General features: G+C 40.4%; 4 protein-coding genes and 2 non-coding genes across 13 annotated transcripts; 4 read left to right on the top strand and 2 right to left on the bottom strand.

Annotated features, from left to right (window-relative positions):
* Positions 1–249799: 249799 nt before the first annotated feature.
* OBI1 (ORC ubiquitin ligase 1) lies at positions 249800–294685 on the top strand. Of its 3 annotated transcripts, none has more exons than XM_084982029.1 (7): positions 249800–249906; positions 263154–263289; positions 264649–264967; positions 265764–265855; positions 269607–269855; positions 273870–273958; positions 291684–294685. In XM_084982029.1, exons 4-7 carry the CDS (start codon positions 265787–265789, stop codon positions 293203–293205), a joined length of 1929 nt encoding a protein of 642 aa, XP_084838155.1. In that variant the 5' UTR covers positions 249800–249906; positions 263154–263289; positions 264649–264967; positions 265764–265786; the 3' UTR covers positions 293206–294685. The 3 variants fall into 3 exon arrangements, with proteins under 3 accessions (XP_084838155.1, XP_003131086.3, XP_020921427.1); XM_021065768.1 differs by lacking the exon at positions 249800–249906 and adding an exon at positions 265603–265657; XM_003131038.6 differs by lacking the exon at positions 264649–264967.
* Positions 294686–298291: 3606 nt separating this feature from the next.
* Positions 298292–303842, bottom strand: LOC146398643 (uncharacterized). Of its 3 annotated transcripts, none has more exons than XM_084982036.1 (3): positions 303663–303842; positions 302127–302286; positions 298292–300566 (listed from the first exon to the last, which is right to left on the bottom strand). In XM_084982036.1, the coding sequence occupies exons 1-3, from the start codon at positions 303730–303732 to the stop codon at positions 300431–300433; spliced, it is 366 nt and encodes a 121-aa protein (XP_084838162.1). In that variant the 5' UTR covers positions 303733–303842; the 3' UTR covers positions 298292–300430. The 3 variants fall into 3 exon arrangements, with proteins under 3 accessions (XP_084838162.1, XP_084838161.1, XP_084838163.1); XM_084982035.1 differs by having other exon boundaries at positions 298292–298788; XM_084982037.1 differs by having other exon boundaries at positions 300301–300566; positions 302155–302286.
* A 254-nt stretch (positions 303843–304096) lies between these two features.
* Positions 304097–306274, top strand: POU4F1 (POU class 4 homeobox 1). The gene is made up of 2 exons (XM_021065767.2): positions 304097–304355; positions 305003–306274. Exons 1-2 carry the CDS (start codon positions 304233–304235, stop codon positions 306143–306145), a joined length of 1266 nt encoding a protein of 421 aa, XP_020921426.1. The 5' UTR covers positions 304097–304232; the 3' UTR covers positions 306146–306274.
* Positions 306275–307772: 1498 nt separating this feature from the next.
* Positions 307773–554278, top strand: LOC146398640 (uncharacterized). 4 transcript variants are annotated; one of them, XM_084982032.1, is made up of 4 exons: positions 307773–312267; positions 312759–312886; positions 399414–399458; positions 552616–554278. In XM_084982032.1, exon 1 carries the CDS (start codon positions 311205–311207, stop codon positions 311817–311819), a length of 615 nt encoding a protein of 204 aa, XP_084838158.1. In that variant the 5' UTR covers positions 307773–311204; the 3' UTR covers positions 311820–312267; positions 312759–312886; positions 399414–399458; positions 552616–554278. The 4 variants fall into 4 exon arrangements, with proteins under 4 accessions (XP_084838158.1, XP_084838156.1, XP_084838159.1 ...); XM_084982030.1 differs by lacking the exon at positions 552616–554278 and adding an exon at positions 504021–509107; XM_084982033.1 differs by lacking the exons at positions 399414–399458; positions 552616–554278 and adding an exon at positions 504021–509107.
* Positions 434828–434929, bottom strand: LOC146398642 (U6 spliceosomal RNA). Its single transcript, XR_014820139.1, has one exon. It is a non-coding gene; the product is annotated as a U6 spliceosomal RNA (small nuclear RNA).
* Positions 435294–435400, top strand: LOC146398641 (U6 spliceosomal RNA). The gene has a single exon (XR_014820131.1). It is a non-coding gene; the product is annotated as a U6 spliceosomal RNA (small nuclear RNA).
* Positions 554279–576716: the final 22438 nt, after the last annotated feature.

Here is a 576716-nt window from a genome sequence, read left to right as displayed (position 1 = left end):
TGCTCTTATCACTGCAAACCCTAAAATGGGCCCCCTCACTGTAGTCAGTTCAGCCACCTCACAGCCACCCGGCCACTTGCTAAAGCTCTACCTCAAGGTTCAGTGAGTAAACACGGTCCCTCTGCCCCCTCTCTCACACCCGCCTGGCCCCGGCGATGTAAGGTAATATCAGACATGAAGGCGGATCGATCTCCGGAGCAGAGGCATGGCCGTGCTCCGCTATCTTTGTGCAGAAACATGGAAGAATGTGCACAGAAAAGGCCACTGGTGATCTTAACGCAAGCTGACATTTCGCTAATGCCATGTTTCTGCGGCTAGAAAGAGCTGGTGATCCAGCGAAGCCCTCGGTTTAAATTTAAATAAGCGCGATGTCCTATTGCAATGCAGGGCATGGATTTCCCCTTCTACCCGGGAATCTTTCAGCCACCGACATTTCCATTTCTTCTCCGTGATCAATGAAGGCAGGTGGACTCCTCTGCAGTGCCACATACATGGCCAGAAAGGTTACAGCATCTTTTACGTTCTAAGAACGAAAACCACAAGGGAAAGCACACTCTCTGTTAATATTTCAGGAAGGCTATTCTGCTGCCCCATCAAACAGGTAATTAATGAGATATGGACCTCAGATGTCCCAGGTCAGAGAGCTATACATTTCGCTGTATCTTCTTTGTTCTTTAAGATGAAGAGCTATTACCCACGTTGCACTGCTTAATACGGAAGGAAGAACTATTTTGTGGGCTTACAACAGGAAGCGGGTTAAGCCATCTGTTCACCACCTTGGAAGCAGAATAAAAGAGATGCCAGCACAACTGTTGGAGTAAAACTTGGAAACATAATAGGCACTGCAAAGGGAGAAAAGTAGAAAATAAGATGGGGGGGTTCTAGAAGCAGCTTTCTTTAGGATTGGATGGCAAGAGTTTAGTGCTCTCTCTCTGTCTCTCTCTCTTTTTTTTTAATACAGAGTGTAGGAAAGCAATAGATACTAACATCTGGAGGAGCATGGTACCAGGAGTCAGCCATATAAAAGCCCGTGTGACTTATGACCATTCATGTAACTCTACGAATGCCAGCTTTTTCTTCTACAAAGTGGGGAAAATGAAATTCTCCTTGGGCATCATTTTCTTGTAAGGGTGAAATCACCTGCTAGAAGGAAAAAAGGTTATTGTAGTAGGTTGAATGGTGGCCCCCGAAAGATAGGTCCATTTCCTAAGGCCTGGAACCTGCGAATATAAACTTAGTTTGAAATAAAAAGGATGTATCTTAATGACATCATTAGGTTAAGGAACTTGCAAGGAAGGGATCATTCTGCATTATCTGAGTGGTCCCCAAATCCAGTGGTAAGTGTTCTGAGAGACAGGAGACACAGATACATTCGACAAGGTGGTGCAAAGAGGGAGGCAGACGTTGGCGTTACACAGCCACAGGGCAATCAAGCCAACAGCCCTAGGAAGCCGGAGGAAGCTATGAAGGCCCTGAAGTGTCTGGGGAAAGCGGCCCTGCCAATCCTTTGATTTTGGACTTTGCAAAAGAATACGTTTTTATAGTTTTATTCAAGCCCACAACTAATTTGATGGTAATTTGTTAACAGCAGTCATAAGAAAAAATATAATTATGTTTAGAATGAGATCTAGGCCTGTGAGATGAGAGAGACTTTCACCTCTGACACAAAAGTTACTGTGGCCCACCCAATACTCAAGAATCATGATAATTTTTTTTTTTTTAGCACCCATGGCATATGGAAGTTCCTGGGCCAGGGGCTGAATCTGAACTCCAGCTGTGCTGCAGAGACAAAGCTGGATCCTTAACCTGCTGCACCGCAGTGGAATCTCCAAGATAAATACTATTTTAAGGCAACACTTAAAAAAAAAAATAAAGGCAGTACCAGAAAAACCCATGATGAGGCAAATATTTAAATTTCTAAATAGTAAAGGATTTTTCTTTGATACTGAAGAAATATCCTCTTATCATTATAATCAAAAAATAGGTGAGATGAGACCTCATTTTTCTGTTAAAGCATCTCTCTAGGAAGTGCCAGGTGTTAAGACAGTTTTCAGCTGAATTATGCTTTAGAGACTGGTAGCTTCAAAGCCTAAGAAATGAAAATACAGTGTGCTCAGAGCCAAATACAATGCTGAGTCAAAGAAAACCTGCCAGTGGTGAGTCTAGTCTCTGACTGCACAGTAGAATCACCGGGGAAGTTTACAAAGTCCAAGTGCCCAGCTGCACCTCAAACAGATGATATCAGAATCTCCGGCAATGGGACCCGGGTGTCAGTTCTGAAGTCCCCTGAGAGATTCCAATGACACCCAAGGCTGGGAACCACCACCGTGAAGGTGAGGGTGGTGGAGGAGGAGATGCTCTATGGGAGGCTAAGCTCTGTGAACCACACCCTGGCATGTTGTTTCAATGGCAAATGGTCAGGAGCGGTTCTGAACCATGTCTAAAATTATACACCAGGAGTTCCCGTCGTGGCTCAGTGGTTAACCATCCCCACTAGTATCCATGACCACATGAGTTCGAACCCTGGCCTCGCTCAGTGGTTAAGGATCCGGCGTTGCCATGAGCTGTGGTGTAGGTCAAAGATGCAGCTCAGATCCTGCATTGCTGTGGCTGTGGTGTAGGCTGGCAGCTACAGCTCTGATCTGACCCCTAGCCTGAGGATGTCCGTATGCCGCAGGTGCAGCCCTAAAAAGACAAAACAATAAAAAAATTAAAAATAGGAGTTCCCATCATGGCACAACAGAAATGAATCCAACTAGGAACCATGAGGTTGAGGGTTCAACCCTGGCCTTGCTCAGTGGGTTAAGGATCCGGCGTTGCCTTGAGCTGTGGTGCAGGTCCCAGATGCGGTTGGGATCTGGCGTTGCTGTGGCTCTGGTGTAGGACGGCAGCTTCAGCTCCGATTAGAACACTAGCCTGGGAACCTCCATATGCTGTGAGTTCAGCCCTCAAAAGACAAAAACAAACAAACAAATAAATAAATTTTTAAAAATTATACAGGTGGAACTAGAGACTCTCATACTAAGTGACGTAAGTCAGAAAAAGACAAATACCATATGATATAACATATCTGGAATCTAATATAGGGCACAAATGAACCTTTCCACAGACAAGAAATCATGGACATGGAACAGACTTGTGGTTGCCAAGGGGGAGGGGGAGGGAGTGGGATGAACCAGGAACTTGGGCTTTATAGATGCAAACTACTGCCTTTGGAATGGATAAGCAATGGGGTCCTGCTGTATAGCACTGGGAACGATTTCTAGTCACTTCTGATGGAGCCTGATCATATAGAAAAAATAATATACATATGTATGTGTGACTGGGTCACCTTGCTGTACAGTAGAAAATTGACGGAACCCTGTAAACCAGCTATGATGGAAAAAAACATCATTTAAAAATTATACACCCATCAGGCCTTTGTTTTCTTTTCAACAGTTTAGGTTGTGCAGAGAGTTGTTGATGGTAATTCACTGGGGATAACAACAGCGACCAGGTTGAGGCATACAGTGTTTTTCAGAGTTTGCAAAACACAAAACTGTCTCCCGGTCAGTCCCCAGTGTGATCTGTAAAATATAGTTCTGTGTTTCTAAAATGCATTTCTCCAGTGCTTCCTCACTGAAGTGGGTGGATGATGGCAACCCCCACTGCCAGCCCCCCAAAGAGGAGACACACAAAAAGACACATCCACCTAGAGCCTATTTGGAAAAACAGTCTTTGCAGAAGTAATTAGGTGAAGGATCTTGAGATGAGGAAATCATTCTGGATTATCCAAGGGGTCCTTAAATCCAATGACACGTGTCCTTATGAGTGACACACAGAGCAGAGGACACGAGAAGGCCATGTGAAAGGGAAGCCAAGGCTGGCGTTGTGCAGCCACAAGACAAGGAAGCCAGGAACCCCCCTGGAGCTACCAGAAGCAAGAAAGTATCTCCCCTAGAGCCGGTGGAGGGAGCATGGTTCAGCCAACACTTTGTGGACTTTTGGCCTCAAGTGTCAGGGAATATATTTCTTTTTTAGAACTTTTATTGAAATACACTTGATTTACAAAATATTGAGATAGCTCCCTGTGGTGTACAGTAGGTCCTTATTGCTTATCCATTTTATATATAGTAGTGTGTGTATTTTAATTCAAAACTCCTAATTTATCCCTCTCTTCCCCTTTCTGCTTTGGTAACCATAAGTTTCTTTTCTTTTCTTTGTCTGTGAGTCTATTTATGGGTTTTGGGGTTTTTTTTTTTGTCTTCTTTTTAGGGCTGCACCTGCAGCACAGGGAGGTTCCCAGGCTAAGGGTCTAATTGGAGCTGTAGCCACCGGTCTACGCCAGAGCCACAGCAACACCAGATCCAAGCCACGTCTGCAACTTACACCACAGCGCACAGCAACGTTGGATCCTTAACCCACTGAGCCAGGCCAGGGATCGAACCTGAAACCTCATGGTTCCTAGTCGGATTCGTTTCTGCTGCACCACAACGGGAACTTCTATTTATGTTTTTAAATAAGTTCATTTGTTTATCTTTTTCTAGATTCCACATATAGGCGACTGACCATTTGATGTTTGTCTTAGTCTGGCTTACTTCACTTAGTATGAGAATCTCTAGGTCCATCCATGTTGCTCCAAATGGTATCACTTCATTCTTTTTTATGGCTGAGAAATATCCCATTGTGTATCGATACCACATCGTCTGGTTTAAGCCACCAAGTGTAAGTCACTCACTATCTTTAGGACAGAATTCAAACTTTCTATTACCAGGAAGCACTTCATGATCTGGCCCCCAGCTGTCTTTCCACTCTTGGCATCAGCCAGGGCCTTGCATAGCGCTCCGGAGCTGCCTGGTGTCCTGCCACCCCCGAAAGCCGTGCACACGGTGCACGGCTGCACCTCCCCAGGCTGCACTTCTCCGTGTGGATCGTTTCCCCTGCCATGTGCCTTGTGGACCCCTTGTCAGCAGCCAGCCCCACACAAGATTTCGAAGCCTTCTTAAAATTCCAGGTGGCCTGATCCTCCCATCCATTCTCCAGCTGCCTTCTACTCATTTATTTACTCTTTAATTTATTCTTGAAGTACAGTGGATCTACAATTTCTGCCATATAGCAAAGGGACCCAGTCATACATAGACATACATTCTTTTTCTCATATTATCCTGCATCATGCTCTATCCCAAGAGACTGGATGGAGTTCCCTATGCTAGACAGCAGGATCTCATTGCTTAGCCATTCTAAATGTAATAGTTTGCATCTGCGAACCCCAAACTCCCTGTCCATCCCACTCCCTCCCCCTGCCTCGACACCCTTTTATTATAGCACATGACTGACTTGACTGGGATGGTTTGTTGTCCAAATGTTTCTTGCACATAACTCCAAATTCCTTGAGAGAAGGGAGAGTCATATGCAGCTTGATTTTCCCAGTGCCCAACACAGCATCTGGCTTCTCACTGATGCTTGATAATCACTGGCTAAACACACGCCTTTTAAACACGCATTATTTCGTCTAATACTTTAAACATTCAGTGTAATGCAGACTACTATGGTCATATTTTAACAAAAGAGAAAATTGAGGTACGATGAGGTACAATGTTAGAACTCAAATATGGGAACCAGTTTTCAAGCCTCTCTCTCTATTTAAACACATGTATTTAATCAAATATATATTTGCCCATATAGAGAGAGTAGATAGATAAAGATAGATTTAACTAGACAGATTTAACCATATATGTATATATATAAGTCTCTTTATAACACAGGTTGCCTCATTGCTTTCTGCCTACTGTTAAAACTATTTCTGTGTGAGTCTTAGCTCTGTTAAGTTCATTAAGGATAGAATCCAGGTTTTATTTAATATCTTTGTCATAGAGTAAATAGTAATCACTCAAATATTTGTTGAATGGGTTAATGATCATTGCAATAACTATTTTTTTAAAAATTTCTCCCATATTTCTAAAAATTATCCCGTGAGACTTGTATAACATCATCTTACTCAAAGCTATAAACATGGAGCTGCCGGCCTGTTATGTGTCTCCACTCTGCCCTGTTTCAGGAGTTGGAGGGCTTGTTAACTGGACTGCCCTTTCACTCCGAATGCTTCCCTGCTGCTCTGGTGATTTAGCTGGGCTTATCCTCTCCATTGATTTTTCAGAAAATGAATAACAAAGAGAATTTCACGTTGGGGGCAAGCTTAGAGAAAGCCGGGAGAGCTGCTGCCATGGACGTTCTCATGGAGAGGGTGCACTTTGACCCCTTGTTTCTGATGTCACTCTGGGTAAGGATCATGCCAATGGGGGGTTGAAACTTCCAGTTACTGTCAGTACAAAAGAAACCATTACCCCAATTCTAATTGCAGTCACTAACAGAAGGATGGGGGGAGAGTCCAGAGTCCAGGAAGTGAAAATTGGATGGAAATTGTGGGGGCGGAGAAGCCAAGTCAGGAGAAGGCAGGCAGTGGTTCTGAACTGAGAGAGACGAGAGAGCATATAAGAAAGAATGAAGAGGGAGGTACTGGCAAAAGCCGGGAAAGAGAGTGAGGCTTTCCCTGGGAGCCTTGCGCCTACCCTGTCTCCCACCAGCTTAGGAAGTAACAGTAAATATTTATCAATGGGGCGATAATTTGCTAACCGTTGGTCCATAGTTCCTAGGCAAGTTGTAAGGATTTATTTCCCTGTAAAATTTTTAAAACTAAACAGCTCTAAAGAGTAGCAAATAGACACATTTTAAGGACTTAGCAACAGATGGTAGGTAAATAACAGCAGTTCAGTGACATGGGTGTTCTCAGCGAGAGAGGGGTTTCCTTTAATGGCCAGTTGAACTTGGTGGTCCAGGTCTATCAGTGTCCTGCGCAAAACATGCTGGTGATGTGTTCGACGTCAACATGTGGACACCAATCGCACTGTGGCTTATGAACTACAAGTTTTCATTTTCAACCAAATAGCTAGGCTTATTTTTCATGCACCCGTTATGTCCTTAAATAAGTTTACCAGACCATAAAAAATGGGTTGTATCCTAAAGAATACTGTTAACATTTGTTGTAAATTTATGAAGCATTTTCCCATGGCTACAATACTCTTATGGGTCCATAAGTTTCCAAGTTATTCCCCGCAAATCCCTTTTAAACAGGACACTTTAGAATATAGTATTATAGTACTAGACTTAGAGCAATGTCATCCCACCATTGACTGAGTGCGTTCTGTGAACCCAGCATTGGTTAGTTCCCAGAGAAACAAAAATATCAATAAGACAGGCTCATGTTCTTAAAGCATTCACAGTCCAGTTGGAGGTACAGCTACATTAATAAATATATGATATGATATTCCATAAATGAAGAATTCACAGAGTTATGAGAATGTAGATTCCATGAAAGGGGCATAAAATGGTGAAAAAAAAAATGCATCATATTGTGAACAAAGGGGATATGTATTAGTGTCACCCCAGAAATTTGTTAACTATATTTTTGTTCAGTGGCAGATCTGCATTTGGAGAAGACATTTTTTTTTTTTTGCTTTTTGGCTTTTTGCCTTTTCTAGGGCCATTCCTGCGGCATATGGAGGTTCCCAGGCTAGGGGTCTAACAGGAGCTGTAGCCACCGGCCTATGCCAGAGGCACAGCAACGAGGCGTCTGAGCCGCGTCTACCTACATCACAGCTCACGGCAATGCCAGATCATCAACCCACTGAGCGAGGCCAGGGATCAAACCCACAACCTCATGGTTCCTAGTCGGATTCATTAACCACTGCGCCACGACAGAAACTCAGAGAAGACATTTCTTAATGTTCAGTTATGATTTCCTACTAACCCAGTATGATAACAGATAAAGTAGGTTGAGGGCCACTCAGCTCAGATTCATGCATTTTTTCTCCTTGAAAACAGAGCCTTACGGATACATTTTAGAAAAATTAAAATGCTTGGTTGAAAACATGCAGTGATCATTTCCCTGGTGGCCTAGCAGTTAAGGATTCAATGTTGTCACAACTGTAGCTTGAGTTCAGTCCTTGGCCCAGGAACTTCCACATGTCATGGGTGTGGGAAAAAAAAGAAGAGGAAAGAAAGAAAATGTGCAGTGGAACAGCAGAACTTTGAAAAGTAGATAAGGAATTTAGTCAAAAATCAAAGAGGGGACAGCAAGGGTCAGGGGAGAAATTATAGGTGAGAGAAAAGCATGAGCAAAGAACAAAATTATGAAAGAGTGTGGCATAGATCTGCATGGGCCCAGAGCTCAAACCTGAATGACTAGGAATACACCTCCTTGTTGTCAGCATGTGTCTACTGACTCGGCAATTAAAATGATAGTGTGTTGGATACTATATGATATCATTTACAAGTGGAAGCTAAAAAATACAACAAACGAGTGAATATAACAGGAAAGAAGCGGATTCACAGATATAGAGAAGAAACTACTGATCACCAGTGGGGACAGGGGAGAGAGACACACTACAGGGATGGAGGAGTGGGAAGTACAAGCTATTGGGTGTGAGATAAGTCAAGCATGTGCTGTACAGCATGGGGAATAGAGCCATAATTATGCAATAACTGCAAATGGAAAGTAACCTTTGAAAGTTGTATCCAAAATTAAACCCAGACACCCCAGGTCAACTAATCGTTGACAAAAGAGGCAAAAATATCAAATACAAAAAAGGCAGTCTCTTCAGCTGGCACTACTGGAGAGTTACATATAAATCAATGAAACTAGAACACAATCTCACACCATGCACAAAAATAAACTTAAAATGGCTTAAAGACTTAAACATAAGACAAGACACCATAAAACTCCTAGAAGAGAACGTAGGCAAAATATTTTCTGACATCAACCTTACAAATGTTTTCTTAGGTCAGTCTCCCAAAGCAGTAGGAATAAAAACAAAAATAAAGCAATGGGATCTAATCAAACTAACAAGATTTTGCACAGCAAAGGAAACCATTAAAAAAAAAATGAAAAGACAACTTACAGAATGGGAGAAAATCACTGCAAAGTATACACCTAACAAGGGCCTAATCTCCAAAATATAGAAACAATTCATACAACTCAACAATAAAAAAAAAACAAACAACCCAATCAAAAAACGAGCAGAAGAACTAAATAGACATTTCTCCAAAGAAGATATATGGATGTCCAGCAGGCACATGAAAAAACGTTCAACATCACAAATTATTAGAAAAATGCAAATCAAAACTACAATGAGGTACCACCTCACACTGGTCAGAATGGCCATCATTAATAAGTCTACAAAAAGCAAATGCTGGAGAGGGTATGGAGAAAAGGGAATGGTGTTGGTGGGCATGTAAATTGGTACAACCACTATGGAAAACAGTATGGTGGTTCCTTAGAAAACTAAAAATAGAACTACCAGATGATCCAGCAATCCCGCTCCCAGGCATATATCCAAACAAAACTACAGTTCAAAAAGACACATGCACCCGGATGTTCAAAGCAGCGCTATTCACAATAGCCAAGACATGGAAACAACCTAAATGTCCGTGGACAGATGAATGGATTAAGAAGATGTGGTACATATACACAATGCAATGCTACTCAGTCATACAAAACAACAAAATAATAAACATCATTGGCAGCATCATGGATAAAATTAGAAATTCTCATATCAAGTGCATTAAGTCAAAAAGGGAAAGACAAATATCATATGATATCACTTATATGTGGAATCTAAAATACCACACAAATGAACCTATCTTCAGAACAGGAACAGACTCACAGACAAGGAGAGCAGATTTGTGGTTGCCAAGGTAGAGGGGGGAGGAGGTAGGATGGACCAGGAGTTTGGGGTTAGTAGGTGCAAACTATTAACATTTAGAATGGGTGGGCAATGAGGTCCTACTGTTTGGCACAGGGAACTGTGTCCAGTCTCTTAGGATAGAACATTATTGGGGATGATATGAGAAAAAGAACGTACATGTGTGTATATATATGACTGGGTCACTGTTGTACATCAGAAATGGACACATTGTAAATCAACCGTACTTTAATAAAAAAGTATAAATAGTTAAATATAAATAAATATACAAATTAAATGATAATAGATTGGGGGGGGGAGGTGTATTCTGGAGCCAGATGGCCTGACTTTGTTTTCTATTAGCCATAGGACCGTAGCTAAATTACTCAAGCCTCACTGTGCCTCAGTTTCCTCATGTGTGAAGTGAGGATCACAAAAACATGTGGCTCATAAAGTTGTTCTGAAGTGTATGAGTTGTTAAAGTCCTCACAACAGGGCTTGGTGTTGGGAGAAGTCAGCTACCACAGTCCCTGCACAAACCTGCACATTCTTGCCGGAGAGGCCAAGAAGGCAAGGCCCTGATTGCTCTTCTGGGGGATGCTATTCAGGATTGTGTTTACAGCAAGCAACTTTGCACTGAGGACCTGTCTTCCTCTGGGACAAAGAGCACACACGTTGCTGCTGTCTATAAAAGGGCGAGTTCCCCGAGCCCAGCGTTCCTCTCCCGCAATGCCAGTGGCAGGTGGGGCATCGTTCTGGGCTTGGATCACATCTCCCCCGTGGGACTTGGGGGACACGTGAAAATGATGCAGACTGGGGCTTGTGCGGACTGCTCTGCTGTAAGAAATCCAGTCCATTGTCTCTGACCCAAAAGTCGCGTCTTCAGCCAGCATCCGTGAAAAAGTAAGAGGCTAAATTACTAGCTTTGATGTGGGATAAAATCAAACCCTATACGCAACAGTTAGCACACAGACAATGTTAAGTAAACACTAGTTGGAAGGGGGAGACCCTGTGAGTGGGAGCTGCCAAGGACTGTAGTGACAAGGTGGGCACCAGAGGGGTGGATTGATAAGTGCATCAGGGGGTTATTCTCGAAATGGTGGTTGATTCTTCCCTCTGTTTTCCGCCACTTGCCTTCCTCCTTCCCTACCATTAAAACAAGCAGTTTTTGTCCACCGATGATAGGATCTGCACGCAACTTAATAGCTTTCCCTCAACTCACTTACCTCTGAAAGAAAAACACAACCATCTAGAGAGTGGGAATAATGAAAGGACTTTTGTCACGTCTCACAAAAGGACAGGATAGTAACATTTTACACATGATCTAGTATTTTTTCATGCTGGTTTTAAAAAATTTACCAAGAAAGGAGTTCCCACTGTAGCTTAGCAGGTTAAGGACTTGATGTTGTCTCTGTGAGGATGGGGGTTCCATCCCTGGCCTCTCTCAGTGGGTTAAGGATCCAGAGTTGCCACAAGCTGCAGCATAGGATGCAGCTTCCAGCTCCAGTTAGACCCCCTAGTCCAGGAACTTCCATATGCAGCAGGTGCAGCCATAAAAAAAAATACCAAGAAAGACAAAACTCTACCCAAAGGCTAATTAAGGATCTTTGGGGATATAGAGAAATGAAATAATATTAATCTACTTAAAAAAAAAAACCACCAAGCCTCATGCTATCTTGTCCTTTTCCCAAGTGAGTGTTTTGTAATAATAATAATAATAAAAAAAACTATACAAAAAGGAACAGAGATCCTGAGAAAGTGAAATGAGGGCTGAAGACAGAGCTGGATTACACCTCCGCATCCCTCAGGCAACAGGAGGAAGAAAGCACACACAGCCTCTTGCATCTTCCCCCTTTCTTCATTCCCTGCTACTGCGTTATCATAAGGCCCATGAGGATAGAATTGGTACCAAAGTGCAGAAGACTGGGGAGAAGGGGAAGGGGTTGCGTGGTAGACAAAGCACAGGCAGCTGGGAGGTCACCATGGCACCAGCAGTCTCTGGCCTGTGCAGGAGCCCAGGTAATCTGCATCCCAAATAAAATCTCCGATGAGATCACGTTTCAGAACATTAATCGAACATTCTTGTCATCAGATGCTTGGGAGGGGGTGCCCATATCTTTTTTGAATACATTCTCAGAATAACCAAGGCTTAAATTTTGGACTCATTCCTGAGGCCGAACAGAAAGAGCAGTGCACTGGGGTCAGAAGACCCCAGGGGTTTTGCCTCTGTCACCTTCCTGTTCAATGACCCTCGGCAAGATACTCAGCCCGAGCTTGAGTTTCCTCTTCTCTAAAAGGAAGGTAAACACTCTCTAAGTCACACGATCCTGGGAGCACGAGCCAAAGTAATGGATGCAAAATTCTTGGATGCTTACTTTACAGTGTCCAAGTATTTTATCATGAGGGAAAAAAAAATTCATTTTCAGAATTAAATCCTATAGTTTTCATAGCTGTGTAAAAATGTGATCCTATGCTAATTATCCTAAGATCAAGCAGTTTGAAACTTAAATATGTTGGTAGTCTGAACAACAGAAGCTGGATCACAGGACTGTATGTACTTATACATATCGGTTTAATTACCGTCAACCTGAATATTTTCAGATTATACCCGCGTTTAGAAGCAGAAACAGACACTACAATTTCTCTCACAAAAAGACCTTGACACAAAAAGCACCGATGTTTCTCAAAATTAGAGTTCTTTGAAATACTATCCCTTTGGACCATGTATCAGGGATTATCAATCCTTCGGATACATGAATAGCCACAGATGGGAGTCAAAGGAATGCCGTTTTTCTACCAAACCACTCGACTGGTGGCAAGGTGAGGGTGGTACCTGTCTGTACACCCACGTGTATGCTCATGTTTTAACGAGGTACGGGGACTGCAGCAACCTGAAATATCCTGCATAGTAACTTGCAGACTGAAAGAAGCCTGCTATGCTTAACCTGGTGGAAACTACTTTCACTTCTTAAAATAGGCTTGCCCCCTAAAACACAGGCTGCCTAGTTAAATTAGAATTTTAGATGAGCAATAAATAATTGCAATAAAATGCAATCTTTAGGAGTTCCCATTGTGCCTCAGCAGTAACGAACCTGACTGTATCCATGAGGACGTGGGTTCAGTCTCTGGCCTCATTCAGTGGGTTAAGGATCTGGCATTGTTATGAGCTGTGGTGTAGGTCAAAGATTCGACTCAGATCTAGTGTTGCTGTGGCTGTGGCATAGGCCAGCAGCTGCAGCATTGATTTGATCCACAGCCTGGTAAATTCCATATGCCACAGGTGCGGCCCTAAAAAGAAAAAAAAAAAAAATTGGAATATTTAGGACATACTTATACTAAAATACTAGTTGTTGGTGTTCTGAAGTTTGAATTTCACCAGCATCATGTTTTTTTTTTTTTTTTTTTTTTGCTAAGTCTGGCCCTTCTTGAAGTGGCAAAATATTTCCTAGCTTCATATCCCAGGATCTCGTCCTACTCAGTGAACATCAGGAGGTAAACAGCTCTGTCCCCTTGGTCTCTGTGGGTCTTGCTTTTCACCCTTGTCCTCCCTGACACTGTGAAGGGGAGATGACATAGCCTGTCAACAGACCCATTGTGCCTGCAATTGCACAGACATTAAAAACCACCCGCCTGCCTGCAATTGCTTAGAATTCATCAGCTACCTTCCTCTCCTCTGTTGGAAAGGCCTGGAAACAGACATACAGGTGCTTTGGAACAAACAAAACACAACTTTCCTTTCTGCAAAAGAATAAACGGAAACTCCTAGAAGCTCCAGATTCTAATTCTACCCCGGATGAATGAAGTGCAATAATGATAACTATTTACACTGTCTCCTTTTGACATTTCTTTGATTATTTTTTTTTAAAAGAGTGCCACTGCTCCAGAGCTAATTGGAATCAAATTATTTCCACATAGATTAGTGATCTCAAGCCTCTGTCTCCGACAGGTCATGAGATGGTGGTCTCAGATCAGCTTCTTGTCATTTACATTATTTTAAAAAAATAGGGAAAGGGTGCTAGTTTCCATAATTAGCAGTCTTAATTAAAAACTGGGCCAAGATATCAGCTGTAGTGGTGGCTCGACAAACCCCTAAGGGCGAGCTCAGATTCTACTGCCTTCTGATTAGAATACGAATCGGGAAATACCCACTTCCATTATCTCCATTAAGACTCGATGCTTTCAGGCCTGCTAATCATTTTCAGGAAGGTCTGGTGGAGAGGAGGAGGATTTGAGAGTCTGGTAAACATGCCCTGTGACTTATGCATCTGTATAACAAGCTCAAAATCGCTGTTACAACTCTGAACGGGGTTCCCAGGCTTCTTACCACATACGTAAGGCCCAGCCATCCTTCAGCATCACAAGGAATTGCCACCTCTCAGCGCCATCACATCTGAGAATATTCATGAGAGAGGCATGATACTTTTTTTTAATAAAAAGCAAATAAAAGTAATTGATTCAGCTTTAATTTAGCTGCCTCCCCCAATGGGTGGAACAAAAGAGGCATTCTACTATAGCACTGGAATTCAATGAAAACTGTTCCTTTTGGATGGTTCTTTCGGATAAAACTGTCTAAGTTTTTTTTTTTTATTGTTATTTAGAGTATAGTTGATATGCAGTGTTGTGTCAATTTCTGTTGTACAATGTAATGACCCCGTCGTACATATACACATACGTTCTTTTTCTCATACTATTTTTCATCATGTTCTGCCCCAAGAGATTGGACCGAGTTCCCTGTGCCGTGCAGTACAACCCCGTGGCTTCCCCATTCTAAATGGAAAATGGTCCAAGTTTTTGACCGTGGCAAAGTAATTACACCAACTGAAAGGTGAGTAGATTAAGGAAGTAAGGATTCTTCCCAGACCATAATGTGGCACTCTCTATTTTTACCACAAATCATCCTTAGCGATAAGAGAAGATACTCTAATTGTTTCGGTGCACAGTTCTCTTCATGGTTTATGGAGTAGCTGATAAATCGAAGGCAGAGAGGACAGCTCCATTTCATGAGTCTCGTATAAATACGCACCTCCAGAAAGGTTATTTGGAGATGCTTATAATACAATTACAGGCCTAAAAACTAAGTGAAGACACACAATCCAGGGATCACGTGAGGCAATGTGTTCGGAAGGGGGGACATGGCGACGGCCATCAGGGGAATGATGAGGTGGCCAGTGGCTGCAGGAAAGTGGACAGTGTGCTGAGCTTAACTCTCACTGGGTAGCAACTAGAAGAGAGAAGAAAGCAAACAGATTACAGGTTCTCACTGCCACGTGGTAAAATGTATTCCAGTTCCTCGGGAGAATCAGTTTCCCTTGCTCCTGTACCCTCAGATGTACTGTGCTGTGATGCTGTGAATGCTGGACCCCAGATGAAACTGGGGAGAGGCTGCGATGTCAGGAAAGGTGTCTTTGTACGTGGACTTGACAGAGGTCTGATATTTCCAAGCAGCTTCCAACGCCGCTGGGGAACTAGAAGACCCCAGAGGCCAGGTCTCTAAATCTTGTCTCTCCCCTGGATCTCTTCAACCGAGTGGACCATGACCCACAAGTATCAAGAAAGTACATCCTTTACAAAGTGTCACTTGGACATTTTCTACTCTATTCTATATTCATGTATCTTTTAATATTTTGTTCAAAACCCACTAAGTTGACTCTTTAAACCACTAATGAGTGGATAGAGGTCGATCCATTTGAGAAACACTGTGCTAGTACGCATAGCATTTTCCTAAAATAAAAAGTAAAATGTAATGTGCTTTGTATTCATATAAATATATGTCGAGTGTGAATAAAGTATACAGCCACAAACATATGTATCATATCAAAATGTATTTGTGAAATTTTACTGATAAATAACTTCCTGAAGCTCAAGAGAAATCTCTTTTTTTTTTTTTTTTTAGGGCCACACCTGCAGCATATGGAGGTTCCCAGGCTAGGGGTTGAATCGGAGCTGCAGCCACTAGCCTACACCACTGCACCAGCAACTCCAGAACCAAGCTGCATCTTCGACCTACACCACAGCTCACGGCAACGCCGGATCCTCAACCCACTGAGCAAGGCCAGGAATCGAACCTGCATCCTCATGGTTGTTAGTTAGGCTCATTAACCACTGAGCCACGATGGGAACTCCCATGAGAAATCTCAAAATAGGTTTCAATGTATTTTTTAAATCATACAGTTGGGTGTAACCCATATTCAATGTTAAAATGATAGTATGTATTTTCACTGACTTCATAGATTATCAGTTCATCTTTCAACACGAAGCAAGTATAATCTAAACAATCAAGCTAATCAATTCTTTTGAATTCTTTCTACCTAAATTTCTCCTACAGCTTTGATAGTTTTCTCAATTCCCAGGCAAAGTCTATGCTCTGATGCACCCAAGCGGATCATTTATGAGGTCTGCATCTCAATTTAATGGATCATTTTATATACAGACATGATTTGGACATAGCATAAACACTAGCTCAAAAACTTTATTATTGATGTGTTTTTTCCAATTGACTTTTAAAAACAAAATCACTTAGTTTCACCTCCCTTCTTCTTACCTGCATACTATTCACTGACTTCATTTTTCTGATTCTCTGTCACCATAAGAGAATAGAAAATCTCTTAAGTCAGGTTGTTAGCCTCCTCATTTTCTCTTCTAATAATATTAACTGTCCCCTGTTTTCAAATATGTCCTAACTGAAACAGCTCTGTTCACGAGGCATGCTTGAGGGGAGTTCAGGCTGGTGCATTGGGCGTCCAAAAGCACTACTGCTTGAACTGAGATAGGTAAGAGGTTAATCTGCTAGAGCAGCAGGGAAAGGCATCCTTTAAGAAATGGAACTTTCCACAAGGAGGTCACAGTCACTGGGAAGCACTAAAGCAAAGAGTTTAGGCTGGGAGTTCCCGTCGTGGCTCAGTGGTTAATGAATCCAACTAGAAACCATGAGGTTGCAGGTTCAATCCCGGCCTCGCTCAGTGGGTTGAGGATGCGGCCTTGCCGTGATCTGTGGTGCAGGTCGCAGATGCAGCTTGGATCCCGCATTGCTGTGGCTGTGGTGTAGACTGGCAGCAACATCTCTGATTTGACCCCTAGCCTGGGAACCTCCATATGCCACGAGTGCGCCCCTAAGAAAGGCAAAAAGACAAAAAAAAAAAAAAAAAAAAAAAGAGTTCAGGCTGAAGAACAATGGGCAGTCCCATTATTTATTACATAGGCAGGGGAGATCTGAATGTTTCCAAGCAGATAGGAGTGACATGATCCAACTTTCATTTTAGAAAGATCACTTCGACAAAAATGTAGAGAATAGATTGAAAGAGGTCAAGATATGAAGCTGAGAATTCAGTTAAGAGGCCATAGCAATGATCCAAAAAAGAAATGATAAAGGTTGGATAAGACATCGGTGGAATTGAAGGAAAGGACCCAGGCTCAATAAGACATAAGAGAGGCCAAATGCCTGGGCCTCCTGGAGGTGGGAGAGTGTATTGGTGGATAGTGTCTGGGGCAGAGGCAGAGAAGAAAGAGTCTCATTCCTGGCTTCCAGTCTGGACACCTGTATAAAAGGTGGTGCTTGTAACACAAGGATGAAGCTGTGCAAGAACGATGAAGAGTTCAGCCTAGCAGGGTTGAAGTTGGGATGTCTAAGCCCTTCTCCGTAGAGATGTTCAACCAAAGAGCTGAATTTCATGGAACGTTTACTCTGTGCTAGATACCCTACTGAGCATTTTCCTCACAGCATTTTCCTCTAAAGACTCTTTATTTATTTATTTATTTATTTATTTATTTTTGTCTTTTTGCTATTTCTTTGGGCCGCTCCCGCAGCATATGGAGGTTCCCAGGCCAGGGGTCGAATCAGAGCTGTAGCCACTGGCCTACGCCAGAGCCACAGCAATGCAGGATCCGAGCCGTGCCTGCAACCTACACCACAGCTCACGGCAACGCCAGATCGTTAACCCACTGAGCAAGAGCAGGGACCGAACCTGCAACCTCATGGTTCCTAGTCAGATTCGTTAACCACTGCACCACGACAGGAACTCCTAAAGACTCTTTAAAAATGACTATTATTATCCTCATTTTACATGTAAGGAAACCCAGGCTCAGAGAGTGAACTTATTTGCCCAAGGTCACAGAACTGGTAAATGGCCAAGCAAATTCCAGCCAGACTCTGTACATGTGTCTTAATCCCTGGGCTGTACAGGACCAGGGAAAACAGAGACCCAGAATCAGTGAAACATCAGAGATAGTTATAAGTATAGTGGTAAGTGATGCTACCTGGTTGGTGTATATGCAAGGAGAAAGCAGAGGCCCAAGGAAAAGCCTCAAGGAACACTAGTACTTAATGCACAGACTATAGATTAGTGGTGATCACCTGTCCACAGATGGAGTTTGTTAGGCTAGAGCAGTATTGAAAAAATCTTGGATTTGAATGCCTTCTGCAAGGGATAGGAGGTCTGCACCCCCTCTCCATCTCCCCCACACCCTGTTAATGACCTGTCATTCCTTCACACCTGTGCATTTCCCACCAGGCTCCTACACACACTAGAGTTGCAACCCCTAAAGAGGGACGAGAAACCCTCAAGGAAGAGGAACAATCAACAAGGAGAATGTAAAAAAGGAAATACCGGGAGAATCTGGCTTCATAAAACTTGAAGGAGGGGGTTTCAGGAAAAAGAAGAGAGCTAACCACATTCTGTGTCACAGATGGTCAAGTAAGATGAGAGATCAATGTCTACTGGATGTGACAATCTGGTGGCTCCTTATCATCTCAGTAAAAAGCACGGAGTGGGTGGACAGGTCACCAAGTTAGATTACCGTGGGGTGAAGTGGGAAAGGGTATGGGGGATTTAGGTTTAGGGGCCTCTTTGAGAAAGCACACATGGTTCTAAAGGGAAGGAAATGGACAGGTAAGTAGCCAATGGGAGATGTGTGGTCAGATGAGACGTGTCGCTCTAAGAATGGAAAAATATCCAAGCGTGGTTCAAGGCTGAGGAAAAAGAGCCATAGGGGTGATATCCTGGGAGTAGGCAAAAGCAGAGAGGGTGGATTAACAGTGGTGCTTAGAAGTCGTGCTGCACATTGGGCATTGTCTTAAGACATTTGGGACCCAGAAATGAAATATGAGGCCAAGTCCCTTTTTTTTCCATGACTTTTACATTGTGAAAGGAGAAGACAACCAATAGACAAGGAGAAGAGATACAATAAATGAAGTCGTTTTCTTTTTCTTTTTCTTTTCTTTTTTGTGCTCACTCATGGCAACATGGAAGTTCCTAGGCCAGGGGTGGAATCTGAGCTGCAGCTGCCACAAGGCAAGATCCTTAACCCACTGTGCCACAGTGGGAACTCCTAAACAGAGTAATTTTAGATAATGATATGATAGGTATTGGAAGGTCTCCTTTTTGCATTTTTTTCTTGTTGGATGCCTTTGTATTGGGTATACAGAGAAGTTCTTTCTGCAGACTGACATTAGAGCTGACATGTGAATGAAAACAGGAGCTAGCCCTGGGGTTTTGAGGATGAACATTCTAGATGAACAAACAGAATATGGGTATGCATCTAGGGTGGGAGCGAGCTTGGTGCAACTGGGCAACAGAAAGAAGCCACAGTGATTCAGGAACTGCATTGTGGTGGGAGACGAACTCAGGCAAAAGGCACCTCATAGTCTGCAGAAAGCAGTTTGGGTTTTATTTAAGGTGTGGGTTTTATTTAAGGGCATTCAGCAGGGGAGGTGCTATCAAATCTGAGGAGATGAGAGGGGGTGGATCCCAGCCCAAAGCAGAGAAACAAGCCTTGGACAGGCCTGCTGTCAGCTTGTCCACTGAGATGCGGGAAGCAGGAAGAAAAAAAAAAAAGTTAGAAGAGATATTTGGCGATCACATAGGAGGAAGCTGAAGGACCTGCTTATTTCAGGATCTGGATCTTCTCAGTGATGCTAGAGTCAAAAAGAGCTGCTAAGAGTAAATGGAGAGATTGAGTAAAAGGTTATACTAATCTGATATGGTTGCCATAATAAAATGCCACTGACCGGGTGGTTTAAACAACTGAAGTTTATTTTCTCACAGTTCTAGAGTCTATGATCAAGGTGCCAGACAGTTTATTTTCTGATGCAACCCTCTTCTCAACTTGCAGATGGCCAGCCCCCTTCTCGCTGTATCTTCCTGAGGTGGAAGGGTGGGGGAGAGGGAGTTCTGGTGTCTCTTCTCCTTAAAATGACACCAGTTCTGTTGGGTTACGGCCCCACCCTTATGACCTCATCGAACCTTTATCATCTCTCACAGGCCCCATCTCCAAAGAGCATCACATTGGGGGTTAGGGCTTCAACATAGGCATTTTGAAGAGAACACAAATATTCAGTCCATAAAGGGATCTGTGGAGAACAGGAGAACTTGAGGTATTAAAGAAATGGGAAAGGGTATTGACTGAAAATATCTAAAATACTTTCCATCCTTTAAATTTTTTTTTCCCCCGTGTTAAGGCTTAGCTGCAGCACTTCCACCAAGATTCCCAACTTTACGTAACAGGAAAATATTTGGGCGATGAAATCATTATCTTTGATGTAGCATCTCCCATGGACTCAGAAAGTAGGCGGATCTTGGCCACTGGAAAGCTCTTTACTAGGCGGCAGGTAAGGCAAGTTGGCATGACCGCCTGGAGCCGAATGATGGTGGGGTGGTCTGTGTCAAAAGAGGATGGAGAGAGTAGAGAGAAGCTGGAGAAGCCCCACCAGCAGAGAAGCAGACAGAAGGAAGCCTGGACCGTTGCACAAGCGAGAGGAAGCAGGAGAGGAGACCCCAGTGAGTGGCAACTAAGGAAGGTCCTGGGGAAGCATTAAAATGCCTCAGGGTGTGCGTACTTCTCCAAGAGAAATTTTCACCCAGACTTATGATGCTTATTAATGCTACATGAACAATTTCGATTTGTTGAGCTCTGTTTCAAAATCAGTGCCTGAGGGAAGACAGAGCCATATGTTGACATTCAAAGGCGAATGGCCGAAAACATGAACTAACACAAAAACTAACAAAGGTGCAAAAAAAATTTTTTTGGCTCCATGTGGAAGTTCCTGGGCCAGAGATTGAACCCATGCCACAGCAGAGACCTGAGCCCCAGCAGTGACAACATGGGATCCTTAACTTGCTGCACCACAAGGGAACTCCCAAATTTTCAACATTATTTTCACATACTTAATTTTGACCTGTGCTCCTTTAGAAGATTCCCTCTAACTTACAGGTAGCAGATATAGATAAATTTAAAGCACTGACACCTCCCATGCACCCCCCCCCACCCCTGGTCTTCCCCACCCCACCTTTCCATGTACTGTGGGTTATAGCACTACTGGATCCAACTCTGCTTAGTAACACTTACTGCCCATGTGCCAACCACTCCCTACTGCCAACAGACATGACACCTGCTAGTGATTTCCAACACTAACGTCAGAACAACTCCACACTCTTCCAGTTTGTTTCTTGACTCCTTCAGTGTAATATTAGTTCACACAGATTTTTCACTTCATTTCAATGCCACGGCACCTGTTCTGATTGCTTACTCTTCACTATGAGATTTTTATACCTTAATGGATCTTTTTTTTTTTTTTGCTTTTTAGGGCTGCACCTGCGGCACATGGAAGTTCCCAGGCTAAGGGTCGAATGGGAGCTGTAGCCACCAGCCTACATCACAGCCACCGCAACGTCAGATCTGAGCCGCATCTGCGACCTACACCACTGGTCACGGATGGCAACTCGGGATCGTTAACCCCACTGAGCGAGGCCAGAGGTCGAATCCACACTCTCACGGTTCCTAGTTGGATTCCTTTCCACTGTGACCCGAAGGGAACTCCCATGACCTTAGCAGATCCTTAAATGTAGGATTTTTCTACCACATGACTGGGAAAGAGCCAGCCTGCACTTCCTCTCCATTTTGGTGTCATGGTATCAGAATGGCCCATGCATCAAAGTTGGTGGAGTTGATGCGCATATGAATGAATAATAATTAGTGACCATCCGGACTCGCCCAGGCGTTTATCTGCTCAGCCGCGTTATTGAGATGCTAAGGGTCCCTATGTTTTAGAGGACTATTTGCTGATTGAGGAACTGACTGGTAGAATGAATAATGTGGCTGCTTTGATTTCAAGGTTCTCCTGAAGTGTTGGTGTAGCTCGGGGCTCTGTGCGGGTTTCCACTGCAAGTGATTACAGACATGGCATGTGGAGAGTGGACTGGGAGGCAAAATATATGCAGGAAAAGTGGAAATCACCAAGGAAAACGACTGAAGGGGAAATCAATATGAGGTGAAAGGTCAACAAGCCTCCTGCTGTTAGTCTGTCAAAATGTATTTAATGGGTTCATTGGATATTTTTCACATTTAAGAAATTGACATGAAAAAGGGTTAGCCTGTAATAACTTTTTATCTCTCACTTACAAAATCGCTATTTTTTTTTTTTCTTTTGAGAATTTTACCTCTGATCTCAGCATTACGTTCACGCCCCGGGGTTTAAGGCTTCAACAGAACTATAATGACAGGCCTTCAAAACAGATAATTATTTTCTAAGCAGTTAATTCTGTAACATAGCCGTTTTAATTTATCAAAGTGTAATTTAAGATGTAGTCATTAAAATTAAGTAAGGATCAAATATGGAACTTGCTATATCCAAGGGTCTAGTTTCTGGGTTTGATCTCAATACATTCCTTTAAAGGCTGCCTTATTTATCTTTTCTATCATCCGTACAATTAGAGTCCTTTTCAGTTCCGTCCTCCTCAAGCAAGAAAGTAAGAGAAACAGACAAAAAATTGCCAGGAATAATTTTGGCAAAGGACTTGAAAATAAAAAGACTCTCCATGTAAAATCACATTTGTAATAGCTTTTGAAAATTTCTGTACTCTCATTTGATGAACAGTCTTATTTATTTAATACTTGCCATTTTTTAGAAAATTCAGTCCTCGTTTTATTAGAGCCTCAGATTTCTGCATTTTTTCCTGACATCTTTAATCAAAGTACCTTTAGGTACATTAGAAAGATTAATTTATTCCATGGTTCCTGAGCTATACAGAGAAATTAAGCATTAAACATTAACATCTGAAAAATCTAGCATGGCAGATTTATATATATTAACTTTTCTACCTTTTTGTTATTATTGCTGTTTTCTTTGGCTACATGCAGGCATGCGGAAGTTCCTGGGCCTTGCAAGCATTGAACCTGAACTACAGCAGTGAAAATGCTGAATCCTTAACCCATGAAGCTACCAGGGAACTCCTTTTCTACTTTTTTTAGGACTAGGAAATTTATGATCAAGATTTTTTTTAACTTGGCCTCATGAATTATTTTATTTCATTCTTGGAACAATCCTGTAGGGGAGTATTTCTTTTTTTTAATATTCAAGATGTAAATTTCCTTTAGTTTTCCATCTTGGACACCTGATACCAAATTGGCAAGCTCAGGCCAGAATCTTGGCTTTCAGTGAAGATCTGTACCATTATTTTTGGTGACGAATGCTACGCAAACAACATATGGCCTGGGGATTTCAAGATTAAAGAAATTAAAATTGTCAAGATTCCCAAGGATCTGGAAACTTCATTTGCCATGGAAAACATGAGCAAAGCTCAAAGATATGCACCTAAGAGAATTTTAAAAATTAAAAGAATTCCATGACACATTGAGATTTGAAATTTCCAAGGGTTCACATACCCTTGGTACATAGGTACAACAGGGTAAAAAAATACATATGTATGTATAAATAGATCTTTTTTATTTTACTTTCAATTAGATTTTTTTCAGGTATAGTTAATTTACTGTGTTGTATCAATTTCTGCTGATACATATACACATTATTTTCTCATATTGCCTTCCATCATAGTCTATCCCAAGAGACTGGATATAGTTCCCTGTGCTATAGAATAAGACCTCATTGCTTATCCATTCTAAATGGAATAGTTAGCATCTCACAACCCAAAACTCCCCATCCATCCCACTTCTTCACCCCTCCCCCTTGGCAACCACCAGTCCGTTCTCTATATCCATGAGTCTGTTTCTGTTTTGTAGACAGGTTCATTTGTGCCATATTTTAGACTCCACATATTGGTGATATATTTTTATACTTTCCATTTTCAGAATATTAAGTGGTCATTTACTATAAAAAATTCTATTACATATTTACTCCACACAAGGCATTTTGCTGGATATTGGTGAAACCAAGATGGAATAAACATAGTCAGGGCCCTTTAGGAATGCTCTGTGCAGCAGAGAAACATTGACATGCACAAAACATATATAAGTGCCATGGATTTGTTTCCCATTGCTGTGTAAGGGGTTGCCTCAAACTTAACAACTCAAAACAAAATACATTTATTTTCTCATTGTTTCAATGGGTACAGAGTCTGGACACAGGCCCACTGGGTCCTTTACTCAGAGATTCACAGGGCAGCATGAAAGTGTCTGCTGGGGCTACAGGTTCATCTGAGACTCAAGGTCCTCTTGCAAACTCATGTGGTTCTTGGCAGAATTCATTTCCTTGCATCTGCAGGACTCAAGGCAATGTGCATCTTCAAGAGTAGTAGATGGAAGTCTCTGAGGTCATAAAAGCCCTCAACCTGCTTTTAGAGTTCACCTGATTAGGTCAGGCTCACCCAGACTTGTCCCATTGATTAACTCAAAATCGACTGATCAGGCATCTTTCATTGCATCTGCAAAGTCTTTTCATCTTCACTACTTAATCAGAGCAGAGCTACCCCATCATCTTCCCAGGGCCTGCCTACACTCAAAGGGAGGGGTTTACACAAGGGTGAGTCACTGGGTTACATCTTACAATCTTGCCCACCACATGTTGGAACAGACATACTTAAGAAAGCAGTGTCAAATGACAAAGGTCTAGGAAAGGAGACACAGGACAAAGGAAGGGTCATGAGCACTGGTGAACTGTGTATAAGCCAGGGTCCTTGATGCATAATGACTAGAATATTTTCATGCCACCTGAGGAGAAAATTCATCTTAGATTTCTTTTCTTTCTTTCTTTCTTTCTTTTTTTTTTTTTTTTTAATCTTCCTAGAGCCGAACCTGCTGCATATGGAAGTTCCTGGGCTAGGGGTCGAATCAGAGCTGTAGTTGCCCCTACACCACAGCCACCGCAACTCGGGATCTAAGCTGCATCTGCGACCTACACCATAGCTCACGGCAACGCTGGATCCTTAATCTACTGAGTGAGGGCAGGGATTGAACCTGCATCCTCATGGATACTAATTGGATTCATTTCCGCTGTGCCACTACAGGAACTCCCTTTATCTTAAATTTTACATAAACAAAGAGCTCCAAAGCTACATGAGAGAGAGGATACAACTAGAAGATCACAAGGGCACAATATGCATTTAAATTCATATGCAACAGTATCAGCCCCCAAATAAAGGAAAGAGTGGGACAATAGGGCACTCGGATGGGAAGCTGCATAGGTTCTCGGATAGTAGGTCTTAGTCCTTTTTAAGTCACTGGCAGTCCTCGCTTGGGTTCCCATTGAAAGTATGTGGGTCAACAGCTTGTTTTGTAATGTGATTCCTGGAAGCAGGAGCGAGTGAAGCAGGGAAGGAGGGAAAGCTGACTCCAAAATGGGTTTCATGTTGGTTACTGCATGAGGCCTAAGAGATCAGGTCAGAAACCCTGTGAAGTAGAAATTGGAATTTTTTTCTTTGGGGATGAAACATGGAAGCACCATTCTCTTGGTTCTTGGCACCAGTGAACATCTACTAATCTCTTTCTCAGTGATGGCCTGGGGGTCTGAATGCCAAATGGAGGCCGATGGTATCAGACAAAGCCCAGGGTGGAATGAGAGGGGTGAAGGCTATGAGCCGAGATGAAGGGCTTTCGAGCTGTACAAGTACAAAGCTGGTCAAAATTTGTGCAGGACCGAGGACTGGAGAGGTATCGGGGTACGAGGTGGAGTTAAGGCGATGCCGGAGAGTACACAGCAGGTATTTGCAACGAGTCATTGAAAAGGTAAGGGAAACTCTGGAGCTGCTGTCCAGAAATATGCAAGCATGGACACCCCCCCCCAAATTATACATACTTCAGGTAGTTCCTCTCCCTCTAAAGCTGTCCATGTATTTCCAGAATATGAAGCTCTAAGATGCTAATTATAAAGAAAAAGGTTTTTTTGTTTGTTTTGTTTCTTTGCTTTTGCTTTTTAGGGTCACACCCACAGCATATGGAAGTTCCCAGGCTAGGGGTCGAATCAGAGCTACAGCTGCTGGCCTACACCACAGCCACTGCAACGTCATATTCAAGCCGAGTCTGCGACCTACACCATAGCTCATCGAAACACCGGATCCTTAACCCACAGAGCAAGGCCAGGAATCAAACCTGCATCCTCATGGATTCTAATAGGATTCGTTTTCGCCGTGCCACAATGAGAACTTCCCGACAAGGTTTTGACAATATTGTATTCATGCAGGAAACAAAAGATATGTCTTCTTTAAATAATTGTCCCTTTTCTCGTGATGCACTCTCTTTTAAAACATTCTTATAGGAATTCCCATTGTAGCTCAGCAGGTTAAGAACCTGACTGGGATCCATGAGGATGTGGGCTCGATCCCTGGCCTTGCTCAGTGGGTTAAGGATCCAGGGTTGCCACCAGATGCAGCATAGGTGGCAGATGTGGCTTGGATCCGGCATGGCTGTGGCTGTGGTATAGGCCTGAAGCTGCAGCTCCAATTTGACCTCTAGCCTGGGAACTTCCACATGCAACATGTGTTTCCATAAAAAGAAGGGAAAAAACCCATTTGCCTATTCTTAAAAAGTTCAGTTTAGTATCTACTAATCGCCTTAACAATTAGTATGGGTGTGTTCTGAGTTCATCTGGGGTCACTAGTTGTCACAATAATAGAAATAGGTGAGAGGGATGGTTGGAGTTGGAAAAAAAGAGCAGAATCTCAATATTTGAGATTGAAAATTCTGGTTTGAGGATGCTTTCTATAATATAATATAAACCTTTTATCTCTTCATGCTAAGACATACCAAGAACAATGCTAACTTCATTCTAACTCTAACTTTGCTAAAAATAATTACTGCAAACACAGGGGCTGGCGAGATGAGGATTACATGTTTAATCATCCTCTATCGGTTTTGTTCTACATACGAGCGGTTATCTGAGCTCTTATACAGACAACCACCTCAGTCAGACTAGGAGGGAAGATGTATAAATGGACAGGTGCAATCTCACAAAATTAAAAAGGCAAACTGAAAGCCTTTTCCTTCCTGAGAAATGGATATAGATGACTGCAAGCTCACTTATGTCTAGACAAAATAACCCATCAGTTTGCAAGACAAAAAGAAATCCCACTAAAATCTCAGATAAAACAAAGGGAGGGTCATGTAAAAGGGAAAATAAGAGGAAAGTGTAGCAACGCAGCAGTCAATAAGTATAAATATCCAGTCATGCCCAAAGTAAAGAAAATTGTTAAGAAACTATTAGATTTCCTCTCGAGATTCCCCATCAGATGTCCAATAAAAACTAGCAAAGAGAGGAAAAGAGAGCTTTCTGACATGACATATGGATTTGAGTATAGATTTCCTGTGCTTATTTGTTCTTTTGCATTTGTTCTTTTCCATTTGTAATGGGTGGAATTATTGAAAATTTGAAGATGCAGAAGTAGTTCAACCGTTAGCTGTATAATTATTTTAGAGTCCATCAGAGAGAGTATGAGACTGGCTATCTGGACTCTTGTGTTGGTTTCTGGATGTATACAATGAATGCTACAATTTGTAGTTCATAACACTACTCAAATCTTTTTGAAAATTCACTCACCATTTATGTTTATAATCCCTTTTAAAAAGTCATATATCTAATCACGACCACTGAGAATGCAGTTTGAATCTTGCTTTTCCTTCTCCTTTCTTCATACACTTTGAGAACCGAGACAGAATGGACTAAAGAATTTGGGTGGAAGTGAAGGATTATATAAGAAATACCTGCCTTTGGCTTGTAAAATGCTTTCTGGGCAAATGCATCAGCTTAAAACCAAATTGTAGCCAACTGTTCTGATCACCTATGTCATCTCCTTGAGACTGAGCCTCAGATCAACCTGACAGTACCTTAGAAAAGTTTTTCCATTCACACCTCTCAGCTACTGATAGCGAGGTAGAACTCACATCCAAATAACAGTCCCCTGTAGTTAATAAACCAAAACACTGTACTCTCAAAGCATTTGAGAAGGTGAATTGATGCCCTTGGGTGAAACAGAGATACTGAAGAAGATGGGCATCATAGGAGAGACCCTCAACTATCCCATAAGACAAAGGAAGCTTGACCAACTGCTATGGACTAAATGTTTGTATCTCCCCATCAAATTCATATGTTGAAGCCTAATCCCCTCGTGATCATTTTGGGAGGTATTTAGGTTTAGATGAAGACTTGATCGTGGAGCCCCTTCTTAGAAGAGAAAACCAGCAGACTGTGCTCTCCCTCCACTGTATTTGGATATAACCAAGTGACTGTCTACAAGCCAGGAAGAGAGCCCTGGCCTGGACACCAAATCCGCTGGCGCTGTAATTTAGACTTCGGCTCCAGAACTGTGAGAAATAAATACTTGCTGTTTAAGCCACTCGGTCTACAGGATTCTGTTACATCAGCCCAAACTGACTAAGGCACCAACTTTAGTTTTAGCAGGAAACATATTAAGAACCGTTTGTACCAAGTATTCGCTGATATTGAACACAATGCTAAGTGCTATGCATGGATTAATTCTAAACCTCTTGACTTGACAATCATTAATATTTTTACTTTAAACCTATTTGTATCTATTTTTATGTATGTATGTATGTATGTATGTATTTATCTTTTGTCCTTTTTAGGGCCTTACCGACAGCATATGGAGGTTCCCAGGTTAGGGGTCTAATTGGAGCTGTAGCTGCTGGCCTACACCACAGCCACAACAATGTCAGATCCGATCCGAACCGCGTCTGTGACCTACACCACAGGTCATGGCAACACCAGATCCTTAACCCACTGATCAAGGCCAGGGATCAAACCTGCAACCTCATGGTTCCTAGTCGGATTCGTTTCCTCTGTGCCGCGATGGGACCTCCTATTTGTGTCTCTTTTTAAAGTGTGTTTCTCATAGACAACATACATCTGAGTCTGATATTTAATCTAATCTTACAACTGGCATTTTAATTGGTGAGTTGAGACTGTTTATTTTTAATGTAATTATTACTATGGTTAGCATTAAAATGATCATTTTGCTGTTTGTTGTCTTACTTGCCCATCTGTTTTGTACTTTTTTCTTTTTTTCAACCTCCTTCAGATTAAGTGATTTTGTTCTCATGATTCCATTTTATTTACTTTGTTGGTTTATTAGCTATAACCATTTCATTTATTTAAACACAGTAGAGATTGATAATACTCCACAATTGCTCACTTTTTAGTCTACCAAGAAAGCTCAGTCTTCCCAATTCTACAACTATTTTTCTTTCAACAAATTTGACTTTTCAGTCACTAGGTGAGCCCCTCCAGCAAGAACAGGGACTTCATCTGGTGTAAGTAGCACAGTGAGGTTACACCTTCCCCACATCTGGAAGATCCACACCTGTCAGAAACTTATATTCCTCTTTTTGCTTTTATCAGTGGTGTTGTACAACTAAAATCCCTGGTGCGACTGGATTTGGGGCTCACTGATAGAATTTCCCTATTGTTTAACTAAAGAAGACCTGGATTTTATTTTATTTTATTTATTTATTTAGTCTTTTTAGGACTGCACCCATGGCATGTGGAAGTTCCCAGGCTAGGGGTCTAATCAGCACTGTAGCTGCCAGCCTACACCACAGCTACGGCAATGCCAGATCCAAGCTGTGTGGCAACCTACACCACAGCTCATGGCCAAGCCCATCCTTAACCCACTGAGCAAGACCAGGAATCGAACATGTGTCCTTAGGCACACTAGTTGGGTTCATTAACTGGAATTCCAAGAAGACCTGGATTTTAGAATAATGACTCCCCGTATGATCTGTCTTGCTATTAGTGGGAAGAAGAGAAGCAGGGCTAGTTTTGCAACCTGCACATCTGCCAAAGTTAGGGCATTCATTCTTGAGAGGAATTCGGCCCTGCCTTGGAGGAGTAAATTTTCTCCCCTCCCCTCTCTGCAGAGGGGAACAGGTTATTTATCTTCAGGTGAAAGTCCTCACCTGGCTTCTCCTCTTTCACGAAGCATATCAACACAACTCCTTGCTCAAGTGTGTTATTGAAATATGAAGCTTTGATCTTAACTCACAACGTGGTGTCACTGAGTTTAAATTCCCCTTAGGAAGTAAAATTCCGAATTCTTTGCTACCCTATCCCTCAAAAATCCTTGGTTGAGGGAGTTCTGGTTATGGCCCAGCGGAAACGAATTGACTAGCATCCATGAGGACGTAGGTTTGATCCCTGGCCCCACTCAGTGTGTTACAGATCTGGTGTTATCCTGAGCTGTGCTATAGGTCACAGACACGACTCAAAGCTGGTGTTGGTGTGGCCGTGGCGTAGGCCAGCAGCTACAGCTCCGATTCGACCCTAGCCTGGGAACCTCCATGGGCCATGGGTGGGGTCCTAAAAAGACAAAACAAAAACAGAACCAAAAACAAAACAAAACAAAAACTTTGGTTGAAAGGAACAATATGTATGGGACAGTGGTGTAAATAGTAAAACATTTCTCTAAGAATTAACCAAATCAAGGTCAAACCTCCTTTGTTGACCTCCGCATAGAATTGTATTTACTAACTGCTGATGGTCTGCACTGCAGGGCACAGTAATAACAAACAAATCTGAACCTCTTTACTCAGGTAATGTGAGCATTCTGGTAAGGATGCTATTTGTTACATTAGTACAAGCCCATTTTTATGAACACACATAGGATAAAATCCCCTCTAGTCCAAAGCCCAAGAATAAGTGTGTTTTTACTAGGAAACTGAATTGTATGGTTTTATTCAACATACTTTATGAATATGTTTCCATTGCTCGATTGTTGGCAAGCTCAGGGTCACGGCTAACAATGTAAAAGGCACATGTGATATAGATTTTGTGTAACAATCTCATTTGCCCCATTTCTTTCTACTCTCATTTTCCTTATCCTCTTAGGCTTGATTTTGCTGTTTCTTACAATATATATTAATGAGAAGACTTTTTTTTTAAAAGCCAGAGTATATTTAGTCATTCCCAATAATCTCCTGGGTTAAAATTTTCCATCAACTTTCAAAATGTATGTATCAAGAGAGTGTAATGTTGGCATAAAGGTAAACATATAAATCAATGAAATGGAATCGAGAGTCCAGAAATAAATTCATATGTTTATGGTCAGTTGATATTCCACAGCGATGCCAAGATAATTCAATGGGAAAATAACAGTCTTTTCAATAAATAGTACTGAGAAGATGGAATATCAGAATTTAAAAAGATGAACTTAGGAGTTCCCGTCATGGCGCAGTGGTTAACAAATCCGACTAGCAACCATGAAGTTGCGGGTTCAATCCCTGGCCCTGCTCAGTTGGTTAAGGATCTGGCATTGCCATGAGCTGTGGTGTAGGTCACAGATGTGGCTTAGATCTGGCGTTGCTGCGGCTGTGGTGTAGACCGACAGCAATAGCTCCAATTAGACCCCTAGCCTGGGAACCTCCATATGCCATGGGAGCGGCCCTAGAAAAGGCAAAAATACAAAAACAAAACAAAACAACAAAACAAAATAAATAAATAAATAAAAAGATGAACTTAGTCATCCTCTCTGCATGGAACAATTTCCATATATACCATAGAGAAAAGTTTACTCAAAATGATGAGAAGCCTAAATGTAAGAGCCAACTTTATGCAGATTTTAGAATAAAACAAGAAAAAAATATTCGAGATTTCTGAGTGAGGCAAAAAATTCTTAGATATGACACAAAAAGCAGGAGCAATAAAAAAAATGTGATAAGCTAGACATCACCAAAATTAAAAGCTTATACTTCAAAAGACATCCAGAACGTTAAAAAACCCACAGATAAAATTTTTGCAGATTATATATCTGACAAGGGGCTTGTATAAAGAATATATAAATAATGCTTGAAATTCAATAAGAAGAAGACAGACAACCAAGGTAAAAAATGGACAAAAAATTGGAGGAGACATTTCATCAAAGAAGATACAATATGACTAATAAGCTCATAAAGAGACATTCAACATCATTAGCCATTAGAGAAATGCAAGGCAAAAACACAACGATATATCATTTTAAGCCACTATAAAGACAATAATCAAAAAGAAAGATAATAATTATTGGCAAGGATGTGAAAAAATGGAAACCCTTCCAAATTACTGATCAAAATATGAGAGTGCAGCCATTTTGAAAACAATTGTGCAGTTTCTCAAAGTGTTAAAACCTAGAGTTACCATATGACCCAGTAATTGCATTCCTAGGCATCCACCCAAAGAGAAATCAAAATAGATGACTACACAAGGACTAGTACACAAATGTTCACAGCAGCATTACTTACAATAGTCAAAAGTGGAAACAGCCCAAAAATCCATGAAATGAATGGAGAAACAAGATGTGGCCTGTCTATACAACAAATACTATTCAGCAATAAAATGCAATGAACTTTGGATGTAGGCTACATCCATGAAAGAACCTCAAAACTTAAGCTAATTGAAAGAAACCAGATACAGAAGGCCACATATCTGATGTCATTTTTATGAAAGGTACAGAAACAGCAAACCCGTGGAGACAGAAAGTTAGCGGTTGTTCAGAGCAGAGGGTAGGAATATGGATGAACCATCAACGGGTATTGGGGATCTTCCCGGGGTGATGAAAAGTCCCCAAAATGGCTTATAGTGAGGACTACATAATTCAGTAAACTGATTAAAAGTTGTTGAATTGTAAACCTAAAATGATTTGCTGTATAAATTACATGAGTCTATAATATTAATTAAGGATTTCAACAAGTATCCTTAAGGAGAGGTTCCTCAGTTGAAAACACTTGGCACCTGCCAGCTACCTCCTATAGCCCACAACAGACCAAGAGGGTGGCACCCTTCCAGAGAAGACCTTGAGTGCCACGTCTATGCCCCATGAAGGAGCAACTTTCACAGTCGTTAGTGTTTATTTTTGAACCACCATATTTCTTAAGCATCATATGACAAACTCTCCCAAACCAAGGAGTTAGATCAATCTATGAGCAAAAGTCCCTCCATGACCAAGAATGGATAATCAATGTCAGACCACATTTATCTCAAGTGAGAAAAATCAGAGTGATAAGAAAGAAATGAATGATTATACTTGAGTATTAGAGCTTGTCTGCCTCAGGTTATTTTTATGATACTTCAAATATTTATGGAAACAAGGGAATCCCTTTTTCAAACAGTTTAAATTTGAGCAAGGATGTTTCTGGTGGCATCCTAAGGAACTCTGTGCCATCTGGAAGCTCTTGATTCTTTGTAAGGACACTGAGCACAAACTTTTGATAAGGTCAAAAATAAAATGGGTGAGACAGTCCAGGAACATATCAAAATGAAACATTCTGTAAGTGTCCTTCAAACAAAAAAAAGCAAAAACCTGAAATTCACACTGTGGCTCACTGGGTTAAGAACCCAACTAGAGGAGTTCCCGTCATGGCTCAGTGGTAATGAACCCAACCCATGAGGATGCGGTTTTGATTCCCGGCCTAGCTCAGTGGGTTAAGGATCCAGCATTGCCACTAGCTGTGGTGTAGGTCACAGACATGGCTTGGATGCCACGTTGCTGTGGCTGTGGCATAGGCCAGCAGCTGCAGCTCCAATTCAACTCCTAGCCCAGGAACTTCCATATGCCACAGATGCGGCCCGAAAAGAAAAAAACAAAAACAAAAACACCTATTCAAGATATTTCTAGTAGGTCCCTACCTTGGTACCCAACTCAATGCTGTTCACACCGACATGCTCAATGACTATCAGTAAGTAACTGCTTCCTTTATAAAGAAATGAAACCCTGGTATTTGGAAGATGAAACTAGTTCACAATAAATCATGTAATATTAAACTTATAATACATGTATTCTTCCTAAGGTCGAAGTCACCTGAAGGCTTTAAGTAGGAACAAGGAGGAGGAGATAAATGTTTCTAGATTTCCATGAGGCTGCTGCACTATGTCCTCAATGTGGCTGCAGTCATAGCAGCTTTGAAGGGTAAATGCTTCTTTTCATAGATTTTTTTGGGTTTTTTATTTTTTAATTGAAGTATTGTTGATTTACAAAGTTGCGCTAATTTCTTCTGTACAGCAAAGGGACTCAGTCATGCATACATACATACATGCATATGTACACCTTCATTTTTTTATATTATTTTCCATCATGGTCTATCCCAGGAAATTAGACACAGTTCCCTGTGCTATACAGGAGGACCTCATTGCTTATCCAATCTAAATGTAATAGTCTGCATCTACTAACCCCAAACTCCCCGTCCATCCCACTCTCTCCCCACTCCCCCTTGGCAACCACAAGTCTGTTCTCCATGTCTGTGAGTCTATTTCTGTTTTGTAGATAGGTTCATTTGTGCCACATTTGAGATTCCACATAGAGAGGATATCATATGGTGTTTGTCTTTCTCTTTCTGACTTACTTCACTTAGTATGAGAATCTCTAGTTGCATCCATGTTGCTGCAAATGGCATTATTTTGTTCTTTTTATGGCTGAATTATTTCATTGTATATATGTACCGTATCTTAATCCAGTCATCTGTTGATGAACATTTAGCTTGTTTCATAGGTTTTATTACCTATGACAAGGAAGTAAATTTTAAAAAGTAAGGAAATCCATGCTTTAATATAAACTATAATTAAGATTTTAAACTTTTTTTTTAAATTTTAGGGCCACACCTGAGGCATATGGAATTTCCCAGGCTAGGGGTCGAATTAGAGCTGCAGCTGCCGACCTATGCCACAGTCACAGCAATGCCAGATCCGAGCCGTGTCTGGGACCTACACCACAGCTCATGACAATGCTGGATCCTCAACCCACTGAGAGAGGCCAGGGATCAATCCTGCATCCCCATGGATACTAGTCAGGTTTATTACTGCTGAGCCACAGCGGGAATTCCCAGATTTTAAACTTTTAACAGCTAACATTTATTGAGCCCCAGTATCATGTCATTAGAAAATAATATTAGCAATAATAATAACATGGCTGTTATCAACCAAGCATTTACTATGTGAATAGCACTGTGACAAAAGGTTTATATTTACCTGAAACCCAACATGACCAAAGAAGTAGGAATTATTGTCTGTATTTTTACAAGAAACAAAATTTAAGTTCAGCAAGTCGAAGTAACTGCCCCATGAGTATAAAGTTACAGAGCCAGGATTCTCCCAGGTCTTACTCCAAACCTGTGCCCCTACTGCATCTACTGGGACTTTATCATCTGCTATGCCATTTGAAATTATAGCACTTAGAAAATACTATTATTTCTACCTAACTGGACTTTTCTAAACACATTTATTCCCCAGTTGAAATTATTTTTGACACGGGGACTGGCGATGAACTTGCTCTTTTTTTTTTTTTTTTTTATGTGTTTGTGGGGAAAGGTGGGTGCTGTGTCTTACTCCTCTGCCATCTTGATCCTTCCCCCAGTGTACTTAAACTGTTCAGACATTTCCCATGAAAACCCATTCTTTGGGTCATTTTCCTCATAGAGGCATCTGCCCATGGCCATCCTGTTGCCAAGCTCTGTCCTGCCCTCTGCTCTTCATTCACCCTTAGACTGACCTGCCCTGTGTCCTTCACCCAGCCTGTCCCCTTGGTCTGGCCTGCCCTCTGCCTTTTGCCCATTGGTTCCCTTTGTCTAGCTTGCCCTCCATGCTTCACCTGTCTGTTCCCTCCTTTGGCCTACAAGCCTCATGCACCTCTCCAAACACCACTTCTCTGTCAAGGTCCTATTCGAATGCCTCTGTTCCTTTTCCCAATATTTCTCTAGAATTATTGACTTCCCAATCAGTACCTTCAAAGAACAGTAAGCCAGCCCATGCCTACCCACAGACACACACTGGTTTGTGCAAGTACCTCTTTTTCTCTTTAGATTATAATCTCCTTACAAGCAAGACCTATAACTTATTTATCTTACTTCCACTATGACTGATCTTTGTAACTGCAATGCCTAACACAATGCTTTAAACTGAATGTTCAAAGGTCATCGTACTCTTTAGTGACCGTGTTTTGTTTTAGACTTGTTCTGCTTGTTCTTCAATGTCTCTCTCGTGCAGTTTGCTTGGACACTATCCTAGTTCATTTCAATTTTTTGAACAAGGTCCTCAACAGGGGAACTGTCACTCTAAAATAGTAGGGGTTGGGGAGGAGTTCACGCCTTAGCAGCCCCGATCACATAGGCAAAATCTCCAAATCCACACTGCAAAATTGTATCTACTTTTTGGGTTTAATCACGATCATATTTAAATCTCTTTAAGTACTACTCTCTTCCAAATGCTTCTTCCCAGATGTGCTGCATTATTAATGAAATGGAATTAAATATAGGGGTTTTAAAATGAACCTGCTTCCAAATATATTAGACTTCATCTTCCCATTTGGACCGTCTTTCTTTCTTGATATTGCTATTTTTCGTAAGTCCTTTTGCCCCACTTCTTTATCTTCTCTTGTGTTCATATCATCTATCCAATTAATACCTCTTACAATTTAATTGGTGCTCTGTTCATGATGCTTCTAATATTGCTAGTTAAGACTCTAAGATGTCTCTGAATCCTGATCTTTCTAGTGTCCCTGGATGACTCCTTCTAAATAGATAAACTGCTATTTATCATGATCACGGATCCTCCTCTGTCTTTTTCTTTTTTTTCTGAACAAGGCTCCAATCATACTCCAAACCACTGTCATCATTCATTTCCCAGCTATTCTGAATTAATTATCTAGCCAATACACTGTATCGGATTATTTACTCCAATTAGAAGCTTTCCCTTTGTATGTTGATGAAGCTAAGAGGGGAGGAATTACTGGCAGCCTCGGAAGCCAGGTATTTGTGTGTAGGAGTGGCACATAGGAAAGGAGAAAGGAGAAATACAACCTGCTAGTGGATGTGAAGCTCAAAAACACAAGCCTGCATGAGCTTACTCTAACTAAAAATGATTCGCTTTGGGAACAAACTTACCAGGCTGGCCAAGTCATTTCTTCAACGAAAGTTTCAGGAGTGAACTTTAAAGAAAGCAAAAGCATAGAGTGTTTTCTTTGAATGGCAATGTTCTAGTCTTCATCAGCATCAAAAAACTAGTCAAAGCAGACACAGAATTCCTCAGAGATTCTTATCTTTGTCCTCTAGGATTTATAATCTAAGGATCCTTTTTTTTTACTAATGATTTTTATTTTTTCCATTATAGTTTATTTACAGTGTTCTGTCAATTTCTACTGTACAGCAGAGTGACCCAGTCATTCATATATTTTCTTTTTCTCACATTATCCTGCATCTAAGGATCCTTTTAGAACAACAGTCATTTTTTTCTCTTCTTTTACTCAGATATCTATCCCTTTTTCTTTCAATCTTGAGTAACATATTGCACACTGAAATAGAATAAACCTCATTGTTGATAGCAGTCTGTCTTCCCTGGGTTATCTTTTTCTGACTTAGCTTCTCTTGAGTCAAAATTCTTGAGTAGAAAAATCACCTGGCTCCCCTAGGATTCATGTTTCAATTTCAACAGCATCTGAAAGGGGTCTCTGACTTGAGAAATTAACCAAGCAAAATGTTGAGAAGACACTGAACCCCCATTCTGTAACATGAACTACATAGAAACCAGTGAAAAATAGCTTAGACACATGTTGGGTTTGCTATATGTAGGCACCCCGATGACTGATCTTCAAAGAGCATCTTTAATCCTCACAACAGCCCTATAAAGTGAGTACTATTATCACCCCCATCTTACAGATGAGAAAACTGAGCCTTAGAAAACTTAAGGTACTAACCCAAGGTGATCAGGTTGATGCTACTGGACATAGTAGGTGAAGACCAGGAATGCAGCTAACTATCCTACAGTGCATAAGCCAGGCCCCACAGGAAAGAATGATTCATTCCAAAGTGTCAATAAGCCGACATTGAGAAACCCGTTCTTAGACACCCAATATCAATTAACCTTAGGAAGGAAGGGGAATGGTGATAACAGCAGTTTTACTAACAAATTTTTGGTTATTACACAGAAAGGAGGTAATTCAGATTCAAGATGCCCTGTGTTGTCTTGCGACTGCCCCAGTTCTATTTCTTGCCTGTGGAAGGGAGCCTGTTACCAGATCTTGGTTTCTCTCAAGCAGTTGCTCAAAGTGCAGGCTTTGAAAATAAAGCCTTTTATCCCTGATTCAAGGACAGGCTTGGCTTTCATCTACTGTGTTCTGCAAAATGCTGTAGCGTTCTCTCTAACCCGAGTGGATCAAGCCTGGGATATTTCTGGCATCCACCTTCTATTTGCACGATGGGCCACGTGGTAGTGTGATGGGTGCTGGGTGACTGTAACATCACTTGAAAAGACTCTTTTCCCCAGCATTGTTTCTAAACCTTAAACCCATCTTGCATTTGGCAATGCCATCTTCCCCGATAAATAAGATCAACAAACACCCTCCAGCCAGTCGCAGCCCGGACAACCCTGTTACATCTTGCTGTGCCAGTTTCACGTGGGCCAGCCTTACCTGCCATCTTAACCTGCTCCTTCCCCCGTTACTCACCTTCTCAGAGAGCTGTGTGTAGACAGCAAGTCAGTGCCGTGGACTTGGAAGATGATTTCCATATGGCTGAGAAAAGGCATGACGATGTGAGCAAAGGCACTATACATCTACTTTGACTACTGGAAGGGAAACTTCTTGAGAGTAGGAACTGAAGTTTTTGAAGGTCATGAGCGGAGTTAAATGTAGTGGAGTTCAGGGAGTATTTGATATTAACAGTATTTCTATCAGACATTATCAGATATTCCTTTCAGATTATTTTTATAACAGTTTAGGGCATTTGGATAAAAGAAATATGATGACAGCTTGAAGGGAATTCAGAATGAAACAATAAAAATGAGTGAATGGTTAGAGGGAAGAGGGAATCAGTTATGTGCTGGCTAAACAAGAATGGAAGAAGGAAAGGCCGATGAAAGATGAAAGGTGTATGTGTCAAGCAGCAAATTGCTTAGCTGTTGATAGGCTGTTTGAGTAGACGGCTACCACCTCTGGAGCCATATATTTGGGGATTAACTGAGCTTTCTTTTGCCCTCTCTATAATTGAATTCCCTTGCCCTGATTCTAATTTAATTGCTCCACAAGGAGTCATTTACTGCAGTTGGTAGGAGTTAAGGCATTACCCAAGATTTTGTGAGAATACGCGTCTTCTATCTTTTGAAGACTTGACGTCATTCTAAAGCCAACGAAGATAAAATAGTCCTAATAAGAATTCCAATTCTCTCAACTCATTCCCATGAAATCTTGAAGGGACTGTGGACCATATGATATTAATGCTTAGAACATGGTCAAGAAGAGATATGGTGTCAGTAACTAACTTGGAGAACAGATGGGTAAGACTTCAAGATATGAATTCTGCCCTATTGGCCAAGGCTCTGAATGCCTTTCCCCAACTCTGTCCACTTTGCCCAACTTGATTTTGTAATCCTCAAATACACAGTCTTTATAAATGAGTTCATTATGTAATCCATCTGCTTTATCTCCTCAACCATTTATTCTCGAAACATGGTTACTTAGTTGAATTGTGTTCTACACAACCTATTTCTCAATAAGTTCTCTTTGATTTCCTTAGTTCTTGGGTGTAAAGTCTAGTACCTATTTTTAATTTTTTAAATTTATTTTATTTATGTATTTATGCATGTATATATGTATATATTATTTATTTGTTTGTTTATCATCTTTTTAAGGCCATATCTACAGCATTGGAAGTTCCCAGGCTAGGGGGTGAATGGGAGCTGTAGCTGCCTGCCTAGCCACAGCCACAGCCACAGCAAGGATCCAAGCTGCATCTGCGACCTACACCACAGCTCATGGCAACACTGGGCCCTTAACCACTGACTGAGGCCAGAAATCAAACCCGAATCCTCATGGATACTAGTTGGGTTCATTTCCACTGAGCCATGATGGGAACTCCTAGTATCTACTTTTATCATTGTGTTTTGAACATTTTATTTTAAAATGTACTGTTCTCCATGGTAATGATCATATTTTTTTCACATATAAGGAATGTGGTAATACACTATTCTTTCTTATGAAAAACAATTACCAATTCATAAATATTAATCTTATATTCCTTTTGGATGTATTACACTTCCAAGAGTCCTGATCAAATGCAGAGTATGCTTTCTGATGTCAGCCTCGTGAAAATGCCTCTGCCTCTAAAATACTAAAAGCAGATTATTTTTCATATCCAAAACGGACAGCACACAATTTTATTTACAATGTGTCCAGTCACACAGCATTCATCATCCTTGATATGTAATTTGTATAATTCAAGTACAATTTAAATATAAATCTTTGCCCAATGCCCATTTGAAAATGGATTCGGCGTCCTTTACGCAAGACTACATACAAGGTGGGGTACCGTAGGTGAACCCCAATAAAATAAATTCCATAAAGATGAATTTAGTCTGATAACCAGAGCCCCCCAATGGTACATCATAATAATCAAAGCTTTAAACGCAATACTGTTTAGGAATTGAGCTGGCACCAGGGAGACTAAGTCCTCAAGTCAATATTTGAAAATTAGAGCTGTTGTGTGAAATGAAGTGCTAACCTGGAGAGCTGCCAGCTGCTGAAAGCCTGCACACAGGAGCTGGAGCTGAGAAAATAGAGTTTCCGAGTGAAGCTGAGGAGGGGATATAGAGGAGGGTTTGTCTCATTATCGCCTCATGGACAGGCTTCATGGGTCCGGGCTCAATGCTTTTCCTGCTCTCTTTCCCTTCCTGGCCATAGATCCTTTACCCCAGAGTCACTGCTTCCCTGAGCGAATTTCTGATTTACTATGAGCAGCTCTTTGGATTGAGGAAGAACAGAAAGCTCTGATTTGGAGTTCCCATTTTGGCTCAGTGGTTAACGAACCCGACCAGAATCCATGAGGACATGGGTTCGATCCCTGGCCTCGATCAGTGGGTTAAGGATCTGGTGTTGCCATGAGCTGTGGTGTAGATGGCAGATGCAGCTTGGATCCTGCATGGCTGTGGCTGTGGTGTAGGCCAGCAGCTACAGCTCCAATTCGTCCCCTGGCCTGGAACCTCTATATGCCGCGGGGGTGCGGCCTTTAAAAAGAAAAGAAAAAAAAAAAAAAGAAAGAAAGAAAGAAAGCTCTGATTCATTTTTAGCGGGTAGTGGTGAGGGTTTGTACTTTGTGTTAACTCTGTTAAGCTAAGTGTCACATCACTGTATATGATGCAGAAGCACATTAAAAATGAAAGTGTGAGAACCAGATCTGTTTCAGAATTGGGAGAGCCTGAGACGAATGATATGCCAAAAATAAAAATTCAAAGGGACATAGTGGACACATTCTCAATTAAGCTTATGGATATTATGCATGTGTAAATCTTCTCTCCAGTACAAAATCTTAATCTCCTTCTCAAGTACCTCTGTGTATCTCTCGCAGAAACATGAAGTACTGCAGATCACATGTCTTCCCGAGGAAGAAGAGAGAGATGAGACGCTGATATTGTTTCAGTCACAGTTCAGTCAGGAAAACGGAGCCCGTGCTGGGTAATTCAATAGAAGAGATTTAATTTGTGGGATTAGCGAGAGGGGTGTTGGAGGAACCAAAAAGCCAAACAGGGAACTGGATGGCAACTCAGAGACCAACAACAGCAAAAAGCAGCTTACGAGGCCAAAGGCTGAAAGATATGAGAAAGTCTGGCCAGACCTTAGAAGGTGGCCATTGCAGTGGGACATTAAAATAAGATGGCGCCTTGCCCTGAAGCAGGAACCATGGAAGCAGATGGGTTTTGACAAGAAATGAATTCATGGAGGAAGCATGGTCTACATCAGAGGCTACCCAAACAATAGTTGGGAGCTGGGAGGGGTGGGGGCAGGGAGGAAAATTTCTCTTGCTTTCACACCCACCCCCCAGTCTCCCCCAGTGCCTCCTACTGGCTAAACCTGGCAGGAAGCCAAGGGCAAGGAATTCTGGGAAATGTAGTTTTCAGGGTTCAGTCCCCTGAAAACCAGAACCATAAAGATGGGGAAAGGTGTCTGAGAACAAACTGGCAAATCGCTGACAAAATTGCATGTCCAATGGGATTGCGTTTTTATAAATGGTTAGGATGGCAATGATTTGATTTATAGTTTGCTTTCCCTAAAACTGTCTTCTGGTATAGAAAAATCTAATCTCACAGTGAAAGACCGTGATACAAAACTAAGTAACAGAGTTGATCTGCCGCCCAATGGTAGTCTCCTGGCCGTCATGAGCTCCTGAACTTCTGTAAATCAGTCTATCAAGCAAAAGTTTTGACTAAAGTCTCACAGTGTCATGGAAACAACCTAAATGTCCATTGAAGATGACTGGATTAAGAAGATGTGGTGTATATACACAATGGAATACTACTCAACTATAAAAAAGAACAAAATAATGCCATTTGCAGCAACGTGGATGGAACTAGAGACTCTCATACTAAGTGAAGTAAGTCAGAAAGAGAAAGACAAATACCATATGATTTCACTTATATCTGGAATCTAATATATGGCACAAATGAACCTTTCCATAGAAAATAAAATCACGGACATGGAGAACAGACTTGTGGTTGCCAAGGGAGAGGGGGAGAGAGTAGGAGGGAGTGGGAATTTGGGGTTAATAGATGCAAACTATAGCCTTTGGAGTGGATAAGCAATGGGATCCTGCTGTGTAGCACTGGGAACTATGTCTAGTCACTTATGATGGAGCATGATAATGTGAGAAAAAAGAATGTATACATGTATATGTGACTGGGTTACCTTGCTGTGCAGCAGAAAATTGACAGAGTAGTGTCAATCAGCTATAATGGAAAAAATAAAAATCATTACCAAAAAAAAGGCAGTGTGCTATGGGGGCTGGGAGTGAGGAGGGAGTGCAGGAGGCAGGTGCTTAAGTCAAGCTCACAAATGAGATGTCAAATTATGTAAGACTTTACAAAATGAAGTTCTCCATTTGACTGTCTAGACTTCAAGAACAAAAACAGTAGTTCCCATCGTGGCTCAGCAGAAACGAACCTGGCTAGTATCCATGAGGACATAGGTTCCATCCCTGGCTTTGCTCAGTGGGTTAAGGATCCGGTGTTCCCATGAGCTGTGGTGTATGTCACAGACACGGTTTGGATCCCATGTTGCTATGGCTTTGGCATAGGCTCCGATTCGACCCCTAGCCTGGGAACCTCCATATGCCTTGGATGTGGCCCTAAAAAGACAAACAAACAAACGAAAAAGGAAATTCCCAGAAAACAAGGGAGCCGCAAGAACGCACAGGAAACCCACAGGAAATCCACATAGGAGGGGGTTTCTGAGCTAAAATTGCTCAGAAGTATATTAAATTAATTTAGGAGAAGAAAATATTAAATACTCCAGGTAAAAATTTTAAAGTGAAAACAGGAGTGAAGCTGGCCTTTTCTTGAATAAAAGAAGTAGTTCTGTTTAGAAAAGAGGATATGAATTAGGGAGACTGGCGGGTAAAGGTCATTGAATATTTGTCTGGAATTAGGGGATTCATGGAAAGACTGAAACATCATGTAAGCCAGCAGCTCTTCAGGTTTGGTTTCCCCCAACCACCAGCTTCAGCAGCGGCAGCTATGATTCAGAGTTGGGGAGGCACGTGGGAGCGACTCAGAGCCTCCCACCTGCCCCCTCTTGTCCCACACGGAATCGTGGATCTAAGGCATCTTCCTGCACAGCTGATTTAACCAGCTGCAAAATATGTCATACCGTCCTTGAGAAGCTTTGAAGAATTGATGGATGGGCAAATGGATATACAAAGCAATGTAGTAAAATAACAATAACAAATTTTTTTTTTTTTTGTCTTTTTGCTATTTCTTTGGGCCACTCCCGCGGCATATGGAGGTTCCCCGGCTAGGGGTCTAATCGGAGCTGTAGCCATTGGCCTACGCCAGAGCCACAGCAACGCGGGATCCGAGCCACGTCTGCAACCTACACCACAGCTCACGGCAACGCCGGATTGTTAACCCACTGAGCAAGGGCGGGGACCGAACCCGCAACCTCATGGTTCCTAGTCGAATTCGTTAACCACTGCGCCACGACGGGAACTCCACAATAACAATTTTTAAACTTTAAAAGTTTTCATAACAACATTTCGGGAAAAACAATATACACGGGAAAGAAATATTTTACTCCTTTTTGGAAGAATAGCAGTTAAGAAATCTTTCCTATGATGTCCTTCTTAATGCATTTTATTTTTTTAATTTTTTTTTTTTTTTTTTTTTTGCTTTTTAGGGAAGCACCTGTGGCATATGAAATTTCCCAGGATAGAGGTCGAATCAGAGGTGCAGCTGCTAGCCTAAGCCACAGCCACAACAACATAGGATTTGAGCCACGTCTGCGACCTACATCACAGCTAATGGCAATGTCAGATACTTAACCCACTGAGCAAGGCCTGGGATGCAACCCAAATCCTCATGGATACTAGTCAGGTTCTTAACCCGCTGAGCCACAAGGGGAACTCCCTTAATGCATTTTAAATGTGTTCTCTCATTCCCTTAGCCATTCTTCAACCCGACAGTGAATTCCTGTATAATTATCGAATGTATCTGCACATATTTGTCTGGGTGTCTCTTGCCTCCATAAAGTACAAATTCCTTATTAATAACAGAGAGGATACCTACTAATATTTACTCCATGAATGGTCAGCAATGCTCTCTGCTTTTTCTTTAATGTCTTATGAGACTCCAAATTATTCAATCGCTATTATAGGCAGAGATTGTAACTCATCAGATACTTAGATTAAAAATTTTTTTCCTACTAATCAATGCACTTGATTATAGTTCAGATGACATTTTTGCTCTTGTGGAGTGCATTTTTTTCACTGTTTCTAAATTCATGTATATTATTTACTCTATGGTAACGGCAGTACCGTGTGTTTCCATGTTTCTATTAAATATTTCAATCTATCCCATGAACATGAGTTTCATTTTTAGGGTAGAATGTATTCATTTTACTACAGTACAAGACTAGGCCCAGTAAGCCTGAAATGAAAATGGCATATTTTATATATAGGTAATAATATCCAAAGACAGTTTTATTCCCTAACAACCTCCAGATTTAAAGTTATATAAATAAAACATCCATTTTTCTATCAATGCCCTGCTAGCTATAGTCATGTGAACTGGATTTGGCAATTCTATACATTGATATAAAATACATACACTCCAGTCACCTAAGCAAAATGTTCAAAGTCAGTTATTCGGCTAGACAAAAAGGAGAACAAATATTCATTTGAGAAGTCTGATCTCACAATGAACTACCAAATGGAAGCACGCATTTTTACATTTATAATTTAGAATATGTGAAAAGGATGAGGAGACTGAGACTTTGATATCATTTACTTCCGTTCAACATTTATAGGATTCTTACAAGCCCTGTGAATTGATCAGCAGGAAAGACGGCCCTGTTCACCTGTGTATACAAAGTGTCCATTACATGATAAAATGAACAAATTTACCAGGCTTGCAAGAGAGTTTCCCTGGACTCCAAGCTCCCCAACTCCAGCCAACTGTGATAGGATAATAGCTCCCAAGATGTCTACATCCCAATCTCCAGAAATGAGAAATACGTTACCTTACCTGGCAAAAGGGACTTTGCCATGTGATTAAGTTGAGGAGTTGCAATGGAGCAATAACTCTGGATTATCCAGGTGAACTCAGTCCTTCATGATGGTTTTGTAAGAGCAGGGAGGTAGGAGTCAGAGAAGAAGATGTGGTGATGGAAGCAGAGGTCAAAGAGAAAGACATTGAAGGTGAAACACTGCTGGCCTTGAAGTCGGAGGAAGGGGCTATGAGCCGAGGGAGGTGGGCAGCCTCTAGGCGATGAAACAGGCAAGGAAACAGATCATGCCTTAGAGGCTCCCGAAGGAATACACGCTGTCAACAACTGTTTCTTAGGATTTCTGACTTCTACAGCTGAAGATGATAAATTTGCCTTGTTTGAAGTCACTAAGTTTGTGGTTGGTTACAGCATGGATGGGAAGCTTAAACACCAAACCTCCTGAACATAGATAACACTTTCTCTGAGTACTTTCCTCCTCATCTGGCTTCCCTACTCCTCTCTTCTCTGAACCATCATTACTAGTGACCAATAATGGTGATGCTGCCAGATCCAGTGAGCCCTCTGTGGTCCTTGTCTTACTTGACTTTTTGGGGAAGCATTTAGCAGAAAATCCCTCTTTACCTGGGTTTTCTATGAGTCAGGCTCCTTGGTTTGCAATGAGATTACCTCCCTCATTTTCCTTCTAGTGTTGGAAGATGCATTAGGCAGCTTCTGACATGGCCCCCATGGCACCCCCTGGTATCAAAACCAGGTGTCATGCCTTTTCCTTCCGCGTGTGCTGGACTGTAATGAATGGGATATGTCAAAAGGGACAGGATGAAACAAGGACCTACTTGACTTGAACCTGAACTTTCTGGTTCATGTCCCACAAAAATCCTTCTCGTTCAGCTCACTCTGTCTTGCTATCCTTTGACCCTCAAATAATAACACTGGCAGGGCCTTCCCCTTACCAATCACCCTGATACATTCAGTTACCAAGGTCTCTTGCTGCCCCCTAAATATTTCTCATATCTTTTCCCTCATTGCCTTTCACACTGTGGACACCTAAATTCTAGATCTTGGCACGTCTTTCCTAGATGATACCAACTCTCAGTGCAGCAATCAGTACACTGTTCCTCGGGAGTTCCCATTGTGTCTCGGTGGAAATGAACCCAACCAGTATCCATGAGGATGCAGGTTCAATCCCTGGTCTTGTTAAAGATCTGGCCTTGCTGTGAGCTGGGGTGTAGGTCACAGACACGGCTTGGATCCCGAGTTGCTGTGGCTGTGGTATAGGCCAGCAGCTGCAGCTCTGATTCAACCCCTAGCCTGGGAACTTCCATATGCTACAGGTGCAGCCAAAAAAAGAAAAAAAAAAAAAGAATACTATTTCTCAAAGTATAAGAGTTATCTCATTACTTCCCTGTACAAAGTCATTTTATAATATTTGACAGATTAGGGTTAAATGTGGAACATTAAAAAAATACCTAATTTCTAGGACTTTGCCTACTCATCTAGACCTTCATTTCCTGCCTGCATACTGAGGAAAATTCCCTGTGAGACATTAAGAAATAGACCATATGAAAAGGAATCTGTAATCAAACATGATCTAGTCTCACTTGTCCTCAACACACTCACCATGAATTTGATTGAGATTTATATTTACACTTATATTAGCCTTCTTCTGCATCCCCACCAAATCCTGTAGGTCATATTATCAGAGTCCTTTTACTACCTGGTGCTATAACAATCAGTTTACTTAATTGTTTACTTATTAGAAAATAAATACCATGAGGGTTGGATCTATTTTGCTTTATGACCTCAGACCCTAGTGATGTGCTCAATAATTTATTGTTGAATGTATAAACACGTAAGATGCTGCAGTGAACAAGTTGCTATTCTTACCATTAAAGAATCATATAGAAGGAAACCCATGTTTTATAAATAATTATAGCACTGAGTTAGATATCTGTTACCTCACAAATCGCAAGAGGCTAAGATAGGGAGAGATGTAGCTTGACGGAGCTAAGGAGTTGAAGATGAATTTGAGACACTAGTCAATACTCGAGTCTGGTAAGAAGTGATGGTTCACAAGTCTATTCCTTTGAAAGAATCATTCTTCCGTGTGTCTAACCATATGAGCCTTGGTTCTCGATCTGAAGAAGTAGCTTTTATAATTTCACACAGTAATCATTTCAAGTCTAATAACTGGGTGAGAAAAACCTGTAGCCTAAGAAAGGATTGGTGGCAGAGCTTGTTAACAATGTAAAGGGCTGCTTTGTAAGCTGACAAATTGCCCCTCTCACTGGAGAGCCCGGCCAGGACCTGGATAAGCTTCTTTGGGAGAACGTTGTAGAAGGTGTCTCCCTACTGGATGGAAAGATAACTAATCTGACATAAAGTCAATTCCAAACATGAGTTCTATTAGCCTATCATTTTTGACTAGTAGTTAACAACAAAACTCACCTTTTTAGGATCTCAATGACCAAAAAACAGCTTTGATAGAGCCCTTTTGCTCATCAAAGCCAAAATTTCTCAGGCTTCATATCATATGGTACAGGATATACAACTTCCTTTTATATGTTTACTAAATTTTTCCAATGTTGTTGACTTTTTTTCTTCCATCTTTGGCCCTATTAACTGATGAAAATTAGTTTTATGTATATGTATGTGAGTGCACAAGAGAGAGGAAGAGAGAGAGAGAACACTTCTCGTCTCATTTGGGTTGAATGTCAAGAGAGATTTATTTTTATTCCTTCCAAATACTTGGTCAAAAGGGTTATATTTGCAGCAGACCATGAGGGTTAACAAGGGACTGGAATCGTAAAGCACCATTCATCTTCAAGTAGCAAGTGCCCAGTCTCCTACAAATGGAATGTCGCGTTATTTTTAGATGAGGCTTTTGCCAAGAGGATCCAGGACACAGTGAACAATGTTCTGTCTGATTAGCGACCTTATTTAAACACGTGAATGGCTGCAGTTCCTTAACCTTACTTGCAATAAGTCTGTGGCAGGCCTATTCCCTTAGTGAGAGTGCATTATTTAGCTCATAAATTTAAGAGAGAGGAGAAAAAAGCCTTTCAAATAAGGCAGTCTTGTTTACTATTAACAGAACATGTAAGTTTGAGATGAGAGTTCTACTAGAGTATAGTTAAGTAGGGCATGAGGCTATTTCCAACTCAAGATTTCTTTCTTTCTCTTTTTTTCTCTCTTTCTCTCTTTCTCTCTTTTTTGTCTCTTTGCTATTTCTTTGGGCTGCTCCCGCAGCATATGGAGGTTCCCAGGCTCGGGGTCAAATCGGAGCTGTAGCCACCGGCCTATGCCAGAACCACAGCAACGCAGGATCCGAGCCGCGTCTGCAACCTACACCACAGCTCACGGTAACGCCGGATCCTTAACCCACTGAGCAAGGGCAGGGACCGAACCCACAACCTCATGGTTCCTAGTCGGATTCGTTAACCACTGCGCCACAACGGGAACTCCCCAACTCAAGATTTCTTAAAGGATGCTAACTGACATCTATGTTGCAACATTTCCTAAGTGCCGATCTGCTCATCCTGAAGTCAGAGTCCAAGGGCCAGCCATTTAAACAGATTATCCCCAACACCAACACACCCAGGAGAAAAAAAGAAACACAGAATATTAGATAAGAACAAAATAAGTGTTTGCTATTTTATTAGACCACAGCAGTCGAGAAACCATGTTATGAAAAATAATCCCCCAGGTAGGTGGTTGGGCTGCTTCTGCGTATGTATGAGGAGGAATCTATAAGCAGAGAGTTTTGTGTGGCTGTAATTCTCTGTCACTATGGAAGAAGGTTCTGGAAGGTTTGTCTGCTAAACTATAAAAGATGCAGTTGAGCCTAAAAAAAAGTTCCACTGGGTTTCTGTATCTAGAGTCTCCATTTTAAACAAGCTTCTTGTTGAGGAATTGTACAATAAACTATATTATTTTAGCAATATGCTTTAAAAAGTAGAACTTTTTCAAGTCAAATTCTATTTCTTCCTTGGCCTTTTAGGCTCATCACTTTTATAAATTAAAGTATAGTTGATTTACAATGTTGTGTTACTTTCTGATGTACAGCAAAGTTATTCATATATATATTCTTTTTAAGAATCTTTTTCATTATAGGTTAGTACAAGAAATTCAATATAGTTCCCTGTACTCTACAGTAGGTCCTTGTTGATTATTTATTTTATATATAGTAGTGTGTATTGGTTTATCCCAAACTCTTAACTTATCCCTCTCCCACCTTTCCCTTTTGGTAACCATAAGCTTACTTTCTAAATCTGTCCTCACTTTTTATTCTTAAGTGACCAGACTCTCTAATGCTAGGACTTTGAATACAGCTCCTAAATTTAGACAGAGGACGAAATCATGCAAATCACTGCCCTAAGGTGTGTATTGGAGGATTTTTCTTTGAACGGACAATGGTCTCCTCCAAAGAGTGACGTTCCATGGTATCCTTCAGAGAGAGAGAAAAGAACCTATTCTTTATCATACACCACGTAAGCTGGGGCTTATTAATTCCAAATGATAAGCAAACTGACCCCCAGGAGGGCCACCATCTATCTAGGTCCAAAAGTTTCATAAGAGGATCCAAAAGGAGTTAGAGAATCCTGAGATTACCCAGTGCCTGCCGCTCTCCTAACAATCTACGGCAGGACTGCTGAAAGGATACCCAGTGACTGTCTACATCAATGCTATCTGAGTACTGTTAAAAACATAGATTCCTTGGAGTTCCCATCGTGGCGCAGTGGTTAACGAATCCGACTAGGAACCACGAGGTTGCGGGTTCGATCCCTGCCCTTGCTCAGTGGGTTAACGATCCGGCCTTGCTGTGAGCTGTGGTGTAGGTCACAGACATGGCTCAGATCCTGCATTGCTGTGGCTGTGGTGTAGGCTGGCGCTACAGCTCCGATTAGACCCCTAGCCTGGGAACCTCCATATGCCACAGGTGCAGCCCTAGAAAAGGCAAAAGGACCAAAAAAAAAAAAAAAAAAAAAACCAAAAACCAAACAAAAAACCCCATAGATTTCTTGGCCTTCCCTACTCATGCTGAGTCAGTTTCTCAGTGTGGGGACCAGGAATCTGCATATTTAACTAATTCCTTGGATAGCCCTTATGCTAGAAAATTTGGGGAAGCCCTACCATGGTGGCCAATCTCCCACTAATTCCTCTTCCAAAGCAGTGACTGAAACACAAATGAATGAGTGGTTGAGTAGGAGACCAAGTTCCCTAACCCTATTTTTCTAGAACGTCGATAGTACTCCGCTGTAGATAGACTACGCTAACTGGCCTCTGTGCAGATCACCTGATGACCTCTAGTCCCAGGTGCCATCTTCTCAGATACGGAAACCTGGGGCTGCTTTGGATGGTTATAACTCCTCAGACCCAAACAGCTACTTCGAAGCGGAACTTTCCTTTCCACGCAGCACTGGACTTTGCTACCTGTGTCGTGAGCATGGCGGAGAGTCAGGGTTTAGGCCTTTGTTCAATGAATGCACCATCTGCAATTTAGGACCCCAGCTCTGCTGAAACCAGGAAACAGCAAATCCTCTGCAAGACAGGTTACTCCCAAGAGGTATTTTCATATCACTTTTCAAATATTAGGCATTAACATAAGCTTCTTCCCTGGGGAATCATTTCAAAGAGAAAGTACATTTGAAATCCTTTGAGGTTCCCTTATATCTAATCAACATATCATGCAAAGACAAATTGCACTTCCTAGGCTGGCAACCACAAGGAAAGGGTGGCTAGAACTCATTTAATTAACTCATTAGACATCTCTCTCTAAAAGATGAAGCCAGTTCCTATCAGAGAAATCCCAGAAATAATCACGATAGATAGTTTTCCAAGCCCTTTCCTGTGCTGTTTTGCTTTGGGATTTTAGTGCTCGTCCCTTGCTTTCATTCAAGTGACTCAAATACAAAGAGGCAAGATTGCAGCCTATTAACCCCCGGAGAACACTGGCCTGGAATGTGAAGTCCCCTTGCTGTCACGATCTTTGAGTGAGAAAAGTAGCCGGATGGGGCAGTGTGACGCCATGTGTAACCCATCAGAATAGGTGGTTGTCCCCACGCGCCTTCTCTTGGCTATGCTGGAAGCTTTTGTGACAGGAGCAGCAACGACTTCGGGGTAATTATGTGTCGTTACATAAAACAGACTAATGCCAGCCAAGCAACATTGCCTAAAAGGACTGGTCGTGTTCCTTGTTAAATGTTTTGTCAAGCTGACCATGCCCTTTATTTATTTCTAACACAACATGCTTATTCTGCCCCATCCACTGCATTCACCCTGCAAATTTATGAGGCTCTATTAATCTTCTGCCCTGCTGACTATCTCTGTTGCAAAGTGTCAGCAGACTTTTGTACCTTGCTAATGTACAAAGGGCTTCCTATGAGTAATATCAGCATTTTGCCTTTTAATTGCACATATAATTTTTAGGTCTTACAGCTAATAAGGGAATTGAGACCACAGTTCATCACTGTCTCGAATGGTACTCCAGGGGTGTGGGGACTGTGGAAGCTGAGAGAAGAATATAGCTGTTCTGGTTCCAAGCAATAGTTTCTCTCATTATAATGGTACCATCCTCGCTCCAGTGTTGAGTCTGTCAGTTTCCCCATTATGCACCCTACTTTTCTGGGGCTTTATAACTCCTCAGTAAAAATGTACTCTTCTTTGGAAATTTTTCATGTTGGATCTTAGCTCATGAGCATTTGGATGACCTTTCATGTCAATTCCCCAAGAAATTCGCTGTGTGATTTTTAAAATCAAAGACACCAACATGATCGCTTGGCCATCCTAAACTTGTAAGGTTTTCGAGTGGGTGTCCGTTTGCTAGTCCTTGAAATGACCTTTTTTTCTATTGGATTTTTTTTTTTTTAATGCAGACTGAGTTTTAAGTACTTTCAAGGAAAAATGTTAAAATAAATGGGGGATTAGTGTTTGCAATGTGGGCATTTTGCTTTTGCATTAATAGCCTCTCACAAACATTTTTACTATGCCTGAAAAATGTGCATTATTGATGAGCATACTTCTTACTGTGCAAAAGCCATTAGGAAAGGTCTGTGGCAGGAAGCGAAGGCTCAGAGAGAGCCTAGGTAGACGGCGTTTTCGTTTAGCAGTTAGGGAGTCCCCATGGCTGTCCTGCCTAGGCTGGGCCATTTCACCTGCATCTTCTTACAGGGATTTCCCTAGTTACTGCACACCTTTTTGGGCACCTGGAAAGGACATGCTTGTGAAAGTTAAATTATATGGCATTGAAAGCAAATTGCGGGATGTATCCATCAGACACAGGAAAAATCAGACCCTACAATTTGAATAAGAGGCAGTTTGGGGAAGATCAGACGCCCAGATTCTCGTAATGACTATTTATGATTCTGAACATTTTTCTGAGTTGGTGTGACTCAGAGAGTTGGACTGTGGGTTGACGGTGGGTCCTTTCTGTGTCTTTGATTCCAGAGAGATAGGGCAAAAAGACAGAGACTCAGAATGGCTGAACATCAGCCTGATTCCATTAGGCAGGGAAGGATCCAGCAAAGGTGAAGGCCCTATTTGGAAGCTGTTTCCTTCTTGCTCTTGCAGCATCTGTATTTCCTGCATATTTGAGCATTAACCCATGGGGTTAGGCCACCTCATTGAGAAGTTGAGGTCCCCTCTCTTGAGTGCTATGACTTTGAGGTCCTCATATGGCTTCATTTGCTCACTCCTGGGAGTTTAGGAATTTTAGGACATTCTTGCCTGAATCCCTGAGCAACGTCAAAAGCAGAAGAAAGTCCTCTGATGGTCTCAGACATATCATGTAAAGCATCAAGCTGAGATAACAGAGGCTCTCCTTGACTTATGGGAAGAAATCTAAAGCTCATTACTAGAATGGAATCCAGAGGAAAAAAACTAACTTAATTGAGTGACTACTGAGTGCCATCCACTCTCATTTAATTCTCTGATAACTTACGTTCTAGATATTATCTTAAGGTTGTAGATGAGAAAGTTTGGGTTGAAAAAGCCTGAGGAACTTGTCCTAGATATGATGTCAAATCTAGGCTTTCTAAGTCTACCTATAATCACCTTTTCTTGTATCATAGAGCCAAAAAATCCCAAAGAAGAGATTGATATACAAGTTTAGGATTTATCCTTAAAGTCATGGTTTAAAACACGCTATTCCTATGGTCACTCTCCATCTTCACTTTGCCTTCTTATTTATTCATTAACTTATTCATTAAAAAAATTAATGAAATATCAACTCTATGCCAGATGTCAATATGTGATGTCTCTGCATCATTTATAAACAAGATGCTGCTGCTCTAGTTGCTTCCCATATGCACAATGGGGCCCAGGAGGCTGATGGGCCAGCAGCATGAAAGGGCAGAGGATGGCAGAACCACACATGAGCAACAGGACCGGCAAACTGTTTTATAATCTTGATGTGTCAAGTGTTACTTGCCATTTTTTTTTTTGACACCCTGTGGCATATGGAGTTCCCTGGGCCAGGGATCATATTTCCAGGGGCAGTTGCAACCTATGCTACAGCTGCAGCAACACTGGATCCTTTAACCCACTGTGCTGGGTCTGGGATCAAACCCGCGTCCTGGCACTGTGGAGATGCTGCAGATCCCGTTGCACCACAGCAAGAACTCCTTAAGTATTTTTTTTCCCTTTGACCATGATCTGTGATTATTTTACCTTTCAGTTAAAAATGAACAATAAAAAACCCTATCACAGCAACTTTATAACTAAAAGAGCCTTGTCATTCAGGAAAGCAGAGGTTTACATGGATTATTTTCTTAAACAAAAGGCAGTTTGATCCAAAGAATAAAAACTTTATAGCCAAAAAGTCTTTAAGAGATTACAGTAAAGTCCCTAAGAGTATATCTGCAGAGTCTTTTCTAGTAGGTGAAAATTTGTGCATATTCTAGAATAACTCTTTTTCTTTCTTTCTTTCTTTCTTTCTTTCTTTCTTTCTTTCTTTCTTTCAGAGCCACACACGCAGCATATGGGAGTTCCCAGGCTAGGGGTTAAATCAGAGCTGCAGCTGCCAGCCTACGCCACAGCCACAGCAATGCCAGATGCAAGCCGTGTCTGCAACCTACACCATAGCTCACGGCAATACCAGATCCTTAACCCATTGAGCGAGGCCAGGGATCAAACCCATGCCCCCATGGTTACTCGTCAGATTCATTACCACTGAGCCACAATGGGAACTCCGAGAATAACTCTTTCCTGCTGTCAGTTTCGTCATCAGTAACACTGTCCCGTAACACTGACTAAGAACACATATAACAACATGGTTCTACAATCTGTTTATCAGCACTAGAAATAAGACTGCATTTCAGAGCACATCAGCTACTGGAATCCTTGCTTTATACAGGAAGAATTCTCTTGAGACTATGACAATCAATGAGTCGGATCTATAGAAAGGCTACAGATTCAAAATCATAGACAAAGTGAGCTTCCAGGGAAAGCAGCATTGAGGAAAGAGGCATAAATTTGCATTGACTTTTTTCTCTTCCATAATATTTAGCACAAAACCAGTAAGAGGAATTCCCATCGTGGCGCAGTGGTTAACGGATCCGACTGGGAACGATGGGGTTGCAGGTTCAATCCCTGGCCTTGTTCAGTGGCTCGGATCCCGAGTTGCTGTGACTCTGGCGTAGGCTGGGGCTACAGTTCCAATTAGACCCCTGGCCTGGGAACCCCCATATGCTGCAGGAGCAGCCCAAGAAACGGCCAAAAAAAAAGACAAAAAAACAATAAGAGTAGAGTTGTAAATTTTTGTATTTTTTTTTTCCTGTCACTGCAATCAGTGTCCACCTTAACATACTTTCAGAAAAAGCCCTGTTACAGTCATCTAACTGGTGGAGCATTGACTTATGATAAAGGCTAGTCCCAATCTTCAAGTCATACTGCAATGGTGTGACTATGGTCATGTACCAAACAAAGCAAGGGCTCTGGGGGCAGAACATTCAGGTTTGTATTCAGGTACCATTACCTATTGGCTGTGTAATTTAGGCAAAGTTACTTAACCCTGCCTGCCTCAATTTCCCCATCAAAAAACAGGGAGCAAATTGAACAACTTCAGACAGTTGTTGTGAGGATTAAATTATATAAGGAAAATACATAAAGCCATTCCAGGCACCTAGTGCTAAATGATGATTTAAAAACTATTCCAGGAGTTCCCATTGTGGCTCAGTGGAAACAAGCCCAACTAGAATCCATGAGGATTCAGGTTCGATCCCTGGCCTTGCTCAGTGGCTTAAGGATCCGGTGTTGCCATGAGCTGTGGTGTAGGTGGCAGACGCGGTTTGGATCCCATGTTGCTATGGCATAGTGGTGTAGGCCAGCAGCTGCAGCTCTGATTCAAACCCTAGCCTGGGAACTAACATATGCCACAGATGCAGCCCTAAAAGGCAAACAACAACAGCAACAAACTATTCCAAAGTCTCATTTCTCAATCAGTGGTGTTGCCACTTCCATGAACAACTCTTGAGCATATGGAACAGAGAAATGATTTCCCATTTTTTTTACAAAATAATTGACAATTCACAAAAAAAGCCCCCTAACTTTCAAATTTGTCTTTACATAATGTCATATGTTTATTTCAATAACTGTGGAAGAAACTAGAGAAACAATTTTTTTAATTATAACTAAGAGATGTGTATCCTATTGGAAATGATGGAAGAAACTAGAGAAACAATTTTTTTTTAATTATAACTAAGAGATGTGTATCCTATTGGAAATGATGAAGAGTCTTGGCCACTGGGGTAGGCAGAGGACCCAATAATCACTGCCTTCTTCTATCCAAGCTTCCGTGCAATCCTTTCCCTTTGAGGATGGGCTGGACCAACTGATGAGCTTCTACAATAGAAGTGATGGGACCTTCTGGTTTTAGGGGATAGACTGTGGCTTCTGTCTTGCTCCACTGCTGTCACTGTCTCAGCTCACTCACTTGGGGAGGCGAGCTGCCACGTTGTGGGGCAGCTTCAGGGAAGGTCTACATGGTAAGAGACCGAGGCTTGCCAAAGACTACATGAGCAAGTTTGGAAGTGTAACTCCCTGACTAGTTAAACCTTCGGATGGCACATTAGCCCCTGCTATGAACTTGACTAAACCTCATGAGAAGCTGGAACCAGAGGCACCCAACTGGTGGCACCTGGATTCTGGCTCATGGAGCAGTGAGACAATAAATGTTTTAAGCTACTGTGTTTGGGGATAATTTGTTACATAGCAATTGAGAACTTATGCCAATATTGTTGACTCAAAAGAGCCAGAAACTTCCAGTTTCAGAAGGAGGCAAACCAAGGTTTGGAAAGCTATCGCTTGTAAGCTAAATTCACTGCACATCTCTTTTTTCTTTTATTGAGATATAGTTAACATCCTTTTTGCACAGCCCCAAGCTAAGAATTGTTTTCATGGTTTTCAAAGGTTATAAAAAAGAAAACAAACAAAGGATAATATGTTACAGATACTTATATTTGGAAAGTAAGTTCTAGAATATTAACTATCTGTCCCTTTATAGAAAAGTTTACAGACCTCTGAGCTACACTACTGCCCTTCCCAAAGTCACCTGAAAAAACTGCAGGCTGTGGAACAGAGTTGTTCAGCACTCCAGATGGTTGACTCTTAAATGAGCTGTCTTATCTAGTCTGTGCCAAATGTTCTGGGTATTCCTCTACCCGGGAGTAAAATAATAATTATCGACCATCTCTAATTGTATAAAATTGTCCACATAGAGAAAACCTAGGGCAAAAGCAAAAGTACCCTGTATGACTATGCATATATTGAATTTTATTTTCAAATGTATATGTTAATGTTTGTCAAAGTCTAGGATTTGACTAGACTGTATGTGTCACAGAACCCCAGGAACTAATGCATATTCATTCTGTGTTCTAGATGCCAGGAATCTCCCAGGGCTTAGGGCATGAGGACAGTCAGAGAGTCACCCTGTTCATGGCCTGAGCAAAAGCGAAACAAGCGCCAGACAAATGCTACTCAAAGTGTGGTCCACGGACCAGTACTGGTCTATGTGTTGTTTCTAACCGGTCTATGGCAGGATAAGAACGAAAATGGGAGAGAAAGCATTTAGAAACTAGTATAGAAATGGACAAACTAATTCTTGAATATAATTATTAAAAATATTAAATCCAAACTATTACATTTAGAATGGATAAGCAATGAGGTCCTGCTATGTGGTGCCGGGAACTATACCCAATCACTTGTGGTAGAAGATAATATGAGAGAAAGAAGATATGTATACGTATAACTGGCTCACGTTGCTGTACAGCAGAAATTGACAGAACATCGTAAATCAACTGTAACAAAAAATTTGCAAACAAAAGATTAAATCTTGCCTTTTGTATATCTTTGGGTTTTATCTAATCTTGCCCACAGTAATTTATCATGTTTTACTAATCTACAAGAGATTGGAATTTTTTAAAAAAACAGTCCTTCAAACACACAAAGATTAAGAATAGTTTAGAAGGTCACTAAAATGCCTCCAATATCCTGAAATTAAGTCAAGGCTTCTATGACAAGATCTATTTCTATCAATACTATAAATATTTTGGTCAGCCCTAGCAATGCGCCAAAGACCACAAACTGAAAAAAACACACATATGGTGACCAAATATTTGTCATGGGTTCTCAAGATGTCATTTATCAGTTCTGAAAAAAGTTAGGATGTCTTTTTCCCTCTAGCTGTCCTCTTCTCCCCACTTTTGGTTTGATATTTAAGCAAGATATACTCCAAACAGGTACTACTATCTGCTATGTCATTCAACAGAGTAGCTCTAAGAAGGAAAGGGCTTACAGTAAGGGGATGGAGATGCTGAAAACTGTCAGCCCATTGTACAGGCATGACAAACTCTTCACACCAGCACGGGGTCCCGCCTCCATGACAGACATTGCTACCAATCAACACATTCTTTCCCACCAAGCCAGAGGCAACTGCAGGAATCTTCTCATCAGAGCATCCCAAGAAGCCACTACTAATCAGTCAGAGTGAGCCCATGAGTTGAACAGTCTTTGTCATCTCCAGTAAAATGGGAAGAACAAGGCTATCACACAAATTAGATCTAAGCCCGCTTCAGACCGCCAGCCATCTGCATCTTATCCACTTATTCTCTCGCTAGATCGGTGGTGTTACCTGTAACACATATGGTTGGGCTCGACCAGGGATTCTCAGTTAGAATTCAATGTAGCCTTTAAAAAATGCTAATGCCTGTTCCCCAAATGCTCCGTTGACTCCTCTTTGAAGCTTTTCCAGTGGCACCTGAGGCACTGGTAATTTTAAGAGCTGCTTCAGTGATCCTAATGCACAGCCAGACTTGAAAACCATGGGGTAAGAGGATCACTTGGGTCCTTCCAATTTTAATATTCAAGACTCTGATTATTTGAAACGATAATATAGTCTGTCACGCAGACTTAGAGTCAACCAATTAAATTGGAAGGGTTAGGACCTGAAGAGCCAATGTAATCCCTTGGGTGGTTTATAACTAAAGAGAATAAAAGGCATAGGGATTTTGAATTATGAAGTAATAAATCTATCTTAGGCACATATGATCACAACCACTCAAGCATCACTCTTGTGGCTTTTATGACTCCTCAGCATACCTTGTAAGAATTATTATCGCCCCATAAATCACTGTTGCCTCTTATTACAGGTAGTCATAATTTATAGTAATAATAAGTATTAATAATAATATGTGTTGTAGTGATCCAAGTTCTTTTATTTGAGGATCTCAATGCATTTTATAGATCTTAACTCATTAATTTTAATATTTCAGTGAAAAGGGCATAAGTCCATAATCACTATCCCATTTCATTGGTGACAAAACTAAGTCAGCTGGTGAACTGAACATGTGTATCACGCATCCTTAAATTCAATGCAGAATCTATAGGTATTATTCTTCGGATGCTAAGCACCTAGAGGTTTAAACAACTTCTCTCAAAATTTCCATATTGTGTAACCCTATTTTATTTACTCATCTATACCTAATATTTCCCAGACACTAAAGATACGAAGATGACTTAATGCCCTAGTATGAGGATAAAAGCTACTGGGAGAGCATGTATCATCATTATATCCACTTTACATTTAGGGAAATTACAGCTCAAAATTGTAACAAACTCAAGGTCATGCTGCTGAGCTTGAACTAGAATGAGTTGAATACATTTACCAACATATTTACTGAGAACCCCAGGTGAAGCAGATCCATTTCTAGGCTTCAGGATATATAGATAAGAAAGATAGGATCTGACACCTCCACGGTCCCCAGACTTCTCACAAAGGCTGGCTGCTCTGTGCTGGTCCTAGAGCACTCAAGTGGCTGCTGGTGGCCAGAGGTCCCAGATTGTTCTGGCCTAGGTCTGAGCCTGTAGGTGGTACTTTCCACCATATCTAACCCCTTCCCTGGTTGCCATAAGCTTGGGAAACAAATTCTAAACAACTCTCATAAGATCTAAGATGTCTCCTTAAGACTAGGCAGTGCTTTTCAAACATGAGCATGCATCTGAACTACCTGGAGGGTTTATTACATCAGTTTTCTGGGCCACTCTCCCCAGACTTTCTGATTCAGTAGGTCTGAAGTGATGGCAGAGAATTGGCCTTTCTCACCAGTTGCCAGGTGACAGACAGTGATGTTGATCTGGGGACCACACTTTGAGACCCACTGCCCTAGAGCCTCTCTTTCCTCCCCAGCAAGCTCTTTTCCCTCCATTTATTGGCCCAGAGAAGAGTTGAAATGTTACTTTAGAAATTAGATCTTTTTTTTTTTTTTTTTGGTCTTTTTAGGGCTGCACTAGCAGCATATGGAGGTTCCCAGACTAGGGGTTGAATTAGAGCTGTAGCTGCTGGCCTACACCAGAGCCACTGCAACACAGGATCTGAGCTGAGTCTGCAACCTACACCACAGCTCACAGCAATGCCGGATCTTTAACCCACTGAGCAAGGCCAGGGATTGAACCTGCGTCCTCATGGATGCTAGTCAGATTCATTTCCGCTGAGCCACGAGCGTAACTCCTAGAAATTAGATCTTGAGTACTTCCAGAAGTTAGGTATTTCTTCTGGTCATACATCTCAAGTTGCTCAGCTACAAAGTGAGAGAAAAATACCTTGACTAGAAAGGTTCCACAGCCAATCATTAATGCCACTTTTGTCATTATATAGCTTTTAAATTTTGAGCAAATAGGTGCCTGGATTTTGTTGTCTGTATGTGTCAATCCCAATAGCTTACACAGATAAAATTGTATTCACATTTAAATAGCCTAATACATTTTTACCTTAAAAATTAATGATTGGAATTTCCTGCTGTGGCACAGCAGGTTAAAGATCCAGCATTGTCTCTGTGTTGGCGCAGGTTTAATCCCTAGCCCGGTGCAGTGGGTTAAGGATCCGGTATTGCCACGGCTGTGGCATAGACCTACGCCACAGCTGTGGCTCAGATGCAATCCCTAGCCCAGGAAATTCTATATGTCATGGGAGAGGCCATAAAAAAAATAATGATATAGATATAAAAATCAAAGTGAGATCTTTCCCTATTGTGGAACTACTTGTTGATATAAAATTACTTGTCTAAAAATATATAGCAAGAAAAGGTAGAATCAGATCTACAATTCAGGCTTATTCATACCCCTTACAGAGGTCCCCCAGGTACATACACCACAACAATAACAATAGTAGATAAATACTCAGATGGGCTTCAGATAGCCTAACACAAAACCTGACAAGAAATGAAGGGATTCATCCATCCCTCCAGGTATCTGTTTCAATGATTCCATTAGTAGTAAAATGTATCTTCTGGATGCATAATTGATAACAAAATAAAAATAAAAATAGACCTTTAAGCATCTAAGTACAACACATATTACAGTATAGCAATCACTTCTGCAAAACTCAGGGGTGTGATTTCATTATGCCAAGTTTTTCAATTCCCTTAAAGCTCATCAATGAGGCTTTCCGTTATGTTCAGTTGGAGAGATATTTATGTTTGCATTTGAGGGATTAACTCTCTCTTCTTTAAGTAAGGGTCTCCATTTCTAAACATAATTCTATCAGGGTGAATTTATTCTCCTTTAAAATAAATGACTTAAAACTCCAAATCTAAGATGGTAGCAAGATAAGAAAAGACATGGGCTGATGAAAAAGTCAAAGAACAAGGGTTACCAAGCATGCAAAAAGACAGGAAAAAATGACCAAAAAAAAAAAAAAAAAAAAAAAGAATTGCAGAAGGAAAAATATGGACAAGGTGGGTGACAAACATTCTGTCAAGGAAAGAATCATGTCTAATTCCTAGGAAATATATTTCATTAATAAGAAGCATCCAGGCCTTTCTAGCATCAGAGTTTGAGAACTGAATTCACCAAAATTCCATGGGCTTGAGAGTGGGGGAGCTGGAGGTTATGTCCTATAATCATTTTACCTACAGAAACAGGCCCAGCATTTTTTTTTTTTTTACTTTTGGAATATGTTTTATTTGAGGATAACTGCCACCTAATAATTCAAACTACTTTCTTCATGGACTTTGTCTCCCAAATATCAGGAAGAGAACAGTAATACTGCAAGGAAACAGGTGAGATTGCTTAGCTCAACTGAGACCAAAAGATGACGTGAAATCAAAATATCTGACCCTTTCTCCCTCCATGTCCCTGCTCTGCCATATTCTGACTTTCAGCCAAAGTGCCCACTAGAGCATTTGATTTCTGAGAGTTCTTCGAGATTCCCAAATGCGGGGCATTGTTTTATCAGTCAAGATCTAGAAATCGGCAACAAATCTGGCACATGTACTATGCTCAGCAGATGTCTGTCCACCACAAGCTGGAGAACATCAACAGGTTTGAGGAGGTGGGAGAGCACGTTGTATGGTCTCTTTATGCCATGTTCCTGACATCCATGTCACTTGTTATTCTAGGCAATAAGATACCAATAAATACTGAAGGAAGAAAAGACAAGAAGAAGGAAGATAAAAGTCAGGATGTAATTTTTTTCAATGCATCGGAGTTCTCTTGAGGTGCAGCAGGTTAAGGATCCAGCACTGTCACTGCAGCAACTTGGGTCCCTGCCGTGGCATGGGCTTGATCCCTGGCCCTGGAACTTCCAAAAACAAAAGCAAACAAACAAAAAACTGGAAGGAATTGTGTCAACATTTTGAATTGTTGAATACAGCGGGATTATGTTGAATACAGCGGGATTATGGGTGATGGTTTGCATATGTTTAAACATTTTTCTGCAATTTCCAGTATTCTAAGTTCAGCATGTCTTAGCTTTGCAATAACTTCATGAGTTGCAAAATTAACTATATATGTCCCTTTTTCTTTTGGCCGCTAAAGAGATTAAGGGCAAATTTATAGAAACTATGGTAATTGCATTTATTTGGTAGAGTTGTTTCGAGACGTCATGTCAGTAAGAAGAAAGAAATGGAAATGTGTTGAATATACACCAACTCTCTCTGCAAAAAATGGTGCCAATTTACTGTTTGTATTTACAATTATTATGATATCAGTGAAACTAGTAACAAACAATAATTTGATATTTCTCTCCTAGAGTATAGATTAACCTCTTCCCCTTCTGCAAAGGATTATATAAAAGGAAACTAATTTAAATATAAAATGAACAACATTTGCAAGTAAAACCATAAAAACTCCTGGGGCTTATATTTCTTTAATGTTGGAAATATTTGTTAAGTTATATTTCCTGTTGTTTTATATTTAATGACTATAACTTTGCCTCCAGAATCTGATTTTTATATACTTTCCAGAAGCACTTCAGAGTATCATAAGCAAATCTATTTTTAAATGCTTTGAACATATGAATAATAATTAGTGTTTCATGTACACTTTTCATATGTAATGTTCAACCTCTGAAATTACTTCTGAAATGTATATTCCTAAACTTCTAATCAGTCTTCTCCCGGACTAAATTAGTAAGCTAAACCCTGATGAAAAATCACAAGAGTTTTCAATGGTATTCAAAGAGCGTGATTTTATTTAAAGGCTTCGCTGTCTGAGTTTGTGGTTGCATAAATTTAGGAATTACTTTTGTCAGCACATTCCTGAGCACCAGAGCAAAGGCTGTGTTAGGCACTGTGGCGAAAACAAAGGTTAGTGGGGCATGGATATTGCTTGCAAGAAGCTTAAAGTCTAATCGAGAAAAACAAGACATGAAAACACACACAAAGCATGCAAGAAAGTGATAAAGACGACAAGAAAGGCACAGATAAAGTGCCACAGAAATAAGAGAAGGGGATAAGAGATTAAGTGTCATGTGAGTTCGAAGTGAAGGAGTCAGAGGCAGATGTAGAGAGATGCGTACGACAAGCATTACACCTTTGAGCGCTTATCTGGCATATTAAGTTCTAACTATTGGTTTACATGACTCTCCTGAGTCTACTAGACCATGAGCTCTGAAAGCCAGAATCACCACGCCTATGCCTCTTCCCATACCCTCCGCTCCTAAGACAGGGACCAGAACAGAGCACTCACACACTTTTGCTGAATGACCAGAATGACAAAAAGTACAACGGTAAATCATGGACGCTTTGGGAACAAGCAAAGGCAGGGTGTCAAGGGAGAGGAGTTCAATCTGCTGCTCGATAGTGGTGTGAGGAGGAGTGGAGAGGAATCTGAGTTGGGGACGACGGCTACTAGAAGGTCTGGCAGGTCATGTTTGTGCTTTGAACGAAGCGATTCATTGATGTGGACGGAACTGTGTCCCCCTAAAATTTGTATAATGAAGCCCTTGTCCCCAGTGTGACTGTATTTGGAGACAGGCTCTCAGGGGCTGACAGGGTTCAAGGAGGTCATACGAATGGAATCCTAATCCTATAGGAACGGTGGTCTTACAAGAAGAGATTCTCCCTCTCTTTTCTCTCTCTCTCTCTCTCTCTCTCTCTCTCTCTCTCTCTCTCTCTCCCTCTCCTTCTCCCTCTCTTTCTCATTCTCGATCCACAGACATGCGCTGCGGAAACGCCATGTGAAGACACAATGAGAAGGCAGCCACTTGCAAGCCTGTTTCACCTGAACCTGACCACGCCAGCACCTTGATCTCAGACTTGCAGCATCCAGAACTGTGGGAAAATAAAGTTCTGGTATTTATGCCACCCAGGCGATGGTATTTTTGTACAGCAGCCTTAAAGGACTACAACTCACCTATCTCTTGGTTGGGCAATTAAGAGGTTAACAATCTTCAGAAGGAATGATCACACCAACCCAAACTCGACTCTTTCTCTTAAATAGCAGGTGTGTTTTCCTTTTGAGTTTTGGTTTTTAACCTGAATAAATGAAATGCTCTCAACACGCCCCTAGCAAGAGCCTCCACGATCCTTGAGGTAGAGCCTGCATTTGGTCCATCCTGGTAATGGCAACCAGAAGGCACCAAAACATTTTTTTTTCTGAGTGAACAAGTCTTATTAATTTTCCTGCCTGCTGGTTAGAACATCACTAAATCTTAACCTGAGCAGAGGTTCACCTTCCTCAGAAATCTAAATGACATCAGCCTAGGAAATAAGGAGTGTGTGATGTTTTCAAACATATTATATTCTTCCTTAGGTTCTTTTCTCATTAAAAACACTTTCTGTAGTCAACCAACAACAGTAAATAAGTCATGGTTTTATGCCACCTACTAACACATATGGCATAGTAGCTTCATTTCACAGAAATTCTTTGGCCCATTCAGAGAAAAAAAAGAACACTAAGTATGTATGAACTGCCCAGATGAAGACAATATTAAGCTATTCAGCAGAGCAGATGAAAATATTTTACTTTTTTGTTTTCTTTTTAGGGCCATACCTCTGGCATATGGAAGCTCCCCAGGCCAAGGGTCAAACTGGAGCTACAGCTACCTGTACACCACAGCCACAGCAACGTGGGATCCAAGCCACGTCTGTGTCCTACACCACAGCTCATAGCAATGCCAAGTCCTTAACCCACTGAGGGAGGCCAGGGATCCAACCTGCAACCTCATGAATCCTCGTTGGGTTTGTTACTGCGGAGCCACAATGAAAACTCCGAAATATTTTACTTTAATTTCTATGTACCAAAGGAGAAGTGAGGTAAGGTATACACAATTTTATATGACATTGGGAAACAAAACTAGTCCTTCTTTAGAGTTTAATTGCACACTTTTACTCTATTTGGTTTTAGTTTATAAGAGGATAAAACTGACCCTATGGTAATGCCATGTCACAATCCACCTCCACTGGACATCACGTAACTACTTCACCGTCCCTGCCGTGCCTCAGGGTTTAATCTCCATCCCAGCGGCCTGACTTCTGCTCATCATCAGACCTGCCCTGATGATCAAAACCTGGCAATTTCAGTTTTCTTCACGTTAGTTGGAGACAGTCAGCACTGCCGGGAACCTTCAGGAAAAGACCTTAAACTGAAAGAGAGGAAGTAAAGTGTGTGCCTGTGGAAACTCCCTGAGAGCTCTAAAATGGCCCAGCGTTTGCAGCTAAATTTTGCCAGGAACAATCAAGAAGCAGGCATCACTCCCTGACTTCTCCGAACAGCAAACCTGACCTTTGCCATCAAGCCTGTCTGCTCTGCTGCGTGTGAGTGTTTATCCGTGATTGGTCCCTGTGAGGGGTGTTCCTGAGGTGGGTCAGTGGCACAACTCTGCATGGGGAACTCACTGGCCCTTCCTGACTTGTTGCCTATTCATTTTCGATTGTTTCTATGGAGGATTTATAGAAACAATACCAGATAGCACCGAGGTGGCTATCAATGCTGTTTACAGACAATTTAGAGGAATAAACCTGCCGTTATGCCCGAGCTGGCTTCCCTTGCAGTCCCGGGGCGGCGTGTTCTAATCCTATTGTGACGTGATTGTTTCACCATAAACTGCTCCACAGAGGCCTGTAATTGGCGTCTGGGTTCAAATTAGATTGCTGTGTGTTTAGGAAAGCAGGGGTCATCTCACATCAGCACCTCTCATTAAGAAGCAGGAGACGAAGTTCTCCATTAGAGGAAATCTAATGTATACATTATCTTTGATTATGAAGAAAATACCCAGAGTCCATACTCACGGACGCACGCACGCGCACAGATAGCCCCTGTCTTGTCTTTCATCACCCTGAGGAGGATGGTAATGCGAAAATGCAAAACACTTTTCTGAGAATGGCGATTAAATATTTACCGGCAATGGATCATGGATCACCCGCTTCAGGAGCTACGACGCACAGACAGGAGGGAAATGAGTGGAATGGATAAAAAAGTCCAACAGTTAGTTCTGCTGTCTTCTAATATCATGACGTGAGAGTGACCTTTCTCTGGAAGCCACGAAGGTCTATTGTCCCTGTGTTTGTGTGTGTGTGTGTTTGTCTTTTTGTCTTTTTAGGGCTCCACCCATGGCATATGGAGGTTTCCAGGCTAGGGGTCCAATCAGAGCTGCAGCTGCCAGCCTACACCACAGCCACAGTGACAGAAGATCCCAGCCACATCTGTGACGTACACCACAGCTCACGGCAATGCCGCATCCTTAATCCACTGATCAAGGCCAGGGGTGGAACCCTCGTCCTCATAGATCCTAGTAGGGCTCATTAACCACTGAGCCACGACAGAAATTCCCTGTCCCTGTGCTTTCAACTCTAGTGATGGGTGAACTCAAGGGAGGTCTCAGGAGAAAACACTCTGTTCCAAAACCCTGTTTCAAAATCACCGAAGAAGCCTTCAAACCACGGAAGCAAAATATATGTACTAAAGGATAATTTACACGTGGGGCAAAGTTAGTCTCTGGACAGCTGAAACCTGGGATACACAACAGCCCAGTAGAAAGAAGAACAAACATTTCTCAATCCGATGCCATAGGTGAATAAACACTTTTCAGCTCTTTGCTTCAGCCTTTCTGTGACCCATGGAAGAAAAAATATATATTTAAAGGAGGCCAATCTGAGAAGACAATTATGTAAGTCAAAAGATATGTAGGGTGGGTGTGGCCCTAAAAAGCAAAGCAAAAAAAAAAAAAAAAGATATGTAAAATGAAGAAACCAAATAATAAAACATAAATTATAATTATGAATGAAGAGGGAATATGAGAGACAGCCAAAGAATTAATAAGCAAAAAAAAACCCCACAATTTGGATATGTTAAAAAGTAAGAGAGGGAGATAAAGGGGAAGACTAATAAGAAGGGAAGTGGGGGGGGCATGGAAAAAGAAGAGAGACTTTCCACTTCAAAGAAGGAAATTGATTGGCTTTCAGATGTGTAAAATTGTTGCACACAAACTCAAGAATTTCTCTGGCATCCAAAACATAGCTCCTGATTCTCATCAGCCATGGAAACAAATCTCCAAGAGACCAGCACAAGGGTCCCTGTATGGGTTGCATTGTGTCCTGAGAAAAAAACATTGTATTCCTACCGCTAGGACCTTAGAATGTGGCTTTATTTGGAGATAGGTCCTCATAAAAAGAGTGAATTTCGACACAAAGAAAGACAGACTCAGAGAGAAGATGATGCAAAGTGATGCAGGGAGGAGAGGACCATCCACACTCCGAGAAGGGAGGCCGAGAACAGGTCCTTCCCTCAGACGCCTCAAAAGGAACCCACCCTGCCAATATCTTGATTTCGGACTTCCAGCCTCTAGAGCCGATTCCGCTGTTTAAACCCCCACGTTTGTTAAGGCAGCCCTAGCAAATGAACATAGTCCCACAGCTGGGAAGTCTGACTCTCAGTTGACAGATGCTCCAGCATCCCTCTCCCAACCTGCCAAATGCCCCAGGTATGTCTTTAGGAGAGTCCTTCAAATGAGCCTTAGGGCTGCCCGGCATGCCTTCTGTTCTGCACAGCAGCCTGGGAATTTTCTGCTCCTTCCATGCTGGTGTCTATCAAGCAGACCACATTCCCCCCTGGCAAATGCTTCTGCCTTGCTGTCTCCAGGGCCCATGAGGTTCAAAGTCTACTGGGAGACACACACCTCTTAAAGGTTCAGAAGCATCACCCAACTCGAGTACGCGTGAACACAGTGCAGGGCTTTGACTGCAATGGCCACCAACCAAAAAGTGATCTTCCTGTCAGTACAGAACCAAGAGTTTCAGTAAGTTTTCTAGTGACAGTGCATCCTTTCCAAACACATCAGCACAACAGACGAACCACCTATACCATTGTCCCACACAAGGCAGGACACACTGGCTGCTGGATTCTTGGCGGGACCAATCCAGGATTGTCATACATTGTTGCTATAGGCTCTGAATTCCTAGGAACCCTTCCTTCTTCCTCGCTCCACCCCAGCACCAGCCACTTCCCTATAATTTCTGAGATGAACCTAAAAGACATGCTTCTTTGTTTGACAGTGATCTTACTAACATTTCCCAGTGAGGTGACTGCACCCAAGATGTCCTGGAGTCGATGATCATGAGGCACATCCTTCCTGTCCTTTGTCCCTGAGAGGTGGGAAAAAGCATAAACAAAATGTGTGACCTTGGGAGTTCCTATCGTGGCTCAGTGGTAATGGACCAGACAAGAATCCATGAGGATGTGGGTTCGATCCCTGGCCTCACTCAGGGTGTTGAGGATCTGGCATTGCTGTGAGCTGTGGGGTAGGTCGCAGACAAGGCTCGGATCCCACATTGCTGTGGCTGTGGCGTAGGCCAGCAGCTTCAGCTCTGATTAGACCCCTAGCCTGGGAACCTCCATATGCCATGGGTACAGCCCTAAAAGGACCAAAAAAAAGTGTGACCTTGAGATTATTAATTTCACCCTCCAGAAACTTGGGGGGGGGGTATTCTAGAAAAATCTCTAGATCCCTTCCCTGATAATTATGTCGCTGGTACTCCGAAGCCTTCTTCTTTCCTAACTCCTCCATGTGTCCCTGGCGTGGAGCCATTCCCAAAGTGGGTCTTGATCGGTCCTGTCTGGCTTCCTCCCGTTTTCTCCAAGGTGAAGGCTTTACAGTAAGTGCTCACATAGCCCCCTCTGAGTCTCTTTTACAAGTAAGGAGAATGAACACTCTATCCCCATATGAAACCCTAGCACACCGGCGATTTAAGCGGATTCCTTTCACCACCAGAAAGCTCTGTTACGTAATGTAACTATTAGGCCAGGCAGAACATCATCTGATGATAAATGATAGGTCACAGCAAGTTCATGGCCAATAACAGAAGTCGCCTATCAGGATTAGGAGGAGCACACACATATGAAAGGACGCGGCGGCCGTCGATAGCCAGGTTTGGGCCTGATAATTATTATTAGCTTAGTAATAGTTATTGCTGTCCTCTCTCTTTCTGCTGATTTAGTAAAGAGCAACTAATAACAATGAGGGGTCAAGTGCACCAACCAAATGACACTCCTTTTCCAGACACAATGCAGTTTCTAATGAGCTAATAAATGCTGTGTGTGTGTGTGTGTGTGTGTGTGTGTGTGTGTTTGTGTGTACGCACGCGAGCTTGCGGGTGTGTGCTTAACCCAAGGAAATGAAACTTGCTCGGTGGCAGAGGCGTCTCCAATGCCAGCATTTTCCTTTCTTTCTACTAAATCACAGACCTACCATAAGCTTTCTTTGAAACCCTGCGACATAGCAGAAAGGAGCTAAAGAATTCCCCTTCTGGCTGCACTTTGAATCTTCTTAAAACCTAATTCAAAGTATCGTCATTCTTTTGTAGACACAAGTCTATAAACTCATCCTCCAGATAGAAGTTTTGAGTCAAAACATGGGGACTTCTGAGACGTGAAGGGCTCCTTCGTAATTAAGATAAAATAAGCATTCCCACACCGGCTCTCAGTTCCAGATCTGTAAAACAGCTCGATACCTCACTTCACTGGGCCGAAGCCCATTCGGGCCATCGAGTTGAAAACTGCGGTATTATTATTCTTTGATGTCTACAGCTTAGTAGCACAAAGCGGGTCTCTGAGCACTTACTCTCTATAAAGAAACTCCAAATGTTTGGCCTTTGGGCTGTAAATATTGTGTCACCATTGATTTTTAACATATAAAGTGTATTTTCCTGAATGTCAAGTATTTTCAAAGTGCAGGGCCTCCCAAGAGCACAAAGTAGAAGGAATTATAGATGGTTTAAAAGCTAAAGCTACAAGCAAGTGGGGAAGAGAGGCACGGGAAGGAAGAAATAGAAGGGAGAAATGAACCAGAATCATATTCCAAGCACTGTGTTCTCTTTCATGGTTTACTTTCAAATGTTGCAGGGAAATCTATCTCATTGTCCCTGAAGCTATGTTACCATCAACAGTATCCGTTTTATTCCTTATAAGACCAAGCAGGTTCTCAAATGCTGCAAACAACTCTAGAGTGAAATTTTTGTAAGAACTTTCTCTCCTTCATTTCAATCTCTTAATTACACTTCATGGTAAAGACAAGCAAAAAATACCTGTTCAAAGAAGAAATTCTACCAAATCTTCTCTTTCCCCCATAGTAAAATTAAATTTCAAATGTCCTATTACAACTTAGACAAATTAGAAAAGAAAACTTATTAGGCAATAACTCCAAGCAGTTGTTTACACATGTAAAACGTCTGTCAAATTTTCACCTTCTTTTCTTGGTGTGGTGTTGGAAACAGATTGAAAGCAAATAAAGGGACATTTTCCTGGGTTTTGTAAGTTAAGAGAAATGTCCTGAGCTGTGTCCCAGACCCACGGGGGATCACCTTGCTCCTTCCTCCTCAGCCTCCTGTGCCAGGTCATAATCAGACCATCACGTTCAGCTTCTGACCTCCTAGGTGCAAGCTGAGAAGACTCTTGGGATTCAGATGAGCTGGGGGAGCTATTCTCTTTCCCTCGGTCAATCAGACAGATGCAACCAAAGTTAGGAGAAGTCTCTTCCTACAAAGTCTTCCTGATTTGCATTCTCCCTGCACGTAAAGCTAAAGGACATGAAGGTTTTGTCACTTACGGTATAAGGAAGTGGTGAGAAATTACATCACCAGACAAACCTTCGGATCCCTCCTTTCTTTATAAAACCTGTTATAATGCTCAATTTCAAAAGACGTTAAAATGTAGGCTTACAGCTTAAAAGTCCAATGAAATAAAATGGCAAAACTCTAGCACTGCTGGAACAGACCAGAAGGAAGTCTAAGGGGATAGATTTTTAACAAGCAAGTATCGCATCTCACTGATATAAAAGGAGTGAATGCTAAAACTTCTCGCCAACTTCATTCAGACCATTCTCTCTTCCGTTAGAAACGTGCTGGCTGGCTTGGGAGTTTTAGGGAGACTGTATGATTCAGATAATCCATTTCCTCCAGAGCCCCTCGGATCCCTGTCTTCTCTCTTCTGTCACTGCTCCTGATCATCACTAATTCCCTGAAAAAATGCCTTGATTTGAAATCTATCCTTCAGCAATTATCTAGCAAGAAACATCTGTGTTACTGAGGCATGCTCTCTCTATACTGAATGCCTCATTCATGCGCATCCTCTGAGGATGTTTTTAAGACTCTTGATAAAAAGCAAGTTGACTACTTTAAATTCTGTATACAATGTAAAGGAATTCATTCTGACTCTGTTCAGTGAAAATCGGCCAGTTTTAATTGAGCTCCCCTCATACCCTCAGCTAAACACCAAGGCGGGTCACCAAAGGAAAAGCGAAAGGAAATTAGCCTTTGCCAAGGAGCAGGGAAATTTCAGTCCCATCTCTGCCGTGAAGTCACTGCAGAACCTCTGGTCCATCATCTCTCTGCCCTCAGTTTTAAAAACTAAAATAACTAGCCTGAGTAGACGTTAAAGCCTCTCTAGAATTTAAAATAATTTCTGTGTCTTCTGAACCTTTAGGATTGAGTGTGTTTTTTTATTATACTCTTAATTATGTAGGTGTATAAGGTAGGGGATGAAGGAAATACAAGCTAAAACAGAGGGATTAAAATTATGCATATTTGTTGTTTGACGACAAAAGAGAAATCTGAAGTCAAACAATGGACAAGAATAGATTGTCCATGATTATGTGACTATAAGCATAATATTTATAAAAAGGGGGAGATAATTTGCTTTTATGTCCACTTTATTCAGAAAACTATTTGCATACACAAGTAGTCTAAAATTCTGATGACAATAAATTTCATCCAAGATTATGTTAAAATATTGATAATACAAGGGCCATTTAAAAAAATTTAGGACATTTTAAGTACTTATTCTTACTTATTCTTAGGTCTGTCTCCATCCTCCTGGGAACCTGTCACTTAGTTGTAATAAAATGTTTTCTCTTTAACTGGGGATAAAACAAAGTCATAAATCAAAATTCTGTTTGACATGTGTTTGTAAAGTATGAAAGGCCAGCTCAACAATTCCCAAATAGTTTTGTTTGTTTTAAGGACCGCACCTGTGGCATGTGGAGGTTCCTAGGCTAGGGGTTGAATGAGAGCTACAACTGCCAGCCTACACCACAGCCACAGCAACATCAGATCCCAGCTGCTTCTTCGACCTACACCATAGCTCATGGCAACGCTGGATCCTTAACCCACTGAGCGAGGTCAGGGATCAAACCCACAATTTCATGGTTCCTAGTCAGATTCATTTCCACTGCGCCAGGATGGAAACTCCCCCAAAGAGTTTTAATTAGAGTTATTGTGAGGGCTTGCTTCCAAATATTACTGAAAACCATTCAATGTTATAGATATGACATGGCAAGGTTAACTATGAAAATAATCACAGGCTTAGGTTAGCAATGAAATCATTATGAAGCAACATCATGTTAATATCATTTCATAATTAATTATTCCTCCAATACAATAATCACTATAATCTACACATACTCCAGGCTGGGCATCTTAAATTCTATTACCATTTAAGAATGTGTAGTCACTTAGATCAACAGTGTTGATAGACAGGATATGGCCCTTCTCACTCCATTTTTTATAACACATTGGATTATCTGATAGTAATATATTCAGTATGTAATTTAGGAATAATGCCTCTTACTTATTCCACTAGATAATGTAAACACATCTTGTTTACCTATACTATCCTAATTTCATGGTTAAATTAAAACCTAATACTCATGAAGAAGAATGTATGTATATTTATAACTGAATCACTTTGCTGTACAGCAGAAATTAACACAACATTGTAAATCAGCTATACTTCAATAAAATAACATTTTTTTAAAGAGCCAATATTCCTTCATTTGTCCATTTGATCCCCAACTTTGTACCAGACATTGTTTGAGGAAGCATGGCTACATCGCTAACCAAAACAGAAAAAAACATTTTGCCTTCTGGCAACTTATATTCCAGTATTGGCAAGACTGATAATAAACATAATAAACACCAAGTTCCTGTCATGGCTCAGCGGTTAACAAACCTGACTAGGAACCATGAGGATGCAGGTTCGATCCCTGGCCTCGCTCAGTGGCTTAAGGACCTGGCATTGCCATGAGCTGTGGTGTAAGTTGCAGGCAGGGGTGGCTCAGATCCCACGTTGCTGTGGCTGTGGTGTAGGCCAGCAGCTACAGCTCTGATTCAACCCCTAGCCTGGAAACCTCCCTATGTCGAGGGTGGTGTGGCCCTTAAAAATAAACAAATGATAATAATAAACACGAAAATTGACAAGGGCTATTTAAAAAGTGGGAGTACCCATTTTGGACTATTTTCCTGCATATAATGGTTCAGTCTAGGTGATAAATTATACATCTTGATTTCACAGCATACTCAAATACTGATATAATTAAACTCATTTCTGAGGTCTTCCTGTAGTTCATGCAGCAAACTTAGGCCTTTCAGGCAGCTGTGCTTGGGTCTGTAAGTTTGGGAAGATGAAGACGTGACACAGTCCTGCTAACACTGCCCTCACTCCCTTACAGGGGGAGGAAGACAGGGGTTGCCCAGTGCATTCTAATGACAAAGTATTCAGTAGTGAGGATGCAGCACACACCTGCCAGACACTTGAGAGGAGAGAGGCTGCACCAGGATCTCTATCCTACACGGGAACCCAGCTGGAAGCCAAGATCTAAAGATGCTGGTGGCCACATAAAAACCACCTGCCTTCAGAATTCAGTTAGAAGTCCAGGAATTCTCCCCTTACCAGGGCAGGTACAAACACATCAGTCACAACCCCCATTCCATAGGAACCAGCTGCAGGTCTTGAAGCTGAGAATGTGCTTCTGCCACAACTTGGCAGTAGAAACATGATTTTACAAAGCCCAGTGGCTACACGCCTTGCCTGGACATGTACCTGCAGAGTTTCCAAGGGAGGCATGTGACTTGTTCCCAGAAAAGATAACATTTGATTGAGACTTATACACCCCTCTCAAATTACTGCAAATAGGTGGTTGGGAAAGTGAAGTAACAGGCCTGTGTTTAAATGGCTCCACAAATTTAGAACTGAACACATTAAATCATAAGTCTTAGAGTAAAAAGGCAAATTTTATCATGACATAGAGAAATTTATATTATTGAAATGAAAAATTAATAAACATTTTTTCCAAGATAAAAATTAAAAAATAAAATAAATAAAAGGAGTTCCCATCATGACTCAATGGAAACGAATCTAACATCCATGAGGATTCAGGTTCAGTCCCTGGCTTTGATCAGTGGGTTAAGGATCCGGTGTTGCCATGAGCTGTGGTGTAGGCCAGCAGCTACAGCTCCGATTCGAGCCCTAGCCTGAGAATCTCCATATGCCGCAGGTGCAGCCCTAAGAAAACAAACAATTATAATAACAATAATGTCTTCCCCTGTTACATTTTTCTGCAGATCAATTTCTTCTCACTATGTATTTTTTTTTCAATAATGTCTCATATAAAAGTCTTAGAAAACAAAAAGAAATCCATAAAATGAATCTGCTTCCAGACTGTCAGAAGCAAACTTAGGTGGGGGGGTCAAATCCATTTGCTTATTGCATATGGCTGCTGTGATAACCTGATAATAACAGGAGATATAAATAATTAACTGCTACCTCATATGCCACTTTGTAGATGGAAACCAGGATCTCATTTTCCCCATGTTCAAGCTAATGAGCAGAACCATACAAAACCTAAAATTCATTTTGTTTCCCTACAATCTAGGAAATGCAAATTTCCAAATGGCTCCTGTTGAAATCTCACTTTATTCATTGCATTTTTACCCATTCCTCTTTATAGACCTTGTTTGTCATAGTACTTGTAAAATATTACTTTGGAAATATTTCCAATTAAAAAGTTAGGGACCAAGGACAACCTGCAAGATAGTCAAGCCTGTAGCAACCAACCTCTCCTCAATACTCTAGACAAGTTTATATTTATCCCATTTTAAAGACATTTCCTAGGAGTTCCCATCATGACTAGTGGTAACGAACCCAACTAGTATCCATCAGGAGGTGGGTTCCATCCCTGGTCTCACTCAGTGGGTTAAGGATCCAACATTGCCGTGAGCTGTGGTGTAGGCTGGAGATGAGGCTTGGATCCTGCATTGCAGTGGCTGTGGTGTAGACCAGCAGCAACAGCTTTGATTCGACCCCTAGCCTGGGAATGTCCATCTGCCACACCTGGGGCCCTAAAAAGACAAATAATAATAATAATAATGACATTTACTAAAGGAGATTCTAAACTTCCCTCTCTGGCAAACTCAGTTCAGCATTAAACAATTTCAAGATGTGGAAAATACACATTGCACTGAACTAAAACCCATGTTGGTGTACTTTTCATTTATCTTTTTTTTTTTTTCAATCTTTTTGTCTTTTTAGGGCCTCACCCATGCCATATGGAGGTTCCCAGGCAAGGGACTGAATCAGAGCTGTAGCCACTGGCCTACACCACAGCCATAGCAACTCAGGATCTGAGCCGCGTCTGTGACCTACACCACAGCTCATGGTAACGCCAGATCCATAACCCACTGAGAAAGGCCAGGGATCGAACCCACAACCTCATGGTTCCTAGTCGGATTTGTTTCCCATGTGCCATGACGGGAACTCCCCTGTTGGTGTTCTTTTCAGTTTCCTCAGTTTTTTTCCATGGACAGAGAATGGCAGCAGCTACCATCACAATTTTATCACCTCCTATGTAAATCCTGCTATCAGGCCATGCAAATGTTCCAGTTCTACTGATCCTCCTTCCCACTGCAAATGTTCCGGTTCTGTCAATCTCACAGCCCTATTTTCTAGTACTAAAATCCTTGCTAACCATAAACCACTCTAGGTTCAGAGCAGTAATATCTCTGTCCCATCATGCCTGCTGCACCCAGAAATTCTGCTTCCAATTTTCCAGATAATAAGAACTATAATGTGTACAATTTAGTTCAGAAGCAGAAAGCTCCCAGTGGAGGTGGGTCACTTGTGGTAATTTCTGGATTTTTCTGCATGCGACCTATAGAACCGTCTCTGGCACCGTGGGTAGTACCATGAACAGTACTGGGTGAACTCATTAAAGAGAAGGTCAAATCTCACTTTTTAGTCGGAGAACATACTGGTTTTCAAATTTTACTGAGAGAAAGCTGATTACGAGTGCAGATTCACTTCACTACGGCATCTCCCGCCCTGAAATGGGAGATTTGGGCCATAACATAGAATCGGCTTTTTTTTTTTTTTTTTTTTTTTTTTTTTTTTTTTTTTTTTGTCATTTTATGGCCACACTTGCCTCCTGTGGAAGTTCCCAGGCTAGGAGTCGAATTGGAGCTGCCCACCTATGCCACAGCCACAGCCACACTAAATCAGAGCCACGTCTGCCACCTACACCACAGCTCACGACTACGTCAGATCCTTAACCCGCTGAGCAAGGCCAGGGATCAAACTCGCATCCTCATGGATACTAGTCAGGTTCATAACCCGCTGAGCCACAACGGGAACTCTCGAATCTGCATTTTTAACACGCCCCTTTTCATAGCATCTATGCCCTCTTCCAATGATTCTGAGGCACCTGCTCTGGGAATTACACTTGAGAAAGGGTTTCCTCTATCTGCCATTATACCTTGGGTCTGGACTGAGCAGAAGCAGGATTTGACCTGAATTTGAAAAGTGCAGACAAGGAAAGCTCTGTGGATTACACGGAGGGGAAAGCTTGGTAGAACCTTCTCAGCACGGCCACCTCACTTCCTTCGCTTCTATGTGTGCATTCACTCATTCATTCATCCATGTACTCACTGTATCAGCTAACAGGCTTCAGGGTCAAGAAGCCAAAGTCTCCCAGTGGAGATGGGTCCTGACCTGCATGATGTAAGGGCCTTTGCTAACCACTGAGCAGCCCAAAGGCAAATACTGCTGTATGGGAATGCAAGTACGTTACAAGCCGCTGTGGGCTGGGCAGGCTAAAAAATGTTCCAGAGAAGTTCCTGCTGTGGTGCAATGGGTTAAGAATCTGACCGCAGTGGCTCAGGTCATTGTGGAGGTGCAGGTTCAATCCCCAGCCCAGCACAGTGGGTGAAAGGATCTGGAATTGCTGCAGCTGTGGCATACATAGGTTGCAACTGTGGCTTGGATTCAATCCCTGGCCTGAGAACATCCATGTGCTGCAGGTGCAGCCATAAAAAGATTACTAAACAATAAAAATTTTATTATTAATAATAATAGTACAAATAATTTTTATTTTAAACATTTTAAATAACAAAGCTTCAAAAAACTGTTCATTCAACAAATACTTATTGAACACCTACCATGTAGCAGGTTCATGAAAAATCACTGAGCACTTGGCTTTAGAGAGCAATGGTCTGGCAATAAAATGTATACTGTGTCATTCTAGTCTTGCACTTAACGAAACATTTATTGAGCATCTAAGATGTATCCAAGAGCCAACAAAGTGCTAAAAATTTAAAGATGAATGCATTCAACTAAAATATTTGTCTGATGCCTACTACGTGCCAAGTATATTTCTGAGGATTGAAGCTACAGCAGGACAAATTTAACAAAAGATTCTTGTCCTTACAGGGCTCACATACTGGAGTGTATAATAGGGGTGCAGAACAAGAAGAAGAAAGGCTTTAACAAAGTAAGTGAAATGTGCAGAATTGAGTTGAAGATTAGAAAAATGGAGACAAATAAAGCAGGGAAGGAAGATGAGAGTATCAGGGATGAGGAACAGTTGCCATTATAGGTAACCAGGGAAATTTTCACGGAGAGGAATGACTTTGAGAGAATGAGTCATGTGGGCACCATGGGGATAAGCATTCTAGGCTGAGGCAACAGCAAGTACGGGGACTCAGAGTACAAGCATGTCTTGGTTGTTTGAGGAATAGCCAGAAGGCAAAGGTGACTGGAGAGGAAGCAGCAAGAGGAGAAGTGATAGAAGGTTCAACAACTGGTAAATAGCAGAGGCCTTGCAGGACACAGCAAGGACGATGGGTTTGACTCCAAGTGACATTGGGAGCCATTAACAGGGAAGGTGTGATGAGATTTACATTTCAGAATTCTGGCTGCTGTGTGGTGAAGAGCCTGACGTGGAGGTCTTGGGAAGGAGACATTAAAAACAGTGAGAGGAGGCAGAACAATTTAAGTGAGAGATACTGGTAGATTAGACCAGGATAGTGGCAGGGAAGTGACATGTGGTCTGATTCTGATAGGATTTTGTGGATAGAGCTAAACGTTTGCTAATGGATTGGACACGAGGTTTGACTACATTATTAACAAACCATAAAAGAAGCAAGTTTAGGGAAAATCAGGACACCTGTTTCTGGACCTGTCATGTGTGAGATGTCTCTTCGACATCAAGAGACGACGCCAAGGAGACCACCAGGTGTTTGGGGAGACTCAAGATACAGATCATTGTCATCAGGATATAAATGGCATCTGAGGTCATGAAACTGATGAGAGCACTGAGGAAGGGACTTTAGAAACACTTTGGGGCATTTTCATGTTTGGAGACACGAGGGAACGCCTGCAAAGGAGATTGCTTCAATAACCAAAGCTTTAAATTGTCTAGAATGTCACTCTTGTTCCCCTCCACTTAATTCTGCATTCTGAATTTGGAGTGATCCTTGAAAAAGAAAATCAAATTTCATATATTCTCCACTCCCACCTGAAAACATCTCAATAACTGGTGCTTTTAGGAAGGGATGTTCTTACTCTGGCCTATCCACCCCTGAGTGGTCTGGAGGCAGCCCGCCTCTGAAGGTTCACCTTGAACCTTTCACCCACTGTTCTCCAGAAGCACTACTTTCTATTTTTCCAAGAGGATTTCTCCTTCCTGCCACTGGGCATTTGCACAAGATGTTTCATTCCTGGTACAGTCTTCCCCTTCCTTTTTTCTTGTTAACTCCCTCAGAAGACATTACTAATTCAGCCAAATTTTCTTTTTTCTTTTTTGGCTGCCCAGTGGCATATAGAGTTCCCAGGTCAGAGATCAGATCCAAACCACAGCTGCAATAATGACAGATCCTTAACTCACTGTGCCAGGCCAGGGATCAAATATGCACCCCAGTGCTTCAGAGACACCGCTGATCTCTTTGTGCCACAGTAGGAACTCCCAGCCAAATTTCCTCTAATCTTCTCTCTGCTCTTCCGGCTCCCTGTGCCTTTCTGTCATAGCATTTGCCCAGAGCTAAACTGTCCTTTCGCCTATATGATCATCTGATTTTTGTTCGTTTCCCCCATGGGACCATAGGCACTATGAGAACACGGACCTTGATTATTGTTTTACATATTTCCAGCCTCTGGCAAAACACATGACATGAAGCAAATGCTCAATAAATCCTTAAAGGTAGAATTAATGAATGAAATTAATCTCATTTTATTTTCAAGAAGGGGAGCAATAACATTTGTGTATGCCTGACTTGTTCAAAGAAATTTATATATCCCGCCAGAAGTATCCTCACCACTGCTGTAGAGTCATTGTCCACTTCCCTTCTGAATGGCATGTTCTAAGTTTAACTTCTCCTACATTTTGTCTATGTTAGAGAAAACATCCCTTTTATAAGCAAGTCACCAAAACACAGCTCCATGCATGGACAGTGTGTGTCTGATGAGTCTCAACGCAAGGACGGAGTGCTGGGAAGTGCCTGGAGGGGCCAAAATTTATGCCATGAGCTCACTATGCTGCACAAATTTTGGAAAATGGATAGTGGACTTCCCATAAGAAAAAGGCAAAAGTAGGAAATCAGCCACATACCAAAACCAGAAATCATGAGAAGAGGGTACAAATGCAGGACACTGGAGATGCACTCGCAATTAAGAGACCAAGAAGTTAAACCAATCTTGTGTATATATAGACTCCTATATCAAAACTTCATGGTAACTGCAAACTGAAAATCTGCAATAGATGCGCACACAAATAAGGAAAAGCAATCCAAATGTACTAAAGATAGTCATCAAACCACAATAGAAGAGAACAAGAGAAGAAGAGAAGAAAAAAGACCAATGAAAACAAATCCTATTGAGTTTGAATTGCATAATCTCATAGAACAGGTAGCCTAAGTTAGGGCAACCTCAAGGCATTACACAGTCAGGGCTGCAACTCCACCTTTGGCATTTCTACTGGTCTCACACCCTCTATATCTCTTCATCCTTAGACTAGCTTCCCTCTTGGTCCCAGTGCAGTGAGGAGCAACATCTGGGATTCAGGCTACCCTGTGCCTGGTCAGCAGAAAAAGAAAATTCCGGAGTTCCCGTCGTGGCGCAGTGGTTAACGAATCCGACTAGGAACCATGAGGTCGCGGGTTCAGTCCCTGCCCTTGCTCAGTGGGTTAACGATCCGGCGTTGCCGTGAGCTGTGGTGTAGGTTGCAGACGCGGCTCGGATCCCGCGTTGCTGTGGCTCTGGCGTAGGCCAGTGGCTACAGCTCCGATTCGACCCCTAGCCTGGGAACCTCCATATGCCGCGGAAGCGGCCCAAGAGATAGCAACAACAACAAAAGACAACAACAACAACAACAACAACAAAAAGAAAATTCCCCATTGTGTTAAACAAAACTTTTCCTTTATCTGATTGGTCCAACTTGGTCATGTGCCCAACACAGCCCACCAATAGCAGTTACTCTTGGAAACCCAAGTGCCCATTGGCTTATCAGGGTACCTCTCAGGTGGAAGATGGATCCAGCTTCCCCTGAGTGTTGTGGGAGATGGGGAGGCATAGATGTTTGCATAGAAAATCCTGTTTGGAAGGAGGAAGAGCAGCTTCTGGTCAGGCAATCAGCATATCCATTAAAGATGGCCAAAAACCATCTAGCTCTTAGTCCTACAGCAAAAGTCTATGCAGAGACGAATTTTTAATAACACGAATTTTGTTGTGTTTATAACACTCATCATTTATCTAGTTTGGAATGTTTAATTACTAAAAATAATCGTTGCTTCATTCTTTCTGTTGTCTCATCATTTTCTTCCATTTTCAATGGTCTTTTCCCCTCATTAAATTTTGAATCCCTTGTTGTGTCCTCTGCTTCATCAGAGATCCCCCATGGTACCCGGTCCATTACTTTGCATCCAGCAGGAACCAAACCATTTGACTGGTTGCTAAATTCCAGCCAACTGGCTGCTTTACTTCTTGGCCTTTCGTGGAAGAGCAAGCACAGCATCAGTTTAGTCGTCGTGACATCTTCCATCCAGGGAGTCTTCCCTCTCCTGGCAGGAGGACAAACCCTACAGGCTAATTACTAAGCATGTGGTTTTTAATTAATAATGCCTATGATTAACATGGAAAAAAATTTATCTAATATAGGATATTATGTAGACTGAAAAAATATTTCAAAAAAATCTCAACATACTTGCTTTTATCATATGGAAGAAGCAAGTATAGCCTCAATGGTTAAAATGCACACACACAAAGTCACGAAATTAAGGTTTCCTCTAGGGCAGTGAGGAAATTTTAAAGAATTCCAGCATGATCTACGACAGTCTTACTCTGAAGTTTTGAGAAATGCAATGAAGCCTGTTGGTAAATAAGGTAAATAAACAAATAACCCAGCCTACCTCTGACAATGCTCTTTTGTAACAACTAGTTTTAGAACACTAAGTAAGTGCAATGGAAGTTTATACTTACACTTTTTTATTTCCTGATATATATAGCTACGGGAGAGTGACAGTTGTTCAATTGTCTGCTATTGACCTACTGTGCTTCGCCTGGTTTGGAGAACAAAGGCCCCTCTATGTTTTTGCTGACTCCAATGAAATTTCCATTAAAATTAAGAATTTGCAAATGCTCCAGTGAATAAAGTTGTTTATATTCTCCACCTGGTTTGTCTATTTTGTTATTAATATTTAAGAATCTGATGGAGTAGCCTGGCTCAATCTTACAAATCTATTCCTAAAAATAAAAATAAATAAGGTAGAATTTGTAATGCCATCTGCCTTATAATACATCTTTTGCAAAATGGTAACTCAAAGAATTCACAAGAATCAATAATCCCCTAAGTATCCCTGGATGATGTTTTCAAATTTCAGGTCACTTCCTGAGTATCATTCCACAGTTTTCAGGAAACAGTATTTAGCTTGTCTTCTTAGTTGAGTCCTTACAAGTATATTTTAAAAGTTTGATGTTTTTCCTCCTGCCATACTTCTGTAGCTATTGTAAAGGCACCCACATTTCATTGGGTTAAATAATGGCCAATATAGTCTATATTAATGCTCCAGCAGGAGCAGAGTTAGTGCAAATCACCGAAATCCAAAAGCAAATCCCAACTTAGTGGATATTGAAAACTCCACAAAAGCAAATTTTTGATCAGACTTGAAGAAACAGAAATAATACTGATAATACAAACAGTAATTCTAAGAGCACTTACTTGCTTTACATGAATTATTTCATTTATTTTCTCATATCAACCCTATTAGTGAGTGTTACCGTCGCTCCTCTTTGTAGAGGATCAAACAGGCTCAGAGCGGCCATGCTTCTCACTTGTGATGCCCCCTAACCTTTGCGTTCCACGTGGTCTGGTGTTCTCAACTAATGGATGCCACAATCTAAGAGTAGTTATTACATGATGGGCAAGAACTTCCGAAGAATTAGAGGCGAGCCCAATACTTCACAGCTCAATAACGGAGAAACTGAGCAGGGATGAGGAGAGCAATTTGACGGCATATGGGTTTTAGCTCGTATGACTTGACCTGGGCTGCAGAGCCTGAGATTCAGTAAGACTCCACAGTTGCTCCCCTGGTCAGGAGCATCCTTCCTGGTCTTAGTATCACAGCTGCTGCTTCACATACGGAGAACAATGTGTCTTCCTGGTATTTGGTGAGAATGAAAACTTAACACTTGGGCCCCAAACCATCACATGGATTCAAGACTAAAATGTAAAACAATAATTATAAGAATGAGGATCAAAACCCTGAAAATCCTAGGAAACTATTTTAATAATCTTACGGTATGAAATAACTTTTTAAACTTGACCTTCAAAGGAGAACCACGGGAGTTCCTGTGGGGCTCAGCAGGTTAAGGATCCGGTGTTGTCACTGCTGTGGCTTGGGTTCATCCCTGGCCCAGGGAATTTCCACATGCGGTGGGCAGGGCCAAAAAAAAGATAATAAATTTTACAAAAAGAGAACCATAAAGAAACAAAGCAATAACTTTGCTTACATAAGAATTAAAAGGTGGCGAGGGAGTTAAAAGAAAAGCACAGAGTTTTTAACAGTGTTAAAAAGAAATCGGAGTTCCCGTTGTGGCTCAGTGGTTAACGAATCCCACTTGGAACCATGACATTGCGGGTTCGATCCCTGGCCTTGCTCAGTGGGTTAAGGATTCGGCATTGCCATGAGCTGTGGTGTAGGTCGCAGACGCAGCTCGGATCCTGAGTTGCTGTGGCTCTGGCATAGGCTAGCAGCTACAGCTCCGATTGGAGCCCTAGCCTGGGAATCTGCATATGCTGTGGGAGCAGCCCTAGAAAAGGCAAAAAGCCAAAAAAAAAAAAGAAGGAAAGAAAGAAGGAGAGAAAGAAGGAAAGAAAGAAGGAAAGAAAGAAAGAAAGAAAGAAAGAAAGAAAGAAAGAAAGAAAGAAAGAAAGAAAGAAAGAAAGAAAGAGAGAAAGAAAGAGAGAGAAAGAAAGAAGTAAGTAGGGAAAAATACTAAGCAATAGGTATGGCAGATGAATGGTTAATATCCTTACTACAGAAAGAGTTCTTGTAAACCATATGGACAACAACAACAACAAAAACCCTATCCCCAAACACACACACACATCATGAGCTAAAGACACAAATCAGCCAAAATAATCATTATTCACAGCCAAGAAATACAATTTTAAATGCTCACCTTCACTAATAATAATGAAATAAATGCAAAATCTAATTAGAATAATATTTTACTGTCTCTATCAATTTTGTAATAAAGAAATAATAAAACAATTTTCAAAACTCATTCTCCCTTTCTCACTTGGAGATGGAATTAAGCTCTGTTTTTATAAAGTATTTAAGCTTCAGCAAGCATAATGTTGAATCAAAAACTTTACACTAAAGGCATGTGAAAGTAAAATACATGTATTATTATAAAGTACCCACATCTAAAATTATCCCATGAGGCCTCTCCGAAGTGATGTCTTTAGATAATCAGCTATTTCAGTTATTTCGGCCTCTTAGAAAATTCATTGATCTTCTTTATGAATGTCTTGCAAGACATCTTATAACACACGGTGCCTTTGGAACAACAAAAGAGGATACTGGGTGGAACCTTGGTGCTTCATCCAAAGTGTGTTGTCTCCCAGGGTGTCCCAAGTCTGGGTGTCCTCAGAGGTGTGGTGTTCACTTGTGGCTTTGACTTCACCTTCATTTCTTCTCTTAAATCTGAATACGTAAACTTATCTGCAACACATCTATACATAAAGACTGAATCTACTACAAAACCAAGTATAAGCACATTACATTCTATTTCATTCATGAGGACCCCATGGTGCAAAGTGTGGACTTTGGCACAGGAAAGACTTCGATTTAAATACTGGCTCTGTTATTCACAAGCTTTGTGATCTAGAGGAAGGTCTCAAAAGCTTGGCTTTTTAATATGCAAATCGGAATTATGGTTTCTTCTTGCACGGATTGAAAAAAAAGGTTGCAGAGTGTCTGACACGTGCTAGGCACTCAACAAAGAGTAGCCGTTACTAATGAAACAGAACATGAAGATTATTACTTATACGACTGTAATGGATTGAACCGTATAACTAAGAAGATAGGATCAAGTCCTAACTCCTGAAAACTGAGAATGTGAACTTGTTCAGAAATAGTCTTTGTCGATGAAATCAAGTTGAGATGAGGTGATGCTGGAATTAGGTGGGCCCTGAACCCAGTGGCTTGTGCCCTCATGAAAAGGGGAAAAGATGCAGAGAAAGTCACCGAGCCACACAGAGAAGGCACAGGCAGAGACTGGAGCGGTGCAGCTACAAGCCAAGAAATGCCAGGGATCCACAGAAGCCTCTAGAAGCTAGGGAGAGGCGAGGAAGAATTCGTCGTTAGAATCTTCAGAAGAAGCACAGCCCTGCTGACCACTTCATTTGGGACTTCTAGCCTCCAGACTATGAAAGAATATATTTCTATTGTTTTAAGTCACTTCGTTATGGCAGCACCAAGAAATCAATATAATAATTTAGCCCCACTTCTCACTCCGGCTTTTGTAACATCTTTTGAGACTACATAGTGGTGATATCAATGAATGGATTAGGCCCATCAGAAATTCCCTTTGAAGAGAATCCAGCACAGCGCCATGGAAGGCCGGTGCACTAGAGGGACTAGTGGCAATAAACAGGCTTTTTTAAAAAATCAAAAACAGCCTTTGCCCATGACATCAAAATAATTCAAGCACATTTTAAGGACTTTGATATTAAACGATGCCTCTAATGAGCTCTATTCTACACTTTTGCGTATGTAAACGTGCGCATTATTATCTCTTCTTGAAACTCACAGAAGGAACAATCAGCTCTGAGAAAGGGCCATATTCCAAGAAGTGATCCTATCTTTTGATAAAGACAATTGAAAGAAGGAATGACAACTAAGGAAAGTCAGCCCCATTAATGATGAGTGATGCTGACCAATGGGCGGATATTAGCAAAAGGAAAGGACATAGAAAATCTGCAACACGGAGTCCACTTTAATTGACCTCAAAGCGTTTGTTGTTTTTTTTTTTTAATTTACTAGAGCAAAAATGGAATACTCCACTCCTTTACTCATGCACTTAAGTTTCCTCAGCTCCATCGTATTCTGGCATGGTTTTGTTCTCCCCTGCTAAAAGCCAAAATGGAAGAACTTCAAATATTCCAGAACGGATTTTGGCAATGGGTCTCTTGTGTTTTGCTTTGTTTTTTTTAATTCTTTAAAGGATAAATCTTCCCAAAGAAGGTAATCTTTGAGTCCCAGACCAATTAAGTGTTCTGCTGAGTTTAAACAGCAACAGTTTTGGACTTTAGGAAAATGTTAATACCAGCACTAAAATTTATTCTGTTAATTGCTCTAATAATCAATAAGTAATTTTCATTCTAAACTAGGTTTCTTATGTGACTTAAATAAACCAACTGAAGATCATTTACATCTGAATAACAATTCCTAATAATGTCACATCATTAAATTCCACCCTGGTTCTCAATAATGTTGGTTAGTGACCAATAAAGGGACTTATTACCTTGGTCAGGTCCTCAGGGCATAGAGGGAACCAGTGGGTGAAGGATTTGCTTGTTGCATCAGGATTCTGAGAGAGCCTTTCTTCTCCTGGGACATTTACCACAATTTAGTTGCAGGCTGACGTTTTTTTTTTTTTTTCTCCTCTCTCTCTCTCATGCACTTTCTTTCTCTCCCCCTCTTTCTTCCTTCCATATTTGCTTTTAAACAGAATAGTTCTGATCCTAACACAGGCAAAAGATTCATAAAGGGGAGAATCTTCTGCATCCTACTTCTCTTTGCATGTGATTAACAGAAAGAACAAAGTATTTTAAGAAAACCTCTGCACATGGAATTTAAGGTTCTTCACACTGAAAAAATAAACAATAAGGAGATGAGATATTTGGAAACTTTCTATGCACACAGATTGATATTGATATCCTATTTGCACATTACTTCTAAGAGAAATATTTTGGGCCTATGTTTTTAGGTTAGTTATGTATATTGACCAAAATTAAATAGTCCCTAGCTGCTTTATGCTGTGCACTCTATTTGCAATGATGTAGAATCCCACAGTGTATCAGCAAAAAGTGTTGTTTTTATGACTAAAATGTGTGTCACTGAAATAGCGAAAATCATTACTATTTTCAAATACATTTTTAACAATGCTTTTGTGATACCAACACACTTGCTGTTGATATTGAGATTTTTATGTTAATTAAACAACCCCTAACCACTGGGTACATTTCAGATATGTACACTTTGTAATTACCTCCATTATTGAAATAGCTGGCTTGATTTATCCTTGCCACACTAACATAGTAGCTTCTGTTATTTTTGTCTTTAGAAAAACATAGGTCCCAGTGAGGGAATATAAAACTATTACTGTAAATTAAATATTAAAGCTAACTTATTTTTGCATAAGAGTGCTGTCAAATAATGGTGATAACTATTGCTAAGATAGAAACTATTTTTTGGCCTTTTTTTTTTGGAAGCACAAATTAAAATCCAATTTTCAGTTCTTTTAGCAAATGGTATATATTTAGTGTGTATAGTTTTACTGATGGTAGTAGCTTAAGGGGGAGCTATTATAGTCTTAGTTTAGCGATTAAGAAATACAACATTTGTTGAAGGGCTAGGCCTTTTAGTCTAGAATGGATTAGCACTTGATCCTTCCTTAAGCATTTTTATACAGGAGTGCATTATCCTTGGAGCCACCCTGGGCTCCATGCCTCATTAGCTTGGGTGTTAGATAAATCAAAGGCAGCCTCGGAGACAAAGATAAGCAAACTGCAGGCCAGCAAGATGATGATGTATGGATCCAGGAGGCTAATAGGAAAGTATTGACAGGAAAATGGTGTGCTTATCCTGCAATCACTGCATATTGCAATGAGAGCTCCCCACAGCAGATGGGATACACTTCAGGGAATGTGCAGCTACAAGACTGTGAGGCAGAAATGGATCCTTGTGTTTTACATTCTAAGGAGAACTTAAGTTTCTTTTTACCAGCAATTCAAAGGCATTAGAATATGTCAAGGCACTGTCCCCAGCAAATTCTAAAAAGAGAAATCCCATTACAGAAAAGCGAATGTTGGAATTATTTTCATTGCAAAAGACTTTTTTTTTTTTCTCACCAATATAACCTTTATGTAGCAGGGAATAAACATTTGCTCATGTTTTCCATAATTACATCTGCAGGTTCGGTCTTTAATACATTATGAGGTTTGCTTCTTGATATTTCTGCAGGATTCAAAATGCACATTACCTGAGCAAATTTTAACATGGGGAGAAAATATGACTATAGGATGTGTTCTGTAGCTACATAACATTTTCAGAGTCTCATCTACAGCTGACATCTTAAACCAAATTAGACTTTTTAAGATTATGTACTGAACCTTATGCTCAGAATTTTCTACTTGTGGGTTTTCCCCCTCCCCCCTTTTGAAAATCATGCACTTTGTATATTTTTAAGATAATTCAGCCATTTTGAAACTTTAAGAATTTAGTGTAAAAAATAATAATAGGATGATGACTGTATCCAATAGAATCACACATCCAGAAAAAAATTCATTACTATTCATTTGACCTGAGCCTGTAGGGGTACATGGTGGGTTGAAGGTTAACTAACAGGATGGGCTTTCTAGCTAGGTCATGATGTTTGTATTCAGTCTCCCTCTTCCCTAGGTCAAAATAGGACTTCCTGATTTACTCTAAATGATGCGACACTCAATTGTTTTGCAATAAGAGCTTGCTGAGTTCTCTGCTGAAACTTTTTCATTTTCAGGACCTTGGATACCAAATATATTTATCCAGACGATGAGCAACCATTAAAAGAGTACTGTGACCCCACAAAAACCTGGGTAGTTTTTGCATGGACTACACACTAACTTCATCACACCAGTTCTGACAGAAATGGGTCTGCTTGGTGCTCAGGTCACTGTATTACAATAATGAGTGAGGATCTCATTGTTGACATGGTCAAAACCACCCAGTCAGCTAAGAAAAGAAGTCACAGGACAGCCCTGCACATTAGGGACCATAAATTTATGATAATTGATGAGTTAATTTTGCAGTTATTTAAATGCTCTCTATCATTATCTAAAAACCTCAGATTTTCCCATATTTAGGGTAATATGTATCATACACCATATATCATACATGTGAGTTTAGAAGAACTGTTATTATTGGCACAGGTAGCATATCTTAATTCATGATAGAAGCGTTCATTGAAATTTCTGAATTTCTTGTTCAAGGCAAGTTGAGACAGGTGAAGTTTCTGTAGTTTAACTGCATTGAAAGGGAATAAGCAAAGAATCAAAGAAACTCCATTGCCAAGTCCAAATTTTATAGATGAGAAAAGGGAGCCTCCCTCTACTCCCCCAAAAGAAAACCAATTGCCAAAGGCCAAACAATTAGTAATTGGCCAGGCAGAACTAGGTTTTAGGTTGGCTGACAACTAGTTTGATGTTCCTAATATGCTGCATCTTTAATCAGCATAGAATTTGGGGGTGCAGGTTTAGAGATCACTACAGTTACTAAAAACGAAACAAAAAAAGAAGCTAGTTAAAAAAGGGAACTGAGGAGTTCCTGTTGTGGCTCAGCAGGTTATGAACCCAACTAGCATCCGTGAGGATGCAGGTTTGATCCCTGGCCTCGCTCAGCAGGTTAAGGATCCCACATTGCTGAAAAGCTGCAATGTAGGTTGCAGATGCAGCTTGGATCTGCTGTGGCTGTGGCTGTGGTGTAGGCCAGCAGCTGTAGCTCAGATTTGACTCCTGGCCCAGGAACTTCCATATGCCTCAGGTTCAGCCCTTAAAAAAAAGGGAGAAAAAAAAAAAAAAAAAAAGGAGGAGAACTGAATTACAAAATGGAAACAGTTCTCCCAGGTCACTAGATATTTCTAATAAAATCACATCATTGCAAAGAAAAGGAAATGTAGGGAACTGTCCCTATTCTGGTCGAAGTGATTGGCTGCTCAGAAAGTTCACTGCCCTGTGTCACCCAAGCCAGACACCCTCCAGAGCTCTTAGTGTGAAAGGGAGAAACTGAACTAATGTTCTACTTAGCTACTTACAGCTTACTACTTAATTTCATCTTCTCCCTCCTTTTCCTCCAAGAATTTGACTTAACACTTTTTGAAAAAAATCAACATCGGAACGAATATTTTGCCAAATGTGAAATTTATAAAACTCTTTCCAAACTGAGAGGGATTATAAATAAATCACTTTATCTTAAGATAAAGTCAGTGCCATACGACTGGCATAAAGCTATAACAGAAAATGTCAATTGGTAGACCTTCCTCTAAACCACAATTCCTAAAAACTCTGACTTATCTTAAGCTCAGAGAAATAGGTCATATATTTTCAATCTGTATTCAAAGTTTTGCTGCTCTTGGCTAGAGGCATATTCTCATTCATTCTCATTCTCTCTCTGTCTCTCTTTCTCTCTCTCTCTTTCTCTCCCTTCCTCTCTCCCTTCCTCCAGCTTCAAGAGAGAAAATGGTCAAGTGGAGCAGCATCCGAATCCAGGACAGACGGCTCGTTGGCTTCTTTTGTATTTTTTTTTTAATGGCGATCTCTTTGATAAATCAATTCAATAGTAATTTGAAGAATAATACAGAAATGCCCTGTGCACCAGGATTTTAAAATCATAGTTAACGACGCCATCTGTTAGACCTCCTAAGTTACCCAAATGTCATTTTAAAAATTATAACCAGAAACGACTTCAAAATTCATATCAAGCCTGCAGCGCCCCTTCTCAGAGAGGACGCCGCCTTTCCCCACTGAAAGCAGCACCTTCGGAGGCTGCAAGGAAATCAGACACCCAAATAAACAAATTCAAGCTTCAGCCAGGAACACGGGAAGGAATGCAAACGGCCTACCCTAGACGCGCTACCTAATCAGGCCTTTGCCTCCAGGCTGCGGGGACGGTCACTGCCACGTTTTGCACTTTCTAAAGCCCAGCCCTGCAAGCTCCCAGCTGGCGGAGGCGCCCTCCTCACCGCGTTCTGCCTTTGTTCTAGGGTTCTGGCTGTTGTCTCCGCGCCGCCCCCCGCCCCCCAGCCCAAGGAACATTGTGATTAATGCACAGGCTCCCGGCGAGGCCGACTGGCTGCTCCCCGGGCAGGTCCGGCGCAGTCACCGCTGTCGCTGTGCCTTTAACGGCCGTGCCTGCATCCGCCCGCTCCGCTGCCTGCAGCTGGACCTCTGCCTGCCTGCCTCCCGCACCCTGGGACCAAGAGGGGTGCGTTCATTACTCATCGGTGACAATTGCCCATCGAGTAAGATGTAGAACTCAATTCCAGCAGAAAGGCCTATAATGTCGGAGTCAGGAGGTTATCGCTGGGGGACCTGCACCTTGCTCCTCTCCTCTCTTATCGAGAGCTTTACAGCCTCTGCTGGGGCCAGCATCTTGTAAAGCTGAGGGCGGCAGATTTGGCCTCAGATTAGCATACATCTTCCTAAGTGGTACTACATTTAATTAAAAAGTAAACCTTGGATATAACTTTTTTTCATTAGTGTAGGAAAAGAGAAGATGTATCTTGTAAAATGTGAGTTGACCATAGGGAGGGAAAAAAGCCTGCTGTTCCTAGCCCTCTCCCCTCCTGGAGAGGCGAAGGACTCATTAGTGCCTGGAAAGCCTCTTCTCACAGCCCACCATGGCTGTCCCAAACCAAAAGGTCGCCAGACAGCACTTGGTGTATAAGCCTGCCATACATTTTTGTCAGACCCCAGCTTAGCTCTGCCCTGGCCTTTTCGATTTTCCTTTGAGGGATTGTACAAAGTTTTGATGTGTACAAACTGAATGGAGTGTGTGCCACCTCAGGAAATTCTGACTTGATGACAATTAGAAAAACAAAAAGCCCTAGTGCAAAAGAGGTGGGATCTGGATAGAAAGGGACATCCCCAGAATATGCATTTTTTTTTTTTTTTATCATTTAATCGTCTTCTAGAATGACTGGCGTCACATTACTGGAGTAAAACACAAGGGTTAGACTTACCTCAGTTTCATTACATTAAGCAGATATTCATCAAATTGTAATAATTAACCAGACACGAGAAAAGATTCATTATACTTGATAAGAAATTCAGGTCATGACCACAATATCACTGAAAACCAATCATGCAATTAAATACTGTAAACAGTAGTTTTCAGTGATTTCAGAAGGTTTATTCAAGGGACGGTAATGTTGCAAAACCAAATCTGAAATGTTGGGAGAATATGGGAAAAAAAATGTCTCAGGGACATTTTTATTTGGGATGGTTCAAGATAAAGTAAAACTAAGCAAAATAATATAAACTGAGGATATTATTTCATGTAAGGATAATGATGTTTCATGAAATATTTTTCATGACATCATTGGCCTGAAATTTTACAGCGGCTTTGAAGCTCAGTTTTTAGCAAGTTACACTCTTTAAAACAACAGTCTTCCACAGCTTGGCCATTTCCTGGTTCTGGGCTCTATGCTACTTCACAATTTCCCAGCTTCCACCACCATTTCCACCCATGTCAAGCCTGGCTCATTTTCATTAGAACTACCTTGAAATAAAAAAAAAAAAAATTTAAAAAGAAAAAAGAAATAGCTTGAAATATACAATGGGATTCACCATCCCTTGCATGACTCCTTCTATGTCAAAGAGTATGTCAGGAGGCATTTAGACATTTACTTAGAAGGTAAGTAATAGCTTAAATAAGAATTTCCAGGGAGTTCCCACTATGGCACAGCAGAAAAGAATGTGACCATTGGAACCATGGTGACCATAGGAACCATGAGGTTGCAGGTTCGATCCCAGGCCTCCCTCAGTGGGTTAAGGATCCGGCATCGCTGTGAGCTGTGGTGTAGGTCGCCAGCGTGGCTCAGATCTGGTGTTGCTATGGCTGTGGTGAAGGCCAGCAGCAACAGCTCCGATTAGATCCCTAGCCTGGGAACCTCCATATGCCAAGGGTGCAGCCCTAAGAGGACAAAAGACAAAAAAAAAAAAAAAGAATTTTCACAGAGTTGTACAAAACTTAGTTCCTTTAGGTGTTTTTTCATTGCTATTTTTTTAAAAAAATAGAGTTGCTTTTTTGGATAAAATATTTTAGTATCTGTTTTTTTAAAAAAAAACCTCAAGTCTTTTCAGAACCTGTAAAATATCACCATATATTGTAATACTCCAAGAAGCAAAGGCATCACTTATTTCTCAAATATGGGACAGTGAAGTCCTTTTCAGGTGGCATCTGTGAGGGATAGTTTTCCATAGAAAAACCCAGAGAACCTTGTACTTTCACTTTTTCTGGATGGCACATTAGGGAATTTGCTTCTATCATAACTTCTCATTGAGGGTCATGAGGCAGTACATGGGGTAACGCAATGAAGTGCAAATGAATAAAAAAGGCAAAATTTTACCTGGGCATCTATCCAAAGAAAACTATGACTCGAAAAGACACATGTACTCCAATGTTCATGGCAGCACTATATACAATAGCCAAAACAGGGAAACACCCTAAATGTCCATCAACAGAGGAGTGGATAAAGAAGAGGTGGTACATATATGCAATGGAATATTATTCAGCCATTAAAAGGAAAGAAATAATGGCATTTCCGGCAACAAGGATGGACCTAGATTATCACACTAAGTGAAATCAGTCCAACAATGAGACACCAACATCAAATGCCATCACTGACATGTGGAATCTAAACAAAGGACACAATGAACTTCTTTGCAGAACAGATACTGACTCACAGACTTTGAAAATTTTATGGTTTCCAAATGAGACAGGTGGGGGGTAGGGGGATGTGCTGGGGGTTTGTGATAGAAATGCTGTAAAACTGGGTTGTGATGATCGTTGTACAATTATAAATGTAAGAAAACTCAATGAGTAATTAAAAATAAATACAAATTTTTAGTACAATTCTTGGACCCTAGAAGATGGTATTTGTTTTTATTACCATTAAAAAGTCACCTTCTTTCTTTGCAGCAGCCCCAGGGAGAGTGTTACCTCCCCCAGGTTTTCCTGGGGCTCAGCTCATATCTCTATCAGTGCAGTTATGAATTGCTTTATTATTAATTTTTTATTTTTACCTTTGACCGCACCCGCAGTTCCTGGGCCAGGGATCAAACCTGGGCACAGCTGTAACCAGAGCCACAGCAGCGACAACGCCAGACCCTTTGCTGTGTGTGTCTCTTCACCTGCTTTTGAGAGGAAGGCCCACATCTCACCCACTCTTTCGTCTCCACTTTCTAGCACCATACTGGGCACCTGGTTGGCATTAATAGACGTTGGTTCAGGGAATGAGTGAGCCGGTGATGAAAATGTCATTCATCTTTGCATACTAAAATACAGAATGTTTCTAAATATATCACAGATTAAGACCTGCCCTCTACCACCTCAAAGAAGTCAAGGACAACTCAGTCATAGTATAACGAAAATAGTGTCACTGGCTACGTGAACCAGGCATGAAGGCTATTTTGTGCAGGACATTGTGTTACATGCTTTTACCTGCAGTAGCCTCCTAATCTTCATAACAGCTCTCTGAGGTAGATGTTGTCATCTCCACTAGATAAATGAGAACACCGAGGCTAGAGGGGCTAAATGGTGTGGCCAGAGCCGTGCAAGGATTTGAATCAAGCTGGCTTGAGCCCAAACTCATGTTATCAGCCACTCTGCTCTACTGAGAGGGATGCTAAATACGGAGGCAAGCATAGGGCTCTGTGACTCTTCCCCCCTGCTTCAGATGGGTCTTCACTAGCTGGAAAAAAATCAAATCAAATCAAGACACCATTCTCCAGACCTTACTTACCATCCTGCTAGAGAGGGTGGAGCATGGTGGAACATCTCCAGGCTTTAGCATCAGTTGCTTTCTTTTTGTAAAACAAATTAATCTCTCCAAGTCTCAGTTTCCATATTAAACACGGACATCACCAGGTTTAACTGTTCTTATCAGCTTAATGTAAGGAAGCAAATACAATACCTGGTAGACTCACAAAAGATGATCTGACCGTGATGCATTTTCCTCCTTCTTTTCAGAGCTATAACCTTCTGATGGGGAGGTGGAACCTGATGCTTTCAGATATCTGCTCCCCACTCACACTGATCCCCGTAACCTCTTCTGACACCATCTACCTTTATCTGCTCTATCAAGTCCAATTCCATCACTGACCTTTGAGTTGTAATATCCAATGCTCTTTTCTCAATTCTTGTTTTCTATGCCTTCTGTAACATCTACACCTGTTCTAAAATAATAATTACTGTAGATGTTCCTATTGAAGAAGCCATCTCTATACATTTTATAAAATTTAAAACTTATAAGGAAAATATAAATAAGAAACTAAAATCACCTGTTGGCTCACTATTAGAAAAGAAAGCTATTAATCGTTGGGTGTATTTCTACAAATGTTCTCATTTCGTACTAGTATATACTTTTAAAATTTGGAATAATACTATATACAAAGGTGGAGTTCCCGTCGTGGCGCAGTGGTTAACGAATCCGACTAGGAACCATGAGGTTGCGGGTTCGGTCCCTGCCCTTGCTCAGTGGGTTAACGATCCGGCGTCGCCGTGAGCTGTGGTGTAGGTTGCAGACGCGGCTCGGATCCCGCGTTGCTGTGGCTCTGGTGTAGGCCGGTGGCTACAGCTCCGATTCAACCCCTAGCCTGGGAACCTCCATATGCCACGGGAGCGGCCCAAGAAATAGCAACAACAACAACAACAAAAAAAAAGACAAAAAATAAATAAATAAAATTAAAAAAAAAAAAAAGAATGTAAGTACTGTGATAAAGACACTTAACGTATGAATCTTACTATTTCGCCGTGGAACTTCATTCTTAAAAAATATTAAGTAGGGGATGAGGTTATATGGGACATCTCTGCACTTTCCTTTCAATTTTACTGTGAACCTTAAGTTGAAATACATTTTTAAAATATTTCAAAGTACATATATTAACATTTTTTAATTCTTGTCTTATAGAAAATCTAAACCTGTATTGTCCAATGTGACAGCCACTAGCCATATGTAGCCATTTATATTAAAACTTTTTAGACTTTAATAAAACTACAAATTCAACTCTCAATGACAATATCCATATCCCAAGTGCTCAATAATAGGAGCTATGGAACTCCCCATCATTGAACAGGGTTCTGTTAGACAGTGGTGAGGCAAGAATGATCTAGAAAGATGATAGAACCATAGCACCATTTGCATTTCTGCTTGATACTGAAAAGGGAGCAGATAGGGTAAGGGTGACCTTCTCAAGCTACACAGATTGTCTAGATACATAACACAAGAGAGGCAAGATGTAGAAATTCCAACTTGTATGTTTAATGTAAAAATTCAATTGTTTATACTGTGATTTTGAAGCCATTTGGTTCACTCTTATGAGGAGAAAAACTCTCTAGGGTGGAAAGAAAACTTCTCTTCTCCGAAGAGTTGGTAAAGGCTTTTTTTTTTTCACAGTGTCATTACATTTCATGTTGCTAAGATCTTGCTTGGGATTCTGGACTAGTGGCCATCAAGCCCCACTGTGGAAGAAAAGGAATGTTAGAGGACTTTTACGGGAGAGAAATCAGGAGTGGGTTGAGACCCAGAAGAGTTTGGGAGAAGGGAAAAGGGCCAAGAAAGAGAGTGCTCCATAGCTTTGAAGCTTGAAATGCCCAAGTAAGGCGCCATCTCAGCCCAAGTCTCAGGCTGTGTATATTTCAGAAAGTGCCAACCAGGAAGTGGGCCAGGAAAAGGATCACTATAAAAAGTGCTATTCCGGTGTACAGGGGCTGTTCTGGACCAGAAGTCCACCTCCAGTCCTACTGAATATAGACAACTAGCAAAGGCCAGCTGCATTGCCCAATCCCTGCTACCAATCAGCTATATGAGCGAGAAAATTACTACAGAGAGAGAAAAGATCATGAGACGTTATGCCTGCATCTTTGCACAAATTATTTACCTCCCCCCTTGAGGATACTTGCTGCTCTTTCGTAGAACACTCCTAAGTTCTAGGGCATATCTAGGACCTAGATGGGCAGGAGAGAGCCAAACTCCTTGGTATACTCATAGACACCAAATGGGGCACCTTATCGCTTCAGAAAGTGGTAATATCCTATTACCTGGAGAGCCAGCTATGGCCTTCATGATACCCGCAGCAAGGAATTGGGAGTATCACTGAAGGCCAGGGCTGGAAGGCAGAGAAACTCATCTGAGGATAGTTAAGTCAGCCAGCCCTTCTTGAGTCCTTACCCAGATAAATGACTTTGCTCATACCTAGGTTACCTCTCCAACAATTTAGGGAGTGGTTTTCCTTTCTCTCCCACCTTAGAGTCTGAATCAGAACACATGGGGGCATGAGTAAGGGAGCTAAATCAAGATAACCTTCTCTATATGGGTGTTTTAAATTAATTTTACATCAGAAATGAATTAGTGTAATGTAGACAATGTTAATATGATAATTTACTCTGAGCTAACAGTAAACACCAAAGAGGCCAAAGCTCTAAAAGTCTCTACAATTTATAGCAGCATCAAAACTCATTCAGAAGGTTCATAAATCAAATAGGTCTGAGCAAAAAATCATGAGGTTGATTCTTGAGCTTTGATAAAAATATTACACTATTAATAGAAATATAATTTACTATTCCATTGCCATTGCTAGAATGCTAAGCTGCTAGGATATAATCGCTGAAGGCCCTCTGGCCCACCCCATGAAGAAAATGTATCTGAGAGATGTAGAAAGAGATCAATCTAAGAATAGGATGTGCGCCCTGGATCCAGCGTGCCTTAAGTCAGAGGCATTCCCAGATTTCCCTGTTAGGACAGTTTTTAAATCCCCTTTGGGGAGTTAAATCATGAAATGAAATGAAATTTGGTTAAATTAAGTTAAATTAATAAAGAAATAAAAAGATTACTTAAAAGAAATATACAGAAATTTATTTTCTTTCTGCATTTTGTCTAAATTACCTATAAGATTCCAAGAGATGAAAAACAGAACTTATTTAAAGAGAGATGAAAGATTTGTTTTTGTTTCTTCTCTAACTGAAAGTCAATATAGCAGAGCAGATGGGAGAAAGTTCTAAATTCACATCACCTGGGTTTAAGTCTTGGTGGCACCAGCTGCTAGCTGGGTGAACTTATACACATTATGTAACCGCTCTGCCTCTTAAGTACCTCATGTATAAAGTAAAGGAAATATTAGTACCTGTCACATGAGGTTATTATAATAATTTAATGAATCAATGCCTGTAAAACATTAGCACCTGGTACAATGTAGTGCACTATTAATCTTACTATTATTATTAAGGACCTACAGGGTAGAGTGTAAGCAGATTGTGGAATTTTTATTCTGTGTATGGGCATTTCAGGGCTGACAACAGAATAAGCCTGGGAGTGGTGATCACTATACCAGGTTCTTAATCATGTAACTGGTAAATGATATTAATATTGGCCTCCCAAAACACTGGGCAGACTATGCATATAAACAACAGAACAAGTCATACGCATAAAAATAATTCATTTGTTTGAATTACATTCAGTTTCCAACTGCCTTGTTACGTCATTTGCAAATATGACAACATACACATCTTTCAAGATGAATTAAATATAAATATAATAAGGTGTAATCATGTCCTATCAGGTATTCATGATCCTTCTTAATAGAGCTATACATTTAAACTCTCTGGTCACTTATCTTCACTGTGTGAATCATTTTTCAAAATACCAGCTAACAAGTAAGTGAAAATATCATTCACTCCAGTTCTCTAGTCTTGATATTGAGCTACAAATTTTAAATTTGTCTTTGTAGCTTTTTTTCCCCCTTACTTTAGCTTTTGATGAATATCAAAGAAAATCTGTATCAGAAACTTAAACTTCACAAATTACTTCCATATAATTGGTTGACTATATCTAAAATAAAAGCAAACCCCTGATCTTAATAAATTCAGGGGGAAAAGATTTAAGGTTTTGAGAACTAGTTTTCCTTCTCTAATTTGGCTTGAATAACTTATGAAATGTGAGATAGAAATAATTCTATCAATAATTATATTTGTAATTGGTGATCTACTGGATGCCATCTTAAGAAGAACTAAAATAGAAAACTGTTTGAGGCATTACAATATGTGTCATAAATATAGACACAAGAATCTTCAAGAAAATACTGGCAAATCAAATCTAAAAATGTATGAAAAAGTTATTTACCATAGTCAATTTAAATTTATTCCACCCCTACAAGGCTGGTTCAACCCTCAAAAGTCAATTAATACAATCCATCACATCAACAGGTTAAATAAGAAAAAAACTTATATCAATGAATGCAAAGTATTTAACAAAATCTAACACATATTCATGGTTTTTAAAAGTCTCAGCAAACTATAAATAGAGAGAAACTTGCTCAACTTGACAGAAAATATTTACCCAAAAAATTAACAGTTAATATTACAGTTAATGATAAGACACTGGATGATTTCCTCCTGAGGTCATGAACAAATAAGGATGTCACTTCTTACTACCGCTTTTCAACATAACACTAGGAGTCATAGCAAATACTATTAATAGAAGGAATTTTTTCCTTTAGAAAAATGAGAAAAGGAAATAAGTTGGACAGATTGAGAAGGAAGAAATAAAACAAGCTTTCATTCACAGATGATTATCTGGGTGGAAAATCCCAATAATTGTTTAAAAAAAAAAACCCAAACACCTGGAACTAATAAGCCATTACAGCAAGACTGCAAGATACAAGGTTGATGTATAAGTTCAATTGCTTTCCTATATGCTAGGAGTGAATGATTGAATTTTGAAATTAAAAATACAATATATTAGCACCAAGCAAATGAAATACCTGGGTACAAATCTAATAAAATATGTAAAAGATCTACAGACGAGGAAAACTACAAAATCCTGATGAACAGAATCAGAGAACATCTAAATAAATGGAAAGATAGTCCATGTTCATAGATGGGAAGACTCAATATTGTTAAGATTTCAGTTCTCCCCAACTTGTCTTATGGGTTCAATGCGATCAAAATCAAAATCCCAGCAAGTTACTTTTTGGATATCCACAAACTGATTCTAAATTTCATATAGAAAGGCAAAAGATCCAGAGAGACAACACAATATTGAACAGAAGAACAAAGTCAGAAGACTGACCTGCCCTACTTCAAGATTTACCATAAGGCTATAATATTCAATGAAGTGTGATATTGGTAAGAGGATAGACAGGTCAATGGAACAGAAGAGAGAACCAGGAAATAGATTCACATAAATATAGTTAACTGATCTTTGAGAAAGGAGCAAAGCAAATCAAAGGAAAAAGGACAGTATTTTCAACAAATGCTGTTAAAACAATTGAATATCCAAATGCAAAAAAAAGAAATCTGGCCTTATACCTTTCACAAAAGTTAACTCAAAATGACCACAGAGCTAAATGTAAAAGGCAAAACTATAAAGCATCAAGAAGATAGTATAGGAGAACATCTAGCTGATCTTGGTAATGATTTTTTTAGATACAACAAAAGAATCCATGAAAGAAAAATATTACTAGGCTATATTTCATTAAAATTAAAAACTCTTGCTCTGCAAAGGACACTGTTAAGAGAATGAAAAGCAGGCACAGACTGAGAAGAAATATTTGCAATAAACCTATCTAATAAAAGGCTTGCATTCACAATATGCAAGGAATTCTTAAGAAGAATACAAACAACTCAGCATAAAAATGGGTAAAATATCTAAACAGGCACTTCACCAAAGAAAACATGCAGATAACAGATAAGCATATGAAACTATACTTAACAGCATTATATTATAACAGAATTGCAAATTAAAACCACAATTAGGTATCTCTACATACCTATTACAGTGACTAAAATCCAAAATACTAACAAAACCAAATGCTGGAGAGACTATGGAGCATGAGGAATTCTTACTCACCACTGGTCGGGATATGAAATGGTATGGCCACTTTGAAAGGGAGTCTGGAAAATTTTCATAAAGCTAAACATATTCTTACTTATGATTTAGTAACTGCACATCTAGGTATTTATCTAAGAGAAGTGAAATCTTTCATCCACACAAAAATCTGCACAAGAATTGTTTATAGCATCTTCATTTACAACATAAAAATTGGAAGAAAACACTGTGTCCCTCAAGAGATAAATGGATACATTGATAAATACATTGTGGTACATCTATACAATGGAATATTATTCTGAAAAAAAAAAGAAAGAAAAAAAGAAATGAACTACCAAGCCAGAAAAAAGATAATAGGGAAACAATGCCTATTTCTAAGTGAAAGAAAAGGCTACATGCTGTGTGATTTCAACTATATGACAATTTGGAAAAGGCAAAACTATGAAGACAGTAAAAAGATCAGTGGTCACCAAGAGGTGGGACAGAGAAGAGAGAGGGATGAGGAAGTGGAGCACAGGGGATTTTAGGGCACTGAAATTATTCTGTCTGATGCTGTAATGGTGGATACATAATACTGTGCATTTGGCAAAACCCATAGAATTATAAAACACTAAGAGTAGCTCTCATGTATAGTTAGTTAATATTAGAGAATCAATATTGGCTCATCAATTGTAACACATGCACAAAACCAATGCAAGACATTAAGAGAGGAACCAGAGTGGGGTTGGGAAGAGGAGGACACAGGGCATGTGTAGCAACTGTACTTTCTGCTCAATTTTTCTAAAATCTAAAACTTCTAGAAAAATAAAGTTTTTTTAATAAAAACATCTGATTCCTAAAAAATCTTTTTATCACATTTCAATTAAATAAATGAATAAAGTAGAAAGTCTACTGGTTGAGTTTATTTAGTAAAATTATAAAATTGAGTCGTAGATATTCCACAGAGAGCATATCATGCAAAATCCATTGCTAAATGAACAGATTAATCCTTCTGCATGCACACACACACACACACACACACACACACACACACACACACACACAGAGTCCATATGGTCAAAGTAAGGTTCAATGGAGTCAATTTAGAACAGCAGATTTCACAAATGAGATTAGAGATTCTCTTAGTAACTGGCTAAGGTAAAATAAATACTGAAAGATCATTGTGTTTTTATGTTTGCTAGTCAACTGATGTCTATCATGTAAGTGAATCTATACAAAGTCTTTACAAATCATTTTCAGTTGTCTTTAAATTTTAGCTATATTATCTGAGCCCAACACTAATGAGAATAAACGGGGTCAGCACTAAAAAGAAGAGATTCTGGGAATGTGGGGGTGGAAGAACACTATTGATTGATGTGCTATTGGTCAGAGGGCCCTGCTCAGAAGTCATCAATGGTTAAATGTCAGCCTGGGGGGCATAGTGAGTGGAGGTTCTCAAGGGGTCGGTCCCACATCTGGTGCTGTTAAATGTTTCTACGAGTGACTCCACTGATGTGCTCTAGATTGTTTTGCTTCAGCTGGTCCATGTTTTAGCAAAGATAAAGCATGATCTATCTGATATGGTGGAGAAATAGGAAAATGTTCAAGCAGGGTGACATACAGAGGGGAAACGCAAAGAATTTATTTTAGAAAACAAATTCCCTTTAGAGACCGTGGAGTGGTCCAGCTTTGAAATCTCCATTTAGGCCCTGCTTTCCTTACTCTGGCTGACAGACTGTCCCTAAGTGAGCCTGAGCAAGGTCCCTATTCCCTTCAGTGAACCATGTGAGAGATTCCTGGCTGGACTGGGCCCCAGTGAAGAGCCTGGAAGGGACTGGGCCTGAGAAAAATCCTCAGATGAACTTGATGTGTAAATTGGCAAAATCTTTAGCCTCTACATTACTGTTGGCTGTGAGTCCTGGAGGCTGCAAGTACCTCAAGCAGATCAGCTGTGATAAAAGTGTTCCTAACATTCAGAATTACTTTAATGACAAAAAGGAAACATCTTCATAAAATGTGATCCATTAATTAGTTGGAGTCATGAATATATATTTCTTATTACTTAAAATGATAAATTTGGAGTTCCTGGTATGGCACAATGGGTTAAGAATCTGACTGCAGCAACTTGGGTCATTGCAGAGGCACAGGTTCAAACCCCAGGCCCAGCACAATGGGTTAAATTAATTGCCGCAGTTGCAGCAAAGTCACAGCTGCAGGTGGGATTCAATCCCTGGCCTGAGAACCTCATATGCCGCTGGTATAGCCATTAAAAAAAAAAAAAAGATAAATTACATACAGTTGTAATTTTCTTTTTTCTTTCTTTTTTTTTTTTTTTTGTCTTTTTGCTATTTCTTGGGCCGCTCCCACGGCATATGGAGTTTCCCAGGCTAGGGGTCAAATCGGAGCTGCAGCCACCGGCCTACGCCAGAGCCACAGCAACGCAGGATCCGAGCCGCGTCTGCGAACTACACCGCAGCTCACGGCAATGCTGGATCGCTAACCCACTGAGCAAGGGCAGGGACCGAACCCGCAACCTCATGGTTCCTAGTCGGATTCGTTAACCACTGCGCCACGACGTGAACTCCTGTAATTTTCTTTTTTGTTACACTATACTTATTAGTAGCATAATAATAAGCAGCATAGGAATTCTGAAAATAAAAAAGCAATCATTTTGAACTGGGATGGACAAAGAAGGCTCCACTTGGGACCTGAACTTTTGAAGAAAGGAAGTACATGTATAAAACAAGAGAGGGAAATTTTCTGTAAAAATACTAATAAAAATATACCCTAAACAGGACTTCTCAAGTTCGGCCCTACTGCTATTTGAGGCTGATGATTCTTTGCTGTAGGCACTGACCTGTGCATTGCAGGTACAGACAGTAGCACCCCATTCCCATCCTGCAACCAAAAATGTCTTGCAAATGTATCCGGGAAATTGTTCCCCTACTGAAAACCACCACCTTAAAAGGAAAAGCATCAGGTATTATCCAAAAAGCTCAGTTTCTAAATGAAGACATACAAATTCAGTAAGTTTAAGTAATTTTATCAAAATCAAAAGCAAAGAAGAGGTAGAATCAAGACTAGAACAACTCTGGCTCCTGGTTCCAGCTCTTTCATAATTCTGCTGCTCTGAGTTCTGGAGATCTGGACAAAGTCCATGCCAGCCGGCTCGGATAGTCCATTTCCAACAACCCAGGCACATGGTTATATCTCTGAATGTCCTGTGGGTGACTGCTGCATCCCTAACTCTTCTAGAGCTGGGCAAATGATGTTCCCTAAAGCTCTCAGGACAGAGATTCGTTCCCTTCTACTTCAAAGGTAAGGACGGCATGGTGGGAGGGAAAAGGAAAAAGGAAAAGTTTGTGTAGGCAGTGAAGCCCCAAAGTGGAAGTTAATTTTAATTCACTGTTGTAATCCCAGGAAATCCACAGTAGGTCAATGAATGCTCGAGAGAGTGGCGGGTGGGAGTTGGGGGGCTGGGAGCAGGCAGGACCACCTTGCAAATAAGGTAATAAAGGCCTCCCCTTGTTATGTAATCATAAACACAACAAATAGAGTTTCTATAAATTAATCTCAGCCAAGCCTCAAAGAAGGTGAGTGAACACTGAAAGCCCAGAGATAAAAGTAAAAATTGATGAATTGGATTCTGTCAAAATTATAAAAATTTTGTGCTTCAGAAGACACCATCAAGAAAGTAAAAAGACAAAGAAAAAAAAAAAAGAAAAAGTAACCCACAGAATAAGAGAAGATGCTGCAAATCATATATCTAATAAAGGACTTGTATCCAGGTTTTATATAAAACAGAACTTAGTAATAAAAAGATAAATAATTTTAAGGATGGGCAAAGGATTTAAATCGCCATTTATCCATAGAAAATGTATTCATGGATGATAAGCACATAAAAGATGCTCAATACCATTATTTATTAGGGAATTGGAAAGCAAAACTGTAATGAGATGTCATCTCACCCACTACAATGGGTATAATCAAAAAGAGACAATAACAAGTATTGAGGATGCAGAGAAGCTTGGGCCTCATCTTCCTGGTGGCCGTGTAAGCAGAAGCAGCCGCTTTGGAAAACATGTTGGCACAAAAGACTCAGCACAAATTTATCACACCACTCGGCAATTCCAATCCTATGTCTCTACCAAAAAGAAATGAAACATGTCCACACAAACACTTGTACACTAATGTTAACAAGCTCAGAAGTGGAAATAAATGTCCATCAACTGGTGAAATGACAAACAGAACATGGTACATCCATACAATGGAAAACTACCACCAATAAAGAGAAGTACTGGTAGCTGCCACAACGTGGATGGACCTCCAAAACATACTAAGCAAAAAAGCCAGATGTTAAAAAACAAAACAAAACATATTGCATAATCCCATCTATAGAAAATGTCCAAAAAAGGAAATATAAAGAGCAGATTAGTCATTGCCTAGGGTTGAGACTGAGAATGGGGAATGGCTAGAACTAGGCACAAGATTTCTTTGGGAGGTCATAAAAATGTTCTAAAATCATATTGTGGTGAGAGTTATACAACTCTGTACACATGCTAAAATTCATTGAATTAGATACTTTAAATAGGTGAATTTATGATATATAAATTACATCTGCGTAAAACTGTTCAACAATTTTTAAGATAAATGAAACAGCAAGCCACGACTTGGAAAAAGAGTTGCAATGTATGTCTGACAAAGAGCATTCCTCATTCCCTCCAAAGTGGGTGAAATCTGAATTTTTGAAATACAAAAGGGTAACAAAGAAAGGATACCGATGAACTTGTTTGCAGACCAGAAACAGACTCACAGACTTTGAAAACAAACTTATGGAGCTCCCACCATGGCACAGCAGAAATGAATCTGACCAGGAACCATGAGGTTTCAGGTTCGATCCCTGGCCTTGTCCAGTAGGTTAAGGATCCAACATTGCTGAGCTGTGGTGTAGGTCACAACACGGCTCGGATCTGGCGTTGCTGTGGCTGTGGTGTAGGGGAGCAGTTACGGCTCCAATTAGACCCCTAGCCTGGGAACCTCCATATGCCACAGGTGCGGCCCTAAAAAGCAAGAAAGAAAGAAAGAAAGAAAGAAAGAAAGAAAGAAAGAAAGAAAGAAAGAAAGAAAGAAAGAAAGAAAGAAAGAAAGAAAAGAAAACAAACTCATGGTTACCAAAGGGGACAGATGTGGGGAGGGATGAACTGGGGGTTTGGAACTGGCATATACCCACTGTGGTATATGGAATGACTGGCCAACAGGGACCTTCTGTATAGCACAGAGTATTCAGTGATAATCTATATGGGAAAAGCATCTGATAAAGAATAAATGTGTGTGTATTTATAACTGAATCACTTTGTAGTACAGCAGAAATTATCACAACATTGTAAAGCAACTATACTTCAATAAAACCCTAAAAAATGGAAAAAAAAAATAAAATGAAAAGAGTAACAAGTAAAAGTAACATGGCATTCCCAAGAGAACATTCCTCTTGAGTATCAGTAATATGACGAACAGATATTATATGAGGACTATAGTATTTAATTCAAATGACAGGTAGAGAGCTAGAAGCTTTTGCTAACAGTGTGTTCCTACAGTGACTACAATTATAGAACAATTTATACTCCATAACAGTTAGTTTCTAATAGCAGTGCCCCCAGAAGAATCAAAAAAAAAGTGTGGCTGAAGTTCAAATAGCAAAACATCATGCCAAAAGACTGAGTAAGGAAAAAAATAAGAAAGAAAGCATGATTTCAAAGTAGTTAGAGAAGGTCTGCAAACAGAAGTGATATCATGGCCATTTCTCAGCAAATGCAGAGCAAAAAAGATAAGAGGCATATAAGATGCAGCTGTGGGTAGATAATAGCAGAAGGAAAGAAGGTCATCGATTTGTTCAAAGTCTCGTGTGAGGCTTGCCTGTCGGTGAGGCAGCCAAGGGCTTCCTTACTGCGCCTGTAACTCATTTTCCCAGCTTTCAGTATCCTCTAGAAGTAGCACCCCACCCTTGGTGTGTACCAGATCCCATCTGCTCCACCTTTTTTTTCTCCATACACCCTGTATTTTCGCCCCCTCAGCTCACCCCCCAGGTTCCTCAGTGGCCATGTCCTTCCTCCACCTTCCATCATGGAAATCCTACTGCATTTTCAAAGCCACACTTCAAAGTTCCCTTCTAATGAAGCTTTCTTTAGATTCCCTTGCTGGAAATAAGGCTCTATTCCATGCTCCCAGGGCACTGCACGTATTTCCCCTGATACATATTCTTTGTGTTACAGCTCTCTGCAAAATCATCCCATGTTCCTTCAGCATTAGAAATTCCTTCAGGTAAGCCTCTATGTTTGCTCTCTGTATATGCCCACCTAGTATACGCCTAAAAAAGGCTAAAGTCTCAATACATTCTGAATGAAATTTCCAACGTAATGAGTCAAGAAGCCTCCACTTTGAAACCGCTAATGAAATCGACCAAATCTACATCCCATATCAGTTGGTTTCTAACACAATATCCAGAGAAACCAAATCAAATGACCACATTAGAAGTGATAAGAGGTTAACTCTCTCTACCTATTTGTTGTAATTTGCAAGAGGCAATGGTGCCTAAGTAAAGTGAAAGATGAGGTTTTAAACATAATAATAGCAGAAACCATCAGCATCCCTTTAAACATTATTGTAGGAGGTCCCCCTGTGGTGAAACGGAATTGGTGGTGTGTCTGTAGCGGCAGACACAGGTTCAATCCCCGGTCTGGGACCAGTGGGTTAAAGGATCCAGTGTTGCCAGCAAATATAATACTCAATGGGGAAAAACTGAAAGCCTTATCACTCAAATCTGGAACAAGACAGGGATGCCCACTCTCACCACTGCTCTTCAACATAGTTTTGGAAGTCCTAGCCACAGCAATTAGACAAACAAAAGAAATAAAAGGCATCCATATAGGAAGAGAAGAGATCAAACTGTCACTGTATGCAGATGACATGATACTATACATAGAAAACCCAAAGGACTCAACCCCAAAACTCCTTGAACTGATTAATAAATTCAGCAAAGTAGCAGGATATAAGATTAACATTCAGAAGTCAGTTGCATTTCTGTACACCAGCAATGAAATATTAGAAAAGGAATACAAAAATATAATACCTTTTAAAATTGCACCTCACAAAATCAAATACCTTGGAATACACCTGACCAAGGAGGTAAAGGACCTCTATGCCGAGAACTATAAAACTTTAATCAAAGAAATCAAAGAAGATGTAAAGAAATGGAAAGATATTCCATGTTCCTGGATTGGGAAAATCAATATTGTAAAAATGGCCATACTACCCAATGCAATCCACAGATTCAATCCCTATCAAATTACCCATGACATTTTTCACAGAACTAGAACAAACAATCTAAACATTTATATGGAACAACAAAAGACCCAGAATTGCCAAAGCAATCCTGAGAAACAAAAACCAAGCAGGAGGCATAACTCTCCAAGACTTCAAGAAATACTACAAAGCCACAGTCATCAAAACAGTGTGGTACTGGTATCAAAACAGACAGACAGACCAATGGAACAGAATAGAGAATCCGGAAATAAACCCTGACACCTATGGTCAATTAATCTTTGACAAGGGAGGCAAGAACATAAAATGGGAAAAAGAAAGTCTATTCAGCAAGCATTGCTGGGAAACCTGGACAGCTGCATGCAAAGCAATGAAACTAAAACACACCCTCACACCATGCACAAAAATAAACTCCAAATGGCTGAAAGACTTAAATATACGACAGGACACCATCAAACTCCGAGAAGAAAACATAGGCAAAACACTCTCTGACACCAACATCATGAATATTTTCTCAGGTCAGTCTCCCAAAGCAGTAGAAATTAGAGCAAAAATAAACCCATGGGATCTAATCAACAAACTGAAAAGCTTTTGCACACCAAAGGAAACCCAAAAGAAAACAAAAAGACACCTTACAGAATGGGAGAAAATAGTTTCAAATGATGCAACCGACAAGGGCTTAATCTCTAGAATATATAAGCAACTTATACAACCCAACAGCAAAAAAACCAATCAATCAATGGAAAAATGGGCAAAAGACCTGAATAGACATTTCTCCAAGGAAGATATACAGATGGCCAACAAACACATGAAAAAATGCTCAACATCGCTGATTATAAGAGAAATGCAAATCAAAACTACCATGAGATACCACCTCACACCAGTCAGAATGGCCATCATTAATAAATCCACAAATACCAAGTGCTGGAGGGGCTGTGGAGAAAAGGGAACCCTCCTGCACTGTTGGTGGGAATGTAAGCTGGTACAGCCACTATGGAGAACAGTTTGGAGATACCTTAGAAATCTATACATAGAACTTCCATATGACCCTGCAATCCCACTCTTGGGCATCTATCCAGACAAAACTCTACTTAAAAGAGACACGTGCACCCGCATGTTCATTGCAGCACTATTCACAATAGCCAAGACATGGAAACAATCCAAATGTCCATCGACAGATGATTGGATTCGGAAGAGGTGGTATATATACACAATGGAATACTACTCAGCCATAAAAAAGAATGACATAATGCCATTTGCAGCAACATGGATGGAGCTAGAGAATCTCATCCTGAGTGAAATGAGCCAGAAAGACAAAGACAAATACCATATGATATCACTTATAACTGGAATCTAATATCCAGCACAAATGAACATCTCCTTAGAAAAGAAAATCATGGACTTGGAGAAGAGACTTGTGGCTGCCTGATGGGAGGGGGAGGAAGTGGGAGGGATCGGGAGCTTGGGCTTATCAGACACAACTTAGAATAGATTTACAAGGAGATCCTGCTGAATAGCATTGAGAACTTTGTCTAGATACTCATGTTGCAACAGAAGAAAGGCTGGGGGGAAAATGTTATTGTAATGTATACATGTAAGGATAACCTGACCCCCTTGCTGTACAGTGGGAAAATTAAAAAAAAAAAAAAAAAAAAGGATCCAGTGCTGCTACAGCTGTAGACCACCATTGCAGCTCCAATCTGCCCCCTGCCCCAGGAACCCCATATGCCATGGGGTGGCCGAAAAAGAAAAATTATAAAAATCACATTATGGAGGGGTTAACCATGTAACAAAATAAATAAATGAGAGGTGCTTAGGAGTATTGAGGATATAAAACAACGTAAAAACAAGATAATCATTCCATGTAAAACATTAATTCCATCAACAGCATTTAGCTGTACAAAGAAAAGTTTTATAATAACAAAATGAAACAAAATATAAGAACCTATTGGTGGTGATAAGAAAGACTTTCCAGAAGTACATGTTTACTCAATCAATCAGTCAGGCAAACAACCAAAATATATTTGGTATATTATATACCAGAAACTGACACAAAGAGTTGAGGGAAAAAACAAAAACAAAAAAAATAGATACAGTAAAAGAACACAGATATATTAAGAATAAAGAACATAGATATATTAAAATGTGAATGGACTAAAAGGTTAGGTATATTTTAGAGTCTAATGGGTACAGTAGAAACCCAAATGAGCCTTTATGGTCAATTCTTCCCTTGCAGTTAGAGAGTGGTTCAGAGAAGGCTTTCTAGAGGAAGGAACCCTTGAGTAGCGTCTGAAAAGTCTTGAAGGTGAAGTAGGATGTCATGGTGGGTGTATGGGGAAAAAAGAAAGGGTAAAGGCATCCCTCCAGAAAACACATAGGCGCAAAAGCACAAAACCGGGGAATGACCCATGTACCCTGGGAACTACAAACAGATCGTTACATCTGCTTCCGGGTGAAAGGGGAAATGCAGAAAGAAGGTAGTTGGTGGGGTTTGCTAAGCAATATGGACTCTTTGAAGAGTTTTCAGTTGGTCATTTCCCTGTTACATTTGCATTACAAGGGAAGTACTTCGGTGGGAAGGAGGAAGATGGATTAGAGGAAAACCAGACTAGAAGAAGGGATGTAATTAGGAGACTTGGAGTACTCTAGTCTAGAAATGAAGGAGGCATGGCGTGCACAGTGAGGGCGAGGAGAGGTGACAAATTAGAGATATATTTAGGAAGATGATTCAACAGGACATGATGATTTATGGCCAGTGGAGAAAAGACAATGAGCAGTAAGGGTCTGGGGTTCGGCAACTGGGGTACGTCATTTGTGTTGCAGGAAAATGGAAGAAGGAGTGGCTAATGGAAAGATGATGAATTTTACTTCAGACATCTTAGGTTCGAAGAAAATGTGAGGCATCTAAGTGTCAATTTCCAGTAGGCAGCTGGATTAATGTGTCTGGAGGTGAGAGAAAGGCAGGGCTAGAATTAGACATGTAAGACTCAGCTCCTTATATCTGTTTATTTAGTCCATGGCAGAGGGTGATACTTCCAAGGCCAATGGGTGGAGAATAGAGAGAACTGAGACTTGGAAGGAACTTCAGGAAACATTGTGCCTCAGACCATGTCCAGCCACAAAGGGGAAGAAACCACTGCTTCAAAGGAAATGCTTTGGCAAGTCCATGCCTGCTATGATATTTTACCCACCTTAGCCCCAGAATTTTGTCCCTCACTAATCTAAGTCTAGTAGGATCCTTCCTAACCCTTCTTTATCAATTTTAGCAAGTTCTGCCATGAAAAAGTCCCTTGCCGGGAGTCTTAATTCTTTAGTCTTAGCAGGTTATGGGCAACTTTATCTCTCCTTAGGATAAGGAAAATTCTTTGGAAAAATCCCCTGGCACAAGAAAAAAAAAAAGAGAAAATTATTCTATTCCCATCCAAAAAATTAAAAGCATGACCATGACTTTTCCTATGTCATCATTTTAAAAATACAGCACTCTGCTTAATTTAACTAATTAATTAAAAAGCATTTATTAAAATTCTACCTTTTGCAATTAACATCTGTCTATATGGAGAAATACATAGTTAAACAGATAGGAGACTCTAGAGGAGTTCTCTTGTGGCACAACATGTTAAAGATCTGGATCCAGAATGGTCACTACAGTGGCTTGGGTTGCTGCTTGGGCATAGGTTCGATCCCTGGCCCAGGAACTTCAACATGCCAGTGGTGCAGTCAAAAAAAAAAAAAGAAAGAAAGAAAAAGAAAAAAGAAATAAAGAAAAGAAACCCTAAAAACCGTTAATCTGTCCAATTTAAGCCCTAGAATCACATGATCGATAATTAAGGGTTTAGAGGTGGTTAAAATACCAGAAAATTCCTGGCTCATCACTTGAATTAAACATAGTGCTGGAAGTCCTAACCAGATTAATTAGGCAAAAAAAAAAAAAAAAAAAAAAAAAAAAAGATAAAAGGCACCCACAAGACGAAGAAGAAATAAAGTAATTCCATTTACTTTAACATCAAAAATAATAATATACTTAGGAATAAATTTAATCAAGGAGGTGAGAGATCTGAACACCAAAAATTATAAGACATTGATGAAAGAAACTGAAAAAGACAAAAAAGTGGAAAGAAGTCCACGTGCCTAGATGGGAAGAATTGATATTATTAAAATGTACATACTGCTGAAAGCCATCTATAAATTTTATATAATCCCTATCAAAATTTCTATGGCATTTTTCACAAAAAAGGTAAAAATAACTCTAAAATTCATATGAAACCACAAAAGATCCTAAACAGCCAAAGTAATACTGATAAAAAAGAACAAAGCTGAAGGCATCACATGTTCTGACTTCAAACCATACTACAAAGCTATAGTAATCAAAACAGTATGATACTGTCATTAAAAAACAGTCATAGACCATTGGAAAAGTCGTGCATATACCCATTCATGTACAGTCAACTAATATTCAACAAAGGGTTTGAGAATATCCAATGGGAGAAAGAATAGTCTTTTCAATAAGTGATATTGGGAAAATGATACTCACATGCAAGAGAGTGAAATTGGACTTCTATCTTAAACCACTGAAAAAAATGAATGAACCCAAAATGGATTAAACACTTAAATGCAAGACCTGAAACTGTCTCAATAAAGCTGGGAGGAGGTAGAAAATTCCTTGGATCATTCCTTCTGAACTACCATGGTCATGGAAGTACAGTAAATAAAAGAATGCCACAACCAAACCATTCAGTCAGTGGGGGAAATGGAAATTTAAGGTTTATCTGCAAGATTGAATATGACAGATCAAGACCTGGGGTCAAAGCAAAAAGAGTCTAAGATCGATGCATACAGAGGGTTTGTGATACTTTTTTTTAGGGGGGGGTTACTTTTGTTTGCTTAGAATTTCCTTAATAAAAAGTTAAAAGACAGAGTAATCCAAACCAAGAATGCAAGAGATGAAAATCAATTCACCAAATAAATATGGCCAATGAAAGAGAGGCAGAATGACTGAAGGAGGCAGAATATGGCAATGAAAATGTCAGCTCTGGAGACAAACTCCAGGATTTGAACTCTAACTGCATCATCTTCTCTACCATTATCTGATCTTTACTTCACCTCTCTGGGCCTCAGTTTTCCTACCTGAAAAATGGAAATAATAATATCCATATCTCTGACATGAGAATTAAATGAGATAAATTTAGCACAGTATCTGGCACAAAATAAGCCATTATTAAAATTAGCTATTATTTATCAAATAATAGTATTTTATTAAAAATAGTTAATAGCTTATTTTATAATACTCATGATAAGTAGCTAAATAATAACTTATTTATTAATAGCAGTGAATTAATTCTATTCTAGTCCAACAGATTGGAATAAGGTGAAACCACAAAGGATGATTACAATCAGAAGAGAGAGTGATCAAGAATCTATGTATGTTTCATGTTTCATTTGTCCATCAATCTATCCACTAATTTATTTCATTTTATTATTTACTGTTTGGGCACTTAGTTTTGATATCTTCTTCCCCTTTCTGACCTTAGATCTCAGATTAACCCCACTGGGCCCAATCTAGCTACTTCCGCTCAGGATTTAGCTCAATTCAGCTAATGTCCTAATGAAAAGCCTTGGGTGACTCTGATGTGTCTCAGCCTTGTTAAAAGGCAGCTGGGTGCATAGCAATCAATAGGGAAGCCCTAGGTCCCCAAAGCCACTGTGAAGGGATGCTGATAGGGTTGAGGGAGACCATCTGGAATAACCATGTCTCTTAGAAGCCAGAGACCAGGTCTGTATAATCGTTTCATTCCCAGAGCTTAGCACCATGTCTACACTCAGTAGACGCGCAACCAAAGCTAGCTGAACCAATGAATAAACGAATGAAAGAATGAATTTGCACTGTGACCCTACAGTAAAGGAGTAGGTATCTGGAGTTCTCAACATTTTGATCCTGCATGCAGATGAAATTCCAACAAGTGTGACTTTATTGCCAAAGAGTTCAACCGAAGTCCCTAGGTGGGCAAAGTCAACTAAGCACGGTGGCTGACCCAGACTTGATGTGTATCCACAAATGTAGCTGCTCCAGCACCAAGAAGGCCTGACTGAACAGGTGGGAGGAAGGTGCAGAGGGGGGTGAACCTACCCCAAGGCACCCCCTTCCCCTGACCCTGCAGGGGCCAGGATGGTGGCGCCACTGCCACTGCCTCTGAGTGACCAGGGCCTGATCAGCTCTTCAGCTTCTGCTCACCATGATTTTCATGGTTCAAAATTCCTTATCCCTTTTTTCTTTCTTTTTTCTTTTTTTTCTTTTTTTTTTGCCTTTTCTAGGGCCACTCCCGCAGCATATGGAGGTTCCCAGGCTAGGCATCTAATCAGAGCTCTAACCACCGGCCTACGCCAGAGCCACAGCAATGCGGGATCCAAGCCACATCTGTGACCTACACCACAGCTCACGGCAACACCGGGTCCTTAACCCACTGAGCAAGGGCAGGGATCGAACCTGCAACCTCATGGTTCCTAGCCGGATTCGTTAACCACTGCGCCACAACGGGAACTCCCTTATCCCTCTGTTCAATATCTGTTCTCCTTAATGAACTATTCCATTCAATACCTGTTCCTTTTCACTATCTGTTCTCTGTGATGAAGTATTTTTAGAGCCCCCAATTCACAAACTTTATCTAAACCAGTGATGTCATCATATGAAGTTTTTATTTCAATGCCTGACTTTTTAGAGTTCTGACTTAATTCTTATAATTTTATATTTTAGAGGTTCACAATGAATTGTCTTCCTATTTGCTAGGGCTTTTTTTTTTCTTTCCTTTTTGAGGGGTGTGGAGACGTGTCATTTATTGTTTTGCTTTCAAATTGTTCCTTGGTCTACAATGCTTTTGATGCAGTTATGTGTCAGCTACTGTAAGAAACTATGTTCTAAATCTTATTTTAGTTCATACTTCAGCCCCTATGTAGTAGATCTTATTACTCCCATTCTATAGATGAGAAAAATTGACCAGAAAAAATAGGTAATTTGTCCAAGGACATATAACTAGCAAAGTTGGGAATTTTATTCCACTTTCTGCTAAAAACACAGGTTGGTTCCTTTTTATCACCTAGCATCACTGCAAATTAGAAATACACTTGGAAAAAAGAAAATCAGTCCTTCATAAGAGATAATTCCTCACATATAGAGACACATTTCGAAAAAGAAACCAAAGCGCTCTTTTTGGTTTTACGATTCTTCTTCAAAGCAGGGACTGAGGGTCCTAAGAGACAAAGAAAGGAGTATTCTCGAAAACCCTGAGCCAGAGCTGCTTAAATCAAGAATCCCGTGCCAGAGTTTGAATCTTCAGTTCGCTCAGCACTGACAGCTTTTATTTGAACAAGGTTGCTCTGTGGGTTCCAGGATCCTTTTTTTCCTGAGACTTCTATGGGTCTCCTCATTTGCACTGATTCATTTTTTTCTTATTCGCGGCAGAGACAGAGAAGTGGCTCTCAGAGAAATGGGAGAACTTCAACACAGAGCCTGCAGGTCAGCCAGGAGAGCAGCCTGGGGCATCGAGGAGGGTGCTGCAGATGGAAAATGTGTCCCGGATTTTCTGGAGCTCCTGGGAGCCAGGGACTTGCAGTCAGGCATTTGTCAGGATGTGCCTTAAATCATGATTTCCAAAGACTGTCACCGATTGTATGCCACTCTGGAGAAAAGCCAATATTCACACACTTTCCCCCTTTTCCCCAGTTTTTCTGTATTTTTTATTTTATTATAAAGGCATGGAATCCACAGTCTAACTTTGGACCATGAAAACCAATACATATTCATTGTACTACATCTTCAGCTCTTCATCGTTCACAGCATAAATGATCTCCATCTAATGATCATTTAGAGCTAAAACCAGACTGAAAGTTTCTCAACCATAACCATCATTGAAAAAACAAACAGACAAAAACCCCTAAGTGTTGGTCAATCTTCCTAGCTGCTTGCTAATTGGAATTTGTATCACTGAGCCCCTTTCTTTTTTTTTTTTTTTTTTTTTACACAAAGGACACAAATTTGGCCCCTCAAAACAGGCCGATAAAAAACAGATGGATTTTTATCTATTCATTCAAAGTGGGAGGGAGGGGCCAAGTGATTTGTGTGTTTTGTGTATCTCTATTGGAGGACAATAAACCGATTGAGAGGGGGGTTTTGTTGTTTTTTAGGAAAAGAAAGGCAGACTCCAAACTAATTCAGCAGCCATCCCTTTTGGATGCCAGCTGACCTCGATGGAGATTTAGTGCTAGATTTAAAAGGCTTTGTTTACAGACAATTAAAAACCACATAAATTTCAATTGTCAAAGAAGAAATGGTTTCCAAAGCCTCACACAGCCCAGCAGCCCCTCCCCAGCCCTGTGCAGAAAAGACCCAGAGGCAAATACAAAGCCACTAACCCAAATGCCTGTGGAGCTTGCCAAGGAGCCAGATCCTGCTGCCTCTGCTGCTTGCCACTGCTCGTGCAAAACGGAATCTTGTACCGCTTCAAATGCAGGTTCTCCAAATCCTTATCAAACAGCAAGAAGGTACCAGACCACCAGGGAGTGGGTGCCTGCATGAAAGGACCCCACCACGTATGGGAATTACTGCCCTTTGGCCTTGACGCAATCAATACGTTTGAACCTTTTGTGTGCACCCCCTCTTTTCCCACCAAAGAAATTAAAGATTCAAAAGTGACCCCAACACAAGTGATTGGAGGATTTAAAGCCAGAAATATTCCAGTTTTTTCTTAGCTGTGCATTGTACTTCTTCCCATCTGCTGTTGGGCAAATGGACATCAGCTTCAAAAAACAGCCGCTCCATAGGAAAAAAAAACACCACCACCACTCTTGCATGTTTGCATCAATATTTGGTGCTGATGTTGATGAATAAGTAATGATGCGTAGGTGTTGATAACATTTATACACATCTCTGATTGGTTCTGACACAGGTGCTCCACGGAGGATGAGGTTTACAAGCTGAAAATGGTCAGGAGAAAGCCATGGTTTCGGGCTGTCCCTCCCAGATGCGGGGGTTTGCACCTGTGTTTCAAGTTACTCTTTCATTTTGTTTCCCGCAGAAAAGCCGGGCATGATGTTCAAACTGGGAGCACCTGTGTTTGAGGCCAACTTGGACTCTTTTCGTGGTCTCTCAGATTGGTTAAACTTAACAAGAAAACTTTTTCCCTTGGAGTTATGAAATTTGGGATTAAAATTGCGAATACACATATTAATCTCACCATAGGACCAAGCATATGCAAATCGCTGTACAGCTTGCTTACGTTACTCAGAGACCTGGATGATAAAAGACAAATGCTATTAAAAATTGGATGAGGGCTGAAACCCTGCTCATTGATGGAAATCAAGGCAATTTTTTAAGTTGGTGATGCAACGTTTAGGTACCCGGATCAGCTACTAATTTAATACCTCTTATTCTGTTCTAAGGGAAAGGCAGAAAATGAACAGCATCTCCAGCTAAAGTAAAATTTGGAAAATTTTTTCGTTAATAAACTGACAACAATATTGATAGAGTCTTCACTCTCTGCTTAATTGGGTTAAGAACATTAAAAATTCTCCAGTTTAAAATAATAAGCCTTTTGCAACCGTAACTAATCTTTCATTCCCTAAGGTTTGGCCAGTGACAACTGGAGGCAAATCAAGAAGAATTTATCACTTAGAATCTGGCCACAAGTCTCATTAAAAACGTTGCAGGGAGAACAATTAAATGGCATGTTCAAATTCTTTGCACTTGGCACTGATAAATCTAAAGGCTAAGATTTTGTAGATCCACGGGTTGTTTAATTTTTGTAGTCAAATTTCTAATCTATAAATTATATTGTTAAACAGACTGCTTTAATTTTTATTCAAGAGCAAATGCAGGGGCCAATGGTACATTTAGCCATCTTCAAAGAAATAAAATACCATGGTCTGACCAAAACTCTGTTGATAAATTAGCTGGTAACAGTATTCTGAAGAAACAGATTCATTATTTAGAGTTTAGATTTAAGAGCAGGTGTCAATCAAGTAATAATGTGTTAAATAAACACTGCGGAGTCAGTATAATAAAGAGGTTACACATCTATAAAAATGTGGTATCAGTAACACTTTCTGACAAATAATAACTCCCTGCGAAAACTGTCCAAATTAACCCTTGTTTTATTTTTTTATCAATTAGCTCAGCCTTTGATTTGAATTCTTCCCCCCTCTGGCGTCAAGGAGATGCCTTTTCTTTTCTTTAAACAAAGGATTATTCTTCCTCAAAAGGGGTTTGTCTAGTTCTTTTATTGTTTTATGTCACACAAGGGAAAAATGCTTTTGAGGCATCACTACTGAATTTAGCAGGGACGAGAGTTTACTGCTATATAATCATTAGTCAATGCAGTAGCTGAAATCTTAAACAAAAGAAAACAAACTACAAACAGGCAAGCATCCCCTAAAGGCACATCAGAACACCAGAGAGGGGCGGCATGGATTTCAAACAAGGTTGCCCAAGCATGTGCTAAATATTGCTGCTCTTGACTTTAAACTGCACACCAAGGAATATAGTTTCACCTTCTATTCAGAAACAATACAGAGAAGCAGAGGGAAAAGGAAATAAAAGGTTTAGCGAACGCACTTTGCTCTGACTCTGCGGCGACTTTGTGAAAATTATATTTCCAACCTAATAAAAATCCCTCGGTATAAAAGGTCTGATCATAAAGCCATTAGAAAGTGATGCTTATATTGCCAGTGTCTTTCTGTCTCAGCCAAGCTTTGTTACTTCATGCCACCTACCCCCATATACAGTTACAGGTCTACCACATAGCTATAAGCTGCTAGAAATCTTGGGAAAGCATTTAAGCAAGACTTCTTGCTTTCAAACAGATGATCGTTTCCATATCAGGTTCTTAATGACGAGGGCAAGTGCTAAAACTCATCTATTGTAAGTTCCTGAAGCTGGCTAATGAGGAAACACTGCTTTGTGAAAAAGCATATGCACGCAAAAGTATGAGCATGAAAAAATACAAAGGGAGTAGCAATGTCATTTTTTAAAGAAGCAACTACCTCAAAAAAAAAAAAAAAAGAAAGAAAGAAAAATGCAGGTGGAATACATTTCACAGATACAGATCCATGCATTGGGAACAAAATTGCAAACACTACAACAAACGTACCTTTTACAATAAAGGTTTTCATCTAAAAAATTTCTTTAAATTATTGATTCCACTCTCTGGGGTTTTTTTTTGTGTGTGTTTGTGTTTTCTTTTAAGTTGTTATAGTCATTTCATAGTTTTATTGCTGTGCAAACTTACTGATTAATATAGAGCTAAAGTTAATTTAATAATTAAAACAAGCCAAACTACATGGGTTTCTAGTCAGCTTTAACAGACTCTGTCCCGGCAGAGTGTATCAATCAACAATAAGAAGTGTTTTTGCTACATCTTCCCAATATACACCCTTTCTAACTCTGTCCCCTGCCCAAAGTCTTATTTTTCAAAAGTAGCTACAAGTAACAACAGGTTAATCAGGTGTCTTACAGCTAATACAACTATATATAATTATATATATAATTATAGATTATATAGATTAAAATTCTAGATTGGCTTATACATATATGCTAATACAACTATATATATATGTCATATACATATATATATAATTCTAAATTACAATGATTTTTGTTGAGTTTGGTGTTATATGAAATAACCCAACTGGCCAAAAAAACAGAAGGAGTTTAATATCATTTAATTACACTCTCAAAATACCCAATCTAAAATTCTTGACAAGATAAAATATCACTAAATATAGCACTGATTATTGTGAAAACTCATAGATTTGGTTTCCACTGTGACATTTCTAGTCTTGGCTTGAGATTCCCTTCCTATTTTCACTTATATAAAAGTTATACTGGAGTTCCTGCCATGGCACACTGGGTTCAGAATCCAACTGCAGCAACTCAGATCACTGCAGAGGCATGGGTTCAATCCCTGGCCTGGCACAGTGGGTTAAAGAATCTGGCATAGCCACACCTGTGACTAGGGTTCAATCCCTGATCTGGGAACACATACATATTGTGTGTCCTAGAACACTGGGACTTATTTCCTTCTAGTCATGTCATGTTTCCTTACATTTGGCTGGAAACCTTGTGTGAAGGTGTCTGACTGGGAGCTGAATTAAGCAAATTGAGTGTGGAAAGCTAACTTTACCTAATTTATACTTTTGGCCCCCCCCCCAGACTAATTAGTTAACTAGTTCGTAAATTGATGAAAGTATTGCCCACTTCAGGTTTTATCAAGATTTGCATAGCCTCCATCAGATATATTCCTCAAAAGGAAGGGCTCAGATTCTAATTTTCTCCCCAATCCAAGCCCCCTCTTTCCCTGTCCCTGACCTCTTGATGGGCTCAATAAAAGCTTATTAAGTGAGTGACTGAATCAATCAGTGGGTTAACAAATGTACTGCCCAAGAAGGAATAGAAAGCAAGAGACAGAGACAAAATAATGGGAACTTCTGAAGACTCAGATTGGGGGAAAAATGCTAAAATGTCTAGAGTCCTATGTTCTGAAATATATGATACATAGAGATTTTCATACCTTAGGAAGCATTCTGATATAAAATGATCTCATAAAATTCATTTTGAATAGATCATAATATTCCCTAAGACAGATATCAACTGAAATGGTAATGTGTTACAGAAAAAGAGAAAATGAAAATAATGATCAGAATTGGGGCTTGCCCAATCTCTTTTGTTTTCCTTAGAGATCTGGATGTGACATTGTGTCTAGACATGCAAAAATGTTTGGTTGAAAAGTGATCCAAGGTCATCTAGTACTTATCTACACCAGATATGTACTTTAATTCCCTTCTTGTTCCAAATTATCCTTTCAACTCACGGCAAGAATTTTTACCTAAGTGCTTTGGATGGCCAAAACTCTGTTTTACCTGTGTCTACCACGGTGATAAAATGCTTTAGGTTCTCATAGAAGAGTTTCCATCTATTCAGTTCTATCCAGGCAAAAGCTACACTTCATCACCAAATTCAAACAGAACATTTACAGATAATGATAGAAATCAGCTTTTTGGTCAAAAGTCCTTTTCTTGTATATGCCAAATGTCTTAGTTTTCAAAGTGTCCTTAAAAGACCATAAAAGTATTATTACAATGCTCGAAAATCTGGCTCTTTTTTTATAAGTTAATGATGTGGGATGAGAGATATTTCATCTTTTATACAGTTATTTGACAGTGATGAATTTAATTCATTCTATCACATTGAATGATACATTTATATTCAGTATGTAGTTTAAAATTTCATAAATGATTAAAGTCCCTGTCGTTTTAATTATAATATGCAGAGAGCAGCCAGAACTTATTTGCAAAGAATAATGTACAAGTCAATAAATTTGGTGAGTACTCCTGACAACATATAAATAATGACTTTAGAAGTATAACTACCTGTGTTTGAAAACTAAATAACAAAGACCCGTCTTTGGGTTTATATAAACTAGCTGATCTAGCTTTCTACAGAGGCTCTTTGGAGTTATAATGTGCTGTATTAAATTGAAAACACAACAATGCAATGATATTACGTTAGTGGTGAACCAATTTCAACCTAGAATCCAGCCTGAAATAAATCAACCCTGGTCATGTTCCTGCCCCTGGATCTTGGTCACTAAGGTCTTTGGGCATCCAGGATCCTTTAAACCAGGAACTGGCACCAAAAGACTCCAGTCTCCTCACCCAACTAGATGGCAACATTCACAATTACATTGCCTTCCTCACTACAACCCACCCAATTAAACACCGACACTTACAGTTGGAGTCATTTTCCTAAAGAAAAGAGCCTACATCGATCCATTTATTCATCCATTCAGGAAATACTGACTTGCCAGGCACCACTCTATCCTGGGAAGTTACTGTAAAGAAGAAGATAGGCAAGTCTCGCCACAACCACATTAGCCTGAATGGAGCAAAGAGATCTGATGATCAGAATATGATGGGTGATTTGGGGTTACATAGAATTACAAGGCACGATCCAGTCTCTCTTAGACTTTGTACTGCACTCATTTTCACGCATTCCTCTCTACTCACAAGAACTTTAAACTCTACTGACAAATCAGACATCCCTTGCTTCAACCTTCATTGGGTTCAGGAATAACTGAGATAATCTAATTATTTTATGCCACTTAGTGATCCAAATGGGCAGAATTCCATCCCTTCTTCGAGAGGTATCTGAAACCATCCTACACCAAAGTTCTCTTGGAGAAAAGCCATTCCGTTACTCCCCCAATCTTAACACAGTGAACGTTGATCTTGGCCAAAAGGTCTAGTAGCTCCACCTTCCTGCTAAGATTATGAGCCTGGTTAACATCTTATGAAGAGACCAGAAGTGAGGTTTATACTTGTTCCTGACATAAGAGCATGTGACGACAAGAAGAGTCATGGCTCGCAGTCTGTGCTAAGAAGAGAAAACAGAAAAAAAGCTGAAATGCTATCATCTTGCCTTTATTTAATTTCAGACATTTGTGGCTGAATTCTATCATTCCACACTAGGCAACACTTTTCAGGATCATAGTTGCTCAGTTTATGGCAGATTGTGTCTACACTGTTACTGCTGGTTTGCATCAGTTTTAGTGCAGCTGGTCCTTTGGATATTTGCGTTTCTCAGAAGAAAAGAAAGAAGAAAGAAAAGATAGAAAAGAGAGGAAGGAAGGAAGGGAGCGAGAGAGAAAGAAAGGAGGGAGAGAGAGAAGGAGAAAGAGAGAGAGAAGAAAAGGGGGGGAAAGGAATAGGCAGGAAGGGAGGGAGGGGGGAAACCAGCCATGAATAGGGACCCCAAGCTTCCACCATGTGAATTTTACACAGAGGAACTGTTAACATACCAGAGGGCGAAGGAACATAAAAACAGAGGAAAGTCTTTCCTGTGATGTTCTAAGTAATAAAGCCCATGCCCATTTTGTCCCAGCTCATTTTTCTTTTTCTCTTCTATCCTACCATGCCTTACTCCAGCCCGTCCATCCCCAACACCGCCACTAAAAGACAGAAGACATCCTCGTGGCCGTCTTAGAACTGAAATACAAAAATTAAACTCTTAGCCCAAGAACAAAATAGCTGAGTTCCCCACCACCATCCCTAAGCCGGGTATCTGGTAGAAACGACAGACCTTTAACTAGAGTGTTGTGGTGGTGACAGCCTAACGAACTGCCACCTAGAATCTCTTAGGGTTAATAAGCCACCTGTCTTGAAAGGAGCAGTCATATTGGTCTTTGAAGCTTATCCCAATACTTAAACTCTTGATGAAGTTCTTACTGTGCCAAAGGAACTTGCTAACAAAGCCACCGAGTCAATTTAACCTAGGGAAACTGGACCCAATAGACCAGGCTATCAGAGTTTTGTGTTGAGATAATTACTGCACTAAAGAGAGCATATGGGCTGTCAGAGCTGGCACATGGCCTGCACCAGCTGTTACCTGGGCGCTTTGGAAAACCTACTGAACAGCATTTTGGACACAGCACAGCTCTGTGTAAGTTTTCCAAGGCTTCTACTGGGAGTTCTTCATAATAAATTTATTTCCTGTATAAGGGAGGATGGCACCCAGTAACATCACTGGAACAAGCATGTTAAATTTCTCTGGCAGAGAGAATATCACTGGCTAAAAGGGGAAAACAAACTAGGGCATAAATAGGCACAAAGCCTGAAAAGCCAGGAATAAGCAAAACATTGAGACTAGGTTCCCCTGACTTAAAATTTTAAAGGTAACTAACACATGGAGATTTTCCCCCAAAAAACAGCTGATACATGAGAGAATGCGTTTAAAACATCTATCACAGTGACTAGCACACAATAAATGATAGCTGCTATTTGTATTATGTTATTAATCCTTACTTGGTAGCTGTGTTCAGCATTCCCAAACTGCCATAAAGTAGACCATTCTTCTAGCATTGCTGCTAGAACTAGTTTACCTTAGGAAAACATTTTTCCAAGAACAGCCATCAAGGTGTAAGCCAATGACTGCCTCGCAAAGACAGCAACTTTCATTTGTGTAGCACGTTTTCCTCTAAACTACCCCCAAACCTGACCATAGCATCTGTGACTGATGCTATTGAAAAATCCCGCCACCTCTCAAAGTGTCCCACAGCGTCACATCACACATGATGAAAACTCTGAAGATAAACCCAAGAAAAAACAAAAAAGGGGGGCAAAATAAGGTTTTTCACACGAGTCGTCGTGCAAAAAGATGAATTTCACGAAACAGAACCCCCAAATATGACCTCCATCACTGAGCTTGAAGCCCAGTAATAATGTGATCACACTTGTCACTTACATTCAACTTTCTTATTTACACAAAAATCCTTTTTTTTCCCCCTTCAGGATGTTAGGAAGATTAATGCTGGGCAAGAGCAGACTCACATTACTGAAAAGTCACAAAAGTATCGATTTAACTTTAGTTGCCCAGCAGACAGTAAGCCTGGATTTTTATTTTTAAATTCAAACTTTGTCACCTCTTTGAAAACAGAAACAGAATGAATGTGACCATCACCCCTTTCCTCCGCCTGTTTGGGAAGGAAAGTCAGCTTCACTTCAAGGAACTGTTTCAAGCCAACTTTACTTATAAAACGAGTCTTTTCTTTTGAATCAGACACTACCCTTCGTCCCAGTGAAGTGAATTTACTTTGAGAAAATACAGGACATTAAAGGCGAGCTCCAGAGGAATCACATCCTGCCTCTTGTGTCACATTTCCAGAGGGACAGCAAATTTGGGTTCTCAGACAAAGAAAGGCATGTTGCAAGTGGAACGGGTGAATATCCAACTTGGAAAAACCCACTCATCAGATTTAAATTTTTAAAATGTGTGCCTTCAAAACACTCAGGACATTTAGAAAATCTACCGCATTACATCACAGTAAGTGCATCACCGCATTCTATTTTGCAAGCTTTAGCAAATAAAAAAATCCCCCAGAAGAATCTTAATTCTTATCTATGGAAAACATTAAACTGCTAAGCGCTAACAACTGGAATTAGTCCTTAAATCTCTAATGAGAATAATAAAACATGAGTGCCGTTTGTGCTGTAACTTGATAAGGCCTGAATTTACTTGCTGTTAGGAAAAGTCACTGATCCAGCAGTATGGCTTTTTACTCCCTGAGGTCCAGGAAACAGTATCTGTTCTCTCGGAACCTCCTCTGTGGTAAGCACTTCTTATCTGTGCTATCAGAGGATGGAGATAGCCGGGTAATATCTAGTAACAGCAGCTTTATGAGATGATCCATTACTGATTGAAATCAATCTCCAGCAGGCAGTTCTCCTTAACCCGTTCAGAGCAGATCTGACCCCCGCCACAGAGACCTCTCAAACTCTCTCTAGAATCTCCCCGGAGGGTGTTAATGGCCAAACACCACATCGTCCTCAGTTCCCCTAAACCAAGCATCTTTTTAAAATCTCGCCACTCGGAACGGTGGCAGAATTGAGGCTCCTGACCCCACTTTGAAACCCAGCTTTAGTTATCAGGATCAATCTGTGTTCGCTGCATAGACATCCATAGCAGGAACTTCACGAGCCTATTAGCAACTTGCTAAGACCCAACAACGACTTGCTGTGAGGACCATGAACAAGAAACAGCTTCCTCTTTCTAAACTCGGGCAACTTTATTAAAGACATATCTGCTGGGAAACAAGTCCCAGTGTTTGTAGGCATCGATCAGCATAAACGCGAGGAATGTGGAAGAGTAAATGAAGCCCTGCATTTCAGAAATGAAGCTGGCGGGGGAATCAGCTGGTCATCTGATGTTAGAGTTTCATGTGTTCTCAGTGAAAAGCATTCTCGAATATCGTCACACTTGGGTAAAGAGATGCTAAAGACAGATTTCAGTCTTACTTGTAAGGTCAAATGAATATTTATATATTTTCCACACACCCACAGTTATAGAATATTAGGTTTTTGTATGAGAAGGGGCCTTAAATATTATCAGTTTACCCCACTCATTTCAGAGAAAACGGAGGCTCTGAGACATTCAATAACTTATCCAAAGTCACCACTAGGTATTGACAGAATTGAAATCTCCTAACACCTACTAATGCTTTTTCTAGTACACCTGCTGTTTTTAAACAGAAGTCTTTGTGAATATATATAACTCCACATACATATGAGGTTGTAGTACTTCCTGGGTTTCGGAACTAATTCAAGCTATGAACAAAAACAGGAGCCATGTATTAAATATTTAAGATTAGTTATGTTGACTTTGGATTGATGTTTTATTTCCATATCAATTAGATTTGAATACATGAACCTTTTCACTCAATATCAGGAGTATAAAGTATCAATGTTAGAGACGTACAGAAAAGCAAATTCTGGTACCCAATTTTGGACAACTTCCCTATTTCCCCCTCATATAATGTCGTCTTCTGAAAAATGGGTAAATATTCAAACGTTTCCACTGTTATTCAATTGTCTGTTTTCAAACTCTGTGAACTTAGTGAAGTTAGGGATTAGGCTGTCATTTCCATGTATTGCCATAGAAATTAACGAAGACAGGTAAGCCCCAGTGCTTCTGACAGTTGCTCTATAAAATAGAAACATGCTTTTCAATTTTCTGAGCTCAGCATTTCAACACGTCTCACGGATGCCTTTTTTTTTTTTTTTTTTTTTGTTTCTTTACGTTTCCATTAATTACCTGCCTCTGTCCTGCTCCAGCACCGATAAATGATTTTTTAGTATTTTATTGTTTAGAAATGTACTGATACTTAGATGCCAGCAAATTGAAAAGAAAAATGCTCATTACCAACTTTTCTGATAGCTCCTTCTCCTCCACCTCAGCCTCTGCTATTTGTGCCTCCTTCAGCTTCTGGACTCTTTCACCTGATTGTGTCCAATTGCTGAAGGATGGGCGACCACCTAGAAAACCACAATAATGGGCTTTTCCTTGAGAGAGCCACATGGGACCTCTGTTCCTTCCTTTCATGTACAAATGGCATGCAGGATATTTTAAGATTCATTTTTCCCTTTTTGATAAAATATGAAAGAACTATCAAAAGGAATTCAGAGATATTTCCATTTTCTCAGAATGAGATAAAGTACAAGGAGCTTCTATTTAAGGCTTTTTTTTTTTTTTTTTTGCCTGGCCTTCTGGGTTCATAAAGTGAGAAAATTATTTTTCCTGCGATTTTTATGTGATGTCTGAAAACAAGATGTGGTGTCTTTTTGCATTTTTATCCTTTCAGATTAGATCAGCTGTCTTGATGAATTTAATCCATGTAAAAACTGATAATAGAACAAGAATGAGGATTGTAATTTTAGTAAGCACCAATAACTATTTACTCATCAAATGAATAAAACTGAAAAATGCAGCAGGAAACATATAAGGATTAAAATCTTTCGTGTGCCCCCAAATTAAAAGAGACTATGAATCATATAACACGCCAGCAATATACTTTTACTATCTCAGATATTTAGTTAACGTGAAACAGACATTTTTATGTAACATACATAATTATCTGAATTCTCTATTCAGAGGCTGCAGATTTGTAGGAACAGTCAAATAGCCTTCTTCCTTTGTGTTATTTAATCATATTTTCCAGCAAATCTTCAAATGTCAAGGTTGTTCCTAAGATTTAAGAGATGGGCATTTTTGTATTTTGTGTGCCATAATCAAATCACTTTGTCACTCATCACTTCCACATGTTTGAGTTTTTCAATGATTTTATGCATTCCATTTCCTGGATGTTTTAGCCATCTAATCAAACCTTCACTTTAAAGGAAACTAGGATCAATGGATTCAGTATCACATATACCATATTTATTCAATGGCCTAAAGCTATACTTCTTTTCTCCTGCCTATCTTTGCAAGACCTAATTCTCTCATACAAGAGTAGGAGCCCTGTATTAATATATTTAAACCAAAATAACATCCAACTGTATGATCTTTATCATCACTCTGCCTGTGACTATAAAATGCACGCTGCCAGTACTTTACCTGCCTCATCAATGACCTTGTTTAGAAACGACCTATTGTCACATTTCAGAAAAGTTTGCTGTCAAACCTTTGGCCAATTTTACCAGGAAAAAAAAAAAAAAATCGGTTCAATCAGGGGCCATGAGGACAATTTTAAGACCTCTTATATCAGACACCAATTCAATTTTCCTCTGCATTGGACATGACGCTCTCAGACATTCAGAAGGCCTTTCAAAAGGGAACACCTGAAAAAATTTAAATAAATCTAAATACAGTTCGCATTTCAGTTGTCCTTCTCAATTCAGTTCCAATAGCACGGGTGAGAGGGCAGGACTTCCAGGGCGCTTAGGCTGTCTGCACAGCAAATACCAATTCTAAATGGATTTACTTTTTGCTTACTGTTTCTGCTACTCTTGGAAATTTGATGTGAATCGAAAATGCATTTCTCTCTTAGATTTGAACCATTTCCCCCACCCTAAACAAGTATTATTCGAACGTTCACACAGAAAGGAAGAGAAGTAATAATACGGTGCAGGCGCCAAGTAAAATCTAGCCCAGTACAGACAGCGTAAAAATGATGTCATTACGACTCCTGGCTGAATGGGATTCAGACAGAACTGCTGTATAGCTGCAGACATAAATCTGAAAGAACTTTTTGGCTACATTCTCAGACTTACCTTGAGAGATATTTAGGAGCTCCAGCAAAATGAGTTGAGAGAAATGCACTCAAAAGAAGAAGGTAGGCAGACTGCAGACAGATGTAGGCCCTATCCGTGTGAAGCCTTCTGAGATACAGGAGGAAACAGTTTGTTAAATGGATAAAGACAGAGGAACAGTCTGAAGGAGAGGAAAACAGAAAACAAATAAACCTTAATTCTAGCACAAATAAATGAGAGAAAGGCAATTGTGGGGCTGCTCGAAGCCTTTTTGCCTAGCTGAATGAAAGCAATCCCTAAGACTGAATGGGTAATGAGATCCTGGCTCCTGAGATTTTAGCTTTCTTAATCATGTTCATAATTAATTCAAGAACATTGATAATTTCATTACATTCTTTTTGTCTTATCAATAAATGATGTGCCTGCACTTTTGGTCCTGTGTACAGGGAGAGGAGAGATGCCCTGGGTAATATCGCACTAGGAAGAGTGGATATATATGATCCAAAAAGGTGAAGTGGTAATTATTATCCTTGACCAGCCTTCTATTATCAGAACACGATGACAAGCAGCCACAAATAATTAATAAGCTTTTTATGCAGAAATGCAAAGCCTTTGAAGAAAAATACGCTGCAAGTAGAATTCCTTACCGAGGATTATGTACATAGCTCAACATGCTTCTCCAGAGAAACAGTTTGAAATGGCACTCGCTACAATGCCTGCATCCCGAATATGAGACGAAAATCAATAACTTGTTTTTAAAATATCATTTAAAAAAAACTTTTCTTTGCCTTAATGTTTTATTTAAAAACAAAACCAAAAAACCGGTGTCCTTCCAGTTGTCTTCCTGAAGTCCTTTCCAGATCGACCTACAAAGATGCTAAACTGAACTACCCCACTCAGGAAAACCCCCTTTTTTTTAAAACCAAGACAGAAAGCTCTGTCATTAACTGTCAGTCATCATCAAAGGGACCCTTTTCCTTTACGGTTTTCTATTCACCCCCATGTAAATTTTCACAGAGCCATCACTCATTAGTTTCCCCATCCGTGTTCCAGGCCTGGGAGGGAATGTTTAATGCCATTTAATCGGCACGTCACAGAAAGGCAGCCTCGTCTCTCCCCAACGGTTTGGGTAATTAACACCAAATTAAAAACCGGTCAGGAAGAGCTGAAAATATGAGAATTCTTCTAATGGATAACAAGAAAAACCTTTGCGTTTGAAACCTAAAGTGTGTTGCTGCAAAGAATCCGGGCTCGGGTGCACACCAGCGATAAACTGGCTAAGGTTATTTTTAAGTAAACCAATATGGCAGGATAAAATTTCAGCCGTGGAAACCATTCCATAAAGATGTCTCTGAACTGATGCTGCCATGGAAGATAAAACAATTCAGATGTAGCTAAAAAGTATGCATGTTGGCACTTCGATCTGATTACTAAACAAAATAGTCTTTGAGAAGACACTGCAGAATCACTTAGTAAGGTAAGCTGTTGCCCGTGACATTGATATATGGGACAGTGATGATGTATATACTGGGTGGCTTTATCAGTAAATCACTGACTCTATTTACTTCCCCAAGGAAAAAAGACCTGTCCCTGAAAGAGAACTCTTTGTTAGAACCACCAGTAGGGGATTAATATTGGCAAAACATTCAATTTGGATACAGTCCTGCAGAAGATTCATAAAACAATAATTTAATAAGTTAACAGACAAAGATTTAGCACATTGGCAGCATACAACTGCCTAGAGAACATTAACTTTATTAATTTCATCAAGTTATTTCCCTGTGAATGCAACTGTATAGGTTCTAGCCACCAGCAACCTATTTCTCAACTAAAGACAACAAATTGGAGAAATCCTAAGTCCCTAAAAATAACTTTTCAATAACGCACGAAATTTCACCACTATATAAACCAACTGTCACATAAAGGACCATTTGATGACGGTTAAATTTAAGCTTAGAGGTCAATTCTCATATGTTCCCCTTATTTAAACACATCTCAGCTCTGCTTTTAAAGTTCCAGATTGGAGTTAGACGTATCAAACCGAATATGCCGATCAGTTTTCCAAGTGAATGCAGATGCAACTGAATTTCAGGGACAGAAGCTGGAATTGTAAGTGCTTTCTGCGCAGTTTCGGAAAGGCAGTAAAATTAGGAAGACAAATATAATATACAGTGGTGTGCAGGTTGCAGTAAAATGTTTCAGATCCTATAGGTTTTGCCCATATACTGCCATCCTAAAGAGAAACGTCAATGTTGTTTTTAGCCTTTCAAATTCTCACCCCACATCCTATCAACCATCATCACCTTGTAATGCTTCAGCTTCCCAAATGTCTCTGCTAGTTGTCCACTTCGTCCACTCCCAAAGCCAGCACCTCATTCAAGCCATCAACACCTGTTGCTTGAGTTTTGTCATTTTTCAGTGTCCTCACAGCCTCTAGTTTCACCCTCTCCTTTTTGCTCTCACGCTACCACCCACCCCCTTCTCAAATCACAAATCCAATCATGTCATTCCTGTGCTTCAACCTTCAATGGCTCCCCATTTCCCACCTGCAAAATTACTTACTTTTTCAGGGCCACACCTGCGGCACATGGAAGTTCCCAGGCTAGGGGTCAAATCGGAACTACAGCTGCCGGCCTACATCACAGCCACAGCAATACCTAATCCAAGCCTCGTCTGCAACCTATACCACAGCTCACTGCAACACTGGATTCTTAACCCACTGGGCGAGGCCAGGGATCAAACCCACATCCTTATGGATACTAGTCAGGTTCATTAACCACTGAGCCATGAAGGGACCTCCACTATAGCCTTTTGATCCAGCTTTTCGTTACCTCTCTTAGCCTCATCATTCAACCATACTGTTCCCTCCAAGAATTATTTTCTCTTTCCCAGACTGCCGTTTTCACTCTGACTGGGGCACATGCAGTCCCCTTGCCATCCCCAGTGATCAGTGGCCAATTCTTTACTTTTTTTTTTTTTTTTTCTTTTCTTTTTTGTTCTTTTTACAGCCACATTTGCAGCACATGGAGGTTCCTTGGCCAGGGGTCAGACTGGAGCTACAGCTGTGGCCTAAGCCAGAGCCACAACACCACCAGATCTGAGCCGTTTCTGCAACCTATGCCGAAGCTTGTGGCAACACTGGATCCTTAACCCACTGAGTGAGGCCAGGGATTGAACCCACATCCTCATGGATACTAGTCTAGTTCTTAATCCTCTGAGCCACAATGGGAATTCCAAGGCCAATTATTTTCTAATTGGATTTTATAGGACTTATGAAGATTTTTTTCAGTTGCTTATTGCAATTTCTCAAAGTTCCTGTTATTAGAATCGGCGGATCTCCTTTGGTTGATCCTTGCTAAAAGCAGGCTTGAGTGCCACTTAACCTCCCCGGCTGTCACACTAGCCACTCATCATCCATCCATTGTCTGTAGTCTCTGCCGTTTGTGTCCTCACAGGACGGAGGGTGTCAAGTACAAGCAGAGGGTCTCATCTGTGTTTACACTGGATCGAATACAGTCTCTTCTTGAAAAACCAGGCTTAGTGCTTCTTTCATCTCATTAGAGGGAATTTCTTGGCCTCTGCCACAATTACTTTATCAGACTTAGATACATTTTCACTGCCTTCTGTCTTGGGGCTGTGTTTGAATCTGCACAGGAGGGTGAAGGTGGCTGAGATTGAGAAAAGCAGATAAAATGGCTTGAATAGATATCATATAAATATGTCCAATTTTAGTCCATTCGACTGCATTTTTAAATTTTTCTCTCTTGCTTCCTTGTTTCTTATGCATTAAATATCTTGAGTAACCTTAATATTGTGGCAATCTGGAGGAATAGAATATGAGGACACAAAAGGTGCTCTCTCTGTATTTGTTGGAATGATAAATAAAAGTAAATCAAACCTATAAAACTCAATTTCTAGGACATTACATTTCCACCTAACTGCTTTGTAAGAAAAATTCAGATTGGTCAATTGTGTTAACTAAGGCATGGAAATATGCAATGTCTTTTGCAAAGAATTTCGTCACAATTTTTTTTAAAGTTTTGACACAAAGTAGTCTTGAAATTTCTCTATCAGTAAGAACTCGCTTCCTTGTGAATCAAATAAATATAGTCTAATAGGAAAACACACAGTGTCTCACCAGAATAAAAAGAGAAAGGAGAGAGGGCAAAGGCCTAGCCATTTATTTTCCAGGAGTTAAGAAAGCTGAACTAGATTCACTGAGGGGTAACGTTACCGGCCTGAGTGAGAAAATGGCCAGGGGGCGCTAGAGGGCTGGAGCCACGTGGTCGATGCAGGAAGAACTGCTCTTTGAGAAAAACCGGTTTAGCGAATTTCACTCTAGCATCTTAGTCTATCACTTGATATTGGAAGTCATTTCAAAGTTTAAATTTTATTTTACTAGGGCATTAACACAGAGAATGATTTAGAAGACGTGATAATAAAGACGTGAGAAAGGACATCTATTTTTACCCTTTCTCTCTCTTTTTCTACTTAAGAAAGTCCCTTTCTTCTGTTCACATGAGTCTGAGTCCTCTCCTTTCTATAGCTGGAGATTCAGAGACACAAATAAGGGTTAAAAGTTTTCCAAATACAAACAAGAACAACAAAAGAATGTTTTTCTACAGTAATTTTCCTTATGTAGTACCCAAACTTAGACGTTTAGGCTTTTTTAGAATTTGAAAAGTTTAGTTAACTAAATAGAATCCACATGGTTATTAAATACTCCACAGGAATTTTTTTTTTTTTTCAGGAGCATATGAAATTTTCTACCTTAACATTTCTCTCTCCCTCTCTCTCTCTCTCTCTCTTTTTTTCTTGATGGCCATTTTTAGATGCTGTTTCTCAGAGAGTTCGAAACTCTCCCTTAATCAGAAATATATATTATGTATTTAGTTTTTCTTCATGGTGCAGTCAGATATGTGCTAGCTGAGCCCTGCTGCTCTGTAATACCACGGCCTCATAGACATATAAGTAATACCTAAGTTTGGGTATTACATAAGGAAAATTACTGTAGAAAAACATTCTTTTGTTGTTCTTGTTTGTATTTGGAGAACTTTGTCATACCAGCTTCCTTTGATACATCAACTGAGGCTGAAGGAAGTGAAGTTGCCCTGAGTCACAAAGCCTGTAGGTGGTGAAAGGAGTATTGCCCCATTCACTCTGTGACGGCTAATGTACATAGGCAACCTACATGACAAACCTCAATTGACATAACCAATTATGAATGACCTCCCTTTACCTCTGACCTACTATCTAGGTGGTCTTCCTCTTCCAACTGGTTTTCTTCATTTGGAAATGAGATTTCAGGATTCCAAGAGCAGTGGATTTATTTTCCAAAAAAGAATTTGCCCCAAATCCCAGCATTCCAAGGAAGCAGTGTGAAGAGACACAATTCACCTTGTTTGAAGTCTTGGGAAGGGAGGTACGGTTGGAGGTCACCTCAGGGACAGGAGAAGGGAGTTTGAAACCCTGGAGCCCCACGGTGGGGGTGGAGGTCCCTGAGAACAAAGGAGAGCACAGCTCCAGGGGTACAGGGGGCCCCTGCTGCAGTAAGGAAGGCAAGAGCTTGGCACCCAAAACCTATCTGGCAATTCTGGAAACTTTTCTGGTTGTCATGGCAGGAAGGTGCTACGCTCACCTGGTTGGAAGAGGTCAGGGATGTTGCTAACCATCCTGCCATGCACAGGACAGCTCCCCCAAACCAAGAATTATCCAGCCTAAGATGTTAATGGGACCAAGGCTGCGGAACCCATTTTAGGATAAAGTCTTTCTAAGCACCTTTCTTCTCCTCTCTTCCCTCCGTCTCGTTGAAGATGGAGTTGAGTAACAGAGGCAGCATCTCATTTCTTTTTCATTCCCTTCCCACCTAGGCAGCTGGGGTGAGCATACAAGTAAGCAGGTCTCCCTACATCTCCCCCTGCCTCACGCTTCCTTGTAGCCTAGTGATCAGGAGCATTGGCTTTGCAGGTGCATAGACATGGCTCAGTCCTGGATTAGTTGTGGGACTACAGGCAAATTATTTATCTGACTTGATCTTCAGTTTCCACATCTGCAAAACTGACAATATAATTCACCTCCTAGGCTAAAGGTCAGTCTAGTCTCTCAATTCCTAGTGTCATAATCTTTATCTAGATATTATTTTTCTTCTTTGCGTGGACTACTATTACATTCTCTTCATTGAGCCTTAGCTACTAGTTTGGTCAGCTCTGTGTCTCTCTCTATGTCTTTTCACTTTGGCGACAACTCCCTTTCTCAATCGAAGTTATCCAGTGAGCCTTTCCCTGGTTCAGGGGTGGGTAGACCAGGCTTGATCAATTATATTCCAACTTTCTGGCCACAGTTATAAGTTTCAGGATGAGAACCAAGTCAGTCCAGCAAAATCCGTCCCAGGGATTTAGCTGGAGCTGTTGGGAAATAGGTGTTCTCTTTTCTCTGGGCTTGTTTCCCAATGATGGAAAATTAATACAGCAAAGGAGCCAGCTGAAACCATAAAGCCAACCGAGAGACACAGAGCCAAGAGATGAAAAACACAAGAGAGAGTGAGATAGGTAGGTCCCTGACAGCACTGGCTGAACACCTGGGTTCAGCCAGCCCTGTAGCAAGTTCTGCCTTTAGATTTTCAATTACATGGGCCATTTTTTCTTTTTTGCTTAAATCTATGAGAATAGAGTTCTATCATTTGCAAAGACAATAATAACACAAGATTTCTGATCTCCTGATCTCTGTACTCCTCATTCAGGCTATTACATCACTTTTACAGTATAAGATCTCAGAAACATTCAGTTAGATGGAATCTAATTCCTTTGAGAACAGGATGGCATTAAACTAGAAGAATGCCGGGGAAAAAAAAGATGTGAAGCGTGAAGGGAAAATCCAAAGGCCAAGAGCACAGGCATCACTAGAAAGAATGGAAAGCCATGGACAACTGGAAACCCTTTAAGCCTGGGGGCTGGTGAGAAAGGAAGTGTTCAGGGCAGAGCCAGGCAGGAAAGAGAGGTGCCACAATGGTGTTTGTCTAAGTCATACATGGGTTAGGGAGGCACAGTCAGCCAATAGGATGCTTAAACAAATTCTATAGTCAGCGAGTGAATGAGAGCCAGTGCACAACCAACATGGTGCAAGGAAACGAACACAACTCAATTACGCCCCCTCTGGACAACTGTGGTATAGCAATGAGAAGATCCACAGCAAGCCTCAGCTTTCTGGGATTGTAATTTTCAAATTACTCAATTCTCTGAGTTTCTGCTTCATTATTTACAAAGTAGAGATAAAGATCCCTGTTCCTCAGCCTGCTTGGAAGAGCTAAATAAGTTGGCATCTGCAAAGGTGGCCAGCACAGTAGATGTTCAAATTCTTTTGAGAAAGAGGAAGAATCTAAGGAGTACCCGAACCCACTGAAAATGTTTATTAGGTATTTAAATGCACCAGATACTGTACTGGTTGCTGAGGGGGCAAAAATCTGTAGGACAGTCCTTTCTCTCAGGGCACAGTTTAGTGGGAAGTGCAGATAGATAAGTATCTTAGGAGAAACATATTTCGGTAACTCTACAACAAAAGAAACAAACTGGAACACAGAAGATAGAGATTCACTCTGCCTTTAGAAGCCAGGAAAGATTTGATTAACTCAGGCTTGGGAGGTGAAGAGGGCTTTGAAGAGACGTGGGCATTTAGATGGAGTATAAGAGAATCAGTAGGAATTTTCCATAATTATTCAAGTTAAAATAAGAGCAAGTTATTTGTGAGAATGAGAAAATTTCTGAAATTCGTTTCAAAGAAAAAATACTGTGGTTCTGATGTCTGGATGGCAAACAAGCACAGTTAGATAAATGCAAAATAAAAGACAACTATCAGAATAATGAAAATAATTAATAATCACCACACCAAATAAATCACCACACCACACACCATACCACACTAATTAATAACTAAGGATCCTGGCTAGGATGTGAAGTTGGATCTCTCATGCACTGTTGGTGAGAATCTAAAGTGGTACAGCCACTCCGAAAAGCGTTTCTAATAAAATTAAATGTGCAACTTCTATATGACCTAGCAAATGGCACTTTTGAGCATTTATCCCCGAGGAATGGAAATTTGTGTTCTTGTTTATAAAATAAAAAACTGTACAGGAGTGTTCGTAGCAGCTCTACTTGTGAGAGCCAAACACTGGAATTAGTCCAGATGTCCTTCATCTGGCCATTGGCTAAACAAACTGTGGTACATCCAAACCATGGACTAGTACGCTGTGATAAAAAGAAGGAACTACTGATTAGATGATGCTGCAGAAAATTAGGCTAAGTGAAAAAAAAGAAAAATCCAATAACCAAAGATTATATACTGTTTGCTTCTGATTGTGTAACATTTTTTTCAGTGACAAATTTTTAGACATGGAGGTAGAGAATAGTGGTTGCCAGAGGGCAGAGATAGAGGAGGTGGGCGGGATCCTGGTGCTGATGGATCTGTTCTGTATCTTGACTGTGGGGGTGGATACCTACACATGAACCCTCACATGTGATCAATGTTGACAGAAGAAAATACACACAGGAGTGGTTAGCGAATCCGACTAGGAACCATGAGGTTGTGGGTTCGATCCCTGGCCTTGCTCAGTGGGTTAAGGATCTGGCTTTGCTGTGAGCTGTGGTGTAGGTTGCAGATGTGGCTCAGATCCCGCATTGCTGTGGCTGTGGCATAGGCCGGCAGCTGCAGCTCCGATTCGATCCCTAGCCGGGAACCTCCATATGCCTCGGGAGTGGCCCAAGAAATGGCAAAAAGACAAAAAAATTAAAAAAAAAGAAGTAAATACACACAAACACATAAGTGCCAGTAAAATCTGAATAAATCTGGTAGATTATGTGGACTACACCAATGGCAATATCCTAGTTGTGATATTCAGCTATAGTTATTTCAAAATGTTGCCATCAGGTGAAACTGGTTCAAGTGTACAAGAGATGACTCTGTATTATTTCTTACAATAGCATATGAATCAACAATTATCTCAATAAAAATCTCCATTTAAAAAGCCCTATTGGTGGAGTTCCCGTTGTGGCATAGTGGTTAACGAATCCGACTAGGAACCATGAGGTTGAGGGTTCGGTCCCTGCCCTTGCTCAGTGGGTTCACGATCCGGCGTTGCCGGGAGCTGTGGTGTAGGTTGCAGACGTGGCTCGGATCCCATGTTGCTGTGGCCCTGGCGTAGGCCAGTGGCTACAGCTCCGATTCGACCCCTAGCCTGGGAACCTCCATATGCCACGGGAGCAGCCCAAGAAATAGCTAAAAAGACCAAAAAAAAAAAAAAAAAAAGCCACTATTGGGATTTCCCATCGTGGCTCAGCGATAACAAACCCAGCTAGTATCCATGAGGATGAGGGTTCAATCCTGGCCTCGCTCAGCAGGTTAAGGATTCAGCATTGCTGTGGCTGTGGCGTAGGCTGGCAGCTGCAGTTTTGATTTGACTCCGAGCCTGGGAACCTCCCTATGCCACAGGTGCACCCCTAAAAAAACACCTAAATAAATAAATTTTTTAAAGCCGCCTATGGTTCTGTATGATAAAGTAACTGAGGTTTCATTTAACATAAATTAGGAATATTTTTAGTTCTTTTTATTCTGTAAGGATTTATGGAGTCCATAATTTCAATCACAGCTTGATATTGCCATTAGTGGAAATCTTATCCTGTGTCAGCTCACCTCACCTCAGCAGGGGTCAACTTCTTCTTCTTTTGGCCCCCACATGCCGTATAGTCTATCTCTGTAACAGTAACTATGCACAGACCGGGGTCCCTTTTCTTTCATGCTATGGCAGACACCAAATATATTTATGAGAATGCATTTTTGGGGGGATTGTGATAATCATTATTCAACTACAGATGTGATAAATTCATTGAAAAATTAATTAATTAATTAATTAATTAAAAAGTGAGAATGCATTTTGATCACCTCCTAGGCACAAGACTGGCCCACGTGCCCCAACTTACCTGTCAGTTAAGTGTGACTTTGTGACCAGATTCTGGGCCATGGAACATGGGCAGAAGGGACGTATGTCACTCCCTGTCCTGACCCATAAACTCCTCTGGCAGGATCCTCTACACTCTCTCTCCCTCTCCCTCTCTCTCTCTCTCTTTTTAGGGCCACACCTGGGGCATATGGAGGTTCCCAGGCTAGCGGTCCAATCGGACCTACAGCTGCCAGCCTACGCCACAGCCACAGCAACATGGGATCCGAGTCGCATCTGCAACCTACACCACAGCTCACGGCAACCCTGGATACTTAACCCATTGAGCGAGGCCAGGGATTGAACCTGCGTACTCATGGATGCTAGAGTTCCCACTGAGCCACAATAGGAAGTCCTACGCATTTTCTCTTCTGATTGGATACAGGGATCCAGCAGAGGACCCCACAGTCCCAGGAGACAGCAAACCCACAGTGATAGAAACCCGAGACTCTGAATTACAACACAGGAGGCCACTTACCATTAAGAACCAGCTTTATACTGTGTTAAGTCATTGAACTTTGGGTGTTTGTATGTTGGAGAACATAATGAAACTTATCCCCTATATAAATATAAAACATATATTTATCTCCACCCAAGACTCTCAGCTCATTGAGAGCAAGAACTGTGTTTTGTTCACCTTTATATTCCTGGAGCCCAGTACAGTGCCTGACATAGAGAAGCTGCTTCCTAAATGTTTGCTGCCCATCATGTTCTATCAGTGATGGACCATTACCTCATCTGTTGCTTCATTGCTTCTGACACGCCTATTCTCATCCTCGGAGTCGGCAGGAAAGCCTAGGATTTCATTCCCAAGTCCAAAGTGTCTCTAATGGCCTTGAGAAGAAGGAGGGCTCAGATGAGCAAATGACTACTTGGTCACATCATTTCCTCCTCTTCACATCTCTAGTTTCTTCCATTTGTAAGTTAAAAACACATTTGGTTTATCAGAGCCTAACCGATTGAAGTATAATTTATTCTCAACTTCAGTCTGTTTCACGAAATAAATGTTTCTGTAAAAATTTAACAGCTAAAAGCTCTAGTAAGAGCTCTTATTCAGACACCTTCTTTGTTTTTCAGAAAAATACCGCAAGACACTTACTACGATGAAATTGTATAAATAATTAAAATCAAACCTCACATATCAAAAAATGACCTAAACACTTTTCATGATATATTATCCTTTGGCCTTGTGGGTTGGCTTGCTTACTGGATAATTTGTTAAAAAAAATTCACTCTCGAAAAATAGGTCATCAGGTCACTGGGGTGAATTTATGACCATGGACTCCTAGAGATTTGCTTCAGTAAAGAAATAACATAGTTTCTTTGTACCTTATCTAAGTAGGCACATGCCTCATATTTTCAAATCCCAAGAGAAAAATAGGACTATCTTGTTTAATTTATACTTTTGTATACATGCTCTCCCTTTAGCCAGCTTGTTTTGTGTACTATTTAATATCCCCTTCTTACGATATTTTCTTAATACTCTGATTGTGGTCGATAGTTGTACTCTTCACAGTGAAAACTACATTATCACAATATTAAGTGATTGGAGAAGACCTTAAAGATCATCTAGGCCAAAACATCTATTTACAGAAAAAGGAACCGTCTCCCAGAGGTTATTTGACCCTAGGAGTTCACTGTGCTGATAAATAGGAAAGCCACGTCAAGAACTCACACACCTAACTCTGGCCAGTGACGCTGTGAAATTCTAGGAGATGAATTCAATGTTGATTATAAGACCTCATAAGCTAAAATATGAGTTTTGCTAAGAATAAATTATTTATTTGACTTTATTCCTCCGATTTTAAACTCATATATCATGAGCATGGCAATCGAATAGATTTTGGTTTCTTAATATTTAATTCAACATGTATTAATTTGAATTTTAGGGGGCTCTCTTTGGGGATAGTGTTTTTTTAGTTCCCAACCTTTTGTAAACCCCTCAGAAACATACGGCCCTATTCAGAGTTGCAGCAATCACCCTCATTCTTAATATTTTTAAGGTTTGAGTTTTTATATGTAACTCTCTAGTCCCTGTGAATTTTGTTTCGTGGTGTAAAGTGAGAATTAAAATTTCTACTTGTCTAATTAACTAATGTGTGCTTTCTCTGCTTATTTGTGATGCCTGTCTATCACAGTAAGTATTCTTTTAGATGATGGGTCTGTTTTTCAAGTTTCTCCTATACAGTTGAATATGTTTTAATATTAGAATATCATCAGTCAAAATAGTCTAGATAGTAAAAACAACCTCAGATATCAGTGGTTTAACAAAACAGTTTATTTCTCACTCAAGTTATATGTACAATAGGGTCAGTAGGGGGCTCTGTTTATCATAGTCACCAGGAATCCAGGCTGATCAAAAACCTATCTTCACGTGTGCTTCCAGGATCAGCAGTCATGCTGGTGTCTGTCCAAATACATAATCACTTTTGCTCTGTACTTCTCTCAATAAATTTTGCAGATTTTCTTATTATGGACTGCACAATAATCTCGGTGATTTTTTTTCTTGCTTTTTATGATTTTTAAAATTATTTTGCATATTTTCAATTAAATCGGTTTTAAGTGTGTATGCTTTTTTCCTCAGAGTCATATATTTCATTTAGATTCAAATTATTAATATAGAATGGTGCATAGTATGCCCATGCAAGCCATTATTATAACTTCTTATTTCTAATTTCATGTATTTGTATTTTATCTTTTTAATTATTCATTAGCTTTGCCAAGTATTTATCTAATTTGCTGAATTTCTTAAAAAATAAACCAGATCTTAGATTCATTTTTTTAACCATGCATTTTGTTTTTTAATCCACTAATTTCTACCATTGGTTTTATTACTTTCATATTTTTACTTGCCTTGTGATGTTTGCTTTCTTCTAACTGTTGAGTTCAGTGATTCAATGATTCACATTCTCTCTCTTTTAATCACGAATACATTTCTGAGCTTATCTTTAAATTCACTGCACATCGTGATACATAATACTCTCATAGGTGTGTGTTCGAAGTAACCTACAACTGAATTGTTGCTTTCCACACTGAGTTAGGAAAGTAATTTTATAGCTTATAAGGGCCTAGACATTTCTATTCAAATGATTTAAAATAAAATTTCTTATTAAGCTAATGTGACTGGATAACCTTACAAATTACAGTTTCCAAATTCTCTAAAATTTCACCAAGGGCACCTGTTATGCATGCACACTCACAGATGTGAGTGGGAGTGGGTATGGGTACATAACCTTGACCTGTAACAACATGTGTGCCAGGATGCTTCAGTCCACTGTTCAACTCCAGACATATCGGATACAAGAAATAGTACATATGAAGCTGCTTCTGTTTTGCCAATGAGAAAGACATTTCCCAGCCAGTAGATAACAGCTGCCCACTCATCTGCCCCTACTTCTTCACTTAGGAGGCAGGCAGAAGCAAAGGGTCAGCATGGCCCGCATCCTACTGACCAGCCAGCTGGCTGTGCCATTCACATTCAAAACATCATATGATAGGAGTTCCTGTCGTGGCTTAGCGGTAGCAAACCTGACTAGTATCCATGAGGACACAGGTTCAATCCCTGGCCTCACTCAGTGGGTCAAGGACCCTGCATTGCTGGGAGCTGTGGTGTAGGTCGAAGACGCAGCTCGGAACAGGTGTTGCTGTGGATGTGGTGTAAGCCGGCAGCTGTAGCTCCAATTCGACCCCTAGTCTGGGAACTTCCATATGCTGCACGTGCAGCCCTAAAAAGAAAAAAAAAATCATATGATTCAGCCTATAAATGGAATTTTAAAAAATGATACAAATGAACTTATTTACAAAACATAAATAAGCTTACAGACATAGAAAACAAACTTATGGTTACCAAAGTAGAAAGGAAGGAGAGGAACAAATTAGAAGTTTAGGATTAAAATGTACTCACTACTGGAGTTCCCACTGTGGCTCAGCAGAAATGAATCTGACTAGCATCCATGAGGACGCAGCTTCGATCCCTGGCCTCACTCAGTGGGTTAAGGATCCAGCGTTGCCATGAGCTGTGGTGTAGGTCGCAGATGCAGCTCAGATCTGGCATTGCTGTGACTGTGGTGTAGGCCGGCAGCTGCGGCTCCAATTTGACCCCTAGCCTGGGAACCTCCATATGCCCCAGGCGTGGCCCTAAAAAGAATAAATAAATAAATAAATATATTTACTACTATATATAAAAATAGATAAGCAATAAGGACCTACCATGTGGCACAGGGAACTATACTCAATATCTTGTAATAACCTATAATATAAAAGAATCTAAAAAAAGAATATACATATGTTATGTATGTATACATGTATATATAAGTGAATCGCTTTGCTGTACACCTGAAAATAATACCACCATGTAAATCAACTATATTTCACTTTTAAAAAAAACTCACAGTGCATGTGTGGGCTGCAAATGGGTTCTTCAAACCAGTGTCTTCAAACCACAGATGGCAAACCCCCTCCTCCTCCTGGACTCTGCCATATGGTTGAGTGTAGGCTTTAATTTTCCAGAGTATTCAAGCCTTTCAAATTATCCATCTACATTCCCTTTAATATACTTTAACTTTGATTAAAATACATGCATCTTAACCCCCTTTTCCCTTGCTTTTTTGAAGAATTGGTTAATCCTTGTTTCCCTCTGTAGTCCTTCCCGTCCCTGTATATTTCACTTCCCCAGGACACATTTTTGAAGTTTGCAAGAGCCTGTGTTTTCTAAAAGATATTGAGCTCCCTGTGTGTATTTTCATGGGAAGCTGGGAAGGGTCATCTTGGGGACTGTTTTTAGCTTGTCATCGTCTTACCACAGAACATGTGTGGTTTCTTAACCCAACATATGGAACAAGTACAATAAGGTGAGCAGATTTTGTTCCTATACCTGCACTTCCAAATTCTCACAACTAAGAGGAGTAATTACACAAATAACAACATATGTCCAGGGCTTATTATCAGAAACACCGCTTAGCTTTGGAATGATGTTTGACACTTTCCCTTAGTAAGATTCAAGACCTGGTAATAAAAAGAACCAGCACAATCCTCAGGATGAGAGATGGGAACCAAGTTGTTCATGGAAATTCAAGTTCTTATGCCATAGAATTACTGAACTATCTCTCGCATTACTAGTGTTAATTATAGGCTACACAGAAACTTTAAAAGAAACTGCAAAATTCTAATTCTGCTTATTTAAAGCATTTATTTTGAATGTTAAACCAATCATAAATCTCATGTAAATTATTAAATTGTCAAGTATGGTATTAGTTCCAACTGTTAAAATCTTACTTAGGAGTTCCCGTCGTGGCGCAGTGGTTAACGAATCCGACTAGGAACCATGAGGTCGCGGGTTCGGTCCCTGCCCTTGCTCAGTGGGTTAACGATCCGGCGTTGCCGTGAGCTGTGGTGTAGGTTGCAGACGCGGCTCGGATCCCGCGTTGCTGTGGCTCTGGCGTAGGCCGGTGGCTACAGCTCCGATTCAACCCCTAGCCTGGGAACCTCCATATGCCGCGGGAGCGGCCCAAGAGATAGCAACAACAACAACAACAAAAGACAAAAAAAGACCAAAAAAAAAAAAAAAAATCTTACTTAAGTGATATAATCTGGAAAATTATAAACACATAAGCATGTCAAAATAACTACATAACTCCTTAAGAAAAGCAGAAATGTTTCACAAAAATGTATGCCTGGAAACCCACCCACACTGTTGGTGGAAATATAAATTGGTGCAGCCTCTATGGAAAACAGTATGGAGGTTCCTCAAAAAAACTGAAATAGATCATAGTTGCCGTATGACCCAGCAATCCCACTCCTGAGCATATATCCAGACAAAACTCTCAGAAAGATACGGGTGCCCTTATGTTCCTAGCAGTACTGTTTATAATAGCCAAGACATGGAAGCAACCTCAACGTCCATCAACAGATGAATGGATAAAGAAGATGTGGTATATAGATACAATGAAATATTACTCAGCCATAGAAAAGAATGAAATAATGCCTTTTGCAGAGACATGGAGAGTCCTAGAGATTATCATACTACATGAAGTAAGTCGGTCAGAGAAAGACAAGTATTATGTGCTACCACTTATATGTGGAGTCTCGATACAACACAAATGAACTATCTAGGAAACAAAAATAGACTTACAAATATACAGAACAGACTTGTGGTTGCCAAAGGGGAGGGAGGGGTGGGGGATGGATGGATTGGGAGTTTGGGATTAGAAGATGCAAACTACTATATATAAGATGGATAAACAACAAGGCCCTACTGTATAGCACAGGGAACTATATTCGATATCCTATGATAAACCATAATGAATATGAAAAAGAATGTATATAAATACATATGTATAACTGGATCACTTTGCGGTAGAGCAGAAATTCACACAACATTGTAAATCAACTATATGTCAATAAAATTTAAATACACATGAAAATATATATAATTTTCAAAACTCAGTAAAGGAATGGGGATCACACATTTTAAAACTTAACAGAAGAATCTGCTCAGAGACTTACAGGAGAGCAGTACTTGATTCCGCCACAGCGCCTCGATGGCCCCACACTTTCACAACTACAAAGGATGACAGAACATGAAAAAAAAAACGTGAATTAGACCCCATATTTTATCCTGGGACTGCACCTCACAAAATACCAACATTTCAAAAGGCCGCTGATGCAAAAACAACATGTTAGAATTTTTCTTTTCAGGGCAGTGCTTTGTGTCATGTTTTATTCCCACGTACACAAGGTCCAGGGGAGGGGACTAATACAAACACAGGTGGAACTTCATGTCAGCACTGAGGGACCAGAAGCAGACAAAAACAAACAACTCCAAACAAAGACAACTGATATAATAGGAAAACTTGAACATTTCTATGAAACTCTATGAGAGAGAGAGGGATTCCACAGAAAGAGATCTGAGAAAAAAATGATTTAAAGTAAGGCCCCAAGAACAGGAGTTCCCGTCGTGGCGCAGTAGTTAACGAATCCGACTAGGAACCATGAGGTTGCGGGTTCGATCCCTGCCCTTGCTCAGTGGGTTAACGATCCGGCGTTGCCGTGAGCTGTGGTGTAGGTTGCAGACGCGGCTCAGATCCTGCGTTGCTGTGGCTCTGGCGTAGGCCGGTGGCTACAGCTCCGATTCAACCCCTAGCCTGGGAACCTCCATATGCCGCGGGAGCAGCCCAAGAAATAGCAAAAAGACAAAAAAATAAATAAAATTTAAAAAATAAAGTAAGGCCCCAAGAACAGAGAGGATGGTAGAGGGCACATAACACCATGTCCATGTTATCAAGTATTAAATGCCTTGACCAAGACCATGAGGCGGGGCCGCCAAGGACACGGATGTGGAAAAGCAGCGGTACTGAAATTGGGACTAACCGGTCTCCACCATAGGGTTCCATCCACTGGCCCTCCCCTTTCCTGGAAAACGGGCAGTTCGTGTTGATTCTGCTTTATTCAGAGACTCCCAGAAGACCAAAGAAAGGCACAGCTGGCCTCCAACAAACAGGGTCAGCCTTATAGAAAACTACACATATAGGAGGTGCGCTGCCTGGACTGGGAGACGGATTCCAACAATAGCCAGACCTTCCTCTCCTTCAAAGACCCGTGATCACCCTGCTCATTTTCTATATCGGGTAAAATGCCATCCAGATCAAACGCTTTACACATCAAATGACATCAAGCACATGTAAGAACCCTTCAAACCATAAAACCCCACGTAAATGTCAGGTGCCGATATTACCATAAGAATCCTGGGTGAAAAGAAACACAGGAAGACAGGAAGTAAGGAGATGCTTCTCACCTCCACCCTGAGCTCCTGTTTGATTCCAGGGTCTAAGGGAGAATGAGTTGCTTAAGGACCTGGTGTCTTTCCACTGCCCGCTCCCCGCCCAAGACGCCTACATACATTGAAAGGAGTAGGTGGGCCTCTGACTCTTGGAAAATTTGCAAATTTTGAACTCAGAGAATATTTCTCAACCTTCAATAGTTCACACACTCAATTTATGATTTTTTCTATAGCCTCATATAGCCTATAACATTATTTACATAGCAATGTTCTTTGCCTTGACTCTTCTTTAAAAAAAAAAAAATACAATTTTTTGTTGTTGTTGTTGTTGTTGTTGTTATTGTTGCTATTTCTTGGGCCGCTCCCGCGGCATGTGGAGGTTCCCAGGCTAGGGGCTGAATCGGAGCTGTAGCCACCGGCCTACACCAGAGCCACAGCAACGCGGGATCCGAGCCGCGTCTGCAACCTACACCACAGCTCACAGCAACGCCGGATCGTTAACCCACTGAGTAAGGGCAGGGATCGAACCCGCAACCTCATGGTTCCTAGTCGGATTCGTTAACTACTGCGCCACGACGGGAACTCCCCAGTTTTTTAAAAAAATAAAATTTTAGGGTTCTCATTTTGGTTCAGTGTGTTACGAACCCAACATAGTCTCCAGGAGGATGTGGGATGGATGCCTGGCCTTGCTCAGTAGGTTAAGGATCCAGTGTTGCCATGAGCTGTGGTGTAGGTCGTCGACAAGGCTCAGATCCCGAGTTGCTGTGGCTCTGGTGTAGGCCAGCAGCTTCAGCCCCAGATCAACCCCTAGCCTGGAAACTTCCATACACTGCAGGTGTGGCCTTGAAAAGAAAAAAAATGAAATTGCACGTTCCCATTGTAAATCAAAATGATAGTACCACTGGCCATAAATGTCAGCTAGCCATGCAACATTTACAATGAAAAAAAAAGGTTATAAACCTCTTGGAAAATAGGGTTGCTTAGCAATAGCTGTGAAGACAGACACATGGGAGAGCCATGGCCCAGGCCATCCACAGCATCATGAGAAATAACAAATTGTTGCTGATTTAAACACTACGTGGTTTTTTCTTGGTGTGTGGGGGGGCGTTCACAGACAAACTAAACCATTCATTAGCAGTTCTCTTCACATCTTAACACGAATACACATCACTTTGGGATCTTGTTAAAGCCAAATTTTCATTCCAAAGGTCTGAGTGGGGCTTGAGAGCCTGCCGTTCTTACCAAGAGAAGGTGACACGAATGCTGGTGCCTACAGACCACACTTTGTGTAGCAAAACCTTGTAAGAGCATCATCTTTTTGTTGAATTACTTTATGGCTATTTTATTAGTCTGCTAGGGTTGCTGTACAAAGTACCACAGACTGAGGGGCTCACATCATGGAAATTTATTTTCTCACAATTCTGGAGGCTAGAAGTCCAAGATCAAGGTGTCAGCAGGGCTGGCTTCTTCTGAGGTCTCTCTCCTTCCCCCTGTGTCTTCACATGGTCATCCCTCTGGGCATGTCTGTGTCCTTATCTCCTCTTCCCATAAGGACCCCAGTCCTAGTGCATTAGAGCCCACCCTAAGGACCTCGTTTAATTTAATCACATATTTAAAGACCCCCATCTCCAGGAATTCCCATCGTGACTCAGCAGTAACGAACCCGACTAATAACCATGAGGATGTGGGTTTGATCCCTGGCCTCACTCAGTGGGTTAAGGATCCGGCATTGCCATGAGCTGTGGTGTAGTTTGCAGATACAGCTCAGATCTGGCATTGCCGTGGCTGCAGCTACAGCTCCGATTCGACCCCTAGCCTGGGAACTTCCATATGCTTTGGGTGCAGATCTAAAAAGATTAAAATAAAAAAAAAAAAAAAGAGAGAGAGAGAGAGGCTATCTCCAAATACAGTCACATCCTAAGGTGCTGGGGGTCAGAACTTCGGTATAGGAATGTTGGTGGGTGGAGAGAGGACACAACACAACCTTAACAGCTATTTAGAAAAGTGTAGGGAGAAAATCATCACATCTGGGCTGAGACTTAAAAAATGACTTGAATTTTGTAGCAGCCAAGAAGGGTGAGGCTTATTTGGGGGCACAAGGGGTCAACTTGAGCTCAGTCCTGTCAAGTTGGGATGTGCATGCATTTTACAAAGAGAACTGGGCTGGACGTGGCAGACCCTGGCTCAGACACTATTGCATGGGACACTGATTTTTTTAAGAGTGCTTCATTGGAGTTCCTGTTGTGGTGCAGAGGACACGAATCCGACTGGTAACCATGAGGTTTTAGGTTCAATCCCTGGCCTTGCTCAGTGGGTTAAGGATCTGGCATTGCTGTGAGTTGTGGTGTAGGATGCAGATGTGGCTTGGATCTGGCATTGCTGTGGCTGTGGCTGGCAGCTGTAGCTCCGATTTGACCCCTAACCTGGAAACTTCCATATGTCACGGCTATGGCCCTAAAAAGCATCTTAGACTACATGATCATGTCATGTCTGGGCATCACCTGTGCCAACCTGGGGGAGGGAGAGATGAATGGACTGCCCAGCTGTGTACTTTGAGAAACTATCTGACTGAATCCATACTTCCTATTTAGCCTTTCAGGCATTTGACAGACATCACACTGAAATACCATGTTCACCAGAGCCAGCAGCAGTGATGAAAACAGACGGGTGTCTTAGCCACAAAATCACTGCAGCTGAGCAGCCCTGGTGTCTCCTCTTGAGCCTGCCCGCCCTCCCATGCTCCAAGAAATACACATTTTTACACTCCAGTCAGAGCACACTCCTTTCTCCTCTCCTCCTGCTTTCATATCTTTGTAGAAGTGAGGTTTTAGGTTTGGGGATTTTTTTTTTTTTTTTTTTAGGGCCGAACCTGCAGCATATGGAAGTTCCCAGGCTAAGGGTCAAATCAGAGCTGCAGCTGCGGGCTTATGCCACAGTCACAGCAACGCTGGATCCCCAACCCACTAATCAAACCTGCGTCCTCATGGATACTAGTCGGGTTCGTTACCACTGAGCCACAACAGGAACTCCCTTTAAGGCTATTTGAAGGCAGAGTAATGACTCTCTCCGAGACACTCGCACTACCCGCTCCAGGTCAGTCATGGAAAAGAGCATGAGTCCCAGGGTCCCCCAAATCCTGTTCATGCTTCCGTCATCACCCCCAAGCTGTCTGACTTCATACACGTAGCTTTACTCCTCCAAGCCTCCATTTCTCATCTGTGAAATAGAACTAATGATGACGTTTATACCGGGGGCTAGTAAGAGTATTAACCCAAACCACATGTACGGAATTTAATGTCATCCCTGGCACGTCTTCAGTCTTCAATAAACGTACAGTAATCGTACGCAATAGTAATCCTGACAATGACTCTTTCCCATTTTATCCAGGAAATTTAAAAGGGTTGGAGTGGGAGTTCCCGTCATGGCACAGTGGTTGACGAATCCGACTAGGAACCATGAGGTTGCAGGTTCAGTCCCTGCCCTTGCTCAGTGGGTTAAGGATCCAGCATTGCTGTGAGCTGTGGTGTAGGCTGCAGACGAGGCTCGGATCCCGCGTTGCTGTGGCTCTGGCGTAGGCCGGCGGCTACAGCTCTGATTAGACCCCTAGTCTGGGAAGCTCCATATGCCGAAGGAGCAGCCTGAGAAATGGCAAAAAGACACACATACACACAAAAAAAAAAAGGGTTGGAGGAAGAAAGCAGAACAGGATCATGAGAAAACTGGGGAGCCCGTGCACACTGAATTCCAAATTCCCATACCTTCAGATAAGGAATGTCTCTGGGGCCCGGAAGCCCCCATGAGGTCACAGAGAATTTGGTTTGGTTTGGTTTGGTTTTGCTACACGCTGGAAAAACCTTCTCAGTACTCTCCACTGGGATGGTACACAAGGTACTGTTCTTGGACAAAGAGTCCAGAGAGTTAAAAACGGTAACTGCAACTTTAGGCAAAACTTTATTTTTAAATAAAATGGAGAACGGCTAACCTTTCGGTATTAATTTACAGTGAGCACCCCTCCTTGCTACTGATTCTGATCCACAGAGAACCTGAGCTCCCATTCACTCTGAGAGGCTGAGCTAGATATTTTTTTTTATCCCAGGGTTGGACTTGTTCTAAATAATGGAAAGTGGCCTGTGTAATGATACATACATATCCGAATTAGAAACTATTATTTTCTCCGTCTTGAAAACCCTTGATGGTATTTACATGCTAAATTAAACTGAACCCTGTATATTGATTTTAATATGTTAAGATGAAATTCAATTTCACGACGACTGCTAACATCACAGAGCATGTAGGATCAATGTGTTTGCTGATTTCCTGCTTACTGCCAATACCTCCCTAAGGGTTTGATACAAGATTTACAAGAATATTGTTTTGGAAGATGTGTGCATAAATATGCTATCAAATAAGCATAGTAAATGCATTGCACATTAGGCAAGGAATGATTCGTTTGATGCATTTTAATCAGCCTGGCATGAATGCTGACACATCCTATGGTGAGTTCACTGCAGTCAGGCCACCAAGTGGAGTCCAGTTCCTTTCCCAAGGAGCAGCGCTGGTGGGAGAGGTCTCCCCATGACTGCTCTTGGAATTCACCCTGCCTGAAAAGAGGGAAGTGTGTTTCAGCAAAGATGGAGCTATGCGTGTACGAGATTCAACTGCTGCGTCAGCAGCAGGCCCGATGGCCAATGAAGTACCCGTAAGTCTATGTGTGTGAGTGTTGACTTAGCGCCATAAACCCTTCCTTTGACAATAGGACAGACACTCACGTGCAGTGGATGTGAATATGGGCTTGGAGCTGACCAACACTGGGGGTCGTCAGGTTTCTTCATGCACAAGCTGGGTGACCTTGGGCACATTACTGAACCTATTCCTGACTCAATGCCCTCCTCTGAAAAATGGGAAGAAGAAGAAGAAGAAGCATCTCCTGGGGTCATGAAGATTTAATGAGACTATACACATTAAACCCTCCTCACAGTACTTGGCGTAGAGGAAGAGCTCAATAGATGGTAACAATTATTATTAGATGAAACTCACATCCCAGTCATTCAAACACAATTTTTATTGAATTCTCATTATGAGCAAGACACTGTATAGACACTTTGGGAAATGCAGGGATTAATACAACATAGTCCCTACAATGGAGGCACTTACATCCTGGTTGGGTAGATGAATACAGAAATAACAATAATTGATCGGAAAACATAGTGCAGTGCTGAAAGAGAGATATAATAAATTGCCACAGGAGTCTACATGGTAAATAGATTAATTCTCGCTGGGAAGATCAGGAGAGCCCTCTCAAAAAGGATGCCACTGGGTTTTGAGCCTGGAAGAATAAATGGAATTAGAATGTGTGGAAGGTGAACATGAAGAGGAATAAAGATGCACAAGCAAGAATATGAGACACAGGGGTTCCCGTCATGGCTCAGTGGTTAACGAATGTGACTAGGAACCATGAGGTTGTGGGTTTGATCCCTGGCCTTGCTCAGTGGGTTAAGGATCTGGGGTTGCCGTGAGCTGTGGTGTAGGTCATAGACATGGCTTGGATCTGGCGTTGCTGTGGCTGTGGCACAGGCTGGCAGCTACAGCTCTGACTGGACCTCTAGCCTGGGATCCTCCAGATGCCGTGGGTGTGGCCCTAAACAGACAAAAAAAAAAGAAAGAAAAGAAAAGAATATGAGACACAGAGATGTCCAGCAGCTCTTGCCAGCTCAAGGGGTATGTGGTAAGCTAATGGAAAAGAAGTTTGGAAGACAGGTTGGAAGAAAGTGAGAGAGAACATGGAAGACCAAGTTCAAGAGTCTGGTCTTGATCTGGTGTGACATGGGGAGTCTTTGGGTTTTGCTCCACTGAGAAACAGCTAATCCGAACCCCGAAGTAGGAAAGTAAGCAAACAACTAACACCTGCTCAGCACATGGCTGGCACTCTTTGGAATGCTTTACATACATCAGCTCATCCCCATGAAATTCTTGGAGGTGAGTACTCTTCCCGTTCCCATTTTACAAAGGAGGAATCCAAGACACAGAGAAACTAAATCAATTGCCCAAGAGGACATTGGCAGGAACCATCATGAACCAGGCAGGATCTGAATCCAGGGGAATCTGGCTGCACACCCATGCCCTTGACCACTAACCACTAACCACACAGTCTGCTGCTCCAGAAGAGGGTAACACAGAGTGAGGGAGGCCAGGCGGGAGGCCAGCAGCAGGGAGCTGAGGCAGAATAAGAGCCTGAAACAGTCGGTGAAGTAGGATCGTGGTACAGGGGAACCCCTGTGAGGATTATGACAAGGGTAGAACAGATAGAATTCACAAACACGCTTCCTTTCCTGTAGTGCGCAAATGAGGACGAGGACTCAAAGGTAACCAACTTTGCTTCTAGAAAGAGGACAATCCAGGCATTCCTGCGCTGAGGCAGCCCAGCACAGAGCAACACAAAGGCATGGATGTTGGAGTCTGAGGGACCCTGGGGACATCTTGTGCCATAGTCATTTATCAATCTATAAAGTAAAGATTGGGAAGGTTATTTAGGATTCAATCAGAGGCGTCATAGAAGTGGCTGGAACATAAGAGGCATTCAGTAACACTCATTTTCTCTCCTGCTGAAAAGAATAGTGATCATGCAAGGGAGGAGGACAGAGGACAGAAAGGGAAGGTGGTCCCGCTGCCTCTCGCCAGAGTCACTCTGTCTTTGGAAATCCCATCCGGTACTTGCAGGGGAAGGCAAGAGAAAGACGCAGACACCGAGACTGGAGCTGGCCCCAGGTAATCCTGGGTCTCTGTCCTCCTGGAGAGAGAGGGGAGCAAGGGAGAGAGAAAGGAAAATGCTGGAGAGAAAAGGAAGCTTCTGCGGCTCTACCACGGGGCCGACAGGCTTATATCAGGGCTCAAGGCAAAGGCACATCAAATAACAGGATGATGCCTGTGTGTCAACTTCCTTTACAACCAGCCAACACTGGGAAGATGTCTTTAACTTCATATCACAATTGTGACCTTGACACTAATTTGGAGCATAAACCTAAAATCGTTGAAAGGGCCCACAGATTATAATCCCATTTGAGAGAAGTTATGAAGCTTCATGCAGAAGGGAGTCCTTCCTTGGAGTTCCCATCATGGCTCAGCAGTAATGAACCCAACTAGTAGCCATGAAGACACGGGTTCGATCCCTGGCCCCGCTCAGTGGGTTAAGGATCCAGTGTTGCCTCGAGCTGTGGTGTAGGTTGTAGACGAGGCTCGGATCAGGTATTGCTGTGGCTGTGGTGTAGGCCAGTGGCTGTAGCTCCGATTCGACCCCTAGCCTGGGAATTTCCATATGCTGCATATGGGGCCCTTCAAAAAAAGAGTTAGAAGAAGGGAGTTCTTCCTCAACATACTTTGCAGCTGAACCATCTAGTCATTTAAGTTCCCAGATTCAGGAGGTTGAACCAGGATCCAGGGAGCAGGGTCACCGAATTGATGAGACCAGATTGATTCTGCACTCAGATTCGCAGGGCAAGGGGACAACCTGTGAAAGAATCAAACCTACAACCTCTTCCTTGGACAGCTGAATGGGCTAATTTACAGAGAAGAGAGAACCAGGGGAATCATCCCCCAAACACAAAAGAGGCTGTGAATTTTCTGAAAAAGGCAAAAGAGGGAAGAAATTCCACCAGAGAGGAAGCTCAATAAAGCTTATGGGCAATCCTCTACTTAACTGAGTAAAAGGCTCCGACCCCAGAACCCCTCAGAAAGACATCTCAGGCACAGACAGCAAGGCTTCCAGAGTCATCTGAATGCCCCGGAAAGAGTACACAGACATTTTTTTTAAGGCCTTAAGCAGTGGCCTGAGCTGGCCTCAGACTGTAAAGCAGCAGAAATGTCATGTAACAACTCCCTTGCATTCAAGGCGTCCCACCCATCTCTGCCCCAGCGACTCCTCTGCAACACCCCCCATCCTACCTCATTCTACAGCCCACATCTCTATTCTTTCTTCTTCTTCTTCTTCTTCTTTTTTTTTTTTTTTGGTATCAGTAATAGGCTTCTTTTTTTTAATTTTTAAAAAATTTTTTCCATGGTACAGCATGGGGACCAAGTTACACATACATGTATACATACTTTTTCCTCCCATTGTCGTGTTGCGATGTAAGTATCTAGACATAGTTCTCAATGCTACTCAGCAGGATCTCATTGCAAATTCATTCCAAGAGCAATAGTTTGCATCCATTAACCCCAAGCTCCCGATCCCTCCCACTCCCTCCCTCTCCCCCTGGGCAGCCACAAGTCTATTCTCCAAGTCCATGATTTTCTTTTCTGTGGAAAGGTTCATTTGTGCTGGATATTAGATTCCAGTTATAAGTGATAACATATGGTATTTGTCTTTGTCTTTCTGACTTATTTCACTCAGTATGAGAGTCTCTAGTTCCATCCACGCTGCTTCAAATGCCATTATGTCATTCTTTTTTATGGCTGAGTAGTATTCCATTGTGTATATATACCACATCTTCCTAATCCAATCATCTGTTGATGGACATTTGGGTTGTTTCCATGTCTTGGCTACTGCGAATAGAGCTGCAATGAATAGGAGGTGCATGTGTCTTTCTCAAGGAAAGTTTTGTCCAGATATATGCCCAAGAGTGGGATTGCTGGGTCATATGGTGGTTCTATGTATAGATTTCTAAGGTATCTCTATACTGTTCTCCATGGTGGCTGTACCAGCTTACATTCCCACCAGCAGTGCAGGAGGGTTCCCTTCACATCTCTATTCTTGAGTTTCCTCCTGGATAGCCCAGATTCTCTCTAGACATGCTTTGTCCTTAGATCCAAAACCCTAGTGATTTGAACCAGCCACCAGAGCCTTCTAGGTTGAGTGCCTTCAGCTGATGACGCCAGCTCACCATCACCGTGCGAGTGTTGAGATCATTCCAGAAGAGCAGTCCTCAAAGTATAGTTTGAAGAGCCCAGGTCCCCAAGACACTGTCCTGGAACCCACAGAGACCTCCCTTTTCCAATTAAGCATGCAAAGCCGCTTTTTTTTTTATATGCTTCAATCAAAAGGACATAATGCAACCTACTGAATGGAACAGCAACCGATATGAAAATTCAACTGTCATCTGTAAAGGCAGACACTTAAAAAATTACAAGAATAGAAAACAACACTCTTCATCACAGATCTTTTTTCTTTGTTTTGGAAAATATATTTTTCCAAAAAATATTATTTATGCTAACATAGGTGTACTATGTTATTTTTAAATAAATTAAAATATTATAAAGGTTGTCAGTTTTCATTGCTAATATGGTTTAATATCAATAGATAAAACCTATGTAACAAAAAACCCTTTTGGAGTTCTCAAAAATTTTTAAGAATGTAAAAAGTCTGGAGTTCCCGTCATGGCGCAGTGGTTAACGAATCCGACTAGGAACCATGAGGTTGCAGGTTCAGTACCTGCCCTCGCTCAGTGGGTTAATGATCCGGCGTTGCCGTGAGCTGTGGTATAGGTCGCAGATGCGGCTCGGATCTCGCGTTGCTGTGGCTTCAGCTCCGATTAGACCCTTAGTCTGGGAACCTCCTTATGACGCGGGAGTGGCCCAAAATGGCAAAAAGACAAAAAAAAAAAAAAAAGAATGTAAGAAGTCTGACACGCTTAAAAAACTTGGAACTGCTCTTCTAGAAGGAGGTTGTCTGTTTTGCTTTCCACATTGACTGTGATTTCACCTTGGCTAAGAAGATAAGATTCCCTGGACACATGTATTATAGAAAACCACCACCAGGGAATTGTGGGGAGAAGTTTGTTCTGGTAAAACAATTACATAATCAACTGCCTCTCTCTTTTTTTTTTTTTTTTAAAGGTCTGCAACACCCATGGCATATGGAAATTCTTAGGCCAGGGATTGAATCTGAGATGCAGCTGCAGGCCTATGCCGCAGCTGTGGCAATGCCAGATCCTTTAACCACTGGGCAGGTGATGGAACCTGCGCCTATGCAGCGACCAGAGCCACTGCAGTCAGATTCTAAACCCACTGTGCCACAGCGGGAACTCCATCAACTATTTTTCTATAAATAAACAATGCCATTCTCTATAATCTTTAGAACTTTCCTAAAGAAATAAAAGTATAACCACCATTCACCAAAACAGCAGTAACTCTTAACCACTACCGGGATTACTAGAATCACCAGGCTAACAACAGGCTACAGTCCTATGCAGTCTGGCTTATTTCAGGGGTAAGTAGCTAAAGTAAGGTGTTAATGACCAAACTTATATTTTATTGCTTCTTAAGCAATGATTCCCAAGTCATGATCCTCAAGCCCCACTCCAGATTTCCTGATGAAGAATCTCCCAGAGTAAATCCAGAGAACCTGCATTTTTAATAAGGGTCCCAAGTGATACACTGTGCAGCCACGTTCCGGAACTAACTTAGAGCACACTGCCTGGACCAAAGCTCTCAAATTACCTACCCTAATTCATTTTCTTTTCCTTAAAAGGTCATAGTCTTCACAAAGGTTTCATGACACAGAAATACTCTCACTTCCAGTTTCCCATTCTTACTTTCTCAGGTAAGCTTCTGAAATAGGTTAATATATCAGAGACACAGTGAGTTTTGCCCTCAGTTTTTACTAATTTTCCATTGGATTCCATCTCTCCCAGTGAAAGCCCATCTTGGCATTTTATTTATTAAGGGGTCAGGTCATTTCGCCACAAAAATAAGTTAAACATGGCCAAGTGAGTAACAAAATTCAATCAACAATAGGATGGTCAAGGTTAGAGTCACCAGGCCTTGGTCATTATCAAGAAAAACGGAAGGAGCTGGATAACATTGCAGCTTTACCCAGAGCTGGAAGTAGGAACAAGCACAATGAGAAGAGCTAGGTCAATGAATATTTGCTTTTAATTTTTTTCTTTCCTTCTTCTTTCTTTCTTTTTTTTTTTTTTTTTTTTTTTTTTTTTTTTTTTTTTTTAGGGACAAACCTGCAGCATATAGAAGTTCCCAAGCTAGGAGTTGAATTAGTGCTGCAGTTGCCAACCTACGCCACGGCCACAGCCACGCCACATCCGAGCCTCGACTGCAACCTAAACCACAGCTCAAGGCAACGCTGGATCCTTAACCCACAGAGTGAGGTGAGGGGTTGAACCTGCATCCTCATGGATACTAACGAGGTTCTTAACCTGCTGAGCCACAACAGGAACTCCAATATTTGCTTTTAAACGCTTCCTAAAGCATCCCTGCTGGCTTTGTCCTGGGATCTTCCACTCTGGCTTTAAAGCGATCTATCCCTTTGGTTCAGAAGAGGGAGGACTCATGTTAGATCTTGGGAGTGGACTATCTCAAGAATGATCTCTGGCTCCCCTGGGGCCTGGAACTTGCACTTGACATCAGACTGGATACCATATTGAGGTTTCTTCCTCCCTTTTTGTTTCATTTTCGTTTTTCTTATCATATACGTCATTATGGTAGAAAGAGTGGACAGCAAGGCAGAGCAAGCAGCCATAAATGTGCCGGGTAGACGAGTTATCTTCAGATTCCTGGGTACAATGGCGGTAATACCAGCCTTTGACTTGTTTTAAATTATTTATACTTTGCTCATTTTTTAAGGAGGCATCTAATTTATAATAGCAACAGAGACTCGAGAAGGAGACCATCCATTCCTCTCTCCCTGTCAGCGTGGGGCCGTTTCCTGCAGAACATTGCGGAGTGCTTCGTCTTGCAGACACTCTGTCTGAGTCAGCCCCACCAGGAGCCTAATGCACCAGCCCTGCCTGATCAACGTGCAGATCGCGGAGCAGCCAGGGTATTAATAGCACAAGTGGACCGCATCCCAGTGACAGGGCTTTACGCTCACTTTGGAAGACAACTTCCCATTCATATTGACTCGCTCTGGAAAAGTATTTCCTGAGACTCTTCTCACGTCCACCCTTGCCCCCCATTAGGCCATTACTAGGAGAGAGGGCTTTCTTTTGCTGTTGATGGAGAGGTGGGGATGCCATCCTTTCTAAGTGCTCCTGGGAAGTGCTGACTTGGCAACCCTGGAGATGGAGGGTTTTATATATCCCCAGAAGAGGCAGAACCTCAGCAGTGGCAGCAGAAGTGTTCCACATTGGCCTGCCAACAAATTTCAAACTTGCTTTGTAAAGCATAATTCGGAACTTTCAGTCTGAGGGCCTGAAGAGGTGATACTGAAGTGGAAGTTGTGATAGGATACCTAGAGAGGGCCATGCTGGTTTCTCAGGAACTGAAGAACAGCCAGCAATGACTATCTTTTTTTTAAGAGCCTGCGCCATAAAGAAGTTCCCAGGCCAGGGGTCAAATCGGAGCTGCAGCTGCTGGCCTCCGCCTCAGCCACAGCAGCACCAGATCTGAGCTCTGTCTGCAACCTACATCACAGCTTGCGGCAACGCTGGATCCTTAACCTATTGAGCCGGGCCAGGTATCGAACCCCCATCCTCATGGATACTGGTCAGGTTCGTTACCCCTGAGCCACAATGGGAATCCCAGCAATGATGTCTGTGATTGCTCAATGCCTCATTTAACTCTTCTTAGAAACTCTCTACCGATGGCTCTCAAACACTCATTTGAGTTTTGAAAATACCATCAGGTTAAGGTTTAACGTTTTAATTTAAATTAGAGCTAAAATGTATGCATATAAACTGAGGAGATGCCTTTAGCAATAAATCAAAAAAATAATTTATAGAAAAATTCTCTAAGACTGAGCTTTCCTCCCTTTTTACCTCCCACATCTGAGGGAGAATAGGAGGGAGCTATCAAAATCTATTTCAATTTTATTTACGAGAAAATCTTTGAGACAAAGAAATGGACATGAGAGAATTGTATCTAATCATGTTGTATTCCCTTGGAAGCTGCCTTTTGGAGAATTCTGATACTTCAGTTCTATTCCAACCTCTCTACAACTTTAAACAAGCTTCCTGCTAGGAATAAAAGTATTAAATTAAAAGTATAAACAATTATCAGAAATATATAGGCTTAGAAACCATTAAATTTGTTCCATAAGCAGGTTTATTACTTTTCTGCATTCTTGCATGAAAATTTGTCTTCTACCAATTTGACATATAATAGCCAGGATCAGATTTATTCACCTTATCAATACCATTATTTTGTACTGTCAGGTATTCCAAATATTATCTGGGTAGCAGGTATAGTTCCTTAAAAACAGACTCCCCTCTTCCCCTCCCCCCAACTCACCAATGTTGAGCAATTACTTTATTTGTGGAAAAATAAGCTTAGTCTTATATCAAAGGTTGTACTGCACCTATAGTGATTTAGAATTCAAATGTGGCTAATTTATAAAACAACCATATATCACTGTGCACAGCAGGAATCAGGTACTTAAACTCCACTCAGAACATACTTAGTTTCTTTTCTTGGGCCTTCTGCTTTCATAAAAATCTGCAACTAGTACTAAGGAACATTTTTTTCTTCTAGCCTTCCCATATTTTATTTTATTTTTTTCAATTTTTTAAAATTATAGTTGATTTACTACATTGTGCCAAATTGCTGCTGTACAGCATAGTGACCCAGTCACACATTCTTTTTCTCATACTATCTTCCATCATATTCTATCCCAAGAGACTGGATATAACTTTGCTATACAGCAGGACCTCATTGTCCATCCATTGTCAAGTACTAGTTTACATCTACTCCAAACTCCCAGTCCATCCCACTCCCTCCCCCTCAGCAACCACAGGTCTCTTCTCTAAGATTGTGAGTCTGTTTCTGTTTTGTAGATAGGTTTATTTGTGCCACATTTTAGATTCCACATATAAGTGATATCACAGGGCTTTTGTCTTTCTCTTTCTGACTTACTTCACTTAATATGATAATCTCTAGTTGCATCCATGTTGCTGCAAAGGGCATATTTCAATTTCCTGCCTGACTAGCCAGACCTGGCCAGAACACAGCCTCTTGTATTTTGGTTGGTTCAGACGACTCTTAGCAACTGACCAGGGTGCATATTATGAGCGCTCCAGGTTTTTCACCTAGTTAATCTGCAATAGCAAATCGGGCACTCAGGAAATACTGATTGGAAAGTAAGAGTGGGAGAGAGAAAGAGGATGTGCATATAATCTGGTTTAGAGCTTTTGTTTCTAACATGAGTCAAAGGTGAGTTTTGCAATTGGCTCTAAACAAAATGATGGAAGGCATGGTACACGCTCGAAGACAAAAAAGGAAACTGGGAGTTTTCCCAAAGAACTTTACATTAACAGAGATTCATTGCCAGATGAACTGATAAGGAAGAGGAGGATGGGGAAAGGGATTGAAAGGAAGAGATAGTGGAAGGATTAGAGGATTTAGCTCTGAAACTGTAAATAAATCACATTTTCCAGAACTTTTTGCCTAGAAACCATGGGTAAGGATACTTGTCTTAAAGAGTTCACAAGGAGCAAGAAGGAAAATCTACAAAAACATTCGGTAAATTGAAAAAACCCATTGAATTGATCATTGTCATCAGCCTCTTTTCCTTCCTTTGAAACTGAGCAGGACCCTGTGGAGCCTGCCCAGGGGCAGACATCCCTGTGTCCCGAAACTCTTCTTTGTAGAAAAGCTTTTGCTTCCTAGGCTTTCCCCAAGTCCCAAAGGACACATTTAATCAGAGAAGTGAGAAAATGCAGAAGCAAAGGAAAACAGTTAAGCAAGGAAAAATCATAACAGTTTAGCCATTAAAAAAAAAAACAGGGAAGTTCCCGTCGTGGCGCAGTGGTTAACGAATCCGACTAGGAACCATGAGGTTGCGGGTTCGGTCCCTGCCCTTGCTTGTGGGTTAACGATCCGGCGTTGCCGTGAGCTGTGGTGTAGGTTGCAGACGCAGCTCGGATCTCGCGTTGCTGTGGCTCTGGCGTAGGCCAGTGGCTACAGCCCCGATTCGACCCCTAGCCTGGGAACCTCCATATGCTGCGGGAGCAGCCCAAGAAATAGCAAAAAAAAAAAAAAAAAAAAAAAAACAGGGGCCTTTTGTTCCCCATCCAGGATTATAGATAATATCCTGAGCCACATCCTTGAGTCTTTTTGCAGATACTGAAAGCTCTACCAGGCAGAGAAAGTTAACTGAATGCTGATCACAATCATGTAGACTCCAGAGAGGGTGGAACCAGAGGTTGATGATTGAGATTCCTAAAACAGCATCCTGTTATCTCATCATCAACCAATCAGAGAACTGTGCATGAGCTAATCATACACAGCTTTCCTGAAAGTTGTTGGGGAGTTTGGGTCTTTTGAGCATGAGCTGACATTCTCCTTGCTTTGTGTCCTGCCATAAATGCTGTACTTTCTCACCACAACCTAGTGTCAGTAGATTGGCTTTGCTGAAGTTCAGACAAGTGGGTCCTAGTTCAGTTCAGTAACTCTTCTTGTAACTTCTTTTTCTTGGATCTTTCTTCTCAATTGGGTTTTTTCTATTGAAAGTCCTATGCCTTCTTTGATAACTTTTCCTCTGCTTTCTAAATTATCCCTTGAGTGACACTTTTCTCATTGAATCCACCATCCTTCTAGCATCAGACACACAACCTCCTGTATAGTTCACACATATAATTCCATCGTACTAAATATGCTAAGAAGAAATGACTTGCCGTGTGCAAATTCACTCTCACACACAGTCTGGAACCTAGAATTTCCCTGAAGAAGAAGAAAAAAGGAAGAAACAGATGAGGAAAAGGAGGAGAAGTAGAAGAGAAGAGGAGGAGAAAATAATGTTTGTAAGATTGTGCCTTGGATGTTAATGTTATTTGAATGAATGCGCTGATTGATCAAGAAGAGGGATCCATGCAAATGTGTCTCAGTTGAGATTGGACTTTCAGCCTCAAACAACACAGGAATCAGGGCAACAGGGAGAAATTTTGGTAAAGAGAAGACAGACAATCTCCTGCAGCTGTTGGTGTCAAAATTATTCTGTCCAAGCCAACTTTTCTCTTACATGACTCTGTTCAAGATAAAAATCCCCCAAAGATGGAGTAGGACCTGCTTTGGGACATAAACCTTGTCCCTTGACCAAGGGGCAGGAATGAGAGATGGAGCATAAGATTCTATGATTTACCTTTCTTCCAGCACCACAAAGAACGGGGTGAAGGCTAGTAGTTCCATGAAAGAAAATAGGTGCTATTGTCAAGAGAGAAAGAAAATGAAGGAACAGATGTCAAGCTACTAAACCCCACAAATTTCCACTTTGCCACCCAAAGGACTTCTCCTTCTGAACTTAATTTAATGGTTTCTGTTTTCTTTAAAAAAAGAAATGGATTTATATAGTTTCCAATTAGCTCCAATTATGATCTATCATATCTAAAATGCACTGGACTCATCTATATTGTTCTAACTATGCCTAAGATTGCATAAGATTTTTGGCAGCCACTTCACATTATTTGGTCATGTGAGGGCAAAGTCAGCTAAAGCCCCTACATATTTTTCATATGAATTACATTTATGCCATGTCTTGCTAGCATCCTTATACATGTGCAACTGATTTTTTTTAATTAAATGTGGAAGTTTACATTTACCTCTATTAAGTTACATCATTGGTTTCAATCCACCAGGACTTTTTCAAATCCTCATCCTATCATCCAATAATTTGCCAAGTGCAGCAGGTTAAGAATCCAACTGGAATCCATGAGGATATGGTTTGATCCTTGGCCTCGCTCAGTGGGTTAAGGATCTGGCATTGCCGTGAGCTGTGGTAAAGGTTGCAGACACGGCTTGGATTTGGTGTTGCTGTGGCTGTGGCATACGCTGGCAGCCGAAGCTCCAATTCAACCCCTACCCAGAAACCACCACATGCTGTGGGTACAGCCCTAAAAAAAAATATGAATATAAATATTTAAAATTAAATAAACTTCACCACTTACTAGCTGTGCAAACTCAGACAAGTTTTTTAATCCTTCTGTGTCTCAGTTATCTATAAATTAGGGATATTACCTTTTTATTTTAAGATTAAATGAGCTAATTCATGTAAAAAGCTAAGCCCATAAGTCATACCCAGTTATTCTTAGTTGATATAATATTGTCTGCCTACATCTAAGCCACTGATGAAGATGTGTAGAGTACAATCCTGACAGAAACTTCCCTCCAATATGGAATATTCTTTGTATATCACTGTAAATTATTGACACATCAGCCTCTGCTTTGTCAACCCAAATCTAAAAACAGCATTCATATTCAGCCAGGTTTCGGCAAGCCTTTTTTAATAGGATGCTTTTCTGGGTACCTGCTTTCATCGTATCCAGCGCAGACCCTCGAAGGCTGCTTGAAGACACAGTTAGAAATCTCTGCTTCCATCCTTGCCCTTCAATTCTTAGCTGAGTGACCAAAGGCCAGTCCTTTAACCTCTCTGCATCTCATTTGCCTCATCTGAAAAAAAAAAAAACCAAACAGGTTGGATCAGATTAGATTTTCTTTAAAGCCCAGGTTGCTTTTATTAAACTCCTTCTTGAAATGCCACTGTGTCCAAATCTAGTCCTGAATAATCTGCGGTTCTCATGGTTGGGTATCCCTGAGCAGTACCATTCTGCCTGGTTTTCCATGGGGTTTTGCCATCATCCACGTCACCTGTGTGGGCCACTGGGCCTCATCTGGTCATTGTGACTGAATAATTCTCAGCCAGGAAGCTGTCCTGGCCCCAAAGTACTTAGAAAACAGTGGTGTTAGGGAACCAGGGATGTTTGCAGAGCCCTTGGGTAGGAATCAGATTCTGAAAACTTTGTCCAGATCTGCGGAATCAGAACTTCTGGGGCTATTTCCTAGAAATGGGTAATTGAATAAGCTCCCAAGTGATTCTCATATGCACCAAGTTTTTAGAAGTAGTGACCACCAGCAGGTTATGTATCCCACAGGGAATTCCCAAATGCTAGTTGGATGAAGACACCCTCTGTGTACAAAGACGATGCCTGCAGATATGTTGCTGGGAACTGAAGCCAGTCACTTGACTTTGTGTCTGCTTGCTCAGAGCCACACAAAGTGGCTAACACGCGATTATCCACTCACTCCATCAGACACGGCGTCTGGAATATCTCAGGCAGAGGCACGCAAACCGCAGAATCTACACTTAGAAATGAGCACTGACAAACACATTCCAAAATAGTCCAGATGAACCTCCCCATCGGGGATTTCCTAAGTCACTGCTGCTTTTTAGAAAATAGATTCTCTTTTACCCTCTGGCTCCTGACAGTCCATTAGAGACCTCACAACTAAAGCAAGGCCATTCTTCCAAAACCTCAGCCAGAGCATGCTCAGGGCGCCACACAAGAGAGTCACCACACACTGTACAAAAGCAAGCCGTCCCAGGGGCAGTGAAGGGAGTGAAGGGTTCAGCTCCTCTGGAGATAGCTGGTGGTCCAGGTGGAGAAGCAGAGGTGACTCCCCAGCAGCCTCGTCTAACACTGTGAGCTCTGAAACCCCTACTGTTTATACATGCCTGTATCTCCCTAACTTTGATCATCTGCACCCTCCTTTTAAAAATCAGTACTCAAGGGAAGTCCCCTGATCATTTGGACCCTCCTTTTAAAATCAGCACTCGAGAGAAGTTCCCGTCATGGCTCAGCGGTTAATGAACCTGACTAGCATCTGTGAGGACACAGGTTCGATCCCTGGCCTCGCTCGTTGGGTTAAGGATCCAGCATTGTCACGAGCTGTGGTGTAGGTTGCAGACACGGCTTGGATCCAGCATTGCTGTGGCTGTGGTGTAGGCCAGCAGCTACAGCTCTGATTCAACCCCTAGCCTGGGAACCTCCATATGCCATGGGTGCGGCCCTAAAAAGACAAAATAAATTTAAAAAAAAATAAATAAAATTAAAATAGAAGATTTTAAAAATAAAATAAAATAAAATCAGTACTCAAGGAGTTCCCGTTGTGGCTCAGTGGGTTACGAAACTGACACAGTGTCCATAGGGATGCGGATTCAATCCCTGGCCTCGCTTAGTGGCTTAGGGATCTGACATTGCCACGAGTTCAGGTGTAAGTCACAGATGCAGCTGGGATCTGATCAGGTGTGGCTGTGGCTGTGGTGTAGGCCAGGAGCTGCAGCTCTGATTAGACCCCTGGCCCAGGAACTTCCATGTGCCACAGGTACATCTCTACAAAGAAAAATAAGTAAAAAATAAATAAATAAATAAAATCAATACTCGAACATCACAAAAGGATGCTAAGTGTGCTAATTAATTGCTTCCAAGTGCTCCAAATGCTAAGTGCTATTGCACTTTTGAGTCAGTTCTGCAGAAAGATGTCATATTTTCAGAGCTGTCAAAGGGACATTTCCATTCACACTGGATTCCATTTAAAAATTAGTAAAATTTTGTGAGCTTCTCCAAGGGGTAAGAGCAGGAAGAATATTTATTATTAATTCCTTCTTAATTCAGTTCTTCTCCCTGCCTCAGGTTAATAAATCTGACTAAGGATCAATGAAAGAAACCTGAATTCAGGAATACTGTCTTTGCATTTGAAAAAAAAAAAAAAATCCTGTTGGTTCATCTTCACCAACACCCTCAAGTTCTTAAATGCCTCTTCTCAAGGCAAATTGTGCTCTTCTCTATTCAAATTCTATTTCTTTGCTGGCAAGCAGTCATGCTACCACAGGGGGAAAAAGAGATTTTGTTAAAGCATTTGCCTAATGGAACTTTGACTCTGTACTGTTGATTGGTGTAGAAAACTGAAATAATTGGTGGAATTGCCTGGTCTTAATTATTAATTACGTTTTTAGAAAAATACTTCTCATTGTATTGCTTTCAAGCAGCTGCAACAGCTATATTTAACATTTAGATGTTCTTTAATGAATAGATGTTAGATTTTCATCATACCTCCCTCCCTTCTAAAAGCTGTGTGTATTCTTAAAAGGGTTTCAAAAGGTACACCCTGATCCTGTGGATACTATCAACTTTCTCATCAAACCCCTCATTCATTGCTAATATAAAGATAAGTCTGACCCCATGTATAAATTTTTAAGTTCCAAACAATTGGATGGAAATTTTGGAGATGTTGAAGAACTTACCTTCTATCCAGGAAAATAAATATTATCACAACAAGGTCTTAGGGAAAATGGGTGGAAAGATTGAGACCTAGAGTCGTAAAGTGCTCAGAGATGGAAAGAAACTTAGGAATCCACCAAGTTGTCTAGTTCCTTCCCAACAGGGAAAGGGAAGCTCAGGGTGTAATAGTCAGGTTCCAAGGGGCCAAGTCCCAGCTGAAATTAAGGGGGTGCACTGTTCAGTTTATAAAAGATTTCCCAGAGTGACCAGCTGCAGAGGTTCACATATGTGTCAGCCAGCTCTGCTCCCCTCTGCCGTTTCTCAGCTCTTTCTTTGGGTGGCCTTTATGGGGCAACGACAGACACCAGCAGCTATCCGCTTGGGTTATCTTTTCAATCCATAATTCTTGATAAGTCAGCAAAGCCCTAGGGAAGCCCATGATTGGCCTAGCTTGGTCATGTATTCCTGCTTGTGTCAATCACAGTGGCCAGGGAGGTAAGATACAACATCCTGTACCATAAGTTTATAACCCAACTAGTTGTGGGGTGGGGATGGAGTACAATTGCCAAAGAAAACCCATGCTGGGCAGGCAAGAAATAACAAACACCCACCACTCATGTCACACAGCTAGCTAGAGGCAAGGTCAAGAATACAGCCAGAGGTCCCAACTCCTGGTCTGGTGTTTTCTTTCTTAAAGGTTAATTTTTTGGTTTTGCTTTGTTTATGTTATTTTTCTCTAAGCCCACATCAGCAGCATATGAAGTTCCCAGGCTAGGGGCTGAATCGGAGCTACAGCTGTTGGTCTAGACCACAGCCACAGCAATGCAGGATCTGAGTGGCATCTGTGACCTACGTTGCAGCTCGCAGCAAGGCCAGATCCTTAACCCACTGAGCAAGGTGAGAGATCAAACCTTGAGATCAAACCTCATGGACACTACGTCCAGTTCCTGACTGGCTGAGCCACAAGGGGAACTCCTTACTTTATTTTTAGAGCCCCTTTGAATATTGTTTCTTCGGGCAAATTTTAGGGATTTGGAAAGGGGTAAATCTTAATACCATCTTGTGACCAGATAATGTTTCTTATTTTTATTTCAAAAGAGTTGACCTGCCTCTTTCTGAGTCCAGCAGAAATATATACTCCTTGGGGGATGGAATCTCCCTGAGGAGAGATGTTGAAGTGAAGAGTCTTAATATCTGTTTTTCTGGTTTCCAACATATGGTCCAACACGTGGCCAAAGAAAAGCTGAGGGTGTCTGGTTCCCCGACCGGGGTCTGCTGCCTAAAGTGGGGAAACACTGATACATATCTCCAGTGGCCCAGACCTTCCGAACCTTTTAACTCCTCTTCCAAGAGCCTCTGATACAAGGGTCCACATGTGCCCTAAGTGGTTTGAAAAGGGCCACCTCCTGTGATCTTGCTGGCTTTCCCTGAGGCTGGCCGTGGTCCATGCACTAAGAGTCAAGGGATGAAGTGCACTCCACCAGCCTTGCTCCCCTTCCTATCAAATGGAAGTGGTGTGATAACATTGCTATGATCAAGACTAATGAGCCATTAATTCTAATTCAAAAAAAAAAAAATGAGGTAACCGAACATGATCTTTTACGGCGCATTGATCCCATCCACCAGATGAAGGCACGGTTACATTTCCTCTTGGAAAGATGCCGGCTCTTCACAAGCAGTTTGAAGATGCTCCCCCATGGAAGTGCTCGTCTGCGTGCCAAAGATAAATCTCATAGAAGGAGACAAACATAACGTCAGAGGAGGAAACACATCCCCCTTGTAGCGTTTCTTCATCCCTCTCCTCTTTCCTCCAAGGGTCAGGGCGGGTGGCACATCATGCCACAGGGTCACCAAAATGTGCTTGGCGAAAGCATTGATTCCTTAAGGAATGCAGGGATAGGCTAAGGTCCAAAAACATGTACCTCTGATGCCATCTTCCCCATCCATACAACAGTGAACAAGAAAGCATTGAGTTGTGCCCAGCCCGGGTATTGAACCTGTGTCCCGGGGCTTAAGAGCCCTGATGCACAAAGGCAACTAAGGGGTCCTAAGTACCATTTGCAGGCTACATTCACAGGCCTGTGATTTAAGGGGAAACTGACAACAAAGAGTTTTCTTCTGCCACCTTTCAGAGATAACTGACTCTGCCAACTTGCAAATACAAAGAAAGATTTAGGGTACATTTTCAGAAGACTTAGGGTATATTTTTCATAAAACACTTTATCCCCCTTTGAAGGAACTAATATTAATTCAAAACCAATCCAATTTTCGACACAAAAAAGAAAAGCAAAGCATAGGATATAAATGTGGGCATATTGGTTCTGATGGCTAAGACAAGTAAATGCCAAAAGCTAATCCCTTAAACATTATTTTAAATAACAGTCACCATCGTGTTTCCCAGGTGCTTTGATCAAACTACCTCTGTACATACTTGAAGAGCAACTTGAACGTCTATGCTGTTGGGAATGGAACTGGGTCTGCTCAAAACCGTTAGGTTGAAGCCCTAACCTCTGTTACCTCAGAATGTGACTGTATTTGGAGATAGGTCTTTAAAGAGGTAACAATGAGTTAAAAAACAAAGTCGCTAGGGTGGCACCTGATCCCATCTGACCAGTGTCCTTATAGGAGGAGGAGATGAGGACACTGACATGCACAGAGGGACGGTCATGTAAAGACACAGGGAGAAGGCAGCCAAAGAGAGAGGCCTCAGAAGAAACCAACCCTGCCAACACCTGGTTATTGAACTTCTAGCCTCCAGAATGGTGAGAGAATAAATTTCTGTTATTTAAACCACCCAGGACTTTTTTATGGCAGAGCTAGAAAACGAATACCTACACCAACAGCACTTTAATGGAGCCCTAAATCTCTTAGTGACTAGCTGCAGTCCATGAGCATAACATCTTAAAAGAACAAAATATTAATTACACCAAGAGAATTATCCCTAAGAGTGGGGAATCACTTCTTCAAATGTCAACCCTACTGTTAAGAGCAAAAAGTCACTCCAGTTGAAGTGAATTACCCATGAGCGTTTGAAAGGAGATTTTAAAAAACCAAAGCTAGAGTTCCCATTGTGGCTCTGCAAGTTAAGACCCTGACTAGTACCCATGAGGATGTGGATTTGATCCCTGGCCTTGCTCAGCAGCTTGCAGATGCGGCTTGGATCCGGTGTTGCTGTAGCTGTGGTGTAGGCCAGCAGCTGTATCTCCTATTCGACCCCTAGCCTGGGAACCCCCATATGCCACAGGTGCAGCTCTAAAAAGAAAAAATAAAAGTAAAAAATAAAAAACCAAAGCCAATGTAAGCTATTGTACATGGACAAACGGCAAGGTCCTCCTGTAGAGCACAGAGAACTGCATTCAATGTCCCATGATCAACCTTAATGGGAGCTCTCCCATAGTGCAAAGGGCTCAGGATCCAGTGCTGTCACTACCGCGGCATGGGTTTGACCCCTGGTCCCCAAGAACTTCCTTCCACATGTGGCAGGTGTGGCCCAAAAAAAGTGTGTGTGTGTGTGTGTGTGTGTGTGTGTATACATATACATATTCATATATATATTATTGAATCACTTTGCTATACAGCAGAAGTTAACACGACATGGTAAATCAACTCTACCTCAATTTTTTAAAATGTCAGTAATTTGGTTATTTACTATAAACATATGTTGGGAGAGTAAAATTAAAATATTCTCCCAACTCAGAAATCCTCTCCATGGAGGTAGTAAAGAAAGAAAACCCTTTGATTGTTGAGTAAGTATTAAACCAGAATGTGATGTGCATCACAGGCAATCTACTAAGAGATGAAAAGACAAAGGAAATTCCACCCTTCTATGCAGCCAAGCAGATATATCCCATTACACACATGTTCTCGAGATAAGCCATAACTAGTCCTCAAGCCGGACCACTGTCACACATTGACTACCCAACCTTTGCCTGGTAATTGGGGTGGCCATGTGCGTTAGCTAAGTGGATTTATTCAGAAGAAAAACAATTCCTCATCTCTTTATGGCAGAAGGTAGTGTTTCAAGTCAGAGCAAAGCGTCCACTGGAAGTGAAGCTTGACCCTCCCACAGAAACTGGGAGAAGGGGGCACCGGCTCTCTTGATGTTTACATTTCGAAGATGTGGCCCTTCAGTCCTGGAGAAAGATATTCCCAGGTCATAAAGCTGACAAAATGCCAATCTAGTCTTCAAATGGATTTATATCCATTTCAAAGAGGGGAGAAAGTCCCTTCAATGATAATTTTTCTCAAGTAAAGGCTCAAAGAAAAAGGAAGAGAGGGAAATCTTTGCCCTTATTTTCAAAAGGGGAAAATTAAGCTTCTTTTTTTTGGGGGGTGGGCTTTGGCTTTTTAGGGCCTCACCCACAGCATATGGAAGTTCTCAAGCTAGGGGTTGAATCAGAGCTGCAGCTGGTGGCCTACACCACAGATCCTTAACCCACTGAGCAAGGCCAAGGCTCAAACCCTTATCCTCATGGTTACAAGTTGATTTCATTACCTCTGAGCCACAACAGGAATTCCCAAGCTTCTTATTTTTAACTTGTATTTGTCCTTACATTGACTTGACAGTTTAAAAACAAAAGAGCTCCCAGAAAGCACAATTTCTAATGTGTAGAAATTATTCAAACTCTCAATTTAAAAATTCCCCAGGGGGTGGGAGGATGGGCTTGGGTTGTAGTATGGAAATCCTATAAAATTGGATTGTGATGATCATTGTACAACTACAAATGTAATAAATTCATTGAGTAATTAAAATAAATAAATAAATAAAAATTCCCCAGGGGTCTGTCTGTCATCTTCCAGACTTAAACAAAGCATGGATTTAGGGACTCTGTAATTGAAAGGGCCAAGAAACCAACTTCTAACCTCAGGAAGACATGTTATGGCAGAATCATTTTTCCTCCTAGATTCTAATTCTAAAGGTTACTTGAACAAAATCGCAGAAGAGACACTCTGGCTCCATGAAACACTGTACATGTATCTTATTCGGTTAGGTGATTTCTCTGAATTCCTGGATGGGTCCCAATCACTTCAGATCATTTTTTTCTTATCCCATTGTTCATTATTCATGCAGTTTCAGGAATCAGTAAATACTGTCATCTGATGGTAGACCCAGAGATTGGTTCAAGAAAAGTGGATGAAATCCAACGAAATCAGCCTGAAAGAAAGGACACGCTCACCAAGGCAGAAACTCTAGGAGTCTTCTAGAAAGCAGGTTCCAGGAAGACAGTCTCCTCCTCCATCCTGCATCCCCTCCCCAGGACCTAACTCTCCTGGGAGATTTCAGCCAATCCCATAGCTGTATGTGCCCCAGAGATGCCATCAATTCCCATGTAGATATCTCTAGGGCAGACCTCTCTCTCGTCAAACTCCAGGCTTCTATGTCTAATGGTTATTTTCATCTCCACTGGCAACCTCATCCTTCACATACCTAAACTTGAACCCTGATCATCCCTCCAAAACTGTTCAACAAGCAGCCTTCCCTGCCTCATTTAATGGCAACCTCCAAACTTCAAATTATTCAGGCCAGAAACCTTGGAATTCTTTTTGACATCTTTCTCCCATATTGTTTGAACATATTCAGACTCTGAGCACTTCTTACCACTGTTACTGCATCATCCAAACCACCCTTCTCCCTCCTATTTATCTATTATCTCCTTCTCTCTCTCTCTCTGTTTATTTAGTAATTTCCTCAATGTTCTCCCTGTTGCTTCTCTTCACTTTCTATCGTCTACTCTCAACAAGGGAGACAGAATGATCCTCTCAAAACAGAACTACTTGGATTGTGATGATCATTGTACAACTATAAATGTAATAAATTCATTGAGTAAGAAAGAAAAAAAAATAACTACTTTCAAAACAAAACATTCCTCTACTCAAAATCCTATTGTGGAGTTCCCATCGTGGCGCAGTGGTTAACGAATCCGACTAAGAACCATGAGGTTGCGGGTTCGATCCCTGCCCTTGCTCAGTGGGTTAACGATCCGGCGTTGCCGTGAGCTGTGGTGTAGGTTGCAGACGCGGCTCGGATCCTGTGTTGCTGTGGCTCTGGCGTAGGCTGTGGCTACAGCTCCGATTGGACCCCTAGCCTGGGAACCTCCATATGCCGCGGGAGCGGCCCAAGAAATAGCAAAAAGACAAAAAAAAAAAAAAAAAACCAAAATCCTATTGTTTATCTCACTCAGATCAAGAGCCAAAATCCTCATACTCCCCTCTCCCTGAATGGGCCCTGGTTCTTTTTTATTCTATTACTTTCCCTCTCTCTGTTACTCTGCTCTGGCCACCCTGGCCTTTTGCTTCGTACACACTAAGTTCATTCCTGCCACAGGGACTTTGCACTTGCTATTCTGCAGACCTACAGGAGTCCTACATCTTCACAGGGCCAGTTCCTTTCTCCCCTCAGATTTCGGCTCCAAAGGCACCTCTAAGTGAGAACTTCCCTGACCACACGGTCTATATTAGTCCCCCACACATTTCAGTTTAGGCATTTCAGAAAACGTGAAAACAATGATGACCTTTTAGCCATTGCTCACTATAAGCCAAACGGTCTATGAAGTGCTTAGCACATATTACTTCATCAAAGCCACACACACACACACACACACACGAGCTATGAAGTCTTATTCCCACCTTGGGGATAAGGAAGTGCATCTTAGAATGATGCTTCACAATTTTGGAAGCACTTTACAATCCGAATAGTAGCTTCTTACAAAGAGTTCCCTCTCCGTCCAGGCTGTAACTCGGTCCACTGAACTCAGAATCTCTCAGGGAGAGAACCACCATGAGTAGTTTTTATTTTTATTTTTTAAATTTTTTTTATTGTAGTTTTTAAAACTCTGCAGGTGACTCCAAAATGCACCCAATGCTGAGTACCACTTTAGCATCGCCAACCCGGGGCCATTCAGTTCAAAGTGGATGAGGAAGGTCTTTCTAGTCCAACACCCATGATCGTCCCATTCAACTACATGGAGGTTCTTGAAACCCTGGCAGCACAATTAGAATTGACTGGAGAGATTTGTGAAATTACTCGCACAAATTCCCCCCCACCCCCCAAAATTCTGAGTCATGTTGGTATAGACTGGGGCTCAGCTAGGGGTATTTTTTGAAATCTTCCCATCTTGCTTTAACATGTAACCAGGTTTGAACATCATAGCTTTATGTTATTCTTACTGGTTTAATAAAAAAACAAAACAAAACAAAACAAAAAAAAAAACTCTGCAATATTTATTCTCCTGCACACCTTGAAGGCTTTCTCAAACTAATCTATATTTCTACATGATTTCTTATTGGTCTCTTCTTGCCCTAAGGGAATGTATTTAGAGTTTTTGAACTCCATCTGCTAATTGATATGATCAGTGACTTTAGTAATGAGTATATATTGAATATATCCAATATAATACATACACCCAAACATCAGAAAGTGCCTCAAAAACTAGAGGCTTATGATATAAATATGTCAGTGGTGGTGGTTTCTTTTGGGGGGGAGGAGGTTACAATATACAATTCTAAAAATAAAAAAAAGAGAGGAACATTTGTATATAAGTCTTTGCATAGACATGAGTGTTCTTTTCTCTTGGGTAAATATATGATAGGTGAATGGCTAGATTACAAGGGAAGTACAGATTTAACTTTTTAGGAAATTATCAAACTCTTCCAAAATGGTTATGCTACCTTTCATTCTCACCAGCAGTGTATAAGACTTTGCGTTTATCTGCATCGACACCAACAATTGACAGGGTCAATTAACTTGACTTTTTCAACATGAAATACAGCCATAAAAATTTATCTTAATGTCCTTGTCTGTCATTTCAACATTTCTTTGAGTTCTGGGTTGGTTTTGAATCATAGATTTTTTTTCTCCTCATTAATGGTCGTATTTTCCTGCTTCCTGTAGGCCTGGTGACCTGAAGATGTGAGACATTGTGAATTTTCCCTTGCTGGATGTTGGATATTTTGTATAGCTATAAATATTAAATATTCTTGAGCTTTATTTTGGAACAAAGTTAAATCACATGAAAACAGTCCGATCTTTTCAGGTCTTGCTCGTTAGTTGAGATCAGAGTTCTAATTTAGTGCAGCGCTCATTTTTCTCCACTATTGAGGTAAATCTCTTCTGAGTCATCTACTGATACCCCATGATTTATAATGTTTTGTGGTCTGGCCTGGGGGAACAGGCATGCTCCTAGCCCCGTGGGTGTGTAGGGCATTTTTCTCTCTAAATCTTTCAGCGGATCCTTTCCCCACTTGTAGGAGGTTTCTTCATATGCATGAACGCTCCAAGAGGACCCTCTGCAAATCCCTGAAGTTCTTTCTCCAATGCTCTGTCCTATGAATTCCAGCCTCCTGGGTCTCCCCCAAGGAGACCCACAGCTCTGTCTCCTCATTTCAGGGACTCTGCCAGTTGCAGCCTGGGTTCCTCTCTTCTGATTCGTAGCCTAGAAACTCTCCATGCAGTTCGCTGGAGCAATCACAGAACTCACCTCGTTGTGTCTCTTAGGGATCATTGTCCTTTGCTGTTTTAAATATTTTGTCTGGTTTATCTGTCTTCAGGTGAGAAGATAAATCTGATGCCTATGACTCTATTTTGGCTGGAAGCAAAAACATTTTCTAGTTATTTAAAATCCCTCATTACAATAAATGTTTAATAAAATTATGGAACTAGGATGGCACCAAGAAGATGGAAAATAGAAAATGCCCAAATAAGAGCAGAATTCCTGTTGTGGTACACACACACACACACTGAACCCGCATGGAGATTTGGTCTGCTCTGCTGGATTACGAGTCCCACAATAATAAGGATTTTGCCTTGCATTCTTCGTGTATCCTTCACTGTCCCTCTGTCTGGACCCCGCAGGAGCAGGATACATGGTGGTCATTCCAAATTTGCGTTCTCCTTTCCCAGCTAAAGTCTGTTTCTTTTGCCTGAGCTGAGACCATGTACTATCACAAATGCTCACTAATACACCCGACTACATGGATCTTGAAAGAACTTCTTTTGCATTTTGCACAGGCAAAAAGAAATTGTAATAAGAGATCTCAAGTCTGCTTCCTTTGTTACCCGCGGGAAGGGGCAGGAGCTATCGCACATGCCTTTAGTAATTATAACTGTTGATCGGAGCGATGGTGGTATATAGTGGCTGATTGGAAGGATCATGGATAAGACATGATGAGATTTTCTTTTGGAAGCCAGTGGGAAGGACACAGAAGCAGCATGAGGTTTAATGCAGCCTTGAGACCAGGCGTGCATCAGTTCCGATTGCATGGTGTTGAGCAAGCCTCTTGACCTCACTAAGCTCTGATCTGAGCATCTCTAAATTAAGACAGAAATACCATCTTGCAGAACTGGTGTGTGAATCTTATGATTTTTATTTTCTTTTCACAAAACACTTGGCCCAGGCCCTGCCACCTAGTAGCAGCATCCATTTCAGAATTTGGAATCAGGCTCTGCTGTTAATTAGCTGTGGGGTAAACTGTTAGTCATTTCAACATGAGGTTTAGTTCCTGCTTCACAGAGCTGGTGTGAGGATGATATTGGATAACGCAGGTGAAAAGCGCTTAGTAAACTGTCTGTAGTAAAATACTTGTTGATTAATCCCTGCCTAATAACAAGCATTTTGACAACCCATAAACCCTCTGTGGGATCCTCAAAGAAAATGAAAACACTTGGGGGTGAGAGGTGACAGTTGATATTTTAATCTCCTTCCAGCCAAGACTTCATTTCTTCCAAGTCAACAGCGCATTCTCCCCAGAACCAAAACACAGTTATTCAAGGACTGTCAAGACAAACACCCCAGTGTTCATCAGACCTAATTAATTTTTGCATTATTATTTTTTTAATATTTTATGTATTTTCTGTACAAATTGATACAATAAAAACCAAGCAAGCATATAGCATTTTGCATTATTATTTTATCAGGTTTCACATTTTGGCATTAAATAATGATATAAATCAACCAGAAAACAGCATGAAAACACCAATAAAGACAAATATTATCTTAACTTTCTCATATTGTTCTCTTATAATGTCTTGTGTTAGAAGTGGTTAGAAGGAAAAGAAAAATACCTCTTAAAATGATCCCTACCATAAATATTTAAATTTTGGTGCTGTTCATGCTAAACAAACAAGCAAACAAAAATCTAGGGAAGGAAAATGCAAGTCTGCCTTCAGCAGCAATGTAGAGATAAACAACAATAGTACTGATGCATCACATAATACATAGAGAAATAAAATTGATAAATAATCTGAAAATAAAAGTCCCTCAAGAAAACTTTTCATAGAGTACATATAAACAGAAATTCTGGAGCAGTTAGAAATCTTCTTTTATTTAATCCCACACTGACTATACTCAGAACTGTCATGAATACGAAAGAACAAACACTCTTTTTCCTATTACAACAGTAGTCACAGATCAAAAGAGTCCAAATATACTAAATATTGCAGATATCGATTTCAAAACATAAGGTATTGAGATACGCAACTAATTATTGCCAAAAATACCTCTGACACAGCAAAATCTAGTTACAAAAAGCTAAATTCATTCAGAATTTTTTTTTTTTTTGTCTTTTTGCCATTTCCTGGGCCGCTCCCGTGGCATATGGAGGTTCCCAGGCCAGGGGTCGAATCGGAGCTGTAGCCACCGGCCTACGCCAGAGCCACAGCAACGCGGGATCCGAGCCGCGTCTGCATCCTACACCACAGCTCACGGCAACACCAGATCCTTAATCCACTGAGTGAGGCCAGGGATAGAACCCACAATCTCATGGTTCCTAGTCAGATTCGTTAATCACTGAGCCACGACAGGAACTCCAGTTCAGAAATTTTAGAGAAAAAAAAAAAATCACTTGATCATTTTCAAATAATTCACAGTTAGAATTAAAAATAGAGAACAGGCTTATGGTTACTGAAGGGGAGAAGGGGTGGGAGAGGGAGAAATTAGGTGTTTGCGATTAGCAGATACACACTACTGTGTATAAAACAGAAAAACCACAAAGTCCTACTGTATAGCACAGGGAACTGTATTTAAAACTCTATAATAGGAGTTCCCGTCATGGCACAGTGGTTAACGAATCCGACTAGGAACCATGAGGTTGCAGGTTCGGTCCCTGCCCCTTGCTCAGTGGGTTAACGATCCGGCGTTGCCGTGAGCTGTAGTGTAGGTTGCAGACGCGGCTCGGATCCCACGTTGCTGTGGCTCTGGCGTAGGCCGGTGGCTACAGCTCCGATTCAACCCCTAGCCTGGGAACCTCCATATGCCGCGGGAGCGGCCCAAGAAATAGCAACAACAACAACAACAACAAAAACTCTATAATAAACCATAATGGAAAAGAATATGAAAAAGAATATGCATATGCATGTGTGTGTGACTGAATCACTTTGGAAACTAATGCAACATGGTCAATCAATTATGCTTCAATAAAAAAAAGAAGACAGGGAGTTCCCACTGTGACTCAACAGTAACAAAACAAACTAGTATCCATGAGGATGCATGGCCTCACTCAGTGGGTTAAGGTTCTGCTGTCGTTGTGATTGTGAGCTGTGGTGTAAGTCGCAGACTCGGTTCAGATCTAGCCTTGCTGTGGCTGTGGTGTAGGCCTGCAGCTGCAGCTCTGATTCGACCCCTAGCCTGGGAACCTTCATATGCCATGGGTTGGGCCCTAAAAAAAAAAAAAGAAGACAAAAGACATGGACCCCTAGCATCTGTCTGTCTTGAAGCAGAAAGGGTATACATATACCAAGGTGAGAGCAAGGTGAAGGGGAAAGTGATGGGGACCAGTTAGATGGGACGCTCCAGTTCATGCTCAGGTATTAGAATGATGACTACAAGAATCCACCCCCTTCTCCTTCTCTTTCCATCCCCAACCGACTCTCCCATCTCCAAAAACACCAGCATTTCCTAAGAATAGGACAGAATCCATCAAAGTTCTAAAACAGAATCTCTATTTAGGAAAATAACTAATATCAAACCCATTTTTAAATAGATGGAGAGGAAGAAGGGGGAACTATCAAAGGACACTGTGCCCCAGAAGGCAGGCAAACAAGGAGGATGATATAGCCTAGTGCTCAGCATCACTGAGGGTCCCCTATGTCTAGACACAGAGCTTAATTTGGTTTTTTTAACATGACTAACATTCACGCAATATGCTAGCACATGTCACACACTGTCCTGGAAGTTCATCATGAACTATCCCATCTAATCTTCCCAACGACCCTATAAGGATGACCCTGCCAATGTTCCCATTTCATGGGTGGAGAAACTAAGCCTTAGGAAATATAAGCAATTTGCCTGATACTATTAGGGATGGAAGGCAGGTTTATACCCAGATAATCTGCCTCCAGAGCCCTCTCTTCATTCACTATGTTGTGTGGTAAACCGAGGCTTTCCTGCAGAGCTTGATAAGGTTTGGGAAGGTTGGCTGAGCAGTGCGGGCATATCCCTCATGCGTATTCTTTACAGTGGTCCCTACACTGCCCTCTGGTTTTCCGCAGCTTCATAAACTATATAGAATTTAAATTTCAATGTCTCTGGTGTTTTCTCTACCTGGGTCTGTTGGTTCATACTCGCTGCACCTTCACATCATCTATACTAAGGAGGGCAGAGGAGGTTCAAAAGAAGGGATCCGAGTGCATTATGTAATGTTAGCATCAGTGGAGGTCTCCTCCTAATTAGGCATTCCTTGTATTACTGTTAAGAAGGACTGGATTTCCTAAGCTGATAGCAGCTAATTATCAAGGAAACTACATGAGGCTCCCACTGGGCAGCAGAGAGAAACCAGTGGAGGGAGCTGGGACATCGTGGTTTGAATCCTAATTCTGTCACTTAACTCCTGAGTGAGTTCCAGATAGGCACAAACCTCTCTGAGCTAATTCACTCATCTGCACAATGGAAAAATAAGAACCTGCCCCCATAACGGTATTGTGGGAACTAAAACAGACAATAAATATAAAAGAGCCTAGAACCACAGCTGACATCAACGAATGCTAGGAGCGAGTTAATCTGAATTTCATAGGTCCTTATCTAATATTTCTATATTTCACTGTCCATTGGCCGGTCTCATTTCCTCTTAAATTAAAAGCAAAGACATTTTGCACTGTGGAAATTCTATGCTGGTAGATCTCATATATTAATCTGTGTAAGTACCAGCTAGGGATGTTGAGAAAAGTGCAGATTCTCTAAATTCAACTCATAGAGACTCTGATTTGGAAAGTGGCGGGGCCCAGAAGTTTGCACTTTTAGCAAGTCTGCTCAGAAAACCACACTTTGAACATTTATATAAGTAAACATAAAGTCTATAAATAAGTAAATACATAAATAATAAATATTTATACAGTTGACCCTTGTACAATAGGGGCTAGGGCCGCGATCTCCACACTGTCAACAAATGAAGTGTAATTTAGACTTGGTCTTCCACGTAGACTGTTCTTCTATATCTGAGGTTCCATATCTTTGGATTCAAGCAACTCCCCAAATTGTGTAGGACTACGGAAAAAATATCTGTGTATAAGTGGATCTGCGCAGTTCAAACCCATGCCGTTCAAGGGGCAACTGTATATATCTTTAGAGTCTTCCATTCTATGGGAGAAAATAATTTCAAACGATGCAACAGACAAGGGTTTAATATCTAAAATATACAAACAACTTATACAACTCAACAGCAAAAAAGCCAACAACCCAATGGAAAAATGGGCAAAAGACTTGAACAGACATTTCTCCAAAGAAGATATACAGATGGCCAACAAGCACATGAAAAAATGCTCAACGTCACTGATTATTAGAGAAATGCAAATCAAAACTATTATGAAGTGCCACCTCACACCAGTGAGAATGGCCATCATTAATAAGTCCACAAATAACAAATGCTGGAGGGGGTGCAGAGAAAAGGAAACCCTCCTGCCCTGTTGGTGGGAATGTAAACTAGTACAACCACTATGGAAAACAGTATGGAGGTGCCTTAGAAAACTATACATAGAACTACCCTATGACCCAGCAATCCCACTCTTGGGCATATATCCGAACATAACTTTCCTTAAAAAAGACACATGTACCTGCATGTCCACTGCAGCACTATTCACAATAGCCAAAACATGGAAACAACCCAAATGTCCCTTGACAGATGAGTGGATTAGGAAGATGTGGTATACATACCCAATGGAATACTACTACTCAGCCATTACAAAAAAAAAAAAAAAACGTCATTTGCAGCAACGTGGGTGGAACTAGAGACTCTCATACTAAGTGAAGTAAGTCAGAAAGAAAAAGACAAATACCATATGATATTACCTGTATCTGGAATCTGATATATGGCACAATGAAACTTTCCACAGAAAAGAAAATCATGGACTTGGAGAACACACTTGTGGTTGCCAAGGGGGAGGGGGAGGGAGTGGGATGGATTGGGAATTTGGGGTGAATAGATGCAAACTATTGCTTTTGGAATGGATAAGCAATGAGATCCTGCTGTATACCCCTGGGAACTATATCTAGTCACTTATGATGGAGGATGATAATGTGAGAAAAAAGAATGTATATGTGTATGTGTGACTGGGTCACCTTGCTATACAGTAGAAAATCAACAGAACACTGTAAACCATCTATAATGGAAAAAGCAAAAATCATTATTTTAAAAAAAGAAATATATAAAAAAAAATAGTCTTCCACTGTATACTATTTACTCAATGCAGACAAGGCCCAAATTAACTGATGCTGCCAAAGCCTCCTGAGGTTCCTGACAGACCTGTACTTTAATATCTGGATGACAATTGAGAAGGCAGGTCGTGAGGCCCAGAAAAATGCAAACCCATCCTGACAAAGCATATCTGAAACTTAACATTGAAAGGGTATGGGACGAAATAAGGACGGTAGAGTTGGGAGTCTCTCAAGGTGTAAGAGAGTATATAAAAGCAGCTACCCAGATTATCACATCATTTTTTTTTCCTTGAGTGTGCTTTGGCAAAAAGAATGGAGGAGAAAAGTTAACTCTGAAGGAAGCTTAAAGAGAAGAAAAGATTTTACTCATGAAAGATATCAATGGGGAGTTCCCATTGCGGCGCAGCGGAAACGAATCCAACTAGGAATCATGAGGTTGCAGATTTGATCCCTGGCCTTGCTCAGTGGGTTGAGGATCTGGTGCTGCCATGAGCTGTGGTGCAGTTCGCAGATTCGGCTCAGATCTGGCATTGCTGTGGTGTAGGCCGGCAGCTGTAGCTCCGATTAGACCCCTAGCCTAGGAAGCTCCATATGCCATGGGTGTGGCCCTAAAAGGACAAATGACAAAAAAAAAAAAAAAAAGAAAAGAAAAAAAGAGATCAATGAAATTCTAAAAGGAAGATCAACAAACCAGTCACCTGAAAGAACTTCTCAGTTATTAACGACGTTGGCAAGTCTCTGAAAACATTTAAGCATGATGCTGCCCTTGTAGGAAGTATTGGCAGAATTTTATTGGCATGGCATTTCATGCTTTTTTGGACTGCTTTAGAATTCTCCAATTTTCCTTGGACTGTGAAAGGATATATCTACGTAAAAGTCACCAGTGTTCATTGAGAAAAGATTTTACTTCGGTCAAAGGATTGCATAGTCAATAAGTGATGGAGGATGTGCCAAGTTCGACTAACCAAATCTGCCAGCATTCGAGCCAGGTACATAAGCAACATTTCTGAAGAATTTAGCTGCAGATCGGAACCGTCCCAAGACTTTGAAATAATTTGAAATTTAAATGGAGTCGATACAAGTGAGATGTTAATTTCCTAGGCCTTGGGAAGTCGGCCTTCAACCCTGCTGAACCTGCTTGGATTGATGTTCTGGGAGAGTGTCCCCAGTAAAATGTACCACTAAGTTGTCCCCTAAGTTACAGAATGGATAGAGATTCTTCATTTGATGCTGAGAAACTCTCCGCTTTATAAAATTCTTCATCGCATCCTCATTTCTGTCCCTTGGCTTGTTTCCTTTCTTCCCTCCAGGAAGTTGACATTCCTATCCAGCCCTGCCATTTGAAATTGGTGTTGATGGCCCAACCCATGGAGACCACTCTCGTATCCTGTAGCCCTTAAAGCCTGTGCCACTCATTCAGAACCTGTTCATTTCAAGCCTACATCTTATCATTATTTGTCTCCCTAACAAAACAAAAGCTCCTTGAAAGCAGAAAATAGGTCTCCACTTTCTTCTGAATCACTCACAATGCCTAGCCCATACTTTTGCATGTAGTAGACATTCAATAAAGATTGATTGATGGATGGACTACTACTCAGCCATAAAAAAGGAACAAAATAATGCCATTTGCAGCAACATGTATGGAACTAGAGACTACCATACTAAATGAAGTAAGTCAGAAAGATAAAGACAAAATACCATATGATATCACTTATATCACGAATCTAATATAGGGCACAAATGAACCTTTCCACAGAAAAGAAACTCATAGACTTGGAGAATCGACTTGTGGTTGCCAAAGGGGAAGGGGAAGGGGGAGGGAGGGGATTGGACTGGGAGTTTGGGATTAATAGATGCAAACTATTGCATTTGGAGAGGATAAGCAATGAGATCCTGCTGTATAGCACAGGGAACTGTATCTGGTCACTTGTGATGGAACATGATGGAGGATAATGTGAGAAAAAGAATATACACTTTGCCATACAGTAGAAATTGACAGAACATTGTAAATCAACTATAATGGATAAAATAAAAATCTTAAAAAAAAAAGATTGATGGAAACTGGACATACTGTATCTTTGAAAGTGCCACAATATTGCTGAAAGTCACCTACTCTGTTACAAGGACTGAGAGCCAGCATTACTGCCTCCTTCCCTGTCTGAGCTCCATGTACTGGTTTGGTATTACAGGAATCCTGTCTTCTGTATGATAGAAATCCAAGCCTGGGTCTGGATCCCAGTCCTCTTCATACAAATCTCTAGTAGATGAAAGAGAAAAAAAAACTCTCTGCATGCATCGGTGGGTTTTCATTTCCTCCAGCTTGGCTCCCAGCAGGTACAGGCTAGTGGTATAGGCTAGTGGTATTGGCAAGCCGACAGACACACACTTGTATTTTCAATACATAAAACACAACACCTGAAAAAAGCATGCTTCCCTCCAACTTGAAACTTCAAAGTAAAAATAAGGAGAATATATCTAATGTGAGATGTCATTTCACCCACTGACCATGAGTAAAGCACACAGTATGAATCGATGTGACCAAATAAATAGAAAAGCAAGAGTTCCTGTCATGGCTCAGCAGAAACGAATCTGACTAGCATCCATGAGGATGTGGGTTCAATCCCTGGCCTCGATCAGTGGGTTAAGGATCTGGCCTTGCCTTGAGCTGTGGTATAAGTCACAGGCATGGCTTGAGCCTGGTGTTGCTGTGGCTGTGGGGTAGGCCAGCAGCTACAGCTCCGATTCAGCCCTGGAAACCTCCATATGCCACAGGTATGGCCCTAAAAAGACAAAAAAAAAAAAAAAAAAAAAAAAAAAAGGCGAGAGAGAGAGAGAGAGAGAGAGAGAGAGAGAGAGAGAGAGAGAGAGAGAAAGAGAGAGAGAGAGAAATAGGAAAGCAAACCTCTACTCCTTTCTCAGGTTTCATGTTACCCCCATTCTTTACCCAGTAAAATCACAAGAGAACCGCATTACCACCACTCATGACATTATGTGTAGAAATATAACGTGTATGTGTTGGGCCCCCATTCAAAAGGATTGATTGCTTAACCCTTACACAGACTTCCTGCAAACTTGTTTTGCCTACAAAAGCTCTTCTCCACCAAGAAAGCATAAGGGAAAAAAAAAAAAAATCCTTGTGAAAAGAGGCTTTTTTATAAAATCAAAAGTTGCTTTGGGTTTGGTTTCTCAGACTTTCAAAGGAATCAACTTGCTTGGGTCCATGTGACAAGAAGAATTAAAAGGAGAGTAAAACAGCACAGTGGAGGCTTGAAACAGACAAATAAGTTCCCTGGCAGCATCAATCAAGCCGAGTATCTGTGTTCTTTTTTTTTTTTTTTTTGACTAAACACTAAGACAGTGATTGGAAAGATGAGAAACAGTGGCGAAAAACAATAGAGCACCACCGGCTTTCCTCCCATCCAGTAGCACTTCCAAATGATAGCTATAATTCAGTACAGATCACAGAGGCTGGCATTTATGTTGATCATCACTTCCTACCAGGCTTTGATTTACTAAATTCCTCCTAAATGAATTTCTAGCGGAGGGGAGTAAATTATATGTGAACACTCCTATCAATAGCAGGCTAAGATATATTGGCAGGCTATCAAATAAATAGGGTGGATAAATATATTAGTCTGGCACAGGATTTGCACATGGTGAGCTGTTTCATGGGTCCGCGGCACAGAAACAGAGGAAGTATTACAAACAAAAATACTGTACTTAGTATCACTGTCTTGTGTGAGACGCGTGACTCTTACTAAACCAAATCAGAAGTCAAGCGAAAGGTGGGAGCCCTCATTGTAAGTTTTTACATCAGGAGGTAGCTCTCTTTCTAAGGGTGGAGGATTTCATGTTTGGTTGAAGAAGTTGGGTTAAGACTCACTGGAATAATGGAAGCTGAATCCAAAAGAGGGAGTTGTAGATTTTCTATCAAGAGAGACATGGAAATGTTTGCTGATGAATGCATTTAAATTCGTTATTGGAAACTGAAACAGCAGCGCATTTGTTAAAATTAGCCTACAACTAGAAAGTGAGGGGGTGACGTTGCGCTCCATAAGGGAAGAAGTGCTAATTTGTGAGTTACTGAATTTTAACTCTTTCTTACATGATACGTCTTCAAAATCAGCAATAGAAATATGACTCTTGTTTTGTCATTAATGTTTCCAGAAAGGAAGGCCAGCCAGAAGGAAAACATTTCTTCCTCAATTAAGAAGGCTTTTAAGCCTTTTTGCCTGAATTTCACTAATGCCTCTTTTCGCCAAATCAATCATGTGGCTCTACTATTGTATTAAAATGTACTTTAATAACAAATGCTTGAAATCAGAAGTGACATTTTTTTTCTAAGATGCATTACTAATAAAGTAACACGCATTTTCTTCCTGCGTGAAACAGCTGGACCATGACGAGATCACATTAGCACTAATTAAAATGATATTTTTTGTGTAGTTTTTGCTAACCCAGCTTCATTGGACTCAAAAGGATTTTTGAAATCCATAATAAAGGCTATTATGTAATCCTACCATGATTCTCTTGAATCAGGCTACTGTCTAATTTCTCTGCCATGATATTTTCTTAAAATTCTCACTCAATAAAATCAATATTAAGTTTTTACTCTTATCGCTCTTTTTTTTCAATATATGATCCTCATTTAATTAAAAAAAATTAAAGCTTTAATTTATTTGGCTTGATGAACAAGAAAAATAGAATATTAAAGGCAACATTTTGCAATGTTTCTCTTTTTCCTCACTTTACTGGGTCCCTGTTGTTCCCAACGTATAATTTGCAAAACATATTGCTTCAATACTTACAATGAGAGAGGCGGCCCAGCTGTGGGAGGGAGAGGACAGCAGCCTCCAATATTACCATAATAATCTGCCTAGGGTCCCAGGAGCCCTCTGGTATATACAATTCTCTGTACTGCAGGCCCCAGCTGGAGAACATTCTCTTGACATGTATGCCAACCTTTGCCTGCAGGCAAAATAAAAAAAGGCAGAGAAATAATCATGAAAATAAAAAATCTTGTCAACAGCCTTAGGATGCAGTTCCCATGTTTTTGCTCACGTAGGCTGGCATTGTGCTAACAAAATGATATGAGACTTTAAAAGACTGCAGCTGGTAAGTATTTAGATTTTTAAAAAAAAATGTGCTATGTTAATTCTGCAATCCTAAAATTGGGGGGTGGGCAGTGATAGTATAGTTATTACTGTCAATATGACAACTTTATTTACCAACTATTATCCAGAAGATTGCTTATCAGAGGAATGGAAGAAGGAGTAGCATCGTGATACTGAGCTTAATCATAGATGAAACTTTCAAACAAATATTATTTGTATTCCTTGGCAAGTGACTCTAAGAGGAACTAATGAATACCTTTTATAAATAATCCCACAAAAACTAATGTTATCTGGCCCTAAAAATTCAACCTCAAGCCAAAAATTGATATTAACCTTTAAAATAATAAGGCAAAACTTCAAAAGCACTTCTTGAACAAAATAAGTATGTTTTAACCAAGACCTACTTTGTAGCACAGGAACCTAGATTCAGTATCTTGTAATAAGAGGAAAAAGAATATATGTGTAATTGAATCACTTTGCGGTACATCTGAAACTAACACAACATTGCATGTTAACTATACTTCAATTAAAAAATGGTTTAAAAAATGTATGTCTTGAAACTGAAAGTTCAGATTGGGCTGCATGTTATTTTAAAAACCAATAAAACTTAATGGCCTTAGAATAGTCCGCAGTTGACACTGAAATTTTTGATATCTTCACTCTAGCACTAACAGTCCCCAAACTTCATTTGTTGAAACAAGAGAGTCTTCTGAAAACCAATTAATCCAGAACATATCTGCAGTCACACATTCTAAGCCCCTTAATCGGGGTGGTGTCCCACTTGCAAATATTCTGAGCAGGTAAGACATGCTTTTATATGTGTAAGAGACTAACTTCTTTTGTCAAATTAATTTTCCAAATACTAGACAGACTGGAAGAGGGCAGTATAGTGTTATATTAGCTCTTCAATGTGTCTGTTGGCCAGAAAATGTTCTATTTTACTGTCTTTACCAATACCGCTGTGACAAATCTCTCTAGCTTGCAGATAAAGACATTTAGACAATTGAGACTTTATAGTGTGACGTGGGTTGTTAGTAGTTGTTGATCACTTATGAGGACAGGGTATACGAATTAGGTTTGTAATTGCATATTAATGTGATGATTTAATTAATGTCAGTCTCCCTCACCAAATGTAAACTACATGAGGGCAGGATCCTGGAAGTTTTATTCATCATTTCCTCCCAAGCACCTGGCATATGCTAGGTATTTGTCGAAAGAATAAGGCAATCATTTAATTATTCATTCATTCACTCAACAGATATTTACTGAGGCACTGGGGGTCCAGCAATGAATAAACCTGATGAAAATCCCTGTCTTCATGGCACAGAAGACAGATAATAGATAAGAAAAATCAGTAAAATGTATAGTGTGTTAGATAATGATAAATACTAAAAAGAGAAGTTTAGCAGGAAAAGGGGACAGAGTGTGTTTGGGTGGGAGGCTGCTATTTTAGGAAGGGTGCCCTGGGGAGCCCCCCCCCCATTCCTGCCCAAGAAAAGTGTGAAATGAGCTAGTTCTTGCCACTAGGCAAAATTGACAAAGTCCCCCAGGTAAGACTCCAATAAAAAGACAAAAGAAGAAAAGACTTAAAATGCTGACACTTTTATCACTTATGCAAATATCTGTATTCCTCACAAAAATGCACAAAACCTAAAAGCCTCCCTAAAACAGAGACAGTAAGTCTTTTTGGATATTATCTCTGGCACTTGGCATAGTGTCTTATAGTAGATGCCCTTCCAATTATGCTGACTTGACTTGGATTCCTATTAGAATAAAAGGACAAGAATAGGAAGCTCTTGACTCCAGGGAGTGGTAAAATAGCCAGGGATGGAAGAGAGCCACCCAACACACTCTGGGTGGCCAGAGAGCAGAGGAGTGAAGCCAGGCATACACCACGCCCAGTGTATAGCTTGATGCTGCCTGAAACTCCCTATACCCAGCTGCCCAGCCCTGAGATGACCAACTGTGGTCCCAAGAGAAAACAAGGCAAGGTTACAGAAAACTGCATAGGCACCCTGACAACTAGGAAAATTAATCAAAGCCTTTGTATTAATGGGGGCTCACCTTGGGATCATTTTCATCTAAGAAAGAGAGCAGAGAGATGTCATTCTTGGGAAAGTGGTCTTGAAGGGGAAGTTCACGACCTTTTGTACCCACATATTCAATTTGTAGAGCTGGATACAAATGAATAGCAAATCACATGAGGTCCTTGGGTAGAAGCTGCCTGGAGAGGTCAAATGCAGCAGCGTCCACAGCATGAGGCAGAAGAACACCGCCCTCTTCACAGAATCAGGCAAATAGATCGCTGGTGACGACAGGATGAGGGGCTCTAGGGAAAAGAATCAAGTAACAGTAAGAGACAGAGGCAAAAGGCACTGTCATAGTGTTATGGCAGTTGCCCAACAGCCCCGTGGCCGCAGCGTACCAGCTCTGGTGACAGACCTGTGGCTGTAGGGTACCAGCTCCAGCAGCCCTGTGGCTGCCGCGTATCAGCTCTTTTACCCGGCGAGAAACCAAAGGCACACTCGGAGAATTGAGCTCAGGTTTATTAGGCTGGCGGGCTCAGAGGAGATGGCTCTCCGGAGTCTGAGCCCTGAAGAAGGGTTTCACAAGGCTTTTACAGGCTACCTCTTCCGGTCCGTGCTTGGCGGACCAAAGAGAAGTCAGGCAAGGTAGTAGATGCGGAAGCAAGTTTACAGAAGCAGATGCGTGGGGGAGGGGTGGTTAGGGGCCGTTGGCTGGACTTTGCTTAGTCACCACGGCTGGGGTCTGTCCTTTCTACCTTTTTTATCAGGACATTTTCTCCTGCAATACAAAGGGGGTGACACAGAGATAGTCCAAAGTTGTTGAAGAGTATGCAGGCGGCAGAGCAAGACAGTTACAACGAAGTGCAGGGGGAGAAAGCTGTAAAGTCATGCACTTTCTCCATCTCTTGCTGACTGCACAGGTTTCCAGCCCATTAGGCAGGAACCATTGTCTCCTCTTCCGCAGTCTAGTTCTGAAGGTCAAACTTTTCCCATCACGACCAAGGCATTTGCTGTTGAATCCCTGGATCCTGGAATGTGTCTGGAAAGTGTAGCCACTTAACAACTATTTGTTGCTGCGAACGAAGTCTTCAACTACATTGGTCATTGACCTGGTTCTTTAGTAAACCGCTAAGCTCACATTTTAACTAGAGTTAGTAAAAAAATACCCATCAGATGATGGAACAAAAAGGGGCAACAATAATCATTAACAACAAGTAAATTTAAAAGGTAGCTATGGGAGTTCCCATCGTGGCTCAGTGGTTAGCAAATCCGACTAGGAACCATGAGTTTGCAGGTTCGATCCCTGCCCTTGCTCAGTGGGTTGGGGATCCGACATTGCCGTGAGCTGTGGTGTGGGTCCCAGATGCGGCTCGGATCCTGCATTGCTGTGGCTCTGGGGTAGGCTGGCTGCTACAGCTCCGGTTCCACCCCTAGCCTGGGAACCCCCATACTCAGCCCAAGAAATGGCAAAAAGACAAAAAAATAAAATTAAAATAAAATAAAATAATAAAAAGTAGCTATGGGTTAAGAGTGAAGAAAAATCTGTAAGCTAATGCAATTAATACGTATTTCTTCTTACCAGGAAAGTACAGATCAGCTGGTCACATCATTGCAGTGGATAATGCCAGAGTAAGGATACATAAGCAGAGCGAACAGGAAGATAAATAATTTGCATATCAGTTAGAGGTTTGTTTGTTATTCTAAGGGGCTGAAATATTTGCACCAGCTACCAAGGCTCCATTCCCAATGAATTATCACATAATAGGAATGTCAGCGTCCATATCTGTGTTGTTACTAACATTGAGTTTTCTTGACAACACCCATGGCTGTAAGTAAGGTCCTTTCCCCGACTCTCTTCAGATCCTACAACTCTTCTGAGTGCTACAGAGACTGGCTCATGGACATCTCAGCTATATTCCATAGATCGTCAAATTCAACATACTCATAATTTGGCCCCCAAATCCTCCCCTTCCATATGCTACTCTTAGAACGTTCATCACTGGCTATCCAAGCCAGCAACCTGGAAGCGATGCTTGACTCCACCACTTCTCAGATTCTCTTCCTACAATATCATCAGCCATTAAGCACTAAAGAATATTCCTCCTAAAACTTACCCTTTATCTGTGACTCTTTGTTAGTGTCCAGGCCTAAAAACTCTTCCTGTCTCAGCTGGATAACTACATTATCTCCTGGCTGATCTTCTCAAAGGAAGAGATTCCTATTCCGCTGTACAGCAGAGTGATTCAGCAACACGAGATTCCAGTTGTGTCTTCGACCTACGCCACAGCTCACAGGAATGCCAGATCCTTAACCCACTAGGCAAGGCCAGGGATCAAACCCACGTCCTCGTGGAAGCTAGTCAGTTTTGTTAACCACAGAGCCATGGTGGAACTCCCACGACCCCTGTCTTTTTAAATCCCCCTCCCTCCTTCATCTGGGTTACACAGCTCTGCCTGTGTTCATAAAGCAGCCTGTGCAGCCATCTGCGTTGCATTTATATCCTGAATTAGGATTTCCAGTTTCTTGTCCAGTCCCCCATGGACTGTGAGCTCCACGAGCACAGAGGATTATTCATGACTGTACCTCTATGCCCAGCACGATGCTTATGGTAGATGTTCGGTCAGTGTTTGCTTGTTTAGCATGTGAGTAAAAAAATGTGTTTCCAGGGATGATAGGACCTTCCTAGTAAGGAGTTACACCATCTACTTCTGCACTAGAAATAATTCATTAGCAAAGTAAGAAAACTAATGCTTCATCTGTAATTGCTTATACCCGGTATTGGATCTATTGGTGAAGAGCTAAAGTGAGAAAAAAAGAGGCTGAAAAGGAGTCAGGGACAGAGAGTTGGCAAAATCTGTTTGTACTTTATCATTTCTTCACATGTTTCCGAGGTCTCCTGCACCAGACAAGAGGGTTAGGAATAGACCTGGCAGATGGGAGCCTTATAAGACTAGTGCTGCTTAGAACTTTAAAACCAGCAGATCTTAAAGTGGAACAGAAATATGTGATTAAAAAAGAAATTAAACTGGGTACCCAAACAAAATTTCTAAAAGTCAAAATTCATTTGCTAAAACTATCTGGTTTTATAAGATATAGTTTCAAGGGGCTATTTTAGAAGAATACATCAGTTTTAGCCTATGACAAAATACGGAGCTATGCCAATTTTTAATTTTATATTTTATTTTTAAAATATATTTAATTTATGTAAACTAAAAACAAAAACAATTCACCTATTTCTCTCATCCCCTACCCTCAAACTCTGGCAAACACCAACATGTTTTCTATGAGCTTAGTTTGATTTATTAAAGAAAATGACATGTTTATATATGTGTGTGTATATACAGTTTTTATGTGGATATATTAGATATGTGATATATCATACATTATATTTATGATATATATACATACTTTTTATATATGAATATATTAATATATATTTATATTCCACATTTCACATATAAGAGACATCATACAGTGTTTTTCTTTCTCTGACATTTCACTTAGCATAATGTCCTTGAGGTCCATTCATGTTGTCGCAAAAGCAACCAATATTTTTTTTTATTGAAGTATAGGTGATTTCCAATGTTTCAGGTGTACAGCAAAGGGATGTAGTTATTTACATATATGTGTATTTTTTCAGATTCTTTCCCCCTATAGGTTATTGCAAGATATTAAATATAGTTCCTCCTGCTACACAGTAGGTCCTTGTTTATCTATTTATAGTAGTGTGTATCTGTTAATCCCAGATCCCTGATTTACCCTTCCTCTAAGTTTGTTTTCTATGTCAGTGAGTCTATTTCTCTTTTGTAAATAAGTTCATTTGTATCATTTTTTTAGATTCCACATAAATCTGATATCACATGATATTTGTCTTTCTCTGGCAACCAATTTTTTTTAAGGAAAATAGGAGCCAAACTGAAATGTTTACTTGTTTAGTCAAAGGAGCCTATCATATATAAGTTGCAACCAAGATTGGTTGTAAAGCATTTGCAGAGTCTAAAATGCAGAATTAAAGTTGTTAAAATAAGGCAATTCCCCCCATGCCCCAGAATCTCTTGCAGCACCCCTGCTCTTTTAGAAGTCCAGCTGATAGGCTCTTGTGCTTCCATGCTGCCAACTGTCTTTCGCACAGAACTTCTTCATTCAGACCTGCCTTCTCCAATGGCCTCCTCTAACCCACATCTCAGTCACAACATCAAAACGTACTAGGACTGTGTTCCAATGCCTCAGGCTGCTTCACTAACCCAACTAAAAAAACTCCCAACTAACAGTTTCCGACAAAAATTCAGTGGACTTCCAGTCAGAATATATAAGTAGCAACTCCCTCTACCTTGTTTAATCTGTTAATGATTAAGCAAGCTTTGCTCTTTCAGCTTTCACTGCAGCCATTCTCTTCTAAGCAAACTGATTCTCAGTTCAGCCATGCAGGCACCATTGTATGAGCACATTTGTTCTCTGTCCGCTGTGTTCCCAGGCACTCTAACTAACCTGCCTAGCCACATAATCACAGACCACAGGCTCATAGTTCTGTTTGGTCAGACCTCAGTGTACCCCGGAATGACAAGACAAAAGTATCGGAATGAGACAGTCTTAAATCACAAGGCAACTAACTGAATCTGACTTCATATTGGGTGTGCCTAAGGTGTGTCCCCAAACTTAGTGATGGCCATATGCATCTGTGTAAGTTGCAACTTGCCAATTTTTCAGTCTTTGGACATTTTTATCCCTCAAATACATCAAATAACTAGAGATCATGAATGCCGCATGATATTAACGAGCTGGTTTACTATTGGTAGTTTTCCTTCTGCTTTCTCAGAATAGTGAATCTTTGTTATTCTTTTGTTTTGCTTTCATCTTTAAGTGAAAAAAAGGTAAAATATTTCCTATCACTTTTCTTTCTGATCACTAAACTCTCCTAAGAAATCTTTGGGAAGCTATTTTTATAATACACTGGGCAAACGTTTTGTTTTGTAAGTTGATTAAAAAAAAGAAAAACTCTGAGGATTTTTTTTTCAAATCTTCCTAGAAGCAAAATATTATCAGCAGAGTTGGCAACACAAGAGCAATCGTTTGCCTAAGGAAATGGAAGGTCTACACTATTTGAAATTTCAACATTCTAGGTATTTCCCAAGCATCTCAGGCCCATAGGGTCGGCAGCTCATTGACTCAGTCAACAGACTTTGGTAGAAAAATAGCAATTACGGGCACTGAATAAAGAAGTGCATAATGTTAAAAAAAAAAAAAAAAGAGTCTCATAAAATGCTGTTTCCTACTTAGATTTTTTTAAAAACACTGTCCACATTGTTGTTGTGTTCATTTTTTTCTACATATGGGTTGAACAGGTGCTGTCATTCTTAGTTTGATTTAAATATTTATTGTATTTATATGGAGTACGTTTCATTATGCATAAAGAAACCCAACAAATATTTGTTGAACTGGATTAAATAGGTTTATATTACAGTGTTGGTGCTAAAGAAGAAACTTAGACTAACTCATCTATATCCGTCTTTTACTATAAGTAGACAGATACTTCATTTTATTTTAGAGTAAAAATTTTAAAGTCACAAATAATGATTCTACATTTCTTGAATCCCTTCCTTTGCTACCAGAAAAAAAAAAGACTTGAAATAAAGGAAAACAGCATTGTAAATCAACTATAATAAATAAAGGAGACTGTATGTGAAAGGAAAATTAATGAAAAATTAATAAAGACAAACAGTGAAATCTAGGCATCTACACTGCCTTCAGTATGTCTTCTAATTAAAAAGAAAGTAGTAGGTTTATCCTCTATATTGGTCGTCCCCTTCTCTTAAACGAAGTCTCTTTCTGCAAATGTGAGCAGCATCTAGATTATAATGCTAAAATCTAAATAAATTCCAGCAGCACTGGCAGCCAACGTCAGCACTGCCCCTCAGTTTCCCCATGGACAGCACTCGCTCAGCAAGCTTCCTGGCTGCAACACTTTGGATGCTTACAGAGTCCCCATGGGCGAGCAGCTGCAGAGAGAAGTTTAAGCTGGAGAAGAATCAATCTCTCCGCAATCAGGAAAAAAAAAAGATGCTGATAACGCTGTTTGCATATGTGGGAGCTCCCTTCCTGCCCAATTTCTCAGCTTATCTTTGTCTTTTTGCACATTCTTCACAAAATTTATTCACATGTTCAGATCATTGTATTGCAAGAAAAAGATACCATGTCTTCATTAAGATCTGGTTGAGTACTGAGGGCAACGTATTGAGTGAGCCTGTAAAAAAAAAAAAAAATCATTGAAGCCCATCACTCAATGAACACTCACTCATTCATTCTACAAACAGCCCAGGTGTGTCAAGGGCTTGGCTAGATGCCGAGTCTACACTTTTGAAAAGGACAGAAAAAGACTGTGGTCTAAGGGGGGAGATGGGTGATCAGGCAAACAATTTAACAATCACGTGGGGCAAAACATTATAAAATAAGCTTTCAAAAGTGTGGAAACAAAAGGAGATGAACAATATCATCCTGAAAGATGATGTGAAACAAAGAACATCTCGATGTTTTCAAAATCTGTGAAAGAGAGAGGTGACAAGAATCTTATAAGAGAGTCTTCTATCTTCGATCCGGTTTTCCAGCTACTGTGAAGACCTCAGCCCCATCACGGCAACAGCAAACTTCCTGCGTACTTAAATGTATATTCTCGGCAAAGCTAACAGGTGATACAGCAACAATATGTAAATTAACCAAGAGAAATGGAGTACAAAGGCTATATTTGAAATTCTATGTGCAGAGCGAGTCTCCTGGTGACCTTACTGCAGAAAAGCAAACATTTCCGCCTCAGAGAAGGAGCAATGCACACACCAAAATAATCCATGCTACTCCATCTTTTTTTTTTTTTTTGATCTCACAGAAAGCCCTCAGAGGGAGACAGACTCTACAGTAAATGTTGCATCAGAAAGTCAAAATGGCATAGTGAACAGGAACATCAAAGTGCATGATGTTGTGTAAAGATAACCTCCTCCCTCACATATTTTATGATGCAAAATGATGGCTGTGAATTGCATGTATTCTTTAATAAAGAAATTCACTTCGTGTGCTATTGTATGTAGCAGGCCAATTCTGTCTTTTGTCATTAATTTTCATTCCAGGGTCCCAAACCCAGATATTATTGCACTTGTATGTTTCATTTCACTTCTGTATTTTGAACCAACCTGTAAATAAATTAGTTGTATGAGTTCAAGGGAAGAAAACAAGCCCCTCCTTTCTTTCTTCTACCATAACAGCCCACAGGTCTTTTACAGCCGGAGCCAAAGTACCACTCGAGCAAGACACGGAACGAAAACAGGCTTCGATTAGAAAGACATGGCTTTAAGGCCAAGATCTGCTGCTTCTGACCATGAGATTTTGAGTTTGAGGCTTCCGTTTCCTAATCCGTAACATGGAGTAGAAAGAAGCTACCAAATCAGTAGCTGCAAGAATTAAATGAGATGATGCAAGAAACATGTCAAACCCAGTGCATGGCCCGTGGCACACATTTAGTGTGTGTCTAGGGTTTATACTTCTAGGTTCTTCGGACTAGTCTAAGAATTAAATTGACATGAGACAGATTAACCCATGAATTCATATAAACCAGCAAGGTTCCCGCCATGTTTAACTCCCTGGTCATTAAGGCCAGTTCAACACCCAAATAAAAATCAGTTTTACCCCATCAGGGTCACATCTCCATCACCATCAAACATCCAAGTATCTGTTCTGTTTACCAAGTTTGACCAGTAGATTTAATTTCTAGTATATATTAGCTATTTCCAGAAATCAGAGCCACGCTAAAAGGAACAAGATGAGACTCTACTCATCTCATTTTCTATGTGAAATATAAAAATGAAGGGATGTCTGAAACAAATCTCTCAAGAAAAATTAGAAAAGTCTGTAAACTCTACTGAGATGACTATTTTCAAGAGTGCAATTGTTGGTTATTCAAGTTCCAAAGTTGTTTTTTTTTTTTAATAAAGTTTTCGGGGTATTCTCTTGTGATGCAGTGGGTCAAAGATCTTGGCCACTGTTGTGGTGTGGGTTCAGTCTCTGGCCCAGGAACTTCCATATGCCACAGGCAGGCCAATTAAGTAATTAATTAAAGTTGTCAGATGAGGAGTTCCTATTGTGCAGCAGAAACGAATCTGACTAGGAACCATGAGGTTGTGGGTTCAATCCCTGGCCTTGCTCAGTGGGTTAAGGATCCACCGTTGCCATGAGCTGTTGTGTAGGTCACAGACATGGCTCTGAGGCTCAGAGTTGGCGTTGCTGTGGCTGTAGCATAGCCGGCAGCTGTAGCTCCAATTAGACCCCTAGCTTGGAACCTCCATAAGCTGCAGGTGTGGCCGTAAAAAGCAAAAAAAAAAAAAAGTTATCAGATGAACTTTGCTCCTGATGTTTTCCTGCATCTCCTTCCTCTACCTGCAGAGGGAAGACATTTTATCCTGTAACGAGTGATTCCCTTTCAGCTCTGCTCCAGGCTGGCACTTCACCAGCATCCTGGTTATACTGTAGCTTCTGTAGCCATGGAGCCAAAGTAGCTTTCTGGGGACCAGCAGCCAGCTGAGGAGCAGAGGTAGTCATCTGCAAAAGCTTATCTGTCTAGGGGAATGGCTATTTATTGTCAGTATAGTTGGGAGTGAGTCTCAACATACATCAGTGGTGGTGACAATGTTATTCATATAATATTTAATAAGTGTATGTAATTGGACCAAGCTTCATTAGGACTTGTTACAATAAAACCGCAGACATTTCTCAAAAAGCAGGGCATCCAGCTGGAAGATGGAGACTCTTTATTTAACATTGCTGAATACACAGCCACAGGCATCGAGCAGCCAGAACAAAAAGAAGCATGAGCAGTAAAAAAGTGCAACAGCCAAAAAAAGGGGCCGAGTGGGCAACGGCAAAAACAGGAAATCTCGTGACACCTCATCTGCATTCAGTCATTCAATTCACAGAGGCCCCCTGAGCCATCACTGCTACACAACAATTGGGCTGATGTCGTTCATTGCTTTTTAATTAATTGCACGTGTCTTCCACTTGGTTGTAGTTGTTCAAAAAAAATGTCTTGAACGCAAAAAGTTCTCATAATACCAATTCTCCATTAGTGCACTTGGCACAGTGTTTTGCATTCTAGTTCTTAGTAATATTGTTTAGGTTTTTGCCAAATGTCAGAATGTGATACAATGGAAAGAGAACTGTACCTTAAATCAAAGATATGTTCTCCCACTCCATTGTGTAACTTGGGTCTATGTGTCACCACTCCAAACCAAGCTCCTCAAATGCAAGGTGAGGATAAACATGCAAAAGTGCACCAGAAATAACCAATGTGAAGCTACAAGGGGGAAAAAGATATCAAAGCTTTAAATAATCATCAATTATAAGAAATCACTAATTCAAAATACACGAAATGCATGAAATAAAAACCATAAGAATCTATTGAGAAATATCAAGATGATATAAGAAAATAAGAGAATAGGGAGTTCCCGTCGTGGCTTAGTGGTTAACGAATCCAACTGGGAACCATGAGGTTGTGGGTTTGATCCCTGGCCTTGCTCAGTGGGTTAAGGATCCAGCTTTGCTGTGAGCTGTGGTGTAGGTTGCAGATGCAGCTCAGATCCCGCGTTGCTGTGGCTCTGGCATAGGCCGGCGGCTACAGCTCCGATTGGACCCCTAGCCTGGGAACCTCCACATGCCGCAGGTGCGGCCCTAGAAAAGACAAAAAAAAGAAGAGAAGAGGCTTCTTTTGGTTGGAAATACTAATTCTTCGTAAATTATTTTATGACTCAGCAAAATTCTTAAAAAACCTCTCAATGAATTTTTAAGAGAAATGATTCTAAAGTTAAAGAAGAAATAAGTAAAAAGAGGCAAGAAATGTTTGGAAAAAGATTTAATATGAAAGTTAGCCTACAAGCTCTGATAAAATATTAAAAAGCCAAAAATCTCTAAAATCATAGTGTATTAATACAAATATGAAAAATATTAATCAATATTAATTCCGGGTAGTGAGAATCTGAATGACTGTTCTTTGGATTTTTTACAATTAAATATTTTTCAAATATAACTTTAAAAGAGCCAATAAAAATACTATTGCCACTTAAATGGATGAATTTACAGATAGTCCATATAAACCTTTATATACGTAAAATTTCATATGTGACAGAGCAAGAATCATAAAATAGAAAAGGAATGCAATATTCAGATTATGCCACTGAGAAAACTATGTACATAGAAACAATTACTTAGATTCCGCATATCATACGCCAAAATACGCTTTAAGTTGCTTTCAAAAATACACACACACACACACACACACACAGAATGTTAATAGACTTACTGCTGATATGGAGAACCTTTTAGTGGTCTAGATAGACGATCAACCAGACACAACATTCCTTTAAACCAAAGCCTGATCCAGAGCAAGGCCCTGACTCTCTTCAATTCTACAAAGACTGATGGAGATGAGGAAGCTTTAGATGAAAAGTCTGACGCTGGCAGAGTGTGGATTCCGAGGTTGAAGGTAAGAAGCTATCTTCAGAACATAAAAGTGCAAGTGCTAACATAGAAGCTGTAGCAAGTTTTCCAGAAAATCTAGATAATGAATGAAGATAGCTACACTAAACAACAAATTTTCAATGTAGATGAAACAGCATTATATTGGAAGATGACATCTACGACTGAACTAGCTAGAGAGAAGTTAATGCCTGGCTTCAAAGTTTTCAAGGACAGGCTTACTCTCTTGATAGGAGCTAGTGCAGCTGGTGACTTTTAAGTTGAAGCCAGGGCTCATTTAGTGTTTGAAAAATCCTAGGGCCTCCAAGAATTAGGCTAAATCTACTCTGCCTGTGCTCTATAAATGAAACAAAGCCTGGATGACCCCATGTTTGTTTGTAATATGATTTACTGACTATTTTGAGCCCACTGTTAAGAACTACTGCTCAGAAAAAAAGATTCCTTTCAAAATTTTATGGCTTATTGACAACGCACTTGGTCACCCAAGAGCTCCGATGAAGATATACAATGAAATTACTGTTGTTTTCAGACCTGCTAACAAAATATCCACTCTGCAGCCCACGGATTAAGGAATAATTTCAACCTTCAGGTTTTATTATATAAATACATTTTGTAAGGCTATAGCTGCCATAGATAGTGAGTCCTCTGATAGATTGTGGACGAGCAATTTGAAAACCTCTGGAAAGAATTCACCATTCTAGATGACATTAAGAACATTCATGAGTCAGAGTTCCCACTGTAGTGCAGCGGGTTAAAGATCCAGCATTGCCATAACTGTGGTGTAGGCTGCGGCTGCAGCTCAGATTTAATCCCATGCCCAGTAAATTCTATATGCTGTAAGTGAGGCAAAAAAAAAAAAAAAAAAAATTATGTTTCATGGGAAGAGGTAAAAATAACAACATTCGCTGGAAATTGGAAGAAATTGATTCCAGTCCTCATAAATGACTTTGAGGGGTTCAAGACTTTAGTAGAGGAAGTAACTGCAGATGTGGTAGAAATAGTAAGAAACCTAGAACTAGAAGTGGAGCCTGGAGGAGTTCCCATCGTGGCACAGCAGAGACGAATACGACTAGGAACCATGAAGTTGCAGCTCAGATCTGGCATTGCTGTGGCTGTGGCATAGACTGGCAGCTGTAGCTCCAATTCGACCCCTAGCCTGGGAACCTCCATATGCCACAGCTGCAGCCCTAAAAAAAAACCAAAAAACAAACAAACAAAAAAAAAGTAGAGCTGGAGATGTGACTGAACTGCTGCCATCTTGTGATAAAAGTTTTGTAGATGAGGAATTGCTTCTTGTGAATGGGCAAAGAAAATAGTGTCTTGAGATGAAAATCACCCCTGGTAAAGATGCCATGAAGATTATTAAAACGATAACAAAAACTTTAGAATATTACAGAAAGTTAGTGGAAAAAGTAGCAGTAGGGTTTGAGAGTATTGACTCCAATTTTGAATGAAGTTCTCCTGGGAGTAAAATACAAACATGCTTGCTTCAGAGAACTTGTTCATGAAAGGAACAGGCAATCAATATGACAAACTTTATTGCTGTCTTATTTTTAGAAATTGCCTCAGCCCCTGCCCTGATCAGTCAGCAGCCATCAACATCGAGGCAAGACCCTCCACCAGCAAAGAAACTAGGATTTGCGTAAGACTCAGATGATGGTTAGTATTTTTAGCAATATAATATTTTTATTTAAGGTATGTACATTGTATTTTTAGACATAATGTATTACACACTTAATAGATTATAGTATAGTGTTAATATAACTTTTATATGCACTGAGAAACCAAAAAATTTGTGTAATTCACTTCAGTGTATTTTCTTCATTGCTGTGGTCTGGAACTAAACCTACAATATCTCTGAAGTATGCCTGCAGTTTTTTCATTGGAAATTCTTTTTTTCCTTTTTTATGCCTAGGAGTAGAATCAGAGCTGCAGCTGAAGGCCAACACCACAGCCGTGGCAACACCAGATTTGAACCACAGTTTCAAGTACACTGCAGCTTATGGCAATGCTCAATCCTTAACCCACTGAGCAAGGCTAGGGATTGAACCCACATCTTCACAAACACTATGTTAGGTTCTTAACCCACTAAGCCACGACAGGAACTCCTATTTGAAATTTTAGTTTTTCAAAAATATCTAAAATTAAAAGCCATAGAACAAAATTAAAAGCACATAGGAAAATATGTGCTATAATATTATAAAGGAGAATTCTCAACATGTGAAGAATTCAGGGAAATTGAATAATGAAAACAGGGTCTAAGAATCAACAGGTTCTAATAAAATAAGAAATGAAAATTGTTGAAGAAATTAAACAAGGAAACCATTAGACTGGGGTGGCTCTAACACTGTGACAGTCTAATAAGCAAAGAGAAAGAGACCAGAGGTGATTTTTATAAATGCCTCAAGGTTAAGATATTGAAACTTAAGAACAACCAATCACAAACAGGCAAGCAAGTTTTCTCAAATAAGGTAACTGCTTAAGCTAAAACCAAACGATGCCCTTGCTTGTTTCTGCATCTGCCCTATGAAAGCCTTTTTCTGAGCCCTTGCTTGTGAAATCACTCTGAGCCACTCCTGGTTTGGTATTGCCCTATTCAAAATGAGGTTTCCCCAGATAAACTCTTTGAAAGTATAACATGCCTCAGTTAATCTTTTAACAATATGAATATCCAGTTTGTGGAAATGAGAAAAATGATTCAACATCATTAAACATTTTAAAAGTGTAAATTGAAATAACAGTAAAATTTATTTTCACATAACTGAATAGTGAAAGCTTTTTTTAATGTTAATTATCTTGGTAAGGGGACAGGAAAACATACATTCTTCTACAATGTTTGTGGATGTAATCTGTATGCTGAAAATTAAAAGGCTCATAACAGGAATTGCCCTTGTGGCTCAATGGGTTAAGAACCTGACTAGTATTCCATGAGGATGCAGGTTTGATCCCCGGCCTCAGTCAGTGGGTTAGGGATCCCATGTTGCCTCAAGCGGATGCTGCTTGGATCTGGCATTGCTATGGCTGTGGCATAGGTGAGCAGCTGCAGCTCTGATTTGACCCCTAGCCTGGAAACTTCCATATGCTGTGGGTGCAGCCCTAAAAAGACAAAGAGAAAAAAAAATGCTTATGACAGATATTGAAGGAGAAAAATAAATGGAGAGACAGACTATGTTCATGGATTGAAAGATACAACATAATAAAGATGTAAATTCACCCCAATAAGCTTAATGCTTCTATCCAAATCTCAGCAAGAGAATTTTGTCTTTTTTTGTAGACATAGAGAAACTTACTCTAAAATTTGTATGGAAAGGCACAGGTACTAGAATAGCTAATACGTTTTTTAAAAATAAGAATAAAGTGAGAGAAATCACTCTATCCAATATTATAGCTTACAATATAGCTATACAATCATGATGGTTTAGTATTGGCAGAGAGATAGACAAATAGACCAAAAGAAAAGAAAAATTACAAATAGATCCACACAAATATTCCCAACTGATTTTTAATAAAGGACAAAAGCAATTCAATGGACAAATGCGAGCCTTTCACCAAGTGGTGCTAACATAGTTGGATAAAGAAAAACAAGGAACCTAGACCTAAACCTTAGACACTATGTAAAAATTAACTCAAAAGAGATCCCAGATTAAATGTATAAAATAAAAATATAGAACTTTAGAAAAAACATAGGATAAAAATCTCTAGGACCTAGGTCTAGGCAAAGAATTCTTAAACTCGACACTAAGCCAGCATTCCTGAAAGGAAAAGTTTGTGTTAGACTTCATCTGAATTTAAAACTTTTGCTCTGTGAAAGTCCCTGTTACAAGGATGAAAAGACAAGCTGCAAATTGGGAGAAGATATTTGCTAAACACAAATCCTACAAAGAACTAGTGTCTAGAATAAATAAGAAAGTCTCAAAACGCTACAGTAAAAACAACAGACAATCCCATCAAAACATGAGCAAAAGACATCAATAAACGCTTCATGGAAGAGAAAATATTTATGGAAAATAAACACATGAAAAGAAGTTCAATATCATTACCCATCAGGAAAGTGGCAAATTATAACCAGTGAGGTATCTCTACTGCAATACTGTGATTTACAGGAAAAGTATACATTTGATCTTCTCTCAGAGTTCCTTGCTCACAACTTACAAAGCTCTTGAGCATTAAGAACAATGAGATAATATTTGGTCTCTTGTCCTCAGTTCCCCGCCCAAAGGTGCGGAGGAATCAATCATGTGATTAGAGGGTTGGCACTTGCGGTCCCACTCCTGATTTGGGGGGAGGGGAAAGGTGCTGAAAGTTGACTCAATCGAATTGACTATTGATTTGGTCAATCATGACTATGTAAGGAAGCCTCCATAAAAAGCCAAAAGGACAGCTTTCTGGTCCTTTTCAGAGAGCTTCCACGTTGGGGAACCAGAACTCTTCCCAGGGCTACACATTCCATGAGGAGTGGAATTTGCCCTGTGAGTCTTCATATGGCTGTTGATTCCTATCCTTTAATATCTTAAAAAATCAGTATCTAGGAGTTCCCGTCGTGGCGCAGTGGTTAACGAATCCGACTAGGAACCATGAGGTTGCAGGTTTGGCCCCTGCCCTTGCTCAGTGGGTTAACGATCCGGCGTTGCCGTGAGCTGTGGTGTAGGTTGCAGACGCGGCTCGGATCCCGCGTTGCTGTGGCTCTGGCGTAGGCCGGTGGCTACAGCTCCGATTAGACCCCTAGCCTGGGAACCTCCATATGCCGCGGGAGCGGCCCAAGAAATAGCAACAACAACAAAAGACAAAAAAAAAAAAAAAAAATCAGTATCTAGTGAGTACATAGGTTTTCTGAGTTCTGTGAGCCATTCTCGCAAATTAACTGAACCTGAATAGGAGGTTATGCGACCCTCTTATTTATAGCCAAAAACGGAAGTAACTAATGGGAGTTCCTGATGTGGCTCAGGGGTTACAAACTGGATAGTATCCATGGGGATGCGGGTTCAGTCCCTGGCCTCCCTCGCTCAGTGGGTTAAGCGTCCGGTGTTGCCATGAGCTGTAGTGTAGGTGGCAGACGCAGGTTGGATCTGGTGATGCTGTGGCTGTGGCGTAGGCCAGCAGCTGCAGCTCCAACTTGACACTTAGCCTGGGAACTTCCACATGCTGCATAAAAAAAAAAAAAAAAAGAAAAGAAAAGTAACAACCAGCCCTTGCAGCTAGTGTCTGAAGTGGAGGGTGGTCTTATGGGACCGAGCCCTTTTTCTGTGGAATCTGATTCTATCTCTGGTAGAAAGCTTCAGAAATAGGTTAAATTCTTGGATACCAGCAAGGGGTTGGTGTGGGGAAGCCTCCACACACTTGAAAATTGGGTTTGGGAACCCTCTTTTAGTACTCCATGCCTATCAGCATGTCTGGTATTTAATATATTTTGAATATCTTAAAATAAAATCACATTTAAAGTTGTAAATGTCATTTACAGGGTCTTACCCTTCTAAAAGGAGGCACTGACAAAATGTGAAATGAGCACATTTTCATAATAAATAAAACATATAGGATCCCAACCTGAAAAAACATCGTAAGATGCAAATTTTGAAAGAAGATGACAAATCAGGGAAAGTATAGATGAGGAGAATGGTGACCTTCTACCACGCTTAAAATGAGAAGCTAAAAAGGGTAAAATTTTGAACATCGTTGTAAACAATAAGTCATGGACTGGAACTGTAGCAAGAGTGATCCGTTCTCCTAGTATGAAATAATTCTGTTTTAAAGGCAGAAGTAATATGTAGCAACACCAAAAACTGCCAGTGAAAAATGTAAGCCTCATATTATCAGTAATTTCAAAGAGTAAATGTGAAATCAGATATAATGAAGGTGTTGGGACATGCAACATGCCAAGACTTGATCATAAGCAGCAGTTTCTTAATACTTGGCTTTTTCACATATATGGGAGTATATATTCCCACAGAACAAGGCATAGGGTCTAATAACTTACTTTGATGATTAAACAATAATTGAATCATGAATAAGAACCTAGATTTTCCAGCTCTTGGTGTCATGTCTTGGCTCCAGACCAAAGAAATAAACCTCGCACATTTAAGAGTTAACTTTGCATCTAAGAGTTCTCTAAATGATTTATTTCATGGATCACCTCTAGCCAACGGCAGCTTAAATAGCACTTCCCATTGTATGGAACTAGCAGCTTTTCTAAGCAGTATCTTCATTACTCATTTTGCATTTGACTCAAAGGAGATCATTTAATATCAAATTTTTTAAATAATTTTGTGCTGTTGGAGTCACACCATGAATTTGAAAAGGATAAATCAGCACGCCATTTTTTAAAGACAAAAATCAGAAGCTTGGGTTTTAATATGCAAAATACAATAAAGCCATTCTCAGATCATGATATCTGTATTGATTTATAGATTAGCTGTTGCAGATAATCATCCAAAGAGTTCAGACATCCCCAAATAATTCTGTAAGAGGCGAACTACCCGTTTCTTTAGGGTCCAATCTTTCATGCCCTGGAGGAAACCATGCCCTAAATAGGGACAGAAAGCTTGCCTTAATAAACTAAATTTTTCATATAAGCCAAAGATAGGATTATTTAATTTAATAGGAAACAAGCATTCCAAGAATATGGGAAAATAGCACAACCTGCAATACTGATTGTGTCACCGGTAATATTACTAAACAGGATTCTGGTCCACGTCATATGGTGCCAGCCTGAGACAACAGGGGCATAACTTTGAAATGGATATGCTGGAAGATGCCACTGCACAGGAAGTCTCACCCAGGTTATTAATTTCATCTCTCCCCAAGGTCTCTTATTTTTCTCTCTTATCTGTAAATACAGTGAGTATTAAGAATTATCATCCACAGGAACCAAACCCGCCACATCTCTGAGGTCTACCTGTACTCCCTGGCCCCACATATGCATAGCCTCCGCTGTGATCAATGTCACTCACCAGAAAGTACATTTGTTACCAAGGCTAAATGTACACTGACATGTCATAATCACCCAAAGTCCATAGTTTACCTCAGGGTTCACTCCTGGTGTACATTCATTGGGTTTGGACAAATGTATGACATGTATCCATCATTACAATACTCAGAGTATTTTTACCACCCTAAAAATTCTCTATGCTCTGCCTGTTCACCCTTCCCCCAGTCCCTAACAACCACTGATCTTCTTATTGTTTTCGTAGCTTTTTCTGAGTGTAATACAGTTGAAATCATACAGTATATAGTATTTTCTCATCTTTTGTTTTCCTACAATTTTATATAAAGTGTTTCTTTTTAAGGCCATACCCATGGCATGTAGAAGTTCCCTGGCCCGGGATTGAATCTGAGCTGCATCTGTGACCTATGCCACAGATGCAACAATGCCAGATCCTTTAACCAACCGCCAGACTGGGGATTGAACGCGCTCTTCACAGCAACCCGAGGCACTGCAGTCGATTCTTAACCCACTACAGCACTTCAGGTATTCCTATATAAAATGTTTTGATGTTAGCTATGTTTATCATTTAGTGACTCAGCTGCAATTTTTTTATGCATCTTAATAATTTTTATTGCTTTTTCAATAGGTAATGCATCTTCTCATCTCAAAAACCAAAATAAAGAATGTATATTGAAAAAAAAAAAAAAGAATTATCATCCAGGGAGTTCTCGTCATGGCGAACGAATCCAACTAGCATCCATGAGGATGTGGGTTTGATCCCTGGCCTTGCTCAGTGGGTTAAGGATGCAGCATTGCCATGAGCTGTGGTGTAGGTCTCAGACGAGGCTCAGATCAGATCCTGAGTTGCTGTGGCTGTGCTGTAGGCCAGTGGCTACAGCTCCGATTGAACCCCTAGCCTGGGAACCTCCATATGCCGCAGGTATGGCCCTAAAAAGACAAAAAAAAAAAAGAATTATCAACATTTGTAAGAAATCCACTTAATGTACAGGATATATATATAAACCTATCAAAGTAATTGATGTGGATCAATTTGCAAGAAAGGAAGGAGCTATAAAACAATATCAAGCCATCACTAGTATAGACGTCAATCAGTTCAATGCTATCCCATTCTGCTTTGAGTGAAACTATTTCTTCCTGATTATTGAGAGATAATCTACTTTAAAAGTCCATACTTTGTAAAGTTGTGATATGAAATTTAAAACTATGGTTACATAGAAATGGCCAGGCATAGAAAGTGCTATTTCACATCTATAATTTCAGGAAAAAATGGGCATATTTCAGCTTTGCTAGTAAATTAGCATGAAGATTCCACAAGGCAGAAGACAGTAGACGGGAACATTGCCAGGTGGAGGAGGGTTCTAGTCACACTTATAAGATGCTCTCCAAGAAGTGTTCTTGAATTAACTCTAAGTCAGGTGGATTTTTCTAGCATCCCATCAATGTTTACCTATCGGTCTAGAAAAACTGTGACCATGGCAAAATGTTGAAATACATGCTGTATTTCTCACTAATGGAAAAAGCAAGATGTTGGTGTAAGAGAGACCAGACTCTGAATCCTGGTTTAGCTCTAATAAGCGGTGCGATAGCTATTATTATTATTACTGAATGGCAGACTTTCCAATCTGCAAACAAAGATAATACCTCTTTCAGGGGCTCATTGCATGGCTTTTGGGGAATAACATGAAAATAAGCCAGTGGTTGGTAGAGAGTGGATATTCTGTATAATAATAACAGTAGTTCCTCTCTTTTCCCCTCCTGCTAAGAATCTAGGTTTCTATAAGTTTTATGATTCCTCCTTGCAATGTAAAGAATTCTACATACAAGGGATGCTCAATAATTGCTGAGTGATGACATCAAAATATCTCAACACAACTGTGAATATGCAAGTATTAACCACTGCTATCTCCATGTAAACCAGATTTCTACAATATGATTACAGCTACACATGCACGAAAGGGATTAATGATCAAATTTAAAAGCAATAGATATCTACAGCTAATGTTGAAATAAAGTTTAATGGTTCTAGAAAATAAGAAATCTTTGAATTGGTTCTATAAGATCAAGAGCTCTCGCTCCTCCCCTTACATCTAAGTTAAATAGTGCCCAAATAGACAAACAGACAGTAGACTAACAATTGGATTCAATATTGATTTGTTTGTTCAAAACACATAAAAGGCAAACCTTACGGAGAGCTTTATGATGTTAACAGTTTGCCTAATCACATCATTTGGAATACAACACTTTATTTTAAAACGAGTGTAAAAAAAAATCAATATTCTCTCCCTGCACTATCTGTATACTGTCACCACATGATGCACTCGTAATTTTCTAACAGTAATTTCAACTCCAAATTGCATCAAAGAGCCACCAACATGGGCTTCATTCGGACTTGCCATGAGATTATTGTTGCAATACGAACTACATTTGCATACATTAAAATACAGCAGAAAAAGTAGACACCATGCATGCTAAATAGTTGTTTTTCCTAAACTTAAATATCTCAGGTGGCTCGCTTTTATTCCCCAAGCCCCTAAGGGCATTTTTGTACATTAAAAATTGCCTACATCCCAGACAATTATTTGCAAAAACTCAAATCAACAATACCTTTGCTTGCTCGTGATATTGTCTCTATTTTTCTATGTCTGTTTTCAAGTGGCAAGGCTGTCATGAAAGCTGAATCTTTCCAAGTTCATATCCTCCTGCTGTTTCCCTCTCACCTCAAGTCAGCCGCCTCTCTTGCAAAGGGCATGTGCAAATGATGCAAGTCACAAGTGAGTATATAAAAGGAAAAAAAAAAATGAAAAAGACTCTAAAAACATTAATGAAACGAACAAGAGAGGTTTCCGGCGGAAAGTCTCCAAGGTTTTGAGACTGTTATCACTCACACTACCTCTTCTACTTACTCCTAACCTATGCCAGTCTCCCACCTACAAGCCTGCTTGATCCAGGACCACGAGCTAGGAGATGCTGCCAGCAGAGCACCGAAAACCCATCCCTGGAAATTGTTATTCATTAAATACACCGGTCTATTTTAAACCACACCTCTGACTGCAGGCGGGTGTTTGCCTGAAGGTAGGTCATTGAGAGTCGATGCAAATGAAGGCAGTTCCCCAGCAGGGAAAAAATTAACTTGGGGAACTTCGTGGGCATAGGTCTTTCTCAAAGCAGCCCCAGCCGAACTCTTTAGGATGTAGCCCCATCACCCAGGTGCTAAGCCAAGGCCTCCAGACTGATTACTGAGAGTGAAGTTTCTCCCAGTAGACGGCTCCCATGGTGCCTTCCACTGGCGCTGGGCTGCCGTCACTGTAAATGAAAATAACAAGGGCTACGGTGAGAGACACCGGATGCCCTGTTCAGTATGGTAATTACCTTGCTAGTCGTTCTTCTACCTGGAGTAGCAGTTGCTAGAAACTGTCAAACACAAATCACATTAGAGCAGACACTACCCCTGACTAACCTTCTCTTACAAGCCCTTGGAAGTTATTGAGAATATAGAGCTGAACACTTGCACCTCCGGGGAGCCTGCATCTTAGTTCCATAGAGAACACGGCCCCCTATCATTGGTGGCTTCCAGCTCAGATGAAGATATTGCTCTTGCTCCCAGACTCCAATTTGAAATTGGAGGTTTATAAAGAGCCACAGGGGAGTTCTCGCCGTGGCACAAAGTGATCAGTGGTGTCTCTGCAGCACGGGGACGCAGGCTGGATCCCCAGCACAGTGGGTTAAAGGGTCAGATGTTGCCGCAGCTGCAGCGTAGGTCTCAACTGGGGCTTGGATCTCATCCCTGGCCTGGGAAGTTCATCTGCTGTGGGGCAGCCAACAAAATAAAATACAATAAAATGAAAAATAAAAAGCCACAGGAGTGACGAGGGGTTCTCTGAAGATTTCTCAGCTGGCTCAAGACCACTGGATCTCAGAGGTGGCTGCATATGTGGAATCATGCGGGGAGTTTTCAAAAATGCTGAAGCCGGGAGTTCCCGTCATGGCGCAGTGGTTAACGAATCCGACTAGGAACCATGAGGTTGCGGGTTCGGTCCCTGCCCTTGCTCAGTGGGTTAACGATCCAGCGTTGCCGTGAGCTGTGGTGTAGGTTGCAGACGCGGCTCGGATCCTGCGTTGCTGTGGCTCTGGTGTAGGCCGGTGGCTACAGCTCCGATTGGACCCCTAGCCTGGGAACCTCCATATGCCGCGGGAGCGGCCCAAGAAATAGCAACAACAACAACAAAAAAAGACAAAAGACAAAAGACAAAAAAAAAAAAAAAAAAAAATGCTGAGGCCTTGGATGTGACTTTCAGAGATTCTGGTTTACTGGGTATGGATTCCTGGGAAGACCTCCTAGACAATCCAACTGTTCAGAAAAGTTCAAGAGCGACTGCACCAGACCAGTGGTTTTCAAAATGCAATGTGCATGGGAGTCACCTGGGGGTCTTGTTAAAATGCAGATTTGATTCAGTGGGTCTTAAATACACCGCTTTTGTTTTGTTTTGTTTTTATCTTTTTAAGAACCTCCATTTGCCTTGGGTGTGGCCCTAAAAAGACCAAAAGAGGGGAGGGGCTTTGCTTTTTTTTCAGCTTTATTTTTTAGGGCTGCACCCGCGCGAGGCATATGAAGTGTTCTAGGCTAGGGGTCGAATCAGAGCTGCAGTTTGCAGGGCTATGCCACAGCCACAGCAACACCAGATCCGAGTTTACAATCTACACCACAGCTCATGGCAGAGCTGGATCCTTGACCCACTGAGCGAGGCCAGGGACCGAACGTGCCTCCTCTTGGATACTAGTCAGCTCGTTACCGCTGATCCACAATGGGAACTCCAATATATCACTTTTCTGACAATCTCCCAAACAGCTGCCAGAGCTCCTGACCTGCAGACCAAGCTTTATGTAGCAAGTCTTTTGACCACAGTGGTAACACAGGCAATGAGAGAATAAATCCCCTTTATCAATCCCCTGATTCCTTACCTTGAATCACAGTAGTAACCCATTCTGGTGGTGTACAATGACAGATGCTAATGGTATGTATTCACACTGAAATGTATTTGAAAAAGATACTGGATTATAATTGCCACACACTAAATCTGGCACTGAAGTATCATCTGACCCTGAAAATGATTCTGCTCCATAGCCAATTTAACATACAAACATTTATTTTTATATCAGGTAGATGCTTTATGTTATAGGCCTACCACACCAAAAATGCAGACTGGATCTTTAATAAAAGTGCTTCTGAGGGTAGTTACACCAGCAAAGGTATTAATTAGATGGTGATATATCCATTAGAATACCTTTGGAATTCCTAATTTTATGTTTATATGAATGACAAGTCCAAGAGAATCACCAAACCTATTTTATTTTGTCTTTTTAGGGCCAAACCCGTGGCATATGGAGGTTTCCAGGCTAGGGGTCTAATCAGAGCTGTAGCCGCTGGCCTATGCCATAGCCACAGCAATGCCAGATCCGAGCCGAATCTTCGACCTACACCACAGCTCCAGACCCTTAACCCACTGAGTGAGGCCAGGATTGAACCCTTGGACTCATAAGATATCAGTCTGTTTGTTAACCACCGAGCCACGATGGGAACTCCCATTTTATTTTTTATCCTCATTACTTTATCCCCACATCCCAAGATTTGAAGCAGGTTTTTAAATGACGTCTGCCTATCAGATTATAATAACATCTCCTAATAGTAAACACATCTAGAGTATTTTATATCTATTAAAAAAATAAAGTACTTTAAAAACAGAAAAATTCACATCACAGATAAGATCAAAAAGTGACAGTTTATGCTAGTAACTGGGGATATTTTCCTCCTAAAAGGTCCAAAGAGTTGGATTAAGAATCATAGGAGTTCCCGGAGTTCCCGTCCTGGCACAGTGGTTAACGAATCCGACTAGGAACCATGAGGTTGCAGGTTCGGTCCCTGCCCTTGCTCAGTGGGTTAACGATCCAGCGTTGCCGTGAGCTGTGGTGTAGGTTGCAGACGTGGCTCGGATCCCGCGTTGCTGTGGCTCTGGCGTAGGCCGGTGGCTACAGCTCCGATTCGACCCCTAGCCTGGGAACCTCCATATGCCGCGGGAGCGGCCCAAGAAATAGCAACAACAACAACAAAGACAAAAGACAAAAAAAAAAAAAGAATCATAGGAGTTCCCTTGTGGCAGAGCAGGTTGAGGATCTGGCATTGTCCCTGCAGTGGCTTGGGATCGTTGCAGTGGTGTGAGTTCAATCTCTGGCCTGGGAACTTCCACATGCCACAGGTACGGCCAAAAAAACCCAAAAAACAAAAAAAACAAAAAAGTGGGAGGCTGCCATGCTTCACCTCAATAGTGATAGCTTACTATCTGAACACTATATATTAGAAGAGGACTAGTCAGTACTGCTGAGTGGTAACAAACTGACTAGCATCCATAAGGGCTCAGATTTGATCCCTGGCTCTGCTCAGTGGGTTAAGGATCCAGCTCTGCCATGAGCTGTGGTGTAGGTCACAGATACAGCTCAGATCTGGTGTTGCTGTGGCTGTGGCATAGGCCAGCACCTGCAGCTCCAATTGGACCCCTAGCCTGTGAACCTCCATATGATGTGAGTGAGGCCCTAAAAAGACCAAAAACAAAAATTTGAAAAACACTATATATTTATATATCTTCATATATACATAGAGACAGAGCCATAGAGACATGAGTGTGTGTGTGTGTGTGTGTGTGTATTTACACTCATTTAACCCTTAAAGGAACCCTACAAGTGTTTTTTTGTTGTTGATTTTTTTTTTTCTTTTCAGGGCCGCAGCCTTGGCATATGGATGTTCCCAGGCTAAGGGTCCAGTCGGAGCTGTTGCTGCCGGCCTACGCCACAGCCACAGCAATGTCAGATCCGAGCTGAGTCTGCAACCTACACCACAGCTCATGGCAATGCCGGATCCTGAACACACTGATCGAGGCCAGGGATCAAACCCGCCACCTTGTGGTTCTGGGTCGGATTCGTTTCCACTGCACCATGATGGGAACTCCATTCCTGTAAGATATTTTAAATCCTTGTTTTTTATCTGAAAAATAAAATTGAGATACAGAGAAGTTAAATAACTTACACAAGACTAGAGAGTGAAAAGTGGGGAGCCAGGATTTAAATACAAAATTTCAGGATCCAGATTCCTGCTTTGACCCACTCTTATGCCTTCGGAGAAAGGGAGCAAACCCCTTCATCTGAAAGGTTGGAAGGTACCCTGACCACTCCTTCACCCCCACCCCTTGCTCAGCAAAGCAGATTCTGTCAGTTCCAGAATCCTGAGTTGTCCCTCTAGGCACAAGTGATGCTTTTTGAGATAATTAAATGGCTTACCTGCTTCCCCACCTCCAATTTTTCTAATTCCTTTACAAAACTTGGATTCCAAGTGTAGGAATGTAAATAAGAATCAGAGAGATATTAAAGCAATTAGTATCAGCAGTTCCCAAGTGCACTGGGAGTGAGAAGAGGGGTGGCACTTGGGTCCGGAAAATCAGAGAGACTGGAATGGTTGTTCTGCAGGATTCTTAAGTCCAAGGAATGAGAAGAAAAACAGGAATACTTGGTTCTCAGGAGTTTTGCCAAATGATGGAAATGATAGAAGCCTCTGATACTAGAGGGACTTTGTTTTCTCTGGAGCCTCTAGTGACTGTAGAACTCTCAGCAGCTAAAGTCTAGATTGATTTTTGTGGTCTGGATGTAGATGCTGAGTACAAAAATATCAGAGAGAGACGCCAAGGTAATGGCTGCTGTCAGAAAGAATTCTAAAACATGCTTAGAAAATTAAGCTGAACAGATTTGAGGTCCCATCCTAGTGTCTAGGTGTTGAAAGTTATCAGAGCCAATGATCAGTGGTATTCCCACTGAAATCAGGATTCAGTCATTGGCAGTAATAACTCAGTGTAACCTGGAAGTAGACAAAAAGCATTCTTGCTTTACAAGTTTATTTTAGGAGCTAATGATAAAGGTATTTCTAAGTGGTAAAACAGTAGACCCCTGATAATTAAAGACAGAAATAGGAGATGCTTACTAGCATTGCTGTTTTTAGCAGTGTTCTGGAAATCTTAGCCAGTGCAGAAAGACAAGATTAAGAAATGAGATATCTATACGTACTGCAAAGGAAAAGAATAGGAAAAAAAACCACTGTCCTTGTTTGCAGATGACAAGATGATCTGAAGGAATCTTTATAAATCAATAGAAAAACTATTGAAACTATGAAGAGATTCAGTAAATTAATGTATTGAACAAAATAAAATGTTATTTATTCACAAGTCAATATATAAGAATCTTTTACAAATAAATAACATAAAGCATGTTAATATCATGGGCAAAGTAAATAACCATAAGCAATACAAAAATCTCCTAGATAAAAACTGAAATGTAAATTTTAAACTATGAGATAAGGGGAGTTTCTGTTGCGGCACAGCAGAAACGCATCCGATTAGTGTCCATGAGGATGTGGGTTGGACCCCTGGCCTCGCTCAGTGAGCCAGCGATGTGGCATTGCTGTGAGCTATGGTGTAGGTCGCAGACATGACTTGGATCCTGAGTTGCTGTGGCTGTGGTGTAGGCCAGCAGCTGTAGCTCAATCTGACCCCTAGCCCAGGAACTTCCATATGCCAAGGGTGCAGCCCTAAAAAGCAAAAAACTATATATACATGTGTGTATATACATATATGAATGATAGGAACTTCCGCTGTGGTACAGTGAGTTAAGAATCCGTCTGCAGTAGATCAGGTAGCTGAGGAAGCATGGGTTCAAGCTCTGACCCCGACAAGTTAAAGGATCTGGTGTTGCTGCAGGTGCAGCTCTGGGTTGCATTCAATCCCTGGCCAGGCACTTCCATATGCTGCATGTGTGGCCATAAAAAATAATAATAAATTAAATTAAAATATGAGATCATAGTACCCATTTGATGAAAATATTTTTAAAGATGTTTTAATAAACGTAATAACCATAAACTCAAATCTTAAGAGAATTTGTCAAAACGCATCGAATATACAACACCACGAGCGAACCCTCATGTGAACTATGGACTTTGGTGATAATGTTGTGTCAATATATTGTCATAAATCTTAACCTATGTACCCCTGTGGTGCAGGATGTCCATCGGGGAGGAGACTGTACGTGTGTGGGGACAAGGGGTATGTGGGAATTTTCTCTGCTTTTGCTCACTTTTTAAAATTGAAATAGAGTAGCTGTTCAATCGTGTGGTAGTTTCAGGTATACTAATTGTGATCCGATGCTGTGCACATTATGAAATGAGCCCCATGATCGGGCTAGTGGTCATCTGCACCCATACAATGTTATAACAGTATTATCGACCATATTTTTATGCTGTATATTATATCCCTGTGGCGTATTTATTCTATAACTAGAGTTTCGCACCTCTTAGGCCCTTTCGTTCTTGTGTCTTTTTTGCCTGTGCCACAGCCACATCAACTCAGGATCCAAGCCGCATCTTCGACCTACACCACAGCTCCTGGCATCACCGGATCCTTAACCCACTGAGCAAGGCCAGGGATCGAACCTTCGTCCTCGTGGAGACTAGTCAGATTCGTTTCTGTTCAGCCACGATGGGAACTCCTCCCTTTGCTTCTTTCTCCCCTGCCCCTCTTCTGGCAACCATGCTTTTGTTCTGTATATCTAGGAGTTCGTTTTCATTTCATTTTGTTAGCTTGTTACTTCTATCAAGTCGTGCAGAAAGAGTATTTGACAAAATTCAACATTTCTTCATGATAAAAACGCCTCAACAAACTATGAACAGGAGAGAACGTTATTAACTTGATGCAAGACATTTACAAAAACCTATAGCCACCATCGTACTTGATGGTAAAGGACTGAATGTTTTTGCCGAAATGCGGGAAGAACACAACTTAAAACTCCCACTGTAGGAGTTCCCGTAGTGGCGCAGTGATTAATGAATCCGACTAGGAACCATGAGGTTGCGGGTTCGATCCCTGCCCTTGCTCAGTGGGTTAACGATCCTGCATTGCCGTGAGCTGTGGTGTGGGTCGCAGACGCGGCTCGGATCCCACGTTGCTGTGGCTCTGGCGTAGGCTGGCAGCTCAGTTCCAATTAGACCCCTAACCTGGGAACCTCCATATGCTGTGGGAGCGGCCCAAGAAATGGCAGAAAAACAAAAAAAGAAAAAAAAAACTTCCACTGTATTTGTTAACAACAGGCACATAATCCCTTGCTGCTCTAAGTGTGGTCCAGGGACCAATAGCAAGGGCCAATACCTGGGGGCATGTTAGAAGTGCAGGATCTCAGGCCAGGTCTAGACCTACTGAACCAGAGTCTGCAGTTAAACCAGGTTGCACTGTAGCATATGCCCTTCTTTCTTTTTATTTATTTATTTTTTTCCTCTTTTTCTCTTCTTAGGGCTGCAACTATGGCATATGGAAGTTCCCAGGCTTGGGGTCTAATCAGAGCTACAGCTGCCAGCATACACCAGAGCCACAGCAACACCAGATCCAAGCCATGTTTGCAACCTACACCATAGCCCATGGCAACCCTGGATCCTTAACCCACGGATACCCCCGGGGATCAAACTCGTATCCTCATGAATACTAGTCGGGTTCATTACCGCTGAGCCACATCAGGAACTCCCAGAAACCCTTCTATAGTCACCCAGAACAAGCTTTGGAACTAGATGACCTTGGGTTTCAGTCTGGTCTCCATGACTGTGTGGCTTTGGGCAAGTCAACTAACTTTTCTGGGTCTCTGATTCCTCATCTATAAAATATAGAAAACAATACCTTCCTTGCTAGGTTGTTATAAAGATAAGTGACCTGGTAAAATCATGCTCCAAATTGTGCAGGAAGCCTAAGACATATCTGCTATTTCTTTTATAATAACCATAGCCTGCTAGTGAGTAACAAGATGGGTGCAAAAGTGTAAATATACAGAGAGAGAACTGACATTTCCAAAACTGATAGGGAAAAAGCAAAACCAAGAACTCAGGGCTCCCGAGTGCCAGACTCTCACACACTGTGTTTAACTTTGCTGGGCCCTAATCCAAAATTCATACTCCCCTTCCCCCAAAGCTGCATCCTGAATCTCTGAGTTATAAATCCCTGGGCAAAATATTACAGTCACAGGTAGTTATTAGTGTATGTCGCATCACTGTCCTTTCTAAAGACCAAACTGAGAGCTAGTAGGACATCTCCCCCTTCAATCTACCTTGCCTTTCCAAACTTTAAAAAAATAAAGTTCCGGGAGTTCCCATTGTGGCAGAGCAGAAATGAACCTGACTAGTATCCATGAGGACTCGGGTTTGATCCCTGGCCTCATTCAGTGGGTTAAGGATCCAGCATTGCCATGAGCTGCGTGCAGTGTAGGTCACAGACTCAGCTCAGATCCTGAATTACTGTGGCTGTGTCGTAGGCCCACAGATGCAGCTCCGATTCGACCCCTAGCCTGGGAACTTCCATATGCCATGGATGCAGCCCTAAAAAGACCAAATAATAATAATAATAATAATAAGGAAGAAGCTTCCTCATTTTGATCTTGTTACTGCTGGTTTGCACATTGGCCCCCACACACTGAAGAAGAGACTGAAGAGAGAGGCAGCCCACTCCAGATGGGTGGGTAACAATTTAAACAAGTAAGGGAACTTACCAACGAGGCTTGTCTTTGCAAGATGAGTAGCTCTCGGCATCCACCCACCAGCATCTTCACAGTTTATGCAGAGGCCTTAACAGGGTTCAGCCACATACACAGCCCAGATAGTCTCAAGAATACCTTACTCTCTCAAGGCTGTGTTCTGGAAACAACTCCCACCGTGGGGAGGGTGGGCAGAGTGTACATTCCAAGGGCAGGGGAGGGGGTGAGGAGCATCTGGTGGCCTTGGTTCCTCTTAAGGGTCAACCAGCAGCCATGTCCTCCCAATGACCTTCGATAGCTCTAAAAAAGACATGTAAAAAATATTCCATCAGAGTGAAAAATGCAACGTGGCAAGTGGAAAAGACCCATCCTAGAATCACTTCAGCTCTAAATAGAAAGGAGAGGAACAGAAAAATGAATTTCCTCGTTCATATTGGTCAACAGCAAAGAATTAATGAGGCTAAGGGTTGGAACAGGGCTTCTTCCTCTTAATTCCAATATTTTCGGAGCCTTACAGTCATCATGTGCTCCTGCCGGCTGATTTATTACCTTCCTGCTGCTGCTATTTTAGCCAATGTCCCCTTTTTGTCCTTAATGAGGACATAGGACATTTGGTCACCAGTCCTTTTTACAAAAGGTTCCTGTGCCCGTGTTTAGTCATCCCTCACCTCGGTCCTCATCAGCTTTGCTAAAATGTGTCTTACGAACAAACCACTTTTCCTGTTGTCTTTCACTCCAACAAGGTATCAAATCCATCCCCTTTTTGTATTTGCTTTAAATTTCTCTCATCCCTTGTCTGGGTTTGTGAAAATGGTGTTTCTAGAAAGAGCTGCCTCTGCCTCTCAAACCTCACTCTCTCTTCACAGCGCTGGGGGATGCCTCCTGTCGGGCCTGACAGCAGACCCTGAGCAGAGCCCAGAGACCAGGGCCCTTCACCGTCCTCAGTACTGCTGCGCTGCCCCACACCAATCCCAGACCCTGCCCACCCCACACCATCCTCGGGAACCGGAGAAAAATGGAGACATGACAGCGAGTTTTGATAAAACTGCATTTATTTCCATGGAAACAGTTGACCCATATTCTGAGACTACAAGGGTCTCTTTCTTTCTGTCTTTCTTTCTTTCTTTCTCCTTCCTTCCTTCTCCCTCTCTCTTCTTTCTTATTTTGGCCACCCCGCAGCATATGGAGTTCCCAGGCCAGAGATCAGACACGAGCCACAGTGCCGCAACTGCCTCATCTCTGGATTCTTAACCCACTGAGGTAGGGCGAGGGATCGAACCTGCAACCCAGTGCTCCAGAGACACCGCCACTGATCTCAGTGCACCACAGCGGAAACTCCAGTTTTTCTTTTTTGTTGGAATAGTATAATTACATCGCCCCCTTTTTTTAAATGGTCTTGCTTTGCAAAACTGAAATGGTGCCAACCTTCTGTCGGTCTCATTTTTGCTCTTTTTTTTTTCACTGCTCTGTGAAATCGCAGAGTCTGGGTGTACAGGGTAAGAGCACATAGCTTAAGCTCTGTGGTCTGAGCTGGATGAGAATCCCTGCTCTGCTATCTACTGATGAAGTAACCATAGACAAGTTGCTAAACCTCTCTAAGCTTTTGGTTTATTCATATGACATTGGAGAAAACAGTACTCGCGTTGTCAAGAAAGAAAGAAAATACGCCAAGTGCATAACATAGTACCTGGCAGACTAATAGATCAATAAATAGTAATTATGATTATCACTCTACTTCCTTGAGGGTTACTTGGCTAAACATTTAAAATAAGCAGCCATCTGTTGTCTAAGACCCATTTCCCCTTAAAAGAGGAAAACTAACATCCCGTCAACCTCAAGATCTCACATTTGGTTGCAGGTCAGACCTACAGGATGGGGCTTTAGAACTGAAGTAGAACTAGTGTATTAATCATGGGGTTTTTTTCCCTATATATTATGATGCATCAGCATCTTAGGAACACTGTGGACTAGAGGAGGGATTGCTCCTCCCAAGGTTGGCTAATTCCTAGCCTGTGGGGGCACCTTTGACACGTACACCAATGGATCTGAAAGCCCATAACCCCAAACACCTATTTTAACGAGCTCTCAAATGCAAAGCCCATATTTCCCTGCCCTAAATCATCCCAGGGCCAGGAACTAGACAACTAGAGATCATCCCTTGTAGCCTAGAGATCACTGCAATTATTCAAATTGCATTTCCTGCTGTGGTGCAGTGGGTCAATGATTGGCTTGTCTCTGTGGGGGTGCTGGTTCGATCCCCTGCCCAGGAATTTGCCCATACGATGAGACTGCTGCCAAAAGAGAAACATAAATAAATAGTTAGAAAACACTATTTTTAAAAAAAGGAAAGAGCAGCTTCCATTGTGGCGCAGGGGAAACAAGCCTGACTCGTATCCATGAGGAGGTAGGTTCGTTCGATCCCTGGCCTTGCTCCTTGGGTTAAGGAGCTGGCGTTGCTGTGAGCTGTGGTGTAAGTCGAAGATGTGGCTCAGATCCCATATTGCTGTGGCTGTGATGCAGACCAGCAGCTGCAGCTCCAATTAGACCCCTAGCCTGGAAACTTCCATAGGCCATGGGTGCTGCCCTAAAATTAAAAAAAAAAAAAAAAAAAAAGTAAAGAAAAACAAATTATTCAAACTAGCCAATCTTGCAGTCAATGTCTACCCTGTCCTGCCTCGCTTTTCCCACAGTGACCAGGCTTCCCCCTCAGCCCTCTGCCTCCTGACTGACCCTGGTGCTTCCCCCTGTGGCCGTATTAATATTAATAAGAGGCCACGTCTCCTATTTCCAGGGAACTGGGAGTAAAAGCTTCTTCTTTCATGACAGTTGTCTTCTGATCTCTTAGGCCTCACCAAGTCTGATTAAATCAAACCCATGGTACATTTTAATGCAGTTACCAATCTAACACACCTCAGATGATTTCTTTGGCTGCATACCTCCTTAAATTCCCATGTACCAAAATGTCACCATCAGAGTGTAAACATACCCGTTAACAATACCCACTTCCCCACCTCCACTCCCAGTCCACATGGTACCAGAAGAGAGTATCCAGAATGACCAGAGAATTGACTTCGTTGCCTAAGGATAACTTCCAGGGTTGAATATCATCTCCAAGAAGAAAAACATTCTGGCCAAATTCAGGATCACCTCTGAATTGTAATGACAAGATATTCACTTCAGAGGAGTTTCAGAAACAGGTTTCAATTATCTTACAACTGTCCCTTTATTTTCTTGGAGTTAATAGCAATACAGAACAAGCACTGTACAAAGAATTAAGAAACCTTGGCGTTCCCGTCGTGGCTCAGGGGTTAACGAATCCCGACTAGGAACCATGAGGTTGCAGGTTCGATCCCTGGCCTTGCTCTGTGGGTTAAGGATCCGGCGTTGCCATGAGCTGTGGTGTAGGCCACAGACGCGGCTTGGATCCCATGTTGCTGTGGCTGTGGTGTAGGCCGGCAGCTACAGCTCCAATTAGACTCCTAGCCTAGGAACTTCCATATGCTGCAGAAGCAGCTCTAAAAATGGCAAAAAGACAAAATAAAAAAAAATTTTTAAAGACAAAAAAAAAAAAAAAAAAAAAAAGCCTAGCCACTGTTTTAAATACAAACTGAAATGGGGCAAAAACCGTGTTTTGCTTATTTCCTGGGAAGAAACTTGTTTCTTATTAACTTACTCTCTATACTTTGATGGTGATAAAGGCCCCTTTCAGCTCTTAACTTAGGTGATTTTATTACAATTACCATCATTTTCTTTTCTCACCACTCTGGGTCTAGTTCACAGGGATACCACCAAGAGGTATGAACTATTTGTGTCAACCAATAGATAAGCGCAATATGTACATTTATTCCACACAAGAAATAACTTTGTGGAAGTCAGGTTAAGAATCTGACTGAAGCAGCTCAGGTCACTGCAGAGATGCAGGTTCAATTCCCAGCCTGGCACAGTGGGTTAAAGGCTTTGTCATTGCTGCAGCTGTGGTGTAGGTCACAGCTGCAGCTCAAATTCAATCCCTGTCCTGGGAATTTTCATAAGCCTTGGGTGAAGCCATTTAAAAAAAAAAGGAGGAAAAAACTTTGTGAAGTTCAAAAACTTGGGGCTTTGTTTCATCCTGTACCACTGACTCCCCTAGAAGAAATCTCATTGGCCAAAACAAAATTCTTTGTGATCACCTAAGTAATGAATTGCTCACCTTCTGGTGCCTCGAATCCCCTCACCCTCCACAGCCACTGAGGGTGGTAAATGGAGCATAGAATTTTAGAGACTCGGAACCCCTCACATTCTTGATTCATTCTGGACATTGACCAGAATAACCCGCTGGGAGACCCCAATAAAAAGACTGCCAGGACAAACACTCTGCCTTTCCCTTCATTTATAATTGAGGTTGAGCTTGTCAGGAAAGCTTTCCAAAGGCCCTTTACCACAATACTCTTAGACAAGTATTTACATTCTTTCCTCCTCTTCTATCAAAAGCAAGACCATTTCTGCTAACTTAAAAAAAAAAAAAAAAAAAGAATAGGAGTAGAAGGCAATTGGAAGCAGATCTTAGCTTTTCCATCCTGGTATGAGTTTAAAAGGTACCCACTTGAACAGAAACGCATCATGGACAATGAGAACATGCTGCACTTTTTCCTCCTGCTGTAGCTCTTGCAATGTGGTCTAAAGGCACTTCTAAAATGGGGTCCTGAAGTCCATCTGCTCCTTGCTTATCCTGCTGTGGCTATTCTGTTGGCCATTTGGTGCCTTTTTTCTTGTCCTTTTTTCTTTTTTGGTAACAAATGAAATAAGAAAGTATTGCACCTGGGCCCAGTTTTTTCCCCACACATCCATTGTTCTTATTGGTCTCCTATGCTTGTGTTGATATTTATGAAAATGAGCCTGTGCAGACTCCTGTTTTAAAAAGTAAAACAGCGGCACTAACGAGCATCCCAACTTCACCCCGTCAGTCATTCTCACCGTTTCCCACCGCACATGCAATCATCAAAGACTGAAGTCACTCTTTTCTCTACTTGTAATATTTACTTTATTTTATCTCAAGACGTATGCAAATAAAGATTAATTGTACCCAGACCACGTAGATCATTTTTTAATTAGCAGAGTTCACTGTACTTAGAGAACACGGTGATGAAATAGGACAGCGAAATGGCCAATCTATCATAAAATTTATAAGTTCCTCACCCCCCAAAATTTTAACTTAAGATGGTTTTATTCATTTGAACAATTCAGCCTTGCAGTAAAAGACAAGAAGGCAACTAACGTGAGCTAAAGCCCCATATTTGCATTAGCATCAGTCAATAGAAGAAAACAGCACAACCTATTTTTAATTACTTTCAAGGTGTTCATCCTATTAATCTGAAAATTAAACATGCAAAAGTGAATTCCACTGGTGAAATACTACTTTCTCGTATATTAGAAAAAGAAATAAAATTATTCTGGATGTAAAGCACTGTGCGGTGAATCCTTCTTACAACTCTTGCATGGTGGTTTCCCAGGAAACCGAAACTCTGCAGATGTGCAAACTAAAATGCAGATGTGTGCATTTCAAAGAACTAAATCCAGTTTTTATTCCTAATGAAGCCAATTCATTTCCCAAGTTTTACACAAAACACCATGTCCCTCTAAATTGGAATAAAAATCTCATCTCCCAAGCATGAACAATAATGCTGTTTGAAAATTAACATTTACTCAATCAAATTTGATTTTTAAACTCATATAATATATGATCTCCACAGACTGGCAACTAGTAAACCACTAGGTAACCTTGTTCTTTGGTATCGCACCAGGGGCCCTGCTGAATCACTGCCTTACAGGTTGTGTGCCAACTCTGGAACAAACACAAATGTATATTTCCTTTCCAAATGCCCCACTTCTGCCAGGAAACTAACAGATGCACCAACAAATGTTGCAAGTCTGCCTATTAAACATGGAGCTCATTGAATTTCTATTGCATTTCTCCAGCACAAGTGCATGTGGGGCAAAGAAAGAAATTAAAATGAAGTCAGGTGTCATTCAAGAAAATTACAGTTCCACGGAGGATAGTTTTGAGTTGCAGCTTTGAGTTGCCATGCTGTGCCTTTCACAGCTGCCGACAGTTCTTGTCATTAATAATCAGTAAATAAGATCTGCAGGTGGGCCTGGAAGGCACCCCGAGCCAAGAAGATGGTAGTTAGGGCTTCTGTCTCTAAGATGGGTGGCCAGGCTCATTTGCACAACCCAGCTTATGTTTCCACACAAAAGTGCAACCCTACTTAGCATAGCTTCAGGGAAGCTGCCACAATATAGGGAATGCTAATTACTGTAACCAACTGGCAACGATGCATCCAAAATTAAATGGCCTGTGACTGAGCAGATGAACAATTTTTATGGCCCAAAGATCAGGGAACAGAGATAGTTTGTTAAATTAACTGGCAGCCTCTTTGGTCTAAGTAGGTGAGTTGAAGTCATTTGAAAGCCGTGTTTGCACGCAGTTACATACCAGAGTCTCTCCTGCGTAAGTACAGTTCCCCCTGCAGTTTTATGTGGGAGTATGGCTACGTTTAGTACATAAAATTCAGAAAGTTCCCCAGTTCAGTTCATAAATGACCTTGAGAAGCTATTCTGAATCCCTGTGGGTTTGATTTTTCGCACACAAAGGTTGGATCCTCTCTAAATTCACCTGAAACTAATTCGCATAGTTGCAGAGAGAGGTTTTTAGGAAGCCCACAGAACCCTGCATGAACAAAAGCTTTTAACTTCTAATTCCCACCATTGATCACACTTAGAAACCAAGCGGCTTCACTCGCATATCACAAGTTGCTGTTATTACAAGTTCATTCCCAACTGGTAAGGCAAAGCTAAAAGTCTGCCTGAAAAACAAATAATACAGAGATGAGAGCCATAGCCTCTAAAATTTCCAAAGCATTGCTTTCAGCCAACACTGTTCCCTATCACAATTTAGGTCAGGATCTCTCAGCTTCAGCATCATTGGCATTTTGACCTAGATAATCATTTGTTTCTTGAGGTGGGAGAGTTGGGGGTGGCAGGGCTGGTGCCAGGGCTGTCCTGGGCATCGGAAGATATCTATCAGCATCCCCAACCCCTACCCTGTAGGTGCCAGTAGCAACACCCCCCCCCCAGGTTGTGACAATCACAAATATCTTCAGGCGCTGCCCAATAACCTCTGGTGAATAAAATCCTCTGCCCAGTTGAAAATCGCAGACCCGCAGTTCCACAAATATTTATTGAATCATTATACCCCCAGACTCTGTGGCAGGTGAGGGATGGGGTTAGGGTGCGGTTGAGAAATACCCTGTGTCAAATCCTAACACCGCTGTGACCTGGAGGAGTGTGTCGTTGAACAAGAGAGACAGACACGTGAATAGAACATTTTGACAATATATGGTGAGTGTTAAAATCGTGTGCAGGGTGCTCTGGGAATAGAGAGGAGAAGCGAGGGACTCCTGAAGCTTCGGATGCGATTTCCTAGAGGAGAGTCTGACTGTGGCTTAAAGCGTAAGTTATCGTTAACCAAGTAAAGGAAGACAGAAAGAGCCTTCTGGAGGGCCCTGCATGGGCAGAGACACAGAGATGTGGAAGAGCAGGGTAGGTGGGAGGCGCTGCAGCCCTTTCTAAGCAGTTCTATCTGCAGATACTATAGTCCTTAAAAGCACATCAGGAAAAGAAAGGCAAGAACGCTGAGAGGTAGGAGTGGAGTACTGCCTGTTCTTTGAGGTTACAAGTTTTTAGTCATCAATTAGTAAATGCTACCTTGCTCTCATCCAGGAATTGAAAGATACATAGGCGACTCCTTGCCATCTGGATGCTCACCATTTAGTGAGCAAGGAGACGTACAGGTATGACTCAGGTATGTTCTAAATTGTAGAGTCAGGAGTTGCCGACATGGCTCAGTGGAAATGAATCCGACTAGGAACCATGAGGTTGTGGGTTCAGTTCATGGCCCCACTCAGTGGGTTAGGGATCTGGCATTGCCATGAGCTGTGGTGTAGGTCGCAGACGAGGCTTGGATCTGGCATTGCTGCGGCTCTGGCGTAGGCCAGCAGCTACAGCTCCAATTGGACCGCTAGCCTGGGAACCTCCATAAGCCACAGGTGCAGCCCTAGAAGGACAAGAGACAAAAAAAAAAAAAAAAAAATTGCAGAGTCAAATTTGACTCTCTGGAGTTCCCTGGTGGCCTAGCAGTTAAGGATTTGATATTGTCACTGCTGTGGCTCCAGTTCGATCCCTGGCCCAGGAAATTCTGCATGCCAGGGGGAAGCAAAAAAAAAGAAAACCACACACACACCAAAAAAAAAAAAAAATTTAAAAAAATAATGTAAAATACAATACAACTCTCTGTGATATTCCAGCCTCTGGAATCTCCACCAGGAAACATTAGAATTGCCAGATTTCTACGATAGCCTTATGGGAGGATATGAAGAAATTGAGGACACACAGCCTGCAAGAGACTTACCATTGGGTTGGCAAGATAAAACTCATGAAAAGATGAAACATACAAACTATGAAACATGCCAAAGAGTAGGTGTGGACTCTTAGAGTAGCAGAGGAGGCAGAAGTAATTGCAGCCTTCCATGGTCAGGTGGGAACTTGAGAAAGACATGGGATTTATTCTGATCTTAAAATGTGAGTAGAATTAAAATCACAGAAAGGGAAAGACATTTTAGACAAAGGGAAAAAATGGCAAGTATGATGAAAGAGAGGTTAGCCCCTACCTGGCATTGTGAGGATAAGGAAACATACCTGGGCAAAACAATGCGTTCCTGAAGGAAGGAAGAGTTGAAAGACGACAGTAGGAAGATACGGAGAATCTTCAAGCTGGAGGATGAGGGGTAGGGCGTAAGCATGAGATTGGACAGTATTTGGTGTTCAGGCCTATCACTGAAAGATGGATAGGATGATAATACTTAGGGGGGAATACACAGACAGTGGCAAGGAGGTGGGAAAATACAATGTCTATCCAATATGGCACAGAGTTCTTTTGGTTTGGGGTGGTCTCATTCGGTGAATGAAGGGGTGTCTTCCTTGCCCACAGTTTTTTGGTATTTTGTGATAAATACCATTTCTGTTTTAGCATTGTGCTAAAGTATCAACTACCATAAACAATTACATGAAAGTTTGTATTTTGTTAGAAAAAAATGTTAAAAGCCATGCCTTTTTATATGTATCATACCTCTGCAACCAAATGCCAAACCTCTAGGAAATGACTTCTGCCATTTTCCACTTCTTCTGACTTCAATAAAATGACATCCACTTTTCTCAGCCCCACAGAATAAGCAGTAAATAATGCCTCCCAACCACAGAAGCCTCTGCTCCATACCCCTAAGGGACTCTGTTGCCTGCAGCCAATAGACTAAGGTGCATTCCTGCCTAGAGCAGCTAATAATCCAGCCCTGCTAGTTAGCATTCTGCAATTTAACTCCTTCTCTCCTGGAGGCAGGTGTGGGAATTTCTTTCCTGTTTCCCTTCACTTTCTTGAGAAACACATCATTTTGATTGTAAAAAGCATGACATTAGATATAAATTCTGCCTTCCTATGACCCTTTTGCCTCAGCACAGAGGCCAGTATTCATATTACATGACTGACAAAACATGCAAGAAAAGACATTTCTGTCCATGGTTCTCAAATATGGATGTAAATTCTAGACCTGCAGCCTAGAAACTCTGATCCAGTAAGCATGGGGTTGGAAACAAATACCTGATTTTACTTCGATGGTCCTGAAAAAAATTTTTTTAGCTTTTTAGGGTCACACCCGCAGCATATGGAGGTTCCCAGGCTAGGGGAATCAGAGGTGTAGCCGCCAGCCTACACCATAGCCATAGCCACAGCAACATGGGATCTGAGCCGTGTCTGCGACCCACACCACAGCTCACCGCAACACCGGTTCCTTAACCCACTGAGCGAGGTCAGGGATCGAACCCGAAACCTCATGGTTCCTAGTCAGATTCGTTTCCACTGCACTACGATGGGAACTCCTGATTTTTAGAAAATTTTTAGAGGAATATGAAATAGGTTTCTTAATGGATATCTTTCTGGAACTGAGGCCATTGTTCTTAGCTTTGACTTTCCATTCTCTCCAAATAAATAAATAAATAAATAAATAAATGTATTAGACAAGAGAAAAGTTCAGATGATAACGAAGATGTATCAGGAACAGTCAATACTGTAAAATCACTCGAAGTGTCCTTCAAGGAAATCTACCAGCACAAGTCACAGGCTCAGAATCAAACCTTTCCTTCTCACATAAATCATATTTTCCAAGGGATGTGAGAGAATCTGAGAAGAGACTTGTCAGAGTATCTGTTTTCACTGAATAGAAGAGAAATCCCTTCACAATCTTTGGAGTAAGTTGAATGTTATCTTAGGTGGACTTAAGATCTGTTGATAGGGAGTTCCCGTCATGGTGCAGTGGTTAACGAATCCGACTAGGAACCATGAGGTTGCGGGTTCGGTTCCTGCCCTTGCTCAGTGGGTTAACGATCCGGCGTTGCTGTGAGCTGTGGTGTAGGTTGCAGACGCGGCTCGGATCCCGCGTTGCTGTGGCTCTGGTGTAGGCCGGTGGCTACAGCTCCGATTCGACCCCTAGCCTGGGAACCTCCATATGCTGCTGCAGGAGCGGCCCAAGAAATAGCAACAACAACAAAAGACCAAAAAAAAAAAAAAAAAAAAAAAAAAAGATCTGTTGATAGTCCATAAAACCTCCACCTTACCAATCCTTTACTCTATCCCTCTATTTGCTGCCACAGAAACCATGGAATCACAATTCTATAATCACAATCCTATAGATAGAGGAATGTCTGGACTAAAGTTGGAAATAATTTGACACTGCCCTGCTCAAACAGTAGCCAAAAGAATCTGCCTTCCCTCCAGGACTTGAGAGAATCAAAGAGATGAGGGAAAGAGAAAGCAAAAACCTTCACCAAAGTTAAAAACTTTTGCTCTTAAAAGACACTGCGAAGGAAATAAAAAGAGAAGCCACAAACTGGAAAAAAATCTTTGCAAAGCATATGCTTGACCACAGCCTTGTATCTAGATTATATAAAGAACTCTTACAACTAAGAAAGACAAGCATCCAGTTTCAAAAATGGGCCAAAGATTTGAGCAAGACATCTCACAAAGAAGACATGTGACGGCAAATAAGCCTAAAAAAATACGTTAGGGAAATGCGAATCAGTACCGTAACACTCTTATTAGAATAACAAAATTTATAGACGCCTACCCATGCCAACAGTTGGGAGAGGATGTGGAGCGACTGGAATTCCCAGGCACTGCTGGGAAGAAGGGTAAAATAACAAACCACCTTGGACAACATTCTGCCAATTTCTGAAGCACAAACACACACCCTAAAGTCTGAAATTGCAAGAGAGTTGCTGTGTAGATAATAGCAATGCATATACGACCTAAGAAACTGAAAATGGAGTCTCCTGATCTCCATCTGAAGCAAGGATAATCTGCTGGTGGTTTTTCCTTCCTGGGCAAGGGAAATCCAGTAAGTGAGCCAGCAGAAAGTGGCATGCCTTCGAATGTGTGTCTCAGACCTGGCCTGCAAGGCCTGACGCCCCCGTGCTTAGCTTTGCAGATTTCATGTCATTTCTCTCCTGGAACTCAGCACACCTGTCGCTAGCAGTAGCTGCCAGCGGGGGCTGTCAGCGGCAGCTGCTTCCCAGCTGTTTTCAGCAGCGCTTACTTCCACTGCTTCAGGCTGAGCTTCTGTGCTTTGTCCAGCCACCTGGTCTGATTGCATCTACCTACCCTCTATCCATCTAGTGATTGTTTAAGCTCTGATGTGACTGGGGACACCAAAAAGGCTGATACTCTCTGGGAGCCAGTTTTGCATCCCCCAGAATGGTACTAGGCATTCCTCTTGGCCTAAACTTGTCAGAGTTCCCTTTCAGGTGCAGCTGAAATGGAATCCAACTAGTATCCATGAAAATGTGGGTTTGATCCCTGGCCTTGTTCAGTGGGTCAGGTATCTGGTGTTGCCATGAGCTGTAGTGTGGGCCAGCTGCTGTAGCTCTGATTCAACCCCCAGCCTGGGAACTGCCATATGCTGCGGGCCCAGCTCTAAAAAAGCAAAAAAAAAAAAAAAAAAAAAAAGTATATATACATGTGTGTGTGTGTGTATGTGTGTGATTATATATTACATTCATATTACTTATATATGTAAAATGTATATATACATATGTATTAAACGTTTCCTAAGATTAGGTCATGCAGCCCAGGAGGCATATCTGGCCCCAACCTCTGCCTTTTCTGGATTAAATTCAGAGCTTTCTAAACCAAAGGAAAAACGTACAACATAAAAGTTGTGCATCAAGTTTTACTCGAGGAACTTTCCCATCAGCCTCTCCAATAGCTCTTGGATTCATTCTAGGGATACTCTTGTTTACCATTCACTTTGCTGTTCGAAGAGCATCTTTGTTTCCCCCAAAGAACCAGCACCCTGATGCAGCGTGAATGCTCGTCCTCATGCACCAGGACTTCCCTGAGCAAATTAGGCCATTCTTTCAGGCCCAGGCCAAGTCATTCCTGCTCCAGGAACTCTTTCAATATTCTAGCCTATGGAGATTCGTCTTTCTTATGGCTGGCTTCATGCAGCACATATAATAGTCTGCCTTTTTATTCCACAATCCAATCCATGTATACACTGTTGATAGGTTGGGTTTTCTGAAGCATAACTCTGATCACACGCTGCCTTGCTCAGGAATGTCCACGGGCTCCCAAGAGCTTACAAAGCAAAGTCCAAGGTCCTGGGACCCTCCATCCCGGGCCTCAGCCCGTCTGACCTGTCTCTCTGTGCCTACCCAACTGATTTATGAGCTTCTCAGTGCTTTTCTTTTCTTTTTTTTTTTTTGGTATTTCTTGGGCCGCTCCCGCGGCATATGGAGGTTCCCAGGTTAGGGGTCTAATCGGAACTGTAGCCACCGGCCTACGCCAGAGCCACAGCAATGCACGATCCAAGCCACTTCTGCAACCTACACCACAGGTCACGGCAACGCCGGATCGTTAACCCACTGAGCAAGGGCAGGGACCGAACCTGCAACCTCATGGTTCCTAGCCTGATTCGTTAACCACTGCGCCACGACGGGAACTCCTCAGTGCTTTTCTATTTCCACAACTCTGTTTATGCTCTCACTTCCTCCTAGAAGATCCTTTCCTCTGCTCCACGTCTATTTATGGACAAGATCAAATGGTGTTTTTCTAGGAAGTCATCGTCTCTTTTACCCACTTAAAAGAATCTTTCCCACCCACCAATTCCTATAGCTGCATATTTGAATCTCTCTTAAGATTCTTGCCATTTTTTTTTTCCTTTTTAGGCATTGTGTTTAAGTATTCTGCCCGCTGCTGAACTACAAGTGCTTGAAGAATTTGTAGGGTCCATACTCCACCTTCGCTCATAGTGTCAAGTATAGCAAGACGTAAATAAACCATTCTTTCCAAGGTAAGCTCAGTCTTGTTCTCCAAACAGAGACAGCCGGGCCAGAATTTGTGAGAAGAGAGGAATTTGAGTGTTTGTCCGAATGTTTGCTAAGTTCTGTGTCCTAGGGTAAGCCACTGAACCTCATTTTCCAGAAACAGAAAACTGAAATAATACCATCTTCCCAATTTGCTCACTGGGCCACGCTGATGAGCTAATCAGACGATGCACCAGAAAACTGCAAAATCCTTCGCAAGGCTTGCAGGTTCCCAAGTCAGCATCTGGCATGTGCTTTTGGAATGCGTACATTTTTATACATGGCATCTAAGAGTGTTAGGCACATAGAACCATTATAAAATTAGAGTAACTCAGTGGCATCTCATCTCGTACCTGTAGGGCCAGAGGAGCTTGGGAATTTGCCCCTAAATAGTGTCAGAGACACAACTAGAAGGATGCCTAACTCTCAGTCTTGTGCTATTTCCATTAAGCCATGTATAGCAAGCACTCAGAAATATTTGCTGAACCACATAGACTCTGTGGCATTTTGATTTCAAGGTCAAAAGTTACTACAGGTTGAGGTTCTCTGTAGAACTTCCATGGCTGAGAAAACAATATTGAAGCAGTGGTGAGAGCACATGTCCCACCCCACTGTAGCTGTCCTATTTTGAGCAAGGTCTCAAAAGCCCTCTGAGCCTCTAATCTCTAAGAGGGTGGGAATGTGTGTCTATTTTATTCATTGCTGTGGCCCCAAACCTAGATCAGAGCCTGGCAGATAATATGTGTCCCATGTACATTTGTTAAATGAATGACTATACCTGTTTTCTCAAAAGTAAAATAATTACAGTATCAGAGGGTTGTCCTGTGAATTAAAAGGACAGAAGAAGCACTTAAAGTTCTTGACAGTGACTAGAATCCAGTAAGTGGCATCCACTGAGTTGGCTGTTATTACCATCCTTGAAACGAATCTCTCCTCATCTGTACCCATCAGGGCTGGGAGCGAGGTGAGGGCTCCAAGAAAGGGCTCTTTAACCTGAGCACCCAGTCTCAGTAGGATTGCAAATCCAGAGCAAATGGGGAAGCACATTCTGGTAAATGTTGATTGCTCAGAGATGCCTCTGCCAAACCAAGCATTATACTGAAGGTCAAAACTTGGAACAACTGCAGACAAACAGAGCTGGAGGGAAAAATCTGAGAATTAAGCCCTAAACTAGAGAACAAAATGGGGTGGCCGATGCTGTACGATGATAACATTATATGTCGATCTTTTTTGTAAACTAAGGAAACACTTTTTTCCTATCACATGCCTCAAAAATTTAATATAGAAGCAACTCTATAAATAACGCAGTTGGAGTTCCCCTCAAGGAGAAGCAGAAACGAATCAGACTCAGAACCATGAGGTTGTGGGTTTGATCCCTGGCCTCGCTCTGTGGGTTAAGGATCTGGCCTTGCCGTGAGCTGCAGTGTAGGCCGGCAGCAGTAGCTGATAGGGATGGAGGAGGCAGAGGTGGTTGCAGAAGTCCCGATAAAGGACCATATTTAAAGAGGGAAACTTAGGGGACACTGGGAGATCACTGTAAGTTAATAAATTGCTCCAGAAAACCATCAGCACTAGGCTGACTTGCTTCCTCAGTGGAGCCTTGAGAATTGCCTCAGGTCATTGGGTGGGGGATGGAGGAGGCCTGCATTCAAATGCAGACCCAGAGCAAGAGTTTGAAGACCACCCTTCTGTGGATTTGAATACCCACCTGACCAGATACTAAAAGGAGCTACTACTCCCAGAAAGGAAGAGACGGCTTTTCCAACCCCCACTCTCCTTGGATGTTAAAATTGTAGCCCACCGGATCCGGGCAGCAGAGCTTCAGTACCTGTCTGCTTGTGATGCAAGCGTCCTATCTTAATAAGTTTATTTCTTGCCTAGCACCTTGTCTCTCGCTGAATTCCCTCTGCAAGGAGACAGGAAAAACCTGACCCTCAATGAGGCCAGACACAGGGTGAGTGATTCTAACTTAAAACCATGAGTTTAAGTCTCCATCTGGGTTTAGGCTGGGTTCGAGTCCTGGCACGTGGGTTCAAGTCCCAATCTGTGTTCTGGCTAGGTTCAGGCTGTTAATACTGCCAGTTTCATAGCTCCGATTTGACCCCTAGCCTGGGAACCTCCATATGCCACAGGTGCAGCCCTGAAAAAAACAAAAGACAAAAAAATAAATAAAATAAAATAAAAAATAAATGGATAAGGCAGTCGTAGGGCACCCCAGTTATTCTTTTTATATTACATTCCTTTTACATTAAAGGGAAGTTTTATTAAATGCCGCATTTACAGCCACCATGCCAGAGCAGTTGTGAAATTAAATGGGCATGTTACGGCACATTTTCGCAAATATTCACACATAGTAAATTAAAACATTTAATTAACTATTTGGGTCAAATGAGAGCAACAATGTATAACACAGAGGGATAACCAATAATCAAATAATATAGTAAAATATAATTAACAAAAATATTGACCTTGACATAATCTAATATACCCTTGAGAATCCCAGAGGCATCTCAAGATTCTTCAGAGTCAGGGAATCATCATAAGAATTTCAATTTTAACTGTGTGGTATCGATACTGATTATCTGACCTTTCCGGTTGTTTGAATTCAGCATGAGGCATGAGTTATACAGGCACCAGAAGGGAAGTGTGTATGGTGTTGGGGGGGTGTGTACACACAGCAAGCACACAGTGTGAACACAGAATGTAGACATTTCCTTCCTGCCCTGCTTTCCTCTTCTAGAACTTTGAGTCCATGTTTCCCTAAAACACAGAGAATATTCTAATAAAATCTTCTCGCCAGTTTAAAAAGGGGCTTTAGGCAGTGATTTAAAAATGTTCCACTTAGAGCGTGCCTTGATTCCTAAAGACCTGTGCTTTTGTACTTTTTAAAAGTTTATGTTTAAAACAATGATGTTTATCCCCTGCAGAGCAATCTAAATACTGGTTAAAGCAACAAAATAATGACAGATCCACTCAAACACTGATGAATAAAAATTTGTATACCCTGCAATCCTTCAACAAGACTGAATCTTACTGTAATTACCCATTCACCATCCACTAACTGCCCTGGCCTCTCATCTCTAAAAAACTGACCTCTCTGAATTCATTAGTCTTTTAGGTATAGATTTTAAATTGAAACAAGAGTCCTTCATGGCGAGGTTTGCCTATTGAAGTGTACCAAGATATATTCTGCTTTTTCCAGAATAAATTCCTGCAACAACAACAATTTTCAAAAATCTGATTTTAATTAGGTCAACTTTATACACAACCTTTTTTGTTTTTAGTTTTTAGGGCCACACTCGAGGCATATGAAAGTTCCCAGGCTAGGGGCTGAAACAGAGCTACCGCTTCTAGCCTACACCACAGCCACAGCAACGGAGGAATCCAAGCCGCGTCTATGACTTACACCACAGTTCATGGCAACGTGGGATCCTTTACCCACTGAGTGAAGCCAAGGATCGAACCCGCATGGATCCTAGTCGGGTTCGTTACAGCTGAGCCACGATAGAACGCCCACAACTTATCTATTTATGACAAATATAAACCTATAGTTTGGAAAGTGTTCATTCTTCAAGGCAGGGATTATCTATATTAAGACCACAATGCTGAATCCTGGGCAGAACTATAAAATTTAGTAATTGCCGATATTCCACTCCTTACCTTGTTGTCCAAGCTAGAAGTCCTGGTATAACTCTTGCTATGTGTATCTGATGCACAGTGAGGCCAAACAGAAAATTAGAGTCGGGAGCAGAGAACGATCTATTGCAGGGCCATGCAAGGAGAAAGGGAGCTACTGCCCCCAAACATCGTACTTTCTGATCGGCTTCTTTCAGCCAAGCATTTGTAAAGGCCAGGCGAGGGAGGGGCATCCCAGCGGCTGCGATCAGCTTGTGCACAATTCTGATTGGTTGATGGTGAGGCAACAGGGCGGGGTCACAGGGGTCAACACTATCAAACCCTAGGCACCAGATGGTCAGGGCTCTGCACCTCTGATCTTCAAGTAGTTAATTTCTTCCATTGTGTGGTGATTTTTAGCATCTGAAAAACACAGGAAATATGCATGAGATACTATTACCTGGATACTTCAGGGAGGGGCTCCAGCAGAGGATCTGGGGGAGGGGTCTGCCCTGGAAAAGCCCCTTAGGGTCCTGCTGGGTTACAGCCTGACACCCCTTTCCCTACCCTACAACCAAACTTTTGCACACATCCTGATGACGGAAGGCTCTCTCTCACCCAGTGTCTTCCTCTGCACTCAAGGTTCCCGCTGTTCTAACTATCCCCTTGCTGTCCCCTCTAGCTGCTGGCTATTCTAACTGAACTTTCTTGGGGATGGAAAAACTTTCCTGAGGCCTACCCTGAAAAGACTTTCTCCTCCATGTCCCCACAGCCCTGCGCAGACCTCACGCCTGCACCATAAAAAGTGCTCCATAAGGAGTTCCCTTCGTGGCTCAACAATTAACAAACCCAACCAGTAAAAATGAGGATGAGAGTTCGATCCCTGGCCTCGCTCAGTGGGTTAAGGATCTGGTGTGGCTGTGGCTGTGGTGTAGGCCCGCAACTGTGGCTCCAATTTGACCCCTAGTCTGGGAACTTTTGTACGCCAAGGGTATGGTCCTAAAAAAAAAAAAAAAAAAGCAAAAAAGTGCTCGTGAGTCGTGCTTATTATGGCTAAATTAATCAACTATATCTGATCAAGTTTAAAATGTGTCTATAACCCCAGAGTGATTCCAGCTCCCTGAGGGCAGACACTATGTCTCACTCAGTTTAAGAGCCGCCAGGTATACTCCATGCTTTCTGGAACACAGTGCACAATGGATACATTTGTCCTTGACAAATGATTCTTGGATGAATAATTGCTGGAACACCAGACAGAATATCCACTTATGGCATGAAACAGCTATGCAGTTTTGTTATTTCTAGGAACCTCAATTTTCTAACTAGAAACCCGAACGAAGGGCAGACTGTCTATCAGAGCTGTTGTAAGAACATACAGTTCAGAAAGGGCTGTGGGGCTGAGCTACTATGCTCATCCGGTTACCTTTTGCAGCGCTTTGCCTGTGAAAGATATTACAGTGTGAGTCAGATGTTTCCTTTTGCGTGTCCTCAGCTTTTGCAAAGCTAGAGCAACGCCATTGAGACTATTTCTTATTTATTTATTTAGAGTATTTACTGAGACTTTGCTGGAGGAGTAACATGAGGAGGGAATGGGAAAAGGGAAGGAAAGTGTCCATCAAGCCTGCTTGGGTTGCTGAACTACCTTCTTGTTCAGGGTGTGGCAGTGGGAGGATGAGAATATGCTCTTATCAGACGACTCAGATTTTGATGTTAAAAGGAGACATCCTTTCGCTGATGATATTGAAAGGAGACATCCATCATTCAGCCTAAGCTTGTGTATTAAGATAATTCTTCTCAAGCTTTTTAGTATAAACCACAGTTAAAAATCTATTTTGGGAGTTCCCGTCACGGCTCAGTCGTTAACGAATCCGACTAGGAACCATGAGGTTGCAGGTTGGATGCCTGGACTTGCTCAGTGGGTTAAGGACCTGGCATTGCCATGAGCTGTGGTGTAGGTCACAGACACGGTTCGGATTCCCCCTTGCTGTGGCTGTGGTGTAGGCCGGCAGCTACAGCTCCAATTAAACCCCAAGCCTGGGAACCTCCATATGCCACAGGAACAGCCCTAGAAATAGCAAAAAGACAAAAAGACAAAAAAAAAAAAAAAAGAAAGAAATCTATTTTGCATCACAACCCAGCACAAAATAATACCATTACCACATGCAAAGCACTGTGTATTTGTGTTCCATTCTCTTCTATTAAAAGTTTCTTAGACCTAAATAGACATTTCTTCAATGAAGACATACAAAGGGCCAACAAGCACATGAAAAAAATGCTTAGCATCACTAATTATTAGAGAAGTGCAAATCAAAACTACAATGACCCTGACAACTATGGTCAATTAATCTTTGACAAGGGAGACAAGAACATAAAATGGGAAAAAGAAAGTCTATTCAGCAAGCATTGCTGGGAAACCTGGACAGCTAGCTGCATGCAAAGCAATGAAATTAGAACACACCTTCACACCGTGCACAAAAATAAACTCAAAATGGCTGAAAGACTTAAATATAAGACAGGACACCATCAAACTCCTAGAAGAGAACATAGGCAAAACACTCTCTAACATCAACATCATGAATATTTTCTCAGGTCAGTCTCCCAAAGCAATAGAAATAAGAGCAAAAATAAACCAGTGGGAGTTCCTGTCGTGGCGCAGTGGTTAACGAATCCGACTAGGAACCATGAGGTTGCGGGTTCGGTCCCTGCCCTTGCCCAGTGGGTTAACAATCCGGCGTTGCCGTGAGCTGTGGTGTAGGTCGAAGACGCGGCTCGGATCCTGCGTTGCTGTGGCTCTGGCATAGGCCTGTGGCTACAGCTCCGATTCGATCCCTAGCCTGGGAACCTCCATATGCCGCGGGAGCGGCCCAAGAAATAGCAAAAAGACAAATAAATAAATAAATAAACCAATGGGACCTAATCAAACTGAAAAGCTTTTGCACAGCAAAGGAAACCAAAAAGAAAACAAAAAGACAACTTACAGAATGGGAGAAAATAGTGTCAAATGATGCAACTGACAAGGGCTTAATCTCTAGAATATATAAACAACTTACGCAACTCAACAGCAAAAAAGCCAATCAACCAATGGAAAAATGAGCAAAAGACTTGAATAGACTGTTCTCCAAGGAAGATATACAGATGGCCAGCAAACACATGAAAAAATGCTCAACATCGCTGATTATAAGAGAAATGCAAATCAAAACAACCATGAGATACCACCTCACACAGGTCAGAATGGCCCTCATTAATAAGTCCAAAAATAACAAATGTTGGAGGGGCTGTGGAGAAAAGGGAATCCTCCTGCACTGTTGGTGGGAATGTAAGCTGATACAGCCACTATGGAGAACAGTTTGGAGATACCTTAGAAATCTATACATAGAACTTCCATATGACCCAGCAATCCCACTCTTGGGCATATATCTGGGCAAAACTCTACTTAAAAGAGACACATGCACCCGCATGTTCATTGCAGCACTATTCACAATAGCCAGGACATGGAAACAACCCAAATGTCCATCAATAGATGATTGGATTAGGAAGATGTGGCATATATACACAATGGCATACTACTCGGCCATAAAAAAGAATGACATAATGCCACTTGCAGCAACATGGATGGAACTAGAGACTCTCACACTGAGTGAAATGAGTCAGAAAGACAAAGACAAATACCATATGATATCACTTATAACTGGAATCTAATATCCAGCACAAATGAACATCTCCTCAGAAAAGAAAATCATGGACTTGGAGAATAGACTTGTGGCTGCCCGACGAGAGAGGGAAGGAGTAGGAGGGATCAGGAGCTTGGGGTTATCAGATACAACTTAGAATAGATTTACAAGCAGATCCTGCTGAGCAGCATTGAGAACTATGTCTAGATACTCATGTTGCAACAGAACAAAGGGTGGGGGGAAAAATGTGTACATGTAAGAGTAACTTGATCCCCATGCTCTACAGTGGGAAAAAATAAAATTAAATTTAAAAAGTTATAAAAAAAAAAAAACTGCAACGAGGTACCACCTCACACCAGTCAGAGTGGCTACCACCAGTAAGTCTACAAATAACAAATGCTAGAGAGGATGTGGAGAGTGTGGAACCTACACTGTTGGTGAGAATGTAAATCAGTATAACCACTATGGAAAACAGTGTGGAGGTGCTCCAGAAAACTAAATATAGAACTAATATAATATCTAGCAGTCCTATCTTGGGCATATATCTGGACAAAACTTTCATTCAAAAAAATACATGCACCGCTATGTTCATTGCGGCACTATTCACAATAACCAAGACATGGAAACAGTATAAATGTCCATCTACAGATGAATGGATTAAGATGGGGGGTACGTACAGACAATGGAATACTACTGAGCCATGAAAAGAACAAAACAATGCCATTTGCAGCAACACTGATGAAACTAGAGATTCTCATACTAAGTGAAATAAGTCAGAAAGAGAAAGACAAATACCATATGATATCACTTACGTGTGGAATTTAATATATTGCACAGATGAACCTATCTACGGGAAAGAAACAAACTCATGGACTTGGAGAACAGACTTACAGTTGCCAGAGTTGGGGGTAAGGCATGGGATGGACTTGGAGTTTGGGGTTAGTAGATGCAAACCATTGCATTTGGAGTGGATAAGCAATGAGGTCCTGTTGGCACAGGGAACTATGTCCAAACACTTGTGATAGAACATGATGGAAGATACTATGAGAAAAAGAATGTGTATATATATATATGTGTGTGTGTGTGTGTATAACTGGGTCACTTTGCTGTGCAGTAGAAATTAACAGAACATTGTAAATCAACAATAGTAATTTTTTTTAAGTTTCTTGACATGTTGGTTTCAATCAGGACAGATGGGGGTGATGGTTTAGGAAAAGTGGAGAAGATTAGTATAAATTGCTGAGGCCCTGTAGGCTACAAAGTGGGGCAAACACAAATCCAAGGTAAAAATTTTCAGCCAAATCCTCCTGGTTTATGAGGAGAGAGATTGAAGGATGATTTTGTACCTCGGTTTCCCTACTTTTCACCCACTGATTGGTTTCATGACCCACTAATAAGAATGTGACCCATGGACTGAAAACAAAAACAAACTTTTGCAAGCTAACACTGCCCTTCATGCCAAGAATTACCATTCTAGGATGAATCCCATACTTACGGGGGCAATATAAGAGTAATTACACTGCACGGTATTTGCCCTGAAGGATTTTGTGTGTTTTGTGTATTTCGTGCTAAAGGAATTAATACATTCAATGTCAATATTCAAAATACATCACAGTAACTTGTGATAAATTTTTAGCATTTTTCCCATTCTTTCCATATACTGAGGAATCTTAAAAATAAATAAAAGCCAAAAAGTTAAATGGCTCAGTCGCAGCCTCTTGAGCTCTGAAAAAGTTCTTTCTTCCTCCTTTTCTTTTTTTTTTTTTTTTTTTTTTTTTTTTTGCTTTTAAGGGCCGCACCTGCAGCATATGGAGGTTCCCAGGCTAGGGGTCGACCTACACCAGAGCCACAGCAATGCCACATCCAAGCCGAATCTGTGACCTACACCACAACTCACGGCAACACTGGATCCTTAACCCACTGAGCAAGGCCAGGGATCGAACCCGCAACCTCATGGTTCCTAGTCGGATTCGTTAGCCACTGAGCCACAACGGGAAATCCTCCTACGGTTATTTCTTAAATGCAGCGGTTTCTTCATAGAACAATTAGGAGTTTGTTCATGAAGCTAGCAATAGCTTTACAGATAATGAAACAGCAGTGTCCATTGATGCATATCAGTGGGCACTCTCGTGCTCTCTCTCTCACACACACACACACACACACACACACACGAACACACACACCTTATTTTCTTTAAAGACAGACATGTGGTCACAGGCTGGGTTTTCTGGAAAGAAGACACTGAGACAGAGTTGAATGTGCAGGAGGTTTGATCAACACCCGCAGAAGGAGAGGAAGGAAGTAGGATTGGGCAAAGGAAGAAGGGAAGCTGGGATGCAGGTGCATGGACATCTCAGGAGGTTCCACAGGGGGCGCTAGAGTTCAACTGGCTTGAAACAGCCTGGCCTTTGGATCCCTGCCTTGGTCAGTTACCAGATGTGGTGGAGCCTAGGAAGGCACCACCCAGCTGAGGTGAACCCTGAAGGGACTAAGAATGCGTGCTGACAATACCCCCAACAGCTGGGGCCGCAAACTGCCCCTAAAAGGGAGGACTGCATGGTTGTGCTCTGGTTCCAGAACCCACATGTTCCCAAGAAAAGGCCAGCCTGTGCTGTTTGTAGAGACCGAAGTCCCCACACAGAGTCTCATACTGAGTGAACACTTGTGGGGGTCGGGCTATGGGATTGGTGAGGATGGGCTAGATCTGAAGCTATTAAAAACAAACAAACAAAAACAAAAACCAAACAGTCCAAAGTCTCAGTGGCTTAGAACAGCAAAGACTCATTTCTAGTTCGTGTGTCAGACCTGTGGCCTGCGGCCCGAGGCTCTGCTCTACGATGTCCTCACAGCAGGACCCAGGCTTAGAGCTGCCACTGAAGGACCCCCGAGTCCCCAGCACAGAGGAAAAAGAGGCTTGAGGAAGAGAGCGGGGCTCTTAGAGCGTCAGATGGAAAGAGAGCTGTGCTAGTTCTACTCAGATTTCCTTGACCACAGAAAGCACCTGATCCCACCCAGCTTAATAGGACTCAAAACATATCCCTCTTCCAGGACGGGGAGGGGAAGCCGATGTTGGTGAACAGCAAGTAATATTGAGATTTACCACAGTGACATTAATCTCAAGGAGCCCTAGCAAGTCTAAGAACAATTCCACCAATCACCACCATTTACATTCAAGAAGTACAGAAATGGTGTGTGTTACCATTAAAAATCTGTAATTACAGAAAGGGAGGTGGGAGATTTGGGTGAGGCTGGTAGCCATGTGAGCTGGACCTGGACACAGTAGGTTCTCTGCACATTTCTATGAAATTGAATTGAATATAGTTTTTCGTGTGGGTTTCCTTTCAATTTAGTTCATTATAAAAATAACCTATGGAGTTCCCACTGTGGCTCAGTGGTTAACGAATCCGCCTAGGAACCATGAGGTTGCAGGTTCGATCCCTGGCCTTGCTCAGTAGGTTAAGGATCTGGCGTTGCCGTGAGCTGTGGTGTAGGTTGCAGACACAGCTCGGATCCGGCGTTGCTGTGGCTCTGGGATAGGCCGGTGGCTACAGCTCTGATTCGACCCCTAGCCTGAGAACCTCCATATGCCGCCATTGCGGCCCTAGAAAAGAAAAAAAAATAAAAAAATAAAAAATAACCTAGGTAATACCTCCACTAAATCCAAGGCATAATAGTGCATGCTTTGAAGAATTTTTTTTAATGTTAAAATGTTATGGTTATAAAAGTAATATTTTTTTACAACTTAAAGAAAAATGTAAATAAGAAAAATATAAATAAGAAAAGAGTCTAAGTGAGAAAAACATATACATAAGTGTGAGTAAGGAAAAAAATGTCTTAGTTCTGGTTATCATAACAAAATACTATTAGACTGGGTCATTTATTTTATTTTATTTTTTGTCTTTTTGCTATTTCTTGGGCTGCTCCCACAGCATATGGAGGTTCCCAGGCTAGGGGTCTAATCGGAGCCGTAGCCACTGGCCTACGCCAGAGCCACAGCAACGCGGGATCCGAGGCGCGTCTTCGACCTACACCACAGCTCATGGCAACGCCGGATTGTTAACCCACTGAGCCAGGGCAGGGACCAAACCTGCAACCTCATGGTTCCTAGTCGGATTCGTTAACCACTGCGCCACGACGGGAACTCCTAAACTGGGTCATTTAAACCACAGCAATTTATTTTCTCAGAGTTTGGGGACCGGAAGTGCCAGCTCAGTGTGCCTCTCATGGGAGGGTTCTCTTCCTGGCACGCAGACAGCCTCGGTCTTGCCGTGTCCCCTTTGGAGAGCCTCTTTCTTGGTCACAAAAGCTAAACACTAATACAATAGTCATGCCTTTATTATTAAGCCATGCTGGGGACTCTGGATAAGAGGTCCCAGAGAACTATGCTTTAATCACTAAATCGCCACAACTTCAGTACTGTTTGGCGTGTGCGATAGTTCTAAAGTGCTCATATAAGTTCATACCGTCTTTGAATGGCAATCAAAGTCAGCCACTTGGAAGAAGTCCACTGCCCTCTTGGAGGCCACTTCAAGTTTCTGGAAACAGAAGGAGAGCACCCTCTCAGGGAGGGTAATAAGGACAGTGGCAGCAGTTGGTGGAGTGAGAGTGAAAGGCACTTTACTGCCACGGTCACCCAGCAATCTCTGAGAAAATACATTCATGACTTATCCCGAGATAAGGCTGCACTTTTTCTTCTAAGTCAAATTTAAATGTGCTGTAGCAGAAGAGGCCGCTCCCCTAGCTTATTGCGCAGGGCTCCTGCCCAGGAATTGCTCTTCTGGACAGATGCTACTTTTAATTTGTATGATGGGGAGTTCCCGTCGTGGCTCAGTGGTTAATGAATCTGACTAGGAACCATGAGGTTTCGGGTTCCATCCCTGGCCTCGCTCAGTGGGTTAAGGATCCGGCATTGCCGTGAGCTGTGGTGTAGGTCACAGACGAGGCTCGGATCTCGTGTTGCTGTGGCTGTGGTGTAGGCCAGCGGCTACAGCACCGATTAGACCCCTAGTCTGGAAACCTCCTTATGACGTGGGTACAGCCCTAGAAAAGACAAAAAGACTAATAATAATAATAATAACAATAATAATTTGTATGGTGGTTTGAAAACATCATTATTGAATAAAAATATACACACACTTACACACACTTGGTCTTTCTAATCCTGAGAACGACAGCTCAAATAAATAATATGCTTCCTAAAATGGTGATATGGAGGGAGTTCCCGTGGTGGCCCAGTGGAAACAAAACCGACTAGTATTCATGGCGATGTGGGTTCAATCCCTGGCCTCACTCAGTGGGTTAAGGATCTGGTGTTGCCTGGAGCTGTGATGTAGTCGCAGACTTGGCTCAGATCCCGAGTTGCTGTGGCTGTGGTGTAGGCCAGCAGCTGCAGCTCTGATTTGACCCTGAGCCTGGGAGCCTGGGAACTTCCATATGCTGCAGGTGTACCCCTAAAAAGAAAAAAGCAAAAAAATGGCGATATGGATATAGAAAAGATAGAGACAGAGTTAAAAATGAAGTAAATCAGTAAACCGCCAATCGGGAAGTCATTCTTTGCTAGGACCCACTGTGTGCTCAGCACTGTGCCACACATGAATAATGCAGGATTCCTCATGCTCAGGGACCTCCAGGTTAGTTAGGGAGAGATTTTTCAAACCTGGCTCAGTTTGGAGCTCTTCTTCTCTACTCCTGCAGGAATTCATTTACTGTATAATTGATGGCTTAACTTATATGTTTGCCTTCCTACATTTAGAATGTAATTTTCACAGGACTGGGATGGTCTTGTCTTTAGATGTTTTAGCTTTAGCATTTGTCATAGTGCTTGACCCACCATAGGTGTGAAGTAAGAGCTTGTAGAATAAATGCATGAGGTACAAAATTGGCTGATATAGATCATAAGTGATAAAGAATTTGAAAGGAAAGGGGATTCTGAGGAGGCTGGAACGGACAGAAGAAGCATCACAAAAGACAGGAAATTTGAGACTTGGTTATAATTAATGGAATGGGAGGGGAAGAAAAGTTATAGATCAAAGAGTTGAGGATGGTGATGTGGGGAAATGAAGCCCTATTTTATTTTATTCTGTTCTATTCTATTCTATTTTAATTTTTATTCTATTCCATTCTATTCTATTTTTATTTTTAGGGCCACACCTGTGGCATATGGAAGTTCCCAGGCTAGGGTCTGAATCGAAGCTGTAGCTGCCAGCCTACACCACAACCACAGCAACACCAGATCCAAGCCACATCTGGGACCTACATCACAGCTCCAGGCAACACCAGATCCTTAACCCACAGATCGAGGCCAGGGATCGAACTTGCATCCTCATGGATACTAGTCAGATTCGTTACCACTGAGCTACCATGGGAACTTCAGAAGCCCTATTTTAAATAACACTTGTAATAAATGATTCAATGGCTAAAACAATCACTAGGAGTATCGCGTGTGTAAAGGAGGTGTTGCTGCTTTACCTAAAAGAGGTACAGCTACTTGGCAAAACTCCAGCCACCTGCTGAGGACTCCATGGCCAAGAGCAGGATGTCTTTGTGAGAGAGGTGCCAAAACTTGAAATGCAATTATTTTTAGGGCCTCTATAAATAGGACAAACAGAAGCCTGGCTTTGAGTTCCTATGGGAGGATCTCACCTTGGAGGTTCTGCTCACACCTAAACCAAGGACAAGAAGAAAAGGAATGTTCTTTGTTGGGCATCTTAAAGACAAAGGAAGCTCTCAGAGCTGGAGTCCCTACTCTGCTACTCTGGCAAATCCCACAACATCTCTCTGTATCTTTGTGATTCCTCTTATGATATTCCTGGAGGTAATATTTCCTCCATTCACTCTCCAGCATTCAACAAACATTTGTGAAGTACCTCTTAGCCTTAGGTAGAACTGAAATATCCTTTTAAAATTATCTAATTTAAAGCAATCATCCAATAGACTTCATTTAAAAATATTTAAAATTATAACTTGCTGTGTCACAATGCCAGGGGCTAACCAACAATGAGAACATCCAGAAGAGATATTACTGTTGAAATAGACATTTTATGGTGGAACAGAAGAGTCTGGCTCAGTACTTCCATTTATAAAGTGACTCATTAATAGTACAGGGGTTGGCTCATCACTGATAATCAATAAAATATTTGTTGAATGAACAAATGCAGGCAGGGACATTGTCTGATTTGCAGCTGTTTACTCGGCTCTTAGACCAATGCCTGGCACATAAAAGCATTTAAATATTGGTGGAATAGCAGATAACTAATTACATTCATTTATTCAGCAATCACTTATATTGTGATTACAGACTAGTTTGATGTGCAGATTCAGTATTAAAACCTCAGTTGCTATTCAGGAGGTCAGGATTGGTTCCAAGCCAGTGTAGGATGACTTTAACTTTTCTACTAGAATGTAAGCTCCATGAGATGAACTTTGAGGTAGTTGTCTCTTAATGTTTTTAATAAAAATACATTAAATGTATGAATGCTAACTTCCAACAGTCTATTCTGAAAAAAGAAAAAAAAAAAAAAAGACAACAAAAAAATCCCTGTGCAAGAAACACCCAAGTCCTTCCCTCTGCTGTCACACCAAGCATCTTACATGCTACCATCTCGAGATATTTTAGCTCAGAATTCCCAGCCTGTGAGAAGATGGTACCATGCTTGACATCCAGACAACTGGGCCAGCACCTCTGATTAATTTTTAATCCAACTTTTATGAGTTTTCTCAGTGTTAACCACAATTCAAGTGGGGGGTGTATAAATTTAAAATAAAAAAAAAAAAGATCGTCTTTCAGGAATGAAAAATAAACGTAATCTGAAATCAATATTTATGAAGTTGTGATTAATTGACTGATGACCAAATGATTACAAAACGTCTGTCTGAAACATCTACTCAAATTTATTAGCTTTGACCAAAAAAAATTAAAAAACAATCTGAACTGGGTCAATGAAAGAATAATGCATGCCTAATCAATTTTTAATAGCACTTAAGATTTTATATTTTTTAACTTGCTTTTAAATAATTTATCATAAAAATGAATCTGATTTAAACAAGGGGTAAAAGGTGTTCCATGGCTATTTGATGGTTTTCTTGCAAAGAAATTCAATTATGACTGACTTTTTATTACTGAACTACTTTATTAATAATAATACATCTTGCACTTACACGAAGGCAGTTAGCCAACAATCGCAAGGAGTCTACATGAGATCTAGGATTTAGCTCCAATTCCACCCTTATCAGGTAGTTTAACTTCTCTAGGCCTCCATTTCCTGATTCGTGAATGGGAAGGCCTGCATAAATCCCCCTAAGAGCCTTTCTAGTTCTGAATGTTTATAATTATAAGGATTTAGGAGGTTTTAGCCCATCCCATGTTCTCTGTCTGATCGAACTCCTCAGGTCACAGGACTCCTCATGGGGCTACAAAGAAGCTGAGAAAGAAATTAAGCAGAAAATCAAGGAGCCAGGTAATCTGTTTTCCTGTTAAAAGTAATGGCAGCATTATTTAATGATTTGGGCCAAATAATGTCTATTTAGAACATGATTTGTCAAGAAAAAAGAAATGCCCCTCAGAGATTAGAGGGAAGAGAGAATTCCTGGCCTCCAAGCATTTGCATTATTTAGAGCAAAGCCTGGGAATTGGCCTGGAATCAATCTGGACCTAGAGAGAGTCCTAATCAGCCTGTATTGCTCACAATATTATTCAGGGGTGTGTGTGTGTGTGTGTGTGTGTGTGTGTGTTTGTGTATGTGTGCTGATCCACAAAGCATTAGTGAGCAGAGCAGGTATGTTATGGTATGATCCTCTTTGTGCTTATGCTCACAGTAATATATGCTTGAAAAATGTAAGAATATGCTCTAGAATATGGATGGTGATTATCACACAGGATCAAGAGGTGAGGCAAAGCCTAGAGGAACTTTTGCTTATGATTTTATATATTTATAAATGACTTAATTTTCAAGATGATTCTTATTATTTTTATAATTAGCAAGATGTAATACGGGGCTTCCCTTTTGAAGTGAAAAACAAGTAAACATAAGTTCAAAGCAGCCTGGGTGTGTAAGAAAGGTAGTTTGTGGCTAAAGGAAATATTACCCTTTGTGGACTAGTCACTCAGTACAGATACTAGATAAATCAAATACAATCCCAGACCTTAAGAAACAGTCTGTTGTGGGAGCAAAGACATAAACAACCAACTATAAAAAAATGTGATTAGCTTAGCACAGAAATAGCTATATGGACAGAGCACTAAAACAGCACTGAGAAGCTGTGACAATGAGAGCAAATGTGGGAAGGGATGTTAGAAATAGTCTAGAATTTAACATTCCACTTAAAATGTAGGTTAGATTATTTATTTGCTTGCTTTTTAGGGCTGCATATGAGGCATATGGAAGTCCCCAGGCTCAGGGTCAAATCAGAGCTGCAGCTACTGGCCTGCATCACAGCCACAGCAATATGGGGTCTGAGCCACATCTGCAACCTACACCACAGCTCACGGTAACACTGGTGCTTAACCACTGAGCAAGGTCGGGGATCAAACCCACATCCTCATGGATACTGGTCGGATTCATTTCTGCTGAACCACAATGGGAACTCCTACGATTTGTTAAATATATTTTTGTGACTGAGTATTAACATCAAGCATTAGGATAATTAACAAGAAATGAACTTCCCCTAGTAGCTTTGGAAAAATCTTTTTAAAAAAATGTTGGAGTTTCCTGGTGGCTCAGTGGGTTAAGGACCTTGCATTGTCACTGCTATGGCTAGGGTTTGATCCCTGGCCCCAGGAACTTCTGCATGCTGTGGCTGTGGCCAAAATAAATAAATAAATAAATAAAATAAAAACTAAAAAATTGTATTTAATATGTCTTCCAACTGCACTGTTTCCAGGGATCAGTGTGAAGGGAACATGCTTGATCCTATAGCCCACTCGGAGGGTGGGAATGACAGGTCCTAAAATTCTACCTTAGGTTTAAGCAAGGTGAGAATAGGGAAGAACACAGTAAGGTGGGGAAATGGCAAATCTTGAATGACAGCGGGTAATGACATGGAGCTTTCCCATTCTGAAGCCTGAGATCTACAACCAGGAATGTGAACTACGCATTAGCAATAGCAAAACATGTGAAGCCTAGACCCCATTTAAAATGACTCCCAACAGCCAGGAAATAGCCAAACCAGATGACTTTGAGGCCAGGCTTTCTGAAAAGTGTCCATTAAACAGACAATCAATAAGACTGTTTTGCCCAGATCTCCAATTCCAAGCACGTGATGGTCTCCGATTCCTAGGAAATTAAGTTAGGGAGCTGTTTGGAAGAATTCTCACTGTCACCTGTGAGCTGATTTTGACCTGCAGCTGGGCTACTTCAAGTGAATTACTAGCTGCTCCAATCTCATTATTGTCTGTTCCCTTTGTAACTGTGATAGTAAACATACACTGACCTCATTCAATACACACACACTCTTTATCAAAAGTTAGGAAGCAGAGAGGTTAACAAATAATCTATAGCCAGTAGAGCTAGAAAGTTGTTCAGGCAGGGATTTCTACTCTCACAGCCCAGGTCCAGAACCACTTTCTTTTAACCACCAGACTGTTGCTTGCAATTCTACTGCCGCCCCCCACCCCCCTCCCTGCCTCACGATTAGTAAAAGCAGTTTCATTGGTTTTGTTTTTGAATCTCCCTATTCACAGATTGTATGTTTGCATAAACTGATCACAATGGCTCTTCCTCCCTTTAAAGTATAAAGTACAGTTAAATTCCAAATGTGATACTTAAGATTCACCTAGGAACTTTTAAGAGTTTTTCTTTTTCATTGGTAGGAAGTACTAACTTAAAACCTCACACATTCTTCTCCGGAGTTCAATAGCATAGTGGTACATTTCATATCCAACCTGGCGCATGAAACGAAGGCTTTAAACGCTTGAGCAAGCACTATTGGGAGAGTAAGGATGGCTCGCACTGTTTGCAGCTTTCTCACAAGTGGGTGTAAATCAGAGTCCACGCCCCCGGTCCTTAAGCCTCTTAGAAACCACAGAAGGAACCACAGTGAAAACGTGTCTTCAGGGAGAGCTGCGATTAAATGTAGCCGAAACATTAGTCTCTGCAACAACTTAAGAGGCAACCACTATTTCTTGTTTTTAAGTGACATCACATCACTTGAGAATGTGGAGAGTTGAGAGCGGCAGATATTTTGGAAAACATAAAATGCAGCGATAACGTCTTTCCTCTTCCCTTTTTGACTGCACCGCGTGCTTGCAAACTGTGTCGGGTTTAAACTTCAGGCGGAAAATTCTTCCCCGCCCCATCCTCCGAAAAAGATTCGGGAAATTTAAAATCCTCTTTCGCATCTTCCCCTCCTCTCTCCACTGTTATTTTTTCAGTTAAACTTTCAAGATCCTCGATGTCCCTAGTAAGCTACTTTCCCTCCCATTCGCAGGACTCCTGCAGTTCCAGAACCGGGAAAAGGTTTTCTTCAAATTGCAAAGGAAAGGAAAGAAGGGAGAAATAAGCCTCGGCGGCCGCGCATTGGCGAAGCGCGTTTTCGTTTTCTCCGCCGGCGCGCCGTGGCCCTGCTGGGCCGCCGTAGCCGGCCTCGCGCGGCCTCTGTCGCGGCGAGAAGCCGCGGTCGGCGGGACTTCCGTGTTGGCGGGATTCTGAACGCTGCCATGGCTCAGACCGTGCAGAACGTTACATTGTCGCTCACTCTGCCCATCACGTGCCACATTTGCTTGGGGAAGGTAATGGGTGATTTGGGACACGGCTACGAATCGGGGTCGGACGTGCAGCAGCCCGCCAGACCCAAGGGCCGTCTCCGTGTAGCGGGGACAGGGCGCGAGGCGCCTGGCTGGGTGAGGACGCCGAGCCGCGTTCTCCTCAGGCCGGGGAGGCCGCGTCCTGGGGGACGGAGGGAGCGCGCAGTGATTCGTGCGGTCGTCTGCGAGCCTTTCGGAGGAGGATGACAGCGGCCTGGGGTGTGGAGGGAGGGCGGCCTCACTCGGGCCATTCCGGCGTCGAAGGAGGCCTGGTCCGAAAGGAATCGGAACAGTTTACGCCCGTGTGCAGTCCCATCAGAAGCATGAAAGCACGTTTCCTGGGAGCCTCGCTAAGGTTCCTTCGTCCCCTGCACACACTAGAGTGTTTTGTTCTTGGGCCTCCAGTACTGGCTGGGGAGTCTTGCCCATTTCCGACATCATTTCCATGCCTTAACCCGGCCTTGAGGGTGGCCTTTGCTCTGGGTTCAAAATTTGAAAAGTATATAGAACGTGCCCGTGAATGACGTTTAGAATGAGAGGTGTCGTCTTTAATTCCGGCAACGGAATCACAACCTGGAATACCCTCTCTGTAATGCAAAAGGTGTCTAAGGTGTTTGTGAAATCAGGTGGAGAAAGTAGTTCCAAATTAGAAACGGAGTGCTGAAGGTTCTAATGCATTTGTCTCCTTTTTCATTTCCGTTTGTGACTCCCATTCGACTTTTAAAAGGAGCTTTTTATTTTTTATTTTTAGTACTTATTTATTTGACTGCGTAGGTCAAGAAGGGAGATGTTTTTTTTTCCTCCAGTTTTTCCCCCACTCTGAGTGGTCTTTATATTTGTGGTTGCATGTGTGTTTACCTCCCCCCCCCCCCCGAAACTACAGCTGCAGCTTAGAATTGAGAAATACAAACTTCATTGAGCAGACGTTTGCGTGTCAGCCAGTACGATTGTCTGCCTTAAGTCTGTGTGAATTTCGTGCAGTTCAAGAAGTCCTAGGAAGTCAGGCTTGGTAGAAACTGATAACTCTTGATGTCCATCAGAATGAAATGTCAAGGAAATAGCAAAGGTGCTGTGGGAAATATAGACGTGGCTTGATCAAGTCGGACTGGCAAGATCAGGGATGGCCTGTGGAGGGTGGTTTTGAGCCAGCGCTTGCTACCACTTCCTATATACATAGCTGGGAGGAGGAGATGTTTCTGTTTGCCAAGGTCTGCATTTGGCTCCTGACTTGAAGTTCCCACAAGTGTGCCTTAAATTCTGAGTCAGGGTGCTCCCAACAGTAGCCTGAAAGGCTGATAAAATATCCTTAGGAGATAATTTTCACTTGGTCTTAGTTGTACACATGATACCTAGTCTCCATAAGTTAATAGGCTGTCTCTCGCAATTGTGTTGAAATTGTGTTCTGCCTGCCTGATTTTCCCCACCTATTATGTTTAACAACAATGATAGCAAATAGAATATAATGATTTTCAAATTACAGAATACTTTTGTATGCATTTAATTATTTCATCTACTGATCTCACCAGTGCTGTGAGATATGTAGGGCTGGTTTCCCCACTTTTTAAATAAGAAAACAAAGGCTTAGCATCTCGAGCATTTGAACCGCTGCTGTTACCATTTGTGTCTTTAGTAGGTTATATTTCCTAAACTCACTTGAGCTCCTGCGTAACAGCACACACTTTTGGGGTGTGTGTGTGTGTGTCCCGCCATGGTTAGCTGTATTCTAGAATTAAATTTGATGATAAAAGACTAATGATTCGTAAATAGGCATTTTTTTCTGTCTACAATGGAGGCAGAAAGGCATGATGGTTGGGGGCCTGAGTACTGTGTTCAGACCACATGAGTTCTAATCCAGGTCTTCCAGATACTAGATGGATGACCTTACACAAGTTACCTAACCACCCTCAGAGTAGGTTCCTTATCTGTGCAATGGGAATGGTAACAGTATTAATGTTCATCCTTGTGCTTGGGCGGGTTGGGTGAAGTAATGCATATGCAGTGCTTACCGTGAAGTTTGGCGCTTCATGTTTGATAAGCATTAACCATTACCGTGGGCACTGAGGCTCAAAATGAGGAAACCAGCCTTTTCTAGTAACTGTTCTTCGCAGTTGCTTCGTGAGGCCAGTGAGCTAACTCCGTAAAGATTTACATTCCCAACAGAGTGGGACCTTTTTGTTCCGGAAATTGCCGCAGAGGTTTTAGCTGACTCCTCGTCACCGTTGCCTTTTGTATAGTTAAAGCCGATCTGATCTGCTTGTGCTACTCACACTCCCCCACATCGGTATTTGGCGGGTACTGGAGAGGGCATGGCCTGGAGTAGTGCCACATTCCCAGGGTCGCTTCCATCTCCCTGACATACAGTATCTCGGGCCACCTCTGTGATCTGCCTTTAGGTCCTACCTGGCTAGCCCTCTTCTAGAGAGTCATTCTTGTGCGGCCTTCACCATTTGTCCCATACAGATTAGCAAACTTCATTTTTTGATTTTTCAGCAGAATTAGAGGCCATTATCCCTGGAGAGTTACTGTGGAAAAAAAAATGGGGGGGGGTGCATGTTACTTAAAGAAGATAGGGGTAAGGGAGACCTTAAATCTGAAGAGATAAGATAGATGCTGATTGAAATAAGGTTGGGGAAGAGTGGAGGGGAAAGTATTAGTGGAGATAGCCTAAGTGCGTACATGGCCAATGCTTTGTCTTTTGAATACAAATATACTTAGAAAGGGAAAGTTCAGACATTTTGCATTTACTACCTCTGACTCTAGCTCAGTCTTAAAAGTGGATTCTCTCTGCCCAACAATGCTTAGCAACCTTGACAGTATCTTAAGTAAGAACTCTGTGTGGCCTGAAGTAGTTAGGTGCATCCTGTGAGATGATTTATATATAAAAATTTCCTGCCTAATTTTTAATTTTTTCTATGTCTTGGGCTAATAGGCCAGCAAGCAGAAATATAGAAATAATCTAGCCCAGGTTAGGTGACATTTTGGTTCTGCTAAGAATGCTGTAGAGGAGTTCCCGTCGTGGCGCAGTGGTTAATGAATCCGACTAGGAACCATGAGGTTGCGGGTTTGATCCCTGGCCTCGCTCAGTGGGTTAAGGATCTGGTGTTGTCGTGAGCTGTGGTGTAGGCCGCAGACTCGGATCGGATCCCGTGTTGCTGTGGCTATGGTGTAGGCTGGCAGCTACGGCTCCGATTCAACCCCTGGCCTGGGAACCTCCATATGCCATGGAAGCCGCCCAAGAATTGGCAAAAAGACAAAAAAAAAAAAAAAAAAAGGAATGCTGTAGACCAGCATTTTCTCTAGGTAATTCCAGGGTTTTATCTCTTCAATTAGAATTCAAGCTGTGAAACATGTTGTTGAATGTGATACTTTTATTGACAGACTGCATTTTGCTGTGAGTGAGAGGCAAATGTTAGTGAGGGCCCACAATCAAAGGACAGAGGAGGTTCTCAAGAGAAGTGCCAAGCAACTAGACTTCCAAAGCTGTTTAACTTTAATAAATCATATCCAGGTAATTCCTCACTTACAAATCCAGTATGGGGTGCCACACTTTAAAAATAAATATAAATAAACTGGAGTATTTGAAATTATTTGGAAAAGAGTGGAAATTGAGGTTGGACTATAGTTAGAATATACAATATAGTGTTGGAAAAAATGGACATCATAGCAAATCTTTAAATAATTAAAGTATTTTCATTTAAAAAGGAATCAAGCTTTGTGTAGCTCCATAATATTAAGATTTTGTGCTTAATATAGATACAAGCTTTCTGGCTGAAATAATCAGAAATAAAATCAGCTTCCTTAAGATGTGGGGTGTCTGTCTCTTGATGTGGGGTGTCCATAAGAGGATGGGTTGTTTCCCACTCAGAACATTATGGAAAGGAACCCTTCCTTCACGGAGTTCTTGTTTTTCCTTTCACTCATATTGTTGATTAGAAATCTTGAAAAGATAGTGCTGGAGACAAGGCCTTAAGCAACTTAGTGTCCTCATTCTAGGTTGACTAAATTCATTAATCAGTGTCCATCAGGGACTGTAGATTATTCAGCAAGCCATCCGCCTCAGAACACTGAGCCTGTGTTTGAGTCCTGATTGCCTCTCAGTTCCCAAGAGTGGATTGATGAACCGGCCTTGTATATGATTGTCACAAGTAATTTGCTTTGGGGAAAAAAAAAGCCATACACAGTGTACGTTCCATATTTTCTCTCTTTTCTATATTAAAATGTTTGAAGAATGCAGACATTTCCAGAAAAGTGTAACAATATTGTGTTTTCGCATATAATAAAAAAATTAACTCAAAAAAGTGTTGACATATCCTAATAATTTTTAAGGTTGGTATGTAATGGCTGACATATTTACTTCGCAAGTAAGATTATTCCAGTTTATTTTTAAAGTGTTCTAGGTAGGGGTGAAGGTGGGAGAGGGGAGGTGTGTTCGCTTTCCTCTTACCTAGGCAGAAGTGGGGACCCAGACCAGTAGGCATTAACTAACTTTGTTCTCAGGGTCACACATCTTTCAAGTTCTAGAACCTAAATCTTTGGTCCAGAGCCAAAGATTTCCTCAAATACAGTAAGAGCAATCTAGGAATTTTATTTTTTAAAAATTCAAATTCCTAAGGCTGAGTAGGTGGGCCCCTACTGCAGTCCTTTCTACTTTCAGCCTTGTTTTTCACAGTCTTTCTGGGTCTCCACTAGTGAAACCCATAAAGTTTTGGCATTAGGTGCAAGAAAGAATATTCTGTGGAGTAGAAGGATTAGCTCTAGTTCGTCTAGCTTTAGCTTCTAGTAAAGGTGACAGAAGGACAGGTGAGTTGATTTTAAGTGTAAGTGCCAGGCCAGTTGGTAAAGTTCATCCACTGCCTTTTTCCTCCCATCACCTTCATCTCTTCAGCCCCTGCTGATTCCAGTGTCTGGTTCCTAATCTCTTGCTTCTTTCAGGCATATGTCCTCTATTTCCAGGTTATTGTTTACTAAACCTGCTCTAAAGAAGAAGGAACTATGTTATGGTTGAAAGAGCACTCGGTTTGCATATGTAATGGTGGTTGAATGCTGGCTCTGCCACTTAGAAGCTGTGTCATTATTTCCTGGAGTCTCAGTTTCCATAGCTAAAAATGAATTTGATACTATCAACCTCATTTGGTTGTTAGGGGAATTCACGTGACTATCCCAGACCATTGGTTCCCAGCGGAGTGGCAGTGAGTTTTGTCCCACAGAGATATTTGTCAATATCTAGTGCCATTTCTGATGGCCTTCAAGGAGGTATTATTCACATCTAGTGGAAAGAGTAAACATCCTCCAATATACAGAACAACCTCCCACAACAAAAAGTTTTTTGTTCCAAAATGTTAGTCGTTGCAGAGTTGACAAACCCTAAGCCAAAGTATACCTCTTGTTAGGTAGTAAGTCTAGGATGGCTATTAATGGGCAACACCTTTAGGCATCATTCCTGCCAGGTACGTTTGGGGATTTGGGTGGTAAAGGCTCTTAAAACTGAAGCATCTTCAGATAAAAGAAATTAAACCGCATAGTAGAATTATATATTATAGGGTTAATCTTTTGTACCTAGGACTACCCCCTTGGTCCATTCCAGTGAGAAGAGCCCCCTTTTCATGGCTTGCTTTGTCTTCTCTCCTTCCTCTTCACCAGCCACAAGGAGCATTACCCTCGGAAATCACTTTAGATATGCTTACTCCAGATAAGTTTGGAATTGTGCATGCCACTTACCTTTGCAGTTGTCCTCTTGCAGTTTTATTTCATAAGAGTACTTACTGTGTTATTGCCACAGATCTCATTTGAGAGTAAATTGGATATAAAAACTGATAACATAGGCAAATTATGAGTATTTCTGTATCTTGAGATGATCTTATAAAAGAAAATTATTTGTGTGTGTGTTTTGGTGTCTCATATATATATATATATATATATATAGCAGGGTCTGGGTAGAGGAAGGTAGGTGGACAGGAATTGAGGGTGGGCTAGATTCTTTGTATTTTGCTTCTGTCGGTTATGGTCAAATAAATAACAAGTAATTTCTTTCTTTTTTTTTTTTTTTTTTTTTTTTGTCTCTTGTCTTTTTTAGGGCTGCATCCACGGCATATGGAAGTTCCCAGGCTAGGGGTCTAATCGGAGTTGTAGCCACCAGCCTACGCCAGAGCCACAGCAACGCAGAATCCGAGCCGTGTCTGAGGCCTACACCACAGCTCACGGCAATGCCGGATCCTTAGCTCTCTGAGCAAGGCCAGGGATCAAACCCGAAACCTCATGGTTCCTAGTCAGATTTGTTAACCACTGAACCACCATGGGAACTCCCAAGTAATTTTTTCTAATAATTCTCTTTTATAGGTTTCTGTTCTCCCAAGTAAATTTAAACCATTGTTTAGAAATCATCATCTGGTAGGAATACATGGTCCAAAGAAATGAATTAGTCAACTGTTTCAAAATCCAGCACAGTGACAGTCACAATACCAGATATTGAACAGTGAAAACGATTCTCCTTTGGGTGACATTGCCAGTGACTCTTAGTAGACAGAGACAGGTAGTCTGCCTGCAGTTGTTCTTCTTTGTCATTTTGGCAGATTAAATGGAAAGGTGAAACTTTCGCTTTTTCACAATTTGGCAGTGACTGTTGACCTTTTGCTTCTTGAAACTCTTTTAGGAGCATTATCTCAGCCTTTCATTTTAATAGATCAGAATTCACTTCTATTAATCTTAGAGCGTGCATTGTATCAGTTGTAGGTAGACACTAAGATGAGCAGGACGGTGGACTGTCCCCAAGGAACCTGAAATCTAATAGGGAAGGCAGGGTATAAACAGTTTTCCAAGTCCAGAGAACATTAAGTTGGTGCATAAGAAGCGCCCTTATGAGAATAGGACAAAAATCCAGTTAATTCTAAAAGGATTAGTGAAGGCCTTACAAAAGAGTCCTTTGATTCTCATCAGAATTTGAAAGTAACATATGATTTTCATCTTAAAAGATGGAAAAGGTTTTGGAGTTCCCGTTGTGGCACAGTGGTTAATGAATCTGACTAGGAACCGTGAGGTTGCAGGTTCAATCCCTGGCCTTGCTCAGTGGGTTAAGGACCCGGCGTTGCCGTGAGCTTGTGGTGTAGGTTGCAGATGCAGCTTGGATCTGGCGTGTCTGTGGTGTAGGCCGGAGGCTACAGCTCCAGTTAGACCCCTAGCCTGGGAACCTCCCTATGCTGCCGGAGCGGTCCTAGAAAAGGAAATTAAAAAAAAAAAAAAAAAAAAAAAAAAAAGGAAAAGGTTTTATTTTGATCGGGAAAGTTGGAGGCTGGTAGGACCTGTCAAGCTAAAAAATGAGAGCATAGTAAGCAGGGAGCCTCTACTATTCATATTCTTATTAATGAAATCAGGTGGATCTGTGTGGTTAACGTGTAGATTTTGTCAAATATTAAAATAGAAGATCAAGGGAAATGGCAGTTTAAGAACCAGATTATGTTGTTCTTTAAATGCTGTACTTAACACTATGAGCAGGAGAAAAAACGCTTTTGCAGGAGAGCCGTGAAAGCCAGTGCTCCATATTTTAGACAGATAGCTCTGACGTTGGTATGGAAGGTAGACAGGAACGAACAGCAGAAGCAAGGAAGCTTGGGAGGTCATTGCAATAGATTGGAGTAAAAGAATGAGAACCCGAACTCATCATTGAAGATGGAAAAAAGGAATAGATGATAGATAAAGGGACATTTAGAGATAGGTCTGCCACGTTTCAACTATTTGGGGGTGTGCTTTTTTCCCACATTGTAACCTCTCTGAAATCTGGCTGTATCTTAAAAGCAGTGGCATCTTAAAATTGTCAGCATTTCTCATTCTTTCGTTTTTTCTTGGTGGTGTGTAAAATATGGGTACATCTTAAAATTTCTGGCTTCTTAGACTGATACGTGATACCAGGATTTGATGACAGATTAGATGGTGAGGATAAGTAAAAAGGATGAGCCAGAGACAGTTCTTAGTATTCCAGCCCGAGTAGTGAGGTGCTAGTGCCATTAACTTAGAGAAGAGGGGGTGCAGGAGGAGCAGTGAGTATGTTTTGGTCAATCTTGTTTTTGGTCATATTATGGTTGAGGCAGTTTTAAGAGCCCGTACGTGGAGTTGGCTCCTGGACAGATGAATATAGTCCTCTTCTTTTTCTTCTTTTTTCTTTTCTCTTCTTTCTTATCGTTAGAGACATTGCTATGTGAAAGTTTCTATGCTTACGTCTCTACATTATTAAATCTTTAACAGTACCTGAATGACAGTCGTACTAGGTTCAACCACAGTTTTCAGAGGAGGAACCTGATGCCGCTCTAACTAAAGGGCTTACCCAAGGTCAAACTGCTCAATAAGTAGCAGAGCTGAAGCTGGCCCCAGGTTTGTCTCTCAGAGATGAAGCTCTGCCATTTATTGAGGTCCAGTTACTGAGGATTCTTAGGAATTGTCACCTTAGAAAAGATGTTAACACTGTGTGATACATGAGATTGAGAGAGAAAATAAAACTGTCAGCTAAGATGTCCCAGAACAAAACATTGTGAAAGCAACTGTACCACCTCCTGAATTTTGACTGTAAGCATCTTGCTCTCTGTTCCTCTTCTCATCATACTTATTCTCCAGCATTATTTCAGCCTTACCAAGACCCATTGGTTGACTCTGTGACTCTATCACTTTTTCACCATCATTATTGCCTTTCACATACTCAGCAGTGTTTTGTTTGCTACATACATGACCTAGTAAATTTATTTCCTTACCTTTCGGAATAGCTGCTTTATTATACTCCTGTTTTCTCACGTCCACATCCCTCCCTGCTTCTAATTTGTAGTTGGTAACCTCACCTCATATTTAATGACAAAATATAAGCAGTTGAAACAGCTGGAACTTGAGCTCTGTCACGTTTCTGTCAGTGGATCTTCCAGCCACTTTGTATTTGTTCTTATACCCTTGGTCCTCCCTTCTGTTAAGATGGAAGATAGATCTCCCTCCATTTAAGCCAAAATCTGCCCCCGCTGTACTTTGGATCTCCTTCTCTTAAGTCCTTCTTAGGGTTTTTTCTGTCTGTGGCTCTAAGCCCTCCCCATCTTCTTCCGTCATTAATTAATAGCCCTTTTTGCTGTATCATTCTCATTATTACTCCTTACTTGGACACATTTTTGTGCTCTCAAGAGAACTGTTTAGGAGTTCCCGTTGTGGCTCAGTGGTTAATGAACTCGACTAGCATCCATGAGGATGTGGGTTTGATCCCTGGCCTCGCTCAGTGGGTTAAGGATCTGGTGTTGCCGTGAGCTGTGGTGTAGGTTGCAGACACTGCTCAGATCCTTAGTTGCTGTGGCCCTGGTGTACAGCTCCAATTGGACCCCTAGGTTGGGAACCTCCATATGTCACAGGTGCAGCCCTAAAAAAGGGAGAAAGAGGGAGTTCCCGTCATGGCTCAGTGGTTAACGAATCCGACTAGGAACCATGAGGTTGCGGGTTTGGTCCCTGCCCTTGCTCAGTGGGTTAACGATCCGGCATTGCCGTGAGCTGTGGTATAGGTTGCAGATGTGGCTCGGATCCTGCGTTGCTGTGGCTCTGGTGTAGGCTGGCGGCTACAGCTCCTATTGGACCCCTAGCCTGGGAACCTCCATATGCCGTGGGAGCGGCCCTAGAAATGGCAAAAAGACAAAAAAAAAAAAAAAAAGGAGAAAGACAAAAAAAAAAAAGAAAAGAGTTTCTTCAAGAGGAAGTCTAAATCTATGCTGAATTATCTTCTCTGTTTTGTTTTCTCAAGTTCATGTTCATAATCAAGGGAGCGTGTAAATGTTTGGAAAGCCAGACTAAGACCAAAGAGCTCTTTACAGAGCGACTTCAAATGATTACCTTCCTGGCATGGATTTTTATACATCTGTGATTTCTTTGAGGGTAGGGACGCCTTTCAAATTAATGAATAATCTTAGTATTCTTCTGAGGCAGACTTAGAGCAGCACAAGAGTTTTCTCTGCAGATAGTTGGCGGTGGTTCTGTCTTTTCATTCTCCTTCTCGCTGACTCCCTTGATCTCCTAGTCCTTAGTGCAGAAGGACTCACTCGACAATGGTGGTGTTATTATTAGAACCAGAAAATATTTTAAATGGCTAGAAAGTGTTTTGAGTCCCCTAGTAAAAGTATCCCATGTGAATCAAGTGAAAGCTTAAATGTTTTTGTGTCTTTATTTTATATTGTTAAGTCTGTGCTATTTGAAGACTATTAAGTCATTATTCCTTCTGGCAAGTTTCCCGATTAATTGAATTTTAAATACTGTCTTAATATCAACCACTTCATTGACCAATCTATTATTGAGTGCCTACTATGTAATAGATCGTGTTCTAGGTACCATGGATTCAGAAATGAATGAGTCGAAGGAAGTTCTTACTCTTTGGAGTTTTCATTCTAATAGGTGAGATAAACATACATTTTCAGTAAGTGCATAAACAGACATATAATAGAGAACTACAGCAGCTTGTCTTTTCTGTTTTCCCTCTGATAAAACAGGTACACTCAGTCAAAATACCTCCATCGTTAACGCTGAGCAAGCCACCTATTTTTTTTTATCATTTTTTTAAAATTGTTATTTCCCCAATACAATTTTTTTTTTCTACTGTACAGGATGGTGACCCAGTTACACATGCATGTATACATTCCTTTCTCTCACATTACCATGCTCCATCATGAGTGACTAGACATAGTTCCCAGTGCTATACAGCAGGATATCATTGCTTATCCATTCCAGAGGCAATGGTTTGCATCTATTAACCCCAAGCTCCCAATCCATCCCACTCCCTCCCCCTCCCCCTCGGCAACCACAAGTCTATTCTCCAAGTCCATGGTTTTCTTTTCTGTGAAAGGTTCATTTGTGCCATACAGTATTCTTATTTTAAAAATGGAAAATCCAAGGCCTGGATTTATAAAATGTACTAGAAAAGATGAGTCAGATAATTGCATACACAGAATTGGACCCCAAGCCTCAACCCCTAGTCAGATGTTCTTTATTTTTTTATTATTTATTTATTTATTTATTTTTTTGTCTTTTTGCCATTTCTCGGGCCGCTCCCGCGGCATATGGAGGTTCCCAGGCTAGGGGTCTAATCCGAGCTGTAGCCACTGGCCTACACCAGAGCCACAGCAACGCAGGATCCGAGCCGCATCTGCAACCTACACCACAGCTCACGGCAACGCCAGATTCTTAACCCACTGAGCAAGGGCAGGGACCGAACCCACAACCTCATGGTTCCTAGTCGGATTTGTTAACCACTGCGCCACGACAGGAACTCCCCTCTGTTCTTTTTTAAATGAAACCTAGTTCTGATTTTTTAAATGAAACCTAGTTCTGACTAACATATTATACCACTTAGATTAAAAGGTAGCTGTTTTGTCTGTTACTCTTCATTCTTTACCCAAAAGTATTGGGCAAAGGATTCAGGTGAATGTGAGTAATATCAGTTGGAGTGAGCTGGAACTCACAGACAAAAAAAAAATGAGACTACTTATTCCCATGGAGAGCTCCTGCCTCCTCATAGTTCACCCCTTTTATTATTTTATTTTTATTTTTGTTGAAGTATAGTTGATTTACGATATTTTCAGATTGCAATGCAGTGATTCACAATTTTTGAAGGTTATACTCCATTTCTAGTTATCATAAAATGTTGGTTCTGTTCTCTGTGTTGTCTAATATAAATTTGTAGCTTTATCTATTTTATCCATGGTATCTTGTACCTCTATCCCTATGTGGTCCCTCTCCCTTCCCTCTCCCCACTGCTAACCTCTAGTTTGTTCTCTGTATCTGTGAGTCTGTTTCCTTTTTTGTTGTATTCATTACTTTATTATTAGATTACACATATAAGTAATATCATGTAGTATTTGTCTTTATCTGACTTATTTCACTAAGCATGATACCCTCCAGGTCCATCCATGTTATTGCAAATGGCAGATACTGACTCACAGACTTTGAAAAACATGTGATTTCCAAAGGAGACAGTTTGGGGGTTGGGGGATACTCTGGGGCTGTGGGATGAAAATCCTATGATACTGGAATGGGATGATCCTTGTACAACTATAAATGTAATAACTTCATTGAGTAATTAAAAAGAACATGAGTGTCAAATGTAGGCTAGGATGTGGAGAAAAGGAAACCCTCATATGCTATTGTTGTGAATGTAAATTGGTGCGGCTACCCTGGAAAACAGTATAGAGTTGCCTGAAAAAAACTAAAAATAAAACTATCATATGACCCAGCAATTCTAGGACTGGGTATATATCTGAAGAAAATGAAAACACTAAATTGAAAAGATACTTGTACCCAATGTTCACAGCAACACTATTTACAATAGCCAAGATGTGGAAGTCACCCAAGTGTCCATCAGTAGATGAATGGACAAAGAAGATATGGTTATATCTATACAATCAGACTCAGTCATAAAAAGAATGAAATAATGCCATTTGCAATAACATGGAGGGCATCACCTAATTTCTTCATACCTTGTTTTCCTTATTTGTAAAGTATATTTACTCTGTTTACCTCACAGGGTTATTGAGAGAGAAAGAATGGATAGAAAGCCCACTGTAAAATATAAGGCAATATAAATGTAGAGTATTATTTTCTGTACTTGGTTATATGGAGACAAAGATTTGTATATTTGCTGTGTATGTCAGTATTTTTTTCAGTATTTTGTTTGCTGTTTAGATTATAAACCACTTCAGTATATGCTATATCTTTTAGGGATGTTTTAGCTTTCATGCCTCTGGTTTCTGGGACTTTCTAGTAAGATGTTAATGCTAAATCGTTGTTTGCTCTTGTTCAGTAATATAGCGGAATAAATTGAGGGAAGGATTTCAAGCAACATGTGGGTGATTGGACTAAGTGATCTTTAAAGAACCTTCTAATTCTGACATTGTATAATTCTAAAATAGTTGAAGGAAAATTGCCCCAGCCTTAGTGGAACAAAATGGGCTTTTCTTTTTGACAATGAGTGCGGTTTGGAACAAAATAAAGCCATTTCATAATATGTCAATAGTTTCAGTTTCTATGACCAGATATCTAAGCTAGTATCTCTATTATGCATGTTTAAGGAACAGTGTAGTAGCAGAAGCAGTGTTTTTGTGGCTCCTAGATACTTCTTAAAGCACCTACTGTGCTGTACTCCAGAGAAGCAGTTTGTTTACTCTATAAACTAAACCTGTTGAGATTTTGGTTATGACTGTTACCTTGTACTAAAAGTAATGTTTCTTTTTTCAAAGGTACGCCAGCCTGTCATATGCATCAACAACCATGTATTTTGTTCAATTTGTATCGATTTGTGGTTGAAGAATAATAGCCAATGTCCAGCCTGCAGAGTCCCCATCACTCCCGAAAATCCTTGCAAAGAGATTATTGGTAAGGGTCTGTTTTACAAACACATAGAAATAGATTTGAAACCCTCTTTAAATAGTGTCTATTTGGAGGGAGACTGAAGTAGACAGTTTTCAGTGTTGTTATTTTGCCAGTATGATACTAGATAGATTGGTCATTTGCATAATCTGTAAATGAGCAACTGAAGGGCACAAAGCACTGTGAGAACTCTAAAGCCTCCTGGAACTTTGGTTCTGGTGGAGGCTGTGCCTGTAGACCAACATATTAATGGGTTAAAGCAGCAGATGCTAAAAGCCAAAAAAAGGGCCCAGAGAGTTCAGGCAAGAAGTTTAGCCAGAACATCGAGATGAGATTCATGAAGTAGGTAGCCTTTAAGATGGAGATTTAAAGATGGATACATTTTCAGTTGGTAAAGATTAGGGAGGGCATTTCTTGCAGAAGGAATAGCATGTACTACAGATAAGAAGTAGGAAAGCAAAGCATGTTTTTGGAAATGATCAGTAGTCTACTTTGGGTCTGAGTGTAGAAATAAAACTGAAGAGGGATATTGAGACTTTAGTGCAGGGCATCTTGAGTGACCAGGGAATTGCTGTGTGGGTGAGATGGGTGAGGTGGGCAGGATGGCTTTGAGCAAGGGAATGGTGCACTCCAAAATGTGCATGAAGAATATTACCCAGGTGATGGTACGTAGGTTGACCTCTTGGGGAGAGAGGGCTGAGTAGGTCAGGGCAGAGACTCTTGCTCAGGGGAGGGAGAAAGTGAGTGTGAATTCAGGGTAAAGAAAGAACATTCAGTGCCGTGCCATGGTAGTGTAAGTAAGAGAGGGGATAGAACCTGAATTAGAAGATCCTTGAAAAATAAAATGTTTAAAGAGCTTTTTTAGTGTTTGGTTTTTATTCTGCTCGTATAAGTTATTTCTCTTAGATCGCAAAAATTAAAATGATTTTTATCTGTTTTTGTTTTTGGAAAAATTGAACATGAATCTCCCATTCGCTTTCGTGTATCTGTCATGAATCATAAAGAAAATATTTCAGAAAACTTAAGAAGTCACTGTAAGAGTACCAAGTTAGGGAAAATGGACTTCAGCAAATTTTTTATAATGGAAAGGAAGATATATATGCTAGGAAAAAAGAACTAGTGGGACTTTGAAACTAAGAGATCTGAAAGGGAATCAGAGATGATTCCAAGGTTTCTTTCTTGGGTTCCTGGGTGAAGTCTAATAGAGGGATATTTCTCTGCTGTGCTACGAACTGGAGTGCTGAGCTCTCTGCCTCTAGTTTTTTTTTTTTTTTAACCTGCACTGACCTTTACCAGGAGTCAAGTCTTTTCTTGCAGAACCTGAGTTTTGTTGATGAAGGTAATTTGAATGTTTTTTTCCCCCAGCTTCTCTTCATATCCCTTCTCCTGCCTTCATTCATTCACATTTAAGTGACGTTTCATAAATTCTCTCAAGTAAAATAGTTCATCCGTCCTTGCATTTGGATAGAACATCCTGAAAAAGAACATCTGTAAATACCTTTGCTATCATTTTAAGAAGGTAACCACAGCGTAAGTGAAGACCTTTCAGGAAGAATACATTTTGAGCGTGTTTGTAATGAGTTATGGACATGAACTTAATGCTGTGATTTACAGTCCATCTCCATCGTAACTGGGTTCAGTGAAAAGACACGTTGATCGTTTCAATTATGTTACTAGTAACTAGGTATGTCTGAATGAATACATTTGTCATATATCATAATATGTGTGCCATATATATCAATAATATGTATTTGATAATTAAATATACATAGTATTGGTAATATTTATATAGCTTATTGGTTAAATATAAATATAATCTTCGGTTTTATCATTAATGATTGTCATATATGCAAAATTTGCCATTGTCGAAATGTGCTAATTAATAAAATATAGCCATTGTGGGAGTTCCTGTCATGGCTCAGTGGTTAATGAATCTGACTAGGAACCATGAGGTTAAGGGTTTGATCCCTGGCCTCAGTCAGTGGGTTAAGGATCCGGTGTTGCCTCAATGGTGGTGTAGGTCGCAGCCGCAGCTTGGATCCCGTGTTGCTGTGGCTCTGGCGTAGGCCGGTGGCTACAGCTCCAATTAGACCCCTAGCCTGGGAACTGCCATAGGCCGAAGGTGCGGCCCTAGAAAAGACAAAAAAGACAACCCCTCCAAAAAAAAATTTATTTATATAAATAAATATATATATATATATATATATATATATATATATATATATATAGCCATTGCCCACATTGAGTTTACTCTAATAAGCTGCACAGGTAAGTATTTTACTGAAGGTATTTCCTCTGCTGTTATTTATCTTTTTTTAGGATCGAAGTACGGCAAAGGCCTAGATGGCAGCCCCAAGTGAATATAAGGGAAAAGGTAGAAAAGAAGCCAGAAAACTATATAGAACAATAAAAGGGTTTATTTTAATTTTCATTCTGTCCAAATCAGAATGAAAATTTAGATTTTATTTTTTTTCTTACAGGAGGAACAAGTGAAAGTGAACCTATGCTAAGCCATACAGTCAGGAAGCACCTCCGGAAAACTAGACTTGAATTACTCCACAAAGAATATGAGGTAAATAATAGAATTTAAATGATGACAGCATTGAATTCAAAGTTAAGCTGTCTTGGAGTTCCTGTCGTGGCTCAGTGGTTAAGGAATCCGACTAGTATCCATGAGGATGCAGGTTTGATCCCTGGCCTCGCTCAGTGGATTAAGGATCCAGCGTTGCTGTAAGCTGTGGTGTGGGTTTCAGACGCAGCTCAGATCCTTAGTTGCTGTGGCTCTGGTGTAGGCCAGTAGCTACAGCTCCGATTCCACCCCTAGCCTGGGAACCTCCATATGCCACAGGTGCAGCCCTAGAAAAGACAAAAACAACAACAACAAAAAGAACCAAAAAAAAAAAAAAAAAAACCAAAGTTAATCTGTCTCAGTCCCTGGCCTTCTTACAGTAAACATCCAGTGAAATCTTATTTTATTTTGTCTTTTTAGGGCTGCACCTGTGGCATATGGAAGTTCCCAGGCTAGGTGGTCGAATTGGAGCTGCAGCTGCCGGCCTGCACCACAGTCACAGCAATGCCAGATCTGAGCCTCATCTGTGACCTACACCACAGCTCACAGCAACGCCAGATCCTCAACACACTGAGCGAGGCCAGGGATCAAACCTGCATCCTCATGGATACTGGTCCGGTTCATTACCACTGAGCCACAGGAACTCCCGAAATCTTATTTTAATTGCCAGTTTAGAAATAATTTATTTGATAACTTCTTTTTTTTTCTCCCTTTTCCTATTTCAAATGGAGGAAAGGATTTTTCCTTTTAATGTTAAATTTATCCTCAACAGAAACATCATTTTGTGAGTTACTCCCTCAAGAAATTGGGAGGTAAAGGAAAGCCTCTTGTAAAAGTCAGTCTTAGAACCCCCATGAGGCGTGATGAATGCTCTGGCAAACAGGGGCTATAACTGCCATTCTCTTTTTGTTTCTGCCTATAAATTCACTGCTAATTAGGAGTTCCCGTCGTGGCGCAGTGGTTAACGAATCTGACTAGGAACCATGAGGTTGCGGGTTCGGTCCCTGCCCTTGCTCAGTGGGTTAACGATCCGGTGTTGCCGTGAGCTGTGGTGTAGGTTGCAGATGCGGCTCGGATCCCGAGTTGCTGTGGCTCTGGCGTAGGCCGGTGGCTACAGCTCCGATTCAACCCCTAGCCTGGGAATCTCCTTATGCCGTGGGAGCGGCCCAAGAAATAGCAACAACAACAACAGACAAAAGACAAAAAGACAAAAAAAAAAAAAAAAAAAAAATTCACTGCTAATTATAAGTCTATCAGTTCTGGTAAAGAAAATATACCTATGTCACCTACTACCAAAGAGGTTTTGCTGTGAAATATGCTATTTCCTAACTTTTTTATATGTAAAACACTGTTTAAAAACAAAAACCCTCATATATTTAAGGTATACAACATGTTTGAGATACATAGTGAAGTGATTTGTTCAATCAGGCTAATTAACATACCCATCTCCTAATGTAGTTACGTGTGTGTGTGTGTGTGTGTGTGTGTGTGTGTGTGTGTGGTGAGAGTACCTGAAATCTACTCTCAACAGATTTTCAGCCTGCAGTACAGTGTTATTAACTGTAGTCATCACGCTGTCCAGTAGATCTCTAGACTGTCTTTCTCCCACATCACTGCAGCGTTGTACTCCTTCACCATTGCTGTTTCTTCCATCTTCCCATTTCCCTACCATCCACCCTTGGTAACCACTGTTTAACTCTGTTTCTAGGTAGTCAACTTTTCCATCTTCCCATTTCCCTACCATCCACCCTTGGTAACCACTGTTTAACTCTGTTTCTAGGTAGTCAACTTTTTCAGATTGCACATATATGCAGAATCATTCATGTGGTTTTGCAGTAGTTTTCTTCCTGTGAAAGTGACTTGACATAGTGACAGAATTTTTCCAAATTAGCCTCAAGCTAGTAGAATACATATACTCTCCCCCCACCCCCCTGCTTTTTTTTAACAGCTGCAGCTGCAGCATATGGAAGTTCCTGGGCTAGGGGTTAAATTGGAGCTGCAGTTGCAGGCCTACACCACAGCCAGGGCAACACCAGATCTGAGCTGTATCTGTGACCTATGCTGCAGCTTCAGCAATGCCGAATCCTTAACCCATTAAGCAAGGCCAGGACCAAACCTGCATCCTCAGAGACAATGTCAGGTCCTTAACCCCCGAAGCCACAGTGGGAGTTCCCATATATCTTTGAGTAATGTTAAGCCACATGTCATTGTATCTTGACTAAATGGGGGATATTATTACTCTCTCCCTTTTTTTGGGGGTGGGTGTCATGTCCAAATGTGGTGGTTCCCAGGCCAGGGATTGAACATTTGGCATAGGAGCAATCAAGCCACTGCAGTGACAATGTTGGATCCTTAACCTGATGCATCACAATAACTCCTATTGCTCTCTTCTTTTGACACAAAATATCTTTGAGTTACTACACTATATAAATGGAAACTACTTCGGCTGCTTTAAGTTTTTTTTTTTTTTTGTCTTTTTGTCTTTTTGCCATTTCTTGGGCCGCTCTCATGGCATATGGAGGTTCCCAGGCTAGGGGTCGAATCGGAGCTGTAGCCGCCAGCCTACACCAGAGCCACAGCGACGCGGGATCCGAGCCACGTCTGCAACCTACACCACAGCTCACGGCAACACCGGATCGTTAACCCACTGAGCAAGGCCAGGGATCGAACCTGCAACCTCATGGTTCCTAGTCGGATTCATTAACTACTACACCACGATGGGAACTCCCTGCTTTAAAATATTTTTGAAGTTAAGTAGCGCATAAATAAATGACTGAGTAAATGTTCATTCATGTATATGTTTTCCGTTTGTATTTGTTTATTCATAATATATTCAAACAAGCGATTTTGTCATTTTATGATACTATTTAACGAAGTGTATTGTAATTTAGAATAGTAAATAGTACTATTTGTGTTATCTCTAAAATGTATTTTTACATACTTAATGAAGATTTATCACACTTAAATTCTAATCAGATTTATCCTTTAGGATATCGCTGATGTATTGGAGTTTATTTTCTAACAGCAGAATTTAGAAGAATCTTAGTTTAAGATGAAACATCCATTATAGATGAATAAATGGTATCACAGAAAAGAGTTTTAGCACTAAATGTTTAGTTACTGGATTTAAGCTAGTAAGCAGTTCCACATGGAATAAACTAATACTTGGAATAGTCACAGCAGTAATTGAAGAGCTGGAACGTAGAAGAGTTAAAAATTAACTACAGGGGTTATTTAGGAATAGAAAGTGAAGGAAGTGACCTGTAGCTTTAGTCTATTAGAAGCCAAAATACAGATATGAAACAAAACTAAATACCTTGATCAAAACTATATTTTTAAATTCCCTTCAGTGAAGTAGGTAAACATGCCTCAGAATTTTCTGAGGAATCTACTTCCTTGTTGAATTCATGTGACTTTTCATGTTTACTGGATATCTTAAATAGAGTCAGTGATTTGACATTTTGGTTTTTTTAAAATACAAACTATCATTAAATTAAAATGGAAATGATGATTTTTATCAGAGTCAAAATACATTTTGAGAATTTGAACTGTATGTGATGATAAAACTATTCTGATATGTAAAGAATCTCTCAATCTCTCTCTCTCTCTCTCTCTCTCTCTATATATATATATATATATATATATATATATACTGTATTTTGAGTGTAAAATTTAAAAGTACATTAGCCTCATTTTAGTATGTGTATGTATCTGGTATCTGTGTCTGCCTGATGGCTATGCAATGCTTTTTCAGGATGAAATAGATTGTCTGCAGAAAGAGATAGAAGAACTTAAGAGTAAAAATCTTAGCTTGGAGTCACAGATCAAGACTATTCTGGATCCTTTAACCTTGATGCAAGGCAACCAAAATGAAGATAAACATCCAGTCGCAGATAATCTAAGTAAAGTTGACCCAGAAACTGTAGCAGAGTGGAAGAAAAAACTTAGAACAGCTAATGAAATCTATGAAAAAGTGAAAGATGATGTGGATAAGTTAAAGGAGGTAAGCCGTGGTTGTTTTTTTAAATTCTATAATATTTTATGTACCTTCAAAAGTATACGTAGCAGTATTATATTGAGTCATCATTGGCTGATTTGTGGAGACAAGGACAGGAATTCCTGGATGAGTATTTATAAGCAATGGGAAAACTTTTTCTCTTTAAATGTTACTGGCTGCCAGGAAGTACCAGATGGTTCCATTTGTGACTATAATTGGAGATTCAACAGTGCTTCTATATGAGTTTGCATCTTCTAGAAGAGTGACATCAATTTAAAGGATGTGTATCTATTTCCCTTCTTTGCGGTTTGGCTTAGTCTTTTTTAAGCTTATCTCCATGACTGCCCTGTGTGTATAAAGACAAACATATATCCATTTCCCTACCTATGAAATGAGAGGTTTGGACCATATTTTTCCTAGCTCTACCATTCTCTAATTTTCAGTATTGTAAATAGTTAAAGACTTAACGTTTAATTCCAAGGGAGCTGTGAGTAGCCGCTTTAGACTACTAAACAGACTACCAAAAAAAATATCATGTCTTATGAGGTAGGTTCATTTTTTTTTTTTTTTTCAGTTATTCTTCCGTCCATACAAGATAGAGAAAGCATAGGTGAAAAGGGCAAAACCTCTAGGATTTTCCAATCTAGGCAAGGAGTTGAGACCCATGCCATCAGCACTGGAAGTAATAATCAAGTGCTGCAGAGCTTTGTTGGCCAGAGGGACCAGCCTTTAGCTTGGCTTCAGGTTTATCCACAATGGAGTCTTGTGCTGAATAGAGATGGTTTTGTGGTATCCAGGACCACAGCCATCCATTGAACCTGTATACATTCTCTTAAAATACTATACTGATTACTAAATCCTGCCTCCTGAAATTATTAATGCTCTGTGTGATATACTGGCTCTGCAGTTTTCAGTGAGGTTAAGTAGCAGAGAAGTATCTGCGACTTGATGTAAGTACTAAGTCAGATTGCACACCCCCATATAAAATAAATGCCATTTGGGCTTGGAAAAGTCCAGGATGAGAGAAAGAAGGGAACTTAGTGCTTTCAGAGAAAAAAGAAGCTACAGACATAATTGCACTGAGTTTGTTACACATTTAGGGGAAGTGTGTAGTTTCTCTGGGTACCCATGGCCACATTAGCATGTTAGTCTCTCTGAGACGAGAAGAGGACAGCAGGAGGAAAGACAACTGGGACATCATAGTTTTTATCCAATCAACCATGTCCCCTTTAACTTTCCTTCTTCTTGAGCCATCAGTAAGTTCAGTATGGTGGTCTTTTGTAGTTACTGAACCTCATTTAAATTTTTGACAATACATAAAAAAGAACCAAATAATACCATTTGCAGCAACATGGGTGCAACTAGAGATTCTCATACTAAGTGAAGTCAAAAAGAGAAAGAGAAATACCATATGATGTCACTTACATGTGGAATCTAAAATATGCCACACATGAACCTGTCTACAAAACAGAAACAGACACACAGACATAAGAGAACAGACTTGTGGTTGCGGAGGGGGAGGGAGTGGAATGGATTGGGTGTTTGGAGTTATTGGATAATTTTATCTTTAGAATGGATAAGCAGTGAGGTCCTACTGTGTAGCAAAGGGAACTATATCAAATCTCTTGGGACAGAACATGATGGAAGATAATATAAGTAAAGGAATGTATATATATGTATGATTGGGTCACTTTGCTTTACAGCAGAAATTGACACAATGCTGTAAATCAACTATACTTTAGTGGAAAAAGAAAAAAAATGGCAGCAAATCCTTCTTAGAGCATGAAGAGCTGTTCGAAAACTTTACTCTGGGCTTATAAGAATGGCGTAGGGGGTGTGCTTAAAAGAAAGGTACATAAAATAGGGAGTTCCCATTGTGGCTAAGGGTTGGTTACCGGACTGGTATCCATGAGGATGAGGGTTCAATCCCTGGCCTTGCTCAGTGGGTTAAGGAGTGTTGCCACAAGCTGTGTAGGTTACAGACGTGGCTCTGATCCCGCTGTGCCTGTGGCTGTGGCTATAGCATAGGCCAGCAGCTACAACTTTCATTTGACCCCTAGCCTGGGAACCTCCATAGGCCGCAAGTGCTGCCCTAAAAAGGCAAAAAGAAAAAGGAAACTACATAAAATACAGTTTTTCTTTGTTTTTTTCACATGTTAAATTCAATACCCAAAACTACCCTGAGACCTCAGAATTATCTGGGATATTTAATAAGCCCATTTTGGATGCCTAGTGAAGGTATTAGATGGAACTAGGCAATAAACTGAGACATAAATAAATTTAAAAACATGGGCTGCAGAGACAAAACTTGAATGTGAGGTACAAAATAATAAAATACTATAGAGGAATTTTTCTAACATTTCCAGGATTAGGTGAGTTTTAAACCATTATGAAATTGTATTAAGAATGCAATATAAAGAGTTCTCTTGTGGCTCAGTGGATAAAGGATCCAGCATTGTTGTGCTTTGGTTTGGGTAGCTACTGTGGCACAGGTTCAGTCCATGGCCAGGGAACTTCCACGTGCCATGGGTGCAACAACAACAACAAAAAGAAATGCAAAATGGTTACCTGAAGTCTTTATTACTTTTTAGGTGCAACAATTAGGCAGAGCTCTCCCCTTTGTAACTTTTACCCACCTAATTCTCCTGAATTTGAAAAAATCTCTTATCAGTTGAGGACCTAGCCAGCCCATAGTGAGAATCTTAGAGAGTCACAGGACTGGTGAGAGACCTTGACAGAGGGGATGGGGAAAAGAAATCAAATCAGTTTCTAATTTAAGCTTGTCATTCATCATCAAAAGCATTCACTAAGTGCCTCCTCTTATGGTTCTTTGCTTGAGGGCTTAATTCATTGTTTCTGAGTATGAGGAAGTAAATTACTTTCCTTCTATCTTCAGCAGGACAGTAATGGTGTTTGTTTATCAGTCACTTGAAGAATTAACCCTCCACAATCCTGTTTAGTTTGCACCATGAAGATAAGCAGGTGCTCAGAGCCCAAAAGGAACCTGGATGAGTCTCAGTGAGAGAGTCAGGATTGGTGCCCCAAAAGTGTCCTCTCTCCTGCTTCTCTTATCATCCTTTTGGGGCATTTGTGTGGGTGGGCAAATAATATAGTCAAAAGTTCCTGAAATAACTGGTCAAACTTTAAAAATCTGTTTTCAGGTTTTCTTGGTTTAAACCTTTTTGTTGATAATAGTTCTTGTGACCCCATTCACTTTGAATGTTAATGTTCTAGGCACACAGTGAATTTCTCTCGCCTGGTTAGTGACATTGGTTCCTAGTCTAGGGAGTCTTATTTTTTGTTGGATCCGAAACACAATGACTGAGAGATTTAAAAAAACTTTTGGGGTTGTCCAGAATCAGTATTGAGCTTCTAGATTTTCTAGAATTAATGTTTTGTCAGCCAATTTTTAGGTATCATACAATTCAAAAAAGAAAATCTTGCTTGGGATTTTTTTTAATTAAAAGAAAATTTATTAGAAAACATTGACCCAATTTTGAGAGTCCTAGAAGTTGTCAGCCAGAGCATTTAGGAAAGCTATTTTGAAGAAAGCAAGTGAATGGTTTAATCATAATTAGATATGTTATCACTAAAAACGATTTTAAAATAGCAACCAAAAATCAATCTCATAGTTCAAGATTAACTTAGAGTTACTAGTTTTATGAATAATTGCATGTGGTATAATGTTACCATGCTTAGTTATGTGAAAAAGGAAAAAAATATTTGCCATTAATTTAGTCCCTTAATGATTCTTAGCTCACTAACATAGCTCCATTTATTTCCCTGGATAGTATATTTTCAGAATGCTTGGGGACTATGGATGAAACATGCTTGGTTGTGTTCTTAGTTTCACAAGTCATTCCCAATGGTGATTTAAGTTTCTGAAGGCGTGTTTTAAGTATTCAGTTTTCTGATATTGTTGCTGTAAAAAATACAGATGTCTCATGTCATAATCTTTACAAGGCACTTTTGTTTTAACTTGTGCTCAGTTATTTTCAACTCTTTTTTTTTTTTTTAAAGGCAAATAAAAAATTAAAATTGGAAAATGGTGGCCTGGTAAGGGAGAATTTACGACTGAAAGCTGAAGTTGATAACAGATCACCCCAGAAGTACGTATTTTGCTCATAGAGCAACGTTTTAGATTATGTCGATGTTTTAGGATAAGCTGCTATTACAGTTTGTGTTTTTCATTTGACTTTTCATTGAAACATATAAATTTAAGTAGAGTGTCTTAGCTCTAAACGTCAGGTGTATAGTTATGTTATTGATAAAATCTTAGTCTCAGTTAAAGCTAATTTTGAAGAAAGGACTTCCTTAACATTGTTCTTATCTGATTAGCAACAGAATTGTTTTATGTGACCTAAGACAAGTGAGGCTTCCGTTGGTTTTACATACAACTGTTTGATGGTCTTAACGGGGAGTAAGGAGAGTAACATCATGCCCTGTAGATGTTTTTTGAAATAGTCTTAATTATAGTTAAAATTCACATAGTGCTTTCTCTTTGTCAGGTACAACAACCTGTGATGGAGAACTGTTGTTATTCTCCGTTTACAGATGATGAAATGGAGGCATAGCAAGATTAATTTTTCTAAATCCACACAGCTAGTAAGTGGTGGAAATAGGATTTAAACCAGGTAGTCCAGCCCCACAGTCTGTGCTCTCTTACATTACACTGAAAACTGTTACGCTATTACGCTACCCATTACGCAGAAAAGCCTATCTGAAATAGAATTAAGGCATCATTTGTTGGATTTTGAACAGATTTGAACTGTGTAATTACACGAATTTATTCTTCCTTTATTTTATTTTATTTTTTTTTGCTCTTGGGGCTGCACCTGTGGCATACTGAAGTTCCCAGGCTAGAGGTCCAGTCAGAGCTAGCTGCCAGCCTACATACACCACAGCTCCCACAATGCGGTATCTGAGCCATGTCTGCGACCTACACCACAGCTCATTGCAACGCTAGAACCTTAACCTACTGAGCAAGGGCAGAGGTCAAACCCACGTCGTCATGGATCCTAGTTGGCTTCCTTTTCACTGAGCCACAACGGGAACTCCATTCTTCTTTTATGATAGGATAGTTTTCACTCCTTTCCAAAAGGTAAGAGATTGTAGCTATTGTCTACATATAATTAGTAATAATTAATAATTTAATTAGATGGAGTTCCCATTGTGGCGCAGTGGTTAACGAATCCGACTAGGAACCATGAGGTTGCGGGTTCGGTCCCTGCCCTTGCTCAGTGGGTTAATGATCCGGCGTTGCTGTGAGCTGTGGTGTAGGTTGCAGATGCGGCTCGGATCCCACGTTGCTGTGGCTCTGGCATAGGCCAGTAGCTACAGCTCCGATTGGACCCCTAGCCTGGGAACCTCCATATGCCGTGGGAGTGGCCCAAAGAAATAGCAAAAAAATAATAATGATAATAATTTAATTAGCAATAATTAAATAACTAATTTAATAACTAGTATAAAATGATAAACAGAGTTAAGACAAAGATTGAGAATAGATGGGAGACAGTACTCGAAGTTATTATTCTTCTCGGAAAAAGATGACAAGTGAAAAGAGACTGTGGCCTCCATCCCTCTGAGAGGTGGCATGTCAGCACTCCACACTTTCTTCCTATCCAACGATAAGACTTCTTGTCTCTCTAGTGGAAGAAGACCAGACAGGCATAAACAAACCGTGGACAGTCATTCCATTTACCTCAGTGTCCATGTGTCAGTCTCCAATCCTCAGTCCGTCAATTGGCACTGGCAACCTGGTTTATAGCACAGAGAACTCTACCTAATATGCTGTGATAATCTTTGTGGGAAAATAATCTGAAAGAGAAAAAAACACTGGAAATTTATCCTACCAGAAGTAGTTCTCTGCTTGTCATTTGAAAAGGAGAAAATATTGCCTTCAGTAAAACCACGTGTGGTATCAGAAAATGGTAGAAGTAAACCATAATTACTCAGGGTAGAGATAACTAACCAATAGAGAGAGAAGGATAGCTTTTACTTTTAAATAGCTCCTTCCCCTGTGCTCTCCAACCTCATTTTTCTTTCACTTGAAATAATGTCCTACTTTGGCAAATTAGTGAAGTAAGCTTAGGAAGTGATGCTGTTATTATGTGGTGGTTTGAATTTCTGCTCTTCTCATTTATTGGCAGCTCGCTTTGCCAGTCATAGTAAATGCTTGTCCACTAGCCATTTCCCATAGCATGTTGCATGGAACTAAAACCATTTTGTTTGTAGCTTTTATTTCTTAAAAAGTTGCCTACCAGATTTCAGATTTAATGCCTATCACTAGGATGTGTGTGGCTCCTACCTGATAAACAGCTGAAGAATCTCACCTGAAGACACCTCGCCTCTGTTCTAACAAGCAGCTACACTTCTGAATCCCATATAATTTGTGGATTTGCTGTCTTTAATTTCCATTCCTTCCCTTCAGGGGAAGGGAACAGTTTCACTTAAAAAACAACTTGAATTGACCCCTATTCCAGATCAATTTGAAATGCATTGAGGTATTAAATGCATTGCATTTGATTTATAGCCTTGTTTACTCTGCATCACCAAGCCCTAGTGGGATTCAGAAAGTAGCTGACCATAGCTGAAAATACCCAGATCTGGTTCACCTGAGGAGAGCTCCTATTTGTGCTCCTATTTGTATTGAAAAGAATACGAAATTTCAAGAGTTTTAAAGTAAATGTAAGCAAATAAAAACCATCCATTCCATCTCATTCCCCTGATTAGGAAGTGCCTTGACCAGTTATTTTTCTCCTGTCTATTTGGTTAGGGATCAAGGTATACTTTTTATACACATGGCCTTAGTTTCTGATGTATCTTTTGGGTTGGGCAGACATGTTCTAAAAATCATGCAGAAGAAAGAGCTTTAAAATTTATACTCTAGAGTGAGAAAAAATTAGGAAGATGAATTTGTCAGCTTGGGCTGCCATAACAAAATACTGTAGACAGGGTGGCTTAAACATTGCATATTTATTTTCTTAGTTCTAGAGGCTAGAAATTCCAGATAAAGGTTCAGCAGTTTCGGTTTCTGGTGAGGGCTCTCTTCTTGACTTGTAGACCTTTCCACTATGTGCTTCACATGTCAGAGAGAAAGAGAGAGCTCTGGTCCCTCTGCTTTTTCTGACTGCTAGTGCTATCAGATTAGGGTCTCATTTAACCTTAGCTTCTAAAGACCCTTTCTCTAAATACAGTCACCTTGTGGGTTAGGGCTGAATTCAGCATATGAATTTGGTAGGGGGCGAGGTTAGGAACACAATTCAGTCCGTGGCAAAAGTTATTTCTTTTCAGGACACTCAAGTGAATATCATGCTATTGCCCCCAAACTAGACTTAAGATCTGGTGTGAACAAGGGGGGACTTAAACATTTACATTGGTCTCAAGTAGATAGTATTTTATAAATTTTTACAACAGTGCTATAATCTTTAAAATGAAATCTGGATTTTTTGTTTATCTCTTCCATTGCTGTTTTTCATGTCTTTCTTTTACCCGTCATTATATCCAATCTTAAAGTGTACCTGAATATTTTTCCTTTCTCAGCTTTAACTTAAAAGCCCTTTGAACAGTATGACAGATAGCCTACTAAGCATCCTTTTCTAGATTCAAAAAATATCCATTCTTGGAGTTCCCATTGTGGCTCAGCAATTAGGGAATCTGACGAGCATCCATGAGGCTGCAGGTTCAATCCCTGGCCTTGCTAAGTGGGCTAAGGATCCGGCGTTGCTGTGGCTGTGACGTAGGCCAGCAGCTACAGCTCTGATTTGACCCCTAGCCTGGGAATCTCCATATGCCTCAGGTGTGGCCCTAAAAAGAAAAGAAAAGAAAAAAATCCATTCTGTTTCTTGTTGAAAAGTCACTGTCCTGATATCTAAACTGATGGTCCAGAAACATGTTCTTTTTCTTTGACTTGACATATCCAGTTCCTGAATTTGTAGTTCCCTTCTAATTCATTTCATCTGGAGAAAACAATCTGTTTGCCCTTTTAGTTTTCTCTAACATGGACCCCTAAGAGAATCAGATTTGATATTCAGAACTCGAGAGGTGGTGATAATGTCTTTAGTTTACAAAGCTGATATGTGAAGAAAACTCACTCTCCCAGCCAACCCAGAAATACTGGAAATTTATTTACTTGACAATCTGCTTGATGCTTTGAACTATACAAAATAAAGTAGGTTAGGTTCCCTTGCTGTAATTTGTCTTACTACCTTGTGCTTTCCTGTCTTAGCTCATATCACAGATACTAATGATTAAAGTTTGGTATAATTATTCCACAAAAATCATTTCACGGCTTTCTTTTCTGTTTGAGTGAGGACTATAGTTGTATTCACTATTATAACCCTGCATTTTGTAGAGTTCTAGTTAATATTCTGCTCATAACATATATTTGTTAAGTGAATAAAAACACAGCTCCCAAGACTATGAGGAAACAGACAAATCCAGAATGGGGTACAGTCACTAAGAAAATGACTAGATTTCTTCATTAAATTATTGGCAGAACGGGAGGGGAAGAGATCTAAGGGACATAATAACTAAAAGCAGTATGTGGATTTTTTTGGGATATTAATTAATAACAAATGTCAAAAGACATTTTTGAGGCAATTGGATGTATTTGAATATGAACCAGATGTTAGATGATACAAAGGAATTACTGTTCATTTTGTTTAGGCTTTGTGGTTATTTAAGAAAATGTCCATATTTTCTTTTAAGAATGCATACTAAAATATGGGCTAATAGAATAATTTTAACAAAAGAAAAATATATATATATATTTCATATATATATTTCATATATACATATTTCACATATATATATCATATATATTTCATATATATATTTCATATATATATTTCATATATATATTTCATATATATATATGAAATGAGACAAAAATCTTTTTTTTTTGTTTTTTTTTTTTGCCTTTTCTAGGGCCGCACCTGTGGCATATGGAGGTTCCCAGGCTAGGGGTCAAATCGGAGCTGTAGCCTCCGGCCTACTCTAGAGCCACAACAATGCCAGAACTGAACCTCATCTGCAGCCTACACCACAGCTCACAGCAACGCTGGATCCCTAACCCACTGAGCAAGGCCAGGGATCGAACCTGCAACCTTATGGTTCCTAGTCAGATTCGTGAACCACTGAGCCACGATGGGAACTCCCAAAAATCTTGATAATTGTTGAATGTGGGTGATGAGTATATGGGGTTTGTTATACTGTTCTCTGTATGTCTGTGAATGCTTGGATAATTTCATAATGAAAAATTATTTATTTTTATTTATTTATTTATTTAGTCTTCTTAGGGCCGTACCCACAGCATATGGAGGTTCCAAGGCTAGGGGTGGAATCGGAACTATAGCTATAGTACAGCCTACAGCACAGCTATAGCAATGTGGAATCCGAGCTGCATTTGTGACCTGCACCACAGCTCACGGCAATGCCAGATCCTTAACCCACTGAGCAAGGCCAGGAATCAAACCCACATCTTTATGGATACTAGTCAGGTTCGTTAACCACTTAGCCACGACGGGAACGCCCTATAATGAAAAATTAAAACCAACAAAACACAGCCCTTGCTTCCAGGAAGTTCATAATCTAATGAAGGCAAGAGGAAAAAAAAATACATAAACAGTTACATATTAAATAGTTACTAAGCCAAAGAGCAAAGACAGCAGCAAGATGAGTTCAGAGAATGGAAAGTTGGTTGCAGTGACAAGAGTCTTTATCTATGAGGCAGCACTTAAGCCCAGCTTTGAAGGATGGAGATTTTGGTGAAGGCATTCTCAGCAAAAGGAAAGAGCTGGAAAGGTTAGGAGTACTAAGAGGTTCCTTGTACTCCAGAACAGCCACAAATCATGCTCCAGAAACATGGTGACTTCCTTGTGAAACTAATGAGAATAGAGACCCTCTGAGTAATATACACATCTCTTCATTGTGACCATCATCATCCCACTCAAATAGCTCATTCGCACGTCTCCACTGTATCTCATACTCCGCTGTGTTCTGCTCTGAGCAGAAAGGCCTGTTCTCCTGTTTAATGGGGAATGCCAAGAGTGTCACATCTCCACATGGTAAAAGACAAGAATAAGAAGCTGAAGAGAGGACTTAAGTATTGCATTTCTCATATTCCTAAATTGCTTTGGCTTCAATTATTATTCCTAAACTGTGCCGAGCAATGTGGATATATTTGCCCCTCCATAGAGTTAGGAGTTCCTTAGTGATCTTTAGCTTGAAGGGGTGTGAAGAATTGGCTTGTAAAGCATTTGACAGTCCCATGTCTTCTCTCAAGATCTCTGTTCAGTGTACCATTTTTTTGCAGGCAGAGTTTGTGCCATGTCGTCACCTACTATGAGACTTTCGCACAGCAGCTGTTTTTGCCCTCAGCTATGAACCCATCTTAATAGCATAGAGCATAAAGCTCCATGTATAAAATCCATGGGTCATTTATATCAAAACTGGTTGTAAGCGGATCACTGGCTTTCCTTTCTATAAATATGTATTTGGGAATGTCATCATGTCTTTAGTGAGATCTGTGGGTTTGATGGTGTCCCCCTGTAAGCATCATTTTTACTGCCCAGCAACCCCAGGGCTCACCACCATGGACAATTCTTCATCCATGCCTCATTTCCTTCTAGGGGAAGATTAAGGCTCCGGATTCCCTGTAGATAGTGATCAGCATTTCCTTTTGTTGGTACATGAAAAGAAGTGCTCTGAGGAGGGAAAAATAGACTTAATAGATCACAACCTGTGCTTTCTTCTCATCCTGCTGTATTTATGTTCCTTGAGCCATCTCTTCGACTCCCATGGCTTTAATGATCATCTACTTGTATGTCAGAGATTACAAAATAAAATCTAAATCTTTGGCCCTTCCTTTTCTCCCAAACTGTAGATATGTTTCCATCTTGCTGTCTTATACTTTCACTGAAGATCCACAAACATAGTAGTGAAATAAACGCTTATTCTAGAGAGAGACTACCTAGATTCAAATTTCCCTGATCCACCCTGCCCCTTTTTGCCTTACCCAATTTGTTTTCTTCATACTCAGAAATCTTTTTTTGGGGGGGTCTTTTGCCTTTTCTAGGGCTGCACCTGTGGCATATGGAGGTTCCCAGGCTAGGGGTCTAATCGGAGCTGTAGCCACCGGCCCACGCCACAGCAACTTGGAATCCGAGCTGTGTCTTCGACCCACACCACAGCTCACGGCAATGCTGGATCCTTAACCCACTGAGCAGGGCCAGGGATCGAACCCGCATCCTCATGGTTCCTAGTGTTAACCACTGCGCCACTACGGGAACTCCTCAGAATTGTTTTTTATAAAGTATAAATCAAACTATTAAATCTCCTCCCTAAAACTATCCAATGTTTTCCTAAAACAAAATCCAAATTCTTCGCCAACTAATCAATGCTTGTCTATTCACTTCTTCTCATTCTCCTTCCCCCAGCTCATCCTGCTCCAACCTTCTCCTCTTGTACTCTGCTGTGGCCATGCTGAATTTCTCCCTGGGCCCAGATTTTCCATGTTATATCACATATCTTGGCTCATGTCTTTCCCTTTGCCTTCCCTGGTCCTCCCCAGTAACCTCTCTTATTCTGCCTGGTTAATTCTTAACTATCCTTTGAGATTGACCCCTGTTGTCAGTTTGTCTTTGAGCTCCTTTAAGATTTCTCCATTGTTCTTATATCATGTTGTTTTAAGGATTACATTGTATACTGACCAGTTTCATGATTGTCATGCATAATTAATTTACAAGCTCCTTGGAACTAAGACATAATTTTTTTTTTAATTTTTTTTTTTTTGCTTTTTAGGGCCACATCCAGTGCCTATGGAAGTGCCCAGGCTAGGGGTTGAATCGGAGCTGCAGTTGCTGTCCTGTGCCACAGCCACAGCTCACGCTAGATCCTTGACTCACTGAGCGAGGCCAGGGATCAAACCTGCATCCTCATGGATACTAGGTGTGTCAGGTTCGTTTCCACTGCGCCACAACAGGAACTCCCAAGGCACATTTTTAAAATGCACAGAAGGTGTTATCTGTATAAAGTGTGTGTGTATGTGTGTGTATTTTTTAATACCTTATATACTGCTTGGAGCGAACTGAGCAGGGAATGAAGATCTTGAGCTTTCTTGAAGCTTAAGGTATAAAGGGTCTACGAGGGAAGGAAGTCAGATTCCTGGCATTCTCCAAATGAGGAGAGGAGAGGGTTTTCCTAAATTGCACTAGAGATTGAGAGTTAGAGGAAAGGATGAGGCAGTGTCTGAGCTTGCCTGGCTCCAGGACCAGGTTCTTGTCTGAGTCTCTTGATGTGAACCAGGATTTCCTGCCCTTCTGTCTCCATGCTGACTGTGTGCTGTGCCCTGCCCTAGTTCACAGGTCTGCTCTTCCTAAACTGTGTCTCAAGATGTGCCAGCACCACTCAGACAACAGCTGGCTTTCAGCTTCCGCAGCACCTCTGCTCTTGCTGGCTTTGGCTGTTCTCTCCTCTTGACCTTTTCTGGCCTTTTTTGTTTCTCACGATTCTGTGCTGAGAAACACCATGATTCCCGGTATTTGACCCCAGCCTGATCCGTTGACTGATTCTGCTTATGCCCTTTGGTTTTCCCGGAAGGGGAACTTGTAGACTGTCAGGGGAGCCTGATGATACCCTGGGGCCAGACTGTGACAGGCGGGTGTGCTCAGGCCCCTCAGCTGCCTGAGGGGCCCTTCTCTGGATATTCAGCTAATTGGGGGCGGACAGTTACTGCAGTTTTCTGTCAGCTTGTCTTTATTGTATTGATAAGATATTTTAGGAGCCTGTAGTGCATGCTAATAACTAAGCCATAAGGTTGTCGAAAAGATTATGAACTGCTTGAGAACAAGGATAATGTCTTGTACTCCTTTTGTTTTCCGTCCTCATAGCCCCTCAGCATGTATGAGTCCTCAGTAACTGTCAGCTGAGTAATAATTACAGAGTGGCTAGATCACAGATTTTGGTTTTGTTTCACATTGTTCCACATGCTGAGAGAGATTGATTTAACTGTAGTGAAAAATGTATCGATAGTAGTTCAGAGATTTTTCAGGTATGCTTTTTTTCAACCAACGATAATTGTACTCTTTTTATACCGTTGAGATTTTTGTTGTTGTTAAGGTTAGTACATTTTGGGAAAAGGTGTAAGTCCTTTATTCCTCTGAGAACTGTAAAAAGATCTGAAATAGCATGTATCGAGGTTCTCTCCTTCATGAAAGATTAGGATCCCATTGATGTCATGTCATCTTCAAGGCTGAACTTTTAGGGCAGAAAATGGGGGCATTTCTACATGGAATTGAAATGAAATATGTTTATCCATTAGAATGGAATTTATTCGAGTAAAAAGAGTAGTCTGTCTTCACAGGCAATGAATATGGATGTGGGTTGGCCCTTTTTAGAGACTTACCACGAAAAAGAATCTGTTCCTCTTCAATTTACATACGCTGCCTAACACTTGAGTTGTTCCTAGTAAGAATTTGTAGGTATCAGCAAGAATCTTCACCAGTTTTTCACTGCAAACGCATGGTTAGTTTAATAAACATACACAAAAAACTTCTTTAAAATTGTGTTAATAATATGAGCTCTTAATTTTTAACTCTGCTCCTCATTTGAAAGCTTGCATATCAGCCTCTACCTTAATTCTTAAGCAGTGCTTTTGGGAGGTGGAGGAGGGAAGACGGGTTTGCAGGGCTTTAATTCTTGGCCTGGTTCCACTGTCCATGTGACCTTTGTCTTTATGGGTGTGGCATTGTTTTTGTTCTTGCAGTACTTGGGTACTTTGTACTGTATAACAAAGCTTGTGTTTTTTTATTCCTGTTAGACCCTAAGATAAGTAAGTACCTATGTGGTGTTTAGATCCTAAAAGTTTGCATTTAAAATTTTACTCCTTTTACATAAGCAGCTTTTTCATTGTAGTTGAAAATGCCTGCTGTTTGTGCATGGGTCAGGCAAGATGATCCTGCATGGTTTTTACACCTAGTGCAGTTAAAGATGGAACTTGTGTTTAGGGTTCTGGTTCAGATTTAGTATTCATATCTCTGGTTAAAATAGTTAACACTTTTGGGGTTGGCATTTGCCAGGCGATCTGTCTGTGCTATAGTTTTCGGCAAGGCCATTTTAATAAATGACCTTTGGGAGTTTGAAAGTACTCTTGAACTTATGTCTAGAATGTAAAAGGTATTTGATAAATATTTGTTTATCAGACTTTGCCCATACATATCTGTATGCTTTTCTACATCTTGTTATTTCCTCTCCCTATTTCTATTAACAAATGTATGTTTTAATAAGCATTACAACAATGCTAGTCCCTTGATTGTGTATACAGACTTGGCACCCAGTAGACATGCTTGCATTTTGCACTACATCATAGTATAAATAGGTGTTGCTCTTACTTGAGAAGGAATCTCATGTTCAAGCTTCTCATGTTCAAGCATAACTTCATACATGGTATTTGGACTCAGCAGACTTGAATTTAAATCCTCTTCCTGCTACTTCCTCTCTCCATAACTTTGAACAAGAGACAACCTTTTAAAGTTTCTTGTTTATCATCTTTAACATAAGAATAGTAGATCTTGCTTCATAAAGTTGACATGGTTAAATTAAATAAGTTAATATATATAAAGCATAAAGCAATGTACTTGACACAAGTATACTTTCAGTGAACATTGGCTCCTGTTACTGTTATCATCACTATCATTAGTAGTCATTTACACTACTATAGAAGATTTATCTGTTACACTTACTTTTGCTAATTTCCATCCCCAAAGTTCACTTTTCCATCTTTATTTATTTGGATGTTGGGCCAGGGAATAGAAATTTTGTGTTGGGTCTTCAGGAGGGAGGAATTTTTTCTTGTTCTCTCTCAACATGCTTCATATATTTTTGTGAACTCAACTAATGTGACTATGATTGGCCATGGACAATACTTTTATGATTAACAAATTCTCTAGGAATGTAGCATTTTCATAACTGTTTTTAAACAGAGAAAAGTCTCTTGAAGAAACACTAGCAAGTCATCAGGCTCAGCAGTGGATGAAAATGCACAGGCCACCTCCCAAAGCCTTCCTAGTAGTTTAAAGACAGCGCTCTCCCCATCCTCCTAAGACACATGCAGGGATGGGATAGATAGGGGAGATGCACAGACAGCTCCTTGGAAGCAAGTAAGAGCTTTGACTGCCCACAGTCCTGGTCCTCCCTGTCCTCTTTGCCTGTAGTCCCCCTCCCCGTCCCGTACACATATGCACGTGGCAGAGCACAGCACTGTGACCTCTCCCTTTCTGTGCCACTCCTCCCAAAGCTCAGGTCCTGAAGAGCTCATATTACAAGAGCTCATATCATATAACTCACTTAAGTTATGTGTAATCAAAAAGAGGCCTCTGCAAACTTAGGGGATCTCTAACTCATGCATTAAGTGCTTCAGGGAGTTCCCGGTGTGGCTCAACAGGTTACAGACCTGACTAGTATCCATGCGGATGGGGGTTCTATCCCTGGCCTCACTCAGTAGGTTAAGGATCTGGCCTTGCCGTGAGCTGTGGTGTAGGTCACAGATGCGGCTTGGATCCTCTTATTGCTGTGGTTGTGGTGTAGGCCGGCAGCTATAGCTGATTTGACCCCTAGCCTGGGAACCTCCATATGCTGCGGGTCAGGCCCTAAAAAGACAGAGGAAAAGAAGAAAGCTTCAGGAGACAATACTTAGGAAAGGGAAAGGAATGATACAAAGTTTTTTTTTTTTTTCCTCTGAAACTCCACGGCTCTTCTGTTTAAAATGAAAAAGGTATTTTCCTAGTATCTCTGTAAGTCAGAGAATGTGAAGATACACAACTGCAGCTGATTTTAGCCAGGCATCTCCACAGTAAAATTTACTGGGTGACTGAGTCATTTTTCCTTAGCTAAGTGTAACAGTTCTTTAAAAAACAATTGTTGAGACTTACTTAAATTTACATGGTTTTCCCACATACCAAGCTTTACTTTAGTACAGGTAATTCTCATTTGCCATGGTTGTATAGAACCGTAAAAATAACCATTCACCCTAAAACCAAGCAAAGCAATCTTAATAATCAATGAGAAAAATCAAACTGTTCTATAAACTAAGAATTTTTGTCAAAACATTAAATCTTTTCCTGTCAGGTATAAGTATTATATATATGAAGGTGAAAAATAGTAAAACTGGTATTAATATTTATATAATAGTTTACAACATTAGAAACATTCAGCGTTGAAGTGTTTAATTTCTTTTAAAAAACTTATGGACACAGCAGAAATTAATGCAACATTGTAAATCAATTATAATAAAATTAAAAAACTTACGGAGAATATAATCTGAATGGTGCTTGCCTTCTTATCATATTATAGCTTTGATATGAAGGTAACAACTTTTCTAACATTTTGACAAATTGTCACACACCTAAGCTTTAACATTTTATCCTTTTGTGCTTTCATTGTGGTGAAATAGCTCCATAGCACTTTAATGTGAAGGTTTTTTTTTTGCCAGCTTGTCACTTCCAGTAGACATCTTTATCCTTTTTGTCACAACCACATCTCTCATTTATGTGAATAAGTTTGCCTTTCCCAGGTTCCTCTTGGCATACCTAGGGTCTCTTAAATAGTGACAGTTTCAATATTCCCACGGTCAGCTTTTCTACTCTAAGTGCATTTACGTTTGATTCTAATTTTACTCCTAGTGTTACGCACTTCTCCATTTCTTACTGCACTTCATCTTTTTTTTTTTTATTTTATTTTTTTTTATTGCACTTCATCTTTGTTGGCCAGTTCTGTCTTTTGATTATGCATTTTTGTAAAAGGTCATGTGGCTGTGGCCGCAGGCACAACTGCATGTTTTACTGCCTGTGTGTGACCGGACTTACAGGCACACAGGGACCAGTCACTTTCAAACTTTGCAAGAAGTGACCTGATTGGTCACTGATGGTGATGCACAGTCTGTTATTTACATAGTGAACTTCACAACTGGGCAGCTACTCACAGTTAATATAATGTGGTAAATTTGAAGCATGTTGTTAAGTGGCTGGTGGCATTTAACTAAACTGCAATAACTGAAATTTGTACATATTGGAACCATTTACATCAAGGACCTCAATATTGAGCATCTGTCAGATAGACCAGATCACAAGAGCCTGTCCAGATCCAGAGATGGCTTTCACTTTATTTCACTCTTAGCTCAGGTAGCAAGTAAGGAAAAGATTTGAAATCAAAGGTACATGGGAGGCAGATGGGTTCACTTCTCCAGAGCCCCTCTTGTTTCTCCTGAAGAGGTTTCTGAAGTTCGGTGGTCTCAGCAACCACTGGGCTTGCTGCTTTAATCCCTTTTGTTGGGCATGCCATTGAGAGCTAGAGAGACAAAGTAAATTACTCAGGTTTTTGCAACTAGTTGATGGCCACATAGCATTAGAGGTTAATTCTTTGGACATGTGGTTCTGGCATTTGTTCTTTTACCACATTTGCTTTTTTCTGACCCCCTTCAGACACATCCTATTCCTAATGTGTGATGGGCTATGAGAAAATGTGGTCTTGGGAACTTTTTATTGTTAGAGATGCCCTTACTTTAGTTATAAAGCTTTTTGAACATCTTACAGCATTAACATCTTACAACAGTTAATGCTGTAAGATGAAAAATCCTTTAAGCTTCTAGATTCTAGCAGAACACACGTCTGATATCAGATGCTGCTCCCAAACTGCTTTATGATGTTTTCTTCAACATAATGAAGCCTTTGGCCATCACTGCTGCTTTGAAAATCAAAGCCTTTTGGTCTCTAATGGAATGTTTATAAAAATACTCCATTTTGAAATTTGTCAGGAAAAGGAAGTATGGTAAATGATGTTAGAAATCCCTCTGGCTTGCCTTGGCATTGATTCATTTAATGTTATTTATGTACTCTGGAAATATCTCGAATTAGTGTGAAGAGGAGTATTAAAGCCCAAAGTTAAAAAAGCTCTTATTTTCTTCCGTGGACATATAGCATCAGGTACGCATCCCTAGTATTATTTCTATATGATCAAGTAAATGGGCCTTTTTCCAAATTTAATATAGGTATCTAAAGCAAGCTAAAATCCCTGTTACCTATGTCGAGTCTACCTGTGCATTTTCTTGCTAAGGTGAAAGCAGAAAGATTTTTGGGGGGAGGGGTGGAGCAGAGTGTAGAACAACACACCTGTAGATTAGTGGCAGCGGGCAGGGGTGGGGGACTGTATTGTGTATGTGACTCTCTGTTGCTTTCCTTAGTGTCAGTGAAAAAAACAAAAGGAATTGTTAAGACTTATGAAACATTTAGTGTGGTAACATTGTAACACATAATACTCACATGTAAAAGAGGCCCAAGGATCTTTGGCTCATCCTGTTGTGTTGGCTCTGTCTTGATATAAGGCATTGATGTATCGTAAAGTTAGAAAATAACATTTATTCAAGAAATATTTAATGAGAAACTACTGTATACCAAGAATTGCTCTAGGGAGCTAGCCCTAAGTATAAGATGGTCAATTCCCTGCTTTCCCGGAGTTTATACTCTAATGGGGAAGAGAGAGAAAGAAAACAAATAACCTGTATAGATCATTTAATTAATTGAGGAGTTTGTTGGCTTTTACTACGTTTCTTTTAGTTTGCCCGCCAGCACAGGTCCCTTATTAGCATGGTAAAAAGGTCTGACCACTCGAAGTATTATAGACGTGCCAAGTATTGAGAGAGAATTTTGGGGAACTGAGGGCAGTGACTTTTTAGAAAACACCCAGGTCCTTCAAGTGAATCCTGCTTGCTTGTCTCTCTCATCTGCTTCGTTGCTGGCCTTTGTTGCTAGTTCTCATGGCACTTCAGCTTTCTCTCCAGAGTGATAAAAAATACACTTAGGTTATCATTTTAACTTCGACTCAGAACAATTTGTTAACTAACTTCTTTTAAAAACCTAACAATAAAAAATTAGAGGCAAACGTATCATCATAAAATGACATTATGTTTGGGATTCCCTTAATCATCTTAATTCCAGACTAAGCAGCTGCTAATACTTTGGGAAACATTCCTTATTTGTCACCATTTCTTATATAGGCCTCTGAGTTCCCAAGGACATCCTTTGATAACAGCTAATTTACTATCTAGTGAGATTATTTGATTTTAAGTCGTTTAATTTTTTTTTCACCTGAGGATAGGTTTATTATAAAAATTGCACTTAAGGAGTTCCCGTCGTGGCGCAGTGGTTAACGAATCCGACTAGGAACCATGAGGTTGCGGGTTCAGTCCCTGTCCTTGCTCAGTGGGTTAACGATCCGGCATTGCCGAGAGCTGTGGTGTAGTTTGCAGACGCGGCTCGAGAGCTGTGGGGTAGTTTGTAGACCGACAGCTACAGCTCCGATTAGACCCCTAGCCTGGGAACCTCCATACACTGCGGGAGCGGCCCAAGAAATAGCAAAAAAAAAAAAAAAAAAAAATTGCACTTAAAAATTTTTTTTATTTTGGTAAGCAAGTTTAAGGTTGTCACTTCTGCTGTTTGCATTAAATAAACATGCTACACAGTTTTTCCATTTAAAAATATAGAGGCTGTTTGATTATGCCAGAGTAGTTACAGTCAAGAACTCACAAATATTGCTGAATGAACTTGAGGATCTTTGTCTATCTTTTAAAATTCTCTTGCAGAAATGACTACTCTATCAAATACTACATTTACAAACCACAATACTTTTCCTTGGCGAAGAAGGAAAAAGTACCATCATTTACTTTAACCAAGTACTCATAGTAGTAAACTTTGTCCTTAAAACAGGGAGGCTTGTTATTGCTGTTGCTTTTATTTTTCTTATACCTGTGATGTTTGCTTTGTTTTTTAGAGGTTGAAAGGAGTTCAGTTAGTTGTAGTGAGTAGATCCATGTTTGGGAACGTGTCTTTTAAAGTCCTTTCTAACCCTGAGATTTTATGAATCTGTATTTACTTTTGCCCCTGCTTTTTTCACTTAGTGGGAGGGGTCCTGTCAGGGGAGAGCTGGAGAGTGAATTGGCTATAATTTAGGAGGATGTGGTGGGCGTGGAGCGGGTGTCATAGAACACACAGTAGTTGACTAAGAGGTGCAGTTACTGTTGGCTCCTCCTCCTTTTCAGTTTTTATTAATACTTAGTACATTTTTCTTGATTGTAATTATTTTTGTAGTGAGGGGGAAAAAAAAGAAAAAGGTAATAAGCCCATAGATTGAAACAACTTTGAGAAGTCTCCTACTCAAGTACGTTGCTCCAAACAGACAATCCCCGAATTCTTCAAGATGTGTCTGTGTTTAAGTCATCAAAAAGATGATTAAGGGAGTTCCCATTGTGGCTCAGTGGGTTAAGAGCCCAACATTGTCTCTGTGAGGATGTGGGTTGGCTCCCTAGTCTAGCTCAGTGGGTTAAGGATCTGGCATTGCCACAAGCTGTAGTGTTGAAGATGCAACTTGGATCTGGTGTTGCCGTGGCTGTGGTTTAGGCCTCTGGTGCAGCTTTGATTCAACCCCTGGCCTGAGAACTTCCATATGCCACACATGTGGCCATAAAAAGAAAAAGAAAAAGAGAGAAAGGTTAAGAAAAGGCCTTTTAAAAGAACTTTTGTGTAGAGAAGTTATTTTTTATGGGGTTAGAATGTAAGGTTTATGTTTATTAACTCATAAGAAACAGTTTCCTAAAAGATGGAATTTTCCTTGGTGGTGAGATAGAATTTAACATAGACAATCTTACTGATCATTGTGTCATCAGCTCAAATATACTACCAGCCATATGAGGTGCATAAACATTGTTTTCTGGAATGAAACCATACCCATTCTTAAGGGAATAATGAAAACAAGATAATCCCAAATGAAAGGAGAGAATTTTTGATGTGTTCTTTTTCATTTACTTTTCAAAGTGTTCCTTTTCAGAAAATATTTCTGTGTGTAATATATTGGAACCACAAGCACTGACTTTGTATCTCAAAGTTGGAAGAAATGAAATTGATGTCCCACACAGTTGTAAAATGCCCAAAGTAGGTAGAGCTGAAATGAATTAAAAAGCCTAGTGTTCAGAAAGGCCAAGTAAAAACTTCAGATCAAGGGTGGCTGTAATTGAAAGGGTCCAAATAAGTATTTAAAACCACTCCTGCTGGAACTGCTAAGATTTCTGAATTTCAAATTGGTGTTTTATGTTTGACAAGGTGACATTGTATAAGAAATGTATTGTAAAACACCGCTGTACAATAGGAAAATGATTGGATGTAAATATTTCAAGATGTGGACCACTGTTCAAATGTTATCATAAATCTTTGCCATTGTTTTAGGGTATAACTCTTCATGCATATATGAGCTGAATTGATAGCGCTAGCTCTTGAAAGGGAAATCATCAATGAGTTTCTGGCTTCTGCTACTGCTAGTGTGGCTTGACCATGAAAGTGTCTTATTAGGTCGTTGCTGTTAATTATCATATGCTTATTATTACATAAATGGGAACCTTCTTTTTTGTTGTTGTTTTTTGGTTTTTGGGTCTTTTTAGGGCTGCACCTGTGGCACATATGGAGGTTCCCAGGCTAGGGGTCGAAATGGAGCTGTAGCCCCTGGCCTACACCACAGCCACAGCAGTGTGGGATCCGAGCCACGTCTGTGACCTACATCACTGCAACACTGGATCCTTAACCCACTGAGCGAGGTCAGGGCTCGAACCCGCAGCCACGACAGGAACTCCCTGGGAACCTCCTTTTGAAGATAGCACCTTTGGCATTGTTCTTATGCTGAAATGTCACTGTTATGTGAAATTAGAATGCGCAGAGACAATCGGCACTCTTAAACTTGGAAGAGGAAAGAAAAAATTTTGAACTAGAAGGTTAACTATCCTTCCCTTCCTTGCAGGTTTGGAAGGTTTACCGTAGCTGCTCTTCAGTCCAAAGTAGAGCAGTATGAACGAGAAACCAATCGCCTCAAGAAAGCCCTGGAACGAAGTGATAAGTATATAGAGGAATTAGAATCTCAAATTACACAGCTAAAAAATTCAAGTGATGAGAAGGAAGCTCGGAATTCCATTTGCCAGAGAGCACTTTCTACAGATGGCAAGGGGAACACAGGCAGCGAGGAGGACATGGCGTCCAAGAATCAAGGTGATGGTGCCAGGAAGCAGCTTGGCTCATCCACCTCCAGTTCTCACCTGGCAAAACCTTCTAGCAGTTCTGCCAGGCAGGAAGGCACCAACAAAACAGAACCCAGTTGTTGTAAGAACAAAGACCTTTATCAGAAACGGGCAGAAATAATGTTAGATGTGACCGATACAAGTATGGATACTTATTTGGAAAGAGAGTGGGGCGGGAAGCCGAGCGATTGTGTAGCCTACAAAGATGAAGAGCTCTATGATCTTCCAGCCCCCTGCACTCCTTTGTCCCTTAGCTGCCTTCAGCTCAGTACACCAGAAAATAGAGAGAGCTCTGTGGTCAAAGCAGGGGTTTCCAAAAAGCACCCAAACCATCTCAGAAAATTGGTGTTTGATGATTTTTGTGATTCTCCTGGTGTTTCTAATAAAGATTCTTCAGAAGATGATAGAAGTGAAAGTGAAAAGAAATCAGAATGTTTTACTTCCCCAAAGACAGGGTTTTGGGATTGTTGTTCCACAAGCTACACCCCCAGCTTGGATTTTGAAAGCTCAGAGGGGAACACCATAGCAAATTCTGTTGGAGAAATTTCTTCAAAATTGAGTGAGAAATCAGGCTCGTGTTTATCCAAGAGGTTGAATTCTATCCGCACTTTTGAAATGAATCGGACAAGAACATCCAGCGAAGCATCAATGGACGCGGCTTACCTTGACAAAATCTCGGAGTTGGATTCGATGATGTCAGAGTCTGACAACAGCAAGAGCCCTTGTAATAATGGTTTTAAGTCATTGGACTTGGATGGGTTATCAAAGTCATCCCAAGGCAGTGAATTCCTTGAGGAACCAGATAAGTTGGAAGAAAGAACTAAGCCACATCTTTCCAAAGGCTCTCTAACTACTGATCAGTTAGAAAATGGAAATGAATGGAAATCCAACTCTTTTTTTCTCCTCTCTCCATCTGACCAAGAAATGAACGAAGATTTTTCACTCCATCCCAGTTCGAACCCAGGAACCAATGAAATCAAACCCCCGAGCTGTTTGTTTCAGACTGAGTTTTCCCAGGGTGTTTTGTTAAGCAGTTCACACCGTCTGTTTGAAGATCAAAGGTTTGGGTCATCTTTGTTCAAGATGTCCTCAGAGATGCATGGTCTCCAGAACCACCTTCAGTCTCCTTGGTCTACTTCCACTTCCTTTGTGCCTGAAAAGAGGAATAAAAATATGAATCAGTCAACAAAAAGAAAAATCCAGAGCAGCCTTTCCAATGCCAGCCCATCCAAAGCAACTAAAAGTTGACTTAGAAGAGAGGCATCATTTCTGTTTTTGTCTTGAGAGGAAGATAAGATTTTAAAGTTAACTTTTTTCCCCTCAAAAGGTCTATATGATTTGGAATTGATGATCCTTAGCCAGGTGTCAAGTCAGAATGGTGTACCCAGGATACTTTTGTCCATTTTAAAGAGTTTAGTTATTTTCATTTTCGTTTGGGATCATTTTGACCAGAAAAGGTAGGGAGAGGGTTTCTTTTCTTTCTTTCTTTTTTTTTTTTTTTTCTTTTTAGGGCCGCACTCGAAGCATGTGGAGGTACCCAGCCAGGCTAGGGACCAAATCAGAGCCACAGCTGCCGACCTACGCCACAGCCACAGCAATGCAGGATCCAAGCTGTGTCTGTGATCTACACCACAGCTCACGGCAATGCCAGATCCTTGACCCACTGAGCGAGGCCAGGGATCGAACCCACAACCTCATGGTTCCTAGTCGGATTATTTTCTGCTGCGCCATGGTGGGAACTCCGGGAGAGGATTTCTTTTTAACAAATACTGCATGTATCTGGTTTGGGTATATTTTGTTTTCTTGAATCTTGATTTAACTATTCAGATACAGTGGCTCATTAATAAGCCTCAGTTATCCTCAGAACTTGTATTTCTTAAATAAAACTTTTGGTGTTGTCTACATACTGCTCACAAGGCATTCGGGTTTCTTTAAAGCTTTTCCTAGGGTGGAAATTACTTTGCCTGCCCCCTTTTATTTATGTTTAGTGATGGCCTAACTTTTATACAAGGCCATGATAGAGAAACAGCACTCGATCCTTAGTCCAATATACTTTTTTTTTTAAGGTTCTTTGTATATGTCTGCGTTTTTAACATTGTTTTTGGTCCAGTTTTTGTGAAAACGTGTGCTAGTGTGAAAGAATAGACTTTGATTTGCTCATCTTTTTGTGTGTTGAATATCAGAAATTCAGCCTACTTGAGCAAGAAAGAAGGCACTGAACAGTTGGGTTTGAAGGAGCCTAAACATAGTAGCTTCATTACTCAAGATATACATGTGCAAAAGCACTCATTGCCAAGTTCTTGATCCACTTACGTCCCAGGGGAGCTTTTTGTTTTTTTTGGAGGGGCGAAGTACTTGTTTGCATGTTACTGTTCTTTGTGGAAACTGTATATGCATGGTAGCATTCTTGCTTGCACTGTTTTCCTTACTTACGAGTTTTAATTGGCTAATAGAATATCTTTTATATAGGGCAAATTTTTTTTTCCATGAAGAGTATTAAAGGGGTGAGAACAGGTGAGCTAAGCACAATTTTTAATTTAGGCTCTAAAAAGGTGTTTTATTCTAAACATGTTTGGTGTGCCTATATAGGCCTTTAAAAATGGTTTGTATGCTAATGACTTGTTTATCTAATGTGCACTGAACATTTTACATTAATACTGTACTGTTTTACATTAATACTGCATGCTTTTCTATGTGAATCGAATAAAGGATGGCATAAGCACTGTAATCCTTGATGTTGTCTCAGATGTTCAGTTAGCCTACATAGACCAGTAAAACTTAGCATTTTTAATTGATCTTTTAATATAGGGGTTGGCAAACTATGGCCCCTGCACCAAATCTGACCTGCACCTGTTTTTGTGAAAGGCTTGTGAACCAAAAATGGTATATACAGTTTTAATGTTTTTTTTTTTAAATACAAAGAATACTGCATAATACAGGAAAATAATATGAAATTCAAATATCAGTGTTTCTAAATAAAGTCTTACTAGATCGCAGCTACTCTTATCTGTTGACATTTTATCTATGGCTGCTTTTGCGCTACAAGGGCAGAGTTGAATAGTTGCAACAGAGACCATATGGTGCAAAACCTAAAATATTTACTCTTTGGCCTGGTACAGAAAAATTTGCTGACTTCTGTTATAATAGACTCAGGCTTCAACAAAACCATAAACGTATTAAAAAATCACTTATGATTTGGAGAATCATGACCTCTACTTTTAGATCTAATAAGATCCTTCTCCCCACAAAAAGGCTAATATAAAGCATAATTTTTGTTCTATCATATTTTTTTTCTAAAAAGCATTTATACATTTTAATCTTTTTGATAATGCTTAAGCTAATGGGTACTTTCAGAAATATTGCAGTTTAAATATCTTTGACAATGGAGATATACATTTGAAATTCTATTAAATGTAGAAATCTAAAATTTTTCTGTATAGAGTAAATTTGGGGGTAAGCCTAATTCTGCTGTAACTTTTTTTTTCTTTTCTTTTTTTTTTTTTTTTAACATGAACGTACAGTTTTTAATCCAAATACAAACTGACACTGTGCCATGGAAATGCACAGTATATAACCTGATTTACTAGTGTTTAACTGGGGTGAGGGTGTCTTTATGGACCAGAGTATTTCCCAGCTGCTTCAGAAACATTGCTCCATCCTCCCCAAAACAGTATTTCTTATATTAAATTAAACAAACCTGTGACATTCCTCAGTTGAAATAATCTGCAGGATTTGATTTTAATGACACATTCTCATTTATACTCCTAATCTCTTTACCATAATCTGAAATATCATGACAAATATGGTGGTCTCATTTTAAAATCTATTAAATGCACACACTTAGAACTACCTTTTATTGAAACCAACTACCTTTTACTAGCCTCTGTCTCATCTAAAAACTCTGAGCCAGGAATCATTTTCCCCAGTTTCCAGTTAAGTGAATTGAGGATTAGTGGTCACATGGCTAGAGCGGGATTAGAACTGTGTCTTGGAGCTGGGTCTCTGACGCCGAGCTTCTACTCTTCCTCCCTCACGCATAGGAGGCATGGACATTCACATCTGTAGGCCAAAGGATGAATGGGTTTGAAATTTCCAAAGATTACTTTTAAAGTAGTATTGTGGAAGTATCAGCATGTTTCATTTCAGGTAGCATTTAATTCCGACCTGTGATGGATCTACCTCTACAAGTGGAAGCTCAATGATGAGAGTTAGCGCTTTAAGTTTATAAAGATTCACATTAACTCTGAAATTTAGATGAATTTCAAAATAGCACTAAAGCTATGCTAGAAAAAGATGCCCTGTGGAGTTCCGGTCATGGCGCAGCGGAAACGAATCCAACTAGGAACTGAGAGGTCGTGGGTTCCATCCCTGGCCTCGCTCAGTGGGTTAAGGATCTGGCGTGAGCTGTGGTGTAGGTCACAGTGCAGCTCGGATCTGATGTTGCCATGGCTGTGATGTAGACTGGCAGCTGTAGCTCTGATTAGACCTCTAGCTGGGAGCCTCCACATGCTGCAAGTGTGGCCCTAAAAAGCCAAAAAAAAAAAAAAAAAAAAGATGCCCTAGTGATAAAGGAAAAAGATACATCCTTATAAAACAGTATCTTTGGACTACTCATCTTTCTAAAATGCTATGGCTAAGAGAGTGTGACATGATGCTAGATATTTTCTTGACAGGACCTTTAAGTGTTCATTTTTAATTTTTAAAAACTTTATCCCATCCAAAATGACAAGTCTTTTTCCTGTCTTAATGGATCAACTTAGACTTCAAACTGAAAATGGCATATTTTAAGATTTATTGCCCCTTAATATGAAATCAGCTCTGTTTTCCTATGAGCTTTTTCATATTTACATTGGTTTGAAACCTCTAAAGGTACCACTGAACAAGGGTCCTGAGTTTTAAGATATTTCAGGAACTTTTCTTCTCTATACTTGAATGGTGTTCAGTTATTCAGTGTAATACACGCACTTGACTTCCACCCTCCTCACTTTTGTACCTGGGAATATTTGTAGAGAACAGTTTATGGAGTGTGGCCTATTAGATTAGAAGGGTTTCCCAAGGCCTCATAAGAAGGTCTTTCATTCCTATTCGTGGGAGTCCTACACCACAGTCTTTGCCTATCATGATGTAACCTGATCCTTTTAATAATACTTGGCAGAGAGAAAACCTTTTAAGCAGTGATCTCAGAGTGCATAGTGAACATTTATTGCCTAATTCTCGGAACCCCACTCTGAGAGAGGAAGCATCTATTAAGTTGCAGATTTCTTTTAAGAATCCATCTAAAGCTTCGGCTTGGGTGATTTTCAGTGTGATATCACTGAGGCAGTCTAGAACACCACTTCTTGAAACAAGGTAGATTCCTTAGCGTATCTTAACAGGAAGCAGACTCCCCTCTAATAAATGCTCGTTGGATTAACTACGTGTAAAAATGTGTGCCTAGTTTGGCACTTAGAATTTGGGGATATAATTTGACTTGTGTTTACAGAGACCTTCTGTGAAGGAGGACCTAGTTCTGGTCCATTTTAATTCTTATAACATTGGTGGAAAAGTGTCTGTATTGGGGGTAGCGTGGAGCAGAGAGGAACCAGGTGGCTTCACGGAAGTGCTGTTTGTGCTGGGTCTTTAAGGATGTATAAGAGTTTGCTGTGGAAAAGTACATCTCTTCAAGTGGGCCTCTATCAGACGTCTCGGAAGAGGTACTGAAGGAGCATTCCCTAACAGCAGGGCTCCTGATTGAAAAAGGTTTCCCAGTAGCCTGAGCTAGCAAGTTTGGCTTTGGTCCGCCCCCCTTTCTCTGAGCATCCCCTGAGACCCTAGGCTTGCCCCTGCCGCCAGGGCCGGCGGCCTGCTGGCGAGACTGACTCCCTGGGCGCTGGAAGGCTCAGGAGGTGGCAGGTCCGGCCCATCATCTGTCCATTAAGCCGAGGCTTAGCGGACCGAGGGCCGGAAGGCTTGACCTCGCTTCCCTCACAGGGTCATCTTTGTGCTGGGGGGTGGGGAAGTGAGATCTGGCCCGCCTGCCTCGGCTCGGATCCCACTTTTCCCTTCTGATTCCGGCGAACCCCGCCTTCCAGGATTCTCCAAGCCAGCGTCGCCCCCCTCTCCCCTCACACAGTCTCCCAGGAGGACAGACCTGCCGATACCCCTCTGGCCGGAGTTTCCCGCACTCTGTAGGGCGCTCTCAGCTGCTCTCGCCCAGGCCCCACCCGAAGAAAGGACCCGCGCTCCGGTTTCCTTTCATTTTATTACCACTCGCGAAACCTGGCGATTAAGACGCGAAACCAACAAAGAGTTTTCTTTCCACCTTAACCTTGCACACAATCCTTTAACAAATTAATTAATCCTAATGAATTAACACTTCATTTATTTAAACGCGCTACAGTCCATGAATTAAATTTTCATGCAGTGATTAAAGGCTGTTAAAATATGCATGATTTCGTTAAAATTTTATAATAAATCAGGGCAATGTGTTACATGACAAGGCAACTATTTCCCAGTCCCTCGCAAGGGGCTTTGATTTGTGCAGGAGGCGGGGAGGAGGGGCGGCTGGCGGCGGCGCGGGCGAGCGTTAGAGCCGGGCGACAGGACCCAGCTCCGCACTCCGGCTTTGGGACTCGGAGCTTCGCGCTTTTCTCCGCGGCGTCTGGCCCCTCCTGGGGATCCCGCTCCTGCAGGCAGAGCCGATCCTGCGGAGGGCGACGGGCGCCAGCCTCTTGGTCCCCGGAACTACGCTGGTGGGGGCGCTGGAAGTCCTCTGCTGTCCTTTTCCGCCAGTGGAGCTGCCTCCCACCAACGCGTGCGGTGTCCGGGTCGGAGCGGCGGGCCAGCGGCTCTCTGGGGAGAGGAAGGAGACACAACTTCCGTCTGGTCGCGTGGGGTCAGGGGCGGGCGTATCTGCTGTAGAGTTGGTTGGTTTGTTGTTGTTCTGGACCAGGGGACCTGGAACCCTTCTCTGATCTGCGCGTTCTCCCGTTTTGGAAGGGGGCGGGGCGGGGGCAGCTGTGCTTCTTTTGGGACCTAAACCACAGGGGCCCGTGGTCGTGGTTAGCGGTCCAACGTTGTCACTTGGACAGCGAAACCGGGTCTGGCAACTAACGGGCGGGGGAGGACATGCCCCTCTTAGGACAGGAACGTAGTCACGTATCACTCCCAGGGCTTTCACAGGTAGGCGGGTTTAAGTCCACAGAGAGATTAGGGTGGAGATACATAGAAATATACACATACATATGCATACATATACGCATACACACACACACACACAGAGTGTTAATGACCGGTAGTGCTTTACTACTTTACTGCCACTTCAGTGATATCTATCAGTGACATCTTGGAGTGGAGTGGTGAACATCCTGGAAAAGTGTTCTCAACAGAAGTTGCCTTTGAATTAAACGGCCAGAAGAACGAAGACAGTGGGTTTTCCACCCGCTTACTCAAGAACCTCCCCCACGGGTCCCAGCTGGATCATGAACGCGGGGCTGGGACTCTTCCAAGAGGTGGTGACCACGGGCCTAAATAATTCATCCATCCCCTGGCCTTGGGGACCGAGGGAGACGAGCTGCCGAGGATGCGGGCAGGGCGAGTTACAAAGACTGGCCTGCAGGAAATCTCCCAGCTCCTGTTAGCGAGAGCGTGGCTGTGAACTCGAGCCTTGGGCTGTGCTGGGGATCGGGGTGGCAGAGGGCAGGACCACCCACCGCCCAGGACGGCCCTGCGGGCCGGCGAGGAGCCGAGTCCTGTACCTCGGGAGGGACCGGGCCGGAGGTGCGCGAGGGGTAGTGCCCAAAGAGATCCAGGATCTAATTGCAGCCCAGGCTTCGCGCTGGGAAGGCCGCCAGGAGAGGAGGCGAAAATTCGGCACTAGTCCCTCCTCTATCCCACCCTCGGGACAGAGAGGGTCTGAGCAGGAGGGTGCTAGGCTGTCCAAGAGCAGACCCTCTCCCGAGAACTGACCCTCACCGCCCTCCCCACCCCCGCCCCCAGCTCCAGGCCTGCTACTCCCCTGCCTGGCAATTCCCGCTGCTTAAAACGACCCTAGCGGCCCCTGAAGCCGGCTGACTCCAGGCTCTGGCGACTTCCCCGGCACAGGGCGCTGGCTGCACGGTGAACCGGCCGAGTTTCCGGGCAGCAGCCCGCAGGAAACGTGGCGCCCGGGATCTGTGAAGCGCCAAGTTGCCTCTTGGGCCGCTGGGCTTGCAGGATGGGCCAGATCCCCGGGTTTGGGCAAGAACGCGGGGCCCGATCCCCTTCTCCTGTACACACACAACCTCCGCTCACTTCAGGGGACATTCCCCGGGACCCATCCCCCCACCCTTCCCTGAATGCGGATAAATAATAGATCGGGTTCAGTCCCAAAGGAGGGGGGGCGCGGTGGGGGGCAAAGGTTGAGGAGTCCAGCGCTAACTCCCCCCCACACACACACCCTTTGGGAAGGAGAAAGGCCGCCCAGCCCCTGGCATCTGTGGAGGGGGCGGGGTGGTCAAATGCGAGGACAGTTCACCCGCAAGGTGCCTGCCCCAGCGCAGCGCCTCTGCGGGCCGGTCTCCTCCGACCTGCCCACGTCTGCTCCCTGAGCTCGGGAAAGAGGCGCTGCCAAAGGAAATGTGAAGTGGGGCCTGCCAAAGGAGGAGGAGAAAATTAATTAATGAGGGAAAGAAATGTGTCTCTGATCCATGTGATAGACTCCCTATCCCTGGGGGCAGAAATTCCTTGGAAATCAATAGCTGTGCATTCATTATCCCCCTCTTGATAAAATGCAAAGCTATGAGGTCCGGGGAGGAGGGAATTTGCATTGGTCATTAAACAGGAAGGGAAAATAAAACCTGCCCAGGAATCAGTGCCAAGCCTGGGACCCCGGGTGGGCATCACTACTCAGGCAGAAGCCAACTAGTGACCGCACTTGCCAAACCCAGAAATCAAAGCAGTGACATTTATGGACTGGGCCCCAGTTGGCCAGCCTTTCCTTTCACGGCCCTGGAGTAACCAGGGAAAGGCTTGACAAGGGCAAAGTAACTGCCCACAGATCCACCACAGTGTCCCACTCTCTAGTCTGGGGCTGAGACCCAGCGGGAATGTGGCAGGGTAATTCTCCAAGCATCCTCCGCCACCTCACCCCACATTTCTTAAAACTGTCATCACATCTGTATCACAAAATACCCCTTCACCTGCAGCTGCCCCATGCTCATATACAGCCTCCACCTGGAGGGCAGATACCTGTATATCTGCATATTCATTTTATCTCCAGTGTCTTGTACTGGCCCAGACTGGTGCTCAGCAAGCATTCGAGGAAAGCAAGTAGGATAAAAGAAAATGAGCCAGGGATGAAATAAATAATTTCAGGAAATGAGGAGGATGGAATCAAGATATACAGCTTTGTGAGGGGACAGACAGTAGGCCCCTCTGTCTAAACCCCATCTCCTTTTTAGGGAGACAGGAAACCCTTTCAGTGATCTTCCTGCCTGCCCCCCATTGGCCCTAGGTTGGGCAACGCTGTTTTGCTCGATGCCCTGCTCATCTGCCTTCTTTTCCTTCCTACACACGTGTATTGTTCCATAAGGGCATTTTCACTCTGACAAGCACACTTCCTAAGCTCCATATGGACACAAATGTGCCCCAAATGGGTTTCCAATCAATGCATTAGTGGGGCTGGTGGGCCCAGTAGTGACTGGGAATTGTACCCAGGGCCCTATTTCTAGGCCCTGGGGGAAAAGCCCCCTGCCCCTTGCAAAGGCTTGGCACCTGGTTAAGGTGGGCAGGGTCTCCGGTCCCTAAAAGAAGTGAAGTAGGAGGGGCGTCTCAGCGAGATGGTGAACTCTTGATCTCAGGCCAAGGACTTCCCTGCTAGGTATTTATTGGTGACTTCTCAGCGTCGGAGGGTAAACTGAGTTGAGCTTCGAGAGCTTTGGGGCTTGCCTCGCTTTCTCCGGGTCCATGGCCTCAAACCTGAGCTATTTGTGTTTGTGTTTCCCTTGCACTCTTTGGGGTCCCTAAAAGCCAGTTTTTGCCTGGGGGAACGGGGGGACAGAATCTAAGCGCGGGTCCTCTGAGGGGCCCTTCTTCCCCGCCCCTCCCACCAACCCCCCCCCCCCGAAGATCTTGGGGAAGCGCCGCGATGGGTGTCGGGAAGGATTAAGTTAAGCCTGGACACCCGGTGCGACGACTACCGTAGGACTCACTCGCTCCCTCCAGCGATGTCCTGTTCACCGTCCATTCCCCGTAGAGATAATGTTGCATTTAGCACTCCCAGGGGACCGCGTAATGGATGGAAACGAGGCTCCTTCTCACACCAGCAAGTGAACGTCCTTTTCTCTCCCCTCTCTGCAAGGGGGTGGGAGGCTGGGTGGAAAGGTAGAGAGAAAAGAAAAGAAAGAAGAAGCCTGGGTGACGCCTGGGGGCTGGTCTTGGATTTTGAGTAGTGTGTATGCTAAATAGGCACGCGTTTATCCAAATGTGTCTTACACGCGAAAGCAAATTTAGCTTTATAGAAAAGAGATCTAATCTTTGGTGGAAATACAGACCTCCTTGGTGTGGAAGAGCCCAGAAAGATTATTTATCTGATCTCCGCCTCCCATAAGCAGCCCCTTGCGGCTCTCCAGATCTCTCGCCGCAGATGTGATAACATCTGGGCTATTATTATCACCCCGGGCAAGCGCTGAGTCCCTGGGGACTCGAGCACGTTCCCTCGGGAGGCCCTTGATCTGCCTGCCACATAAAGGCCATATAGCAGGTTGGCTAATTGATTTATTCTTCTTAGGTTTTGATTTCACAATAATAAAAAATAAAGGCTGGACCAGAGCTTGGCCCCAGTTCTTTCAAAATGGTTTGAATTAATATTTTAATCACACTTTCCTATAAACCGGTTGATTCTGTCTCATCTATGTATGTATACACATCCACACAGAGAGAGAGACAGAGACAAAAAGTCAAAACGATAGAAGGGAAAGCAAAGTTCTCTTCAACATCTTATTCCCTTTTCTCTGAAGCTATTTCCTTTTCCTGGGGTTTCCAGCATAGTGTGTGTGTGTGTGTGTGTGTGTGTGTGTGTGTGTGTGTGTGTGTGTGTATACGCTGAAGAGAGATAAGGATCCCAACTACACCCTGTTAACTATTTTTCCTTTTGATTACAAGAAGCCTCAGATCACCCGGAGCGCGTTTGAAATGTGGGTTTGTACACGGTTAAAGGAGACAAACAATAAGAGAAATGCACAATTTCATTTCAACAGCCATTCCTTGGTAGAAAGCACTCGCTCCGTGTGGCTCCTAAGTGGCTGTCACTGTCGTCCCTGACACAGTTATATTCACAACAACAACAACAAAGTATGCGGAGGAAATTAAATTATATGGAAATCAATAGCATCTGACTGCTTCAAACAAATGTCTGTCACCGCGATTATTCTCCAGGAACCTATTTATAAACCATGAAAGAAAAAGGTTCTTGCAGCAAAAGACAGCATCTTCTGCATTCTGTGTTATTTATACCGTATACAGAGGAATGCACGGGCATAATTTAACATACAAATGCCCAGCTGTATACATTATATAACAGCTTGTTAGACGTCCCGGAGAGGAGGTGTGCCTAAGTAATGCGCATATATTCAGGGCTTGCAATTCGAGTTGCGGCGCGGGGTGGGGGGCGGCGTAGGAGGGAGGGAAACCGCCCAGAGGCTAGCAAGCTTCTATCTTGTCTTTCTCCCCCCCAAAAAGGTGCCTACCCTCAGACAATAGCTGGCCCTTTTGATCTTCCAGACCCGAGGTGGGAAAGGTGAGGCGTGCAGTGCGCATGTCCGGGTAGCTACAGGTGCATCACCTGCGCTGTCCTTGCTGGTGGTCACTATAAGAGCGGCTCCCACGCGCCGGTCGCGGCCGGCGAGCGCGCGCGCGCGCAGACGCACGGCGCCGCGGAAAGGGAGAGCGCGCGTCAGACAGACGGAGACAGCTGATGCCTGTCAGCGCGGCGGGCCCGCGAGCTCTCGCGAGAGCTCCCCGGACCGGCCGCGAGAAGTGGGGCTCAGGTGTAAGAGGAGTGCATCCCGTCGGCGCACGGGGCTAGAGCTCTCGGAGAAGTGGGATCGCGTGGCCGGTGAGCGGCGGTCTGCGCGGTCAGAGGGAGCGCCGGGCGGCAGCGGCGGCGGCAGAAGCAGCAGCGGCCCCCGGCGCGTCCACCGGCTCCGCGCCGCTAGCCGCTACGGCTGCAGCCTCCGAAGGGAGGCCGGGGGAGCCAGCGTGCGCACTTTCCCGCGGACTTTCGGAGTGTTTGTGGATTTACATGCCAAGCCATCAAGATGATGTCCATGAACAGCAAGCAGCCTCACTTTGCCATGCATCCTACCCTCCCTGAGCACAAGTACCCGTCGCTGCACTCCAGCTCCGAGGCCATCCGGCGGGCCTGCCTGCCCACGCCGCCGGTAAGCGCCCCACGCCCGCGGACCTGGCCCGCGCGCCCGGCCCCTCCCAGTCTCAGAGACGCTGCATGTCGGGTGCTGATGTGTGCCCAGGTCCCGGTGCGGGAAGGGATTTTTAGAAGAATCCCGCTGCGAAGCACGCTTTGTACAGTGGCGCTTAGTGTCCTGTTTCCGTCGCCTCTGCCTCGGTGTCTGGCGCCGGCGATCGGAGTGGGGAGCGCTGGGGCCATGACTCTCGACTTCCCTCCACTTTCTCTGATAATTTCATGCCTTGGAAAGGCGGTCTCTGTGCGTGTTCGGGTGCGTGACACGGGTCCCCAGCTGCGAGTTACATCTCCATTTCTTCTTCTTTCCCCCTCCTTTTTCGTCTCCCACGCCTGTCCCCCGAATGTGTTCCTGTGTGCCATTCTCCTCTGCATCTTCCCCTCTCCCCACACTCCCGTCCTTTCTCATCTGACCCCCCTGTCTCATCCCCAATGTGTCCCTATTCTGTCTTTCCCGGTCGCCACTATCCCCACCCCTGTTGTTATTTTGGTTGTTTTGTGTTTGCCTTTTGCCTGTTGTGCTCTCCCACTCGTGTGTGGTTTTGTTTTGTGTTTTTGCTTTTTTGGTTTTGTGGTTTTTTTTGGTTTGGTTTGTGTCGCCTGCAGCTGCAGAGCAACCTCTTCGCCAGCCTAGACGAAACGCTGCTGGCGCGGGCAGAGGCGCTAGCGGCCGTGGATATCGCCGTGTCCCAAGGCAAGAGCCACCCGTTCAAGCCGGACGCCACGTACCACACGATGAACAGCGTGCCATGCACGTCCACGTCCACCGTGCCGCTGGCGCACCACCACCACCACCACCATCACCACCAGGCGCTCGAGCCTGGTGACCTGCTGGACCACATCTCGTCGCCCTCGCTCGCGCTCATGGCCGGAGCGGGCGGCGCGGGCGCGGCGGGCGGCGGCGGCAGCGCCCACGACGGCCCGGGGGGCGGCGGCGGCCCGGGGGGCGGCGGCGGCCCAGGCGGCGGCGGCCCCGGGGGCGGTGGCGGCGGCGGCGGCCCTGGGGGAGGCGGTGGGGGTCCGGGCGGCGGGCTGCTGGGCGGCTCGGCGCATCCGCACCCGCACATGCACGGCCTGGGCCACCTGTCGCACCCGGCGGCGGCGGCCGCCATGAACATGCCGTCGGGGCTGCCGCACCCCGGGCTGGTGGCGGCGGCGGCGCACCACGGCGCGGCGGCGGCGGCGGCGGCAGCGGCGGCGGGGCAGGTGGCGGCGGCGTCGGCAGCGGCGGCCGTGGTGGGCGCGGCGGGCCTGGCGTCCATCTGCGACTCGGACACGGACCCGCGCGAGCTCGAGGCGTTCGCCGAGCGCTTCAAGCAGCGGCGCATCAAGCTGGGCGTGACGCAGGCCGACGTGGGCTCGGCGCTGGCCAACCTCAAGATCCCGGGCGTGGGCTCGCTCAGCCAGAGCACCATCTGCAGGTTCGAGTCGCTCACGCTCTCACACAACAACATGATCGCGCTCAAGCCCATCCTGCAGGCGTGGCTGGAGGAGGCCGAGGGCGCGCAGCGCGAGAAAATGAACAAGCCCGAGCTCTTCAACGGCGGCGAGAAGAAGCGCAAGCGGACTTCCATCGCCGCGCCGGAGAAGCGCTCCCTCGAGGCCTACTTCGCGGTACAGCCCCGGCCCTCGTCCGAGAAGATCGCCGCCATCGCCGAGAAACTGGACCTCAAAAAGAACGTGGTGCGGGTGTGGTTTTGCAACCAGAGACAGAAGCAGAAGCGGATGAAATTCTCCGCCACTTACTGAGGGGGATGGGAGGTACCGGGCGGGGCGGAACGGGGAGGTGGAGGGGCATTTCGGGGAGCTTTCCTCGGGCCTGCTTCTCCTCCTCGAATTCAGAGTGTCCGTTGTTATCCTGCTTGCATTTGGGGAGTCCCTTCTTGAGTGTTCTCCACCTCCTCTCTGCTCACCCTGCCCTTATCCTCCCCCAGCCTGGAGGACTGGGGTGCATGGTGTGGACACAGGAGAGAAGGGTGGGGGGAGAAGAGGAGCATTTGGGAGAGCGGGGAGTGAAGGGAAGGAAAGCGGAGACAGGAGGAGGGGTTTTGAGGAGCAGGATGGTTCTGGGGGAGAGGGTGGGGGGGTACACGCGGGAAGGTTAGGGAAATGGACTGTTTTTGACCAGAGACACTTATCAAAATCTCCTGGGGACCAAGGAACTATGTACAAAAAGCAAAAACAAAAAACCTACCAACCACCAAAAACTAGACAAATAAAGACAAACTAAAACAAAACAGAAAAGCCAAGGGGGAAAAAATGCTTTAGAAATTTAACTTCGGAGAGCCGTATTCTGCAGCTTCATCCCTCCCCCCCCCCCAGAGGAAAAAAAAGACCACCACCACTCTTATCACCGCCCCAGCCCTACACACATGAACTGAGTCAAAAATCGAAAACCAGACCAACCAAAAGGTGAAATTCTCGGGTAGCGAAGCTAATTGTTCTGTGTGTTTAATTCCGTTTTCCTTCTAAGTCTCGCCCATACCCCATCCAAGTCCTCTTTGATTTATTTTCCCTTTTCCAATGAGACTCCGATGGCTGCTCTCCTTAGCCAAAAAGTGGGTGGGAACACAGCTGAAGGGCTTGGTGGGTGGGTGCTTGTTTAGGTGAAGTCCAGGTTTTCCAGGGATCAGGCCTGAAGGGTTGGGTGGGGGTCTTGAGGGAGAGAGAGCCGCAGTCTTTGAGCCGACTAAAAGGCAGAAATTACGGGCTCCGAAATAAATATTTTATTCTAAGAAAACAAAACCGTTTTAAACAGGTTTTTCTCTTTCCATTTTTGCTCTTACATCTAAGATCTTGAGAACAGACTATTTCAAAATAAGCTTTTCCCCTCACTCATAAAACTTGCCCTTTTATTTATTTTTTGAGCGTTTTATTTTTAACTATCTACTGATTTTTTTTCCCCTATTGATTCAAATGGACTGATGGGGTGGCAGATAGTAGGAAAGATGCTCTGTCCCATTTTCTCCACAGAACTGGACCCATCTTGCTCTTCTAGGTCCCCTTTCCTTCTCTCTTGGAGAACATGAAATCATTGAAATATTGAGAAGTTTCTGCTTTCACTTGGAGCAGGACTTGGCTGTGAGAAAATCAACTAAATCCCAGATGAGAGGAAGACAGGTTTAAAGCCCTCTGTTTGTTTCAAAAGGGTCTGCATGTTGGGGTGGGGGGGGAAGCAGAACAACTGTTTCATTATTATTATTATTATTATTACTATTATTATTATTCAGAAGTAATTTATTGCTGGGGAAAATGTTGGGTAGCAAGAATTTTAATTTGCACTATCAGTCTCCCAAATAGAAAATCATGTATAGTACTTCATAGTAATTATCAAGGTACTTTATGAACTGCTGATGGGTTTTTTAAAAAATGAGAAAACAGTTGAAGGTGGTTAGGTAAAATGCCTGCGTGGTGCACAAAACACTCTTTTGATCTCGGGCGGAGATGGTTTATAAACTATCCTTTAATAAGAAGTAAAAATTGAAAACAAATGAGAAACAAAAAACCTGCCATTTAACAAGACTGAAATCATGCATGATCTGAAAGGTGCAGAAAGAAACACAACTAGGTCTCACTCTGGTTAGGCATTATTTATTTAATTATGTTGTATATCATTGTTTGCAGCGCAAACATTCTATGCATTTGAAACTGAGCACTAAACTGGGCTAGCTTCCTGATAGACCGTTTTGTGGATAGTGTGATTTCACAGTCTACTGCCTGTTTTCACCGAAAACACAACATTCTTGTCATATTCTTGTATTTAGAGGAAAAGGAAAAAAGGAACATTACTGTAAATATTTTCTTTAATGCACACACTCCCACAGTGGTTACAGACTGCCAGTGTTAATCCTGAAATGTCTCACAGATTGATCTACCTGTCCATGTATGTCTGCTGAGCTTTTTCCTTGGTTGTGTCTTTGCTCTATTATCTTTCCTTCCTCCTCACTTCTATCAGAACCACTTCTGTGCGCCAAAATACAACAGGGGGATGTGTCCCAGTACACTTGCAAATAAAACATAACTGAAAGAAGAGCAGTTTTATGATTTGGGTGCATTTTTGTGTTTATACTGGGCCAAGTCCAGGTAGAGCCGGTCAACGAATGAGACTCAATTCAACCAAATATACAGGGAAGGAGAGGATGTTGAAAGTGGGGGTGAAGAGAGGAAAGAATGAGAATGATGTATTTTTCTGCTGAATCAGAATTCACTTTCAGATAACTCATGTGAAAGCAGTGCTCTGAATAAAATGAATTCTGTATTGGTTGCCTGTGTTTACCAAAGTTTTCTTCTTTTCTTTTTCTTTTTTTAAACTGCAGAAACTCTTCAAGCACAGCCCTCGATTCAGAGTGGTGGAAGGTAATAAATAACCAGGCACTCCCAAAATATTTAAATCAAGGTTCAGGGGCAGAGGCATCTGGAGGCTTATGTATGTGTTGTTCTAGCCTAAAAACATTTCTAAGAAAATGTTGTAACCGACTTTTCTTTGGAGGTTAACACAAATAAAAACCATACACTGATCTGTCCAGCCACCGTGTCAAATGCCTCTGTTCATTTGGAACTTTAGTGTGCCACCTACTGCTCCAGAGGGACCAGAGATTCTCTGTTGGTGACCTGGGACTAGATCAAATGCCAAATGTATAAAGTTTCTTAATAGCTGGGATTATATCTTCTGAAGTCATCATATTTTAGCCAAATCTTTTTAATTTCACCGGCAAATCTGTGAAACACAATGCTTGATGTTCGAAAAAGAAGAGTACATTTAAAAAGCTGTGATTTTAAACAGTTAATGTTTAAAAAAAAAAAGCACTAGAGGTATTTTTAAAAATAGATCTCTTCCATCAAAATTGATTTGTTTCTGTTGTTATTAACTTGAAATGTCATAAAAGTTTTTAATAAAATACATTTGCTAAAAAAAAAACCAAACACGTTATTTTATAGAAAAGTATCACGGATTTCATTGTTGAAGAACCAGGAATGAACAAATAAACAGATTTACAAAGGCTTTTTTTTTTTTTTTAATTTGCCCCAAACAGAAGTGTTGCAGGCAAATACCTTTGAATTATATAATGATGACCAATGTATGTAATAACTTAAGCATTTGTTTTGTATTAAAATCCTTACCAAATAAAGAGAAAACAATTATTATGTTAATAAAACATCATAAAAATATATGCTTTGCAAAATTTCCTATTTTATGTAGTAGGAAACTGCAAAACAAGAAATGCCTTGCTATCTGGTGAGTGTGTGTACTGCCTGAAGAAATAATCAAGGCTATTTTAAGATACCTTTAACTGTCAATCCGTAAAGAAATAAACAAGTAAACAAACGTCCTCCTGGAGAGAGTGCCAAGGCTTGCTACTCCGCGTTATTAGCCCTTCAAAGTTTTCTGGCTCTGAAGAGTGGAACTTCAAGCGAATACAGGCACCAGTGGGTGGAAAGAGCGTGGCCCTGGTTCAAGTCTCTAAATACGTTGGAGAGAATGGGGGAAATTGTGCTCTGTTTGCATTTCAGGTTCTCTGGGAAATTCAGGAGGTGGAGTAGGAAAGGCAAAAGCAAGCATCAAATGCATCTGCCACGTTTAAGCCATCCATTCGTCTTAATTTTTCTCCTTTCCCCAGTCCTAGCTTCAGGTCCTGTGCCTTCTGTAGGTCTAGGAATGATGTTCTCAAGACGATTCAACTAACTTCAGAAAAGATGTTTGTTTAATGCGTGTTCTGAAATCGCTCTCAACTTTGATTACACTGTCATAAATAAACCTTAGGCACTCACTGCCGTGACTGTATCGATTTTTAATTTCTTGTGATATTAAGACGACTTCGGTCCCATTCCTACACATGGCCGCGCCACCCAGGGAGAACAGAGCGCCTTGGGCCCAGGACTCCCAAGCTCAGGCTCCTGCTCCGGCCTCTCCAGCCAACTCTGGAAGCAGCCCTACTCCATTTTTCACTTGTATGGGCTTTCATAGTCTCATCTCTGAAGTTGGAATTGTGACATAACCTGGCTAAAAGCGTTCCCCACCCCATCCGAATGGCCTTGGTGGCCGCGGGGTGACACAGGTGATTCCCACAATGATTCCCTCGTGTGGTTCTGCTGTTGGGTGTTACTGCTGCTGCAGACCTAACCCCAGTCCTCGCGAGAGGTTTCCAAGCAGAATGCAACCTTAATTGCTTTTTTAAAAATAGGAGACCAACTCCAATTCTCACGGGGAGGAGGGCTTCTTTCTCACCTGCGAGATAAGCCTTTGTCTCAATAATTATGTTATTTAATATTTATCAAACCTTTGTGCCACCGAGGCTGGCGGGTTCGGCCGCCTCACGCCCTCCCGGGGCAGCCGGCAAGCAGCTCGGCCTGAGTCGGGCCGGGCACGTGCAGCGGGGACGCGCGGCCGCGCTGCTCGGTTAGCTTGCCGTTTGAATAATTCATGGCCTGAGAGTTCTGGAAATTAATAAAATGAATGATAACAAGACGCTAATTAAAAACTTTTCGTAATTGTTGTCAAGTCAGCTTGGTGGGAGACGGGCAGCCCTCATTCTCCCCGAAATCCCGCGGATCTATAGGGCTAGGCGCGGGCCCGGAAGGGCCTCGGAACTGGAGCGGCCAAATGCGCCTGCGGCTCTGGGAGTGATTTCGGGGGCGGCCTCGTTTGCTGCTTCCTTCCCCCAGCCGCCTTCCGCTGTTCGCCTGTCTCCCCCGCTAGACTTCGGACATAGGAGCTAGTGAGTTGGCGGGTGCCATTTCAAACCAAAGGCGAAGCTGATTGGGTCTGAATTCGCAGCCCGGAGGGGACCCGCCCTCCTCCGACCCAGGCATGGTACCCCTCTCTCCCTGGAAACAGCCACCCAACCCCGGCAGCCCGCGCGGGAAATCACAGCGCCCCAGGCGTGCAAGCCACAGCCGAGTGACCGCGGTGTGCCGGGTCTGCGCCCCTACGTCGCCTGCCCCGAGACTCGCAGTCCGGAGGGTTCCAGCTGCGGGAGGCCGCAGTCCTCGCGGGCGACGGGACAGCTACCCACTTGCGGCCCTGGCCCGAATTTATTCAAGCGATGGAGGACCCAAGCGGATCAAACGATCGACACCCACCCCCGCCACCCCGGCGTCTGGCGCGCGTGCGCAGGCGTTACCAGCGGGGCGCGGACCACGGGGAGCGCCGGGCGGACGGGACGCGCACGAAGTGCGCAGGGAGCGCGCCGAGCTCACGCATGCGCGTTGCGTGCGTCAGTCCCCTCAGAATCGAACCCGAATTCCGCCGCAGGTAATTTGGCGTTCCCGAAGGTCTTTCCCCACCTTGTTAAGTGCTCTTGAGGGTGTCCTGCGAGAAAAGAGAATGGAGCGGTGGCTCACCGAGGTTAAAAAATACTCCCCTCCCCAGTTTGCCTTAGTCAACAGACATCTTAAACGCCACAAAACTTTCAAAACTGGTTGACATTTTACGAAAAGAATTGAGAGCGATAAGGCCTTGGCTTTTGTTTGGTTGGTAGGGTGCGCACCCGCAAAGCCATGCTACGAATTAGAATTTGACCTTATTGGGCAAGAATTTATAGCCAGGGCAGGAGGAAGGCTGGCCGCTGGGCATTCGACCCGGAGAATTCCGTGTTCTGGATCACAAAACGGAGGAGGAAAACCTCGAGTCCGAGAGAAGCTCCGAAGCTCTTGTAGGGAGCCAACGTCCCGTTCCCGCAAACCCAGCGAAAAGGGCGAGGAGCACCCGCCTCCCATCCCCTGCCCCAAGCCCGAGTGTCCCGGAGGTCGCTTCTCTCCGATGTAGAAAGCGAAGAGAATAGTAAAAGAAGGGAACCGAAGAAACATGGAAGGAAGAAGTGGCCAAAGGAGGGATGGAAGAGGAAGGAAGGCAGACTCCCTGCACTGATTAGGTAAAACGAATTACAGACAAAAGTTTAGTTTACTCTGACGGCTGGCTTTTGTGCAGCATAGTGCATACAAACTTTTGTAGGCATGGGTCAGAATAAAACAAAGTGTTGACAATTTCCAGCCGTGAAAATTCACTTACACCAGTTTCCCCCACCCCCTTCCCCGCCAAGTGTTGACAATAAACATTTAATGAAGGCAGGGACCTGGCTGTCTCCAGTCAGTGTCAGAATACTTTAAGCAGACCATTAGCACGGCTTTTTCCACTTCAAACATCGCGCGCTACACTCTAAACATTTTATATATATATAAATACAAAGTGTGAGACAATAATATGTTTATACGGATATCTTAAGTGGTCTGCAGTAGTTCTGATACCCCCTGTACTTATTAACAGAAACTAACTCATGGTAGAGTACTTGCGCTTAAAAAAATGTTAAATACAGTTAATGCAATATTAATCGCCCTTTGGTGATATAAAATGCAATATTTTCAGGCAGCTATCGAGCTTTTCTAGAGGAAGAGCTGATGAAAAGAGTCACAGCTGAATAGTGGAGAGAAAAAGCCCGGTATTTATTGCTTTTGTTTGGCTTTTGGCTACAGAGACAGGAACCTTCTAATGGGGTAAGGACATTTATTTTATCTGCAATCTATTGCTTCGAGAGCAGGGGCGGCAGATGGGGCTGGTGCGATAGTCACCGTGTAATTTAGAGCAAATCCTAATAACTAATAATGATTTATGTTAATTTTGATCACTTATGCGACTTTACCAAAGCGTTGTGGTGAAAGAATGAGAAGCAGAATGTGACAAGGAGCTCCGAGGCTAAGGTTGGAGCTCAATTACCCGGCTTAAAATCTGTTTTATGAGTTAGCAATGGAACTGTAGGCATTTAAAAAAGCAGGTAGGATCCACTTGACTCCAGGCAGAGGTATCTCCCCGGGGGCTTTCATTTCTTCCGGAAAGATACCCAAAAGAGAGGAGCCACAACGCTTTTGAGCTGGAGTCTCTTTCATCCCAGTTTTAAAGAAAACAGATATGTTTCCATTGTTTCATTTCCTTATATTCCATGAAAGGATCGTGGGGGGGGCGGTGAGTGCAAGCCGGGGTCCTCCTTCCAAAGTGTAATCTGAGCCCCAGGTTTGAAATCAGCCTTAGAGCCTCTGAGGAGGCTGCCGCTCACCGGCGCCACGCCTTATGCAAAAGTTTTATTACTGGGTGGTTAAACAAGTTGTCTTTTCTTAATCTTCACTTCCCGTCTGATATTTGTCTAGAATCAACTTTTGGGAAGCTTTGCCTTCTCTGCCTTCCGTCTCCACCCCTCCACCCACCTCTCCCCGCGCCCCAAGGGATCCCAGGGCTTTTAAACTTAAAAGTGCTTCCCCTCTCCTCATCCTCCTGGTTACGTGGCGCGGGTTCAGAACCCCAGAGGCCGCCAGCGCGACGCAGTTCTGCACAGGAACAGGCGATTTTCGGCTGCCACGCAGTGCAATGCAGAGAGTAGGAGCGATTTTGAAAGGGAGGGTGCGCCTTGCTTGTGGCAATTTACTTTTTCGGTTACCTTTTGCGCGTTTCAACGCCTGGAGGCTATAGTTTGAAAGTAAAACAGCATCAAAGCACCTCCTTATTAGCTCTGTATTTGAGAAATTCGAAGATGAAACTACCTAAAAGGTTTAATAGGGCGGAACAGCATTTATTTGCCAAGCAAACAGCCAGAGTACAGTTCAAAAGGGGTACAGTGCTTTATCAGCAGGAGGCTGAAAGGAGAAGAATATTGGGTAAAGGGAATTTCAAGCTTCAGTTACGACGTTCAAGTGAATTAAATAAGCTTCGAGTGGGATGTCTGCTTTGATTTTGAGTATCATCTCCCTCGCCAAAAATTTATACATGCATACATACATTCATGTCTATATATTATGTGTATGTATACATATGCATATATGTACATCCTAGAGGCTTTCTCCACCTTTTGGAGTTGTTGTCAAGACTTTATTTGCTTGTAACTTTTAGGGTTTGTAGAGTAATAATAGTTATTTCTTCAGGAATTTCATCTGCAAATGTATTTAAAATAGAATCACATCTTTTAATGTCCAGATTTTCATTATTTCCTTCCTTTTTCTTATTTTAAGGCTACAGAGGTAAAAATGCACTTAATTTCTTCTACTAGGGAAAAACAAGAGGCTATATTCATTTTTTTCCCCAAACACTATGCTATATATGTATATTTTTTCATTTTTGAATCATCTCCATCAGTAACTGTATTGTTATTGTTCTGTTAGTATTCCTGGTATAAAGAGGACTTTAAACAAAATAAATCCAGGCAGCTGACGTTGCCTGTTTACTGATAATACTCAGGAGCTGGTGCGTGTTTGTGAGCTTGAAGCTACGCCTCCACGTGCATATCCATAGACAAACAAATGTAAGCACACTTTCTACTGTTGTTGTTGAGTGTAGCAGAGTCTCATCTCTTAACTTTATTCTGGTTCTGTCCCAGTGTTTCAGCACCAGAAGCAACTCCCTTAAAATTGAAGAGGGGTGTGTTATTGAAACTCTCTATCCAACAGCTCTGGGGTTGCAGCTTTTCTGAACACGCCGGCTCTAGATGAGGTCTGACTGTCTGACTGCACATAAGCCCCTAATATGTTAATGGCCGTAGGGGATGCCTAAGGTACTATCTCAAGCTGCTTCGCACACCATATGTCAGGCCGTTAGCCACATGGATCTATTAATCAAAAAGAGCTGAAGATGGAGAAGAGGGTCTTCGAAAGGGGGCAAATGAGAGCAATGGGTTGGGGGGAGGAGGGAAGGAGAAAGCATTTTAAAACCCTCATCATTTTAACTTTTTTTAAAATTAAAAATGAATAAAGGAGACTCAACCACTGCAAATTTCCTTTCTGTCAAGGTAAAGACGGCTCTTGAACTCCTACCAGAAGAATTGGAATAGTGTCTGGTTCTATTAAAATAGAAGGCGGTTTTTACCTGGAGGGTCCTCTTTAGGGTTTGTTTATTGCAAAACTTTCATAAGCCAGACTCTTGATCCAAAAAATCATTTTTGTCATGTAGGTTGTTTTGTAGATGAGCTTTATTAAAAGTAGTGGGGGAGGTGGAATGAGGCAAATGTGTGTTTAGGGGATGGATGGGGGGCCATGGAGGGAGGCATCTGGAGGATTTGTAATGAATATATAATTCATCAATATATAGCTGCGTGGACTGAGGAGTTTGCATCACCTTTAGGTCTTTAGATAGTGAATGTAAAGTGTTTACATTTTTATCCTTTTAAGCTGCCTTTATGAAAAATGTAACGTAGAGTTTACAGGGTGCAAAAAGTATTTATTTTAGATGGGGAGGAAATGGGAAAACATTTAAAACTCTCATCTTTCTCACTTCTGCTTTGTTTAGGATTATCTCTGCCCTTTGACCATAATTTTGGTTAAGATAAAATACTTTAGGAAGTTGGCACAGCTTTAGAATTAATTACGCCCTCAACATGAGATGGTGTACATGAATGAGCACGTTAAGTCTATTTGAAAATGTTAGATTTTTTTTCTTGACGTGGAGAATATGTTTGCCATGCGCCACAAACTTAGCTTTTTTTAGGGAAATCAAATGAAAGTACTGATTTTAAAATGTCAGAAACTCTCAAAAACAGAGCAGTGAAAGGAAAACACATAGGCACCTAGATTTAAAAGTTGCTTTCTTTTCATGTGTTACCTGGAGACAGAGAAAAATATAAAACCAAACATCAATTTAGGTATTATTTTTTAAATTGATAGTGATTATGAATCACATGAAGACTCAGTTTCTGGATTATCAATTTTCAGTTTACAGTCTGTAATTAATGATAAAATTTAGGAAATAATATGCTTTAATATGATTTTTAATGTCATGGTTAGTAGGCTTATACTAAAGTATTTAATTTATAGGAAAATGGAATGACTGAAAAGTTTATTCATCTTAGGTTTATATATGCAAATGATTGACTACCTACCTATCTATCTAAGAACATAGATTATTCACCCACATCACAAATCCTGTCATTAACATAGATTCATAGTACTCTATTATACTGAACTTGTAAAAGAGAGGGGCAGCAGAATGTTCTTATTTATGATTTAAAAATACAGTAAAGAAGATACTTGGGAGATGGTGTTCAATGATAAACAAAAATCATACAAATAACATTACATTATTTAGAGTCTGTAAGTGGAAACTTTGTACTATATATTAGATTAAATGTATTAAATATTTTTTCATTTTCAGAAATTCACCTATTTGTGTTTATATAGAAGTAAGTTCTTAGTTACAAGGGAAGGTTAACATTAGTAGCTGCCTTTAATTAAAAACACCAGTACATTAGGGTTTTTTGGTTTGGCTGAAAAATCATCTGTAACTCTTTCAGTAAGAGGGGGAAAAAAGCATTTAAAAAATAGAGAACTGTATTGTGGAGAACTGCAGTCAATCTGTAAATATGAGAGGTTCTAAAGTACTATATTTCATCCAGGAGATGCTGAATACATAAAGACAGATCATCTTGAATCTCAAGAGTAGCTGCATAGAGAGAAACACTTATTATCTTTAAATTTTGGTGCATGCCACACAAGCCTTCATTTCTTTCCTTGTAGTTAAAAAGGTAGCCCATATATCTGTCGCATTGGGTTTCCAAAGACTCGTAACTTAATTCCTTCAGGCTATTCATCAGCACAGTAATTAAACTAGCAAATGGATGTAAATAAAGTGAAATTGGTTTCATGACAGATGAGGCGAAGAGGCCTCTGACATGAAACAAGGCAGGACAATAATGATTTCGGCAGCAGTGGGCTATGGAAGGAACCCCAGCTGGATTTATTAGGTGCTGCAAGTGATTTGCTGGAAGCGGGCAAGACATGAGCACTCTTTAATTTGACAGGAATTTTGCATCCTAAAGAGCATAGTGAAATATAAATCCAGAAACAAGTTCAGGCAAACTGTAAACAGATGCATATTGGACTGAAGGTACTATTCAATATTAAAAAGCAAAAAGAATGGAGAACTATACCCCCTCCCTAGTAGAAGAGATTCAATTGCATAATTTATTACCTAATCTTGGGAAATGACAAAATAATTATGAAACATTCTTTTCTACTTATGAATTCTATCACTATTTTAGGGCTAGCAATTTTGTATCTCCAAGTTTATTTACTTGGGAAAGCAACTAATACAATAGATGATTTAAAAACCAGTATGATGAAAACATATGTAGGAATTATGGGTACATGTATACCTGGGAGGGGAATATGACAAACTGGGAGAGAAGCTCAGATGGGCACCTTGTTTTACAGAGTGCAATTATTACTGCATTTAAATAAAATCTGAGATAAAGATCTGGTACCAGTTTATTGCCTCTAGTGGTCTGTGCCTGGATACCTAGAAAGCAGATTTCTAGCCACAGAGAGAAATTGTCTCAAGCCCTTGATCTGACAAAGCTTTAAATCAAATATGGATTCGTCCTTGCAAAATAAGCAGTTCCATGGATTAGGAGGAACCAAACTATGGCCAAAAGTTGAGAAACCAGTGAAAGAGAAGGTACAAGAAATGAGTTCTTGGCTGGCTCCACAAGACTTAAATGGAAATCGAGTCACCAATTCCACTACGATAAGGCATAGAATAAATAAAAGGCAGACTTTCACACTAGGAGCAGATTAGCCCCTTCTTCCATGAAAAGATGAGGAATGAACTGCTTTAAGCTTAAGTGTAATCTCAATTATTTAAGTCCCTTTCAAGAGGAGCAAAAGCTTCCATGAGTGGTGCCCTCCCCTCCTATAAGAGTCACGCAGGATTTTCAGCACCGTGGCCAGCTCCCAGGAGGGGGCGGGGCAGCGGCGGGTCCTGTGAGAGAGAGAGAGAGCAAGAGGGAGCCAGAGATCTAAATACCCCTGAAATTCTATGGCAGTTTATTTAGCAGTGGATTCGGATACACGACTGGGGTACTATCCTAGCCCAGGTTCTCAAATCTTTTGGAAAGCTGTGTTTAAAAGGAAGGGATTGGGGGAGGAGACTGTAGAAGAGTAGGTTGTTAAAACTCTTAATGAAAATAAGATCTTTAAAAAACTAAACACCCACTGCATGCTCACTATTACAGAATAGTGGGTGACTTTCAAGCCTCGAAGGAATTTACAATGAAACTCAATTGGCTTTCTCCCAGAGCCTGTCCTTTTTTTTTTTTTTAAACAGAAAAATATGCCTAATTATTTTAAAGTTATTTTCCAACAGCAAGGCATAGGCACGTCCTTTAATTATAATACAGTCTGAATAGGGGGAGCATATGGAGGAGAATGTCAAGAAGAGGGTACCAGGGGCAGATCCTCAGAAATCTGTATTCATTTCGGGCTCTTATTTGTTCAGTAATCTCTACCATCATAACTAAATCTTGAAGCACTGATGTAGTTCGAGTTGTTGTTGACTTAACGTCAAAATTCAATCACTGGGGGTTTTGCATCAGCCGGGCTACTTATTTGTCTAATAAATCCGTCATTTTGTAAGAAAAATATTTGAGCAGCCGTACTTGACCTCTTGGTATCCACAAGTCACATTTATTTCTCCCAGTTTACAAATGCAAAATCGAGATGATCATCTCATGCCTGGAGGAACTGTGTTGATTTCTGATTGGATTTTAGATGGAAATGTCTATTTTAAATACCTTGTGATTAAATTGTACATATAATAGAATCCATGCATTTTAAGCTGATTCCTGCTTGGAAACTTAACAACCCTCACTGCTAGTCACACATACCGATGCCAAAAAAAAAAAAAAAAAAAAAAATCCCACAAAATATCAAACCCACCTTTTCCAAACACTTAAATTCAGTCTCAATTGTAAGACGTTATTAAAACCAGAGTCTTATTTTTTGTTATATTAGAATAGTTCTCTTATGGATGGATTTTTTCCCCCCAGAAAATGTTCTAATTCCTGGAGGGCAGGGCTTCATTATCCCAATCTCTGGGACAGCACACATAGGAAAATTCACAGCTGGCACTTCAGTCTTGGGGCTGCAGTGTGGAGTATACTGCCAAACTCTAGCTCAAGTCCAAGAAAATCCATATCTCCATTTCTGAATATTATTAGTCAAGGGAAAGAATGTGTTGTTTGATCGAATTAACTTTATTCTCCAGTATAGTGATGTGCTCAGAGATTGAAAATACTGCCTCTCCCTCTCACCTGATCTCCTTTTAGCACCATTTAATGCAAAGACCCCTTCACAACTCAAGAATCTTTCTGAAATCTTTGGTTAAGGCACACCTTCCAGAGTTTCTCTGGGTAATGAATCATCACTGGGACACCATCTGTTGTGGCAAAGTGCTTTACTGGAAATAGACGTCTTCAGAATCAGTCTGGAGAAGTGATTTTGTCAGTTGGTGATGAGACTGGGCTAACTGAGGCCTCGGAAACCTGAAACAACCGAACTCGTACATTTATCCACTAGGCGTGTCCTTGGATGCAGTCCCACCCGCTTGGGGTGGGTGGGGTGTAGACTGGTTGCACCTTGGCTGAGGGAGGAGCAGGAATTGGCGGCCCCCCAAGATTTGGACCCCCATTGTTTCAGACCCCCTTTGCATTTGCTTTCTTGCTTGAGGGCGTGTGTGTGTGTGTGTGTGTGTGTGTGTGTGTGTGTGTGTGTTCTATTCAGTAACTGGGAGATGTCTAGAGAAGGTGTTGCTCAAACTTGTTTGTATCTGAAACCATCTCGGTAGCTGGATCCCATATACAAGAGAATTAAAGCCCTAAGAGGCCAGTATAGGGAGAGGGTCCCTGAGCCTTGGCTGCCTCTGTCCTAGCTCTGCCTTGGGTTTCCCTCCCTCGGAGTCCCGCGTGGTTTGGTGTTCATACGTTGTTTCCTTCTCCTACTCAGTTTACGGGATCCCTGAGACCTCGGCTTTTCTGTTGTAGTGATGAGACGGATGCTCTTCCCCAAAGTCTCGGCGCTCCCTGCCCTGGCCGCCAGGAGCCAGATCCCGGCAAGGGGCTCTGGTGCCACGTCTACGACCGGTTAAGGCTGGCGGGTGGCTTGGGGCCTCCTGGATGGGACGCTTGGGCTCGGGCTACCCTCCGAAATGTGCTTGCCTCCTCTGCCAGGGCGCGTGTCAGGGATACGCTCCTGCTTCTGCTCGTTTCCCCCTGAAACCTGAAGGGGTCGCTAGTGAGCAGCAGATTTCTTGCCTCAACTAGCAGCGATCCATGCACTCCAGAGGCTTAGTAGATGCGTGTTTCGGACCGGTTCTGCAGGAAGGCTGCTGGGATGGGGAAATTCTTCCCATAGTATTCATTTTTGAGCTTTTCTCATGAGTATTTCACTTCCATTTCCAAATCAGCCCTCCCACGTCTTGATTACTTCATTTTCCCCTCATAGGACCTTAAGTCATTTCATATATTCAGAAACTGGAAAAAAAAAAAAAAAAAAAAAAGCAACACCCAGTCTTCAACTCTAGGCCCAGCTTCCATGTAGGAACACCTATCTACAGATCCCTACTGCCAGTTCCAAGGCTTGGTGAGGGTGGAAGGACCAGACAAGCCCACAAAGGTTTTTTGTTTTTTTTTTTTTTTTTTTTGTGGTTTATGCCCTCAGTCTGGCTGGACTGACAGTTCCAATATGAAGAGGGGAAAGAATCATTCTTTAGTATATAATGAAATTGGTCAGACTGAATTGGCAAATTTGTTTAATATTTGTTTCTGTTACGAAAACATACTGGTGGGGCTTTCTGAGTGCCTCTGTCCCATTCTTTTGTCTCATTCACCTCTCCCAACTTCCCCTCAGTTCTGGAGAGAACTGGGGAGGAGCTGTTCCTGGTATTCCTGGGCTGTCTTCTCCTAGTTGCTTCTTTCGCCTTCAAATGCAGAGATTCAGAGGGAACTTATTCCTTGAGTGTGGTTAGGCTAGGGAGACAAGGGAGATGTCTAGGAGGGCCCAACTGCCTGGCCTTTGTTGCTGGACAAAGTTTGCTCAGACCTCCTCTTGGCTTTCAGATTCTTCTCCATCCCCTGAAATACTGGAGAAGGCAACTTCCATAGGTTGCCTTTGGTTTCCCAGAGTCAGTTACTTCATCAGAAGCTGGAATTATGTGCAAGAAGGGAGTTGGCTGGCGGGATCCTTAGGAGATGGAGATACATTTTTTTTTCTGGCCCGACCTACAGCATGAGGAAGCTCCCCTGCTAGGGATGGAACCCCAGCTACAGCAGTGACAACACAACGCCTTTTGGTTCTTTAACCTGCTGAGCCACCGTGGAACGCTGAGAGATACATTTTTATATGCAGATGATGCTATACTTACAAGTGTATTAGACACTATTTCTTGGAGAAAGCTTATTTACTCAAAACTTCTACCTATAGGGTTTTAAAGTTAGCTTTCACCTGTGTAAAGCAGTGTCAAGTTCGTGAACTTTTTAATGAGAACAAAACTGGAGTGAAAAGGAGGAAGGACTTTGGCCATTTGAAAATATTAATGTTAGCTTGTGGAAATGGATGTACTGCACTGTAGTTATTAACAACTTATAAAATCTTAAATCAATACAAATTAATTTAATTATGATTTGTAATTGCATTATGCATGATCAATTTGAAACACTACATTAAAGATAATTAGAGCTGGGCGCCATCACTCAGTTGCTCCCCTAATAGCTTAATGAAAAGAAATGTCATGTACCACCTTTGGGTTAAACCTGTAAATTAGGATAAATGCTTGTTTTCCAATAAAAATGTGGTAAAATAATTGTACTTTTAATAGACATTTTTATGGCTCAATTGTGAATGTATAATGGATTTTTTGGGGGAAATTGTATTATTATTTTTTTCCATGGACCTAGTTAAGTATTTATTAGGGTTGATTGAGCTGTCAGTGTTCTTTTCAGGATCAGACCTCGAGGATTTGAATGAAGACTAACTTTTATATAAAAATATCATGCTGTCCTCGAAGCCTGTGCCAAGAGGTCACTACAGATGGAGGTCCTAACTTAGCATAATGGGTTTAACATTTCCATGACATCATCAGGGAATCTGAAAGGAGTCTAAGGATAATCAGAGTGGTCATTCAGAAGAACAGTAAATATTTTATGAGGATATATAGACGACAGGAAAGATGGTCAGAAAGGTGATTCTAAGCTCCTTAGAGTTCCGTGAAAGAGGCTTCTCAGTTACTTGAAGTTAAAAGAGCCACTGCATATTCTTATGTTAGTGAGACCCATTCCAGATGCTCAGAATAAGATCCAGATTAGGTATTAGTTTGTATATGATTATTGTTGTTTCCTGGACACTTCATATTTTGTCAAGCTGCCTGTATTTATTCTTTATATGTTTGCAAACAGGAATACACATCCATTATTCCTGGGACTATTTTAGTTTATTGATTTCCCAATATTATTTAGCTCTTCAAGACAGGTTCTTTACATTTATGATGATAATTAAAGTAACCAGAAGCATATCAGAAGTGTTCATGAAATTAGATGAATTCTGTAAACTATTATTTTATTTTTGCCCTTTATTAAATATAATATTTGAATTCCTATTACTACAAGTGTTTATATGAGATTCACCTTTATCCATCACTGAATTTCTACCGCTAACCCCAGGCAGGCATTGGAATATCTATATATCTCTATCTCTATCCCTTCTATCTATCCAGAGAGTGAGAGAGAGAAGAAACAATTTTAGAAATCCACAAAACTGCGTGATTCAGAATCTTAAACATCTTCTCTTAATTATAATTTTTGTTCCCAGCAAGATTTTACATGAAGCAAATAAACTTTTTTTGTTGTTTGAAAAGTAGACATCTTCCCCCCCCAGAATATATTTAAGTACACTTGCTTAGGTTTATTGGTTTCTGTTTTTATCTCACTTTGTTTTAATTGCATTAAATGTCTGACATTAACCATTAAAATGGGTATTTTCAGCTCAGTTGCAGAAAAACCAATTGGAATGAGCACTGAGTCTTCATAAATTTATTGTTTATTTTCAAAAAAATCCTTTTGACACTTGTGAAAATAAAACAACATTAACCATTCTATGCAGAGGACATAAAATGCATTCAGTGTTGGGAAGGGTAGACAGAATATTTTAAAGTCTAATATTTAATCCTCTCTTTCTCCCAAACTTGATCTTTCAACATTTTAAGAGGGGGTACACCCTTAGAAGCCCAGGTGTTGTCACGCCATGAAGACATCCATCATCTTCTAGCCAGAAAGAAACCTATTTGTGAATTCTAAGGCACATTTTTCCTCTCCTTATCTTTGGCCCACATTGCTTTCTGTTGTAAAGTTATGTTCGCACCCCTGCCTTTCTACCATAGTAAGGGCTTCAAGAGAAGAGAGTTTATCTTTTCTCTCTTAAAATTTCCCGGAAGGTCTAAGACAGTATTACCTATAGTAGGTAATAAAACTTCATGAATACATGCGTTAAGAAATGCACAAAGTTTTTTTTCCCCCGATTATCACATTGAACACATGTGTAAATAAATAATGCAGTTTCTTGCCCCTTTTACCCTGGTGATTTCATACGCAGTGGACAAATGGCAACACTGACCTTTTCAGACCAAAGTTATTCTCATCTTCATGTTTTAATTGTAAAATTGTTGTGTCAGAATTCAGTTTCACAAAGCTCCGTATAGTTTTATTTAAGAAGAAATTTAAAAGATGTTAATATTTTAAATATTGTAATTGTTTATATAATTTGTGGAAACAAAATCTGTGCCCTTGCCTCATGTTGCAATTGGCTGTGGATCTTTCTCATGACCCAAAGCCCCAATTCTTTTGCCTAAACCCCTGTACTCTGTTATTTGTCCCATTGTATGCAGATCTTGCCTTTAGAACTTGGCATTATATGATTGCCAGATATTAACTTGAGAGTGTCTCTGCATGATTTATCCTTTCTTTCCCCTTTGCACGGTCACTGAATATGGCAATGCAATAATTTCTGCAAGTAGACCAGTCAAAAGTCAAATAAATCATTCCTTTATAAGATGCAAAGTTTAATGTGCCAGTTAGCAAGTTTTGCTTCTTGGTAATGGGGCTCAGCAAATTTTACTTTCTGACATATTTTATGACCCTTCAGAGTATGTACAATAATTACGGTGACTCAACTACCACACCCCTACTTGTGCCAGGCTCTTCGCTATGTCTCTCTGAGAAGGCTTTTGATTGCAACTGAGTAATTTTTAGTGATTGATACTGTGATTTGATCAGTGCATCAAATGTTACAGTGTTATTTTCTGGGACTATTGGTTTCCAATAAAGGAAGGGATTATTACTGCTCCAAACAAAGAGAAGCATGCTAAAAGTGGGTAACATAAACATATGTTATTTGACTATTTCTGTTTTTAAATATAAAATCCATCTTGCATTTTAAAACAGCAAAGAAATTTTATTTGCAATAACTTTTAACTCTAGTTCCTCATCTGAGGAATGTCTCTCATGCTCCAAGTTTTTCTTTGTCTACAATAGATAGGAAAACACAACACTTCTAGGTCCAAACCTTTTCACATTAAACAAAACTCCCAAAGGGAAAATTTATCAGTTCTAGGCCTGAACATTACATTTCATGAACTGAAGCCACAGTGACCAAATATTTTGTTAATCACCATCCATATTTTTCTTCATATTTTGAGCTGTTTGCCAAACAAAGAGAAAGCAAAAACTATATTTCTACACTAAATGTAGAAACATTAAAAATTATATTAGGAAATAGATGAATATAATGACCTTACCCTCAATCATATGCTGCCAGCTAAGTGTTTGAGACTGAAAAATTGCACTAATGAAGCTATTTGAAGGCTTTTGTGGACAACTGCTTCCTCTTTGAAGATTAAATGAATGATGTTGATGTGATTAATCTTAGTACAGGGAGTGATGCAGCAGCTAGAAAATACCTTGGTGATTTTCATAATTAAACTGAATCAACATTTCAAAGAAATGCCAGTGTTATCACTTGTATATTAGAATTACATTCATTAGACAGAAGAAACAAATAATTTGAGCAAACAAGATTTTCCTTTTGGTGTACTGAGACTTCTGTCATGTCTCAGAGTATCTTACTATAAATCATCATTACTGTTTAATTTTGTCCTTGCCTTTTTAGCTGTTTTTGTATCTCTGTGTGCATGCATAGTGCTGTGAATGATTCAAAGCATCTTGCTTCCCTTTTGGTTATTTTCCAACCTTTGAATTTTGTTTTTTCTTAACTCTACTTCCAAGGTAGCTGTCGGCTCACTAGGAATTTAAACAGATAATATATTTTAAAAAGCTGATTTCTAATAAAACAAGATTTCTTGGAATTGCTTTGTTACCTGGCAAAGAATTGAGAAAATCATAGCTCTGGTCTGCATATCCTTGATATATTTTAATCTCACAGTACAGTATTATCTTGATCCATTTATTAGTTGTTAAGTGATTTCTAAAAAAAAAAAAGTTTTCCTTTTTTTTTTTTTTTTCAGAGAAGGGTAATTCCCGCAAAGAGTCACATTTTTTAGTGCGTTGTGGGTAGTTTGAATGAGAAAATAATCAGCACCATTCTCAATCAATTAAACTGTGGGAAATTGCCTTGGTAGATCGTCTAGAAACAGTTCTACGGACTTAATGCAAGTACAAATTCGGTTCAAGGGTTAAGGATTACTGCATCAATAGAGACACAGTGTGTTACTTGTTCTATCACCACTTTAAATTATTTTAAAGGTTTCTGGGTGACTCTTGGTAACCCTGATATTTGCAGTGCTCGTCCAGCTGTTGCACGATCTTTCCTTCCCCGGGAGTTTCATAGAAATAAGAAATGCTTTCTTTAATGTACTGTATAAAAGACTGGTCTTTCTCTTCTGGGACCCCAATTTGAGTTCAACCTATAATTGTAAGTGAAATGAGTCTGGTGCCTGGTTCTGAGTCACTGGTGAATGAAAATACTCGGCCCCAAACTTGTTTTTCCTTTCACTTTGTAGTGCAGACAGCGATTAGGTGCCTAATAGATCTCGAACAAAGCTCCTAAAACAACAGTGTGCCAAAACTGATTTAAGATGCTGGTCCTTATTTCTCGCTAGAACTCCTCTGCAAAAACATGACCTGATGGTCTGGAATCTGTTGGCATTCTTCACGTAATTTTTTGCTTGCATGAGCTTGAGATGCCAGCCTGGAAGTTGCCAGTTAACCATGACAGCAGATGAAAAACGAGACTGGCCCACCGCATTTGGACTGTAGGGTGTTCAGTACAAACAGGCTTTCAGCATCTCAGGTTACCCAAATGAAAACAGTAATTACTGAACCAAGAGTACAATTTTCCCTCTGATCCTTTCTCCCATGCTCATCACTGGTAACCATGGCTGTCACAAAAACTGGGAGAGAACAAGAGTTAAGTGGAGACTTGGGGTGCTGAGGTGTGAAGAGACCTCCTAGGAGAGGAGAACCCCCAAACCCTCTCTTTTGAAAGTTATTTGCCATGAGGCAGATGGGGAAACCAAAAAGCACGACTGGAGCAAGAGGAAGGGAAGATGCTGTAGCACACAAGGGGCTCAATTTGCTTGGGGAGCAGACAGTCCAGGGAAAATAGCATGAAGGAACAATGGGAGAAGCACAAAGGGAGCAAGCACTTTGGATGAACATACAAGGGGTCGGTAAGCAAAATGACTCTAGTGGCAGGTGAAGTCAACAATCCTCCATCAGCGAGGAATGAAGACGGGCTGGAAAGGGACAGAGAAGGGAAAGTGAAAATTGTAGAAACTGTGCAGAAAGGAAGTAGAGCTGCCAAGTGACTAACTGGAAAGTTGTGTATCCTTGAGAGGAAGCTCTTCGGGAGAACTCTGCAAATGCAATTCACCCGACTTGTCTGCTGTCCAGATCCAGAGAGCTGAGGGCGGAAAGAGGTAATTGCTCAATAAATCATTCTTATCAAGCACACTTTCTCTTTTCTGGAACACTGTAGGAAGTTGGAGAGATTGAGAGGTTATGAAATTGCTCCCTGTTCCCTTTCCAATATTCTGGCCATATTCCTGAGCTAGCCTACTTCACCCTCTTTCTTAACTTTTCTGGTGACACATTCAGACACCCCTGCCTTCTTCAGCATCACCCTTTTTTTTGGCCAGCTCATCTGTAGTGTCACCTTTCCCTCAGAGATGATATATAGATGTGTTTCCATTCCTCTTTCCTCACCTCCCTTTCTGCTTTTTGCTTCTCAGCTGATTTTCCTTTTTTTTTTTTTTTTTTTTTTTTTTTTTTGTCTTTTGCCATTTCTTGGGCCACTCCCACAGCATATGGAGGTTCCAAGGCCAGGGGTTGAATCAGAGCCGTAGCCACCGGCCTATACCAGAGCCACAGCAACGTGGGATCCGAGCCGCATCTGTGACCTACACCATAGCTCATGGCAACGCTGGATCGTTAACCCATTGAGCAAGGGCAGGGATCGAACCCGAACCCGCAACCTCATGGTTCCTAGTCGGATTCGTTAACCACTGAGCCACGACGGGAACTCCCCTCAGCTGATTTTGCTTTAAGGATAATCTTCCAAAGAGAAGGTGGCATTGAGAAAATTTCCCCCAGTCTGCTTTTCCTCCAGGCCAGGCCTTGATGGCTCTAACCACATTTTAGCCTGAAAACAAGTCTGCCATAGCCCTAGGAGACAGATCACAAAGAGTTCAAATCGAAATGGACTCTCAGTCAGCACTAAAAACTCTAGCCCTTTGGAGGCCATCCCACGCTACCTAAAAATAAACTTGCATTGGTCTTTATCTCACAGTCAGTATTTTCTCCCCGTTCCATTTTGCCAATAGTGAAATGATTGTTCAGAGACCTCTACACCTTGAGAGCAACTTCATTTGTCTTGGAATGTAACAAGATACGTTTTGGAGATAATGTCTTTTAACCCAATTATAACTTTGCCCTTTTAGGATTTCAATTTTCACTAGAAGTGTTCTGGATTTCCATAGCCTTCCCCATTGTAAGTATCTCATCTAATTTCTCCTCATCCCTACCCACCCTGGTCAGATTGTCCTCTTTACTCCCCATTGGACACTCCATGGTCATTATTTATCTTGCCAGAGTTCCTTGCTCCTTGCCTGGCTGTGGTCTCTTTATTCACCATGTTCCAAGTCTGTTCATTTTCTCCATGAACCTCTTCAGCCCTCATTTATCTTCTTTTTCTGTAAATTCCTATAGCACTCAACTATTTTGAGGGTCAGTAGAATCTGCTGGTTAAGAGCATAGGGTGGCGAATCAGAATGCATGGATTTGAATCCTGGGTCTGTAATTTATTAGCTGTATAACCTTGGCAAGTTACATAAATTCTCTGTGCTTCACTTTTCCCATCAGTAAAGTGGAACTAATTATATATTCTACTTCATAGGATGGTGGGAGAGTTTAATGGAATAATATAATCAAAGCACTTAGTGCAGTGCATATTTAGAATGAGTACTGTGTGTCGGTCACAATTTGTGTTTTGCATTTTTGTTCAGCTATATATTACACAATGGAAGCAGAGGTCATCTTTTATTCTCTTTAGCAACTCCAACAGAGCCAAGAGAGAACTAAGAACAAAGAGGCATTTAACCTCTTGCTTATGGATTCATTGTGTCAATTAAATTAAAATATCTTTTCTAATATGCCAAGCGGCAAGAAAAATTCACCACGCATATTAGTCCAAGAGTTAGTTATATGAATAAAACTGTTACTGAATCTTATGAACATCCCTAAGCCTTAAACAGAAGTCAACAGGAAGATGAATGTTTGTTTCAGACTTAGAGCTTTTGTCCATGCCCACACTGCTGCTACTGGATGGGTGAGGCAGTACCCACTTATCTCTGACTTGTCTTTCAATTTTCTTCTTACTATCAAAGAAAAGAAAGTAATTTGTAAACTAGGCCAACAGAATGTGTAAACGACCACAAAAGGGAGTTGCAATAAAAGTAGAAAAACTGGAGTTCCCGTCGTGGTGCAGTGGTTAACGAATCCGACTAGGAACCTTGAGGTTTTGGGTTCGGTCCCTGCCCTTGTTCAGTGGGTTAAGGATCTGGCATTGCCGTGAGCTGTGGTGTAGGTTGCAGACGCGGCTCGGATCCCGCGTTGCTGTGGCTCTGTCGTAGGCCGGGGGCTACTGCTCCGACTGGACCCCTAGCCTGGGAACCTCTATATGCCGCGGGAGTGGCCCAAGAAATAGCAAAAAGCTAAAGAAAAAAAAAGTAGAAAAACTCAGCTTTGATGTTTGATAGGAGTCATTTCTTGCTTTTCTTTCACTTTCCCTTAAATTGTCAAAGATTTTGTGGTCCTTAGCTTTCTATCTGAATTACAAAAATTCCATACTTTAAACTCACCACTCTTTTCCCCAGAACTTCAGATGAGAACTAAGTTGTTATCCCTGTTATAACAAAGAGGTGTCAGCAATCCTTCTTGATTACTATTTTTAAGTCATCATTCTTATATTTTATTTTTATTTATTTTATTTATTATTTTTGTCTTTTTGCTATTTTTTTGGGCCGCACCCTCGGCATATGGAGGTTCCCAGGCTAGGGGTCCAATCGGAGCTGTAGCCACCGGCCTACGACACAGCCACAGCAACGCGGGATCCGAGACGCGTCTGCAACCTACACCACAGCTCACGGCAATGCCAGATCGTTAACCCACTGAGCAAGGACAGGGACCGAACCCGCAACCTCATGGTTCCTAGTCGGATTCATTACCCACTTCGCCACGACGGGAACTCCATCATCTTATGTTTTAATAATATAGTAAATGATTTGTCATCTTCTTGAATTCCATGGCTCCAAACACACAAATAGAAATGTAGTGTATATGTGTAAACATACTTTTATTATTCTCACAACAGGTCACTTTGGCTAGACATTTTGATATTTCAGTGATACTCTTTGATGTGCTTTTCAGAAACATGAGGAGATAATCTAGGCTGAGCCCAGTACATGGGTCCCTTATGTAGAAGGTCCAGTCCTTGGGACCTAACCATCAGTAAACCATCCTTCATTTGGATGAATGAGTGAAAGTATGAGTTGATTGTTCTTGTCTGTTACTGAGAAGTGCCCTGGATCTTCTGCTATGTGGGGACAACTGATGTTATTTTCTCATTTTCTTCATGACAGGGATGGAGAGGATTGGGGGGTAGGGATGAGGTAGACTTTAGAAACACAATAATCTTGTAGTCCTTAAAGGATATTTTAGAAGCCAAGCACAGTCTATGGAGCTGATCCTCGCTGGGATGAGTAGTATGTATGTCTGAGGCAGGGATGGGGGGTGGGGGAAGATAATGGGGAAAAGGGATTGATAAGTTGATGTAAGAGAAGGAGATAGAGATTTGCTGATGAAGCCACTAGCATAAATGCTTAAATAATTCTGTTATCCAAGATAGCTGTTACAACAGTTTCCTTCTATGTTTCAGTAGCAAGATTATATCTAGGATATATATAGACTGAGTGCACATAGGCTTCTACTCTCATGTTTCTCAGTTGTACTGAAGAATCAAGCATAGTTTTGATTATATACATCTATGTAAAATGGAAAAAAGAGTACATATAAAATGGACAATAATTATAAATAAATGCAAATATATGTTTGCATTTGTGATGTATAAATATATATAAATAAAATTATATAGATAACGGAAAAAAGAAATCCCAGTCACTTCAACGTGACTCATGCTTTTATTGAATAAGTCAATTTCTGTATCATTATATGGATATTAGGAAGAGGAAGGTTATGTAGAATTAAAATGATTTTTCTAAGTAAGTTTAATTTAACTGGAAAAAACTGATATAAAACAAGCTTCATCTAAGAAAAGCTTGCTGATCTTTGGGGCACTGAATTCTCTTTTGGAAACAATTTATTTTCTATGGATCATGTCATAGAATGCTCAGATTGACAACATTTTCAATATAATTCCATTTAAATCTAGATTTTTTGATATTAGTTTAAGTGTAGTTCAGAGTTAATCTAATTTCTCTTTTAGAAAGCACGTGTCAAGACAATTTTCTATTGAAACTGCTTGTAGAGGTCATACAACCAATTCTGTTTTCACTTTCTCTCCTTGTTCAACCTTATTCCTTGACCTAAATACACTGCTGTTGGACTCTAAGATTCAGAACATCTGTCTACACCTTTTGCAGATACCCTCTAGAGGCTGGGCTTTGCTCCTGACTGTATATTGCTAACCACAGTAGAAGCCATGAACACATCTAGTTTCCCTACAGGTCCCAGATTGCCTGATTGTCAGTGACAGCAAGTTACGCTCCTATGACCACTTACTGCTGCACCACACTTAGATTTTATGGTATTAACTCATGGATCCAGTGATGTTTGTGAAACTCAAATGGGTGAGCAGCTCTCTTTGTCTTATAAGCCTGTCTTCAGAAATGCTTTCCTGTTTTAAGTTTTTCAGAATTCCAGATCCCTGAAAAATCATAATACTTATTATAGCTGCTTATTCATTTGAATTAGACCAGCAATGCCCCAAACCTAGGAAAATGTGGTATTGAACACCAGGAATGCCTCTTGCAAGGCATTTTGTGTCTTGGAAATGTTGAGTAAATAGCAATATCAATGGTGTAGTACTCTTTAATGAGTTTCTCTGTAACCTTCATCTAGTCATACTAAATTGTGATAGAAACGTACCTGAATTCACTTTTATGAAGGTGGACTACAGCACATCATGTTATAATTCTCCTTAAATTAAAGAGCCAACTCTGTCCTAGGACTCAGGGATCTTGCCTCATTAGCTGTTAGAGTGTCTGCAGATTCTTCCAGGATCTGATTTCAGACAAGGAAACAAACTCTGGAGGTAGCAGACATTCTTTTTTTTTGGTCTTTTTGCCATTTCTTGGGCCGCTCCTGCGGCATATGGAGGTTCCCAGGCTAGGGCTCTAATCGGAGCTGTAGCTGCCAGCCTATGCCAGAGCCACAGCAACGCAGGATCCGAGCCGCGTCTGCGACCTACACTACAGCTCACGGCAACGCCGGATTGTTAACCCACTGAGCAAGGGCGGGGAACGAACCCGCAACCTCATGGTTCCTAGTCGGATTCGTTAACCACTGCGCCATGACGGGAACTCCCGGTAGCAGACACTCTAATGTGAATGCTTGGAATAGGGTTGATGCAGTTTGCTGCATGGAGATGAAGCTCTTGGTCCTTTAGTATGGAAAGAGGCTGTTGTCAACTGAAAGAGAATGAATCAAAGCCAAGCTGATTATAAGCCCAGTGAAGAACAAGAATTGCAAAGAGCAAAAGCACATCTGATGTGGATTTTTGAAGGCGGTCTCAAAGATGCAGAGCAAAGCACAGTGTGTTTGGAAGGAAAGAGAGGAGATGTGGGACAATGGTGTGGTGTAATGGTTCCTGCTTTAAGGCAAGGGCCAGGGCAGGGAAAAGTGGAAGGGGTTAATGCTGGCAGAGTTACAAAGTGCAAAGGCGTTTGTGATTACAGTAAATCAAGGGAATAGGAAGTTAAAGAGAAAGAATAAATTACATAAGTATGTTTGTGAAATTCATGATGGTTCTAAACTGGCTTTTTTTTTTTCTTTTTGTCTGCACCTGTGGCATGTGGAAGTTCTCAGGCCAGGGATCAAACCCACACTGCTACTATGGCAGTGACCCAAGCCACAGCGATGATAACACTAGATCCTTAATCTGCTGCCCCACCAGGGAACTCCTAAACTGGCTTGTTGAGCTCAGAGAAAGGCAGTAATGCGTAGTAAGTAGGAAAACAGGTAGACTTTCAGGTTGAATGGATTCTTTTATTCCATTATCTGCTCTTACCTTTGTGGCATAAGACAGGAGACCTAATTCTTTCACATGCTGCATGGTAAACTGAGTCTCCATCTGTTTCTGTGGGAATATAAATTCCAGGGATATACTGACCTCTTATCACTTTGGAGCTCTTTGGAAGGGCACATGTAAATTCATGTTCATTTAGTAGAGCCTTTGTTCCTTGTTTCAACAAAACCAAACCAAACCCAAATAACTAAAACAATTAAAAAGCCTGTTGAAAGATCTGGGATAAGCAACCAAGTTCAAAACTGAAAGCCTCTTGAAGGTAAGAAGCTTGTTGGCACCAAGGCCAGTGTCTGGCAAATTTAAGCCCTGTACTGTTTAGGGGTTTGATGAGAATTCCAAAAATGGTTAAATTAGTTTTTTGGGGGAAAGTTGGATTCATGAAAGGTATTTTGTGAGTGGAGTTAGGATGAACATGTCAGTCTTGTTTCATCACTATAGAAGTAAACTAATTTATTATTGTCTTGCATTTTCTGGAGTGATATAAGTCTGATATGCAATGCTATTTAAGCCTTTTGAGTGTGGGCTGGACCTGGTGACTTGCTTCTAATGAATAGACTCTATCAAGAATGCCGGGATGGCATTTCCGAGATTACTAAAGGACTGTGACTACCTTTGTGGTGCTCTCTTGCGCCCTCTCTAGGTCATTTGCCCTGGGGCAGGTGTGTTGCCATGGTACGGGCCATCCCATGGAGAAACCCAGTGCCAGGAGAGGAGCTGAGGCCCTTAGTGTAACGGCACAGGAGGATCTTGAGGCTGGCTACAACAAGGCAAGGAGATTGGGAACCTAATCATTTGGCTCTAGTTGGAAAGCTAAACATATGGACTTGAGATGACCAGAAATAACCCCAGATGGTTGCTTGACTGCACTCTCACTGGAGCCTTGAGTCTGAGGGACCCATCCGAACCATACCCAACCCACAGGAACTAGGAAATACTACTTTATATTAAGAAGCTAAGTGTTGGGGTAGGTTGTTTTGCAGCAGTGGGTAATGAACACATGGTTAAATAAAAAGAAATGCTTGGGTAAAGTGTTTGAAAACTAGAGTTGTTGTCTCCCAATAGTTTTTACTGTTGTTTTTGTTGAGGGCTCCTAGAGAGAGAGAGGTGGAATGGGTGAGAGGGAGAGAGAGAGACAGAGAGAGAGAAGGGGGTGGAGTAGGGGAAGGAGAGGAGGGTAAAGAGAGAGAAAGGATTATTTCTCTTTCCTTTTATTCCATCAAGAACTCTAACTTTTGTCTTCTTTGTCTTTAAGATAGCAGGTTTGGGGAGCTGAACTGAGAGCATATTGGTTTCCAAACATGTCTTCGGATATCAGAAGACTGGTTATATAAAATAATATAAAAAATATAGTATCCTTGGAGTTCCCATAGTGGCTCAGCGAAAACAAATCTTAACTAGCATCCATGAGGATGAAGGTTCGATCCCTGGCCTTGCTCAATGGGTTAAGGATCCAGCATTGCCGTGAGCTGTGGTGTGGGTCGCAAACACAGCTCGGATCTGGCATTGCTGTGGCTGTGGTGTAGGCCGGCAGCTACTGCTCGGATTCGACCCTTAGCCTGGGAACCTCCATATGCTGTAGGTGTGGCCCTAAAAAGACAAAAAAACCAAAAAAAATTTATAGTATCCTTAATGATTGATGGCACATGAATATTTTCAAAAGTATTTAGGAAAATGTAAAAAAAGTAAGAAGATAGTGAAACAAAGACTAAATTTACATAGTTATAAAACTTACAGTGTATCTTTTCATTTAGTTATTAGTATTTTTCTATTAAATTACTTATACTAATACTTATGAATATTTGCTAATATATGTAAACTTGTTTCATGGCTCTATTTTGGCAATCCATATTGCATTTCACCTGCCTGTGCACCTATTTCTTATATTTTATATCTCATCATAGAGAGTGGCATTAGTTTGCAGGCTTTGGTGATACCAGGGAGTTAAATTATCTTTATTTTTATTTATTTTTTTAGGGCCATACTCATGGCATATGGAAGTTTCCAGGCTAGGGGTAGAATTGGAGCTGCTGAGATCCTTAACCCACTGAGTGGGGCCAGGGATCAAACCTGTGTCCTCATGGGTACTAGTCAGGATGGTTACTGCTGAGTCACAACAGGAACTATAAATTATCTTTAAAATGATATTCTGTTCATGAATATATCCTGTCTGGGATCATATTCAATTTTATTAACTATGTCTCTGAAACTTCTGAAACTCCTTGGGATGAAGAGAAATGTTTTGCTTTTTCCTTTATTCTTGTCACATATGGTAACTTTCTGAATCTATTATTTTTATAGCATGCCATTTAAGAATGAATATTTTAGAAGTGAATTGCACAAATCATAAATGTGATAACTATGAAAAACACACTGAAGCCGGTTTTGCCTTTTTAGCCAAAGACAAAATCTGAAGAAAATGCCTTGTTTCCTGATAATCAATGCATATTTGTAATTACCTATAGGTATTGTACTAATATCTGCAGGCTTTTTTTTCATTCAGTGAAGGGTTGCCAAATTCACCTATGTCATGAAGTTTTATAGAAGTAACTGTTATCATCATCCCTTAGACTTGCATCTAAGACTTAGACTGCTTTATAGTTCACAAGGCATTTCCACATGTGTCATTCTCTTACTGCCTCCAAATGGCCCTGGAATTAGGAGGCACATTTACTATTATTATTATTTTACAGAGGAGGAAATTCAAGCTAGAGGAATTTTATTTTTATTTTTGTTTTATTTTTTGTCTTTTTAGGGCTGCAGGTGAGGCATATGGAAGTTCCCAGGCTAGGGGTTGAATCCAAGCTGTAGCTGCCGGCCTACACAGCTGACATACATAGCCAGCTTACACACAGCCACAGCAATGCCAGATCTGAGCTGCGTCTTTGACCTATAGAACAGCTCATGGCAACACTGGATCCTTAACCCAATGAGCAAGGCCAGGGATCAAACCCGCATCCTTGTGGATACCAGTCAGGTTCATTACTGCTGAGCCACGACAGGGAACTCCTCAACCTAAAGGAAACTAAGTGACTCTGCCATTCAGGGGGTTAGAAAGTAGTCTGCTTAGGTCCCAAATCTATCTTCTAACTTCTGGTTCAGTGCTCATTCCATAGGTTGTTTTTATATTATAAATTCCTGATAGGTGCAATCACACCGAATTTATGATTAATAATAGGTATTGAAATGTTGCCTGACTCAGATAAGTAGATTAACTTTTGAATGGCTCAGACTAAGTGTGAATGGAGATTTACTCCACCTGCAACTATTCATTAAACCTAGTAAAAAATATGCAAGTCCTAGTAATGGGGTATATTCTTGGCACTTATTTCCACTTGGATTTATGGCCCAACTTACTTAAAAAGTGATAAGGGAGGCACCTCTGGTTTCAGCTCAAAGTATATTTAGTATTAGAGGAATTGATACACTTATTATCTCATCCTGGGGAGTGTTCAGTTGGAATCCAATCTAGGGCTTAATGATGGCTTTATCTGTGATAAGGAGTCATGTGTGCAAAGACATGCTTGACACTAACTGTATTGAAAGTTCTGTTGGCAGACTGAGGCCCCCAGTGGAGACTCGGATGTTTGAGCTGTCCACACTTGCCACCCTGTCCCTTGTTAGGAGTTGGATGTATCTGTCACATGACTACCCAGCTTTGAGACTGTGGTTGAATCCTCCAGTAAGGATCACAGGCCTGTTGAACATTTTGACTGCTACAGGATTCCTACTGGTTGAGCTGCAAAGCATTTATTTATTTATTTTTTGCTTTTTAATGCTGCGCCTGCGGCTATGGAAGTTCCCAGTCAAATTAGCACTGCAGCTGCTGGCCTACCCCACAGCCAAAGCAACTCGGGATCCTAGCCACATCTGCAACCTACAGCGCAGCTCACGGCAACGCTGGATCTTTAACCCACTGAGCTAAGCCAGGGATTGAACCCGCATCCTCGTGGATAAAGTTCGTTACTGCTGAGCCACAATGGGAACTCCTGGATTTCATTCTAATGTGCACTTTTTAGGTGTTCAGAAAATACTTGTTAAAAATAAATGAATAAATACGTACTTTCATAATTGAAAACTTTCAAAACCCAGAGAAAATGTTTATACATTCCCAGAGCTGGGCCTATTATTTTCTTTATCAGATTTTCCTTGAAGTTGAAGTGTTTGTTAAATACTAGCTTGAATACCCTTCACATTTGGGGTTCTGTATTCTGATCAGTGGTAGAAAAGCAGCTGCAGTGTGGTGACAGGGGCACGAAAGGGCTCCCAGTGGGTCTCTGGAGGAGTCATGTCTTATGCAAGGGTGGGGGTGAATGCTGGGCTCAGAAGTGCCTGGGTCAGCCAACAGTTTTGATCAGTTACCCAAGAGGGAGTGATTGAGTGGGAAGCACCAAGGTTAATTTGTTGATTAAAATTATAATTCAGCATTTACATTTTCAAAGTCCTTTCTGATTGCTAATGAGTTGTTCTTCAAAGTGGGCCTGGGAGGAAGGTCAGCATCATAGTCCCCACGGTACAAAAGAGGAAACAGAGACATTGGATGTTAAGTGGCTCACTCAAGGTTGCCCAGCAAGTTCACTGTGCAGGAGGCTTGGTTGAACTTCAGGGACTGGCTGTCTACACTGGACTCAAGGTCTCCCCAGGGGAGTTCACTCATCCTGAGGGCTCTATTGTTTAAATGTGGGTTGCTCTGTATCTGAGATATTCTAATGAAATAAGCTCAACCATCCTCAGTCCTGAAGGATGTCAAGCAAATGTAGCACTGATGGCTGGAAGAATAAGTCTGGGAATGCACGACTTTGACCTCTCCTGGAGTAGCACCAGCATGCTATGTGGAAACTATTATGGGTGATATTTTACATAATTTCATATGCTCTCATAGGCTTTAATGTGCCTCCCCTGGGTACATAATTTCCTGTGCAAATTCTGCTCATGAAGATTATTTCTGGTTCCAGGGTCTTTGCTTTCACGTTTCATCAAATCTCCCAGGAAAGCTTTTCTTACAAGTCTTCTCTTTGAGATAATCTCTCATTCATATTAATCCTTTCAGACTTTTATTTAATTACTATATACTTTTTTTTCTTGTGATAAGGAAATAAAGCATCCCTAATCAGTGCTTATGGGAAACACAAACCTTCAAAAGCTCTTTGAGTCATGTTGCCGACGACATTTCTTCCTCTTAGCTCCCCAGCCACTGTGCAGATAGAGACCTTAATTTTTGCATTTACAGCATTGTAATGCATCTTTTTCTGGCACCTTCTTGGAAATTTTTCACTACTTTGTCTCTCTACGACCATGTACCATACCTGTCTAAACATAGGCACTTAGGAGTTCCCATCGTGGTACAGTGGTTAATGAATCAGACTAGGAATCATGAGGTTGCAGGTTCGATCCCTGGCCTTGCTTAGTGGGTTAAGGATCCGGCATTGCTGTGAGCTGTGGTGTAGGCTGCAGACTCGGCTTGGCTGCTCCTGCGTTGCTGTGGCGTAGGCTGGTGGCTACAGCTCCGATTAGACCCCTAGCCTGGGAACCTCCATATGCTGCAGGAGCGGCTCAAGAAAAGGAAAAAAAAAAAACAACAAAAAACCCAAAAAATACATAAATAAACATAGGCACTTAGTATTAAATACTTATTAATAGAAAAATTAATTTAGGTCACCCTTTTTCTTTTTTTTCAACAAATGACTGTAAACTTTTTGCTTCTTTCCAGAAATGAGTAATAGACATAGAGTGAGAAAGAGGAAAACAGGAAAAAGAAAAAAAGGAGTTGATATAAAGAGGAGTAGCACCAGCATGCTAGGTGGAAACTATTATGGTGCTATTTTATGTAATCTCATATGCTCTCATTAATAATTCTGTTTCATTGGTGAAGAAATGATAAGAGGCAGAGAAAGGGAGGGGAAGGACATAGGTAGATAAAAACTACTGGTTTCCAAGGTGCAAATATGTCCCACATTTGTAGTTTTATTTACAGTAAAACAAAATTAGTTTCATGTTGAAAAAAATCATCTTTACCTCAGCCAAACTCTGGGAATGCTAATAGGGGAATTATCTGGAAATTGTATGACCACTGGTTTCAAGGGCCTTGGTCTGAAAACTGTGGATGAGCCAATATTCCAACCCCTGCCCCCACCCCAACCCCCCAGAACTTCCTAGATTTTTCAGTGTGGAGTAGGGGTGAGGCATGACATGCCAATCCCTCACCAGCATATCACCTGTTTTCTATTTTTCGTTTATAATAGCCCAAACCCTACAGCCTGTACTGGCTGAACATTGAGGTATCAGTTCTTGGAATCCCCTAAGGGGAGGCTCGGTCACATTCCACAGTGGAGGTACTTCAGGAGAAAAACCTATGGTAATCGAGGGGCTGCACACAGATGCCTTATCAACTGAAGCTGTATATTATGAGGTAGCTGTGGTGTGTTGGCCACTGTGTAGCAGTATGATTCAGAGATCTGAGTTTGATATCTGTATCTGCCATTTACTAGCTCTTCTGAGCAAGATACTAGACTTCTTTGTGCTTCAGTTTCTTCACTATTTTATAAACAGGGGTAATATTTATCTACATTAGCGATGATGTGAACACTAAAAAAATAAAATTCTAAAAATAATCATTGAATTAGGGAGGAGGGGAAAATAAACAAAGCAAAGGAAAATTTTTCTTTACAGAAAAATGTCAACAAATGAATGTGAAAGGAATGAGGAATTCCCTGGTGGGCACAGCTGGTTAAGGATCTGTATTGTCACTGCTGTGGTTTGGGTGGCAACTGTGGTGTGGATTTGACCCCTAGATCTGGAACTTCTGCATGCTGCAGGCATGGCCACAAAAAAAAAAAAAAAATGTGGAAGGAATGATAAAATTAGAAAATCATCACTTTGTAGTTCCTAATGTCGTAATTGATTCAGGTGTGAGCATGATCAGCAGGTGCTAAAGCCATTGAGTGAAAGGATATTGAGGAGCGAGATATTCATAGTAAACACTTGAGAGTCAGTTTACAATGAAGTGGTCAGGTGTCACCACTTTTATCCAATGGTCAAGCTTAGCATGACTTCTGGAGGGACAGCCTGACATTATAGTCAGCCCTCTGTATCTGCAGGTTCTGTATCCATGGAGTCAACCAATGGAAGATTGAAAATATTTAGAAAAAAAAAATTCCAGAAACCTCCCAAAAAGCAAAACTTGAATTCGTCCTGTGCTGGTAACTATTAAAGCATTTACATTGTATTTATAATTATTTATGTAGCACCTATCTTGTATTAGGTATTATAAGCAACCAGATATGATTTAAAGCATATGGGGGATATGTGTAGGTTATAAGCATATACTATACTATTCTATAGAAGGGACTTCAGCATCCATGGATTTTGCTATCACCAGAGGTCCTGGACCACTCCCCAGATACTGAAGGATGACTATATGTGCTACTATATAATAAAATCTGAGGTATCAGTACCACTTGTGAGTTATTCTGGCCATAATGTTTAATCTATGTCTAATCAAGCTTCTAACCTAACTTCAAGTTTAAGAAACACAGCAGATGGAGGTACAAACTAAGGTGCACAATGAGAAACCAACTGGTTAAATCCAGAATGTGGGATAAGACAGTTGGACCTGAATGCTTACGAAAGTTCAGTATCATGGGGGTAAAAAAGGCAGGAGAGGGGACTGATCTGGATTAAAATACAATAAGGAGCTCTCACAACTCCATGAAATACATAAAACAGCACAAAAAGTGTTAATGACAAATGAGCTATATGATGCCTTTAAAAAAATTTTGTGGTCAAGGATAATTAGGAAAATATGAACGACAACTGGATTTAGGTGATCTTTATGAAATAATTTTTATCCTATAAAAATTCTATAATAATTTTAAATTTGTCTTAGGTATAGTAATGATATTATGGTCTATTTTAGAATGTCTATATATACATATATATAAAGACAAAGCAAGTATGAAAAATATTAACACTTGTTTTATATAAATGGAGGTATATGAGTGTTTATTGTGTTATTTTTGCATGTTTTTAAGTTTAGAATTTTCCATGTTAGGAAAAAAAGAATTACCTAAAAGATACTCAAATGATAAATCTATGAAAAAAATGTAAGCTGTTTTTAATGTATCGATAGTATCTATAAGGTATCTATAATGGCATGGGGAACTGTTGACTAATCTGTTGATGATGAGAAGGACAGGAACAAAACTTATCCCAAAAGGAAGTAAAATTCACATGGAAAAAAAAAAAACAATTTAAAGACTGCCAAACACCTAGGAAATACATAAAATATTTTTCTTTTTTCTTGCGTGCAAGTTTTATTAAATTTACAAATTGGTCTATCATCTTCCTGATCTGAAAACAAATCCAGATAATGATGCTTTGGGGAAAACTCAGGAACAGTATGTTAACTGTCCATTGCATTTGTAAAGCATTCCTTATTTTCTTAATCTTAATGCACCCTCAAAATACTTAGGTAGCCCCACCAAATATAACCAATCATCTGACTATATTCACACATAAATTCTGGGAGACAAATAAGCCAAGGATAACCTTCTCAATATATCAATGAAGAAGCTTAGTCTGGAATGGTACATGGGTTACAAATGTGGAACTACAACTGATTATCACTCCCTGCTCAGTTAGAGTGAATGGGGAATGATTTTATGTCAGACATACTTGGCAAGAATATCCTTGGATAAAGTAATCCAATCTGTATTATTACTAAGATATTTTGAAATTTTTTATGCCTTTAATTGTGAGATGTTAGCTTGGACTTAAAAGCTACTAGTTATAATATTGTGCATCAACTGCACCTCAGTAAAATATAAAATAAAAGATAAAAGTTATTAACTATAGTGTCCTAATAGACCATATGTTGTGATGTCATTCCACTAAAACTGATATATTGCCTCTATAAGAACAGATTCAATTGACCTTACACTTACAGCATGAAGCTAGGTATTTTTTTCTCCTGAAAATAAAGAAAATGAGAAATTGAGAAGATTTGGATTGCAAATATTTCAATAGAACTCCAAACATTTATTAATTTTTTGCTACCACTTATCGAAAACTTAAAGCATTGACAATATTTTAAAAAACCAAATATATATAGAGTTCTCATGTGGCTCAGCAGAAATGAACCTGACTAGTATTCATGAGGACGCAGGTTTGATCCCTGGCCTTGCTCAGTGGGTTAAGGATCCAGTGTTGCCATGAGCTGTGGTATAGGTTGGAGCCACGTTCCTGTGGCTGTGGTGTAGGCTGGCAGCTGCAGCAGCCCCTAGCCTGGGAACTTTCATATGCTGAGAGCTAAAAAGCCAAAAAAATATTGAATTAGATAATCATACCTCAGGCTTTTGCTAAATATTGGTTTTATCTATCTGTATTTTTTCCTTCCCCCCCTCCTCTCTTGTTTCTTGCTTTTCTTTCCACTAGTGTTGTGTATTGCAAGAAAAAAATGTATAGTGGATATGACTATGTTATAAAGTTGTATGTTTTTTGTATTAAATTTTTTTAAGTAATAAATGAGATATAAATACACTTAAACAACTAAACAAATCTAAAATATGTCACTATTTGCACAGATAGCTTATATTTTCTTTCTGTACTCTATCAGAAGAATAAATTCCATTTTTTGATGGAATTTGCTAATTAGTACAGTACCATAGTAATTTTAGAAGATCACCAATCTAAGAGTCAGGTGACTCAAATTAAAAAACTTTCAAATAATTATCATCAGAAATCCTATCTTAAAATAATCAAGGATGAACACATTTATCCAGAATCATCAGTTCAGGCATGAGTGCCACCCCTCATGGATTTTCCAGAAAAATGTTTAAGTGGTCTGAACTTTTAAAGCAGATTACCAATTCAAATGGAATGTTTTAAACATCTTTTATGTACCTCCTTTCATATAAACACTTACTATGCAGAATATAAGCTAATATGTACTTAGTGATTCAAGGTTAATGATTATGAATAGGATGTCTTTAATCCGCAAAACACCGGTTTCTAGATCGTCTTCACACATGTTCTCATTCGATCTTTACCACAGCTTTATGCCATCAATGGGGCAGGTATCAATATTCCTGTTTTACTGAAGAGGACACTGAGGCTCAGGATGGCTAAGCAATTTTCCTAAGATTCCTCATAAGTGACACAAGCAGAAAGCAAAGTCCTCTAGCTTAAAGCCTGTGCTCCTTCCCATATGCACATTGCCTCCTCAGACTAGTGACTACACAGCGGTGTTTACAAAGATAACGAAGTGGTAACACAGACCATTTTTCCTTACTCTAAAAACCCTCAGACTCCTAAGGTTTTATGTTCTTGCATTTGCTTTTTTATAGTTTTTACTGCACAGAGCCTGGCATATAATAAGCATTTAGCCATTGTTCCTGTCAGCTGTTGGTTGTAGCATACCTGGCACTAGAGAGTTATCTTCTTACCAATATTCATTCATTCATGCATGCATTCATTAATTCACACATTCCAAAAATACTTATTGAGAAGGTACTGTGTACCTGGCCTCAGGACTAGATGTGGGGATAAATGCTGCATCCATAAAAAAGCTTAAAGTTCAAGAGCTTATATCAATCACACAGTCACTCAAGGCCAGGATTCTCTTCCCAAATCAAATGAAGCTACTTGGAAGAAGATGGCAATGATTCTATGTGTGAGTTTGCTAGGGCTGCCATAACAAATACCACCAGACTAGATGGCTAAACAATAGAAGCATTTTCTTGTGGTTGTAGAGGCTGGGAGTCTAAGATCAAGGTATGGGCAGGGTTGGTTTCTATGGAGGCCTCTGTCCTGGGGTGGAACATGGCTGCCTTCTGGCTTCACATGGATGCTCTATTTGCACCCCAGCCTCTAGTGTCTCTCTGCTTGTCCAAATTTCTCTTTTATAAGGACACCAGTCATACCGAGTGATATTTCATCCATATGGCCTCATATTACCTTAATTACCTTTTTAAAGGCTTTATCTCCAAATACAGTCACACTCAGAAGAGTTAGGGCTTTAGCATATGAAGGGGGGGGTGGGGGACACAATTCAGCCCGTAACACTATAATAATTACTTTGTTTTTTCCCTTTTTATGGCCATACGTGTGGCATATGGAAGTTCCCAGGCTAGGGGTCAAATCAGATCTGTAGCTGAGGCCTATGCCACAGCCACAGCAATACTGGGTCTGAGCTGCATGGTGACCTAAACTGCAGCTTGTGGCAATGCTGGATCCTTAACCCACTGAGCAAGGCTAGGGATTGAACCTGCATCCTCATGGACACTATGTCGGGTTCTTAACCTGCCGAGCCACAATGGGAACACCCTGCTTTCCATGAAGGGTCTATTATGTGTCAGCCCTTCCCAGGCACTTCTATTAACACTGATGCTAACAACATCCCTGTAAGTCAGGGTATAGTTGAAGGCATGCTCAAGGCAGCAGAGTAAGTTGTGTGAAATACAGCTCCTATGTGGTCAGGCCTGGATATGAGCCCAGCCATTCTGACTTGACATTCATTGGTGTCTAAGTAATGGTGTAGAAGTCTTTTCTTATCCTGGTTCTTGTGTTTCTGGATAATGAGCCCCAGATAAATGTTATGCTACAGGACAGCAGGATATTTGCATATACTTAAACTGTCCATCTCACTTAAAAAATATTCTGACTGAAACTTTTTTTTTTCCCAAACAGCAAAGATTTATTGTGTGCACACTACATGCCCAGCAATGTGTATGGTCTTTTATAGGCAATATAGCTGCAGATTTGCTTATTTCCTGTACTACACTAAGAACATTGCTTGCTTAGTTGATGGGCCATCTGGCTTTAGGTGTTTTTTTTGTTTGTTTTTGAGGTGATGATTGAAACAATCCTTTAAAATCTATATCCTTATCCACATCCCTGTGGTTCAGAAAAAGCAAAGCAAAGTGTGGGAAGGATCAATAAATATTTGTGGAATGAATTATGATCATGTCCAGCAGGTTTTGCACTTATTTTTATTTGGGAGCATATATCCTCTTGCTATACTTTTTATGATGTATTTATGGAATTCTTGTCTTAGAACCTCGGTACCCATTATAATGGTCACTAGAAATGTGGTTTTAAAGCCAACAGATGATGATTGCATTGGCATATGGAATTTGAAAAGTAAATTTAATCCAATTAGTAAATATTATTGGAGTACACTCCAGGTGCCAGGAATGATATCAGGCACTGAGGATACAAAGAGGAACAAGTCGTATCCTGTGGCCTCCCCTAGACTATCCCTCATGGTCTTTTCAACAGACTGTGGCCTTAGTCTCTTGACTACACTCCTCCCCTCCATCCTTGCCCCTGTTTAAGACACAAGCCACACTGCAGCACAGCAGTCCTCCCAAAATGGAATCCAAAGTGCAGAAAGTCCAAAGGCTTTAGCATCATCGTTAATCCCATCAAGACACTGCCTCCCTCTCTTTCAGCTCCTGTCATTCTTCACCTTGACACTGAGGCAGAACATTTTTCTTGTTCCTTTTACATAGCACTGGACCTCATCAGAGTTACCAGATGCCACAGAATCATGCACAAATTTCTCTCAATTTGATATCACCATCAGACCTACTTCCATCCAAGAAATTATTTTGGACTCTGCATAGTTGTAGCATTTAACACCCCTGAGTATTTGACAACCGACTTTGGTTAACTTGTACTACCTCAGTTCATATCATAAAGTCAAGCAAAGCAGAAATATTTTGGACAAAATACCCAGTCTGTGATGTGATCAGAAGTAACTTGAAATGTTTATTTTATGTGACGTAGTACAAATGTAACCTAGTTAAATTATCTAAGATTTTAAGAAATCAATAGACTTTTTGAATTCAGGGAGAACATTAATATACCGTTTTATGTTGTTGGATACATTTCCAGGAATTCCTCCCTGGGCTCCTCAGTTATTCTCGTCTGATGGGTGGGTCTGAAACAGTATTGTAGTTGGCTAGTGGCTACTTGTATTTCCTCAAACAGCCTCCACTCCTCAACAACATCTGTCTATCGTCCTGAGAGAAACTGTCCTCTCAAGGAACACTAAATCTTCCTCTCTCCTCCTTTTTTTTTTTTTTTTAAATGACTTGTACCCGCAGCATATGGAAGTTCCCTCCAGGGATCGAATCCAAGCTGCTGCTACCTACACCACAGCTGCAGCAATGCTGAATCCTTTAACCAACTGTGCAGAGCTGGGGATTGAACCTGTATCTCCACAGTGACCTGAACTGCTGCAGTCAGATTCTTAACCCACTATGCCACAGTGGGAACTCCCTATCTTATTATTGATTTATATATTACTGGATTTTAATAATTAGAGGCTTAGAAATAGGTGCACTTATTTGCTAACTAGCTAGTTATTACTTAGCAAATCATCTAAGTACACTAAAACACTACAGCAAACCCTCAGTAAACTATAATCTTCAGGAATGGTTACTTGACTTAACCTGTGGGTTAAAAACAGACAAAATCTCTGGTTTAACACTGTGTTTAGAATAGTTTGAATAACTTTATTGTAAATATAATAAATGTATAGATTATACAGTACACAAGCATAGCATATAAGAAATATGATAGACTTGTCTAAGATCTTCGTTCAAACAGTCTACACATAATTTTTTTACTATTGAACTATAATTGATTTAAAATATTGTGTTAGCTTCAGGCGCACAACATAGTGATTCAGTATCTTTGCAGACTCTACTTCATTATAGATTTCACAAGATAATGGGTATAATTCCCTGTGCTATACAGCATGTCGTTGTTGCTTATCTATTTTATATATAGTAATTTGTATCTGTTAATCCCATACCCCTAATTTGTCCCTCCCCACTTCCCTTTCCCTTTTGGTAACTGTTAGGTAGTTCGTTTTCTTTCTTTTTTTAGTCTTTTTAGGGCTGCACCTGCAGCATATGGAGGTTCCCAGGCTAGGGGTCGAATGGGAGCTGTAGCCTATGGCCCATGTCACAGCCACAGCAATGTGGGATCCAAGCTGTGTCTCACCATGGCTCATGGCAACACCAGATCCTTAACCCACTGAGTGAGACCAGGGATTGAACCTGTGTCCTCATAGATACTCGGGTTCGTTACTGCTGAGCCATAACGGGAACTCCCTAAGTAGTTCATTTTGTATATCTGAACATAAATTATATTTTTTTAATTTAAAAAAAGTTATTGAAGCATAGTTGACTCACAACATTGTGTTCATTTCTGCTGTATAGCAAGGTGATTCATATATATATGAATCAGTCTCTCTCTTTTGAGAAAGAATACACACACACACACACACACACACACACATTCTTTTCTGTATTCTTTTACATTGTGGTTTAACACAGGATACTAAATGTAGTTCCCTGTGCTCTACAGTATACATACCTTGTTGTTTATCCATAAACATAAATTCTTAATAAATATACTGACTGAATGAAGTAATAATATAGCTGACTTTGTACTGCTCTGAGAACACAGCTTAGATATATTTTAATTTGCTTGAAAAGTTAACTATAGAATTGGAACTATATCTAGTCACTTATGATAGAGCATGATAATGTGGGAAAAAAGAATCTGTACATGTGTGTGTGACTGGGTCACTTTGCTGTGCAGTAGAAAATTGACAGAACACTGTAAACCAGCTATTATGGAAAAAATAAAAAGCATTATCAAAAAAAGTTAACTCCCTGTTATTTTGTCATTTGGTTTGCTCTTTCTAATGGCAGTAGAGATCAGGAAAAAAATTTGGTTGATTGAGGGTAGACAGTTATTTGGATTTAGATTTTAGACTCTGATATTAGAGATTAGAAACATGATGGCCTGAATTACAGCTTTTGCCACACACTGTATAAGCTTGAGTAAATTCCTTAACTCCTCTGAACCTCCTTTTATTTATTGTTAAAATGGGGATGAAAATGGTACCCACCAATAGGGTTTTCATAAAATTTGAATAAGGTAATGTGCTTAGAGGTCTTACCTGGATGCTGTCAATAAATGGCAGCCATTGCTGTCATCCTGCCAATGACGTTTAATGGAACTGCATGGGTTTAGTTTGCCTCATTCTGATTCTTTCTTTGGTGGATGTTGACTGCAATCCTGCTAAAGGCTGCCAGGTAGCTAGCACTCCTTCCTCCTGGGCCAGCCCCGGGTGAACTTTTCCCCCTCCTCTAGAAACGGTGTGTTTACTAGAGAGCCTTGCTTGATTTCAATCATTCTAATAGCTCATGAACTTGACACATTTGTAGTTTTCCTGGTGGCCAAGGGTTAAAATATGAAATACTCACATTCCTCTCACTAGAATGTAATCTCTCACTCTTATTCTGGCTGACAGAAAAATAGAGAAAAGGTTTGACCATGTCTTCCTTACAATTAATTCTATGGGATCCACAGACTACTTTAAATATCTGCTTCTTAGCCATCCTATTTTTAATTCCCCACTTGTGCTGCCCTTCCCTCCCTCAAGTTCCCTCTCTGGCTAATGATACTTGAGTTGTAAACACCCGAGTCATATCTATGGCAAAGGAGAATCTCTTGCAGTGTCCACAAACTTGGTGTTAAATGAGGTTAAGTCCAAAATTGACTAAATCATGAGTAAGGAAAAAAAAGGAGTTGAACATGTCACTCACAACATAAGTACCATACTTCCTTGGCCCATTGTCATTACACCACGTACATCAAAGCCAGGACACAGAAAGGAGGACTGGCCATGATGCTCGGCTCTCTTCATTACTGGAGTACTTTGTGATACTTTGGTGATCAGAGAGGCAAAACATTTCTCTCACCTCGTATTCTCGTAATCAGCTGAGCTGATTACTGGGATGGAATTTTTGCCCAGTAAGATTTTACTTATTCCAATTTCCTGACATATGTGAGGAATGGCAGTAGAGTAAGCATGACATCTGCAAAAAATGGATTTTGGAATTTAAAAGATCAGGGTGTGACTTTTAACTCCTATGTATTAGTTTCCGTTTCTTCACATGCAAAACAAGAGTGGTTGCCCCATAGGATTGTGAGAATCAAATAAAACAATGCCTGGGGACATTGAGTTTATCCATCCATTCAATTCATCCATTCCTCTATCTCTCCATCTATCCATCCATCCATCCATCCATCCATCCATCCATCCATCCATTTCTCTATTGAGTCAATCAGCATTTATGGTAGTTTCCTTTCACCTGGTCTTGCATTTCTATAATTAAAATCAAAAAGTTTAGCCAGAGAATCGGAGCTTCTGATTTGGAATAAGGAACAACATCCTAACCAGAATTTCTGACCTTCTGCTGCGCCCTACGCTTTGACAGCCCTGGGCACAGTTGACAAGCCTTCCTAGGTTTACCCACAGGAATTGAGTTCCTGTGTTATCAAAAATCCCCCCCGCCCCCCCGCCCCGGAACCATCATCCACATGAGGCCAAAGGATGGAAGTATAATTGGATGGTACATCAACAGATTTTCTGACGTTTACCCAGAGGGGCGAGACTGGGGAAACATGCACGTGACCCCTCAGTGAGTTGATAATCCCAGGGGAAAAGCTGTGCGAAAGCGTAAAGCTTTTAGACAAATCTAGCCCCAGGCAAAACTATGAATCTGATCGAGAATGTCTTCTACCTGCTGGCCCCAGAGCCTGAGATCCTTCCTTCTCTAGCCGTGTCCACTCTCTCCCCCAGCCTCACAGAGTGCTGCCTGTCATCCTTTGTGTGTCCAGAAGAAGCAGAAAATGCCTCCCCTCTTAGGTGCTGTGCATTTTTAAGTAGGCATCAAAGCCGTTAGTTAAAGGAAATTTCTTGGAAATGGTCTGCAGGCAGGGCAACCTATACTTTGGATCTGCTTGAAGTCTAGCCTTTAGATACAGACGGGAAGGTCAAATGGTCAAAAAAGCTAAGACAAGGAGGACAATGAGGATGGCAGGTTCTTTTCCCTTCCCTCTGCTCTCTGGTCTCGTGTGGCATGGCACGGTTCAGTCCTGAGCTGAATTTACATCGTTGTTCCCTCCTTTTGGGACTCATTCATCAATTTCCAGAGTGGTGGCGGTAGCCCCCGACTCTCCTAAGCCTATCTTTTTTAGGAGCACAGAAATCTAAGAGCAGAATGGTCACTGCCCAAGCTATCTCTGAATGGTGCTCTGTGCAAAACACTGATTAAGCCATCTTTAAATTAGTCACGCTGGAGAGTATTTACCTTTTCTACTACATCTGAAACAAATAATTTTGTGAAACTCTAATCAATAAAACATTTAACAAGATATAAAAACTTCTCTCAATCCATCCCTCTACAATGGGCAGCAGGGCAAGACAGTATTTGACTCTATTTCTGACGAAAAGGACAAACTAAAAGACCAATAACTGTAGGTTTTATATTCCTTTCACTGTGTCAGGTGACGACAGTGTGTGATGGTGTCTTCCCCTTAAATTTGATTAAAGCAGATCATTAGTTAAAAAAAAAAGAGTCTGCAAAAAAGGACGTCTTTTTATGACAACTCACTTATGGTTTTGAAGTGTGCTTTAAATGGTAAAATCACAGTAAGTAACTTAGCTGAAGTGTAATAATTGGGTTCCAAGTGTTATGATTGATACATTTCATTGAAAATAGCACCCTGAGGTTTTTCCAAATTAAAGATGAAATCTAAATAAAACCTTAAATAACCCATGTGGAAATACTTTATTGTAGTTAATAACCAAGCAAAAATATGCTTATTTTGTCTGCAGACTCATTCCAACAGATTATACCTATTGTGGCTTCCATTTGAAAGGCATCTCACTTGGCTTATGTAAAAATAATAGCATTCCTAACTATTAATAGCAAATAAGAGAGACATTTATAGACATTCATACATCATTTATACATGACCCTTATGAATAAAGTGTTACGAGGATTCCATTAGCATAAGTTCCACAATTATGGCCTGCATAAAAGATATATTTTCCTTCTTGAGTGCACATATAAAAAGTCGCCATTTACTTTGTTGAAATTTTATCCATAATGCTTTAATGTATTTCAATGCCGCTAAATGGCTATACACCTAAATACATGGACATGGCTGTCTCCTATGGGTATGCAGAGGCCCATGGGAGCCTTAAGAATGTACGTCATTGGGACCCAGGGCACAGGACCATGTCTTCCCCTTGGATAGTGGAGTTTAGAATGTGCTTGGGCTTCTAGGACTGGCTTGGACAAACTGGTAGGGAATTAAGGATCCTAATGGGGACCTTGATCTTGTTTTTGCCTTTTCCTGGCATCTCTCAAACCAGATTCTTGAATACCAGCTTACCTCCTTGCAAGGGATGTCCAACTTTGGAGTCAGTTACCTCCTCCAACTTCTGATGGAAAGGACAATTTAAAAGACAATTGTAGGAATTCCCGTCGTGGCGCAGTGGTTAATGAATCCGACTAGGAACCATGAGGTTGCGGGTTCGGTCCCTGCCCTTGCTCAGTGGGTTAAGGATCCGGTGTTGCCGTGAGCTGTGGTGTAGGTCGCAGACGCGGCTTGGATCCTGCGTTGCTGTGGCTCTGGCGTAGGCCGGCAGCTACAGCTATGATTAGACCCCTAGCCTGGGAACCTCCATATGCCCAGGGAGCGGCCCAAGAAATGACATAAAAGACAAAAAAAAAAAAAAAAAAAAAAAAAAAAGACAGTTGTAGGTTTTATATTCCTCTCTCTGTGCGAGGTAAAGTCAATGAGTGATGGTGGCATCATCCCCTTAAATAAATCTGATGAAAGCAGGTTATTAGTTTAAAAAAAAAAAAAGGAGTCTAGGAAAGGGATATCTTTTTAGGCAGCTCACTTGTAGTTTTGAAGTGTGCTTTGAATGGTATGGTATTATCACAGTAAGTCATTTACCCAAAGGGTGGTATCTGGGTTCCAAGTGTTATGATTGATACATTTCATTGAAAATAGCACCCTAAGGTTTTTCCAAATTAAAGAGGAAATCTAAATAATATTTAAATACTCCAACTTTGGAGTAATCAAGCTAATATCTTCCCTTGATGACCTAGTGAGAGAAGCATCTTTCTGTGATGGGAATGCAAAACAGGAGAACTAATGGTTATTGAGCTCCTGCTTTGTACAAGTGTCGGGTACCCTTGATCTTGCTGACTCTCATAAATACCCCGTTTTGATGTGTATTTTGATGATTAACCTATGAGCTATATTTTGTCACACTTTTTTTTTGAGGAAACCAGAGCTCAAAGATGTGACATAAATTCCCCAAGACTACACAGAACATGGCAGAAAGTGCTTGACCCAAACCTTTGCATGTCTCACCATAGACATCCCCTGACCCCATGGCTCTGCTGAGAGCAGGGTACCAGGTCTCTCGAGCTCTCCCAGTCAACTCTCCGAAGATGTAAAATGACTTTAAACACAGATGCACTTTATGTAGGACATTATCATTAATTATCAGGAGCCTACCTGGCCAATGAGTTCCGAAACTTGACCCAACGACGATGCCAGTAAGGCAGTTATAATGAAGCATATCCTCCAGCTCTAAGTTTACCATATACTGTTATCCCTTATCATAGTCCTGCATCGTCTGAGTGAGACCATCTACTGTGGGCAGGATATCCTAGCTGTGGGTAGGGGTCATTTTCATGAGCTATTGCCATGGTCCCTTTTCTTGATTTGCCAAGATTTTTTTCCTTTTATTTTTAATTTATTTAATTTTTTAACTTTTTATTTTGATATAATTTAAAGGTACTTTCCACTTACAGTTATTACAAAATATTGCCTATACTCCCCATATTGCACAATACATCCTTGAGCCTGTCTTATAGCCAGTAGTTTGTACCTCCCACTTCCCACCCCTATAGTGTTCCTCCCTCCCCATTGGTAACCACTAGTTTGTCCTTTATATCTGTGAGTCTGCTTCTTTTTTGTTATATTCATTAGTTGTATTTTTTAGATTCCACTCAATTTGCTAAAATTCTTGAGAGGGCAGTGAGCTGGCTGTGGAGCCCCTTCCTCATTTTTCTCAGTAACTTTCATACTCTTTCCCTTGTCGCAGTGACTGGGAGCATTTAGGCAACAAAAAGTAGCTCTACCATTAAAAAAAGTTGGGGCCACCTCTGCTTAGGAATGCATAATCAATGAGGAATGAGGAATTTTAGAAGTGGAAGGGGACCATTTGCTCCACCCTCAATATATGTACAAAGGACACATATTTTTTGTGCTTAAGAATCAGCCAGACCTGAGTTTCAGCCTCCGTGACTCTGCTGCTTACTGAATGTGAGACTTTAGGCAAATTTTTACCTCTCTGTTGCCCTCAGTTTCTCATCAGCAAAATGGGAATAGTAATGGTACCTGTAAGGGTTTAAGAAGATTTAATGAAATGATCCCTGGTCCAAAAAACTTCCGATAAATGATGGCACCCACTAATAGTCTCATTATTTTTATTATTATTAATTAGTCCAACTAAAATCATACTGCTAGATTGTAGCACTTCCGGCACTGGCACTGGAACCCAGGCCTCCTTACTCAGACCGGTTCTTTTTCCTCTCTGTTTCAACCTAAGATAGATTGTACTTTTGATATCAATTTTTATTATGAACCTATAAAATGTTTATAGCTGACCAGTAAAAACAGGCTAAAAGCATTATATTTCTAATCTTGGCTTTATTAAATAACTCTAGTTGTTGCTTTAAAATAGGCTGTGTTTGCTAGTTTTCTATTGATTACATCAGCATTCAATCACCTCTAGCAAACGTCTGTTCCCACATATGTTATCAACTATTAACTGAAAAAAAAGAATCATTTTTTTATCCTATTCTCAATTTTCATGCAACATGTCAGCTCAGCTTGATCTGCCACATAATTCTCTAAGAGTTTGTCTCTCCAAAGTTGTGTTTTTTCCTTTGAGGGCAAGATCAAGTCAGATGAAGACCTGTTCTGACGAAAGCAGTTGGAGAATGAGTACTGATGTTGTAATTTGCAGTAGGAAAGCCTTGCTGATATTTACAAAATAAAGTCTAACTTTACAAATAATTTATCCCTGCATAATAGTCTTTACTTTTTTTTGGAGATTATCAGCCTTAACCCTAAAATTAGGTCCAAGGAAATTGTAGTTTTTTAATGAGAATAATTTTTTCACCCTGAAATATATTGATGAATAAAATAAGATCATGAACAAAGAATCACTATTTTCCCCATAACATATGTTAACATACTTCTTTAATGCCTTCCAAAAATCTTTAAGACAATGATTCCTAAAACCAAAAACTCTCTTTGTAAAGAAATGGTAATTAGAATAAAATTTTAAGGTTAACTGTGTTTATATTCATGAATGATTATCATATATGGATATTAATGATAATTACAGAGATTTGTACATAAGTTATCTATGGTAAACGACACCAGGACTTCTAATTTTCTCTTTTACTTTGCATTCATTGAGCTATTATTTAACTATAGGCTATTTAGCAATTAACTTACAGATGTTTTTTGAAATTTTATGGCTCTCCTCTGGATAAGCAAAACCAGATATCTGTGTAGAAGATATTAACTCTATAGCCTTTATTTTATAACCAACAATTCTTTAGGGATTGCTTGGTTGTTTGTTAAAAATGACCGAAGATTATCTGTTTATGACAAGCAGACGTATCATAATTTTATTCAAAACTTGAAGACTGTGAAAGCCCTTATTTTGAAAGATCAAGGCAAACTGCATGTAAATCACAGCAGACCTTCAAATAGTTTTCAAAAACCATCAGATCTGAAAAAGACTACTTACTTCACATAATTGAAATTGAATTGCTCAAGTTAACCTGAGCCTGTCTTTTCCTCACTTGTTCTGATCTCAACATTCTTAAGAGAATGCAAAAGGCCTCCCGACTCAAGTACATCCCGTTAAATCAGAATTTTATGCAAATGTCTTAAAGACATAAAAAATATAGAATACCCTAATTATTTAAGTCCAAAGATCTGACACTTATTAGGTCTACTCCAGTTTCTACTTGTCACATTGTGCAGAGGGACCAATATTTACTGTTATACTTGGATTCCTTTATGAGATAGAGGGCTGCCAATTTTGTAGTCAATTGAGTGTGGCAAAGACTTGGACGGTGGCCAGTGTCCAAACAGGCTCAGAAAATGTGTTCTTACTGCAGTGAGAGGTGAGTAGACAAACTTGCATTGTTTCTGTCAGCTCTATGATAATTAATTTCAACCATATTATCTGAATTAAAAAGTGACATTTATTCCCTGGACTGATTTCCTGGAACCTTTCCAATTTCCCTAGCCTATTTTGGAAAAAGCTTGGCTAAAATATGAACAAATCACTGAGCATTGATGCATTACAGGATGCACATGTTCATGTAAAATATGACTTCTTTAAAACCTGATTTTAAAACAACATTAGGAGGAAAGAAAATGTATATGAGGAAGGATCCTAATTCTCCCTGGCATAGCGGGAGTGCCTTGAGATGGAAAGTGAAAAGGGCGGACTATTAGCAGACCTTTGGGGCGGCCCTGTGTATCTAATTCCTCATAAAAACCCGTGATGGCTCATTTGCTGACAGCAGTGATGGACTGTTGGGTCATTGCCTGCTGTTCCCCCTTCCTCACTTCTGGGGATTTCAACACAGGAATCCTCAGTCAAGGTTCCATTGATTATCCTCAAAATTTGCTCCTGCTATTGACCAAAATAGGAAGAAAAAAAAAAAAAAAAAAACCTCTCTGTGCCTCTGAATTATTCAGAATGAAAATATACACAGAAGAAATCGATAAGGCACATCTGATATTAAAGACAAATTAAAACAGGCAGTGAAAGGGGGGCTCGAGGCAGCTGCTACATACAGAGAAGAAGGCATTTTGGAGATAAAGGAAAAGTGTTTTTGCTTTCTGAGAAAAAGATGTTATAGCTGTCAAAGCTTTTCAAAATTAATAGCTTTATTAATGGAGGCATTAGGGCTTCCTGGCCAGATAGTTCCTTATAACTGTTGGAATTGTACTTGAGATGCCAGCTCCGTAATTGCTTCCTAATATTACCACAGTCTTTTTAACTTAACCGCAACATGCAGTGCTGGAAGGATAAAATCATGGGGAAAAGGTCAGGTCAAAACCAGGATGCTCACAAATAACCAGAGCCTGCATGAAATCCTGGTAAAACTTGATAGGAGTTAGACATTAAATAAATGGAAGAAATATGCCCTTCTCACTCACAGAGCTGTGGGAAACACACCTACTTTGTGTCTTAGAACCAGGCTCTGGAGCCTGTTGGAGCAGGTGGGGATGGGAGTAGGGAATCTGTGGCCAAGGAACTTGACCCAGTTTTACCTGGATTTCTGAGAGATGAATCTACTCAGGGTTCATTGCAGTGGCATCAAAGTGGACAACTGGCAATTGTCTGGGAATTTGATTCCCTGGGAGAGTTCCACAGAACTTCAAATCCCCTCTCCCCCCTTTTTTCCCTTTGCAAACAGACGAGTTTAGTCCAAATTATTCAAAGTAATTATTTACCATCTCCCCCTCACTCAGTCTGTGAAGTTTTAGTCTGGGTTATTCATCCATTCTCTGCAGGAGGCAAATTACCCAGTAGCCCAGGAAACTCGGGACCAACTCCTACTACTCGCTCCAAGGCTCAGGGACCAAGTTGAAGAACCAAGAGCTTTATTAAGATTGCAGTAACAACCTTCCTTGACTCTTGGTTGAAAGGTCACTCAATTAGGAGTCTTCCCCTGGACTGCCGAATGGAGAAAGGCCACTCTCCTGGGATGCTTCTCTTCCCAGCCCTCCTCCTGAAGGGAGGCCCCCAAGTTGGGGAAATGTACCCTTTCTGTGAAATTTGCAGGGACACTGACTATGACAGGGCAGGCTTTGGGTGACTGAAGATAGAACTCTTTCAATTTTTTTTTTCAATCTCCTCTTGGGATTTCTATTCTTAAAGTTACTGCCTTAAAAAGTTAATTAAATGCACATATCTGTGAAAGTTATATATATATATAAAGTGTGTGTGTATATATATATATATGCATAATTAAATGCAAATATCTGTGATACTTCATGGTCACGTCCAAGAGGCACATGGGCAGAGTGATTTGACAGTTGATGTTTAGGTCTGATGGAAATTTGTTCAATATTAGATGTGTAGGAGTTCCCGTCGTGGCACAGTGGTTAACGAATCCGACTAGGAACCATGAGGTTGCGGGTTCGGTCCCTGCCCTTGCTCAGTGGGTTAACGATCCGGCGTTGCCGTGAGCTGTGGTGTAGGTCACAGACACGGCTTGGATCCTGCGTTGCTGTGGCTCTGACATAGGCTGGTGACTACAGCTCCGATTAGACCCCTAGCCTGGGAACCTCCATATGCCGCGGGAGCGGCCCAAGAAATAGCAAAAAAAAGACCAAAAAAAAAAAATTAGATGTGTAAAGATTTTGGTAGTGTTTTATGGCCATACTAAAACTATAGAGGTGGGCTGTGTCATTGCTTCTGGAACTTTCCTTTGTATGGTCTGTCAATTGGAGTTACCGCTATTGGGAATGATCAGAAGAGGGAAGAGTAGAACATTTGTCCATCCCCCCTGCGATCCCAGGTCCAGGCTTTCCTCTGCATTTGCATGCTCATCACTATCCTGCCTCTTGGTTGCTATCGCCTGATCTCCTTCTCACTCTTGTCTTCTCTTCAAAATTCCATCACTCCTGCACTTCCACCGCCATCCTCCCTCTCATCTGTGACCTTCCTCTTTCTGTGAGAAATCTGAAGGAATCAGATAGCATTTGCACATCCACCTGATTCCACTTTCTGTACCCTCCCACCTGCCTTTAAAGTCCCTGGTCAGTGCGCCCACAGGCAAGCTAGTTTGTAGCCCCTTTTTTTCTTTTCAAAGACATTACTCCAGTGATATTTTCTTTCTCTCATCATCAATTTTTATCTTTCTACCAGATAATTCCCATTGGCCTACAGACATGGTGCTGCTTCTCTTAGCTTAAAAACAAACAAGCAAATAAATCAAACAAAAACCTTTTTTGACCCCATTTTCTCCTCAAGCTACCATTTTTTTTCCTTACCTTTTTCAGGAAAGCTCTGTGAAGGAGTTAACCTATGCTATTAATGGTAATTACTCTCTTCCCATGTATGTTTTCTAGCTTTTTATTCTGAAATAATTTTAGATTTGCAGGAAAGTTGCAAAAGTAGTACAGAGAATCCCCATACACCCTTCACTTCACTTCCTTTCATGTTAACGTCTTACATGACCACAACACATTATCAAAACCAGAAACTCCCATTTACTTTTGAACCCATTGCAATTGTACGTTCTTGCCTCCAAAGAAACAATGACCTGCACATCACTACATCCAAAGTCAACTCTCAGACCTTATTTGGTGTGACCCAGCAACAGCATTTCATAGGGCTGATTATTCCCTCTTCTGCCACGTGCTTTCTTCCCTTGGATTCCCAGGTCATCACCACCACACCTTCCTTCTTTGTTCATTGTCAACCTTTGCCTCTTCTCCTTGGTGCTCTCTGCTAGTTTTTCTTTATCTGTTTGACTTTGTAACATTAGAACGTCCCAGAGTTGAGTCCATGGAGGACCTTTTCTCATTCCCTACTGTTCAGACTCATTCGGTGACCAGTCAACTCGCATTGCCTTAAGTATCATCTATACACTGATGACCTACATATTTTCTATCTTCAGCTTAGACTTTGCCTCCCAACTCTAAACACACATGTCCAGTTGTTTACTTTTTACCTTTACTTGGAGGTTGAATAGGCATATCAAACATGACATTTCCAGAACTGAACCTCTGCTCTTCTCTATTCCGCCAAATGATTTCTCACACTGTAGTTCCGGTGCCGGTAAAGGGCAACTTAATCTTTCTGATTGTTCAAGACACAAATTTCGGAAAGAGATGCTTCTTTTTTTCCCCTATCTCACATCCAACCTCTCAGACAATTCTATTGACTGCACCTTCAAATTCTACCTAGGATCCAGTCACTTTTCAACACCTTTTCTGCTAGGATCCTGGCCTAAGCCACCATGATCTCTGCCTACGTTGTTTCCACAGCTAACTCAGTGGTCTCCTTTCTCTGCTTTTCCACCTTATATCTCCATCTATAGTGACCTTATTAAAGCATAAAACAGATCATTTAACTTCCCTGTTCAAATGACGGCCCATCTTCAGTGGCTTCTCATCTCAGCCGAAGTCCTGACAACAGCATACAAGGCTCTGTGTGAGCTGATCACCCCTCTGTCCCACAGGGCTCCCTTTGTTCTAGCCACACTGGCCTTCTTGCTGCCCCTTGGATATTCTACCATGTTCCTGCCTCAGGGTCCTTAACACGTGCTGTTTCCTTCTTCTGGAATATTCTTTTTTTCCTGATAGCCTCATGACTGGTTCCTTTACCTTCACTCAAATGCCATTTCTCAATAAGGCCTATCTTGATCACCATATTTAAAATGACCTCTTCTCTTTTCCAAGAGTTCTTGTCTTCTTTCCTATTTGTTTTTTTAATTGCACTTCTAACTCTCATAGTACTACACATTTTATTTTCGTATTCTCTGCCTTTTTCTACTCGAATTTACAATTTCCCCAAGCACAGCAGTTTTCTTTCTTGACTCTTACATCCCCCGTTCTTACACATTATCTGCAACACAATAGATCCTCAAGATAGACTTGTTGAATGAATGTGTGATGGTCCCACGTTTCCATGAGACAGACCAGCAAGTATCATTTTCCTACTTGATTGTGGTGCTGGTGGGGGAGAATAAAGAAAGTATTGAGAGGTTAAATAATTTGTCCAGAGTAAACAGAAGTTTGAAATGAAAGCCTGGTTCACTTCAAGTGCCTGGGTATTTCACTACATGTGGCATTTAATTCAGGAGAGGGCATACAATCTGAAGATCATGCTAAAGTTTTGTAGGTGAGGTTTATAAGAAGAAATCTGGGGCAGAGGAGTACACTAAAGTCATTGGTGGTCAGCCAGTTATATTCTTTGCATCCAAACTTCTTATAACGAGAGAGGAATTCCAAGTAAGCTTTCACTGCAGGGTGACAAGAAGGAATATTAATCTGCTGGAGCAGCTGTTTGCTCTTATAAAATATATCAGTCTTCATAACAATGGAAAATCCAAGAGGCAGCTTTGCTGATTGAATCGAAAGTCAATGGGAATCAAGGAATTGTCCGTGTTGAATTATTAAGTAACTATTTCTAAATTAAGCCTTTTGGATGAGCAGCAAACAGGACTGCAGCTTTCACAAATCTATGTTTTCCTCACTTCTCTATGAGGAGAAATTACATTAGATGTATGCCAGCACATCAATCAAAGACCCCAAAACAGGTGTGTGAAATGCCCATCCATCAGATGGGATCTTTGGCCACTCCACAGCAGAGTGATTTGGAACTCATTCAATGGATAATGCACAGGAAAAAGGGAGAGGCTGTGCAGAGCTATTAGTTTGAATTCAAAAGAGCGTGGAAAATGCAAACTGATGCTAGAATGAAAGCTGAAGATCCACTCAGCAGTTTGTTTATTCTGATGTAGACAGCCAGTTTGAGAAATGGAACAATAATTCAGGCATGTGTGGAAAGGGCCTATTTTAAAATAAACATCTTGTTTTAAAAGACTTCTAGATCTACAGAAAAACTGCAAAGATACTGCAGAGTTCCCTTATATCCACACTGATCTCCCCCATTATGAATATGTGACATTAGGAGTTCCTGTTGTGGCACAGCGGAAACAAATCCGACCCGTAACCAGGAAGTTGTGGGTTTGATCTCTGGCTTTCTTCAGTGGGTTAAGGATCCAGCATTTCGTGAGCTGTGGTACACACAGATATGGCTCCTGTGTGGCTGTGGCTGTGGCGTAGTCCGGCAGCTGTAGCTCTGATTCGACCCCTAGCCTGGGAACCCCCATATGCCATGGATATGGCCCTAAAAAGCATAAATAAATAAATAAATAAAGCAAAAGGACATCTGACATCAGTGCAGTACATTTGTTAGAGCTAATATTGATACTTTATTACTTACCATAGTTCACATTTTATTCTGATTTTCTTAGTTTTTGCCTAATGTCCCTTTTCTGTTCCAGGATCCCATCTAGGATTCCACAGTACATTTAGTTATCATGTCTCCTTAGGCTCCTAGTGGCTGTGCTAGTTTCTCAGATTTTGCTTGTTTTTGATGACCTGCACAGTTTTTCATTTTTGGCTGTGCCCGTGGCATGTGAAAATTCCTGGGCCAGGGATCCAACCTGTGCCAGAGCAGCGACCCAAGCCGCTGCAGTGACAACACCAGATCCTTAACCCACTGTGCACAAGAGAACCTCCTTGATGACCTTGACAGTTCTGAGCAGTACTGGTCAGGTGTTTTGTAGAAGGTCCCTCAACAGGGCTATTAGATCAGGATGATGTGTTTGGGGAGGAAGATCATAGAGGTAAAATGACATTCTATTACATACCCAGGGCACCTGTTATCAATAGGACTTAACTACTGTTGGTGTTAACCTTGACCGCCTGGCTCAGGAGATGTTTATCAGATTTCTTAACTATAATTTGACTCTTTCCCCCCCTTTCCACATTGTACTCTTTGAAAGGAAGTTTTTTATGTGGGACCTCTTCTTAAGGAATGGGAAGTTACACCCCACATCCTTGAGGATGGAGTATCTACATCAATTATTTGGAACTCTTCTGCATGGGATATTTGTTGTCTGTCTGTCTGTCTGTCTATCTATCTATCAAATTCATTCAGTATGGACTCATAGCTATTTATTATATACTCTGCATTGTAATCCAAAACTACATTTTTGCTCACTATTTTCCAGTCTTGGTTACTAGGTGCTCTTTCAATTGGCTCCTGTGTCCTTTTGACATATTAACCCCATCCCCCATAAATGTGTCTATATATCTATATCCATATCTATATCTATATCCATACCTATATCTATGTACCACTTCCTTACTAGCACTGTAGTCTGCTCAGGCTTATTTTATATATTTGCTGTCTTATACCTGCATCCTTTATTGGGAATGGTATTAGAAACTAAGATCTGGCTTCTAGGTATGTTCATTGTTATTGCAGTATATTTGATTCCAGATGTTCTCAGTTGACAAGGGCAGGGGAGTATATGTATACTAACCTATCTATCTATCTATCTCTACATGTCTGTATGGAACTGTCTGTTCTCCATATAAGCTAAACATATATTTATACTCATGTATCTAACACTAACCTCTTACCACACGGGTCATTCTAGTCTCTCTTTGCTTATCTATAACCTTCCAGTCCAACAGTGAGAATTTGGCTCTCATTATCTATTATTACCTAATTGTTAAATATCAGTATATATGCAGAGTGGTTCCAGAATTGTTAAATCACTCCCTCGTGAGAAAAAACCTTATCAACTATAGTACACTGCTTATGTACTGTGTTTTGTTTTGTTTTCCCACTTAATCTTATAGACTCTATTTACTTGGAAAATTACTTAGTTTAGCAACCTTTTCACCCTACCTCTTCAGTGAAGTTATTTCACGCATTGGTATTATACTTAGATTCTTCAGTTACATTTGTATCTCATCTGGCATCTTCTGATCTCCTGAATGATTTTTTAAAAAATTGTAGTAACTGAGGCTCCTTCTTAATGCTGTAAAGTTCTATGGGTTTTGATAAATGCATGGTGTTATGAAATCATCATTATAGTATCATACAGAGTAGTTTCACAGCCTTAATGGCTAAATAGCCTCACCAACTCAATCCTCACCCCTCCTGGATCCAGCCCTTAGTAACTGCTACTCTCTTCACCATCTATCTAGTTTTGCCTTTTCCAGAATGTTATATAATTGGAATCATACAGTATGTGGCCTGAAAAACTGCTTATTTCACTTTGTAAAATGCACCTAACTTCCATCCATGTCTTTACATGGTTTGCTAACTCATTGCTTTTTACTGCTGAATGGTATTCCGTTGTGTGGATGTACCATAATTTGTATACCTCTTCACCTACTGAAGGATATCTTAGTTGCTTCCATTTTTTGAGTGATTATGACAAAATCTAATAATAACATTTGTGTGCAGATTTTTACGTGGACATAAGTTTTCAAATTAGTTCAGGAAATACCTAAGAGTATGATCACTAGATCATACGTTAAGACTAAAATTTATAAGTAAGTGCCAGATTATCTTCCAAGTGGTTTTACCATCTTGCATTCCTACCACCAATGAATGGGCACTGCTGTAGCAGAGTATTCTTGCCAGCAATTGCTGTTTCAGTTTTTTGGATTTTAGCCATCCTAAAAGGTGAGGTGTTTAGTGGTCTCTCATTGTTTTAATTTGCAATTCCCTGATGACAAATCATGTCAAGCATCTTTTCACATGTTTATTAGGAAAGGGCTTCTTTTTAAAAATCCCAAAACCCTTACATGATGTGAACTGGCTTTTCTGTGTCAGGAGTTTATTGCTATTCAGCCTATATTTCCAGAGGTTAAGAGAAGGAAATTTTGTTTTGCTTTATTTTGTTTTTTTCTTTTGAGGCCTATGCCTGTGGCATATGGAGGATCTCAGGCTAGGGGTCGAATCAGAGCCGCAGCTGCCAGCCTACACCACAGCCACAGCAACACTGGATCCGAGCTGCATCTGTGACCTACACCGCAGCTTGTGGCAACACCAGATCCTTAACTTATTGAGCAAGAAGAGGAAATTTTTAAATAAAAAATTTGCTTCCTTACAATTTTGAAATGGCTGAAAATAGTGCTAACATTTTTACAAAATGGACAATGAGGAGATGGCAATGTCCTTTCTGACAGTGAGACTATCCTGTGCAAAATGATTTAAAAGGAAGTTGATTTGTGTTCCAAATAATACTATTTAAACATTTTTTGGTGAACAGTATTACTTTTCAATGACTTTTCCCAAATGTTTAAAAAAAAAACTCTGCCTCATCTCTGACTAGTCTTGATCCTCTGATTAAAGGGCACTGGACAATTGTCAGGATCACCTTATAGACTTCCAATGCTTCTGGCTTTAATATTCTGTGCTAGATTCACAGAACTCTTTTACAGATGCTAAGCATTCAATCCTGAAGGCTCCACTTCATCATCAGGTAATTAGTATTTTCATTAACTTGCTTATTGTCAAGGAAAATGAGCCTTGATCATCTAATTTTTCCTCAATGAGTTGAATATTGTAATATATCTATAATTAATGTGCTTTATGCCACAAACGTGTAATGGAGTGGAAATCTGAGGCTGCTCCCAGCAGTCACTGTCAGTAAATGTTTGATGAATAAACAGAGACTTTCTAATGGGAAATGGTGGCGACTTTTATAAGCAGACACAATAAAGACTTTATTAACATACTTAAGAAGCATTCTGGGAAATAGAATTGAATGCATTATTACTGTAGGCTCCTTTTGTGAAAAGTAAATTTTACTGTCCCCATAACAAATGTTTACTTGTTTGATGCAAGTTGTAGTATCAGTATTTTATGGCGTATTCTACAATTTAATACAATGAAGCTTAAATTAGCTACCTATTCCTTACAGATTTGAGACTGTGGGGGAAAAAAAAGTAGCAACAATTCTGTCTGTGAATCATTTGCAAACCTGGTTTACATGGAAAGGAAACAGTGCACCTATTTGGGGATTTTTAAGAGCCCAAAGATAAATTTTAAGGTATTTATGCTAGCCAGTAAAGAGAAGAAGTAAACATGGATGTGTTTTAGTTTCACATATAAAGAGCGCAGTTTTAAATGGTAGATCATAAAAAGGGCAAATGGAATAAATTTTAGAGTATATATCCACATGTTCTAATGCAGAACCCAGAAACATCTGGATTTCATTACATCAACATACCTTTATTTATTTATTTATTTTTGGTCAAACCACAGTTGGACTTAAGTATTGCCCTTTCTTCAATTCTTTGTGGAACAGAATTGGAAGGGCGGAAGGGAGCCCCGTCCATTGTTCTGCCTTCAATCTAAAGATGAGGTCTCTGCAGCGGGAAGATTTAAAATCATTTTCCCACGGTTTTGTAGCCAGCATCTGGCAACCAGGGAACTAGAACCCACCTGACCTCATTTCCTCCCTGCACACTCTCCAGTGGGTGTGGCTTTGTAAGTGGTGAACCCTTCCATCATTGTAGTTGGGCAGCTCTCACAAAGCTGTCCCCAGTACTAGGGGGATGGCAGCCTGCAACTTACTTGAACGGGTAAGAGTCATTTCTAAGTGCACCTTAGCTTGGCTCAACCCTGGTTATAAGACGAAGAGAAGAGAAAATTGGGGCAAAGAGTAGCAGAGGGTAACATTTTAACCCTGGCAAGAAGGGAACTAATCTGTCCTTACATTGTAGACAACATGGGTTTCCCAAAAGAAAAGTGAGATCATGTTATTTCAATGACTCAAGACTCAGTGGCTTCCCATGGTTATTGGTTTAAAGACTAGACTTTTTATATGGCCTGTAACCCCTGCCTAGGCCTCCAGCATCATCTCACAGCGTCCCCTCCCCCACCTCCTTTGCACAGACAGGAGTACAAGAGTCTTACTTCAGCTCCTTAAAGCCATGTTCCCTCTCACCACAGGACCTTTTCCCATGCTGTTCTTTAACCATTTCCTACTCATCCTCCAGAATTTGGCTCAAACATCACTGTCCTAGGAAAGCCTACTCTAACACAGCTTCTTTTCTTCTATATACGCAAAGAGCTGGGAACTGTGTTTCTTTCCTTAGAGCCTCCGACCCCATCTGTGTGGTTATTTGAGTGTAGTCTGTCTCCTCCCACTGACTAGCAAGTTCTTTGAGCTGGATTTGTATTTGTTTTTGCTCACCATTTTGTTCCTAGCACCTACTATGGTGCCTGGCACCTAACAAGCACTAAGAAACATATCTTTTAAATAAATAGTTATTTACACATTAAGTATTGAAATTCAGTCATTCCTCTCATAGACAGGATTTTTTTTTTTTTTTTTTTTGGTCTTTTTAGGGCCACACCCATGGCATAAGGAGGTTCCCAGGCTAGGGGTCCAATCAGAGTTGTAACCGCTGGCCTACGCCACAGCCACAGCAACACGGGATCCGACCCTCATCTGCAACCTATACCACAGCTCACAGCAATGCTGGGTCCTTAACCCACTGAGCTAGGACAGGGATCGAACCTGTGTCCTCATGGATGCCAGTCAGATTCACTTCTCCTAGGCCACGACGGGAACTCCGACAGGATATTTAAATTACAAAGATGTTTACAGTCTGCAGGCTACTGCTAAGTATAGTGTTTATGAATAAAGAGGTTAAAATTACCTCAACTCTTCCTCTAATATGTGAGAAACTATTGACAAGAGAATGTAACGTGAACAGAGGATGTTGAAAGAGGGAAAGAATCAGTTCCCTTTTCTCAAAGGCTTTTCAACAGCTGGGAATTTTTTTCTGAGCCAGGTCATCTAGGCCAGTTATTCAACACACTTGCATTCTGAGCTCCAGGTACTTCCTTCTAGACGGGCCACCTGTACATGGGTACATTCTGCAGTCACCCCGAATTCATTCCCCTCCCTCCCAAACCTGGTCCTCTTCCTTCCTGTAACACAAAAGTTATTTTCTACTCCTGACCTCTCAGCTCCCAACTCCAATCTACTAAAAAATTCTTCTCCTCGTAAAAGGGAACCCTCCTACACCATTGGTGGGAATGTAAATTGGTACAACTACTATGGAAAACAGTATGGAGGTACCTTAGAAAACTATACATAGAACTACCATATGGCCCAGAAATCCCACTCTTGGGCATATATGCAGACAAAACTTTCCTTGAAAAAGATACATGCACTAGCATGTTCGTATGTTCACTGCAGCACCATTCACAATAGCCAAGACATGGAAACAACCTAAATGTCCATCAACAGATGAATGGAATAAGAACATGTGGTATATATACACAATGGCATACTGGCTCAGCCATAAAAGAGAACAAAATAATGCCATTTGCAGCAACATGGATGTAACTAGAGACTCTCCTACTAAGTGAAGTCAGCCAGAAAGAGAAAGACAAAATACCATGATATCACTTATATCTGGAATCTAATATATGGCATAAATTAACCTTTCCACAGAAAAGAAAATCATGAACTTGGAGAAGAGACTTGTGGTTGCCAAAGGGAAGGGGGAGGGAGAGGGATGGACTGGAAATTTGGGGTTAATAGGTGCAAACTATTGCCTTTGGAATGGATTAGCAATGAGATCCTGCTGTATATCACTGGGAACTATATCTAGTCACTTATGATGGAGCATAATAATGTGAGAAAAAGAATGTATACATGTATGTGTGACTGGGTCACCTTGCTAGACAGTAGGAAATTGACAGAACACTGTAAACCAGCTATGATGGAAAAAATGAAAATCATTAAAAAAAAATTCTTCTCAGAGTTCCCGTCGTGGCTCAGTGGTTAACAAATCTGACTAGGAACCATGAGGTGGTGGGTTCGATCCCTGGACTTGCTCAGTGGGTTAAGGATCTGGCATTGCCGTGAGCTGTGGTGTAGGTTGCAGACATGGCTTGGATCCCACATTGCGTGGCTGTGGCATAGGCTGGCGGCTGCAGCTCCGATTAGACCCCTAGCCTGGGAACCTCCATGTGTCATGGTTGTGGCCCTAGAAAAAGACAAAAAAAAAAAAATTATTCTCCTAAATATCTCCCCATACCCCTCCTTTCCATCCTGCAGTCAATGACCCACATTTAGACCACCTTTAGCAAGGGCTGCCGCCTCAGCTTCCCAGATGGTCTCTGCTGCCAATGACAGTCCCCACCAATGATCCTCTGTATCATCAGAGTTTTCTCTTGGCATAGATCATAGTGGAAGATAATACGAGAAAAAGAATGTGTATGTATACATATGCCCGGGTCACTATGCTGTGGACAGCAGAAATGGACTCAACAGTGTAAATCAACTATACCCTAATAAAAATAAATACATAAATAAATAAAACCTGAACGTGCCTCTCCCTTATTTAAAATCCTTTTTCTTTTCTTCTTTTTTTTTTTTAAGTGGGGTAGGGGATGGCTAGCTCTGACCTCCAGGAAAATATGTGAATTCCACAGGAGTGCAAATAAAGCCTTTTACAATATCATCACAACATATCTTTCCAGCTTCATCAATTGTCTTTCTGGAGGTACATCCTCAAACCCCAGTCATTTTTTTTTTTTTTAGGATGGATACATCATCATTTATATTTTATTTTTACAATGCTTTTTGTTTTTCCCACTATAGCTGGTTTACAGTGTTCTGTCAGTTCTTCACTGTACAGCAAGGTGATCATTTGACTTTTCTTCTTATCCTTCACATTTTGACCTTTCTTCTTATCCTTCACATTTTGGGAATCATGAAATATTTCCTGCTGAAAATCCTCCAGTAATATCCCTAAACTATCAGAACCAAATGGATCTAGAGAAACTTTATTTTTGTAAAGATTATACTCATCAGTGATAAGTAGTCTAGGTTTGTGGTCTTTTGAAATAAAATAAGAAATAGAACAGCTTTATACTTTCTGAGTACTTAAACTTGATTATAATTTTCAGGGTATGGCATAAAGAGTATAATAAGGTGATAGAGTTAGTTAGTCATTTCAAATATAAAATACTGTCCAAATTAATTTCCTTTACCCTCACTCCCCTTGACACAGCAGAGCAACACTTTCTTAAGGCTTGGCATTTGTGTATGAGACTTGGAGTCAGACAGTCTCAGTTAGAAGTCTTCCTCCCTGTTTCTCTTGCTTTTAACCCTGGTCAAGTTGCTGTTTTCTTAATCTAAGTTTTCTCGTTTGTCTATGTGGATAACAGTAACTAATGTAGGTGTGTTCTGAGGGTCCCTTTGGGGAATAAAATCCCATATAAATAAATTCAATCGTATTAGGAATTGAAGTATCTCTTTTGAATTTGATTTCTCATTTGCTCTAAATTCCAGACAATAATTCATCTTATATTTTTAGATCCTGCAGTCTGGTTTTTGATAGATGTGGCATGGATTAAATGGATGCAATCATGAGATTTTCTTTTTTCTTTTTTTTTTTTTTTTTGTCTTTTTGCTATTTCTTGGGCCGCTTCCGTGGCATATGGAGATTCCCAGGCTAGGGGTCCAATCGGAGCTGTAGCCACCAGCCTACACCAGAGCCACAGCAACGCGGGATCTGAGCCACGTCTGCGACCTACACCACAGCTCACAGCAACGCCGGATCGTTAACCCACTGAGCAAGGGCAGGGACCGAACCCGCAACCTCATGGTTCCCAGTCGGATTCGTTAACCACTGCGCCACAACGGGAACTCCAACAATCATGAGATTTTCTGAGTTCTGTTGGAAGAAGTTTATAAGCATTGCAGTCAAACAACTAGATATGACAGCTTCCTTATTTTGCATTTAAAAATTTTTTTATTTATTTATTTTTTGTCTTTTTGCCATTTCTTGGGCTGCTCCCTCGGCATATGGAGTTTCCCAGGCTAGGGGTCAAATCAGAGCTGTAGCCACCTGCCTACACCAGAGCCACAGCAATGCAGGATCCGAGCCGCGTCTGCATCCTACACCACAGCTCATGGCAATGCTGGATCCTTAACCCACTGAGCAAGGGCAGGGACCGAACCCGCAACCTCATGGTTCCTAGTCGGATTCATTAACCACTGCGCCACGACGGGAACTCCTGTTTTGGACATTTTAATCTTGGTCTAAGATTTACTGTCTTGTTGATTCTTTAATCCTTTTTTTTTTTTTTTTGTCAAAAATAAGCTAAGAGTTACCTGCATTCGTACTGCATTTCCAATGTGTCTTACACATCCTCACATATTCTATAAAACCTAATGTAGAGCTTAACTTGTCTGAATACACAGAAGTTGTGTGAGACAAATGGAAATACTATAAAATTATTCATTGTTGGGTTATGGATAAGGCATTTGTGTTTGTTATATTTCTTTCCATATTTGATGAATCCATGTTTATACATATGCTCATGGACACAGAATTTGAGAGGATATGCAGAAAATGAAGAGTTTAAAGGGCCCATTAACTTGGGTATGGTGGTATGGTGGTATGGTGGCTTGGCCTATGGTGGTTTATTTTTAAACCTTTTACTCTATCCTACAAATAATCCATGCAAATTATTAGCAAGAATAACTATAAATGTGTAAATATTAATTTTTATCATTATTCTTATTCTTGCCACGCCCCTTTCACCAAAAACTGTCTCAGAATGTTCACTCATACCCTGAGAGTATTATGGTTGTAGAAGGCTCGAAAGCACACAGGTTAGAGGGGTATGAGAATTAAAGAAGAATATTTGTCCTGCACCTGACGTGTATCTAACTATCTAACGGTCTGTCCTCAGGACATTTGAAATTTGAGCCTTATTAAAGCCTTAAGCCAGTGTAATTAATAAACTCTGATACTAACGTCTTCGAGGGTGGATGGCTGATGGTCATCTGACACCGGATTTGGTAAAAGCCCCTACCATCCTCCAGTGGGGCCCTGTGGGGTTGGACCAGAAAGTGGAGAGGTTATTTCAGCTCTGCCACTTTGCAGAGTGTGGCTTCTGACACTGGGTTACCTTTCCTGAGTCACTATTTCCTTAAATGCAAAATGAGACAAGTGACAAGGGTGATGAGATCATTGCAGTAGCAATCATCTCTGTATGCCTAGTCTAACACAGCACCCAAAACATAATCTCTTCTTAATAAATAATAACAATAATAACAATGCATTGCTCCTCTTCCTCATTTTTTCTGTCTTACTCCTTTCCCTCTTTCTCCAGCAACAAAATCATGAGCAAGAAGGAGCTGCAGTTAATCTAACAATTTCAAAAGTATTAACCAGAAAAAAACAAAAAGCAAAACCAAAATACAACAGGTATTTTAAGTACCTTCAAAAGACATTAGAGGTATTGATCAAATAAAGAGAGGATGGTACAAATGTCTGCAGATTTTATACCTTTCCAGTTGTGGCTGGAAAATCAAATTGTTGAGCAAGGGTCACCACCATAATGCAACATAAAGTCAAAAAAAGGGGAAGGTATTTTTGTCTATTTGCCTGCTGATGGAGATGCAGCATTGTCTTTCAGAATAAGAACTGCATTAGAAAATGCAGTGGGGGAGTTCCCGTCATGGCTCAGTGGAAACGAATCTGACTAGCATCCATGAGGACACAGGTTTGATTCCTGGCCTCGCTCAGTGGGTTAAGGATCTGGCATTGCTGTGAGCTGTGGTGCAGGTTGCAGACGAAGCTTGGATCCTTTGTTGCTGTGGCTGTGGTGTAGGTCGGCAGCTACAGCTCTGATTGGACCCCAAACCTGGGAACTTCCACAGGCCTTGGGTGTGGCCCTAAAAAAAAAAAAAAAAAAAAAGAGAGACAGACAGAAAGAAAATCCAGTGGGAAGTTCCCACTGTGGCTCAGCTCAGCGGTAACAACCCGACTAGTATCCATGAGGATGAGGGTTCAATCCCTGATCCCACTCAGTGGGTTAAAGTCCAGCATTGCCATGAACTATGGTGTAGGTTACAGATGTGGCTTGGATCCCTCGTTGCCGTAGCTGTGGTGTAGGCTGGCAGCTGTAGCTCCCATTCGACCCCTAGCCTGGGAACTTCCATATGCTGTGGGTGCAGCTCCAAAGAACAAAAAGCAAAAAAGAAAAAGAAAATGCAGGGAGAGTTCATTAACTCGATTACAAAGCTGTTACTATTACCCTACTTAAAATGCTCATCTCTTTGTAAATAGCCTACTAACCTTACTGTAAACATTTTACTTTCACGTAGTAAGAGATCACCATTTCACATAGAGATCACCAATTGTCCTCTCCCTCTGGACTCAACTTAATAATATATTTCTGAAGTGACAGTGAAAACACTGGAACAGAATAGGCAAAAGTTTTAGAGAATGTAGTTTAATGACTTATGGGTATACATAGAGCAGATGCTGTTACCTATACAAGTAGAAAGATCCTAGTGATCCTCAAATGACAAAAAGACTGACTTATTTCCTTTCTAAATTATTTCTAAATGATTGTCCCAGATTTTACTGATTTATTTTTCTATTTTAAGTTTCTAGTTTTATTTATTTATTTATTTGCTTTTTAGGGCTGCTTCTGCGGCATAGGGATGTTCCCAGGCTAGGGGTCTAATCAGAGCTACAGCTGCCGGCCTTCGCCACAGCCACAGCAACACGAGATCTGAGCCGCCTCTGCAACCTACACGCAGCCTGATCCTTAACCCACTGAGCAAGGCCAGGGATCAAACCTGCAACCTCATAGTTCCTAGTTGGTTTTGTTTCCTCTGTGCTGCGATGGGAACTCCTTAACTTTCTAGTTTTAAACAGGTTCAGCGACACAAATACAGAATCTTTCAAGAGAATAGTACAGAGGAGAATCTCAGTTTAAGATGTAAAATCCATAATAACTTAAAAAAATATCTGACATAAATGCAAGAAATGTGATTATTTTGCTGGATGAAGACAGAGGGGAGAACAAAGTGGGCAAAATAATCCATGTAAAGACATCTAAGTCCTAAGGCACTGACACTTCCCTAATGGACTACAGTGCACATAAAAATAATTAATCATGGGGAGAAGGCATTGCCAAGGTTAGAACTGAGGTCTCTGGTTTTTAATGGAAATGTTCTGAGCATGAACTAAAAGAACAACTTCCCTAGCTCAGGCATTAGGGCATCTGTCATACTTAACTCAGAATAGTTCAGGAGTTCAGTAAAATATCAGACAGAGTTCAGCACTTTTATTTCTCAGAGTATTAAAACTATATATAATAAGGAAAAAAAGGGGTGGTGATAAACTACCTAACATGGTGGGTAGAACATCAAAGAGGTTCAACTTAGAAGTTCTGAAATCTCAGGGAAAAAAAAAAATTCCCCTATAACAGCTATTTCATTCCGTAGGATTTTTGTGGTTATTTTACTGTGTGCTTCTGAAGACACTGAAGTAATGATATGCGAATATATAAGGAAAAACCCAGGCTGTCCTAGAAAGAGGAAGTCTTGAATGTATTTCATTGCTTAGTTTCAGAAACCAGGTAAATGTACTCATTTGTTTTTGGCTCCTGGAGAAAGTGTAGATGGGTAAAATTAGGATCTTCAGGGGGGCAAACTAATGATTAAATTGTATACTTCCTTTCTCTGTGGCTGTTTATGGAAAAACTCCTTTTCTAAGGACTTGGGGGGCGGGTGGGGTGAGCTGTGATTTTCCTGGGCTTGGGACTGCGAGGGAAGTAGAAGGGAATGGATTCCTGGGAAAGGCACGCTCAGTGCCCTGGGGGTCAGATGCACAGATCAAAAGACTGCCTTTCCTTGGTCCATTGATGCAGATGAGCAGACTGTCCTCACCCAATAATAAGATGAATTCTTTCAGTCCCAGCACTAATTCCTGGGAGTAGTTCATACACTCCTACTTGGAGAATTTGACTCAATAAGCAGGAATCTTTGCAGAAGTGGCCCAAATTGGGATGGAGGTGTTGGATCTGTGATGCTGGTTGAGGACCTCTGTTTGAGAGGCCAGGAAAGGAATCTAGGGGCACCCAGGTGATAACGTTTGATGATTAAAACGCTACTCTGTCTTCTGAATCCACAGACTGGATTTCACACTCCAGCCTCATTTTTAATCTCATGAGCACCCTATGGTTGGATGACAATATTAAGACCTTCCAGACAGCGGTCCTGGACAGGATGGGGTCACTCTGTCCTCTGCCTAACCTCCCCGCCTTCCCAAACCCTTCACCCCAAAGGGAGTGGGAGGGAGAGGGGTGGCTGAGACTTATCTGGGGCCACACTCAAGTTAGTAAGCCTAGCTCCCCACGAGGCCTCTTTGCCAGACTGGCTTGAACCTCTGGGGCTGGAGCATTCTTTTTCTTGCGGGTGACCGTCTGCTTTGAATTTTGCTTCTTGCGGTTTGAGATTATTGATGACTACCCTGGGAGGAGAGAGTGTTTCTTCTCCGAATCGAATGCGCACAGAGAACACCACATGATTCGCAAATGCTTTTCTTTGATTTGTTGAAATAGTAAATCCCAGTGCAGCTCTGGGGAAGGTGGGAGGAGGGTGATCAATCCTTTTCATCCAATAAGCACTTGTGTTACTAGGTGCTGTGACTCACTCTATGACCCGGTCTTGTGCTCGGTGGAGGGATTACATATTAATGTTTTGAGAGAACTGGAGAGACGTGGTGGAGCGATCTGGGGAGAAACATGAGGGGATTTGCCTGGACTTAAAAAGGCTGCTTCTTTGAAATACTCCGAGTTTTCCAAAGCATCAATTAGCTCATGTAAAAATGCAAATCAAAGAAAAACTTTCTTAATCTTTTAAAATATAAATTCATAACTCAGTTTCCTGGCCCATCTTTTAGGTGCCCCCACCCCCACTTCCCCCATGAGCACACGATGATAAATTACAGTGTTGGGTTTACCTATTATTTTAGGAGGATGGCTGTTGGAAAGAACAACACAAAAAGCATTTTAGATGTTCAGGTGCTAGAGAGCTTTTGAGGAGAAGCTTAAGATGGCATACAATGATTGAAATGATATATAGATTTTATTAGCTCAAACACTAAAATCAGCTAGAAGACTCAAATATTGTCTCTACCACTTAATAATTATGCGACCTTGAGCAAGCTGATTTCTCTGAATATCTTTATCCTCTCCTGTAAAATGAGATGATAATGGAAACCTATCTGTCAGTGTTGTTTCCAGGAATAAATAAGAAAATAAATTAAAATGCCTGGCATGCTGTCAGGCACTTGAGAACATTTTACAAAATATTGGCTATTTTTATAATTGTTGTCATCATGACTTTAATTCCCCAGCTTGGTTTTATTTTCCTTCTCTATCCTAGAATTTTCTGTGTTCGGTTTATCAGGAATAGATTAAATTACATTGACAAATTATACAGATCTTCTTGTCCAGTTTTTAATCTGCGACATTTGCCATGGCCCCTGTCTATTTTCACAAATTTCAACTCTGCCACTTTGCAAATCAAATATAAGGAACCCCCCTGGAATGCTTGTCACCTACATATATACAAACATCAATTTGAACTTTTGTTTGCTTTTTCTTGTAGGCTCAAAAGTCTTAATTTTTAAAGTTTTTGTTTCTCCAATGCATCTTTCAATTGAGTTTGTTTTCTATCATAGTTTTCTGGGATCTGTAATGAATATTTAATTGCTTCACCCTTCTTTCATCTGAATTCTATTAATTAAGCTTGTATATGTTTCCCTTTTCCCTGGTGTTCCCGAAGCAATCTTTTAACTTGTAGCTACTTTCCATTTAAAAAAACCAATCTTCAGTTTCCTCTTCTTCCTCCATCTGCTCTCCCCCAATTGCTTTTTCTCTGGGCCCCAAAGTAAAGCAGTGAAAAGCCTTTGCCTCTTGGCTGCACCCCACTGAGCTATGTTGGGGCTCTCCCATCATGACAGAATAGATTGCCAGAAACTTGTTCTAACACACCACTCTTCCTTGTAATCCCTTCCCATGCTGTAAGCAAACTGAGTACATTCTCTGCCTTCCTCAGGCGCATAATTACTTCCCCTCGTGTGGCAGAGCTTTCCTGTAGGACAATCAGAGATCTGCGGTGTTCAGAGGCCAGACGACGAAGAATGCCTGCCAGCATCCTCTTTCTATGAGGCTATTATGCTGGAGGAAGGGTTCAGCAGCCCAAGCATCAGCTTTCAAATGCCAGGTTCAAATTCTAACTTGGCCATTTGTCCTCATGTAACATTGGAGGAATGCTTGTGTTTGCTGTGTGTTTGGGGAGGGGTGTCTCGCTAAGCAAGAACACTGCCTCAGCTCCCCCCATCTCTTTTTCAAATGGGCCCAGGACCTAGGGGAACATTGATCATATTTTTGCATCATGGTCATAAGAGCTGTTTTTTGCCCCCCTTGAAATAATTCCCCATACATCTCAGAACTTCATGTTTGGGGAGAATTCTTTGACCTTTCTCCTGCATTTTCCATTCATTGAAAATGGGGATGATGTCATTTTTGCCTATTTCTAAATAGCACTGGGGGTGATCCCTTAGCTACTTCTGACAGTCCCAAGATACAGAATCAGAAAAATGCTTTTGTGATCCTTGTTCCCTGCTGGTTTATGTGGCTTTGTGGCATACCTCTTTACTTTCACGTGGAAGTTTCAAGTAACTTTATAAGTCATATAGGATCTAGTTGGGGCTTGAACGTAACCTGGGTATGGTCCTTCTATCACCTCACTAGCTCCTGCCATGCTACAATGGAGAGATAGCCCCAGCATCTGGGGGAATGTTCCCCAAGTCTTGCTGTAGCTCAGTACTGGTCCTAAAAGGGAGCTTGAATCAAGAAGGCAGCAGCTCAGTGGAACTGAGAACTGGGAAACATCTGAGTCAGAGCTTCTTCTTCTGCTTGGAGCCCTGCCCTTTCTAAAGACGGAAACTACTTTTATTTGCATTTTAGCCTTTAAGTTAATTAATGGGAATTAATACGTGTGTAAGAACTTCAGAAATTTCCCAAAGGCTCATTATAAATTTAGTGTAAAAAGAGCAGTGGATGTTTTTTTTTAAAAGCTAGGGCTCTCATTAAATTTTTAGGTTATTAATAAAAACATTTTTATCAGGGCAAGTTTAGTGTGAGTGCTGGGATGAAGATATCAGTTAACATACTTCACTCATATCCAATTGACTCCAGCAAGTGATGCCCTATGGATGTGTGTGTGTGTGTGTGTGTGTGTGTGTAGAGTGGAAGGGAGGGGAGGTTGGTAGTGAGAATTATTAAAAGCTGCCAGAAAGTACATACTCATACTTTTTTAGAATTAGAGAACAGTTCCCAATGTAACTGTTTGTATCAGCTAATCATCTAAAACCTCCTCTGCTATCACAGGATGTAGCAGAGAAGAATGACATTTAGTGTATATAAAAACAGAACCGAGCGTCTGCTTATTTGGGAATTTATATCTGTTTATTCATTTATGATCACCAGCCAGGTAGCCTGATCGATGATAATAGGAGAGCTTTATGAGGACCGTTGTGTGCGCCAACTCCACTGTTTCCACAGAGAATAAGTGCTCAAAAGGAAATCTTAGTACAAACAGGAAAGTGGCTTAACTTACGCTCTTTCTAACTGTCTTTAAATATAGGCTTAAACGGGTTGGGTCTCTGTGGGCTTTCCCCTGGCTTAGCATCACTCCATTTAGAGTCAGCAGGTACCCAAGAAGCACCAATCCCTCCCTGCACATATGTCCTTCTTATGCACTTTTAAGGGTCATGCTGGATATGCGTGCAAACCCCAGTAACCATGGCTCACTCCTTTGCCAGGGAGCCCATCCCGTTATGAGACCATAGAGAAGAGGTAGGTCTTTGTTAGAACATGCCTCGCCTTGGGATGGAATCTCCCTCCCTCAGCTCCCATAAGTGTACCCGGCCCTGTCGCTCAGAACAGTTATTTACACAGCACTTTCAAAACATTGGACGAGCCCCTTGCCTCTCTCAAATAATTTATCTTTCTGAGTTAAAAAGCTCCAATTCCTTTAATTATATTTTTATCACATGTTCTAACTTGTAGAATTCTGAAAATCCTACAGCCTGACAATGCTTTTCTTAAAATATGACCCCAGGAGTTCCCATTGTGGCTCAGCAGATTAAGAACCCAACACAGTGTCTGTGAGGATGCAGGTTCGATCCTTGGCCTTGCTCAGTTGGTTAACGATCCGTCTGGTGTTGCCACGAGCTGTGGTGTAGGCTTCAGATGTGTCTCAGATCCCACGTTGCTGCGGCTGTGGTATAGACTGGGAGCTGCAGCTCTGATTCAATTTCTAGCCCAGGAACTTCCACATGCCATAGATGTGGCCCTAAAAAGGAAAAAAAATATGACCTCAAAAGTGGGCACCCCAAGCCCTATGGGATCTGTGAGATTACAGGGTGGTGTGATAACCTCATCCACCTGTGTCTGGAGCCTAAACCCCAACTGCTGTAGCTAAAAGTAAGATTGTGAATTTTTTATGGGCAGGAACTAACCTTAGTCACCCTTGGCAGAGTAGTAAATGAATAAAGCTGTGTGACTGCCTCCTAACAGCAATGACAATGACACAAACCATCGTTCAGTCAGCATTTTCCCTTCCTGTTAGCAGTTAGATGATTTCCTGGGTCCTTGGAGAGGTTCTGTCTGTCCTTATCAGTTCAAAGAGCATCTTTCCAGCTTCAACCCTGTTGTCACTCCAGCTGCCCTTGAGTCCCCGGCCCTTTGTCTTCCAGAACTCTAGCTACTCCACTTGGTCCTCTGTCACATGCAGCCCTGAAAAGCATGTTTTCTAATCATCATGCAAGTTACTGTCAAAATAGATCCTTACATCATGTTCATCAATCCCTTGGTCTACGTCTCTCTTCACTTGACTTCTAAATCTGATCACTTGTACCGCCATGACCATCGCATCTGCATGGAAACCATAGTGGTTTGTTATTTGCCTTTCTAAAATAAAAACGTTCAACATTTAGTCATTCCTTACCTTCTGACATGTAGTCACTGGATGTCAATCAAGTCCCATTCAGATCTCTTGCATTATACTGGGTGATGAGAATACATTAAAGATCAAAAGGGACAAGGCCCTTGTTCTTATGAAATTTATACTATGAGGAATAAAATAAACAAATAAAATAGTAACCACTGTGACTGATGCTATGAAGGAAAGAAGCAGAGTGATGAGACAGAGAGTTCCAAGTGGAATCTGCTGTAAGTAGAGCAGGCAAGGAAACCTCTTTGAGCAGTGGCTGCAAGATGAGAAGGAGCAGCAGTGAAGAGAATTTGGAAAGAACATTCCAAGGAGAGGGAACAGTTAAAGCCCAACAGCGAGAATGGGGTTAGTGTGTCCCAGGAACTGACAAAAGGCCGGTGAGACTGCAGCAGAGTGAACCTTATATGGTTTTCACATGAGTTACAACAGGAAGCCACTGAGGAGTTCATGGCCTAGTCTGCATTTTTTGAAGGACCCTCTGCAGTATGAAGAATGAACTGGAGAAGAAGGAGAGCAAAGAGGGCAGGCTAGTTACACACCTCCAGCACAAAATCTAAGTCACGTAAGAAAGGGCTGTGACCAGTTGGTGGCATTAGAGACAGGAGGGTAAATTCAAGATACGGTTTGGCTGTATCCTGCTTAAAGATTAAATGTGAGGGATGAATAAAAAGGAGGAATAGGGTGCATTTAGCATTTGGAGGAAGAGCCATTCATGGAGCTAGGAAGACTGGGAGAAGGATATGATTGGGACGGGAAATGTCACGAGTTTTCCTTTGGACATGTTCAGTTTGAAATGAGTCTGCGACAAGAACACAGAAAACTGAGGAAACAAACAGATCATTCTGATTGTTAGAAATAATTTAAAATGTGTAAGAAAGGAAGGGTAATCGCTATTTATTCCATGGCATAACCTTGAATGGTACACAGAATCAAAATAACCTCCATGCTGAATGCTGACCTAATCAACATTTAAAATAACTATACTGGGAGGATGGAGCTTGAGAAGTGTGCATTTGTGTATGATGGAGACAAGGATGGAAAGAGTGTTAAGTGTTCATCTTCCACGTGGGAAGACAATACATCATGTTTGGAACTGGAAAAGTCAAGAAGCAGAACATAGGCAGGTCATTTAGGAATATGGAGATAAACGAATCAGCTGAAAATGTTAAAAAGTGGTTACCTCTGAAGAAGGGGAAATTGGGGTGGTGGGGGAAATGGCTTATGACAATTGATTACTAACAAAACTTGTAGACCTGGATGGCTCTTTAAAGTATGGCATATCCAGTGTGTGTGTGTGTGTGTGTGTGTGTGTGCGCGCGCGCACGCTTTTTAGGGCGGCACTTGCAGCATATGGAAGTTCCCAGGCTAGGGGTCTAATCAGAGCTGCAGCTGCTGGTCACAGCCACAGCAGCTCAGGATCTGAGCTGTGTCTGAGACCTACACCACAGCTCACGGCAAAGCCAGATCCTTAAGCCACTGAGTGAGGCCAGGGATCGAACCCACATACTCATGGATACTAGTTGGGTTTGTTACTGCTGAGCCACAATAGAAATTCCTGGGAATATATAATTTTTTTTTTTTTGTCTTTTGTCTTGTTGTTGTTGTTGTTGTTGTTGCTATTTCTTGGGCCGCTCCCGTGGCATATGGAGGTTCCCAGGCCAGGGGTTGAATCGGAGCTGTAGCCACCGGCCTACGCCAGAGCCACAGCAACGCGGGATCCGAGCTGCATCTGCAACCTACACCACAGCTCACGGCAACGCCGGATCCTTAACCCACTGAATGAGGCCAGGGATCGAACCCGCAACCTCATGGTTCCTAGTCGGATTCGTTAACCACTGCGCCACGACGGGAACTCCGGAATATATAATTTTAATAAAAATAAGAGCTTAAAGATTTTAAGAGAGCCAATCATCAGGACAGCAACCCTACAAGCATACCTAAATTCTGGGTGAACCCAGAACTGATGCAAGGCTAAAAAGAAGCATGCTGGGAGTTCCCGTCGTGGCGCAGTGGTTAACGAATCCGACTAGGAACCATGAGGTTTCGGGTTCGGTCCCTGCCCTTGCCCAGTGGGTTAACGATCCGGCATTGCCATGAGCTGTGGTGTAGGTTGCAGACGCGGCTCGGATCCCGCGTTGCTGTGGCTCTGGCGTAGGCCGGTGGCTACAGCTCTGATTGGACCCCTAGCCTGGGAACCTCCATATGCCGCGGGAGTGGCCCAAGAAATAGCAACAACAACAACAACAATAACAAAAGACAAAAAAAAAAAAAAAAAAGAGAGAGAGAGACAAAAAAAAAGAAGCATGCTGTCATTGGAGTCCTCCAGGATAGATATTTGTGTCACCATTTTACAGATGAGAAAACTGAGGCTCAGTGAGATCACACTTCATTCACTCATTCACTTATTCAACAAATATTTATGGATTGTCTCTTCTGCACTGGCCAGACTAAAAGTTGGCCATCGACTTTTTAGACTCTAGTCTGTTCTTTCCCTTATACTATTCTATCTCCCATGAAAACAGAGCCCTCAAATTAAATAAATCTTGTGGACAGACTCTTTTAAAGGATATGACTTTAAAGAGAGTGAGAAGTGTTAAAAAATGTATAATTCTGACTATGCAAGTGAGACTAATTTAAGTGAGAAGGAAATGATGAGACTGAAGGTCACGGTACCCAAAATAGCTACAGTATTAACTCACTCATGAGCTCAGATTTTTTTATATACCAAATAAGCCAGAAAGAGCTTATGGCCAAGAAAAAGTACAGAAGATAGGCACAAACCTGTAAGATTTGAGTCAGAATGGTTTTGGATCAATACAAGATAAAGTTTTATAAATGTTCAGGATCACCACAAACTACTAGATAGATTGTGCAAAGGGAAGGTATGCACCTGCTGTTCAATGATGTTATGATTTTAACAGATATCAAAAAAAGAGCCAACTCTTCCTTTTTTGGGGGGGGGCTTTTTTTTTAGGGCCACACCCGAGGCACATGTAGGTTCCCAGGTTAGGGGTCTAGTCGGAGCTGTTGCTGCTGTCCTACGCCACAGCCACAATGCCAGATCTGAGCCGCGTCTGCAACCTACACCACAGCTCACAGCAATGCCAGATCCTTAACCCACTGAGCGAGGCCAGGGATTGAACCCACAACCTCATGGTTCCCAGTTGGATTCATTTCCACTGTGCCACGATGGGAACTCTGAGCTAACGCTTTCTTAAATTCAATTTTTGTCCATTTTCTTCATCAAGGAAAATGGTTTTTAAAGGGGAAAGAATAAAATATATTACTGAAGAAGTAGTTGAAGACTAAAACATGAGAAGAGATAGTGAATTAATACTTGGAGAATTTATAAGAATTTAAACAGATTAATTCACCAAACACAATAGAATTGTATGTGAAGTTGAAGTTTTTTTGTAACGAGTGTGGAGTCCATCTACGAAAATCAAATGATTCAACCCAGAGTCCTGGGACACAGGAGTCGTAATAGAATAGCGATCAAAATTATGAAACTCTGATACAATAAGGCTCAAGATATGAGCAGCATTGGTTGTCTAGAGCTTGGCTGAAAGGAAAGATTGCTTCCTAGAAAATATATGCACTCCTTAAGTATCAAGCATCAGTCACTATAGCAGCAAAGGCAATGGCAGCAGAGCTGTCCCCTTTGAAAGGCAGAGTTCTCCATCATAGAGCTCTTGGTGGCCTCATAACCTAGTTGCTCCTTTGGTGATCTGCTTCTACAAGATAACCAAAATGGAATTTCCCATTGTGGCTCAGTGGTAACGAATTCGACTAGTATCCATGAGGACATGGGTTTGACCCTTGGCCTCGCTCAGTAGGTTCAGGAGCCAGTGTTACTGTGAGTTGTGCCGTAGGTCCCAGATGCTGCTTGGATCTGGCATTGCTGAGGCTGTGGCATAGGCCAGCAGCTATAGCTCTGATTTGACCCCTAGCCTGGGAACTTCCATATACCATGGATGTGCCCCCCCCCCCCCCCCCCGCCCAAGACCAAAATGGTAGGAGCACATGGCAGGAGGGCTCCTGGAAGGCAGATGAAAGATGACTTTGGAATTCCCAGAGTCATTTCAAAGGAATTTTAAGGGAGTTGAGGTTCATAAAAAATTGATGGGAACAGAGCCGTGAACATTCTAGTTTGTCCTTATTGTTACAAGACTTCAGTCAAATCCATTTTTCTTGGTTTTTCAGAGATATCATTGACCCTATCATGTGCCCATGTTGCTAATAGCTAATCTGTATTGATCTCCAGGTAGTTTTTACTTTTCGTGTGTGTGTGTGTGTGCAAGTGTGTGTGTGTGTGTGTGTGTCTTTTTAGGGCTGTACCCACGGCATATGGAAGTTCCTGGGCTAGGGGTTGAATTGGAGCTGCAGCTGCCTGCCTACGCCACAGCCACAGCAATGGTGTTGAATCGGAGTCGCATCTGCAACCTACACTGCAGCTTATGGCAACACCAGATCCTTAATCCACTGAGTGAGGCCGGGGATTGAACCCCTTCCTCATCGCTACTAATCAAGCTCAACAATTTTTACATTTCAACAGAACATTCCTGTGGGATGTTTTGATCCAAAGGGGGGTGATCAATTCATAGTCGAAATTGAAACTCTAAATTTAGAAACTGAGTATGCCTTAGCCGAGGGCCACTTCCCTGTGCCTCTCATATCTTGAACCTGGTGTTCCGTCTTGGCTTGCTGTGTATTTTCATGGTGTCAGTTAGGATCCTCCATCTATTTCTCTTTATTAGGGTCAGTTTTCTGACTTCTATAAGGATACATGGCAATTGAAGTAGGAGTGTATAGATGTACTTGTAGGGTCTAGAGACTCATTTCCCTTCACACTATTAAAAGAGGTGCAAAGAACACACTAACTGGATTGACTTCACGTTTCAGATGTTTAATAAATGTTATGAGCCTGAGTGTGTATCTCAAATGTATATTTATATAGTTGAGTACCATAGAATGTGTCTTCAGGGTGCTATTGTAAACAAGCTGTCAAGCCTAACTGGTTTATCTTGGGGGAAGAAAACAACTCTTGTTGCAAATGCCGTTTACAAACCTTATGAGAAACATTCACTAATCGAATCGATTGAGCAATTTTAAAAACATGTAGTACTATGCTCTTAGAAAGCCAAAGCTGAAGTCTTTTACTACTTATTTTTGGGGAAGCTATTTTAAAAATTAAAAGTCAGCCAATTAACAAATTGCCTCAAAACTTTTACAGCTGTTACTGTGTTTAATTACTTTTAGAAAAAAAAACAAATTAAATTGATTTTTAGTCCGTATGTAATATTGAGAGTAAATATTAGACTTTTGGGTAAAGTTAATATATTTGCTTTCTCATTCTGCTTTTGTTAGAGAATAAGCATCCTTAAACAAATCCCCCAAATTTCTATGATTAAATCTAAAGTCATTTTCATCTTAAACATCAAACACTAGAATTCCTAAAGTAAAATTGTGCTCATTACATTTAATGTTAGGCCTTCTTTGTGAAGAGAATTAATGGAGTAGAGGATTAGCTTCGGAGCAGGAGAGACTGTGGCCAAGGGTAGCACGGAAGGCTTCCTGGAGGAAGGGGGATTTGAACTAGGACTTGGAGAATAGAAAGAATGTGCACAGATGGACTTAAACATGAGGACATTCAGGAAGGAGGGAAAAATCTAGGCATGTCTAGGAAAATCATGGCTAATGAGGTGTGGAATAAAATTATGCATGTAAATAGTAGAACCAATGGAGAACTTCTCACAGCAATTCAGGAAAGAAAACGCATCTTTTTATATATTGGTTCACTTGTTCAGCACCTCCTATATGCCAGATATTGCTGTAGGCAATGAGAATCTTAAGGAGGGGATATGTGAAAGAAATGAAGAGAGGCTTTTGGGAAGAGGACAGCCACCTATCATTATAAGTGACACAGGTGGGGTAGAGTCCTCATGCATTCAGAGGAGAATTACCAGGATGTGTGTGAGAAAAGTGCCTTCCTTTGGAGCCCAAGGAATGAGCGTAGGCCTAAACTGGAAAAAAAAATCTGATAGCATTGCCTTCCATTCATTAATTCAACAAGATTTTATGGAGCCCCCTACTCTGGGCAAAGCGCCGTGTTAGCAGGGAAAGGGATTCTGAGTTTCCTTGGAGGATGTCTGTCAAAAGTGCACCAGGCTGGCTGGAATGGTTAGCGCTCAGGACACAAAGGCGTGTGCCCTCTCTTGACGGGGCAGAAAGCTCTCTGGGCTCCCTCGGCCCTCGGGCCATCTTTGTGGACATCGGCTATCTTTGAAGTACAGATTTGCAGAAGTGCCAACTATTAATAGACAGTAGAAAGCAGAGTTTACTGTAAGAGGCTGACAAATATAGATCTGAGATATCATTATACTGCTAATTTCTCCTCTGCCCGCAAAAGCTTTGTTGGCCCTTGGGCTTCTTCCTAGCTCTTCCCACTATGGCAATGGAACCCAAGTGGCAGGGCACAGAGCACACTCTGGGTCTGCCTGCAAACACAGACAGGGCACAAAATAAAAACGAATTCTCTTTAGACCCAGTTTCTTCTTTTCATTTACTTATTGTCTGACTTCTTAAAGAACCAAACATTTCTTCTCTATCCTTTCCTCCTCCCTCCCTGCCAAGCAGCCCATAGCATTTGGATTTATATTTATTTTCAACCATGATTTACATGCTTTCTCTTTGTGAATTTTGAAGGTAGGTCCTTCCCTAATAGAGGATCCTGAAGTCATGTCAGGGAAAGATCTATTTTTGTTTAATGGAGCAATAAACTGGTTATGGAGCCTCCTTAGAACTTTTTAAGAAGCCTGCTGTAGGCAAGAATTTGAATGTATTCCAAATTCTGAGCAAGTTTTTTTCAGTCTTAAATAATTACAGAGCTGGCATGTTTTGAGATTATCTCAGCGATAGACTCTCCCAGAAACAAAGCAAAAGACTCTTAAAATGTTGCCTGCACTGTGGTTCTTTACATGTGTAAAATAAATATTTCAAACTTCATGGAGTTTCAGCTACAACTTGAAAAAACATCCACTTGATTCTTTGTCTCCACTTGTGAAAAAGTTGAGATACATTTCAGAGTGTTATTCAAGAAAAATATTATGGAATTTGTTACTCATGAGTGCAGAAACATAGCATTGTGGATTTTTAAGTGAATGATAAATACCAGTTTATAGTTTCCACTGCAGTGTTGAATTGCTTATCTAGAGTAAGCCATGGTGGAATTATGGCTTGCTATTTAAAGCAGTTTTTCCTTTTGAGGGAACTGTTTTCTATTGCCTCAACTTGGTCCTCTACTTTGTTGCAAATACTCTATTTTGTCCCTCATAGAAAACCTTTCCTTGACTGTAGGTATTTAAAAACATCATGGTAATACAATATTTCCATGGCTTGTTCTTTTTTCATTTTAACCCTGAATTTTAGATTTTTTTTTTTCTTTTTAGGGCCACACCCATGGCATATGGAGGTTCCCAGGCTACAGGTAGAATCAGAGCTGCAGCTACCGGCCACAGCCACAGCCACACAGGGATTTGAGCCGAGTCTGTGACCTGCACCACAGTTCATGGCAATACCAGATCCCTGACCCACTGAGTGAGGCCAGGGGTTGAACCCGCATCCTCATGGATACTAGATGGATTTGTTTTTGCTGCGCCACAACAGGAATTCTCTTTTTTTGGTCTTTAATTAGGTAAATCTATTATCTTTATCCATTTACATTATGCTGAAGGATTTAACTTAAAGTTTTGCTTTCTTATTAATACACTGTGAAACTAGAAGATGTAATTCACATTCAAAGGATAAGAATATCTTTATCAGAAACCAGTGAGAAATTAAATGAATCAGAAATCTGCTCTTAGTGATGATGTGAGGACTATTAAATGTTACATTTGTTATTTGTTAATATCATGTAGACTTTTGAGTTAATATATATGTTTATGAAAAGACTGGCTGATAATGAGAACTGGGTAAAAATACAAGAAGATAATATGATATGTAAGCCTGATTTATTGGCAGGCATTAATATTTCTGAAGAAATGCTTTTCAAATAATAATCTCTCCTGTTTATCATGTGCTGATAAGTTGGCAGGAATTGAGACAGATGCTGGGCATACCATGGTGAACAAGATAAGATCTCTGGCTGGAAGGGTTGACATCCAGTGAGGACTAAGCCATCATGATCTGTGGGATACATTCTATGATGGGAAAGTACAGGAAGGCACATGTGAGTCGGAGAGTAATTCAGCTGTAGAGAACTGCAAAGAACTCCTAAAGGAAGTACTGTTAAATCTTACCTAGTAGGCATAATTCTAAGATGACCCCCAGGGAATCACGGCTTTGTATAATCCCCTCACCTTGAGTGAGGGCAAGACCTGTAACTTACTTCTATCCATAGAATATGGCAAGGTGATAGGATATTACTCCTGTGATTATATGACATTATATGGCAAAGATAGAAGGATTTTGCTTATGAAATTAAGGCTCCTAATCAGTTAACTTTAAGTCAACCAAAGGGGAGAGTCTTCTTGGGTGGGCTGACCTGATCAAATGCCAAGAGACTTTACAAGAGACTAGAAGTCAGGGAGCTTTTGTCTCCTGGCTTTTGAGGCAGCAGGCTGCTATGTAGTGAGAGTCTGTGAGTGGGCTGTATGGCAAAGAATTGTGGGGGCCTCTGGAAACTGAGAGAGTCTCCTAGCTGTCAGTCAACACAAAATCAGGAACCTCAGTCCTGCAACCACAAGGAGTTAAATTCTCCCATCAACCATTTGAGCTTGGAGGGAGATTTTGAGCTCCAGAAAGGAATGTAGCTCAGCTGACAGTGGACTGCAGCCTGGTGACTCCCTGAGCAGAGGACCAGCTGGGTGCACTCAGGCTCCTGACTCATAGGAATTGTGAGATGGTCAATATATGTCTTAGACTGCCGAACTTGTGGTAACGTGTTATGCAGCAATAGAAAGCTAATACAGCTGAGATGGGAATGATGGTACTTAGATGGGGAAAGAATGTTCCAGGATTTTAGTGGAGTGGCTAAAATCACAGACTCTGTAGTTAATCTTAACTTGGCTTCTCTTTAGCCAGTTGACTCTGAGAAGGTTACCTAACCCCTCATTTTTCCTAATCTGTTAATGGACATTGTCCTTGTCATCATCACCACCATCCTCCTTCTCATCATCATTTCCATTATCATCACCATCATTATCACTATTCATCACCTTCACTTTCTTCATTATCTTCATCCTTAACATTCTTCCTTCATAATGCTATTGTGAGGATTAAGTGATCTAAGCTGTTTGGTGATTTTAAATAGGAGAGTTGCATGAACAGAGCCAGGATTCCAACTTAGTCTTCCTGTTGCCTTCTAGAATGCTCTTCTCAACTGTAATTTACATTATTATTCTCTATTGTTATGAGCTCAGGATTAGCAATATGACAGAGCTGAGCTGAAAATTCAGCTTCACTTTGAACAAGAAATTGAAGTTTTAAGACTCGAATAATTCATATTTGAGACACAAGACAATACGGCTATGAGGATTAAATGAGATAATGTATATGAAATGTGTAGCAAAGTACACACTTAAGAATTTCTTCAATTGTGGAGTGCCCATTGTGGCTCAGCGGAAACAAATCTGACTAGCATCCATGAGGACACAGGTTTGATTCCTGGCCTTGCCCAGTGAGTTAAGGATCCAGCATTGCCGTGAGGTGTGGTAGAGGTCACAGACACGGCTCAGATCCTGAATTGCTGTGGCAGTGGTGGAGGCTGGTGTCTACAGCTCCGATTCGACCCTCAGCCTGGGATCCTCCATATACTATGGGTGTGGCCCTAAAAAATAAAAGACAAAAAGAAATTCTTCAATCATTTAAGAAATGTTTATATATATTATTATTTGCAGCTTCATCATTGTATGTATGACACATAAGTAGTTATATCTACATGTGTATAAAAAACTCTGCATAACAAATAGATTACAGAGGAAAATTACAGTCTTGCTAAAGATCGTTTTAACTAAGACATATTTTACTTGGTCTGGAATGCTTTAGGTCAGATAAATACTGAAAATTCATTGATATATTAGATGTTCTGAAATATCCTTCTAATAATTGTGTTTCTTATTTTAAAAATTTCTTCCTTGTAATTATTTCTTGGGTGTGTGGTCATAGTTGAGCAGACTGATCTATAGCCCTCAAGTCCTTTTTCTCTGATTATATAATTATTTGTTCTTTGATATTTAAGGGCTGAATCATTGCTTTCTATTTTAATAGCTCATTTTTTTTTTTCCCCAGAAGAGCTTGTCTTGCTCTGTGAACAGGTCCTAGTGATGTTTAGCTGGCTGAAAGCAAGTTTTTTCACATAATGTGGCTTAATATATCACCATAATTTTCTCAACTTGGCTATTGCCCCTGCTAGTCCAGAACAAGCTGAAAACTGAAAATGCTGGAAGTTATGATGAGGAATGGGGAGGCTTCGTTTTATTTTTTCGCTTTGCTACCATAGTCCTTCCTGTGCTGCTCTGCTTGTTTTATTGGCACTTCTTCTTCCTCTTTCTTCCTGTCTCATCGGTACAGACTCTGCTTATTGTTATCTTACAAATTATCCTTTCACTTGGCATTTGCTGTAGCTAATTGCCTACTAACTTTCTCCCCATTCCAGTAATGAGTGGCAATTTTGCATCCACCTCTACACAGATATTATGGTTTCTTATCATTATTATACTGCATCTATTTCTCTCTTATATGCTATTTGACTTCTATGTATATAATGTCTTTTTTACATGAAGGAAGCAGAAGCCATTGATATTCATAATTATTCCATCTTTTCAAGAGCGAGGCAACAAAAAGTATATTCAATGCATTCTGTACAGCAATTTAGATTAGGGAACTGAATTACAGTTAGTAACATTTTCAATAAAGTTTGAAAATTGTGCAGTCGTATAAACATATCAGGGCTCCTTTATCACTTTTGTCAGGGCAGGGAGCTGAAGTCTATATTTGCTTTAGAAGAACCAGTTGAGATTCCTGAATGCCTGCGGTGAGCTGACAATTGAGTTGGGACCCCTTTATTGGCCATCCAGTGGCACATTTTCAACTCGCCACAGCTGTGCCCACTGACAAGCAGCTAGTACCTCCTTTCCTGGCATAGTCTGGACTGCTGAGAACCACAAGACAAAAAGCAATAGAGGGCAGTGTTCTGCTATAGGAAGACAACAGAAAACATGGTCAAGTTATTAGTGTGTGGCTTATCTGAATAGGCATTTCTATTTAGTCACCTGATTTTGATAGGAGAGTCTATAGGCACCCTCCTAAGGCTGGCCGGTTGTTCTGTCATCACTACTGACAACATTGCTAGTTTAAGGTCTTCTGAATCGACCCCATCTACCACTTCTCTTAACTCCAGGATCATTGCTTTCCGATCCACCCTTTGCACTGCTGCCAGGAGTTTCTATTTTAAAGAGAAATCTGACTATGTCGCCCCAATGCTTAAAAACCCTTGCCACCTCCCAATTGTAAATAGGAGATAATGGTTAAGAACAGAAGCTTTGGAGCAAGGGAGACATGGCTGGATGACCCTGGGACAGTTATTCTCTTTGAGCCTCAGCTTCCTCCCCTGAAATGGGGGTAATGACACTTATTGCGTGGGATTTCTGTAAGGATTAGAAATAACATGTGAAGTGCTCGGTGGAGCCCCTTTGCACAGTGGGGGCTTTCAAGAAATGCTAGCTCTTAGCTATGCTTTTTTTTTTTTTTTTATAGGTGTGATTGATTTAAAGTCACTGTTCTTTTCAGAAAAAGGGAAAGCATCAGGGAGACATGCAATTTGGTCTCTTCCTTCCATCCATCAAAACTTAATGTAATTCAATTGTAAAGCAACTGTAATTCAGTGCTCTGTTTTTTTTTTTTTTATGTGCCAGGTTATTTTATATTCAAGCGATCATGACTATTAGAAGAATATTCCATTTTTAGACTGTGATTTTAGGGGTTGACAGAAATGTCAACGTAACATGGCCAAAAAGAAATACAAAAACAATCAGATCAAAGAGACTCAGCCAGAAGAGAATCACATTCAGAGCAAGAGAGAAAAATGTTCAGAGGAAAATTAAAGAGGCTGACAACAAATTAAATATCATCAGCGAGAACATTTTTATCTGGTGCAAGATGCTTTGTGGGTTCTGATTCTTCTTTTGAAAATTCTCGCTCATATTAATCTCTTTGCCTTTGCTGGCCTTCTGCCTGGGATGCACCCCCCAGTATACCCACAACAACATCTTTGCTCATTTTGTATTTCAAATCCCCTAGCTTAGCTGGGTCTTCACTCCCAGCCTCATCTTAGGGTGCTGCCTCTAATTACGCTTGTCCCTCTTTGCTGCCTTACTCTACATTATTTTTCTGCATGGCGCTTTTCACGACTATGGAATATTTGTGTACCATCTATCTACTCCACTAAAATGTGTGCTGCCCAAGGGCAGGATATTACAGACTGAACATTTGTGTTCTCTTAAAATTCACACGTTGATAAGGACTCAACCCAAAAACTACTTGAACTGATCAACAAATTGAGCAAAGTAGCAGGATATAAGATTAACATTCAGAAATCAGTCACATTTCTGTATACTAACAATGAAATATTAGCAAAGGAATAAAAAAAATACAATACCTTTTAAAATTGCACCCCCAAAAAATCAAATACCTGGGAATACACCTGACCAAGGAGGTAAAGGATGTATATGTTGAGAACTATAAAACATTAATCAAGGAAATTAAAGAAGATGTAAAGAAATGGAAAGATATTCCATGCTCCTGGGTTGGAAAAATTAATATTTTTAAAATAGCTATACTACCCAAAACAATCTACCAATTCAATGCAATCCCTATCAAATTACCCATGACATTTTTCACAGAACTTGAACAAACAATCCAAAAATTTATATGGAACCACAAAAGACCCAGAATTGCTGAAGCAATTCTGAGAAACAAAAACCAAGCAGGAGGCATAATTTTCCCAGACTTCAGGCTATATTCCAAAGCCACAGTCATCAAGACAGTGTGGTACTAGTACCAAAACAGACAGACAGACCAATGGAACAGAATAGAGAACCCAGAAATAAACCCAGACACCTATGGTCAATTAATCTTTGACAAAGGAGGCAAGAACTTAAAATGGTAAAAAGACAGTCTTTTCAGTAAGTATTGCTGGGAAACCTGGACAGCTGCATGCAAAGCAATGAAACTAGAACACACCCTCACACCATGCACAAAAATAAACTCAAAATGGCTGAAAGATTTAAACATAAGACAAGACACCATCAAACTCCTGGAAGAGAACATAGGCAAAACATTTTCTGACATCAACCTTAGAAATGTTTTCTCAGGTCACTCTCCCAAAGCAACAGAAATAAGAGCAAAAACAAACCAATGGGACCTCATCAAACTGACAAGCTTTTGCACAGCAAAGGAAACCAAAAAGAAAACAGAAAGACAACTTACAGAATGGGAGAGAATAATTTCAAATGATGCAACTGACAAGGGCTTAATCACTAAAATATACAAGCAACTTATACAACTCAACAGCAAAAAAGCCAACAACCCAATGGAAAAATGGGCAAAAGACCTGAACAGACATTTCTTCAAGGAAGATATACAGATGGCCAACAAGCACATGAAAAAATGCTTAACATCCCTGATTATTAGAGAAATGCAAATCAAAACTACCATGAGATACCACCTCACACCAGTCAGAACAGCCATCATTAATAAATCCACAAATAACAAATGCTGGAGGGGGTGTGGAGAAAAGGGAACCCTCCTGCACTGTTGGTGGGAATGTAAGCTGGTACAACCACTATGGAGAACAGTTTGGAGATACCTTAGAAATATATACATAGAACTACCATATGACCCAGCAATCCCACTCTTGGGCATATATCTGGACAAAACTTTCCTTAAAAAAGACACATGCACCCGCATGTTCATTGCAGCACTATTCACAATAGCCAAGACAAGGAAACTACCCAAATGTCCATCAACAGATGATTGAATTAGAAAGAAGTGGTATATATACACAATGGAATACTACTCAGCCATAAAAAGTATAAACTAATGCTATTTGCAGCAACATGGATGGAACTAGGGACTCTCATACTGAGTGAAGTCAGAAAGACAAAATACCATATAATATCACTTATATCTTGAATCTAATATATGGCACAAATGAATCCTTCCACAGAAAAGAAAATCTTGGACTTGGAGGGAGTGGGATGAACTGGGAGCTTGGGGTTAAAGATGCAAACTATTGCTTTTGGAATGGATTAGCAATGAGATCCTGCTGTATAGCACTGAGAACCATATCTAGCACTTATGATGGAGCATGATAATGGGAGAAAAAAGAATGTGTACATGTATGTGTAACTGGGTCACCATGCTATACAGTAGAAAAAAAACTGCATTGGGGAAATAACAATAAAAATTTTTTAAAAAATTGACATGTTGAAACCTAAACCCCAATGTGATCGTGTTGGGAGGTGGAATATTTGGAAACATATTGGGTCATGAGGGTGGAACCCTCATGAATAGGATTTGTGCCCTTTTCAAAAAGACTCTCAGAGATTTCTCTCATTCTGCTGCCCTGTGAGGCCACAGCAAGAAGACAGCTGTCTATGAAACAGGAAGTGGACCTCACCAGACATCAAATCTGCCAGTATCCTGATCTTGGACTTTCCAGTCTCCAGAACTGTGAGAAATTAATTTCTCTTATTTATGAGCTACCAGATGATGGTATTTCTGTTACAATGGACTGAATGGACTAAGACATAGAGGGCTTTGTGTTATTCAGAGTTTTACCCCTGATGCCTGGAATAAAGGTGGATACCATAATGGATGTTCAAGTATTTGTAGGATGTATAGATAGATAGGAAATTTAATGTTCACATTCCCAAGAAGAAATGTCTTAAAAGCTTTCTCCTACTTTGCTAATTGTCAAATAAACTAATTGCTCATAGGTTGAAACTTCTTTCTAAATGACTCAATTAAAGGAAAGCTGCTTGGGCCCTTGTTTTCTCTGCAGGTAGTATATGACATTTGTTTAGCACAGTTATTGGCATATAATGTTTATTAAGTACTCATTATTATTATTGTAAGTATGATAGATTTTAAAAATGAGTTGCTACTTAAAAATATGGCAAGCATAACAACAACGTGAGTATACCCCTCACAGAGATGTCTCTGACCATCACCTACCCGTCAGACTTGAATGACCGCACTGGAATTTGTTAGCATGAAAAACAAGAAGGAGGTGAAGAGAGAGGGCTCTGCTGACAGCCCTGATGGAAGCTGCACTGAGTAACTCACTGCCACCACTGCCAAGGTCCCTTCACCATCTCAAATTTGGTGCAGTTTCATCTGGTCAGATTTTCAAAGTTCTTCCCCATGTTTCTCCATCATCTACGTCAGACAGTTCACAGCTGTGTGCAGAGGAAGCAGGGCATGTCAGGAGGCATGGGTTCCTGCTTTAGTCCTGCTACTGTGTGCTCCTAATTAAATGCCACTTCATTGTCTGGTAGCTCAGTTTCCTCATCTGCAAATGAAAATGATGCCAGCTGCGCTATAGTAGCTCAGAGGAAAGTCATGAAAGAAAACAAATGGCGGCATGAAAGCAATTGACAAATGTAAGCATGGGACTAAAAAGCAGCATTTATATAAGCCCCTCTCTTGCATCACCAATAGAGACAAAGAAAGGACAAAAACCTCTGCCATCCTTTCAAAAGGCAGTCCTAACTACGCCAAAGACATTCAAGAACTGTATCCTGAGTTAAATATTAGCTTTACTGGCAGTCCTCAAACTGTCATTTGACATCTACTTTAAAAGTATAAATATGAATGACAGATTACAAAAAATATAGGACTAAGACCAAGAGAAGAAACAAAAGAAAAGAGACTCTGTGAATATATATGTGTCTTAACTTAGGCGTACATTAGCTAAAAAAATCACCGAAAAGCATTCCTGTTTAAAAGATATATCATCCTTTATTTCTTTTTCTGTCTCCCCTCTCGTGATTTCTCTTTAGATTTTCTAAACTTTGCAGTGACTCTTCGTGCATATTAAACTTAAGTCAGCTTCAAACACAAGCACAGACAATCCTGCTAAAACATTTTGTTCAATGAAGGATAAAGTATATGACTTACCACATTATTATTTTTTTGCGAAAAGCTATTATGTAAATATACAGGCTTACATGAGCTTAAATAGTCTGAGGCAAGGATGCAAAGAAAGGGAATAATACACATCTATGGGAGCAAGGCTCACGGCTGCCTAGTTTTAACAGACAATTGCACATCCTCACTTAAAGGGCAAAGAAGAAACCATAAGTCTATTTTAGTGACTCCATCCTGAAATGATGCACTTATTCCTTTTATTATATTTTCAAATAAATACATATGGGACCCGTCAGATGTCAACAGTGGCTCAGAAAAGAGTCCGAATTAGTCACACTGGCACACAGGGCTCGGGAACAATGAACGGTGCTCTGGAAGACCCTTGAATACAAGCCTATTTGCCTCTTAATCCAAATGAATAATTAATGATAATTATCATGCTGCAGTTATTATCTGTGATAATAATATATCCGTAAGGTGAATAAATTCAATCTGCTACTATGCAGAAATGGCAACTCATAATATTCTTAAGAAATACAGATATAATTATCATTATTTATGGTCAAGGAAAAAAAAGAGATTTTTATATAAGGTATTACAGCAAAAGGTCTAAAATAAGGTGGAAATGAATCCTTCTGGTAATATTTTTTCCACCACTATCACTGCCAGGGGTCTGCCGTGGTGATGTTGGGGTTCCTACTTTTGTGAGTAGTTTCCATTTAAGTAAAAGCTTTACTATGCACTCGTGTGCTGCAATCTGCCCATAACATTTCCATTATGGCCTTTTAGAAAATGACTCTGTTTAAGTTTAAGATCCTATAAAAAGGCATGTGAAGCATGTTAGGACAGGTGTGGGTGATTGGGGTACCGATTCGATAATTTTAACACTTAAAGGGAAAAAGAAAAAAAGCTAAACCAAATAAAATGTGAAGTGTTTATTTGACTAGTAGTGGAAGTAGCACAGGACTGATTGATGGCAGTTGTGGGTGGGGTCGTTCTTTCTGAAATGCTTTAATGACGTAGTCAGCCAGTGAAATGGACTCACTCCTTCCTTTCCCTGTGGCATGTGACCTACTACTTCCATCCTGCTCTTATCATCCGGAAGGCAAGCTGCTTGGCCATCGTTTTTTGTGTGTGTGTGTGTGTCTGTGTGCCCGCATCCATGGATGTATACACACTCACACATATATCCTTTTTGCAAAAGTCAGGACTACTGAGGTATAATTTACATAAAGTAAAAATTACCCTTTTAAAATTTATGATTCCTTAAGTTTTGAAAAAAGTATCATGCATACTCCATCACAATTTAGATATAGAATCTTTCCATCACCCCTAAAGCTTCTTTCAAGGACCTGCTTAATCAATCCTTTCTCACTCCCAGCTTCTAAAGCACCACCAGATCTGCTTCCTGTCCCTATAATTTTCACCCTTTTCAGAATATCATAAAAATTAAATCATACAGAGATTTTTCTGTATCTGACTTCTTTCATTTAGTATATTAATTCTAAAATCCATCCATGTCATTGCATGTATTAATAGTTTTCTTTTTTGTTTCCTGAGTAAAATTCCACTGTATGGTTGTATTACAATTTATTTATTCCTTCACTAGCCCATGTATGTTTGGGTTTTATCCAGTTTTTAACAATTATGAATGTCTTCTATAAAAATTAGCCTACAGGTCTTTGTATGGACATAATTTTTCATTTCTCTTGTGCAAACACTTGGAAAAGGGAATGGTAGGTCAAATAACAAAGGTGCATTTGACTTTATGACTGCCAAATTATTTTCTGAAGCGGCTGAAATATTTTACACTCCAGGAACAGTAGATGTCATTCTGCATCCTCACCAACACTTGGTTTTGTCAGTTTATTTTTTTTTTAATTTTTTAAAATTTATTTATTTTTTTCTTTTTGCCATTTCTTGAGCCGCTCCCGCGGCATATGGAGGTTCCCAGGCTAGGGGTCCAATCGTAGCTGTAGCTGCCGGCCTACGCCAGAGCCACAGCAATGCAGGATCCGAGCCGCGTCTGCAACCTACACCACAGCTCACGGCAATGCCGGATCATTAATCCACTGAGCAAGGGCAGGGATCGAACCCGCAACCTCATGGTTTCTGGTCGGATTTGTTAACCACCGCGCCACGACGGGAACTCCGGTTTTGTCAGTTTAAATTTTTTTGCCCTTCTGGTTAGTTTGTAATGATATATCGTAGTTTTCATTTGCATTTATCAAATGACTAATGTCGTTTCTTCTTGTGTTTATTTACCGTCCGTAAATCTTCTTTGGTAAATTGTCTGTTCAAATATTTTTCCATTAAATAATTGAGCTGGAGGTCTTATTGAGTTGCGAGTTTTTAAAATTTGTTTTGGAGGCAAATCCTTCATCAGATATATGTTTTGCAGATACTTTTCCCCAGTCTGGGGCTACATCATCATTTTGTAATTAATGTCTTTCAAAGAGCATATGGAATTTTCTGGGCTAGGGGTCAAATCAGAGCTGCAGCAGAGCTGCAAGAGCCTGCCTGCACCACAGCTACAGCAATGCCAGATCCAAGGTGCATTTTCGACCTATGCCACAGCTTATGGCAAGAAGGGATCCTTAGCTCACTGAGCAAGGTCAGGGATCAATCCCATACCCTCTTGGATACTAGTTGGGTTCTTAACCTGCTGAGCCACAATGGGAACTCCAAAAGTTCTTAATTTCTTGAGTCTGTCTGAATTTAGCAAGCAAAGCAAATGGAGGAATTGTGCAGATTAAGACAACTTCCTTTTCCCAAATAAATCACTGGTATTTATTGAGCATTAAGTATGTGTAAGACTTTAGGCTAAAGCTATAAAAGCATATGAACTCCACTTAAGGAAAAAAAAAAAAACACTAGAAAAAATAATTCAGTGTCTGGTGTAATTTAGCTGAATGTCATACCACACTATGCTATTTTGTCTTTATATACACAGCTATAGATAAACATTTTTACTTAGGAAAAGTATCTAAAGGCATATGTATAATCATGAAAATGGGGCTTTCCTTTGATGAAATATAAATTTATCTAAATCCTTTAATTTGTAAACTTTTTACCCTTAAGGTTTATAAGCAGAACATGTTAACATTATTGGTTACTTGGGATGTATACTATGTTAGCATTGGGAAAAGTAAACTTTTATTTAACATTGGTGAATACTTTAGACAGCTCTAGAGAATGCTTAGCAGCCAGGTTTTAAAAAATATTTTTCAAGAGTAACTTTTATAAGGAATTACTATTAAACTTTCCAAATTTAAACTTAAAGGCCTTAGATTTTCTTGTAAAATATGTCACATACATCCTCATTACTGATTAGTTAAGCAGATAAGAAATTATTAAGCCCACTATTTGCAACAATGTTTAAAAGTCTTTCTTTTTCACTTTTTGTTCTAAGTTCTCTTATATTCCTTTGGTCTTTCCTTGAATAATTTTCTCAGAGGTTCTAAAGGTTATCTAGTTTCCATCTTCTGGAACAAAAGTTTATCTTTGTAGAATTAGGTTTTCTGTATCTTTTTTCTTTTAAAACTATTTTCACATCTAATTTTGTTTAAAAGAATAAGTATTAAGAACTTGGGGAACAACACTTAATCTATTGTCACATTGAAAAGAAAAAACACACAGTGTCTTTTAGAGATATCCTGCTGAACTACTTTTGACTTGTTTTTACTTCTTTTGAGAAAACAAAAGTCCCACAGTAGGAATGCTGTTTAGATGTTGGGAAGGAATAACAAGGTTACAGGAGTTCATTTTCTTGAGGCCTTTGCCCTTGACAAAAAAAAAAAAAAAAAAAAAAAAAAAAAAAAAAAAAAAGATTTAAAAATTTCTACAGGAAAGACTTCAGGTGACATAAAGTTATATCACATTTTTTTTTTTCCAGCTCTGCCCTGTTTGTGCCATTATGAAATTACTTCATTTTACTGGTGTAAAGTGACTCAGCAGAGTTGGGAGAGAGAAACATGTCATTGAAATTAGAACACAGAAAATCTGACTGATTTTTTCTTTTCTTTTCTTTTTTTTGGTCTTTTTGCCTTTTCTAGGGCCACCTTCCACGGCATATGTAGGTTTCCAGGCTAGGGGTCGAATTGGAGCTGTAGCTGCCGGCCTACACCAGAGCCACAGCAATGCAGGATCTGAGCCATATCTTAGACCTACACCACAGCTCACGGCAAAGCCAGATCCTTAACCCACTGAGCAAGGCGAGGGATCGAACCCATAACCTCATGGTTCCTAGTTGGATTTGTTAACTACTATGCCATGACAGGAAATCCTGACTGATTTTCTTTAAGCAAGTGTATATATGTTTTTCTAGACAAACTTTAAGTTCTTATTGAACCTAACAAAATTAAAAATTCATTGTAGAATGCACCTGTTGCATATGGAAGTTCCCAGGCTAGGGGCTGAGTCAGAGCTGCAGCTGCCAGCCTATGCCGCAGCCACAGGAACACCAGATCCAAACCCGTCTGCAACCTACACCAGAGCTTGTGGCAACACTGGATCCTTAACCCACTGAGCAGGGCCAGGGATTGAACTGGTGTCCTTATGGATACCAGTCAGGTTCATTTCTGCTGAACAACAACGGAAACACTTAGAAATTTTGATAATAAAATTTCAATATTATGATGCCTTTCAGTTTGCGAAGAGCCCCCAAATCTAAGATATGGTATTGGGTAGCTGATATTTAAACATTGGCTTTGTAGGAGAAAAACTGTTTTTCTCTAATTGCTTGAAAATTTATCAAACAAAATCAATACAGAAACACAATCAGAAATTTACCGAACAAGAGAACTTAAAAAAGTCTTTACTCATTCCTTTTTTAGGTATAGAGAAGTGAAAAATTACCTTATTTTGAAAGATCTTCAAAAGTGAGTACTTAATCCAGAAATGTCTGACTCCAATGCCTATGCCTTACACATGGCTTCAATTCCATTCTTCCCTGCCCACTCTACTCTGTGTGGGGGCCCTTTACACACTTGAAGACAATAATTAAACCTCCCAAGCACTTTCATAATGGCAGCAGTGTTCTGAGCCTCTCCTGAATTCTTCATTTCCCACCCTTATATTACAGTTTGTGCATCTTGATAAAACTCTGACTAGAACTGATTAATATGGAGAAAGTGATGTTTTGCACATCCTAATATTCAAATTGTTTTGTAAATATTACAGTGTCTTGTTATTAACTTACTCCTAGATTATTATTTACTGTGAGCTTCTGATCATTTCTGCTACAACTTAGTCATTTATTTTCCAGCTTACATTCTTGCACTTTGAAATTCCTTATTGGTTTCTCTCTCCTTCACTCAGAGGTGGAATTCTATCCTTTGCTGTGATGGAAGATACCATATTCTGAATGTTTGTGTCTCCCTAAAATTCACAGGTTGGAATCTAACACCCAGTGTGATGTGTTAGGAGGTGGGAAACTTATGGAGACAATTAGGTCATGAGAGTGGAGCCCTCGTAAATGGATTAGCGTCCTTTTAAGGAGGCCCCTAACAGTGCTCCCTAGCTCCTTCCATCATCTATGAATACAACAGTTAAGTTTGCAACTCGTAAGAGAGGCCTCATTTGATTATACTGATACCCCGATCTTGGACTTCCAGCTTCCAGAACTGTGAAAAAAAATGTATTGTTGTTTACACATCACCTAATCTCTGCTATGTTGTTAGCATTCTAAATGGATTAAGGCAGAAGGACTTGGTGGGTTGGCAGAATTTTCATTTTTTGCTGTGTCATCTTTCTGTTATTCAAAAACACAATGTGAGAAATAAAAAGCTAAAAAGGCTGAAAGAGTTCCAGAAAACACTGGGAGGCTTTGAGAGTAGTGAGAAGGAACCAGTGCCACAGATAACAGTCCAGGCTGTCCATAGACAGTCTGCAAACACAGGTAGAAGTGGGGGGCCCATTTCTGATAGAGGAATTTGGGATTTTGAATGTTTGTGACAGGGAGGTTTAACTAACGATGGTTCACTGGTTCAATTGCTTCTTTATACTTGTAGATACATTCTAAGTGTAATTTTGATAATTACAAAGTAAATTATAACTTATGGTCCAGACATCAGTCTGTGTAGAATATATTCATTAAATAAATCCACTCACAATATTAAGAAAAAGTAACATTAATGACATTTCTTTAATTTTTCTGGGAAAATATATACTAAGTATAATATAAATACTCTGTAGGTTTGAGAAATGGCGTCTGTTGAAAATTTGCAAAAATATCTGGTGTGAGGTTAAAGCAATAATTATGTCATACCTGTTTATGAAAACAAGGTCTCTTCATAACCAGATACTAAGTATGCTACCTGACACATGAAGAGGTGAAACTGTCATGATAATGATAATTCAGGGTTTTATGCTTTAAGGTAATAGATTTACCCTGTTCTACTCATGTCCTCTTATTTGGGAGAGTTCATTTGTGATCAAATAGACATCAAAAGTATCTGGCTAAAATCAGCGGAGCAGTTGTAGATGTGAAACAAACTAAATGCAATGGAATGAAATTTAGAAGTCTATGGAATCTTTTTTATTTAACATTCTATGATACTTTCTGATTTGCAACCCCTTTATGAAGACCCCTGGGTTTACCACCTAATTGGGCACATTAAAAAAATTATATAGAGAAACACACATACCACATTTGCAAGCATATAACGGCTGTATATTTTGGAAAAAGGAGATGGTCTGATGCATGGCGCTGTAGCACAAATTCAAAGGGCCATGGTGTGTTTTTGTGTGTAATGGCCTAGAGCAAGATGACCTAGTTTTGATTTTCACCGTGGTCGTCCTGAGTCGGAACTGTGTGATAACTGAATTTGTATTTATCTCTTTCCTTCCTCCTCTTCTGACTCCCTTCCTTTCATCCACTCAACCTTGTGGTCCTCAGGTACTTAGTATTCTCAGCTGTTTACTGGCTATTTAGAATCTTCTGCTATAGCTTTACCACGGCCTGCCTTCCTTCCCAGAGCCCCATATACCACCTGTTTTTCTCTGCTCCATCCTGAAGGATCTGCCCTGTGTCCCATTCTCAGTATTCTTAGGTGGTGAGAGCAATATGATTTTTTTTTTAATATGAGCCATAAAATTCTTCACCTTCAATGGTTAATATTGTGGGGGTTAGATACTCTTGCAGGATTGATGGGGGAGATATTTTGGGTTTAGAGAGTGATCTTTATGTTTGCTATGTCTGTGAATCCAAATACTTCCTTAACCCATCTGGGGTAGCTCAGAAGCATGGCTGGGAGGAAAGCAGGAAGGGTGGTCGATTTCCCAGAGACTGCAACGCTTCTCCCTCATATGGTGCTTTTCAAAAATGTTTTCAACGTAATATTCATTGACATGGCATTTTTATTACCACGATTCAAAGACTTTAGAGAAAGCAGAGTGATAGAGCATGAAGTCAACAGGCTGTAGATGGTCATTGTTCTCTCTTCCTCACCAGCCAGGTCAGTCCTACCCCTCTTGGCCTCACCGGAGGTTGGCTCCCTCTGGTGTTAAAACATGGAATTGGTTCTAGACTAACCATGTGCCCATCCAGTGAAGAGAGCTTGAGCTGTTCTGGGAACTCTCTCTGTCTCCTAGAACAGTCACACCTGACATTTGCCAGTTTGGGGGGAATATTCACTGACTAGGAAATATTACCTTTTGATATACTTATATCAATAGAGTTTGATCTTTGTACGTTGCTGAGGAACTATTAATTTTGAAAGGAAGACAGGGCCTCTGGATAATTCTGGATCTGGATACTCACTTCACAGATTTTAACTGAGCACCAGTTGAGTTAATGTCCTAAAGATAGAGATGAACCAAAAAGGCACAGGCATGTAAGAAGCTTACACTATGGAGGCATGGGAGTCCTTTGTAAAACTTAATTACTGTACAAATTAGTTACTGCTTATAATTGACTATAAATACTCATCCAATAAAATACTTAACATGCACTTGCTATTTTCTAGGCACTGTGCTTGGTGCTGGGGATACTGGAGAATATAAATGTACATGAAATATAGCCTCTATGCCTTGAGGAGTTATTTTTAAAAATGGCCAAAATGTCAGGAATTAAACTCCGTAAGGTGCAAAGTGTTTCAGGTCCATTAGGAAGGGTACTCACTGCTAACTATCTGCGAAGGTCTAGGCAGGCCTTTATTGAGGAGATGGTATTTGATTTGGATTTAAAGGTTGAGAGGGAATCTGGAAAGTGGAAAACAGTCTGGGTAGATAGTACTGGTAGAAATTTGAGGGCAGGGAAATCCAAGGTTGGAGGGAATTTCCAAGGTTGGAATGCTGTGAATTTGATCATGAGCGAGGGCAGATGAAAATAACTTTGCACATGAGACTCAACTATGTAGTTCTCCGATTAACACAGGAGCCAGTTCTCTTCCTTCATATCTAGGCTGATTCTGGTCATAAACCCTTGGCCGTCACAGGTAGCTTGCTTACTCCCCTTACTAGAATATCAACAATATCATTGCATTTGCATACAATGTCTCTCTTTCAAAAATGTGTCAACAGATCAGATGTACTACAGTAGTAATGTGTCATGAATAATGTATAATAAAATAAACAGAATAGAATATTTATATTAATGTAATATGAAATTATCTCTTTAGAAGATAGATGTTATCAACTAGTCAAGTTCTTAAAAATGCCCAATGTACATAAGTACTCATATGCCCTTAAGTACAGCAATTTTATCTCTATATTTTTTAAACATAGTTCCTAAAATACTAGCTATGTTCCTTTTCTATACCGTTATTCCTTGGAGGTATGGAAATAGAAATCCAAGAGCACATTTGGCTCAAAAAATTGCAAAAAATCCCATGCATTGGCACACTGACACGCCACCCAGCAAATTATAATGGGTTGGCGAATGTGAATTCAAGTTATTACAGAGAAATGTCTGCAGAGATTTGCAATTTATTTTGATAGCCCTGTATGTCATACTTTCTTCCCTTTAGAAAAAAAAATAGTCCTGTCACTCAACACTCATAAAATTCAGGTCTTTAACATTCTGTGATCTTGTGACTTTGTACTCGGCACAACTGGAGTTTTCCATTTCTTCTCTTAAACTACAGTCTTTACTCTTCATTTCTTCAAACTCAGAATCTATGAGTCTTTGTCATTGATATTCTCTCCTCATATCCCTTTCCACTTCGTCATTATGACCTTATCATTCTAGGACTTTTTAACATACAGTTTGCCCCATAAGATCCCCTAATTTCTCTCCGTCCATATTTTTCCATTCATTTCTGTTTCCTTCTCATGGTTTTATAGACCCTGAACTCCTCTGCTTTCTCATCATCCAGTAATTAGCATGTCTCCATGGTAACAGACAGTTGCAGAGCGGGAATCATTCTCTGTACCAGCTACTGCTGAGTAACCTCTGGGCCTAGCAAGGAGGGGCCTTGACCTGATTAAGACAGGAAGACTTTTCTCTTCTTGGCAGGAGAGGATCCATATATTTCAGAGAAGGCCCTGTTTCCTAGGGGAAAGAACAAGTCAATTTGGTTGAAAAAGAGTATACACTTGGACTCAGGCGTGCAAAATCAAAGTATGAAATAAACTAGGAAAATATTAAAGAAGATGTAGGAAAAATATCTAATGCTGATGTTCTGCTCCTGGTTTGTAAAGATTTGCAGTGCTTTGATCAGGAAGGTGCTATGAAGCAACCAGTAGCAAATGTTTGGTAGCACTTACCTTCTAATTTTATATGTATGATTCAATAAGTATGCACCATGGGGCTGAATCTAAGAGTACACCACTGCTCCCAGCTTTAAGACACTTATTGTTATTTTAAAATTTTATGTTCACTATTTTAAAGTCATATTGTATATTTTCTAAGCAACTGTAAATGCATTAATTATTGTAGGAGTTTACTGTTGCAGGTTTTTTTGGGGGGGACAGAGATAAGTGATACAGCATTATATGGTGCACGTAGGAACACCTTTACTGTATATTTTCCCATGGCTAAGTATCTAGGAAAGATTAACAGTTATAATTTATTGAGCACCCAAATGAATTAAGGACTACCTGAAGTAATCTTCATATATTGTCTCTAAACCTCATGACAGCTTTTTAGGTAAGATATTATTGTTTCAGTTTTGTGTATGAAGTTGCAATTCACAGAGATTTATTAATGTTCCCAAGGTCAAAAACCTCATAAGAGCCTCGAACCACGTCTATGAACAGATCTGCATTACCTGTACATTCCTACATAAAGATGTTTGGATGAGGACGAGAAAGCTATATAGATGCAAAATTGTAGACTCCTATTTTCACAAGAAAGCCTTGGCCAGTAGGAAAGGGAGGCTGAATCTCCAGGTTTCCTTTGTTGGAAGCTATAGGGGCTGAGAGGATGATCTGAAGCAGCAGATGATTTTACTGGATGTCAGGGAATGGAATGTTTTATCAATATATAGAAACTTGGAGAGTAGGAATTTATTGCTTGCAAGCATGCTGGTCATGATGTAAGCCTGTGTAAACTGGCTGGAAACATTTTGTCCCCTGACCTTTAAATGTGGGCATGACATCGAGATCCTGGGACCTCTGCTCTTGATGGTGAATGATGATAGAGAACTTGCGTTTGCGGGAAGGTTGTTAACATTCATTCTCTTCTCTCTTCAATGTTTATGATGAAAAGCATCCTTTTTTTCAAATTCAAATGAGAATATTACCAATTTGTATACTGCATTTCATCGACTGAAGGTCAACTTATATCTAAAATTTGATTGAAATCCTGAAGACTGTATTCTTCATTCAGGCTATAGACAAATGTCTGACATCTAAGGGGGAAAAACACATTTACTGGTTGACTTCCATATGCCAGTTACCAAGCAAAGTGCTTTCATATGCTATTGGTGGTGGCTATGAGGGTACACCTCTCTGATTTCCTTTAGCAGGGAGTGTAATTATCTGGCCCCAGCTGCTGGCTTCTGAATTCCATCACTGAGTCTGCATGAAGGCTTAAAGGGTTTTGGTCATCAATTCTGATGTGTGTGTGGGTGGGTGGGGATTGGGTTTCCTACACCATCAAGCAATTATCGAATACCATCTGGATGTCCTATTATGCAACTTAATTCTGACACTGTCTACTTGGAGATTAGTGTCAGATCCCACAGGGTAAGGGCTTAGTCCTTCAAAATGTCCTTCAGATGCCAGTCAAAAGCCCAGGTTGTTACCTTTATTTCTGACCAACTGGCTATAACTCAGACGTTCCAATGACTCCCTCCTTAGGTTTCATTAATTTGCCAGAGCAGCTCCCAGCCATCAGAGAAACATTTTACTTACTAGATTTTCAGTTTATTATAAAAGGATATTAACAGCCAGATGGAAGAGCTGCATAAGGCAGCATACAGGAAAGGTCAAGGAGCATCCATGCCTTCTCCCAGCACACCACTCTCCTGGCACTTCCATCGCACCAACTTGGAAACTCTCTGAACTCTTCATTTTGGGATTTTTATGGAGGCTTCATTGCATAGGCACAGTTGATCAAATCATTAGCCATTGGCAATTGATCTCCATTTCCAGCCCCCTTCTCCTCCTGGGTGAGTGGGACTGAAATTTCCAACCCTCTGATCTCAAAGTTGGTTGGAACCATGCTCCATCCTTAGGAGACCTAGGGGCATTGCAAAAGTCACCTCATTAACATAACAAAAGACACCTGTATGGCTCTCATTGCTTAGGAAATTCCAAAGGTCTTAGGAGCTCTGTGCCAGAAATGAGACAAAGACAAAACATATATTTCTGATCATATATCAGAACATCACAGGCCATGCCTCCACAGGCTGCTCCCCACCCGATGGCTAATGATGCATGTGGCACAGATGCCACGCAGACCCCTTCTGGAAGGAGTGTTCTCCCAAGAGCCACCGAAGCTTGCGCACTCCCCATGGGCCTTGCTGAGCTTCCTTAGATCTATGATCAAGACTCTTTCACCCAACCTTCCCTCTCTCCCCTCTCTCCTTCAGTTTCCAGATGGCATTGTGGTCTGAAGGCTTTTTCTACTTGATCCCCCTCCCTCCTCATGTTATCCCCAGATGTTTCCCTTAATGCACTTTCCTGATGCCTAGTTCTTGGAGGAGCTACGTTAGGATCTACATCTCCACTAATTTCATCTTCCTGATCTTATGAACTATTTATAACGGTGAGAAATAGAACCTCAGGAGTTCCCGTCGTGGTGCAGTGGTTAACGAATCCGACTAGGAACCATGAGGTTGCGGGTTCGATCCCTGCCCTTGCTCAGTGGGTTAACGATCCGGTGTTGCCGTGAGCTGTGGTGTAGGTTGCAGACGTGGCTCGGATCCCACGTTGCTGTGGCTCTGGTATAGGCCGGTGGCGACAGCTCCGATTGGACCCCTAGCCTGGGAACCTCCATATGCTGCAGGAGCGGCCCAAGAAATAGCAAAAAGACAAAAAAAAAAAAAAAAAAAAAGAAAAAAAAAGAAATAGAGCCTCAGATCATCATCAAAAAGTCTACAAATAATAAATGCTGGAGAGGGCATGGAAAAAGGGAGCCTTCCTACACTGTTGGTGGGAGTGTAAATTAGTGCAGCCACTACGGAAAACAGTATGGAGATTCCTTAAAAAACTAAAAATAGAGTTACCATATGATCCAGTAACCCTACTCCTGAGCATATATTGGGAAAAGATTAAAACTCCAACTCAAAAAACTACATGCACTCCAATGTTCACAGTAGAACTACCTACAAAATAGCCCAGACATGGAAGCAACCTAAATGTCCATTGACAGATGAATGGATAAATAAGATGGGGTTTTATATATAATATATATATATACACATTCAATAGGATCACACTCAGCCACAAGTAGGAATGAAATAATGCCATTTGTAGCAACATGGATGGACCTAGAGATTATCATACTAAGTGAAGTAAGTCAGACAGAGAACGACAAATATCATATGATATTGCTTATGTGAAATCTAAAAAAAAATACAAATGAACTTATTTATAAAACATAAACAGAGCCATAGACATAGAAAACAAGCTTATGGTTACTAAAAGGGAAAGGGAGGGATAAATTAGGAGTTTGGGATTAACAGTTTCAAACAACTATATATAAAATAGATAAACAACAAGGACTTACTGTGTAACACAGGGAACTACATTCAATATTTTGTAATAAACTATAATGGAAGAGAGTTGGAAAAAGAATGTAAATACATATATATACACACACATTACATATATGTATATGTTTATGAATACACAGAATCACTTTGCTGTATACCAGAAACTAATACAACATTGTATACTGCAACTCCAATTAAATAAAAAAAGAAATAGAGCCTCAGGGAGTTTGAACTACTGACTCAGGTCACTCAGCTAATAATGTCGGGCTTCACTCTGCCTCCATCGAAGGCAGATTACGCCTACAGACTGTTGACTCTTCTCACTGTACCACACTGCCTGGGATTGTCTTATTGTACCCACCGCTGCTTCATGTGCCACTTTTCCTGGTGACAAGTTCTATGACAAACACAGGAACAGGTAAAAATTATCCTAAAGCTCCCTGCTGAAAGAAAGAAAGAAAAAAAAGATCTGGAAGGCAAGTCACTAATGTAAAATGTTCGCTCTTTTTCTGTAGTAACTTAGACTCTCAGCTTTCTCATGTGTGTCACTGACAGGGAGCTGTCTGGTTACATGAATGTGGTTTTTCTTTTTTTTTTCCCTAACACCTTTTTTAGGTAAATCAGAGCTGCAAGTGCTATATCTGTTTTTCAGAGATAACATGTGAATTTGTGACATTCCCTGTGGTGCCCGAGGTCTAGCAACCAATGAAAAGATCACAATGAGTGGGAGCATTAGGTTTTCAAGTGCTAGAATGATTATGTCTGAAAGTCTTAGTATTATATAAGAGGCAGCTCTTCTCGTTAGGAATAGGCAGCAGTGTGAGTTTTCCAAAGGCTAGAAGGCCTTCCGAGCCTGAACAAGGCCAAGTACAGAGTGGGGCTGCAGGCTGCTTGTGTTACCATGGAGGCCAGCAGCCGAAGCCATGGTAGCAGGCCTCAGGGAGGCAACTGTAACCGATTCTGAACCCATGGAGAACCCGGTGGGGAAGAGCGGGAAACAAAAGGAGACTTTTGTTATTTTTTTTACTCGCCCTCTTTTTTTCTCTTGGCCCAAAGAAGTACAAGTTTCTGCAGCTCATTCCCAAACCTGGCGAAGGTTCAAGAGGACAGGAAGCCTGAGGACCTTCATCTGAATGGCTTCTTGAAAGATGCTGTGTCTGAGGCCTTTGGTGCTGGGAGATTTACATTGCAGGGCATCCTTTCTGTGAGCGGGTAGGACATGCTGATGTGTAGGCCTCCCCGCTGATCCAAGCAAGAGCAGTCACGTTGACCCTCATCTGGTTCATTTCCCCGGCTGAGTCTCCCACAGAATCTTAGCTCAGAGATGGAGGCTCCCACTGGTCTTATTCTCCTTCAACATTCCTTTTCACTGGGTAATGTCCCACTTCCCTCTTCAGCTTTGTCTCCAGTGGCTTCTTCGTATCAAAACTAAAGTGCTTTCTACTCTAGAATCTTTCATGCCCTCTTATACCACATGCTCTTGCTCATGCCGTTTCTTCTGCCAGGAGAGCCTGCTGCCCCTTACCAACTCCTATACTTTGTCTATTTGGTGCATTTGATGCTTAATTCCATTAAGACCATGATCAAATAGAACCTCCTCAGTGAAGTCTTCCCTAACTTCTCTAAACTCAATTAATTACTATATTCTCTGCACATTTCAGTAATTTGGTTGAGCTGACACTACTTGTTCTTCTCTATGAAGATTCAGATTCAAATTCAACAAATTTTCTGAGGGACTACTAAGTGCCTTGCACTGGAATGATCACTTTTCATTTATAGCATTTCTTGAATTTTTATTTGGCAGAAAGACTAGAGAGGAAGGCGATTCTTTTGGATTGAGATGGACTAGTATGACATTCTGAAGTTCCCAAACTCTTGACTCTTAAAAGGAGATTGAGCATAAAGATGAAGGTCATTTTTGGTCACTGCCCAATATAAGAACAAAACAACACCCCTCCTCCCCCCCAAAAGAAAATCTTTGCTTTTTAAGGTCTCTGATTTCTTCAGAACTTTTGGGAAAATGTTCTGGAAAGTTGAGAACTTCCCTTCAAGCTACCCTCTGCCACTCTAGGGCACATGTTAGTAATCTATTTTAGGGTTCTCTTTGGAGGCATAATTATTGTGTCTGAGTCATAAGCTCCTCAATCTCAGTCACTACTTGTAAGGTTGTAGGTATCAGCTGGCATATCTACACAATGCAACCAGGACTGCTTTTAATGCTCAAATGAACTTTACTTCTACTCTGCTCCAAGCCATGAGGAGTAGGTGGTCAGCTCCATGAAACAAGCAGCAATCTTTAAAAAAACATTTCTACTTTTCAGAAATATAACTGTCAAAAATATCTCTGAAATTGACCACTCTGGTGTTGTTGTTTTTTTTTTTCCCCACTGTACAGCAAGGGGATCAAGTTATCCTTACATGTATACATTACTTTTACATTTTTTTCCCCACCCTTTGTTCTGTTGCAACATGAGTATCTAGACATAGTTCTCAATGCTACTCAGCAGGATCTTCTTATAAATCTATTCTAAGTTGTGTCTGATAATCCCAAGCTCTAAGAGACCTATGGGATAATATAAAGTGGGCCAATCTACACATAATAGGAATTCCAGAAGGAGTAGAAAAAGATAAGGGAATGGAAAATATATTTGAAGAAATTATCGCTGGAAACTTCCCAAATCTAAAGGATACTAAGTTCAAGATACAGGAAGCACAGAGGGCCCCAATCAAACTGAACCCAAATAGACCCACACCAAGACACATAATAATAAAAATGGCAAAAGTTAGTGATAAAGAGAGGATCCTAAAGCAGCAAGAGAAAAGCAGAATGTTACCTACAAGGGAACCCCCATAAGATCATTAGCTGATTTCTCTACAGAAACACTACAGGCCAGGAGGGAATGGCAAGAGATATTTAAAGTGCTAAAAGGAAAAAATATGCAACCTAGAATACTCTGACCACTCTGTTTTTAATGAACAGCATAGACCACAAGCTGGTAAGCTGCAGCTTATGAGCTAAACCCACCATGCTGCTTGCTTTTGTAAATAAAGTTTTGTTGGAACACAGCCATGACATTTGTTTACGCATTGTCCTTGACTGCTTCCCCATTGTAATGGCAGAGTTGAGTAGTTGCAAGAGATGCTGTATGGCCCACAGAGACTAAAGTACTTACTACCTGGTCCTTTGTCGAAAAAGTTTGCTGATCCCTGACATAGAAATCCAAGGTTTTGGTGGAAATCATAAATGCAAATGCTCCAATATCCAGTTCTCATCAAAAGCCTGATTGTGAGAATGTATTTCTCTTGGATCTTAGTGTCAGGAAAGCTGTGCTTCTTTCTGAGCCACTAGTGAGTTTAGACACTGACTGTTTTAATGGACTGTGTTTCTCTCTCAGCTTTGGGTACCAAAACTCAGTCCTTCTCTGTAGATGACACTCACTTTTAGTTTCAACTACTCCTAACTCTCTGATTTTCTAAATATTTATTTTAGTCTGTTGGTGTCCATGTATATACTTAAAAAAATATTAGGTATAAAAAAGTACATAATACGTATTCTTTACACTTCTGTAGTCTATTATGTGGAATTAGCTGTTTATATGTCTGCCTTGGCCTCCTGGTTTCCAACTTCTTTGGGGGACTGTATCATAAGGTGCTTTGCACATAGAATATACTCAGTAAATATGTGGGATTTTTTGTTTGCCTAGGTTTTGTTTGTTTGTTTGATAGCAAGCTCATTTTAGAGATTGTTTCAAAGATTACATTTTCAACTTAAATTTATTGGCTGCTATTAGTATAGGTACATTTCTGCAGGATGCCTGAAGTTGATTCCTTGGTTGAAAACTTCATATAGTTTTCATGGTTTTATTTTATTTCATTTATTTTTATTTTTTATTTTTTGCTTTTTTAGGGCCACACCTGTGGCATATGAAGCTTCCCATAGGAAGGTTCTGCAGCTGCCAGCCTATGCCACAGCCACAGCAATGCTAGATCCGAGCCACGTCTGCAACCTACACCACAGCTCATGGCAATGCGGGATCCTTAACCCACTGAGCAGGGCCAGGGATTGAACCCATATCCTCCTGGATACTAGTCAGATTCATTTCCGCTGAGCCACAACAAGGACTCCTTCTCATGCTTTTATTAATAAAAATAATGAAAAATAATAAAGATAATTGTTACTGTTTATTAAATGCCTAGTATTCACCCAATGCTTATGTCCATTGGAGGACTTATTCCTTATAGCAGTGTGTGGTAGCCTTGATGTTTCCATCTCACAAGATGGTGACAGACTCAGAGATGACTCTCTTGCTGAGAGAATGTACAGAGTCTCAGCCACTGAAGCCTGCAGGAGCCTGGTAGGTGATGCAGTGAATAAAGCAGGCAGCTATTGTGCAGTGTGGAGTCATAGAGGTCAGTGAGGACACGCTTAGTCTAAAGGGGCAGCCTGGTTCATCCCAGCCACCCCACAACCATGTTCCTATGTCAGCTCACTGTTGCTTTATGTCCCACTTTTTCACAAACCAGAAATTCAGACTTTGAGTGAAATGTTTTAATTTTAAAAACACTGTTCAGGCATAATGATATATGCTGTGAGTTAGATTTGGCACCTGGGCTACCGGTCTTTAAACTCTGTCTTAAGACTACAGGGGGGAAGGTTAACTGCTTGGTTCTGAATCCTAACTCTACCACATTCTGTGTTACTTCAAGTAAGATAGGCCTCTAAGCTGTAGTTTTCATCAAATGAGACTAAATACTATGACATAGACATGAGAAGTCCAGGACACAAATGTTTGAATGCATCTGCTGATATCAGACACACTGAAACAATAAGAAATATTGATTTTGACTTTTTTTTTTTTGTCTTTTTAGGGCTGCACCCATGGCATATGGAGGTTCCCAGGCTAGGGGGCCAATCAGAGCTGTAGCTGCTGGCCTGTGCCACAGCCACAGCAACTTGGGGTCAGTGCTGCATCTGTGACCTATACCACAGCTCATGGCAACAGCAGATCTTTAATCCAATGAGCAAGTCGAGGGCTCAAACCCGCATCCTTATGGATACTAGTCAGGTTTGTTAACTGCCAAGCCATGATGGGAACTCCTATTTTGACTTCTTTGTGCTTTTTTGTTTTTGTCTTTTTAGGGGCACAGCCATGGCATATGGAAGTTCCCAGGCTAGGGACTGAATTGGAGCTGTAGCTGCCAGCCCACATGCCCACACCACAGCCACAGCAACACCGAGCCACAACTGTGGGCTACTTCGCAGCTCACGGCAACACTGGATCCTTAGCCCACTGAGCGAGGCCAGGGATTGAACCTGTATCCTCATGCATCCTAGTCAGGGTCTTAACCTGCTGAGCCACAACAAGAACTCCCTATTTTAACTTCTTAATAGGCTTTAGTGAAGTGTTTATACCACGGCTATGAAATAGAATATACTGATTAAATGATTACGTATTGATTATGATTATGGCTGAAGAACACAGAGCCCATAATTTCATATCTAGGATTTGTCACCAAGTCTTTATAACTGCAAAGCCACATCTTTTTCTCCCAGTGCAATCCTGTTTCCCATAATCCATTATTTTGCCTGTTCCCAACTCCAGCTTTCCAGTTGCTTATCACAATAGAAGCAGACTAACAACGTTATGAGCCATATAAGCTTTTATTTTTGCTAATAAAGTATAACTAATTGAACAGATTAGTCTTTTTGATTTTGCTCAAAAAGTCCTTAAAATTCTCTTTATTCCCTCTAAATTAAAAAAGCTAAATTTCTTTTATAAATGCACATAAGGTTCTCAATGATTTCAGTGGGAGTCAAGAATCCAAGGATGGAATCTAGCCTGAAGATTTTGTTTATTTACAGCAGGAGATAATAAAAAATAGTATATTTGTTTAGAGTGTTTCAGCATTAAGTATTCTTGCTAGCAGGAATACTAGCAAGTACAGCATTATGACTGAAGTTCAGAGAACAGAGAAAAGAGTTTCTGCATTTCACTAGTAGACCTCAAGATGCCTCTTGTAAATGAGCAAGCATAGCTTTTGGCATCAAAGATAACAAGTGATACTGAATAGGAGGAAGGGCTTTCTGGGGAGAAAAGGGTAGCCAAATATGCAGTACAGCTGATAAATAGCTCTTTACCTGTATCTTTTCATTTGACTCATGTTTTTATTAAGGGAAATTGTTAGTACAGTAATGTAATATTTTCTACAATAACATTTTTAATATGACAATTGTAATACACTGTCTAAAGAATTATTCTTTTCTGTAAGAACTATATAAAACAATAGTATCTTGGCGTACAGTAGCAGTGCAGCACAAAGGACTGAATTTGGAAATGGAGAACAAAGGTTCTGGGCTCAGCTCTACATATAAGTAACTGTGTGATTTTAGGCAAGTCATTCTCTGTTATAATGACTGGAGATAATAAACCAACTAACAAAAGTGAGAATATTTGTTGAAGTTCTTTGTTTCTAGAAACATTACTATATCATTGCTACAGTTATTTTTATATATGATGATGACAATGGTATAGAGTATACATGAAATTATAGACACTTTCCTACTAAGGGATTAAACAGTTTCAATTATTTCAATAACAGAGATACACTTTCATTTGTATTTTGGCCTCACAGAAACAGATTAGTTGAAGTGCTTTTCATTTTGGCCTCATAGAAATAGATTAGTTGAGGTGCTTTATGTTTTCCCCCTGAGAGGTAAAAGCAGTTTTACCGACAAGAAAGAGTAAAAATGAAGGGCTTGGGGAGAGAATAAGAATGCTGGAATAGGGAGTTCCCGTCGTGGCGCAGTGGTTAACGAATCTGACTAGGAACCATGAGGTTTTGGGTTCGGTCCCTGCCCTTGCTCAGTGGGTTGACGATCCAGCGTTGCCGTGAGCTGTGGTGTAGGTTGCAGACGCAGCTCGGATCCTGCGTTGCTGTGGCTCTGGCATAGGCCGGAGACTACAGCTCCGATTGGACCCCTAGCCTGGGAACCTCCATATGCTGTAGGAGCGGCCCAAGAAATAGCAAAAAGACCAAAAAAAAAAAAAAAAAAAAAGAATGCTGGAATAATTAACATGAGGAATGTAAGGTGGAGATAATTGAATGTAAGTAAATGAAATGTTAAGTGGACTAAAGACCCCAGTTGAGTGTAACTTAGATGGCTCAGTTAGCTGATTTCTCTTGCGTTTGTTTCTTATTTTCTATTACTACTTTTTAAACAGTACCCAGTAGTTTGGGCACAGGAGCAGAGAGACAAATAATAGATATTCATGCAGGAGTGGTAATTATTTAGATGGATTCAGGAAAAGGAAAAAAAGTTAATATATCAAGGGTTTTGGAGAGAGAATTCTTTACTTAATAGACAACATGTTTCAAAAATAATGGAACAAAATGGGGAGTGAAGTCTAAGGGAGATTGATTATTTTGGAGGAAATGTATATACTTGAATAGTTATCTTTTTGTGAGAGTCTGTGAGTGGTAAACTCTCTTAGTCTTTGATGTCTGAAGATGTTTTTATTGTGTTGGTTGTGACAGTTCAGCTGGATATAAAACTGCAGGTTGATTTATTTCCTCCTCGAAACTTGAAAAATGCCATTGTGTTCTGGTACATTTTGTTGCTAAAGGGAAATCTACTATATAATTGTTGTTCTTTTGTTTGTAGGTAGTCTTTTTCTCTCTGGTAGTTTTTATGATTTTATTATCTCTATATTCTGTGGCTTTCTTATCATGTGCTTAGGCACAGAGTTATCTTATTTATTCTAGGAGTCCTATTTCTTCAATTTCAGAAAATTCTTGACTATATTTCTTCTCCCCCCTCCCCCCGCTTTTTTATCGCTGCACCTATGACATATGGAAGTTCCTGGGCTAGGGGTTGAATTGGAGCTGCAGTTGCAGGCCTATACCACAGCCATGGCAACACCAGATCCTTAACCGACTGAGTGAGGCTACGGATCAAACCTGTATCCTTACAGATACTGCATTGGGTTTTTAAACTGCCTAGCCACAACAGGAACCCCTTGGCTATATTTCTTTAAGTAATGTTTTTCTCTTATTTCCTTCTTCTAAAATGCCTATTAGACATATGTTGAAGTCTCTTTATTCTCTATGAGTTTTTGGTCTATAATTATTAAAAGTAATATCCGTAATATTATCTTTTAGTGAATTATGTCATGTATAGATGTTATCTAATATTTTGTGTTTTAAAACAAATTTTAATGAGAATTTTTTTAAATTCTAAGATGTCTAACAAATTATTACTATATTGACTTCTATTTTTTAAATTTCTGCCTGATTTTATTTTATTTTACTTTATTTCGAAATTGTTTTACAAGTTTATAATACACAAATGTGTAACTGTTACCCTACGGCAAGCACCTTTATAATGTTCATAAAGATCAAGAAATAAAACATTACTATGATCTCAGAACCCCCTTTCAGGCCTCTACTTAATTACTGTCCCCTTCCTTTTTCACAAAAATAAACAGTATCCTAAGTTCTGTCCCATCATGTAGATTTATCTGTTTTTTAAATTTATGTAATTGAAATCATAGAATGTATACTTCTTTGTACCTTGTTTCTTTTACTCAACATTATGTTTGTGAGGTTATTATATCTTGCTGCTGAAAGCTATAGTTCATTAATTTTTATTACTACTTATTCCATTGTATTTATGTACTTTAATTATCCATTCTAATTTAATAGACTTTTTTCAATTAGGATTTATTGTGAACTATATTACTATAATCATCCTTTTTTTTTTTTTTTTTTTTTTGCCTTTTCTAGGGCCGCTTCCCATGGCATATGGAGGTTCCCAGGCTAGGAGTCTAATTGGAGCTGTAGCCGCTGGCTTATGCCAGAGCCACAGCAACGCGGCATCCAAGCCGCATCTGCGACCTACACCACAGCTCAGGGCAACGCTGGATCCCTAACTCACTGAGTGAAGCCAGGGATCGAACCTGCAACCTCATGGTTCCTAGTCAGATTCGTTAACCACTGAGCCATGACAGGAACTCCATATAATTATCCTTTTTTATGTCTCTTGGTGCACATGGAGTATATTTCTGTTAAGAAAATATGCAGAAATGAAACCAATAGTTGATATAACATGCATGTTTTCAGCTTTAGTAGATAATGTCAAATTATTCAGCAAAGTTAATTTATGAATTTACATTCTCACTAGCAGGATATCAGAATTCTTATTGCTTCACATCTTTACTAACACTTGGTATTATTACTGTCTTTATTTAAAATTTTTTTATTTAATGTATTTAGAGTAAAAACAAACAAAGTAGTTTACCCATTTCTCCTATCCTCCACCAACCCCTGCTTCTTGCAGTCATCAATCTGTTCTCTGTATCTATGAGCTTGATGGGGGTTTTTCTTATTTGTTTCTGTTTTTATTTTTTAAAGTTTCCACATGTGAAAGAGATCTGATTTTCTCTGATTATTTCATTTAACATAATGTCTTCATGGTCCATCCATGTCACAAATCACAAGATTATCTTTTTTATGGCTAAATAATATTTCATATGTCACAATTTATTTATCCATTCATCTGCTTAGACTGGAAATACATGAATGCACATACAGGGTGCAATTCATTTGATAGTGCTTCCAAGGCTTCTTTTGCTTACAACTGTGGAACACTTGTATTCTTTCTTTGAGTGCATTGTGGAATAGGATAATTCCTTTTTTTTTCTTTTAGGGCCACACCCATGGCATATGAAAATTCCTAGGCTAGGAATGGAATTAGAGCTACAGCTACCAGCCTATGCCACAGCTATAGAAATGCCATATCTGAGCCACATCTGCTACCTACACCACAGCTCACAGCAACAAAGGATCCTTAACCCACTGAGCGAGGCCAGGGAGTGAACCAGCATCCTCATGAATACTAATTGGGTTTGTTACTGCTGAGACACAATGGGAACTCCCATGGAAGGGAATAATTCTACTATTTCTCCTCTAGTGTCTGGGAAGGTGAGCTGTGTACATAGTCCGAGTACTCAATAAATATTGCTGCAAGGGGATGAGTGTGGAAAAATCCAGAAAATTTTCATTTCTCTTGATTTATGTGCTTCTTAGAGAAGAGAGGTAAATGACCTAAATAGTACACTCAAGGGATCATATATCTTTCCTACCCTTAAATAGATTAAAAGAGGTAGATGAAACAAATCAATCTTGAAGGTTGATTGAGGGATCAAATACCCACAGAACAAATCTGACTTATTTAAGTTTTATGAATCTCCAAACAGCAGGTTTAAGTATTTTGCTGGAGCTCAGATATACATGCCTGCCAAGCAAGATAACTTTTAAAGAAAATTGTTCTTTGCATTTTCCCAGGGCTAAAAGCAAGTTTGAGGCTTCACTTTTGCTCTTAGAAACTATCAGGTGAAAAAGAAACAAAATGTTATTTATGTAGTGATTGTAGAACAACTTCAGTAGGAGCTCTAATCTCAGGTAAAGCCACTCACAGGTCAGCTGAAGCTCCAGGTAACGATGATGAAAACTAAGGCTGGTTTCTTGTCATGTTGCTCAGACTCAGTAATATGGGAAGCCAACCAAGACACAACTCACTGAGTACTTTCAAAACCCTACAACAGAACTGTATTATAAACGTTAAACTTGCTGCAAGACTAGATTTTAAGTGTTTCCAACAGTAGCAGAAATGATACTTATGTGATTGATAGAGGCATTCCTTAGCTGGCTGCTGTGGCAATCACATTGCAGTATGAATGAATCAAGTCAATATGTTGTACACCTTCAACTCAATTAAAAAGACTCAGAGTTCCCATTGCAGCTCAGCAGGTTAAGAACCTGACTAATATTTGTGAGGATGTGGGTTCAATCCCTGGCCTTGCTTAGTGGTTTAAGTATCTGGTGTTGCTGCAAGCTGCAGTGTAGGTCATAGATATGGCTCGGATTCAGTGTTGCTGTGGCTGTGGCATAGGCTTGTAGCTGCAGCTTTGATTTGACTCCTAGCCTGGGAATTTCCATACACCGCAGGTGCAGCCCTAAAAAGAAAAGAAAACAAAAGCCAACCAAACCAAACCAAACCAAAACACTTCTAGGGCTCTCCTCCCTCTAGGTGACTTTTCTGTAGAAAAGTTTCTCTTCTTCCCAATGGTGCTGCTGGTGACCACATCACAACTCTATGGTCCAGGACCTCTCACTGTAAGTGCCCACTTGGGCTGTACATGTCCTTTAGGAATGCTCAGTCACCCCTTATCTATCTTTAGTCCCTCCTCCTTGGGATCTTGAGACCTCTATCTTCCAAATGTTTTCCAGAACCAAATTGTTCAGATGTGTTTATAGATGCAACCTCACTAATGGGAGACATCATTACACAATGCTGCCTTCATTGTACCAGCAAATGTACATTAAAATGCCTTGTTGTGGAAAGTGGAGAAAACACAGTAATCATACATAGAAAAGTATTCATAATCTCTCCATCCAGTAACTTCCATTAACATATACACACAAATATACCTGTACATATATTTCTTGCCTTTTTCAGTTAAATAATATTTAATGAAAGGGTTTCCATATCATTAAATATATTTCCATATTATTCTTGTGGCTGTAAAGTATTCCATTTTATGAATAGACTATCATTTATTTAGATACTTTTTGACCTAACTTATTTTTATTATTAAAAAGAAGAAATGGGGGAGTTCCTGCTGTGGCACGGTAGGTTAAGAATCCCACTACAGGAGTTCCCATCATGGCGCTGTGGTTAACGAATCCACCTAGGAACCATGAGGTTGCAGATTCGATCCCTGCCCTTGCTCAGTGTGTTAAGGATCTGGCATTGCCGTGAGCTGTGGTGTAGGATGCAGACGCGGCTTGGATCCCACGTTGCTGTGGCTCTGGCGTAGGCCGGCGGCTACAGCTCCGATTTGACCCCTAGCCTGGGAACCTCCATATGCCGAGGGAGGAGCCCTAGAAAAGGCAAAAAGATGAAAAAAAAAAAAATCCCACTGCAGTGGCTAAGGTCATTGTGGAGGTGTGGGTTCAAACCCCAGGCTTGTGCAGTGAGTTACCAATCCAGCATTGCTGCAACTGTGGCATAGGTGGCAGCTGTGGCATGGATTTGATCCCTGGCCCAGGAAATTCCATATGCTGTGGATGTGGCCATAAAAAAAGAAGGAATTAATACCCATTGTAAAATCTCAAATAATATATAATGAAAAATAAATTCCCTTTCCACTGACGCTCCCCATAGGCAGTGAAACCACAGTTAAACATTTCTTCTGTTATCCTCTGAAAATAGTCTACACAAGAAAATACATGCAGTATACTCTTGTTTTTTTATATATGGATGTATATACACTATTCTGTACCTTTATTTTGTAAAATTAAAAAAAATATATCTTGGAACTTCTTCTAGTTTAGAATACATAGATCCAACTCCTGTTTTTTTATGGCCACATAATAATCATGGTATAGACCTGATACAGTCAGTGTTCTGTTAATGGGTTTAGGCTGTTTTCTTTTTTTTTTTTTTTTTTTGTCTTTTTGGCATTTCTTGGGCCGCCCCTACGGCATATGGAGGTTCCCAGGCTAGGGGTCTAATCGGAGCTGCAGCCACCGGCCTATGCCAGAGCCACAGCAGTGCGGGATCCGAGCCGCGTCTGCAACCTACACCACAGCTCACGGCAATGCCGGATCCTTAACCCACTGAGCAAGGGCAGGGACCGAACCTGCAACCTCATGGTTCCTAGTCGGATTCGTTAACCACTGCGCCACGATAGGAACTCCTGTTTTCTCTCCTTTGTTGATGCAAACACAACAACAACAAACATTCTCATACATCTGAATTTTTACACACATATGGGTGCTGATGAATTCTTAAGATTTTTAAGGCTCTTGATAAATATGCACAAACAATCCTTTCTTATTGAATGATTTTACATTGTTATGATAGAAAAAATAATTTCTTCCCCCTTTTTAAGCAATAAAGCTTTAGAGGATATGTGTGTGTGTGTGTGTGTGTGTGTGTGTGTGTGTGTGTGTGTACACCCACCCTGCAGCATGTGGAGTTAAGGATATGCCATTGCTGCATCTGTGGCGTGGGTAGCAGCTGTGACACGGATTCGATGGTCCAGGATGTGGAGGTTCCTGGACCAGGGGTAGAACCTGTGCCACAGCAGCAACCCAGGCCACTGTAATTACAACATTGGATACCTAACCTGTGTGCCCCAAGGGAATTCCAGAGGCAATATTTAACTCCTCAAGACTGACTAAATTTCTTTTCTATAGAAGAGCTGGGTAAAGGCAGAATCTCTTTAATATCCTTCTATTCCTCTGCAAAAGAAGTCAACTCCAAAGCCTGTATATACATTAAGTACTGTATTGTTTGTAAACACATTCCTCAGAGATGTTTTAATCTTATCTCCTTTACCATGAAGAGTGCCATGAATTTGACCAATCAAATTAGTCTATTTCTTCGCCAACTGTGGCACCTGTGCTTCTTACCATTTTTAAAAAAATTATTCTTTAAGCATCTTTATCTCAGGTATCTTCTCCCTAATCCTTTTCATTTAAATGTAAACTCCATGAGAACAGATGATAGTTTTGTTTACTGCTGTATCCCAGCATCTTGTCCATAGTAATTACTCAATCAGTTTTTGTTCAAAGATTCATCCAAATAGAGGTTTCTAGAAATCTCCATATTTCTGACATAGTTCACCTGTCACAGGTTTGCATTATTGAGTTAAAGCAGATGTTCTTTAATCTATGGTTCAAGGATGAGCTTCAGAGGGAGTGTGTTGGGCTTGCAGGCCAAGGCTGGGGCACATGTGCAAATGTGTATTTAAGGGTGGGGCTGGGGAAAAGGAGAAAGTTCCTAGAGTTTATGGGCACTGAATTGTTTCATCTTTTCTTCTTTCTTTCTTTCTTTCTTTTTTTTTTTTCTTTTTTTTTGTCTTTTCGTCTTTTTGCCTTTTTCTAGGGCTGCTTCCTGCAGCATATGGAGGTTCCCAGGCTAGGGGTCGAATCAGAGCTATAGCCGCTGGCCTATGCCAGAGCCACAGCAACTCAGGATCCGAACCTCATCTGTGACGACCCACACCACAGCTCATGGCAACGCTGAATCCTTAACCCACTGAGCAAGGCCAGGAATTGAACCCGCAACCCCATGGTTCCCAGTCGGATTCCTTAACCACTGTGCCATGATGGGAACTCTCTTTCATCTTTTTTTCTTACACTCAACAATAATTTATCATAATTTATATTAAATCAGATATGTTGGGAATGATTCTTTTTATAGTGCTAGCAAACTGGTGTGATGCCTTTGATTTTAAATAAATATTAAGCCGATTAAGCAGAGTGTTGAGTACCTATAAGGCAAGCAGTATTAGAAGCAACAAAATAACACTTATTATTCAGGAACATGGTTTTTCCTCTGGGATTATAATGATTGCTGGAAAATCCTTGGGGGAAAAAAGGTGTGACATTTTCATATTCACTTCAAAAGAGAGGATGATCAAACTTACATGATACATATTAAAAATAAGGTAATTAAAAATTAACTATTTTGATTGTTGCCATTATAGATGAATAAAGAAGACTAAAATGTAATATTATATAACGACATTTTTTATGACTTTCCTAATGTTAGAAAAAGGATAGGAGAGTGCTAAGTGGATGAATAAAATAATTTAATCAAGCTTTTATTATTTCCCTCTTTCAAGAGAATCTGTAGTAACTATGATTTTTTTTTAATTTATTTTTTTGTCTTTTTTGCTATTTCTTGGGTTGCTCCCGCAGCATATGGAGGTTCCCAGGCTAGGGGTCTAATTAGAGCTGTAGCCGCTGGCCTACACCACAGCCACAGCAACTTGGGATCCAAGCCGTGTCTGCGACCTACACCATAGCTCACGGCAACGCTGGATCCTTAACCCACTGAGTGAGGCCAGGGATCAAACCCGCAACCTCATGGTTCCTAGTCGGATTTGTTAACCACTGAGCCACGACAGGAACTCCTTTTTGTGTATTTCATTTTTTTTTTTTTTTTGGTCTTTTTTCTATTTCTTTGGGCCACTCCCTCGGCACATGGAAATTCCCAGGCTAGGGGTCGAATCGGAGCTGCAGCCACCGGCCTACGCCAGAGCCACAGCAACGCGGGATCCGAGCCGCGTCTGCAACCTACACCACAGCTGTGTAACGTGTAACTATGATTTTTAACATTGAATTGTTACACAAATGAAACTATGGAGATAAATGGAAACATAGAATATGTCCTGTTTGAACAAGGATTCCTTTTCAGCCTGTGAGAAGAAAGAACAGAGTGATTGGTCTCTTAGTTAAGGATGATGCTGGGAGGATTGACTGATGTATTAAGGAGCCTGGAAAGGGGGCTATTGGAAAAATTATGATAATAAGAAGAAATTCCTTTATAAAAACTGTCCAGAAAAATAATAAAGGCAGTCATAATATGCAATTTTCAGAGTCAGTATTAACATGACTCAGGTATGAAAAATATCACTCAGAGATAAAAAGATAAAGGGATTTGATTAAATGAATTTGGACTAGATTTCGGGAAGAAATGGTTTGATCTGGAAACAAGACATTTCCATTTCTTTAAGCATTCAGTATTAAGTTAGCACCTAGTTTATCTTAGTGCTATATTAAGGAAGATCATCTACTGTTAACTCTGATGAATGCAAGGGCAATAGACTGGTTAAAGGACAGAAAATTGTTTTGTGGGTTTTTAAAGAGCAAAGTAAAGATGGGACAGGGCCTTGTCATAATCAATTTTATGATGAATTAAAATTATGATTCTCTGCAACCCCACTACAGAGGTAGGAAAAATCAGCTCTAAAAGAAGTCCTGGACCTCAGATTCTACAGCCTAGCTGACATTAACCTCAGCGCTGATGTTCAACTAGACTCTTATTAACCTCTGACCCCTGCTGAACATACTTCAGGTGAAAAGAAATAGGATTATATTGTGCAAATTACCAGCAGAACATAGGCTGAGGTAGCTCATACCCAGTACTTAGACATGAAGCTGCTATACTGTAGCCTAGTAACTACAAAACAAGTTTGACAAGAGGCTAATTTGTTAAACATTTTTTAACTAACAAAGAAGGAACAGTGTTAGTGGTAGGAGGTTGTGGTGCATTGGGGGACCATGGTGCCCAAAGAGAGAGGTGCTGGGCAGTGGGCAGGGGCTTGGCAGATATGGATGCACGCACTGTCAGAGCAGCTGCACATGGCAAAGATGAAGCCAGCAGGAGCCACAAGGTGGTACCCATACTTATTTATGAGCCAATTGAGATTCCCTGAAATACGTGGAGGAGAGGGGTTTGCGAGGCATGAGCTATTATGAAAGAGCAGTGATCTTGGATTATTATGACAAATTGAGTATCCTTGCTCCATGGTGACTCCTGAAAAATTTGGTCTCACAAAACAGCATTTGCATCAATATGTTGGCCTCCAAACCCATGTCCATTCAGTCTGCTCTTTAAGAAGATAGTGTATTGAATATTACAAAGAGGAAATAGGCTACCATTTTGATAAGGAAGAAGGTGGCTAGTGAAATATGAGGGAAGAAAAGCTGGCAGAACTAGCAAAGGTAATTAAGATGGTAAAAGCCAGTGAGCTGATGGTCACGTGACCAGACATACTTCAGTTGAGCCCCAAACAGTTATTCAGATACATGTATTCACAGGAGGCAGAAAGGGAGGCAAAAATAACCACGGAAACTGACATTGGAAATTAAAGAGGAGGAAATAAGATAGTTAATCCTTGTACTCAGCCTAGTTTTTTTCCACACTGAAAAGTGATAGTGGATTTTAGAAGCAAAATGAAAGTAAAATTACTGTGACATAATGCTAACTTCTAGCAGTCTCTTTTAACTGCATCCTTATTACTTGTCAAGTCACTTTACCATTCATACAAGAATATTAATTTTTTTTTCTTTGTGAACTGCCCACAGATTGGGCCATCTTCATGCACTGAAAGTATGTGTTTCTTCACGCATTGGTGCATGCTGAATAGGAAGATCCTTTTTTATTTTTTTCTAAATTATCATCTGCTTGCCTGTGCAATTTCCATGAGCAAATATGGATATTTGCACACGCAAATGGAAGTGCATGAAAATAATATGTGCTCGGTATTAGTGGGCCAGCCAGGGTTTGGCTTTTTGGTGTTAAAAGCCCTGTAAATGCTGCATGGATTCCTGAGAAAATTTCACTTCGCAAAGGAGGGATATTTAGCTAATGGAATTATAACTCCTAGTCTAGGCTCATGAATTGTACATAGTTATAAAACATATAAAATATAATTATGTATTATATATATTTAGGATTTGCAGTTGTCGAATTGTAGTAAGATATAGCATAAGCTAACTTTTAGCTCTGAAGTATTTCTTAGTTTGTTATGGTATGAAGTATAGAATAAGGCTTTCAATTTCTTCTTAAACCATCTCATTAAATGTTATATAATTATAAAAAGCAAAAATGGGAGCTAAGCATTCAGCCTATAGTGCCAAATAATATTTGAAAGGCAAAAGATTATAAGAATTAGCAAAGACTGGTAGTTATACAGAGCCAGACGTCCTCTCAAAGGACACACAATCTTTTAATATTTTAGGGAGCCTATTTACTCTTTCACTCCTGCAGTATTCTAATGCTTATGTCATAGCTATACTTACACACATTTCTGTACCTTGAGAAATCTAGTGATTTTTAGTCCGAAATCTTTCAGTCAGGGCTCAGGAAGTGACTTTGGGTGCCCCTCAGTGTCCTTGAACCTCTTACAGCTGCCCTGCTGACAGACTCTCAAGCCCACATCTCACTTTCATGACACTGACACAAAATCCTAAAATGTATTTTTCAGTTTGTATTTCCACAACATAATTTTCTTAGTCAAGCCATTCTGAAGCATCATTTAGGAATTTTCATTTCCTATTACATTGTTTCTCATCAGCATTCAACTTACAACTTTTTTCAAAAGAAAAAGAGTGTTTTGTAAAGGAGGAAAAGGGATGTTTTACTGGACTTAAAGATGTCAAACTCATTGAAAAGTGAAAAATTAGGAGTTCCCATCGTGGCACAGAGGAAACGAATCTGACTAGGAACCATGAGGTTGAGGGTTTGATCTCTGGCCTTGCTCATTGGGTTAAGGATCCAGCGTTGCCATGAGCTGTGGTGTAGATCACAGATGCAGCTCAGATTTGGCATTGCTTTGGCTGTGGTGTAGGCCAGCGGCTACAGTTGTGATTAGACCCCTAGCCTGGGAACCTCCACATGCCATGGATGTTGCCCTAAAAAAGACAAAAAGACAAAAAAAAAAAAAAAAAAAAAAAAAAAAAGGAAAGAAAGGAAAAGTGAAAAATCAATTGACTGGAATTGTCATATAGGGTGATAAAAAATGGTTCAAATGGTTTCCCCCCACTATTTATTCTCAGTTGTTGTTGTTGTTGTTTTAATCCATGGGGAAAATTGCGTTTCCCAAAAATCGGGGCCCACTATAAGCTGCATGGGGTGTGGCTACTGGTGCCAACTCCTATGGCTGTAAGGTCTCTGCCTGGGCGTGCTCACAGTGGTGGAGGAGTCACCTGGGGATGGGCAGCTGCACAGCTGCAATGACTTTCTGTCCTGCATAAATTTCTAGAACCCATCTACTACTCCCTCAATAAATGGAATAAAATCCCCCTTTTCCTGGATCTGGATTTGTGATTTGCTCATAACTGGTAGCATGTGGTTCAAGTGACATTGTGACTTCTGAGGCTCAGTCCTAAAAGACTGTGCAGCTCTGTCTCGCTAGCTGGGACACTCATTTTTGGAACCCTGATAACCATTGATTAGTGAACACCATGAGGCTTCCATCCTATGAGGGGAGAAGCTCCTACCAACAGCCCTGGTCGAGGCCACAGCCAGCAGCCAGTATAGACGACCATGCGTGTAAATGAAGATGCTTCTAGATGTCTTCAGCCCCAAGATGTGGGTTCACCTCCAACCTTTGAATCTTATAGTTGGGAACCCACCATCAATAAGCAGAGAAAAGCCATTCCCAAGGGGCCCTGTCTGAATTACTGACTTCACAGAATCCCTTAGTATTATTTTAAGCTCCTAAATTTTGAGTTAATTTGTTACACAGCAGTAGGAATCAGAACTGTCAATATCACTTGAGATATTGCAAAGTCTATTTGAGCTCTTTATTTCTAAACCCCAGAAATATTTAACATTTCTTCAGAGAGAAAGTCACTGATTAATTATTTTAAGGCAGATATTAATCAACTTAAAAATAAGTTATATCTGGAAAAAGTATATACAAAAGCCTGTTTCAAAAAAGATAATATTCACAACACTGTAAATCAACTATACTTCAATAACAATTTTTTTTAAAAAAAGAAAAGATAATGTGGATAAATCAGCCAGACTGGGGGGATGCATTGAGAAGAATGCTCTTGGAACACAGATCATTTCAGCTTGGACAATAGATGTTTTGTCAGTATATGTGGATAAGGGTCGTGCTGCCATCTGGTTTTCACTCTGTTCCTTTCTCTTTCTCTTCTTTCCCCACCTCCTTGTCAGCAACCCCTTACTAGGGGGGCTGGTGCACATATGTGGTGCTAGGCAGTGTGTGATTAAGAGAGGAGTGACTTTGATTTATGTTCAGCCCCCTATCATGTACCTTTCTGCTCATTGGAAAAGTTACTATGTGTGCAATCACCATGAATCTTCTATTTTTCCCCATAATTGATAATGAGAAATAGACAATACAATCTCTTTAAAAAATATTTTGGAAATTACAGTGGTCATTCAATTTTGTGGAAAGGGCTCACTGGGTTCTCAAATTTCTAGTTTATCTCCTGCTACACTTAGTTCCTTGAGTAATGGGACTGTGTCTGTTTTGTTCCAGCATCTAGGACAGCAATAAACATATAGAAGCCATGCAATAATATCTGTAGAATGAAGCTGGACATCATAAAATTATTGAACATGGGAGTGTTCACAGACTCACTGTTTCTTCTCCATTCAATCCTAATCCCACTTCTCAGCTCGCCTCCTCTCTTGGCCTTCTTCCTCCTTCCAACCCCCTTTCACAGAGGTCTGACTTGGCTAGAGTGGATCCTGGAGTTTGGAACCTAAAGAAGAGCATGGGCAGATAGATCTAAGAGGTTGGATGTTCTAGGGCAAGGATCTAGAAGAAGAGAAAAGTCAGTGGACCAGAAATGGTGGAGAGAATCAGGCAGGGTAGATAATCTGGAGTGGAGTGTGGTTAGAATATTACAGTATATGTAATGCAAAGAGCTGGCTAGGAAAAATAAAAGATATGAGGTGATTACACTGGTGATTATGAATGGAACTCTCTTTAATGCTTTTTGAATGACATAAGTAAAAGTGGCATTCTGTGTTTACTTATATTTTCTTTGTGTGTTTGGACTGAACTTCTTTAAAGGAGAAGTCAGGACTTGACAGGGTTATGATGTATTATGAAAGGTTATAAAAGAATGAATATCTTTTATAGGAAGGACCCATTGTCTCCTCCTTTCCCTACTAAAGAGCAACATTCACTGAGGTTTACTCCATCCCAGGAACTGGGCTAAATATTTGCCTTGCTTGATCTTATTTAATTTTCATGCTAACCCTTTTAGGCAGAGATTATTATTTCCATTGTCCCAAAGACAAAAGCAAAACAAAAATAAGTTAAATTGGTTATTCAAGTCATATGGTGGCAGACCCAGTTGTGTTCAATGCCAAAGTTCATATTCTTAAATACTCTGTAATACTCCTTCTAAAGATATTCATTGATTTTTTTGAAAATAATGAAGTTCTGGAATAATGAAAAACACTGGCTTTGACTCTCTTTGCTCTGTGATATGGCTTATGATTCATATCACATGCTTCTGTTTATCCTTCTGAGCTCCTCAAAATACCCCTGAGACACTCAAGGATAAATTTCTACAAGGTGCCAACACACACTACATTTTCTGGATTCTGCCTTATGAATGTCCCCAAACATTTGTGAAGTGCCAAAGAAATATGGCTGCAGAGGCAGACCTGAAAATTTAGCTCTCTTCTATTAAGATAGAATTAAAGAGATGTGAAAAAATTTTTACATGCTACTCTTCTGATATATATATATATATATATATATATTTGATTTGGAAAATACACTTGTTTAAAGTAAAAATATATTATTTATGTTACCATGTAATGAGGTTTTTATTTTTTTTTAAATGACTTGATAGGAGTTCCCATCATGGTGCAGTGGTTATCGAATCCAACTAGGAACCATGAGGTTGCGGGTTCGATCCCTGGCCTTGCTCAGTGGGTTAAGGATCCGGTGTTGCTGTGAGCTGTGGTGTAGGTTGCAGATGCAGCTCGGATCCCGCGTTGCTGTAGCTCTGGCCTAGGCTGGGGGCTGCAGCTCTGATTCGATCCCTGGCCTGGGAACCTCCACATGCCACGGGAGTGGCCCTAGAAAAGGCAAAAAGACCAAAAAATAAATAAATAAATAAATAAAATAAAATAAAAAATAAATGACTTGATAAATTACTGTTTTAGAAAATTTGCAGTTTTGATTTCTAGTACTATAAATATCAGTATAAATCAAAAGCCCTTTGGGTTCTGGGATAAAAAGTTTGAGAACCCCTGACAGTTATTTACAAATTCATGCACAGTGTCTTTTTTGAACCCTATTATGCTGTTGCAGTATGCTAGGAATTGGAAATAAAAAGGTAAATCTGATATAAGTCCAGCACTAGAGTAGCTCCAAAGGTTACATGTCATTGACATGTAAAGATAATTACAGGATACTTAGTACTGCTAAGGGTTATAAACAAAATGCAAATTGTTCTGAATTGAATTTGACTCAAGTGTCCCAGATGTAATCCCACTGCACCTGAAGCATTTCCCACACTTCCATTTTATTGATATGGAAACTGAGGCTCAGAGAGGAAGCTAAGTGGCCAAGGTTCCACAGCTCGTGAGTGGTGGACGAAGGTAGTCAATTCAATCCACAATATGTGTTTATGTTATTATTAGGATGTCCTTGCCTTTAAAAAAAAATCTCTAGTGTTCTAGGATTGGATAATAACTTTGACGCTCATAGAATTCAAATTGTTAAAAACTAAACTAACAAACCTCCTCTTTGGGGACAATTTGTATAGTAAATTAGTAATCCTTATTAAAGGTAAGCTAAATCATTGGTGGAAATTATGTTTTAATGATTATTTGTTACTTATTTAAGATGTCAGTGTATGAGTTTCCCCCTTTGTGGGGCAATGAAAGATCTCATTTCATCATTAAATTGAACATATGCGATACTGCCTTAATTAGAAGGAGCTCCTATGTTTCTACTATTATTCAATTTTATTAAAAAGGTAAGAAAAATATAGCTCAAAAAGAACCAACCTCTAAACCAAAATGCAATCAATCCACTGAGAAAATCACCCCACACCAGCTGATATGATTTCACTCTGTGCAAAACTATGTCCATTTTAGGAGGTGCTCAGTACCATAAATGTGGCTCAGAGGGACTTTTATTCAATAAGAAAACCTTCATAAATACAGACCTTGTGCATTTTACTTGATGTGCCATGGAAGTGCATTTTGTTGAAACATAACTTTTAAAAGCTTGTGAAGACATCCCCATATATTCAGAAATACCATTCTTGCAGGGAAAAAAAAAAAAAAGAGCAACAGTAGCCTGTGAATCCTTTAATCATGGGCATTAAAGATCTGTTCAGAAATTGCAAGGCTGCTGACTCAAGTTAGAGCATTTTCTTGGCTTGTTTCTGGGCTGCTAGCTATCTTTGCATGTGATGCTGATGTAAAGTGACATTTGCACCTGTTGTTGCCATCCTATGTTAATTAGCATAGTGCCCTAAGTAGTAACCGGCCCATCCCATCCAAACAGAAGCCATTAACATAGTGCAGCTGTCATGACTGAGAAAGATGCCGGGGCTGGGAGATGTGCACATCCCTGCTTACCTTGGCGCAGTTAGCAAGGCTCTTCCAATTGGAATCACTGGGGAGAAGAAAAGAAGCGTGGGATGTAGTCAGTCAGGAGTGAAAGAATACATTTTACTGCAGGTTTACTTTCATGTATTATGCATAGCCTTCAAGGTCACCGCATGATCATTTATAAGATTTTAATGAGATATCAAAGTGGAAAAATGGAATGTAATTAATGGAATCTCATTGAAAAGATAGATGGTTGTAAGAAGAGCCCCCAATACCATGCAATCTTCCAAATTCTAGAGCTGAGGAGGAGACCAGATATCAAAATCACACCACAGTGAGGGGGTGTGTTACCACATGGTGATAACACTTCATTATCGAAGGCCTTGAACTCTTTCCAGGGATGCAACAATTCCAAAAATTAAAGAACAGATAGAAGTTTCTGTAAGAGAGTAATGATAGGTACTTGAGTTAGAATATACAGATCTTTTCTAAACCCAGAGGAGGCAGATGACCTATTCCAAGACTTCAAGAAGAGTTTCTATTAAGTATGGATATCTTCTGTGAATCACTGGAGCAGGGCACACAGGTCAGCTCTCTTATGCCAGGGAGTACTCCATTCCCCAGAAGGTGTTTTGTTCAACATACGGTCAGGTTTCTTTGAAGTTAGTTTGGTTCTATATATATTTTTCAACTTGTAAAAATGCTCAGCCAGTATAAATGTTGGCTAAAATGTAGATACAGAGTATAGGAAAAGTCTAGATTGATAAGTACCTAGTTAGCCAGAAACTTCACATAAATGACTTTTTTTTTTTTTTTTTTTTTTTTTTTTGATACTCAACTTAGGAAAAAGAGGCCAATAGAAGGAAATTAAGTGGATGACAGGAGTTTAATTTTTTTTAAATTCTGGAAATTGTCCTGTGGTTTGACATCCACATTACTGAATTTTCTAGAACTTTAAACCCACGTTTTTGTTCAGGGAGAATTAATGTTAAAAATAATGATCCCCAGACTCAAAGGATGTTGGAGTCTTTCATGATTCATCAAAGAAAAATAGATTCCATTCAGCACACGGTTCTAACTAAGGCAAGAATAGGTGGAGCGGTTTGAAAGATTTTATAGCTAAAAATTTGGAGGTGGGGAAGAATAGCTCTGTTTAAATATTGAACCCCAAAATATAGGTATTTAATTCCTTAAATATTCCAGTTAATTACATTCAGCCCCCAAATCTGTCTTGGAAAAGGCAAGCTGCTTAGTATGAGTAAGAATTTCTTTTCAGAATAATATTAAAGAATGGAATCTATACTTATCTAATACCCAAACAATTTCATCGATTTCATATGCATGTGCGTATACAGCAGAGGGGATGAGAAATGGCTAAGCCAGTTCAATTAAACCTATATAGCACACATTGGTTGGCAGAATAATTATTTTTTTTACTCTGGTAGTAGTAGTTTGAGGTTGAAGAGAATAATTTTTTTTTTTTTTTTTGGCTTTTTAGGGCCACACCTGCAGCATATGGAAGTTCCCAGGCTAAGGGTCAAATTGGAGCTGTAGCTGCCAGCCTATGCCACAGCCACAGCAATGCTAGGATCCAAGTCATGTCTGTGGCCTACACAGCAAAGCTGGATTCTTAACCCACTGAGGCCGGGGATCAAACCTGAGTCCTCATGGATGCTAGTGGGGTTCGTTACCACTAAGCCACCACAGGAATTCCAAGAATAAACTTTTATATATTTGTAAGACATACACCAAGAAGAATATTATTATTTTAACAAATTTTGTTGACTTGTTATTGAAAAATGCAATAAAATCACACGTCTATCGATAATTCAGAAATTTTTAAATATATGTCTCAAAATCATATTTATCTTCTGGTTAAATTATAGAAAAATTAGCCATTTTGAAGTATACTCAATCAATGAAAAATGAAAAAAATCCTTATTTCTGTAGATATTTTATGTATAAGGCATCTGGATATAAATAAAGAACTAGAAATAATGGCCAGATATTTTAAATTTCCAGTAAGATATTTTACCTCATTTAATCAACTCTAGATAAGTAACTAGCTTGATTAATATCAGTGACAAATTTGGGAATAGAAATTTGTCTTTACTTCCTGCTCAATACTAGGGTCATGAGAATGTACAATTTTTCTTAAACACATCATTACACAAGTCATTACTAATATGTCTCTTTCAATCTGTAGCCACAAATACTAGTACTCTGATTCACATTTCCCCCAGATATGACTCAACAAAATTTACTATTGGGGGAAGAAAGCAAATAATCATTTTAATCTAATCAACAATGCTAGACACAGAAGATAAGAATAATTTAAAATTCATGAAGAAACCATCTTCCCATTTTTAAAAGGTTAAGTTCCCCTAAGCTATGAAAGAAAAACACCCTCTGAAGACCTAGGGAAGCAGAAAACACTGGTGGCAAGTGACAGGAATTGATCCTCCTTGGCTGTGCCTGTCATGTCTCTAAATTTTATTTCCACCATCTCTAGAAGGCTAAGAAAAGAGGGAGTGGGTGCTGGACTATGGCCTGAGGGCTTGGTACCCAGGTCTCTGACTTTTCTTCAATTAGGAGGCCTCCCTGCCTGATGGAGAGACGGGCGTCTGATGGGGGGCTTGGACAGTTGTGAGGTATTGATTAGCCATAATGTGAAGTCAAATCTGAATTAAAAAGCCCCATGATCAAAAGACCTTCATCGGAGACAGCATGCCCTGTAAGTCAAGGGTCCAGAGATTCTGATGCGTGCCGTTTCCTTTCTGAGAGACAGAGAATTCCAGTTTCCTGATAAAGGCCCTCTTGATAAGAAAGTCCACTGGACCTTCTGTCAGAAAAGCCAAGGCTTCAGATTTGACAGGCACTTGTTAGTTTTTCATCCCAGAGCACTCAGCATTCAGAGGGGGGAAAGAAAAGGAGATTGCTAATATTGCTGGGCACCGTGAAAGCCGGACTTGCACTTGTAGGAGGAAGCTACTGCTGCCTTCCTCCACGTTAAAGAAAACACAACCCCTACCTGGCATGGAACGTGGCCCTTCCCACAATGCTGGTCCAGCCACAGCACACAGATGATCACCCATTAAAGTATTACTTCGATGGTGAACCACCACTATATAGCTTTTAATTGAATGTTTAAAAATCACTTCTCTTTAAAGGAATACTTCTGCAACTGTCTTAGAGGATTCTTTATGATGACCTTTTTAATTAAAAAATGTCTTGGTGCCTTTCATGTCTATTATATTTTTAAGATAGTTCTATGAATCAGCTACCTTGAGCTTTTACCACAGTCCTGTGAAGTACGAAGTCCGAATGTCATTATCTGCAAGTGAAGATGCAGAAAAAAGATATGTTTACAGAGGCCACAAGCTTGCCCAAGGTCGCATGGCTAATTAATAGCAGAGGTAGGATTAGAACTCAGGCATGCTGACTGCTCCGCTGGTTTGCTTTGCTTTTCACAGAACTGGAATGGAGCCATTCTGACTCGCAAATGATATGCTTGCAGTCATGACTGAAAGCTGGGCAGTACCCTCATTGTGGAATTGCTGTCCTTTAATGATGCATTTCAGCAATAGTTATATTGTACTGGCTTTAAAGTTATTGAGGATAGAAACAGTGTTTTCTGCATTTTCTCTTCACGTGATGTTACTATTAATTGGTAATGAGCCAAACTCATATTCCTACTGTGAACATTCCCCTTTTCTTCCAATAGTCTTACTCTGCCTGTATGCATTCATTGAATCGCAAATCCCCTGGAGCTTAATCGCCCGATGTTTCAAGGCTATGTTTGCCCTCCTCACTGTTGTGTGCCTTGACCCAGCATCATGACTGGTGCCAGCAGATGCTCAATAAGTATCTGTCACAGGAATAAGTGAGCAGGTGAATGAATAGAAACGTGGAGGCCCAGAGAACCGTAAACAGACTAGATGTTACTGGTGGGCTGCTCTGTAAATTCACAGAATAGACTTGTAAGACCTGTCTCTGTCAAATTCTAGAACTTTGGGAACTCTTACCAGAGCCTGGACTCCCTTGGGATAGTAACCAGGTCTTGTTCACTTTTGTATCCCCAACAGCCTGGAGTCAAGGAGGCACTAAGTAAGGACTTATTGAAATGACGGTGGAAGGAAATTCTTTCCACTTCGTAATAAAATGTACATTTAATTTTTAAAATCTAATTTTTATTTTGTATTAGAGCATAGCTGATTTACAAAAAAATACAGAACACTTCACGAATTTGCCTGTCATCCTTGTGCAGAAGCCATGCTCATCTTCTCTGTATCGTCCCAATTTTAGTATATATGCTGGGTACCGTGACTCTGCTTGTCATAGTACCCAATAAATGTTATCTTTTTCTTTTTTTTTTTGGTCTTTTTGCCTTTTCTAGGGCCGCTCCCACGGCATATGGAGGTTCCCAGGCTAGGGGTCAAATCGGAGCTGTAGCCACTGGCCTACACCAGAGCCACAGCAATGTGGGATCTGAGCCAAGTCTGCAACCTACACCACAGCTCACAGCAACGCCGGGTCCCTAACCCGCTGAGCAAGGCCAGGGATCGAACCCGAAACCTCATGGTTCCTAGTTGGATTCGTTAACCACTGTGCCACGACAGGAACTCCAAAAATTACTTTTTAATGTTTACATGTATATTAAAAACAGAGTCAAAAAAAGAGTAAAAGGAGTGTTTACTTCGGCAGCATAGATACTAAAATTGGGACGATACAGAGAAGATGAGCATGGCTCCTGCACGAGGATGACAGGCAAATTCGTGAAGTGTTCCATATTTTTTTGTAAATCAACTATGCTCCAATATAAAATAAAAATCAGACTGCCATGAACATGATGTGCATTCCTATTTTTATTTCTCAAATAACCCTAAGAAGTAGGTATAGTTATCCCCATTGTGAGGTGAGGAAATGGAGGCTCAGAAAGGGCATCTGACCTGTCCGGAGTCTCACAGATAGGGGTGGTAGAGCCAGTGTTCTGACCCAGATCAGATTCCCAGATAGAGTGTTCTATCCTAGATAGCCTATGAGGCACACTGTACTGTTTTCTTTCTTTTTTTTTTTTTTTCTCTCCTCTTTTTAGTGAGTCTGGCCAGGGGTTTGTCAATTTTGTTCACCTTTTCAAAGAACCAGCTCTTGGTTTTATTAATTTTCTCTATTGTTTTTTGAGTCTCTATTTTATTGATTTCTTCTTTGATCTTTATAATTTCCTTCCTTCTGCTGACTTTAGGACTTTTTTGTTCTTCTTTTTCTAATTCATTTAGGTGGAGGGTTAAGTTGTCAATTTGGGATCTTTCTTCTTTTTTGAGAAAGGCCTGTATTGCTATAAATTTCCCTCTGAGCACTGCTTTCACAGCATCCCATAGATTTTGAGAGGTTGTGTCTTCATTATCATTTGTTTCAAGGTAGTTTTTAATTTCCTTCTTGATTTCCTCATTGACCCATTGGTTTTTGTACTGTTTTCTTTTTAATGGGTAATACAGCAAACACTTAGGCAGTACTTAACTATGTGCCAGCCATTGTTCTGAGCACACTGCAAGGATCAATTCATTTGATCTACATATCTTCTCCCATCAACCTTCTGAAGGAGATCCTATTGTTATACTTGTGCTTATAAAACAGATGCCCAAAGAATTTAAGCAATATGCCTCAATTCACATAGCTAGTAAGGTTGGGACTAGAGTATGAACCCAGGCTCTCTGGCCCTAGAATCAGTGCCTTGAACCACCATGGAACACTGTTTCTTAATGAAGTTTGGATAGCAGTCAGTTTTTCCTTTAATCCATAATACTTGGCCCATACTGAAAAATACTTAATCTGTAATATTTTAATCCATAATACTTAGTCTATTATAAGGAATAGTTAGATTTCTTTACAAACATAGTCAACATCTTTCATTTGGCACTTACCCCAAAGTGCGGTAATATTTTCCTTGCATTATCCAGTTTCTCTAACTAGATTTGAAACTTCTGGAGGAAAGATGGCTGCCAAATCCTTTGTGTAGGGGTTGAATCTGCTATAATCCTTACTTACTAATTTGGGCATGATTAGAAAACCTTGAGTTTAGGGTACATTATATCCACTAATCAAGAGCTATTATGATACACTCATAACATTAACTTATAAAAATGACTTGTATATGTTCATTTAGGGTTCTTGAATATTTCTATTACAATACCTAGAGATTATGAGGTATAATTAAGATACTGTTAAGCATAATTAAGAAGCTAAATCTATTTTAGACCTGTCTAAATTGTTTCTTCTTAGTGATATCTGATGTAAGGAAATTTTGGTATTCACTACCATGAAATTCTAGTGTCACAAGTGAAATTCCTTTCTGACATGTATCTTATTCTACTAATTAACCATTGGGAGTATGTGTCAAGCTCTTAAAAATATAAAAAGAGAATGGCAGGAAGTAAAAAAGAGTTTCTTAACATATATATTAGAACTTTTGAAGAACAGCCAATATATTATCAAATGTTCCAAAGTATAGGGAATTCTTCCCAAACACATGTTGAAATATATTTGACATCGGGCTCACCTTTGTCAGATCAGAATGTCAGACCACTTATGGCTCATGGGAGATACTGACAAAGTTCTCATATTTTGCCTGAAACCCTCTATTTGTCTTTATTTACACAAAGCACCTTTTACCACAATGTTTTGCAAAACTTGTCTTCCCAGACGTTAACCCAATGATAATGCATGGAATGTCACTACAAATGTCGATTTACGTTTGTTTCTATTTGAATTGATGTGAAGAAACCCTTTCAATGGGAAACAATTGCGTTTTTAAAGCTTCCTTGGCTATGGCTAGTTTGATAGCCAATTTCGACTTGTTGGTCTATGTCGCCGTAGCTGAGGTTCAATAGTTGCCTAGTGAAGAGATTTCAGGACTATTTAAATGTAAGAAATTTCATATTATGAGGATCTATTTATTTAGTTTAATAGTTCTAAGCTGGGGGAGATTTGGTCCCTTGGGAGATATCTGGTAAGGTCTGTAGATACTTTTGATTGTCAAAAATGGGAGCGGAACTGGTGTCTTAATGGGTAAAGAGCCAAGGATGCTGCTAAACATCCTACACTGGGCAGTCCCTTCCCCATCTACGATGACTTATTTGGTTCAAAATATAATAGGGCCATAATTGAGAAACTCTGTTTAGCTTAAAGCCTATGGCTCTCTATTTGAAAAGGATGGTATCCTTGAAACAAAGAACAGGAATGCTTTAAGTCATATCATTCATTTACATTTTAGTGTGACGTATGTGTGGTTCCCCATAGCTTTGGCCAGAAAAGTTAGTGATGGGTGGGGGTGGCCCCTCAGGGGAGGGAGGAGATGTCTAGAGACACTTTATGAAAGAGTGGCATTGTTGTACGAAGAGACTGATGCAGAAATAAGAGGTTGAAGGCTAAAACAGATTGTGCATTTTTTCTTTACACACAGCTTCAATGTGAGTATAGCAAATAAGAGTGGAAATGAGTATGCACATAGAGCATTATACAAATGTGTAATTGGATAACAGCACTCTAGAAATCAGAAGTTAGCAGAAAAATGTTAGAGCCACTGTTACAGAATCTGACCTGTGCCTACCATTCTTAACTTTTCTCCTCTTTCTCCTCTATGTGATTTCTACTTTCCAGCCTGAAATTATGCTCTGAACTTTATCGCCTCCACTCTGGCTTACATTTCTTACTCCCATCTAAAATGCATTCTAGGGAGTTCCTGTAGTGGCTCAGCAGTTAACGAACCCAACTAGGATCCATGAAGACACTGGTTCGATCCTTGGCCTCACGCAGTGGGTTAAGGATCCAAGTTCGTTGCCGTGAGCTGTGGTGTATGTCGGATCCCACGTTGCTATGGCTGTGGTGTAGGCTGGTGGCTACAGCTCTGATTGGACCCCTAGCCTTGCCATGGGTGCAGCCCTAAAAAAAAAAAAAGACAAAAAAAATGCATTCTCTTTCTTTTCTGCTTGTTTATATCAAGAATGGCGAAGAATTTTACATTGCAGGTCAACGCTGACCAATTGGAATGTGTTAGTGCTTTGTGGAGGCTTCTGAGGCTTAATCTGGGTTCCATGAGAAAGATTACCATGCCTAACCGTGTATCATATGGGCTGGGCAGGAGCTGTGATTTAGTCATGGCCAAGCATCTGCCATCCCAGATTAAGTGACTTCATGTCATTTTCAGGACTCAGTTAGGGCCTTCTCATTAAATCTGCCCTACCTAAATCAGCTCCCCTCTGAATTTTCTTAGCATGCCTTATCTATAGCTCTTATTTGGTATTTAATCCAAAGTGTGGTAATGTTTTTTCTTGTAGTGTCTAATCTTTTTAACTAGATTTTAAGTTTCTGGAGGAATCATGGCTCCCAATTTAAATCCCAAATTATTAAGAGTTGACATCTGCCTATATTGGCCATTAACTCCCTCTCCAAATTGTAGTTCACCGAGATGAGGGGAAGAGGAGCTGCTTGGGGGTGTGAATCATATGCTCTTTAGGGTCATGTTCGGTTCTAGTCGCCTCTTAGACATCCTCGTGAAAATGTCAAGTAATGATTTGGATATATGATGTAGCCCCTATTTGCCTTTCATGCCTTCTGCCAATAATTGGCCTTAGAATCACCTGGGAAATTTTTTCAAGTAATATACAGGCCATAGGGGCTATCCAGACTTACTGACCTAAAATTTCTCTGAATGATGCTTTGGTAGGTGTTTATACACAAATTATTTATACTTAATCTCTGGCTTAGAATCATCTCAATGCTCTTGGTGACGTTTTTCTTTCTTTAAACTCCAGTTTCCTTCTCCTATGTCATTGCTAGTATTTTTTTTCCTTTCTTGAAATGCTTTCCAGTATTTGTTATCATCCTTAAAATTCCCACTGTCCTTTCCAAGCCAAGCTCAGAGTCTAGTTCTGAACCTTCCAGGGTTTATCCAGAGTGAGCCCTCTTGGTTTACTTCTTCTGCACTTTTCTAGCCCTTATAACATGATCCTGGTATAGTGATGATTTGGGTACATATTCTACTCTTCGAGCTGAAATCTCTTTGTATTCAGTGATTACATCTTATACATAAAAAGTGATCAATAAAAGTGGTTTAGTTACAGACTTTCTAAAAATTGTTTTACCAAATAGAAAAGAGAATCCAATAAAGGCGGTCCTGGATGGCATATTTCAAGTCATGTATTTGTCAGAGGCAGTTAAAAAAAATCTCTTGATAATGCCTCATTTCTGATATTGATGACTTTGCCAAATTATAGTCTCGTGTAAAATTTTCTTATCTTGTGGCTTCCATGACACTTTAGTTTGGGTACTGTTCTAGGCACAGGAGATCCAAGCATAAAACTGCTTTTTAAAGGGAAGTTAAAGACTAATAGAGAAGACAGCAATGTGATCAAATATTAGAGCTAGTCTGCAGCTTATACATGAGGTACAGAGGGAACATGGAAATGGGAGAGGATTTGGCCCTAGGATCTTAGATTTTTTAAAGTCCAAAACTATCTTTTCAGCCCTATTCTTTCTGGCTGAATTCTAATATCATATATCCAAAGTATTACTTGACATCTACACGAGGATGGAACTGAACATGACCCTAAAGAGCATATGATTCACACCTCAAGGCAGCTCCTTTTCCCCTCATCTCAGTGAACTATTTACTAAGTCTTTAAAGACAAATCATAACTGATTTCTTGTTTCCTTTCCCATATCCACTTTTAAAACACTGGCAAGTCCTTTCAGTCCTATACCGAATGTATATCCTAAGCCCCTAAAATGTGAATTTCTTTTCACCTTCATCGCTTCTATCCTAGTTCAAGCCATGAAGAGTATCCTAGTGCCCAGAGTATAGTAGACTGTGATCTGCTAACTGGCTCCTATGCCCACTCTTAAATATACCCCCCTCCATGTAAGTAACCCTCCAAACAGTTGGCTAGACTACTCTTTTTGGAAAATAATCATTAACAAATCTCAATCCTGCTTGAAGAGGTTTAAGGCTTGTGGTTACACTTAGTTGTCACAGAATCTGAACCATTTTTGGCTCCTATCCTCCTGGCTAGCTCCATCTGACACCACTCCAGCTAATTTTCATCCCATTTTATTAATCTCTCCCTCTCAGCCTCCAGGTCTAGTCTCTCATTTCAAGCCTTTTCTTTCCATTCTTTGAGGACATTAAACTTTTGACGTCCTAGAGTCTTTTCTCCAGCTTCCTCCAGCATGGAATGTTCAACCCCAGATTTTTCATGACAGCTTACTTTTTAGAAGAAATACCAGCATGTCCATGATAGAACTTTACTAACCACCCGAAAGAAAGTGGCCAACCATCGAGAGAATATTTCTATTCTCTTCATAACAATCATCTGATATTTTCTTTTCTGATTATATTTTTTCTGCTTTTCTTTACTAGAAGAAAACACCCCGAGAACAGGAATTTTCATCTGTCTTATTTAACACAGTATCCTTGACATCTAGAACAGGGTCTGGCACATAGTAGGTGCTTAATAAACCTTTTGATTAAATACTGTTGAATAGTCATTGGCTGAATAGATGGTGTTTGGCAGTAAACACACAAATTACCCTCTTTAGGGAATACTATGAAGTGATCTGTTGGCCCTTTCCTAATTAAGATTCCAGACTTTTAGACTCATAGACAGCAGGAGAAAACCATTAGAGTAGTCTCAGTAGTGGTCTTGTTGCCCTCAGGTCAGGGTGCTATAGAGAATGGGCTTAACCTAAAGATTTCCTGCTTATGCTCCTGCTAATGGAAGCTGTAGGGTTTGATGTAAGAATTAAGCTGGGGATAACCAGCCATAAAGCTTTTCAGAATTATTAGAGGGCTGGGAGATGGATGACGAGAGAAATGGGAAGCATTTATTACATTACTTACAAAGCACTTGGGCTATTCCAAACTCCATACACTCTACATTATGTTCAAGAAATGCAGTGTCTGTCCTCCCTACCCTTTGGATGAAAGATGGGGCCACGGTTGGCAGCAAACATATGCAGCATATTGAACTATGCGCCTTTTAAAGTTCATCAAAGAGTATGATAATGATCAAAGGGATAATAGAAATAGAAAGTAATTATGATGTTCGTGATTAGTGACTGTACCAAAGAGCTTGCCAATAGCTAACAAAGGAATAGTAGCTAAAATGAAGTACTCATTTTCGTTCAATAAGAAAACACACAGACATAAGGCTTCCCTGAATGCTGAGTTCCCCTTATTTTTGCAGCAGTCATAAAATTTTAGGGCAGATCTTGTTCAGTTGGTGCTGTTCTTGAGAACCCCAAGTCATCCCCTTCCTAACTTCTTCACAGGGAGTAAGATTAGTGGAGTGAATATTCTCTACAACCAGAACATATTGTTTCCTAAACTCGAACAGATATAACAAAGCCTCTTAGCATCAGGATTGTTCCTAGAAAAAGCAACAAAGGATGTTTCGTGCCAGTATAAGGTGGGGCATTTGGTTTCTGGGCAGGTCTGAATAAAGAATCTTCATCCAAAGGGCATAGCTATACAATTTTCAGCATAAGGAAAATGAATGGTCGCAATATAGGAGGTTTTGGAGTTTCCATGGCTTCAGATACTAGAAAACCTGCTACCTCCACAGTTTCCACACCTTTTCCTCAGCAAAATGTTACACAGTTGTGCTGAGGACACTTGTGGCCTCTAATGGCCAGATAATGGACCACAATAAAAGTTATGGGTCCCCAGCTGGGTCGAAGCTCATAATGGTTGGCGAGACCCATTATTTCACCATTAGGATCTACAGAAAAGGGAGACAAATTGTCAACCAAAAAGAAAAAAAGGCATGTCATTACATGTATTCCTCTCATTTGAGAAAATAATTCTAATTCCCTAAAGAGTGGATGGTGATTTTAATATGTGTATAAGTTTCTCTATACCTATCCTATGTGTATTTTTAGAAAGCTTTTAATGCATAAATGTATTGTCTGTCATTCCAAGTTGATGGATTGTGATTATGGTTCCACACTGGATTTCAAAGTAATTAACTGCAATTTTTAGTGTTTTAAAATAAATAAATAAATAAGAGAACAAAAATAAGAGAAAAGATAAATAATAGATTTGGTTCATGTTAAATGTCTGGATGATTCCCCCCCTCCCCAGTTCAGGTATGCTCCACAACACAAAATACTGTAGTTTTAATATCATCATATTTTCTGGGGATCTGTCTCTGCTTTAGAAATAGAGTCAAGACCCTTTCAATTATAAGGGTGGTGAGTTATTATTCCAGTGTCTCAGTAATATTTCCTTAGAAATCAATAAACACATCTTTAGCCATTTCACTGTCTTAAGGGACTCTTGATATTTTGCTGTCTTCTAGTGAATGTAATAGTGGCATGATATCAATATTCTTTTCTAAAAAAATAATGCACCTGCTTTTTTTTTCTCTTGTCTGTCTCACCTTTGGATGAAACTAGAGTCAATGTAGGGTAATCCATTATCCATTGTGCGTGTTTAGGATGGAGGAAGGGCAGCAGGGGAGATCGACATAATACACCACACTCTGTTCAATTTAGGGTCTATTGGATCTAAAATTGTCCTTCTTGAGAGACTGAGAAAATTATATATTTAAGATCCTTCCATCTTGAAGGAGAGTAAAGTCCTGATCCTAAGGTAGCTCTGCATCTTGAGGCAGTTGCATATTTAGCCACAGTTAGCTGATTAGGAAAGTAAAAATTTTAAATTATTTGGAAATTTAAACATCCTATTTATTTTGTTTTTCTTTTTTTGGGGTGGTGGTGGCTGCACTTGCAGCATATGGAAGTTCCCAGGCTAGGGGTTGAATCAGAGCTACAGCTACCGACCTACACCACAGCTACAGGAACATGGGATCTGAGATGCGTCTGTGACCTACACTACAGCTCGAGGCAATGCTTGATCCTTAATCCACAGAGTAAGGCCAGGGATCAAAACTGCATCTTCACAGATACTGGTCGGGTTTGTAACCCGCTAGGCCACAATGGGAACTCCCTAAATAGCCTATTTAAAAACTGTATTTCTCTAGTATAAATAAATTATACAACAAAAATATTATCAGTACTTTTAATAGTTAAGCCCATACGAATCTCTCCCTTTGTGTCATATAAAAATATGAATTTATTCTCCATCATGTCCCATCACAAGTGATTAGATACAGTCTCCTCTGCTATACAGCAGGATCTCATCGCTTATCCATTCCAAATGCTATAGTTTGCATCTACTAACCCCAAACTCCCAGTCCCTCCCATTCCCCCCCTCTCCCCTGCAACCACAAGTCTGTTTATGTATAACTGGGTCACTTTATTGTACAGCAGAAATTGACAGAACATTATAAATTAACTATAGTAAAAAATTAAAAAATATGAATTTAATTTCTTAAAGAACCTTGATATTGGTTCAGAGACATCCATAGCACTTGTGATAATTTGTGGGTTTGGTGATGTTTAATTATATTTGTTTTAATATATTTATTGATTGATGTTAAAAATACAGAACTTAAACAGATAATTCTAAAATTTGTATGGGAACACAAAAGGCCCTGAATAACCAAAATGGTTTTGAGAAAAAATAAAGCTGGAGGTATCACACTCCCAGATTCAAACTATATTATAAAGCTACAGTAATCAAACAATATGATGGTGGCACAAAAACAGACATAAAGATCAATGGAACAGAATAGACAGCCAAGAAATTTACTCAAACTTATATGGGCAATTAATCTATGACAAAGGAGGAAAGCATATACAATGAAAAAAGACAGCCTCTTCAATAAATGGTGTTGGAAAAACTGGAAAGCTATATGCAAAAGAAATAAACCGGACCACTTGCTCCCATAATGAACAAAAATGAATTAAAAATGGATTAAAGACCTGGATTAAAGACCTAAACGTAAGTCCTGAAGTCTTAAAACTTCTGGAAGAGAATGTGCAGTAAGCTCTTTGACATAGGTCTTAGTAATATTTTTTTTGGATATTTCTCCTTAGGCAAGGAAAACAAAAGCAAAAATAAACAAATTGAACTACTTCAAATCAAAAAGCTTTTGTGCAGTGAAAGAAACTATCAATAAAACAAAAGGCCACCTACTAAATGAGAGAAGATATTTGTAAATGATATATCTAATAAGGGGTTAATATCTAAAATATGCAAAGGACTCATACAACTCAACACAAAAAACAAAAACAACTGGACTAAAAAGTGGGCAGAGGCTCTGAATAGATATTTTCCCAAAGAAGACATACACATGGCCAACAGACACATGAGAGGAAGCTCACCATCACTAATCCTCCGATAAATGCAAATCGAAGCCGCAATGAGATATCACCTCACACCTGTCAGAATGGCTATAGAAAAAAGACAACAAATAACAAATGTTGGCAAGGATGTGGAGAAAAGGGAACCCTTGTGCTCTGGTGGTGGCGATGTAAATTGGAAAACAATATGGAGAGTCTTTGAAAAAATTAAAAATAGAACTACTGCATGACCCAGCAATTCCACTCCTGGGTATTTATCCTAAGAAAACACAAACACTAATAAGAAAAAAGTGCAAGCATGTCATTAATTTTTTCATTGACTATATGTTGAAATAATAATATTTTAGATACACTGGGTTAAATAAAAGATTTTATTAAAATTAATTTTATCTATATTTTTAATTTTTAAAAGCTATTACTAGAACATTTAAAATTAAATGTGTGACACATTTATGACTTACATTATATTTCTCTTGAACAGAACTATTCTGTAATTTCAGTATAAGTTGGAGTTGCTTTAGCTTTTCAGAGCAAATTTTCCATAGTGTTTCTCTGTATTAGCTATAGGCAAAGCTTATTTATGACAGAACTGAAATTGTCAGAATCCTTCACCTCCCAATTTTTAGACTTTTTCATTTTAATAATTACAAGTATAATGTAATCATAAAAATGTTCTTCTAGATTTTCCATTGAGAGCCATATTGATAACACCTTGAAAGGATTTGGTCACATGGTATTCATGCTTTAGAAAGAATTGGTTCTTTCTTAATGCACATGTATACCTTCAGTTTCACATACTTTAAAAAACATGGTGAGTTGTCTGTCTCTACCACAAATTAAGAGTAAAATGCATAAAACTATTCTCTTCCCTGGTGAGTAAACAAGCCAAGCATACTGTCTTCCATGTTGTTTTTCTTAGCTCTAAAATCTAGATAGGATGCTATTGTAGAAAATTCCAGATGGATCAACTTGTGAAAATTCAAAACTATTCTGTATGAGATGTTTTCTGAGTTGGAAACTACAGCAATTCGATTTGATTACAAATTGAATATATTGTCATTAATTCTGAGACCATAAGGTCAATGCCTTGTTCCATGGTCCTTAAATACCTGTGGATAATCTTGTTGAGCTCAACAACATGGCTTCCTTCCCTGGCTTTGACTGTTTCATTTGTTTGGTTATTTAAATACGAGTGAAGAATTGTGAGGGAGAATTTGAGAACTTAAACATGGGTCATTGAGAATGTCTCAAAGTAATTTATTTCTGTATTTCACTTTGGAGCCCCACCCTTTCTGTCCCAGCCCCTATAAATGGGAGTGAAAATAATTCCCTGTGGGAGAAGGTGAAATGCTAAGTTCCCTCTGCCTTCCCCACAAAACCTGTTGCCAATTAATGCAGTTCCTTGGGTTAAGGCCTTGTCTGCAAGTGGCCCAGGTAAACTGTTCCTGCCAGGGAATGAACCTGCTGTCATTGGTCTTGGAGATTAAAAGCAAAGAACAGTACTGCAGTAAAAAGCAAAAGAAAACTCTGCATTTTACAATAAATTTCAAGGTACCACAAAATGTTTTCCAAGTAATATCATATCTATAATTTTCATGAATAAAATATTGGTTTATAATACATTTGAAAAAAAGTAAATGTGATGACCAATTTAAAATTCATGCATCTCTTTTTCCACCAGAGTGATGAGGGGCTTCTGAGTAGGATGACAAGGATAGGTTATAAGGCATGTGCCGTTCTGCAGAATTGCTGTCTATTAGAGGCCATCATACCAGTAAAATTAGATTAAGGTTAAGGCAGGAGTGTAAATTTTATTAATAAGGTTTCTATATTTTAATTCAAAACCAAACACCCTGCGGGCCTATTGATGCTGATCCCATTTAATCTTGCAAAAAGCTTTCCTGGCGTCAAGGGATCCAGATCAGTACTGCCCTTTATTACCTAGAATGTGAAGAATTTTCTTAAAACTTCACCTCTAGGTAGTGTAAACAGAACTACAGAATTCTGATGACTTTAAGAAAACAAATATATTCATATGATTATGCATAAACTCAAATTGAGTATATGTTATACGCAATGTATAGCTACATGTCTAGCGTAAGGATCATACATTCATCTGTTCGACAACTCCGCACTTAAAATTACTTGCATTTAAAACATTATGCTTAATTTACCAACCTGTGCTTTTCTGGATTGGTGAGGACTCAATATGTTTTGAAAGGACATAAAAAAAAAATTAAGTTGAAGACACATCACTGTTGTTCTTGGGCTTCTCACTTTGGTGGATGGCATTTCCACTTTAGGGTTGTTTTGCCATCTTCTTCCCAACTTTTGTTTATTTCAGTGCTTTCTCTGCTCTCTTTGACTCTGCATTTCCTGTCTTACAGTCAGGGCCCTCATTGTGGTGTGTCCCAAATTTTAGTATATGTTCGTTCTCTTTTTTCATGTGTGCTGCTTGCATAAGTTTTTAAGCAATTCTGTACATATATAAACACACATATATATGTGGATTATATGTATGCATATGTATAAGTAAAGTGCCAAGGAGGATGAAGATATACATATCAAATGCTGAAATCTATTTTACAATGTTGATATAATGAGGTGGAAAGGGTGTAAGTTTTAGTGCCAGGTAAATGGAAGTGTGCTGTAATTCCTTCCCTTCTCCCTTAAAATTACCTAAAATTAGTAAAAACTCTTATCTAAAAAAATTGCTCTATTATTTCTTCTACCATTTCCATCAGCAAATACCTCATATATTAAAAAAGGCCTGGTAGGTAATAGCGTCATTGTTAAAAAAAAAATCATGTATGTTTCAGACTCCATTACAAAAAGAAAACAAACAAGACGGACAAATGCCTTTGTTTTTACTCAGTGATTTTACTCAGGTCCTATGATGCCTTTGTTTTTACTCAGTGTTTTTACTCAGGTCCTATGATGCCAAAAAATGTGTCTTATTCAGTGCTACGTACCGAGCACTTAGAATACCGCTAACAGTGGTCTAGCATCTTTAAACTTCTCAGCAAATATTTATCAAGTGAATGAATGAATGAATGAACAATGTGAAGATCATCATAGAACAGGCTTAGTCAATGTTGGTTTTTTTTTTTTTTTTTAAGGGCCGCACCTGAGGCATATGGAAGTTCCCAGGCTAGGGGTCCAATTGGAGCTACAGCTGCTGGCCTACACCACAGCCGCAGCAATGCAGGATATTAGCTGTATCTGTGAACTACACCGCAGCTCATGACAATGCCGGATCCTTAACCCAGTGGGTGAGGCCAGGGATCCAACCTCCAACCTCATGGTTCCTAGTCGGATTTGTTTCCGCTGCGCCACAACGGCATCTCCCAATGTTGGCTCTTATTATGTGAAACCGATATTTTTCGAGCCTGATATTTGTTATGAATGCCAAGAAGATTCAGAACAACCAAACAACAAAGCTTGTCTAAAAGGATTATGTCACTGAAGTCTGGAAGCCTTGAATGTACACATTTCAGCAGTTATCTGGTTTAATGTGTCTGACGTTTCTTTGAAATTTTATAGGGAAAAGTCTGCCATGAAACCTTAGAACTTTCTATTTCACTTACCTTCCTATTATTGCCTGAGCATTATATACAGTTTCTAGTTATTTCCCTAAAGCTATAGCACCTAAGAATAATAAACAAAAATTTCTATAAAATTCCTGATCTAAATAGAATGTGTTCAAGTTTTACATACTATTTCAGTCTTCTTTTTGATTTAGGAAGTAAATAGCAAATGCCACCATCAACCGATAGAAATTACAGGACCCATTAATGCAGGCTTATTAATTGTAACAAATGTACTATTCTGGCAGGGAACGCTGATGATGGGGAAGGCTCTGCATATGCAAGGGTAGAGGTATATGAGAGATCTCTGTGCTTTCCTCTCAATTTTTTATTGAGATATAATTGATACATAACATTGTATTAGTTTAAGGCATACAACATAGTGATTACCAATATCTATGTATTGAAAATGATCATAAGTTTAGTTAAATCCAACACCTCACAGTTACAATTTTTTTTTCTTGTGATGAGAATTTTTTTTTTTTTTATCTTTTTGTCTTTTTGCCTTTTCTAGGGCCACTCCTACGGCATATGGAGGTTCCCAGGCTAGGGGTCTAATCAGAGCTGTAGCCACCGGCCTATGCCAGAGCCACAGCAACGCCAGATCCAAGCTGTGTTTTCAACCTACACCACAGCTAACGGCAACGCTGGATCCTTAACCCACTGAACGAGGCCAGGGATTGAACCCAAAACCTCATGGTTCCTAGTCAGATTCTTTAACCACTGAGCCACGACAGGAACTCTGTGATGAGAACTTTTAAGATCTACTCTCTTGGTAACTTTCAAAATATACCACAAACACTATTATTAACTATAGTCATCATGCTGCACATTACATGCCCAGGGCTTATTTATTTTGTAACTAGAATTTGTACCTTTTGACAACTTCCTTTCAATTTTGAAGAGATCTTAAAACTATTCTAAAAAGTCTCTCTTTTTTTTTCCTAAGAAAATATAGGGCACATGAGCGATTCTAGCTTAATATTTTCCAAAGTAACTTGACTTTAAAGTTTTTATCTATTTGGAACTTTAAAAGAAAAATAAAAATGAACAATTCCTTGAGTTTGTTTTTCTGATGCAATTGCTCGTGTTTGGTAATTTATGATAGATAACTTCAGTGTTAATTAAATTTTAATAAAGACACACAGTGTATCTAATAGCACTCCTGGTCTTATTGCATCTTCCCCAAATAAAACAAATCCACTAACACTGACCAAAGTCATCCTAAAACATGGCTTGATCACGCCATTCTACTGACCGCACAACTTCAATATCTCTCCATTGCCTAGAGGATTAATGGCAAATTCCTTAGTCTATAAAAGGTCTTCTCTACACTTTGATCCCAACAAATCTTCACATCTTCATTTCTAGCTAGTCGCATGTACAAACCCAACAGCCAGGCAGAGCTGACTGGGAAGCTGCTACCTCGTTGTGTGACTTTGAGGAGGTTTTGATCCAGCTTTTTGAGCCTTAGTAATCCCATCTAGTTAATGTACCTTCTCAGTGCAGTGCTGTGAGGACAAAGGTTATATCTGGGTGACACGTGGTCCCTGGCATCAGAAGGTTTCAGTATGTAGGTTAGTATTATTATTATTCCTAATCACATTTTATTATTCCAGTTTTTGTGTCTTTATGCCTTTCTTTGAAACATGGCTAAAAATTCAAGATTTTCCTGTCTTGCTGTCCTTCAAAGCCCCAAATCCTGTGTGAAGCCCTGACATCTGACTCTAGCCCAAGGTGGTTGCTTTTACTCTGAGCTTATGGTTCTCATTTTCTGTAATTCCATTGCAATCTTTCTGATAGTCTTCTCTCAGAGTTTATCTTTCCATGTAGTTATTTTATGAACAATGTTGACTATTGAAAGAAGTCACAGTAGGGAGCTGGAAGGAAATAAATAGATGAACAAATGGACCCTAAATTGTGTCCCCTGGAGCTTCCTTAGGGGACACTGTGTTAAGGTGGGATGGGGTGAGGGAGTATCTGGAGAATATCAAGTAAGCAGGGCTTTTGGTTGCATCCTAAATTTCTACTCAGAGCAACAACCTTTCAATGATTTCTTTATTACTATTTATTAAAGCTCATCTTACAAAATGAAATGCTGGGATTCTAAGTACAAGTTCAAAAGAATTCCATTGCTAATAAAACCCTGAAAGTCATTTATCCAGTATAAACTTCTAAATTTTAATAAGGACCAAAACTTCAAAAATGATAATCGAGGTCATGCATTGAGAGGTGACATTAGAACAACAGTCTAAAACATCAAGCTTAGTTTAAAGTTTGCCTGTTTATTCAACTAGGTGATCAGAGCCTTAAGGTCAGAGATCATTTCCCCCAACCCTAGCTCAGGGCTTTAATCCTAATCTTGAAGCCTATGTGTAAGAGGGTGATAAGCAAAAGTATTAAAAGCTTTAGAATGAAACCACCATAATCCTATAGCCCGAAGGAACAATGATAAGAGGAAAAGAAGTAGCATGGTATGGATCAGTGTGAACCAGGGTCCATTTCATTCTGGACCTTTAAGATGTACCCTGAAATCCCTTCAGATCAGCCTGGAAATCTCACTCTCGATCCCCGCTGGCTGCCTGCAGAATCCCTCAAGCTTGCACTTCTAGATACCACTGAGTTCTCCTCAAGTTTCTTCTGCCTATATTGACATGTAAATTCTGACTCTCATTTTTAGTCTAGTCCTTGGAATTTGAACTCCATTGTGGACTATATACCTTGTCTATGACCTTTGTGTTCCATCAAGACACTAGAGTCTCAGTTTCCTTTCACCTCTAAATAACACAGGGGTTGGTGAGAGAATTCTGACTGTTGTATCTTGACCCATCCCCAGGAAGCCTGTGGCCATGTCCCCTCTCCCTTGGGTTCCACTTGCTGAGAGAGGGGAGTGGCTCAATCGGTCTGGGACACAGACTAGTTTAGGATTTGAAAACAGAGCAGATGATAACACAGAGACTGGACAAGATGCTAAAAAGTTGGGTATTGATCAAAAAGAGGACCCAAAGCAGCCTGGTATAGGGAAAGAAATCAGGCAAGCTGATTTCTTTGAGTTGAATCTTGATGAGCTGGCCCTGAGATACCAAACAAATCAATTAACCCTTCCGAGCCTTGATTCTGTCACCTTAAAGAGTTGTTTTGAGGAATAAGTGAAATAACCTGGAAAATGCCTAGAGGGTGGATGACACACGTATCTCTTGCTTCTCCATCTACTCTACTCCATCCCAAATACCTGTGAGGAGCATTTTGCAGAAGACTGGAATACCACTCCTGTTACACCTTTGTGCTGTTTGTAGCTGTTTTAAGTGTGTTTAATACATTGTATGTATTCTTTCCACATAGAATATTCAGTTGTTCTCAACACAGTTTACATATTTCTAAGTTGAAAGAGCACCCCAATAGAATATTAAAGAGAGATGCCTGAACAAGGCTGACACAAAGAATGGATTTGGGTGTGAGTCAGACCTTTTCCCATCAGTTACTATTTGTGTGACTAGAACATGCTCCATAATCCCTGGGTTTTCTTGTCTGTAAAAAGAGGGATGGCAATGCCCAAGCCATTGGGTTGCAGTTTGGCTTTAACAAAATAATGATTCCTTTCAAATAGAAAAAAATTAGTGTACTATTTCATGGATTTGTCCAGGGTAACAAGTCCAATAGATACTGGATGCAAGCTACAAATGTGAGTCATACACATAATTTCAAAATTTTGAGTAGTCATATTAAACAATTATAAAAAGGAAACAAAATTAATTTTAATAAAATGTTTTATTTAACCCAATACATCCAAGATGTTATCATTTCAACATGTAAACAACGTAAAAATTCTTAAAATGTTACACCCTTTTTTTATACTCTTTGAAATTTGATGTGTATTTTATCATTTTAGAGTAACCACGCTTCAAGTGGTCAGTAGCCATGTGTGCCTAATGTCTATCCTACTGAACTGTGAAGGTCTTAGAGTTACCTAGACTTTTTATTGCCTACTTTCTCATCAACCTACTTCAAACTCTGCTCTTGCCTTACTCTTAGACTAGAATGATGGTTAAAGTATATGCTTACGTTGCATATAACATTTTGTAGGCAACATTATGCTGTGTTTTCCCACAATGGAAGCAATCTGGACCAGCCTTGGCAATTGTTAGTGGTAATTCCCTTCCAGGTATGTCAGAGTAGTTCATCTGCCAAAACCATTGTTCAGGTCTCTCCCCAAGAGCTAGATTTTGGATGACATTCTTCTATCAGTCAGTGGACCATGTAGTCTTTGGAGAAGAAGTGGAAATAACCAGTTGCATGACATAAACCTTGTTTCTTTCTAAGGCACAGAACTCTTTTCAGTAATGCCCAATTGCTGTGAATAAACTATTTTCCATGGCTGTGGCCAGTGACTAGTCAAGTCGGGCAAAGAAAGTATTCCTCAGTTTTATCAGACCCTATCTTGAAACACCACTGCCCAAATAAGAGAGGCCTTTCTCTTAGAAAGTGAAAGAGTGGTTTTCAGTCCCATGAAAACCACTGACCTTGTGGAATGGCATTAATTGAGATTATGGGCACAGAGAGGTCAGCTCACAAATGGATGCATAAATGGAGCTGGATGATTATTTTGGGGAAACTTCGATTATGGGGTAAAGTAACATGTTAAGATCTTATTACTTCAACATCAGTTTATTTGAAACAGGATCTAATTCAAGGAGATTTCTTGAAAAAGAAAAGGATTATCTGAAACTTGTTTAATTCAAAACCTATCATTTAGGTTCTCTGGGTCTCATATTATGGAGATTTTTACCATAAATAAATTACATTTTCCCTACTCATTGACTATCTTTCCTAGCTCTAGAAAAGCCAATTCTCTGTCTGGTTCCAATTTCCCTTTGATCTGCTGATTCAATCCATGCTACCATCACACAGCTTGCACAGGGTCCTCCCCCTCCTTTATTTTGTGAAATTTTAATATTTATTGACCAAATTTCAGGCTCTATTTTCTTAACAGCCAGAAGCAGCATCTTAGCTCAATCATCTTTTGCTGAGAAATGTAAATTTCATGTACTTTTTTTGGCTACTTAAGCAATTCTTCTATCCCGTGCCTGTCCTTGATTCAGAAGTCTGTGTTCATTCCCTAGGGCTATAAACATTTTAAATTCCTACAGAAATGTGACAACTGTGGGTGGTCTCCGAGATACAGAAAGTTTGGTTTTCACTCATTCCAAGACAAGGCTCTCTCTACTTGTGCTCAATCGGATAGAGATCCCAAATTATTGCCAACATAATTCTTCTTCTGCCTCCTGACCTCTTGTGGCTGAATTGCCCTCCTTATTGCTTTTGTTAATAAATCTATTTCGAGTCACTTACTTACATGTATACTGTCACAGGAACCCCAGTGGTAGTCCTATTAGCCGACCACCCAAGGCAATTCCTTGTGCAGAAATGATCTGCAATGCCCGAGGGAAAGCATCTTGTGGCAAAGTAGCTGCAGCCCCAGCCCTCCAGTCATGGTGCTCCAAGCTGCTGCCTCCGTATCCTCAGCAATGAATCCATCCATCATTGCGAAGCACTTGATTATAAGTATGAGTCAAACTAAGGAAATTCAGATCTGCGTCAAGTTTTTTCAACACATTTGATGCAAAGGAGCATTTAGCTTAGCAGCAACTCCTTGTAACATAGGGGTGGGCTGTCCCACTCCTAGTTTTGTAAGTATTCATTCTGTCGCTAATATTATACATAGAAGACTTTGTGGGCATTTTTTCCTTTTTTTCTTGATACCAAAGGGATGATGCCAATTTACTAAGGCTTGGAGTTGCTCCCCAAGAATCTCATTGAAATTAGACTTCTTTTATAATTTGGGATTAGTCACCAAGAACATCACCCAGAAAAAGAAGGTATATGTGATTCTATGCTATTCTTTTTAGTTCCTTGCTTTAGCATACTTCAGCTTCCCTGAGGAGAGTTCATTTAGTTGGTATGACTAACAAGGCCATGGGGGCCGCCAATCATCTTTGCTGTGTTTCTAGGCCACAGACTAACTCCTTAAGGGGCGCCAGTTCACAAATGTGTGCTCTTAGTCACAGGCAGGACCTGGGGAGAAAGTGTGGCCAGGTGTGGATCAGGGCAAAATCATTATAACTATTCAAAAGAATGATGCAGACATGTGTACTTGTGCAAAAAGTAGGTAAGGAGCATCCTAGTTATTAATTAAGAGGGTAAAATTGACTGGCTTTGTTCCAGTTATTTGCTCTTAAGCTATAACTTAATCTTTCTGAGCCTCAGTTCATCAAAGACATGACTTAGGTAACTACTGTTTACAACCTATTTTACAGACTAGTTGTAAAGAAAAGAAATAAGATAATATATGTGCAGGAGTTCCCTTTGCGTCTCAGGGGTTAACCCTCCCTACTAGGATCCATAAGGATGTGGATTCAATCCCTGGCCTTGATCAGTGGGCTAAGGATCTGGTGTTGCCGTGAGCTGTGGTGTAGGTTGCAGATGAGGCTCTGATCTGGTATTGCTGTGACTGTGTGCAGGCCGGCAGCTACAGCTCCAATTTGACCCCTGGCCTGGGAACTTCTATATGCTGCAGGGGAGGCCCTAAAAAGCAAAAAAAAAAAAAAAAAAAAAAAAGATATGTGCATAATGACAGAAACCACATTATGGGATATTTAGGCTAATGGTTAAGACTGCATATTTTGGAGAAAGCCTGCCTTGTTCATACCCCAACTGTGTTTCTAGGGAGTTGCTCAAGGGAAACATCATCTAATTTTTCTTCACTAAGGTCCTTCATCGGCAAGTAAGAGTAGTGATGGTACCAAGCTCTCATGGTTGTTTTAGAGACTGAATAGGATGATACCTGTCAAGATTTTATAGCTCCACTTGGCACATTGTAAAAGCTCACTATAAAATTCAGTGATTATTAGCTACTTTAACTATCATCAAAACATGTTTGAAAGAGCTAACGGATTGATTTGGAGATTCTGAAGGATTGTTTGAATAGACCATAGGAAAACGTTTTTTAAACCAACAATATCAACATTGATTTTATTGGCAATAAATAATTACATCAACAATCAAGCCACACTTTTGGCAATGATAACAAGAAATGATTTGCCATGGTTGCATTTTAGGTTTACTTGAGACTTAGATACAGTAAAAGCTATAGATTCCCTTTAGAAGCAACATGGCTCTTAGAAGGGGGAAAAAACAGGTATCTCTGATGGTCTAGTGTTGGCTCTAAGTTTTCTTAATGGGAAACTAATGTTTGGGCTTATTATACGAATATGAGTTGCCCATGTCCTAAAATTTATTCCTCCAAATCAGTGGCATTTGTTTTATTACCATTGTGGTTGCCAGTTGATACTGAGATGCATTCATTAGTTCCATGGGACAGAAATTGTACTACACCATAGTTCTTTTTGTGCATGTCTCAGCCTGACTGTTCTGCCTTTGGAACAGAATAATGAGATAACAGGTGGAAAAGCAGTGAAAATTTTACAGAACTGGGATAGACTTCCTGCACCCACACCCAGGGTTTTGCTCATTTTATCAATTTGATTATATCTGCCATGTTGAAAAGACATCATATCGTTCCCTACTGTGATAAAAATATGTTTAGACAGTTTCTATCAATAAAATGACCTCATTATAATGTTAGAATTCATCAAATTTGTTTAAGACCTATCGTCATAAACTGCCTGCTCTTTAATTTTTATACTTTTTATTTTTTTAATTAAAAAAAATTTTTTTTTGCTTTTTAGGGCCATACCCATGGATATGGAGGTTCCCAGGCTAGGGGTCGAATTGGAGCTACAGCTGCCGGCCTACACCACAGCCACAACAACACGAGGATCTGAGCCACGTCTGTGACCTACACCACAGCTCACGGCAATGCTGGATCCTTAACCGACTGAGCAAGGCCAGGGATTGAACCTGAAACCTCATGGTTCCCAGTTGGATTCTTTTCTGCTGTGCCATGACAGGAACTCCTCATTTTTATACTTTTTAAAATGTACTTTGCTCCATTTTATTCAAAATACTAGGTTTCAGCTCTACCACTCCCTTATTATAAAAATGTACAAAAGCTGTGGTAGTAACTAGTCATGGGCATTTGCATATTATTCAGTCTGTTCTTTATCTCCTGGACAAATATGTCTCACTAATATACAATCATGCTTGATTTCTTTTCTGTTGAATGATACAAGTCTATAGCATTATTCACCCCATAAGAAAAATAAAGTTACTATTTGAAAGAGAAAGATAAGACAATTTGGGTAACTTAAGCCCATCTCTCTCAATTTTTTTTTGTTTAAAATAATAGCTCACAGGAGTTCCTGTTGTGGCTCAGTGGGTTAAAAATCAGACTAGTATCCATGAGGATGCGGGTTTGATCCCTGGCCTTGCTCAGTGGGTTAAAGGATTTGTCGTTGCTACAGCCGTGGTGTAGGCTGGCAGCTGCAGCTCCAATTGGACCCCTACCCTGGGAACTTTCTTATGCCACAGGTGCAGCTGCAAAAAAAAGCAAACAAACAAACAAACAAAACAAAAACAAAAGTAGTTCTCAGCTGGGGGCAATTTTTTTCCCAGAGGACATTTGGCAATGTCTGGAGGCATTTTCAATTGTCAAGACGAGGTTGTGTGTGTGTGTGGTGGGGGGGTGTTCTACTGGCCTCTAGTGGGTGGACCCAAAGGAAGGAGCTAAATATCCTACACTGCACAAGACAATCCTCACAACAAAGAATTACTGCAATCTGCTTCAGACTGTCAATAGTGCTGAGGTTCTGAGAAACCCTGGTCTAAAATATCCCAATGACTGTTATTGCATTAAAGCCATGATTTAGATTTGTAAATAATCAAAATATTCAGATAAGATTCCTAAATATCTACTTCCTTCTACCCCCAAAAAAACTGGACATCATTTTTAAGGCATCTTTGTCCAAGTACTTTAGACATATTGAGAAATTTTTTTTTAAATAGGATAATACAAATGAAATAGAACTATACCTATGCTCTTCCTTCAAAGTGACTTTTTAATTATGAGAATGAAACTGAAAATCTGAAATATTATTTTTATGAAGGATCCTTTCATTAACAGATAATCCAGAGAATTATTTCTTTTAGGGCTTTTTTAAGTCATAAAGATCAGGAAAATGCAGAAAATAAACAGAATTTATTTGCTTTTTTTTTTCAAAGTGCAATGCTTCTACCTCTTTAAACAAATGCATGCTGTATAAAGACTGACAATTGAGTCCTTTTATCTGTTCTCTGAGTATTAGATCACTTGAAATTTAAGAAAATGCAAGTTACATTGACCTTAGAAAAACAGCCTATATCATAGAAAAACACACACATACAAATCCACAAAGAAACAAAACACCCTCAACCCAGACCTTTTAGGAAAAGTAGATATAGATATAGATGATACATATATATTTGCAAACCAAACATAAAATACTCTCTTAGACATTTTTCTGTTGAGCATCCAAGTTGTGTTGAATGTTCCATTTCTAACTCTTAAGTCAATTTATGGGAGGGGTGTGTAAAAGCACTTTAGTGTAGAAAACCAGTGGTCACAATGCATCAAAGTTAAGCGGTAGCGAGGTTATCACTCCGTGAAAAATCACATAAACATTTCACATATAAAATATTATTCATCAGGGCAAACCCCTCTCAGGGGTCGAGAGATAACAAAGGTGTCCTGAAACCTTTTTTTTTTTTAAAGAAAAAAATAGATTTCACAACTGAGATGGAATCTGTGGTCATGTAGTAGGTAGGAGATGGCTATAATTGAGAAGAAAATTAGCAAACCTTAAATATCTGCCTCTGCAATATCATTACCCATAAACGTGCCCTTTTTCCACCCTCTTTTCCCCAAAGACTGATGTCCCATATCTGAACTGAGGGAAATGTGTGCTTTCTAACAGCTAAATCAACAAGGTTTCACATGAGTAGTGCTGTGCGGTGTGGTTGACTGATTTCATGAAAAACTAATCATGTATTCATCATTGAGATCAAACACTTCCCAAGTAATTATCATCCAAACCCAATCTGATAGGACCTGAAAAAGTGGCACTGCTGATATAATCAGAGGCTGATCAGAATAGTTCTCTTAGCTTTTGTAAACCTTGGGTTGGAAAGCACGAAACTGAAATTATATTTTATGATTAAGAAAGGTAAAGTTGGCAGGCTGTAATCAATTATTTCAATCAATCATAACAAGTTTAGCTTGCCTGGTTATTTACTGGAACATACATTTAAAAATTGACTTTTCATATGTGGTCTTTGAAACATTTAAAAATATATAATAAAAGGAAAATGCAGAGGTTTTTGAATTAAAATAGGAGCCCTTTGTGTACCCACTATAAAACAGTGTTGTGTCACTCCCATAGTTTGCTTATTTTTAGCTGTTATTGTTCTTTTTGATAAGGGGCCATTATTATATTGAAGGGGCCATTATTATATTGAACTATATTTCACTACAAAATGATTGCTTTCAGAAAACTTTATTTTACCTTTATGTCTCTACCTATAAATTTATATGAAGACAACGTAGGATATTTAAATGCCTACAAAGTACTTCCACACATATTATCACAAATTCTTCTTATGTGTTAACTAATATGCATTATGTCATTTAATCTTTGGACAGCTTAATGAGCGAGATCAACTTACTGCCCCCACTTAAAAATAAGGAAACCGGAGTTCTGGTTTGGCTCAGCGATAAGGAATCTGACTAGAATCCATGAAGATGTGGGTTCAATCCCTGGCCTCGCTTGGTGGGCTAAGGATCTGGTGTTGTTGTGAGCTGAGGTACAGGTCGTAGACGTGGCTTGGATACCCAGTTGTGGCTGTGGCGTAGGCCAGCAGCTGCAGCTCAGATTCAACTCCTAGCCTGGGAACTTCCATATGCCCCTCCCCCAAAAAACCCAAGTCATAGAGAGGCTGTGTCATGTTCGAGGTCATTAATAATAAGTGGCAGAGATAGGACATGACCCCAGTCCATGAGTTTTAGACTAAAGCAGGTCCCTTGATAGTTATTCTGGAGTGCCTCTCTGGCAGCCATTTGACCATAGGGTTTGAGTATTTTAAAAAGAACTTTCTATATGCCATTGATTGAGCTATGCCATACATATACATACATACATACATATATAATATATAGTATTATATATATTGTAATATACATATTATATATATAAAAATCTCTACATTCAGAGTTGAGCAAATAGAGTTAATGTAGGTCAAGACTCTATCATTGTACCTACAAGAGCAGGGAGCTTTTTTTTTTTTTTTTTTTTGGTCTTTTTAGGGCTGCACCCACAACATATGGAGGTTCCCAGGATAGGAGTCTAATTGGAGCTACAGCTGCTGGCCTACACCACAGCCACAGCCACAGGGGATCCGAGCCACGTCTTTGACCTACGCCACAGCTCACAGCAACGCTGGATCCTTAACCCTCTGAGTGAGGCCAGCGATCGAATCCACACCCTCATGGTTCTTAGTTGGATTCATTAACCACTAAGCCATGATGGGGACTCTAAGGGAGCTTTGTTAATTCACTTGTCCTGGGTCCAATGGCCAGCAAACAAAACACTTATTTTGTAAGTCAGTTGGACTCCAGATATATAAGCCTGAGAGGTTGCCAGAGCCGCTACCACAGTTACTTCCTTTTTTGTGGGTGCAAGAAGTATCACCAAACCTCAGGTAGTGGGAGACTGCTCTTCCCAATCAATCATGCCACCTTCTGGAAAACAATGCATAACCTGAAGTTCAACAAATCAAGTCACATGATTTTTTTCATGATATAAGTAATTGGTTTTGTAAATCTAAATATTCACATATTGTAATTTCTAATATGTGCACCTGGTGCTCATATTTTATCCATATTTGATGAGTTTCTATTCATGGTTCAAGATTAAATAAATTTCCTTAACCTAGAAAGTTTACTTCATTATCCATTTTTCATTTTCTTTCATTTATCATTACAGAATATGAACCAGACTCTACTCCATATTACCACATTGGTTATTTAGTTCTTTATCAAATTCAGGAGTGTTAATTAAACATATACTATGTGCCAGATACATAGAAAATACTTATATATTTCTTATAAAGTCTGGGTGTGTAGAATTGGGAGTTTTTTCTAGTAGTCAAACTCATAGCTGCAGATAGTGAAGTAGTGGTTGTCAGGGGGTGGTGGAGGGAGAAATTGGGAGATATTGATCAGGGGTATAAAGTGTCAGTTACACAAGATGAATAAATTCTGGAGATGTGATGTACAGCATGGTATCTATAGTTAATAACATTATGTTGTGACAAATGGATTTATTTACAAAACAAAAACAGTCTCATAGATATAGAAAACAAACTTGAGCTTACCAAAGAGGAAGGCAGGGGAGGGCTAAATTGGGATGGGCTATGGGATTAATAGATATCTACCACTAGATATAAAATAGATGAACAATAAGAATTTTACTCTGTAGCACAGGGAATCATATTCAACATCTTATAATAACCTATAATGGAAAATAAACTGAAAAATATATAACCAAGGCAGTTTGCTATCTACCTGTAGCTAATACAATATTGTAAATCAACTATACTTCAATAGAAAATATTATGTTGGGTACTTGAAATTTGCTAGGATATTCTCACAGCCGGCACACACACACATGCACACACACACAGTAACTATGTGAAGCAATGGAGATGTTTATTAGCTTGACTGTGGCAATTACTCACAATGTATATGTATACAATGTACATGTATTTCAGTTGTATACCTGAAATGTATGTAATTTTTATTTGTCAGTTATACCTCAGTAAAGATGGGCATAAAGTTATACCTCAAAGATACCTCTTAACCAAGGTGAAGTTCTAATCATTGAGGTGAGATTAAAAAGATAATTAGTTGAAAAGTTGTTCTCTTAGCAAAGACAAATTTTTTTTCTCTGTTTCTTTCAAATTTATTGATTGAGAGAAAAATCACCTATTCACAAATCTTTGAAGAGTCACAACGGACAAATGGAAGCCTATACATTCACTTCCAAAGTCCCTTAAACTCAAGCTGGGCTCTGTGGAATGGGGTCCATTCCACATATTTCACAGTAGGTCTCCTTTTAACCGAAAGGCATTTTTGCCTCTTCACAACATAAACCAGCTACTCAGAAAATCCCCCACTTTGGGTTGTATCATTTGTTAACAGCCGCCACCCATGTAGCTCAAAGAGTCCATGGATTTCTCCACCAGTTAGACAGGCAAACACTCTCCTTTTTCAGGCAGGACTTACACATTTGCTCCATGCTTTACAGCCCTAATCGACTTTCAGTTGATTAGAAAGTTTCTTCCTGAGACTATATAAGTATGCCTAAATGTATATTTATAGCCCTCAAAGGTAATACTGGTGTTGATTTTTTTTTTTGATTTTGACAAACATGTTTAATGCATAGCAATAATGTTAATGTATTATTAGCCATTTAGAATATTACCCCTCAAACATTTCTGAGTATAAAATGATTGATATTAACTAGCTGAAATAATTTAAATTGCCCATTATAGAACATATTTTTGTGTGTGTGTCTTTTTAGGGCTGAACCCGAGGCATATGGAAGTTTCCAGACGAGGGGTTGAATCAGAGCTATAGCTGACAACCTATGCCACAGCCACAGCAACATGGGATCCAAGCTGTGTCTGAGACCTACACTGAAGCTCATGGCAACACCGGATCCTTAACCCACTGAGTAAGGTCAGGGATCGAACCCGCATCCTCATGGATATTAGTCGGATTCATTACCGCTGAGCCATGACAGGAACTCCATGTAGAGTGTATGTTTAAAAGTGCTCTTTTCCATTTTAATTTTAGATTTTTAAGCATGACTTTTAAATTCCAGTTTTCCCCAGATATCCTTTTAGATAGCTATTTGTGGGTTTCAAAATATCTGAAAACAGTTAAGACCTTATTCAAGGTCTGAGTAGTTTCAATAGATGTGATATGGTGATTGTTACTTGACAGATCAGTACATCTAATGAGCAGCAGTAGCTGGTTTTATCTACACACATTGATTCCACCTAACCATTGTTTGATTCTCCAGCAATACACATTAATATCACGATGATGAACAGAGGGAGTCCAAAGAGAAACACTGAATGTATTTGTGACAGAGAAAGTTCAAGAAAACTTAGTCGTGTGATCATAGTCCATCTTAAAGAAAAGTTTGAGATGTACACATGTAGAAGAGTAACTTTACCTAAATTGTCCAAATGTTCAGCCTCTGAAACCAAGGAACAGTATTTTTTAACTATTTGAAAATATCTATAAAAAGGAAATAATAGATGAGAAATTTTTCAATACATGATGTCATCATTTCTCATCTAACATAGTATTTCCTTTTTATAGATAGCATTTTCAAATATTAAAAAATACAGTTCCATTATTGGAACATGGCCAGTGTATCCAAAGACATTGCAAAGTGACATTGCACGAGACTGCTGTTTTGAACATGACTTGGTAGATCACTGCCATTTTTGTTTATCCTATGAAAGAATAAAAGTTGGTGAACTTCTAAAGAATTCGTGGTGAAAAGTGCATGAATCAATCCATTTCAGCTGGTTTTCAGAATACTGCAGATATTTTGTATTAATTTCACCATTGCATTATTCTCATCCATTTCATCTAAAAAGTGACATTCTTCCTGCTTAATGCAATGCACTCACCAACAAGTGAAGATAAAAAGGTTGTTAGAACTCTCATCCCCTTTGTATCAAGAGATTATACACTGAGGTACATTCCAAAAGAGAAACAAGGTACAAATCTCTACAGACTGTTATGGGGATGACTGCAGCATTTATGCTGTGTACATAAGGCTTTGGAAATGTCTCATCTGCTTAATTCTTTTGAATTACAACACAAGGCTTTGACTTCTTTCAATTTGCTTTCTAGCATTTATTTTTTACTCGAAATCATTTAACATCACAGCTCTGGTTATGGTAGAATAGCTGTGTTTTCTCTGTGGTGTTCCCAAGAGTTTCCTTTCATTACAGACATCTGCATATCTGAAAACACAAGAGATTGGTCCAGGTCTGTGGGGACCAACTACAAGTAAAAATAAGACAAACAACAAGGAAAGATTTAAAATCCTCATATATCAGAAGGAATATAAGTGGTAGATTGTTCTCTAGGGTATGAGAAAAAAACGCTCCAAGAAATATACATGACCACAAAAAGGGCAATGGGAGGGTGGAAAGGGGAGAATCCCATGCATTCTTGCCTTGCAAACTGGAAGAACCCTAATGCAAAACGCCAACAACAAAACAGGTTCATACTACAAAGAGAAAATACATAGAAGAAAAGGGGAAAGGTGCAGGACTGCTGAGACAAAATGGTAAAAAATATGAGTTAGCCATGAAAGAGGCTTTAAAAATATTGAGGTGCTGGGAGGTGCATAGAAGCAATAGGCAAAGAAAAAGAGGCATCACTGTGCTTTCATCTTCTTCGAATCTCTAAGTGACGAAAAGAAAATAGCATTGAAAGGGAACTGGAGGTTTCCGCCCCGATTTTATAGAAGTCATTTTCGCCTTATCAACTAATTCATTAATTTTTAAAATTATTTTTTATACTTTAAAAAAATGATATCTTAGGATTTCACTGTAAAACAAAATAGATGGAAAAATTTAAGCAAAAACAAATTTCTTCTAGCAAATGGTAAGAAAATTTCCAGCCAATGAATATTCAGCTCTAATTATCTGACCAGCCTTTTAGCTGTAGCTCTAGGGAGATTTTTACTTTCCATGGATGCCAGTTGGGGATAGTCAGATCATTCCCTTTGTGGGATAAATTAGGTTTTAGCCCATGTGAAATAGGATGTAAAGATACTTTCAAGCTTATCCATAGTGGTTTGCAGAACTTCTCAGGGAGGGCTTTTCAGGCTGGGATCTTGTGTAACATCATTTCTGTCTGCTGGGGCTTCCTTACCCATTTATTTACTACCTTTTAAAACTGTTATCTTAATTTAAAAGCTGTCATTACAAACTGAAAAACAAGATGAATAAATCAACTCATCAACACATCCTGGCAGACAGCAGAACATCTGAGGGCCTATGTAAAATAAATAGAAACAGGGCAGTCCACATGACATTGGGAAGGATTCATTATTCTTTGGAGCTTTTGAAAAGAAATCCATGTAAATCTCACACATTCATGGTAAAAACTACATGCACTGTAGTTGGTACTCACTAGAGTAAGCCTGAACAGTTTCTACTGAATTGCTTTCCCATTCTATTTTAGCTGTGGCTTGCCAAAACACAAACCAAAACAAACAAACACCAAAAGACCCAACCTGAAATGTATAAATAAATATATATTTATATAAATTACATAAATTAAATGGCTTTTAGCTGCCTCTTCTTAAGCAATAGGTACCAAAGTAACTGAAGTATGACCTACTGATAGAAATTGGAAGTTGTTTTTCCAGAAGTTGATCTCTGACTTCTAAAGGTTTACATTAAGCATTACCAAGGGAAGCTTAATTCAAAACCTTCAATGTTTTAAAATCATCTACCCTCAATTCATGGTCTTTCGCTGGTGTGCATTACTTAACATCTATGATTTAGGAACAGCTTAGCTTAGTCTGCCCAGTACTGGACAGGACTGAGAGCTAGTGTTCTGATTTTACGTTTTAGGGGAGACAAAGACATTCAGACATGGGCAAGACTGTGTAGAGCATTCCCTTTCAGTGTCTGATTTTTCCCTTTATTTCATTTCTCTAAGAGTAGAGAAAGTGCCAGTTTTCAGGAATGCATTTGTGGGGCAGAGGAATTTTATTTCATTAAGATTTTACATAGCTCTTGGTATCTGCAATGTGCTTTACTGTCATCTATGGGTAATTAGTTACTTAATTAGATTCTGATGGTACAAAAGCTTTTCCACTGGAGTCACTCTGCTTTCCAAATGATCATTCCTGAAAAGATGGCATATGAAACAAATTATCTTGAGTTCTTTAGTAGTTATCGGAATCCGAAAAAGCTCCTTCTTGAAAATAATAATAGTTTATTTTATGACCTATAAGCATTTCAAATGATCTGGAAGTAACACAAAATAGTGCTTATTGATGATGTGATCATAATCTATTTTTAAGGTCACAAATTGAACCCCAAACCCATTTCGTATTAGTCTTCATTTTATTTAAATCAAAGACAGTTGTAGGACACAATGCTCCATCTAACTGTTATGTTTTACCTCCATTCTCCATCTTAACTTGCTTTTTAAGTAACTATCTAGATACTTTAAAAAAACATGACTATGTTAGATTTTTCCCCAAAAATCACTTTTATGCATTTCACAGGTGGAAAAACTGAGGCCAAGGTGGCTGAAATCCTGTACCTCCTAGTCATTTATGTGTTAAAAAAGAGGGGCTAAAATTTTAGATTCTCTGATGGCCAGTTCATAAGTGAATAAACATGGTTTTGGCCCTAAACAAAGGAAACGTGTTGGGTGTTCTAACAAGGATTATGGCGGCAAGCTCCTTTTTAAAACCCTAAAAAAAAAAAAAAAAAGTCTGTTTTATTAGTTTGATTTTTCAAGTCCTAAGGATAAGGATTTACACAGGAAGTAAGTAGAGCTGTACAGGTTAGAATTCAGATATTTTCTATGAATATACAACACAGAAGAGATCACAATTTCCTGAGAGTTTTCAGAGCCCAAATGAGAGAACTCACTCTTTGAATAGCCAGGTTGGCCTTATGTGTGTTCATGAGCTAGGACCCAAACATAAGAACACTGGTGCCATCACCTCTTATTCTTTTTCAACTTTTTAATTTTGAAATTCAACCACTGCTGTTGCTCTGGGAGTCAGTAGTATTTGATGCACTAGGTAGCCTGGGCTCTGCCCTGCCTGTCACAGAAGTGGAAAGTAGTTCTAATTTTCACATACCTTCTCTACGCACCACCCCAACCTGCCATCTTGGTTTCAAGGACCAGCTGCTGTTTATTGTTTACCTCCTATATGCCAGCTGGTCAATGCTGAATCAACGTTCCTTAACTTTTCTGTGATCATCTGGCTTTGCCTACCTTCTCACTTTCAGTGGGATCCAGAGCTGGCAGGGCTATTGATCATTCACTTTGGTTTATTCACCAAAGGACTCTTAAATTTTCCCTTAGGTAATGCTGGAGGGAAGGCTTGGTCCACTCGGGTCCTTGGAGTCACAGGAGGTAAAGCGAGGTGAGCACAGCCAAACCATCAGGCTGTATTGCTGTGGAAATTCGCATTCATCTCCCTCCCTGAGCTTCTGGTCCAGTAGGATGAGTGTGAGTCTGGAGCTGGACAGACCAGGGAATGAACCCTAATAGGTGCTGCTATGTTCTAGCTGAGTGACCTTGGGTAAGAGTCATGAACTTTCTGAGTCTCAGTTTCCTCCTCTCTAAATGAGGCTAGAATGATCTTTTTTGCAGGTGTTTGTAAGAATCAAATTAGATAATTTATGTTAGGGTCAATAACTCTTACGCTGTGAGAGCTCAGTGAAGTAGGGAGCTATTATTTTGTCCATGTTGCCCACCTCCTTTTTAGATTCTATCGTCTTTAAAGGCAGGCACCACAAGCATGCATTCTTTTATTCTCCAAAGTCTAGCAAGTCAGGAGCAGAATGGCTTCCCAAAGAATGTTTATTCAATGAATGTGGTTATTTACCCAGAAGAGTAGTAGCCAAAGGTTATATCCTTGCTTGGCTTAAGAGCACACAAGATGCCAAGCTTTTGATGTTTATTCTAGAGAGGTTTTTCTTTTTGTTTGTTTTTGGGTTTGTACAGAAAGAGCAATTAGACGGTCATAACATGTTTTTTGTAGTGTTGCTGCTTTCTGTTGGTTGCAGAATGAGAATGTTAGTTTTCACAGATACTGTAAGCTCTGAAAATTTTGTGATCCATTGTATGTTATGGAGTGGGGCTTTGAGGATTACCCTGCTTTGTTTTGAAAGTATAAATATTTAGCAAAGAAAGAAAATGGCCGCCTTGGAGACTTCACCTTCTAGGTTTCTGAAGTAGATATCATGGAGGCAATCCCACCTTTTTGTATCATCTTCTGATGATCTCAGGAGATTGAAGCTGGGCTGGGAGCTGCAAGAATCTACCCCAGGGTGTCATCATAGATGCTAAGGCTGAATGTAGGTGAATGTATTGGGAAAGCAAAACACACACACACACACACACACACACACACACACACACACACACACACACACAGGCATGCACAGCATCAGTTCTTTCCCACTGTCTTTAATAAGGACTCCATTATGTTTCCCTACAGTAGACAAACAGTCTCAGGGATAGTCAATATGTTACCATCATGTCAAGGAAAAGTCAAACATAATTAGCTTTATTTTGTGTGGTAGGATTGTTTATTATGTGTGTGAAAGCAAGAGAAAGGGGGGCCTGAGTAACACCTGACTAAATCTGGGAAGTTATTCAACAAGACAATGGAGAATTTAAGAATCCCAGCAAGTTGCTTCCTCTGGGCAGGTGAACATGCCCATTCTTCTGGATTCCCTCTTCCGTACATCATGTGGCTAATCGGTGTATTCCTATTTCATGGGCAGGTGTGTGAGGCTGAGCCAGTTTGCACTGGAGTGGACATCTCTCTTGTTAAGAGTTAGGTTCTTCTCTCTCTGGAGTGATGAAGTGTGCTGTGCTAGACCCCAGCTGCAGCTACACAGCCTTCAGAGATGTGCCAGTGGTGCTTGTCTATAGGACTCAGCTCTGGGAAAGCTCCAACCTCCATCATGGCCAAGAGTGTGAGCCCAGCCTGCTCCAGTGTGGGCAGCAGCCTCCAAAAATCTGACTAGGCAGCTCCACTGTCTGGTGAAAAGCCAGCAGGTGACTGGTGCCCTGCTGACCAGACAGTGCTGAGAATGCCGTGGGCTCCATGGACCCTACGGAGGATGGGGCTGTGTGACTTTGGCAAGGGGTCCTCTGGTGATCGGGGTTTGGAGGGATGACGGCACAATCACACAGACATGCTTCTTTATCACCAGCATGGTACTCAACATAGTTTTCTAAATGGGTGCTTATCATATTCAGGGTGGAAGCTCTGTGTTTGGAGACAATGAAAGATGCAAAGGTTCATTGAATGGCTTGAGGTGTCAGGTACTGTACAAGGTACTTGTGTTAGGTACACAGGGCAGAGGGGCCTCAAGAGGGTCTGCTTGGGAGGGAGAGTGTTCTAGTGTATGTGGCCTCAGTCACAAGCATAGACAAGGCAACCCATAGTTTTCACATACAACAGGGGGCGTGTGAGCAGTGCTTGACTCACACGGGTTTCTATTGCAAGTGCACTCATGTGTTGATGATGAAAGATGACCCATGGCTGAGATCTCGCCATCAATCCTTGTTGAGGGGCTTGTCTCTTGTTTAAGGGTATTTAGATGTGAATTGCCAGTGGTTCCTCTAGAAAATAAAGTGACCTGGAGGAATAGTGATTCGACAGAAATTTATGGGTCGGGTTCTAATTCTGCTCTGCAGTGCACTTTGTGCTTTTGTTTCCAGCTCTACAAAATCTTCAGGCGAGGCAGAATACATGGGATTTAAAAGCAGGAAATGTTATGAAATGAGGAAGGACCATGAACATCTCCACGTCACAGTGGGTGACGTGTAGCAGAGCGATAATGTATGCCAAGTGTTTAGCACAATGCTTGATACATTTTAAGTGTTCAGTAAATGCTAACTATTTAAAAAAAATTGTAGGCATGAGCTTTGGACAGGTAAAAAACCTGGGCTCCAGTCCCAGCTTTGCCTTTCCCTGTCTGTGTGATCCTGGCAAGTTCCCTTTTTTGCACTGGCTTCATAATCTATAAAATGGGAATAATGTTAGTACACATTTCATGGAGGTATGACAAGGATTAAATAGATATAAAATCATGAATAAAGGGGGAAAATAACAGTACTTATCACATAATAGGGAGAGGGTCTGGAATGTTATGAGCACTCAATGAAGGGTAACTACTATGAACTATTATTAGGGACAGCTTCAGAAATCATTTGCTTAGTCCATGAGCTGCTGTTAAGAAAAGCAATCTCTTGGGGTGGTTGGGGGCATCATGATACTTTCTGTGGGAATTAGCCTTCGTGGGTATGGACAGATGTAACACGGGAGTGACTAGTTTGAGACTCTTCATTGCTGGTTTGATCACAGAGAGACACACCTCTGTGTGACCGTAAGGGCATATGTTGACCTTCTTGTGCCTTAAGGCATTTAGACATATGCCTTCCGTCTGGCTTCAAAAGCTCATTGCTTACATGGCCCTTTTGAAGTTGGGTGTATATTCTACAGAGTGCACAGTGTGGCCAGAGGCAAATCTGGCTCTTGTTTAAAAAGAGATAAAAGCCAGGCTAGCATATTGGTTGCTGATCACGTGAACTCAATAAAGCACCCATATGTTGTCTGTAAACCCATGTGTGCCTGCAGGTGTATATGGGTACATATATAAATTAAATATACAGATGTGTATATATGCGTACACACACATAAAGATGTATAAAATATATGTACACAAGCATATGTCCATGGTGACCATTCCCTTAAATGCAATTAGAAAAGACTTTCTAATTCTTCACTTGTCAAGAGTAGCCTACGTGTAGTAGGTTGAGAATGCAAAATACAACCATACATGGTCAAAAGCACTTTGTGGTGATCTTTCTTTAAATGCACTCAAAGTTATATGTATGAAAAGAAGGATAATTCTAAAATATTTTAAGTCTTCAGAGCACAATCCTTCATGACCTCGAAAAGCCCTAGGATTTATTTTATGCACATACACACAAAGTAAAATGCACAACTGCATTATAGGGATCTAAACCCATTTTCCCCACAAAACATAGAACATACTGTTGCAAAAGTCAACCTTAGAGCACCAAGTCCTAGATTACATTTTCTTTAATTATTGGCTACATGGTAAAAGATACACTTGGAAAGAGAAATAGTAATATTTGTATATTTTGCTTTATAAATGTCAAATATTCACATCATTTTGTAGACCAAATATTGAGTAATAGGATGTTTTTTCCACCCAGATATTTCAGTGTTTAATTTTCACCCAAGTGTACAGAGATACATCGCCTAAGGGGTGTGACAAGAAATAGATTTATTTTTTTCATTTTTTTCAAGTCATAAACATTTTGTAACTATTAGGAAATGTTCCAAAATTTTCTTTCTTTCCATATCCTTTTAAATAGATAAAGGAAGAATGAAAAAATCTGTTCTTGGAGTATGCAGAAACATATTAAGATTCTTCTTTTCAATAAAAGCACACAGAAGCTTTCTTTGTTGTCCTAGTTTCAGCCTGATTTTCATCTTAAATTTAGAAAATATGTATACCCAGCAAGCAGCTATTCGCTATTTTGCCTTTTGCTAAAATACACTTTTTGAGGCTATTTTTTCTAGTTATTCCTGCACAAACTACTTTCAGTAACTATGTTAATTTCAGATTTTGATAACTGAAAATAGCATAATGACTATGGAATCTGCACAATATTTTTTAACCCTTCATGGAAGAACCCATTGGCAGTGGGAAGTGCTCAAAGATACTGCTACCCAAAGGTTTTAGCAGAAAAATGTTCCCTTATAAAGGGCATGTGAAAGACATCACCTGTGTAATTTACTGAAGTTCAGCTTTAGAACAAGCTGTTTCTTTTATGTACAAAGCTGGCAATTCACAGGTACCAGCTGAAATATATTTTCTGTTGTTGTTGGAAGGTTTCAAAGACATAGCATTCAAAAATTTCTTAATTAGATTTAAGATTTTAGTCATACAGTGCGTTCTCTTTGTAACCAGAATGTAGTTATTTGGCAGGTGCTTTATTTAGTGATGCTTACTTCACACTGTGCATAACCCGCAAAAACGAAGATGCTAGCACACCACTAGCTTTTTTTTTTTTTCTCCTTCCCTTTTGTAAACAGAAAGCAAAGGAATCCGAAGAGATTTATGGGGAGTGGCCCAAATTGAAACCTATTTGGAAGCACTGGTCCTATTTGCACAGCTAAATATTTTTGTGTTTTATTTTGAATGAAGGAGTGCATGGCCAGATAGCTCCAAGTTTGAAACCCACATTAGGATACGTTTATATAAAAACTCAGGACACGATCAGCATTCACAGAAGGCTGCCAGCTCTGGAAGACTTGCATGCCCATGGGTCAGCCCTGGGGGACAGACTGTATATAAATACCAACTGCCAGTTCACAGTTTGTGCAAATAGAAAGTCTGTTAGGCCAAGATAACATGTATGTAGTGTGACATGGCAGTGCCTAGCTATGCCTGTGTGGACTTCAGTATAGCTGGTCCTTGACATTATTTTACTTCCCACTAAAGCAGCGTGCTATTTGCAGACAGACTGGTGAATGAACAATAACTGTAAGACATGTGGGGTAAAAAGAACTGAACAGCAGCAGTAATGCAGGGAAAGAACCAAATGAAGTTTGCATCCCTTGGATGGCCTTTGTTTCCTTGAAGCACTAATGAGAAAAGGAAGAGAGCTTTTGGCCCCAGCAGTGAAGAGTATTTGGTTCATAGTAAGTGCTCAATAAATATTTGTTGAAAAAGGGGCAAGTCCTATTGCTTCTAATTCTTTTTTTTTTTTTTTTTTGTCTTTTGTCTTTTTTGTTGTTGTTGTTGCTATTTCTTGGGCCGATCCCACGGCACATGGAGGTTCCCAGGCTAGGGGTCGAATCAGAGCTGTAGCCACCGGCCTACGCCAGAGAGGGATCCGAGCCGCGTCTGCAACCTACACCACAGCTCACGGCAACGCCGGATCGTTAACCCACTGAGCAAGGGGAGGGACCGAACCCGCAACCTCATGGTTCCTAGTGGGATTCGTTAACCACTGCGCCACGACGGGAACTCCTTTTTTTTTTTTTTTTTGTCTTTTGTCTTTTTTGTTGTTGTTGTTGCTATTTCTTGTCTTTTTTTTTTAAATTTTTTCTTGAGTTTGTTCTGATGTTTTTGTTTTGTTTTGTTTTTGTCTTTATTTATTTATTTATTTATTTTTTGTCTTTTCTAGGGCCACTCCCACAGCATATGGAGGTTCCCAGGCAAGGGGTCTAATTGGAACTGTAGCTGCCGGCCTACACCAGAGCCACAGCAATGCAGGATCCGAGCCATGTCTGCGACCTACACCACAACTCGTGGCAACACCGGATCCTTGACTCACTGAGCAAGGCCAGGGATCGAACCCGCCACCTCATGGTTCCTAGTCGGATTCGTTAACCACTGAGCGACACGACAACGGGAACTCCTTGCTTCTAATTCTTCTAATTCAATCTGTCCCAGTCCTCTTTTGAGAGTAATTAAAATAGCCTCCCACTTGCATGTCTTAATCTCTTTAGTCCAACCTAGCCTTCTGCTATCTGCTCCCAAATGATCTTTCAGCTGGTTACCTACTTGTCATCCTCCAAGGATTAAGAGAAATGATTTCCTAAGCATTTTTCATCCTTGCCCCCCTCCCCTTACCTTTATCCATTCCCAGCCCCACTGCCAAAAGGTCAGCCTAATCACATTTCCATGCTGTGTCTTTAGAGGCACATTGTAAAGACCAATGTCTTCCATTTGGGTATCTTTCTTCCCCTAAGGGTCATCTCTCCCTCCTAGACACTCAAAAATACTTTATGTGACTCTTTCTTAGAGGCATTTTTAACTTTCAGTTTTGTAATACAGGACTACTTGTTTCTAGTAGGGTCTTACACTTTCCCCTCCTCAGCTATTTCTTTTTTTTAAAATTTTTAATTTTTATTTTTTCCGTTATAGTTGATTTAGTGTTCTGTCAGTTTCTACTGTAGCAAAGTGACCCAGTCATACACATATATTCATATTCTTTTCCTCATATTATCCTCCATCATGTTCCATCACAAGTGAATAGATATATTCCCTGTGCTATACAGCAGGATCTCATGGCTTACCCACTCCAAATGCCATAGTTTGCAACGATTCACCCCAAACTCCCAGTCCATCCCACTCCCTCTGCCTCCCCATTGGCAACCACAAATCTGTTCTTCCAATCCATGAGTTTCTTTTCTGTGGAAAATTTCATTTGTGCCGTATATTAGATTCCAGATATAAGTGATATCGTATAGCATTTATCTTTCTCTTTGTGACTTATTTCACTTAGTATGAGAGTCTCTAGTTCCATCCATGTTGCTGCAAATGCTCAGCTATTTCTTTAAGGGCGGGAGTTCATAACATATTCATTTCTGTGGCCCACACAAGACTCTTTCAGAAGTTTCCTTTGTCTGTGTAGGCCAGTCACTAGTTCTTTATACTCTCATCCCATCTTGTGCTTCTGATTTGTTTCTTTAACCAAAAGTAAAATCATAGAAAATAATGGAATAATTTGCTTTTATCTCCCTTGCACAAATGTAATTGCCACAAATGTTCATAGCCAGATCCCAAGTCCCTAGTACAGTGTCTTGTCCTTACAAGGCTTTCAATATACAAGTTTAGAGATAGATAGGAAGATAGTAGATAGATGGATAAATAGATAAATAGATGATAGATTAGGGACAAACACACTCGCATGTCAGCTTTCTAAAAGACCATGACCCAGAGAGTGGACATGGAGAACTACCATGTTACATTTGCACCTGGTTTTTATATCCAGTCTCTGTGTGGTAGACATCTTTGTAGCAGTGCCTTCTTTTCTATGGTACACACCAGTCCTTGACCACACCGTCTACGCCCTCTGCATAGTTATGATCTCTGAACCTCCATCTTCCATCAGGACTTCCCTTGAACTTCAGAGATTTGCCTGCTTCCTAGACGTCTTCACTAAGATGTACCACTGCAGAGACTCGCTAGTGTTTCACAAAATCATTTCATTTCCTTCTTTTTCTTGGTTATATCTCCAGGCCACATTTCCTAGCCATTTTTGCGATTAGATGTAGCTGTATTTGCTTAGTAGAGTTTTGTTGAAAGTTATGTGCACATTTCTAGGCCTGGCCCATAAGACCTACTTTTACCTTCTATTCTCTAGCTCCCTGTCTGCTTGCTGGATGTTAAAGATCCAGCAGAGAGCTGGGTGGCCCCCAGGCATGGCTGGACCATGTGGAGCAGACATGTAATATCTCTAATAATTGAGCTTGAATAAGTTAAGACATAACTCTATTTGTTAAGCTACTGAAATGTTGAAGTTGTTTGTTACAGCAATAAGCCAACCCATCTGATATACAGTTCCCCTTAAATACATCTTCTGACATCCCTGCTCTGTTAGTGCCCTTTCACCTTTGCACAGATAGAATGTTATGAGTTCCCCAAAGTATTTTCTCATCTTTTATTCCTCATTAGTCAGTACCCCTTGTCCTTTATTCCTATGCTCACTGTTTTAGTTCAGGTTATCATCCTTTCTTGATAGTCTATGAAAGTAAGATCCTGGAGTTCCATCAGAGCTCAGCAGTAACAAACCTGACTATTATGCATGAGGACGCAGGTTTGATCCCTGGCCTCACTCAGTGGTTTAAGGATCTGGTGGTGTTGTGAGCTGTGGTGTAGGTTGCAGACGTGGCTCAGATCTACATTGCTGTGGCTGTGGTGTAGTCCTGCAGCTGCAGCTCTGATTCAATCCCTAGCCTAGGAACTTCCATATGCTGCCGATGCAGCCCTCAAAAGACAACAACAACAACAAAAAGCAACATCCTGAAATGTCTTCCCGCCTTCTATCTTGCCTGTCTCCAATCTATCCTCCATACTGCCCACCACTTTTCTTTTGAAAACATGTTCTGACACTATAGCTCTCTTATATGAACATTTTAAATTCAAATTGAATTAAAATTTCTTTAGCATGTCATCCATTTAAATCACACCACAATTCATCCATTCCCTAACCATCTTTCACCTATATTTCTAATTCATACCTCAGGCTCCAAGACAAAACAAAAACAACTGCAATTTAAAAAAACACAGAAGTATACTTTTCTCCTAGCAGAGTATGTTTTTTTTTCACCCTTTTGATTCTCTGCATATGATATTTATCCAGCTAGAATGCCCTTTCCTACCATTTCCTGCTTGACACAATATCATTCTTTTAATTAGGCTCAATTAAATAATCACCTTTCCTCTCTTTTCTAACCTGTCATACCGAGTTAATTGCTCTCTCCTCTGTACTTTCATGGGACTTTGACTATAACTCTCTTGTGTTTGTTCCTTTGGATTTCAATTATATCTCTGTATGTGTATCCCAATTGATTATGGGACTCTAGAGGGCAAGAAATTGGACTTATTTATCTTTGGACACTCTGCAACTGCTTTGGTAGTGGCAATAAAGAAAGTACTCAAAAAAGCTTTGTTGAATAAATTTTTAACTATCACGTAATTCCCTACCAAAGAAAAATGTGGCCTTCTTTTTCACTGTGGGACTAGCTCAACCAGAATGGGTAACTTCTTCCCATCTTGCAATAGTGAAGATAGTAAAGGTTAATCTGTTTCAATAGTAATGTTTATTGACATTTAATGAATGATTATTATGTGCTAGGCATTGTACTAAATTCTTTCTGTGCTTCATCTTGCTTAATCCTTGCAATGACTCTATGAAGTCAATATTATTGTTCCATCTTAGGTACTGTATTAGCATAAGTTGGTGTACAGTTAAGAACAAATAACAGGTGTGAAAAAAGTAGCCTTCTATAGGAGCTACTGAAGAAAGTACAATCGATTTTTCCCCAAGGTGACAAACCACTTGAGAATAAGGTCTTTCTCAACTATCAAAGTGTCACATCATATGAATATATGTAGGGTAATATAGAACCTGGAAAATTTCATTCAAAATTATTTTAAGATAAAGTTTTTATTTTATCTAGATATTTATGAGGTTCTTCTCATATCTGTAGAGACCTCTAGGTGCCTAGTAAATCTTTGAACAATGATCATGCATTTTAAGGGCATTTAAAAATTCAAGTGCATTGCTTTGGGATGTCTGAGTATACTAGAAACCCTCATAATCCTGTGTTTCAGAGTAGAATTTCAAAGGTAAGAAACAGTAGGCTAGCAGGCAAGAGTTGAAGGCCACTAAAAGTCACACACATGATGTAGTTTCTGACCACATTCATTAGCAAGCTAGGTCTTTTGCATCTAAATATTGCCCAATCTGAACTACATCAATCATGTATAATGTATATATGGTTAATGAATAATACTGTGTAATAATCACAGACAGGCAAGTAGAAACCTTTCTGCCATTCAATGGAAAACACACACACACACACACACACACAAAACAACTATTGCTGTCAGCTTGATAGGCTATCACTTGTTTTAGCTCAGTGGATGAGGGCAGAGTTTCTTTGAGTTAGGAACTTACAAGTGACTTGGAAGGAAGCAAATGTATATGAAGTCTGTACTGTTGGATTATTTTCTAAATCACTCCTTTGACATGCCATTCTTGCATTCAAACAATTCCACTGTCTCCTGTTAGCTGTATACCTGAACCTCTTGATTTAGTTCGCTTGCCCCCATCTCACTGTTTTCAGTCCTATCTCTCAGGACTGCTCCTGCCAACCCATCACGTCACCAACTGCCAAACTCACTCTGGGCTTCCCTGCCCTCTCACCTACTCACTACCTGTCCCAACCCTACTCATACATAACCATCCAAGTTCTAGCTCCTCCCTGGAAAATCTCCCAGATTGTACCTGTTAAAAATTCTCTCTTCTTCTTAGCTCTATGGACCCTACTGCATACTTAGTTACCACTTTTCATCATTAGCTTCTGTATATTTCATTTCTAGAAGCATCGTCTCATCATCCTAATTAGATTGTAAATTTGTGGACTTTAGGTCCCGTATCTTTGATGTCCTAGAATCCTCCATAGTAAAGGGGAAGGGAAACGTATTTACTAAATTCCTGTTTTATGCCAGGCACCATGCTAGATTCTTCATATATATTGTTTACTTAATTCTCACAACCCTGGGAATTACGTATTATTAATTCCATTTTAGAGATGAAGAAACCAAGGTTCAGAGAGTTTAGATAAATTAGAATGCTCGGCCAATGTAGTCTTTAAGATCGAATTGTAACAAAGATTCTCTTTGGCCTTCAACACTCCTGTTAACCTCAATTATGCTCACACCGGCTACATGTGTTTTGCCCTTCTGTTTAAAATAAAAACAGTTCACATAACTTAAATCTCTGGTACCCTAAGATTCCAAGAAAATCCAGCCAATATGAAATACAGCTATAATGAAGGGGCAAAATGTATTGAATCTCTATGATTTAGTCATTTGGAAAGTGCTTTGTGATGTTTTCATGTTGGACAATGATAATCTTCATGACACTGATGTTAAGGTATTCCAAATGTACTCATGAAGTCAATTCAAATTTTACTGCCTCCCTGATCTACAGATTCCCTCTAGTTTAGCTCTTTATACAAACTTCTCCCCACCTCAACTCCATTTGCTAGTTTCAGCTCTACTAGTCTGGGATTGGATAATGATGTTTTGAACTCTAGTAGTATTGGTGACTGAACTTTGGGGGTCCTGGACAGGCTGAATTGTCTGGAGAGTGGTGGGTGAGGCAAAGTAATAAGCAGCAATGGGGACGTACTTTGTGGCAGGCCAGTAGCACTTCTGCAAATTTACAGTACCCGCCACCCCCACCCCCCGCCCCCAGAATAGACAAGGGAGAGTTAAATAGAGCTGTCACCATACCCATAGCCAGAAGTTCAGGATTTGCAATTCTACAGTAATTTTTTTTTTTTTTTTTGAGGAGCTCAGAAGGCAGCCCACATGCATAGTGATTTATTGTTTTATATTATCCAAATCTTAAGGACACCAATAAATTTTTAAGAGCTTGTCTATTTCCAAGGCTTGTAGAAATGATGATTCTATATTTATCTCAATATATAATTAACAATAATTTATAAGTAATGGGTTTCATGTTCTGAAGACAAATTACTGGCCTTTCTTTTCTTTCTTTTTTGTCTTATAATCGTGGTGGCTGGGGGTTGGGTTCTGCACAGTGATTTCCATGACACCCAATTTGGCATCTTCTACTGTCACAATGAGCTCATGATTTCAGGTGAGGAATAAGCAGGAGCACATGAACCCTCCAGCAAAAGAGATGAAATTTTCATCCGAATGTCCTAAAGAATAAAGATGATGGAGATAAAAACAGAAAATATATGACACGGACAAAGTTGTTTCTAACTAGAACATTTTTCAAAGTTTTCTGGGGGCATCAATTGCTCTCTGAGCAAATCGTTTAGTACAGAGACCTAGTGAGAGCATTAGCAAGCAATCCTCTCTGCCTGCAATTCGATTAGTCATGCACTTGTAGGCCGGAATTTACGGTGATTTGTATTCCAGAAGAATCCTCGTGCTGTGCTTTTCGAAGGAAAATTAAGAAAACTACTAAAACATGCACCGATGAGTGCGGATTACTTTTTCTTTTTAAATTGCTCTTATTTCTCTCTTCATTTCAAAAGGTTAATTACATAAAAACAAAGAAATATATAGACACCATGATATAAATGTTCTCAAATCTCAAAGAGTGCTAATATTGCTATCATGAATGTCATAACCATATTATATGTTGTCATAAGCTATATTTATGTATTTTATGTATGTTTCATGTATATTATGTTCCATATATATTATATATTCTAGTTTAACTACTAGAGCAAAAACTTGCATACTCTTCTATCTCCAGGCATATAGGACATTATTATTGTTATCATCATTGACTTCATTATCATTTGCACATAGTAAATTCTGTATAAGAAATTATCAATGTTTTAAAATTTAATTTAGGGGCTTTAGCAGAAAAGATGCTGTGTGTATTCAGAAAGTAAAACTTGAGAAGGATGACTAGTTATTCAGTCTAGTGAATTGTGTGTGATCTCAGTCTGTGTCTGCAAAGGATGGTTTTGTTCCAGCTGTCATATTGGACCAAAGTCATTAGCAAAATCTGTGTGCAGGTGCTCTGACGGTCAAGGCTGCTATTTCTGGATTGCAGAGAACTTCACCTTTTATGTATTTTCTATTTTCCTAAATTGCTTTCTCTTTCCTCAAACATAAGACATAACTAATGTATTGGCATTTTAAAGCAAATAAAACCAGCCAATTGTCCCATATTATCTGGGATGCCATGTGGCTAGGAAAGTGAAATCTCTTACCAATTACGTAGCTCCTTATATGGGCTAGGTACCTAAGGTGCTGAGAGTTTACTTAGAAAGTGTTTATTACTATAATATTCTATAACTGCAACAATGGACATATGTACAAAGTTCAGAAACAGCAGAGAAAGATAGTCTCAATGTTTGAAGTGTATTTAAAAGTTATGTGAGAATTGTTACAATAAGAAATATATGAGAATAAAAAATTTTTGACCTAATTAAAACACATTAATTAGAACCTAACAAAGTAATACATTTGCTATTGTTGACACTTTTGTTCTCAAATTGTTTAAAAACTCTGATGAACCAGAACTTCAAATGATTATTATGCTTATTAATTAAAAAGCCAACCATTTGTTTAATGGTTAGCGATTACATTGATTGCTACATGAAGAATACTTGCACTCATATTAAAGATTTATTTTCTTTATCTTTGTCAGTTATTAAGAATTATGATTTTTTTTTGTCTTTTTTGTGTTTTCTAGGGCCGCATCCGTGGCATATGGAGGTTCCCAGGCTAGGGATCAAATTGGACCTGTAGCTGCCAGCCTACGCCAGAGCTACAGTAATGCCAGATCCAAGTGAGGCCAGGGATCAAACCCACAACCTCATGGTTCTTAGTTGGATTGGTTAACCACTGAGCCACGATGGGAACTCCAATAATTATGATTTGCTTACATTTAGGAAATGTATTCTTATATAAGAATGTTGTAGGAATTCCAGGCAAAGTTTGATGAACAATTTCTACATCTGGGATGTTGCTTTATATTATTCAGTGATTTGAGAATAGCTGTACAAATGGGAATGTTTATTGAGCAGGCGCTATTACATTCTAGGCACTGTGCAAAGGGTTGACATCCTGCTTCTCAAGTGTGGTCCAGGGATCAACCTCACCAGCATCACCTGGGAGCTCGTTAGACAGGCAGAATCTCTGGCCCCACCCCAGACCCGGAGCATCAGAATCTGCTCTGGAACAAGCTTTCCACCTACATTTGCACATTATAGTCTGGGAAGCATTGCTTTCACATTTCATTTCTTTCTTTTTTTTTTTTTTTTTTTCAGGGCCTCACCCGCAGCATATGGATGTTCAAAGGCTAGGGGTCTAATTGGAGCTGTAGCCGCCGGCCTACACCACAGCCACAGCAACGCCTGCTACCTACACCACAACGCTGGATCCTTAACCCACTGAGTGAGGCCAGGGATCAAACCTGCAACCTCAAGGTTCCTAGTTGGATTCCTTTCCACTGTGCCACGATGGGAACTCCTCACATTTCATTTCTAATTCAAGTCCTGCAAGTTCAGAGAAGTCACTGTACCAGGTCACAAAGCTAGTAAGAGGAGGAGCTCTCTACTCAGATTTGGTCATGTTTCCATACAGTTACACTCTTGACTTAATTCCAAACACCTCAGTCAAATCTTTCTTGATACCTCCCCACACAAGTGACCTTTTCTTGTTTAAATATCTCACAGCACTTTGATTGCTATACAACATGATTTATCTCAGATCATTATTGCCGGTATTCCTGAAGACAGGAACTCTTGGCTTGCATAGCCTACTGCACCTAGCATAGCAACTGCCATATAATATGTGCTTAATGGATGCTTGAACAAATTAGTGATTGCCTTTCCCCTTTGAATAAAGTCATTGTATAGTTCACTAGGACAAGTAAATCCAGTTCAGTATATTAACAGCTGCTAATTGCTTCAAGGTAATTACTGCCCAGCTCACATTAATATTAATATTGATAATTCTTACCATGTGTATAGGACTTTAAAACTTAAAAAGTACTTTAACACCTACAACATTTAATCCTTCCTACAGTCTTATGGCATAAGGATTCTATTATCCCCATTTTACAAATAGAGAAATTCATGATTACAGAAATTAAGTGACCTACAAAAGTATTACAGGGAACGTCACGGAATAGAAACTTAAAGCCAAGGTTTGTGCTCTTTCTGATGTTTTTTTAAAGCAGAAACCTGGAGTTCCTGCTGTGGCACAGCGGAAACGAACCCTATAAGGAACAATGAGGTTTCGGGTTCGATCCCTGGCCTTGCTCAGTGGGTTAAGGATCCAGTGTTGCCGTGAGCTGTGGTGTAGATTGAAGACATGGCTTGGATCTGGCTTTGCTGTGGCTGTGGTGCAGGCCAGCTGTTATAGCCTCGATTTGACTCCTAGCCTGGGAACTTCCATATGCCACAGGTGTGGCCCTAAAAAAACCCCAAAAATTAATTAATTAAATTAATACATACTTTAAAATGTTAACATCAGGAGGATGCAATATTGAGCACAGATCAGAGCTAGTGATAGTCATTTTTTGAAAATAATGGCTCCCATTTATTGAGAACCTACTATGGTTTTACTTGCTTTGCATACTTTCATTTCAATACAGTAATGACCCTTATAGATGCTCTGTCACTTACCTTGATATAAGAACAAATTAGACCTTTAATTTAGGAAAATAGAGTTGATTCTAATGGTGCCTGTTTTGTTATATATATATATTTTTTTTTTACTTAAATTTTTTTTTTCTTTTTAGGGTTGTACCTGCAGCATACATTTATTTTTTACTTTCCCCACACATCTACATATCCACAGTTACTATATCTTTAAAATGATACTGAAAAGAAACGTGCTAGCACTCATTTCTAGTGTATGCAGCCCTTCATATCTTCAGAGTAGTTCCCAGAGTAATTTGTGGGTGGCAAGACTGAGCAGCAGAGCAGCAGTGGGGACAGCTGGGCACCCTGCTTGGGGAGCAACACTTAAGAAGCACTCACTCCCACTTTCACATCCCGAGAGCAAGCACCTCCTTAAATGTTGCCCCCTAGGCATCCATCCCCCTTTTCCTTAGTTCAGCCAAGTTGCCACCAGTATAGCCCTGCCAAAAAATTAATAGAAAAAGAATCCCCTGAAACATCCCAGTGTGTGTGTGTGTGTGTGTGTGTGTGTGTGTGTGTGTGTGTGTGTGTATGAAACAATTTCTTTCTTGAAAAAGGATTAAAGGCTCTATAGGCTTTACACAGCACTTAGTACAATTGCAAGAGGATTTGGAACTTAAGAAAATTAAGAACATGCCACATTCTATCATAGACCAGTAGGGTTAAGACTCACTAAGAAATAGAATGACAGAAACTAGCACAAATCATAAGCCCACAGGTAAGTTTTGATCAAAGACTCAGTACAAATGAACTTTCTCTGAATGTGTCCTGGATATAGATCCCTAAGGGCTACACAGAGTCCTTCTTTTAAAGTCTCATCATGGGATTTTCTAAGAGAAATAAGCCACCACCTCTGTTTCCCATTCCTTTCACTGTTAGACCACTGTATTATTCTGCAGGTTATAGGCAATTGTTTTCTTTCATTTTTTTCTTTCTCCATTTTTTTCTTTAGTAGTGAGTGTTACCTCATAATAAACACACTTGCAGTTAAACAGTGAATTGGCTCCAGTTTATCATAGGTTGCTTTTGGCCTCAAATGACTATTTCAACACAAGCTGCCCTGCCTACATCTGTCCCTACACCTGGATTCTCCTTCAGCTTCATTTATTTTATTTAATTTTACTTTAGTCATTAGATTACTTTCCATGAGATCTACCCTCTTAACTAATTTTTAAGTGTGTAGAAAAGAGAAGTTTCTCAAAAAATTAGAAATAGAACTACCAAATGATCCAGTAATCCTAATTTTGGGTATTTAGCCAAAAGAATTGAAATCAGGATCTCAAGGAAATATTATATATCCATCAACATATGAATGGATAAAGGAAGTGTGATATATACACATGATGGAATATTATTCAGCCTTAAAAAAGAAGGAAATTCTGCCCTATGCAACACTGCGGGTAAGCCTTGAGGACATTATGCTAAGTAAAATAAGCCAGTCAGATTCTCCTTCTGTTGCCAAGGCTGAATTTCTTTTGCTCCCACCAAAAACCAATCCTTTCTCCTGTGTGCTAGGTCTCATGCCCTTTTTCCTCCTCTTGTGTAATTTGCTTTTCTCCTTCCTGCACAGTTGCTGTCAATATGCACACATGCTCTCACCCCTATTTAAAACTGTCTTCTTAGATCTCCCATTCCCTCTTCATTTGCAATTCCATTTCTATTTTATCTTTACAGCCAAACCAAGTAGTTGTCTGTAGGCACTGTCTGCACTTCCTCAGTGCCCCTTCTCTCTTCTACACCCCAGCCAGGCTTCCTCTGGCCCTACTCATCATTGAAATGGCTCTCGTCAAGGTCACGATTGACCTCCATAATGCTAAGTCCAATGGACATTGGTCTCCTTTTATCTTATTCAACATCTCATTAGAATTCAATACAGACGACTGCTCCCTTTTTCTTGAAACAGTTTCTTTTGTTTCCAATATCACTCTCCTTCAATTTATGTTTGCTTGTTTCCTATGTCAGTGGCCATTCAGCTTCCATCAACTTTGCTGGCATCTCCCTCTCTATGTAACTGGATCTTGAAAGTCTTGCTCTACTCTAAGTATATTTTCTACCAGAGGTAATCACCCAGCCCATGTTTTTGAATATCAATTGCAGGCTCATGCCTCCTTATTACATAGTTTTAGCTCTGGTCTTAATTATCTATCTTAATTTCCAGAGTCCTATCTCTAACTTCCAACTTGATATTGCCATTTAAATGTCTAATAGTTTATTCACAATTTCAATGACCTACACAGCAAGACTTTTGGAATCTACCTCTAAATCATATTTTGAATCTAGAAGCTTGGACTGGGTGGTAGCTTCTGGAGGACACTAATAGTCTTCTAAATAGTCTCATCGCTTCCATTCTTATAGCATCACACCCTTCCACTTCTGTTTTCCTGATAGAAGCCAAAGCATCTTTTGAAAATGCAAATTAGGTCATCTCCTAATTAAAACGGTTGGGTATCACTTTGGTCTCAGCTTAAATGTCACCTCCTCGCAAAGCCTTTCCCTAACACACAGTTTAAAGTAGCACTTGAGTCTCCCTGTCACATTATCCTGTGTTATTGTCATCATTACATTTACTAATAACTGATGGTTACCTGTTTACTTATGTGTAATCTCTGTGAAGATAGGGCTGTTCTGCTCATGGCCTTTGCTATAGTGCACAGTGTTTAGCACATGCTATGTGCTTCAAGGGTAATGGAACAAATAAATTTATTCAGCAACATCTGCATTAATAGGTTGTTTCTTTCTTTGGCTGTCTACTAACAAGCAGTTCAAGAGAGATTTTTCAGGTCATTTGGAAGGTCAGATTAATCTTTTTCTCAAGTAGCTGGAGTAATTTATTTGACTGCTTCATTCACATTTAGGAAATGGTGGTGATTCACCAAGCTATAACTTATTTCACGTACACATGGAAGCCAAAAGAAGCACCATCTTTGCAATGTTCTTTATAATCATCATACATTACTTGGTATTCTTTAAAAAAATGTAGCCCATCACCATGCATTGCTTGGTATTCTTAAAAACAAAAACAAAAACAAAAAAACCCCCATGTAGCTATGACAACTTTTGTTTTCACATGGGTTTTGACATTTTCATTTTCCATTTGCCCCCCTGAACATTTTGCGACTGTGATATTGGTCATTTTAACCTAGATAACTTTGGGGGCATGTCATGCATAGTCTTCATCCCAGAAACAGTTATTTCGAAATTCTCTTTTCGTAACTTCAGAGTATCTAAAATTACAAAGGGGAGTTCCTTAGTAGCGCAGTGCAAATGAATCTGACTAGGAACCATGAGATTGCGGATTCGATCCTTGGCCTCGCTCAGTGGGTTAAGGATCTGGTGTTGCCGTGAGCTGTGGTGTAGGTTGCAGACGTGGCTCGAATCTGGCATTGCCATGGCTGTGGTGTAGGCCAGCAGCTATAGCTCCAATTAGACCCCTAGCCTGGGAACCTCCATATGCCATGGGTGTGGCCCTAAAAAGAAGAAAGCCAAAAAAAAAAAAAAATCAAAAAATAAAACCACAAAGGACAATGGCCTCATCTGGCTTTCAGTGCCTACAAACTTACTGGAAGAAGGCTTCTCTACAAGTATACAGCAACAACTCAGTTTCAAACTGGGCCTCCAACCACTTTGGTTGTGTATTTACTGGGTCAACATGGAGGAGGTAACATTTATGTCCTTACCCCCAGGGAGGGATGCTCTTGTCATATCCCTTATTACATATCCGATGATTTCCCCTCAGCCCTCAGACAAGTGGCTGACTTTAAGAGCGTTTCTGAGGAGCTCTCACCTTCAGAGAAGCTTCGTCTTCTCAAGGTCTAGCCTAAGATTCCTCTCCAGCACAATTAGAGTTTAAACCCAGCTCCAGTGAATGCCGCGTCTTTATTACTGTTTAGAATAACTGTTTGGCAGGAGACGCAGGCATAATCCATCTTTGTCTTCCCCCAGCTAATAACCCAGGGGGTAGTAGGTCAGGCACGCGTTAACATTTGCTGCTGCTACATTTGTCTGTGCTGTATAAACTCCTTGCACGGGCCTGGCCCCCATTGTTTTCAGAACCTTGACTCTCCTTACCATTCTCATCATCCAAATTTATTTAAGGATGAAACTATTAGAAACACAATTGGTGAATTAATGTCATAGGGACTGCTGCTGGCAGCTCATCAATTTTTGATATGCCACTCAGACAAATGAAACATAAGCCACCCAGAACAAGGGGACCTTTTGACACTTCAAAGGAAACCCCTATGGGTGGTTTCCTCTTGAAGCCACACTAAACTGGCTCAATCTCCTCAGCTGGAAGCTGCCAATGTCTCATTAACCCCTAAAAAGGCCCGGCATGAGCTTTTCTTTTCAGCTATAATTATGCCATGCGCTCCTGTTATGCTGCACTGAATCGCAACACTGTCACCCGCACATTATAAACATCCACCCTAATTGAAAAGCAGATTAGACTCTTGTGTTAATTAGCCCAAAAGCCCGCCCACTTGCATGCATTATGATTGCCTCTTAAATACTGAGGATGTTGAAATCCCTCAGAAAGACAAGGCAGACTTAATTGCAATAACCTGCAAATTAAGTTTAATTTACTTTAAATTTACCGGTTTAGCAGGCTCATTTGATGGTGTTAATGTTCTAGCAAATTAATTATCTGAATTACTCATGCCTGGTGGAGTTTTGCAGCAGAATACATTGTACAGTGGCCTATTAATAACAGACAAACAGGACAGGATTAATGAGAAGATTATGCTGGAGTTCTTTAAAAAAAAAAAAGGATCTTGCATGAATTCAAATATAATCACCAAAGTGCAAATACAGACACAGAATATAAACAAACTGAGATTTATTACACTCTATGGTGTGCCATCCAGGAGAAACAGTAAAACATGACCGGTGAAGTATCAGATAGCAAGAGCCTTATTCTCTGTGTTCCTGTGGCATCCTCCTCACTGCAAACTGTTTCCTATTGGGGAGCACCGGTGAGTTCCATCCAAGGCAGTGGATGCAGAGATGGAACTAGGAGATCGGTTAGAAATAGCCGCCCTCCAGTTAATTCTGTTGCTCTCTCAGTAGTTTACAGAGCGTTAGGATGCTCTCTGGAACCTACTTGTTACCATCCTCTTTGGCCACATCAGGCTGCTCTGAATGATAAATAATCTAAAACAGTGATGATCTTGCTGCCACTCTTAGCTTTGTCCCGGCTGCATGTAGGAAATTTGGGGAGGGGACTATTTCGAAGGATGCGACTGCAAAGGGTGGAGGGACGTGTACAGCATCACCACCTTCTGAGAATCTTCCAGATTCACCCCTTTCTGAGCATAGGAAGTGAATCTTATTCCTTCTGCATCCCCAGGTCCTAAGACAGAGCCTGGAACACAGTAGGGGCTTAAAAACATGTAATTTTTTTTTTTTTTTGGATAAAACATAAAACTAGCTTTGTGACATTTTTGGATGGAGAGTTTACTCAGCTTGGAGAATAGTGCTGGGTGTCACTCCTAGCAAATATGGAATTTCTCTGAAACTCACATGCCAGTGCTTCTGTTGTTACAGTTAGGCTTTCTCCATTTGGTTCGGAAGAGACCCATACACAGGCTTTCCCTCCGCCATCCACAGCAGAGAGAAATAGCCTCTGGGTGTCAAGCTAATAATCTTTGACTGGCTCCGACTGAATATGGCCATGCAGTGATTGACCTCAACATGCCAGATTATTGATTGGGCTGGAGATGCCTAAGCCATCATTTTCTTGGAGCAGTCACCGCTTTTGTCTTGATCCCGTCCACAGCTGTCACACTGTGGTGAGCCATTGAAAGAGCCCACATTTGCATCCTTTATGCATTTATGCTTCTCTGCTTAAAATAAAAATGCCACCACTTGAAAGAGAGGCTGAACCGTTGATTCTGGTTTTTAAAAAATTATCTCATTAAAAGCCAAGGATTTGGGTTTAGTTGGGAGTGGAGGTGGGGAGACATGCCGAATATGTAAACTTGCTTTATGGGGCGTTTTTAATTTGGGGGAAAAATAATGAGAATAAAAATTGTTTCAATATGTTTTCTGTATTGTGTCAATATATCACACGGCTCCTTTCTGGAGTCACATTTGCTGTGAGGGTGGTTGGGTTTTTTGTGGGTTTTGTTGTTGTTCTCTGTTGAATTACAATTTGCAGCAGTAAATGAAACTGGCACGAAAGCAGGTGTTATTAAAACTGGGCAGGAAAAGGACAATAACAACATAATTCCACTTTAAAGGCCGATATGTGTATGGTTGAAACGACTCTGTTTGGACCCCGTAGGGAATAGAAAATACACCATAAAGAAAATGGATTTCAGTGACACATAAACAAAAGGCAAATGACTAATATATTTACATATAACATGTGGTGTATTCATTGCACACCATGGTGACAGAATTGTTTATTTCATTCATAATTTATACAGCAAAATCTTATTAAATGTGTAACTAGTTTGCCAGATGATAATATACGTAGGAGATTAGGCTTCTATTATAGAATTGTCATTAACAACAAAAGATTTTCATTTGTGAGTTAATTTTTTCCCAGTCCATTCTTTTCGGCAGCGTATGCTCTGAATGGAAGCCTGCCTCTCTTCAATCGTGGTGGCACTATGGGAAGAAAAAGGTAGTCAGAGATTTCTGGAGAAGGGTGCCCACTGGCCAAAATAAGACTCCTCTTCTGTTATTCCCTAGATTATCAGTCTTTAGAAAATAGAAAGGATAATTGAGGGATGCTATGAACTTCAAGGTGATTTCTGAGATCCTAGAAAAATTCTTCTCTAGCAAACAAAACTCTATCAAAGGCCGGAAACAGCAGAATTTGAGACCTGATAGGGATTTCTTCAAAGACTAAAGGGTCCTGTGAAGAAATGCTGTGAACAGAGTGAGTTCACTGTGCTTCTTTTTTTTTTTTTTTTAATTTTTTTATTTTTCTGATGGGCCATCGGGCTAGAGGCGTTAAGGAAGTTCCAGACACTAAGGGTGCATGCCGTTTTACAGATGATAATCTTTCTCAGGATATGAACTGGCAGGAGTTATTTTTTTCTTCCAACACCTCAGTGTGTTCATCATCTCCTGTGTGACACAAAAGTACTCTGTTCTTGTTTTCATTATTTATTTTCAGAATAAGAAAAGACTCCCCCTCCCCATTTAGAAATTTCCTTCATGCAGTGTTATTTAATGAGGATTAAACCATTTCAGCATGTTTGTAGTGACTCTAATTCCAAGCCCGGAGAGGGGTGACTGGGAGGGGCAGTGGGGTGGGTGGGGCCTGGGAGGGGGATGGAAGTGAGGTGGCAGAGAAATGCTTTTAAACAATAAAATGTATTTTACTTTCAAGCCTTGAGCTGTCAGGTTTCATTCCAAATAATGTATCCTGACAGTTCAGAGCCACTCTTAAAAACTGGGTGAAGCTTTTGCAGTTGCAAACTAGTGTGATAAAACATGAAAATACTTTATTCAAGTAAAGTGGAAATAGCTGTTCAGCCTGGTTAAGTTACACAGAAACCTTTTTCTCTCTAAATTAATGTACTGTGCAAATATCTTGCCTGTGACACCCTAGTTGTCCACTTAATAAAAGGCCTTCCAGTGAGAACCGTGTCTTAGTGCATCAAGGCATTAGTGAGTGCTCTGAACCTAAAGCCAGATAAACGTGTACATTCAAAGCAAACATGTGAGGAAGTAGATCTCAGTGTTGCCAATAACAAGTGGAAAATGCAAAGAACGCATATTTGTTCGGTCTCTACTCTTGGGCTGGGGAAAGACAAAGAACTACTGTTTTATTTTTTGTACATTTTTCCATTCATTAGTTCCATAATTGCTCAAGAGGGGAGGAGACAACTCAAGAACACCTTCCTTTGGGTGTCAGAGAGTGTCAAAATAACAGCAGCAACAACAAAGGCAGGTTTTTTTTTAATGCTAATTTATTTTATTTTATTTTTAATTATTCAAATGAATTTATCACATCTGTAGTTAGTTGTATAATGATCATCACAATCTGATTTCATAGGATTTCCATCCCACAGCCCAAGCACATCTCCCCACCTCCCAAAATGTCTCCTCCAGAGACCATAAGTTTTTCAATGTCTGTGAGTCAGAATCTGTTCTACAAAGAAGTTGTCTGACCTTTTTTCAGATTCCACATGTCCGTGAAAGCATTTGATGTTGGTGTCTCATTCTATGGCTGACTTCACTTAGCACAATAATTTCTAGGTCCATTCATGTTGCTAAAAATGCCGGTATTTCATTCTTATTAATGGCTAATATTCCATTGTGTATATGTACCAAATCTTCTTGATCCACTCCTCTGTCGATGGACATTTAGGTTGTTTCCATGTTTTGGCTATTGTAAATAGTGCTGTAATGAACATCGGAGTACATGTGTCTTTGCCAGTCACGGTTTTCTCTGGATAGATGCCCAGGAGTGGGATTGATGGATCAAATGGTAGCTCTATGTTTAGTTTTCTGAGGACTCTCCATACTGCTTTCCACAGTGGTTGCACCAATTTACATTCCCACCAATGGTGTATTAGGGTTCCTTTTTCTCTACACCCTCTTCAGCACTTATTGTGTGTAGATTTTTTGATGATGGCCATTCTGGCTGGTGTAAGGTGGTACCTCAGAGTGGTTGTGATTTGCATCTCTCTAATAATGAGTGATGTTGAACATCTTTTCATGTGCTTTTTGGCCATCTGTATGTCTTCTTTGGGGAACTGTCTGTTTAGATCTTCTGCCCATTTTTTGATGGGGTTTTTTGTTTTTTTGGTATGGAGCTGCAGAAGTTGTTTATAAATTTTGGAGATGAACCCCTTGTCAATTGATTCACGTGCAAAGATTTTCTCCCATTCGTTGGGCTGTCTTTTTGTGTTGTTTAGGGTTTGCTTTGCTGTGCATAAACTTTTAAGTTTGATTAGGTCCCATTTGTTTATTTTTGTTTTTATTGTCAATACTCTAAGAGGTGGATCTGAGAAGATGTTGCTGTCATTTATGTCGGAGAGTGTTTGGCCTATGTTTCCCTCTAAGAGTTTTATAGTATCTGGTCTTAATTTGAGTCTTTAATCCATTTAGAGTTTATTTTTGTGTAGGTGTTAGGGAGTGTTCTAATTTCATCTTTTTCCACATGGCTGTCCAGTTTTCCCAGCACCACTTATTGAACAAGCTATCCTTTCTCCATTGTATATTGTTGCCTCCTTTGTCATAGATTAGTTGGCTATAGGTGCATGGGTTTAAATCTGGGCTTTCTATCCTGTTCCACTGATCTATATGTCTTTGTGCCAGTACCGTACAGTTTTGATGATTGTTGCTTTGTAGTAGAGTCTGAAGTCCGGGAGCCTGATGCCTCCAGCTCCATGTTTCTTTTTCAGGATGTCTTTGGCTAGTCTGGGTCTTTTGTGCTTCCAAACGAACTTTAAAATATTTTGTTCAAGTTCTGTGAAAGATGTCCTTGGTAATTTGATAGGGATTGCATTGAATCTGTAGATTGCTTTGGGTAGTATAGTCATTTGGATGATATGAACTCTTCCAATCCAAGAGCATGGTATGTCTTTCCATCTATTTGTGTCATCTTTGATTTTTTTCATCAGTGTCCTATAGTTTTCAGAGGACAGGTCTTTTGTCTCTTTAGGTAGGCTTACTCCTAGGTATTTTATTCTTTTGGATGCGACGGTAAACGGGATTGCTTCCCTAATTTCTCTTTCTGATCTTTCATTGTTAGTGTATAGAAATGCCATCAATTTCTGTGTATTGATTTTGTATTCTGTGACTTTGCCAAATTTGTGGATGAGCTCTAACAGTTTTCTGGTAGAGTTTTTAGGATTCTCTAGGTATAGTATGATGTCATCTGCAAATAGTGATAGTTCTACTTCTTCTTTTCCAATTTGGATTCCTTTTATCTCTTTTACTCCTCTGATTGCCATGGCTAGGACTTCCAAAACTGTGTTGAAGAGTAGTGGCGAGAGCGGACATCCTTGTCTTGTTCCTGATCTCAGCGGGAATTCTTTCAGCTTTTCACCATTGAGAATGATGTTTGCTGTGGATTTGTCATATATGGCCTTTATCATGTTGAGGTAGGTTCCTTCTATGCCCACTTTCTGAAGGGTTTTTACCAGAAATGGCTGTTGGATTTTGTCAAAGGCTTTTTTCCACGTCTATTGAGAGGGTCATATGGTTTTTATTCTTCAGTTTGTTAATGTGGTGTATCACACTGATGGATTTGCGGATATTGAAGAACCTTTACATCCCTGGGATGAGTTCCACTTGATCACGATGTACCATCCTTTTTAATGTATTGTTGGATGTGCTTTGCTAGTATTTTGTTGAGGATTTTTGCATCTGTGTTCATCATGAAATTGGCCTGTTGTTTTCTTTCTGTGTGGTATCTTTGTCTGGTTTTGGTATCAGGGTGATGGTGGCCTCATAGAATGAGTTTGGGGATATCCCTTCCTCTGCAATTGTATGGAATAATTTCAGAAGGATAGGTATTAGCTCTTCTCTAAATGTTGGATAGAATTCACCTGTGAAGCCATCTGGTCCTGGACTTTTGTTTGTTGGAAGTTTTTTAATCACAGTTTCAATTTCAGTTCTTGTGATGGGTCCATTCATCTTTTCTATTTCATCTTGGTTTAGTCTTGGAGGATTGTACTTTTCTAAGACTTTGTCCATTTCTTCTAGGTTTTCCATTTTATTGGCATATAGTTGCGTATAGTAGTCTCTTATGATCCTTTGTATTTCTGCGATGTCCGTTGTTACTTCTTTTTTTTTTTTTCATTTCTAATTTTATTGATTTGAGTCCTCTGTCCTTTTTGTTTGATACTCTGGCTAGGGATTTATCAATTTTGGTGATCTTTTCAAAGAACCAGCTTTTCATTTCATTGATCTATTCTATAGATTTCTTTGTTTCTATTTCATTTATTTCTGCTCTGATCTTTATGGTTTCTTTCCTTCTACTAACTTTAGGTCTTGTCTGTTCTTTTCTCTCGAGCTGCTTTAGATGTAAAGTTAGCTTGTTTATTTGAGATTTTTCTTGTTTCCTGAGGTCGGCTTGTATTGCTATAAACTTTCCACTTAGAATGGCTTTTGCTGCATCCCATAGATTTTGGAGTGTCGTATTGTTGTTATTTGCTGCTAGGTATTTTTTAATTTCCTCTTTGATTTCTTCAGTGATCCATTGGTTGTTTAGTAGCATGTTGTTGAGTCTCCACGTGTTTGTGTTTTTTTAAGTTTTTTTTCTTGTCATTGATTTCCAGTCGTATAGTGTTGTGGTTGGAAAAGATGCTCACTATGATTTCAATTTTCTTAAAGTTACTGAGGTTTGATTTGTAGCCCAGGTTGTGATCAATCTTAGAGAATGTTCCATGTGCACTTGAGAAGAATGTGTATTCTGTTGCTTTTGGATGGAATGTCCCATAAATATCTATTAAGTCCATCTGGTTTAATGCTTCATTCAGGGCCTGTATTTCCTTATTGATTTTCTGTCTGGTAGATCTGTCCATTGCTGTAAGTGGGGTGTTAAAGTCCCCCACTATGATTGTGTTATTGTCTATTTGTCCTTTTAAGGTTGTTAGCAGTTGCCTTATATATTGTGGTGAACCTATGTTGGGTGCATACATATTTAAAATTGTTATATCTTCTTCTTGGATTGATCCTTTGATCATTATGTAATGTCCTTCTTTGTCCCTTAAAATATTCTTCATTTTAAAGTCTATTCTGTCTGATATGAGTATTGCTACTCCAGCTTTCTTTTGATTTTGCATGGAATATGTTCTTCCATCCTCTCACTTTCAATTTGTATGTGTCCCTAGAGGTTAAGTGGGTCTCTTGAAGACAGCATATATATGGGTCTTGTTTTTGTATCCATTCAGCCAGTCTACGTCTTTTGGTTGGGATGTTTAGTCCATTAACATTTAAGGTAATTATTGATATGTATGTTCTTATTGCAATTTTGTTAATTGCTTTGGATTTGTTTTTGTTGCTCTTTTTTCTTTCCTTCTGCTCTTGTTCTTTTATGCCTATAGAAGTTCCTTTTTTTTTTTTTGTCTTTTTTTTTTTGTTGTTGTTGTTGCTATTTCTTGGGCCGCTCCCGTGGCATATGGAGGTTCCCAGGCTAGGGGTTGAATCGGAGCTGTAGCCACCGGCCTACGCCAGAGCCACAGCAATGCGGGATCCGAGCCGCGTCTGCAACCTACACCACAGCTCACGGCAACGCTGGATCGTGAACCCACTGAGCAAGGGCAGGGACCGAACCCGCAACCTCATGGTTCCTAGTCGGATTCGTTAACCACTGCACCACGACGGGAACTCCAGAAGTTCCTTTAGTATTTTTTGTAAGGCTGATTTAGTGTTGCTGAATTCTCTCAGCTTTTGCTTATCTGTGAAGGTTTTGATTTCTCCTTCAAATCTGAATGAGAGCCTTGCTGGGTAGAGTAATCTTGGTTGGAGGTTTTTTCCTTTCATCACGTTAAGTATATCATGCCACTCCCTTCTAGCCTGCAGAGTTTCTGCTGAAAAATCTGCCAATAACCTTATCAGGGTTCCCTTGTATGTTATTTGTTTCTTTTCCCTAGCTGTTTTCAAGATTTTCTCTTTGTCTTTAATTTTGGTTAGTTTGATTAATGTGTGTCTCAATGTATTCCTCCTTGGGTTTATTTTATATGGTACTCGTGCTTCCTGGATTTGAGTGAGTGGTTCCTTTCCCACGTTAGGGAAGTTTTCGGTTATTATCTCTTGGAATATTTTTTCTGTCTCCTTCTCTCTCTCTTCTCCTTCTGGCACCCCTATAATACGGATGTTGGTGCGTTTCACGTTGTCCCAGAGTTCTCTGAGACTCTCCTCATTTCTTTTCAATCATTTTTCTCTTTTCTGTTCCGCATTCGTAATTTCTACGAATCTGTCCTCCGCCTCGCTTATTCGTTCTTCTGCCTCCTGTATTCTCCTGTTAGCTGCTTCTAGTGAAGTTTTTATTTCAGTGATTGTATTTTGCATCTCTTCTGGTTGAAGTTTTATATCTTGTATCTCTGCTCAGTGTTTCCCGTAAGTTATACATCTTTGCCTCCAGTTTATTTCCAATGTCTTACATCATCTTCAGCATCAACAGTCTAAGGTCTTTTTCCTGGAGGCTGGGAATCTCCTCATTGCTTAGCTGATTTTCTGGGCTTTTTCCTTTCTCCCTCATCTGAGTTATAGTTCTCTGTCTTTTCATTTTTATAGGTTTTTGGTGTGGCGACCTTTTTACAGATAGTAGAGTTGTAGCCTCTCTTACTTCTGATGTCTGCCCTGCCTATGGCTGAAGTTGGTATGGAGGCTTGCTGTAGGCTTCCTGATGGGAGGGGCTGATGCCTGCCCACTTGTGGGTGGAGCCAATTCTAATCCCTCTGGTGGGTGGGGCTCAGTCTCTGGATGGGATTGGAGGCAGCTGTGTGCCTGAGGTGTCTTTAGGTAGCCTGTTTACTGAGGGGTGGGGCTGTGATCCCACCTGGATGGTTGTTTGCCCTGGGGCTTCTCAGTGCTGACTGAAGGGTGGGGCCAGATTTTCCCAAAATGGTCACCTCCAGAGAAAGGCTTTTAATGTCCTTCCCTCACAACAAGCCATGTTCACCCCTGTTTTCCCAGGATGTCCTCAAAGAACTGCAGTCAGGTTTGACCCAGATTCCTATGGAGACTTTGCTTTGCCCTGGGACCCAGTGCACACGAAAGTCTGTGCGTGCCTTTTAAGAATGGGGTCTCCTTTTCCCCAGTCCTGTGGAGCTCCTGCACACAAGCCCCGCTGGCCTTCAATGCTAGATGCTCCAGGGGCTCTTTTTCCCAGTGCCAGATCCCCACACATGAGAGTTTGATGTGGGGCTCAGAACTCTCACTCCTGTGGGTGAGTCTCTGTCAACCAGTTACTTTCCAGTCTGCAGGGCTTCCCAGCCAGGAGGTATGGGGTTCTTTATATTACGAAATCACCCCTCCTACCTCTTGATGTGGCCTCCTCTTTTTCTTCTGGAGTAGGATATCTTTTTTAAGGTTTCTGGTCCATTTGGGTGAAGAATGCTCAGTCTTTACTTGTGAATTTTGTTGTTTTTATGAGAGAAGTTGAACTCTAGTCCTTCTATTCTGCCATCTCAACCATTAAACAAGACATTTAACCACAGTGGCAGTTCTGTGACCTTTGAATCAAGAGTATATTTTGATATCCTCCTTAGCTCCTCTTTCCTAAAAGTCTTGGTTCTAACGATCCAGTTCTTTACAGGGTAGTATCCTGGGAAACACAGTGATTGTATTCATCTCTGTATCCCTTGCTTAGCTTTGCAAGTGTCTCCTGGATTCGAGCAGAGTTGCTTCTAGATCAAGGCCAGCAAGTGCCAATGAAGGCAGTTTAAAAAAGGAAAAAAAATAAAATAATAATGCTATTTTCTTCGATTGAGGCTCAATGTGGCCAATAGTAGGATGAGACAGCTAAAGTGAGTCTAGGTTCAATTAACGGATGTATGGAGTCTAGAGTCTAGAAGGGGATATTACTGCTCAGACCACATCTGGACTATTGTGCTTAATCCTAGGCCTGAGAGACCCAAACAAATGAGCTACTATTTAGAGAACAGTGAAAGGGGTGGTAGTAAAATATGAAATTGTTACATGAGTTAAGAATTCAGGGAACAGGAGAAAGTCCTCATTCAGATTAAGTTCTAGCAGAAGATGCATGATCACCTGGAGGTTTTGAAGATGCTGTATGATAACATTTTTTTTCCTCCTCACTGAATAACTGTAATTCCAGTAGTAATACTAGTAATACTAATACTATTACTACTAATAATACTGTTCCAAGTTTTCAAATTTCTTCTTGCAAATATAATTTTCTTTAGTAACCCAATAGCTTGAGAAGAAATTATTGTAATCTGTGCTTCACAAATGAGCAAGTGGACTCAAAGTAACTAAGTTCTTTGCTCAGGGGGGTACAGATAATACAGAAAAGTCTTGGGCTTCCAAGATTACTGACTCCAAATCACAATGGGTAGTTGTACCAGATTATCTATGGGATTCTTTTAATTTTTAAATTTTTTATTATTTTTTATTATTAGTTTGTCTTTCTGTCCTTTAAGGGCCGCACCCTTGGCATATGGAGGTTCCCAGGCTAGAGGTCTAATCGGAGTTGTTGTCGCCGGCCTGTGCCAGAGCCACAGCAACACCAGATCCGAGCCTTGTCTGCAACCTACACCACAGCTCACGGCAATGCTGGATCCTTAACCTACTGAATGATGCCAGGGATTGAACCCGCAACCTCATGGTTCCTAATCAGATTCATTTCCGCTGCGCGACAATGGGAACTTCTGGGTTTCTTTTTAATCTTCAGGTTTTTTTTTGCTTTTAATAAACTTAGAGGTTTAGGAAAATGCTCTTCTTATTCATCCATTTATTCAGGCAAACTCTTATTACTAAATGTCAAAAACTGGGAAGGTACTGAGGCTTGCAATATGAATAAAGACAGTCATTTCTATTGAGCATCTTGCCTTGTGAAGGGGAACCAAGGAAGTAGATTATTGGAATGTCATATGACTGGAAGGGACACTACAGGAAAAGCTAAGAGAGAAAGTTAAAGTCATGTCATGAAGGATGAAAAGAGAAAGATGAAAAAATAGGGTGTAGGAGCTGGAGGGTACTTTGGGCATAATTCCTTAAAAGTCCTTGGGTTTTGTATTCACTGTCTTTATTTGTGCCTTAAAAGGGCAATCAAATCCTTCCAGTTTCCCCAGGACTTTCTTGGTTCTATCAATAAAAGCTCCCTGCCCCCACAGAACCTCTCCATCTGAGAAAACCTTATCTTAGGAGGTTAATGCTGGTTAGACGAGGTAGAGGTACAAAGCATATGGAAGGGTCCAAAGAGAAGTCGGCTTTGATAGTATGAGGAATAAAACGTGGCCCCAATACACTTGCTATTGCTAAAATAATCGTTTTGGTTTAATGTTTTCCTTTATTGTCATAAGCGCTAAATGCTAGGTGACTTCTAAATACTCAGTTGGTCCCAATAGAAATAAAGAAAAATACAAACCTAATTGATCTTTTGTTTTTGTTTTTTATCTATTTTATTTATTTATTTATTTTTATTTATTTATGTTTTCTTTTTAGGGCTGCACCTGCTGCATATGGGAGGTCCCAAGCTAGGGGTCAAATGGGAGCTGCAGCTGCTAGCTACACCACAGCCACAGTAATGCCAGATCTGAGCCACATCTGCAAACTATGCTGCAGCTTAAAGCAATGCCAGATCCTTAACCCACTGAGCGAGGCCAGGGATCACACTCACATCCTCCTAGGTACCAGTCAGGTTCTTAAGCCACTGAACCACAATGGGAACTCATGTTTTTGTTTTTTAATAAATTTTATTGGATTATAGGTGACTTACAATTGTTATCGTAAACCTGATTGATCTTAAGATGGTAAGTGCAGTAGTACTAGCCACATTTGACATTTATCACAAGTTTCTAGTACCACCTAACACATGAATTATCTTTCTGGAAAATAGATAACATAGACAGCATGTTGGGAGCTACAGTAAAACACATCTATTATTTGGGACTATAAAAAGTGGCCACATTATAAAAATTAAGGTAAACAAAGAGGCACAGAAGGATATCTGTGAAAGAATCCTGCTCTAAAAGACGCTTAAGAACATGTGAGATTTGGGAAATATCCAAGCCCTATTAAGGTGATTAGAAGGCATATTCAAGTCTGAAATGTAGGCTTGCTAAAGAATAGTAGGCTGATTAATAGTCAAGTATGGGAAATCCGGAAAGATGATATTAATACATCACTATGTCTCTGGGGTCTCAGTGGAGGAGGTGCATAGTCCAGCTAATCTATGTTCTTAATGGCAATACTGTAACAGCCCTTCCACATACACCAACTACCAACTTAACTCTTCTGTGACTTCACATAGTTATTTGACTTTCCATGAACATTTTCCATGGGAAATTGACAGCCACTTATACTAGACTGTAAGCTCTAGGAGTGCAGGAAATGTGTCTGTCTTGTGTACTTTTGTATCTGTGTGTCTAGGACGGGATGGGACAAAATGGAGCTTAATATTGATTGAATGAAATGGATATAACTTTTTATTTTATGATCCCTCTTTTATGCATTTGATGAGCATTGATCTTTGAATAATTAAAGACCTTGAGCTTGGAGTTCTGTAGACTAGAATGCTGTGGGCTGAGCTGTATTCTACCCCTACCCCCTCCCACGGTTTGTATGTTGAAGTCCTAATCCCATACTTCAGAATGTGACTGCATTCTTTTTATTCTTTTTATTTTTTTGGCCTCACTAGTGGCATATGAAAGTTCCCGGACCAGTGACTGAACCCATACCACAGCTGATACCAGAGCCACAGCAGTGACAATGCCAGATCCTCAACCCACCAAGCCACCAGCACACTCCAAAATGTGACTTCACTTAAAGATAAAATCTCTAGGAGTTCCTGTTGTGGCTCAGTAGGTTAAGAACCTGACATAGTGTCCTTGGTTCGGTCCCTGGCCTCACTCAGTGGGTTAAGGATCCAGTGTTGCTGCAAGCTGCAGTACAGATTGCAGATGTGGCTTGGATCCAGTGTCACTGTGGCTATGGTATAGGCCTGCAGCTGCAGCACCCATCAACCACTAGCCTGAGGACTTCTATATGCCATAGGTGTGGCTGTTAAAAAAAAAAAAAGATCTTTAGAGAGGACAGGTAATTAATTGAGTTAAAATGAGTTACTTGGGTGGGTCCTACTCCAATATGACTGGTATCTTTATAAGGAAGGAGATTGGGACACAAACTGCACAAAGGGAAGGCCATGTGAGGACACAGGGAGAAGGGGGCCAGCTACAAGCCAAGGAGAGAGGCTTCAGAAGGAACTAACAAGTCAACATCTTGATCTTGGCCTTCTAGGTGCCAGAGGTGTGAGAAAATAATTTTCCGTTGTTTAAGACACACAGTCTATGATACTTTGTTATGACAGTCCTAGTAGACTAAAACACAAGGCCAGGTTGGCCATGTGGGAGGGTGGGCCGTATGGCCTCTTTCTTTGACATAGCCATTCAGTCTGGAGTAAATGATGGTTAAAGGAAGGTAGTATTAGATTTATTTTTCAGATAACCACATTAAATCTCTAAGAGCCCAGAAGTTAAATTAATTTCAATCATGAATGAACAACTTATTTGGTGCTACTGTCTTTTAAAAGTTTGTTACTTAGAATATTATTCCTGGAAGATCAATGGAGAAAAGAATTCTAAGATCAAATAGGTTTGGAAACATTGCATACAATTTCTTCCCCTTAACTGTCACACAGCTTATTCATATGCTAAGGACTTTGTGACACTATATTTAAGAAAAACTGTTTAATTTTATTAAATCCAGTATTTACCAAATATTTTGACCAGATAATTTATTCTCCTATAACAAACATCTCATAAAATCTAGTACAATGACTATTCCATTGAAAGTAGTTCAACAAAAACTCATCTATTAGCATCACCAATCTGCACTGCTGAATAGAAATCAAATACCATGGTAGTCAAAAGGTACTAATTTTCGATTATAAAATAAGTCCTGAGGAAGTAATGAACAGCAGAGTGACTATAGTTAACAATATCGTATGGTAATTTGAAAGCTGCCAAGAGAGTAGACCTTAAAAGTTTATATCACACACACACACAAATTATAACTCTATTTAGTTAACACCTATGTTAACTAGACTTATTGTGGTAATTATTTCACAATACACATATACATCAGATCATTATGTTACACACCTAAAATTAATACAATGTTATATGTCAATTATATCTCAACTTAAGGAAAAAAATAATGAATGGTAGATAAAAATTCTGTTTTCATAATAAAGTACCAACATTATTATTAGTCCATGGGAATATTGGCCTCAGTGTCTCTCAAATAAATTGATGACATATGGGTTTCCCTCCAGCCAGACTGCCCTGCCATATTTGTCCTCTTGGTCATATTTCAAAGTGCTTCTCAAATTTCATCTTCTTTGTACAATCTTTCTTGATTCTTTCTCCTCCCCTGCACCCCTTCCCCCTTCCATGAGACATAATTGATCACAGTCTTCCTAGACTGGGAGACTTAAGGTCAAGGTGTGTGTCACACTCATCTTCTATCTTTGGCTCAAGCAAAGTGTCTGATACATGGTGAGTGCCCAGGGAAGGGGGACAAAATGAGTCATTTCCTAGTTTTGTGACCAACTTTTGGTGCTGTATTCTTTGGCCACCTTACCTGGCCTACATTTTTAAACATATTAAACTCATATGATAAAAGTTTTTTCTCAATAGAATGTTCTAGAAAAAAGGACCAACACCTTTAAAATACTAAAATCAGAAAGCAGTATTAAGCATCAGTTGAAACAAGTGATGGCCACTTTTTGAATAACAATAGCTCCCATGTATTACACACCTATGATGAGCCAGATCTGTGCTGAGTGCATTGCACACACTATTTCTACATAGTAATGACTCCTGTTTGTTCTCTGTTGCCTCCACATCCAAACAAAAGCAGAGGCACTATCAAAAACACAAGCCGAGCTGACTGTTCTTGTGGGGGGAATTGTGAGGAAATAGGTGGTGAGAAAGAATAATTTTCTCTTGCCCATCTTCTTCCTCTGCCTATAATTGAACAATCTCTATCTGAGACCTCCCAGGTGAACAAGATGAATACACTGCCCTGTTTTCCACAGAAGGGAAAAATCTGGCTTATGTATCACTAGCCTGTGTAAATGCATGAGAAGAAAAAAAAATATATGGGGGGAAACAGGTAAATCTTCCCCATTTATTTGTTTTCTCATGTAGTCATTAACTCGGTTATTGAAGATGAGTAAGATATGGTCCTTCTCTGGGAACTCTCAGCCAAGTGGGAGAGACAGGCTTTCACCACACACTACAGGATAAGTTCCATCTCGGAAAAGTGAACTCTGTGCTGTTCAAGTCCAGAGGAGAGTGTCTTCATCCAGGAATGTGTATCGCCTTCAGTAGTTTTCAGCTCCACAGAACTCCCTGCCATATCCTTCCTGGGGCTATGGTCATCCTGTTTCTTTCTTTCTCTCATTCCTAAAATCCAACTGAGTCTTATCAGTCCTATCGCGAAAATTCAACACCAGTTAGCCTATTACATTCTAGCTCTACTGCCACCACCCTGGGCCAAGTTGCCACTGTGTCTTGCCTGGACCACCACTAACTTTTCCATCTGTACCCACCCTTGACCCCCTGAAGACTGTTTCCCATACAGTAGCTACAGTGACTTTTTCAATTGCAAGTCATATTTTTAGATGTCTTTGCTTAAAAATTCTCCATTGCCTTACTAAGCACACTTAGAATAAAATTTATATCCTTTATCAAGACCTGCGAGGTCCTTTTGATCTGTTTCCTACCTAACTCTCAGATGTTATCTGTACGTTCACTTTTTTGTCTTTGTGCCTTGAGCACACTTGGTCTTGCTTCAGGGCTTAAATGTTTATAGTTTCTTCTGTCTGAAAATTCTTTTCGCAGGTTCTTTGCCCTAAAGCTTCCCCTTCTCAAATATTAGCTCCACAGATAGATAGGCCTTGCTGAAACTAGTGTTTTCTCATTACTCCTTTCATTCCCCTTGATATATATAATCACGGCCCTTATCAGTATCTGAAATTATTTTCTTGTTCATGTTTTCCTCTATGAGTAGGCATGTTCCATGAGGGCAAGGATTTTACTGTTTAACTTAGTACATGCAGTATCCTCAGTACCTTAAACTGTGTCTGGCGCATAGTAAAAGCTAATTTAAAAATTTCTGAAGGCATGAAAGAACGAAGAGCATCCTCATGATTCTTAGAAGACTGTGACCAGTAGAAATTAATGATCACTCCTAGAATGAAGGGCAAAAGAATGTCTGAAATCCACTACCTGAATTTCCCTTAGGAGTCTCTAAATATTAAAGCAAAGGTCTACACACTCTTCAATAAATGATAGTTATAGTCAAGAAAAAAGTTTATTCAGGGATTTCCCGTAGTACTGCCACTAAATCCCCTCCCTCGAGATAGCATGAGATAGAAAGAGGTGAAAGTAGCTTCTAATTAAGTCCTCTGGGTACTGCAGAAATAAAGCCCTCTTGGGATGGTTCAACATAGTCAAAATTTGGAATCCATTCTATTCTAGAATTAATAATAGAATGAAACTCGAATAGAATGGAGTGGAAGACCTGCTGAATCCAGGGGTAAAAAGAAGTTAGAGGGAATGGGACGTGGAGGCCAGGGAGACATCGCACCAGTGAAAGAGGAAAAATGTCAGTTCTTGCACTTTATCTGTGAGCCAACCTCTCTGGGAAACTACGACCCTCCATTCCACTGGGGAAAACGTATCTGGTGTCAGCTTTATGTGACAGAATCCTCCCTCTACTGGATTCAATGGGAAAATCATGTCAAGGTGTTTTTTTAAGTTACAGAACAAGAAAAGACCACACACTGTCATTGATCCATGGTAGATTTTCATGGCAGAGGAAATAGTTGGGGGATCCCGCACATTCTATGATAAGACATGAAGGGCATGTTTAAGAATCTGATGTAAAAGCACTTAGAAGAATTTTGGCATTCGATAAACATTCACTTTCTTTTTTCCCCTTCCCTCCTCCATTCTTCCCCTTTCAATCTACAATGAAGTATAGCAAAGATGAGCAGTCAACAAAATGCATATATTAAAGTTTATAGATAAAATAAAACCTATTTCTTCTAAAATTCATATGGACAAAATATGGATTTCCTTTGCAATAGTTTTCAAATAAAGAGGATATATTTGAACATGCTCAAAGTTAGTATCTTTTTACTTTGTAACATAATTCATCTTATGATTAAAAACAACAATCATGATTATAATAAATAACTTATCATTATCCAATATTTTCCCAATAACCATAAGAACTGCAATATCTCTAGTGTTTAGAACAATGCTTGGCACATAGCAGGTGCTAAGTAAATATTTCGTTGAAGGCATAAAGGGCTTAAGAGTTTCCTCTTTATTCTTGGCAGAATCTGGCTGGTGGAGAGAAAGTTGGAGTGATTGCTCCTGGAAGGACGAGCAAAAGAATGCCTGAAATCCACTGTCTGTACCACTAGTTCATTATCATTATCATTATTGTTACTATTATTATTATTTCTTTAAATGTGCTGCATTTGCTAAGGATATTATCCTTTTGGAATTTTAACCCAGCAAGACTCTATGGGGCTGTGACAGATGCCCTCTGAGTCCTTCACCTGCCTCTTGTTTACAAAAGACTTTAGCCTTGTAGGCCGTCCCCAAGTTCCAAACAATAAATCTAATCAGAGTAGTGAACAGGTGCAGAAACAAAGAAAAACACTCAAGGAAGACAAAATAATAATAGTTTAGCCATGGAACAAAGTCAAAAACCTTTAGTTTCTCCTCAAGGGCAATAAATTATATTCTGAGCCACATCCTTTAAGCTGTTTTGCAGATACTAAACCCCCAACAAAGCAGAAGTAACCTGTATGCTGCCAACAAGTACATAGACCCCAGAGTTGTTGGAAGGTTGATGGTAGCTCCTGAATATCTCACCACCAACCAGTCAGAAGACTGTCCATGAGCTGATCACACACCCTACAACCCTCTCCCTCACTCTGGCTTTAACAGTCTTCCCCTGAAAGCCATCGGGGGATTAGGGTCCTTTAAGCCAGCTACTTGGACTCCTTGTTTGATGCCCTGCAATAAGTGTTACACTTTCCTTCACTACAACCTCATGTCAGTAGATTGGCTTTACTGTGTGTGGGAGAGAGGACTCGAGTTTGGTTCACTAACAGAAATACTTTTACATACATTGCATGAAATCTCACGGTCCCTTCGCAAGGCAGGATTTTGTTTGTTTGTTTCTTTTCTTTCTTATTTTATTGCTAGAAAAATTACAGCACCATGTGTTTAAATAACTTGCCTTCTCCTTCACCCAACTGTGCCTGACTCAAGTTTAAAGTCATGATTTTCTGACTCTAATCAAGCAGGCCACCTAAGGGTAATATGTGTTTCAAAGAAAGGAGGAATAGGCTGCAAAAGTCAAAATCTGGGGAGGAAAGTTAAAAAGCCACTGCTAAAATTTTTAAATAGTGCTGATGAAGAACAGCAATAAAATCTGGAATTATTATCTCTGGAGAAGTGAAGGCTGAGGCGAATCCTTAATGATGGCATTAAAGGACGATATGTGATTATTATAACAGTGTGATAGATCGTAAAGAAAAATGAAGATGTTTCCATCTTTTCTGGGTACGGAATTAGAATGAAACAGCTAGAGTCAGAGGCTACAAATATATTAAATCAGCAGTTCTGGCCACGGCTTTAGAGAGGAGGAGAATGTACTCCAGGGAAGCTTAGAAGGAAAGTTAGGGAGCCGATGTAATGGTGGAGGCCTATCGCCCCGAGATCCCCTGAGAGCCCCTGAATCCATCTTTCTCCTGGCCCCAACCCAGGAGAATCACTGGCTGGTTAGAGTCCCTTTAACTCACCAGTCATGGCTTGGCTCACGAAATCCAGACTTACCAAAGATTTGACAGTGTACTAACCCAGAAAATGGTTCATCTCCACAAGTGCTTACTATTGGGCACTGAGGCCACAAAGGATGACAACATGATATGGGAAGAGACAAGTCAACTACCCGTGTGCCTGACACAATGAAGACTCAAGCTGAAATATCCTGGCATTCCATAAAGGTTCATTTGTCTACACTAGTTGCTGGCCATCTGGATTCTGTAAATGCGATAAAGCTAGGCTTTCTCCTGTTCCCTGAACCATCACAAACTCACCAAAGTTTATCAAGAACTCTTTTGGTTTATATTTTTGCCAGAGTTACTGTCTCAAAACACATGTATGGTAATGTCCTCCTCACATCAGGGAATGGGACATAGCTATAGAAAACACAAAAGAAATCTCAGGTGTCTTGCTTGGCATTCATGGCCCTTTGGAATCAGGCTCTAATCCGTTCCACACATCCTGATTTTAGTGGTGTTAGAAAGCCTTGGCACAGACATCAAACAGGATTCATTTTATCTCTCCTGTGCCTGGTTCAGGCTCTGACACAAAGCAGGTACCCAATTCATGTTCCCTGAATGAATGGATGAGTGAGAGACACGGGGAAGTTACCCAACCATGTCTTTCCCCAACGCCGCCAATGCATTGCATGCACTGCACTTTCTACCTGGGAAGTCTTGCCCTCTGTTTCCAATTTCATTTTCATTTATGATAGCCCTAGCTATTCATAGTCCAGATTGTGACTTTTCTAGATATTGGAATTCACCCTCTCCTCTGTTTTCTGAATTCTCCTTGTGGATACTGATTTTATGGTACTTCTTCACTCTGTCCTGAAGGACAGCTTCTGGTGTGCACATCATTTCTATCCCATAGAATGAAACCTGGGTGAATGAAACCTGAGCAATATTTCACTAAACTTTGCATCATCTGTAATATTTTGAGCATGAAAGGGTCCAAGTAAATTTCATTTAGCCAGAAGCCCCTCAATCTGCATTTACCTTCTGTATTTCCCCAACTTACCATTTCAATTCTTCATTTTCCTCAATTCACCCCTCACTGTCCTGTTTTAATGGGTAACCCCTTACTCACACCCCACAAGTGTCTCCTGCCTACTCATCAGATCCTTTAACCTCTCCTACAAGCCTCGGCTCAGGCCCTCCTCTCTTTTTGGGCTACAACTCCTCTGCACTTTCCCATGTTATGAGTAAGCACTTGAGCAATGACAATGACTATTTTAGAGTCACAGAGAAGACTGAGAAATCAATACAGAGATGGTGGTCCTTTGGCTCTTGGAATGAGAATAAATGACCTATAAATCATGGAGGAAGATTATGCCTCTCTAAGGAGAACTGCTTTCTACTTGGCTTCTGCCCACATTTCTGAGCTCAACTCTCCTTTGAGGAGGACCTCACAAGCCTTCTCTACCACCAGCTCTGCCCCAAAGTCTCCATGTATCTCCAGGCGATAAATGAGAAGGAGTTGTAGGTTCATTGTTTGATGTCCAAGAAGAGGCTATGGCAGGAGTGGTGTGAGGAGTGGTTTGGAGAATGGGGCAGAGTCAAGGTGTGGTCCAGGCAGAGGGGAATTAAGGCAGCCAGGAGATGGAGAGCAGGGGAGGGGGTGGTCTGGGATGCCCCCTGCTCCTCTGTGATGAGATGGTAAAGAAGAAACAGTGAAGATGATCCGAGTTCATTTAGATCTGTGTTTTCCCATCCTGGCCAGCTCAACTTTCCTTTCCCCTCACCGTATCCGTAGTTCTTCCTTTCCTTAAACTCTTGTAAGATATTCTTCCCCCTTTTCACTTTCACTTGCTTACCCATCTGGATGTTTTTCTGCCAGGACCTGGGTTTCTCAACTTTTTGGCTTTTTGGCCCAAGTCTATCTGAGTCATAGCTTTGTGTAAGGTAGACTTATATCCTGAGCTGTTTCTGTTCCTGGTGGGAGATGGGAGAGGCATGCGGCTGGAGGGACCCCTGGAACCTTCTTCCCCCTCCTAACACTATCTTAAGGAGGACTGCCACCAGGAATGGCGTTCTCCAGTGCTCAGTTGTCCATCCTGGACAAAGCAGGCTAATGACCTGAGGCTGCCTTTCAGAAACGATCTGCAGGGCTAAAGCAGCCACCACAGAGATAGAAAAAGAGAAACAGCCACAGAAGAGGAGTGTAGAGAAGTGCCCACCCATGGTTTTAAAGCTGAGGCTTGAGATGGAGAGGAAACTTTCTTATGATTAGCCAGGATCCCAAAATGTCCAAATTTTTTGATACCAAATTGAAGGACCATGATGCTGGTCCTTCTCTCTCAAGAACCCTCCCACCAACTGAGCTAACAAAAGACTGTTTCTTCAGCAGACATACAGATGAGCAGTCCCAGTTAACTACACCAAAAAACTATCCAAAAGAGTCCCTTAATTTTTCATTCTTTTAACTCACTAATCTACTGGTTAATTTCTGTGTGTTCATGCAATTAGCATGTGCCTGGAATACAGGATCGTGCTAAGGTATGGAAACAGGGGCTGTTTAAGAGTGGAATGAGTCATGCCAATTTATACAGATATGTTTGCAGATATCAAAAGTGTATGACAGCCCGAACCTTAAGTTATTCCACCGTTCCTAATAAAACCTTACTTTGCAAGAAGAGGAGAATGGCATTATTTTAATGGGATCTATGCTTCTCTAAATGTCTATAAATCAAGGGCCATTTAAGAGGAGAAAAGCATCTTCCCCAAATTCTATGCATCAGAAAGGCTTCACAGTCAAGCTGAGCTTTCAGGAGGAACTCCTTCTTTGAACTATTGTTGGAGGCTTGAGCAACCAAATTTTATAATCTGGATCATAGGATAACCACGGATTGAGGAGTACTAGCTTCAGTAGACCCTCTATATATGACTTTTTCCCCTTCCTCCATGGAAATCCTCATGAATTTGCACATGAAGAACTGGCAAGAATTAATAGGCAAGAATGGACAGCTACATGCGTCCTGGCATGCTCTGCTTTGAACAAGCCAACTACATTGATTGGAGAGTTGTAGGAGTCAGAAGTTCTCTTGTTCTCTTGGAACGACTTCCCACTACTTGGCTCTTTACCTACCTCTTGCCTATCGTTTAAAGTTGGGCTCTCTCTTACTTGCTCCCGAGGGGCCTCCTCTGATAATTCATCTCATGATCACCCTTCCTTTCCTAAGCCTGCACTGCCCACACTGTCCTCATTAATAATCTTTGGCATCCCATCTACACCTCATTATTCGGCCACATTGTGTTGCTTTCTAGAAGTTTCACGAGCTGAAATTCCTTGTCCTTAACTGGACTGATTGTTCCTTTAGGGCAATGTCTGTGACTCATTATTTTATGTCCTCCATTTTCAGGAACTTAGAGTTGGAAATCAGTTAACGTGTAACTAGTTGAATCAAATCCTATACTGTTGTGGGCATCTCCCAGAGATATATTTCTTTGTAAGACAATATTTTAAAATATAGAGCCTTCTGATTAAAGATACTTTTAAAGAGCCCTGTAAAATGCTAAACAAACTCAAGACTTTGTCTTAGTTTTAAACATAAAGAAATGGAATAAAGTCTAGTGTTGGCATTGAACTCATTGACCCTCTTTTGCATTTTCTTTTTGACATGGAGATATGTTAATAATAACAGCACTGGATGACCTTCATCTGTAGTATCTTACGCTAAGTGCTTTACTTTCTTCCTATTAGTCCTTTGGGATGGGTACTGTTATCATGTTCATTACTTGAATAAAGAAACTGGGATTTAGGAAGGGTACCCAGCAAAGATTTCCATCCACTTATTTAAAGGCGGAACCAAGTTTTGAACTGAAGTCTATCTGAGGCCAGATCCCAGCAGTTAATCACTGATCTTTACAGCCTTCCTTCTGTGACTAGGTGAATTCTTGCGTATATTCCTCTTGAAAAAATAAGTTGAACTCTCAAGCACTACAAATGGATGCTAAGTCCAGGATGGTGGCGTTTACCATGGATTTGTACCCTTCCAAAGTACTGTAATGGTCACGTTTTCATTTAGTTCTGCTGCCATGCCAAAACCTGGTCCTTCCAGGCTTTATGATTTTTGGAATAGGCCAGGTTACAGGGCACTATGATAGGATGTTCTAAAATGGAAATCTAGCCTGTTCAGTACATGAAGACTTTTTTTTTTTTTTTCACTTTTGATACATGCAGCTGTAAGCCATACATTTTATGGAAAGACAATGAAAAGGACAAACCCCTTTAGCTTTGACAAACCCCTTTAGCTTTGACAAACCCCTTTAGCTTTGACAAACCCCTTTAGCTTTGACCACTAGAGATTCAGGGACTTTTTTCTTAGGGGATCTGTGATATGATACAATGTCTTGCATCTCTGGGTCATTAGCACTAAATTCAATCCAGGATAATAATGGCCACAACTATTCTGTGACTATCTAATGCTTTATGGGAAATGAATTTATATTCTGGTAGAGTCCAGGAATATATGTACAGAACATTCTAATATCTATAACTTCTTAGAAGGAATTTTTCTTAAAAAGTATATTAACAGGAGTTAGCTGTTATATCAGAAAAGATTTCTTCAAGGCTTTACTGGAATTATGGAAGAAAGCTTGAATTTCTTCTACAGACATGGAAAATGGACCCTCTTATTGTAATAGCAAAAGGCAGTGCTGAATTCACTTGGCAAACATCATGAATAAAGAGGGCCACATATATATCTAGATGTTTAGCTTGGGAAACAGGCTCTCTTTCTCTCCCTCCCTCTATCTATGGGTCTTCTGGAATTGTTCAAGAAAGAATAACTGACCAAGTGATATAAGAACCATCTGTAGTTAACAAGAGGACCATTTAGCTACTGAAGAAGTGATATAGTGTAAGAGCTAAAAATGGAGACCCTAGAGCCAGACAGCTGAGCTCCACCATTTACAGCTGTGTGACCTTGGGCAAAGCATTCAGCCTCTCTGTATCTCAATGCCTTGGCCCTGAGATGTGGGTCATAACAGTACTGACCTCACAGGATTATTGTGAGGATGAAATGAATTGACCTATGTGAAGTACTTAGGATAGCACCTAGCAGGTGTAGACACTGCTATTTAATTATTAGAGTTGTATTTAGAGAATTATACCAACACTGCTCATAATAAATGTAAAATAACTCTTGACTCTCTGCAGTTTTTCAATTCTCTTAAGTGAACTAGAAAATTTTCTACGTCTATGAATTTGACATTGTCTGGGGTGCCAGACACCCAGGGAGTTGCCAGGGAAACACACATGAAAAAGGCATAGTCTTTACCCTTGAGGGATTTGTTATCTAGAGAAAGGCAGATATGCACACCAGTGATTCTCAATCATTATGTTAAGTGCATGAGTAGAGATGTCAAGCTGTTATGAGCGTATAAAGAGAGGATTGAGTAATTTTCCCTGGGAGAGCTGTTGAAGCAGGTGATGTTCAACTGGAGCTCGGAGGGTAAGCACAAGTAAGTTCACCAACAATCATTACCTGGGGATCAGTCTCTTTTGTGGAAGATGCTGTATGACCGTGGCGCCTAGAGCATTTTGTAGACTTTGTCACCAAACATAGCAGCACTTGTGACTCAACTGTGACCTGATAGATCTCTTTACTAGATTTTCTACAAAAGGGTAGAGAGCAAAGGGAATTAGGAGGAAGAGGAAGGGTGATGAGAGAAAATTAAAAAGAAGAGAAACAAGACAGCATAATTTCCCCAAAGGTAAAGTTAAACATCTGAAGGTAACAGGCTTTCCTGTCCAATATCCTAGTCTAAGGTGATAATGTCTCTGTGGCTTATTTGAGTAGATTAATCAGACACATGGAAGCCAAGGAAAGAGCTCTGTATTTCACTGTTATGAATGAAAGAACTTTATTTAGAGATGATCCCTCCAAGGAAATGATGCTATTTTAACTGATTTCTGTGTGACATCCGGATTTGTCCCTCAATAGGCAATATACCGACATTTAAACTGCCGTTTGCCCAGTTCTGCTTCACTGGTCATTGGGGAAATTCATCTAAAGCTGCAAAAAGGACTAGAAATGTTTGCATCATATTAATAAACGGGAAACCGAGGAAGCTGCCAACTGGCAGCAGAGTGTGTTTTGGTGGTTTGATAAGGCTACTAAAGAGTTTATGATGTGACAGATGTTTCACTACACTATTGTGAAATGAATAGATTATGAGAAGTAATTAGATGTACATTGGAATCAATGCTGTTATCATCGAGGCCTTCGGGCTATGCAGTAGATGAGAGTCTTGGCAGCAGGTGGTCCAATGGCTCGGAGACAGGAAGACACACCGCGGGAGACTGAGTGACAGGTTTCACAGATCCAGGGGGTGAGAGATCTGAGCTGGGGCTTGCATTTGTAATCTTTACTCATGTATAAATAATAATAACTCCACCATTGACTTCCTATGCTATGTCATAGCCTCCGTTACCCTCACACACATGTAGAATGGGGCTGGTTTCTTCCACTCAAAGTTATTCTTGGTCTCCCCGTTTTAAAAAATGCATATGTATGTTCGATAGTAACTGACAGCTCTATCATTTTTTGAGGGAAGACTTTTAGAGTTAATCATCTGATGATTACATTTATGTTTAATGCTTGGCATTGAGCTGCCATCATACAAAACTTCCTATAGGTTGCAGATCAGAGGCTGGAAAGTACTTTAACTGCCTTTCATCAGGAAGGCGATTTCTTCTCTCTGGCTCAATGACTAACATTTAAAGGGACACGTTTGTCTCTCTGCTCTGTGAAATCCCTTTGCAGGGGACTTGGCAGGGTCACCCTCCATGCTTGAAGCAACCATATGGAGCCTGCTGCTTTCAAGAGAAGGTTTTGGTTTCTGCCAGTTTCCAGGGTCAGCTATTAGCACACTGGGGGATGTTGAAGTTTCCAAGCACAGAATGAAGAGGGAGGGAAGAAATGGGTGATTAGGGGAATTAAGTAACTGATTCCCTGTGTACATCTGCTACCCCTGCAGGAAGAAGAAATATCTGGTAGAATCACTTATTAACCCCTATCTGCTTAAAACAGCAACAGTATTTATGGAAAAAGGGAAGGAAGGCTTTATTGCATGATGTCAAAATAACATGCAGCTCTGATAATTAAAGAGATCTTAGCAGAAAGTATGTAGCATATGGCTGTATACGCTCTCACATCTGTGCAAGTTTGTAATACTCTTTATACCCACCTAATTAATTGACTAATTCTTCTATTCATTCTTTTAATAAATCTTCATTGAACCTTCACTATATCCCTATTATTTGTTGCTGTGCATAGAAAACTAAATGATTATGTCATGTAGAGCTCAGTTGTCTCTTTGGTATGTGTGTGTGTGTATGTGTGTTTATGTGCTCATGGTATTCCCTGTTTTCCTTTCATAAGAAACTAGTTGTTTTCTTGGGAAGGTATATTTTAGGTACTCTCTTTGAGGCCATTACACAGCATGTAAAAGACATTAGAATAGAGACTAGAAATGAGAATAATTTAGTGACATAATATAAAGCTATAATATGCAAAACCCTTAAAAAATAAAGGAGTTCCCATTGTGGCTCAGTGGTTAATGAATCTGACTAGGAACCATGAGGTTGCGGGTTCGATCCCTTAAAAAATAAAGACTACTAATTGGCATTCTTAACTAACTCATGGATATTTCGGATTAACTAATGGCTGAAAATTTAAAAAAGATACGATTTTCTGCCTGATCAATAATCTAGAGAAGAGTCACCTACTCCACACGCCAGATGTTAAACTAAAAATGATAAAGTTCTATATACACTAAACTCAAAGCTTTTGCCTTTCAAAGGCCTGCTATATCAGATCTCTGTGGCTAGGGATCTCTAGTGTAAACTACCAGCTCCTGTGATTTTGATAGAGCCCAAGGCTGGTCAATCAGGACTTCCTGGGAGGGCAATAAAGCTTAATCCTTCATAGATAATAGGACCCTAACAAACAGGCATGCGGAGCAACCCAAAGACAAAAGCTCTGTTCCATTGGTCTATCCCCAAGTGAGCATGAACTTTCAGTAATAGCCACCACTTACACGGGACTCTGCTAAGTGCCTTCCAGACGTCATCTCATTTAATCCTCACAATAGCCTTGGAAGGCAGAGTCTATGATTACCCTCTTTGATAGATAAAAACATTGGAGTTGGGTAGGTTAATAATTTTTTTTTTTCAAATTTGCCCCAAAAGTGGCAAAACCTGGATTTAAAAACCATTCTCTGATTCCAACACTCATGTGCTTTATCACTCTTCTTCAGGTCAAATGTTGTTCTTCAAGTCCTTTGCTGTTTCTATGGGATTCAAGGTCTGCTAGTTTTCAAATAAAGGGAGGAGTTATTCAGGTGAAAATTTATGTAACTCTATTATCTAGTTGAATAAAAAACCAATTGCACAAAACAAGGCTTAACAATAGGCATATTTATATTTGTTAAGACTCTTGTGATATTAAACTTTGCTTCCAGTATGTTCCAGTGTCTGTGAATTCTAGTGATTGGATAATTCTTCTACCTCTACCACAGTGATGAAATTAAACAAGATCCTCAGGTGATTCCTAAGCACATAATGTTTGAGAAGAGGTAGTCCAAGTCTATCAGTGCTTGGATATCTCCACCAATAGAAATGCCCAACATTCTGCCTTCCAACAGATTCGACTGTTAAAGGATTTTGAGCTCAACTTTATCTGCCAATAAGCTTTTATAGTTAGATTAAAATTCTATGATGTGGCTTTTTAAAAGGAAGTTAGAGAAGTTGATACTAAAGTTTATATGGAATAACAAACATGGAAGAATGCTCATAAAAACACTGGGAAATAAAAACTGTCAGACATTAGAACATACAATAAAACCTCTATAATCAAAACATTATTATGCTGGTGTATGATAAAACAAATAGACCAGTGGCATAGAAAAGAAGTTCTAGAAGTAGTCCCAAGTACCTAAGTAAATTCAGTATAAAATAAAGGTAGTAGCTCAAATGACTTGGGGGAGAGACAATTTTTTTTTTTTTTTTTTGCTTTTTTTAGGGCCACACCTGTGGCATGTGGAGGCCCAGGCTAGGGGTCGAATCGGAGCTACAGCCGCCAGCCTACACCACAGCCACAGCAACGCCAGATCCAAGCCACGTCTGCCACCTACACCACAGCTCACGGCCATGCTGGATCCTTAACCCATTAAACGAGGCCAGGGATTGAACCCACAGCCTCATGGTTCCTAGTCAGATTTGTTTCCACTGTGCCACGACAGGAACTATGAAAAGATAAATTTTTAAATAATGACAGAGTAGCCATTTAGAAATAAACAAAACTAGATCCATTCTGTACACCATATGCAAGAATAAACTCAAAGCTATCAAAAGGTGAAAATTGGAGTTCCCATTGTGGCTCAGTGGTTAACGAATCTGACTAGGAAACATGAGGTTGCGGGTTCGATCCCTAGCCTTGCTCAGTGGGTTAAGGATCCAGCTTTGCCGTGAGCTGTGGTGTAGATTGCAGACGTGGCTTGGATCTGGTGTTGCTGTGGCTGTGGTGTAGGCTGGCGGCTGTAGCTCCGATTCCACCCCTAGCCTGGGAACCTCCATATGCCACTGGTGCAGCCCTAGAAAAGACAAAAAGACCAAAAAAAAAAAAAAAAAAAAGGTGAAACTGTGAAACCATGTAAATATTAGACAAATTCAATGCCGAATTCTTCTTTAACCTAGATGGAGGAAATGTTTTTTTTTTTTTTTTGCTCTTTTTGCTATTTCTTGGTCTTGGGCCGCTCCCGCGGCATATGGAGGTTCCCAGGCTAGGGGTCCAATCGGAGCTGTAGCCACCGGCCTACACCAGAGCCACAGCAACGTGGGATCGGAGCCGCGTCTGCAACCTACACCACAGCTCACGGCAACGCCGGATCGTTAACCCACTGAGCAAGGGCAGGGATCGAACCCGCAACCTCATGGTTCCTAGTCGGATTCGTTAACCACTGCGCCACGACGGGAACTCCGAGGAAATGTTTTTTAACTGTGATTCAAAATCTAGAAGCCAAAAAAGAAGAGTTTGATAAGTTTGTGTACTAATTTTTTTTTCATGGCAAAAACACCAATAGGCAAAATAAACTAAAACGATGAAGGAACATATTTGTATCATATCATGAAAGGCTGAAATCCCTAATATATTAAGAACTCTTAAAAACTGAGGGATAAAACATCAAAACTCTGACAGAAAAAATGGAAAGACATACACGGACAAGTCAAAAAAAGCTTATAAACTGAATTTTAAAATATATGAAAATGTTCAAACTCATGCATACTTAGATAAGTACAAAATTAACACTGAGATATTTTTCACTGATCAGATTTTAAAAATTTTAAAGTATGCCAATACATTCTGCTGATGAGGCTGTGGGAAAATAGGTGCTCTCCTGAATTTCTGGTGGAAATGCAAACTGATATATCTGAAAAGGAATTTGGTGATACTTAACAAGGCTACATATGCATTTACTTTTGGACCTAGCAGTAGTCCTTACAGGAATTTGCCTTGTAATTACACCCTCAACGATACAAAGATTCTTTGCATATGGTTATTTACTGTATCACTGTTTGTACAGTTGCCCTTTGACCAGCATGAGGATTAGGGGATCCACTCTCTGCGCAGCCAGAAATTCACATATACCTCTGTATCTTATCATGCTAAGTGAAGTTAGACAGTGAGACACCAACATCATGCTATCACTTACATGTGGACTCTAAAAAAAGGACACAATGAATTTCTTTGCAGAGTAGACACTGACTCACAGACTTTGAAAAACTTATGGTTTCCAAAGGAGACAGGCTGGGGGCTGTGGGGGAATGCACTGGGGGTTTAGGGTGGAAATGCTATAAAATTGGGTTGCAATGAGCACTGCACGACTATAAATGTAATAAAATTCATTTTAAAAATACATGCATCATAATGTTCATAGCAGCATAATTCAAAATAGCCAAGATATGGAAGCAACCTAAGTATCCATCAACAGATGGATAAAGAAGTTTTAATACACAGAACACACACACACAATGGAATATTACTCAGACATAAAAAGAATGAAATTCTGACATTTACAACAAGATGAATGGACTCTGAGGGTATTATGCTCAGTGAAATAAGTCAGACAGAAAGAAAAATACTGTATGTTATCATTAATATGTGGAATCTAAAAAAATAAAATGAATGTATGTAACAAACAGAAACAGACTCACAGATATAGAAATCAAACTAGAGGTTACCAATGGGGAGGGTGAGAAGGAGCAAGATAGGGATGGGGGATTAAAAGGTACAAACTATTATGTATAAAATAAACTAGCTACAAGGATGTATTGTACAAACAGGGAATACAGCCAATTTTTTATACTAACTTTAAATGAGATCATCTATAAAAATTTCAAATCACTCTAATGCTCCTAAAACTAATATAATATTGTAAATCAACTATATATCAATAAAAATGTTTCTTTTTTAAGATTTATTGAGGTATAATTGGCTAACAAAATGGTTAAGTTATTTAAAGTGCAAAAGCTGATGATTTGATATACATATACATTGTGAAAGATTCCCGTCATTGAATTAACACATCCATTATCTCACATATGTACCTTTTATCTTTTGTATGACTGTCTACTCTCTAATATACAATATGGAAAGGATAGTCTTTTCAATAAATGGTGCTTGGAAAGCTGGGCAGCCACATACGAAAGAATGAAACTGGACACCTATCTTACACCATATACAAAAATCAACTGAAAATGGGTTAAAGACTTAAATGTAATCTGACATCATAAAACTCCTAGAAGAAAACATAGGGGGTATGTTTTCAAATATCACTCTTGACATGAGTCTTTTTTTTTTTTTTTTGTCTTTTTGCTATTTCTTGGGCTGCTCCTGCAGCATATGGAGGTTCCCAGGCTAGGGGTCCAATTGGAGCTGTAGCCACCGGCCTACACCAGAGCCACAGCAACGTGGGATCCGAGCTGCGTCTGCAACCTACACCACAGCTCACGGCAATGCCGGATCCTTAACCCACTGAGCAAGGGCAGGGACCGAACCTGCAACCTCATGGTTCCTAGTCAGATTCATTAACCACTGCACCACTACGGGAACTCCTTGACATGAGTCTTGGTAGTGATATTTTTGGTTTGACTCTGAAGGGAAAGGCAATAAAAGCAAAAATGAATGAATGGGACTACATCCAAACTAAAAAGCTTCTGCACAACAAAGAAAATGTTCAACAGAAAGAAAGACAACTTACAAAATGTGAGAAAATATTTGCAAGTTTCATATCAGATAAGGGGATAAATATCCAAAATATGTAAGAAACTCATACAACTCAGCAGACAAAAGCTACATAACCCAATTTAAAAAATGAGCAAAGGATATATAGACATTTTTCCAAAGAAGATATACAAATGGCCAACAGATATGTGAGGCGTTTCAAGGTCTTAAAAATCAAAGGACAATTGAGGAACTTCCCCAGATCAGAGAAGACAGAGTATAACCATCCCCAGTCACTTCTTTATTGGCTCAACTTAAAAAAAACCTTTTATTATGATTGATTCACAATGTCCTATCAATTTCTGCTGTACAGCAAAGTGACCCAGTCATGTGTGTGTGTGTGTGTGTGTGTGTGTATATATATATATTTTTTCCCCTCACATTATTCTCCACTGGCTCAACTTGAAGCCCACTCCCTTCCTGTTTGCTCTCTTCCTAATGAGCTCCAGTTTGTCAACTCTCTAGTAAAGGAGGTCTCTAGGATTTAAAGCTTTAGTCTAAGTGTGATCTGAAAAGTCTAAAGGGAAATTGTCATCTCCTTTGTTGTAATGTTTGACCCCAGTAAGTGGAGACCAAATTTTATAAAATTCCAAGGGAGGTAGATGACATTGTTATCTCAAATTGTGGGATTGTCCTTCAATAAGGCAAGGGAATGGTGCCAAGACCCTGTTGCATCTTCAGCTACCATGCTATTTCCTGTACCCCATATCAAGAGTGGAGGTGTTACGAATCCTCAGTGCAGAATCTTATATTCATTCCCATTAATTTTTATCCTGTTAGATGTTTGGCCATTGCTGTAGCCTGTTGAGATCTTTTTCGATTCTGAAGCTGTCATCAAATACATGAGCCATTGTGCCATCTATAAATTGTTGAGTTGTCCTGTAGCTTTTCCCAAGTCACAAATAAAAATGTTGAGCAAAACTGAGCTCCCTCTAGATTGATATGAATTATTTAAGCAGAATACCTTTTCTTTGTACAAATCATTACTAACCCAACTCACACAATGTACCCATGTACTCAGCCAGTTGTGCTCCACTTTGCCTACCAGGGTATTGAGAGGGAAATCGTCAAATGAATTTTGAAGCTTAGATCCTTCTTAGCACAGTTCTATGAATTAGTGTCCCACATTTGTTGTTTGGCTGAGAAAAGGGCCTCTCATGGCATGTAGTATCACAGAGGTCAATTGAAGTCTGTTGACAGTCTGGCTTCATTTCGGCTCTGACTTACTTAGGATTGATCACTGAAAAACTGCCAACATGTCACTCCAAATGGCATCCAGAGAAAGCAGAGACACTGACAAGCCAACAAAGTATTTTCTGTCATAACTTCTCTCCACAAACTAAGGAGGTGAGATGAAGTGGGTGGATCATTTATAACACAGGCAACTCAAGTTGTTCCTAGTCAGGAAAGACAAGCTTTTATTGAGTGGGGTCTTTTAATACTGTTGAAATGAACACATTCCATGGTATTAGTCCAAAAAAAAAAAAGTGACCATTAAACCCACAGTGTATAGGGCTCAATGATTTGAATTCATATGATTATCCTAGTCAATCTAAAGGTAACATCTATTATAAGTTTATGAAGATTCTGACCTTATTTTGGGGTATCAAAAAAAAAAAAACCTCCAGAATATTTCTCATCCTTCCCAAAAGAAATGGAGAAAGCCAAGTATGTTAATTTCTTTAACAACATTTAAAATCTCTTTTCCCCCCTTGAAGACACGTATGCTCTGATCCACAGCATATAATTTCAACTGCTGACCACTGTATTCTCATATTTAGAAGCAATATATTGCTGTGGCAACTCCTGCCATAGTCCATACTATCGACACTGGGGATATTTAGAGCTATTCAGGTCTATTGTTACAGATCTTCCATGACTTTCTCACTTAAATTAAAAAAAAAAAAAACTAGTGGAAAAAAATCTCAATGAAAAGATGTGTAGGTTCAAATATTAATTAAAATCTCTTTTTAAAAAAATCATGGGAGTTCCCGTCGTGGCTCAGTGGTTAACAAATCTGGCTAGGAACCATGAGGTTGCAGGTTCGGTCCCTCTGGGTTAAGGATCCGGCATTGCCGTGAGCTGTGGTGTAGGTTGCAGACGTGGCTCCGATCCCACGTTGCTGTGGCTCTGGTGTAGGCCGGTGGCTACAGCTCCGATTAGACCCCTAGCCTGGGAACCTCCATATGCTACGGGAGCGGCCCAAGAAAAGGCAAAAAGACAAAAAAAAAACCCAAAAAACAAAACAAAAAAATCATGTACTGTAATAAAAATAAACTGAGAAACATACAGATAACATACTACAAAGGGCTAATATTCCTAATATGTAATGAATTATACATTGATTAAAATGCTTAGATTCCACTGAGTCAATGGAAAAAAGACATAAAATTCAAAAAATAAGGAATCTAATATATGGCACAAAATGAACCTTTCCACAGAAAAGAAATTCATGGACTTGGAGAATAGACCTGTGGTTGCCAAGAGGGAGGGGGAGGAAGTGGGATGAACTGGGAATCTGGGGTTAATAGACACAAACTATTATCTGGTCACACTTTTTTGGTTTTGTATGGTTCTTACCATTTAGCAGAGAACCTATCATAGGCCCTCAAAAGTACTTCTGAAGGAATAAATGAATGAATGAATCAAGAGCACCAACTCTACCACTTCTTGTACCAGCTGCAGCTCTGGGTAGGGCTACTGGTCTCTCCAAGGCACCAAATATGCAGGTGTGTAAAACTTACCAGAAAGGCCTCACAAGAACGAAGCAAAATCACGTGGGTGAAGGCTCTTTGTAAACTGTAAATTACTACCAAAATATGCCAATATTTTTACTGATTAAGTTCTTCTCCCAAGAGCCTCTACATACTTCCAGAAGAGACGTGAGCCTAAGTCATTGACTACATAGCAATGGGAAAATATATGAGAAAATACTTTAAACATGAAATAATCTCGGAGTTCCCGTCGTGGCTCAGTGGTTAACAAATCCGACTAGGAACCATGAGGTTGCAGGTTTGATCCCTGGCCTTGCTCAGTGGCTTAAGGATCCAGCGTTGCGGTGAGCTGTGGTGTAGGTTGCAGACACAGCTTGGATCCTGCGTTGCTGTGGCTCTGGCATAGGCTGGTGGCTACAGCTCCGATTGTACCCCTATCCTGGGAACCTCCATATGCCGCAAGTGCAGCCCTAGAAAAAGACAAAAAAAAAAAAAAAAAAAAAAAAAGAAAGAATCTACTAATAATCATAACAGTAACAATACTTAATATTAGCAGTATGTTCTACCCTCGAAAATTATCTTCCAGTGTCAGAGTAGTATGAGGCTAAGTTGAGTCCCCAAAGAGTAATATACTACTTATTTAAAGAAAAAAAAAAAAAAAGAGCTGAAAAAACACCTTATTTATTACTCTCCATTTTTCTAGCATTAATGGTAATCTAGAGTTCTTAAGGATTTTTGTGCCTCCCCAAGTACTCAAATCCCTACTACAAGACCTCTCTTTCTTTCTTTTTCTCATTGCTTCGGAAGACTAACCAAATGCTATGGAAACATATCATAAAAACTAAATTTTTTTTTGTCTTTTTAGGGCCACACCCATGGCATATGGAGGTTCCCAGGCTAAGGGTCAAACTGGAGCTGAAGCTGCCAGCCTACACCACAGCCACAGCAACACAGGATCTGAGCCATGTCTGTGACCTACACCACATATCATGGCAACGCTGGATCCTTAACCCACTGAGTGGGGCCAGGGATTGAACCCAAGTCCTCATGGACACTAGTCAGGTTCGTTAACCACTGAGCCACGATGGGAACTCCCATAAAAACTAAATTGAATGGACAATGTGTTAGGCATGTTGCCGAGAGTGTGTAAATTTCTGTCAATGAAAAGCATCAGGTAAATTTCTCTCCAGGAACCTGATAGTTCATTTGGCTAAGATGTGGCTGCATTCTAACTGGGGATGAGGAAGAACTGGTGCTTCACTGTGATAAGTGTAAGACGCTAATATATGCCACCAATCGTTTTGTTTTAACCAAGCTAAATATAACAACTGTATAACAATCTAACAATGCTTTAACCTTTTCCTTGTTTGCCACTTGATGGTTAAACTTGACTATTGTTTAAGCTGCAATGATCAAATTTGGGCTGAATTTTATTTGGCAATTCTTTAAAATAAGAAGAAAGTTTTGCTAAGCAAAATGAACAGTTTAAACAAAATGACCAGGCACAATTTTAGCTACTTCTGAAGTAAAACCACTATATACAAATAAGAGTAGGAATCTTCTGTTCTCTAATGTAGTCTTGATAGGCGCCCTACTGACCATACTTCTGTAGTATTTAGGTTAAGTTTTGTTAAGCACCAGGAGTGATATAATTGCATCTAAAATATTTCATAATTTCAACATATTCACTAATTTTCTAATGTCCCCAAAGTGAATAGTACTAATAAATATAAAAACAACCTGTGGGAGTTCCCGTCATGGCGCAGTGGTTAATGAATCCGACTAGGAACCATGAGGTTGCGGGTTCGGTCTCTGCCCTTGCTCAGTGGGTTAACGATCCGGCATTGCCGTGAGCTGTGGTGTAGGTTGCAGACGCGGCTCGGATCCCGCGTTGCTGTGGCTCTGGTGTAGGCCGGTGGCTACAGCTCCGATTCAACCCCTAGCCTGGGAATCTCCAAATGCCACGGGAGCGGCCCAAGAAATAGCAACAACAACAACAAAAAGACAAAAGACAAAAGACAAAAACAAAAAAAAAACAACCTGTGCACTCTAATAGAAAAATGGGCAACACACATAGAAAAGGCAATTTTCAAAAGAGCAAATATTAAAATGAGTAGATATTTGGCCCCATTATAATCAAGGGAATGCAACTAAAAAGAAAACACATTTTTATATTTCATATATGCAAAGACCTAATAAAATAATAACGTCAACAAGTTGGAAAAAGTTCCACATATAGTATTATTTACATTATCAGGAAACAAACAAACAAACAAAAACAGAAATTAAATGCTCCTCAATAATGGCTTGGTAAAGAAAATTACCATATGTCTATAAAATGGGACATCAGCTATAATGGAAACAAATTAAAATCATTATATATAAAAAATAAAATGGGACATTTTGTGGCCATTAAAAATGGTGAGACTGATCACTTTTTTTTTTTTTAAATAATAAGAGAGCTTTATTTTGTTATCACATCAAGGCTCCAGGTTAACACCTCTACATGGACTAAGCTCTTGGTAAACATTCTTTTTTTTTTTTTTTAATTTTCCCACTGTACAGCAAGGGGGTCAGGTTATCCTTAGATGTATACATTGCAGTTACAATTTTTTCCCCCACCCTTTCTTCTGTTGTGACATGAGTATCTAGACATAGTTCTCAATGCTATTCAGCAGGATCTCCTTGTAAATCTATTCTAGGTTGTGTCTGATAAGCCCAAGCTCCCGATCCCTCCCACTCCCTCCCCCTCCCATCAGGCAACCACAAATCTCTTCTCCAAGTCCATGATTTTCTTTTTTGTTGTATAGGGAATCTGTGAGGCTGTCGTTAGGTCTAATGACTTCCTGGAACTCTACTGAACTTAGACAAGTTCCTCTTCTTGAACTGATTGTTTATTACAGCAAATAATATAAATTAAAATCGGGATAGGAAAAAGGTGTATAGAAGTCCAGGAAAAACCAGGCACAAGTTTCCAGTTGTCCCTTTCCTGTGGAGTCACATGGATAATACTTCATCCTCCAGCAATGCTATGTGGATACATTTGAAGTGTCTGCCAACCTAGGGAAGTTCACCCAAGCCTTGGTGTCCAGGGGTTTTATTGGGGATCAGTCACATGACTAACCTTAGAATTATTCCTGCCCCCCGGAGGTTGAACTGATAACAGCATGACCCAAAGTTGCAGGCATGCAAAAACAGGCATTCACCACAAACTACGATAAATGTGATTATTCTTAGCATTAATTAACTGGCATGGCCCAAGTTCTCAGGTATATAAAGACACTTTTATTAGGCAGGAAATTCCCTGGGCTCAGAGGTTATATGCTGGGATCCAAACAAAGACCAATCCTAAAGACCTTCATAATAAGGCAACCCCAAAGCCTATTGAGTAAATCTTTCATTGCACAGTCTTCGCTTCTTTTTTGGTCTGCCAAAATACATGGCAAGGGCACAATACTCTCATCAATAACAGTGACTGACTATGGCAGAAATTGGCAATAAGTATTATGGAGGGGGCTGTGTAGGTGGTTGGGAGAGAGGGAGGATGATAGAGGTAGGTACCTATTTCTGCAGAAATCATCTCAGCATCATTGAATGCGTAGGAGTTTGGTTTGTAAAAGTTTCTTGGCCCACCCCTATATGGACATGGTCCTCAAACTTCATTTCTATTCCAACCCAATCAGTATATGAAATGTTTTACTTTGTAACTTAGTGCATTCTTGAACTAAGCAAACACACACAATGGAAGTAAATCTCATGAAAAAACTCACTATTATTACATGAAATGCTCTCTGATATTTTCCACCCCATTCCAGTCCTATCTTATGTAATTTATGAAATGCCAGATGATTTTCACCAAATTAATTTTAAGATTTCATAATAGGTTATAGCTTTCAATGTAAGAAATATTGCCTGCCTACTTCTAAATTGTAGACATTTGTTTTTGACATGCAAAGAGTTCATGAAATATTATAGACACAAAAGAGACTTAGAGAGAAACATATATACCTTACTATTATTCTACAGAAAATATTGTAAATATACACATACATATATACATACACACAAAAATATGTTGGAGTGTAACTGGGTTACAATATTAAACATATATATATATATATATATATAGAGAGAGAGAGAGAGAGAGAGAGAGAGAGAGGTGCTTAGAAAGTTGTTCATCAAAATGATCTTTTTTTTTTTTTTTTGGTCCTTTTAGGGCTGTATCTGCAGCATATGGAAGTTCCCAGGCTAGGGGTCCAATCGGAGCTGTAGCTACCTGCCTACACCACAGCTCATGGCATCACCGGATCCTTAACCCACTGAGCAAGGTGAGGGATCAAACCTGTGTCCTCACGGATGCTAGTCAGATTCGTTTCTGCTGAGCCACGACAGGAACTCCAGGCTCATCAAAATGTTAATCACTGTCATGAGAGTAACCTTTAGTTACTCTGGAGGTAACTCAAGGAAGTGGGATTTTGACTAGTATGGACTTTATTGAACTCTTTCTTCTGCTTTTTTGAATTTACTTTTTGGCACCAACATTTTTTTCTTTACAAAAACTAGAAAGCTATTTTTAAAGTAAAATCAGGAGTTCCCATCGTGGCGCAGTGGTTAACGAATCCGACTAGGAACCATGAGGTTGCGGGTTCGGTCCCTGCCCTTGCTCAGTGGGTTAACGATCCGGCGTTGCCGTGAGCTGTGGTGTAGGTTGCAGACGCGGCTCGGATCCCGCGTTGCTGTGGCTCTGGCGTAGGCCGGTGGCTACAGCTCCGATTCAACCCCTAGCCTGGGAATCTCCATATGCCGCGGGAGCGGCCCAAGAAATAGTAACAACAACAACAACAACAAAAAGACAAAAGACAAAAAAAAAAAAAAAAAAAGAATAAAGTAAAATCAAGTTTCAAGCTATCAAGTTTAAAAGGGTAACTAATAATCCTCATGCCTGCCAAACATATTTTTATTAGACTGATCAGACAGATTTATCAAAACTTAGAATCAGGGCACAGTTTTTAGAGCATTTTTCTGCTCTGGCCCCCTTTGCCTGGCAAAGCAATAAAGCTCTTTTTCTCCTACACCCCCACCAAAAAAAAATTTAGAGTCAGTATCATTTTCCAAATAGCTCACACCATTACTTCAGAGAATATATTGAGGATAAATGGAAAACAAAATATCCTTTTTTGTTAGCATCTAACCTTTTAAAAAGATCTGCTTTCTTAGATGCTAGTGAGTCATTATTCCTACAATACTGATAACTATAATTCAAACCTAAATAAAATAATTTGGAATATGATTAAATAAATATATGAAACTAGTAATCTTAAAATAAATACAACTAAGATCACCCTCTCTTTTAGTTCTCTGACAAGGGGAACTTCTTTCTAGTCAGTAACAACAAACTTTGACAGTGATAATTTACTGTCATGATAGCTTCAAAACACTGTAAGATTCTTCATTCATTCATGTGCCAGCCATTGGTGTTAAAAAGAAACCAGTTCACCCTTACGGAACTCAAAAGAATAAAATTTCAAATTATAATATTACCACATGGGGGAGAATTTAGTGTTGAGTACATTAAATTATTTTTAAAAAAAGAAAACTTGTACGTGGTTTAAATTGCAATTCTCTATTAGTTTAATTGAAACAAGTCATTTGTAATCCAAAACAGAGCTGTGCACAAGCAAAGGAGCCCATCTCTTCTCAAGGCAAACCAGTACCTCAGCAATTTCCATTACTTTACACATCTTATCAAGCCAGACACTGGCCTATGTAACAAAAAATTAAACTGATTGATTAAGAATTGAGCCTCCCTAAAGAAATGATTCCTGATCCTCTTATAACTGAATTCACAGTCCTAGAAAACTACTCTTACACTCTTATCACTTTCTCTTATTCCCACTGCAAGAGACTGTTGGATGGATAAGGACATGCCAATGACACCTTAACTTTTATTTGTAAAGCTACTTTCCACCAAAATGATGTCCATCCGTAAACACAGTGCAATGGAGGAAAAGCCATAATCTTATGTAAAAGGTTCCCCTTTCTCCATTTTCCTGCATATCAACATTTTATGGCTGAAAAAATATACCTCATTTTTATATTTGGGCCTACCCTCATTTGTGTGGCTTCAAAGGCCAATATTCTCTCAGAAAATATTTGAATTTCTCTTCATTTTAGGAAGGTCTTCTTTTGTTGTGTAATTAAGGTGGCCTATAGCCAAACAAACATCTAACTGAACCTCCTGGGAATTAATAAGCATGATTTTCCAATGATTTGGGATTAGTGGTAGTTTTTGAAGAATTGGTCTTAAGCTTAATAATGAAAATGTTGGAGTGTAACTGGATTACAATATTAAATGACCCCAGAGAATAAAGGAAGACCACATAACCCTAAGCTATATATGCATGCTACTTAAGGGTTATGATACTTAGAGTATAAAATATAAAAATTGCATTGTAATTGTCATAATAAAATGTGTTATAGTGAATTAACAACATTAATGTAAGATTCTGTATTTCATCTTTGCTCTTAAAATAATATGCCAAAAATCTAATGGAGCAAATTTCATAGTCTTGTTAGATTACAATGCAATGATTCCAAATAATACCATTGTGAAGCTAGGTTGTATAATTTTACTTCGAGTTCACTTTGATGTATTACTCCTCTCTTGCTTTTTTAGATATAATATATTGTATACAACTATAACAGACCCACCATTATAGGTGTATATATTCTATAATTCATTCTATAATTAATTCTGAATATTTAGCAATTTGCTCACAAATATGCTCAGCTTATGGGGGGGGGGAATTTAGTAAACACATGTCTTAAAAACTACAGATTAGCCCTGCCAAAGAAGACTGTCTTTCAAAATTAATAATATTAATAATAATCAAACTTCTAAAACACGGTAATAAAGTTATAAGCCATATGCCTGGAACAAATGGATTTTTTTCTCACCTTTGACTCAAGACAAAAAAACAAAAAGAGAGAGAGAGGAGGTTTCAGTCACACTGTATTTAATCCAATTTGCTTTGGGTTTAATCTCCAAAACAAGGCTGGTCTGCTAATTCCCAATTATAATGGCACATGTAATCAGAATCCTCATTAACAAAGACTGACTATATTGTCTATTAGGAATGAAAATTTGAAATGCAAATTCAGCAAATCAAAACGTTAAATGAGCTCCTACCCAAGATGCTTAGAGCTCCCGCCAGGGCAGACCACGCTGGCCGACACCTGCCCTGGATTTTCCCTCCAGCTGAATGTCTCCTTCGGTTCCAGTCTTTGCCTCCTAATTGACCTGCTTATGATCTCTGCTACAATTAACATATGCTTATTAGTAATGGCTGGTTAAAGATTTCAACTGCTGCAGTTTACAAAGTCTAATAGAGATGGCACGCCACAGGAAAGATGAAGCCACTTCTATTGCCCTCATCAGCAAAGTCACAATGCTGAGTGTGTGTGTCACAGAAATTACACAATTTTTCACACTGTCAGTTAGATGGAGACTGTTACTCATTCGATACTAGAAATCAAGGCACGCATGACTCCAGGTCTCATACATTGAGGAAGATACAAATAACTTGGTGAGCCCTTTTCCCCTTTGAGAAAGTCATTTCTAATTTGGTTTTAGGAAGAAGAGAAAGTGACAGAATTTTCCTAACTGGATGAATGGCCAGTGGCCTTGGGTTTATTTGGAATTTGCAATCATACCATTTTTTCTGCAGAGTAATTTCATACAATGGCATGGGAAATTTTGCACTTGACCAAAAAATCTTAACTCTTTTAACAGGGCGTTGGCGCTTTTAAAAGAGTATGTTCAGAGTTTATATTCTGGTCACCAAATACTCCTTCTTAGTTTGTTTCTAGCTAGTACCAACAAACTTGAGAGGCTGGAATGTTGGGGCAGCTTCCGTTTTTACTTCTAGTCATAATATGATAAAAGAGAGACTCCATTTATCTGAAGTAGTTTTCTTTGATAGAAAATGTTTGACCAACAATAAAGCTCAATTTTCATATCCTCGAATTAAGAAATAGTCATTTGGCTATTTCTAACCCAAGGGACAATACCTTGATTATAATAACTTGGGGCTAGTTGATCAGATTCATTCTAAAATCGCTGTCTCTAGTGATCACCTCTGCCTCTAACGGGAGTTAAAGACTTGGTCCTGAGTCTCAGGAGGCCTTGGGCTGTCATTCATCGACAATAGCATCTTAGACAAATGTATTCATTTTCTACAGCTGGGCAGCAAAATACTGCTGCCAAAACATGGGCAGCAGTTTAAAACATTTATTTATTAGTAGTTGGTTTTGTAAGGCAGAAATCAGGCCATGGTGTACCTGGAGTCTGTGCTCAAGATTTCACTAGGCTGAAATCCAGGGGCCAGCCAGGGCCTCCTCTGGGGCAGTGTTCTCTTCTGAGCTCACTGGTTGCAGGCAGAACACATTTTCTTTTTTTTTTTTTTTTTTTTTTTTTTTTGTCTTTTGTCTTTTTGTTGTTGTTGTTGTTGCTATTTCTTGGGCCACTCCGGCGGCATATGAAGGTTCCCAGGCTAGGGGTTGAATCGGAGCTGTAGCCACCGGCCTACGCCAGAGCCACAGCAACACGGGATCCGAGCCGCGTCTGCAACCTACACCACAGCTCACGGCAACGCCGGATCGTTAACCCACTGAGCAAGGGCAGGGACCGAACCCGCAACCTCATGGTTCCTAGTCGGATTCGTTAACCACTGCGCCACGACGGGAACTCCAGAACACATTTTCTTTTAGCTATAAAACTGAGGCTCTGTTTCCTTGCTGTCAGTCAGGGGCTGCTCTCAGCTGCCCACATCCCTTGCCACATGGCTCCCTACCTCTATACACCAGCAGTGGCTCACAGAATCCTTCCTCTCCTTCAAACCTCCTTCTTTTTTTTGCAACCAGTGAAAGAAAACTCTCTGCATTTAAAGGGCTTATGTGATTGACTTACATTCACCTAGATAATCTACTTTAAGGCCAACTGAGCCAGTGGCATGGCCTAATCATGAGAGTAAAACCCATCCTGTTCACAGTCTTGGGAGGTATGCAAGTGTGTACCAGAGAGGTGAGAAATCCTGGAATTCTGCTCACCATTGCAGGCCACTTAGTTTTTTTTGTTTTTTTGTTTTGTTTTTTTTTTTGGCCTCACTTTCCTAATGCAAGTGAGGAGTTTGGATTAGACCATCTCTAGCTCCTTTTTCCCATCTCTCCAAATTTCCAGAGACAAATAATTACAAACACACGACTCATAGACATAAACCACCAATGAATTGCTATACACTCAATTGGACTGTTTTATTTGGTTGGTCAGTTGTTTTTTGCTTTAAGTAAAAAACAGAACGACCCATTACTAGGATTTCCAGGTAAAATAAAAGAAAACAGTGCACATGGTCTCCAATTTTACTAAACAACAAAATAGCCCTGGGGACAAAAATAAAAGCTTATATAAAAAGGGCAATTATGAGATGAATTATGTGATTGTCCAGAGATGAAATCTTAATACTGGCCACTGGTACAGAAAATGTTGCTTGAACAATTTCTTTACACCTTATTCTATCTATAGCACAAGATTTTGTTTTGTTTTTGATAGCACAAGGTTCTAACAAGGCAATGCCCATGGATGTTTTGATGAACTTCTCTTCCCAGATTTTTCTGATATATTTCAAAAAGTATTAAATTTCCCAACCAAAAAAACCCATCTGTTCAAAAATTTGGTTGAGAACTTTTTCTTCTCTACACTTGCTTAGCCCTGAGTAAAACAGTCACATTTTAATAATCTGGCTTCCTAAGGAACAAGTCTGACTTCGGAATACTGTATTATTTGACTCTAAAACTTGAGAAACACACAAATGCATTACTTTGAATTTTTAAATTAAATTTCACACAGGCACATTTTTCTGCTTTGGAGCAGTGTTCATTGCTTCAGCATTGCTGGACACAATCTTCCCATATTGTTGAGAAGGGTGAGTGATACTAATAGCCTGGTCAGGTGTTTGCATGCATCTAATTTTAAAAAGTAAAGACAATAGAAAGAAGAGAAAAATAATCCCTTTTCTTTTTTCTACATTCTGGGATTAAATTATGAAAAATTAAGTAGTAAAATTTTTGAAAAGCATTTCTTCGGTGATGACTGACTTGAAATAATGTGTTTTTAAGAAACAAGCATTGCAACTTTATCTTTTTGAGACTATTGATGTTCCCAAAAAAGCTACATTTTGGGTCTACTGGAACATGAGATAGGAGTGTACATTATACTTCCTCTGCAATGGGAATGTAAATTTTGTGTTTTCTAGCTTAAATAACAACCACCACCACAAATCCTTTGGTCATATATACTTTTGCGGGGAGTTGCCATTGTGGCACAGCAGAAATGAATCTGACTAGTATCCATGAAGATGCGGGCTCAATCCCTGGCCTTGCTCAGTGGGTTAAGGATCCTGCATTGCTGTGGCTGTGGTGTAGGCTGGCAGCTGCAACTATGATTCTATCCCTAGCCTGGGAACTTCCATATGCCAAGGGTACAGCCCTAAAAAGCAAAAAAAAAAAAAAAAAAAAAAGGCAAAAAAAATCCCCAAACTAAACCAAAACAAAAAAAGTGAAAAAAAAAAAAAGATCCTTTTGCAATGAACTTAAGTGAAAATATGTTTGAGTTGGACTTATATATATAACACTCTTATGTACTGAGAATTTATCACAGATCACATATACTGGTCTCCAAAAGCATCAAGCATTTGAGTTCCTTAACTTTAATCTCTGGGTATTTAAGGTTAGGTCTATGTATATAAACATTCCTTTTATATACAGTCCACTTTTCCTCCCTCGCAACTGGTGATCCTTCATTCCACTTGAAATTTAGATTTAGTCACTTGACGTTGCTATGCATGGGAGCCTATATAATAGAACTGGGGAGGGGAATCATAGAATTTTGGGGCCTTAAAATGGCTATATTCTGTGTTCAGTGAAATTATTCCACACATCTCCACAATCAAATTTATTTATTGGCTTTCCTTCTTTGATTGCAGTTGGTAGAATGTCTGGAACCTAGTTATACAGACTTGGATAATGCTAGATTTTAAGCTCCTCTGTAAAATATTAACTATCTGAGAGACTGGAATACTGTGTTTATTTCCATTTTGAAAAAAAAAAAATCTGGACTCCCCAGAATCTCCATGATGGAGAGTGAGGCTCTAATTCTAAAGCGCCAAATTCTGCATTGCTTTCCTGAATTTCATAGTCTCTGGAATCAGGTGGATATATAACCAAGGAAAACACATTTAACCTAAGACATGATTATATTTTTGTTTATAAAATAGAGATAATTATAGTATTCATCTCAATGAATTGTTGTAAGAATTCAATGAGTTAATACTGGCAAAACACCTAACGTGGTGTGTGGCACACAGTACAGGTTTGGCAACTATTATTGCCATTGTTGCTACTGATCATGTCTGAATTAAACTGGGTTGTGATTTTTAATTCACCTCAAAATATAACAATATTATTTATATGTTTGGTTCTAGAGGCTTTAACTGATTTAGACAATAGTCTGATAACCATGTAACCATTGCTTCTCAACCTTGACTCCACAATGGGAGAACCTGGAGGACTCCAGGAGCTCTTGGTACCTGGGTCCTTCCTCCAGAATTCCTGATGTAATCCTTCTGGGCTGAAGGATCGCAAAAGCTCCCCAGGTGATTCAAATTGCAGTCAAGATTGAGATCCATGGATGTAAAGAGAGACTAAGAACATAGATATTGAAAACTAGAGGTATTCAGATCCAAAGACATTTTTCTAGGGCTTTCCTCCTGCTGTCCTGACCCACATTCCTGACTGCCTGTACATCAGCCACTCTGACTTTTTTTTTTTTTTTGCTTTTTAGGGCCACACCTGTGACATATGGAGGTTCCCAGGCTAGGGGTCTAATCAGACCTGTAGCCGCTGGCCTACGCCACAGCCACAGCAATGCCAGATCCGAGCCATGTCTGCAACCTACACCACCGCTCATAGCAACGCGGATCCTTAACCCACTGAGTGAGGCCAGGGATTGAACCCGCAACCGCATGGTTCCTAGTCAGATTCATTTCCATTGTGCCATGGCAGGAACTCCCACTCTGACCTTCCTTTAATTCCTCTCTTTTTCCTTGCTCTCTTCATTTCAAGCCTTTTGCACAGTCTAGTCCTTGTACCTGAGGCAGCAGACCTTGTCCTGCCTACATCAAAACTTAGCTCAAGTCCACTCAGCCTTTAGATCTCATTCCAACATAATTTCCTGGAGAAAATCTTGCTTGATCTCCCAGACACCATGTCATATGCAGCAAGTTCATCTTATTCATAACGTGCATCCCACTGGAGAGAGAGGATAACCAAGAAACTTAGCACCTGCACCCTGATGCTGGACTGCCTGGGTCCAAGTCCTGGCACATCACATCCTGACAAGTTATTTAACTTCCCTCTGCCTCAGTTCCCACATCTGTAAGATGGAGATAACAGCTGTATTCACCTTATAAAACTGGTAAGAGGCTGACATGAGATACTAAATAGAGGACACTGAGAACAGTGGCTCCCACACAAGAAGCACTATGAAGTATCCCTGTCCAATGTTAGTTAAATAATTCATTGCTGTATGTCTGTTTCTCTCACTAGAATGCAATCTCCATGAAGGCAGACCCACCCATGTCTAGCTTTTTTCTCTTCTTGACTTTACTCCTAATGTTATGCACATATTAGAAATACAATCAATGAGTATCGAATACATGAATGAATGAAAATGAAACTAAGATTATTACAGGCATGTTGTACAAAGTCTTTCTCATGACTTTGTCTTATAAACATTCTCTCATCTTTCAGTGTTGTCTAAGTGCATGACTGTTAAAGCTTGGATAATTGCAAATGAATAATTGCCCAATAAAGGAGTTATTTCTAAGTTTAAGAGCTTCCAAAATACAACAGAGTGATTTTTTTTGTTTAATATTTTTTCGCTTGAAGAGTCAAACTTTAGAATGAAATAAATGGTCAAAGGTTTAATTATAGAACTGAGCAGCATGTAATAATTCAGAAACTGGATAATTGGGTCTTGAGTAAACAGGAATTGATGGTATCTTGTTAGTGTGTAAGAAACATTAAATAATAATAACACCAGTATAAAGTTTAGTATTTCTTATATATTTCACAAAACTAATAAACCACTGAACATATACCTGAGGGCTACTGCCCCTTAACTTTTAATTTAAATTGATTTTATGTTTAATTTATGAATGTTCAAAAATATTATGAAATGTAAAGGAGAAATGCAACCTCATAAATCAACGTCTGGATTGCCAGTTTAATTTCTGTATTGATTTAGTGTCCAGCCTGGTGGTATATACAGGAAGGCATAAAACATAGAGTCATCATTGGCTAAGGGTCGGAGAGATGATACAAGAGTCATAGCTAAAGAACTTCCTCTGATTAAGCTCAACAGTAGGAGAAATAAGCACACTGGAGAGTTTAGGTTTGGGTTTAGACCTCATTTTTATAGCTACATATATTAATGGAATCATTTGCCTTCATCATGGCTGGTAGCATATGAGAGTGAGTAGTATATTTGATCTTCTGATTTAAAAAAATGTAATACATATGATATTACTTATAAGTAGAGTCTAAAATATGGCACAAATGATCTGTCTACAAAGCAGAAACAGATCACGGATATGGAGGGCAGACTTGTGTTTGCCGGGGGCAGGGGGAGGTGGCGGGAGGGGGATGGATGGGGAGTTTGGGATAGGTGGATGCAGAATGTTACATTTAGAATGGATGGATGATGTCCTGCTGTATAACACAGGGAATGGTGTCCAGTCTCTTGGGTTAGAAATAATGGAAAATGAAAAAAAAAAAAGATGTATAGGTATAGATGTACAGCAGAAATTGAAGGAACATTATAAATCAACTATACTCTAAATAAAATCTGTCCTTAAAACATGTAACATCTATGAATTGCAAACATTTTTGTGTAATTCAAAAGACTGAGCTTTCTAATTACAAAAGAGAAACTTTCTTTAGGGCCACAAGATTTAAGAATTGTCATTGCAGAAATGAACCCAACTAGTATCCATGAGGATGTGGGTTCGATCCTTGACCTCACTCAGTGGGTTAAGGATCCCGCATTGCCATGAGCTGTGATGATTCAAGCCCTACCCTGGGAACTTCCATATGCCACGAGTGCGACCCTAAAAAGCAAAAAACAAACAAACAAACAAACAAAAAACCAACAAACCTGTCATTAAACTTTATATATATTTTTAAGTAAATATATTAAATAAATAAAAATACATATTAAATATATATATACACATTTAGAGGTGTTAAAAAGAGTTGTTTCTATTAGTGGCATAAGGTTTTTTTATCATGATTCTTAGTCATGTTACACACTAAGGTGTTTATTCTACTTTGTAATATTATTTAAATCCAAACTTCAAAGAGAAAGGTAAATATTATTTGCATGCTATACTGGAGTCAGTCATAGGTTTTTATCTACTGTAAACAGTATAATAACAGTTTAAAATATTCATTTCTAAATCAATTGGTGGAAAGAAATACATTTAATGGATATGTTATATCTAACCCATCTTTTAAGAAATCTAAGACATAAAAGAGAAATTTAATTTCAGCATATTTACTTTTCTATAATGATTTTAATTTTTTCCATTATATCAGGCTTACAGTGTTCTGTCAATTTTCTACTGCACCAGTGACCCAGTTACTCATACATGTATACATTCTTTTCTCACATTATCATGCTTCATCATAAGTGACTATATATAGTTCCCAGTGCTGTACAGCAGGATCTCATTGCTTATCCATTCCGAGTTTGTTTCTAATTTATGTAACCTTACTGCATTTGAGGTACCTCTGCAGGCCAGATTTAAAATTCATTTTGGGAAAAAAATCCTTTATGGAAAGGGTAGCATCAACAAACACTCAAATAAATAGCGTAAATTTTGGAATCGAACTGTCTGGATTTCTCTCTTAGTTTCACTATTTAATAGCCAGATGATCTTGGTCAAGTTATAAATGAAATAATGCACATAAAGCCTTCTCATTCATGCCAGGCATGAATAGTAAGTGTTCAGTAAAGTTAGCTCTACTCACTTAATAATGAGAGCAGCAACAGTACAACATTTGAGCATTATTTTGGCTAATTCTGTTGGAATTTATGTGGCTCATTTTTCACATCCCTGTGTTGCTTTATCACCTATTCCTCACTTTGTTGTAGTATTTTGAAATATATATATATATATATAAAATGTAAATATATATATATATATATATATATATATATATATATATTTCAAACAAATAAAAATCTACTGTGGACATTTTAGAAAGGTTTTTCTGGCCTTAAGAAGTAGGATGGATTGTAGGAGGAATCAGTTCCCTGGAAATGAGAAAACCAGTTGAAAGTTTAGGAGATGGGAAAGAGGATGTGAGTCTGAGCCAGGGTAATACCAGTACGAACAGAGAAGAATAGAAGATGGGAGACGTTAATGGGAAATGGTCAATATACGTGACAGCCAGTTGGACGGAGGGCTGGTTATCTAAGCCGATACCTAGCTTTCTGGTCTCAGTAACTGAATAGGTGATGGGGACTCTCAGGGATGCTAAGGAATATAGGAGAGAAATAATTCCAGGGAGGAAGGAGAGGAATTTCTCTTTTTTAAAAATTCTTTTCCATTATGGTTTATTATAGGATATTGAGTGTGGTTCACTGTGCTATGCAGTAGAACCTTGTTTATTTATTTTTATTTTTTTATTTGTTTGCCTTTTTAGGGCTGTACCCACGGCATATAGAAGTTCCAGCCTAGGGGTTGAATTGCAGTTGCCGGTCTATGCCACAGCCACAGCAAAGAGGGATCTGAGCTGTGTCTGTGACCTACACCACAGCTCATGGCAACACTGGATCCTTAACCCACTGAACAAGGCCAGGGATGGAGCCCACATCCTCATGGATCCTAGTGGGGTTTGTTACCACTGAGCCATGACAGGAACTCCCTGTTTATCTATTTTATGTATAGTAGTTACATAAAATACTAACCCCAAATTCCAAGTTTATCCCTCTCCCCTCCCTTTCCCCTTGGGCACCATAAATTCATTTTCTACACATGTGAGTCTATTTCGGTTTTGTAAATAAGTTCATTTGTATCATTTTTTAGATACGTATATGTGATATGATATGATATTTGCCCTTGTCTGACTTTCTTCACTTAGTATGATCATCTCTAGATCCATCCATGTTGCTGCAAATGCCTTTATTTCCTTCTTTTTTATGGCTGAGGAATATTCCATTGTGTGTATATACAACATCTTCTTTATGCATTCCTCTGCTGATGGTCATCTAGATTGCTTCCATATCTTGGCTATTGTAAATAGGGCTGGTATAAACATTGAGGTGCATGTACCTTTTTTTGTTTGTTTGTTTGTTTTTGTCTTTTTGCTATTTCTTGAGATGCTCCCACAGCATATGGAGGTTCCCAGGCTAGGGGTCGAATCGGAGCTGTAGCCACTGGCCTATGCCAGAGCCACAGCAACAGGGGATCCGAGCTGCGTCTGCAACCTACACCACAGCTCACCTCAATGACAGATCCTTAACCCACTGAGCAAGGCTAGGGATCAAACCCGCAACCTCATGGTTCCTAGTTGGATTCATTAACCACTGCGCCATGACGGGAACCCCCATGTACCTTTTTGAATTAGAACTTTTTTTGGATATATGCCCAAGAGTGGGACTGCTGGATAAGATGGTAACTTTCTTTTAGGAGAGGATTCAGGGCCTTCTGGATTTGAGTTGCCCATAGCACACTGTCTTGGAGATGCCAGTGGATGTGTAGATATGTGGGTTCCAGAAGAAAAGTCTGAGATTCAGAGTGGAGGCAAGAGAAACCACAGGAAGAGTGGGCATGCCTCATGGCAAACATTTAGAAAAAGAAGAGAAATGAGCCTAGAACAGAACACCGTGATACCTTAGAACTTCAGGTATAAGCAGTAGAAGAAGGGGAACAACAAAGGAGAAAATGTGTAGAAAGAAATCTCCTGGGTAAACCCTAGGGAGGAAAAAAACTTAAAAAGAAGTGATCATCACCTTTATCAAATGCAGAACATGATGATGATGATAAATAATAAAGTATTTATCGAGTGCCTGAGAAGCATAAGATATTTTGCCATCATATTAGAAACAGGTTATTATTACAACATCCCCTAAAGGTAAATAATGTCATTCCTGCTTTATACATGAATAAACTAAGGCCCATGTAACCGGCATAGGTCAGAGATAGCCGTGGACCCAAGCTCTGCTGGGATTTCAACTCAGAGAAGTCCAACACTGAAACGCATCCTCTTCAACAAACCATAATGCCTCCTTACTATTATGTCAAACAAGAACTAAAAAGAATGCATTTCACTGACAACTGTAAGATCGCTTTTCAAGTAAGAAAGGTGATTTTTGTTTTGGCCCAGGGCCAACAGAGTTTTGCGTCCGTTTGTGTTGGGGGTGCTTAAAGCATCAGGACATGAGTATGGGTGAAACACAAATGAGAGGTAAGAAATTCGGCAATCCGAGGTCTATTTTCAAGCAGTTTATAAAGGCGGGTATGAGAGGTAGTCAAGAAATGAGGGGTGAAATTAAGGGAAAATCATTACGTTTTCATTCTTATTATTGGTAAAAATGTGTTTTTATTATAATTTGGCACATTATGGTAAGATCAAAAATTTTTTTTTTTTTTTTTGTCTTTTTAGGGCCACATCTGCAGCATATGGAAGTTCCCAGGCTAGGGGCTGAATTAGAGTTATAGCCGGCCTACACCACAGCTGGCGTACACCATGGCTGGCCTACACTACAACACGAGATCCGAGCCACATCTGCAACCTACACCACAGTTCATGGAAACATGGGATCTTAACCTACTGAGCAAGGCCAGGGATTGAACCTGCATCCTCATGGATGCCAGTGAGATTCATTTCCCCTGAGCCACTATGGGAATGCCCAAAATTGCATTTTTATTGAACAGTTTGCTCCATTGGTGTATAATTTTATTATCGCTTAGTGGATAATGCAGAGGGATTACTTTTTTAAAATTAAGGCATAATGAAAAAACAACAAAATTTATAACTAAATGCTGAGCACCCTTCAAGCAAATGGACCAGAAATTTTCAAAAAGATAGCAAACTCCAGAAGACAAAGAGGAGGCCACATCAAGAGTGTGGGCAATTACGTGTTATAAGCAACCCCATACCTCCCTGGTGGGAAGCCCTGCAGACTGGAAAGTAACTGGTTGACAGAGACTCACCCACAAGAGTGAGAGTTCTGAGCCCCACATCAAACTCTCACGTGTGGGGATCTGGCACTGGGGGAAAGAGCCCCTGGTGCATCTGGCATTGAAGGCCAGTGGGGCTTGTGCGCAGGAGCTCCATGGGACTGGGGGAAACGGAGACCCTATTCTTAAAAGGTGCACACAGACTTTCATGTGCACTGGGTCCCAGGGCAAAGCAAAGTCTCCATAGGAATCTGGGGTCAAACCTGACTGCAGTTCTTGGAGGACATCCTGAGAAAACAGGGGTGAATGTGGCTTGTTGTTGGGAAAGGACTTTGGAAGCAAAGCTCTCGGGAATATTCAGCAGCATGCCTTTCTCTGGAGGTGGCCATTTTGGGAAAACCTGGCCCCACCCATCAGTGCTAAGAAGTCACAGGGCAAACAACAATCAAGGTGGGATCATAGCCCCACCCATCAGTAAACAGGCTTCCTAAAGACCACCCAGGCACACAGTCACCTCTAATCTCATCCAAAGACAAAGCTCCACCCACCAGAGGGATAGGAATCAGCTCCACCTACCAGTAGACAGGCATCAGTCCCTCCCATTAGGAAGCCTAAGCAAGCCCCCATACCAACTTCAGCCACAAGGGGGGCAGACACCAGAAGGAAGAGAGGCTACAACTCTATTATCTGTAGAAAGGTCACCACACCAAAAACCTATAAAAATGAAAAGACAGAACTATAACTCAGATGAGGGAGAAAGAAAAAACCCCAGAAAATCAGCTAAGTGATCAGGATATTCTCAGCCTCCAGGAAAAAGACCTTAGACTATTGATGCAGAGGATGATGCAAGACGTTGGAAATACACTGGAGGCAAAGATGGATAACTTACAGGAAACACTGAGCAAAGAGATACAAGATATAAAACTTCAACAAGAAGAGATGCAAAATACAATCACTGAATAAAAACTTCACTAGAAACAGCTAACAGCAGAATACAGGAGGCAGAAGAAAGAATAAGCGAGGCGGAGGACAGATTTGTAGAAATTACAAATGTGGAACAGAAAAGAGAAAAATGAAAAGAAATGAGGAGAGTCTCAGAGAACTCTGGGACAACGTTAAATGCACAAACATCCATATTATAGGAGTGCCAGAAGGAGAAGAGAGAGAGAAGGAGACAGAAAAAATATTCCAAGAGATAATAGCCAAAAACTTCCCTAACGTGGGAAAGGAACCACTCACTCAAATCCAGGAAGCACAATGAGCACCATACAAAATAAACCCAAGGAGGAACACCCAGAAACACATATTAATCGAACTGACCAAAATTAAAGACACAGAGAAAATCTTGAAAACAGCTAGGGTAAAGAAACAAATAACATACAAGGGAACCCTGATAAGGTTATCAGCAGATTTTTCAGCAGAAACTCTGCAGGCTAGAAGGGAGTGGAATGATATATTTAACATGATGAATGGAATAAACCTCCAACCAAGATTACTTTACCCACAAGACTCTCATTCAGATTTCAAGGAGAAATCAAAACCTTCACAGATAAGCAAAAGCTGAGAGAATTCAGCAACACTAAATCAGCCTTAGAAAAAATACTAAAGGAACTTCTCTAGGCAGAAAAAAAAGGCCACAATAGGAAACAAAAATACCACAAATGACAAGGCTCACCAGTAAAGATATGTGTATATTAAAGATACGAAATCATCCATGCAGAATTATACCACCAAAATCCGAAATCGTGAGAAGATGTGGGAACAAATGCAGGACACTGGAGATGCACTTGCAATTAAGAGACCAACAAATGGTTCTTTGAAAAGATCAACAAAATTGACAAACCCTTAGCCAGACTTATTAAGAAAAAAAGAGAGAGGACTCAAATCAATAAAATTAGAAATGAAAAAGGAGAAGTAACAACGGACATCACAGAAATACAAAGGATCATAAGAGACTAGTATACGCAACTATATGCCAATAAAATGGAAAACCTAGAAGAAATGGACAAAGTCTTAGAAAAGTACAATCTTCCTAAACTAAACCAAGATGAAATAGAAAAGATGAATGGACCCATCACAAGAACTGAAATTGAAACTGTGATTAAAAAACTTCCAACAAACAAAAGTCCAGGACCAGATGGCTTCACAGGTGAATTCTATCCAACATTTAGAGAAGAGCTAATACCTATCCTTCTGAAATTATTCCATACAATTGCAGAGGAAGGGATACTCCCAAACTCATTCTATGAGGCCACCATCACCCTGATACCAAAACCAGACAAAGATACCACACAGAAAGAAAACAACAGGCCAATTTCATGATGAACACAGATGCAAAAATCCTCAACAAAATACTAGCAAAGTACATCCAACAATACATTAAAAAGGATGGTACATTGTGATCAAGTGGGACTCATCCCAGGGATGTAAGGGTTCTTCAATATCCGCAAATCCATCAGTGTGATACACCACATCAACAAACTGAAGAATAAAAACCATATGACCCTCTCAATAGACGTGGAAAAAAGCCTTTGACAAAATCCAACAGCCATTTCTGGTAAAAACCCTTCAGAAAGTGGGCATAGAGGGAACCTACCTCAACATGATAAAGGCCATATATGACAAATCCACAGCAAACATCATTCTCAATGGTGAAAAGCTGAAAGAATTCCCGCTGAGATCAGGAACAAGACAAGGATGTCCGCTCTCGCCACTACTCTTCAACACAGCTTTGGAAGTCCTAGCCATGGCAATCAGAGGAGTAAAAGAGATAAAAGGAATCCAAATTGGAAAAGAAGAAGTAGAACTATCACTATTTGCAGATGACATCATACTATACCTAGAGAATCCTAAAAACTCTACCAGAAAACTGTTAGAGGTCAGCCACGAATTTGGCAAAGTCGCAGAATACAAAATCAATACACAGAAATTGATGGCATTTCTATACACTAACAATGAAAGATCAGAAAGAGAAATTAGGGAAGCAATCCCGTTTACCGTCGCATCCAAAAGAATAAAATACCTAGGAGTAAGCCTACCTAAAGAGACAAAAGACCTGTCCTCTGAAAACTATAGGACACTGATGAAAAAAATCAAAGATGACACAAATAGATGGAAAGACATACCATGCTCTTGGATTGGAAGAGTTCATATCATCCAAATGACTATACTACCCAAAGCAATCTACAGATTCAATGCAATCCCTATCAAATTACCAAGGACATCTTTCACAGAACTTGAACAAAATATTTTAAAGTTCGTTTGGAAGCACAAAAGACCCAGACTAGCCAAAGACATCCTGAAAAAGAAACATGGAGCTGGAGGCATCAGGCTCCCGGACTTCAGACTCTACTACAAAGCAACAATCATCAAAACCGTATGGTACTGGCACAAAGACATATAGATCAGTGGAACAGGATAGAAAGCCCAGATTTAAACCCATGCACCTATAGCCAACTAATCTATGACAAAGGAGGCAAGGATATACAATGGAAAAAGGATAGCTTGTTCAATAAGTGGTGCTGGGAAAACTGGACAGCCATATGGAAAAAGATGAAATTAGAACACTCCCTAACACCATACACAAAAATAAACTCTAAATGGATTAAAGACCTAGATATAAGACAAAATACTATAAAACTCTTAGAGGGAAACATAGGCCAAACACTCTCCGACATAAATGACAGCAACATCTTCTCAGATCCACCTCTTGGAGTAATGACAGTAAAAACAAAATAAACAAATGTGACCTAATCAAACTTAAAAGTTTATGCACAGCAAAGGAAACCCTAAACAACACAAAAAGACAGCCCAACGAATGGGAGAAAATCTTTGCACGTGAATCAACTGACAAGGGATTCATCTCCAAAATTTATAAACACCTCCTACACCTCCATACCAAAAAAACAACCCCATCAAAAAATGGGCAGAACATCTAAACAGACAGTTCTCCAAAGAAGACATACAGATGGCCAAAAAGCACATGAAAAGATGTTCAACATCACTCAATATTAGAGAGATGCAAATCAAAACCACTCTGAGGTACCACCTTACATCAGCCAGAGTGGCTGTCATCAAAATGTATATGAACAATAAGTGCTGGAGAGGGTGTAGAGAAAAAGGAACCCTAGTACACCATTGGTGGGATTGTAAATTGGTGCAACCACTGTGGAAAGCAGTATGGAGAGTCCTTAGAAAACTAAAAATAGAACTACCATTTGATCCATCAATCCGACTCCTGGGCATCTATCCAGGGAAAACCATGACTTGCAAAGATACATGTACTACAGTGTTCACTGCAGCACTATTTGCAATAGCCAAGACATGGAAACAACCTAAACAACCTAAATGTCCATCAACAGAGGAGCGGATCAAGAAGATGTGGAACATATACACAATGGAATATTACTCAGCCATTAAAAAGAATGAAATACCAGCATTTTTAGCAACATGGATGGACCTAGAAATTATCATGCTAAGTGAAGTCAGTCATACAATGAGACACCAACATCAAATGCTTTCACTGACATGTGGAATTGCAAAAAAGGATAGAATGAGCTTCTTTGCAGGACAGATTCTGACTCACAGACTTTGAAAAACTTATGCTTTCCAAAGGAGACAGTTTGGGGTGTGGGGAGATGCTCTGGGGTTGTGGGATGGAAATCCTGTAAAATTGCATTGTGATGATCATTGTATGACTATAAATGTAATAAATTCATTGAGTAATAAAAAATTATAAAAAATAAAATTGAGGCATAGTTGATTTACACTATTACATTAGTTTGGGTGTACAATATAGTGATTCAAAATTATACTTTAAAGTTTTATAAAATATGGGCTATATTCCCTGTGATGTACAATATATTATTGTAGCTTGTTTATTTTATACTTGGTTACTTGTACCTCTTAATCTCCTCCCCCAACTCACCCCTCCTTCCTTCCCTCTCCCCACTGGCAGCCACCACTCGTTTGTCCTCTATAGCCATGAGTCTTGTTATATTTTTCTTTTGTCTTTTGAGGGCCATACCCACGGCATATGGAAGTTCCTAGGTTAGAAGTCGAATCAGAGCTACACCTGCTGGTCTACACCACAGCCACAGCAACGTGGGATCCGAGCCACTCTGCAACCTACACTACAGCTCATGGCAACACTGGATCCTTAACTCACTGAATGAGGCCAGGGACTAAACCCGCCCTACTCATGGATCCTAGTCAAGTTCGTGTTAACTGCTGAGACATGATAGAAACTCCTAATGGTTTATAATTTTTAATATTTGTGGTATTGTGTGTAGGACTTAAGTTTTACCCTTGCTCCAGGTTCTATCAATGTAGGGCATAGGCCTGTATGTTGCAAATGCTCACTAGCTATAGACAAGTTCTCAGTAAAATGGCTCTGGCCAATTGCAAGAAAGGCTGGGAGATGTTGTCTAGCCCAGGACGAAAAGAAAATGAATGATATTTGTTGAAAATATCATGTAAGATCCTATGTTTTGAGGAAAGCCTGCAAGCTTTGGGTTTCTACATACCTAATGCTAACTCGGTCCCAGTTCCTTGTGTGGTTTTTCAAAGTCTTTTAAGCCTCTAGCTCTTCCTCCGTGGGAGGGGTGATGACACCTCACATGAAGAGCTTCTGGAGATTTAAATAAGCTAATAAAGGTGAAGTGTCAAACACAGTACTCATAATTACCTTGGTGGTCTCACCCAAATATAAAAATGTAGATGATACTATATTTGTTATATTTGTATTTCTAAAGCAGGACACAGAAGAGATCTGAAGAAAGGAAGGAAAGAAGGAGGCAGGAATTTGTTTTCTTACTGACATCTCTTTTGATGGTGAGAGAAGATGCTTATTCTTCTCAAAACTGTTCGCCCACTTACTATACTGCTGACTACAGAATATGAACTCTATAAAGGTTTCTTGATTGACTTAATGAAAAGCTAGGAGTCAGATTAATGTTGAACACTGAGAATTAATCATAGGTAATGGGTTTATTGTTGTGCCAGGAATTAGATATTTAGGCTAAAAATAGATGAAATAGATACCTAGAATATAATAGCGTGTTATTGTTAGGGTGTAATAGTTTTTAGATGATGATGTAAACATATAAAGAGAGAGGGCGGGAGCTACCATTATTGATTGCTTTCCTATTGTTAGCTTTATACGTGGAAATTTAGCTGAAAATCTATCTTTATGATCATGATCAAATCAGGAGCAGGTCTTGCACTTGGAAGTTCTAATTTAATCCATCCACATAAGCAGCAGCTGTGGGATGCCCGTACCACACATGGGGCCCAATTACTGAGCCACAGGGAATTAGAATCATCAAATCTTAGGGTCAAGTTCAATTATACCACACATACAAAGATATGGCTGACTTTGCAAAGGACAGACAAGATGAAAAACAGTAGAATTCCTCTCAGACCTAACACCACACATGTACACACATACCTATAGTCTTGTTTATAACAGCAGCTTTGAAAATTGAGGGCAACATACAAATATAACTAAAACCAATGCTTCTGAAAAATCTCCTTTGGATCTTCCTGTTTTCAATTTTATTTTTTGCCAACCTATAAAATATGTACTTTCAAAAATATTTTTATAGTTGATTTACAATGTTCTGTCAATTTCTGCTGTATATACTTCTTTCTTGATTTACTAGTACCTACTATTTAAATTGCTCAATAGTTACTTGTTAAAGTTACCACCATGTGCACATATTGGATCTTCTGGAATCTTCTGTTTCCTTCCCTCCTACATCCAATTAAGAATCAGGTCTTTTTACTCGAATCTCTTGAAGATTTTTTACGCTCGTCTCTGAGAGGTCTTTGGGTATAGTTTCAAGTTTGGTTCTATGTCACAATGTTCCCAGCACTTGGCATACCTCCCATCACCTGTGAGGTGCCCAATATGTGTCTGCTGAAAGCATGGATCACCTCTTTGTCTCTATTCTTTCTGCCACTGCCTTCATCCTTATCATAGTTTGTTTAGATCAGTGCAATCCAACTGCCTTCTCTGTCTCTAGAATTGCCTTAACTAGTTTATGTTCCTTATTGAAACTAAAGTGGTTTTCTTAAAATATTAATTTGATCCTTGATCCTTAACAAGATCTCATAAGAAACCTGTTCAGGGTTAAAATCCTTCAACAATTCCTGTAACGTGTAGGAGAAAATCCAAACTTTATAGGAAGACATTTAAGTTCCTTCATGATTGAGTCCCTGGCCATTTCTGTTCATTCCTTATCATCTCTTTTCTTTCTTTCTTTTTCTTTCCTTCCTTCCTCTCTCTTCCATCCTTCCTTCTTTTCCTCCTCCATCTCATCCAGAACCATGGGTTTCAGCCACGCTGAAAGAATTGAATATCCAGTGTTTCCCATGGGTTCCATGTTTCACATCCCCTTTTTTTTTTTTTTTTTTTTTTGCTACTTCAATTTCCTGTACCGCATGACTCTTATTGGCCAGTCTAAAAACGATTTGTGCACTTCTGAAAAACTTAAACCTAGCCACAGTAATCAAGACAGTGTGGTACTGGAACCAAAACACACATACAGACCAATGGAACAGAATAGAGAATCCAGAAATAAACCCAGACACCTATGGGAGGCAAGAACATAAAGTGGGAAAAAGACAGTCTTTTTAGCAAATATGACTGGGAAACCTGGACAGCCTCATGTAAATCAATGAAACTGGAACACACCTTCACACCACACACAAAAATAAACTCAAAATGACTTAAAGACTTAAATGTAAGACAAGACACCATCAAACTCCTAGAAGAGAACATAGGCAAAACATTCTCTGACATTAATCTTACGAATGTTTTCTTAGGTCAGTCTCCCAAGGCAACAGAAATAAAAGCAAAAATAAACCAATGGGACCTAATCAATCTGACAAGCTTTTGCACAGCAAAGGAAACCATTAAAAAAAAAAAAAAGGACAACTTACAGAATGGGAGAAAAAAGTTTTAAACAATGCAGCTGACAAGGGCTTAACCTCTAAAATATACAAACAACTTACACAACTCAACAGCAAAAAATTCAACAACCCAATGGAAAAATGGGAAAAAGACTTGAATAGACATTTCTCCAAAGAAGATACACAGATGGCCAACAAGCACATGAAAAAATGCTTAACATCACTTATTATTAAGGAAATGCAAATTTAAACTACCATGAGGTACCACCTCACACCATTCAGAATGGCCATCATTAATAAGTCCACAAATAGCAAATGCTGGAGAGGGTGTGGAGAAAACGGAACCCTCCTGCACTGTTAGTGGGAATGTAAATTGGTATAACCACTATGGAAAACAGTATGGAGGTACCTTAGAAAACCATACATAGAACTACCATATGACCTAACAATCCCACCCTTGGGCATATATCCAGATAAAACTCTCCTTGAAAAAGACACATGCACCCGCATGTTCATTGCAGCACTATTCACAATAGCCAAGATATGGAAACACCCTAAATGTCTATTGACAGATGAATGGATTAAGAAGATGTGGTATATATACACAATGGAATACTACTCAGCCATAAAAAAGAATGAAATAATGCCTTTTGCAGCAACATGGATGGAACTAGAGACTCTCATACTAAGAGAAGTCAGCCAGAAAGAGAAAGACAAAATACCATATGATATCACTTATATCTGGAATCTAATATATGGCACAAACGAACCTTTCCTCAGAAAAGAAAATCATGGACTTGGAGAGCAGACTTATGGTTGCCAAGGGAGAGGGGAAGGGAGTGGGATGGACTGGGAGTTTGGGGTTAGTAGATGCAAACTATTGCCTTTGGAATGGATAAGCAATGAGATCTTGCTGTATAGCACTGGGAACTATGTCTAGTCACTTATGATGCAGCATGATAATGTGAGAAAAAAGAATGTATGTGTGTATGTGTGACTGGGTCATCTTGCTATACAGTAGAAAATCGACAGAACAGTGTAAACCAGCTATAATGAAAAAAAAATAAAAATCACTATAAAAAATGAAACAAAACAAATAACCTAAACTTCTTTCTTGTTTGAAGGAAATCCTGATCCTTAATCCCTAGGAAAGTATACATGTCTTGTACACTTTGTATAGTGTTTTGTTGGAACACTTATAATATTAATTTCTTCTCTGTTTTTTATTAATGTTTTACTTGTTTATATTATTATTATTATTATTACTATTACTATTATTTTGCTTTTTAAGACTGCAACTGTGGCATATGGAGGTTCTCAGGCTAGGGATCAAATCAGAGCCAGAGCCTCCAGCCTACACCAGAGCCGCAGCAATGTAGGATCTGAGCCACATCTACGACCTACACCTCAGCTCACAGCAACACCAGATCCTTAACCCACTGACTAAGGTCAGTGATCGAACCCACAACCTCATGGTTACTAGTCGGATTTGTTTCCACTGCACCACAATGGAAATTCCTATACTAAATTTTTATTTGTTTACATTCCTCTTACCACACTTCAAATCTTGTGGCCAGGGTCCTTATTTTTGCACTTGTAGTGCCTAATTTAGAACCTAGATATACAGGATACATTTAATAAATATGTGTTAAATAATTGAAAAATGTATTGTTACTATTTGCTAGGCTATAATTATTTTGTTGAGCTAAAACTTAAGCTTTTAAGCAGAAATCATTCCTCATACCACTTGAAAGTCCTCAAACATAGCATTATTTTTATACAAAGTGAGTGTTTAAAATCATTTATCACTGATGATGATGTTGTTGATGTTGATTTTGTATAAACTCCCGAAAATGTGACATGCTTATTTTCCCAAAAGGTTTAGTTCAATGCAGAATGAGGATCAATAATCTTATGATCCACAATCTTAGCAAGGTACCAGTACACAGTAGAATAGCTGCCCAATTAATATATGTTGAATAATTAAATAACATGGAATGACTCTACATAAGAATGAATGGGGTATCATTTCTGAGTTGGAATTTCTTTGGCTCTTGTTACTGGTTTAATCCAATGTACTGATGAAAGTCCACTGACAAAAGTTTCTGTCAACATTAATGTAGAAACACTTGGCTAAAAACTAAACACCTAGACATTTTGGCAGAGTAAATATGGCCACAAATTCCTTACAGTTTCTCCCATAAAGAGGTAGAATCTATTTTCCCAACTCTTACATCTCGGCAGATCTTATTTGTGAGACGCTTTGACAAGAGAATGAAGGGGAAGGGACATGGTGGGAGTTTAGGAACTAAGGCTTCCATAGATTCCATTTTGTCCTCTTGGGTCCTCACCCTGGGACCACCTTGTGGCGAATCCAAGGATGAAATGCCTCATGGAGAGAGATGGCCAGCCGGCCAGCAATCCCAGCTGAGACCAGCCCCAGCCGACTTGTCAGCCGATGGTAACTATGTGCATAAGCCCTGTTGACATATGTAGAGGAGTCACCCAGTCAAGCCACAGAATAGTGAAGAATAATAAAGCATTACTCTTTCAAGCCACTAAGTGATAGGGTGGTTTGTTGTACTGGTAACTAATAACTGGAAGAAGTACAAAAACAAATGACAGCTTCTAGATTCCTTTTTCTAACAAAGAAAGTGGAAGTATAAACAAGTAGAATGGTTTTTGTTTGTTTGTTTGTTTTTAGTGGCTCTAGAGATCCTGAATAGCATAAGGTTATTCAGTGAGTTTATGAAGACATTTCCAGCTCATTAGAACAAGTGACAGGAACAGAAAGGCTTGAGCAAACCCATGCTCACACACATTGATTTTGTAAATCTTCAATTCCTGGCAAACAAGGGTAAAGTATAAAATGAATCAAACTGATGTGAAAGTCATCTTAACTGTTATAATGCTTCAAAATTAAAACAGCAAAAATTTGGCCAAAAACATTTAAAATCCAGCAGAAGAGCCCAGAACTTGGGGAAAAAAAATGCTATGAAACCAAAAAAACCCCATTAATATTCAATAAACTCCCCCTCAGCTTTTTCAAATGTGAAGGAGTCAGTAATCAGTAATGAGGTCAATTCTTTCCTTGAACCAGAATTCTGGTTCATTCCAAAGCCAAAAGAAAAAAAAATCCCATGTATTTAAGAAAACTTATAGCTAGAGAAAGTCTTAACTAGGATTAACTAGAAAATCTCTCAAAAAATTTTGTTTGCCACATTCTCCCTATGCCATGTATAACACATGCATAAATAAGGCTTAGAAATTCTTCTAGGATCTGTATTAAGCCTTTTCCTTCTCTAGTTACTTATAATTGATCATAAAATGCTTTCAAAACACACAACAAATTTTGTAGATGGATTTGAATCGATATGTTTGAACTTGACATATATCTAAGGAGCAACAACTTACAAAGCACTAGAATACTTCTGATTTCACACACCACTGTGGACTCAATTATCTCCTCATATACGGTTAGAAAAAGGATAAAAAAAAGGACCTCAGAGAGTTAATGGTTTGTCTAAATTTAAAGATGATTCAGCAGGTTAAAAATAGGATTAGCACTCATATTTTCTTCTTGATCCCTGAGAAATGGATTACATAATAATACATGAATAGCTAATACTTATAGCTTTTATATTCTAGCATCTGTACTTTTTTTTTTTTTAATGGCCGTACCCACTGCATATGGAAGTTCCCAGGCCAGGGACTGAATCCTATGCTACAGCTGCGGCAGTGCTGGATCCTTTAATCCACTGAACTGGGCCAGGAATCGAACCCACACCTCCGAAGCTACCTGAGCTGCTTGCAGTCAGATTCTTAACCCAGTGTACACAGTGGGAACTTTTGTTACAGTGTGTAATACATATGTTCACAAATTTAGTCCTCATACAACAATCTAACAGGGTGAATACTGTATACATCCTCATTTTACAGATAAGAAAGCTGATACAGAGGTAGGTAAATTAACTTGTCTGTGGTTGTACAGCCAGTAATATGTCCGGCATAATTAGTAAAAGCTGAGATTTGAACCCTTACAACAGTCCATCCCAGAGTATGTGCTCTTAACCATTGTGCTAAATAGTTTTTCTCCATGAAGAGGAGTGATATATATATATATATTTTTTTTTTAATTATAATGACAATAATTTTAGAATTTTCCTGCGCCCACAAATCTCCTTTAAGTATCTTAGTATCTCCAACAGTCCCTTAGTCGACGAGGACTGACCCTGTGTGGCTATATCCAAAGGGGAAGAGGGGCCGTTAGAGTAGATCCTTTGTCCAGCGCATTATGAAAAAGGGGATATTGATATCATGATACCATTATGTTCATGGGAATCTCAACTCGAATTTCAGGGGTCCCAAAAGGCCAAATAAAATGGCTAAAGATGTGTTTATTGATTGTGAAGGAACAATTAGCACAGAGCAATTAGCACAGAAGTATCTGTGACTGAATGGGTTTTGTCTCTCTTAAATGCGGTCCTAAGAACAAGACGAAAAATAGACGATTGTATTGTGACATACATGTGCCTTTTTTTTTTTTTTTTGTCTTTTTAGGGTGACACCCGGGCATATGGAGGTTTCCAGGCTAGGGGTAGAATTGGAGCTGTAGCCGCTGGCTTATACCACAGCCACAGCAATGCAGGATCCAGCCTGCATCTGCGACCTACACCACAGCTCACAGCAACGCCGGATCCTTGACTCACTGAGTGAGGCCAGGGGTGGAGCCCAAGTCCTCATGGATACTAGTCAGGTTCATTAACCACTGAGCCATGACGGGAACTCCACATGTGCCTAGTCTGGCACTCAGCAGACAGAACATGTATCTGTTATTGCTTTTTATTCTTTGATTTTTGATAATTTTTAAAAAGATAACTCAGAAGAGAAGAAATGATTGAAAAATACATTTGCTTTATAATCACCCTACATCAACTGATAAGAGAAATGACATATGAAATTTAGTTTATCACACAGATTCTTAGAATTTGGAGGCTAAGGGCTCTTTTGAGAAATCTGTTGAAAACCATGAATCCTCTCACCCACCAAAATGCACATAAAATATTTTTCAGTTTTTTCCAAGAAGTCAATGAACCTTTTAAAATCTATCTACAGGGAGTTCCTGTCGTGGCACAGTGGAAACGAATCAGACTAGGAACCATGAGGTTGCAGGTTCTATCCCTGGCCTCGCCCAGTGGGTTAAGGTTCTGGCAGTGCTGTATGCTGTGGTGTAGGTCACAGATGCGGCTCGGATCTGGCATTGCTGTGGCTGTGGTGTAGGCCGGCAGCTGTAGCTCTGATTAGACCCCTAGCCTGGGAACCTCCATATGCCACAGGTGCAGCCCTAAAAAAATGACTAAATAAATAAATAAAAGCTATCTACAGATACCCAGGCTAAATATATCTCTTTATCCCCTATATTTCTTAATTTATCGAATAGAGCTAACAAGAGACCTAAATAATGTATCTGCTATATATTCATGTCAACAATGACAACATCATATTAGCTACACTAACAATACCTAGCATTTATGGGATATTTAATATATGCCATATTTGATGGTCATATGATACACATTCCAATGTTATCACCATTTTACACATCAGAAAACTGAGCCATGGAAGGATTAACTTCCTCCAAGTCAGTCCCAAAGCAAAGGCTTGAAACTGAGGATTCCACAAATTGTGCTCCTTGTGAAGGCAATTAGCATATTGTAAATGCTCAATAAACATTAGCTGTGGTTCCCACTGATATTATTTGGAGCTAAAATGATATTTGCAGAAAAATGCACAGCACATAAGACAAACTTTTTTCTTAAAAAAGTGAAAATGGATTTTTTTTCTTTGATTTAATAATTGTCTCCTTTTGCTCTAGGTTCTAATAGTTAGATAATGGATCTTGTCAACCATTATATGTCTTCACCTTCAGCTGGGGACACATAACTTTTATTGTGGTCCATTATCTGGCCATTAGAGGCCACAAGTATGTCCCCTGACCCTCTACCTCACATTATGCTGAAGAAAAGGAGTAGAAAATGTGGAGGCAGCAGCTTTTCTGGCATCAGAGGTAAAAGGAGCTACAAAGCCTCCTATATTGAGACCATTCATTTTCCTCCTGCTGTAAAGTTCATCATGCAACTCCCGTGGATCAATTTAGTGAGTTTCCTCACCCAACGGCCAGCCTCTTCTTCTTGTTCTCTCACTTCAGGAAGTCAGATCCAGTAACAGCCAGACTCTGCTCAGAATACTGAGATATTCTCTTTAATAGGGGAGGACACTGAACTGCTCAGAAGTTTTGATGAATGTATTCATTGTAGAGGTTTTATATTCTCATCACACAAACCACGGGTCCCCAAATGAAAGCACTCATGTCATTTTCTGACAGTCTCCTAATGGACCTGGGTGCCATGTCTTAGCTTCCAGAATGAAAGCGAACTATAATCATTCCAACTAGAGATTTCTCCTTTAGGACTTCATACCCTCAGAGGAGTAAGCAGCACGGGCTGCTCTGCCCAAAAGGTGGACACTGTTAAGGAGAGCCAGCGCCTGAACAGGTTTTATTCAGGAGCCCTTACAACAGAGGGAAAGAAACCTCAGTATGGAACTGGGCTCAGGGGAGTTCCTGTCATGGCCCAGCAGAAACGAATCTGATTAGCATCCATGAGGACGCAGGTTCGATCCCTGGCCTTGCTTAGTGGGTTAAGGATCCAGCACTGCCATGAGCTGTGGTGTAGGTCAAAGACGTGGCTTGGATCCTGGGTTGCTGTGGTACAGACCGGCAGCTACAACTCTGATTCCACCCCTGGCCTGGGAGCTTCCATATGCCGTGGGTCTGGCCCTGGGAAAAAAAAAGAAGAAGAAGAAGAACTGGGCTCAATTTTGAACACAGCCTCACAGAACAAGTGAGGCTTTGTAGCCAAGGAGCAGAGCGAAGGGGTTCAGCAGATGGAAAATTACTAGGAGGTGACACTGCTAATAGGGGGATACTCACTAAACCCATTTAAAAGGATTCTTACTGATGGTAGACCAGGGTGACTAGATATGGAGTTTGGAGAATGAGGATTTTGATCTGATCTCAAGGATAATCAGATATCAAGGATCAGGTATTCTCATGAAACTGACTTAGCTAGATTCTTGCTAAAACTGGGATGTGCAGGCCCAGCAAGGATCGGGGCCAAGGTCGAGACTTCATGGAAAAGAGGACTCAGAGAAGCCTGACTAAAGTTTGGCTGAGAAGAGAGTTTTTGTCAGAAAACTCAGTCCTGTCAGTTTTGTCAATTTTTGTCAGGTATTCGATGACAGGATATATGTAATTGGTATATAATATGTGCATTTGTCAAGATTATTCATTTTCTCACCTGGAGAGGCAGGAAACTTAGAGTGGCCAGGTAACTCAAAACATGTGAATCAGACGAGCTTTTCTTCTTTCACAGTATTGGGGACCATTGCAGGAGAATTACTGGTTTTGTCAATTGCCTCCAAGTGTGCTTTTTTATGTTGCCTATAAGAGTGAATAAAGTCTAAAGATCTCACTCCTATTACACTTATGAGCATCACTGTGTTTTCTGCAGAGGCCCCTCTCGCTCCTTTGCCAATGTAGTGCGTGTTAATTCCATTACTTGCCTCTCAGTTATCCACTCATGGCAAAGTTTTAAGAGGATTTACATCTTTATTTGAATTTATATTTTTGTTTTCTTTTTATTATTAAGCTAGATGTCTCTTGGAGGCCAAGATCCAGTGTTCTAATATGCAATATAAAGAGGTTTCCCAATGTTGACTATTTTAGTTTACCTTCTCTTTCCCGGCTTCTCTACTTAAACACTCCTTCTTATCCAATCCCTCTCTTCCACATAGTATTCTGTAACTCTTCCTGAAAATCACAACTGTGGTTAGAAACTAATGGGATTTTTTTCATGCTGAAACTGCATCCTTTGATGACAGCAACATCAGTGGTAAGTTGTGTCAGGGCTATTACCTCTCAGACTTTGACAGCTTAAAGAGATCAGAGTGAAATAGTAGAGCTGAGGGCCTACTGTTTCCAAATCACACTTACAGACATTAGCCATTAAAGATCATCAGAGGCCATAGCTGATAAACTGTTAGATAGAGTGATTGAGAAATCACTGCCTGTGTCTACTTTCCAGGCCCCATAAGAACTTGTCTTTCAAGCCAAGTTTACAAGGTGATAGTTGAAAGTACATGTAAAAACAGGATTGCTTTCTGTGCCCTTGACCCAGATAAAAGTAGACACTCAGAGGGTAATCTGTTGATGGAAAGAAAATTGAGAGTCTTCCAACTAATGTGCCAGGTCCTGTAGGGACACTGACGCTGTCTCATCAAAGTCCAAAACACACCAGAGAGTTAGCACTTGGCATTTGACTGAGGCTGGAAGTTCTTAGGAGGATGAAGATAAATATCCATGTGATTCTAAAGGAAATGAGATTCCTTTGCCATCCAGAGAGTTACAGAATGGGAGTAAGGTCAGTATGCAGTGTGGCATTTTGAGAATACTAGTTCTCGATCTGCTTTCAGATACCAGGAAAGCAAATCCTTTCCCAGTAAGTATATAGACTCAAGATATGAAGATGTTGGATGCCAGCAGGTAGAACTGAATTTGTCAGCCATGAATTGTCAATAATGGGTTTTAAGCCAGGCGTTGTCATGACCAGACCCTTGTTTCAGGAAGATTGACCTGATAAGACTGAGTGAATGAGTTGGAAGAAGGAGAGACAAGGAGACTGATCAGAAAGACTTTGTAATCTTGCCAGAGAGACATAAGAGAGGTCAGAATGAGAGCAGTGGCAGAATGGATGGAAAAGCAGTGGCAGTTGTGAGCCACATGATAAAGGCAGACATTGTGGTCTGTCAGATATGTGAGCAGGAAAGAATCAGCTCTAAGCCTGAGATTTCTGACTGTGTTGACAGGAAGAGAGAGAAGTACTATTAATCATGAATAGGAAACATGAAGAGAGAACAGGTTTGGGGAAAGATAATGACATCAGTTTTGAAAATATTTGCACTTCAGGTGCTGGTGGCATGTCCAGAGAAATAGGTAGAGATGTGTGCCAGAGATATGGGAAAGAGGTCAGAAATGAAAGTAGAATCTTTGAGTACCTGATTATCAAGGAGGAGGCTCCAAAGAAATGACAAGTGCCAAGAACAGATATTTGGGCAACATCTATATTTAGGAGAAAGGAAACAACAGGGATACAGAAGGTAGAAAGAAGAGAAGGTCAGAGGTCCAGGAGGAGAAGAAAGCTGTGTCACAGAGGTCAAGGAAGAGTGCCCTCTTCAAGGATTTCTGTGGCATCCTGTTGCTTTCAAAATGCAAGTGAGCTAGAACGAATGATTTTGAAATCTATTTTTTGGATGGTCAGAACACTCAAGATCTCTGGACATCCAATTCTCCAGGGAAGAATAAGAACTATGAAAAAGGCTATTGCATTTGGCACATCACAGTGACCCTCGGAGAGTAATTTTAGTGGTCTGATGCTGTCAGGAGCCAGACTGCGAGGGAACAGTAATTGAGTAGGAAGTAGGGGCATGGACTATAGATTTCTTTCTTCCTTAAAAAAATCTATTGGGTGGTTTGGCAGTGACTGAAAGGAGAGAAGAGAGAATGACAGCTTAAAAGGGTAGCGAGGAGACAGAGATTTTTATTGCCTTGCTTGTTTACACCAGGATGGGGAAACCTTGAGCAAAGTCAGGGTCACAGGATCACTGGACAGGAGAGGGTCTTGGGAGAGCAAGATTCTGGGCAAGACTGGCAGGGTCAGGAGCAGAGGACGAACCTTGGAGAGAAGGATATAGTCTGGGACATGAGAGGAAAAGGAGAGGTCACTCACCCCAGATATTAATTGTACACTTAGCATCTTTCTCTCCACTAGGGATATAGTAAAAAAGGCAAAAATCCCTGACTTTCTAAATGCTCTGGTGAGGAAGAGAGAAGAGATAGGGCTATAGATTGATATGAATATAGATATAGGTCTGTTTATCATGATAGATAAGTACTCTGGGATAGAGTGAAGTAGAGATGGGGGCATGAGCAAGGGTCAGTGGGGGTGGGGTTGAAAGTTAGTTGAGGAAAGATCAAGAAAGGCCTTTCCAAAGCAGTGAACTTTGATACAGACTTGTTGGAGGTGGGAGAGTAAGTCAAGTCAATACCTGGGCAAAAATGGACTCAAGGCTGGGGAAAAGAAAGCGAGAAGGCTCTAAGGTAGGCTCTAATGGGTTCGAGGTGATCAGATGTCTCTAGGAGAGGAAGTCAGAGAGGCAATGGGTGAGGAGATGTGAGATTATGTGGGAAACTGTAGGTCATGTTAAGGATCTTGTCCTCAGAGTGAGATATGGAAGCCTGGACATTCTGAACAGAGGAATGGCATGATTTTAGCAAGATCTCTGGGATGCTCTGTTGGGATGGACACGAGAGGACAAGGCTAGTTTTGAGGCTGCTGCAATCATCCAGGTGAGACAGGGTGGTGTCTGGACTCAGACAGTAGCAATGATAAGAGGTGCAAAGTGATCAGATTCTGCATAAAGAGTGAGGGTAAATCTGACAGTATTGACTAATAAACCAGGTATGAGAGAGAGAATGATTCCAATATTTTTGGCATGAGCATCTGGAAAAATGAAATTTTCATTTTTTAGTATGGATAAGATTGAAATGGAGCATGGACCAAAGGGGGAGCATATATGGATCTCTGTTTGGGGCATATAAAGATTTTGAGAGGACTACTAGGTGTCCAAGAGGTCGTGCCAAGTACACAGCCAGATATACAAATGTGGAGTTCAGGAAAGGGATGTTAATTTGGGAGATATCAATATTTGGATGATATTTAAAGCCTCAAGTATGAATGAGGGAGTTTCTGTTGTGGCGCAGTGGAAACCAACCCGACTAGTATCCATGAGGTTGCAGGTTGGATCCCTGGCCTCGCTCAGTGGGTTAAGGATCCGGCATTGCCATGAGCTGTAGTGTAGGTCACAGACACGGCTCAGATCCCGTGTTGCTGTGGCATAGGCCAGCTGTTTACAGCTCTGATTCGACCCCTAGCCTAGGACCCTCTATATGTTGAGGGTGAGGCCCTAAAAAGCAGAAAGAAAAAAAAAAAAAAAAGAGAGACATCCCTAAGAAAGCAAGTACAGATGAGAAAGAGAAGAGGCCAAAGAATGAACCTCAGAGCACACCACCGTTGAAAAGTCAAGACATAGAGGAGGTAACTTAGAAGATTCTTAGAGGGTGCTTAGGGATAAAAAGTGGAGAAGCTTGAACATCCTTGATTTCTCTCTTGCTACACACCCTGGTGAACTGGTCAATTTCTCTAGGAAGCTTTTCACATTCCTCCAAACATAGATTCTTTGTCACTATGTATCAAATAGTATCCTGTATCTAATTTATCACAGCACTAAATGCATGATATTTTTTTTGCCCCTTCCACAAAAGTGTAAGTTACTGGAGGAACTGGGTCTCTTTAGTTTACCACTGATTGTATCCACAGGGTCTAACAAAATGCCTGATACAAAATAATAAAAATCTGCTAGCCCAGTGAATGAAAGAAAAGACTCTGAGCTTGACTGGATGTGGAGGAATGTGAGAAGGAGTCAACTGGCCCAAGGCCAACCTGATTAGCACTTGTCACTATGCCTAACCTACTGCGCTTTATCTGTTTTAAATATGGATCACATGACTTTTGTGACACTAAAACATTTGCTTGCCTTACATACACATTGTTCAGCCACCTCCAGTTCTAGTCTCCCTAATCATTACAACTGACCTCTTAGACCACTAAGTCTACTTTCCTACCCCATTCCAGTTGAGTCTGATTTTGCTTCTATTCTTCCCTCATCTTATTTTTGATGTATCTGATTAAAATGGGTTGATGCATTTTATTAAGAAATAAAACTTAAAGCAAGTTGTAATTAAAATAAACCATGTCTGTCTGAATTCAACAAAGGCAGGGAGACCCAAGTAGGTCAACAAGGGAGGTCCTAGAACATTTCTGATCTTATGAAGTGGATATTTGTTATGATCTGTTTAAAAAAATTCTGGACAGCTCTACTCTGCCCCCTGGATAGATCAGAAACAGAAAGGCTATATTTGACTCACAGCGGGAATATTGGATTATTCAGTAGATTGCTCATGGCCCTCTAGCTGGAAGAGTATGGAGATTTCAGAGCATTATATGATCTTAATAGTAAGTAAATTTTTCTGACTGGGACTGCTGGGTCCAGTTTCCAACTGAAACTGAGAAACAGTAAGCTGATTTAAAACTCCATCTTAGAAAAAGCTCAAGAGCCAGTGCGACAGCCAAACTTCATGTTCCAGAATATAGGATTTATCCCGGGATCAACATCAGAGAGCACAAAACCCTGCTATCTCCCATTCTATAGTCAACCTTCCAACCTCCCTTCCCCTTCCTGTTTGTTTGCACACTGTTTCTAGGATTATCTTGGCTTGCCAGCATTTCTCTGCTTCAGCCCACAGAACCTGTTGTCTTTTTTTTGCTAGCATGGTATCTATCCTGGTTCTTGGGAGTCTGTTCCATGGGTAGCCCCTTGGTATAACATTCCAAGGACTTTTTCTTCCATTTTATCCCAGGAGAAACAAGTCTATCAATTCAATTAGCAGCTATTTGTTGTAATTTAGATATGGTCACATACCATTTCTTCAAAGCTGTAGGGAAACCTTTGTAAGTCTGGAATAAATTCCTGAGTGTACTGTCTCACTGTCATTGTGATGGCACATGGTGTGAGGGCCAGAAGGTTCTTGGTACATTAAAAGCATTCCTCCTGGTCAAGTTCTCCATAGCTGGTATCTGAGGAGTTGGGACAGACCATGTGCCCACAGAGAAAGAGTGTTAAGCTGGTGTTCTTTGCCTGGGTGTAGTACAAAGAGGGATTCTGTGCAGGGTTCTGCCTTATTTCAGGTGGGGTCCGGGACCTGGGGCCTGGCCAGAGCATCACAACACAAATGAAAATACAGCATTAATTCTCACAGAAGTCAGAGTTTACAAGTTTGTCATCAGGCTTATTACAACTAAATGACTTATTTCCTTTGTGTTTTCATTTTTTCCATCCTCTGGACAATTTCTAGTACTTCTGGAGAAATAATGCCCCTCACATAATCTTTGGTTTGAAAATGGCACTTAAGCAATATTCTGGAAGGTGCTGCTGAAGGAAAAGGGAGCATGCGATTTCTTTATATAGGAAAGCGTGTCCCCTGGACCTCTGTGTGAGTCCCATCACCTGGATCCTGCCAGGAGGACTTATGCCCTGAAGACTTATGGTTGGCCAGATGGCCTTAAATTGCAAGAATAAGATGACATTGTTGGAGTTCCCAGAGTGGCTCAGCGGTAATGAACCCAACTACTACACGGGTTCAATCCCTGGCCTCCCTCAGTGGATTAAGGATCTCGCATTGCCTTGAGCTGCAGTGTGAGGTCACAGATGAGGCTCGGATTCATCATCGCTGTAGCTGTGACGAAGGTCAGCAGCTACAGTTCCGATTTGACTCCTAGCCTAGGAACTTCCATACGCCTGGGCTATGGCCCTAAAAAGCAAAAAAAAAAAAAAAAAAAAAAAAGGATTGACTAAGAAAGGCCCATAATTTCCCAGAAGTTCTTATGTACCACATGGTCAACGGCTAGTTGATTTTCATGGCAGGGTGATAGGATGTGTACTTCAGCCTGAAGAAAATCAGGTTGTTTTAAAGTTCCTCTGAATGAATCAAATTCAAGGTTCAAGACTATTTGGACCAGAACCCAAGAAGGAGCCCAAGGATATGCACACCAGGCAAGTGGAAGGCTAGAAGATACTCACGAAGCAGGTCCAGATAGATTCCAAAACATTGGTACCAAAGGAGGCAAATCTGTGCAGGGCTCTAAGTGGTAAAGCCCAGGGGATGGATATTTTGTAGGAAGAGAATTAAGGGTGGGGTGAAGTCTAGTCTAAGAGAGGCCTGTGAAAGATACTGGAAGAGCAACTTGATGTTGAGGCAGGAAACAAAGGAAATGTATGAACCTGTGACCTTGGACTAATAAAAATGGAGCCCAATACCCTCCCCTCATTGCTCAGGCATTTACTCTGAGGATCTGAAGAAATAATTCAAGAGCAGTGATAAATCACGCTATACATCCCAGCTACCCCAGGGCTGGTCTCTACTGCCCTTATGTTCAAAGGCCACTGAGAACCCTCCTGTGTCTAATACCTAAGTACACCTGAGGTGCTGTAGAGAAAACTGCCTTTTCCATATGCAGCCTACAGAACACTTGGAAAGCTTTCCATGTGGATAGTGATCAGAGGCCAGTCAGAGGCCTGCGGGTGAACTGCTTCAAAAAAAGAGCCACTAGAATTTTCTTCCGTCTCCTTGGAGCCTGTAGAGTACTTTCTTCAGCTATTTTCATTCACCTGAATGGACTTCGGGCTCTTTCTTTTCAGTGTTTTTTTTTCCCCTGTATTTAATAACAGTGGTTCTGAATCTTAATGAGGCATTAAACTATCTCTGCATCTTCCCAACCACAAATTTTGTGACAATGAATTCACTTTTCAAAAGGATGACATAAATTTGCAATGGTTAATTTATGTAATGAACACTATGTCACCAGCAAGGCAAGAAGCAAGAACTTCAGTTCTGGCACTAGAATGTCACTCCACTAATACTAAACTAGTTCACTAAATCAGAACCACTCCAAAATGAACAGCTCAGCAGGTTCAGTGACATGTCTAGAACAGTGAAATAAATTTGGTTTCCCAACTCCAGCTGGCACAATTCCTTATAATTGTCCTTGCATTAAAAAGCCATTGTGAATTTCCTATATCCAAGGGATTGTGCTAGGGACTGTAGAGAGAACAGAGATAAGTAAAAATGTGTCTTTCTCCCTTCCGCCCTTCTTCCCTTCCTTCCTTTTCTCAGGACGTGTTTCTTGAGCACCTGCTGGGACAGGCTCACAATGTGAAGAGGAGAAAACATGATCTTCACTCTCATGGGCCTTTGAATGTAACAGTTATTCATCACACATGAGGCAAACAAAAATTACCACCATGAAAAGTGCTGTGAACACTTATTCTTTACATGGAATAATGAGAGAATATATTAAGGCGATTTCACCTAGTTGTGGATGTTAGGTAAGTCTGTTCTAGGAAAATGTAGTCTGAACCATGATCTAAAGAATGAATCCCAATTTACAGGCACTGTGGGGAAGGAAGAATAGTCCAGGCATAGAGAGCAGCATAGGCAAAGGTCCTGTGGTGGGAGAAATCACAGGGAGAACAAAGGTCAGAAGGAAAGCCATAGACTTGAGAGAGCTAGAAGGAAAGTGCAGGGATGAAATGTTGGGAGGAGCCCAGGCCACGAAGGGCATTACAGATCATTGAAAAGCAGTGGGGAAAACATATTAAAAGGAGAGGAGAAGGGAAGTAGGGGAGGAGACAGAGTAGGGCTACTGTGGTAGACCAAGAAAGAAATAGTTTTAATTGGGATTAGGCAATGATAGTAGTAAAGATGGAAAAAAGTGTAGGGATTTGAGAAATATCTATCAAACAAAATCTGTCAGTTGGGTGACTGATTAATTATCAGTGAAGGAGAGATGATAGCAAGAGCAACTGCCAAATAGCCAAGACAATCTAAATATCCATCACAGAGAAATGGATGAAGAAGATATAGTACAGGGAGACAATCTAAATATCCATCACAGAGAAATGGATGAAGAAGATATAGTACAGGGAGTTCCTGTTGTGGTATAGTGGAAATGAACCTGACTAGTATCCATGAGGATGCAGGTTGGATCCCTGGCCTTGCTCAGTGGGTTGGGGATCTGGTGTTGCTGTAAGCTGTGGTGTAGGTGGAAGACGTGGCTTGGGTATGGCGTTGCTGTGGCTGTGACAGAGGCCAGCAACTGTACCTCTGATTGGACCCCTAGCCTGGGAACTTCTATATGCCCCAAGTGCAGCTCTAAAAAAAAAAAAAAAAAAAAACAGCAAAGAAGATACAGTACATATATACAATGGACTATTTCTCTTTTTCTTTTTACAGCCATACCTGCGGCATATGGAAGTTCACAGGCTAGGAATCAAATCAGAGCTGTAGCTGTAGGCACACACTGCAGCCATGACAATGCAGGATCCTTAACCCACTGAGCAGGGCCAGAGATCAAACCCACATCCTCATGGACACTATGTCGGGTTCTTAATCCACTGAGCCACAATGAGAATTCCTACAATGGACTATTATTCAGCCATAACAAAGAATGAAATAATGCCATTTGTAAAAACATGAATGGACCTAGATATTATCATATTGAGTGAAGTAAGCCAGAGAAAGACAAATATCATATGATATAACTTATACATAGAATCTAACAAAAATGATAAAAAAGAACTTATTTAAAAAACAGAAACAAGCTCACAGATTTAAAAACCAATCTTATGGTTATCATAGGGGAAACTATTGGGAAGAAGAAAGAATTGGGAGGGTGGGAATCACATATACACACTACCATATAAAATAGATGACTAAAAAGAAGCTACCATATAGCACAGGGAAATCTACTCAGTAGTTTATAATAACCCATATGGGAAAAAAGAATGGATATACTTATATGTATGACTGATTCACTCTGCTGTACACCTGAAACTAATACAACATTGTAAATTGACTATACTCCAGTAAAATTAAAAGAAAAAAAAACTGATGAGTTTCTGGTGTATAAAGCAGGGTAGATTCATAGGGACACAGCGAAAACCTCAACCCTAACCCTAAACTGGATGGTGGGGAGGGCATTAAGTGGATCATCTATCACTCTTTATTAGACTCCTTATGACCAATGGTAGTTGCTTACAGGGTGGGTTGATTGTTCATTCATTCAGCCACTAAATACTTGTGGGTTATCAATTGTGTCCAGAGCTGTGATAGGCAATACAGATAAATACAAAGGCAAACAAAATGCAGTTCTACTATCAAGAATCTTATAGGCATTGTAACAGACAGACATGGGACAGACAATAAAGCGCACGGTATATTCTGTAGGAAATGCTACACTAGAGCAGTGGAAGGGGTGCTAAGGGAATCCAGAAGAAGGGAACCCAGCTCAGGTCGAAGAGAAAGGTCCAATCAGCAGGAGCCACTAACAAGTAGGAGTTAGCCTGAGCTGGTGAGAGGAAGAAGTGAGGGCTCTTCCAAACCTGGAGGTGAGGGAGTGCAGCATTTTGGGGAGATTCAAGTGAGAACGGGACATAGAGGGAGACTCTGGTGACAGCTAGGACTAGAGAAGCATAGTATTAAGAGTATTGATGAGTATTAAAAAGTTTGATGTTGGTCTAAGGCAACAAAGAATTACTCTAAGATTTTACACAAGTAAGTGTCATGACGAGACTGGACTTGTGTTTAGGAAGATTACTCTGATGACACCATAGGGTGGATTTGACAGAAGGGGACCTGCAGGCATGGAGACCAGGTAGCAATCTGTTGAAGCAGTGCAGGTGAGGCCTTAACCAGAGGTTCTCAACCTTGGTATGACTGATATTTGAGCCAGATAGGTCTTTGTTTTCTTACTTAAGACAGGTAGGTAGAATTGGGGAGAACAAACATATTTGAGAGATGTGAAGGAAACAGAATATATACAAACATTATGGCTCACGGAATATGGGGGTAGATGAGGGAGAAAGAGGAGTAAAGGAACATTGAGATGAAGGGAAGAACAGAGCACAGTCAGATTTTTCTCATCCATAGAGTCCTCATCTATGACAGTGGTCTCCATGTGTCAAGTGCCCCAGTAACCCAGAGGCAAACAGCATTTGCTAATCATAGATGAATACAGAGTGGTGTGGCTGACTCCTTTATTTTCACCCAGTTGAAGGTAAATAAGACCATTGCCAGGGCCAGCACGTGCAGCTGTGCAGGTTAGGTGTCTGGCAGGTAAAGGAAAATGGGAACTGAAATCCAGTTGTCAATTGGCTTATTAGACGAGGGCGCTCTGCAAGAGGTCTCCTAGGAGAAGGAAGCCTTTTGTTAATTTGCTCAAAGGTGACTTGTTTATGACACTTGGTTATTATTTACTTAACAAAGACAAACGCCTTCCTAGGTGAGAACCATAATTAGACTTTTCCAATCAAAAAGAAGCAGAGAATCTTTGGCTACCTAACTTTATCCGCTCTGAATTCTATGAAATTATAATATAGCAATTGCCGTACTTTTAAAAAATAAAAGGAAAGCTCCAATGAAAAGTCTTGACAGCGTCATCCACTGGGGAACAGTGGATTACCTGCTCTCACATCCATTTCTCTTCTCCTTCAGTAAAGCGGGTGGCCAGGGGAGGGGGGGGGGATGGATTTCTCAGGACAGTAAATTGCTCTGCCAAAGAATTGCAATTCCCAGCCTCAGTTGCAGCAGGGTATGGTCATGTGACCTCGGAACTTTAAAGAAGCGAAGAGACATACCCTCTTTGGTCCTTTTTATCTTCTACCTGGAATGCAGTTAAAATGGCAAGAGCTAGTACAAACATTTTATCCCTTAGATTTGTGGCCCTAGGCTAAGAGGGTTAAAGAGTAAGAGGAAAGAAGCCTACGTCCCTGACATCATACTAGTCCTGCACTGTAACTCTAGGCTTTATTACATAAGAGAGAAAAATGACCTTCTATTTTGTACACTAAACCACTATTATTTTGAGTTTTATGTCACATGCATGTGCAAGAGAACCTAATTCTAACTAATTTTTAAACACTTTGACAGCCACAACTGTCAATAAATTGGGCTTTCATCAGAAATTGGAATAAAGCCACTGGGAATATTTCCTTGTTTTAGTCATCTGATTGGTTGTTTTCCCACAAAATTCTGAGATTCTTAAGGGAGAGAAGATATCAAAATCTCTATTAAGTAGAGTACTCTATGAATGCCTAATTTTATTTTATCTTATTTTATGTTTTGGCCATGCAGTGACAATGCCAGATCCTTAACCTGCTGAGCCACCAGGGAATTCTGAAAGTGCCATATTTTATACGTTAATATATAGAAAGGATTAATAAAATGACATTTAGATTCAGAGCAGATGAATAATGATAATAATTCTTGGCTTTCATTAGACAATCTGGCAATTTCCAGGGATTTTCTTGGTCTCTGATAAAAATGCAGTCTCTGAAAATGAACCATCTCCGGGGGTCCCTATACAAGGAAAAGCAATTTATAGATAGATATTTTCATTTATATTGCAGTCAAATGCTCAACAGTTTCCTAAAAGAATGTGGAGAGCAAATAAGTCTCTCAATCAAATCTAGAAAAAAGCTCTTGGAACTTAAAGCTTGAAAAATCAGCTACCATGAAAAATATATAAGCACATGTTCTGTTATTTTCCTATAGAATTCATTTCAATTATAATATAATAGGGTTACTTAGTGATTAGTATCTAATCCCCTTTTCCTTTTATATATAAGGACATGGAAATAGCTGATGGATATAAGGATGTGAGGAGGCTGGGTGTTCCAGGGATCAGATAAGACAGAGAAGGACAGGGTAGCTGGAGTGAGAATTTGAACCGAAGTTTTAAACAAAGAAGTAGCAATAATGGCTTGAGTAACGATAATGTCAAGTACTGAGTCCAAAGGAGTTGGCAAAAGGAAGCTGAACCACAAGGCTGGATACCAAGGGCATCAGTGGTGATAAGAGCTCTTGATGGTTTGGGGCAAGAAATTTAGTGAACCGCGCAGGTATGGGACAACTTCAATGTGATTTTGGTTGGTGACCTTGAAGCAGATACACATACAGTCTATAGAAAAGAAATAGTAATGTCCCATTACTCCCAGGGACATTTTCCACAGTAAGTCTGGTTGTCTCCAGTGGAATTTTCCATGTTATAGTATTTCCTGACATCTATTTACAAAACAGAGTCCTGGGTCATTGAACATCACAATCATGCTTGCACGTGCATTCCTATCAGCTTATGAGAGATGAGATCTTACAAACCCTAACGTAATTAATTATCTCAAAATCTCCTTATCACTGAGAAATACTGTGCAAATAATAAATGTCCAAAAATGTCTGGGGTGAGAGTTCCCGTCATGGCTCAGCGGTAACAAACCCGACTAATATCCATGAAGATGCAGGTTTGATCCCTGGCCTCGCTCCGTGGCTTAAGGATCTGGCGTTGCTGTGAGCTGTGATGTAGGTCGCAGACATGACTCGGATCCCACGTTGCTGTGGCTGTGGTGTAAGCCAGCAGGTGCAGCTCCCATTCGACCCTTAGCCCAGGAATTTCCATATGCCGAGCGTTCGGTCCTAAAAAAAAAAAGCAAAAACAAACAAACAACAACAGAAAAAAATGTCTGGGGTGAATACATAAATACACGAATACAAATCTTTATGAGTGAACAAATGAATGAATGAATGAATAAAAGCTGTGGCTCCGTAGTCTCTCTCTTCCAGAGAACTAATGATAATGCTTATATTAACTTGGAAATTTCAGAGTCACCAACAAACCTGCCTCATATTAAGAGCAAAAATGAATATAGAACCACCAGATGTATCAACATTTGTATAACGGTGGTAGGTATTTCCACCCAATGACAATTCCATATTATGTCTTAACTGATTGAAAATTGATCCTAGAAATAAATTGCCCAATCTCTGAATATCTCATCATAATATTAGGCTTATTTTTTAGCTTTTTACCAAAAAAAAAAAAAACCCATGATATTGTTACCAAAAATATCTCTATTGTTCTACTTTTTTCCCCAGAGAAACTTTGTGCTTCATACTTTAGAGGTTAATTATCAATTATTACAAGTGTGGCAAAATTTCAGTGGGAAGCCTTCACATTAGTTCCCAGAATGTAGTGCCTGATTGTAGGACTGCTAAAAATAACGCAGACTAGGAAGAGTTTAATAAGAAGAGTTGAGGTGAATTCATTTAATCTCTCTCTTTTCTCTATCTCTCATCTTAAGTAAATTTATATGTATGAATGGTAGCCTAAATTAAAAAAAATAGCTCTGTAACTCATTCTAATAAAACATACTCGTTTCATTCAGCAGTTTTATCACTACTTTCAGATGGATAACCTCTCCTTTTACAGACTTCGTAAACCTTCCTCAATGATGTCATTCTGTCTTGACCTTCAGGACAAAGTCACTTTATACCAGAGTCTCAAATACATTAGAGTTTCCTTATCTCGTGTATATGGGTTTAACACATTCTTCTCACAAAATACTTTTTGACTCTACATTCTTCAAATTCCTTATCACCTGCATTCATCAGTTTGTGCTAATGGTTGGCATTTGAAACTATCTTATGATCTTTGCCTAGAACATTCTGATTGTTACCATAGTCACAGGTCATGATTTTTTTTTTAAACATTGGTGTGTTAATGTATTAGGCAGTGAATTTCATTAGAGCGATGGAAAGGCCAGTGCAACACATTAGAATACAGTGAACAATTTGACATAAACTAAGTCCCGAGTGTGAGCCATCACTTGTACACATGCTCGAATGCCTGTACGTACTGCTTTTCTCCACTCTTCCATTGGTAGATTCCAGCATTCAGTGAGGACACTTCACTCACATTGCAAAGGACATCAAAATAGCAATGCAACAAAAACATTTGTGAAGCAAATAAGGATTTTAAGTGTTCTGTCCATCTTAGTTATGTATTGAATTCACGTATGTATATAACATTACAAATTTTGGTAGTTTCTTAAAAGAAAGTGGAGTATTTTGCATAGCTGTTGAATCTACCATTGCGTCTCAGATAATCCCACTTTTCTTTACTTTTTTTTTTTTTTTTTTTTTTTTTTGGTCTTTTTGCCATTTCTTGGGCCGCTCCCGCGGCATATGGAGGTTCCCAGGCTGGGGGTCGAATCGGAGCTGCAGCCACCGGCCTACACCACAGCCACAGCAATTCTGGATCTGAGCCGCGTATGCAACCTACACCACAGCTCACGGCAACGCCGGATTCTTAACCCACTGAGCAAGGCCAGGGATCGGACCCACAACCTGGTGGTTCCTAGTCGGATTCATTAACCACGGTGCCACAATGGGAACTTTTGGCCTTGCTCAGTGGGTTAAGGGAACTCCTCTTTACCTTTTTGTACCTTAAAAGAAAACGCCTTTGATTTGAAAGTGATTTTTGCCTAAGGCTTAAAAAAATTCAATAGCTGTTAAATTTTACTTTCTGTCTTGTATGCATTCTTTATTAAAGTAATGAAGATTTCATTCTAGATTCAAAATAATCCGGACATTTGATATATCCATCATATCTTGATTCTTTAAATCTGGAGCAGAAATATAAAACAAATTAATAAAAATGTGCCTTGTATATGTTAATTTTTCATTTGTAAAACTGAGGTCAGATTTTTTTTTTATTCTTAATTTTTATTTACTTATTTTTCGGCTGCACCTGTGGCAGGTGGAAGTTCCCAGGCCCGGAACTGCTTCCCAGCACCACAGCAGTGACAGTGCAGCATCCTTAACCTGCTTGCCACAAGAGAACACTGAGGGTGTTTTGTTTTGTTTTTTAATTTTGCAATTATTTAAAGGAGTTTGCTAATTTTATTCATCAGTAGTTGTTTAATTCCTATGACCAGTAAAACACTCTATTGATGTTATGAGATAAAAAGTTAAACAGGTATTTTTTCCTTGTCCTGTTGAGCAAGAGGTATGAACCAATGAGTACATTCATATCTAAAAAATTCAAAAGTGTGAGGCAGGGTCAGAATGGAGGAAAGCAAGGGGACAGAGGGACAGACACAAAGATGAACGGGACCATGTGGACTGTGCAGCAGAGGAATGCCTGGCATTATTGCCATCCTGCCTATGAAACCCCTAATCCAATTTCCAAATGGAGCCACTGGCATTAGCCTGTGGGAATAGGTGTATTCCCCATCAGTCAATCAATAATAACAACTCTGGTTTTCTGAGCACTCACTGTGTCTCAGGCATTATCTCATTTCATTCTCATTGGCCATCTATGACATCTGTGCTATTAACCCTCTGTTATTGAGGAAGATGAGCCCAAAGACATGGATCAATCTGTCTGTATGTGGTCATACTGCCAACAAGTGGAACAATGTGGACAAAACCACTGCCAGTTTAATGGGGGTGGGCGGACCCTATTTTGTGATATTTCCCTCCCATCTTAGTAGTGGCAAGTAGGTAGAAAGACCTTTTTTTTGCATGTGAGATGGGAACCTGGCTGGATGGAGCGAACGCTCTTAAATTCCATTCCAACAGTGTGGTCCAGGAAGAGAGGGTTCCTGTGTCCAGAGCAAGTACATCATTGCATGATATTCAATCCACTTTCATTATATACACTTGATCATATACTTCCTCTCACCTGCATAGCTTCTGCTGGTTGAGAAGATGTTTTGTAAGCTAATGATACATTCTTTCTATGTTCTCATCTAGGTATGGAATTTGGAAGCAGAGTGACTTTGGTATGAATAAGCCAGAGTGACAAACCAGAATTACCTGAACTAAACTGCTTCCTCTGTGCGAGGAGAATGGGGGAAATATTCATCGGAAAGGTGGTTCTTCGAATGAAATCAGATTACATAGACAACGTATTAGGTCATGTTTAAGGCATTATTTGTGCCGGTAAAGTACCCAATGACACAAATAGTAGGTACCCAACCTACTCAACTTATAAAAACTGTTCTCAATAATTGGCCTTATTCCAGTAGGTACATATTTGTGGTTCCTGAATTCATGTTTTAGCTCTGATTTCTAATGATAGTGGATGAAATTAGGACACTTTAAATTTAGAAATCTTTGACACTGAGCGGAAAGACAACTCATTGCCTGGCCCATTTATTACATGAAGCTCCCTAAACGCAGGCCAAAACAGCTCTGGCTCTGCTTACAGGACCATCACATTAAACACAGATCTCACTTGCAAATTATTATTACTCTTAGGCTCCTGATTTCTTTTATTCCCCTGCCTGGGAAGAATTCAAACCATTTCGTCCATGTTCAGTCATTTACATTTTTGAAGGACAAGTTTCTTTTTATGTAGACAGTTCTAACTTCTTTGGGTTATATTTCTGGTGTCCCTGGTGTTTGGCTCTCCTCCCAAGCTAGGATCATCTTAAAATTTTATGACTATGTTTTGAGATCAGCCTCTTCCCCCAGTACATTAATAAAAATACTGATTTAGAAAGAAACTTGCACACATCCCTACGGTAACCTCACTTACTACAGCTCACCAAGTCAACAAGACTTCCACAAGAAATTACTCAACTCACTTCAACAAACATCTCTGAGAGCGTCCTTTATACCAGGAGCTGGAGAGGAAGCGATAGAGAAGTCCACGTTCCCCATTTGCAAAGATTTCACATGTAAATTACCGCGTGAACCCATTTAACATCTGACAACCATCTTATAAACTTCTGGTCAATGCAAAAGTGAGAGAAAAAAAACTCACTTGCTTAGAGCCAGACCAGTTTTAAAAAAGTAAAGAGGAGTTCCTGTCGTGGCGCAGTGGTTAACGAATCCGACTAAGAACCATGAGGTTGAGGGTTCGATCCCTGGCCTTGCTCAGTGGGTATCCGGCATTGCCGAGAGCTGTGGTGTAGGTTGCAGACGCGGCTCGGAGCCCATGTTGCTGTGGCTCTGGTGTAGGCCGGTGGCTATAGCTCTGATTCGACCCCTAGCCTGGGAACCTCCATATGCCGCGGAAGTGGCCCTAGAAATGGCAAAAAGATAAAAAAATAAAAATTAAAAATAAATAAATAAATAAAAAAGTAAAGAATTACTACAGGAGTTCTTTCCCACTGTGGCGAAGTGGAAATGATCCCAACTAGGAACCATGAGGTTGTGGCTTCGATCCCTGGCCTCGCTCAGTGAATTAAGGATCCGGCATTGCCATGAGCTGTGGTAAAGGTCCAGACATGGCTTGGATCCCGTATTGCTATGGCTGTAGCATAGGCTAGCAGCTGTAGCTCTGATTTGACCCTTAGCTTGGGAACCTCCATATGCCACAGATGCGGCCCTACCAAAAAAAAAAAAAAAAATTATTATGAATTCATCAAATATGGCTATGGCTGGGTAATTGCCTGTGTTTGTCCTGTTGTACATTATCTGCAGATGAATTCATTTTTGAAGAAGGAAAGAGTTTTGAAAGAGGATTGAGGACACTGGTGCGATTCCTTGCTCTGGAACCTCAAAAACCTAGAGAGAGTGCAATTATCTGAACATGGTCACAAGGTAAGTTACCCAAACAGCCAACAGCACTGCATCACCTCCTTCTGCTGGGCTGCACTGGGAAAAAAATGCACCTGTGCTCATGTGTGTCCTTTTCCCTTAGGAAGTGAGCTCTTCAAGGGTTGGGTTGCAGTCAGGGGAGATTTTGCACTGATCCTGTCACATTTTGAGTGTTAAATATGAATTGGCAATATATTCACTTTTGATAAATAATATTAAATAGCAGACAGCAGTGGTGTAAGTTTGCATTTGGGAGCCTATGCATACACGAAGAATGCAGGCTCCCCCTTTCTCAGGATGAGCAGTTGCTGGGAAGTGGCTGTCCAGAGAGAGACTACTTTCCCAGCTTCCTTTGCATCTACATGGGGCCATGTGGCTAGTTCTCCACCTTTTGGTGGAAATAATGTGGGTTACTTCTGGGCAAGACTGTTAGACAGTGAGCATGACTTCTAATCTCTCTTTCTCCTTTTCCCTCCAGATGTGAAAGACCCGAAGATCTTAGAGGGATGATGGAGCACAAAAAAGTGAGAAGCCCAGGATCTGAAAATTATATGTGGAGGAAAGCCACCTCCTGATCGGTAACACCTGCATTGTTATATGAATTACAAATAAAGTTTCACTGTGTTAACACACTTTGCAGGGTGTTATTTATAACTGTAGCAAAAATTACCCAAGGAACATGGTTGAGAAAGCCCCTCCGGGTAAGGGATAAGGCAATCTGAAAGTGTTGGATTATGTACTCTGAAAGAAGTTCAATTGCTTCCTTTTTCTTTTCTCCTTTCCTTTTTTTCCCTTTTTTTAGGGCTGCACCCATGGCATATGGAGATTCCCAGGCTAGCGGTCTACTCTACGCCAGATCTGAGCCGTGTCTGCAATCTACACCACAGCTCACGGCAATGCTGGATCCTTAACCCACTGAATGAGGTCAGGGATCGAACCTGCAACCTCATGGTTCCTAGTCGGATTCGTTAACCACTGAGCCATGACAGGAACTCCCAATTGCTTCCTTTTTCAATGCCTTTTCATTCTAGTCTTCTATTTCTCTCTAATTGAGTCTGTCAGGGACAGATTCCCCTTATTTAAAAACATCACCAAAACAATCAGCTCCTCAAGAGTATTTTCTGATATGATCAGAAGAATGAAAACACTTTCAAGAAGAACTCAGGAAAGGGGATGTGGTAAGGCCATTAGTGTGGTCCCATATATCATACCCTCCTTAAACCCATGGTAGAACTCTACTGGTTGCCCTCTTGTAATTAGCCAGGGTAGAGTGACTCGTTTCAACCAAAAACTGAGAGAAGAAATACATGAAATGAAACACATCACTTCAGAGCCAAAGAATTGAAGAGCTAATGTGCAGCCCCTTTGTTCTTTCTCTTCCTCTAGTGTGGGTACCTTGGAGACGGCTGTTTTCTTAATTAGTAATGTCACCAGGTGGAAGAAACCTGTATCCTTGAGCCATCAGAGGGAGCCATGGCCCTTCCAACTCACCAACCTTGTGAGAGTAAACTAATTGTGTCAAGCCACTGAGACTTTGTCATTGACAGTGGGGGTGTTTTCTGTGTCAATGATCAGTGTTTGTTATATCGACTAATTCAGTGATCAGCTGTGCCAAGTGTAAAGGAGACAGACTTTTTTGGAGGGGGAGACATGTAAACCTTGACAGTAATTTATATTTTCCCATCAACAAGGGAAGCAGGGAGTTCCCGTCGTGGCTCAGCAGAGACGAACCCAGCTAGTATCATGAGGACGTGGGTTCGATCCCTGGCCCCACTAAGTGGGTTAAAGGATGTGGCGTTGCCGTGAGCTGTGGTGTAGGTAGCAGATGCAACTCCGATCTGGTGTGGCTGTGGCTGTGGCTGTGGCGTAAGCTGGCAGCTGTAGCTCTGAATCGACCCCTAGCCTGGGAACTTCCATATGCTGCAGGTGTGCCCCCCCCCCCAAAAAAAAGAAGGGAAAACAAAACAACAACAACAAAGACAAGGGAAACAGAAGCAGCTAATTTGGTGGGATGTTGAGAACACTGACGTATTCCAATGACCTTTCCCAAAAGGGCTTCTGAGGGACATGCGCTGTAGAGATTAGCCAAGTGAGGAAGGAGTGACCTGAGCTTCCTGTTAAAACACCAAAAAGAAACCACAACCACCACAGCCACACTTACCAAGAACTAATGGATGGCACAGGGAACTATATTCAGTCTCTTGGGAAAACCGATGAAGAAAGATAATATAAGAAAAGGAATGTACACGTATGTCTGACTTTACTGTACAGCAGAAATTGACACCACATTGTAAATCAACTATTTAAAAAAAAAAAAAAAGAACTCAGGGTCCATGAGAACCAACCCTGGGCCGTGTGGTATGGGTGCTGAACTCAGACTGGAGGACTGAGTTATCTGTTCTGTCCACTAATGAGGGGAGTAACCGAGTCACCTTTGGCATGCTAAGACTCTAAGGGAATTTCGTTTTTTCTTTTCCTTTTTGCTCCAGCTTCCTCGCCTATAACTTAGGTATAATTACCTCCACCTTGCTCATCTACCATTGTAGTGAGGATAAAATGACATAATCCAGGATGAAGCTCAATAAAGGCCCCAGAATGTTATCAAATAGAGAACAGTTATGCTGCCTCAGCCTTTCAAGTTGCCAGCTCTTTTCTTCAGTCTCAGTAACCAAATTAAAAGGATTCCACTGGGAACAAATATTTGTGGTCTAATTTTTTTGGTCTTTTTTTAAAATTTATATTTCTCTCCTTTCTTTTCTTCTTTTTTCTTTTTAAAAATTACTCAATAAATTTATCATATCTGTAGTTGTATAATGCTCTGTCTTGGTCTTGATTTCTGACTTCTCCTTCTATACCTACAGTGCCTCAGGGCCCCAATCCTTCTCTTGGGTTCTTATCCCTCCCTTGGCTTTAAATCCCATTTATATGCTGATGGTCTTTACATTTATAACCCTGGGTGAATGAACACTTAGGGTTCTCGGATTTCGAACAAGAGAAATAAACTTCGGCTAAGTTATGGTTAGATGGCACTTATCAGAATATTCTGGGAGGTCATGGAATAGATGGAAAGGCCTAAAGCCAACTTAGAAAAAGGTGGGAGATCAAATAGTTCCAAGGGAAAATGAGCAATCAAACTGGGCATGGTCTGAGTTGTAGTCAGGACTTCACTGTTGGGATGAGGAAATGGTTGGAGTTGAATCAGTAGCTTAATTTAAAGTTGTGGGATGGAGCTGACCTGACCAGACTTAGGACAGGTGTAGTTGGGGTTGTGCTGGAGCTGGCTCAGAAACTGTCAGAAATTTTGTGAGCTGGTTTTTAAACATAGGCATTTTTGAAAATCAAATGATATGAACCTTGATACGAACCTCAAATGATATATTTATATTTAGATATAAATACATGACATTAAAAACAAAGGTAATATTTAAATCATACTAATTTTTTTTTTTTTTTTGTCTTTTTAGGGCCATACCTGAGGTATGTGGATGTTCCCAGGCTAGAGGCTGAATTGGAGCTGTAGCCACTGGCCTATACCACAGCCCCAGCAATAGCAATGTGGGATCCGAGCCACATCTGTGACCTACACCACAGCTCACGGCAACGCCAGATCCTTAACCAACTGAGCGAGGCCAGGGATAGAACCCACATCCCCATGGATACTAGTTGGATTTGTTACCACTGCGCCACAACTCCTAAATCATATCACTTTCTTTTTTATTTATTTATTTTTTTGATTTGCAGATTTTTTTTTTTCCCACTGTACAGCAAGGGTGTCAGGTTATCCTTACATGTATACATTATAATTACATTTTTCCCCCACCCTTTCTTCTGTTGCAACATGAGTATCTAGACAAAGTTCTCAATGCTATTCAGCAGGATCTCCTTGTAAATCTATTCTAAGTTGTGTCTGATAAGCCCAAGCTCCCAATCCCTCCCACTCCCTCCCCCTCCCATCAGGCAGCCACAAGTCTCTTCTCCAAGTCCATGATTTTCTTTTCTGAGGAGATGTTCATTTGTGCTGGATATTAGATTCCAGTTATAAGTGATATCATATGGTATTTGTCTTTGTCTTTCTGGTTCATTTCACTCAGGATGAGAGTCTCTAGTTCCATCCATGTTGCTGCAAATGGCATTATGTCATTCTTTTTTATGGCTGAGTAGTATTCCATTGTGTATATATACCACTTCTTCCGAATCCAATCATCTGTCTATGGACATTTGGGTTGTTTCCATGTCTTGGCTATTGTGAATAGTGCTGCAATGAACATGCGGGTGCATGTGTCTCTTTTAAGTAGAGTTTTGTCCGCATAGATGCCCAAGAGTGGGATTGTGGAGTCATATGGAAGTTCTATGTATAGATTTCTCAGGTATCTCCAAACTGTTCTCCATAGTGGCTGTACCAGTTTACATTCCCACCAGTAGTGCAGGAGGGTTCCCTTTTCTCTACACCCCCTCCAGCACTTGTTATTTGTGGCCTTATTAGTGATGGCCATTCTGACTGGTGTGAGGTGATATCTCATGGTAGTTTTGATTTGCATTTCTCTTATAATCAGCGATGTTGAGCATTTTTTCATGTGTTTGCTGGCCATCTGTATATCTTCTTTGGAGAAATGTCTATTCAGGTCTTTTGCCCATTTTTCCCTTGACTGATTGGTTTTTTTGCTGTTGGGTTGTATGAGTTGTTTATATATTCTAGAGATTAAGCCCTTGTCGGTTGCATCATTTGAAACTATTTTCTCCCATTCTGTAAGTTGTCTTTTTGTTTTCTTTTGGGTTTCCTTTGCTGTGCAAAAGCTTTTCAG

Source organism: Sus scrofa, chromosome 11 (assembly GCF_054392235.1).
Source record: "Sus scrofa isolate SSC_HxYL_T2T_F1_AM1 chromosome 11, Sscrofa_HxYL_maternal_Yorkshire_Landrace_v2.0, whole genome shotgun sequence".
NCBI classification, from domain to species: Eukaryota; Metazoa; Chordata; class Mammalia; order Artiodactyla; family Suidae; genus Sus; species Sus scrofa.
The sequence above is the reverse complement of the archived record's forward strand: the minus strand, read 5'-3'. Positions and strand labels throughout refer to the sequence as shown.

Excerpts from the sequence above, each read along its gene's own strand:
- OBI1 (XM_003131038.6), top strand. The coding sequence starts at position 249,835 with ATGGCTCAGACCGTGCAGAACGTTACATTGTCGCTCACTCTGCCCATC. Across the intron at positions 263,290-265,763 it reads TCCTTGCAAAGAGATTATTG|GAGGAACAAGTGAAAGTGAA; the intron begins GTAAGGGTCTGT and ends TTTTTCTTACAG. Across the intron at positions 273,959-291,683 it reads GATAACAGATCACCCCAGAA|GTTTGGAAGGTTTACCGTAG; the intron begins GTACGTATTTTG and ends CCTTCCTTGCAG.
- LOC146398643 (XM_084982035.1), bottom strand. The coding sequence starts at position 303,732 with ATGCGCACTGCACGCCTCACCTTTCCCACCTCGGGTCTGGAAGATCAA. Across the intron at positions 302,287-303,662 it reads GGGCCAGCTATTGTCTGAGG|CCTCCCACCCCCTTGCAGAG; the intron begins GTAGGCACCTTT and ends CTTTCCACCCAG. Across the intron at positions 298,789-302,126 it reads GACATCGCTGGAGGGAGCGA|AGAGCCGCTGGCCCGCCGCT; the intron begins GTGAGTCCTACG and ends TCCTCTCCCCAG.
- POU4F1 (XM_021065767.2), top strand. The coding sequence starts at position 304,233 with ATGATGTCCATGAACAGCAAGCAGCCTCACTTTGCCATGCATCCTACC. Across the intron at positions 304,356-305,002 it reads CCTGCCTGCCCACGCCGCCG|CTGCAGAGCAACCTCTTCGC; the intron begins GTAAGCGCCCCA and ends TGTCGCCTGCAG.
- LOC146398640 (XM_084982032.1), top strand. The coding sequence starts at position 311,205 with ATGGTACCCCTCTCTCCCTGGAAACAGCCACCCAACCCCGGCAGCCCG.